The sequence below is a fragment of the Vulpes vulpes genome, chromosome 15, assembly GCF_048418805.1.
Source record: "Vulpes vulpes isolate BD-2025 chromosome 15, VulVul3, whole genome shotgun sequence".
Classification (NCBI taxonomy): Eukaryota; Metazoa; Chordata; class Mammalia; order Carnivora; family Canidae; genus Vulpes; species Vulpes vulpes.
The window spans coordinates 92740901-93236226 of record NC_132794.1 but is presented as its reverse complement, the minus strand read 5'-3'; the positions used below and the strand labels follow the sequence as shown (position 1 = coordinate 93236226).

Genomic DNA, 495326 nt, shown 5'->3' with positions numbered 1-495326 from the left:
CTCCTTCCTGCTCCTCTAGGTCACCTCTAGTTCTCTGACTGGCTTCCGCAACTTTGATCCAGAATCCAGCGAGGGCGTCAGCTGACAACAAGCATCTCATCCATCCTCTTATGGAAGTTTCTTCCCTCAGGTCTCCATATGACGGTTCCTCATTATTCAGGAACAGTTCATGTGTCACCTCCTGACCTTCCCTGTCCACCCCAACTAAAGAACCCCCACTTTCCACCACTTTCCATACCATTATTGTTTTTTTTGAGGGGAGGGGAGTGGGATTAGTTTGAAAGTAGCCTTTCCCCCTTATATTAGCCCACACACACTAAAACATAAGGTCTGTAAGGAGAGAGAGGGCAGGTCAACTCTATTCACTGTGATGTCCCCAACCCCTAGGAGAGTGCCTGGCACGTGACACACTATCAAAAAATACTTGTGGGATGGGTGACTGCCTGCCTGCCAGCAGAACTCCACTAAAGATCCCTGGGAGTGAAGCTCTTTATGTCCCTCCCCTGACCCCCACCCTTTGCAGGCATCATATCCATAAATGTCTGGGACTCCAGGCAAGCTAGAAATATCTATGACAGCTGCTCCATGGGGTCTGGAGGAAAAGACAGCCCCCACCCTTGCCTCCAGCCTCTTAGATGCCCAGTATCACGTGCCTAGCCAACTGCAGAATGGACACGGAGGTCAGGGTGCTGTCTTATTTATGAGCATATCTTCTCGAGGCTCACTCCCAACCAATGACTCATGCATCAGGAATCCATGGACTCTGAATGGCAGCACACTCACACATTTGCACACACACCTCTGCACTCTCTTGCACACTCATTTCTACACAAGCATACACATACTCTCACACACACTCATATACCCCCTAAAGTCTTCTGCAATGAGATCACTGTGAGCTGCTGTTGGCCTCAGAATAAATCTGAAGGCTCTGGATAGACCAGACTAATTCCCCTGGAGTGTGAATGAAGTGCAGGATTTGCAGGATTTGCAGGGTGGATGGGAGGAGGCTCAGGCCTGCCCTAGAGTTCCACTTACCCCCCTCCCCAGGGAGGAGAAGCTAATGCATGGGCCAGGAGATGGGGGTGGAGGGATGGAGGCCCCAAAAGTAGAGGACAGCAGGGATGTCCCAGGCCCCGTGTAGTCTAAAGCTGGGACTGTGGGCAAAGCAGGGGAGAGAGAGAGAAGGTGAAAGGGAAGAGGAAATGAGGGCCAGAGACCAGTGCCCATCAGGGGAGTCCAGAGGCAGCAATAGGCTCTGCAGCCTGATCCCAGGAAGTCTCACGGGAAGGTGAAAGGAATCAAAGACCAAGGCAGGGAACTGAGGGCAGGAAAGAAACCTCCTTTGTCCCAAGACGATTGAGGAGGTAATAGGAATCTCAGCAGAGCCAGGAGTGGACAAGGCGAGGTAGGCATCCCTGGTATAAAATGTGAGGGGCACTGGCTCTTGAGGCAGTACAGGGCCAACCCGGTACTTCTCGAGCCTGAGAGCAAGTGCCTCTGAAATTTTGCACCCTGAGCCACCTCCCAAGCCTGGACCTAGCCCTTCCAGGGAATTCTGTACTGCGGGAAGGGATACCACCATCAAGTGTCAACTGGGTGCAAGTGTCTGGCCAGGGAGGGACCTCGAGAAGACAGGTATAACCACATGGGACCTAGAGAAGCTGAGAGTGACCCCTCTGAGGGGTGGGTCCTGTGTCTCAGAAACCCTTTCCTGGGAGGGGCTATGTTTAGACTCAGCTCAAAGGATCAAGGAACTCTAGCAGTCTCCTTCCCACTGGACACTGGGGCAGAATCCCTGAGGCTTCCAGTCCATTCTTTACCAAGGCAGCTGCCAGGAGGCAGGGAAATGGCCTGTGTGGCCCCAAGGGTCCTTTCTAGCCCCATCCTAGAAGGTAGGAGGGAGAAGGAACCTGCCAGGGAGATAAGGCTCGATGAAATCACCATTTCAGTGACTTCAGTGGAAGCTATTAATACCCATGAGGTGGGGTTCTGGTACCTGTCACCGTGGCAACCCCGCCTCCCCATAGTATAGAATCTGGAGGCGGTGCCCAAGGGGATGGGTGTTAGTGCATACATGTTTGCATGTGTGTGCACGTGTGTGTGGATGATGTTGTGAGTGCTCACACCAGCACGCAGGAGAGGGACGAGCCCAAGCAGGGAGGTAGGGCAGAGCTGGGGCTTCTCCAACAGCAGCTCCAGCCCCTACTTTTCTCTTCCCTCTGTCTTGTTTTCTCTCCTTTAAGGCTGCCTCCTTTCTCTTCTCTCTCTTCCTCTTTTCCTCCCTCCCTTTGTCTTTCTCCCCTTCTCACTGTGCTTCTCTGCTTCTTGTCATTTTCTCTCCTGGCGTCTCTCTTCTCTTTTTTTTCCTTGCCTGTCTCCTCCTGCTGGTCCCCCTCTGCCTTTCCCTTCTTTCTCACTCTCCAACAGCTCTCAGATGAGTTCAAGTCCTGAAGAGTCTCCACAAATATAAATAATAAAATATTTGGCCGAGAATAATAAATTCCTTCCCTGAGCATCTGGATGCTGAGCCCAGAACCAGCCACAGGGAGAGTCCCCACCAGGCAGGCAAGAATGGGGCTCATCTAGGCCAACCCAGACTCCCTGAAACTTGAGACCACCCTCATCCATACCATGATACTTTCCTCCCTGTCAAGTAGCTAACCTTAAAATAAGGAAAACCCACAACCTTCCTTAGGCTGGGAGATAGGGCTCCCCTGCTATCCCCCAAGGCCCAATCCATAGTTGTCAGGTCATCAGAAAGTCTCTGTAGGGTTGTTGTCCTGCCTGAACTGCAGAAGGTGGCTGGACATGTTAGAGGGGGGGATCTCTGAGTTCCTGGTACATAATAGATACTCAATAAATATTTGTTCAATGAACCAATGAACAAATAAATCAGGGAATTCATCTATCAGTACAGCTACCTGGTCAGCCAGAGAGACTTGCTAAAACCAGCCCACCTGGTCTGTTACCTTCTCACAAGGTGTTTCCTGAGGCCAGGCCTTCCCTCTAAGGGATGGGAGTCTGTGCTACCCATTTGAGCATGGAATGGGTACCATAAGGCCCAGGTGCTTTGGAATTTGGCATCTCTCATTGCCCCAGTGACCATTTATTGAGCCCTACCTTATGCCTGGCACTGTGTGAGTTTCCTTGCCAGCACCATGGGGGAGCCTCTCCTGTGCTTTTATGTATTCCACTTTCCTATCTCCCAGGGCTGAGGTTAGGGCTGAACACACAGTGGTTCTCAATATTGTCAAGATACCCATTCTTTCCAAACTGATCTATAGATCCTAATAAAAATCCCAGCGAGTTATTTTGTGGGTATCAACAAACAGATTTTAAAGATTTTATTTATTTATTTATTTATTTATTTATTTATTTATTTATTTATTTTACAGAGCAATAGCACAAGCAGGGGGAGCAGCAGAGGGAGAGGAAGAAGCAGGCTCCTCACAGAGCAGGGAGCCCAACGTGGGGCTCTATCCCAGGACCCCATGATCCCAAGGATCATGACTTGAGCCGTAGGCAGATGCTCAACTGACTTAGCCACCCAGGCACCCCAACAACAAACTGATTCTAAAGTGTATATGAAGAGACAAAAGACCTGGAATAACCAATATTGAAGAAGAACAAAGCTGAAGGACTGACACTACCCAACTTCAAGATTTGCTGTAAAGCTACAGTAATCATGGCAGTGTTTGGTGTTGGTGAAAAAATAAACAAATGGAGCAGTGCAACAGAATAGAGAGCCAAGAAATAAACCTACATAGATACAGTCAACTGACCTTTGACAAGAAGCAAAGGCAATATAATGGAGCAGAGGTAGTCTTTTCAACAAATGGCACATGAACAACTAGACATCTACATGCAGGGGAAAAAAACTCTAGACTTTATACCCTTCACAAAAATTAACTCAAAATGGGTCACATACCAAAGTGGAAAATGCAAAACTATAAAACTGATGCTACCCAACCTCAAGATTTACTATAAAGCTACAGTAATCACAACAGTGTGGTATTGCGAAAGAATAAATAACTGAAGCAGTGCAGCTTTATTCATAATGCCAAAACTTGGAAGCAACCAAGATGTCCTTGGGCAGGTGAATATCAAACAGTGGTACATCTAGGCCCTGGAATATTTCTTGGTGCTAAACAGAAATGAACTAAAAGCCATGAAAAGGCATGGAGGAAACGTAAATATAAATCACTAAATGAAAAAATACATGAAAAGGCTATTTACTGTATGATTCTAACTATATGACATTCTGGAAAAGGCAAAACTATGGCAATAGTAAAAAGATCAGTTGTTGCCAAAGATGGTGGGGAAGGAAGGATGAATCGGCAGAGCACAGAGGATTCCTGGGACCATGAAACTACCCTGTATAATAACATAATGGTGGATAATGTCATTGCACATTTGTTCAAACCCCATAGAAGGTACAACACTAATAGTGAACCTTAATATAAACTATGGACTCTGAGTGAAACCATGTCAATGCAGGTTCCTTGATGATAACAAAGGTACCACTTTGGTAGGGGGATATTGATAATGAGAGACTATGCATATGTGTGGGTATATGGGAAATCTTTGTATTTTCCACTCAATTTTGCTGTGAACCTAAAACTGCTCTAAGAAAATAAAATCTGTTTTTTAGAAGGATCATCTTACCCTCCTCCTGTGGTGCACACACTCTAGACTAATGATTCTCAAACTTAGCATACATCAGAAACATATACACATGGTGGGGGGGCACACATGGTTGATAAAATGCAGATTCCCAGGCTTCTCCCCAAGAGATTATGGTTTCACAAAATCTGATGCAGGTCATTAATTGATGCCACTTTAGGAAACTGTTCCATATGGATATGGATTCAAGTTGAAAGGATGATGTTTAAAGAATGCCCGCAGGCTATCCCAGAGAAAGCTGGATACCCAAGTAAGTGTGGGCTGCCACCCAAGTGGGTAGTCACACTGGAAGATGAGACAGGAGGTGGCTCTGCAGGGAGGGGGAACCCCAACCCCTTCCTCTGCTCCACAGACAGACTTGCCCCTTGGGAGGTAGCCTCTAGGTCCATGACCAATTGTAAGATCTTCATAAACCCTCAAACTCTTATTCTTGTAGCTCAATTGTATCAGGTCAAACACACTAAAATATACTGTATCCCACATTAAACATAATTTTCCTGCCTTAAACATTTTGAAAGGATTTTTATAAATTTGGCTTTTGGAATCATTAGACTAAAAGGAGCTCATTGAATTTAAAATTGGTTTTATTTCTAAGCAATCATGCATGTGTTGGATTTCTTGCCAAGTGAGAAAAACCTACAATTGTCTTTAAACATAATGGAATCTTTATAAGTACTCATGTAATGATTAATGAAGTTGACAAAACATTACATTTTGTAGGCAAGTAAGTAAATATTTATTAATTTTGATTTTGACATTTTTCCATCATAGTTTGGAGACAATATTTTTTTTTTCCAGTCTTAAGCAGACCCTCGGAAAGCCCATAGACCTAGGTACTGAGCCTATCTTGCCAATGGATAAAATTCAGGGCTAAGGCCACACCCTCCCAAGGTTGCATCTGAAAGGACAGTAGAGGGGCACCTGGGTGGCTCAGTAAGTCGACTGTCTGCCTTTGGTTCAGGTCATGATCCCAGGGTCCTGGGATCAAGCTCTGTATCAGGTTCTCTGCTCAACAGGGAGTCTGCTTCTCCCTCTCCCTTTATGCTCTCTCTCTCTCTCAACTAAATAAAACATAAAAATATTTTTAAAAATAAAATAAATACCAAAAAATAAAAATAAAAATAAAAATAAAATAAATAAAAGGAAAGTAGAGGTCCCATCTACACGCAGAAAGGAAAATACTCAACACCAGAAAGAGGAGCACAAGTATCCTTGTCTAGGAAACTTGTCTAGTGAATTCAAATGAGTCCAGCATCCCTCATGACCCATCCCAAGCCTACTGGCTCAATAATAGTGGCCAGTGATGTTTATGGAGCACTCAGCCATAAGGACCAAGCTTCAATCTAAGCAATTCATCTGTATTAATTTAAGTCTGGCAACAACCCCATGAGGTATTATTATTATTATTATTATTATTATTATCATCTCCATTTTACAAGTGAAAATCTCAAGGCTAGGGAATCTGAGACACTTGCCTAGGAACTGATAAAGGAAGCAATGAAGTACAGCCCTCTGATGGTCTGAATCCAAATCTCTGCAATATTGTGCCTGCCCCGCAATGGGGTTCCTCCAAGTGCCTAGACTAAGTAAGACACCTGTTGCAGATGAGGCGTCCTCACTGAGCGCCTGAGCCTTAAAACTTATGAGAGGCCCTGAAGACTCCCAGCGCTTTGGCTCAGCTCTCTGGAAGTTAGCCAGGGAACACACAGCCACTAATGAAAATGAAATAGATTGAAAATAACTAAACTGAAAAGTTTTTTTGTTTTTGTTTTTTGTTTTTTTTAAGATTTTATTTATTTATTCATGAGAGAGAGAGAGAGAGGCAGAGACACAGGCAGAGAGAGAAGCAGGCTCCATGCAGGGAGCCGGATGCGGGACTTGATCCCGGGGTTCCAGGATCAGGCCCTGGCCTGAAGGCGGCGCTAAACCGCTGAGCCACCCGGGCTGCCCTGAAAATTTTTTTTTGATGATCAAAGTGGTGGTAATACCCAAGCATCTTTTTTCTCTCATAGATGTTTGGCTTTTTTTTTTTTTAAGATTTTTTTTTAAAGATTTTTATTTATTTATGATAGTCACACACAGAGAGAGAGAGAGAGAGAGAGAGAGAGAGAGAGGCAGAGGGAGAAGCAGGCTCCATACACCGGGAGCCCGACGTGGGATTCGATTCCGGGTCTCCAGGATCGCGCCCTGGGCCAAAGGCAGACACTCAATTGCTGAGCCACCCAGGCGTCCCAGATGTTTGTTTTTTTCCACACTGGCAGCATGGAGCCCAATGCGAGGCTTGAACTCACCACCCTGAGATCAAGACCTGAGCTGAGATGAAGAATCTGCTCAACCAACTGAGCCACCCAGGTAAAGATAGTTTAAAACATCTATGAGGCCTGGGTTGAGTGGTTGAGCATCTGATTCTTGATCTCAACTCAGGTCTTGATCTCAGGATCATGAGTTCAAGCTCAGCACTGGGCTCCATGCTGCTCACAGGGAGCCCACTTAAAAATATATAAAAGTAAAATAAATGACCTTTCCTTGTCAGGAAAGCCTTTCTAAGAATGTTACAAAGACTAGAGAATCATAAAGGACAAGTATGATAAATATGACTACATAAAAATTTAAAATTCCTTCCTGGCAAAAGTTGAAAGACAAATAGGAGTCAGGAGGCACACATCCAACAAGCCAATAGCCTCAGTCACTTCAAATGCCCTTCACCCCAGACCAGGAATTGGAAACTCATCTCTCCCCACTGGCTGGCATGTAATATCTCCCTCCTACCCATGTTTTCAAGGAGAGGTGCCAGAGGCACTCATTTGTTCTGACCTTCACCCAAAGACACCTCAGGGGAACCCCGCTGCCTACCGACGGTAGCTGGTGGGAAGCCTTCTCTCAGCAGAGGCACCAGTGACCCTGTGTCCCCATCTCTCCGCTCCTCTTCCCTCCCTCTCAACCTCTCTCCACTAGGTAGCGCTAGATCTCCACTGGAATCCTCTTCCTTCCCGGCAAACATTTTGCAGGGACCCTCAAGTCAATCAAAACATCTTTAACATGTTTACAGGTTGCTCTTTTTCTCTCTTTCAAAACAAAGAGCTTTTTTGGGGGAGGTGAGGATGGGGGAAATACATGTCCTTACAGCTTCCATCAGCTACTTCATTGTCAAGAAAATGTATTGGTGAGGAAATTAGCCCCACTCTTCAGCCACTGAAATATTACCCTCTGGGCATTTCTGGCTTCCCTAAGGCCACTTTCTCATCTTTCATCCTGACCTGAGACTGGCCTTCCGGAGGCGCCCTCTCCATCATGGTGGCTAGAAGGTCAAATCTACCAACAAATACTCTCTTCCAGAACTTGGGAGAATCTCCCCAAACTTAAGCCAAGTGGAGGTCCTCTCCAGAACACTCCAGTTCACAGAGATGCCCCACTGGCTGCATCTAGTGCCTGATGCAGGCACCTGTGTGTGCCCAACCCCAGCACAGCACCTGGCCCTGGGCAGATGCCCAGTGAACAGCTGTTGCCATGTGGCTAGAACTTGAGGGTACGTGTAGCCAGTAAAGGGGCACTTCCTTAAGCTTGCCTGTCTGAGCACCCTATCACCCTCAGACCTGGGGTTTGCCACTCCCAGCCCAGCTGTCTTCCCGCAAGCACCTCTACATCTACCCAAACTCAACGGGCAAGTTCAGAACTCTTATGAGTTGTGTGGGCAGCCAACAAGAGAAGGGGGGCCTCAGAGCCACTCTGGTCTTGGTATTTATTGAGTAGAAGTGGAATCCAGACAATCCAACTGTCTGGGTTCCTCTCTCCCCAGATCAAGCCACCTATGTTTGCCCCGTCTCCGCATTTGGCCCAACATCTAGGGCTGGATGGCACCCCTGGCAAGATTTCCATGCCAGAAAACCAGCCCCCCACCCCAAGCAGGGACTAGAAACAACTTCGTGTCAGTTTGCTTAGAAAATCCACGTGCTCATCTTGTTATGTGAAAAAAGAGAGAGAGAGAGAAGTGAAAATAATATTACCAAACCAAGCTTATCTCTTTCTTCTGAGAAAGGGAGTTAGAAATGGACTATGAACCAAGGAAATTGTTCCACATTCTGTAAACTGTGGGATAAAGACCAAAAATTTAAGTGTAGAAGAATATTAATGTTTGAAATGGCATATGTTGTGTTTGTCATGTATTTTGATACAATTTTGTAATAACATTTCTCAATTTGTGTATGGAAACCTGTTTTTTAATTCCGTAAGTCCACTACCCAGACAGCCTCTTTTATTCTTTTTTCTTTTTCTTTTTTTTGGGAGAGGGGGATCAAAAACAGGCTTGGTTTTTTATGCACAGAACAGCTTATTTACAACCCCATATGTGGATATGTACATAGCAATACAGGAGGCATTTACTTCCATGGTAGGCATTATATAAGTTAAGATCATAGGGGCACCTGGGTGGCTCAGTCAGTTAAGCATCTGCCACTGGCTCAGGTCAGGATCCCCGGGTCCTGGGATGGAGTCCCACATCAGGCACCCTGCTCAGCAGAGAGCCTGCTTCTCCCTCTCCCTCTGCTGCTCCCTCTGCTTGTGCACTCTCTCTCTCTCTCTCTCTGTCATATAAATAAATAAAATCTTTTTAAAAATTAAGATCATAAATATGAGGTAAGACCCCCATGGGCACAAAACAGCCTTTTATTGATTTTTTAAAAGATTTTATTTATTTATTCATGAGAGACACAGAGAGAGAGAGAGAGGCAGAGACACAGGCAGAAGGAGAAGCAGGCTCGCTGCAGGAACCCAATGTGGGACTCGATCCCCGGAATCCCGCGATCATCCCCTGAGCCAAAGGCAGACGCTCAACTGCTGAGCCACCCAGGTGTCACTTATTGATCTTTTAAAAATAAAATTCATATGTACCCATTGTTTGAAAAGTCAACAACTGGGGCACCTGGGTTGCTTAGTTGGTTAAGCATCCGACTCTTGATTTTGGCTTGTCATGATCTCAGAGTCCTGAGATAAGGCCCCAGGTCCAGCTCCATGCTTGGAGCCTGCTTAAGATTCTTTTCCTCTTCCTCTGTCCCTCCCCTACCCTTCTCTTTTAAAAAAAGTCAACAACACAGAAAGGAAATGGAAAGAACATAAAAGTCCCTTCTCCCTGACCACCCAATAACTGTCCATATCTCTTGTGTATCCCTCCAGCAAAAAGATGACAGGATACCAAAATTTTTACATATTTATATCGTTTTTACTTAGAAGGGATCATACACTATGCACAATACACTAAACTGCTTTTTAAACCTACCCAAAGATCTATTAACGATCTTTTCATATGAACACACATAAATTTGCTTCGTTCTTTTAATAGTTGCATAAATCCCATTTTACGGCTGTGACGTAATTTATTTAAAGGAGTTTTGGTTGTTTGCAGTTTTATTGCCATTCAGACAAAGCTGTAAGGAGTATTCTGTTCGTTTATCTTGGAGACTTCCAGGCAAATCTATCCATAGGACAAATTCAGAGCTGTGTAGTTGTTAGGCCAAAGAGCATGTCTATTTAAATTTTTGCTTTAACTATATCACCAAATTGTCCCAGAAAAGCCCTACAAACTTGTACTCTTAACCATCAGTTTGTGAAAGCAGCTGTTTCCCGAAGTCCTCATTGACACTGGAAATTATCACCCCTTTAGTTTCCAACAATGTGGTAAGTTTAAAGAGGCACCTGCTTATTTAGATTAGTATTTAATTATGTGTGAGACTTAGAATCCTTGCAGGATCTTCGGCTACTTGTTTTGTTGTGATTAGCCCATTGATGTTCTTTGCCCATTTTCCCAGAGGATGGTTCACTTCTCTTTTTTTCTTTTTTAAAGATTTTATTTACTCATGAGAGAGAGAGAGAGAGAGAGAGGCAGAGGGAGAAGCAGGCCCCATGCAGGGAGCCCGATGTGGGACTCGATCCCCGGTCCCCAGGATCACAACCTAGGCTGAAGGCGACGCTAAACCGCTGAGCCACCCGGGCTGCCCCGGATGGTTCACTTCTTTTATTGATTTATATGACCCCTCTGCAAATTAGGGAACCTAGGCCTTTGAGTGGCAAATGTCTTTTTTCATTTTGATATTTTTACTTTGTTTATGGGTATTTTGCCCACCGGAGTTGAGGCCTACGTTAACCATCTTCTTCAGACCTATTCACTTCTGTGCTGTTCACCAAGGTCTTGCCTTGACTCTGATAATAAATACATCCATCTACATTTTCTGTGGAAGTGTTATGGTTGTAGTTTTTATGTTGAAGTCTCTGAGCCATTTTGAATTGATTTTGGTATAAAGAATGAGACGAGAATTCAGCTGAAGACTTTCTCAGATGGTCAGCCAGTTCTCCCCAGGCCATTACTTACCTCTCTTCATTTTCATCCTCTTTCCAGTCCTTGAAGGGCCACGTGGCTCCATGTAGTCACCAGAGTGGAACCCACAGAAGTACCACATTGATTTTCCCCAGTCTGCCACAGACAGACCAGAAGGTCCCATCACCAGGATCCTGCAGACACCTCTGTCATCAGGATAGAAGAGAAGACCAGCTCTTAGAGATGGAAAGGGCACCATTGGGACACACCTCCAATGTCTTCCTTTGGAAGGAAAAAGAGAAAAAGAAACCTCAGGGGAGATTGTACTCACTACAGAAATAAGAAAGAGAGCCACACCTGGATTTCTAAAGACACATAACTTATGCACACCCTCTATAGATGTTATAACACACACATGAACCCACAAGTACAGATACGCCCTGACACATGCGCATGCGTGTACTCACACACACTCACACACTTCAGATACACTGAGTTTCTCTAATGAGGGTACATAGACCTAAAGAACCCTCTCAGTCCCAGGAACTCCAAGAGTGGTAAAGCCAGTGTTTCTCAAATAATATCCATATTCCTGTTAAAGGAAAAAAAATCTGGAAGACCCCCCCACCAAGATATCTCTGCAAGACCCTCAGAAAATGAAGAGAAACCAAAGACTTGTTCTATGCAGATCTTCCTTTTTTTTTTTTTTAAGATTTTATTTATTCACTTGAGACAGAGAGGCACTGAGAGAGAACATGAGGGGAGAGGGAGAGGGAGAAGCAGACTCTCCGCTGAGCAGGGAGCCCGACATGGGGCTCGATCCCAGAACCCCAGAATTGTGACCTAAGCTGAAGGCACAGGCTCAACCATCTGAGCCACCCAGGTGTCCCTTATGCAGATCTTCCAATCACAAGTTAATACATATTGAAAACTGCTAACAAGATTTATGTCACCATTTTTTTACGTCACCATTTAAAATGAAAACAGGATTTGAAAACATGTCCCCAGCATTAAAAGACCCAGAATAACATAGCCAGAGACCCTTGGGGTGGGGTAGGGGTTTACGTGAAGGCACAATCATGTAGCAAGTCTGCAATTTCAAATCCTCCCACACATGAAAGTAAAGGAAAGCTCTCTCAGATTCTTTGCTCTCTTTCTGCCTCTTCTGATTCAGCAGACGCCGGCTCCTGGCAACAAAATATGATCCTCCTCCCCTTTTACCTTATTCCATAACCCCTTTGAATTTTTCTAATAGAAATCGTTGTGGTTGTACTGGGAAATTTCTAAAATCATTGCTCTAAGCGTAGGTACTTAAAAAATATAGAATTTTTAAAATGTGAAGCTACACCCACACTCTGGAAAATAGTATCTCTTTAAGTTGTGGTGGGCTGACCTGGGAGCTCTGGGTCACCTCCCAGGTTGGAGCTGTGAGACATAACAGCTGGGATAACCTGGGAGAGAGACCCTGTCTCAGTTTCCTGCAATGTTCTCCCAGAAAGATTGTTTGCTTTTTTTCTGGGGGCTCCCTAGGTTATCAGGGGCTAGTGGCTCTTAGGGTCAGCAGCCCAGCAGGTGTGCAGGGCCTGGAAGGCATGGAAGGAGGATCCCAGCTTCTGCCTAGTTCTGTCCCCACCAGGCTGTTGCAACCTTCAAAAGGCGTCTGTCCAGCCTCTCTGGAACCCACAGCCACCTGAAGAATGTGGCAGTGGCCGTTTTCAGCTACATTAGGAGAATGAACCAGGCTAGAGGAGTTTCTCACTCAGTTTCTCACACTTGCATGCCCCTGACGGCCCTCCCACCTTCACCAGGTCCCTCCCCATTTTCCCTCACACAGGTAATCCTGTCTCACAGGACCCAGACGAACACTCTCATTATGCAAAATACAAATAATAAATAAGAACCAGGTTTCTGTCTTTACCTCATCATAAGTATAGACTGCACAAATAGGTATGAAATTTGCAGAACATAGGCTGACTTGAAAATACAGACTAAGTGACTTATACAAAATTTATTTTGCAGGCCCAGGGGTCTCTCAAACAGCTGGGCTGTTATCCTTCAGAAAGGTGAAACCAGGGATCCCTGGGTGGCGCAGCGGTTTAGCGCCTGCTTTTGGCCCAGGGCACCATCCTGGAGAGCCCGGATCGAGTCCCACATCAGGCTTCTGGTGCATGGAGCCTGCTTCTCCCTCTCCCTGTGTCTCTACCTCTCTCTCTCACTGTGTGCCTATCATAAATAAATAAAATAAAATAAATTTTAAAAAAATTTTAAAAAGAAAGGTGAAACCAGGGGAAAAGGATGCATCTCAGAGCTGTGGCCTGAGCTGCTGAAGGCCTGAGCTGCCTCTCCAGGACGACCCCATTGCTGCTGTCGCTGGGTGAGTAGCGACACGCAGTGGCGAATTCATGGTGGGTAGCGGTTCTCCCAAAGAGCACCAGGCAGGCCAGCTGGCTCTGCTCCGTGTGGGCCCTGCAAAGAGTCTGGAAGGACCTACACCAATGCAGGGGCAGGGAGACTCTGGGGATTGCAGTGATGGCAACATGTTCATGTTCTTTATTTTTAAATGTTTCATAATGCTGTGATTAATCAGAAAAACTGGAGATTTTTCTCAGAGGTATTTGAGAATAGAGAAACAAGGCTGCTCCATGTCCCTGCAGTAGTCCAGGCGAGTTCCACAGAGATGGGAGAGCTGGACCAGGTCTCTGAGGATGAGCATACAGAAGGATGTTCACCTCCTGTGCCCCCAGGGTTGGTGGGAAGTGGCCTTCATGACCATCAGGACCCTGGGTCTGAGAAAAGGACACCTGGGCTGACACATGAACTTGACTGAGGCCATCGCCCCAAGCCCAGGGTGGGTGCAGGTCCAGGTTGGACAGAGCAGGGGTCAGTGGGATCAGGATCATCCCAGTCCTTGAGGCTTTCTCTGTCTCAGAGGTCACCCTGGGCCGAGCCAGGGAGCCAGAGAGGGTGAGTAGCTGGGGTTTGGCACTTCACCCATCCCCTGTCCACTCTCCAGGCCCAAGGCCCCCTGACCCATGACCCCAGGAACAGAGTCCTGTCCTTCTGGGGCACCCTCACTCCTCTCCTCAAGTGAGGCTGCCAAAGTCAGAAGTGGGGGCCAGGAAGACAAGGGTGCTAAGGGGTGGACAGCAGGTGAGGGGAAGGGAAAGATAAAAAGAGGAAGCAACCCGGAGAGAGGGATGGCGACAGAAAGACCCCCAGAAAGACACATGGAGGGACACAAAGAGTCACACATACACACTCTCTCTCTCTCTAAGGAGGTAGAGTCCGAGAGACAAAGACAGAATGAGAGAGAGAGAGAGGGAGAGACAGACAGAAATTAGGGCAGGACCTACATTCCACTCACTGGCTTCCTAGAAGTGTGGATAGGGAGGCAGGTGCAAGCCAAGTGGTGGGCAGAGAGGTCAGAGCCAGAGATCAAATAAAGGGGTCTAGGCATCAGTATCCCAGAGAACAAACATCTGCTGTCACTTGCTATGCACTCAGCACCATGCTAGATGCTACAGAGAAAAAAGCTGCAGGCCACATCCTTGCCCACCCCCCATCTCAGAGGAGGATTAATAACAGGCTGAGGCAGCTTTTCAGGGACCAAAGGGGAGGTAGAGGCTCCCGCAGAGCTGAGGTCACCAGAGTGGGGCTTGGTGACAGGGCTGCACTTGAGCTGCATTAAGAGCAGATTCAAGGAAGGGGCAAGTGTGGTTGAGTAGGAAGGATGGTGTCAGCAAAGGTGTGGAGGTGGGGCATGTGTGGGTACAATGGGAGGGCCTTGAATGCCAAGCTAAGAAAGCTGAGGGAGCTCCTGGTCACACCTGAACACACGAGTGATGTGATAGAAGCTGTGCTTTAGAGAGACCTGGGCTAGTCAGTGGCCAGACCTGCAGACAGCAAAATAAAACCGAGAAGGTCACAGGCACCCACTGACCCCTCCAGCACCTTCTCATGACACCTGCTACCTGATACTGCATTCCAGCAGCCCCAGACCCCTGGCCTACACTGAGCTGTTCTCACCTCCATGCCTTTGCCCATGTGGTGTCTGGCAGGAAGGCCTTTCCCTTCCACAGCCCCTAACCCAGCAAATACTGAAACATCATTCAGACTCTTCTCAAGGGTCTTCTCTTTCAGGCAGCCTTGAGGCAGGCGCCAGTGCCCCCTGGGTCCTCCCAGCGTGAAAGTCATTGTGAAGTCTCCCTAGGCTCAGCTGAGTCAAATGGTGTTTTGGACCAAAACCAGAAAATAGAATCAGCCCCATCAGCATCGGTGCCTTACCACACCCCAAATTTGCCTATCCACTCAAAGAAGCCCCACCAGCTGTCAGGCCCCAGCATCCAAACCCCGAAGACAGGAAGGCATGGGCTGGGGAGGGTGGAGTGACAGGGCAGGGAACATTTGCCTAGAGGTGCTCTGGGCTGGTGTGGCACAGAGCAGTGACTGTTTCCTCCAGAGAGGAGGGGAGTGCCACTGGGGGGCACTCGGGGCTGGCCAGGGGGCCTTCGTGGAGAGAGATTGCCTCCGCCTGACATCCTTGGCTGGGCCCCAAGAGGCTGAGCTGGGGGCTGGACATCACCCCTTCCTTGTCCCTTGGAAAAGAAGACCCTCCTCTGCACCCCCCTAGCCCCCAGAGCCATCTGGATTTGCTAGGAAGGTGGCCGAAGCCTCCCTGCTCCCCCGACGGCCGCCCACCCCCAGCGGGCCTGAGCCATGGAAAAGTTCCGCATGCTCTTCCAGCACTTCCAGTCCAGCTCAGAGTCGGTGATGAACGGCATCTGCTTGCTGCTGGCCGCGGTCACCGTCAAGCTCTACTCCTCCTTTGACTTCAACTGCCCCTGCCTGGCGCGCTACAACACCCTGTACGGCCTGGGGCTGCTGCTCACACCCCCCCTCGCCCTCTTCCTCTGCGGCCTCCTCGCCAACCGGCAGTCGGTGGTGATGGTTGAGGAGTGGCGCCGGCCCGTGGGGCAGCGGACCAAGGACCCAGGGATCATCAGGTGCGCTCCCACACCACCCACAGTGGGATTGTCAGGGCCCCCCCCCCCAGTCCCTGCCAGGTGGCTCCCAAAGCCCAGTGATCCTTATGGGTATTGGCAGGGTTCCCCCATGCACCCCCATAGGCACTATCAGGTGTGCCCCCAGTTGGGAAGAGGAGGAGCCCACAGGGGCTCTTCAGCCAGTTTCCACTCTGGAAACAGGTATTTCTGTTCCTGTCGTTTGTCACCCTTCCATGGCCGGTGCTGGAGACCCATGGATGTTATAGGATTCCCAGGTTTTGTGCAGGTCACATCTGTTCACTGGCCATGAGTTATCACTCAGTATGTACATGAAGGGCCATCCCGTGACACGCACAGCCAGGTTGCCCACATCGTAGGAGGCGTGATTGGCTCCAAGGCTGTGTTCCCTCTACCTGTGAGCTCCCCGGGGCCAAGGAATGTCACCTGCTGAACCGCTGTGTCCTCAGAGCCTTGTACCTGCTGGGGCACTATATCAAAATCAGTTGATGGACTTTAGTAATTCATAATGCTCCCTGGCCAATATTGAGCACCACCTTGGTCCCATGCTCTGTGCCAAGTGCCATGTGTACACAGCCTCTGAATTCCTACCTTGGCCCTGAGAGGGCTCCAGGATTAGACCCGTTTTCCAGGATGAGGCGCCTGAAGCAGAGAGGGTGAGTAACTCAGAGCTTCCACAGCAAGGAAGAAGCATGGCTCAGATTCAAACACAGGTGGACTCCCAGTCCAAGCTGACACCACTGCCCTGAGTGTTTTGGACAAAAGGTCTAAGTGCTCTAGATCTGCGGGCAGTGGCAGGAGGGGCTTGGGGATTTCAGCCTACTGATCTCTATTTTTCCCCTAGTCTTGGTATGCACAAATGCAGTGTTCTCAAGGGTATGTAATGTACAGTCATAACAAGTCCCCAGTTCCACCTTCTAACCTCCTTGCCCCTAGAAAACACCAGATCCACCCCTATCCATGATGCATTTATAATTCATTGCTGGGTGGGCCCTGCGCCCTTATACACACCCCCAGCATACACCATTTTATGGTTTGTACACAGTCCAAGTCAGAAACAACACCTGCGTACCCTGCTCAGCAGCCTCTGCTTCATGTTGCACTGGGGGTCCTGTGCTCCCTGTGATTCAGCCATGTGACAAGGGTCACACACACTGGCCATGCCCTTTGCCTTTTCCCCTGTGGCTCAGGGAGTATAGCACCTCCAGACCTGGAGGGAGGTGTCTGAGGCACTGCCTCTAGAAGGATTATTGGGCAGGGCTGTCCTCATTTAGGCTCTCCCCAAAAGCAGCTCTGGGGAGAACGTGATCGTGAGTGGGCGCCTGGGGTCAGTCCTTCTGGGGACCCTCTGAGAACACAGATAGAACACAATTCTCACCCAGAGTTTAGGAAGATGTGGTCTTTATCCACCAGGCCCCGTCCCTGTGAATTGAAGGTTGACTAGGGTTGTTAACTCTCCAGGCTTCTAGTGACCCCCTCTGGGAGCAGAGACTCCTCCAAAGCCCTCAGGCAGAGCCATGCAGGTGGTTGAGGTCAGAGGCCCTCACCAAAGATAGAAGTGCCTCTGGCATGGGCAGGGCCTAGAATAGGGGGCCTACCAATTCCCCAGTGCTCCCATCCTGGGACTGCAGGCAGGACTCTCCTGATCTCCTGGGGCCCCCAGCCCTCCAGCCTCTCCGCCCTCTGCTGCCCAGACCTCTGATGTAAGCTCATCAGGTATCTCCTAGCCCTCCTGGGAAGTCCATCCTTGCCTTTCTCCTACAGCCTTCCTGCTGCAGCTGAATTCCGGCCACCTTCGTGACCCTGCCTTCCTCTACCCCTAGGTATATGTGTTCCTCTGTGCTGCAGAGAGCACTGGCTGCCCCCCTTATCTGGATCCTACTGGCCCTCCTTGATGGCAAGTGCTTCGTGTGTGCCTTTAGCAGTTCTGTGGACCCTGAGAAGTTTCTGGACTTTGCCAACATGACCCCCAGCCAGGTGCAGCTCTTCCTGGCCAAGGTACCCTGCAAGGAGGACGAGCTGGTCAGGGACAGCCCCGCCAGAAAGGCAGTGTCCCGCTACCTACGGTGCCTGTCCCAGGTAATTTGGGTGGTTCTCTCCCAGCCCCAGAAAATCTCCTGCTTTGTTTTCTGAAGGGCCTGGGACGAGGAGGTATGAGTGGTTCCCTAGGGCCCCTCTCTGCTGCTGGAAACACAACCAAGGAGCGGATGACCCCTGGGAGGATCAGGAGCATAATCCCTAAACAGGACTCCATTGGGCCTTAAGAAGCACACACTTTGCTATCAACATTAACTCACCCCAGGGCAGAGACCAGGTGCCCGTACCCTCCAGAAGTCAGCTAGTTCCATCCCCAGGAAGCTAGATGACAAAAGCCCTGGAGATACACTGCTCTGCCCTGCCCCCCACCCCATAGGCACATTCTTGCCACCTCTCAGGAATAATACTAATTACCATTTATTGAGCACCTATGTATCAGGCACTGTGTTAAGCATTTCATACGCATTACTTCATTTATTCTCAGAATAACCTGATGAGATGGGTATAATTATTATCATCCCATTTTGCAGATAAGGAAACTGAGGTCCTGAAAGTTTAGTTCACAGACCCAAGTTGCACTGCTCACAGGAGACAGGGCAGGGATCTGAAGTGTCATCACTCCAAGCCCTCTGAACCACCTCACTGCAATGCAGGTCCTCCCCAGGCCCCTAGCTCCCTACACTGGCATCCATTCCATCACCCTGGGGGCAGACTCCAGCCCCACCCCCCAGCCCAGACTCCAGATTCCTCCCAGAGGCCAGTTGGGGCTGGGTCCCCACAAAAGTATTTACATTAACCCATCACATGCAGAGCACGGCTGGGGCTACAGGGAATAAAAATACAACCCAGCCCTTTGTGGGAGCCAAGACAAGTGCATGATGGAGACAGGACCGGTGCTCAGGACACGTCTGATTCTGGGTCAGACTCTGCCTTAGCCACATTACTCCCCCATCTAGGTCTCAGCCTCTCAAAATCAAGGGAGGTTTGGACTCCTCCACGTGGATGAGCCCCGCAGGCTTAAACTCTCTGGGCTCTCACTAGTTCACCAGAAAGAGCATTGAATTTTCAGGCACACCAAGGTTTGAATCCTGACTCAGATGTAGGTTATCGGGCACATTAAATGCTCCTCACGTGTAAAACACTCACATGACTATTTTACGTTGGTAGGGGGAAGGGGAAATCCTGAGAGAGGCCAAATAAGAGAGCTTTGTAAACCAGATCTACAAATGATAAGGGTTCATATGTCTTTGTGACTTAGAGGAGTGATTTCTCTGCCCCAGGAGCACACAGTTGCTCTGGTCTTAAGCACAGCCTTGGAGAGACTAAAGCTTTGGGTGGGCAGAGAGGAGGTAGGGAGAGGCGTTGGGCAGGTGTGGGCTCCAAACTCAGGGAACTCTTCAAGTCTTTCCTCACCCTTGCCCTGGAACACTGTCCCCTGTTTGTATCCTATATAACTATTACTCAACTTCCAGGTCTCAGCAACCACCCCACTGTTCCCTTGAGTCCTCAAGTTCAGATTGGGTGTCCCTCTTCTGTATTTCCGTGACCCCCTATACATCTCTCAACATAGCATTCAGCCAATCTATCTATCACTGTTTCCTTGTTTCCTCCACTAAAGTGTGAGGTCCCCAGTGCCTCTTCCAAAATATAGGACAGGTGGCTGCATAGATGGGATGCATAAGCACCTGTGAGGATAGGTGAAGGACGGGATAAAAAAAAAAAGGATGATGGATGGATGGATGAATGAGTGGGTGGATGATGGGTGGGTGATGGGTGGGTGGGTAGATGGGTGGGTGGAGTGTAAGGAGGCAAAACTCTGCCTCCATGCATCTTAGGTTTCCCGCTGAGACTCTAACAAAAAAGTTAACAGGAGGAAAACCCAGTTTATTAATGTGCCCAGTGCATATCACATGGGAGAAACCTAAAACAAAAAAGAGTAACTCAAAGTGGTGGCTTAGAACTGCAGCTTATCTGCCATCTTCAAAAAGAGCAGTGCCTTTGTAGAACAATGACAGGACGAAGGAGAGCAGTGTCTGGCTCCAAGGGCAGAAATTGTGGAAGGTCAATAGATGACCAGAAGCTACGTGAGGTTTGTCAGCAGATTCCTCTGGTGTTGTCTCTGGGCAGATAAGAATTGTTTCCTAGTAAAAGGAGAATATATTTCCTGCCTTTAGGCACAAAAGAGGAGGGTAAAGAGAACTGTTCCTAGGGTTGCTGCTTCCTGTCTTCCATTCAAGATAATTTTTATGTCAAAGAGGCATATTTTGGGGTAACATTCTGGTTTCCTTCAGGAAGAAGGTTGGGAGGATGAATGAAGGGTGGGTGGATAAATGGAAGAAAGGATGAGAGTATGGAAACATGAGTGGATGGGTAGGAGGATGTATGATGTACAGACACAAGGTCCGAAGCGAGGATGGCTGGATGGGATGCTGATAGATACATAGGTGACAGGATAGACCGCTGAACCAATGGGTGGAGAAAGAGTTGGACAGACGGATGGATGCAAGGATGAGACTGAATGCAAGTGAGGATGGGTGGAGGTGGTTGGTAGGAGGGATGAGCAAATGGGAACATGGATAGATTTGGGGAGAGATGGGAGGGATAAGGAAAGGGAGAGACTTTGGAACACCCTTGCCGCGCTGTATAGCACCCGGCCTCACCCCTGCCCCCCAGGCCATCGGCTGGAGCATCACCCTGCTCCTGATCATCGTGGCCTTCCTGGCCCGCTGCCTGAGGCCTTGCTTCGACCAGACAGTCTTCCTGCAGCGCAGATACTGGAGCAACTATGTGGACCTGGAGCAGAAGCTCTTTGACGAGACGTGCTGTGAGCACGCGCGGGACTTCGCGCACCGCTGCGTGCTGCACTTCTTCGCCAGCATGCAGAGTGAGATGCGGGCCCGCGGGCTGCGCCGGGACACCGCGGGCAGGCGCCCCGAGCCCCCTCTGATGCCCAACGGCCCCGACGGCCTGGATGGCGACGGTGGCAGCAAGGCCCACCTGCGGGCGGTCTCCAGCCGGGAGCAGGTGGACCGCCTCCTGAGCACGTGGTACTCCAGCAAACCACCGCTCGACCTCGTGGCATCCCCTGGGCTCCGGGCAGGTGGCCTCAGCCACCGCGCCGCCACAGTGGCCCTGGGCACCAGGCTGCCCCAGCACACTGACGTGTAGAGACCCTAGCGGGGAATGCCCCCCTAACAACCATCTGGGGCCTTTCCGGGCTATGGGGACCCCCAGGCAGGGCAACCTAACCCTTGCTGGGCTCCTTCCTCAAAATGGCTTGGCCTCTGGCCGAATTTCAGGCTGTGGCCTCCAGCATGCTCTAAGGCAGGGCTTCACAAACTTTAAGATGCTCACCGTTGCCCGGAGCTCTTGTTAAATGCGGATTCGGATTCAGTGCATCTAGGACTAGGTCCCATATTGCATCTCTGTCAGGCTCCTGGGTGATACACTTGTGAACTAGCAAGAGTCTAAGTAGATCTGCTGTGCATTCTGGATCCTAGATGTACAGATTCTAAATTAAAAATAATAATATAATAACATCTAACATGTTTGCCATATGCCAGGCATTGTTTTAAGGTCTTTACATATGTAACTCGTTTAATCCTCATGATAACCTCATGAAGTAGGATGATTATTAGCCCCATTTTAGAGAAGAAAACTGAGGCCAAAAGAGGTTAAGTTGCTCAAGGTCACCCATGGAGAAGCTGGAATTTGATCCCAGGAGGCCTGGCTGCTACAGAAGTCTCAGCCCTCTAGATAGTTTGTGTATTTGTTTTCAGCGCTCTGGTTGGGTTTCCTGCAGCTTCCCCTGAGTTTCTCTGAGTAATAACTAGCAAGTTCCAGGTGTGTGGTGCAGGGAACAGATCTGAAAATCAGGGCAGGGGTGGGCCCAGACATGCCCACACTGACCAAGCACCCCAGGTGATTTGATAAGTGCCAATGTTTTGTTTTCTTTTTTAAGACTTATTTAGTTATTTATTTCAGAGAGACAGCAAGAGAGCAGGGGAAGGGCAGAGGGAGAGGGAGTGTCATACAGACTCCCCGCTGAGCGCAGAGTCCAATGTGGGGCTGGATCCCACCACTCTGAGATCATGACCTGAGCTGGAACCAAGAGCCCAATGCTTAGCCGACTGCACCATGCAGGCGTTCCAGTGTTTAAGACCTCTGCGCCAAGTGTGAGTGTTGGGCCTGGCTAGGAAGGAAAACCCTTGAAACACCAGGGTTAAGTCTTGCTGGAAGAACTACCACTCAGGCTCTGGCAGCCCAAACAGGAAAGGTGGGGAAGATCTAGCCTCGGAGCAACTCTGGACCTCTGCCCCTCCCTGATGACTCATTCATCTCTCTCTCTCTCTCTCTCTCTCTCTCTCTCTCTCTCTCACACACACACACACACACACACACTCACACACACACACTCACTCACTCATACAAACACATCCTGCTATGGCCTCCATCAGCACAGATGGTAACCACAGATATGCAAAGCTGAGTTCCCCCCATGCTTTTCTGGTCCTCAGGGCCTGGAAGGCAGTGCAGGAGCCCCTGGATGTCCCCCTGGAGCCCAGCCGCCCTCCATATCAGGCAATCTCTGCTCTCCTGGGCTCTTGCCAAGAGACTTGTATGACCAGATAATCTTTGCAGCTCAGCCTCCCTCCACCTACTGTGCTGTGGTCAGACCATGCAAATGTCTGAAACAGAGCGTGATTTAACCAAAGTGTTAGCAGGGATTGAATGGGAAGGAAGAAGAGGGATCTTAGAGATAGCCCAGTCAGCTCAGGGTAAGGGGCTTAGGGACCCCACTTTGGGCTGCAAGGAAGCAGCATTTGGCCCAGTAAAAAGTCACTGACTGCAGTCAATACCCTACCTTCTTGTACTGTGCACTTATAAAGCACCAAATGCACAGAAAGCATTGTGCCAGGAAATAGGAAAGAAAAAATACACGGATGATGTAACCTGCCCTCACGGAGCTCACTGTCATACAGGGACAGAGCTGGATACAGAAACAATTATAACCAAAGAATTATACCAAAGAAAAATGTATAAGTGATATGATAGAGGCAAGCCATGTGCCACAGAGATTTAGCATGGAGAAGAATGGCTCCAAGCTGGGGGATCAGGGAAGGCTCTTTTTGAATGAGTCTGGAAGGAGAGGGAGGGTTTTGACAAATGGAAAGAGAGTTGGGGGTGGGGCCACAGGGCACCTACAGGGAGGAAACAGCAAGAACAAAGGCAAAGAATTGGGAAAGGAGGCAGCATATGTGTCACTTATTCATTTAGCAAATATTGATGGAATGCCCAGAGTGCCAGAGAATAGGGCAGACAACATCTCTCTTTTTTTTTTTAGATTTTATTTATTTATTCATAAGAGACACAGAGAGCGACAGAGACACAGGCAGAGGGAGAGGCAGACTTCTCACAGGGAGCCAGATACAGAACTCGATCCCAGGACCCCGTGATCACGACCTGAGCCAAAGGCAGACACTTAACCTCTGAGCCACCCAGGCATCCCAAGAGCTCTTTTTTCTTTTTTTAAATTTATTCATGAGAGACAGAGAGAGAGAGAGAGAGAGAGAGAGGCAGAGATACATGAAGAGGGAGAAGCAGGCTCCAAGCAGGGAGCCCCATGTGGGACTCCATCCTGGGTCTCCAGGATCACGCCCTGGGCTGAAGGTGGTGCTAAACCACTGAGCCACTCGGGCTGCCCAAGAGCTCTGTCTTAATGGCATTTCCAGTCTGGAAGGGAGAGATGACGTGATCTAGTGAGCACACAACCAAATGCAGAGGTGTACCGTTTAGCCTGGTGAAAGCGGAGGAGCTTGGCTAGGGGGCCAAGGAGCCCACTTCTGATGAGTCCCATCAAGAATTGCTCCCGATGGGCAGCCTGGGTGGCTCAGCGGTTTAGCGCCGCCTTCAGCCCAGGGCCTGATCCTAGAGACCTGGGATCAAGTCCCACATCGGGCTCCCTGCATGGAGCCTGCTTCTCCCTCTGCCTGTGTCTCTGCCTCTCTCTTTTTTATTCTCTCATGAATAAATAAATAAAATCTTAAAAAAAAAAAATTGCTCCTGAGCCCTGCATCCCATGACACATTCTCTGGCTCCTCGGCCCTTGACAGCCCTCAAATGTGTCCTTACCCTTCAGTCCCCAAATGATGTGGTTTCCAATTCAAACCTCTTTGCCATTGTCCATCCACCATTTGCTCACATCCCATGAGAGCGAGATGCCTGGAGCAGTGCATGCCACCCAACCAGGGAGTGAGGGACATGGCTGGAAGGCTCCCACCTGCTCCCAAAGACCCTCATCTCCCTGGAGAGCAGCCATCATGAGTGCCCAAGCTCATCACCCCAGCCCCAGCCAACTCTGGGTGGTACCCCTCCTGACCATGCCCTGCAGAGAGGGCCTGTCTCCTGGGAGACACAGTGGCCAGCTGGGCAAGGCAGAAAGGTACTAGAAGCTGCCTGGACAGCTGCAGTTCTGCAAGGAAAATGAGTCTTGGGAGTTTAGGTCAGGACTGTGGCTTGATCCCGCAGGCAACTAGACATGAGAGGCAACTGCATGCCCACAGGTCAGGAGGAAGGACACGGCATGGATGTTTAAGCTGCAGGAGTGGGCAGGGCCAGCAAGAGAGAGACTTGAATGAGAAGAGGAAGGAACAAGAACTTCAGAGCTTTGAAGGAGAAAGAGGGGGCAGTAAATGAGAGAAAAAGGAAAAATCACAGAGGAAAAGTCCCGAAGAATGCCAGAGACAAGTAAATTTCACAATGGGGGAAGGCTACACAATAAATCCAGAGCTTCAGGGAGATCCAGGAGTGGGAGGACTAAAGGAATATCATTGGTTTTTGGTAACTCTGTAGGGCAGAGGACTGCTCACCCAGGAAGGTGTCCTGGCGAGGCAGATGGGGCAGGGGTTCTGTAGGATTCATATAAATCCGTGGGCAGTGCCTAACCCCTGCCCCCCAACACACCCCCAGGGTTATAAAGGACAGGTGGGAGGTTTGGAGCTTGCCCTGTTTTAGGATACTGATGTGGGAGGGACCCTTAGCACCCCAACATAGGAAGAGGCATCAGGACCTGAAAAGTATGACGAGAATAGAGGAATCATGTCCATGCTAACACGCTTCCACTTCCAGGGTGCCATAGGAGGTAAAGGAGTTCTCTGCTGACAGCCTGACTGCCTGGCCCTTTGAGGCCAAATGAAATGACCTGTCCTTATCTCTGCTTGATCTGCTCTGCAGGGGGGAGGGCAGAGAGGGCTGTAGGATGGGGAGAGTGCCCCTGAAGCTCTAGAGGAGAGCAACAGAAAGTGGTCTGGGTGGTAACTGGTAGCAGGGCGGAGGTGACATTGGTTGTTACCATGGTAATGAGCTTTGAGTGGGCACCAGCCCCTCCTGAGCACCCCTCCTTGCACCCAGCCACCCTTCACATGAAGGAGGACCTGCTCTTCAGAACCTCCCCACCCTGCTCACAGAATCCAATCTGGTGGCAAGCCCAGAGCCAGAGTGACAGGACTATCTCCTCTCTGTGTCTGAATTCCTCCCTCACTGAGCATCTACTAAACCAGCCACACTGGGCTGAGCATTAGGAACACAGCAGTGAACGAAAGAGGCATCGGTATCGGCTTTCGACACACACTTGTGCTCTCCTACGCAAATCAGAGATTTTCCTAGAGGTTCGGCACCCACTCTCCAGAGGCCCCCTTTGCATGCTACTTTTCATGCCACTCTTCACTCCTCCAATCCGGAGGGGACTCGGCAGCACTGGCATGGGTGTCAGGACAACTCCTGGGGGCAGGAGGTGAAGGGACTGGTGCTCATCCCACAGTGGTAGCCGTGGCTGAGTTTGTCACCCAAGACATCCAAAAGTTTGAGCAGGGACATGACATTCCTGTTTTCCATTTATACCCAGTCACACTCTAGGAGCTACAGGGCAGAGGCGAGAAAGACACAGAGCACTGCTAGCTGCACCACTGAAGACCATACTGCAGCAGATGAGAATGGTGGGCCCCAAGTCCGCCTCCTGGTCCCTGGAACCTGGGAGTGTGTTACCTGCAAAAGGGACTTTGCAGATGTGATTGTGTTAAAAGTCTTGATGGGGAGACTATCCTGGATTAGCCAGGACTACCCATGCAATCAGGGTCCTTAGAAGAGGGTGGTGGGAGGATCATGGGAAGAGAAGTGACACAGAAGCAGAGGCCGAAGCGACGTGGGGTTGTGAGCCGGGAGATGTGTGTATCTTCTCCAAGCCGGGGAAGGCTGGGAAATGGATTCCCCCCTGGAGCATAGCCTGCCAGCACCTTAATGATTTTTAGCCCATTGTGACCTCTTTCAGACTCCTGACTGCCTCATCCCTCCCGCAGAACTATGAGAAAATACACTTGTGTTGTTTTAAGCCAATGAACTTGTGGTAATTTTCTATAGTAATAGGAAACGAATATAGATTTTCAAAATGCACCACTGATGTTCAAGTGCAGAATTGATCATTATTACCATTCCCAGGTTATAAGGGTCCTCTACTTGAGAACTCGCTGGGGGCCCAGGGCTGCACTCAACTCCTCCCTGCAGCAGCCCCCCTAAGGCTCACCACAGCCTGAGAGGTAAGCTCTTTAATTCTCCCTGTTCCACAGATGAGCAGCCTGTGTCCCTTCTGTGGTCGCTGACACAGTTCTGGCCTTAGCTATGACTCAACAGGCCACTTCCACCTTCTCCCCAGTAGGAGAGAGGTTCCTAATCTTCCCATCCCAGTGGATCAACACACTGATAACACTGGTACAATACACTGAGGCAAACTTAGGGGCTTTGGAGACATCTATACAGGGCCTGGTGGAAAAAAAACATTACATCTTCCTTATATAATGATGGTAAGAAAAATGTAGTACAAAGTACTAGGAAAGTTATTAAATACTGAATTGGTATAAAACATCCTAATGAAGTCTCCCAGATCTCTCAGAATGAGAAATATGAGCTGGCTTCAGTGAGCACAATTTTTTAACATCAGATTTTTTTTTTTTTTTTGCTTGAAATAATCACAGGCATTTCCTATTCGAGGCTCTTTTCTCTAATTGCGATATAATTGACATATAACATGTTGGTGTCAGGTGTACAACGTAATGATTAGATATTTGTATATATTGCGAAATGATCACCACAATAAGTCTAGTTAACATTCATTACCACACACAGTTACAATTTTTTTTCCTGAGAAGAACGTCTAAGATCCAACTTTCAAATATGTGATATAGAATTATTAACTATTGACACCAAGCCATATATTACATCCTCATGACTTATTTATTTTATAACTGGAAGTTTGTTTTGACCTCCTCCCATTTATCCCACCCCCACGAAGGCTTTTTAATGACGATCTTTTCAAAAATTTACAAGAGTTTGAATGGTATGTAAAGAATCTAACACACATTTACTTGGAATAACTAAACAAAATTCTTGTGATAATAATAGGCTTAGAATCCAGTTAAACTGGGTTTTGGAGGGATATTTGGTTTTGTTTGTTTGTTTATTTATTTATTTATTTATTTATTTATTTATTTATTTATTTATTTATGAGAGAGAGAACATACACTGTGGGGGACAGAGGGAGAGGGAAAAGCAAACTTCCCGTTGAGCAGGGAGCCAGATGTAGGGTAGGGGGTTGTGGGGGTCAGGGGTGTGCGGATCCCAGGACCTTGGGATCATGACCCGAGCAGAAGGCAGACGCTTAACAGTATGAGCCACCCAGGAACCCCACGAACCAAACCGTTTCATATCAAGTTTTTTTTTAAGATTTTATGTATTTGTTTGAGAGAGAGGGAGAGAGAGAGAGAGAGAGAGAGAGAGAGAGAGAATGCACATACACAAGCAGGGGGAGAGGGAGAAACAGGCTCTCCACCAAGCAGAGAGCCCTATGTGGGGCTTGATCCCATGACCCCGGGATCATGACGCAAGCTGAAGGCAGGTGCTTAGCTGACTGAGCCAACCCAGGTACCCCTATATCAAGCATTTTTTTTTTAATGTTGAAGTTAGAATTCGCAGAGAATGTGTGCCACATGGCATATAGTAAAAAAGAGGTTAGAACTGATAGCCAACTTGGATGCCACTAAAAGGGCACATGAGCTACAAACAAGGAGCCATGTCCAGTATAGAAAACAGAGATTCCAGGCAGCACCTGGAGCCATACTCCTGGGCTCCTGCACCACCCCACCTGGAGCTGGATGGGGTGCCAGCCCCTCAGAACCCTTGTCTTCAGCACACCTTGATGTTGCAGTAGATGTCTGGGGGCAGACACCTCTTTGGCTGGATCTCCCTCATCCTGCTCTCCACCTGTGGGTGCACCTCTGGAGAGCCCCCAAAAAGGGCCCCCCAGGGGCCACCAGCCAAGGTGCTCCAGTCTGAGGACTGAGGAGGGCAACATCCTTCCCCATCAAATTCTACTTGTGATTCACTAGCATTTCCATCCAAACTAGTAGAACAGTTGAACCTGATTCAGCCAGAGGAGGAAAGCCTAATAAAACTTCCCTCCCCCTCCTTCCCTAACTCCCATCTAGTCTGAATTCATTCATTTTTTTTAAAGATTTTATTTATTTATTCATGAGAGACATAGAGAGAGCAGAGACATAGGCAGAGGGAGAAGCAGGTGCCCTGCAGGGAGCCCGATGCAGGACTTGATCCCAAGACCCTGGGTTCACGACCTGAGCCAAAGGCAGATGCTCAATCTGCCTCAATCACTAAGCCACCCAGGTGCCTCCTAGTCTGAATTCAAATCCCACTCCTCCACCTACAAGCCATGGGAACTTTAGTTAGTAACTTAACTTCAGTTAAGTTCCCAGGTCTGTAGAATGGGGACAGTAACACCTATCCCATAGGATTGTATGAGTGCTACACAGGGTGATGCCTGTGCAGTGCTGGCATCAGGCCTGACACAAGGGAAGCCCCAGACAGTGGTATTCTTGTGGGTCATACAGAGACACACAAAGACCTCTCCTATGGTCACTTGCACACATGCAGATACACAGAGGCCCAAAGCCACAGGGAGCTCACACATGGGCACACACAGGGACACACAGATCTGAAGGCCCCACCTGGCCTCCCCATCCAGGCTCTTGCTCTGCTTCAGCTCCATTTGGTTGGAGCTGGATCTGACCTGTTTTTCTGGGAGAGCTGGCAACATCAAAGGGAGTCCTTTAAGCTCCACCTCACTTGGATATGGTGGTGAAGGGGCCCTGGCCTGGTTCCCCAGATACTCTGCAGGCCACAGCTCCAGGCATGAACCCCACAGCACCACCCCCTTAATTTCTGATCTGGGGGAGTAGAAGTAGAAGATGCAGTCAGGAAAGGATGTGTCATCCACAGTCCATAAACACACAGACACACCCACAGAGACACAAGCAATCAGGACAGATTTAAATATTAAAAGCAACAGGACAGAAAAGCACCTGCATTATGCTCACAGGCATAGCTCCCTGCCCAGCCAGGAGGGGACCTGGCAATCTTGCAGATTGCAATCCTCCGGCTCCAAATTCAGGGATTTTTGTACTATGCCAGCCTGCATTAGCACTATCTCCTCTACCACCACCGCCACCACCATTGTCCCCACTGTGACCAGCATCACCACCCCCAACAGCATTGCCATCCTCAGCACTACCATCACTACAACCACCATCACCAACACTACCCCATCACCACCGCCACCACCATCACTGTCGTCACTACCTTCTACATCACTGTTTGAACTGATGGAGGAGCCCTCATGAACCCTGATACAGCATGGAGGAAAGACCCAATGGGAAGGGTAGAAGAAGGAAGTAGAAGGTCAAGAAGCTCAGGCCCTGCCACAGCCCTGGATTCTCGCAAACTCCAGCTCTGCGGGAGACAGTGTCTCCCCAGCCTGCGTCTGAGCCTCCTTCCCTTCCCTGCCCCCCCCAGAACCGGTCTCCAGCGGGTGTGGCCCTCGTGGTTCCCCAGTGCCGGAGGCGGCCGTGCAAAGAGAAGCCCGGGAGGGGAAGGGACGGGAGGGGCAGGACCCTGGCCGCACCCACAGGATTGGCTGACTTGCGCCCTCGCCGCCAGCCCCTGCCTAGACGGTTTCCCAAAGAGACAGTGGCCTGAGCCACCGCCCGAGCTCTGGCCGCCTCAGCCATGAGGTGGGCACCCGGCGGGCAGAGCGGGCCCCGGGGGCCACCCTGAAGCAGCGGTGAGGAGGGCCGAGGCCGCCGGGCCCCGTAGGGGGCACCATGGACAAGTTCCGGATGATCTTCCAGTTCCTGCAGTCCAACCAGGAGTCCTTCATGAACGGCGTCTGCGGCATCATGGCCCTGGCCAGCGCCCAGATGTACTCCGCCTTCGATTTCAACTGCCCCTGCCTGCCGGGCTACAACGCGGCCTACAGCGCGGGCATCCTGCTGGCGCCGCCCCTCGTGCTCTTCCTGCTCGGCCTGGTCATGAACAACAATGTGTCCATGCTGGCTGAGGAGTGGAAGCGGCCGCCGGGCCGCAGGGCCAAGGACCCCGCCGTGCTGCGCTACATGTTCTGCTCCATGGCCCAGCGCGCCCTCATCGCACCCGTCGTCTGGGTGGCCGTCACGCTGCTGGATGGCAAGTGCTTCCTCTGTGCCTTCTGCACCGCCGTACCAGTGACCGTGCTAGGCAATGGCAGCCTGGCCCCTGGCCTGCCTCCACCCGAGCTCGCCCGCCTGCTGGCCCGGGTGCCCTGCCCCGACATCTATGACGGCGACTGGCTGCTGGCCCGCGAGGTGGCCGTGCGCTACCTGCGCTGCATCTCCCAGGTGAGGGGGCAGCACAGCCTCGGCCTGGGTCTCCCCTCGCAGCCCAGGGTCCCTCTGGCAAGGTCCAATCCCCCTCCTCTTGAAATGAGGCTTCCTCAGGGCACAGTCATGTTTTCCCGATAGATTGGAGCTTCCCAGGCTGGGCTGGGTCTCCTCTCAGAGAGGAGCTCTTTGGGGCAGGAGCATACCTTCCCAACTGAGGCCAGGGCTTCTGAAGGCAGAGCTGTGTGTCTTCTCTGCATCAGTGCTGTCTGGAAAAAGTACGATGGCTACCTCAGTCCCGAGGCCTCTGTCCCTAGAGTGGACCCAACAGCTCAGCCAACCCCACATTCTCCATCCTGAGCTCCAATGGGGAAGCCTGGCATATATATTTTTTAAAGATCTTATTTATTTATTCATGAAAGACACAGAGAGAGAGAGAGAGAAGCAGACACACGGGCAGAGGGAGAAGCAGGCTCCATGCAGGGAGCCTGACGTGGGACTTGATCCCAGGTTTCCAGGATCAGGCCCTGGGCTGAAGGCGGCACTAAACCTCTGAGCCACCCGGGCTGCCCAAGCCTGGTGTATTTGCATCCTTTTCTTCTTCCAGGCTGAGGCAGTGGTGAGGCAGGTGGGTGGCTGGGCCATTTGGGTACATTTCCCTGCCAAATGTCCCCAGCAGGTGCCTCCCTGCTCAGGGAGTGGGATCCAAGGGTCCTGGTGCCCCTGGAAGGGAGGGCTTGGGTGAGGGGGATGCACTGTTGGGATGTGCCCTAAAGGTAGGGTTGGAGGGCCCACTGACTGGAAATATAGAGCTTGGTCCCCCCAGCCCCACTCCTTTGTCTTCTGGACCCTCTGGACCCTCCCCTGTCTAAGCCCCCAGGCCTCCCCTGCAATCACTGCAGCACAAGAAGGAAGCAGCAGCATGTCCTTACAGCAGATGGACCAGGGGCTGTCAGGGAAGGGGCAGGGAGCCAGGGCTAAAGGAACACTCTGCTCCGGCAAATCCAGACTCCTGGCTCCCTGGCTCCAGCCCTCCTGTGGGGCCCACGTCTCCACCCAATGCCCCATGTGAATGTCACACTCTGAGTGTACAAGCTCTGCTTCCCTCCAAACCACTTCCTCCCTGTGGGCACTTGTGCTATTGTACCAGGCCTCAGGGCCTGGGACAGCTGTCCCTCTGCCTGACCTTTAAACCACTGCATCATGAACTAAGAGGTCCCCTAGAGGACAGACTGCCTGGCCTATAGACATGTTTTGCCTGGCCTGCTGAGTGAATTCAGAATTCAGTCTTGGAATTTTGGAAAACCAGACATTTTCACATAAAGATCAGATTCTTGGCTGTATTTGAAATCTGAGGAGACCCAGCTTCATGGGGTCCACATTTCGTCTATGACCAGCACATGGGTTTTCCCCCAGACCAAGCTCATGCAGAGCAGCTTCCCAGCCCGTATTTGCTCAGCCTCAACCCCTTGACCCCAATTATAGACATTTACCCGCCCCTCACATCCTGATCTGACCAAAGGCTTCTCTGTGTAGCTGGGGGCTGATCCGGGAGCCCAGGTGAGGAGAGCCTCCTGCCCCATGCCTGACGGTGAATTATTGGCAGATTGGATCTAGCGCCCAAATGTCTAGTGCTCTTCAGCAGAGTTCGAGCAAGTGTCTTGTTTGTTTCTTGAGGGTCCAGCTCAGAGCCCACATAGAGGCTCGTTTAGTGCTGGCTACCAAAAGGCAGACAATACCAGGAGCCAGAGAAGACATACAAAGCTCAGAAGAGGAAGGGTCACTATGGCCCTGGGAGGTCAAGGAAAAGGCCTATGGGTAGCAAGGGCCTATTGACATGATAATAGTGGCTAATGGTTACTGAGCACTAACTATGGACCAGGCACTGCACTGTTCATGATCACATTTAGTCCTCACAAAAACTCTGTGAGAATGGACCATTAGCAGCCCCATTTTATAGGTGGGGAGACCAAGGTATCTAACAGAGAAGTTAGATACTTTGCTCCTGGTCAACTAGTAAGGACTGGAGACAGCGTCCAAAACCAGGTTGCCTAGTTCCAAGGTCTGCCCAGTTAACTCCTGTGTATTCAGTGCCAGGCCTACACACGGGCATTTTACTCGCAGGATCCCATTTCCATGAGATGGTGTATCTATGCCCATTTGACAGAAAAGGAAAATGGAGTTCAAGAGGTGAAGTCATTTACCCCTCAGTACTCTTTTCCCTAAAAGCCCTGATCCAGAGTACTTGGGGATTTTAGACAGGCTTGGGGGGGCCGGAGGGCAGTGCCAGTCAACTCCCCCCTGTCTCCCCTGCAGGCACTGGGCTGGTCCTTTGTGCTGCTGACCACACTGCTGGCCTTTGTCGTGCGCTCCGTGCGACCCTGCTTCACACAGGCTGCCTTCCTCAAAAGCAAGTACTGGTCCCACTATATTGACATCGAGCGCAAGCTTTTTGATGAGACGTGCACAGAGCACGCCAAGGCCTTTGCCAAGGTCTGCATCCAGCAGTTCTTTGAGGCGGTGAACCATGACCTGGAGTTGGGTCATGCCCACGGGGCACTGGCCACGGCCCCTGCTGGCTCAGCTGCCCCGGCGACCACTGACGGGGCTGAAGAGGAGAGGGAGAAGCTGCGCGGCATCACGGATCAAGGCACCATGAATAGGCTGCTCACGAGCTGGCACAAATGCAAGCCGCCCTTGCAGCTGGGCCAGGAGGAACCACTGATGGGCAACGGCTGGGCAGGAGGCAGGCCCCGGCCTCCACGCAAGGAGGTGGCCACCTACTTCAGCAGAGTGTGAACCGTGGCCAAGTGAAGAAGTGGGAATGGGGTATGAGCCCACAGCCTCTCAGACCCCCAAACCAGATGGAAAATGAAGCCTGCAGGTGTGGGTGGTAAGCCCCTAGAGCAGACCTATGCGCCCAGGCATTCACCTGCCCGTAGAAGCAGGAAACTTGGAGCTGGAAGGGGACAGCAATCCTCCAGCTGTGACCCAGCAGTATTAGTCAGAAGGGTTCAGAACTGGCTGGGGAGGGACAAGCCCCCACCTGCCCAGCCCCTCTCCAGCCACTTCAGCCCTGCCTCACTGTCTCCTCTCAGGTCCTACAGCCACTCTGGCTGTGAATTTTTACAACCTCTGTTCCCTCATCCTCAATTCTCAGGGAGTGGGAGGGCGTCCAGCTGCCTCACAAAGCAGGAATCCTCTGCTTTTGGTTAGGCTCCTGAATGAGGCTGAGAGTGGGTTGTAAGGACATGGCACACAGCTTCACCTGGTGTAACACACCTGCTGCGACAGGGGATGAGACAAGATGCCAGAAGTTAGGTCTACTCAGGAGAAACCAGAGTGTGTGCTCACCATGGAGGCCACCCTATAATCGTCAAGTGGATTGCACGTTTATTTAATACTGAGCACTAAGTCTTCCTGTCTTACCCATTTGAGAGGCTACAACCAAACACCAGAGACTGAGTAGCTTATATGCAACAGTTTACTTCTCATAGTTCTGGAAGCTGGAAGTCCAACAACATGGCTCTGGCATGGTCACGTTCTGATGGAGGCCTTCTTCCTTGTTCAAAGTCAATGCCCTCTGGCTGTGTCCTCACAAGGTAGAAGGGGCAAGCATCTTTTCAAGGCACTAATTCCGTTCATGAGGCTCTGTTCTCATGAATTAAGCACCTCCTAAAGGGCCCACCCCTTAATACCATCACCTTTGGGGGTTAATATTCAGCCCCTGAATCTGACCATACCAACATCCCTTGGAGGGATCCTTGGAGACCACCTGGAACACCTTCACATCCAAATCTCAGGGGGAAATCAGACCAGCCCAGAACTTGGACATTTAGGAAAGAAGCTGATATCTTCCCCATTTTCTCAAAAACCTTGGGGAGGGGGCTCCAGAGTGCTAAGAGGCTTTGCCCCTGAGGTAGGGATGAGGATGGGAGGATTGGGGGGGGGGATCTGCCTAGAGTAGAAACAGCTCAGACTCGAGAGAGAGAGAGAGAGAACTGGGTCACACGTTGGCTCTACCACTTACAGTGTCCCTCAGACCAATTGCTTCCTTTTTTGTGCCTCAGTTTCCTTATCTGTACCATGGGGATGAGAGTACCTGCCTGATGGGGTTGTTGTAATCATGAAACAGGTGAAGCATGGAAAGCTCGTGCCACAGAGCAGGCATTGGGTATGTGGTGGCTAATGTGTTTGTAGATTCTTTACCCTGAATGCTTATCCTCCTTCCCTGGACATAAGGGGAAGGTGACATAAAGAACTGGAGCCACCGTGTCAAGGAGGGAATTGAGGGCCAAGAAGATATAAATCCTACTCATCTAAGAACTCGTTCTTGGGCATCCCTGGGTGGCTCAGCAGTTTAGCACCTGCCTTTGGCCAGGGGCGCGATCCTGGAGTCGGGCTCCCAGCATGGAGCCTGCTTCTCCCTCCTCCTGTGTCTCTGCCTGTGTCTGTGCCTGTGTCCCTCCTCCTGTGTCTCTGTCTTTAGCACCTGCCTTTGGCCTGGGGCGCGATCCTGGATTATATTTATATCATAAATAAATTATGATAGACATAGAGAGAGAGGGAGAGACACAGGAGGAGGGAGAAGCAGGCTCCATGCGGGGAGCCCGACTCCAGGATCGCGCCCCGGGGCCAAAGGCAGGTGCTAAACCGCTGAGCCACCCAGGGATCCCTAAATAAATCTTTAAAAAGAAAAAAAGAACTCATTCTTTTTTTTTTTTTAAATTTTATTTACTTATTCATGAGAGACACAGAGAGAGGCAGAGACATAGGCAGAGGGAGAAGTAGGCTCCCTGTGGGGAGCCTGATGTGGGACTCGATCCCAGGACTCCAAGATCACAACCTAAGCCGAAGGCAGATGCTCAACCACTGAGCTACCTAGGCGTCCCCTAAGAACTCATTCTGATCTTGATCCCTGCAACACTGCTTTACTGATTTCCCTTCTTTGCATCTATTCTTCCCTCCCTTACCACTTCTGAGATCCAGTTTCGCTTATTTGGAAGGAGGATGAGCCCTATAGGCTTGCAGGGCTGGAGGAGCCCTCTAGGCTCCTCTGGGGGGTGCAACTTCATCTAGGTCCTGAATGTGGAGAGGGCTCAGAGGAGTAGAGACCAGGTCTGTGTTGATAGGTAGGGAGGAGCTTCCAGGGGGAAAAGCCAGCCCAGAATATTCAGAGGTACAAATGTCAAGAAAAGAAAGCTTGGGGTTCATAAACAAGAGCTGTAAGACCTCACTAAACCCCTCCAAACCTCAGTGTGTCTGTCTGTAAAATAGATCTTAAGGAGAATAAAGGAGGGTAACTTTTGAGGAAGAATCTGGAGGTGTTTGGCACATAGTAGAATCTGAATAATGAACACTGGTCCTTTCCCTTCATTCCTACCCATGGACAATCACAGCTCCCAGAGGCCAGCATGGCACTCAGCAGTCCACTGTCTAGAACCACAAGTATTGCAGAGCTGACAGGAGGCTGGGGCAGGTGGGTGTCTCTCCCTTAATCATAGGAGTCATCTAGCCCATCCTCGGGCAGAGCTCTCCCCCTTAGCATTCTTGATCCATGACTTTCCAGCCTCAGCTTGCACACTCCCATGAATGGGGAGCTCATGACCACTTTCCAGGACAGACTGGGCAGCTCTGATGATAACAGAAGGGTTCTTTCAGCAAGCTGCCTTCTTGTAATTTCCACCCACCACCCAGAGCTCTGCCCACAGGGCCTCAGAGAATCACTTGCCAGCCCTCCTGAGATTTGAAGCAGTGCCTGAGGTTAGCTGAAGTATGGAGAGAAGAGCCAGTGGTGGGGAGGACTGGAGGGGGCAGGATGGCTCTCAGGGAGAAGAACCAGAATAAGTGGGGAGGCCCTGGCCTGTGTATCCTGATGGCATGACCCTGCCCTCTAACCCTGCCGGGGTCTCTGTGGCAGCTTCTGTCCAGTGGGAGTCAGGCATGAGGAGTGCTCCTGAAATGGGCAGGGAGGGCAGGCCCAGGCAGGATGTCCGGGAAGGTCCCCCGCCTGGCCCCTGAACTGGTCCCACTGGTGTGCAGCACTGTCAGGGCGCCTACCCGCCCGCCGCCTGCCAGGGCAGCTGGCTCAGGACGGCAGGCAAGGAGGCAAGGCCAGGCGCGCACAGGCTGCGCGGCTGAACTTCCTCTCCTCTTGCACCGCCCTCCTCGCCCGCCCTCCTCTGCCTGGCGCCGGAGGGAGGCTGTTTTTCCACTGGTTGCTGCACAGAGTTCCATCCTGCTGTTTCATCCTCTTTCCTGGATTTTAAAACTTCTTTGAAAACACCACCAGCCCCAGGCCCTGCTCATCTCAAGCTCCCTGCTCTAGTGCAGAAGAAAGCACAAGGGAGCCAGCGGAGGGCACGGCTGGCCCGCAGCACTTCAGGGGGGCCTGCCTTGTAGGCCCACGCCCCGCGGAGGCCGGAGCCACTGGGTGGCGCTGCAGCTGGCATCAGGTAAGGAAGGGCCCCTCCCTGAGGCTTGCCAGGCGAGGGAGTGTGGCAGGACTGCTCAAGGCTGCCCAGAGGGATTGTCCTGGAGAGAAAGTCCCCTCACTGAGTCTCCGCATTCTAGGCAAGGCCAGTGGTGCCCCCCTCTCCCAGCCTGTCCTGTCTTCTTGCCCCGACTGCTGTGCTTAGAGATCCCACCCAGGCCCAGATGTGACCCCCCTCCCTGACCTGAGGGACAGGGCCAGTAGTCTCAGATGATGGCCTGGCCCCGCCTCTGCTCACCACCCGCTGTGTTCAGATATCTTGTACCACGCTTTGGGCAGCTTATGAACCCAGGGCCTCATGAAAGTCATGAGGAGCCTTGAAGCCAAAAGGGGAAGAGGCAGAGGGAAGAGGAGCCAGCTTTAACCCATTCATCTCTGGCAACATTACAAACTCTTTCCCAGGGAGAGGGATGGAGCCCCTGGGCTGTGAGTGGGAGGAAGAGTCAGCTCCCTCCTCCTCCTGGCTCCCCACGTGGTCACGGAGCTCTGTCTGCCCCATCTGGCAGCATTGGCAGAGACCGGGTGGGGTGTTAGTGTAGAGAAGAGGCACAGAAGGAAATATGGCAGGGGTCCCCACCTGTTTGCTGTCCATCTTTTCCCTCCATTCCCTGGCTTCTGGCTGTGGACTTTTGTTTTTCAGCCCCCAGAGCAGGAGGACACGGGCCACACCCTGGCTATACCCATCTCTCTGCTTGTGTGGGTGGGGTCTAGAAAGAGCCCCAGGCGTGGCCACTTCCTGGCAGGCTGTCCACATCCCAGACCATGGCCGAGCAGGCTGGGGATGAGCTGGTGGGGATGGTAGAGCTTTAGTTTCCATCCCTGTCACTGGCAGGCTGGGAAGCCCCCTGAGAGGCTGCTGGGTAGGGAAAGGGTGGGGAAGAGAAAGTTCGCCAGGGCTCTCATGGATGAGCACAGAGCACAGTCAGAAGACCAAGAAAACAGAGGACCCACCCTTATCTGCTTCCCAAGCCTCCTTATAGGGCAGGCTCAAAAGTCCTGCCCAGATACCTCTATACTGTGATGGCCTCGAGAGAGGCACTTTCACTTCTTTAGGCCTTAGTTTCCTGATCTTGGCAGGAAGGAGAGTCGTCTCCACTGCCTCACCTCTGGGAGCCACCTTAAAGCCTTGACAGGATGAGATGGAGGGTCTCACACATAGGACAATCGTCAGGCATCATTTATTCCCTACAGCACCCCTATGGGGAGACCAAGGGCTGGAATGATTTGTCCTCCTTTCACAGAGCAGGACACTGAGAAACAGAAAAGCCATGATGTATGTTGAGAGCCAAGATCTCCTAAACCAGTCTGGACTCTGAGGTCTCCCAAATGAAAAGTTCTCATGAACTCCAGGGACACTGTGCTTTGCTCGGCACCGACCAGGGGCCTTTCTCCACCCCACCCCACCCCACAGAGCTGAATCAAACCCAAGTCCCTTACCTCCCAGGAAACCCATTCCAGCTGTGATGCCCATCACACCTTCCAAATAGTCCTAGGTCCCTCAGCACATTAGTACCACCTGGAGCCCCACATCCTCCAGTCCCACAAGGCCATTCTTCATCCCTAATTCAAGGGAAGCTTGTGGGAGTAACAAGAACCCAAGTGCCCAAGGCAGACACACATGTGACCCTGGCAAGCCCCTCAGCCTCAGAAAGCCTCTGCTTTCTCTATGCACAACAGGGATATGACAGCTCAATGTGGGATCATGACAACAGGCAATGAGGGATGGAAAGCATCTGACACCCAGTGGGAACTCAGTGAGCAGTGGCTACCACATCCCCTAGGCCCCAGGGCTCCCCAGATCTCCCCCTTTCTCACCAGCATGGCCATACCAGATGCTGTCGATTTCTTTCAGTTTTCAGAGACAAACGTTTATCAGTCATCTACCACTCCACAGGAAGCACCAGACAGGCCACCAGAAGGGATAAAATGGCAAGACTGTGCCCTGCCTTCAGATGCCCACCCACCTGCACTCCTTCCTAGTCCCATTGGGAACCACCCATCCCTGTCTCCTCCTCCTGCCCCCACCTTCCCAGCTGGTCCCTGAGCTGACTTGTCACCATGGCAGCCCTGATTGCAGAGAACTTCCGCTTCCTGTCGCTCTTCTTCAAGAGCAAGGATGTGATGATTTTCAATGGGCTGGTGGCACTGGGCACGGTGGGCAGCCAGGAGCTCTTCTCTGTGGTGGCTTTCCATTGCCCTTGCTCACCTGCCCGCAACTACCTGTACGGGCTGACGGCCATCGGCGTGCCTGCCCTGGCCCTCTTCCTCATTGGGGTCATCCTCAACAACCACACATGGAACCTGGTCGCTGAGTGCCAGTACCGGAGGGCCAAGAACTGCTCAGCTGCCCCCAACTTCCTCCTCCTAAGCTCCATCCTGGGCCGTGCAGCGGTGGCCCCTGTCACCTGGTCCGTCATTTCCCTGCTGCGAGGTGAGGCCTATGTCTGCGCTCTCAGCGAGTTTGTGGATCCCTCCTCACTCACAGCTGGGGAGAAGGGCTTCCCGCCAGCCCATGCCACGGAAATCTTGGCCAGGTTCCCCTGCGGGGAGGGCCCCGCCAACCTATCAGGCTTCCGGGAGGAGGTCACCCGCAGGCTCAAGTATGAGTCCCAGGTAAGGCTGTGCAGAGGGAAGCTCCTCTTCTCTCTTCCCTAGGTGATGCCTGCTGGGGAGGTACCGGGATGGTCCAGTGTTGAAGCTAGAGCTGGTCTAAGATATCTGAGCCAGGTAACCTGTGGGTTAGGACTTGGTGAGGCAAGTTTTAAACACTAAAAGAATGTTCTTCTGGCTCAGCCTTATCCCAATCATAGATTAAGCCCCTTTTTCTCCAAGATTGAGCATGAACCCCCATAAGCTTATGAAACATCTGCTGTCTCTAGGAGTTGACACTTTCCCATCCCCAGAAGGACCCCAGCCTAGCACCGAGTCAGCCCCAGGTTTTGCTGACATCAGGGAGCTCCAAGCCAGAAGGGATGTTTAGTTCAGAAGCAGCCGCTGCTGCCCCAATCCTAGCCACAGCTGTGGCTCACTTCTGAAGGAGCAGAGGTCAGTCAGGGGGAGAGAGGGCAAGGGCAGAGGCCTGGGCAGAAAACACAGCTGCAAGTGTTCACTAGAGCAGCAGAGCATGAGGGAGATAGAAGGAGCAAAAGACTTTCTAAAAAACTAAAACAGGACAGCCCAGATGGCTCAGCGGTTTAGTGCAGTCTTCCATCCAGGGTGTGATCCTGGAGGCCTGGGATCAAGTCCCACATCGGGCTCCCTGCGTGGAGCCTGTTTCTTAAACATTTAATCCCCATAAGACCAAGCCCTCTCTCTGTGTCTCTCATGAATGAATAAAATCTTTTAAGAAATAAATAAATAAATAAAAAAAAAAAAAAAAAAGAAAGAAATAAAAAACAAAACAGATAATGCGATTTCAAGGCAATGAGGATAGTGGAATCACAGCCTGAAGGGCCAGCTTCCCTTACAGAAGTAGGATCTGCTCTCGGAGTGGGGTGTGGGCCAGGTTCAGCCCAGCCCAAGCCCTGTGACCAGACTTCTTCCTGGGGTGGGTGAGGGTCCAGGCAGCTCCCTGCCCCCCTCCTCAACCCTGCACCTTCTCTGGCCAGCTCTTCGGATGGCTACTCATCGGCGTGGTGGCCATCCTGGTGTTCCTGACCAAGTGCCTCAAGCATTACTGCTCACCACTCAGCTACCGCCAGGAGGCCTACTGGGCGCAGTACCGCACCAATGAGGACCAGCTCTTCCAGCGCACCGCGGAGGTACACTCACGGGTGCTGGCTGCCAACAACGTACGCCGCTTCTTTGGCTTCGTGGCACTCAACAAGGATGACGAGGAACTTGTTGCCAGGTTCCCAGTGGAAGGCACACAGCCTCGGCCACAGTGGAACGCCATCACTGGCGTCTACTTGTACCGTGAGAACCAGGGCCTCCCACTGTACAGCCGCTTGCACAAGTGGGCCCAAGGTCTGGCAGGCAATGGGACAACACCAGAAACCATGGAGATGGCCCCCCTCACCTCCTGAGGGCCCTTCATCACACTCTTTGCAAGTGACAGTACTTGGGTTTCAAACTGAACTCCACTGCGTGCTCACAGCAGCATCAGATGGGGATGATTTTTTAAACTTTTTGGGGAAACAGGCCAGGAGCAAGGAGCACAAAGTAACCTGGGGTGTGGAGAGAGCTAGTAGACAATGGGGTCCGCTCCCACAGGAAGGTTCTCAGACCTGAAGAAACCCCCCTCTCCCGCTGCCACCAACCACTGGGGTCAACAGCTTTGGAGAAAAGACCCCTTTGCAAAATTCGTCCTTAATTAACTAGGACACGGATGGCCTTTTACTGGTAGGACTCCAAGGCTGGGAAGCCCTGACCAGCAGAGCCAGGTAACCGTGAAACTCACCAGCAGACTCCTCGTACAGGATATCGTGCTATTAATGGATGTGTGACTGATTGCATATGGTTACCTGGCTCAACAGCGCTCAGCCAGGAAGATGCCCTCCAATGTATGCTCTGGCATTATTTTATATACTTAAATTTTTTGATAAAGTTTTTCTTAGTATAAAGGACTAACCTGGTGTCTGCATGATTGGACAAGCCATGCCATAGCAGGCAAGGGGTCATGGAGACAGGCCCAAATCCCATCCTCTGCAGGAGGGAGGGGGGACCGAGAGACCCTGGGCAAGATTAAGATGGATGGGAGGGCAGGAGTGCAGGGAAAGCCAGGTGTCCCACATGTCGGATGACCCTATGGCTGATGATGTCTTGACAATTCAATTCAGTTATCTGATTTGATCTGGGGAACAGGTGAAGCCTGGCTTTTCTCAGAGATCGCTTTAAATTTCACAAGTCAGAAGATCCTGCACTCAGTAGGACAGACTATCTCCCCCAGATAACGTAGTGCTAATGACCAAAACCCACCCTCACCCGCCTGCTCTTGCCTGATCACCTCCGCCACTTCTAAAACCCTCGATGCTCTCCCTGTCCTGCTTCCCAGCATTCCACCCAGTCACTTCCCAAGGAAGAGCTCCCCAGCTCTCACAGCATTTAAAGCCCTGCCAAAGAAAACATTTAATCCCCATAAGACCAAGCCAAAAAAGAACTAGCTTCAACAACTAGCCTGGTCTCTGCTGGTGTCCAAGAATTCTGAAACATTTGGGATTATTACGTATCAAAGGAGGTGGAAACCATCTTTCTGGGAAGTTTACAAGGGTCACAGGGAGGATTAGGTGTGGACCCATCATGTCCCTTTTCCCTCAGGTCTCAAGGAAAACCATCAAACCAGTCAATGCCCTCCACCCAGCAACATCTCCCCAGAGGAGCTACGAGGAGACACAGAGAAACCAGGCAGCTCTCCCCAACTGAGCAGTCCACGTCCTCACTGAGCCTCCTACACGCCAGGCCCTGTGGTAGCACACAGACATACACACTCTCACTTAATCCACAAAATAACTCTCTGAGGTAGTTTTTTGACCCCATTTCACAAATGAGGCGCCCCATTTGGAAAGCTTGGATAATCTGGGCCTGGTAGGCCTGGGAGGAAACCTCACCGGGTGGTCTAAGCCAATACCTGTGGCTTTCCTCTCAGATGCCTTGGTTCCCCAACTGTCCTTTCTCCAGAGGGCTCTGCCCTTGCCCTCTTCCCAGCCTCACATACTCCACAAGAGCACCAGCACAGCTGAGCTCAGGCTGAGGGAACCCAGAGATTCCGAGACTAGGGGAGGAGGCCCACTCCTTGGGCCCTACTGGCCCCCTCTGGCTGGACCGAGAGCTTGCCAGGGCCAAAGTGGGATCCTGACCACAAGAGCATCAGGAGTCAGCCCCTCCATTTCTGCTCCCCAGGAAACTCCTAAGAGAGAGAGAGAGCCTTAGCTTTTCTAGGAGTCCAAGAGCCTGCTGTCTACAACCCCTAAGCGGCCTCAAAAACGGAAAAGGGGGCGCGCCTGGGTGGCTCAGTCAGTTAAGCATTTGACTCTTGATTTCGGCTCAAGTCATGACCTCAGGGTCGGGAGATAGAGCCCTGAGTTGGGCTCTGTGCCTATTGGTGAGTCTGCTTGAGATTCTCTCTCTCTCCTCTGCCCCACCCCCACCCCTAATGCAAGTGCAGTCTCCAAAAAAAAAAAAAAAAACGGAAAAAAGTGAAATACAGTACTAAAAACAAGCAGAAAGAAATTCTAAGAAAGCTGAAATTCTTTTTTATCTTGACAGGATTACCCTAAAGGTGTTGCAGAAAAAGCAACACTTAAATAAGAGTCCTCAGGCAACATTTTCCAGCTGCCCAGGTGCCTGATATTTGGCCAGGCCAGTCCACTGCTAACAGTGATCATCTGAGGCCAGTTGGCCCCTAGTCCTCCAACACAGAGCTCTTAGCTTCCACGTATTCCAGGGCCTTCGCTTTTACTGCCTGCACGTCCTTCTCAGTGCCATGTTGTTTCTCGTAGTCCAGGTAGCGCTTGAAGAAGAATTTCATTCGCTTGGGGGCCAGGCTGAGATGAATAACCCGTTCAAAGATGTCCCTGTGAAGAAGAGCAAGGCAGCATTTGCCTCTTAGCCCCTGGCCACTTGAATGCCACCAGCCTCCATCCACATGCCCTCTGGATCTACAGCCAGACCAGACCCTCTTTTCTCCAGCACTCTCACTTCTATCTTTACACGTATTACCATTTTCAACTCCTAAGGTGTCCATGGGGAGAAAGATTGCTCCCACTTTCCAGATCAGACAGGCACTCACTTACTGGCCTGAAGTTACACAGTTAGTCAGGACAAATCTACTAGGATGGAGACACACAGAAAGTATGGATCTGTGAGAAACATTCTGCTTCAAACTCACTGATGGGCTTGGGTGAGGCACTACTTCTTTCTGGACCTCAGTCCACCCATCTCTAATCCTCCCTGCCCCATGGGGATGTAGGTGACAACAGCAAGCCCGTCACCATTCTCTACCACAAGAGCAAGGCTCAGTGAATTCTGTGGGAAACCCAAGTTTCCTGACCCCCACTAGGGCCAGCCTACCACCCACCCAAGACCGAGACACAGACTATAAGCTCGCCCCCGAGGCAGCAAAAGTCTCAAAAAGAGAGTATCACAGGACCTCATGTGTCATGTCAGAACTATTCCTCTAGAAAGAGTAAAAGAACTAGGGATGCTGGAAGATGCTGTGGGGCTAAACTCATCCACTTGGCCAACATCCCCAAACTCCCACAGGTAATTCAGCTCTATTCTGTCTTCCCCTCTCACCGGACTTCCTTCTGGCTGCCATGCTTAATGGTCATGTCAATGTAAACCGACCAGACATCAGTACGCTTTGGGTAGGTGCTCAGTGTATTCTCAAAAATGGCTTTGGCCCGTTCTGCATCTCCCAGCTGGAACTCCAGCTGGGCAAACTTGGCAATCACATCCACATCTGCAGGGAGAGAACAGTTTAGACACACAAAGCAGACAGACCCCTCACCACAGCATAATGTGCTGCACAGAGATCAGACTCCTGACTGCCTACTCACAGGTTCGAAGGCGTGGGTGATGACAAGGGGAACACTGGGAAGGTTTAGAGCCAAATACACACAGATGGGCACTGATCTACGATTCCCACTGTGGACACCTCACTCTCTGGACCCAAAAAGGAGAGGGGGCAGGGGCAATAAAATTAGTGCTAATTGTTTTTTGTTCCTCCATCTTTGAAGTTTAGCATCTGAAATGCAACATGTTAAGTTCATGAGCATATAATCAACAGAGAAAACATTATATGCCCTCCACTAGGCTCTCCTAACACCATACCACCCACGGATAAGAAAGCCCCCAATCTCTATGCCCAGATATCGGAGAACTTAATGTGATCAGGAATCGGGCCAGAGGGTGGGGAGGAGCACTCACGCTCTTTATTGGGCAGACACTCAAGGGCTCGCTGCATCACACGGTGACTGGCTCCAGCCTGGCCCCTCCGCAGAAGAAAGGCACCATATTTGATCCAGACAGCTTTCTCCTGCCTGAATCGCTTCAGCATCCGGTTGTAGAGTTCACCAGCTTCCTGCGGGAAAGACAAGGTGAACTGTGGAGTGTGATAAGACAGATGAGGGCAACAACAGAGATGGGCAGCTATGCTCATGAGAAGCTAGTCGTGGCTTCAGCCTCACACAGATGAGGAGAGCATCTGAGGGGGCCTAACACGGTGGGGAGTCTCACTATTAATCCTGTGCTATATGGAGGTCCTCAGGATAGAACATGAGGATAGGGGAACAGGAGAAACAGAAAAAGGGCATTTGGCTGAGCTGCTGCCTTCTGGCTATATGCCCAAAGGATACACACCAGGGGTCCACTGTCCCTTTACTTCCCTCATCTTCACCCTGCACTCCTAAAGCAGAAGTAGGAGAAAAGGACTCCTCCTACTAACAAGATGAACAAGTTAGAGCCCAGATGTCACAAAGCAAGACTATAGCAGGATCAGATCCAGAAGAGAGGGCATTCTTTCCTGAGACTTCCTTGTTGCCCTTCTAACTCCCAGGAATTAGTTTCTGAGCCACTGAGGACCCTCTGCCAGTGGGCCGTCTGGCTCAGACACCTACCTGGAATTTCTCTGACTTGTTGTAGATGTCAGCCAGGTGGAGAAAGACCTTGAGAGGCTCATTGTACTGCACAGCGCGCTCGAAGACCTTGGTCAGCGACTCCTGAGAGCCATACATGTTCTCTAGATTCAGCAGTGCCACCCACACGTTCAGTTTCTCTTGCTCCTCTCTGGAGACAGAGTCAACAAGTGAGCTCCGTCACCTCAGCCCAGGGAAGCCCCCACTACCATCCACCAGGAATGCTGACTGGAACTACTACTTCCTTCCCAGGCTCTATCCAAATCCTCAGTTCCCACCCTCAAGTGAGAAATAGAGGTCTGGTCCCCACTGCAGCTCACACAGAAGCAAGAAAGCCAGCTCCTGACTGCTGGGGATCCCCTGGTATCTGCCTCCATTCCTAAAAATGAAGCCCACAAAATCTTAAACTAGCACAAGGTTTGGGGAGAAAGGAGCAGAATCTCTGGTCTGATTCTGTCTCCAAACTAAGGGAATGAAGCAAAGGACTGTCATCCTTCCTCTTAGCTGTCAGGAAACTCATTCCACCCTGTGCCTACAAAGTGGCCACGGAGAGTATTTACACCCAGGTATGTGGAGTTATTTCCCCTGTTCTACTTGTTCCAAGTTGGGTACCTTATTAAGCACAGGGACTCCTGTAAATGTTACCCTGAGCTACTTCAGTGAAGGGGACTATAAAATATAAATGAGCAGATCTGTTTCACAGATGGCACAACTATGAGCCAAAGCCTGAAAACCTATGGGTGCTGGTGGGAGCCACCCACACTGCTGTCAGCCTCCCCAGGAGGAAAGGACCCACAGTTGAGGAGCCCAGCAGCCCAAGGAGACACAGCCCTCCCTGTTGAGAGCCACTCGCCACCAAAGCAAGAGACAAAGCCAAGACCTGAAGGAAATGGTCTTGAGAGCCCTCTCGGCCACAGCCCGGGCCTTCTCGATTTCTGTGGCCTGCAGGTGGAAGGCCATGTACTGCAGCCACAGAATAGAGCTGTTAGGGGAACTCAGCAAGAGTCGGTCAAAGTCATCTGCTGACTCTGGCTGTCGCCCAGGATCCATCAGCGCCTCCTCAATGCGGGACAACTCTTTCTCTGCCTTCTGCTTCTCCAACATCCTTTCCTTCTTGCTTTTCTTTTGCTAAGGAAGGCACAAAAATTAGTGAGTAATCTGTTCCTCAGACCACTATGGAGGTCTGTGGTGGAAGCCAAAGGCTTGCAGGGTAATCCATAAGCTCTAGGAATACTCGCAGGCCTGGGACTGCCCCACCGTGTCAGAAGGGACACTCAGGCCAGGACAGAGCAAAGGAGACTGGCACCAAGGGATTTTTGCACAAGGACAAAGCCCTATAAAATACGACACCGTGGACTGCTGTGGCTTGTCGTCCTCCTCGCTGTCTGAGCTCTCTCCTCGAGGTGGTAAGGCTGGGGTCAGAGAGTCTAGCCCCACGTCCCAAATGAAACCAGAGGACAGCTGTAGCCGGGGCACTTCTGCTGGCCTGCTCGGCTTCTCCTGAAGGATCGAAGAGGTGTGTGAGGAAAGCACTCAGCTCAGGCTGTACCCTATTCCCCAGCCCCATCCCACCTGGAGGAGCTGGGGCCCCCACCAAGCCCAGAAACCTTACTCCCCTCCTAGGGCCAGGCTAGGCCCACTCCACTGAGAAACTACATAGAAATGACATAAAAGCTTTCCTTGTAAATTATTCATAATAGTAATTATATTATTCAAAATTCATGATGATTCATAAATAATTTAGGCAAACTTTTAAAACATACAGACACAAAACAAATCTCACACATATGTGTGTACATATACACGTTCGTGTATGAAGTACCATATGCATATAAAATAATAGCAGAGCTGGGACCAAGACATGACAAGCGTTCTGAAGGTGTAGGGATGTGAGTACCTAAAGTCTGGGCAGTCCTCAGTCCAAACAGTACTATCCTCATCTTTCAGAGGGGGATACAGGTTCAAAAAGGTTAAGCCTTTAATAACTGCCTATCCCATTCATTTAATTCAGCTCCACTCAATAAATATTGATTAGAATTTACTTTATGCAGCCCACTCCTTGGTAAAGCAGATCTCTGTCCTCAGGACACTGATGACCAAGTGAGGACCTAGCAGCCTTAGGCAATGAAAGAGAAGAGGATGGAGTCTAAGAGCACTCCGCTCTTAGGCAGGAGACCAAGGACTTCCTTCCCCAGAACAGCCTCTCTCCTCCTTTACCAAATGCTGTCCCTCACCTTAGGCAGTACACTCATCTCTTCCACCTCCTCTTCTCCTTCCCGATAATACACTTCAACACCACTGTCGTCCTCCTCTGATGGAGCAGCTTTCTTTTGCTTCTTGTTCACTCTTTCCTGAAATGACAACCGGGAAAGGTGCCGAGCCACCCTTCTTGCCCAGGAGGACCCACTGGCAGCCCAGGGCGATGCCCTCCCTTGGCCCTCTCAGCACCACCCAGTACCCAATCCAAACTCACTGCTCTCAGTCCAAAAGAAGGCTACTCAGTTGTCTGGCTGGCTTTGAATCACTCTTCTGTCATGTGCAGGGGGCCATCCTCCCCAAGGGACGTTACCTGTTCACCTGCAGACTCCCGGCGCCGCCGCTTGCCCTGCTTTTTTGCTTGCAGTTTCTGGGGCTCTTTCTTCTCCTCACCAGGCAGCTGCACCCCCTCCTGCCCCTCTTGGTTCCTCTTCCCTTTCCTTTTCTGATTCTTTTCTTCCTTCTCTTCTCCTTTGTGCTTGTTCTCCTCTGCCTCCACTGTCCTCTCCTCTTGTTTTAGTAGTGGCAGTCCCAGGGAGGCAGGAAACACATCTGGCTTCCCAGTGTCATTGGGGAGGAATGACAGCTCTACTAGGTTCTTCTGACACTTCAGGCTACCACAAGGAGGGGGACAATGACAACAATGAGGACAGCAGAGGACATGAGCACAGCAAACAGCCCAGGCCTTCCTCTCCTGATTGGCCCAGTTTTCTGGGCCCGGCACTACCTGCCTTGGAATCCATTCAGTATTCTTTGGAATGACCTGCACATTTTACCATGCTGAAATGTAAAACAGAGGGAGCAGCTGTAATGTCCCCCTACTCTGTCCCCAGCAAGTGCTTATGCACAGAAAAGTCTCCATATGGGCTTTTAAGAGCTGGAGCTGAGATAAAGGGTTCCAAACAAAGGGGCTTTGTTCATCTGAATGCTGCATCAACACCACCCAAACTATTATGTCTAGTTTACCTCTGAATCCCCTCCCAGGGTTCTCAGGGAAAAAAGGGGTCGTGGGGGTGGAGGTGCAGAGGTTGGGGAGATACCTACCTCAGAACCTTGGCGGTGAGCAGCTTCCCTTCTGGGAGGTATCTGTTATAAAGGGTTTTCTTGGAAGGACTGTACTGGGAGACATGTGGGTATTGGACCAAACCCACAACAGAGGGGCCAAGGCTGACAGGAGAGACACAAGGATCCTATGGTCATAAATACAACAACAGAGTCCCAGCCTAGCCTAGTGCCTCTACTTTCCCAGGGACCCAAGTTGTGACAAGAATTTATGATAGACAAAAGTTCTTGGCACTCAAAAGGATAAAGAGAACTTTGTAAACTAGGAACAATTACTAGGGATAAGGAAGATCTGACTGAAGGGTGTCTCCCACCCACACCAGAACACCACAACATGTGACTCACAAATGGCTGAAGGTGAAAATGATGAAGCTGTGGCAGAGAAAGCTGTGCTCCCTGCTGGCTGTGAACATTATGTGATTTCACAGAACATTTATGAATCATGATCAAATACTAAACCAAAGAAAATCCAAACATATTTAAAACTGAAATTGGACATGCCATGTTCTTTGTCCAAAACACCAATAGGAATAATTAAAAATAATTAAAAACTTTTTAAAAAATATAAAACAGGGATCCCTGGGTGGCGCAACGGTTTGGCGCCTGCCTTTGGCCCAGGGCGCAATCCTGGAGACCCGGGATCGAATCCCACATCGGGCTCCCGGTGCATGGGGCCTGCTTCTCCCTCTGCCTGTGTCTCTGCCTCTCTCTCTCTCTCTCTGTGTGACTATCATAAATAAATAAAATTAAAAAATATATATATATAAAACATTTGGGATCCCTGGGTAGCTCAGCGGTTTGGCGCCTGCCTTTGGCCCAGGGCATGATCCTGGAGTCCCATGATCGAGTCCCACGTCAGGCTCCCTACATTGAGCCCGCTTCTCCCTCTGCCTATGTCTCTGTCTCTCTCTCTCTGTGTCTCTCATAAATAAACAAAATCTTTAAAATATATATATATAAATTTCAGAATTTTAAAAAAACTGGTGGGAACCCAGACTCCCTTTTCTTCATATTCTCTTCAGAGGTGACTGAGGAACACGGACCTGGACAGGCCAGGGCGGGGAAAAGGGCCACTCTTGTCTGGCCCACCAAGCGCCACCTCACTCACCCAAAGAGCACACCATGTGGCTGGACAGACTTCACATAGCCCCTCAGGAGTTGCCCTTCCTGAATGTCCTGGATGGAGTTAATCTCAGGATCAGTTATTTTGCTCTTTGTCTCTGGGTTTGTCCTAGGGGAATAAAAGGCTTATTTATGTACATGTACCCCAGCCCTCCCTTCCCCATTCTCACCCCCTACTCACTTGTGATAATCAAACTCTAAGCATAAGAATACAACTCTGGACTTGTCTGTAGGACATAACCTTCAGAGCACAGCCCCACTCTCTCCTCAAGTCCTCTCAGGACTTGGCCTCAAAAACCTCCATTTGTGGGCAGCCCCAGTGGTGCAGCGGTTTAGTGCCACCTGCAGCCCGGGGTTTTATCCTGGGGACACTGGATCCAGTTCCACATCAGGCTCCCTGCATGGAGCTTGCTTCTCCCTCTGCCTGTGCCTCTGCCTCTCTCTCTCTCTCTGTGTCTCTATGAATAAATAAATAAAATCATTAAAAAAACAAAACAAAAAAACCTCCATTTGTAACCATGGAACAGGCTGCCTTCAGGCCAACCCTTCATTGCACATGCCATGAACTACAGAACCCTAGGGGTTGCACTGCCTTCCCTCACTGGGGCCACTGGGTGGTCACCTTGAATACTATATTCAGATATATGAGCCTTGCCCTGGGCAACAAGAGTCGGAACAGACAGGTTTGTCTAGCAATGTGAATGTCTACAGCTTTTCTGGGTAAAGATGGGGCAGGGTAGAAAGTGCACAAAGAAAGGTGGGAAGCCCTAGGTTCTGTATCAGATCCCTGCATCCTCTCCTCAATGCTCTTCCTGTCCCCACCACACTTACCTGGATGATCGTAGTGACAGAGTCAACAAGTGGCCTGTAGCAGACAGGACATAACACCTGGAACAAGAGCAAGAAAAGGAGATGGTGACTCTTCAGTATCCTGGGAGACAGCAAAGGGCCTAAGCTTCCTCTCCACAAGGCTGACCAATAGGCAAGAGTGAGGGGATATGACACCTGGGCTCTGTTCTTCATTCTGCTGAGAACATGCTGAGGGACTGTGGACAAGTCACCTCTCTGGGCCTCAGTTTACTAGTCTGTTACTACCTACTCTTCTTACCCAAGAAAGATGCTGGGAGAAGAAAATGAAAGGAGGCATGGAGCCCTCGGAAAGACACACACAGAGCCACATGGGTACTCATAGTAGGTGACACCAGCCTGATGTCGGGTTCCAGCAGCGTGCAATCTCAGCCACTAACCACCGGAAACTGTGACCAGGGGGTGACCTGGTTCTTGGCACTCAAAAGGATATCTCAGGGCAGGCTCATGGCAGCAGATGAGAGGAAATAGATCAGAGAAGCCTAGGCAGGGAGAGGCTTCTAGGAGGTCTGAAAGCAGGGTTTACTCTTTGGTTAGGTTTCCAAACTTTTTTCATCAAAAACGGCACTTAGCAACCTCAAGTCATAACTTCAAAGTACAGAATCTTAGCAGTAGAAAGGATCTCAGCAATAATTCAAAATTTTCCCAAGACTGGCATCTGCCTCCTAGCCCCTAGAGCAGTAAGGCCTTTGAGGGGTCATCTCCCTTTAGGCAATTAATTTATTATCCACATTACACAGATAAAGAAATCACACTGAATGAGACTCACAGGTTTGGTTACAATAAAATATATTCAAAATTTTTGCTAAAAGCCACACCCACATTTTTAATAGAGACAAAGCAAAGAAAATCCTGGGTTCCTTTTCTTTTTCCAGGCCCTGGATACCTCTGTGCTGTTTAAGCTCTGCTAAGTAATTGTGCATTTATTAGGCAGGTGCTGGTGGCTGGGACACCTGAGATGGGCAAGAGCATTAAAACTTTCCTGCCCATCTCCTCAAGGCTTCCCACTCCACTGTTAGCCAACCTGGATTCTCAGAAGTCTACAGTATTAGGCTGAAGCCTTGCCTCTTTATTCAATGCTAATTTATTCAATGCTAATTTATTCACCAAAGTCATAATTTAATGACTTTAAAATTCTGAGCCTGGGTGGTTCTGAGCTGGGGTGGCTCAGCTGGCTGAGTGTCCAACTCTTGATTTCAGCTCAGGTCCTGATGTCAGGCTCCCACTCAACGGGGAGTCTGCATCTCTTCCTCTCCCTCTGCCTCTTCCCTTACTCATGCTAAGATGCATAACCTTAAAAAAAACAAAAACAAAAAACTCTGAACCGAGCTCGTTGTACTGCACATAAAATAGTTCATAAAGCACCCCCCAAATGCAAAAGGTCTCTTTTTGCAGAAATCATCTCTAGATCATTTCTTTAATTAAAAAGATGAATGGAGGGATCCCTGGGTGGCGCAGCGGTTTGGCGCCTGCCTTTGGCCCAGGGCGCGATCCTGGAGACCCGGGATCGAATCCCACATCAGGCTCCCGGTGCATGGAGCCTGCTTCTCCCTCTGCCTGTGTCTCTGCCTGTTTCTCTCTCTCTGTGACTATCATAAATAAATAAATAAAAATTAAAAAAAAAAAAAAAAAAAGATGAATGGTTCAGTAGAAAAATGAGCAAGCAAAAGCAAAGAACAAGACAAGCAAAGCAGAGAACAAATGTAAACAGCCAATTAAGAGGAAAAGTGACAAGAGAAAAGCAAATTAAAATGAAAGATCAATTTTTGCCTATTCAATGGCTTAGATCAAAATGTAAGAATATCCACTGTTGGCAAGATTGTGAGAAAAAGTCATATTTGTAACAGGAACATAAATTGCCAGTCTTTTTGGAGGGCACTATGGCAAAATGTGTAATATCGTTTGGCCATCAATTTTACTTCTGGGAATTTGTTTCACACATATACTTGCCCTCTGTCCAAACACATGCACACAACGATTCACTGCAATACTATTGTCCATTGACAGAGGTTTTAGATAATGATAAAAATGGAATATCAAAAAAGTATTTAAGGTAAAAGAACAAAAGTAGATTTAGAAATACCAGCACATAATACTAGCGCACTAGCTATGAGAAAAAAAAAGCAAGTTGCAGAATAGTATATAAAATAAAATTCTATTATTACATTAAAAAACATTATACTTCCATGTATAAAAGTCTTAAATGACAGACAAAGGTATATAATGGTGAAAAGTGGTAGAGAAAGATAAGAGCAATAGAATTTTTCTCCACAATTTTTTTCTGGTACAAAATCATGTATCATATCTATACTTTGTAAAAAAAGAAATCTACAATCCCACATAGAGCTGAAGAGAGAAAAAAACAAACTAGGCCTACCTGACAATCTTCTGGGGGACAAAGTCTTCCAGGGGCGTCTCTGAGTAGGAGTCACTCACGTGAAATACACTGACTTTTCCTATCTTCCCAAAGGGGAAGGAGACAGTCAGCCCCTCCTTAGGAGTCACCTTCACCACTCGGCCCATGGCCACTTCCCCTTTTTCAAGCTTGTGCGGACCTGGCAGGAAAATGAACCTCATTCAGGGCAGGCGAAATGAGCCAAGAAAGAAACTGGAATGCTGGGATGCCTGGTTGGCTCAGCGGCTGAGCATCTGCCTTTGGCTCAGGGCGTGATCCTGGAGTCCCGGGATCGAGTCCCACATCAGGCTCCCTGCATGGAGCCTGCTTCTCCCTCTACCTGTGTCTCTGCCTCTCTCTGTCTCTCATGAATAAATAAAATCTTAAAAAAAAAAAAAAGAAAAAGAAAAAGAAATTGGAATGCAGGCCAACCACGGGCTAAGAAAGTCAGAGGCTGCCCAGACCTGGGGTGTCTAGGCTGAGTGGACCAGAATGATCATGAAGACCCATGTTCCCAAACCATGTAGTCAGGAATCTCAGGGCCATGTGGTGGACAAACCCTTCTGAGAGATGAGTAAACCAGCTGTGTCGGTAAAGGTGACAGTAGCAGAGTGACACAGGCCAGAGAACAAAACCTCAAAAGAAAAAGTGTTTCCAGAAGAACCACACGAGGCTTTCAGAGAACTTCAAAACCTGAGGCATCATCCTTAAGCCTGAGCACTACCTGAGAACTCTGTCCCATTCCTTTCTACCCTCTCCCATTCCTGACCAGGCAGCATTTCATCACCACACCTATAAGTGAGAGACATAAGAAGGCTCTGGACGAATCTGGGCCAACCACAGTAGCCTTCAGGGCCTGGCCAATCCGGAACTTCTTATCTGGATGTTTCAGAACCTAGAAGGACAGGAGAATTCTTTTAACATTTGAAGAAAGGTCTGTCATTTATCCAAAATTATCACTGAAGTCTCTATACCAAGTATATCCCAAACCGAACCCTGAGAAAGTACATGGTCTCTTATACCCACTGCAAACACACCACACACTGAGTCCTCTCCAGGAATTCTGAGCACACTGACCTTGAAGCTGAGAGAAGTAAGCAACAAGGGAATCCTGCCCCGGATATCTGGAGCAATCTCCACCTCAAGCCATTTCTTAACCACATTGTACTGGAGAGAGAAACAGGAAGAGAAATTAAATGGGATAGATATAAACATCTCCGTTTCCCTTCATTAAAACAGAGACTCGGGATCCCTGGGTGGCTCAGCAGTTTAGCACCTGCCTTCAGCCCAGGGCGTGTTCCTGGGATCCCAGGATCAAGTCCCGTATCGGGCTCCCTGCATGGAGCCTGCTTCTCCCTCTGCCTGTGTGTCTGCCTCTCTCTCTCTCTCTCTCTGTCTCTCATGAATAAATAAAGTCTTTTTTAAAAAATTAAAAAATAGGGGATCCCTGGGTGGCTCAGTGGTTTAGCGCCTGCCTTTGGCCCAGGGCGTGATCCTGGAGTCCCGGGATCGAGTCCCGCATCGGGCTCCTTGCATGGAGCCTGCTTCTCCCTCTGCTTCTCCCTCTGCCTGTGTCTCTGCCTCTCTGTGTCTCTCATGAATAAATAAATAAAATCTTTAAAAAAAATTAAAAATACAAAATAAAATAAAACAGAGACTCTCCTAAAAATCACAGGGTTGAAGAGGCCCTAATCCTACATGTTCCCAAGAGACAGGAATCCACCCGCCTGTCTCCCACTGCCCCTGCCCAATCTCCACTTCTTACAGACTTCAGAGTTTAGTTTGGAGCCTTTGCTAGGCTAGCCGCCCACGTAACCCTCCTGGTGCCTCAGCTAATCAGGAGGCAAAAATGAACTCAGAGATGTCCTCAAGCAGCAATCCCACTGACCTCTATAGACCCTTCCAAGCTCAGCTGTGCCCAGTGATGGTTAATCATCTCCAGGGCTCAACATCATTTTTTTTTTTAAAAGATTTTGTTTATTTAATTCATGAAAGACATAAATAAAAGCCAAACTCTATCTCCAAGGTTACAGTCTACAAAGTGAAACAAGTATGCAAATAACCAGAGCAGTGGAAATACAATATGCTATGGGAATACATAGAACTAGAAATATGAAGGGAATACCTATGCTGGGCTTTAAAGGGTTGTAGGAATAGAGCAATCTGAGTACAGAAATAAAAACAAGAAGGGAAATAGAGGAGGTTCTCAGGGTGACTGGTACACAAAGTGTATGAGGTCACTTCTGAAGAGCCTTAAATGCCACTCCAAGGCATCAGGGGTTTATGAAACTCACCTAGAGACAACAGATAACCAAAGGAATCAAGCATCAATCAATGACATGCTCAGCCAGATGCTTATGGAAAAAGAATCCGGCAGCAGTGATGAGGAACTATTTCTCAAGGTCAAGCCCAACCCAACTTTCTCTCTGATATATTCCAACCAGTGCAGTTTTCTCTGATCTCTTCCCTTTCTTGAACTCCTGCTCCGCTGGAGGCTAGAACATATAATCTGACATGCAGGTACTATTACTCTGTGTGCACTGCACCTGAACTTGATGTATGACAAGAATCTAGAATCCAGGAACACATTTACTTTAAATCTTCCTCTATATTTTTTCTTTCCCTTTTGTACAATTAATCTATAAATATGTTGAACTGTGAGTTGCCAATTGTTTCGTGAGTTATAATTTTAGCTCCTCAATTAGGCTTCTGGTCTCCCACAAACCAACAGGGTAGCAAACAGACTCAAATGCTTAGTGCTAATGGCCCTTGTCTCCAGCTTCTCCCCCTTTTCTTCTCAAAGAAGACTGGCATCACACTGCAGGTGTGCGCTACTCACCTTCTTCAAGAAGCAAATCAAAGTCTGCCCAGTCTGGTACTGTTTAATCTTCTCCAAGTGGCTAGAAGAGTGAGTGTCGAGAGCAGTGCAGCCATCTTTCTCCAGCTCACTGTTTGCAGAAAAGCAATGGAAAGAGTATGCCAACCTCTGGGTAAGGTTTCTAGCTTGAAATCACCTCCCCTACATGGCCATGGATTGACTGTAGCCCCCTCATTCATGCATACCTCCCACATGCCCACTTCTCTCCTCCAAGGGCAATGTTCAAAATACCTGCATGAGAGCCAATCTCTTCCATTTCATTCGCCTAGGTATGAACAAGCTATAAAGTAGGTAGACTACGATAATCTTTACAAACTAAGGAAACAAAATTGTTTTCACTTCTTTTGTAATACTTTAGCTATTGCTTTTTAGTTTACAGAACTGTAGTCTCTTGCTGAATGTGACAATAATCTCATGTGTAAATTAGGCAGGGCAGGTATTAATTTTATGCTATTAAATCAGGAGTTGAAGTCAGGGCTCTGACTCAAAAATCCAGGGCTCTGTCCCCTATGCTACCTTGCCATTATCACTTTTTCTCCTCAGAAAAGCAACAAGGGGATGTGGTTTTCAGTCACAAATCACTTCAAAGCAATTATAGACTCCCAGCCTGGCTTACCAATTGAAGTTGATTTCTAAAACAAACTCAAGCTCAATAATAAAATGGTACAATGTTGGTAAACTGTAGCATATAATAGCAAGCACTGGTGAATAGAGAAATGGAAACCTTCATACACTAGTAAAGTTAAAAATCCATGTACCAGGGATCCCTGGGTGGCTCAGCGGTTTAGCGCCTGCTTTGGCCCAAGGTGTGATCCTGGAGTCCGGGGATCGAGTCCCACATCAGGCTCCCTGCATGGAGCCTGCTTCTCCCTCTGCCTGTGTCTCCTGCCTCTCTCTCTGTGTCTCTCATGAATAAATAAATAAAATCTTAAAAAAAAAAATGCATGTATCTTATATTCCAGTAAATCTACCCTACATAAATCCTTACATAGATGCATAGTGGAACAAGTTCAAGATGTTCCCTTTGGCATTATTTATAAAAGAGAAAAACTGGAAACAACCTTAAATGTCCTCCATGAGTTGGAGAATATATACAGTTGGGCACATTCATAAAACAGACTACTATTTTAACTATAGGCACAAAAACAGATCTCAAAAACAAAATTATGAGAAAAACAAGTTGCAAAACATTAAGTACAGCATGTCATTTATGTTAAGCTTGAAAACTACACAATCATTTTGTACATATAGAAGTACATATATATATATATATACACAAAGTTATGGAAGAGCTGGATATATATCAAATGAATAATGGGTAATTCATCTTCTGAGGGTAGAGAGAGAAGCCTACGGAAGGGAACATGTGTAAAATGTTATTTCTTAAAACACATACACACGGGCAGCCCTGATGGCTTAGCGGTTTAGCATTGCCTTCAGCCCAGGGCGTGATCCTAGAGACCCAGGATCGAGTCCCACGTCGGGCTCCCTGCATGGAGCCTGTTTCTCTCTCCCTTTGCCTGTGTCTCTGCCTCATTCTGTGTGTGTCTCTCATGAACAAATAAATAAAATCTTAAAAAAAAAAAAAAAAAAAAAAAAAGAATGACCAAAAGCAGAGAGCCTGGGTGGCTGAGCCAGTTAAGTGTCCAACTCTCAATTTCGGCTCAAGTCATGATCTCAGGGTCGTGAAACTGAGCCTGAGTTGGGTTCTAGCACTGGGCGTACAGCCTGCAAGATTCTCTCTCCCTCTGCCCCTCCGACTTCTCCTTCTCTTTAAAAAAAAAAAAAAAACAGTAAGCATAGGACAAAGTACTTCACATCACTAGCCATCAGAGAAATACACATCAATACCATAGTAAGCAGAAATAGATCCACAAATGCAGAGAACTGATGGTCGCCAGAGAGAAAGCGGGTGGTGAGATGGGCAAAATGGGTGAAGGGGAGTGGGAGATACAGCCTTCCAGGTATGGAATGAGTAAGTCACAGGGATGATAGTACAGCATAGGGAATATAGTCAATGGTACTGTAAGAGCATTTATAGTAACAGATGGGAGCTATACTATGGTGAGCAGAGCGTATAGATCTGCCCAATCACTATGTTGTACACCTGAAATTAATATAACACTGTATGTTAACTACCATTAAAAACAAACAAAAACCTTAGCCCCTAAAAGTCACTTAAGAGGCCCTTTCCTTATAACCCTAGGCACTAAAGACTTAACCTGGAGGATCCCACAGCTGACTCTAAAGGGCCACTCTCTCAGTCATAGATATCTAGCTTCATGCATTGATGACATATTAACTTCAAGAGGCTGGGTTTTTAATGGAAGAAGCAGAAATAGGCCCATGAATCAAAATGCTTAAGATCCTCTGAAAAAAATTATCCCAAACTGGATCCAACACTAAACAAACTAGTTTTCCTCTATATATAATCTCTCACTGAACATCCCTCTATGAAATCCACTAAAACATGACCTAAAATTCCAGTCATCCTTAAAAAGGAGGTAGGGGGCAGCCCGGTTGGCTCAGCGGTTTAGCGCCACCTTTGGTCCAGGGCCTGATCCTGGAGACCAGGGATCGAGTCCCATGTCGGGCTTCCTGCATGGAGCCTGCTTCTCCTTCTGCCTGTGTCTCTGCCTCTCTCTCTCTCTGTGTCTCTCATGAATGAATAAATAAAATCTTAAAAAAAAAAAAAAGTGGGGGGGACACCTGAGTGGCTCTGTGGTTTAGCACCTGCCTTTGGCTCAGGGCATAATCCCAGATTCCTGGGTTCGGATCCCACATCGGGCTCCTTGTGTGGAGCCTGCTTCTCTCTCTGCCTCTCTCTCTCTGTGTTGTTTCTCATGAATAAATAAATAAAAAATCTTAAAAAAAAAAAAAAAATCCAGTTACCAAGAAGTAGTCTCTACACTCAAAGAATGGGCATTTTCTTGGCTGTATGTTGTTTATTTTTGGAATTACTGAGTCCTAGAAAATTGGGTTGAGAGCAAAAATGCTTCTTTTGTTACATGCTAACAAACAGAACTGTAATCAGCCTTTTAATCTCTAATTACAGCTTTTACATTAAGTTTCATAGAATCCCTTCAACTAGCTCTATCAGAGCCAGATAAAATTTCCTTACTAGAGAAAAAAAGACAACCTGGACAGACAGAGGCACAAGAAGTCAAAACACTGGCAAAATCTAGACTAGAACTCAGGTTCCTGACTCTAAACTCCACAGTCTTTCCATGAGACCATGCTGCTGGGGTTCCCCTCACCTTGGCCGGACACTCAGCTCCGGAATGGTTCGAATAAATCTGGGATGACTTATTGGAAGAAACCTGGAGAAAGAAATAAGGCCAAATCGTTTCTCTTATTCTCCATACTGCCATTCTCTGGTGATCAGATTTTCTCTCTATACCCACAAAACCAAGCTTAAAAGCCACCTGTTCCACTGCCATTCCGCCCACTGGTAATTTGTCAGGCCTGAGGGCTTCCTCTCATTCTCTGTAGTAAATGTTGAGGATCTGGCTCATCTGATCTTCTAGTATTGTCTCATTAAAAAACCCTGAGCAGAATTTTCCTTCCAGACTATATTCTCCAACTCTTTCACTATGATCTGAAAGTTAGAAAACAGGTCTAGAAAGAGTCGCTACTAAAATTAATATGCAAATTATAGACTTAATTATTTTGCTTTTTTTTACCATAGCAAGGATTTCTGCTACAATAACAATATTGCAAGCATATTTAAAGAAAAGGAGTATGATTAAGGTATGCAGTGGAGGATGGATTACAATAATCTCTGATGTATACTGAGCAATAACTGTGTCAGGCAACCTGCTAGGCACACTGCATACCAGATATTTTCTCAAACTCTGCAAAAAAGGTACTAACCACCCGTACTCTCACTTTACAAATTAGGAAAATAAAACTCAGCGTTAAGTAACTACCCTAAGTCATGGTCACACAATTTTAAGTGGCAAATCTGGAATGCAAACCCAGGTCTCTCTCACTTTAAACTAACAGTTTTACCACTACACCAGATGCTATTTTTTTAAAAACCAGGAAAAAGTAAAAGGATTCCTTTGGTGAACATTTCTCTTAACTAGAAGAAAATCCAATTCATGAACAACTTTTTAGAGCTTGCCTCAGTGCCCATTCCTTCTCCCACAATTACTACAATCTCCCCCCAAAACCAGCCTATCTCCTGAAGCCTCCATACTTGAAAGTCTTCATATCTCTCCCACCAATCACTCGGGCAGTGACTGTCCTCCCAACTTTCAACTTGGCAGTAGGAGATGTGCCCACTGGAACATCATCTAGAATGTGGGAGGCATGAATACAGCCAATGATGCCATCTTCCAGGGTCACAACCACGTGGGTGGGCTTAACAGACTTGACAGTGCCTGTGACCATGTCCCCAATGGATAGGGTGTGCTTCTTTACAGCCCCCACAACCAGAGCTGGATCTGCTTCCTCATCTTCATCAACTGTCTCGGAGTCCTTCCGGGTCTGTCTCACAGTCCTCTTAGCAGCTGGCCCCTCAACGGCCAAAAGAAAACCAGTCATTCCCGGTTCTGTGGTCTTGAGGGTTAGGGAGACACCCTGTCCCACTTGCAACTTCTCTGAGTCAAAGCGGAAGGTGTCATTGAGGTGAGAGGTCAGGGAGAAAGCTGCCAGGTGGCCAGTCTCTACCAAGGAGGCGACAGCAAAGGACTCCTCCAAGTGCTGCACAATTGCCTGGTGCTCACTGCCTTTCTTCAGCTGGAAAACAGAAAAAACCCACCATCCCCACTTCTTATAAGGCACAAGTGTTTGGTCATCACCCACTGGGCAGGCAGGGCTGGGAAAGTGCTCTGAGTCCAGGAGACCCAGGGCTAGTATGAGTTGTAACAAACTAGCTTTCACTCCCTGGAGCTAGCTTCTCCTCCTGTCACTGACATGACCTGACTAAACTCAAGGCACCACACCAGAATCCCTGGGACTTAGCTTTTGCTTTGGATGGGTGTGGATGAGAAGCCTAGAGAACTGCACATAGGCATGTGTTGTTTGGGTCACCGGTCTTAAAAAACAAAATTTCCAACATTTCCCACATTTATTAAAAAAAACTAATAAAAATCAAATCCTGCCTTCTCTTAAAAATCAGGCTCAGCAACACTAGATGCAGATATTCCCACCTGGCAAGGAGTAGATGGACCTGAATCCTCTCTGCCTCCTTGTGGGCTGGCCATGTGCACTTCACTCATTTACATTATCTACCCGGCCCTGAAGACAGGGTGACCACACAATTTATCACTGGTATCAGAGTGAAAGTCAGTGCCATTAATAACCACACCAAGACCAGAAGTGGAACAACAACCCACAAAAATCCAGGTATACGATCACCTTATCCACAGGCATTTGCATTAGAACCCCTGAGCAAAGTGTGTGGGGCTGAAGAGCTGTGTAATGCCTTTGAAATCACAGGAATGGAGTCATCACAAGCTTACCTTTTTAGGTTTTCTATTCACCAAATCATGACAAAGGGAAACATGTACTTCCAACTTCAACATATCAACATTTAGGATGACAACTTTCTTTTTCTGCCCAGGCTCCACCTCTTGCCCTGCAGTGCAGAACCAAACACAACATGAGCATCCTTGTGGAAGAGGGAAGAAAGCATCTCTCCAAGAGCCCCACAAGCCCCTTGGCCACAAAAAAGAGGACATCTGTCCTGGGTCTATCTGGGCTAGGAAAAACCAAAAGTCTACCTCCCATAATTCAAGTTCAGGTGTGCCTTAATTTACGCAACATGATATACAAAAATCTAGATTTACCCAATTATAAAAGGATTTACACTTAAACCTTCTGTAGCATGATGTCAGTTATCTTGATTTACATGAACACAAGACAGGGATGCCAAAATTTTCTGCTGAATCAGCTCCTCTACACTATGTATTTGGAAATTCTGTATTCAAGTGTGGGAACAGTTAGCAAAGAATTTCCCCCACAAACCATGAGGGGCGAGACAGAAGTGCTTACCTGCTCGATGATATTTGCTGGCCCTCAGGACCAGGCCAGACACCGGGCCCTCACTGAACACCACAGAGCCATCCTCCAACACCTCCTGCACCTCTAGGTCAAGGACCATCCCTGGGGTCATCTCAGCCAGCGTCTGGATCAACACAGAGTCTGCCAGAGACCCAAAGGAAATGGGGATTAACAGACAAACAATACTCACCATTCTTTTCCTTTGGAAATGTGCTGTTATAGAGAACAACAGAGCACTAGGAAGGTAAAAAGCACTGGAGGGTAGATACCCATGAACACTCCTATCGCAGGGAGAGAAACCTGTGCCTCTGCTAATCCTACCTGGCCATAATTTATGAAAATACCCAACAAATACCACAAACACACACTTCCCTTTGGTTTCTAATTTTCGTTGCTTCTGCTTGGAATCTACCCTCTCAAGCTTCGTATTCCCAAATCCCATCAAGATTTCAATAATCCTACCTGATGGTTCAAAACTTAGGAAGATCCAACAGAATAACCCCTCATAGACTTCTAGCAGGTCCCTGTTCCATTCTATCATCTACCAGGTATTTGCTGAATAAAAGAACAAGTGAAGAGGCGAATGGATTCACAACAAATACAAACCTGAGGTCATAGAACTAAAAGGAATTTTGATTTTGGTCTGGAAGAGAGTACAAGGGGGACCTCTGGAATGCTAGTAATGATCTTTATCCTGAATCTAGGTAGTAGTTAAACAAAGGCATTCGTTTCATAAACATTTACTAGACTGTACCCTAAATGATTTAGGCACTTTATACAGGTTATACTCCCATTAAAAAGTGTAGGTGCCTGGGTGGCACAGTCTGTTAAGTATCAGATTCTTAGTTTCGGCTCAGATTGTGATTTCAGGGTCGTGAGATCAAATTGAGCACAAAGCTTGTTTGAGACGCTCTCTCCTTCTGCCCCTCCCACTCGTGTGCTCTTTCTTTCTCTCTAAAATAAGTAAATAAATATATTTTTTAAAAAGTTTAATTTTTGTTTTTTAAAATTGCTTTTATCTGGGAAACCCAACAACTCATTGGAAGAGACACGTATGATTTACAACAGACACTCCCCACCCCTGACCCTCACCCTCCACCCCTATGTCCCCACCTCGGTTGCTCATGAGGCTGCGCACACCCTGCCGCTCTTCCAGGCACTGGCTCAGGAGGAGGAGGCTGGTGGTAGCCAGGTCCCCCAGACCGCAGTCTGACAGCCGTAGCGAGAGCAGCATGCGCTGCTTCTCCTCATCCACGTTGGTCACCTTTGCAACCACTGTCTGCCCCTCAACAAAGTGGTCACTTGTAGAAGTCACAAACTTGTCACTCATGATCTAACAAGTGGGCAGAAAATAAAGACAGTAAGTCTCTACCAAGGCAACTTAATTAATGCCCCCAGAAAAGGATGTGAGGGAGGAGTGGAGAGAGATGGAAGCCAGGAAGACCCCTCAGCCCTCTCTGAACACAGCTCTAATCCCCTTCCAGAAAACCATGAGGCCCTGGCTGTCCAACCCAGACTTCTAGAGGGCACCCACCCAAGGAGGCACATCATTGGCAAGCGAGAAGAACAAGCCATCCATGTCTCTAACCCTGGATGGTAACCCTCTGGCCTGTCCTATGCATATTTCCATAGGTTTCCCCTCTTCTCTCATTTTTAAACTTGTCCTGACAGGGGATGTAAATGACATCCACCCAGGAAATATGTCAGGGAAACAAAACTATGGAAGAAAAGAAGTATTTATAAATAAACTACAGGCCATTTGCTCACCCACCGCTTTACAATGACTTCGCTATGACATCCACTCAGGGAATATGTCAGGGAGACAAAATTATGGAAAGGAAGAAGTATTTATAAATAAACTACAGGCCATTTGCTCATCCACTGTCTTAACACTGACTTCGCTAAGAGTCCTCTCGACTCTGGGTCTGTTTAGTCAGCAGCATGAGGTGTTCAACTATGGGGTCATTAAGACTTTTTGCGTCTGAAAAGTTTATGAATTCGATGACATCGTGGTGGAGGGGATCCTTTCAAAGGTATTCCAGTACCGTGACACTTCAAAAACCCTAGGAGGTTGCAAAACTTTTACTCAGCTGCTCACCAAATTAACTTCCATGTCTATACATGCTGAGAGTGTAAGTTCACTAAAGTCTTCACAGTCTCTGCCTACCTACCCAACGCTGTACTGTGAAGTAAAGATGTCACTTCCTCCAGGACACATGGCTGGGCAAGAATCTCAGGCCCATTCTCCTCATGCAGACGCCTTTTTGCCTTGTCCCTGAAAATCTTGCAAGGGATTAAGATATCCTGCTCCTTCTCACCCTCAGGCTCCTAATATCTCTCCCCCAAGGCTCTCGTGCATAGAGCTGAACTTACAGCTTTAGGGGCCAGTCCACTGAGACCTGACGGGAACTGGACGAACACACCATAGTCCTTGATGCTCTTCACAAAACCGATGAGCAGCATCCCAGGATGGATTTCTGCGAAGTTCTTAGGATCTTGGCCACCCTCCACTGTGGAGACCAAAGCTGGCTTCCTACAAAGGAGCTAATGGCACTTCATCAAGGAACATTCCGAAAAGGGCAGATGAAATACTCATCTCTCCAATTCCTTTTTCTACTCTACATGCTCTGCTGCTACAAAGACACTCTAAGCGTGCAGACCAGCAGCATTAACATCACCTGGAACTTGTCAGAAATACAAATTCCTTTTTTTTTTTTTAAAGTTTTTTTTACGATTTTATTTATTTATTCATAGACACAGAGAGAAAGAGGCAGAGACACATAGGCAGAGGGAGAAGCAGGCTCCATGCAGGGAGCCCGATGTGGGACTCGATCCCGGGTCCCCAGGATCACACCCCAGGCTGCAGGCACCAAACCGCTGCACCACCGGGGCTGCCCAGAAATACAAATTCCTAAGCACTGTCCTATACCTACTGAATTACAAACTCTGGGGGTGGGGCCCAGCAAGCTGTGTGAATAAGGCCTCCAGGTGATTCTGACACACATTCAAGTTTAAGAACCAGTGTTTTTCCTTTCCTTATTAATTTATCTCCAGATTACTGAAGAGGACCAAAAAGGGACTGGCTCATCTTTGTGGTTTGGCAGTTGGACTGACCATGACAGGATCCTCCACAATCTTCACACTAATCCACCCTATCTCACCTCCTCTATCTTCACTCTAGTGAGATTTTATTTTACATTCTGTGACAAAAGAGGCAGTGTTCTCCTTCGAAGTATGCACACCAAGACCAAAGGGAATACTCTGAGCCCCCATGGGGGCCGGCAGGTGGTTGGGGGTGGGAGTAGGAAGAAGGACAGAGGCTACCTTATTAATTGTTTCAGCTCAAGGGGCAAGGACTGAGTGTCTGAGAAAGCAATATTCTGCTGGACCTGGCAGGCCACACTGCCTCTACTCCAACATCCTGGACTCCTACTCTGCCCTGACCAGCATCTGCTGATAGGACTTCAACCTCATTCCACCAGAGGAAGAGAGGGAAATAACAGGTCTGGTCTGATTTTATGGTGGTATTTCTAAAGTCAAATGACTGCCTCTTTCCCATGGAGTTTCCAATTAAGAGCAGAGCTGAACCTAGAGTCTTCCCCAAAGGGCCCGTAGCTCCCCAGATACCAGTAAAGGATACAACACGTCCCTCACTCTGGTTCAGACAAAGTACTCTGTGAAGGGTGTCGCCAGCCTGGAGCCAGTGATACAACAGAGGGCCATTGGCAACGTGGTCCGACAGATGAGGTGTGGGGAGGAAAGCAGGGATGTTATGGGGCAGGACAGACACTTCCAGCCCATCTTTGGTCTTCTCTAAAACCTTCACATCCACCAACTACTCAGGAAGAGAAAGACAAAAAAAATAGTATTTGTCTTGAGCAGACAGCAACCACATCTGGCTCAGGTGGAGATTAGAGGCATCAAGTTCCCACCCCAGGGATCATTGAGAGGTCAAGATCAGAGAAGTAGCTTTCTTCCACACCCCACACCACTGCCCTCAAAGACCCTGCAGGCATTCACACACCCTCCAGGACCCAACTGTGCGCTCACACTGCTCTTCTCCCAAGTCACTCCACCCACCAAGTCCCAGGGCAGAGGCAATCTTGCAGGCTGGTCCTAGAGACCAGAGAGGAATGAGGACAGTAGTACACTGCTGAAAAGCCATACAAGGATGGCGCTTTTTCCTAGACAGCTTCCATTTGCTCTGACACACCAAAAGAACCCTCTTTCAAGACCCTCAATTCTCTCTGGCCCCAGAATCTTATCTAGCTACCTTGATCTTTCCCTCCATGGGTCAGTGTCAGTGGCAACCTGCTTTCTACTGCATAAACTAAAATAGCTTGTTTGGAGAAGTCCAGGTACCTGTCCAACACTAATGGCTCTTCTTTTCTTCTGACTGTGTCCCGTATGCTCTTTCTTTGGATCACCCAACAGCTTGAAGGACAAAAGCATCCTCTCTTTGGACGGCTCACAGTTCAGCACTACAACCTTCACCACCTAGTGAGAAACCACATTTGCCTGGCTAACTCTTCCCAGCAGAGCGGTCAGGCCCTGGAGAGAGCTGCCCTGCACAAGTAGTGCAGAGGGAGATGTGCTAAGACCTGGGATTAGATCAGAAGGCAGTGGAAAGAAATGTACTGAAAGATACACAGAATTCCCTCAAGTCAGCCCTCTGGCTGAAAAGAAAACGTGAATAAATTTATGGTACAACACCAAATTTTAAAATATTATTTTTCCTAGATAGATTCAGACTGACTAGTTTTATGGCACTGCCACCTTGTGGTGACAGTAACCTCAGAACAATTCTGATGTGAGGGACACCAGTATGTTTGTTTTAGGGAAAGACTAATTTATTTCTTCCAGGTTATGGGCTCAGGCCTCTTAGTTTGCCAGCTTCTGCTGAACCCTCCTGAGGGTTTCTCTTGGCTCTGTTCCACATCTCCTTCACTTAGCTGGCTCAAGCCCACTGCCCTATGTGCTCCTTCCTTCTCCCTTGAAAAGTAGTCCCCTCACTACTCTTTTCAAGTCTATGTTCATAGGTATCACAAGGCTATGGGCCTGTCCAAGGAAAGGGTTACCTGGCCAGTGTAAAAGACCCTCTCTGGGTCAGGGACATACTCGGCACTGAGCTCATGCTTGGGCACCAGTCCCTGCACATCGTTGTAGAACTTCACAATGCACCCATAGTCCTTGACCCGGAGGATGAAGCCGTGCGTCTGCAGACCAGGCTTGGCATCAGCATAGCAGGTAATGGCAGGCAGTTTAGACTCAATCAGGGTTTTCTTCAGGGTCATCATCAGCTTTTTGGCTTCAGGATCACAAAGCAAAACCTAGGGGGAAAGATAATGGTTGTTATCAAGTCACCCATTGTCAAGAGAGCCACTGGACTGGCTTCTGCAACCTGTGAACCCGAAGGCCATGGCCACTTCCTAAGAATCTGTTATCTCTTGCCCTCTGAGAATACTCTCAGCTGTGGATCCTCCCCGTTCCCTGAGGAATGACCATCTGGGGAGTATCCACCTACTTCAAATGTACTTCCTCCTGCACGTTCCCTCCTGGGCCTGTGTAATCTTCACTGCCTCACTGCACCTCCACAGTCCTGTCAGTTACTTCAATAGTGCCTCTGCTCCCTCCCAGACCACATGCAACTTGCATAACAGAATGAAAAATGAGCCAATTTACCACCTCGGGACTGTTATATGTTAGCTATAAACTAAGACTGAGAGATCCAACCATCTCTCATCCCTCTCATCCATCTCCTTGAGGGTAGACAAGTTCCTTTATATCTAAACTTCCTGATTCCACTGCTATAAAATTATGCACCAATGGGTGGTCGATATCTTTTTTTACTCAATAATGAAATAAAATGAAAAGAAAATCACACACTGAGTGCCCACACACCAGGCCCTGTATTAAGCACTGTGTTTCACATTTATTTTTTTTAAATATTTTTTTAAAATTTATTTATTCATGAAACACAGAGAGAGAGAGGCAGAGACAAAGGCAGAGGGAGAAGCAGGCTCCACGCAGGGAGCCCGATGTGGGACTCGATCCCAGGACTTCAGGATCACGCCCTGGGCCGAAGGCAGGCGCTAAACCATTGAGCCACCCAGGGATCCCCCGTGTTTCACATTTAAATTTCACAACTCTGTGAAGCTTCTCTTGGGATTCAAAGCTTTATTATAAGCCACTCAAGGTTTGGCAGCTTGGTTTGGATATTTCTGTGCCTGATACAACCCTTGCTCCTCCTCAAATCCTTTATAGTTCAAGTGCCACCTCTGCCAGAAATGTAGAAGTCATTATTGTCATAGAGACCTGAATATGAAAACTGGTTCTGCCGTTTATTTATCAGCTGTGTGATTTGGGGCAAGCTATGTGACTTCACTTTCCTAAGCTTTAATTTCCCCACCTGTAAAATGAGGATAACAGTACTTTATGGGGTCATTTTAAGGATGAAATGACATAGTGCATGTCATGGGCCCAGGCACAAAATACATTTTACATGGTGGTTGCTATTAATATCAATTTTTTTTTTTGAACATGAGCAGAGGAAGAGGAAGAGCAAGAAGCAGACTCCTCATTGAGCAAGGAGCCCAATGTGGGACTAGATCCCAGGACTCTGAGATTATGACTTGAGCTGAAGGCAGATACTTAACCAACTCAGCTACCCAACTGCCCAGATATCATCAATGATTCTTGCTGGCCCAGCCCACCCTCACCTCTCCTTTGAGATATGATCATTGCATTTAACCTGAACCAAACCATGCAACAAAAGGTCACACAGTGACTTGCTCACTTCATGTATGAATATTTTAACTCTCAATCATATCATGCAACTCTAAAGGGCAGAGATCTGTTTTCTCTTCTCAATACCAGACATAGCACCAGAGATGTTATACGGTCATTTTGTGAAAAAAGGTAGAAACTTTATCTGAGAAGCACTGCTTTTTTCCCATCTGGCCTAAACCCCAATGAGACCCTTTAGGAGGCTCACCCGGCACTTGACCTCATCCCCAATGTGGTACTTCTTCTCTGGATTCTTTATCAGGATGTCAGCCAGGTGCATGGGAGGTATCAAGCCTCTGATTTGCTCACCCACCTTCACCAGCATCCCATATGGCTCTATGGTCAGCACTGTGCCCTAGGAAGTACAAAGAAAAGTAGTCATCATTCCTCAAGAATGGCTTTTTTCCTCTACCTCTTACAACAAAGTAGGTCATATCTCTCTTTTGAAACTTAGCTTCCCAAGCTAATTGCCTATTAGCCCAAATGTCATGGGGTAAAGCACACACCACACACACTGACTTGAATGCAATCTAGTTTGTTAACGGGTACCGTCACATCTTTTTGTGGGAGTATGTTCTACTTCACAAGCACATTCTCTGAAGGAGGGGACTATGTCTCCTAAGGAACAAACTCTACAAAAGAGATATGCTCAACTGGGGATTAAATGGTTGGACATGGGCAGCCCGGGCAGCTCAACGGTTTAGCACCACCTTTGGCCCAGGGTGTGATCCTGGAGACCTGGGATCGAGTCTCGTGTCGGGCTCCCTGCATGGAGCCTGCTTCTCCCTCTGCCTGTGTCTCTGCCTCTCTCTCTGTGTGTCTCTTAAATAAATAAAATCTTAAAATAATAAATAAAATAAAGTAAAATAAAATAAAATAAATTAAATTTAAAAAATAAAATAAAAAAAATAAAAATAAATAAAAAATAAATAAAAAAATAAAAAATAAAATAAAATAATAAAATAAAAATAAAAATAAAAATAAAAATAAAAATAAAAATAAACGGACAGGAGAGGCAACTGCAAGTGACTTCTTACTAACACCCCAGGAGTTCAATTACCACACAACTTCTTTTTTTTAATTAATTAATTTATGAGAGAGACAGAGAGGGGCACAGACACAGGCAGAGGGAGAAGCAGGCCCCCCGCAGAGAGCCCGATGTGGGACTCAATCCCACATCCTGGGAACATGCCCTGAACCGCAGGCAAACGCTCAACAGCTGAGTCAACCAGGCGTCCCACAACTAACTTTTGATCTCATCTAATAAACACCATCAAATCCCAAGATTTCTGACCTACTGCCTCTGGGTATTTGGGGGATGCTATTAAGACTTTATCTTGAAATGAATTACATTACCCAAGGGAAAAAAAAAGAAAGTCCAGTTAACAGGCAGAGGCAAGGAACCTGACTTTAAGTATGTTCACATGAGAACTAATGAGCTGACAGTTAACCCATGAACTAAAGAATGCCTAAAGATGAAAGAGTATCTAACGAGATGCTTGATTCTTACCTTTACTAATGCCCCAGGTTTGATGTCATGATATCTAAAGTACTGAGCTTCAATAATAGACCTAGAAAAAAAAGACAATACATTATTAAATAAGCTAGGGAAGAGGCTACCTAAAATTCAGGGCTAACAAAATCATGCTGGCAGGCAAGAAAACCCTCACCAAGTCAGGCCAGGAGAAAATGAACATGCATCTAGAGAGGAACACACTTCTACACCCCCACACATGTTGATGACAGACTTACGGCCTCAGAGAGAGCAACGCCATCTCATCCATTTGGCTGTAATCAATGATTCTACACTTGTGAATGTTCCCTGGTTTGTAGGCCTCAGCGTTGAAGACGTTCTTAGAATCGGAGAGATGGCTGAGCTACAAAGTACCAAGTGATTAATAGCAAGCCAGACACAGTAGATCTGAGGCAAGCAGATATGAAAGCACACTGACAAGACTCAACACATTTATCACCTCCCATAAAAACACTATTGATTTCCTGTTAAAATAATTCTCTAAAACACTGCTCTTTACCATCAAAGAATAAAAGGTCAGAGAAAAGTCTAGATCATGGGTCAGTAAACTACAGCTGACGAGTTAGGGCCTATTTTCACAAATAAACGTTTTACTGGAACGTGGCTATGCCTCTTCATGTACATACTCTCTATGGCTGTTTTCTGGTTACAACAACAGAGCCGAGTAGTCAGGACAGAGATCGTATGGCCCACAAACCTGAAATATTTACCATTTGGGCCTTTAAAAAACTTTGCCAAGCTCTGGTGTAGATCTTAACTCATTCTTGTACTACCATCGACCAAGTATCAAAGTCAAAGTACTCCTAAAGAATTCAAATACAAAAGACAGACACTGTTCTAACCCCTATGCAGAGTCTGCCACACTTGGGGATATTCAAAAATAGGAAACTAATACAAGGGATGGAGAAAACAGAAAAGGACCCATGTGTTCCCAAAGTCCTGCTAGTCGTAAGATCTTGATGAAACAAAAGTCTCCTCACCCGAGCATAGGCCAGTGCCCCATCCTTCAGCCTGAAGGTGGCCCCAGCCTTGCTGAAAAAGCTCTGCACGGGAACGTCATCCAGCACAGCTCCCAGGTGCTGGCAGGAGAGCCGGGTGAGTGAGCGCCCAGGCTGCAGGAAGACGGGGCGCAGGCTTAGCCGCACGGCCCTGGTCCGAGGATGGACACAGAGAACACAGGCTCTTACCTAGACAAGGGAAAGAGAATAATGAACAGGAGGAGGCATACAGGAGATAAGGCACCCAGAGCACACTTTCAGAGGTTTAGACTCCACATGTGCTGACCAGGTTATGGATGGAAGTCCTAGTATCAGCTTATGCAATCAAGGAGCATGTGGAAAATTCAAACGAAACGTCCCAGAGGAACTATGTGCAACTAAATCTGCTTACTCAAGGCCCGGAAAACATACTAGGTCCGCTCAACACTATGAGGCTAATAATGCATATGTACCAGAAGCCACGACTGGTGTTGCTGTATCAGAGGCTCATCTGAAAAACACCAGAAATAGCCTGCTCTGATTACAAGGTTACAGTATGTAAAATGTCTGCACTTTGTACACAAATATGATAATAAGGAGAAAAGGTTACTAGAAAAATGTTCACCAGAAAGTTAATATTATCACTAAGTGGTGGGAAAACCTGTTTAGATAAAAAATAGGTCTCTCTAGACTCTCGCAGCATATATTACTGTTAAAAAAAAAAAAAAAAAAAAGAAAAAAATTATTTTAGGATTCTTCTTAAAACTCTGAATAACAAAAAAAAAAAAAAAAAAAAAAAACTCTGAATAACATATATTGGGACTTTCTTCCTAAATACTCAAAATCACTACAGAAAATGTAGAAAAATCAGCCAGAGTTAATCATTATTAACACTTGACTGTATTATTTTCCAATATGTTTTTTAAAGATTTTATTTATTTATTCACAAGACACACAGAAAGAGAGGCAGACACCGACAGAGGGAGAAGCAGGCTTGGTGGGAACCCGATACAGGACTCGATCCCAGGACCCCAGGATCACCACTTGAGCCGAAGGCAGACACTCAGCCACTGAGACACCCAGACAGATGTCCCATAACCTTCCAATATTTTAACCAAATGCACAATTAAAAAACTTTTTAGGGGCACTTTGGTGGCTTAGTTCAGTAAGCATCTGCCTTCGGCTCAGGTCATGATCCCAGGGTCCAGGTATCAAGCCCCACATCAAGCTCCCTGCTCAGGAGGGAGTCTGCTTCTCCCTCTCCCTCTGTTCCTCCTCTGCTTGTGCTCTCACTCTCTCAAATGAATAAATAAAATCTTTAAAAAAAATAAATTTTAAAAATAACAAAATTTTTTCAGGCTGCCTAGGTTGCTCAGTTAGTTGAGTGTCTTGTCTCTTGATTCAGCTTAGGGTCATGATCTCAGGGTCATGAGATGACCCCTCATGGGCCTCCATACTCAGTGCAGAGTCTGCTTGCAATTCTTTCCCCCTCTCCTTCTACCCCTCCCCCAGCTCACACTCACATGTGCACACATTCTCTCCCTCTAAAAGAAATAAAATTTTTAAAAAAATAAATAAAATTTTTCCAACATTGGATTTATTTTATCCATAGCATTTTTAAGCCATGTTTTTTAATTTAAATGTATATTTTGTTCTTTTATGTTAAATATACTTCTTAAAACACTTTAACAGCAAAAGATTCATTACCCACCCACTCCCTGGATCAAACTATATAAAAGAGTAAGAAATACAAACTGCAAGTTGCCATCTTTTTCCGAGACTCCTTCTTTAATCTCAGTCCACAGAAATAACCACAGTAGCTTCCTGTGGTCCTTCCAAAATGCCTTTTATTCCCCTCACCGCCTCTAACATCTGCACACACGCAGCCCTAGGATCTGTTCATAGCTAACTGTAATACTGGACAGCTGTCTGGGATACAACTGGAATCAAGAAAACATTTCGAAAGAAAGAAAGAAAAGAAAAGAAAAGAAAAGAAAAGAAAAGAAAAGAAAAGAAAAGAAAGAAAGAAAGAAAGAAAGAAAGAGAAAAGAGAAAGAAAGAAAGAAAGAAAGAAAGAAAAAGAAAAGAAAAGAAAAGAAAAGAAAAGAAAAGAAAAGAAAAGAAAAGAAAAGAAAAGAAAAGAAAAATTTCTTACTGCTTGATTTGAGAAATATGTTCCAGCTTTCTTGGGATCTAGGTGCATGAAGTCGACCAGGCCAGTGAAGAATGTGAGGAAGTTTAGTGTAAGGCCAACTGGAGTTACCTAGAAATAAGTGGAACAAGAAGGAACCAAGAATGTGAGACACTGTTCATACAAATCCCTTACTGCCATATCTTCCACAACTGTGTGCCTCTCTCCTCTGCTGGCTAACCCTTATTAATTCTTTTTCCTGTAAAATTAAGTGGCAGGACATCTCCTGGCATTGGCTGTTTTATTATTATTATTATTATTATTATTATTATTATTATTATTATTAAAGTTCACCTTTCTGGCCTGAGGGGCATCAATCCTCACCCACCTTAAGATATCCCAAAGGGATGGAGGGTAATTTGCACAAGGATCCTTGGGGAACTACCAGCCTGACAATGTGGACAAATTGTTGCTGACTTGGTGATCTGCGTAGACTAAGAAGGCAAAAACCAAATGCTGGCAAAAGGGAGATACTGATCATGCTGATTTGCCCCACAGAGCCCCCTAAAAGCCAGGGAATTAGAGGTGCAAAGCACCTCAAAAGACGAATGAGGCAGATAACTGAAATCCAGAAAACAGAGTTAAATACCTAGGTCCTCTCCTCAAATTACAAGGTCTACACTTCTTCCACCTCCATGGAAAATGAGAGTTATTCTCTGGGAAATCTGTACCAGACTCAAAAGACAAGGAAGAGTAGAAACCCTGAAAATGCAGATTAAGAAAAATTCTGAATATCATATAGATATAGATATGAAGACATCCAGGCCCTCTCCCATCTAGCTCTCAGGCAGCCACGATTATACCCTCCTGAGGAGAGATTAATAGATCCCTTCTACAGAAATCTAATATGCCAGAGAAGACTTGTAACAATGACATTTGGAGCTGCTCAAAGTCTGCTAGCTCCTAATCTGGACAGTGAAGTCAGTCAGTCAACAAACCCACCCAACCAGGCACACAATGTTTTTTAGCACCTCGCTCATAAAATGGCAGTCAAAACAAAAATTCAGTACAGATTACAAAGTAAAAATCGACTCCCCCAAAAGGTAGTTATATAGACAAATACATGTACATACCAAAACAAAGGAGAGATGAAAAAATAAGAAATTAGGAAACTAAACTTTAGGTCCAACATTATCCAGAGTTTGAGAGAAAGAAGAGGAAACTATATATATATTTTTAAAAGTCTGATAAGGGGCTAGTATCCAAAATATATAAAGAAATCTTACAATGTAATAATAAAATCTAATTTTAAAGTGGACAAAGGACTTCTGAATAGATATTTCTCCAAAGAAGATATACAAATGGTCATAACCCAATCGGCATATGAAAAAATGCTCAACACTGCTAATTATTACAGAAACGTAAATCAAAATCCCAAGGCGACAGTACATCACACCCACAGGCTGGCTATAATAAAAAGCATAGTAACAAGTTTTTGTGAAAATGGGGAGAAATCGGAACCCTTAATTGCTTGTAGGAGTGTAAACCCATGCTGCCACTTTGGCTGTTCCTCTAAAAAGTTAGTTACCGTATAAACAATTCCATTCCTGAGTATATGCCTAAGAGAAATGAAATCTTATGTCCCCAGAAACTTATGCACAAATTTCACAGCAATATTACTCATAATAGCCCAGAATGGAAACCACCCAACTGCCCACTAACTGATAAATGTGTCACATCCACAATATGAAACAGTATTTAGCCATAAAAGGGAATGAAGTACTGATACACGCTACAACATGGATAAACCTTGAAAACATTAAGTGAAAGAAGCCAGACACAAAAGGCCACATATCGGGTGATTCCATTTATATGGAATATCCAGAATAGACAAATCTAGAGTCAAAAAGTAGAGCCAAGGGCTTGAGAGAGGGAGGGAGGGATGGAGAGTGACCACCAATGGGTACAGGGTTTCTTACTGGGGTGATGAAAATGTCCTGGAATCAAATAGTGGTAACAGCTTCACAGTTTTGTGAATACAATAAAAAAATCACTAATTTACACATTTTAAAAGGATGGATCCTCCTATATGTGAATTACATGTCAATTTGAAATAGAAAAAAAAAAACAGTAATACAAGAAATTTTTTCAGAAGTAAAAGATCTGCATTTCCGAATTATAAGACAAATAAATGAAGAGAGATCCACACCAAAACATATCATAAAATAAAAATAAAAGGGATAAAGATAAACTCTTGAACTCTTCCAAGAGTTCTTATTTTATAAGACAAATAAATGAAGAGAGATCCACACCAAAACATATCATAAAATAAAAATAAAAGGGATAAAGATAAACTCTTGAACTCTTCCAAGGGGCACCTGGGTGGCTCAGTCAGTTAAACATCTGACTCTTGATTTCAGCTTAGGTCATGATCTTGGGGTCGTGGGATTGAGCCCCACACCCAGTTCTGTGCCCAGGAGGGAATCTGCTGAAGATTCTCTTCGTCACTCTCTGCACCTCATCCTGCTCTTGCACTCACTCTTGCTATAACAAATATTTTTAAAAAAATTCTTAAAACTCAGGGGCACCTGGGTGGCTCAACGTCTGCCTTTAGACCCGGTGATGATCCAGAGTCTGGATTTCCTTCCTCCACCCTCCTAGCAGAGGTATATCAAATTTATGGTTAAATCATTATTCAGTCCTTAAATTACTATGATTATATAAATATTATGTACTGCTGAGGTAGGTAACATACTACAATGGTTTCTTGAACAGCTTTTTTCCCTGGAGTTGATAATCAGCTTTGTTTATATATATATATATATATATTTGATTTGATTTATTTGACAGAGAAAGAGAACGTAATTAGGCAGAGTGGCAGGCAGAGGGAGAGAGATAAGCCACTCCCCCGCTGAGTAGGGAGCCTGACTCTCGGCTTGATCCCAGCTTGATCCCGGGACTCTACTACTACTGAGCCACCTAGGCACCCCTGTTTTTGCCATTTGCTAAATTCTCTTCCTATCACTATTTCTTAATACATTCTATTTTTTTCCTCATACTATAATTTTCCATTAAGGTGTTCAAATCTTTAGATAACCTCTTACTTTTTTTTTTTTCTTTTAAACCACCTAGAGCCCTTTTTCCTGTTAATCCTCCTCCAGTCTAGACTGGCTACTATGGTAGGATTCCTGCAGAGCTGGTATTTTAGAATTTCCTTTCTCTGTCATCCTGGATCCTTCCCCCAATTTCTCTTATGTTGGAGTCTTCTTTGATTCCACATATTCCTCTTTTTTGGTTTACTCATTTTAGTATGGCACATTCTCCAGAAGCATCCTTGGTAAGGTACATATGGGAGGTTAATTTCCTGGCCTAGCATGTTAAGGATCCCCAAGACCACTCCCAGGTTCGCTGATGCACTAGAAGCTCTCAGTGGACTCAGCATATAGTGACACCTGTGACTGGTTTATTATAGTGAAAGGAAGCAAAGCAAAATCAGCAAAGGGAAAGGCACTTGGAGTACCGTTTCTAAGAATCCTTTCCTAGTGGATGCACAAACAATGCAACTGTCTGTTCAAGAAGCTCATGAGAGACTCTGTGCCCAAGGCTTTTTACTGGGGCTGGTAATGTAGGTACCCTCTGCCTGACATGTACCAAAATCCCACATTCCATATTGTTGACACAATTCAGGTACTGAGAGCCACTCGGTTCTGGGAATTATGGCAATCTTCCTATTTTCAGACACCAGCCAAATGGCCAAACTATTTGTATCAAAAGTGCCAACAGGCTTTCTTTTCTAAGGATCACATTCTGGGTCTTACCGTGTTACCTCTTTTCTGCCCATAAATTTGATATACCTCTGCTAGGAGGGTGGAGGAAGGAAAGGGAAAATTAGGAAAGCCAAATATTCATCTACCATGATAAGAAGTTAAAACTCAATGCCTAAAATTGATAAAACAAGATATCAACAGAAACTTATTACTTAGAAATACGGAGGTAAATTTCCAAAGATGAAAAAGTTAAAGATGGAGTTAGGAGAGAGAAAACAGTTCTTTGTTACGTCTTTTAATACTACTTGACTTTTTCAGGGTGCCTGGGTGGTAAAGTCAGTTAAGCATCTGACTCTTGGTTTCGGCTCAGGTCATGATCTCGGGGTCCTGGGATTGACCCCTACATTGGGCTCTGCACTCAAGCAGAGTATCTGAGATTCTCTTCTCTCTCTGCCCCTCCCCCCTCTCTAAAATAAATAAATAAAATCTTAAAGAAAAACACCAAAAAACTATTTGACCTTTTCAATCAGCACTCTCCAAAGGAAACATAAGCCACCCATAAATATAGGACTAAGTTCTTGAGCAGTCACATTTTAAAAACTACAAAGAAACAGGTGAAATTTATTTTAATAATAGTTCAATCCAATACATCCAAAATATTAATTCAACATATGGCACTGGCTATACCTTAAGTGTGACCAACAGTGACCAACATCTACCATTAGCACAATTTTAGACTGTGCACATGCAATACTTGAACAAAAATTATCTCTATCTTAGAATATAGTAATGACAATGAACGGCTTACCTTCTGTACCTGAGCTTTGACGACCAGTCCTGGTAGCAAGTTATTAAGGGTCCAGTTTTGCTCCTCAGTAGCAATGGCAGCAGAAACTTCAGAAGGAACAATAGACAGACCAACAACTCCTCCATTGCCTTTCACTTCTTCAATGATGCAGTTCAGGTACTGACCCACCTTCAGTTTCGCACCTGCAAGCCCCAGCCCCAGCCCCCAAAGGAAAAATACCTCCATGAGAAGGGCTCTTAACTTGAGCTCAAGCAATATCTGATAAGATCCACGGTCTATGTGCCCAGTTACCAAGTAATACTCATATTCGCAATCTCTCAGTGACCAACTACAAGAGGGGAATAAAGTGACCCTGACTGATCTGGAATCAACACCACTTTAAAATACGAAAATCTCAACAAGGCAGGAAGAGTGCTGGTTCAGAGGCCCTGGGGACCCAAATTTCAATGGAATCTTCTAGGTGAGAAAATGTGAAATTGGCTCTCTTTGCATGGTGGTTGGTTCAGCTGGCATCATGCGGTGGTGCTGTGGCAGCTCGGGGCGGTGCCCATTCTCCTACACCGAGGCCCTGCTGGGTGTTTGAAGATTTCCACGGCTGTTACCCTTGAATCAAGCTTGATTATTCTGGAAGCCTACCTGGGGCAGTGCCCTTTCACAGATAAGGTACTAATCAGATACTGAAGGGCTGAAGTTTGTAATTCACCCTCTTGGATCAATGCTGTTGAGATGTCTGTACCCTCGGAATGGCTCCTGCCACTCGAACCTGCAGGCTGTGAAGAGTCACGTCCTTTTTCCTTGGCTACTATGGGTTTTGTTCATGTAGAGGATACCTCCTATCTGGTTGGTGTTGGGCAGATCCTAGAAACTTCCATCTAATTTCCCTGCATTAACCTATGTAAGCAGCTGTCAACTTACTGGAGGAAAGAAACTGCCCAGAAATTTTGAGATGCTTAAATACTTTCAGACCAATTAGACTTATTTAACATGAATACTTATTTTTATTAAAACGATTCCAATAAAATATTTTATTTAATTTTTTCTTTTTTTTTTCAATAAAATATTTTAAAATAAGTTTGGTCTCCATAAAAATAAGGTGGTACCAAAAGATTTGCGGAAGTAAAAGGTAACCTATATGTGAATGAGCATCACAGTTGACATCTAGCTATATACCTCTTTACAGCTTTATAGAAAAAGCTAAAATGAGGTTGACCTTAAAATTAAGGATTTTAGGTGGTATACCACAGGATTTTAATGAATTAGATGTTAAGTAATGAAAATTTTTAGGGTGTAGAAATACTAACACTGAGGGTGGGGACGCCTGGGTGGCTCAGTGGTTGAGCGTCTGCCTTCGCCTCCAGGTGTGATCCTGGAGTCCCGGGATCAAGTCCCGTATTAGGCTCCTTGCATAGAGCCGGATTCTCCTGTCTCTGCCTCTCTTGTCTCTCATGAATAAATAAAAAAATCTTAAAATTTCCCAGTTCCTGGGATGGGTGCATTTAGGTTTCTAGTCATATACTCTCTATCTATACCAGGGGTGATTCCCTGACATTTGCACCTATCTGAAGTTGTGTTATAGAATTTTAAAAGATTTAAGCATGTAAAGCAATGCATAGCATATTCTATAAGGTTGTGCCGGTTTATGATCAGTGATCTCATGGTATCACGTGTTTCCCTGTATCCTCCTGACTTCAAGTGGTGGTAACAATTTGGGCACCAGTTTGGGGCTATTAACTCCTCTTTTATTTTTGTTTTGAGTCCCATACTGGGCTCCCGTTAGGGAGCCTGCTCCTCCCTCTGCCTGTCTCTGCCTCTCTCTGTTTCTCATGAATAAATAAAAACACTTTTAAAATTAAAAAAAAAATGTGAAATTGGTCCATTGGATCTCAGACCCTGTGACTCATTGGTCTTTCATACATATTCCCTTTCATATTTCCTCTATCAGCCAGAATTGATGCTGATTTTAGCAAAGCTAAACAGCCCCTGAGGTCATCATTCTGTCATTTTACTCAGCAAGTGGTATTTAAACATGCACCACCTCAGTACCATGTACTGGCCCTTTTCTTCCCCCTCACCTTTGTTCTTCTGTCGGATATACTCCTGGGCTTTCTGTAATGGCAGAAAGGCTCTGGCCCCACTAACACCAATGTCCACTAGGTAGCCATGGTCTTCCAAGCTGGACACAGTGCCTGTGAGCAGCTGGAGGAAGACAAAACATTCCCAAGTTCAAAAGCCGAAGGTAATGGGACACACAACAGAAAATCCACTACCAAACATGAATGTTCCCACCATCAATCTTAACATGTCATCCCATAATCCTCCCCCCAGCACTCCTCCCAACAACTTCAGTCCCACTAGAGGATAGAAATGAGAAAGACATCAACCTAATTCTCCCAGGGCTTGAGGGATCTTACGGTTTCCAGACAGTGAAAAGTGTTACACACACACAGTTGAATGGAATGACAAAGAGGGGTTTCTCCCCAGGAGAATTTTCAAAAGATAGGGAAGACTATTGTTACACAAAAAGGAGTAAATCAGATGGCCCTGCAATGTCAATCCCAGAACCGTGACTAATCCAGAACTAGTCTTCTGGCTGTCACCACATCTTTTCTAAGAGCATCCAAGACTTCAAAAAAGAAAAAAAACCTTGCCAACCTCCTTTACATTTCATGGGAAGCGGTATGGAATTCAAATCTGGCTCTTACTTACTAATTTGGTCTTTGACAAGTCATAAACCTTTCTGAGTCTATTTTCTCAAATGTGTAAGAGGAACACCTATATATCCACCTCACAGGGTTGCTGTAAGAATTTCTTCAGATGAAATGTCTAAAACAGCACCTGCCAAACACCAGGCTCTTGACACTTGTCAATTTCCTGCACCTTGGCTTACTTTTATTCCCCTTTCTAGCCAGCTTTCAGGGCCTGTCCCAAACTGATTGCTTCTAACTAAAAGTTAGAAGTTCATATTGATCTTAATTATAAGAGCACTGTTATTTGAATCGTTTATACCTGTTGGAAGTTGAGACTGGGAGCTAGAAACTAATTCCTCCTGAATCTCTCTAGGGACTGGGAGACACATTAGTAAGCTGCCCATCAGTGCAGATGACAGATTATTTGTCCTATCTACCCTGTCTCTGTGATCAGAGAGCAGCCCTCAAGCATTCCCCACAGATGCCAGGCAGCCTCTGAAAAAGACTTAACCTGTGGAGGACAAGTAAGCCACTTTGAAGAATTCTTTATCCCTGCTATGCCTCATTGAAGGCTTGTTTTTTTTTTTTTTTCTTTTTTTGCCACCAGTGAACCATCCCTTTCTCCCCTCCAAGGTAATGTGATTAGGCTCAAGTCTTCAATTTCCTATAGGTACCCAAGCATCCAGGAGACCCCTCCCCGCCCCAAGAAAAGACTCCCCGCCCCAAGAAAAGTGTAGCTATGAAGCTGGGTACTCCCCCAGGAGGCAGGGCAGGGACATTGTTCACTCCTTTTTCTTTGATCCCATACATACCATGCCAGGCTTCAGGGCCTCAGCACTTAGCACTTCGTTGACATTTTTGGGGTTCAGAGATAGCTTGACACTCTTTTTGCCCCTCTCTGTGATGCCCACACTGCTCACCACACATCTCACTAGCATCCCAGGTGAGAAGAGTTCAGACAAGCAGACCAGGTCCTACATAATACAAACGAGAAAGATCCAAAACATACTCCTCCTCTGAACCAGGATACCATTGCTCAACTCTTGCTGAGTGGTTTCTCATCCTCAGACCACAAAGAACCCGCAAGGCAGACAAAGTGAGTAACTGCCCACCAAAGAAAGAGGGATCTGTCACTAAGTCACAGTCTTCAGTTTCAGTAGAAGGGCTTCAAATATCTCCACAGAACAGGCAGATGTAAATGACTTGTCAAGAGTTGTCTGTATTCGTTGTCTTCAGTTCTTCACCTTTTGCTCACCCTTCCACTCACTATACCTGTGCTCCACCCCTCACCTACCACTTTATCTCCCAATAAAATCATCAGTGACCTTCATGTCACTAAATCCAATAATCCCTGTCACTGTCCCTCTTATATGTGACCATTAAAAAGCATTTAACACTGATTGTGGCACCTGGGTGGCTCGGTCGTTTGAGCATCTGATTCTCTTTCAGCTTAGGTCTCAGGGTTGTGGCACTGAGAGTCTGCTTGGGATTGTCTCCCTCTCCCTCTTACCCTCCCTGCTGCGCACATGTGTGTGCACGCTCTAACATAATATAGTATGGTATAGTATGATATGATATGATATGATATAATATAATATAATATAATATAATATAATATAATATAATATAAAATAATCTTAAAAAAACCTTGAGGGTCAGTCTCTCAGTCTCTTCTCACTCTATTCAGTCCTTCTAGGCATATTTTTTCCCCTCTTAGTTTCAACTGCCCCCTATGCGGAGCAGCCTCACACATGTACATTTCTAGCCCAGACTACTCTGAACTCTGGAATCATCTATCTACTGGATGTCTCAACCATTTCTCAAATTCGACACTGCACAAAATAAAATTGTGATTGTCTCTCCCAATCCAGTTCTCTCTGAGTTTCTCCCTCAGGATGGCAAGGCTGACCATCACATCACTTATAACAGAAGCCTAAAACTCATCCCCCCATCAAATCCATCAGCACTGACTTTACCTCCTCAGTCCTCAGTAAACCCTAAATGCAGCCTGCTGTCCATCCCAGAGCTAGACTACTACAATAACTCCCTCACTGGTCTCTAAGCAACAACACATACATCTTCAATCTATTGTCTATGCTGTCTACATGTCACCCACCCTCATGAGGACACTTCAAGGGCTTCCCATTGGTTCTAGAATTAAAAACCAATCTTTAACATGGTCTGGACTCCACCCAGCTCTCTTGCCCCATCCCACACCACTCTCCCTTGCTCTCTCAGCTCCATATTGTGCTCCTTCTGCCTGAACTCCCTTCCTTCTTTACCTGGTACACCCTCATCCTACAGATCTCAGCTTAAGCATCCCTTCCCCAGGGAAGTCTTCCAGGCTCCCTGAGCTAAGTCAAAATCCCCTTATTTAAAAAAGAAAAAAGGGACATCTCGGTGGCTCAGTGGTTGGGCATCTGCCTTTGGCTCAGGTCGTGATCCCAGGTCCTAGGACTGAGTCCATCGGGCTCCGCACAGGGAGCCTGCTTCTTTCTCTGCCTGTGTCTCTGCCTCTCTCTCTTTACCTCTCTCACAAATAAATAAAATCTTAAAAAAAAAAAAAAAAAAAAAAACGCTACAAACTCTTGTAACACCTTGTATCTTGACTTCTTTGCAGTTAGCAAGGTTGTAATTTTACATCCACTTGAATACCATTTAGTTTCAGTTACAGACTATGTTCAGGCTTCCCTTACCTTCAGAGGTTCTTCTTGAGCTACCTGCTCATTCAGCTGCTCGGTATAGGCATCACAGATTTCTGTTGCTTGCACAAAGCCCTGGAGGCCATTGGGCAGACTGATAACCAGTTCTAGTTCATGTACCTCCTTCACACAACCCAAAATCCGTATCCCCTCACGCAGGGACTAAAAGGGAAAAAGTGAAATGTGTATGACAGGGAAAAGAACAATGATTGAAGATGTTAGGGGGTCTGGCTTTTAGTCCCAACTCTGACATATAAAAGGTACAGGAAATACATGTGTGTATTATGTCAGTATACTTATCAGATAGCTGACTGAGCACCATAAAACAGCATGAGGCTACAGAGGGCACTTTTGTCTTTTGCTTTACTCCAAAGACCCCAAACTCAAAATGAAGGAAACAGGCCAGTGGAGTCGATGGCAGTCTGGAGTGTGCATGCCAGGCCTAAACAGGACAACCACTACTCAGCTCTATGTGACTAAACATGAGGGAATGCAAGTTTGTGCTGTCAGCACTCTCAAATTTTTACAAGATGCCAGAAATCACATTTTTCTGGGAAATTTTTTCTAATGTTGGCACAAAGTTAAATAATTATTTTTCTATGTATCATATAAGACAAAATACTTCTGCAGGCTGAATCTGAATCTTTTCCTTAGGAATCATTTGGCTTTTTTTTTTTTCTTTTTTATAACATATATCCAAGTTATAATCTAAAAATGTAAACAACATTAAAAGACCACTTCACTTCTCCAAGAGAATTTCCATAACTATGAAATGGAAGAGTAGAAGTAGAAAGGTTTAAAGTTATTGCTGGTTCTAACCTATGAATCTACTAAAACACAAGTTTCATGAAGACACAAGCACAATGAGGGACTCAGCAGCTAAAAGAAAAACAACACATGATCCCAGGCACTGGTTAATAATCGAAGGCAATAATGCTCAGTTCTGAGCACTAACTGAAAAATCTCCACAGAGGTGTGCACACAAACATACGTGCATACATACAAAAAGAATCAAGGAAAAAAATAGAGAAGAACATATATAAACTTAAGTGACCCAGGTAGTTTGTTTAGAACAAAAATCAAACTGTAACAAACCTCAACACTAAGGACTTCAAACTTATCTCTTACAGACTTGCTGCTTTCTCTCTTCTCGATTTTCAACTTTTTTGTTTTTGCTGGCCCTTTCTGGCTCTTTTTCCTTTTGGTGGATTCCTCTTCAGTAGAAATCTACAAAGGGGGGAATAAAAGATCCAAAAGAATAAAGAGAAACAATTCAGTGCTTTCTCTCCAATTTCAGGGCACCTGTCACCTTGCCTTGTTACTCCTATACTGTACCTCACTCCCAGTATTCCTGTTAATTCCTGTTCCAATCCCATTCTGTCACCAATATTCCCTTTGCCCAAGGTGGGAGCCTTCTTCATATTCTCAAAAGCCTCTTCTCTCCTATGTTCTTCCTCCTTTGCCTGGGATGAACACTGAGATCCCCACTATGAGAAGCAATTTGGAAGAGTTTGTAAAAATGGGATGGTGGAGACACGGAGACCTGAGTTAAACTCCCAACTCTGCCATAACAAGCTATACGGTTTCAGTTAAAAAGGTAACCTCTCTCAGCCTCAGTTTCTCATCATGGAATGATGTTCTCTACTCCACTGTAGTTGGAGAGATCACATAAAATACACATAAGGTCATAAATCAAATGATAGTTCCCTGCCCTCTAGCATTTAGAGCAATACCTACTCTAGGTCAAGATGGTGAATTTCAGTGCAAATTCTAAATTATTGTATTATTATATTATTAATATACCCGGCAAGGATCCCATTTAAAAATCAACCACAAGTGCTTTTTCTCCTTTATTTTTAATTAATTTTTTTTTTTTTAAATTTTTATTTATTTATGATAGTCACAGAGAGAGAGAGAGAGAGGCAGAGACACAGGCGGAGGGAGAAGCAGGCTCCATGCACCGGGAGCCCGATGTAGGATTCGATCCCGGGTCTCCAGGATCGCGCCCTGGGCCAAAGGCAGGCGCCAAACCGCTGCGCCACCCAGGGATCCCCTAATTAATTGAAATATATTTAACACTCAATGTTACATTAGTTTCAGGTACACAGCATAGTGATTTGATGACCCTACATATTATTATATTATCCTATGATCCCACAAGGGGGTAGCCAACAACTATCACCATACAATTCTATTATAATACCACTGAGTGTAGTCCCCATGTTGTACCATTCATGACTTACTCTACAACTTTTCTCTCCATCTTTAACCAACATGGCACAAAGTTCTTGCAGCAGTGCTGCAAGCTCAAGTACTAAATGCCTTGCTTCAAAAAATACAGCTTCATGATGGTACAGACTCTCTAACAAGTTCAACTTACAAAAGTAGACTTCAAAAAGAAACAAATACAGAAAGTACCATTCTCAAGGTTCATTCTTCACAAGGATATAGAAAGTGTAAAATGAGTCTTACAAGCATATCACTTACATCAAATAAGTTGTCTTGTTCAACTGACTGCTGGAAAGCTTTCTCTAATTTGTGGGTCTTTCTCGTACCCCCTCGGGGGAAGCTTTCTTCCATGGCTGCCGTATTTGAGTCACCTAAAAACAATGTAAAGAGTATCAATGTGCTATAGCCTTGGTGTGAAATTTCCTAAAGGTTGTGATCAGCGGGCAAGAGATAAAACCTTCTAGCGCCAATGTGCTAGGTAATATTCAGGACTAAGAAATCAGGCTTGATGCTAGACCTCAAATAACCCAAATTTCATCTTTCCAAAGATCCCTGCTTCAAAACCACAAATCCATACATTTTCCTCCAGGAAAAGAAATTATAGATCCAACATAGTAAATATCACATTATAGCCACAGTTAAGTCAGAGATACACAAGTTAATATATAACTTCCTATCTTCAAAGAATATGCACAATTTTGGGGGGCCTGGGTGTTTCAGTCAAGTAAACATCTGAATCCTGATCTCAGGGTCGTGAGCTCAAGCCCTACATTGGGCTCCTCATCAGACATGGAGCCTCCTTTAAAAAAAAAAAAAAATTAAAAGAACATGCACAATTTTAAGAAAATAAAACAATTATGAAAATAATTTAAAATACCAATCGGCGCACCTGGCTAGCTAGGTCAGAAGAGCATGCAGCCCTTGATCTCAGGGTCATAAGTTCAAGCCCCACATTGGGTGTAGAAATTACTAAAAATAAATAAATAGATAAAACACAAATCAGATTATAGACAAAGAAATATGAAATGATGTGGCTTCAGTAAAGAAGGCAAGCTTCTTAAAGACATCTTTGAGCTGTTAAAAGATGGAAAAGAGGGACGCCTGGGTGGCTCAGTGGTTGAGCATCTGCTTTTGGTTCAGGGCGTGATCCCAGGATCCTGGGATCAAGTCCCTCATCAGGCTCCCTGCAGGGAGCCTGCTTCTCCCTCAGCCTATGTCTCTGCCTCTCTCTCTGTGTGTGTCTCTCATGAATAAATAAGTAAAATCTTAAAAAAAAAAAAAAAGGAAATGATTTTGACAGGCGAAAAAGGAAAAAGAGAAGGAATGTGAGAAATGTGAGACTAGGCATAGAAACAGTTAAAGCCAAATACTTCCATAATCACCAGTAATTTCTCAAAAAACTGCACAAGAAGTTGCTGTTTCCTTTCTTTGATGAATTGTTTAGACCACAGGGGGAATAAAGCATAATAATCAATTTAATAATCTTAAATCGGAGAAGACAGGTGGGCTTTTTTGTGAAAGATTTCAAGCTACATTATGAGTAGTCTGATGTTTACTTTGACAAGTCAGAGCCCTAAGTAGGGGAAGAAACAGAACAGCAACCAAGAAAAATATACTGCAGGCTACAGACAGGAAGAGAAACAGGGCTGAAGGAAAGTGAACAGAGTAGAAGTCAACTGCAGTGCAGCAAAGAGAAACCATACGAAAGAGGACAGGTCTAAACGATAGTTTTGAGAGACACTTGGAATAAGGATCTAGAAAGGCTTTCGACTACAGTGGAGGTGAAGACCCAGTGGAAGCCTTGGATTTGGCATCAGCAAGAGGTGGGTGCACGCTTCGGAGAAACAGGAAAGAGCGGAATTTGACCCTAAATGTCAGTTCAGACAAGGAGAAACTGAAGTTTCAAAAAGGCGATCCAGAGACAGAGAAGAAACATAAGGAACTTCCCAAGGATAGAGCCTGATACTACAGAGGTCAGCATCTGAGCCGGTCCGAGATGGCCGAGCCACTCACGCAGCAGCGGAGGTGCGTGGCAGGGACCCAGAGGACCTAGCCCTGGAACAGACCTGGAAGCCACGAGCTCTCCTTCCTTCTCGCCCCTTTTCTCACTCACCAGCCCCGTGACACCAGCACTTCTACTTCAGAGCCCGTATAGCATTAGAGTCTCACACGAGGAGAGCACATCCGCGGGACAACCCCGCTATTCCGGAAGCGTGGGCGGGCCCATCACCCTACTTCCGCTACCACGCTGAGTCCTACTGGTCGGGGGGAAGGTGGGGGGCGGGAAATTTAGGGACAGGAAGCGGAAGGGCGGGACTTCGAGCCGTAGCCAATCGACGCTGAAGGCTGAATAGGCTCTGGCCCGTTGAACGCGTGCGGGGGAGGCGGCTTCTTCCGGCCGGCCGCAGGTTAGCTGCGTACGTTGAAGGACACAACCAGTGGAATTGCTACCTTTTGCGAGGTGGGTGTGTGGACGGGATCCCCGGCGCAGGCTTCGTGCCTCCGCCTTGAAGGGGTGGCACAAAACTCCGACCGTTCCTGATGCAGGAACGCCGCTAGGTCTTTGCTTTGGGGTGCGAGAACAGCGGAGAATTGGGGAAAGGAATTAGAGGTAACGAGGGAGCCAGGGCGCGAGGGTCGGACTGGGAATCCAAGGGGCGAGGAGGATAGGAGGTCCTAGAGGCTCCCATAGTTCCCAAAGGCCCTTGGATCCTTTTACGATGAGGAAAAATGAGGCCCGTTGCGAAGGGACTCCCCCCAAGGTCACCTAGCGATGTAATAATGAAACTCGGGCTTCTGGCCAGATTAACCTGTCTTCCTTGGTATGCCCATAGTCCGTTTCCACTGTGCTGTGCCTAGGGAGCTGGCCTGCGAGGCCTCCTTTAGCTGCGCTGCAGCCTTTGTCAAAGCGGGAATGTGTGCGGCCCGGCGCCCGCAGTCGGCCAGGCCGGCGGCCCGCGGGTTAGAGTCCAGGCGGTCGGATCGCAGCGGGAAGGCCTTTTCCCTCTAAGGGGCAGCCAGAACAGGGAGCTGAATACCCCCCTTGAAGTGCAAAAGGCTGCTTACGGTACCCGAGTGGTTCTCGACTTCTACCTCGTGATCTCACCGCTCCAGCTAGGTGGGTGTCCAGTCAGGGAAATGCAGTTGGTCCCTTTGGGCCTTCTCCGAAATGCCCGTTTCACAGGTGAAGAAAGACGTGGAAGGCGTCATTCCTGTTTACTCGCGGTAGGCCCGTTAACTGGAAACGAGAGTGAGACCCCCTGCTTCGACTTCTCCACGGGCTACCATTTAGCAGTTAGCGCATTTATTAGTCTTAGGTAATTTGTTCCTTTTTATGTCTTTCTAAACTTTGTATGGTTCAAAAAGGAGTAAGGTCTCAGTTCGAGTCACTCCACAGAGGGTGCTCTAGCCCCAAGGGTTCGAGATCTTTGTCCAAAAGTAACGTGCAGCTCGCGAAAGGGGGCAAGCCCCAGTGCTTGTAGGCTTTTATCCCATTGTTTATTTCACCGGCAACATTTTACTCCCGACCCTGCCTCCATCTCACCTTCACAAGAGTCTTCAAGACCCAGACTAAATATCCGTTCCTATGCCATGCCTTCCCTGCAGTCAGAATTAGTCCTCTGTGGAATATCAAAGCCTTCCTATCATATTGTGTAGAGAGAAATTTAGGGCGCTTTAAAATTTTTTCACTTGGACACCACGCCCTCCTAAAAATTTTTGTTACACACAAGGGAGTGGGGTTATCATTTAAATAATAATGGCAAAGTTAAGCTCCTGTTTTGTGTAGGGTTTCTCCTAGAAACCTACTTAATACCAAAAGAATCCAAAAGTGTATCATGAAGATGAATGGAGGGGAAACTATGCCTTTAGTAAGTCTAGTAAAATGAAACCATTAACATAAAAGCTACATTAAAAAGATTTATTTTAATGGAGATTTCCCTTCTTGGTCTGGAAAGGCCAAGTCCCCTGAGGAGACTTAAGGAAGTTTGGATTTCCTTCATTGTTCCAAGAACCTTATTGAAACTTCAGGATTAAGGTCATTTGTCCAAATTTTCATTGCCAATTCTGTGCACGAGAACGCCTCTGAAGGCCTTTGAATGGTAAACAGGGGAGTGCCAGTTTCCATAGCAACGACTTCCTCACAGATCTTTCCCTCTTCCATTTCATCAAGAGCCAGCTGAGTCACAGCCACTGCCTACCAATCTCGACCGGACCTCGACCGGCTCGTCTATGTTGCCAATCGACTCGGCGTGGCGTCGGTCGTGGTAGATAGGCGGTCATACATACGAATTTTCAAGTGTTCTGGTGACCTTTGAATGTGCTTTTGTTATTTTTTATTTTAACAAATATATGCCTGTGTAATATATAGGTACTTATAACTCCTCTTAAAAGTTTGTTGCATATTTTTCCAGAGTTTTTTTCTGTACATTTAATAACAGATATTTGGTTTTCTATTACTGCTGTATCTTTTAAACTTTAGTTTACATAAGAAATGCCTAGAGGGCATATTAAAGCAGATTACTCCTGGGCCCCAGAGCTTCTGAATAGGCCTGAGGTCAGGCCTGAGAATTTGCATTTCCAACAAGTTTCCAGTGATGTTGTTGCTGCTGGTCTAGGAACCAGACTTTGAGAACCATTTATGTACTATGTAGTATAATGTCCAGAAATAGATTTTTTTTTTTCAGTTAAACATACACAGGGACATCTTCCCATGTCCATGCATAAATATCTATGCACATTGTAGTTCCTCAAATGAAAACTATCAGTGTCTTGTATGTAGATTAACTTTTCATTTTTTCCCGTTTATTTTCATAAACAATATTTCAGTCATCCTTCTTGACCCATAGAACATGTTTCCAATTTGCAGTATTTCTTTAAGGGTAAATTCCTGGAGAACAAATGAACCAGCTACCTAAAAGGGTATATTAATTTTATAATTTGATAGGTATTGCAAAATTGCACCTTAGGAAAAGTACCAGTTTACACTCAAGCAACAGGAAATGCTTTATTTTCTCATTCTTACTATTTATTATCTTTCCTAGTCTGATAGTTAAATATCGGCCTCATTTACATTTCTTAGATCACTTTTGTGTTTTCCCATTGAGTTTTTGGCCTTTATATTTTCCCTTTCCTGAGGTAACTAAAATACTGGTCCATGTTTTCTTCCAGGACTCCTCGGCTTTACTATTTATATTTAGATCTTTTACCTATTTTGGTGTAAGAAGTGGGGATTCCAGCTTTCCTGATACCTCCAATAGCTAGTATGTATCCTAGGGGTGGGAGTTAGATGCTGAGAGCACCGTAGCCTAGGTAGTGAGTATCCTGTTTATAACTAGTTGACAGACTTTGATAATGGCATTTTGGTAGGATCTCCATCTTTAAGAACTTGAACCAGCATTTTCTTATAAATTCTTTAAACCGTGGAAATATATATATATATTTTAAAGATTTTATTTATTCATGGGAGACACAGAGAGAGAGAGAGGCATAGACACAGGCAGAGAAAGAAGCAGGCTCCATGCAGGGAGCCCAATGTAGGAACGATCCTGGGACTCAGGCAGATGCTCAACTGCTGAGCCACTGAGGTGTCCCACTTCCAGTTCTTATACTCTGATGTACATCCCTTTTGTTAAAATAATGTTAATTTTTTAAAAATGGTAGTATCAGTTCCATTTAGTAAATGATCCCTTCTCTTCCCATTCCTAAAATTATAAGAGAAATTGTGAGGGTGCCTGAGTGGCTCAGTGGTTGAGCGTCTGTCTGCTTTTGGCTCGGGTTGTGATCGAGTCCCGCATCGGGCTCCTTGTGGGGAGCCTGCTTCTCTCTCATGAATAAATAAATAAAATCTTTAAGTTGGAGGAAAAGAAAAATTGTGAAAGGGGTTGCAAGTTGAGCTGTTTATTTGGTGGTTCCCCTTCTTAGAAACCTTGAAATGTATCAGAAGCTCCAACTTTCAGCTACTCCTCTTAAAAGGAGTATGCATGATTGAGTCCATGCACAATGTAACATGATGTAGTGAGAACCAAAAACAGTATCAAGCAATATTGGGTTAAATGGTGGGCCTAGAGATTACTGTGTTCTCTTCAGTGCTAAATGATTTGATGTATATTTTGGAATGTTATACAATAGCAACCGAGGTCAAGTCTTCCTTCTGAAAGTTTTTCTTATCAATAAGTTTTTCTTTCTTTTTTTTTTTAATTTTTTTTTACTTATGATAGTCACACAGAGAGAGAGAGAGGCAGAGGGAGAAGCAGGCTCCATGCACTGGGAGCCCGATGTGGGATTTGATCCCGGGTCTCCAGGATCGCGCCCTGGGCCAAAGGCAGGCGCCAAACCGCTGCGCCACCCAGGGATCCCTCAATAAGTTTTTCACCATCTTTGCTACTTGTTTTGGGCAAGACATAAGAACTCGTAATATTTATAATGCAATGACTTTAACTTAAAAAAAGAAAAACAAAAAAACAAGGGGTGCTTGGCTGGCTCAGTTGGTGGAGCATGTGACTCTTGATCTCCGGGTTTTGAGTTCAAGCCCCATGTTGGATACAGAGATTACAGAAAAAAATAAAATCTTTAAAACAACAACAAAATGAAACTTAATTTTCTTTTAAATTGCATCCAAACCAATTTATTATTGCTTTCTTTTTTTTTTTTTTTTTTTTTTTTAAGATTGAAATCATGGCAGGTCCAGAAACTGATGCCCAATTCCATTTCACTGGTATCAAAAAATATTTCAACTCTTATACTCTCACAGGTAGAATGAATGTAAGTATTAACAATACCTTTAAGCAGTTATGATTTAGTATAATATAGGTGGCAATAGCTCTTGTTTACTTTCTCCTTTCTTTTTCAGTGTGTATTGGCCACATACGGAGGCATTGCTTTGATGATTTTATACTTCAAATTAAGGTCTAAAAAAACACCAGCTGTGAAAGCAACATAAATGGTAAGGAATTGACATTTAAAAGTTGGTAACTGGGCAGCCTGGGTGGCTCAGTGATTTAGCACCGCCTTCAGCCCAGGGTCTGATCCTGGAGACCCGGGATCGACTCCCATGTCGGGCTCCCTGCATGGAGCCTGCTTCTCCCTCTGCCTGTGTTTCTGCCTCTGTCTCTCGTGAATAAATGGATAAAATCTTTTTAAAAAAATTTTATTCATAAAAGAATAAATAGAAGTTGGTAACTTAGCCATTATGTTGGTAGGGTTTTTTCCCTTACTATAAAAGTAAATTGTTGTCCTTGTGCAGTTACATACAAGAGGAAAATATTGTTCATATCTCAGTACCTTGACAATTTTTGTTAATATTTTGGTTTGGCTTTTTTTTTTTTTTTTTTTTTTTTTTTTTTTTTTTTTTGGCTTTTTTTTATATATTTTTAATTTGGTTTTCAGTGGCTAGGAGTCCTGTCTGTAATACTGTCTTATAACAAATGTCTTCCTCTAGTAGTTGAATGTATGAGTGTATATGGATATTTGATGTATATCTGTTCCCTATTAGAATTTTTTAAATATGAAATATTGCATTGAACGCTTTTGAGCTTGGGTTAAAGGGTGGGCTTAGAGACTACTATGTTCTTTTCCTTGCTATAGTGTTGCCTATTTGATTGTTTTAAGCTTAAGGACTTTTCCCCAAGGGTTATGGGGTGCCCAGCTTTGTAAGAGGGTGTCTCCTGCCCTAGCCAATGTTGAATCAGTTTCTGATTTTTGCTTATTTGATGAGTGAAAATGTGTCTTTTTGATGAAGTAATACGTTTTTTCATTTGTTTACTGTTTGCGTTTTTCTTAACAGTCCCTTAATATATTTTTCTTATTTAACAATTGAGTCTTTTTCTTTGTAAAGACCTTATTTCTCTTACATAAGTCCTTTATGTAATCATTATTAAAACCAATTTTTTAAATACATTGTAAATATATCTTATTTTTTTGCTAGCTTCAATTTTCTATATAATCAATTTTATATTTTCCTTAAATTTTTATAGATTTCATTTTCTTCTTATGGCACACCACAGCCTCCATTTGCCCATCCTTGAATGAATAATTGTTTTGGTAGTAGATGATATGGAGAAAACCCCAAACCCAGATCTTTATCTTCCTTAGTTCTCCACAGAAAATTTTTCCTTTGCTCTTAAAAGCTTTTCCAATCTCAAAACTATTGACTAAGACTACCTACCCCAGAATGCAGTGGCCCATGACTCATTCCTGAGAAACGGAGTTTTTGCCCAGTTTCCATATTAGGTACCTCCCAACTTTGGGAGGGTGGTTGTATCCCCATTATAAAAATGGAGAAATTTTATCTCTGATATGTTTACTACTTTTTAAAATGTTACTTTGTATACTAGACTTTTCCAATAGCATACATTCAGGATCATACTGAGTTGTTGGCAGCTCTTTTGTTAAAGGTGAAGTGTAAGGTTAAATTGTAGTAAGCTGAAAGATACCTGCATTTTGGAGTGGTTACTGAATGAGAATCTGATGAATTTGCATTCAGTTTCAGGGGGTTCATGGATAGTCCTATACTAGTAATTACTGAATATCTTAGAGTTGAACACAATTGTGTCTGAACTATTTTTGCTTTGTTTATAGGACTTTAACTTGGACCTCATCTGTTAAGTTCCCATGCTTGGAAAAGCTAATGTAAACTCATCATGTGATACTCAATTTGTACAATAAATTATGAACCTGGAAAAGCTGGTTGTCTTTATTTACAAGATATCAAAAATATAAAAACTGTACAAAATGCAACGAAGGCAAAAAACTGGCAGTGACTTGGTCTAAATCTTTTAGTTTCCCAAAGCAAGGCTCAGTACTGGAGGTAAGCAACTGAAATGTCTGTCTGACTTCAAGTGTACTAGGTTGTATGTAGCTGCTTTAGCTGAAGTAGAACATGGAAGCTAAATTTCTTCACCTGGTTTATAGAGTGTTTGGGTGCACTCAGAATCCAACAGGTACAAATTCAGATGTCAGTGGTTGGCTTGTAGTTCATCTAGTTCTTAGAAATTGTAGTTCACCCTACCCAGTAACATACATTCCACTAATCATGGGCCAAGCAAAAATGTTAGTGGATCATTTAACATAGTACTTGAGTGCCATACAGTAACTACATTTTTACAGCAAAAACATACATGCTCATAGAGTTCTTCAGCTAAAATTCAAGATGGTATTATATTACTCAATTTGAATCTTGAAGCGGATGAATTATTGAAATCAATTGATTTTTTTTCCTAAACATAATAAATTAAAATAGCATTTGAACAGAAAATGCATAGTTTCCACACAATCCAAAGCACCATAAATGTCCCCTCCACAAACATAATACCTCTTATTCAACTAACGGAAATTAGTTAAATGTGGTTGCTATAGAAACGTGGAACTGTCCTGTTCAGATTTTCCAAGCAGCATCCTTCCAGATCCATATAGACAAAACATTCTTTGTAGCTTAAATATTAATCACTGAGGTATTTGCTTTTAGTCTCCCTTTTTCAAACAGTAGCTTCCAAAAGGTCTTTAATACCGATGGTTTATTGCGGACTATAAGCTCCTGCAGCTAGAACCAAGTTTCTTCGAGTAAAATGGAGATGTACAACTGGTGTTGATTTGGTCATATATGTTCCCAACAGTAACTCCTGTGAATTCTCAGGTAAATTTATATGCCCAGTGGCTGTAGTAAAGTCATCGGTCTCTAAATCTTCAAATGCTTTGACAGCATCCCACAACCGGACTGTATTATCCATTGAACCTAAGGGGAAGTTAAAAGGAAACTATTTAGTAGAGTCTACCATATTTGAGTTCTGACATTTTGTCAAATACACTTCATATATTTACTATATATTTCTGGTGAAAAAAATCTAAACTTGATTAATAAACTCTACCTTCTAAAGGACCATTTCAAGCAGTTTAACCCGAAAAGTCTGCACATGTCGTGTCTAAGAGAAGCAAAACCTAACACAGTCAATCAACACTGTTTCATTTTAACATACCATTTACCCCTTACCACAAAGCCATTTCTAATCATTTACCTGAGGCCAAAATTTCACCATCTCTACTAAACCTAAGTGAACAGACTGTATCAGTGTGGCCTTTTAATTCTCCAACCATCAAACCATGTCCGATATCCCAAAGGAGTACTCTGCCATCTGTTGCTCCTGTAGCCAGGAATCTCCCATTGGGAGAAAATGTCAAGGAATGAATTGGTCCCTAGAAAAGAAGTCCATGGAAAGAATCAGAAGTGGGTTAAAAATATCTAAGAAAGTAAGAAAATGCTAGAATTTAAAAGCTTAACGGAATGAATAGTTATCTCAAAGACAACTTGTGCGCCAGAACAATGGTGTAAAATACCTTGTGTCCAGTGAATATTCTTACGCAGTTCCCATTCAAGACATCCCAAAGCCGCACAGTTCTGTCTGCAGAGCCCGTAGCAACATAATTAGAATTTGGATGGAACCTGGTACAATTCACATCAGCAAGATGGCCAGCAAATATCCTTAAAGGTTGGTAGTGGTCTGTAGCCCAGAGCCTTTTAAAAAATGCATTGAAAGCAAAAAAAAAAAAAAAAAAGAGTTAACTGCCAAAATTCTAAAATAAATACAGAAACACCCATGTGAAATATTAACTCCAAATAGATCTCCACACACACCCCCTTCACTGGCTACCTAAGGAAAAGTGGAATGAGTGAGACGAAATAACATTTTCAAGGGAAACTAAGTTGACTTAATATAAATTTTTTTCAATTTTCTAGTTCTCTGTTATGTACCCCCTTTCCTACCCCAATTCATAGTCTAACCCATAGAAAAGTATTTTTCCCTAGTTTTGGCCACCATAAAATTAGTTTCTAATTTGAGTTACCTCATCCTGAACTTTAAAGGGGATCACAGGAAAACACCAGCAGTGCTCACAGTGGTGGTGAAAGTCTAGCTGGTGGGAGGGGTGGGGAGCCTGTTAAATGCTTTAGGGAAAAAAAGGATTCTTGATAGGAATTGCAGACATAGTAATACTCCTCGCAAATTCATTTTCAAAATAAGTACTATAAATGCTGACATTCTCAAAAAGTTGTTCCCAAATAATAGAAGTGAAAACAAGTTTGGCTGAAGTGTATAATTCCCACAAAAGAAACAATTTTGCCAGTCATAAGATCACAATGTTCTTACCGAGCTACTCGATCATGGCCCCCTGACACAAAGTAATATCCATATGGAGAAAACTGTGTGTCCCATACTGGGTAGTTGTGTCCTTTATATCCCACCAAGCAAGTAAATGTTTGAAGACTCCACAATCTAACAGTTCCATCCTCTGAAGAAGAAAGCAAGTAGTTCCTGAGGGAAGAGAAGGTAATATATTTGATTCCCAGAATAACTTAGTTACCTGTCCACTTTCTTTGTACATTTGAATATGTTAAATATAGCTGACATGCTACATCTTTTACCTATACATGGAATTCACAGTAGATAACAAAAAGTTAAAATTATTAACTAAACTGTTAGCTCTGACACTACTGAACACCTACTGAATGAGATGAGATTATTTTTAAAAGTATACTGGGAAAACCGCAGTTCTTATTAAAAAATTATACCAAAGGGTACCAACAAATAGTTGGTCATAAAGGTCAATTGAAAAAAAAAATAAATAAATAAAAATAAAGGTCAATTGAGAAAAGCTAAGAAAGATGATAGAAGATGTCACTTAAAATTCCACAATTCTTTAAAATGGCGATGCTCAGGCAGCCCGGGTGACACTCCGGTTTAGCACCACCTTCGGCCCAGGGCATGATCCTGGAGACCCAGGATCGAGTCCCACATTGGGCTCCCTCCATGGAGCCTGCTTCTCCCCCTGCCTGTCTCTGCCTCTCTCTCTCTTTCTCTCTCTCTCTCTCTCTCTGTCTCTCATGAATAAATAAATATATTTTTTTAAAAAATAAATAAAATGGAGATGCTCAGGGCACCTGAGTGGTTTAGTCGGTTGGTTAAGTGTCTGCCTTCAGTTCAGGCAATGCTCCTGGAGTCCTAGGATTGAACTCCCCATCAGGCTCCCTGCTTATGCGGAGTCTGCTTCTCCCTCCCTCTGCCTCTCCTGCCCCTTATTCTCTCTCTCACTCTCTCAAATAAAATCTTTAAAAATAAATAAAATAGAGATACTCTTTTTTTTTTATCATGTATAACTTGTACAAACATTTAGAAGGAAATGTCTTTGACAAAAAAAAACACTATAGACATGGAAGTAATACTTTACCTTTTTTAGGGATAAAAACAAAAGCTAAACCACTCAAACTATTATGGTTTTCACTGAAATCGGAGATTTCCCTCAAGTAAAAATGTATCATCTGGCTATCAAAGTTTCATTCTCAAGATTTCATAAAAATGAAAATACACGTGGGGTTGAAAGCTATTATCCAAATAAGATACAAATGGTATTATGAATATATAATTCCCTCCCATTTCTACAGAATGTTAAAGATCATGAAAAATAAGCAAATACCTGTGGGTTTCAAATTCCCTTTTCAGTATTATCCTCTTAGTACTTTTGATTACACAAAATTTTCAATTGACAGCTAACATGCCTTTATTATAAGGAATCTGTTCTGAATTTAGAGTTGCCACAAACCCAAGGGAGGAACCCAAAGAAGCAATTCAGCCCCTGCTGGAGTTATACAAAAACTAAAGCTAATTTTTAAAACCAACAAACCGGGGATCCCTGGGTGGCTCAGCGGTTTGGCGCCTGCCTTCGGCCCAGGGCATGATCCTGGGGACCCGGGATCAAGTCCCACATCAGACTCCCTGCATGAAGCCTGCTTCTCCCTCTGCCTGTGTCTCTGCTTCTCTCTCTCTCTCTCTCTCTGTCTCTCATGATTAAATAAAATCTTAAAAATAAATAAATAAAAAATAAAACCAACAAACCCTGAAGCTGTCCATCTTGATTCTATAAATTTGGGTCTGAATTAAGTTGCTATCTTGTGCACAGTACCCCAAGATGAATTAGCAAATGGCAGGATTCTAAAAGATCATGCATGAGAGGCAACCATGAGATTTTTCTAACAATATCTCCCAACACATTTCCAGTAGTAACTTTTATATAATCTCAATATAATACAGCAACATTTAATTTTTCATTGTATTTTACCTGTCTGGACTGAAGCTGGCTCCATAGACAGGCCCGCTGTGACCATACAAAATCTTCAACTCACTGGCTGTTTTCTCATCCATTATTCTTTCTAAGACATCATCTGATTCCTTGTCTATGAGGCTAAGATCTAAAATGATCCCAAAATATTGATTTTTTTAAAATAAATTGATTAAAAAAATACATTCATTAGAACATTTTAAAGTAGTCACATCATGGTTCATAAGAACTAACATCTGAGCAGTTCTTCTTACAAACCACCCACAGGGCTAATGTCTCTAATCATCCCAGTGTACAGAAGAGGAAACTGAGGTTTAAGATAGTTAATAATCTGCCAGAATGCACATAGCTACTCAGTGTTGGAATTATGATTAAAACTCAAAATAGGGGCGCCTGGTTGGCTCAGTTAAGCATCTGCCTTTGGCTCAGGTCATGATCCCAAGGGTCCTGGGATCAAGCCCCATGTTGGGCTTCATGCTCAGAGAGGAATCTGCTTCTTCCTCTCCCTCTGTGCTTGCTCTCTAATAAATTAATCTGCAATAAATAAATAAAACTCAAAGTAACCCACTATATCATAATGTTTTATACAAATGCAAACTATGGAAATATTAAAAGTTTTTTTATAATGTATTATCTTGTTTAAAATTTAGCAATAAACTTTAAAATGAAATCCTAAAATTAGTTCTTCTTAAGCCATTTTTAAGCTAAAACAGAAAGTACTCTCCCATTATTTACTTTAAAGGCATTTTTAAAATTCACAGGCAAACAGCCAAAATTAGATTTTTAAACTTACAGAGTTTTCTGGCCCAATCCCCCCATTCTATAGGTGAGAATACTGAGGCCCAGGAAAGTTAAACGAGTCTAGCACCCCAGTCTCCTGATTGCCACTCCAATGCACTTTTCGCTTGGGAATGTTAGCATTTTGAGTTAAAGTAAAATCAAGTGAAATTCTGCTGAGATAACAATCTCTTGTGTATACTCCAAGGATTCCAGATTGGTGTAAACTAAAGCCGAGTTCACATCTTCACAGGTCATCTCAGTTACCTGCTGCTTGTTTAACACTACGAAGCTTTTTGGGTGTCACAGACCATACTCTAACAGTTGAATCTGCAAAACCTCCAGCAATCAAACTAGAATCATCAGTGACATCCACTGCAGTGAGGCCCTGCCAATAAAAAAATAAAAACATTGTATTCAACAATACTGTCTTGGGAAAAAAAAATACATCTTAGAAAATATATAATGATAACTCTTTTTCTCATATAAGAGATCACTTGAGATTGCATTTTCTCCTATGAAACCCACTGAAAGTATTTACTTTGAGAACATGTCATTCACCCCTTTTTGCCCTCTAAATTTAAATCACATGAAGAAAACCTTAATCATTTCTGTACTTTACTAAATATATCCTTAGCAGCTTATTATAAACAATCTATAAAGACATGTTGAGTCCTTAATAAAAAGTTTTAAGTTTATATAAATACTTAAGCCAGGTTCAATAGAGATGAATTAGTTTCCTGCTCCTCAAAGGCTAGCAGAATTCTGATCAGTGAAACAAGCAACATTCTGGCACCTGCAAGTTGCTAAAGGTCTTTTCAACACTGCCTTCTATCTATTCCAAGCAGTGTCCAATTATCCTTTCCTAACTTCTCTCTGTAAGCTATGTTAAGAATTTAAAAAAGAAAAATCTGTCTTAGTTAACACATCTAAGTTTCTTTTCTTGGAAAGTGACCATTTTACAAGACTCTCTAGGCAGAAATTGCACAATTATCTTACCGACCTGGTAAGCATTGAGGAATGTATAGAAACAAATGGAGGGTAAACAGTCTGGCCCAAGGCGTACTCGTTTGGTGGTTTCTTTCATATTCATTATCTTATCCAATTTATCTGAATCTTTCAACTCAGGAAGAGGGATTCTGTGAAAGAAAAACAGACTGAAAATTACCCTATTAAGAAACTGAATTCACTACAATAACAGATCATCTTAAAACTCAGCACATGTTCCTTAAGTTTTCTCCTCACCTGTTTTGAGGTGGAGCATTAGGATCTTGTTTTTTGCTTTTGGATCCAATGCTATCTTTTTTAGGTTTCTTCTTTTTAGGTTTTCCTTCTTCATTTTCTCCTTCTTCATCTTCATCATCCAAAGGCACCTCAATTTCTGGCTCTTTTAGTAAACCAAAGAATACCTACAAATCAAAGGAGCCAATATTTTCAAGATTAATATTTCATTCATTGACATCCTTTTCATATCTTGATAGGATGAATCACAATTACAATACAGTAACATACCCTGAAGCAGATTCTGTACTTATCTACCCAAGAGCCAATCTCCCCTTCTTCCTTACTAACAGAACCCTGATTTTTTTGGAGCAGCAATATGCTTGGTTAAATCATTTCTGTTCCCAGACTCCTTTGCACTTGGAATAGCCATATAACATCATTCTGGCCAACAGATGTACACACAAATATACTGGGTAGTGTTTTAGAAAAAAAAAAAAATACTGTTTTCCTGATACAAAAGAGATTTAGCAGGGATAAGCCTTTTGTCCTCCCCACTCTGCCTTCCTGGAATGTAGGTGCAAGCTGGAGCTACAACAGCCATCTGTGAGCACCAAGAAGAAGGCCACATTCTAAGATAATGGAGGAGAAACTAGGAGCCAGGCTCTTTGATGGCAGTGTGGAGCCCCTACGCCAGAGCAAGAGGGCTTTCCTCTGCAATTCATTGTATGTATATAAAATCCCTTATTTGCTTGTCATTGTAGTCAGGGTTCTGTTAAATGCAACCATTCCCAAATTCTAATTTATACATCATCCTTAAAACATGAAACTTAATATACAGTGTACAGTTATTCCCAAACTAGCTATAAGAAAAATGTGTAAATTATGTAGATGGAAATACTACAGTTTTTCATAATCTGCATTATATAGTTCTTAGGTTTATTCCCATACCTTTGATTTGTTTGCCTCTCGTTTAGCCTCTCCTGCCAAACTTCCCACCATCGCATCTATCTGTTGCTTACTACGCGGCATCCCATCAAAGATGTCAATGTAGAGGTGCTCCTGAACTATGTTCCATATCTGATTGTTCTGTTTCTCCTGAAGATGCCTCTTCAAGAGTTGGTACGAGTCACGGGAAATACGCAGAACAAATTTACTTGTTCGAAAATCCAACATGGTCTCATTCCCTTTCATGTGTTCCTTTTTGGTAAGACTAGATAATACTCGTAGGTCATCCTGGTAATAACATTCCTGATCTCCATGGAACCTGTTTCAGTGATTTTAAAAAGTCATTTTTCAATGTAATCATTAAGGGATCTGCTCTCCCCCATATATTTATAAACATCCCAGAATATTTTCAACGTAGCAATCTGAATAATCCTGGACTAAGCTAACAGGATCAGAAGTAACTCATTTCAAAATGATTACAATTCAGTTTCTGATTTCATCCTGAAATTTAAAAATTTAATTTTCTAATGAAATGTATTATTAACATTTTAAGAGAATTTGAAATAATTACCATAAGTGAATGAAAGATAAGATGTCCACCACTAGTAGACATCTGAATTAGAATTTCTGCTTTACTAAATTTTATGTTCTCTCAAAATCCACTTTTAAAAGCTTTTTATTGTGGAAATTTTCAAACATATACAACAGTAGAAACTAGTATAATTAACGAACCTATCCCCCAGCTTCTTAATAATTAATACACGACATTCTCATAAAACCCACCATTTTCAATGATTTCTTATATTCTTAATACCAGATATATTTATTAAACATCAGTATAATAATAATGACTAAAGGACAAACAAATGTTGATACCAAAGAATAAACACTTCCATTTACTCACCATTACCAAAGGTAATTAAGTAAAGCTTTCAGCCTTGGTGATAATTAATAAATTTAAATGTACTTTTGTTTCTATAAATCTTAATTTTCCTGATGAAGTAAAATTAAAGATCATATATTTGGCACTCACTAACAACGCAAAAACATTTAGAGAACAATGACTAAACATAAGGTATTAGGGCTCTAGCTCTGATACACAGCCAAAAGATTCCTAAACTGTTACCTATGTTACCCTATTATGATTTACCAAGACATGAACTAAGGGTTTCCGTCCAAGATTTCAGTGAAATTAGAAATTTCAGCCTCCTGGTGTTCATAGCAGTCACTACCCATAACCTCATCTGAGCACTGGTGCTTGGGAAGGGCTGAGATTGTCCACAACAAGCAGACAAGAGTCCCCCAGGATATTCTAGCTTTCTATGTGACGAGATGGCTACCCATGATACTAAGAGGGGAAGGGGTTTTTTGATGACAATACTTTAAGAAAAATTAGGTTACAATCCTGTCATCATCAGCCTTTGTTAAATTTTTTCTAAAATGCTAAGCTAAAAAATAAAAAATAAAAAAATAAAATAAAATGCTAAGCTAAAGAATATTTGCTTTATAAACCTTCTATAAGGCATCATACAATAACGAATGGACATAATGGCATTGAAGCTAAGTGTCCCAAGTTCTATTATTCCTCTATAACCACTACTTGTGTTGTCTGACAACTGCTGGCTTTTGGGTCTATTGTTTGTATTAAAATGTTCTCATTCAAACTGTTAAGTACTAAAAAAATAAATAAAATAAAATAAAATAAAATAAAATAAAATAAAATAAAATAAAATAAAAAAACTGTTAAGTACTGCCTCCTTTTTAAACACTCCTTTCTTTGGCTTCTATAAGTCAATACCTTCCTGGTTTTCTTCCTACTTCTCTAACTTCTCCTTGCATACCTCTTCTACTTGGCCATCTGTTCTACTCTTTTTCTATCTCTTCTACTCCAAATGTTGGGAGTTCCTCAAGGCCCAGGTCCAGCATCTCAGTGACTTATTTCATATAGCCCCCACTCCAGGTAATCTCATCCATATCCATCAATATTATACACAACTCCAATTTATGGCTCTAGTCCCTACATCTCCTTGGAACTCCAGAGACTTATATACCATTCACGAGTCAACTTAGTATCTCTTAAATGAGTCAAAGGCATATTCAAATCTGAACTCAAGATTACTCCACAACCGGTCAAACCAGGTCTTCTTCCAGGGTTTCCTATCTTAGTGAAGGCCACCCCTATCCAGATGATGGAGCCAGAAACCTAATGGTTATCAATAATACTCTCATCTCCCTTACTCCATATCCAATCCATCACCAACTGCCTCACCAATATCTACTTACCTTCACAAACACTACTGCACCCTTGTCTAATATTTCTCAACAGAACATTTTGCAGCAGAACAATTCTTTGTTAAGTAGGACTACCTGCACATATTAGAACATTTGGCATCCCGAAGACACCTGCTCTTCCCCACCCTGGTCATTATGACAACCAAAACACCTTTACACATGTTCAAATAGCCCAGGAGAAGCTGGAATAATATTACCCCCTAGTTGAGGACCACTACAATCACCTCCCAAACTAGTCACTCTAAAGTCACTCTGTTCCTCCCCACAACCACCATCTATTCTTTCCAACTGCATAAAGGTCCTTTCAAAAGGCAAATCGGGGCACCTGGCTGGCATAAGTAGTAGAGCATACGACTTGATCTCATCAGGGTTGTGAGTTCAGCCCCACTCTGGGTAAAGAGATTACTTCAAAAAATAATAATAAAATTTTTTAAAAATGCAAATCTAATAATGACATGGACCTTCAATGACTTCTATAGCAGAGACACCTCGCTGTCCCTAACATCCATTTTTTTTCTTTCTTCCTCCACAGCAGAATTCCTGAATATTAGCTGAGCACATAAACACAAGGGAGGTAGGAAGTGTGGACATTGACTAACCACATAAAAAAGGAAGAGGGGGCAGCCTGGGTGGCTCAGTGGTTTAGCGCCATCTTCAGCCCAGGGCGTGATCCTGGAGACCCAGGATGGGAGTCCCACATCGAGTTCCCTGCATGAAGCCTGCTTCTCCCTCTGCCTGTATCTCTGCCTCTCTCTGTCTCTCTCATGAATATATAAAATCTTTAAAAAAAAAAAAAAAGAAGAAGAAGAAGAAGAAGAGGTGTGGGACCCCTGGGCGGCTCAGTGGTTGAGCATCTGCCTTTGGCTCAGGGCATGAACCCAGAATCCTGGGATCAAGTCCCACACTGGGCTCCCTGCGGGGGAGCTTGCTTCTCCCTCTGCCTATGTCTCTGCCACCACCACTGTGTCTCTCATGAATAAGTAAATAAAATCTTAAAAAAAAAAAAAAAGAAGAGGTGTGTGCAACTTCCAGAAAGGATGTGCGCCTTTCCAGCTGACTGCAACACTAATATGACTGCTCAGAGCCAAAGAGCCATCTTGTGCCACAGGTAGAAGCGACAAGGATGGAAGAGCATCAAGATGGAGAAAGCCTGGGTCCCCAGTAATCAAGGCCTCCATACCAGTCCCCAACTGCCTAACCTTTATGAGAGAGAAATGAACTTTTACCATACTTAAGCCATATTATTTGGGTTTTCAGTCACTCTCAATCTAATCTAACCCTAACACAGCTTCCTATTGCTCTTAGTATAAAAGCAAAAAATACACTTATTTATGTCATTATTGTTTGAGTGTTCATTGAATCTCAGCTACACCTAATCCTACCCAATACAACCCACCACTGCTCTCAGAATAAACAAAGACCCTCAACATGGCCCAAGAACCTGTCTGTACCAGCCCAGCTTCAGGTTATACTGTACCTGACTCCATACTCTGCTCCAGCCATACTGGCCTTCCTTCATCTCTGCACCTACCATGATCCCTCCCGCCAGAGCTATTCCACATGCTTTTCCTACTTCTCTTTATCTGGTTAGCCCCAATCCAATCTTCGGATCTTACCTCAAGATCACTTTCTCAGGGAGCTTTCCCTGACTTCTCCAACTAGATCAAACCCCTTTTTTAGGTTCTCCTAGCAGCAGGTATCTCTACTTCATGAAATATATTTTGAGTTACAATCTTACACTTGTGTGGTTACAGATGTGTATACACATTATATATGTGTGCTATTTATGTAATACATATGAAATTCACATACTTCTCAAAAAATGATTTTGCTTCATTCTCATGTTGATTGTAGACTAGTTCCAAGTACATGTGTACAAACAGAGGATAAAAGAGTTGGGATAACTCTGCCCGATGGCAGTCCAAAGAACATTCAATGAAGTGTTTCAGTCCACTATAGTATTCTTCATACATTGTGGGGTCTCCTTGTTGGTTGTAGGCTGACAGCACAGCACTGACATCCGGCTGGTCTTCCACAGCTACGCTTCCAACTGTTTAAAAAACGAAGAACAACTTTCAAAAACTGACCTGATACATACCAAGTGACTAAAGCTGTTTTATTAACGTCCAGAGGGAAACTGTTTCTTAGATGTTTGCCCCTCTCCTCTCAAACTCTCTCCCCCACACAATCACACAATCTTTTAATGGGATTTTCACTTCATTTCAGTCACCCATCCAAAACTCCTTCAGCTTATCCATATCTTAAAATAAAATTTTAAAATCAGTAACAAAAGGTTCAATATTTTTCCTGCAGCTACCTCAAAGACAAATTTCATAAAACATGGTATGTGCAAATCAAACAACTATGTTAACCTTCTCTCAAGGTTCAGTGTAAATGGCACCCATGGCCACCAAGCACTGCCCTGAAGTAACATTCCCAGCTCTCTGAACTGAGTATTATAACTTTCTTGTAACACATCCTATTCTGCAGGATATGTATACATCTATCACTCCTTATAAAATGCAAGCATTTCAAGGGTGGGAAGGATGAGCCTTATTTATGTTTTCAAAAGATAACTCAATTTACATGCTTAAAATAATCTCCATAAATACCATTCCAAGGCAGAAAACGTGAGTATTTGGGGATCCCTGGGTGGCTCAGAGGTTTAGCGCCTGCCTTTGGCCCAGGGTGTGATCCTGGGATCGAGTCCCACATTGGGATCCCTGCATGGAGCCTGCTTCTCCCTTTGCCTCTCTCTCTGTGTCTCTCATGAATAAATAAAGTCTTTTTTAAAAAAGGAAAAAAAAAACATGAGTATTTATTTGTAATAAAGTAATACCAAACAATGATACACCTGCCAATCTAATCAGTCTGATTGTCGCAAAATTTTAAGTTGCAATTATAATACTTCTGTGTTCTTCACTATACAAATGTTATAAGTTCTTTTGGTTACTCAGATGGCCTTTTTTCCTCCTTACTGGTTTCTGAGTTATAATAGGTGAAGTTTCTGAAAAGATGAGAGATTATAGAAAAATAACCAACATAATTCATCCTCTTATAGTTCATTCACAAAGTTTAGCATTCAGAAAAGATTCCTCTCAATCACATTTTTGCACATTTCTATTTAAGGGATACAAGGATACATATTCACACTTCACTTCTGGCAATGCTACAAGATTAGGTCTCACATAAATACAGATCTATTTGGCTAGAGGCTCTGCACTGGATAACTGCATTCAATAAACGTTTATTATCACCTCAGGATCACCTTTGAGTCCTCATACTGTGTATGAATCTTACTGCGTGGACTTTGCAACTACAGTTGCTAGGAAAAGGCTGGGAAGGGAGGTCTCAGGTGTTAAGTGTTAGGTGGTAGGCATAAACTTAATAGTGCCAGGCATTTTATATATATTATAGATGAGCCTCACTATAATTCATTTAATAAAAACAACCACAACAACAACAACCCAACCTCAACCTCAGGAAGAATCAGCATCACATAAGTAAAAGCAACAGAGATAGAGAGTCTGAACCCTGGTTTGTCCAAAACCTATTCCTAAATGAATGGTTCTCAAACTTTGCCATACATCAATACCCCCTTAGAAGCATATATTCAAAAATGGAGATTCCTGGGCAGCCAGGGTGGCCCAGCGGTATAGTGCTGCCTTCAGGCCAGGACCTGACCCTGGAGTCCTGAGATCGAGTCTCACGTCGGGCTCCCTGCATGGAGCCTGCTTCTCCCTGTGCCTCTGTCTCTGCCTCTCTCTCTCTCTCTCTTTCTGTCTGAGTATATAAATTTTTTTTTTTTTAAAAAAGGAGATTCCTACAGATTCCTCTACATGATCTGATTCACCAAGTCTGAAGTGATGTGCAAAAATCTGCATTCCCCCAAAGGTTTAACTAGTGATAGCCTATAGTTTGAGAAATACTGCTTTACTATGTTCCATCACTCCCTGGCTATTCAGTCCAAAGCAAGTCCCTTGGCTTTTCCGAGTCCGTTTTCTTATAGAGGTAATGTCTAGCTCACAGTGGAATTGTGAGAATTAGGATATATAAAGTATTTTTAGTAATTACTTAAAGAAGATAGCACATTTCTGTATAAATAGTGTTAATGCAGACCTGCCAAAGCTTAAGAGCCCCCAAAAGAAGAAAGGGACCGAAAGCCTGAAGGTCCCCGCCTCTAGGCGCCCACCCTCCCCAGACATCCCTCCGCTCAACTGCTCTCCTCAGCCTCTCACTGGAACTGACAGCTTGGAAGAGGGTTTGACTGCGCAGCCGGCGCACCAGCGAAAGGGGCGGGCATGTGGCCCTAGAGGCGGGCCCAGGAAATTCAAAACAAGCCCGCAGAGGTGCAGGCCTGCCAGCCTCTGCCTTCCCGGCTTGCTCCCTTCCGTGCCCTGCCTCCCCGGGACTCCGCGGCTCACCTTTCCCCGGAGCCGGAGGACCTGTCGCTAAGCCCGAGACGGCGGGGGCCCCTGAAGCGCCGGTGCCCGGAGGGTCAGGGGCCGCGGGGCCGGGGGCCGAGGCTGTGACCCGGCTGAGAAGCGCGCTAGCCGCCTCCGTACCGGCGCCGTCCGCCTCTCCCGGGGCTCCGGCGCCCGCCACTGCTTCCTCCAGCAGCCGGGCCTCACGGCGCAGCGCCTCTTCGGCCTCGCGGAGGTTACTCTGCCGCAGGAACTGCAGCACGGCCAGCAGAGTCTGTCGGTCGTGGGGGGCGCCGGCCTCCGGAGCAGCGGCGGGCACCGGGGCCGCCCCCGCCGGAGCAACGGCGGAGACAGCCACCGAGGGTTTGGGGGTCCCACCATCCCCGCCGGCCGACGACGCCGCCGCCGCAACGTTCCCGCCGCCGCCGTTGGGGCCGTTGTTGGTAGTGCCGCCGCCACCCTCGCCAGTGCCGTCCCCCGCCTGCGGAGGTAGCAGCGTCGGCGGTCCCTCTGGCTCTAACTTGACCGCCACCTCCGTCTGCTCCTCCGCCAGCGCCGCCATCTTGCGGCTGAGCCACCTCGCGCCGTCAAGCGTGATTGCGTTTTCGCCACATGGAGGGCGGGGAGGAGCGTTTTACGACACATTGGGAAGGCAATATACGGCAGTAGGAGGGGCGAGAAGGGAGGAGAAAAAGAACGGGAGCGAGAGCAATTTTCGAAAGCGAGTGACAGAAAGGCAGGAAGTGGGAGGTGGCGACCGCCTGTAACATTTGACTGTAATAACTACCATTTATTGCAGACCCGCTATTTTTAGGCACCGTGAGAGACATTTTACATTGTATGACCTCCTTTAATTCAACAATCTTACAAGGCAGTATTATCCTCTCTTTACAGGTGACTCAACCGGGGCCCAAAGAGGTTAAACAACTTACTTGCCACAGTCACGCAGGAAGAAAGTGAAAGTGTCAAGATTCGAATCCAGGTCTCTAACTCAGAAGCATATCCCATAGCCAGAAGTCTTCTGAGATACTGGTAATGTTTTATATTTTGATCTGTGTGGTGGTGACTTTTTTTTTTTTTATTTTTACCTTCATAAAAATGAAACAAGCTAAAGGTATGAGTTTTGTGAACTTTACAGCATGTATGTTATAATTCAGTAAAAAAGTGTTTATCTAAATTTTGTCATTGTGAAATGGGTACATTCTGTATTCGTGCTGTTAAACTTTATTACAAATAAACTGCGTTTTTTTTTTTTAAGATTTTATTTATTTATTCATGAGAGACACAGAGAGAGGCAGAGACACAGGCAGAGGGAGAAGCAGGCTCCATGCAGAGAGTCTGCCGTCGGACTCCATCCCGGGTCTCCAGGATCACGCCCTGGGCTGAAGGCAGCGCTAAACCGCTGAGCCACGGGGGCTGCCCCAAACTGCGTTGTTTTAAGATTTTATTTATTTATTCATGAGAGATACAGAGAGAGAGAGAGACCGAGTCATAGGCAGAGGGAGAAGCAGGCTCCCTGCGGGGAGTCTGATGTGGGACTCTATCCCAGGACCCCGGGATCACGACCTGAACCAAAGACAGATGCTCCACTACTGAGCCACCCAGGTGTCTCTAAACTGTGTTTTAATTGCATACTTTTTAAAATAGTATGTGCCATTTTGGAATATGCTTCAGAAGTTATACAACCCTGCTGCATATTGAATCTTATTTATTATTTTATTTTATTTTATTTTATTAAGATTTTATTTGTTTATTCATGAGAGATAGAGAGAGGCAGAGACACAGGCAGAGAGAGGGGCGCCTGGGTGGCTCAGCCGTTGAGTGTCTGCCTTCAGCTCAGGGCATTATCCTGGGGTCCCAGGATCGAGTCTCACATCAGGCTTCCTGCATGGAGCCTGCTTCTCCCTCTGCCTGTTTTTTTTTTTTTTTTTTTTTTTAGATTTTATTTATTTATTCATGAGAGATACAGAGAGAGAGGCAGAGACACAGGCAGAGGGAGAAGGAGGCTCCATGCAGGAAGCCTGATGTGAGACTCGATCCTGGGACCCCAGGACCAGGCCCTGGACTGAAGGCGGCACTAAACCGCAGAGCCACCTGGGCTGCCCTTGAATCTCATTTTAATCTCAAAATTCTGGGGGATAGGTGCAGACAAGAAATGTGAGCTGCAGAATTGGGAAGATCTAGCATAGTTATTCACGTTGTTTTTCAGTCCTTTTTTTTTTTAATTTATTTATGATAGTCACAGAGAGAGAGAGAGAGAGAGAGAGAGAGAGAGAGAGGCAGAGACACAAGCAGGCTCCATGCACCGGGAGGCCGACGCAGGATTCGATCCCGGGTCTCCAGGATTGCGCCCTGGGCCAAAGGCAGGCACCAAACCACTGCGCCACCCAGGGATCCCTTGTTTTTCAGTCCTACTGGCTTTCCTCAACCCTGTGTGGTAGCTGAATGACAAGGATCGGGTTACTTAACTCAAGTTGCTCAATTTCTAAAAGAGGGATAATAATAGTACCTAGCTCACAGAATTGTGTAAGGATTAAATGAGATTATAATGTATATTTGATACCTAACACATAATAAACAGTTATTGGTTATTTTTCCTTCACCTTAAAAGCTGTTCTGTAAATGTTTGATAAAGTCCAATTATGATGTTCAGGGTGATCTCAAGACTGGAATATGAAACTAATCTAATTGGATATCTCAAGTAAGATCATGAAACATGGTGGGAGTGGGCGGAAGTGGAAGATAACTGAGAATGGTTACTATTTTTTTTTAATTATTTAAAAGATTTTATTTATTTTGAGAGAGAAAGTGTGTGTGCAAGAGAGCATGAACAAGGGGAGGGGCTCCCAGCTAGCAGGGAGCCTAATGCAGGGCTTGATCCTGAGATCCTGGGATCATAACCTGAGTGGATGGCAGATGCTTAAGAGACTGAGCCACCCAGGTGACCCAGCATATTTTTTTTTAAGATTTTGTTTTATTTTTTTAAGTAATCTCTACATCCAATGTGAGACTCGAACTCACAACCCCAAGATCAAGAGCTGCATGCTTCACCAACTAAACCAGCCAGGTGCCCCTTTTTTTTTTTTTTTTTTTTTTTTTAAGATTTGGTTAGCGTTTACCTAATACTGATCAATATAGAGAAAACCTGAATCTCATGTGCACACTTATGATATGGGGAGAATTTGCCTTTTCCTTAGGATCATTCAACTAATTTTTCTGATTCAGTATTCGTTAAATAACCTGATAATTAATTGGCAAATAATTGAGTTCTTAGATGAAAGATGCCATGAATAACACATTCAGGCATGTTTATTTTTCCCTGGAAAGTTGTCTTACTCTCTTACAAATAGTAAATTAACATTCTGATGTATTTGTTAGTCTCAAGAATCTGATCCTGGGAACTGGATCTGCTTCTACAGCTGAAGCCCAGATACTGGGACTCACTAAAATAACTTTCCTTTTGTAGGGTCTACCTTTCAACTACCTTTGTCTCTTAAGTGCAAAAAAGTGTGGATTGGGACTTCAGACAAGGTTACTTCAAATAGATTGGTTTTCCTGTTATGCCACAATAGAGATAAGTATATTGAGTAACTGCAAGGCCCACTTTTAATTTTTGTTGCTCTTTTCCCCTGTCTTTTTAATCCCTACTCCCATTCTTCTATTCTCTTCCTGGGATGTTTTAAGAAGTCTAGTGTCAATCTGTATCGTTTTCCTTTACAGAAGAGCTACTCTTTCTCTCTGAATGTTTCTTTTTCTTCTTCCATGTTATTTCATTTTACTTTAATGTAAAGTAAAGTAAACATAAAGCCACTGGTGGCTCAGTGGTTGAGCATCTGCCTTCGGCTCAGGGTGTGATCCCAGGATCCAAGGATTGAGTTCCACTTCGGGCTCCTTGCAGGGAGCCTGCTTCTCTCTCTCCCCCCACCCCCCCCCCCCCATGAATAAATAAATCTTTTTTTAAAAGTCTATCTCCCTGAAAGCTTGTTTCTACCCACTTTCTCTTCCTTTGATAATAGCTGTATTCCAGCCTTTAACAAATATCATCATTTTTCCTACAAAAATAAGCCACATCATAGAAAGGAGGACAAAGAAAAACTATATTAATCCCAATACTCTAACATAACATGGATATCATTGTGTCACTATTTTTTTCACAATTGTAACCATATGTATTTCTATCATGTTATTATATTCTTCATAACCATCATTTTAATGATTGCACAGAATTCTAACAGAGACAGTCATAATTTTTCATGACTTATTTAATCATTTCCTCACTGAAAAATATTTAAATTATGCCCCAGTCTTACCATAAACAATGATAAACTACTTTTTCATTTATTTCTTAGGTAGAGACTCCCAGAGTAGGATTGCTAAAAGATGAAAAGGTGTAAATATTCTTCAAAGTCTTTATATATGGGGGATCCCTGGGTGGCTCAGCGGTTTAGCACCTGCCTTCGGCCCAGGGCGTGATCCTGGAGTCCTGGGATCAAGTCCCATGTTGGGCTCCCTGCATGGAGCCTGCTTCTCCCTCTGCCTGTGTCTCTGTCTCTCTCTCTCTCTCTCTCTCTCTTTCTGTCTCTCATGAGTAAATAAAATCTTTAAAAAAAAAAAAAAAAGTCTTGATATATGTTAACAAGTTGCTTTGTTTAAAGTTGTACTAATTAAACTGTCCTTACCAATAAGAGGGCCTATTTTCATGGCATCCTTATGTTTCATTGTTTACCATTGCTTAAAATAAAATAATAAGTTGCCTGTTTCAAGTGTGACCAAAATGTAAATGTTTATACCTTCAGACCCACCAATTCCAATGCTAGAATTATGGAAATAATCTGGTAAGCATGTGCAAGGATCTCCACTATAGACTATGACAGTGTGATACCAGGTATCTTTTTCTTTAAGATTCATTAGTTTATTTGAAGGGGGGGGACACACAGGGAGAGGGAAGGGCAGAGGGAGAGAGAAGACCCAAGCAGACTCCCTCCTGAGCACAGAGCCTGATATGGGCTTGATCTCACAGCCCTGAGATCATAACCTGAGTCAAAATCAAGAATCAGACACTTGGGGCTCCTGGGTGGCTCAGTGGTTGAGCATCTGCCTTCAGCTCAGGGTGTGGTCCAGGAGTCCCAGGATCGAGTCCCACACTGGGCTTCCGGCAAGGAGCCTGCTTCTCTCTCTGCCTCTCTCTCTGTGCCATGAATGAATGAATGAATGAATAGTTTTTTTAAAAAAAGAGTCAGACACTCAACTGACTGAGCCACCCAGGTGTCCCTCTACATTTCCTCTTGATGATTCTCCAGCATCTTAAACATAATATATGCAAAACTGGACTCCACACTGGCTCCTTCTCTGTATTAGTAATTAGCAATACCTTCATCCTGATTTCTTAAGCCAGAAACCCAGGGCTCATTAACTTATATTCAGTCTGCTCCAAGTCCTAGTTTGAAACAGCCCTCTATTCTAACAATTTGTCTCCCTCTTCATTGCCATCATCCTAGACCAAACTATTCACATTAATCATCTGGATTATTGCAGCAGGCTCCTAAAGGGTCTCGTAACTTCTTTTCTTCCCCCTTGTATTCGTTTCTGAAGCTGATTTAACAAATTATCACAAAATTGGTGGCTTTAAACAGAAATCTGAAGTCAAGTTGTCAGAAGGGCAGCATTCCCTCCCAAGGCTCTAGGGAATAACTGGGATTCCTGCATCTTCTACCTTCTGATGGTTGCTGGCATCCTTTGGTGTTCCTTGGCTTGTGACAACACCACTCCAATTTCTATCTTCCTACCATCTTCTTTGTGTGTCTCTTTTTTTTTCTCTCTCTCTCCTAAAAAATTTGTTTTAGGAAGAGAGAGACAGCATGAGTGGGAAGGGTAGAAGGAGAGGGAGAGAAAATCTCCAGCAGACTCCATACTGAGCACAGAGCCCAATGCTGGGCTGGGCTCAATCCCAGGACCCTGAGATCTTGACCTGAGCTGAAACCAAGAGTCAGACGCTGAACTGACTGTACCACTCAGGTGCCCTACCGTCTGCCTGTTTCTTTTCTTTTCTTTTTTTTTAAGATTTTGTTTATTTATTCATGAGAATACACAGGGAGGAGAGAGAGAGAGGCAGAGACACAGGCAGAGGGAGAAGCAGGCTTCATGCAGGGAGCCCAATGTGGGACTCAGTCCACGGTCTCCAGGATCACACACTGGGCTGAAGGCGGCGCTAACCCACTGAGCCATCCGGGCTGTCCCCTCTGCCTGTTTCTTTCTTTTTTTTTTTCCCTCTGCCTGTTTCTTATGAGAACACTTGCCATTGGATTTAGGGCCCACCTCAATAATCCAGGATTCTCTTCTCATCTCAAGATCCTTATTTTTTTAAGATTTTATTTATTTATTCATGAGAAACACACAGAGAGAGAGGCAGAGACACAGGCAGAGGGAGAAGCGGGCTCCATGCAGGGAGCCCGATGCAGGACCGATCCTGGGACTCCAGGATCATGTCTCGAGCCAGCCAAAGGCAGACAGACACCCAACCGTCCCTCAAGGTCCTTCCTTTTTTTTTTTTTTTTTTTTTTTCATGAAAGACATAGAGGCAGAGACCTAGGCAGAGGGAGAAGCAGGCCCCATACAGGGAGCCTGATGTGGGACTTGATCCCAGGACTCCAGGATCACACCCTGAGCCAAAGGCAGGCGCCCAACCACTGAGCCACCCAGGCATCCCTGAAATTCAAATTTATTTAAAGTTTTACATGCCTGGAGCACCTGGCTGGCCCAGTCTGTAGAACATGCAACTCATGATCTTGTCCTGAGTTCAAGCCCCACTTTGGGAGTGGAGATTACATTAAAAAAAATTTTTTTAAATCTTTAAAATTTTACATGCCTATAACTGCTCAGTGCCTTGCCACTTCAGTTATCATAAATTATTTCCCTTGGGATCCCTGGGTGGCGCAGCAGTTTAGCGCCTGCCTTTGGCCCAGGGCACGATCCTGGAGACCCGGGATCGAATCCCACATCGGGCTCCCGGTGCATGGAGCCTGCTTCTCCCTCTGCCTATGTCTCTGCCTCTCTCTCTCTCTCTCTGTGTGTGTGTGACTATCGTAAATAAATAAAAAAAATTAAAAAAATAAAAAATAAAAAAAAAAGAGAGAGAGAGAACATATGATTTGTAGGACTTGAGAACCAGTACAGAATTTTAGATTATTATCCATATGATCCTTGAAATCAAGACAAAGCTATGAGTTTCAGGAACCCTCATTATATTAGCAAATTAGCACAAGAAATAGGTATAAATAATATCTTCAAGTCCTGACTTTATTTTTTTTAAGATTTTATTTATTTATTCATGAGAGACACAGAGAAAGAGAGGCAAAGACACAGGCAAAGGGAGAAGCAGGCTCCATGCAAGGAGCCCGATGTGGGACTCGATCCTGGGACTCCAGGATCATGCCCCGGGCCAAAGGCAGGCACTAAACGGCTGAGTCACCCAGGGATCCCCTTTAAGTCTTGACCTTGATTGGAGTCTATCTTTTGGGTCAGAATTGTATCCATAATTATTTATATGACATATATATTTGATGATTTGAAACTGCTTTAATAATACTTTTTGAAATTAATATTGATACCAGAAAGTCCTCTGTTGGTTTTGGTTTTTTTTTTTTTAGTTGTTTTTTTTAGTTTTTTATTTTATTTAAGCAATCTCTACACCCAACATGGGACTCAAACTCATAGTCCTGAGATCAAGACTCACATGCTCTTCTGACTGAGCCAGCCAGGTGTCTCAGCCCTTTGGGTTTTGTTTGGTTCGCTGGTTGTTTTTGTTATTGTTGTTGTTATTGTTTCTAAGATTTTATTTATTCATTTGAGGGAGAGAGAGAAAGCACAAGCTGGGGGAGAGGCAAAGGGAGAGGGAGAAATAGACTCCCTGCTGAGCAGGGAACCAGATTCAGGTCTCCATCCCAGGACCTTGAGATCATGACCTGAGCTGAAGGCAGATGTTTAATGGACTGAGCCCCGCAGGAGCCCAGCCCTTTGTTTTTAATCTGCTTTTAAAAATTAAAGTCTTTGGTGAATTATTTACTTACAAACAAAGAACACCAGGAAATCAATCAAGGAACATTTATGGATTTCTTGATTCCCCAATCAGTTCCACAATATTAGTCATGGATCTGCTTTAAAAATTTCGTAGGGGATGCCTGGGTGGCTCAGCAGTTTGGCCCCTCCCTTTGGCCCAGGACGTGATCTTGGAGTCCCAGGATCGAGTCCCATGTCTGGCTCCCTGCATGGAGCCTGCTTCTCCCTCTTCCTGTGTTTCTCATGAATAAATAAATTAAATCTTTAAAAATAAATAAATAAATAGATAGATAAATAAATAAATAAATAAATAAATAAAATTTCGTGCCCAGAGACCCATTATCCTTCACAACCGATCTCTGTCATCTCCTAGTGAATTAATACGTGAAACTTTCGTAACGGTTTTTAGACATGATTTTTTTTTTCTGAGTAGGCTCTACACCCAACATGGTGCTCAAATTCACAACTGCAAGAACAAGAGTCACAATGCTCCAGTGACTGAGCCAGCCAGGCACCCCTAGATATGATTTTCTGTTTGAAATGTCAAAGCAATGCTTCCCCTCAAAAAACTCAGTTCTAAAGCATCTTGGTCTAATCATCATACAAGGAGTACAATTACTGATTGTGTTAGATCCACTTTTGCTGTTTTACATTTCCACCATTTTAACAAGTTAGCATCCAGGAGAGTGAAGTTCTCAATCTAGGATATGATTCAATTCTGATGCCTTGTCAAAATGTAAAGGTCTCAGATAAGTGCTCAAAATACAACTTTGATGTGGAAACACACTTGGGTCACAATGGAGATACAAGAAATTCTCATTTTATGAAATAGATATGTTCTGGAAGCCCTCGCATATTATAAATATCACAAAATTAAGCCATTTACCGTATGGATTAGCTGATCTACCATGGAAACATAACCATTAGGACATATTTATTTATTAAGAGATTTATTACAAGGAATTTCTTTACACAATTGTGGGGGCTTGGGCAGGTATGAAATCTGTAGGGCAGGGATGCCTGGGTGGCTCAGCGGTTTAGCGCCACCTTCAGGCCGGGGCCTGATCTTGGGGACCCGGAATCTAGTCCCACATCCGGCTCCTTGCATGGAGCCTGCTGCTCCCTCTGCCTGTGTCTCTGCCTCTCTCTCTGTCTCTCATGAATAAATAAATAAATAAAATCTTAAAAAAAAAATCTGTAGGGCAGACCAATGTGCTGGAAATTCCTGTTAATACTGCAGTCCTCAGGAAGAATTTCTCTTCCAGGGGAATTTCAGTTTTACCTCTAAGGCCTTTAAACTTATTGGATAAGGTCTGTTCAGAATATATAAGATAAAATCTTTTATTTAAAGTCAACCGAGGGGATCCCTGGGTGGCTCAGCAGTTTAGCGCCTGCCTTCGGCCCCGGGTCGTGATCCTAGAGGCCCCATGATCCAATTCCACATTGGGCTCCCTGCATGGAGCCTGCTTCACCCTCTGTGGGTGTCTCTGCCTCTCTCTCTCTCTCTCTCTCTCTGCGTGTGTCTCTCATGAGTAAATAAATAAAATCTTAAAAAAAAAAAGTCAACCGATTGCAGCTGTTAATTATATCTACAAATACCTTCACAGCAATACCTAGGTTAAGTGTTTGAATCACTGTGCACTATAGCCTAGCCAAGATGACACATAAAACTACCTTTTGCACCAGAGGATTGACAAAACCTAAAGATATTTCTGTTTACCAATTAAACAGACACAACCCAGTGATAATAATGCAAGTTCATAATTCATTTGCCGGCTTTGAAAATATGCAATTCTTGGGACGCCTGGGTGACTCAGCAGTTGGGCATCTGCCTTGGGCTCAGACCATGATCCTGGACTTCCAGGATGGAGTCCCGCATCAGGCTTCCTCCGGGGAGCCTGCTTCTCCTTCTGCCTATATCCCTGCCTCTCTCTCTGTGTCTCTCATGAATAAATAAATAAAATCTTTAAAAAAAAAAAGAAAATATGCAATCCTTGATTGTATTTTTTAAAATTTAGGGATGCTCAATATTTGACGTTATCACACTATACATAAAATAAAACATTATTATTTTCATATCATACTATTTCAAAATTTAATAATTAAAGCTCATGATACAAGTAATTCTTTTTTATCAAGTAGCTCTTACAATGCTGAGAGCTTAGAAGCTGTGCTTTTATCTAATGTAATCATGTGAAAGGTCTTAACAGTTTTAGGGCCCAGTAAGGAGAGTATCTCAGGTGTCTGTCTCTTTTAATCTCTTCAATGTCCTCTTTGAATATCCTAGGTCTAGTTCCCATTCCCCTCCCTTGAGACTCTCTATTCCTCCATGTGGGAGGAGACATTTCCTTTCTTCACTTTTTGGATCTTGCAAATTTAAGTATCTTAGGTTTGACCAGACTTTGGGGTCTGCGGAGGGAGAGGTAGAGCCTAGTCCAGGAGCAACGGGGGCACATCAAATCTGGTTCAATCTTCCCCAAACAAGCATAGTGACTTGACTTCCTCACCATTCCCTAAGTATATATATATATACTACTCCCAAGTTAGCATTAATTTTTTTATTTTTTAAGATTATTTTATTTATATATTTATGAGAGATAGAGAGAAAGGGGCAAAGACACAGACAGAGGGAGAAGCAGGCTCCCTGTGTGGAGCCAATGTGGGAATCGATCCCAGAACTCCGGGATCACACCGTGAGCCAAAGGCAAATGTTCAACCACTGAGCCACCCAGGAATCCCTAGCATTAATTTTTTTTTTTTTTAAAGATTTTTTATTTGAGGGCAGCCTCGGTGGCGCAGCGGTTTAATACCGCCTGCAGCCTGGGGTGTGATCCTGGAGACCCCGGATCGAGTCCCACGTCGGGCTCCCTGCATGGAGCCTGCTTCTCCCTCTGCCTGTGTCTCTGCCTCTCTCTCTGTGACTATCATAAATAAATAAATAAAAATTAAAAAAAAATAAAAAATAAAAATAAAAAAAGATTTTTTTATTTGAGAGAGCGAGTGAGAGAGAGCGTGAGCTGGGGGAGAGGCAGAAGCAGGCTCCCCACTGAGCTGGGAGACTGATGCAGGCCTCCTATCCCAGGATCCTGGGATTATCACCTGTGTGGTAGGCAGAGGCGCTTAATTCGCTTAATTCGCTGAGCCACCCAGGCATCCTCCAAATTAGCATTAATTTTACTCAGCGAACACACATTGTCTTTCAAATGTGATTTTTCCCTCAGCATTATTTTGTAAAGTAGCGTTTGACTCCTTTCTGAATGTGGCTTGCAAGCATCTTGACATTAGCTGGCTCTATGTTCGTAAGCAAGAATAAAATACACCAACCCCAAATACCTTCCCTAAAAAAAATTGGAGTTGGGGGTGGACGTTCGTGAATAGGCCTGTTTCTGCTACAGCAGACTTCCAGTAAATGCTTGTTGAACTAAATATGATGGACTTCCCTCTATGTGATGAGGACTCGTGTATGGTCTTCGAATGGCAATTAAATTTCCATCCTGTGGCAATACAAGATTGAATTCCTCCAAATAAATAAACGTACGTATTTCAAAACAGACGTCATACCTTCTAAGGGAAATAATCTTGGATGAAAGAAATGCACAATCGCTACTCAAATTTGAATTATTGTTCATAATACATCATTATATTACCTATTTCAGTGTTCTGCGCATCAATTGATGCAGACAGAATACTGCTGTTTGGAACGGTACCAATTTTGTCATTTTTAAAAGAGAGTAAAGGGTGTCGGGTTCGCTAAGCCGGTAGAGCCCGAGACTCTGATCTCAGGTTTGCAAGTTCGAGCCCCAGTTTGGGTACAGAGATTACTTAAAAAAAAAAAAAAACAAAAAAAAAGGAAATAAAGAGATGGTCAGCCTCGGGTGAGATTCTTCTAAACGCGACCCGCAAGCCCCGCCCTCTGTGCAGAGCAGCTCCGCGCACGCCGCCCAGGTCTAGGTGAGGGGCGGTGAACCACATTTCCCAGCGGGCCCTGCAGGTCTCCCGCGCCTGCGCACTGGCAGCCCAGGCAGGTAGGCAGAACTCCCGCGCTACCCAGCCGCCGGGGTTCGTCTCCCCGGGTCTCTGCCCCCCGCATGGAGAGGGTCTCGGTGGCCGCCGGCAGCGCGGGCGTCGGCCAGGCCGAGGGCGCTGGAGCCATGCCGCCCCCGCCTGCCGTCTCCCCGCCTGCTCTCACCCCGGCACCCGCAGCGTGTGAGGAGGGCCCGCCGCCCTTGCCCGAGGCGGGGGCTCCAGGCTGCTCGGGCTCCCGGCCCCCGGAGTTGGAGCCGGAGCGCAGCCTGGGCCGCCTGAGGGGCCGCTTCGAGGACGAGGACGACGAGTTGGAAGAAGATGAGGAGCTGGAGGAAGAGGAGGAGGAGGAGGAGGAAGAGATGAGCCACTTCTCGCTGAGGCTGGAGGGGGGTCGGCCGGACTCCGAGGACGAGGAGGAGGTATTGGTAGCGGGGCCTGAGGGGCCTGAGGGGCCTGAGGAGCCTGAGGGGCCTGAGGGGCCTGAGGGGCCCAGGCAGCCCTCCCGTCTCGGCGCCGGGCCGCGTCGGCAGCTCGCCCTGCAGCCTCGGGCGCTCGGCGTCCACCTCACCCCTCCCTCTCAACCTGCCCAGGCGTGTGGCTCCGCGGCTCCGCGCCCGATTCCCTGCCGACCACTGAGGCTCCCCGAGTCCCGCTCGGTTTCTCTGTAAATAATCATTCAGTTATGCCAGGCGGGTGGGCGCCAGCGGTGTAGGGCGCCTGCCTTGCGACAGCTTACAGTCGGACAGGAAAACCAGTCCATTTCTGACGGAGGCTGAGAGGGTGGTACCTTCCCCGTCTCCTCAGCCTCTTGCTTGGGAAGGGTTTTTTGTTTTTTTGTTTGTTTGTTTGGTTGGTTGGTTGGTTTTTTTAATGTGGTAGCGCATATTCTACCAAGCTGGGCAACACCTAGCCGCTCAGAATCGATACATTAGGCGTAAACATCAGTATCTGGAAAGTTTGCCCATTTTGTAAGTCATTGGTGAAGGGAGACGCCCCTCATCAGGCAATACACGATATATCCGAAAGAATGAAATCTTTTTTTGAAACATTGGTTTGTATTGTTATTGTAACTTTCGGCAGGATTTTGAAAGGTTGGAGGTACTGCAACATGTTTCCGTGTTGCAAAGCAAGACACATTGTTCATAATGAAATATGGGGATTATGCCTTTAAGAACTTGAGAAGGCAGGGACTTGCGTTTTTAAAACTATTTCCATTGCATTTGCAGCGCCTGATTAATCTCTCTGAGCTGACACCATACATCTTGTGTTCCATTTGCAAAGGTTACTTAATAGACGCAACTACCATTACAGAATGCCTTCATACGTGTAAGCATATAGTTCACATTTCGAATAAATACATTCATTCAGTTTTTGAAATGGGTTTAAAGCATCCTAATGTAAACATTTTCTTTTTCAACAGTTTGTAAAAGCTGCATTGTAAGACATTTTTACTATAGCAACAGATGTCCAAAATGCAACATAGTAGTACATCAGACACAACCTCTTTATAACATAAGGTAAGAGAAATATATAACCAGAAATTGTATTTTTAAATACACTTTTTCTGGAAGCTTCTAGTTGTGTAGTTGGGAATAAATTCTTGACCTGTTTCAAAAAGGGAACTACATATTCTCTGAAATACATACAGAACACTTACTGTGTACCAGGCACTGTGATAGCTGCTGGGAACAAAAAAATAAAAAAGCACAGGCCTCTCTTTTTGAGGATTCTAATTCCATCAGTCAAGTTAATGAGGCTAGTTTAGGCTTGTCGTTTTGGGGATATTTAGAACTCCACTTTTTAAAACTAATGCCTGAAACGACTGGCCTCTTTAGAAAAACCTGTTTGTCATAGGTCATTGTGGTTTTTTTTTTTTTCTTCAAATTTTCAGTTCATACTCCGTTTCCCAAGGGAAGAAACATACTAAATAAAAGTGGATTGCTTTCATTTGTTCAGCGTATACTATTACACTTTTATTACCTTTATAGAAGAATGCTTTGCAGATGATGCACAAAAGTTCAAAATACAGTCTCTGCAAGGGAATAAGACCAGTACACGTGGAACAGTTTAGCAAACCATTCAAGAATCTATGATTACTTATGATTACATATAACTAATTACTTGAGGTTATCTCAGGTGAGAACCAGTGCTACCTAAAAGTAATTCACCTCTGAAAAAGGAGTTATCCACTCCCAAGACAAAACAGTTGCAAAGAGCATCATTCATTCTCACTCTGTACCAAAATGCATTTTGCTGAATTCTGAGGTATTCTCCATCCTTTCCTTTTATTAGGTTGGATCGACAATTACAAGACATAGTGTACAAATTAGTGATCAATCTAGAGGAAAGTAAGTTTGTTTTATTACATAGTTTTGAATCCCAGCATCTCTGCTAACTCTCCTAGTTACATTTTAAGTGTAATTTAGTCTGTGTTTTATCATTTTTTAGGAGAAAAAAAGCAAATGCATGATTTCTATAAAGAAAGAGGTCTAGAAGTACCTAAACCTGGTAAGTTTGGGTGTATATCATAATGTATTTATAGATTAAAGAATACTAACTCAATAAAATTTACTCCCTTTGAGGTTCTTTTTGGTGATAGCTGGTTATTTTATGATCAAAGAGAGAGATTATGAAGGTAATGATGTAGTATAATCCAACTTAATTATGTATAGAAAATTAAAGAGTATAGGCTCTGGAGCTAGATTTTCTGAGTTTGATCCTACCTCTGCCACTTTACTTTCTGTGTGACTTTGGCAAATTACTTCCATGTCTCAATTTCCAGGGCAGCCCCGGTGGCGCAGCGGTTTAGTGCCGCCTGCAGCCCGGGGTGTGATCCTGGAGACCCGGGATCGAGTCCCACGTCGGGCTCCCTGCATGGAGCCTGCTTCTCTCTCTGCTTGTGTCTCTGCCTCTCTTTCGCTCTCTCTGAATAAATAAATAAATAAATCTTTTTTAAAAATGTCTCAATTTCCTCATCTATAAAGTAGGGATAGTGATAGCACTTCATGAAATTATTATAAGGATGCGTTCGGTAATGCAAAGCACTTAAAACGGTGCCTGGAACATAGTAACTGTTCAAATAGTTTTTGTGATCATGGTAATGTCACAGTATAGAAGTTAGATAAATGTGTATTTAAATCTTTGTTCTTCCACTTGCTATATATTGCCTAATCTCACTTAAACAGTAATCTCAGTTTCTTTATAGTTTTAACTGTAAAAAAAAAAAAAAAAGTAGCAGTATGCTTTTGTTATGGGATTATAATAAGGCTTAAATGAGAATGTGCATATACAATGCTAAGTATGAGCCCTGAACCCTGGCACATAGTAGTGTGTATATATGTTGTGTTATGATGAGCTCTCTCTGTGGCCCTGGTAAACCAGCTACATATGTCTGTCTGCCTTCCATTGTGGAGTGATCCCCAGGAGCAATTTCACCGGTTTTGACAGATTAGTTAATGTTATTAAAGAAAAGGAGATTGAGCGCTTTATGATCTCTTAAATCGTCAGTGTAGTTATAATATCTGTAATTATTTTTCAGAGATCTCAATTTGTGAAATTTGTATTCTAATTCAACTTTTTTCTTTGGCTATTAAATAGCTGTTCCACAGCCAGTTCCCTCAAGCAAAGGAAGATCTAAGAAAGTCTTAGAATCAGTGTTTCGTATTCCACCTGAACTTGATATGTCTTTATTACTAGAGTTCATTGGGTGAGTATCCTAAACCTATACCTCTTAACCTTAAAATAAAGAATTTGGTAAGTTCCAACATTATGAAATCATCCTGAACTCAGGTAAAATCAAATTTTTCTGATATCCTTTTAAAAATTAATCATGAAAAATCTAAGACTTAGAAAAAGATCTAAAGAACTACAACCATTTGTATCACCATCATCTGGCTTAAGAAATAACCCACGCTAGCATAGTGGAAGTCCTTTGGCTACCTCTTCCAGTTCACTCCCACTTTTCTTAGAGGTTGATAACCACTGTTCTAAAAATAATGATTGCCATTCCCATGGTTTTTAAAATATGTTTATCTCATGTATCAATGCTTAAGCAATATGTAGAATTGCTTTTGTCCATTTAAAAACTTTAAATGGTATCACTGTTTTCCAACTTGCTTTTTTTTTTTTTTCCAACTTTTTTTCACTCAACATTGTGTGATTCATCCACGTGAAAATTTGTAGCTCTAGTTCATTCATGCTAACCATTGCCTGGTATTCCCTTAAAATAAGTATAACATAATTTATCTTTTTCTTGTACTGTTGAATATTTAGCTTATATCTAGGTGTTTTTGTTATTATAAACAATGTTGCTTTAAATACTTGTGTACATATCTTCTTGTATATATGTGAGATAGTTCTCTAAGAGTACAGATTTGCTAAGTGTTAGCATATGTTTGTTTTTAACTTTGCTTGGTTTTGCCAAATTGTGTTCTAAAGTATTGGGTATCTTTCCAATTCATATACATTGCTTCTTTCAAACATTGTATGTAGCATATGGTATACTCCCTTATAGTGCAACATTGTTAAACACTATCATGATAACAGAGTTGGCATGTATCAAACTACAGTTTTCAAAATACTTAGTTTTCAGAATAAACTAAAACGCCTTTTTTAGAAAATCTAGATTTTCCATTTTATGTCACGATGACTATTCTACTTTTCAGCTATTTCCTCCTTATAATTTTAGGTTCCCTATATCACTTATTTAGTATCTAACTTGTGCTATGTTGTATTTATCCCTTTATGTAGTCACCCTATGTTCTCAACTGATATTAAGGACCCTTAAGAGGCCAAAAACGTTTCTCATGCCTACACAAATCCCATGTAGTAGTGGTTGATAATGAAATAAAAATCCCTTTGGAGGAATGAACAGAAACTATGTAATCCCAAACTTTAAACCAGCAATTTCTGATAAGGAATGTGTTCCAATCTAGATGTCCAAAAAGAGATCTGGTTAAATAATGGTGTATAGCACGTATGTGCTAATATAATAGTGTATGTGCTGATATGGAACAATCTCCAAAATAAGAGAATACATAGTGTGTGCCTATTTATTTTAAAGAGAGTGGTGGAAAATATGTGCATATACATGTTATACCTGCACAGACTATTCTTGGAAGGACATATAAGAAAATGCTAATAATACATATTTTGAAAAGTGACAGGGATGCAAAGATAGCAAATATATATTGAGTATGCCACCATTACCTCTTCCTTTGCCCACTGCAGAAATCAATAATTAATCATGGCAGGCTTTCTGATGAGCGAGACTTGACCACAGTACTCAAAGCAGTCATTACCACTTACCACACTTATTACATTATTAGTACATTCCCTGCTGTAGAAAAAAGAGCCCTCGTGTGCTTTCCTGGTTACGAGTTTCAGGGAGGCTGAGGCTCAGGTGGACTTGATTCAGGTCCACCAGAAACCCACTGCCATGCCGAGGAAAGCATTGCTGCTGGATTGCGTAATAGACATTAATACTGCTTTATAAGAGGTGCAGAAGACCACTCTCATCTGTGCTGGCCTAGCACGTGGAATTTGCGAAGCTGCCAAAGCCTAGACAAGCACCAGGCCTATCTGTGTGCCTGCATCCAACTGTGATGAGCCTATGTGTGTCAAGTTGGTGGAGGCCCTTTATGCTGAACATCAGATCAACCTAATTAAGGTTGATGACAGCATGAAACTAGGGAAATGTGTGGGCCTCTATAAAACTGACAGAAAGGGAAAACCCTGTAAGTGGTTGGTTGCAATGTGTGGTTGTTAAGGACTATGGCAAAAGAATCTCAGGCTGATGAGGATGTCATCAAGGAATATTTCCAATGCAAGAAATGAACAAATAAAAAACTTGGTTCTTATTCCAAAAAAAAAAAAAAAAAAGGAAAAAAAGAGCCCTCATTTGGAATAAAGAATCTAGGTTTAAATCCTAGCTTCTCCGTTATCTGGCTTTGTAAACATTAACAAATTGCTTTTTGTTTATTCACAAGATGTTTACTAAAGTCCTGCTATATATACCAGCTCAACATTCTGCTAGTTGTTGAGAATACAGTTTGAATAAGTCAGCCATGGCCTTTGCCCTCATGGAACTTTTAGTTTTTAACTTCTCAGAGGTTCAGCTTCCCTATCTGTAAAAAGAAAGAATTGAACCTTTTATGTTGATGATTATGATGAGTAGTCTACTAATAATATAGCCCTTTATCTATTTTCAACTGGTTGAGGGGAAGAAAGCTTCCAGTGTGGCAAGGAGTTCTTTTGAAAGAAAGCTTCCAGAGGCAAAGAATCCGTTTGAAGTCACCAGTCCCCAGAGTTAACTACATGGAAGAGCTCTGATGTTACCACAAAAGTCAGGCTACTGAGGGTAACCCATAGGCAGCCCTTTCATGACAGGACAAGTGGCAGGTGAGTTTTAACCTGATGCAAGTACAAAAGCAAATTTGGTCCAGCCATTGACCGCACTTAAGCTAGAAGAGCAAAAAAACCGAGGTAGGTTCAGCCTGTGAACAGTGATTTTTCAAACACTAAAATATGAAGTTAGATTCCCCCCCTAATTTGGGTATGCCTTTAGATAATCATGTAGTTCTTTTTTTTCTTCTTCAGTTTCTGTGTATAAAGTAGAAGATTATAAAAATAAATAGCTTCAGACAGGCAGTACAGTATGTATAGAAAGCATAGACTTTGAAGAGTCTCAGTAACTCAAGGTATATAATCCTTGGGATGTAGCTGAACTTCTCTTATCAGTTTCTGTGTTTCTAAATTGGGAATTTATAATAGCAACGAACAGGATTGTTCTAAGTATCAATTTATGGTATTCCTACCATGTCTAAACTATTATCAATATATGAACATTGAAATAATGCAGGCTCATTCAAAAATAAAAGTTAAAGTAGTCTGTGGTGCTGTACTATGTACATGTACCTAGTGAGGAAAATGGACTCACATGAGATAAGTGTGATACAGCAAAAATTTTGTGCAATCTTAAACTCAGTAGTATTTAGTGAACCAAGGAGGTGATATCCAACTGTATGCCTATTAATCCAACTAGAGTTTTATGTTCAGCTCTGGACACTACATTTTAAGAGAGATGTTGGTAAGCTGAGGTATAACAAGAATAGTAAAAGGTTTGAGAACCATGTCATATGTGGTAAGGGAAGGAACAAAACTAGTGTGAAGAAGAGAACACAATCATAAGCCCCTTAAGTTCATTTCAGATCTTTAGAAGGTTATCATATAAAAGAAAGATTGGGTCTTGTAAACAAGAGTACCAAAAGGCAAAACTAGGACTAGTGAGTGTGACTTAAAGGGAGAAACATACTTACTTCAGTGTTAGCAAGCAATTTCTAACAAAGTGGCCCACAAATGGAATGAACTGTCTTGGCACATAAACATCTATCTCTTCAGGTGCCTAAGCAGAAGCCCAATGACCATGAATCATGGATTCTATAGATAATTCTTGTAACAAATAGGATATTTTATTTTATACTTCTGAGCTTATATTATGTATCTTAGGTTTCTCTTATATCCATATATATAACATTTATGTTAATGTAATATTTTTATAATATAGCTTGTATATTACATTTTAATATATTTCTCTATTTGTATTATATGAATATTCTGTAGGTGCAATTGTGATCTGGCCTACTCTACACAACGTGATAGGGAAGAAAGAATGTGGGTTTTGATGCTAGGTACACCTGAATTTGAAGCTTTATCACTTTAATAACTCTGTGACCTTAAGCAAGTTGTTAAACCTCTCTGGGCTTAATTTTCCTCATCTATAGAAAGGAAATACTAATACCTGATATGCAGGGCTGTTATGAGGACTAAATGAAAAACATTCATCCCATATGAAGACTTAATATAATACCTGGTACATAGTAGATACTCAACAAAAATTAGTGCCCCTTGTCTCCTCATGACATAAACAAAATTGATTTAATCAAAAAATCTCTTTGCACTTTGAGGTGAAGAGAAAACTGAGTAAATAATGCCCAGTATGCTGTAAGTAAAATAAGATATCTAGCAGCCTTCTTATAAGAAATCTATCTTATAAGGGTTACTACAAAGAAAAAAACCCCATTAATTATGATAGAAGTTTTACTTTAAATTGGAAAAATGTTAGAATGCAACATGTGGGGGAAATCTAAATATTAAAGATAGACTTTAAAAAAAAAATAAATAAATAAATAAAGATAGACTTTTAACTCCTGGAAGTATGCAAGTAGTGTAAAATAATGGATAACACTGCCTTTGCCTTACCAGTAGGTGGCAGAAATGACAACTACATTTAATTTCATAAGGGTTAGGTGATGGTGTTCTAAAATTAAATTGATGTTCCTCAAATATTTATATTCATGTTATTTTTCTGTGTTCTATGATTTAATGTATAGTTTAAAATGTTGATTAATTTTGCTTTCATTTTTCAGTGCTAATGAAGGCACGGGACATTTTAAGGTATTTTATTTTCATTTACTTCACAGGAGGACCCTGTAGTACACAATTTAAGAATCAGACTAGCAATCATGTGGAGATTGTTTTCAATTATGGTAGAATTTTGTAAATAAAAATTGTAGAAGTGTGAAGTACATTGAGTAATGTTTTCATAATAAGTTTATGAGAAAAGAGTTATTAAGTAGGGATTTGTTATTAATTCAGTACAGTGGTTTAAGGAAACAAGTGAGAAAATTTTAAAACTCTAAAACCAAATACTATGTTAATTTGGTGACTTTAAAAATATTTCAAAGCATTTTTTGCATAGTTGGCATTCAGAGTTAAATATGAGCTTAAATTTGTATTTGCATTTTGGGCTCAAGGTAACCTGCCCTAACTTGTTACTTCAATTATTTACTGAAATTTTGGAGTAGTCTGTGGTGGAGGTAAGAACGAACTCCTTTGTAATATACTTAAGTTCAGAGTTGTCTTAAAGGCTCTATTATCACAGGTCCCATTGTACACAGTGTTGCTCCTATAGTATGAGTCATGCAGGGAAAGGTGACTTTTCCTTTTTTTTTTTTTTTTTCGAAAAGGTAACTTTTTAAAAAAATGTAATTTTTAAAAAAAGGGCTAAAATCAGGCCTTATAGTCCTCAGGATAGCAAATATATAGGAAATCGCTGACTTTGATAAGCTTTTTTTTTTGTTTTTTGTTTGTTTATTCTTGAGAGAGAGGCAGAGACATAGGCAGAGGGAGAAACAGCCTCCCTACAAGGAGTCCGATGTGGGACTTGATCCAAGACCCCAGGATCACGCCCTGAGCTGAAGGCAGACACTCAATTGCTGAGCCACCTAGGCGTCCCTGATCTGTTTAGATTTTTAGTGACTTTCGAAGTCTGTACTAATACTTTGGGTGGATTATACCTGATTGGGTATACTGTTTTATGAATACATTAGCTTAGAGACATGAATTAAAGCATAGGAATAGATGGGTACTTCTGTGGATGAAGTATATTATAGATGTTTCCCAGAGATCAGTGTGATGGAGGAAATGCAGTGTTAAGTTTGGTAACTTTGAGCTTATTTTAAGTTGTAAAATATCATATTTACGGTGATTAACTTTAGGAATTTCTTTCGTAGTAGTATCGTCGGTGGGAAAGTGACAGAAGTTTCTGTATGGGACAAGTACAGTGTCATGCTCCTATAGTTTGCCAAAGATGTTTATCCAATGACCTATTGTAGCCACACAAACCAACAGTATAAAAACTTCATGACGAAAGAACTAGAAATTAAGTTGAAATATTAGCCTATTGCTTCCACAAAAGCATGATATGGACCTGGAACATTTATATAGTTTCAGTCATCACACATTTGAAAAATATGATGACAGTACCACCTGTGAAGTATTCTTGCCAAAACAAACAGATGTGAAGCTGGTCACATTCCTAGATTTAATCACTAATTTACAAGAAATTCAGGAGACAAAGGAACATGTTAAATGACACTATAGGAATATAATAAGCCAGATCTAGGCAGTGGAAAACTATAGCACAAACAATTGTGTTTCTTGAGAATAAAAGGGAGAAATGAAGAGGAAACATATAAATAACACATTAATCAAAAAGTCTCAAGGGACATAGCTACAATGTATGGAGTTTATTTGGATTTGATTTGGAAAATAAACTAAAAAATTTATGAGAAAATAACCCCAAATTGGAAACAACGCAAATATACATCAACTGGTAAATGGATAAACACAATATGATATATCCACACAATGGAGTGCTGTTTGACAATAAAAAGGAGTACTGATAAGTGCTACAACACAGATAAAATATTTTGAAATATTAAATGAAAACAGGCACAAAAGTTCACATAATGCAGGATTCCATTTATGTGAAATGTCTAGAGCAGAGAAATTCATCGAAGCATGAAATATTATAGATTGGTGGTTGCCAGAGTCTTGGGGGAGAAGGGGAAATTGGAAGTGACTGCTAATTGGCATGGGATTCCTTTCTGGGTGATGAAATTGTTCTGAAATTAGATAGTGGTGATGAGTTGCACAACTCTGTAAAGTAAAAACCACTGAATTGTATACTTTAAAATGGTGAATTTAATGTTATATGAATTGTATCTCAATAAAGCTGTTAAATTTTTAAAAAGTAACTAAGCCGGGAAGCCTCGGTGGCTCAGTGGTTGGGCATCTGCCTTTGGCCCAGGGCATGATCCTGGAGTCCCAGGATCAAGTGCCACATCGGGCTCCCTACATGGAACCTGCTTCTCCCTCTGCCTATGTCTCTGCCTCTCTCTCTGTGTCTCTCATGAATAAATAAATAAAGCCTAAAAAAAAGTAAATAAATAAAAAAGTAAGCCAAGATCCCAATGGGAACTTTGGGGGTTTTTTGGCTTATTTTTTACGATTTTATTTATTTATTTTTTTATCTCTCAACACAGAGAGAGCATAAGCAGGGGAGAGAGGGAAAAGCAGGCTCCCTGCTGAGTAGGCACGGGATGCTTAACCGACTGAGCCACCCAGGCAACCCCCAATGGGAACTTTGAATAGAGTATATATTTAGTGTATATATTGTGAAAGTACAAAAATATCTCTGGTACAAATAATACATGCAAAAATTAGAATTTTAGTTTGAGTTCATATTTATATTTTTTTTCATGAAATCTTCATTTTTATTCTCTTTAATGACAGCTCTAAAAACAAAATCATTTCCTGCTGGGTAAGAAAATTAAGACAATTGGTGAAATTTGAACACTTATTGGATATTTTCTGATACCAAGGAATTTTAAAGAATGATAATGGTATTGCGCTTTTTTAAAAAAGTGCTTATCGGGATCCCTGGGTGGCACAGCGGTTTGGCGCCTGCCTTTGGCCCAGGGCGCGATCCTGGAGACCCGGGATCGAATCCCACGTCGGGCTCCCGGTGCATGGAGCCTGCTTCTCCCTCTGCCTGTGTCTCTGCCTCTCTCTCTCTCTCTCTCTCTGTGTGACTATCATAAATAAATAAAAATTTTAAAATAAATAAATAAAATAAAACACTGAAAGCTTTTTTAAAAAAAAAAGTGCTTATCTTTTAGGGATACATACTGAAGTACTTACAAATGAAATGATATGTCTGGGTTTGCTTCAAAACAAATATGGAGAGTCGGGGTCAGGAAGTAGTTGCAGTGGGAAGTGGGTATGGTATATTTAAAACCAGATTGGCCTTGAGTTGATAAAGCTAAGTGATAGCTATATAGGAATTTGATTATACTAATCTCTCATAGTTTTGAGACATTAAGTTTTCAGTTTTAATTGATGATACAGATGTTAATTTGAAGGCTTTATGCCTGTGAAAGTTGATGAATCTGTTTTAGAAACAAATGATCCTATTAATTCTGTTTTTGTTTTTGTTTTTTTTTTAAGATTTTATTTATTCATGAGAGACACAGAGAGAGAGGCAGAGACAAGGCTGAGAAAGAAGCAGGCTCCATGCAGGAAGCCTGATAGGGAACTCAATCCTGGGACTCCGGGATCACATCCTGAGCCAAAAGCAGACGCTCAACCGCTGAGGCACCCAGGCATCCCTAATTCTGCATTTTGTGATGACCAGAACAGAGTTCTGGTTACAGCTTTTGATATTATTGTTCAGTATTCTTTGCTACTTATAAAGCTGTTTTTATATCTTATCTTATCTTTGAGCTTAAATAAATATGTGTATCTAGGTATGCCTGCCTGGTTGTTAAACTTTTTACCATGTAGACCTGTAGCCTGAAAGTCAAAAACCCTATTTGCTACATTCAATTTCAAAATATTTCACTAGGCAGTAATATAGTCCAGATAATTTTTCCCGAGTCATCTTTTTTAAGCTTTTTAATTGCAATTTTTTTTTTTTTTTTTAGGAGGAAGAGTGATCAGGGAGGGGTGGGCATAGGGAGAGAGAGACTCCTAAGCAGGCCCCACCCTGTGATCATGATCTGAGCCAAAATCAAGAGTTAGATGCTTAACCTGCTGAGCCACTCAGGCGCCTCATTAATTAATTTTATAATTAATTTTTATTTTTTTAAAGATTTTATTCATGAGAGACACAGAGAGAGAGAGAGAGGCAGAAGCAGAGGGAGAAGTAGGCTCCATGCAGGGAGCCCGATGTGGTACTTGATCCTGTACCCCAGGATCACGCCCTGAGCCGAAGGCAGGTCCTCAACTGCTGAACCTAATTATGAACATTAGGCGTCCCTAATTATGAACATTTTTAAACATAGTGAACAATAGATCTTTCCTGTGCCCACCACTCAGCTTTACCAGTTAACTAATGGCTAATTTAATTTCTTCTATACCTTTGTCCACTTCCCTTCTAGTAGTATTCTAAAACAAATCCCCAGCATTTTGCCACTTCATTTGTAAATGAGTCTTTTTTTTTAATGACCGTGTGTTAAACCAAAAAAAGTTACGTGTCAGTGTCATAAGAGATAATAAAATGGCAGAGCTATTCTAGATTAGAGATTACAGAAAGATGACAATAAAATGCAATGTGTGAACCTTCATTGGCAAAAGAACAATTTATAAAGGATATTAGGACAATTTACAAAAGAATTTGGGCTACTTAGATAATGGTATTAATATTAAATTTCCCGAATATATATTTCCTGTTCATTGTATTATAGTTATATAGGAGAATCCCTTTATTCTGGGAAGATTACTGCTAATATGCTTAGGGTAAAATATCTGTCTGCAAATAATTCTCATGTCCAACAAAATATTTACATGTACATATACTCACATAAATTAGAAGAGAGAAAGTAAATACAGCAATATATTAACAGTTCATAAACTAGATGAAAGGTATCTGGGTCTTCATAGTACTATCTTACAGTTTTGTAAGTTAAATCAGGATCCAGACAAAGTTCACATGTTGTGATTGGTTGATGTCTTCACATCTGTAGGTTTTCCATTTCTTTTTCAATTCATCGTTGATATAACTGAGTCATTCATCCTATAGTTTTCTACAGATTAGGTTTTGATGTTGCATTGATGTAGTATAACATGTTTTTCTGTTTCTGTCTTTCCCATGAACTGGTAGTTAAGTCTGAGTGTTGATCAGACAGGTTTGATTTGAGGGAACAAGACTACTTCATAGGTGGTGGTGTTTCTTTCCATCTAGAGATACATGATGTCTGGTTGTCTGGGCCTTTTTATAACATTAGCATCTGTTGGTGCTCAGTGGTTAAGCCCATTAACTTAGGGTTTGGAAAATGATGCTACCATTCCTTCTTTTTTTTTTTTTTTTTAAGATGTTATTTTTAAGTAATCTCTACACCCCATGTGGAGCTTGAACTTACAACCCCAAGATCAAGAGTTGCATGCTCCACCAACTGATCCAGCCAGGTGCCACTATCATTCCTTCATTTATTTATTTTTTTCTTTAAAGATTTTATTTATTCATGAGAGACAAAGAAAGAAAGGCAGAGAGAAGCAGGCTCTTCTGGGAGCCGGATGTGGGACTCGGTCTGGGCCTGAGCTGAAGGCAGATGCTCAACCACTGAGCCAGCCACCCAGGCATCCCTCATTCCTTCTTTTATTAGTGAAATAGTTCTATAAGGAGAAACTTCACTTTGTCTATTTGTTTAGCTAGTGGTGTAGTTTATATAGGAAAAGCAGGATAAATGCTTGGTTCTTTCCCTTTACTTACCAAGCTCAGAGTAATGAGTTGGTTCATTAGTATACTCCACTCATGACTAAACAGGTTTTGTTGTTTTTACTTTAATATGAACTCATTAATTTAAACATATTTGTGATTGAATGCCATTTCAGTTTTCTTTATTGAAGTTCAAATTTTCCTTCATGTATCACAGTGTGTGATACTTTCTCGCTATCTGATATGACAGGATGTTCATGTTCAACCTGTACATCTGTTGTCCCCCAGACATGGAATTAGTCCTTTCTCCAAAGTATCCTAGTTTCTTTTTGTGGTTTTTATTTTTATTTTATTTTTTTCCAGATATTTATTTATTTATTCATTCATTCATTCATTCATTCATAGAGAGAGAGAGAGAGAGAGGCAGAGGGAGAAGCAGGCATCATGCAGATAGCCTGATGTGGGACTCGATCCAGGGTCTCCAGGATCACGCCCTGGGTTGCAGGCGGCACTAAACTGCTGCGCCACCGGGGCTGCCCTCTTTTTGTGGTTTTTAAAAATCAAAATCTGGCTGCCAAGGGTTCATTTAGCTGCTGGATTCATAATTGTTTCTAGCCCTGTTGACAGAGATCAGAATTTTTTTCTTTTTTCTTTTTTTAATTTTTTGTTTTAGAATTTTTTTCAAGGTAAAATATAATTATGAGTTGATACCATCTTTTTTTATTATTAATTTTTTTTATTATTATTTATTTATGATAGTCATACAGAGAGAGAGAGAGAGAGGCAGAGACACAGGCAGAGGGAGAAGCAGGCTCCATGCACCGGGAGCCTGACGTGGGATTCGATCCCGGGTCTCCAGGATCGCGCCCTGGGCCACAGGCAGGCACCAAACCGCTGCGCCACCCAGGGATCCCCCATCTTTTTTTTATATCATCTTTTTAAGGGATCTTTTTTTAGTGGTATACATTATCTAAAGCAAGAAAATGACCAAATGTCTTTTAAAATCTCCCTACAGATCTTAAACTAGCTTATTCAGCTTTCTTATTGAATTGACCTTTTATGTTATAGATGGTAGGGAAGACCGCTGTGTTTAATTTCAGTGAAATGTAATTCTGTGGATTTGTTTCTTCCTGTTTATTTGCAAATGGTAGGAGGCTATGAGGTTGTAGCAGAAAAAATAATGAGTTGACTATGTAGGTGAGAACTGACTTTAGAGCTTTAAATGAAAGGAAGAAAACAAACAAACAAACAAAAAAACCAAATTATTTTCTTAAAAACCGCATGTGAATTATATGGAGGAAAAATCCAGTTAAGTTGTGAACCAGGGGCATGAGGACTAAGGTTAGCCACATGAGAAAACTCTAGCTTTGAAAGCCAAAACTAGTTTTTTTTCTTTCAGATATTGGCATATCTTACAATTCTGTTCTGGATGATTTTAAAAGTACAATATTTATAACTTTAGCTAAGTTGGATTAATTTTAACAAACACCTGGGGTAAGGTAGGTACTCACCAAGAATTTAGAAATAAGGGAAACTGGACTGTCCTCTGATGGTATACCTGAGGTAAACCCAGGAAATTAACTTTCAGAAATGCACTGGTGGCCAGACAGGCATAGCTAGATAATTCAGAATAGCAGTACCCATTAAGGTACTTAATGGGATTTGCATGCTAATCAGGCATTGTCACCTACAGTGAGGTATTCTCTTGGGGACTGCACCTGGGGTTAGCAGTTAGTACCTTCTCAGGTACTTCTCAGGTACAGTCTCAGTGAGACTGCCTTAGCTTTGTGAGATGACTCCTGTACCTACATTAAAAGAATATGAAACGTTGCCATTTTTTTGTTTAGATTATATCAGTATCCCATGGTGACAATTAGGCACTCTGTAAGAGTCAAATTCTTTTATATAGAGAGTAAAATGGTCACAATACACCAGTAGTAACTATGTGCCAGGAATTGTTAATAGTTATCTACATATATTAACTCATTTTCCTCTTGATAAATCTATGAGGTTTAGTAGGTGCTATTTTTATCTCTTACAAATGGGGACAGCTTTAAAGGTTCACCAACTTGTCCAAAGACTTACAGCTAGAAAATAGCAGAACCCAAAGACTTTTAGCCAGGAAGTCTGTTTCTGGAATAGCCTGCACTTAATTAACACTTATTGTTACCTGCTACACAATGGTAATAGGAGACAGTTTTCTTATTAAGGAATGATCTTAAACCAAACCACAGGTAAGAAAGCTGAGTGCTAATACATGGAACAAATGTTTGCCTAACCTGTCTGGGTCCTCTGGGATCCCTCTCTTTCAGTGTTGAAAAACACTGCTCATATTTTCCTAAAAGTTACCCATTTAGTTCTGATTACTTCAGCTTTTCATATGTATTAGATAGTGCATCCTTAAAATAGTCTTGGACACAGAGTAGATGGCTAAGCATTAGTTTCTGCTTTAAAACCCTGTGGCCTCTCCACCTATCACCTTAGACCATTGGATCAGAATCTAGCCACATATGTCTAAATGTTAATCTTTTTATTTTCCATTTAAAAAAGAAAACTCTTGGGCAGCCCTGGTGGCTCAGCGGTTTAGCGCTGCCTTCAGCCCGGGGCGTGATCCTGGAGACCCAGGATTGAGTCCCACATCGGGCTCCCTGCATGGAGCCTGCTTCTCCCGCTGCCCCTCTCTCTCTCTCTCTCTCTCTCTCTCTCTCTCTCTCTCTCTCCTCTCTGTGTATTCTCATGAAGAAATAAATAAAATCTTTAAAAATAAATGGATGAATGAATGAAAACTCTTTATTATGGAAAATTTTGGACTCCTACAAAAGTAGACAGTAGTAAAATGAATGCCCATGTATACTACTCTGCTTCAGTAATTATAAACTCATGGCCAATCTCATTTCATCTATATCTTCACCACTTCTCATAATTTTAAAGCAAATCCCAGACTATACAGTATCATTTTTGTCACTAAATAATTGGATTTGTTTCTAAAAGATAAGGACTTTTTACAAACATGATAATGATACTACAGTTTTAAAAATGAACAGTAAGGGCAGCCCAGGTGGCTCAGTGGTTTAGCGCCGCCTTCAGCCCAGGGTGTGATCCTGGAGACCCTGGATCGAGTCCCACGTCAGGCTCCCTGCATGGAGCCTGCTTCTCCCTCTGCCTGTGTCTCTGCCTCCCTCTCTCTCTCTCTCTCTGTCTCTCATGAATAAATAAATAAAATCTTTAAAAAAAAAATGAACAGCAATTCCTTAATCAAATATCCACATGCTATTTAAGTTTCCTAGATTAGCTCACAAAAATTATTCTATAGGTTTGTTTAAATTAGGACCCAAATAAGATCCATACATTGTAATGGGTTGACATATCTCTTATTTATATTCCTTATGTCTTTTTTAGTCTGGAAGTTCCTCTTTCATCTTGTTCTTTTTTTTTCTTCCAGTTTTTTTGTTGAAGAAACTAGATTGTTTTAGAGATAATTTAGTCTTAGGTATTCTCTGTCAATAAATCTTATTCTAAGTTTTATTTTTTAAAATTTTTTCTAAGTTTTATTTTTGATGAAATATTAAAATAAGCCAGTTAGCCTTTCGATTAAAAAAATTGTTGATGTACTTTTCAGAGAGGGGAAGCTAAGCAAAAATTCTTTTTTTCTTTGATAAATAAATTATCTCAAATTTCATAGTAGTTTTTCTCATAAATCTGTTGAACATCTTTTCTATAAAATTTGCTCTATGATTTATACATTTTATGCATATTTATTCTGAAAAGATTTATATATGTTTATTTTTGTAGCCCTTGGAAAAGAAGTTTGTCCGAGTTTCAGGAGAAGCAACTATTGGGCATGTAGAAAAATTCCTCAGAAGAAAAATGGGCCTTGATCCAGCTTGTCAGGTAGTGTACATGTATATAAAAGGACAGATGAAGTTGAGAGATTACCTTTAGTGTATTGAAGAAAGAACTGTCTCTAGGATTTCATGATGTGGTTTTTGTTTTATGATATGTAGATATTGTAAATACAAATTAAATATTGGTACACAGTGATTCCAGCCCCACTTTTTTTTTTTTTTTTTTTTTTAAAGATTTTATTTGAGAGAGAGAGAGCTCAAGCACAAGCAGGGGAAATAGCAGAGGAGAGGGAGAAGCAGGCTCCTCACTGAGCAGGGAGCCCTACATGGGGCTCCATCCCAGGACCCTGAAATCATGACCTGAGCTGAAGGCAGACACTTAACTGACTAAGCCATGGTGCCCCTCCCGTCCCATTTTAATCACATTTGACTTACTCTCTGCTTCTTGCTGCCACTGATTATCACCTGTGTCAGAGAAGAGCTGAGGATATAAGCCTCAGTTCCCCCTCTTTGATAGTAATGTAACAGATTATTTATTACCCATCTACCTCTTTTCAGAGGACATCTTTGCATTTATAACAAGTTACCTCCAAGAAACCTAGGAAAGTAAAATAGCTATCTAATATAAGCCCTATTTATTTTTTGAGCATTAGAAAAGATCTCCCATTCTAGCTATGTAATTTGTTCTTGTTGTAAGGTGGAAACTCAAACCTCATGTACTGTTGAACATAACAGAATGTGCACCAGTGAAAATGCACATCTGTATGGTTTTGCTTTTTCATTACATAAATTTTAAGTGGGGTTTTATTCTCCATCACTTGTAAAATTTCATAAAATAATTTTATGACACCTATTTGCTATTAAGTAAAGTAACTGATATTTTATTTTTTTAAAGATTTTATTTATTCATGAGAGACACAGGCAGAGGGAGAAGCAGGCTCCATGTAGGGAGCCCGATGCAGGACTCAATCCCGAGACCCCAGAATCACGCCCTGGGCCGAGGGCAGGCGCTTAACTGTTGAGCCACCCAGGGATCTCGCTAACTGATATTTTAAAGTTGGCTGAAATTTTGGTAGTGTTTTTAGTACTTGTATTTGTGGATACTAAATATATATCTAATCCAGGGAACAGTGACTACTCTTAACTGAGTTTGGCAATGCTGGCTATATCTCATGGCAACTAAAAGCTGGAATGATTTATCTGTCACCTTGTAGCCATAGTTTACCTGAGGTTACTCCTAGTCTTTTGGTTACAAATCGGTAGCTGCTTAGAGACCTCTGGACAAAGAATTGTGAGTGATCCCATAATCTATTATTTCTAAAAATAGAAGTCAAAGACTTGTACCTGATTATATAGAATAACTAAGAAGTGCCACCCAATAGGATTTTCTTAGGATATAGTTCTGTGGCTAGGTACTGATCAAAACACATTTATAAGTTTTACATTGGTGTTTTAAGAAAGGTAGTAGTTGCGGGGCACCTGGGTGGATCAGTTGGTTAAGCATCAGACTCTTGATTTTAGCTCAAGTCATCATCTCAGGGTTGTGGATCAAGCCCTGCGCTGTGCTTGAGCCCACACAATGGGCATGGAGCCTGCCTGCTTAAGATTCTCTCCGGGATGAGAGGGAGACTCTGCCTATATCTCTGCCTTTCTCTGTGTATCTCTCATGAATAAATAAATAAAATCTTAAAAAAAAAATTCAAGGCTTTTAGCATTTAAGAATAAAATTACATAAAATCTGTTTTAACATTTAATTTTCTCTGTCAGCTCTTGGCTCTCTAGGTAAATATTTCTTTCCTATCCAGGTAATATATAGCTGGTAACACTCATAAATTACTGTTTTACCAACATGTTGAAATAGTGAAACGGAGGATTATCAAATATGCAGATGTTGTGACTAAAATTGTTTAGACCTTCTAAATCCAAAAGAGAATAAACAACAATTAACTTCTAACATGAGCAGAACATCGAGCTAGTTAACCATTAATCAAAATAAAATGCTTGGGCGAAAACCCGGTCACTTGAGCCTGCTATGCCGGCCCTTTTTTTTTTTTTTTTTTTTTTTAAGATTTTATTTATTTATTTCTGAGAATACACAGAGGAAAGAGAGAAGCAGGCGCCATGCAAGGAGCCTGATGCGGAACTCGATCCCGGGTCTCCAGGATCAGGTCCTGGGCTGAAGGCGGTGCTAAACTGCTGAGCCACCTGGGCTGCCCGCCAACCTTCTTTAAACTAGTTATTCTCAAGTAGGAAATGTGTGCTTTGTCTACAGATATGTGACCTTCATTTATGGTTATTTACTAGCAGGAATGAATGATTACTACGGGACTGTTAAATGATAAACTAGCTTTAAAGTTATTTGTGACAGGATGCCTGGGTGGCTCAGCGATTTAGTGCCTGCCTTCAGCCCAGGGCGTGATCCTGGAATCCCGGGATCGAGTCCCACATCAGACTCCCTGCATGGAGCCTGCTTCTCTCTCTGCCTGTCTCTGCCTCTCTCTCTCTCTCTCTCTTTCTTTCTCTCTCTCTCTGTCTCTCATGAAGAAATAAATAAAATCTTCAAAAAAAAAAAAGTTATTTGTGGCACATCAGAATAAAAGAAGGAAGACAATTCTGAAAGATAAGAAAACAGATCATGTATTCTTAAAAGAGATTTAAGTTAATCCAAAATTAGAAACCAGTGATTATCTGAATAGATTCCAACAGAGGCCTCAGTGCCTCTGGATTGCCAGGGTTGATTTAGTGGTGTTTTGAACTCATTTATGTTTTATTTTGTTTTATAGTTATTGTGTTCCTCTGTACATAGTTTGATCTTCAGATTTTATTTTGCTTTTGTGAAATGAGACTTAGAAAATGAATATCACATTGATATCTAAAAATTTTTATATAAAAGAAATACTAGATTTTGTTAATCCTATCATAACTAATTCTATTTTAAAAAGATAGGTTATTTTTATTATTATTTATTTAGTATATGACTTTAACCTTACTATAAAATTGTTTCTAAATCCATTTTTAAACAGACTCTAATGTATCATAAGGCTTGACCCTACCATTTATTTATTACCTATTGATATTAAATTGAGGATCTATATCCTTGGACTTAAGAGTTCAAAGATAAGGGACACCTGGGTGGATCAGCCATTAAATGTCTCTGCCTTTAGCTCAGGGTATGACCCTGGAGTCCCGGGATCGAGTCCCACATCGGGCTCCCTGCTAGGAGCCTGCTTTTCCCTCTACCTATGTCTTTGCCTATTTCTCTGTCTCTCATGAATAAATAAAATCTTTAAAAAGAAAAGAAAAAGAGTACAAAGATGAGACAGAAAATTCATGCCACCCAGGGACTCAGTTGTGTGGAAAAGATACACAAGAAAACAACTGAATGACAATAGGATATGGTGAGTACAAGAAGAGCACAGGGTAAATGATTTAAATCTGGAGGAGCCAATGAACAGACTTGAAGAGTAGATAGGAATTGCCAAAGAAAAAATAACTTTCTATCAAAGAAAAGAATATGTATGAACAAATGTGGTACTAGCTCATTCAATGAAATATCCTATCTTGGAATCTAGTGTCATTTTGCTTGTTAAAAAAAAAAAATACAGATTAAAAAAAAATAAAATGATACAGGTTTTTCTTGCCTTAAGACTATCCTCATATTCTGACTTCTTTCTTTCTTTCTTTCTTTCTTTCTTTCTTTCTTTCTTTCTTTCTTTTCTTTCTTTCTTTCTTCTTTCTTTCTAATATTTATTTATTCATGAGAGACACAGAGGCAGAGACATAGGCAGAGGGAGAAGCAGGCTCCATTCAGGGAGCCTGATGTGGGACTCGATCCCAGGACTCCAGAATCATGCCCTGGGCTAAAGGCAGACACTAAACCACTGAGCCACCCAGGGATCCCCTCACATTCTGATTTCTGCTCTGAGATCAAGAAATATTATAGTTGTCCTTTCTATCTGAAACTTGATACTCCAGAGGGTAGAAAGATTATACAGAAAAAAAGTTAATAAAGCTGACTTGAGGTTGCTGTCTTTAGAAGGGCCTGCTCACAAGGTTAGCCCTTGCCTAGCATCTAGGAACTTGGGTTGCAAAAAGTTTCCTACAATAATAGGAAAATAGGGAATAGTTCCCTAACTGATAAGGGTGTTAATACTATGCCTAGACTATATAAACAGTGGGTCTGTGCTAAATACCAGCTTTCCTTCTGGGAGTTTGGAATTTAGTAGTTGCTAGGCAGAGAATGCCAACATGAACAGCCCTCAGTAAAAATCTACTCTGATCTTCAAATGGGCTTCCCTGGATAGAAACATCGTACAAGTTGGCTGCATTTCCAGTGCTAGGAAAGGGAGTACTGTGGGTGTGTCTTTTCCTGATCTGAGGAGGGTATGTGTGCATAGGAAGCTAGTGTGTGGACTTGTCCAGATTCCATCTACGTCTTTTTCCCTTACTGATCTGGCCATGTGTCCTTGCTGTGTTTTGTGAGTCCATCTAGCAAATTACCAAATATGTGGGTTATGTTTGTGGAAACTTCAGATGTGACTCTGTTTGAATGTGATGATTTATGAAATATTTGTAATCATGTGACTTTTAAAAATGAGTATGTAAAATTGAAAGCAATTTAAATGTTTATTAAGGGGATGGGGACATAAATTATGATATATTCATAAAATGGAACACTATAGCTATTAGAGCTGTGTACTTCAAAGATGTCCATGGTATATTAAGTTTTTTTTTGTTTTTTAAATAACTTGTAGAACAATTTATGTGGTATAATCCCATTTAAAAAAAACAAAACAAAACAAAAAACCCACATGCACACATAGCATTTAGGGCCATATACATCAAAATGTTAGTAACTGGCCACCTTCTGGGGGGTTAAGATTAAGTTGAAAAATGTAGTAACCAAACCATAAATGTATACCATGTGGTGAAGTTCAGGAAGAGTGATGGCCCTTGGATTGCTGAATATTAAATCAAAATGTAGTGATAGTTTCCTAATTCTTTAATTTTTCATGGATCTAAATTCTGTGCACAAGGTACGCTACCATTGCTTTTAAGCCATTTTGCAAACAAGTATTGCTCTGCCAATTTTGAAACTAGCAAGTGTGAAACACAAAAGGTGCTACTAATCAGAGTTTATGCATTATGAGATAGCATGGGTGTTGACAAATTATGACCTATGGGCCAAATCTAGCTTACCATCTGTTTTATAAATAAAATTTCAGTGGAACACAGCCATACTAAAGCTGTTTTCATGCGGTAGTGGCAGATTGAGTAGATATGACAGAGATCCAGAAGCCATCCTTACTGTCTAACATTTTATGGGAAAGGTTTGCCAACCCCTGACATGTACTTAGGCTTTGGAGAAAGATAGTCGTGGAGACAGACCTGGGTTTAGATCTGGACTTTGCTAGTTACTAGCTTTGTGACCTTAGGAAAGTTAAATGTTTTTACCTTTTAGTATTCCTTTCTGTAAAATGGGAATTATAATACCTAGCTCACAAGAATGTGAAGATTAGATGAGATCCCATATGTTGAATACGTAATATAACATATGGTGGACATAGTAGCTTCTCAGTAAAATGCAGCTGCTTTCACTATTCTTCCCCATCCATGCCTATGGTTTTAGGGAGATTAACATGTTGGCAGTGTGTTGGGTTTTTAGAGTAAACAGAATTTGAAAGTAGGAAATGTGGTTAGGAGGTGGTGTGGTTTCTGCTTTAAGCCTAGGGGCAGCAGCTGAAAGGATGATATGAACTCTAAGGGGTATTATGAAAAAAGAAACCATAGGAGTTGGTAACTTTGCATGTAAGAAGAAAGGGAAAGGAGAAATACAAGAGTCAGAAGTGATATTCTATTCTGGGTTAGAGAACAAGAAGAAATGTCATGTTATAAACTAAACAAGGACATAGGAGATGTAGCCAATGAAGGGATCTATATTAATATTAATAAGACATCAAGGACTTGACCCCATTTTAAGGCAATGGGAAAGGAGCACCCATTGCAAGACAAAGATTGAAGATTTGCATTCCTGTCTTAGCAAGTAGGTATACTGGAATCTGACTACCGTATAGTATATAACTTGTTATATACATTTTATACGTCATTATTTCTAGAGCATCCGCTGTAAAAGTAGATATATTTTAGAGCTTTGACGTTACTAAAGATACTTAAGATCTTAAGATGTTGCATCCATAAAACAGTTCCCTTAGTGTGTACTTTATGTCAGGGTTAGGCTCTGCATTGTTGGAAAATGAGATGTTCCTTATAAGAGAATTATCCAAATAACTAAAGAATGGCTTTTTAAGTATTATATACCCTTTTAATCATTTTATCATGGAACTTAAAAAAACTGTACCTTGATGCTGAATATATCAAGTGTGACTTTACTTGTTCTCAGAGATTCAAGGAAGTCATTTTGAGTATCTGCTGTACTATGCTATTGTCCTTCAATGTCTTCTAATGCTCCTTCCATTTTGCTTTATTTTTGTAGCAAGTTTCTAAAATCTGTCTTGAGGGTGTTTTATCATTCTAACATAAAATAGCAAAATCTAGTCTGGGAGTAATTATGTTGGGTTTTTCCTTAATTTTTTCATATGATTTTTTTGAAGCAGGAAAGCAATTTGATACTCTTACTTGCCCGTAGGTAGATATCATCTGTGGTGATCACTTGTTGGAGCAGTATCAAACTCTAAGGGAAATCCGTCGTGCAATCGGTGATGCAGCAATGCAGGTTGGTCTTAGACTTTATCATGCTTATGCCTAACAGGGAAGTTATTTAATGAAAGAAATGTTATTAGCCTTACTTGTACTGTAAATAATAAAGGTAGTATTTATTGGATGCTTACTGTGTGTCAGGCATTTTTAGAATGGTTTATGTGGTAGCTCTTTTATTCCTCATATTTCTATGTTTTCTATGGACATGTTATTACTTCTCTTTGGTGTACATCTAGGAGTGGAATCACTGGGTCATATGGTAATTAGGTGTTTAACATTTTGAGGAACTGTTAAGACTGTTTCTGTTTCCAAAGCAACTTCACCATTTTATAATCCCTCCAGAAGTGTATGTGGGTTCCAGTTTCCCTAGATCCTTGCCAACACTTGCTATTTTTTTTATTACAGCCATCCTATCAGGTGTGCAGTGGTCTCCTTGTGGTTTTGATTATTCCTTTTTTTTTTTTTAAAGATTTTATTTATTTATTCATGAGAGACACAGAGAGAGAGAGGCAGAGGGAGAGGAAGAAGCAGGTTCCATGCAGGGAGCCCAATGTGGGACTTGATCCCAGGACTGCAGGATCGTGCCCTGAGCTGAAGGCAGGTGCTCAACCACTGTGCCACCCAGGTGTCCCGTGTGGTTTTGATTTCATTTACCTGATGACTAGTCATGCTGAGGATCTTTTCCTGTATTATTGGCCATTTGTTTATCTTCTTTGGAAAAATTTCTATTTAGATCCTTGGCCCATTTTTAAAAATTGGGGGTTTTGTCTTTTAGTATTGAGTTGTAAGAATTCTTCATATATCCTAAATTCTAGTCCACCACTATCAGGTATACGATTTGTAAAAAATTTCCCCTATTCAGTGGGTTGTCTTTTCATTTCCTTTGTGTTGACCTTTCAAACACAAAAGTTTTTAATTATAATGAAGTCCATTTTATCTGTTTTGCCTTTTGTTCCTTCCGTGTTTGGTGTCCCATCTAAGAAACCATTGCCTAATCCAAGATCATAAATATTTACACCTATATTTACCATATATTAATTTTACTTATTCTAGGATGTCATGTAAGTGGAATCATAGAACATGTACTCTTTTGTGTCTGGCATCTTTCATTCAGCATACATTTTGAAACTTATCCATGTAGTTGCATGTAGCAACTTTTATTGCTTTTTATTGCTGCGTAATATTTCTTTGTATAACATGCCATATTTTATCATTTTCCTATTCATAGATATATGGGATATTTCCAATTTTTGGCTAATACAAATAAAGCAGCTATAAACAGTCCTATACAAGTAAATTTTTTTCTCCCTCTTCCTAGTCGTCTTTTTAAACCAGTTTTTTGAGAACATATGCTTTCGCTTATTTTGGACAAATTAGGAGTGGAATTGTTGCATCATAGGAAAGATGTATATTTTGTTTGATAGGAAGCAAATAATTGGTACATTTTGATGTGATTTTTGTGACTGTGCTTTACCACCAACCTATAAAGAACTATTGCTGAAATTTCTGTAGCCTTAATGGACTGGTCTATTGTGGATAATTTTATTTATTTTTTTTTGCTTGGTTTTCTTTTTACTAATTTGCTACAAGTTTCCTTGCACCCACCACTCAGATTTAATGAGTGTTAATACTTTGGTTTTTCAGACAGAAAGATAATAAATTTTTATCTTTTTTTTTTTTTTTTTTTTTAAGATTTTACTTCTTTATTTACTTACTTAGAGTGTACAAGAGCAGGGCAAGGGAGAGAGGGCATCCCAAGCAGACTCTGCTGGCACAGAGCCTGATGCAGGGCTCGATCTTAAGACCCTGAAATCATGACCTGAGCTGAAATCAAGAGTCAGACACTTAACCAACTGAGCAACCCAGAGACTCCCAAAATTCTTATTATTTTAAAAAGAGATTTGAAACAAACAAGGTAAAGTGTCAATACTCAACAAACTTGAGTACTGGTTACAAAGGAATTATATTAATCTTTGTACTTTGGAAAATTTTTAAACCTTCAGAAAAATCATAGGATTAGTACAGTGAACATCCATCTATGCTTTACCTGGATTCACCAGTTTTAAAAGTTAGGATTCTGTTTGGGAGACAGAATCAATATGAATGTTGGGGAATAAGGGATTATAGACAGTTGTAGGGGCTGGTGAAGAGCAATGTGGAAAGATACTGCCTATGGACTAGTAGTCATTGTAAATCAACAGGGCAGCAATTGCAAGAAAAGATAGATATAAAGTGTAAAATAGTGAAAATAAACTGGGACCTATAAGGAGAAAGTGGAATGTGTGTCTCATCATTTCCATATTCAGTGACATGGGTGATCTGTAGACAAAGCTGGTGATCTTTGGCCCAAAACTTAGAGAGGCTTAGGGTGGAGCTCTTTTGGGAGCAAGAGGAGTTAGTTGCAGGCCTGGCTGCTGCCCTATACCAACAACGTGAGCCAGCATACCAGCAACAATGTGTATAAACTAGCTGGGCATCTGGCCCCTGTAATAACCTGAGCGTAATGACTTCTGCTTCCTTCCACTTTGCAAATCTTATTGGCTAACTCAAAGGGAAGGGAATTCTGGGAAATATAGTTCCAGTTTGACTAAGCTGACCTACCAAAATATAAAAGAACCGACTAAAATGAAAAAGACTCACAGAATAAGTGTTGGTGTGGATGTGGAATGACTAGAATTTATATACATTGGTAGTGGGAGCTGATCTAATCACTTTGGAGTTCTGCTGGTAGTATCTACTAAAGCCATGTATATATACTCTCTACTCCCTCAGCAATTCCACTCCTGAGTATAAATCTAGGAGAAATGAATATGATGTCCACCACAAGATACGTACGAGATACAGTAGCTTTAGGGACATCTGGGTGGCTCAGTGGTTGAGCATCTGCCTTCTGCCCAGGGCGTGATCCTGGTGTCCCTGGATTGAGTCCCACATTGGGCTCTCTGCATGGAGCCTGCTTCTCCCTCTGGCTATGTCTCTCCCTCTCACTGTCTCTCATGAATAAACAAAATCTTAAAAAAAAAAAAAAAGATATAGTAGCTTTATTCATGATAGTCACAAACTAGAAGCAACCCAAATGTCCAAAAAAGGATGAGTAAAAAATTGTGGCATATACATACAATTAAGTACAACTACCATATACAGCAACATGAACTAATCGCACAGGCATAATACTGAGTGAAAGAAATGGGACCCAAAAGAATATAGTTGATTATCATTATTCATAGATTCCATATTTGTAGATTTGCTTACTGATTAATGTTTTATTGTAACCTCCAAATTAATACTAATAGCCATCTCATGACCATTCAGTTTTTCATGACTTTTTAAAATGATATTTGGATTTTTTAAAGAAATCACAAGTTTTGTAATTTTGCAAATAAAACTTACATGTAATTCAGTATTGGAAAGATGCTACAAGGCTGATTGTTCTTTATTGTGATATTACAGGTTATATTATCCTTCAGTTATATAGGTACACTATAGTTGTGATAACAGTTTGTCAGAGTAGTAAAAGTAATCAGCAATACAATGATTAGGGACCATTATTTTTTTTTTAAATGATTGTCATTATTAACTTGGGTTTTGTGTGTGATTTACAAGGAGGAAAGAGGACTTAGTCACTTACTGTTTCTTTGAAAATGTAACTGGCTTTTCCTTGAGCAACAGTTTTCTTTATTTCCAAAAAGAACACGAAGATACATGAAATGTAATTATTTTTGCAATATAGCCAGCTTAGTGATGAATGAAATGGTGTTAGGACTTGGGGGGGAATGTCTGGGTGGCTCAGCAGTTGGGCGGCTGCCTTAGGCTCAGGTCATGATCCCAAGATCCGGGATCGAGTCCCATAACGGGCTCCTGTGGGGAGCCTGCTTCTCTCTCTTCCTGTGTCTTTTCCTCACTCTGTGTGTCTCAAATGAATAACTAAATGTTTTTTTTTTTTTTTTAAAAAAAAAAAAAAAAGAAGAAGAAGAACTTGGGAAAAAAGCCTTGAAGATATTTGGGTTGGAAAGTGTAAAGAAAAAGGGAAATCCCTTGATCAGCCTGCCAGGTTAATTGAGGAGTAACACATATATCATGTGGAATTGCTTGGAGCTCAGAAAAAGACAATATTACTAATAATTAACATTTCTTGAGCCCTTAATGAATGCTGCTAAACATGCAAAAGGATATGTGTTAACCTCTTTTTTTTTTAAGATCTTAAGTAATTTCTAGGTCCAATGTGGGGCTCAAACTGACCACCCCGAGATCCAGAGTCATATGCTCCACTGACTGAGCCAGCCAGGCACCCCAAAACATGTGTTATCTTGTTTAAGCCTCACAACAACCTTAAGAGATAACAATTGTTACCTCCTTTTTTTTCTTTTTATTTTTTTAAGATTTATTTGTATTTTAGAGAGAGAGTATGAGCATGTGCAAGTGAGGGGCAAGGGGCAGAGGGAGAGAGAGAGAAGCAGACTCCCTGCTGAGCCTGGAGCCTGACATGGCTCGATCCCACGACCCAAGCAGAAACCAAGGACCAGACACTCAAGCAACTGAACCACCCAGACGCCCCTCCTATTTTCTGTTATAAAATATTATTTTGAGATAACTTAAGACTTAGAGAAAAATTACAAAAATAGTACTAAAAGTTCTTATGTAGATACCATTCAGCATCCTTTAATATTAACACCTTGCATGACCATGGTACATTCACCAAAACTTAAGAAATTAACATTGTTGCAATACTATTAATGAAACTGCAGACAATGAGTTTTGCTAGTTTTCCCACTATTCTTTCTCTGTCCTACGTTACACATCCTATTTAATTGTCGTGTCTCCTTGTCTTCTCCCAGTTTTTCAGTCCTTCCTTGTTTTCATGACTTTGATACTTTTGAAGAGTATTGATCAGTTATTTTATAAACCGTCCCTCGTTTGGGTTTGTCAGATGTTTTCTGATGACTAGATTGAGCAATTTTAGCAAGAATGCCATACAAGTGATAATGCCCTTCTCAAAGTATCATTAGAAGATATTTACTACTGATAGGTCTTTTTCTTTATAATTAATATTTTGGGAGATACCTTGAAACTATGCAGATAGCCTGTTTCTCCTTAAATGTTGCCCTCTATTCTAACATCCATTAGTGGATCTTATAGTTTAGAAAACTGACATGCAGAGGTTAAGTAACTTGTCCAGTGTCACTTGGCTATATAGTACTAGATGCAAGATTCAACTGTAGAAAAAAATTGAACTTAAAGTTCAGCCTTTTGGAGTGCTTGGGTGGCCCAGTCGGTTAACCATCTGCTTTTGGCTCGATCATGATCCCCATGTGAGGGTATCTAAAGATGTTATTTACGTTGAGAGAGAGAGAGTGCACACATAAGCAAGGGGAAAGGGCAGAGGGAGAGGGAGAAGCAGACTCCCCAATGAGCAGGGAACCTGATGCCAGGCTTGATCCCAGGACCTCTGGACCATGACGCGAACCAAAGGCAGATGCCTAACTGACTGAGTCACCCAGATGACCCTTTAGTTAAAATTAAGCTTGCTTGATTAGAAATACAAGAAACTAGTAGTAAAATCCCAAAGTCATTGAAGTAGGTAGAAAATATTACTTCAAAAAATATTTACAGAGCACTATTCTAGACATGTAGTGAGATTCAAAGATGAGCAAGTCCCTAAACTTAAATAATCTAATGATACATTTAAAGTTAAAGGCCTCAGTGACAAACAATATAAGTTTCACGAAGTCTTGGGACCTCTTAGCTAAATGAATGGTAATACCTCCTCAGTGGGAAAGCTAGGATATGGGACTTGAGGGAGAGAATGGTAGGAACTGAGATCTGGGCAGTTGGAATAAAACCATGTATGATTTTATAGGCTATAGTATGGACTTCGGATTTTAATTGAGTAAGGTAGGAAATGATTGATTGGAAGATTTAACCCGAGGACAGAAGTGACCTACTCTAACTTATGTTTTATTTATTTTTTAATAATTAAGAAATATTTTATTTACATATTTGAGAAAGATAGCAAGAGAGAGTATGAGCAGAGGAAGAGGGAGAAGTAGACTCTTTGCTGAGCAGGGAGCCTTATGCAGGGCTCAATCCTGGGGCTTCAGGATCATGACCTGAGCCAAAGGCAGACACTTAATTGACTGAACCACCCAGGTGTCCCTTTTTAAAATTATTTTATTTTATTTTTTTATTTTATTTTATTTATTTGAGAGAGACAAGAGCACGAGAAAGAGAGAAAGAGATCACAAAAGGGGGGGGGGGGTGGATAGAGGGAGAAGTAGACTCCCCACTGCGCAGGGAACCCAATGTGGGACTCGATCCCAGGACCCCAGGATCACCACCTGAGCCAAAGGCAGACACTGAACAGACCGAGCCACTCAGGTGCCCTGACTTAGTTAGTAATGATATTATTTATTTACTCATGAGAGACACACACAGAGAAGCAGAGACACAGGCAGAGGGAGAAGCAGGCTCCATGCAGGGAGCCCGATGTGGGACTCAGTCATGAGACTCCAGGATCACCCCCTGAGCCGAAGGCAGACACTCAACTGCTGAACTACCCAGGCGTCCCCTTGATTTAGGTTTGTTTGTTTGTTTATTTATTTATTTATTTATTTATTGACTTAGGTTTTAGAAGACCCATTCTGGTTGGATACTTTAAGAAGACCAGGGATAGAAACATCTAAATATAAAATATAAATAGGGCAGCCCCAGTGGCTCAGCAGTTTGGCACCTGCCTTCGGCCCAGGGTGTGATCCTGGAGACCCGGGATCGAGTCCCACATCAGGCTCCCTGCATGGAGCCTGCTTCTCCCTCTGCCTGTGTCTCTGCCTGTCTCTCTCTCTCTCTATGTCTATCATAAATAAATAAATAAATCTTTAAAATATATATATATATATATATATCAGCATGTATATTGTTTCGCAAAATGTTTTCATTTCTGAAACATAACCATATGCAAAAAATTAACATTTTATAAAATGTAATTTGTGTCCTTGTAAGAATGTTAATAGAATCTATTTGTGTTGTAATACAAATTTATTTACTTTGATTAGGCTAATTAGTCTATAATCTGGTGGTCCATGGGCCAAACGTGGTATGAGATTATGTTTTATTTGGTTTATTCTGTGTTTTAAATATTTTTGAATTGAATTCCTTTAGCTAGACATCTGGTGTCTCATTTCCCAGTGGTCTCAACATTCCCTACGGATTCACATACCTAACTTACATATTCATCTATGTTACTTTCCTGGCCCTTGTGGGCATTTGAATTTGTGAACCCTTTCTAGAATTCTGGTGAGTTTTCGCTGGAATTGCCAGGAATAGAATCCAGATTGCAATGAGTTGTGTAGTGAATGAGAAATGAGGAAGTAGAGCCATGCAAGAGCTTAACAGAGAAGAAAGAGAGAGAGAGTAATAGAATGTCATCGAAAATGCAAGACATGCATGCCACCATTCCCTCTTACGTGTTGCTCAAAGTTAACCCATTGCTCATGGCACACTTCCCCAATGACTCTTAGTTTTTACCTAATTTTCTAGTTCGCAGTAGATTAAAAATAGCACTTAAAAAGGTGGATTGTGGGACAGCTGAGTGGCTCCGTGGTTGAGCATTCAGCTTAGGGCGTGATCCTGGAGTCCTAGGATTGAATCTCATATCACGCTCCCTATGGGGAGCCTGCTTCTCCCTCTCCCTATGTCTCTGCCTTTCTTTGTGTGTCTCTCGTGAATAAATAAAATCTTTTTAAAAATAAAATTAAAAGGTGAATTGTTTCCTGTATACAGACTTGGTGAGAACACAAGGGATTAAGATCTGATACTAAAAGAGGAGACAGAAACCAAAAAAGCAGATGAATAGATTCAGAAACATAGTGTCTGAAGTCATTTCCTATACGGTTAAGTTACCTAGTAACTGAAGACCTTACTGAGTTATAGAACAATTTAGTCACTGTTCATAATGATCACTGAGTATCAAAGAAAAGTTCAAGGGATGCCTGGCTGGCTTAGTAGAGTATGTGACTCTCACTCTCAGGATCTTGAGTTCAATCCCCCATGTTGGGTGTGGAAGCCTACTTAAAACAATAGTAAAAGAAAGGTTAAATTGTGTTGTGAACACTCGTTAAGACAGAGTTAAATTGTATGATACATTAAACAGGTAAGAGTTGCAAGGTTTTCTTAGAATAGTAAGCTGCATTTATATGGAAATCAATGTATCATTTCTTACTGAATTCATGATGCTTTATGATAATTGAGTCTTTCTTTAGGGAAGCCCAATACTTAGGTGGTCTATTAAGTAGTCTGTGCAGAAAGAGAGATGTACCTCTCTTAGTTCTTTTCAGAGAACTGTTTAGCCATAAACAACCCTGGCTAGTTATGGAGTTTCAGAAGTACCTGTTGAAAGTCATTAAAAAGGCACATTGACAGAGAATGTTTGGTGATGGGGTGAATATGAATAAGCAAGGTTATTTATCTTGGACTCTTTATTCTCTTTAAATCAAAGAATTTCCCATTAATGCTGGGCTTTGAAAAACTGTATCTGACTTAATTGTTTACATAACTGGTTTTCAAATAGTTACAAAACACTTTTTTTTTTCTTCTCAGGATGGTCTGCTGGTCCTTCATTATGGTCTTGTAGTTTCTCCCTTGAAAATTACTTGAAGATTCTAGCAGCATTTGGAGGAGGGGAACAACATAAGGAGGCTTCTGCAGGATTGCATTTCACCAAAGATTTCCACAAAACATGTAATTGCTACCACTTTGTGCTGTTTGAGGCATAAGTTACCTATTTTCAGCACCAAGATTCATAGCATTTATAAGTACAATTTGGAATGATGGAATGCTTCTGTTTTACTAGAGACTATATAAAAAGCATCAATAGCTCAGGGGGAAATTTTCAAAGCATTACATTTTTAAATTCCTTGTGATTTCAAATACTTTGACGTTGATCTTGCTTCCTAACCTTTGAGGTAAATCGGTTACTATTTTCTTCTTTGTTGAGCCATATCCCTTTCAGGTTGGTGGTTAGGATTCTGCTCTCTGGAATCATATCAGTTGGACAGTCATCCTTTTGGAAAAGAAGTATGCTTTTGAACTAAAGATTCAAAGCCAGTCTTTGCTGAATTACAGAGTGTACCTCTCAAAGACCAAAACTATTGACCACTTTTGTATGTTGCCATTGTACTTTGAACTTACATCTTTCATTTATCAGCAATACTACAGAGATGATATTTACTTCTAAAAGGGATGAATTCTCATTTTGTGTGAAGAGCTGTCTCCTGCAGGGTTTATGGCCTATACCATAAGCCTTCACTGTACTAAAGACTTCTTTAAAATATCTTACAACAAGGGGTGCCTCTTTGAAACATTATTTTTATTCTTTGAATGTTAATTTGATTAACATTCATTTTATTTGAACACGTAGTTTGTCAATACCTTGTAATGCCACTGCTTCTGAAAGTAATAAAGAAACTTGAGTACATTTGCAAGTTTACAGAATACTTATTCATTGATTCCTCAGTAAGTCAACTTAATGTCTGTTTTCCCATTTTGTCACTGGGATAAAGAATACGGGTGTTTGAGAGTTTACTCACGTGCAAAGATTTCAGTTTTAAATGTTATTTTGCCTAAAATTAGCATTGTGATGCTTTCTAAAAAAAATATTTTATAGACCCTATTTCGGTATAAAATTTCCAACTCTGCATAGAAACAGTTACAAATGAATAAGGTTTGGCAATTGTTTTGTAAAGAATTTGTGAATTGTGTATAAATCTCTTCTAACATTTAATAAAAATTTTTAATAAAAATTTATTTTAACCTATTTTGAAATGTTCATATTTATTGTAGATTGAAACAAAAATAACCAAAATTCTTTAACAGGTATCCAAATTAAAGTTAAAATGCCATCAAATAGATATTTTATGGACATCTTTACTAATTTTACTAGATGCTGTTATTTAACAATGGACAGAATAGCAACTATGGAATTCAATGCCTCTTAAACATTTCTTGCGCAAATTGCTTACTTGTCCCATGTTAACATATCCGTGTCAGGGATCCCCAAGACTACTTTCAGGTTTAGTGTTTCACTAGAAGGGCTCCTTATACTTAAGCTTATAGTTTATTACAGTGAAAGGATACAGATTAAAATCAGAAAAGGGAAAAGCTGTATACCGCAGAGACTAGGAGAAACCAGGTACAAGCTTTCAGTTGTCTTTTCCCCATATCTTTAATTCTTTCAGCAATGATATGTGACACGTGTAAACTGTTGCCAAACAGGGAAGCTCACCTGACCCTGACTATCCAGGGTTTTTTTTTTTTTTTTTTTTTTTTTAATGATAGTCACAGAGAGAGAGAGAGGCAGAGACAAAGGCGGAGGGAGAAGCAGGCTCCATGCACCGGAGCCCGATATGGGATTCGATCCCGGGTCTCCAGGATCGCGCCCTGGGCCAAAGGCAGGCGCCAAACCGCTGCGCCACCCAGGGATCCCTATCCAGGGTTTTTAATGGGAATCAGTTATGCAGTGTCTATATGATTGACTCGGCCATTAAGAGTCTAGCACCCACCCAGTAGTCAAATTGATACAGCATGTCCCAGGGCCCCAGGTATACAAAAATAGGCATTCACCATAAGTCTCATTGTTAGGATAACTATCTGGTGTGGCCCAAGGTCTCAGGCATACAAAGACAGGATATTCCAAGGGCTCTGTAACCGGGGGAGAATACTGGTTTTTTTTTTTTTAATTTTTATTTATTTATGATAGTCACAGAGAGCTAGAGAGAGAGGCAGAGACACAGGCAGAGGGAGAAGCAGGCTCCATGCACCGGGAGCCCGACGTGGGATTCGATCCCGGGTCTCCAGGATCGCGCCCTGGGCCAAAGGCAGGCGCCAAACCGCTGCGCCACCCAGGGATCCCGAGAGAATACTGTTTTAAAGTAGAATATTAAATGTAATTACTTGATAAATGCTTCTGCAGTGAACAAAAATAATATATCCCTTATTAGATATTGTGTGGATAAGATTAAATTGAAGGAGTGGTCTACTTCAAGGAATTCACAGCCTATGAGTTACAGGTCTCAGAATCTTTTTTTTTTTTTTAAGATTTTATTTATTAAAAAAAAAAAAAGATTTTATTTATTTATTTTGACAGCACCACCAGGGAGAGCAGCAGAGGGAGAGGGAGGCAGACTCCCCTGCTGAGCAGGGAGCTTGATGTGGGGCTTGATGCAGGGCTCAGTCCCAGGATCCTGGGACCATGACCTGAGCTGAAGGGAGATGCTCAACTGACTGAGCCATCCAGGAGCCCCAGTTCTCAGAATCTTAATAAAAAGCAAATACTGGTAAATACTGTAAGAGTCATAAAAAACTCTACCCTTTCTTTTTTTTTGCTCCCTCTGGACCTCCAAGAATCCCAAAGAACTAAGTTATATAACATTATATCTATTTGACCTATTGCTACTACCAAGCAATAAACTAAACGAAGAATGCTGATTGATAAGCTTTCAAATTTGTACCCCTAAAATCAGTGTGATCTTGGGCTTCACCAACAGAAATACAGTTTCAGAGCAAGGGAGTTAATACTTATAATATCCAGAGACACCTGGGTGCTCAGCAGTTTAGCACCTGGCTTCAGCCCAGGGTGTGATCCTGGAGCCCTGGGATCACACTGGGCTCCCTGTGTGGAGCCTGCTTCTCCCTCTGCCTAGGTCTTTGCCTCTCTCTCTGTCTCTCATGAATAAATAAAATCTTTAAAAATATATACTTCTAATATCCAATTCATATTGTGTCTGGTTCTGGGTAGCATACCCAACTACTGAGAGATGGAAGGGTAATGGGATAGGGAATAGAGAGAAAGCGACCAGGGCAAAAACAAGAGACAAGGGTTAAGCAATTGCTTATGATTAACTTGGAAAAGCAAAAAAGTATGGGTAAGACAATACAAGACAGCTGTCTTCAAATAACCAGAAAGTCAGACTTAGATGTGGGAAAAGCACAAGCAAGAGCAAACAAATGCCAACTTGTTGCCTCGGATTAGATTGGCTGCCATCACCAAGCAGCAGGCATTTAGTTTAGATGAAATAAGGTCAAAGTTTTTCTTCAAATGGAATTTTTACTAGAAACAAAAATACCCAAATATGCATGAATAAGATATGTGAAGTATATATTCCAGAGCCCAACATCAGTAGCTAAAAATAGATTTATTTGGCATAGCTGCAGGTCCCTTTGTTTTTGCCTAAACCCTCTCTGAGGTGATATTAAGTAAAGATGCTCAGAGGGATAGTTTGTTGGTTAAGTTGTATTTCGGCAGAAGGTATGCTTGGCAGGTTTCTCAATTCCTCCCTTATTGCCATCTCAAACTTTCTAGTATAGGCCAAAGTCGTTTCCTTTGACCTTAGGCTTCACTGAGCTTCCCCTCCACTTCTACTGCATTGCTCTTCCCTCCTGATTCAGATACACTCTCATCTCATCTCTGACAATTCTTTCTTTGGACTCCAAACTAACACAGATCTTGCACACACACACACACACAATGACTCTCCTACAGTGACTTTGAATTCTTGAAAATAATACCTCTGACCCATTTATTTGCCCTATTTATCTTGCTCAAAGTGTATCCTCTGTGATTCAATCCTAGATGAATATTCTTGTAGAATCACCTTGTAATAGACTTATCAAATGTATGTGTGACTAATTTTAATTTTTTAAATTTTTTTCTTTAAAGTTCTAATAGTTGCAACCTTTGTGGTATATTTTGTCATCTTGGAAACTCTTGGTAATAGAGAAGATTCAAGCAGATGCTGATTCTGAATATGTAATCTTTGTTTTCTTTAGTGGACCATGACCAAAAAGAGTAGGTCCTCATTTTTATCCTTTTTTCAGTATCTTCTGCACATGAGTTTGATTATTGGCCTCTCTTCAAAACTGAACTGATGAATTCTAAATTTTATCACCTTTCGAGATTAATAGTCATTTCTCAAATGAAATGTCATAGTGGTCTCCTGAAAGCTTACCATTTACTTACGTGGAATGGATATTATGGTTTAATCTTTACTACATTTTTATTTTGTTCTGATGGTGTCTGTGGTTTTACAAAGGTTCTTATTGTGATACTATTTTCATTTAGAGAACAGGTTTTTTTTTCCCTTCAGATGTTTATAGGAAAATGTTTTCCCAAGAGAAAAGCTGATTAACGTTTTAAATTAGAGTTTTAAGAATAAGAAGACAAAGGTTGCCAGGACAGATTTTTTTTTTCCGCTCTAAAAAAAGACATAGAGGCAGTATTGCATAGTGGTTAAGGACATGATTTTTTTTTTTTTTTTTTTAAACAGGAACAGTGCTGCTTAATTTGAAATGTTTTCTTACTTCATTCTGTGTTCCTGTAAGGGGCCCAGTCTCATCTGGCTGACTTGGCCTCATGTTCCTACTGTCTTCTGATCCACTGCCTGTCTGGTGCAGTTCACAGCTCCAGGTGCTGTCTGCCACTCTGCTTTCACAGTGACCAACCAGTTCAATTCATCTTTCTTGATGCTCCTGCTTCTGAAGCCTGAAGTTTCCTTTTCCTTGGCTTCTTTTAAGTTTTTCCTTTTTTTTTTTTTTTCCTTATTCTTTTAGAAGATCCAGAAAAGAATCTTTCTGATAGGTTCCTCAGATTTTATGGTCCTCCTCCTTGTCTAGAGCCACATACTATTTTCACAGTGTCTAACCCAGTACTTGGCCTCAGCAGGGGCACCTGGGTGGCTCACTTGGTCTGCCTTCAGGGTCATGATCCCAGGGTCCTAACATCCAGCCTCATGTCAGGGTCCCTGCTCAGTGGGGAGTCTGCTTTCCCCTCTCCCTCAGCCCCTTCCTAAGGACATGAATTTTGAAGCCAGACTGCATGGCTTTGATTCCCAGATTTGCTACTTGCAAGCTACATGATCTCAGACATGTTGTATAATTTCTCTGAGCTATAGTTTTTCTTATCTGTAAACAGGGACAAAGGAACCTAACTCAAAGAGTTGTTATGAGAATTAATAAATATATAAAGCATTCAGGGCCATAGCTGGCATACAATCAATTACCAAGTTCAAATGTGATCCCTATGTAATCACTTCTTAGGTTTCTTTGCTCCATTAGTTCCTTTCTAATGAGTAAGGAGGTCTATTAGTATTAAAAGATTGATGTTGAACCATTTATTATTTTTCCTGTCTTCTTTCTTACATGTTTTCTTTCTTCACCTCCTCCTATGGATAACCCCTCCTGGAGACAGGTAGGGACACAGGCTCTGAAGTCAGGCCTGGGTTCTGTGTTCACCCTAACTCTAGTCTTGGCTATGCTGTTTAAACTTTGCAGATTAGGTTAGTTCATAGTTTCAGTTGCCAGGAGTTCATTTTGTTGAGGTCAAGGCTGGCTTGAGGTAAGGATCAAATTGTCTAGCCCTGAAGGACATCAGGAATTGTATATGTCATGTATGAATCCTTATGCCAGGAAATCATGGGAAATGGAAAGTTATACTTCTCATTTATTCATACTTACAGCATAACAGATGAACCTAAATGAGTTTAATTTGTTTTGTTTTAAATTTTTTTAAGATTTTTTAATTTATTTATTCATAGAGACACACACAGAGAGAGAGAGAGGCAGAGACACAGGCAGAGGGAGAAGCAGGCTCCATGCAACAACAAGCCTGATGTGGGACTCTATCCCGGGTCTCCAGGATCACACCCCGGTCTGCAGGCGGCGCTAAACCACTGCGCCACCGGGGCTGCCCTGTTTTAATTTTAATTTTAAGTAGGCTCCATGCCAAATGGGGAGCTTGAACTCATGATCCAGAGATTAGGAGTCATATGCTCTACTGACTGAGCCAGCCAGCCAGGAGCCCCTTAAATTTGTTTTAAATAAGCACCTCTAGGGGCACCTGGGTGGCTCAGTCCATTGAGCACCTGCGTTTGGCTCAGGTCATGATCCCAAGGTCCTGGGATCCAGCCCTGCATCAGGCCCACTGCTCAGTGGGGAGCCTGCTTTTCCCTTTCCCACTGTTACTCCCCCTGCATGTGCTTCCTCCCTCTCTCTTAGTCAAATAAATAAAATCTATAAATAAATAAATAAATAGATAGATAGATAAATAGATAGATAGATAAATAAATAAATAAATAAATAAATAGTACCTCTAAAGACACCTGGCTAACTGTCAGTAGAGTGTGCAACTCCTGATCTTGGGGTCTTGAGTTTGAGCCCCACGTTGGGCATAGGGATTACCTTTTTTTATTTTTTATTTTATTTTATTTTTTTGGATTACCTTTTTTTAATATTTATATTTATTAATTTATTTGAGACAGAGAGAGAAAGAGAGAGAGCACAAGGGGAGGAGCAGAGGGAGAAGGAGAAGCAGGCACCCTGCTGAGCACAGAGCCTCACATGGGGCTCAATCCCAGAATCCTGAGATCATGACCCGATGACATTTAACCTACTTAACCTTAAGACACTTAACCTACTAAGTCACCCAGGCACCCCACCCCGAAATTACTTAAAAAATATATAATGAGCACTTCCACGGAAAACTACTATTTTTTTTTTTTTTTGCCCAGCGCAGTAATCAGCAATTAACTAGACCTGCTATTGATTGTATTCCAAAACTCCAGCCCTTATGCTAATGACTGGCTATGCTCTGCTAACATTCTATACTCCCTATTAATAAGAACATACAATAGAGCTGGAATGAAGTGACTCAGACCTACACAGCAGAGTCCACTTACCTCACCGGGTGGGGAGAGTAGTCATGGGGTGATCCACGGTAATTAATTGATGAGGAAGGGGGAGACCTCTCCAAGATCAATCTTCATTTTTCTTTGTATCCTGAGCTTTCTCTATTTCTTTTTATTCAGAATCACTGAAGAACTGTAGAAACATAAATCTTAAAATATCTGCATGTGACTCACTGAGTCTTATTACAATCCTGGGGTATGCGTCTGTGTGTCTGTGTGTTTCAAGGGAATTTAAGAAAGAATTTATAAATTTCAGCTAGTCACAACCCGCCCCTAGTAAGCTTATGGAATATAAAAACATGAGATCAATCAAAGCATCTAAGAGATCAATAGAGGAAGAAAGAAGCCATTTGATCTACATAGTAACTGTTCTTTCCATCTTTTGAGAATTTGCAGCAGGGGATGGTAATTTAATAAAAACAATCATTTGGCCTTTTGTAAAGGGCATTCCCACATGAGATATTTGAAAATAGCAAAAGCATGATGACAAATCTAAACTATACATTAAATCTGAACATGCAGCAAAGCCATTAGTAGTGTATGTTCTATAAAGAAAAATAAATTTTCACATATGAGCTCTGTTTAAAGATACTACAAAGCTCCCCTCAGTTATTTCCATTTTAAATTATTGTGCTTTCAGGCACACCAGCTTATTTGGTTCCAAGGGGGGAAAAGTCTATTCTTATGATTTAGATGTTTTTCAGGACTTTAGAGATTTCTGATGATGTAATAATAAAAATAATCTCAGTTGGAAATCAGTGATGAGTGCTTATAAGCAAGCACTTCAAGCTATTTTTTCTTTTGTTTACATCAAGAGGTATTTCCGGCTTTTTCTCTAGGTTCTGTTTTGGAATCAATACTCTTATTAGATCTGGCTTATGTTGTCCTAATGGAATTTCTTCTAACTGAGATTGACCCAGGGTGGCTGTACATAATGGTCCCAGCTGGAGCAGAAGGTATAGATTTTGTAATTATATTTTTCTGACAGCTCCATAAATTCTCTATCAGTGGATTTTTTAAATTGAGGTGAAATTTAAATGATATAAAATTAGTCATTTTAAAGTGTACAATTCAGTGGCATTTAGTATGTTCACAATGCTGTGCAGCTACCACCTCTAACTAGTTCCAAAAATTTCTATCAGTCCGAAATAAAACCCCATACCCCATCACCCCCTCTCTTTAGCCCTGGCAATTACCGATCTGTTTTCTGTTCCAACGAATTTTTTTTTAAAAAAAGATTTATTTATTTTAGAGAGAGAGAGAGACAGCAGGTGCGCAAGGGACAAGGGTAGAGAAAGAGGGAGAGAGTCTCAACTAGACTCCACACACTGAACAAGAAGCCCAACACAGGGCTTAATCTCAAGACCCTGAGACCATGACCTGAGCCCAAACCACATCTGACCCCCAACTGCTCTACTTGGGCACTGCCCAATGAATTTTTTTTAAGATTTTATTTATTTATTTATTTATTTATTTATTTATTTATTTATTTATTTGAGAGAAAGAGAGAGAGAGAACTTGAGCGGGATGAGGGGCAGAAGGAGAAGGAGATTCCCCACTGGACAGTGAGCCTGATGCAGGGCTTAATCCCAGGACCCCAGGAACATGACCTAAGTGAAATCAGGCACTCAACTGACTAAGCCACCCAGGTGCTCTTCACCCAGTGGATTTTTAAATACTTTTTTATTTTTTTATGGTTTATTTTTATTTATTTATTTTTGGGTTTGTTTTGTTTTTTTTTTTTTTTTGGTTTTTTAAAATACATTTTTAAAACTATTTCATGTTTGCCTTTAGAATCATGAATGGTGGTTCTGGACTTCCTGCTTGTGTTCACAAGTACATTCTATTTTTTAAAAGATTTTATTTATTTATTTATGAGTGACACAGAGAGAGAGAGAGAGAGGCAGAGACACAGGCAGAGGGAGAAGCAGGCCCCATGCAGGGAGCCCAACTTGGGACTCAATCCTGGGTCTCCAGGATCATGCCCTGGGCTGAAGGCAGTGCTAAACCGCTGAGCCAACTAGGCTGCCCACCAGTACGTTCTAGAAGTTTATCTGCAGGACTATATGAGATTTTCATTGTGTCTGGAGCTAAATTTATTTTTTTAGCTAAAATTTGGACTTTAGTTTCCAGACAATTGGTCACATCTTGCCCTCCTCTTTAGCCAGTACAGTAAAATGAATTCTAATATCCTGGTTTTATTACCTCCTGAGGAACTGCCCCTTCTGTAATTTCCCGTCATTTCCAGGCCCTTTGATACTAAGCTATACAGTTACTTTTCTTTCTTTTTTTTTAAAGATTTTATTTATTTATTCATAGACACACACAGAGAGAGAGAAAGAGAGAGAGAGAGGCAGGGAGAGGGAGAAGCAGGCTCCATGCAGGGAGCCCAATGTGGGACTCGATCCCGAGACTCCAGAACCACACCCCAGGCTGCAGGTGGCGCCAAACCACCTGCAAAGACCCCAATAATTTAAAATTATTTTTTAAAACTCTTTTTTAAAAATTAGGTAATAGTGATGCCTGGTTGGCTCAGCGGTTGAGCATTTGCCTTTCCCTCAGGGTGTGATCCCAGGGTTCCAGGATCGAGTCTCACACTGGGCTCCCTGCAGGGGGCCTGCTTCTCCCTCTGCCTATGTCTTTGCCTCTCTCTCTGTCTCTCATGAATAAATAAATAAGTCTTTAAATAAAATAAAATAAAAATTAGATAATAGCACCCAATCCTATTCAGGTTTTAGTAGGAGATGACTCAGTTCTTTGGGCTCAGAACCCAGTTTTGAGCTATCATGGTAATGCAGGAAGTTAATAGGTTCAGAAAGTGGGCAAAGTGTAGCAGTTTGCCTGTGGGACTTGGTGTTGCCAAAGGTTTCTGGGGCAGAAAAATCTTAAGTAAAACCCAGTAAGGAAGGGAGGATAAAGATGATAAAAATAAAGATTCCTAGTCCCTCAAGTGAGGGGACTTTCTTTTATGTGGAGAGGCATTATAGGAGAGAGAAGCAAGCATTGCTGTCCAAGGACCAAAGTGCAAATCCCAGATCTCTTATTCTGTAACATTAGACAATGGTTTTAACCTTGTCATTCCAAGGCTCTATTTCTTCATTTGTAATATGGGTATACAAATACTACCTAAAGAGTGGTTGTGAAGCCTCAGCAATCAGGCAACAAAAAGAAATAAAAGGCATCCGAATTGGCAAAAAAGAAGTCAAATTCTCTTTGCAGATGACATGATACTCTATGTGGAAAATTCAAAAGATGCCACCCCCAAATTATGAGAACTCATACAGGAATTCAGCAAAGTGACAGGATATAAAATCAATACACAGGGGATCCCTGGGTGGCGCAGCGGTTTGGCGCCTGCCTTTGGCCCAGGGCGCGGTCCTGGAGACCCGGGATCGAATCCCATATCAGGCTCCCGGTGCATGGAGCCTGCTTCTCCCTCCGCCTGTGTCTCTGCCTCTCTCTCTCTCTGTGACTATCATAAATAAATAAAAATTAAAAAAAAATCAATACACAGAAATCAGTTGCATTTCTATACATTAACAATGAGGCAGAAGAAAGAGAAACTAATGAGTCAATCCCATTTACACTTGCACCCAAAACCATAAGGTACCTAGGAATAAACCTAATCAAGGAGGCAAAGGATCTGTACTCAGAAAACTACAGGACGCTCATGAAAGAAATTAAGGAAGACACAAAGAAATGGAAAAGTGTTCCATGCTCATGGGTTGGAAGAACAAATATTGTTAAAATGTCTATGCTACCCAGAGCAATCTATATATTCAATGCAATCCCTGTCAAAATACCATCAACTTTCTTCACAGAGCTGGATCAAACAACTAATCCTAAAATTTGTGTGGAAGCAGAAAAGACCCCAAATAGCCTAAGGAATATCGAAAAAGAAAACCAAAGCTAGGGATATCACAATTCCAGACTTCAAGTTCTATTACAAAACTGTAATCATCAAGACAGTATGGTACTGACACAAAAACAGACACATAGATCAATTGAACAGAATAGAGAACCCAGAAATGGACCCTCAACTCTATGATCAACTAATCTTCAACATAGCAGGAAAGAATATCCAATAGAAAAACATCTTTACAACAAATGGTGTTAGGAAAATTGGACAGCCACATGCAGTAGAATGAAACCAGACCATTTTCTTACACTGTACATAAAAATAAACTAAAAATTGATGAAAGATCTAAATGTGAGACAGGAATCCATCAAAATCTTAGAGGAGAACACAGGCAGCACCTTTTGTGACCTCAGCCATAGCAACTCCTCCCTAGACACATATCCAAAGGCAAGGGAAACAAAGGCAAAAATGAACTATTGGGACTTCATCAAGATAAAAAGCTCTTGCACAGCAAAGGAAACAATTGACAAAACCAAAAGACAACAGAATGGAGAAGATACTTGAAAATGTCTTATCAGATAAAGGGGGCTTATATCCAAAGTCTTAAAGAACTTACCAAACTCAACACCCAAAGAATAATAATCCAATCAAGAAATGTGCAGAAGACCTGAACAGACATTTCTCCAAAGAAGACATACAAATGGCCAACAGACCCAATAAAGGATGCTCAGCATCACTCAGCATCAGGGAACAACAAATCAAAGCCACAATGAGATATAACCTCACAGCAGTCAGAATGGCTAAAATTAACAAGTCGGGAAATAACAGATGTTGGCAAGGATGTGGAGAAAGGGGAACCCTCTTGCCAGAGGATATTATGCTAAGTGAAATAAGTCAATCAGAGAAAGGCAATTATTATATGATCTCACTCATATGTGGAATTTAAGAAACAAAACAGAGGATCATGGTGGGGAGAAGATAGGAAAAAAATAAAACGATGAAATCAGAGAGGGAGATAAACCATAAGAGACTCTCAACCATAGGAAACAAACTGAGGGCTGCTGGAGGAGAGGTGTGTGAAGGGATCAGGTAACTGGGTGATGGACATTAAGGAGGCCACATGATGGGGAAACCTGGGTGGCTCAGCAGTTGAGCGTCTGCTTTTGGTGCAGTGTGTGATTCTGGGGTCCAAGAATTGAGTCCCACATTGGGCTTCCTGCGAGGAGCCTGCCTCTCCCTCTGCCTGTGTCTCTGCCTCTCTCTCTGTGTTGCTCATGAATGAATAAATAAACCTTTTTTTTTTTTTTAAAAGGAGGGTGCATGATGTAATGAGCCCTGAGTATTATGTAAAACTGATGAATCACGGAACTCTACCTCTGAAACTAATAATACATTATATGTTAGTTAATTGAATTTAAATTTAAAAAATTTTAAAGCTTTTACTTATTTATTCATGAGACACAGAGAGAGAGAGGCAAAGACACAGGCAGAGGGAGAAGCAGGCTCCATGCAGGAAGCCCGATGTGGGGTTCGATCTGGAACTCCAGGATCACACCCTGGGCCAAAGGCAGACGCTTAACCGCTGAGCCACCCAGGTGTCCCTAAATTTAAAAAATTTAAAAGAGTGTGAGGTTTAAATGAGATAATTCTCTTTATTGTCTACTACAGTGTCTGACACATAGTAGGTAGGTACTGAATAAATTAAAGCTATTATTAGTCTCAGGATGCAGGGGATCTCATTGTCTAATGAATCTGAAAGTCAAATTGGTTATCACTAATGTGCTTTTTGGACAGGCTTCCCTGCCATCTCCCAGACTCAGTTTCTTGTCCTGTTCTGTCATGACAGTTGGTGTTGCTTGCTTCTTCTTCCCTTCTCCTCCCTGCCTTATGATTCTGAACACTATGTTTCCTTGTTAGTGTAATTGTCTTGCTTTAATAATTTATCAATTCCACAGATGCTTTTAATTCTTTATAAATGCGCTCATGGCAATTAGTGGCAACTCAGTGAAAATAGGAGATACAAAGAAGAGCCAGAAATTATATAAATGTCATAAAAGGAGGGTGGTTTTGCATATAAAAGGGTCCATTAACGAAACCGTATTCTTAGAAGTGGCAACCAAAATCTATATTGCAAATCCATGTATTGATGAGACTATTATTGCTCCTTAATAGGTCCTAAAAGATGTTTGATTACTATAAAATTCTCATTGTTGATGCAGGACTAACATCCCTTCTCCCAAACAGTACAGTCAATGTATTTTTGTGTGGCACGCAAGTGCTCTTAGTCAGATACGCTGGGAATGAAAACGTTGTTCAGGATTCAGCAAGCTTCAGCTTCGTACCAGCATCAGTGTATATTCCCCTCATTTAGTTCCCACCCTGGAACATGACATGGCATTAGGGAATCTCAACTTGGAATCCATGGACTTCTGGACACAGAAGTAGATAGTTCAACAAGGAACCTCAAGCCCCTTGAGACGTACAAAGTTTTGTGTATTTTTCTGGGAAAAGGGTCCACAGCTTTCTCCAAAAGGTCTACAATCCATAGAAGGTTAAGAATTATTCCAGTATAGGAAAATTCTATTATTGATGCCTATGTTCTACCTAAATATATGGGTTCTGCAGAAGTATAACCCAATCTTCAAAGGATTCTTACTTTTTTTTATTCTTACTGTTTTATTTTTTATTTTTATTTTTTAAAAGATTTTATTCATTTATTCATGAGACAGAGAGAGAGAGAAGCAGGCTCCATGCAGGGAGCCTGATGTGGTACTTGATGCCAGGACCCAGGATCATGCCCTGGGCCAAAGGCAGGTGCTAAACTGCTGAGCCACCCAGGGATCCCCTATTCTTACTGTTTTAAACTACCTTTTAGGGGATCCCTGGGTGGCTCAGTGGTTTAGCGCCTGCCTTCGGCCTAGAGCATGATCCTGGAGTCCCGGGATTGAGTTCCACGTTGTGCTCCCTGCATGGAGCCTGCTTCTCCTTCTGCCTGTGTCTCTGCCTCTCACTCTCTCTCTGTCTCTCATGAATAAATAAAATCTTAAAAAAAAAAAAACCAACTACCTTTTATCATATGTGTTCTCCAGTTCATTTTCAGAAATGTTCAAGTTAAGCTAGTTAAACCATTATCCAGGTACAGAATATATTGGTCTTGCATCATTTGATTTCTTCACTCCCTGCCATAAACTGTCCACTTAGTGCATGCTGTGTTTTACAGTATAAACACATGCAGGCTGTGTAATCCCAAGGCCTTGGCAAGGGAAACAACTCTAACTATGGATGCAAGGAGCAGAGAAGATAAATTCCCAAATTATTTGGGGTATAGTTGTCTCACTGAACTTAAATAATGCTTTCTTTTTTAAAAAATATATTTTTTAAAGATTTTGTTTATTTATTCATGAGAGACACACACACAGAGACAGAGGCAAAGATACAGGCAGAGGGAGAAGCAGGCCTCATGCAGGGAGCCTGATGTGGGACTCGATCCCAGGACTCCAGGATCATGCCCTAGACAGAAGGCAGGCACCAAACTGCTTAGTCACCCACAGATCCCCTTAAAAAATATTTTGAGAGAGAGCATGAGCAGGAGGAGCGGCAGGAGAGGGAGAAGCGGACTCCCCCTGAGCAGGGAGCCCAGTGGGGGGGCTCAATCCTAGGACCCTGAGATCATGACCTGAGCTGAAGGCAGCACTTAACCTACTGAGCCACCTAGGTGACCCCTCTTCTTTCTTGAGTAAGCTCTAGGTCCAACATGGGGCTCAAACTCATGACCCTGAGATTGGGTCGCATGCTCTACTAAGGCAACCGGGCACCCCAAAAACAGCACTTTTTTCAACTGCAGCAGCAAGAACCACAAGACACAAGTTATGTTGGTGGGATCGTGTGACTTTTAATTCTTATCTTACTAATGTTTTACAGTAAGTGTGGGTAGTAAAGACAGGGATGGAGTGAGGGAAAGGAAGAAGAAAAAGTATCTTTCCAGTTCCTCGAACAATTGAAGCAGGTGCTAGGATAAATAAGTTCGGTAAAAGCGTCGCACCCTATCATAACAGAACTTTGAATGGAGGTATGTGACAGAGACACGGCAACTCTTTAGGTCTCTTGGAAGTGACTGTGAAAGAATTAATGCTACATCAAACTTGGCACATGTGGAAGACAGGGCAATGCAGCGGCTACACAGTTGGGTAGATGAAAAGTTGGCTCTCCAGAATGGACTTGCTAGCACATGAATAGAAGCATGTGAGCCTCTTCTCTAGTCTTGAGTGTCACTATCTCTCCAGGAGGGGAAGGAGACCCTACCAACCATGTAGCTATGGGGAAAGTCTGGAGCAGGATGCTTAGAGAAAAGAGAAAGATTTCCTTTTGTTTGCTGGTGGTGTTAATTGACCAGAGGTGATTTCTTTTACTTTTGGGTGGTAGCATTGTGTCCTGGTGATAACATAATTATACTTAGCATTCTTAAAAGGCATAGGAGAGTGAAAGCAAGGCCTTGTGAGGACCTAGACAATGGGAAACGGGATTCGTGGGTTCTAAGGGTAAGGGGCATGATAAAGCTAATTCTAGATCACCACAAATGAACTCACACAGATCAATGAGACCTTGGCTTTTTCCATTCACACAAATACGCCTCTTCTAGCTTATACTACTAAATCTAAGGTCAGCTTAATCACAGCTTGGGGGACTATTACTGTGTTTCTAAAGTTAAAGTGAATAGCTACATTCTTAATACTTTTTTTCCTAATTAAATGGATTTGAATAAGCTGAAAGCCTAAAATCTAGGGACTCTTTTCATCATTTGTTGGGGACAACCCTTAAAACATATCACTGCCATTTTTCTTTACTTATAGAATTGGAAGGACGTGAAATGGGCAGGGAGAAGTCGTTACACGAATCACAGAAATGTTCAACATGCATCTAATTTTACCATTGAACAAAGAGAGCTAAAGGGGGTAAGTTCTTTACAGAAGAACCTAAATGTGTTTAAGGGGGGAAGAATACTACACTAGCCTTTTTTTTTTCCTGAATGGAAGAAAAGGATACATGAAATTGTGAGGAGAGGAAGTGTCCATTAAACAAACACCCATCACTTGTGAAGCAGTTTTATCAGAGTGGCGTCTAATGCGGGCCATTGGTTTATCTTTGGCAGTGATCTGATGGTTTGGGAACCTAGAGTGAGACTATATAGCTGGATAAGATCTGGGCATAGTGAGCGAACATTAAGTTTTAATTTCAATTCACAGCAAATGATGATGATCACAGATTTAGCACCGTAGTTTGTACTTCCTCTGTACCTGAATCATCTAACGCTGTGAAGCCTGAGCTTTAGGTGAGAAAGCTGAACTCTTAGATAACTCCTCTGTGATTGCTCTAGGGCTGCAGTTTGCTCCAACCTACCGGGTGGTTTTCTTATTAGAGAAAGTATTCAATGCTAAATAGGAGAGACTGAAGCCTTGAAGACATTTTACAGTGGTGACAGGTGTTTTGGTTCAGGAATAGGCTCTTTAACAAGTCAAGTGCATATTATCCCCTCTTAAGCATTAATTTTTTTAAGCAACATAATTATATTTTTTGGCTTGAAGTGGTGCTTTCTTCTATAATTGATTTCTCCGTTTTCTTAGTAGATATTACTGTCTCCTCCAGTATTTCTTCAAAACTTTCCCCTATCTGGGATGTTTTCTTAGATGCTGCCTTAGAAGCCTCTTCCTCCTCCTCCTCCTCTTTCTTAAGAGACAGCCCAGTGGATAAGACTTTGGAGGTTGTAGAACTGAGGATTCTAGGTGGGAGCAGATAAACTGGATTGGGGGGTGGATTCAGCCCTGAAATGCTTAATCCACTGGTGCTAAAACGTGTCTCTTCACCTTCCAGCAGTTTCCTGTAAATCCAACAGAGAAAAAGTCTTAGGAAGTCAACTAGTAACTTTTTTTTAAAAAAGAACTTAACCCTCCAGCTCCTATTCATTTAAAAAGATTTCATAAGACTGCTGTTTCTCATGAGGTTGAGACCAATAAATATTGAATTCTAATGTTCAAAGACATGGAGTTTATCCAGCACATGCATACACATCTGCATGTGTAGATGCACATCTACTACTGTATGAGTGCATCTTTAGCATCAGCTGTGTTTAAAGCACTGTCAAAGGGAAACCTAATCACAAATATGTTCAAAAAGGAATTTTTGTACAATTCCCCTTAGTCTCATCACACCCATTTTTGGCACTGAAGAGTCTACAAAGCTCTAGGGATAAGTAAGTTTACTAATCAAAACCTTAAGTGCAATAGGGATAAGGAGGTAAAAAGTCCACAGAGGAGGAAGGAACTGCCTAATTCAGCCTGAACTTCAGAATTGTGCTTTTTCAATGTAGAGGAGCACAAAAGGAATGGAACTAGCAACTTCAAAAACTAGTGAATGCAGCTGTTTCCAATAACAGACTTCTTCTCAGCCTAGCCTAACCAGCATGGTAAGAGTGGCCCCAATGCCTTGTTTCTCATATCTCTAATAATTTTTATCATCTCTTTAAAATCAGAAACTCAAGACACTATCAAATACTCTTGGAGTTTTGTTTTGAAGAAGTATACATAATGTAAAAGAAAAAAAATCTCAGATCTGGACTGAAGTTGAGCTCTTCCATTTACCAGCACTGTGACTTAGAACAAATTACATGGTAAATCTGTGGTTCAGGTTTCCTCTTCTGCAAAAAATATGACTGGATACCTAGATAATTTAAATACATATCTACTATAGTGCCTGGCACACAGTAGCCATTCAAAAAACAGTAGTTACTGTTATTACCTTTTTTCTTAAGGTAAATGTTCACTTGAACATTGCATGAGTAGAAATCCAGAGGGATACCTCCTCTGTTAGGATGTTCTATATTGTATCAACCCTATTTTTAAAAGATTGTGATAGGTTCTATTTCAACCTATGGATACTCACATTATCTCCTTAAATCCTAGCAGAGGTAAGTAGACTACTCTAGGACTAGTTGGGTAAAGTATAAACAAGTTGAGGGACAGAGGAGTCAGCTCACCTGGAAGGCACTAAGGATGTCTTTCCTCATCCCCTCTTACCCATCAGAAATCAGAGAGACTAAAACCACCTATCCACTAATTGGGTAGTGTTGCCCCAGGTGACTGGATCTGCTTGGGTGAGCATGCCCTTTGAAATACCTGTAAGCTGCTATCTCAATATCAAGAGCCATTTTGACATTGAGCAAGTCCTGGTATTCCCGAAGGTGGCGTGCCATCTCACTCTTGGTGTTCCTCAGATCATTCTCCAGCTGCCCGATGCTATCCTGAAAAGTGACATATTCAACATATTTGAACCAGCTGAAATTCAGTCAGATTTCCACAAAACAAGGATTCTCAACCCTGACTACACATTAAAAATCCAGGCCTGTCCCCCAGCCCAGATTCTGATTCATTTGTTCTGGGGTGGGGTCTCAGCATCTGCACTCTTTCCTAAGGTCCCTAGGAGATTTGGATGTATGGTAAGGGTTGGGAACTTCGACTGTGTGGCACATGGTTCTTGAACGAACATCACGGAGATATTTTCCTCTCTCCTTTTTAAACTTAGACCTAAAGCTAATACTACACTGTATGTTGACTGAAATTTAAGTAAAAACTTGAAAAAACAAATAAACTTACTTCTCATCCCTCCCTTGCTTACTGTATTGCTTCTGAATAATTCAGTTGTTACGTGTCCTTTCCAAAACCCAAAGCCTCAGGTTAGGAGCTTAGATTCAGAAGATTCCAACTGTGAAAAGCACAGAGAGGACAGCAAGTCTTCTCTGTCTCTGTTCGTTTTGATGGTTTCCTGGAAGCCTGCTGCTCAATTACCCTACCGAGAGCATTTCACGGGACAGATTACGGAGGAAGCAGAAATACTCCATGGAATTTCTTTAACCCAAGTGGCAGATTGAAATTATATTTTTAAAAAAGAAACTAAGGGGGGATCCCTGCATGGCTCAGTGATTTAGCGCTTGCCTTGGGAGCGGGGTGTGATCCTGGAGCCCCGGGATCGAGTCCCACGTCGGGCTCCCTGCATGGAGCCTGCTTCTCCCTCTGCCTGTGTCTCTGCCTCTCACTCTCTTTGTCTCTCATGAATAAATAAATAAAATTTAAAAAAATAAAAAAATAAAAAATAAATAAAAAAGAAACTAGGGACCCCTGAATGGCTCAGTAGTTGAGCCTCTGCCTGCGGCTCAGGGCGTGATCCTGGGATCCAGGATCGAGTCTCATATCAGGCTTCTTGTATGGAGCCTGCTTCTCCCTCTGCCTATGTCTCTGCCTCTCTCTCTGTCTCTCTCTCTCTGTCTCTCATGAATAAATAAATAAAATCTTTAAAAAAATAAATAAATAAGAAACTAGAGGACACCTGGGTGGCCTGGTTATTTGGGCAGCTGGCTCTTGATTTTGGCTCTGGTCATGATCTCTGGGTTGTGAGATCAGGCCCTGCATAGGGCTCCTTGCTCAGTGCATAGTTGGTTTGGGATTCTCTCCCTCTGCCCTCCACTTGAGATCCTGCTCATTCTCTCTCTTAAACAAACAAACAAATAAATAAAATCTTTTAAAAAACTAAAAATAAATAAAAAAGAAACAAGGTCCATATAATAGTTTTGCTCCAAATTCTTTCAGGTGCAAACCCAATCACAGAAAAATAGCTTTACATTTATATATATATATATATATATATATATATATATATATATATTTATTTCAGAGACACAGAGAAAGAGAAACAGAGAGAGAGAGAGAGAGAGCGCATGAGTGGGAGGGGCAGAGGGAAAGGGAGAGAGAAATTTTGGTAGACTCCTTGCAGATCACACAACCCTGAGATTACCACCTGAGGAGGAACCAAGAGGCTTAACCAACTGTGCCACTAGGTGCCCAAAAAATAGCTTTAGATTTCTGATTCTTGAGCAGCCAGAGGGGCTTTTAAACATTTTTTTAAAGATTTATTTAATTAGTTTAGAGAAAGAGAGTGTACACATGTGAGCACACACAGAGGGGGAGGGGCAAAAGGAGAGAATCATCAAGCCAACTCCTCACTGGGTGCAGAACCCAACTCTGGGTTCCATCCCACGATCCATGAGATCAGGACCTGAGCAGAAACCAAAAGTTGGAGGTTTAACTTAATGAGCACCCAGGTGCCCCCAGAGGGTCTTTTAAAAACACAGCAGATCCTTGTTCTCCTGCTTGGAACCCTCTAACAGCTATTATAATAAAGTCCAAATTCCTCAGCATGGCCTATACTACTTCCTTTGCTCCAAGTGCTTCAGCCACCCTGGCCTTCTCCTTTGCTCCTTAAAGTTACCAACTTCATTGCTGTCCCAGACCCTTTAGACTAGTTACTTCTTCTGTCCGGAATGCTCTGTAGTGGGTCTTCTGTGGCCGACTCTGAGTCATCGAAGATTCAGGGCAAATGCCCTCTACCCAGACAGTCTTCTTTTGTGTCTAACTTAAGTACCCTTTCCACACTGATCTAGCATGCTATTTTACCTCAAGCCAGGGCAGTGGGTAGCCCATAAAGGGGCTTTGTGCAAATGAGAAACAAGCACCTCTGGTGGGAGGACAAATTAGAAGAAAGCACATACTTGCAAGTGGCCACTCTGCTCTCAGCTATTATCATTACCTGAAACTTTCTCGTTCATTTTTTACTTGACTAGTTTATTTTCTGTCATCTTCCTCGATCTCATGCTTTTTCAACCTAGGCACTGTTGACATTCTGGGCTGGATAATTCTTTCCTGGGGGGGGGGGGGTTGTCCTGTGAATTGTAGGATGTTTAGCAGCATCCCTGACCTCCACCCACTAGTAGCACACACCCTCCCTCCCAGTTGTGATAACCAACAATGTCCCAGACATTGCTAAAGGTCCCCTGGAAGGCAAGTCACTCCTGTCAGAGAGCTACTGCACTACAATGTAATTTACATAGAAACAGGAGCTGATTCTGTTTGGTTCACCTCTGGAAGCCTAGGTCCTAGCACAATGCGCACTGCAGATGCTCAGTGAGTAACTGTTAAATGAATGAATGGTGTGCTACATGAGCACTTCTTTTCCTCTGACTTAAAAAGATGTGAGCAAATAATGCATATAATTTAGTTGCAACCTTGTTGACATAAAGAGCACAGCAATTTAGAATAATTTTTGTGAAGTGGAGACAGAAAACTATCAGAAACCTCAAGAAGTGAGTGAGTGAGGGGCCCTTGTAATTTCCTGTGTGGGGATGATGACATGATGGTTGAAAACAGGGCTGCTAACATCAGAGGGTACAGACTTCCAAATCAAGAGAACCTGCAGAAAAAATAGAAATTCATGCCTCCTACCTGTTCTATAAATATTGACAGGAATGTCGCAAAGGAGAGACTCAATTAACTGATGGGTGCAGAGCAAGGAGTCACAAGCAGCAGGGAAAATACATATTACATGGACAGTGATGGAAATATTCCAAAACGTGTTCAGAAATCATAAGGGCTTCAAGTGATTTTTTTTAATTTTATTTATTTATTCAGAGAGAAAGGCAGAGACATAGGCAGAGGGAGAAGCAGTTCCCTGCAGTCTCTCCTATGCGAGACTTGATCCCCCATCCCTGGACCCAAGATCATGCCCTGAGCAGAAAGCAGATGCTCAAGTGCTGAGCCACCCAAGAGCCCTGGGCTTCAGATGATTTTTATTTTATTTTATTTTATTTTATTTTATTTTATTTATTTTATTTTTATTTATGATAGTCACAGAGAGAGAGAGAGAGGCAGAGACACAGGCGGAGGAAGAAGCAGGCTCCATGCACCGGGAGCCTGATGTGGGATTTGATCCGGGGTCTCCAGGATCGCGCCCTGGGCCAAAGGCAGGCGCCAAACCGCTGCGCCACCCAGGGATCCCTTCAGATGATTTTTACCAAAAATTTTACTTGATAGTTGTTACTTGAGGTTAAACTAACCTACAAGCAGGTCTGCTAGTAATGCACCTAGGGATAAGGGACACAATATTACTGTGGCAAAGGGAAAAGGTAGAAGAGGAAGACTTCTCCTTATGCAAAGGACAGGAGAAACGAGATCTGAGAAAAAACAGGAGGATTGCATCAGGACCTTTGGGTTGCATTTCTGGCCCTGCCTCAAATATGCAACATATCTCAGTTTTCTGTGTTTTAGTTTCTTCAAAATTTCCATTTCTACATATGAAAAATTATAATGTTTATTCTTTTCTGAGGTATTCTGAGATCCTCAAGTTAGGATTCCAATTTAAGGCACCTCATATGATCATCGAAGTCCATTATCTGTTAAATTAGATGATGGGCGTTAAAACAGCACTTGTCACATAGAAATTACTCAATAAATTGTTAAGATCATACCATGTGACTTATACCTTTTTTAATCATATGGACAAATTAATCATGAGCCCACAACCCCTTGGATTACTCAGGAAAGCAAAGCAGCATATAATAAAGCTTTAATATTAGTTGAAGGCACATTCCTTTAAGCACCAGATTAAATGATGATTTTAAATAAAAACCTTTCTAAAAGGGCTTGTACCATTTTAAAAATATATTATTTATTTAAATAATCTCTACACCCAACATGGGGCTCTAACTCATGACTCTGAGATCAAGAGTGGCATCTTCCTCTGACTGAGCCAGTCAGGTGCCCCAGAGGTGTTGTACCATTCTTAATTAGAACAAACATAACGCAACCTTTCTTAGCAACTACAGATTATGATAACGATCAATTATTTTCCCGTCTTTTATCTTTGAGGTCAATTGAGGTATATCAGATTGTTTATTTCTACCTAATGGCTCCCAAAGAACAGTGTTTGCATTAGTGCTTGCCACTTACTGGTTTTCTTTGTTCTGAAAGTTGAAATAGGGCAGCCCCGGTGGCTCAACGGTTTAGCGCCTTTAGCGCCGCCTTCAGCCCAGGGCGTGATCCTGAAGACCCAGGATCCAGTCCCATGTCCCTGCATGGAGCCTGCTTCTCCTGCCTATGTCTCTATCTCTCCCTCTCTCTCTCTCTCTGTGTCTCTCATGAAAAAATAAATAAAATCTTAAAAAAAAAAAAAGTTGAAATAATGCTACTCATTCTTGATGATGCCTGACTCAGTTGGTCCTCCTTCTCTAACTTGCAGCATGCTTGAAACTCAGAAGACAAAGCGCTTTAGGATCATGTAAAACAAGAATGAATAAGTTAGGAGGATCAGAGGGGTCAACTTCCCAATATGTGACTTGGACATGGAGGTTTTGTCTCATCAGCAGCATAAGGTCCTTTTTAAGACAATATTTTTGTTTCAGAGCTGTGTTTGCTGAATAAGAGGTTGTTGGGAGCTGAGTTCTAGATAGAGGATATTTCCTTGAATGTTTACATTACACATTTCACACATCTAATTTATGGGTCAGAGTAGACAAAAAGCAAGACTTTGCTCCTTTTGGAAGGAATTGGGCTGACTGCTGACCATTGCTCTTCAATGTCTAGTCCCTTTGTTTGTGCTCTCTTCCCCCCACCAGACTGTCTCACATTGCCCTTCAAAAGCCCTGCCAAAGATGGCCTCCAGCTGGAAATCTGAGCAGAACGCTGCAGTCTGCCCCCTCCCCCAACCACGCAGCTGCTGCTGGCTTAGCCTGAGGGAATGGCAGAGGCACTCCCAGTTCCAGCTGGGGTCTCTCCTGGAGTAGCAGCTAAGATGAGTGCTGAACATCTTCCCAAGGGCTGGAAGGATGCAGGCCAGGAGGAAGAGAAAGACCTGGCCACACAAGCATCGGCAGTGGAGAACCACAAACAGTGCTATGGATTTCATCACTTTTAGGAGCCCTCAGGCAGGCCAGTGGTAGTAGTGAGTGCAGTACAGTCTGAATGAAAGGGCCCATCCAGAATGACCGGTTGAGGAGAGAGGACTTTTATATGTGTACCACCTATATGCCTTATTCTCCTTCCTGTCTTCGCTTTCTTTCTTTCTTTTTCCCTGCCATACTTTAAAATCTTGCATTAGGGGGATCCCTGGGTGGCGCAGTGGATTACCGCTGCCTTCGGCCCAGGGGCATGATCCTGGGGTCCCGGGATCGAGTCCTGCATCAGGCTCCCTGCATGGAGCCTGCTTCTCCCTCTGCCTGTGTCTCTGCCTCTCTCTCTCTCTCTCTCATGAATAAATAAATAAATCTTTAAAAGATATATAAAATAAAATAAAATTTTGCATTATATGAGCTGGTTTATATTGTGAAATGTGGTTTAGGCTAGCGCACCCCAAAATCAGTCTGAGGAACAATAGGATGCAGTGCTTTTGCATATTCCTGGGCTGTACCTGTCATCTACTGAATCTCGATCATTGGAAATAAGCCTGAGAATCTTTTTTGTTAAGCCCCCAAGTGATCTTGGTGGATCCATGGGTTTAGGAATGACAAGTTTAAATTTATTTCTGTAAAGGAGCTATCAAGGTGGCATTGGTGACAGTAATACAATGAGACAGGGAGGAGCAAAAACAAAACAAAACCAAAAACATATAGAAGAGTTGAAAAGAAGAAAGGACCAAATGTAGTTTCTTTTTGAATTCTAATTTCATAGATAAATCAGACCATAGATTTATATGCAGCCAGTGTCACCCCCAATCTCCAAGGGGCCAGCTATTTCATTAGGTTGTATTCCAATCTCATACCAGAGAGAAAGCAGACTTGGCTCATCTCCCTGGGGAGCATTAACTAATGGGGAGCTTGATTGTGCAGCAAGGACTTTCAAGGAAAGCTGCAGCTTTCCAAGACTGACCATAGTAGAGGGCCAGGGCCTCTAGTATCCTGCAAAAACATTGTTAGGCATCTTTGGCAGAACAGGGCCTCTAGGGTGGTAAAGCAGTTATACAGGAACCAGATTTGCCCTGGGCCAGAAATGGAAAAGGGTTCAGCTACAGTGGGTGGCTACATTTGGCTTTTGAAGACAAAACTAGCTCTAGCTCTTCAATTTCACCTGTCGCCTGATTGGGGTTCTCTCATATATCATTGTGTACTCACCATGTCACCTTGAATCATTCTTTACCCTTTCAAAAGTGTAATAAGCTTTCTGCCCTTGAATAGGCTGTCAGCATTCTGGGCAGGGAAAATGTGACTTTAATGGGGCCTTCCTCTGCCTCTGAGAGGGTGGAAAGCTTGCAAAGGAAAATAGGCCTATCACTAATCTCTGAAGCAGAAGAAAGAGAACAGCCTCCCATAACTGCAGTGAAAGGGGAGGGAGGAGGGAGAGAGAGGGCAAGAAAACAATAGCGGAATCTCACCATGCAGAGGGAGGCTTTTCATCTTGGCCAGTAGAACTAAAATTGTTAGAGAAAACAGCCAGAGGATACTCTTGTGACTTTAGGCCTTCAGGATAAGCAGGTGAGGATGTGAGCCCTTCCCCAGACTGAAGTCCCAAGGGGTAGGAAATAGCTTTATATTGTCTCATCTGGTCTTCCATTCCACCAGCAGGCCCACTGAGGTTCTGAAGGCTAATGCTGATGGGGGCAGCACTGCAGAGCTGCAGATGCCGCAGTTTCTGTAGGGTTTTTGTTTCCTGCAGACTGTGTCTGGATGACCCTACCATTGTCTAACACTGAAAGCCTTTTAAAGCAAACAAAACAAGTCAGATGATATTGTCACTACCTCTTAGAAGACAGGGCCATACCAAGTAAACAGAGGGCATGGCAAAGCCCAAATCTGATGGCAGCTACAGGTAAGTTATCCTTTTTTTGTAGAAATACTGGGCTAGCCCTTCAGAAGACCACCTAGCTCATCTTTCGAGGGTGCTAGAACACATGAAGTCTCAGTTAACTAGATGTGATTAATTCAATCCATGGAGGAGCTAGGCCAAAAAGTGAAAAATTCAAGTTATAGCTTTTTTTTTTTTTTTTTACCGAGTTACAGCTTTTGAAGCAGACTAGAAGCGGACCGTAATTCCAAATAACCAAAACAAATGGTCCAGGCAAGCTTTCTTCCTTTAGCAAAGGGGGGCAGTTTATAATGGATAACAAATACCTGCACTCCAATAATCATTCTTTAGCTGCAGACTAAAATAGTACTTTTGAGGTTTTACTCCTTTCTTGGTTCTATTTTTTTAATGTTCCCAAACCCTATTAATTCCATCAAGTGTAAACTTCGATCTTGGCTAGAACGAATTATTGCAAATTTTTGCATTATTATCATCCTACCCAAAGGAGCTTTGATTGGACCTTGAAACTGAACCACACTATTCCTTTCTTTTCTCCTGCCTCTGTCCTCTTTGTGGTCATAAGCCCAGAATGCCCTATATAGTAAAACTGAAGATGCAACGGCCTTTGTTTGGAGAGGAAAAGAAGAAAGATCTAATCAATACTTTCATAGGAGCTTAAAGGACACACAAAAAGGAAAAAAAATAAGTAGCCTATAACAAAGATAGAATCACCCATCGCTGTGATTTATCACATGCATTGAAGATGAAAAATTGTTAAGGAGACGTGAATTTTCAGGTGGGACCTCAATGCTGCTGAGCATATTTGCTCAATGCTAAGCCATCCATGACAGTGAAAATTGATGCTGTCCATGAGGTGACCCTTGATTGCAGGTAGCCAAGACTGTTGTGAGGGTATTGCAGAAGAAAAAAAAAAAAAAGACCAAAGCAGTTAATTGCCTAGAGAGTCATAACTAGGGCATGAAACAGGAGACATATATTTTCTGAGATGGAAAGAACTCTAGATCAGCACCGAGGACAGCGCCCTGACCATTCCCATTTGCTAAGCGGTAAAAAGCTTTCTTTAGAAAGAAATATCTCCAGCAGGTAGACAAGGTAACTCTGTGTGTGCGTGCGTGTTGGGAGGGGAAGAGGTAGAGCAGAGCGACTGTAACTAGCCCAATCACTCAGCTCCTTGGCTCCCAATCTCTACTCTTTTGAAGGCGAAAGTCAAGAACCCTTCCCAGTTCAGTCCAGCGTTCTCTCTAGCAGAGAGAGACATACTCCATAAATATCAATTTCCGGGTGCACAGAAAGCCTTTCAAAGTCAACCAAACAATCCAGACAGGAGAGACAGCACTGCAACATGAGAGGCTGTAACCCAGCTGCACTGGGTTCACTCCTACTTTTGGGGGGGGGGGGGGCTGTTTTTTAAGTCGCCAGGATGTTTATGTCCACTAGCGGTACCTAAGGAAGCATTCATTAGATTTCTGGACTCTGAAAAACATAAGATTAAGGGTTTTGTTTTGTTTTGTTTTCTAGAAGGGCCCGGACAGGGATATGACATGACGGGCAGGGAAACAGGGTGACCAGGGCTCTGAAAGGTGTAGACTCCCAGGGCTTTTGGTTTGCCAAGGCCTCCAGTTGGGGCTCCTCCTCCCTTCCCTCCCCTCCCCTCCCCTCGGTTCCTAGGGAGAGAGCAGGCAGGTGGGGGAGAGGGCAGGGCGCCCCTCCCTTTGCAGCGTTCCAGCCCTTACCTGGTAGCTAGCCACCTCTGCGCTGTGCCGCTCCTCCAGCTCCAGGATCTGCCTCTCCAAGGACTCGTTGGCCCCACGCAGCCCCTCAATCTCGATGGTGCGTGCCTGCAGCTGACGCCGGTACTCGTGAATCTCCTCGCGGCTCGCCCGGATGGCCTCGGTGCTGCGCGCCGCCTGCTCGTTCAGGTTGGCAAACTTGGACTTGTACCACTCCTCCGCCGACTGGAGGTTCTTGGCAGCCAGGGACTCATACTGCGCTCGGATCTCCCTCAGCGCCGAACTCAGGTCTGGTTTGGCCACAGCCACGTCCACCTCGGCCGCGGCCTGCGACGACGCCTGCAGCGTGGCCAGCAGCTCGGCCACCTCCTCGTCGTGCACCTGGCGCACGAAGGCCAGCTCGTCCAGCAGCGACTCCACCTTCTTCTCCAGGTCCAGGCGGGCCAGCGTGGCGCCGTCCACGTCGCGCTGCTGCGCCTTCAGGGCGCGCTCGGCGCCTTCGCGCCCGCGGCTCTCCTCCTCGCAGCGCGCCCGAAGCCGCTGCACCTCCTCGGCCAGCCCGTCGCGTTCCAGCAAGGCCTGCGCGCGCGCCGAGCTCGCCTCCTCCAGCTGCGCACGCAGGTCGCGCAGCTCGCGCTGGAAGAGCTCGCCCACGCGCGACGGTTCGGCGTGGCGCTGCCGCAGCGCGGCCAGCTCGGCCTCGAGCGCGCGGTTCTGCGTCTCCAGCTGGTGCACCTTTTCGATGAACACGGCGAAGCGGTCGTTGAGGCCTTGCAGCTGCTCCTTCTCGTTGGTGCGGATGATCTTGTACTCGTTGGTGCGCGCCGCCGCCTGACTCAGGTCCAGCCCGTCGGACGCCGGGGCCCGGCGGTAGGCCAGGCCCAGGCCGAGCGACGCGGCCGAGGAGCAGGCGGCCGAGGAGGCCACGTTGCAGCGGGACAGCGACTGCGAGCGGAAGCCGCCCGCGCCCCCGGCGCTGGAGAGGCGCGAGGACAGGCGAGAGCCATCTCCAAACACCTTGCGGTAGGAGGAGGAGGCGCACAGGTAGTGCTCCGAGCCGAAGCTCATGGTGCCGGGACCAGGGCCGGGAGGACGGCTGCGGCTGGCGGCACGGGCCGGAGGCGAGGTGCGCCGGCGGGGCGCGGCGGGGCGGTGTGCACCGGGTTTTAAGGCGCCGGGGCTGGGGCGGCGCGTTGGGGGCGGAGCTCCTGCTCCGGGGCTGCTGGAGAGAGGGAAGCGGGGCGCCCAGGAGCGGGGGCGGGGAAGCGCAGAGACTGCTGCAGCTGCGCGCGGCGGACCTGGGGCGCCGAGACAAAGCGATTTGCGTGGAAGCCGCTCCCTGCCCGCCGCGCCCCTCCCCAAGAATCGTGTGGCTTGGAAGTGACTTGAGTGGAGTGGTGCCTAAACGACCGGGGCTTCCCATCCGCAGACCACCCGGCCCTGTCGCCTCCCTTAACCCTGTCCTTTTCGCCCCCTTTAACCCACCCGGAGTTACGGTTTTCCGGGAGGTGACCCGTACGCCCGCCCGTCCCTCCCTGGGAGCTCCTGAGGGTGAAGCCCTGTTTTTCCAGTTAGGGTGAGGACTTTGTCTCTTCCCTCAGGCTTTGTCCCTTTCCTCAGCCAGCTCGGGGTTCCCAGGGGGTAGAGTGGGTCTACGTCAGAGAGCATCTCATCAGCTGTCCTCTGCATCTCTCGGAAGCACCCAGGGCCGGTGGCTGGGCCCAATGCCTGTGACGCCCCAGAAAAGAGGGGAGATAGATAAAGAACACGGGCCTGAGTTGCAGATAGAAGAAGGAAGCGCAGGAAAAAAAAAAAAAGCTGGGGTGTCTGCAGTGGACAAAACTGAAGGGCCCCTGACATTTGTATAAGTAAGTGGATTTTCCATCCGCAGACCACACACCCGGCTCTGGCGCTTCCCTCGACCCTGTCCTCTTTGCTTTCCCCCAGAGTTAGGGTTTTTCTGGGAGGTGACCCGTAGGCCCATTCCCATCCCAGAGCTCCCAGTGGGGATGGGATCACCACAGTCCCCACAACTCTCCGTTGAATAATGCCCACCTTCTGAGTTCATTTACGTTATCTATCTGGCCCTGTAGGTATTAGAGATTTCAGGCTGTGTAAATCCTCCTCTAATTTAGGAGCACCTCTTCCTAATTTAGGACGTATCTCTTTGAACAAAAGAGGTCTCTGCAAATATTAAACCCCAGGAGCAGAGAAGAGTTCTGGCCACAGGGCAGACCCACACAGGGTGGGGGTGGGGAGGTCAAAGAATGGGATTTGGAGAGGTGAGGGCTGGGCGGAGTCAGTGTAGGATTTAGTGTGCACTCACCTTCTAGCTTATAGTATCTCTCAGGATGCAGCTGTGGCTTAGGAGAGGGAGTAGGAAGAACTTTTTAGTAGACTCCAGCATTCCAGTCTAAAGGCCTTTTTGATTTGGATCTCAAGGATAAGCTTAACTTCATGTGGGAAAATATTACCTGAGACAGGCCACTAAAGGAAAGAGAAGGGAAGCCCTGCAGGACTTTGGAACATACTTCTTGGCATTATGCTTCATGTCATGGAAGATGGTCAGGCCCTACCACAGCCTGTCCCCCCAGGTTCCTTATTACAGACCAAGACCTGAGCTTAATTCTGTGTTCATTGGGCTCGGAAATACCTGGTGAAGTGAAGGGTGGAAGAATGCTAGCTAACACTACTGAATGATTACTCTCTGCTAGCCATTGTGCCAGGACTTTTGCATAGGGTTCTTTCCTTCTGGCTACTCTTCAGTGTGACCCTTTACCCCCATCTAAGAGATCAGAAACCAGGGCTCAGCTGCAGCACTCTGCACAAGGTCACCAGCAAGCAAACATACATTCTTTCCTCACTACATAATTCTACTTCTTGGAGCAATGGGGCTGTTGAAGTCTCATTAATTTCTATACAGCCAGCAGAAGGCTAAGTGGGCTAAGTTTTAGCCAATAACAAAGTAGCAGGCTTGTTTGTAATTCAAAGAGTCAGAGGTGATGGGTTTGGATTGTGGTTTCTGTACTTACCAAGCTTGTAGAGAAAACAACATCTATCTCCGAAGGTCATGAAAGATTGAGTTGATGCATGTGAAGGTGCTTTGTAAATTTTATAGGTATAAGGGGTTCACATCAATATTATCCTCTTTCAAATAAAGGGGCATTTCTTCCCATCTACCATCAACAGGATATAAATCTGGTTTAGTGATGGGATTGCAGCAAACTGTCCACCATTTCCTTGCATAGGCCTTCAGGATGTCCCTTGGCAAAGAGAATACATCCAACCTTGATTGGAGTCCCTGAGGCCAGCCTGAGTATGATAAGTAGGAACAGTCACAGATAACTAGATCTTGCTTCTGGGCTATAATTCCAGTCTTATTTCAACCATGTTATTCACGACTGAATAATTAAAAATTAGCGAAATGTCCTGGTTGGAATTGTACCTCTCTTTCTCTTTCTGTCCTCCCAATACTAGCAGTACTCCAAAGGTAAAACACAAAGCAGAAGTGAGGATAAAGGCCTCAGTAATCCAACAAAAAGGGATAGTGGCCTAGAAAATCGAGAGTGGGCTTCATTTTGAAATTTCTAAACAGTTTATCTTATATTCCAAACTGAGGTTCCCTCATGGGAATTGGATCTCCCCTTTCTTGGCATAGCACCCCATAGGCCCAGATGTTTGGCTTTAATATTTTTAGCACAAAGCTCTATTACCAAGGAGTGAGCCTGGCTGAGCCTCAAACCACAGTTCCTTCTAGTTGGCCAGGTTTCTTGAGGGAGTGCCTTGGCCTGTGGGAAAGCTGTGTCTTTATCTTCCTGTAATGTCAGACTCAGGCACCGCAGACATATGGGTTCATTATCCCCAGGTTCTCCCTCATGCCACATCCTCTGTGGTCTTTCTGTGGCTTTTGGCAATGCTCACTACTCACCTTGGTTTCGGAGATTCAGTTTTTGGCCTTCTGATCTTCCCTCATAAACTCTTTTCCAGATCTTATGTCTCCCAGGGGCAAGGAGGCTTGTGGTAAAATTCTCTCCATAAGAGATCTAGTTTTGCATCATGGCTCTTTCTAGCCATGGGACTTTGTTTCTTTTGTTCGTTTGTTTTTTTGTTTTTTAAGATTTTATTTATTCATAGAGACAGAGAGAGAGAGAGAGAGGCAGAGACACAGGCAGAGGGAGAAGCAGGCTCCATACAGGATGCCCCACGTAGGACTCCATTCTGGGTCTCCAGGATCACACCCCAGGCTGCAGGAGGCGCTAAACTGCTGTGCCATCCGGGCTGCCCTAGCCATGGGACTTTGAATAAATCACTGTTATTTGCTGAACCTTAGTTTCTTTATCTGTAAAATTTCAATGAAACTATCCTCCTGAGTGATTTCTAAATCTGACTGCTCATTAAAAGTCCTTGGGAACTTAAATTCTGATTCTTGGGCCTTACCCCAGACCTTTGAATTTAGTTCTGAGAAGCCTTTGACCTAACTGTCATGGGATTTCTGTGAGGTTTAAATGAAATTATATACAGAGTATATAATTCAGAGTGTATTCTGAAATGAATACAGAGTGGGTATTCAGTGCCTGCCATGTGCATGCTCAATCAATGGTGGCTGTCAGAACTATTACCTTTATTCATTCAGCAATTATTTCTGAGTGCAAGGTACTGGACTAGGGTGCTAGGAATAAGTCAGATGTGGACTCTGCTCCACGAGACTAGAATTCTAGCAAAACAAAGAGAGATTGAACAACAAATTACACAATTAATATAATTAACTGTGCTCTGAAGGAGAGTACAAGTTGCTGTGGGGCATATGACAAAAGGCCTGACCTATGCCTATGATTCTCAAATCCATATTCCAGTTTCCAACTTTTAATTTATTTTTTCAATATTTTTATTTATTCCTGAGAGACACACACAGAGAGAGAGAGAGAGAGAGGCAGAGACACAGGCAGAGGGAGAAGCAGGCTCCATGCAGGGAGCCCGATGCGGGACTCAATCCCAGGACTTGATCCTGGGACTCCAGGATCACACCCTGGGCCAAAGGCAGGCGCTAAACCGCTGAGCCAGTTTCCAACTTTTAAATTCACATCTCCAGCTGCCTGTTGTACATCTCCTGGATGGTTACTGGTCTTCAAGTACTATATATTTAAAACTGAATGTATTTAGGGCAGCCCGGGTGGCTCAGCGGTTTAGCACCACTTTCAGCCCAGGGCCCGGGATCAAGTCTCGCGTTGGGCTCCCTGTATGGAGCCTGCTTCTCTCTCTGCCTGTGTCTCTGCCTCTTTCTCTCTCTCTGCATCTCTCATGAATAAATAAATAAAATCTTAAAAAAAAAAAACAATGTATCCATCCTTTAGTCTCTTCCCCCTAGCCTACTTCTTGATGTTGACTTTTCTGTCCTACTCCTGTTTGTGCAATTCTCTCTTCCTGGTATTTCTTCTTCTGCCTGAACTTCAACTATTGAAATCCTGAAGGCCCAATTGCCACCTCCTCCATGAAGCCTTCCCTCATATTTCAAGTATAAGGTAATCCTTTCCTCCCATGAACTCAACTCCTCCTACCCATAGCCTTTGCAATACTCACATCATTCATAATTACCTACCATCTTCTGCTGTTGATTATTTGTGTGCTTGTCTAAATTTAACTGAAAATCCCTCAAATACAGCTCTGAATACTGTGAATCTCTCCAGCATCTATCACGGTATTAAACACATAGAAGATGAAAAAAATTGTTGAAAATTCTTCTCTGTACAACCACTTGGGAAGAATCTTTGGCATGACACCAAGGGCACAACCCATAAATCAACAGATTTGACTTTGTCAAAATTAAAAGTTTTTTGTCTGCAAAAGACCTTATTAAGAAGATAATAAGACAAAAAAAAAAAAAAAAAAAGATGATGGAAAGACAAACCGTAGCCTGGGAGAAAATGTTTACAAATTATATATCCAACAAAGGATTTGTATCCATAATATATAAAGAACTCTAAATACAACAGTAAGAAACATTCCAGTTAGAAAATGGGCAAAAGATTTGAACAGACATTTTACCAAAAGGAATATACAGATGAAAACATGTTCAAGGGCGGCCCGGGTGGCTCAGCGGTTTGGTGCTGCCTTCGGTCCAGGCCATGATTCTGGAGACCCCGGATCGAGTCCCATGTCAGGCTCCCTGCATGGAGCCTGCTTCTCCCTCTGCCTCTCTCTCTCTCTCTCTCTCTCATGAATGAATAAAATATTTTTTTAAAAAAGAAAAGATGTTCAACATCACTAGCCATTAGGGAAATGCAAATGAAAACTCCAATGATATATACTATCTACTTACTAGAGTGGCTGAAACAACATATGATACCAACTGCTTACAAGAATTCAGAGCATCTGGATTTCTTATCTGTTGTGGGTAGGACTATAAAATGGTACAGCCACTCTGGAAGACACTTTGGCAATTTCTTATAAACATACACTTACCATATGACCTAGCAATCTCACTCCTGAGTATTTAGCCTAGATAAATTAAAACTGGGGCACCTGGGTGGCTCAGTCGGTTAAGTGGCTGCCTTCAGCTCAGGTTATGATCTCAGAGTCCTGGGGTTGAGCCCCATGTTAGGCTCTCTGTTCAGCAGCGAGTCTGCTTTTCTCTCTGCTCCTACCCCCCATCTGACTCATGATCTCTCTCTTTCTCAAGTAAATAAAACCTTTTTAAAAGAAAAATGAAAACCTATTAAAAAATCTGTACATGAATGTCCATAGAAGCTTTCTTGATAATAGACAAAAACAGAAAACATCTCAAATGTCCTTCAACAGGTGAGTGGATAAACAGCTGTCCAATATGGTACTATTCAGTATTGAAAAGAATCAACTATTTAAAAAATATAAAAAAATAAAAATCAACTATTGATGAATAATTCACAACTTGGATGAATCATAAGAGCACTGTGCTGATCTCAAAATGTTACATAATACATGACTCCATTTGTGTAACATTCTCAAAATGACAAAATTACAGTGATGGAGAACAAATTAGTGGTTGATGGGTTAAGGTTTGAGGGAGTATGTGACTATAAAGTGGTAACATGAAGGGTTTGTGTGTGTGTGTGTGGTGATGGAACTCAAATCTATACATGTGAAAAATTCATAGAATGAAATAAAGAGAGAGAGAGAAACTGAGAAACCTAGTGAAATCCAAATAAGATCTGTAGTTGAATTAATTTGCTGTGTCAGTGTCATTTTCCTGGTTTTGATAATGTATTATGGTTATATAAGATGTTATCATGGAGAGCGAAGCTGGGTGAATGATACCTGGGAACTTTCTGTACTATTTTTGCAACTTCTTGTGAGTCTTAAACTATTTCAAAGTAAGAAATAGTCCTTTGGAAAAATAAATATATAAATAGGCAAATGTTCTTTGGAGATACATGCTGAAGTATTTTGGGTTGCAATGTCATAGTTTATATAACTTACTCTCAGATGGTTTAGCAAACATACACACATGCAGGAGATAAAGCAAATGTGACAAAAAGTTAACAGTTGGTGAATACAGATGTTTATTGTATTAGCCTTGCAACTTTTCTCTAGGTTTGAAATTTTTCAAAATAAAAATTTAGGAAAATTGGTTAATATATAGATGGATAGGTAGAGAAAGTAAGCGCCCCCCCCCCCCAAAAGGTGGGGGGTGGGAACTGGTGGCTCACTTGGTTAAGCATTTAGCTCTTGATTTCGGCTCGGGTCATGATCTCAGGATTCTGGGATCAAGCCCCCTGTCCGGTTCCACACTGGGTATGAGCCTGCTTAAGATTCTTTCTCTCCCTCTCCCTCTGGCCCTTCACCCCTCTCAAATAATAAGTAAATCTTAAAGAAAAGAAAGTGTCACCCAAATCTAGGATTGAACCAATGACCTTCAATCTAATGTTCTTCCAAATTTGTCTAATTTAAAGTCTTCTCCTCCTTTCTGCCCAACAATAGGAAAATCCTGCTTATTCTAGAGTAACAGAACAAGGTCAGAATTCACACTCTGTTGGGAGTGTTTTAAGTGTTACTCTGAGTTCTTGGTGTTATCCTAGTCATTTAACAAACATTTACTGAACCTTGGCTCTATGTCAGGTGCTAGAATTACAGCAATGAATATAGAAGTGATAAAAAAGTGTTATTCTCAGATCAAAATTTTTTTATAAATATAGAATCCTATGCATTTTATATACTCTTCTGCAACTTTTTAAAATGGCATTCATTGGGCAGCCTGGTGGCGCAGTGGTTTGGGGCTGCCTGCAGCCTGGGGTGTGATCCTGGAGGCCCGGGATCGGGCTCCCTGCATGGAGCCTGCTTCTCCCTCTGCCTGTGTCTCTGCCTCTCTGTGTGTGTGTCTATGAATAAATAAATAAAATATTTAAAAAAATAAAATAAAATGACATTCATTATGGCCATTTTCCCATAGCAGGTATTTAGATCTATTTGCTTTTTTTTTAAATTTTTATTTATTTATGTAGGCAGAGGGAGAAACAGACTCCATGCACCGGGAGCCCAATGTGGGATTCAATCCCGGGTCTCCAGGATCGCGCCCTGGGCCAAAGGCAGGCGCTAAACCACTGCACCACCCAGGGACCCCTGTTTACTTCTTTTTACAATTCAGTATAGTGGGGCAGCCCCGGTGGCGCAGCGGTTTGGCGCAGCGGTTTGGCGCCGCCTGCAGCCCAGGGCGTGATCCTGGAGACCCTGAATCGAGTCCCACGCCTGAAGCCCAGGGCGTGATCCTGGAGACCCTGGATCGAGTCCCACGTCGGGCTCCCTGGATGGAGCCTGCTTCTCCCTCTGCCTGTGTCTCTGCCTCTCTCTCTATCTCTCTGTGTCTCTCATGAATGAATAAATAAAATCTTAAAAAAAAAATTCAGTATAGTGCATAGATGTGCCATAATTGTTTAATGAGTCTCTTGTTGGACTTTTATATTATTGTTTTTAGTTTTTTCCCATTAAAAACACTAATTTATTTATTTATTTATTTATTTATTTATTTATTTCTAAAAAAAGATTTTATTTATTTATTCATGAGAGACAGAGAGGGAGAGAGGCAGAGACACAGGCAGAGAGAGAAGCAGGCCCCACGCTGGGAGCCCGATGCAGGACTTGATCCCCGGATCAAGCAGATGCTCAACCACTGAGCCACCCAGGCATCCCAAAACACTGAATTTTTTAAAAAGAAAGAGTAAGAAAATATATCACCTGAATGAAATCCAGCTTCCATCTCTACATTGCCTTAAGCAGTCAACCAACCAACATTTATTTTTTTTTAAGATTTTATTTATTTATTCATGAAAGACACAGAGAGAGGCAGAAACATAGGCAGAAGAAGAAGCAGGATCCATGCAGGGAGCCTGATGTAGGACTTGATCCTGGGATCCCAAGATCACGGCCTGAACCGAAAGCAGATGCTTAACCGCTGAGCCACCCAGGTGTTCCCCAACTAACATTTATTGAACACCTACTGTGTGTCTGGCTGCATGTTTGGTGCTGTTTGTATTGTGTAGGAGAAGACATGAGACATGGTCACTACTCCTAAGGAACTTGTGATTAGTTGGAGAGTTATGGCTAACTTGAAGTCCTAACTAAGGACTACCATAAGACAGTATGTATTTGCAGACCATAAGTGCTAAGAACTTAGAGGGAAACCCATCCCCCTCTGTGTCTGATTTTAGAATAGTTATTTTTCCAGCTAAGTTTCTTTAGCTTCCATGAAAAGATGCTTGCATGAGCATATAACTAAAGCAGGTAATGAGGATCATGCTCCAGACTTTCTGGAGAAGGGGGATATGTTTTTAGCAAAGACACATCAAATAATGCGACATTAGGCTAAGTTATGCTTCCATTTGTCTTCTCATAAATATTAAGCTATTTCTTTCTATATAGAAGATAAAAAATAAAGAACTATGAATCCATTGGTATGGCTCAGTTGGTGGTGACACATCAACCTATGTGTCATCAATCTTGCTTATAAATTTGTGTTTACATGGTTTTGTATTGCATTATTTGACATATGGTTTGTTTTCCTTCTCACTTGTGCCATATTTTTGCTTAAGGCATTTGGGGTATCTTGATAACCATTATTATTTAAAAACATAATCAAAGGGTGCCTGGGTGGCTTAGTTGGTTAAGTGTCTGCCTTCAGTTCAGGTCATGATCCTGGGGTTCTGGGATCCAGCCCTGCATCTGGCTCCCCGCTGAGTGGGGAGCCTGCTTCTTCTTCTCCCTCTGCCACTCCTGTTGCTTGTGCTCTCAAATAAATAAATAAATAAAATCTTAAAAAAAATTTTTTTTAAACAAATAAAACAAAAATTTCTGGAAAAAAAAAAAAAAGGTTTCTATGTTTTAGCCTTAGCAGCCTCTCTGTGCTTAAGCCTATCCAGAAGTTTCTGTGTACTTATGTAATTCACTCTTTCTCTTCCTTTCCCCTCTGCAGAATTATCTGTTCATCCACCTCTTCTAAATCCAAGTGTAGGCTGAACCAGAGTTGCTAGGGCTCCAGGATTAGGAGAAACAGGGAGGCTTCCCTGCTCCGTTACACTTCAGGACCTTGGACAGCTCTCCAGTCTTCCTCGTGCAGCTGCCTACGGAACTAGACTTTGCAGAATGTGAGAATGGAATTGAATTTGAGAAACCTTTTAATGCCCCCGCTGCTGTTTGCTGATGCCCAGAGATGGAATCCCAGTCAGCAAATATTTCAGGATTATTAACAGCCTGGCTGTAGGAAATACAAAGGGCTTGGAGGGCTCCTCCAGCATTTCCTGTACCTATATGTCTGCTGGTATCTAAAAAAATCTTTCAGTTCAACTCAGCAAACTTAAATGGAGCAAGCTTTCCCCTCCATGGAAAGAGATACTGCCTAAACACAGGTATACTTTGGAAAGGGGAACAAAGGGGCTTCAGTTTGAATGAAAAAATAATCTCTCTTAAGGACTAGAGGAAGAAAGAACAGCAGAGCACTGGGGATCCGAAAGAGGCTAGAGAGGAAATGGCACAATGCAGTGGAGAAGAATGGCATTTAGTGAAGTCTGGTCTCTGAAGGCAGATGTGGTGAGCTTCACACTGTTCACACCAGTGTGCCCTGAGCACATAAGGGAGAAGCCTCACACTTTCCTAAAATGAGAATCCAGAGACCTGTTGTCTTTGCTCCAAATATGCATAGCAAGAGTCACTAGAGCATTTTCAAAACATGTTTATGTAATGATTTAATAATCATTTAAATAGTTGTAATAATTTTTCTTCATTATTACTCACAACAAACTTAGAAAGGCTTTTATTATCTCTGTTTTTCAAACGAATATACAGGGTAACTGGCCTAAAGTGATACAGGTAGAAAATGGCAGAGCTGAGTCTTGAACCTAGTTTGTCTGACTCTAAGCTGCTCTCCCTTCCATCATATTGCATCTGTAATGGGGTCTTTTTGTGAGGGTAGTAATGTATACATAACATGAATTTTACTATTTAAACAATTTTTTAAAGATTTTATTTATTTATTCATGAGAGACACAGAGAGATAGAGAGAGGCAGAGACACAGGCAGAGGGAGAAGCAGGCTCCACGCAGGGAGCCTGATGTGGGACTCGATCCCAGAATGCTGGGATCGCACCCTGAGCCAAAGGCAGATGCTCAACCACTGAGCCACTCAGGCGTCCCACTATTTAAACATTTTAAAAATGTACAGTTCAGTGGTATTAAGCACTTTCACAATGTCATGTGATTATCATCACTAAATAGTAGCCACTATTTCTAAAACTTTTTCATCATTCCAAACAGAAACTTAAGTAATAAATCCTCAGTTTCCCCCAGACCCCAGCACTTAGTGACTTGTATTCTACATTCTATCTCTTTGATTTTGATTATTCTAGCTATCTCATGTAAGTGGAACGATACTATGTTTATTCTTTTGTGTCTGAATTATTCTATTTGGCCTAATGTTTTCAAGATTCATCCATGTTGCAGCATGTATTAGAACTTCATTTCTTTTTATGGCCTAATATAACCTTGAGGTTACAAAGGACAGGTTCACTCAGGCCACCAGGAGTAATGAGGGGTGGATTGTAAGCAAACTTAGAGAATTAAGGAAGACAGAAATCTCAGCAGCATGGCTAGAAGTTCAGGAATAGCTATATGGCTGGGCTTAATGGGGACTTTTTAAAAAGATGTATTTTATTTATTTATTCAAGAGAGGCAGAGATGTAGACAGAAGGAGAAGTAGGCTCCTCACAGGGAGCCCGATGTGGGACTCGATCCCAGGATCTGGGATCATGCCCTGGGCTGAAGGCAGATGCTCAACCACTGAGCCACCCAGGTGCCCCTTAATGGGAACTTAAATGCAATTTGGAATCTAGTCAGCACAACTCTAGGAACCGGAATATCTTACTGCCCCCTTAATGGCAGAAATTTGCTAATTTTCTGATACTCTGCCATGTCGCCAACTCAGTAATATTCTGCTTCCACAGCTTCTGTAAGATCTGACACTTCCAGCCACCTACTTCTCACTCTTTCAGAGACAACACTCAGGATTTTGCTGACTACAGACTTCTACTGTTTCAAGGACATGCTCTCTTTTCTGTGTCCTTCATTTCCTGTCCGCTGACAGACTGTCTTCAAAAATCTCTATTTTCTGGGCAGCCCAGGTTGCTCAGTGGTTAGCGCCGCCTCCAGCCCAGGGTGTGATCCTGGAGACCTGGGATCGAGTCCCACATCGGGCTCCCTGCATGGAACCTGCTTCTCCCTCTGCCTGTGTCTCTGCCTCTCTCTCTCTCTGTCTTTCGTGAATAAATAAGTAAATAATCTTTAAAAAAAGATCTCTATTTTCTGATTGGCCTGGTTAGTCTCCAACCATTTCATATCATACTACCTTGTAAGGCCCCTGCCCATCTAGAAATTAGCTGCCCTCACTCAAGCACTTTCTCCTTTAACTGATCAATTGTGACCAGCATGACAAGTCCCATACTATTAAATGTGGCTTGTAATGGTAAAGACCTGCTTCTCTCAGGAGGAGTTTGGGAGCATGGCAGGAAGGTATCCAGAGAGTCACTGACTTCATCCTTCTAGATCAGCTGTCCTATGCTCTGCTATGAGGCTGTCCACTGTACTATAACACTATGGCCTGTCTCTACTTCTGTGATGTTACAAGTCATGGAGCACAGGTGTATATTCTGAGTTAATGTGTACTATGCAGATATTTCTGCACATACATATTTTTAAAATTATACAAATAATTGCCATATGGTGATACATAGTTTGGAGTTGCTTGAAACATCCCCAGCTGCTTTTAAGCTGCCTACTTACAGTTTCTGAATGGGGTTGTTTCTCTCAAGACTGAAAATCTCTTTTCAGTTCTCTTGCCAAGTCTACAGTAGCAAGAAGATAGAACACAGGTGTTAGCAAATGCATGGAGTGGGTTCTACTTCCCATAAACTATAATAAAAAGGACTGGGTTATGAGGACCAGGCCATTCATAGTTCCATGACTGTGACAGAGAATGTCGTGCTCACCAAACAGCACATAAATATTTCATGCCCACTTTCTTCCCACTACATCTTCTAGTTAGGCTGGGGCATGTGTCTAATTCTGGCTGAAGGATTGTGAGAGGAAGTGGTACATGTTCTCCACACTTTCTCCTCCTGAAAGGTATGAGTTGATTTGATAGAACCCACAAGAGCAGACTGGATCCCTAAATCATTGTTGGAATGGTGCTGCTCTGGGGAGCCTCCTGGCTCACAGAGGACTTTTTGTGAGTAGGAAATAAACTTGGGTTAGGCCCTGGAGAGTGGGAATTGACTTACTGCAGCATGGGCTAGAGTCACCTTGACTAGTATAGTCGCTAACCAACAGTGTGAGCTTGGACAAGTAACAGTGTCCTCAGTTTTCATCTTCCTCTTCTGAAACATAAGAGTTGCCCCAAAAATCTCAAAGGTTACCTTCTAAGATTCTCGATTCCTAATTGACCATGTCCTGTTGCAAGGTTTTCTGTCCGCTTCTTTCCATTCTTACTGCCATTGATGTACATTATTTCTCATTTGATCATTCTGAAAGCCTTCTAATTGCCCCCATGTATCCAGGCTCACACATTTCATCCCTCTCACGTCTTCAGTATAGATTACCTCACCTTCTTCCTCAAAGGCTTTTACTAGTTACCCACTGCCTGCTGACAAAGACTATATGAAGTCCTTGCTAATCTGTGGTTAGTTATTTGTGCAGACCTGTACCGTGGTTCCTTGAGGTCCAGTGCCATGCATGTCTAATTCAGTTAATAGCCTCTCACACAGCTCGTGCCTATTGAAGTAGAAAGTCATGTATCTCCAAACTAGGTATGAGGCCCTAATAAAGTGATAGAAGCCAACAAATGCATTTCATTGATGATGTTTGCCAGTAGCATGCCTATGTTCTGCATAGTGGTAACATGCAGTGGTAACACAAGTGGCAACTTGTGTATGTTAAAATGCAGAATATGTGTGTTAAAATCAATATCCAAAGATGTTTGAAGGGGATCCCTGGATGGCTCAGCAGTTTAGTGCCTGCCTTTGGCTCAGGGTGTGATCCTGGAGTCCCAGGATCGAGTCCCGCATCGGGCTCCCTGCATGGAGCCTGCTTCTCCCTCTGCCTGCTGTCTCTGCCTCTGTGTGTGTGTGTGTGTGTGTGTGTGTGTGTGTGTGTCTCATGAATGAATAAATAAAATCTTTTAAAAAAACCCACAAAGATGATTGAAGACTATCTAAAAGGCATTGTTCAGTAAAGGAGGTAAGGGAGTTACAAAGATGTAAGGTAAGGTCTATGCCCTCCAGGGAATGAAAGGGAAATGTGTGCTGGAAGCAGTCTGCTTAGAACAGCAAAAGAGTCTTTAAAGTGGCTTCCTAGGAATAGCAGCAGAAGGAAACCAGTTATTTGGGTTGGCCCTGGAAACAGCACTTCTTCAAAGAAGTGCTGTGACTCAGATGCAACTGGTTTCACCCCTGTAGTGCCATGGGGACTTCTGCTGGGTCTAACAGGCAGAGGAGAAAAAAGGTGGAATCAGAATGGAGGAAAGAAACAGGAAGAGAAGGAAAGTGAAGAAAATAAGAGCAAAGGAAGTTCACTACCAAAGAATCTAACATCTACACTCTACTTCTTAGTTCAAACAGCATTTTCATGAGAATCTTGTGAAGTGGGTATTGATATTTTTGTTCTGCTGATGAGAAAAAAGAGTGAGAGGTCAAGAGACTTGCTCAAGGTCACAAATCGAGGTTTCTAATTCAAAAGCTTGTACTGTGTCCTCATTTGTCTCTCCAACAAGAGAAAGTACTGCAACTCCTGTACCACGAAGTAAATTATGATAGTTATTATATGTAAATGAAACTATAATATGTAGATATGATAGTGATAGATTATGACCCAAAGAAAAAAATAAATGTCTATGGGCCCATATGTATATCATTAAAAGGTTGAATAAATAAATGGGGGAGAAGGAGCAAATCTCCCTTACAGAAGAATTTCAACTAATATATGTAAGAAGATGAGAGAAGAGATGAGAGAAGTTCTTCACTTTAGAACACCAATAATAATTGCTGCAAGCAAGATCTACTGATGAAGCTAATGTTAGTGAGCAAAACTTTAAGGAGAAAAAGGATGTTTGCGTATCCTCAAAGTATAGCCCCCCAAATATTTATTATTTTATTAATGTGTCTGAAAATGCTTTGATATTCCTTTCTCCAAAATGTAGAGCTTAATTCCCCTCCCCTTACATGTGGGCTAGATTTAGTGATATGCTTCTAACAAATATAGTTGGAGTTCACAAAGAGGCAAATAAGAGCTTTATTAGTCTCTGTGAGGGCTATACAGTCTCTTTTCCACTGTATAGGTGAACTGTATAGGTAAACTATACAGTTCACCTCTGCTATTCTAGCATGAAAGCAGCCACAGAACATATGTAAATGAGTCTGGCTGTGTACCAATAAAACTATTTTTAAAAACAAGCAGTGGGCTGGATTTGGCCTTCCAGCCATAGTTTGTTGATCTCTAGAATAGCATATGGAAAGGAAAAAATAGTAACTTTGCAATGGAGAAATCTTGCAGACACTACCTAAACCAAGTGATCAGGTTAACATTACCAGTAATAAGTCATATTGAAGTGGTGTCAGCGAAACAGTAGAGTAAGGAACTCCAAAAGTTCATCTCTTTGTGGTAGCAACAAAAAAAAAACATGGAAAAAACTGTCCGAATCAACTTTTTCAGAACATTGGAGACTAATAGACTTAGACTAATTGGAGACTAATAGACTAAGTAATGAGATTAAATCAATAATCAAAAAACTGAACAAAAACAACAAAATCCCAGGACCAGATGCTTGTCACTGGTAAATTCTATCAGATATTTATCTATCTATCTATCTATCTATCTATTTATTTAAGATTTTATTTATTCATGAGAGACACACAGAGACAGAGACAGAGAGAGAGGGGGGCAGAGACACAGGCAGAGGGAGAAGCAGGCTCCATGCCCGGAGCCCGACATGGGACTCGATCCCGGGTCTCCAGGATCACGCCCTGGGCCAAAGGCAGGAACTAAACCACTGAGCCACCCAGGGATCCCCTCTATCAGATATTTAAAGAAGAATCAGCAGTAATCCTTCTCAAACTCTTGCAAAAAATACAAGAGGAGAAAACATTTTTTAAAATGATTTGTTCATTTGAGAGCACGTAGGAGCAGGGGAGGGGTAGAGGGAGAGGGAGAAGCAGACTCCCTGCTGAACAGGTACCCGCCAGGATCATGACCCTAGCTGAAGGCAGACAGACACTTAACTAACTGAGCCACCCAGGCACCCCAAGAGAACACTTAACTCATTATTATGAGGCCAATATTGTCCTGATACCAAAGCTAGACAAAGATAACACATAAAAAGAAAACTATAGGGACGCCTGGGTGGCTCAGCATGAATAAATAAAATCTTAAAAACAATAACAACACTACATTAAAAAAAAACTATAGACCAATATCTGTTATAATTATATTGATGCAAAAATCCTTAATAAAATACTAGCAAACTGATTTAAGCAAGTACATTAAGAGGATTACATCTCATGACCAAGTGAGATTTACCCTAGCAATGCAATGGTGGCTCAGCGTATGAAAAAAAATACAACGCACCATATTAATAGAACGAAGAATGAGGGATCCCTGGGTGGCGCAGCGGTTTGGCGCCTGCCTTTGGCCCAGGGCGCGATCCTGGAGACCCGGGATCGAATCCCACGTCAGGCTCCGGTGCATGGAGCCTGCTTCTCCCTCTGCCTGTGTCTCTGCCTCTCTCTCTCTCTCTCTGTATGACTATCTTAAATAAATAATAAAAAAAAAATTAAAAAAAAAAAGAACGAAGAATGAAAATACACATGGTTTCATGTCAGTAGATGCAGAAAAATTATTTGACAAAATTTAACACCCTTTCATGATAAAAACACCTAGAAACAGAAGGGAACTTTCTCAAGGTGCCTGTGTTGCTCAGTTGGTTAAGCAAGTGACTTTTTTTTTTTAAGATTTTATTTATTTATTCATGAGAGACACAGAGAGGCAGACATTGGCAGAGGGAGAAGCAGGCTCCCCCTGGGGAGCCTGATGCGGAACTTGATCCCAGGACCCAGAGATCGTGACCTGAGCCTAAGGCAGATTCTCAACCAGTGAGCCACCCAGGTGCCCCTAAGCAAGTGACTCGATCTCAGCTCAGGTCTTGATTTCAGGGTCATGAATTCAAGGCCTGCTTTGGACTCCACACTGGGGGAAAAAAAAATTTTTTTAAATAAAAGAAAGGAACTTTCTCAACCTGATAAAGAGCATGAACAAAAAACCCATAGTTAACGTCCTGTTAGTGAAAGATGGAAAGCTTTATTCCTAGGATCAGGAACAAGGCAAAGATAATCCACTCTTTTCGTGTCTAACATTGTACTGGAAGTTCTAGTCGAAAAATTAGACAAAAAAAAAAGAACATAAAAAAACCTTCAGATTGGAAAGAAGTGAAACTATTCTTCTTCACAGATGACATGATTTTATATAGAGAAAATCCTAAGGAATCCACAAAAACCTATTCATGTTCAACAAATTCAGGAAGGTCGCAGGACACAAGATCAGTGTATGCAAATCAGTTGTACTTCTATGAACTAGTAATGAACAATCTGAAAATTAAAATTTAAAAACTACACTGTGGGGTGCCTGGCTGGCTCAGTCAGTAGAGTGTGCGATTCTTGATCCCAGGGTGGTGAGTACAAGCTCCATATGGGGTATGGAGCCTACTTAAAAATTTTAAAATAAATAAAATAAAAATTCCACTTATAATAGCATTAAAAAGAATAAATACTTAGAAATAAATTTAACAAAATAAATTCAATTTACACACTGAAAAATACAAAACATCATCGAAAGAAATTAAAGATGTAAATAAATGGAAATATATCCCGTATTCATGTATCAGAAGACTTAATATTATTATGATTGCAGGGATGCCTGGGTGTCTCAGTGGTTGAGCGTCTGCCTTCAGCCCAGGGCATGATCCTGGAGTCCTGGGATCGAGTCCCACATCGGGCTCCCTGCGTGGAGCCTTCTTCTCCCTCTGCCTGTGTCTCTGCCTCTTTCTGTGTCTCTCATGAATAAATAAATAAAATCTTAAAAAAATATATTATTATGATTGCAGTACTGCCCAAAATGATTTGTAGATTGAGTGTGATACTTAATTAAAATCTCGATGGCTTTTTTGCAGCTGGACGTGGACAAACTGATTATAAAATTCATATGGAATTGCAAGTCACCTTGAATAGCCAAACCAATCCTGAAAAAGCAGAACAAAGTTGGAGGACTCACAGTTCTTGATTTCAAAACTTAACTACAAAGCTATACTCCCCAAACAGTGTTGTACTGTCATAACGATAAGACCTATAAATCAATGAGATAGAATTAAGAGTACAGAAATAATCCTGTACATTTTAGGTAACTTAATTTTTTATAAGGGTGCCAAGAGCATTCAATGGTGAAAGAAAAGTCTTTTTAACAGATGATTTTGGGACAAGTGGATAGATACATGCAAAACAATGGAAGTTGACCCTGTGTTAATTTGCTAGCATTGCCATAATACTGGAGACTGGATGGCTTACATGGCAGAAATTAATTTTCTCACAGTTCTGGAGGTTCAAAGTCTAAGATCAAGGTGTTTGCAGGGTTGATTTTCCCTGAAGCCTCTCTCTTTTGCTTGTAGGTGGTCATCTTCTCCCTCTGTTTTCACATGGTCTTTACTCTGTGCATGTCTGTGTCCTTACAAGGAGACAGGTCATATCTGATTAGGGCCATAGCAATGACCTCATTTAACCTTAGTTACCTCTTAAAGACCCTATCTCCAAAAACAGTCACATTCTGAGTTACCAAGCATTAGGACTTCAACACATGAATTTTGTGCATGTGATGGTGACCGTGGGAATCCAGCTCAGAGCATCGCAGAGATCCAGGGCAGCAAGCTTCCTGCAGGGAGGGGCAGGATGTTCCAGGCTATGCATTGAGGGTTTTCATCAACTGCACGTGTGGCAGTGAGAGAGGCAGTAGCTCCCTGAAACAGGTTCTCTGTTGAATGGAAATGTGTTTTTAGTTCTCTGTCCTTAAAGTACTCAGAAACAATATTGGGCCCTTTGGTTTGAGTAAAACTGGGGGTGTTGGACAACTTATGAGGGGAAGCAGATATTGAGCTTTCTGCTAATCTGGCATTTTAGGTGATCAAGCTGATTTTATTTTGAAAAGAGAAGAGATGTGACTGTATTTGTACCCTAGACTAGTGGTTCTGGTTGTTTCTGGTCATAATGGTCGGTCACATAAATTAAAACTGGGCTTCTGAGAAACAATTGCTTCATATTTTGTCATTACAGGTATCCCCTACTCTTCCAAAGTTCTCATTCTTACCACTTTGCTTTTATCAAAGACCTACATTAATACTTTTTCCCTAACCAAAAGAAATCCAAAGAGGATTTTAGCTTTTACAAAAAAAGGCAAAAAGTGAAAATGATGTTCAGGGTTTGTTTTGTAGTGAGCCCCTAGAGAGGCAAGTGCATACTCTGAGCAGCAGGAGTGGGACAGCCAAACTCCTTCCCAGGGAACCATACTCTGCATCTCAGCATCAAGATGTCTGTGCTTTATCACAATTTATTTTGTGTATCATTGACAAGATGTGTCCTAAGGTGTCAGAAAAGTCTAAAAGAGGTTAGTTTTTGGGTCTGGGAACGCTAAAAAATTTTTCCATATAAATTAATGGTAATTAATTTTCACCATTTTTAAAAGGTTTCATAAGGATGCTTTACTTTTAGATAGTAGGGAAGAAACCTATATTTCTTTCCTTGTTTCTTTGGAGAGCAGGACTAGGATAGTGGAAAACAGGAATCCTAAAGTGAATAGAAGAGGACTTATCCTTCAGCGAAGGCTGTCTTGGGACCACCACCCCGCCCCCCACTTCTGCCCCTGTATCTTAGTATTCTGTAAAACAGGACCATCATCCCTTCCTGCTCATCAGATACAGGATTTTCTCATCACTTGAGACAATTTGCTTCCCAGCCTTTCAATTCTTGTTGCTGCTTCTCAGTCCTCTCAGGTGGACACATGCTGAGTGTTCTGTAATGGGTATTTACTGATCTATCATTGCTCAATAAATTCATTTTTTTAAAGATTTTATTTATTTATTCATGAGACACACACACACACAGAGAGAGAGAGAGAGAGAGAGAGAGAGAGAGAGGCAGAGACACAGGCAGAGGGAGGCTCCATGCAGGAAGCCCGATGTGGGACTCGATCCCAGGTCTCCAGGATCATGCCCTGGGCTAAAAGCAGGGGCTAAACCGCTGAGCCACCCAGGGATCCCAATAAATTCATTTTTAAGAAACTAATTAGGATAGATTATTCCTGCTCTAGGAAATTGTGATTAATGACTGATGTGGTGCTTTAAAATGTTTCCTGGACATGCAGACAGTGTAGGACCTAATTCAAAGGCTTTTTTTTTTATCCTCCATTTCCTCATTTAGAGGGATATATTCTCTCTCTCTCTCTCATAAAATAGGTTCAAAGTAATAAGTAGCTTATAGCAACTCCTTCAGAGATTCTTTCAGAATTAAGGCTCTTGTGATAATTAGAGAAATAAATCACAGAGCTTCTATTCAGCCATGTGAAAAGAACAAAGGTTTATTTTTTTCTCCCAATTTTTTGTTACAATATATAATTTTATATTCTGCCTCTTAAAAATTTAACTTTTATCATATATTTTTTGTGTTGATAGGTCTTCAAATATTTTTAAAATTATTATTCACAAATTTTACCTTTTTTAAGCTTATTTTATTTTGTTTTTTTTTAGTAATCCTACATTCAGCATGGGGCTTGAACTCATGATCCTGAGATCAAGAGCCTTATGCTTTTCTGACTGAGTCAGCTAGGTGCCCCATCAATATTTTTTACTTTTTATTTATTTATTTATTAAGATTTTATTTATTTATTCATGAGAGACAAAGAGAGAGAGAGAGATAGAGAGGCACAGACACAGACAGAGGGAGAAGCAGGCTCCATGCAGGGAGCCCGATGTGGGACTTGATCCCGGATCTCCAGGATCACGCCCTGGGCTGAAGGCAGTGCTAAACCACTGTGCCACCCGGGCTGCCCAGTTTTTTTACTTTATTTTATTTTATTTTTTAAATTTTTAAAAAAGATTTTATTTATTTATTCATGAAGACACACACACACAGAGGCAGAGACACAAGTAGAGGGAGAAGCAGGCTCCATGCAGGTAGCCTGATGTGGGACTCTATCCCGGGACTCCAAGATCATACCCTGGGCTGAAGGCAGGGGCCAAACTGCTGAGCCACCCCCGGATCTCCTCAGTTTTACTTTAAATCTCATGTTTATTCAACAGACCTTGCCTTCTTAAAGCTGTATTCAGAATAAGACGGAGTATTGTCCCATAGGCTTATCCAGTGTGGGCTAGAGAAGGGACGGCAAATATAAAGCTTGCATGTCACATTTCTCCACGCCTTACTCATGACAGACGTTACTAATCAAATTCACTATGTAACTCTCTAAGCCCAGGTATTCTTCATTCTTTCCCAAGTCACTGTCCTAGGCATGTGCTAATAATTGAGGAGAGTTGGTGTGGGAGATGGAACTTATTCTGTGGATTTATAATTAGGTACACAGGGGCTCAAATCCCATACTCTACCACTTACTAGCTGTGGGTGACTTTGGTCAAGTGACTTAGTCTATCTGAGAGTCAGTTTCATCCTCTACAAATTGAAATATGTAATTTGCCATAGAGTTGCATCACAATCACCATGAAGATTGAAAGCATGTTTGTAAAAGTACCCAGTGCTGTACTGGGCCCACATATCTAAGCATGTAACTAGGCTCTCAGAAATGGCAGGTGAGAATTCTACCACTGAACCACCAATGCAGCTCTCAGAAATGTATAGCTTTAAAGGAACTGGGTTCATTTCTTCAATTCATGCTCTGAAGACCACGGGAAACATTAAGAAAACCAGGAAATTATATCAAGGAACCAAAGTTTGGAGAGAACCACATACAGCATATAATCAATGAGTTCTATAAAGGTTTAAAAATAGGATTGGGGGAGGGGCTCTTGGGTGATTCAGTCCCTTTAGCCCAGACTCTTGGTTTTGGCTCAGGTCATGATATCAAGGTTGTGAGATCCCAGCCCCTTGTGGGGCTCCTCGCTGGGCATGGAGCCTGCTTAGGATTCTTTCTCCAGCCCTCCCTTCTCTCTTTCCCTGCACCCCCTTCAAAAACAAAACAAAAAAAGTACTGGGGGAAAGCCTGGTTGGTGTGCTCCAGGGAGGCGATATTTAAGTAGGTCTGAGGGAGATTTAGGGTTTGGGAAAGCCACTGGTGGGGACACATAACAGTATGAGCAAAAGCGGTAAGAGAAAGGAGTATGGAAAAGAACCAGCCCTTTTGGAATGGAGAGTGGAACTTGGGGAATGTCTGAACATAATGTGTGTGTTTAGGTGAGAAGGAAAAGTCCCTTGGCATGGAACCTTGGGTTTCCCTAGAGATCCCAGCACCCCCAAAACTTACCCAGTTGGCCCCAAGAGTACTGTAGAAGCTAGAGATGCTGCACCTTTTTGGATACCACCAGGGGGCAGTATGACCCAACTACTTGGAACTTCTCTGTTTCCTTAAGAAATTTTTCTTAGTTCCTATTTTGTGCCAGGGGCTAAACTAGGAGCTTAAAAGTACTATCTGCCCACCAATCTAAAGGCCATATGTTTGTGGAGCACTTTGCATGGAGATTGCAACATACTTTTCCCTCAGTGATCTCTTATGATACTAACCACAACACAGTGTGGTCTCCTTGTGTTAGTCTCATCTGCAAGGAGGAACTGGTGTTCAGAGATTTATGTGAATTATTCAAGTTCAAATACATTGTGAGGGAATCTGATTTTGAACCCAGGGCTGTAATCTCCATCTTGTGGTTAAGGAGGTAGGAGCATAAAAATATTTAACATGCGAGTTATGTGAGTAGTTATTAAAAACTGATAGCAGAATTTAAGTTTGAGGAGATGAGAAAGTTCTGGGGATGGTTTGTGGTAATGGTTGCACAACAATATCCTTAATGCAACTGAGTTGTACACTTAAAAGTGATTAAAATGATAAGCTTTATGTATACGTTACACAATTTTAAAATGGCAGCTACTGGAGCACTTACGTGGCTTAGTTGGTTAAGTACCCGACCCTTGGTTTCTGCTCAGGTCATGATCTCGGGTCTGGAGATCCAGCCAGGCTTAGTTTGGAGTCGGCTTGATATTCTCTCTCTTTCTCCCCTTCCTCTGTCTTCTCCTTACTCATCTCTCTCTCTCTCTCAAATACATAAATACATTATTATTTTTTTAAAGATATATTTATTTACTCATGAGAGACACAGAGAGTCAAGAGATACAGGCAGAGGGAGAAGCAGGCTCCATGCAGGGAGCCCGATGTGGGACTCAATCCCAGGATCTGGGACCATGCCCTGAGCCAAAGGCAGACACTCAACCACTGAGCCATCCAGGCATCCCAATAAATTAAAATTTTAAAAATGGCCATTACTAACTAAAAAACAAAACACCCTGGGTTCCTGGGTGGCTCAGTTGGTTCAGCATCTGCGTTTGGCTCAGGTCCTGATCCTGGGTCGAGATTGAGCCCTGCATCAGGCTCCCTGCTCAGTGGGGAGTCTGCTTCTCCCTCTTCCCCTCTCCGTTTGTGCTCCTGCAGTATCTCTCTCTCTACCTCTCTCTGTCAAATAAATAAATAAAGGGGCACCTGGGTAGCTCAGTGGTTGAGACATGCAGGGAGCCTGCAGGGAGTCTGCTTCTTCTGCCTATGTCTCTGCCTCTCTGTGTCTCTCCACAGCAGACAAATAAGATATTTAATAAATAAATAAAATCTCTAAAACAAACAACAAAAGAACCAAGACAATGTTAAATTATGATCTAAACCAAGAGAAACAAGTTTAATAAAGAAATGAAAAAAGGAAAAAAAACCCAAACCCCAAAAAACAAACAAAATGGCAACCACCATATAATATGAATAACAATAGTGTCATAGGGACGCCTGGGTGGCTCAGTGGTTGAGCGTCTGCTTTTGGCTTAGAGCGTGATCCTGGGGTCCTGGGATGAGTCCCACATCAGGCTCCCTGCATGGAGCCTGCTTCTCCCTCTGCCTGTCTCTCTCTCTCTCTCTCTCTCTCATGAATGAATAAATAAAATCTTTAAAAGAAAAAACCAAAAGCAATAGTGTTATATATTAGTAGCTGCTTTTTAAAGCATTTATGGGGACTCCTGGCTGGCTCAGTGGTTGAGCACCTGCCTTCAGCCTCAGGATGTGATCCGGGGATCAGGGATTGAGTCCCACATCGTGCTCCTTGCACGGAGCCTGCTTCTCCCTCTGCTATGTCTCTGCCTCTCTCTGTGTGTCTCTCATGAATAAATAAAATCTTTAAAAGAAAATAAAGCATTTATGAATTTTTAATTTAGTTGAATTCTCAAAACCACCACTTGAGGTAGGTTCCATTATTATTCCCATTTAACAAGTTGTTTTGTTCTTACTCCTCACTCCCCAGCTGCAACAACTCCAGTGTAGGCTGTGATGTGCACGTGACTGACCCCTGGTTAGCCAGTGTAACCGAGTGGTAGACCATGGTCTTTGGAGCTGACTGATCTGGAGCTGATAGGGGCTCTGCAGCTTTACCAGCTGAATGTTCTTGGGCAAGTTACTTAATCTCTCTGGGCCTTAATTTTTTCATTTGTGAGATAAAGATAATTGTACCTACATCATAGAGTTGTTGTGATGAGCAAAGAAGATAAATATCTGATGTTCTTATTATCTGCACATAGTGGAGCTTTCAAAAAGTAATAAATTAGGGCAGCCAGGGTGGCTCAGCGGTTGAGCATCTATCTGCCTTTGGCCCAGGGCCTGATCCCAGAGACCCGGGATTGAGTTCCACATCGGGCTCCCTGCATGGAGCCTGCTTCTCCCTCTGCCTGTGTCTCTGCCTCTCTCTGTGTCTCTCATGAATAAATAAATGAAATCTTAAAAAATAAAATAAAATAAATGGATGGGTTCTTCTTGAAAGTACCTAAAACAGCTCCTGGACCTCCTGGGGGCGTTGGAGGGAGGAGTCCAGAAGCAGAGGGTATTCAGTCTGGTTAGCGCAGCTCAAGGAATGATAGGACTGGTGAAAGTTCTTGGAATCCAACTCCATCATTTTACAGGAGAAGCTGAAGCTCAAAAAAGGGAGTAGTTTTGTGTCAGGTCAGCCCTTCGTGGCAGTCAACCAGGAAGTTACCCTGAGAAGCAGTGTGGTATGGTGAGAGCCTCCCTGGGAGCCAGGCCTGGGTGATGAAGTGAGTTTCAAGTCAGCCAGCCAGGGACCCCTCCCAGGAAAACAGGTCATCTGCCATCAGGTCCCTTCCAACCTCAGATCTGTCCCTGAGAGCTGCTCACCTTTGCCCTTTGGCTGCAGCGTGGCCAAGAGGATTATGAAACTGGGCAATCAGCAGTTTATCCTAGCTTCTAGAGCAAAGAAGAGGAGGGAGGCAAGGGGAGGGGTCCTGGGCACCCAGCCCTAGAAGTACCTTCGGTTAATATTTGTTTTGTTTTTTTTTTTCTCCCTACTTGGCCTGGAAACCACAGGGAAGCCAAGCAGCAGCTTGTGAAGCAAGATCCCAGGGGCTCTGAGAAACTCGTTCCTGTGAAAGATGACTCAGCACAAGCCTCAGAACCACAGGGAGCGTCCCCCAGCCTGCATTCGGTGTAGGCCCATGGGCAGTTAATGGGCCACCCTAGCCGTTACTGCTGACTCCCAGGGGAGATCTTTGTTTCCTTGGGGTCTGAGGACATGCCGGCAGCCCCCTGCTACCGAGTGGGTCGTAGTACCAGAGTCCTTATTGTGGTTTGATCTCTGAGTAATGCACATACCCTGGAAGAGACCTTTCACGGCTTGCCTGGATATGGCGACCCTCCTTTTCTCCAGGTTCTTGCCACATTGCCTCTACACTGAGCTTTCTAAAACCGATGGCACCAGGGCACTCCCAAAGGGTGCCTCACTGCCTATACAACTGAGGCCCAAACTCCTCAGCACAGTGTGGTCCCGACCAAAATTTCTGCCTCCTCCCAAGCCCTTCTCCTTCCTCCTACCCCTACTCCATACTCTAGCTCGGAGTGTTTCAGTGTGGCCTACAGATCACCTTCTTCAGAATCATTGAGGAGGCTTGTTTTAAAATTCACATTCCTGGGACCACCAAATCAGTTGCTCTTGGGGCCTGGGAAGCTACATTTTCATCAGACTGAGGCTAATTCTTGTGCAGACTGCCCTTTAAGAACTACTGCTCTGCCAAACCAGATCAGTGTCCTGACTCTTAACGTCCTCTGTGCCTTTCTCATGCTGTTCCTAGCCCTTCCTAGACTTCCTGGCCTGGGACACTCTGCTTGTTCGTTAAGGTTCATCTCCTACATCTGCTCTTCTGGGGTGCTTGCTCCAAATCTAGGTTCCTTTCTCTGTGCTTACAGAATCCCACTGCACTTTCTACCTACCTCTGCTCTAGAATTTTCATATTGGGTCACGGTTGGTGCCTCTGCTTGTTTGTGAGTTCCATAAAGATCACCGATGACTCATGTTCCCATCCCCAGGGCTTAGTAAAAGTACCTGGCAGAAAAAAGGTATGTTTGTTGAATGCATTGAATGAATGAGTAGAGACCAGGCCTTGGGCTAACTCAGAAAGGTCCATTTCAGTCATTTTGTAGCTGATAGAGCCAGAACTTATCTTGCAGATTCCTGCTTCAGGCTTACTTGGCCTAAATGTTTGGTCTACCCTTGAGGAAGCTATACATTTACATTTTGGCAGAGAGGTGGTTAGATTAGCCATAGTTTAGGCCTTGGAATTATTTTTTTAAGTCCTCACATGTGATTATGTGTTAGGGTGAGGAATTGCTTTCTCTTTATCTCTCTCAGAATAGAACCCACCGGGCTTTTTTTTTTTTTTTTTTTCTATTTCAGATCCGTTCCTGAGGATAATACAGCCCATAATTCTTGACCTTTTAACTCTAGTGACATAAGTGTCACTTCAGTCAGGCACATCCTGGATGTTGTCATGACTGTTCCAGCTCAGAAATGCTAACCTACAGGTCTCTCGCCATAATTCATAGCTGCCAGTTTAGTCACTTCCCTGACTCCCAGCTTACCAGCTCTCTGACCTCATGGTTCCCTGGATCTCTGTTTGAACCCCCAGGCCATGAGGGGCCTCCGTACTTCTTCCCCGTTCACAAAGTGGTGTTCCTCCTCCTATATGAGGGAGGACACCCTCAACACCATCTGCACCATCAGCATCACCTCCCTCTTATCCAGCCTGTCTCTCCTCTGGCTCTTCCCTGCCACACACAGACACAGGCTTCCTTCACCTTCATGGCTGCCTCCCTCCACCTACAAGCCTATTCAGGTTCTAGGGCCAACCCTAGGGGAGGGGTTTTTCTCACAGCACAAAGCAGTTCTTGGACACCAGCTGGGTGCCCCACATTTCAACTCAATTCAGAGACAGCATTGGATTCTGCAGGTTAAGGGCTCAGTGACTTGAGACTGACCCCTGCCCCACCCCAACCCCCCAGCTTCAGTTTCAGATGTGATTCTCAAGTCCTGGTTGCTGCCTGTGCTTCTGATCTGGCTGGCTATAGATCAAAGTTGTCCACAATCCCCTCCTTCCTTGGATTTGATTAATTTGCTAAAGTGGCTCACAAAACTCAGAGAACCCTTTTACTTGCTAGATTATCAGTTTATCAGAAAAGGATATAACTTAGAAACAGCCAGATGGAAGAAAGGCATAGGGCAAGGTATGGAGAAGGTGAGGAGCTTCTGTACCATCCTTGTAGGTAGCTGCACGTTCCTTCCCCTTCGGGAGGGAGTCCCCCAAATCTCCACCTGTTCGCTACCCTGGGAGCTCCCTGAACCCCACCCTCTTGGATTTTTATGAAGGCTTCAGTATATAGGCACAGTTGATTAACTCACTGGCTGTTGGTGATTGATTCAACCTTCTGTCCCCTTCTCCACCCTGGAGGTCAGTTCCACCCCTTGAATCCAAGGTTGGTTCCCCTGGCAACCAGTCTTCAGTTAAGTGCAGTCCAAAAGTCACCTCATTAACATAACAAAAGATACTTAGGAAATTCCAAGGGTTTTAAGACCTCTGTGCCAGAAAGGAGACTAGGACCAAATACGTATTTTTTAGGTATCACAGTATCACATCAGTCTTTCAAGCTGCCTTCACAGCATACCTTGTCAAAAGAGTAGGTCCCATTTGCTGCCCACCTACTCCCAACCCCATTTTTGTCGCCACCACTCCAGTGGTTCTTTCCAAGGCCACAGCACCCTTCTAATTGCAAAATCTAAGGAGGGGTTTCAATTGCTGTTTTGCTTGCACTTTGTGTGGCATTTGACACTATGAACCACTATATTCTTCTCGAATTTCTGTTATTCCTTGGTTTGCAAAGCATTCTACTTACTATTTCCTTTATGGTATCCTCTTCCTATTCTCAACTGTCAACAGTCCATACTTCTTGTTTAGTCCCTAATTTATCTTGTGTTTTTTTTTTTATTAACTGAAGTATAGTTGACACACAGCATTACATAAGTTTCAAGTGTAATTATCTTCCTTTATTTGCTCCCTCTGATATAGCTTATATAATCTAAAGCTTACCACCTGTTATGCAAGACATCTGACATCTCTGAGCCTTAGTAAAATAAAAGTTGGCGGGGCACCTGGGTGGCTCCGTGATTGAGCGTCTGCCTTTGGCTCAGGATGTGATCCCCCGGGTCCTGGGATCAAGTTCCACATCAGGCTCCCCGCAGGGAGCCTGCTTCTCTCTCTGCCTATGTCTCTGTCTCTCTCTGTCTGTCATGAATCAATAAATTAATACAATTTTAAAAAAAAAATTGTAAAAAAAATTGCCATGAAAAATACAACTGATGCACATTAAGGGCCCGGCAAAGTGCCTGCCATGGACTAGAGGCTCTCTAAATGGTAGTACTTTGTATTATTATTGCTAATAACATAATAACATCTTTATCTCTAACCCCTTATAGGTTTATATCTGTATTATTATTTTGTAAACATTTTATTATGGTGATTTTGAATAGTCCTAAAGTAGAATTGCATAATAAATCTCTATGTATCCATGACCCAGCTCCAATAAACATCAACCCATGGCCAGCCCTGTCCCATTTACCTCCATCCTTTATAAAAGACAGAAACTTAAAAAAAAAAAACAAAACCCACAATATTGTTATTACCATACTTTAAAAAATCCAATCTTTTTTTTTTTAATTTTTTAATTTATGATAGTCATACAGAGAGAGAGAGAGAGGCAGAGACACAGGCAGAGGGAGAAGCAGGCTCCATGCACCGGGAGCCTGATGTGGGATTCGATCCCGGGTCTCCAGGATCGCGCCCTGGGCCAAAGGCAGGCGCCAAACCGCTGTGCCACCCAGGGATCCCTTTTTTTTTTTTTTTTTTTTAAGATTTTATTTACTCGAGCAGCCCGGGTGGCTCAGCAGTTTAGTGCCACCTTCAGTCCAGGGCCTGATCGTGGAGACCCAGGATCGAGTGCCATGTCAGGCTCTCTGCATGGAGCCTGCTTCTCCCTCTGTCTGTGTCTCTGCCTCTCTCTCTCTCTCTCTCTCTCTGTGTGTCTCTCATGAATAAATAAATAAAATCTTTAAACATTTTTTAAAAATTCCAGTTATATTAGTTTCAGTAATATAGTACAGTGATTTAACAATTCTATTTATTTATGTATTTATTTATTTATTTATTTATTTATTTATTTAGAGGAGGAAGAGCTTGTAGCAGGGGGAGGAGTAGAGGGGAAGGGAGAGGGAGAGAATTTCAAGTAGACTCTATGTTGAGTACAGAAGCTCACATTGGGTTTGATCCCACAACTCTGAAATCATTATCTGAGTCGAAACCAAGAGTCAGATGCTTAACCCACTGAGCCACTCAGGTGCTCTGATTCAGCAACTCTATATATTACTCAATGCTTATACGATAAGTGTTCTCTTAATACCCATCACCTAGTTCACTCATCCCCCCCACCCAGCTCCTCTCTGGTAACTATCAGTTTGTTCTATTTAGTTAAGGGTCTCTTTCTTGGTTTGTCCCTCTTTCTCTTTTTATTTTTTTTTATTATTTTATTTTATTTTTCCTCTCTCTCTTTTAAAAAATTTTTATTTATTTTAGAGAGAGAAGTGGTGGGAGGGGTAGAAAGAGAATCCTGAAACAGACTTCCTGCTGAGTGGGGAGCCCTGGGACCCTGAGATTATGACCTGAGCCGAAATCAACAGTTTCCTTTGCTCATTTGTTTTGTTTCTTAAATTCCATATATGAGTGAAATCATAGGGTATTTGTCTTTCTCTTTTGACTTCTATCCCTTAGCATACTCTGTAGCTCCATCCAGATTGTTGCAAATGGCAAGATTTCATTCTTTATTATGGCTGAATAATATCCCATTGTATAGGTGTAGACCACATCTTTTTTTATCCAGGCATCAATCAATGGACACTTGGGCTACTTGCCTAATTTGGCTATTGTAAATAACGCTATAAACATCAGGGCGCATGTATTCCTTTGAATTAGTGCTTTTGTATTCTTTGGGTAAATACTCAGTAGTGCAATTCCTGGATTTTTTAACTTTTTGAGGAAGCTCTCTACTGTTTTCCACTCTGGCTGTACTAGTCTACATTGCCACCAACAGCATACAAGGGATCTGTTTTCTCCACGTCTTCACCAACACCTGTTGCTTCTTGTGTTTTTGATTTTAGCCATTCTGATAGGTGTGAGGTGATATGTCATAAATTTGATTTGCATTTCCCTGATGATGAGTGATGTTGAGCATCTTTTCATGTGTCTATTGGCCATCTGTTTGTCTTTGGAGAAATGTCTGCTCATGCCTTTTCCCCATTTTTTAATTGGATTATTTGTTTTGGGGGTGTTGAGTTATATCAGTTCCTTATATTCATTTATCAGTTCTAGTAGTTTTTTGGTGGAGTTCTTCTGGTTTTATATATAGTATCATGTCATTTGCAAATAGTGGAGATTTTATTTCTTCCTTACCAGTCTGGGTGCCTTTTGTTGTCTGACTGCTGTGGGTAAGACTTCTAGTACAATGTGTTGTGTGTGTGTGTGTGTGTGTGTGTGTGTGTGTGTGTGTGTGTATTTAAAGGCTTTATTTATTTATTCATGAGAGACAGAGAAAGAGAGAGAGGCAGAGACACAGGCAGAGGGAGAAGCAGGCTTCATGCAAGGATCCCAATGTGGGACTTGACTCCGGGATCATGCCCTGAGCCAAAGGTGGCTCAACTGCTTCTAGTACAGTGTTAAATAAAAGTGATGAGAGTGGACATCCTTGTCTTGTTCCTGACCTTAGGGTGAAAGCTTTCAGTTCTTTCCCACTCAGGATGATGTTTACTACGGGTTGTTCATAAAAGGCCTTACTTACGTTGAAGTATGCTCCCTCTAAGCCTACTTTGTTGAGGGTTTTTATCATAAATGGATGTTGTACTTTGTCAAATGCTTTTTCTGCATCTTTTGAAATGGTTTTTATCCTTTCTTTCTTTTTTTTTAAATTTTTATTTATTTATTCATGTACAACACAGAGAGAGACAGAGAGGCAGAGGGAGAAGTAGGCTCCATGCAGGGAGCCCGACATGGGACTCGATCCCAGGTCTCCAGGATCACGCCCTGGGCTGCAGGCGGTGCTAAACCGCTGTGCCACCAGGGCTACCCTATCCTTTCTCTTGTTGTTGTGATGCATCATGTTGATTGATTTGTGAATATTGAACCACCCTTGCATACTGAGAATAAATCTCACTTGATCATGGTGAATGATTTTTTTTAAATGTCTTGTTGGATTTGTCTGATAGTATTTTCTTTTTTTTTAAATATTTTATTTATTTATTCATGAGAGATACAGAGAGAGGGAGAGGCAGAGACACAGGCAGAGGGAGAAGCAGGCTCTATGCAGGGAGCCCAATATGGGACTCGATCCCAGGTCTCCAGGATCACACCTTAGGCTACAGGCGGCGCTAAGCCGCTGCGCCACTGGGGCTGCCCTGATAGTATTTTCATGAGGATTTTTGCATCTATGCAGATATATTAGACTGTAGTTCTCTTTGTGTCTTTATCTGGTTTTAGTATTAGAGTTATGGCCTTATAGAATGAATTTGGAAGTTTTCCTTCCTCTTCTATTTTTGGAATAGTTTGAAAAGAATAAGTGTTAACTCTTCTTCACATGTTTGGTAGAATTCACCTGTGAAGCCCACTGGTCTGGTTGGGAGCTTTTTGATTACTGATTTACTTATTTTTTTATTTTTAAAAAATATTTTATTTATTTACTTGAGTGAGAGAGAGCACACGAGCAGCGGGGAGGGGTAGACAGAGCAGGAGAAGCAGACTCCCACTGAGAAGGGAGCCATATATGGGATTTGATTCCAGGTTTCTAGGATAATGAATGACCTGAGTCGAAAGCAGACACTTAAGCAACTGAGTCGCCCAGGCCCCCTTGATTACTGATTTAATTTTATTGTTGGTAATTAGTATGTTCAAATTTTCTATTTCTTCCTTCTTTGGTTTTGATAGGTTATATATTTCTAGGAATTTATCTATTTCTTCTAGGTTGTCCAATTTGCTGGCATCTAATTTTTCATAATATTCTCTTAAAATTGTTTGTATTTCTGTGATATTGGTTATTATATCTCCTCTTTCATTTGTGATTTTGGTTAAGTTCTCTCTCTCTCTTTTTCTTCTGAATCTGGCTAGAGGTTTATTAATTTTGTTGAGATTTTCAAAGAATCAGCTCCTGGTTTCATTGATATGTTATATATTTTTTTAGTTTCTATATCATTAATTTCTGCTCTAATCTTTTTTATTTCCTTCCTTCTCCTGGTTTGGGGTTTTGTTCTTTTTTTTCTAGCTCGTTTAGGTGTAAAGTTAGGTTGTTTATTTGAGATTTTTCTTGCTTCTTGAGTTAGGCGTGTATTGATATAAACTTCCCTCTTAGAACTGTGTTTGCTGCACCCCAAAGGTTTTAGACCATTTTTTTTGTTTGTTTCCATGCAATTTTTTCTTTCTTTCTTTTTTTTTAAAGATTTTATTTATTTATTCATGAGAGACAGAGAGAGAGAGAGAGGCAGAGACATAGGCACAGAGAGAAACAGGCTCCATGCAGGGAGCCCAATGTGGGACTTGATCCTGGGTCTCCAGGATCATGCCCTCAGCCAAAGGCGACGCTAAACCGCTGAGCCACCAGGGCTTCCCAGTCTTTATTTTAAAATCTCTTTTGTCTGATATAAGTATTGCTACCCTGGCTTTCTTTTGACATCTGTTTGCATGATTAATCTTTCTCCATCCCCTCACTTTGAATCTGCAGGTGTCTTTAGGTCTGAAATGAGTCTCTTGTAGGCAGCATATCCTACTCTGTCACCCTGTTTTTTTTGACTGGAGCATTTAGTCCATTTACTTTCAAAATGATTATTGAGAGAGATATGTATTTATTGCCATTTTGTTACTTAATTTGTGGTTTTTTAATAGTTTTTCTCTGATCTTTTCTTCTCTTGCTCCTTTCATGGTTTACTGGCTTTCTTTAGTGATATACTTGGATTCCTTTTTCTTTATTCTTTGCATATCTATTGCAGATCCATGGTTACCATTGGGTTTGTGCATATAGCAGTCTACATGAAGTTGATGGTCACTTAAGTTTGAACCCATTCTTTGCTCCTTCCCACATTTTAGGTATATAGTGTTAAATGTTACATTTTTTAATTTTGTGAATCCCTTGACTGATTTTTACATATATATATGCATATAGATAGATACATACATACATACACAGATATGCTTTTGTGTTTTTACTTTATATATGTGTGTGTGTGTTTCCTGCTTTGCCCATACTTTCACTTGTGGTCTTTTTTTCTTCTCAAAGAGTCCCCTTTAATATTTCATCCAGGGCTGGTTCAGTGGTCATGAACTCTTTTAGTTTTTGTTTGTCTGAGAAACTTTTTATCTTTCCTTCTATTCAAAATGATAGCTTTGCTGGGTATTCTTGGTTGCAGATTTTTCCCTCTCAGCAGTTTGAATATATCATGCCACTCTCTTCTGGACTGCATAGTTTCTGCAGAAAAATCTGCTGATGGCCTTATGGGGTTTCCTGTTGTATATAACTGTCTTATTTTCTCTTGCTGCTTTTAAACTATTTTCAAAAAGTAGTATCTACACCTGGGGCACCTGGATGGCTCAGTCAGTTGAGTGTCTGACTCTTGATTTTGGCTCAGGCCATGATCTCAAGGTCCTGGGATTGAGCCCTCATCAGGGTCTATGCTCAGCAGGGATTCTCTCTCTCTCTCTCTCTCTCTCTCTCTCTCTCTTTTGCTCCTCCCCTGCTCACTTTCTCTTTCTCTAAAGTAAGTAAACTTTTTAAAAAATAATCTTTATACCCAACAGGGAGCTCAAACTCATGACCCTGAGATCAAGAGTCTCATGTTCCACTCAATAAAGCCAGCCAGGAACCCCTCTATTTTTTTTTTTTTTTTAAGTAATCTCTATACCTATCATGGGGCTGGAACTCATGACCCTGAGATCAAGAGTCACATGCAACACCAACTGAGCCAGTTAGGTGCCCTTCTCTTGCTTCTTTTAAAATTTTTTCTTTATGACTACTTTTTGCCATTTTAATTACATTGTGTCTTGATGTGGACCTCCTTGGGTTGATTTTGTTGGGGATCTCTGTGCTTCCTAGATTTGGATATCTGTTGCCTTAACCAGATTAAGGAAGTTTTCAGCTATTATTTCTTCGAATAAATTATCTGTTCCCTTTTGTCTCTTCTTCTGGGATCTCTACATTATTACATTTGATGAAGTCACTGAGTTCTCTAAGTCTATTTCCATTTTGCATAATTTTTCTCTCTCTTTTGTTCAGCTTGATTACTTTCCATAACTGTGTCTTCCAGGTCATTAATTCATCTCGTTGCTTTTTCTAGCTTGCTATTTATTTCATCAAGTGTATTTTTAATTTCAATTATTGTGTTCTTCATCTCTGATTAGTCTTTTTATCTCTGTGTTAAGGATCTCACTGATGTCTGCCTCTCTTTTCTCAAGTCCAATGGATATATTTATCATCATTACTTTAAGTTTTCTATCAGGCATATTACTTATCCCTGTTTTGCTTAGGTATCTTGCTGTAATTTTGTTCTGTGCTTTCATTTGGAACATATTTCTCTGTCTCCTCATTTTGCCTAACTCTGTGTTTGTTTCTGTATTAGGAAAGTCAGCTATTCTCTTGCTCTTCAAAGTATTGGGTGGGGTGCACACTTTTAACGAGATTTTCTCCCACAGAGGAAATTTAGTAGCTGCTGTGGAGACCAGGCCACCTGGGGCTGCTCTGCAAAGCACACACCAGGAGGGTGTGCAGTTTTGACAAGGTGTATGTCTCCTCCACAGGAAGTTGGGAAGTGCAGTGTTGGCAATGTTTGCATCATTCTTCTGGGAAGGCACCCACAGTACCAGGACTGAGGTAGGCCCAGCTGGAGGGGGCAGGGTATGGTGTAAGCAAGTTAGGAAGTCAGTGCCACCTGCTGCACTGGTTCTGGTAGGTGGCTTTGTGATTATGCTGAAGACAAGGAGAGGGAAGGGAGGGAAATGGCACCTGCTACCTCCTCTGTTTCTGGAGAAGTTGCTCAGGGAACTCTGAGATGAGTAACTAACTCTCCCTCCCATATGCCCCAGGCACTTTTCAAACTTGTTTCTAAACTTTATCTCCATAGACTATTGTGCTATCTTTTTAAGGATGGGTTCAGCTCCTAAAGTTCCAGGCTTGAACATCTCCAGTCCTAAGGTTGTGGGCTCCAGAAGATATGTTTTTGCACATAAAAACCTATGTAGTGCAGCCCTGGAGCATAGGATCTGGAGCTCAGATACTGAGGCTGCCTGCACTTGCTCTTCAATCTATGCCAAGATTCCCCACTTTGTACAGTAGTGGGGAAGATGATATCTCCCTTCACAGAGGATAAGGAGATGTAAATCTATTTCAGGAAGTGATTTTTTAAAAAATATTTTATTTATTTATTTATTTATTTATTTATTTATTTATTTATTTGAGAGAGAGAAGGCAAGCTTGAGCTGGGGTAGTGTGGGAGGGGGCAAAGAGTGAAGGTTTTTTTAAAATATTTTATTTATTTGAGAGAGAGAGAAGGAGCACGCGCAGGGGATAACAGCAGAGGGAGAGGGAGAAGCAGGCTCCCTGCTAAGGAGGACCCTGGGACCATGCATGACAAGCCGAAGGCAGATGCTTAACCGAGTAAGCCACCCAGGTACCTCTCAAGAACTGATTTTTAAAAATCACATTCACTTTTTTTTCCCTAGAACTTCCTTTTGTATAATTATAATTTTTTAAATTTTATTTTATTTTTCCCTAAAACTTCGAATGTTAAAAATGAGACATATTCATTATAGAATGTTTGTAAAATACAGAAGCGTGTAATAAGGAAAATAAAAGTTACCTGTAATGTTGCAAAGTGTTAACTTTTTGTATGGCAAAAAATCAAACTATATTGCTCTTGAGAGATCAAGTAACCTTTTATTCCTCCTCCATTTTCATATTTCTGACTGAATATAATAGGGTGTTATTGAACGACTATAAAGAAAAATAATAATTTTACTTTTTTTTTTTTTAAGTAGGCTCCATGCCCAGCATGGACCCCAACACAAGGCTTAAACTCAAGACTGAATTGAGATCAAGACTTGAGCTGAGGGGGATCCCTGGGTGGCGCGGCGGTTTAGCGCCTGCCTTTGGCCCAGGGCTCGATCCTGGAGACCCGGGATCGAATCCCACGTCGGGCTCCCGGTGCATGGAGCCTGCTTCTCCCTCTGCCTGTGTCTCTGCCTCTCTCTCTCTCTCTCTGTGTGACTATCATAAATAAATAAAAATTAAAAAAAAAAAAAAAAAAAGACTTGAGCTGAGGGCAGCCAGGGTGGCTCAAGCAGTTTAGTGCCGCCTTCGGCACAGGGCCTGATCCTGGAGACCCGGGATTGAGTCCCACGTCAGGCTCCTTGCATGGCCTGCTTTCCCTCTGCCTGTGTCTCTGCTTCTCTCTCTCCTCTCTGTGTATTCTCAGAAATAAATAAATAAAATCTTTAAAAAATATATTTAAAAAAAAAGAGCTGAGATCAGGAGTTGAACATTTAAAACTAACTAAGCCACCCAGGCACTCCCAAAATAATAATAATAATAATAATAATAATAATAGTAATAATAGTAATAGTAATAATGTTCTAAGCTTTAAGTCCCACTGGTTGTGAGAACACACAAAATACAGCCCCTCTGATTCTCAAAGCCAAATGCTAGAGGGATGCATCTTCCCCATGCAGGCTTCTGAGTGCTGTAATCTGTTTCTTGATGTTCTCGGTGCCCAGTGGCTCCCTCCCCCTGGCGGTCAGACCTGCTAGGTTTAGCTCCCCACTGTGTCTCTGCCCTTCCTAACATCTTCAGTGTGGCCTTGTCTCTATACTTTTTTTTAAGTTTATTTATTTATTTTAATCTCTACACTCAATGTGAGGCTCAAATTCACAACCCCAAGATCAAGAGTCCCATGCTCTACTGACTGAGCCAGCTTCCCACCCCTTGTCTCTACATTAGTTGTAGAGTTTGTTCTACCAGTCTTTGAGTAGTTTTCTGATTATTTGCCCTTTTGTGAGTTTTATCTAGTTGTATCCATGGGATGAGGTGAATTATTGACATCCTACTTGCCATCTTCCCACAAAAATTTTTAGTTTTAATATAGGCTGCTTTTTTTTTTCTTGCCTGGGCTTTTGATGTCTTATCCTCCAGTAATCTTTTAAACAAATTTATATCCTTTCATTGTCTGGTTTATAATCATTTGATGGTTCCCTTTTTCAGACTTCTTAATGATCTGGTCTCTGCATTCTTTAATCTTTCCACTTACTAATATCGCTACCCAAATGTACTTATCAAGTCGTTCTGAATTACTACAGGGCTCTGAGCATTCTCTGAGCACCATGCTCTCTAACGTGTCATATCTTTACACTTGGCTAGTTCCAGTTCTTTCTTTCTTTTCATTAAACTCCTTTTCATTCACCTTTTAGGACTTCTCTAAGTAACTTCTTGTAGAAGACTTCTTTGACTTTTCCCAGTTAGGTGACTTCCTTGGCCTTCCATTGTTTACTTCTCCTGTAATGTTTATCACACTGTTTCGATTGTTGGCTCACCTGTTAACTAGCCCTCCAGATAGACTATACATTCCTTAAAGGGAGGGGCCCTACACCTGTCTTGTCATCTGCTGCTCAAATTTGGTTGAACAGCTGAACAGGGATCTCTGCCACTTTAGCTGCTTTGACCTGGAGCAAAGTAAACCCTTTGGGCCTTGGTTTTCTCATAAGATTATTGTGATGATAAACTAAGATTATGTTTGTAAAGCAGAGGTTGCTTGCCAGTAAATGTTCAACAAAAATTAGCTGTTATTATCATCAACATATTGAATGGATATTTCAAACACTAATCTGTTGTATGACTTTGGACAAAATTCTTAAACTCCCAGGGCCTATTTTTCTTTTTTTTTTTCTTTCTTTTCTTTCTTTCTTTTTCTTTTTTTTTTTTTTTTTTTTTTTTTTTGGCGTGAGCAGGTAAGCTTTATTTCTACTCTCAAACTCTTACGACTTTGCATGAAGTCCTCATCCCTAATCTGAGAGATGGCAGGAACTATACTAAACGACCCGCCACAACACAGTGATGTCCCACCCCCCTTGGGGGAAGGGCGCTTATACTTCGTACTTTTGGAGATACCCCAAAGGTTGTCTGGCACTTTGGTATAGAAACGATTTGGTCCAATTTCTTACTGGCTCAGGATAGTAAAAGGCACATAGAGTTGGTTGCTCAGCTCCTCGGTAGGGTGGAGCAGAAGGTAGACGGGGTCTGGGACAGAAGGGCAGACCGCCGGGGTGGGCTCGGGATCTGGACGAGAGAGGTAGTTGATCCTGGGCGGCCATAGGGTGGCTGAGGGCAGCCCGAGTGCTCAGGCTGCGTAGATGCTGCTCTCGTGGTTTTCGTCTGCCCAGTCCACCAGCTCACTGCTCTGAAACCATAGCTGGATCTCCCTCGGGGCCTTCTCCACGGAGTCACTGGCATGAATGATGTTCCTGCTGATGTGGACGCTGAAGTCCCCCCTGATGGTGCCGGGGGCGGCCTCAGCTGAGTCGGTGTGTCCTATCATGGTCCTTGAGGAGCAGACCACATTGGGGCCTTCCCAGACCAAGGCCACCATGGGGCCGGAGGTCATGTAGCTGATGAGCGCTGGGTAGAAGGGCTTCCTCTGCAGGTCATGGTAGTGCTCAACAAGGACTCTCTCTGGCACCTGCAGCATCTTCATCCCCACCAGCTTGAAGCCCCTCCTCTCAAAGCAGGGGATCACATTCCCCACAAGCCGCCGCTGCACCCCATTGGGCTTCACTGCAACCAGGGTCCGCTCTCGAGTCCAGGAGGACCCTCCCGAGTTGGGGCGTGTGAGCAGGCTCGGCCGGGGGCCCGCGGGCCACTCAGCAGCCCCGGCAGTGCGGCGCGCCCCAAGACGCCGCGGCGCATGACCCCGCCCTGCGGGCCGCTGGCCCCTATTTTTCTTTCTGTAAAATGAACTCTTTGACCTGGATTATCTACCACAGTGGTTCTCAAACTAGGCTGCACATTTCAGTCATCTGGGGAGTTTTAAAAATACTGATGTCTAGGTCCGTCTCCAAAAGATTCTGATTTAATTGGTGTGAGGTACCGCCTGGCATGGGTATTTTTTAAAAGCTCCCCTGGTGATTCTAAAGTTCAGCCAGAATAGAGAACCACTGATCTAAAGTTTCTTCCAGATATAACACACTAGAAAGTTGAGCTGCCAGGATTCCTTAGAGGCAGGGGAATGGAATGTCTCCCAGCATTCTCTTGCTATCACCCTTTGTTAGTTTAGCAGGAAGCATTCTTGGGCAGACTTACTAAGCTGCAACTCCAAGAGTATTTGTGGACTCCTGTATGTTTAATTCTTAGGAGCTCACTCCCTTCTGGAGAGACCTGGGAGACCAGGGCTCTGAGAGAGAACAGATCATCTCTTCCCTATCACACTGCTCTAACCCAAGGCCTAGCAGTCTACCCGGGAGTGTTGTGCTATGGAGTCCTAGTCAGGCCAAAGGAAAGGGTGGAGGGAAGTATCCTTGGTATAAACTTAGGAAGGGATCTTGGGGCCCTGACCAGAAGGGGGTGAGGTCTCAGAGTTAACAAATACCTACTCCTTTACAGTGCTTCAATACCATATGCATAACCATTATTTATTTGATTTCCAAAACAACCTGGAGGAATGCAGAGCAGGTATTGCTGCCTCCATTTTGTAAAAGAGTAAAGTATGTCTCTGAATGGTTGAGGGCCTGACCAAAAGTACACAGTAGACTAGCAACAGAGTCAGCATGACAGTCCCTGTCCCCTGACTCTTCTTCCTGGACGCTCTCATTATGTTTGGGAGGAAATACTGCACGCTCAGTGTGAGGTAATAGAAAACAGACGTTGTTCTCTTTACCTGGTTCCTGGAACAGAGCTCCTGAACCCCTTGTAACTCCCTGGATGAGGGCTGGTTGCTGGAAAGAGTAAGCCATGATTAGAAGCTGGGAATTTTCAGCCCCTTTCTTCATTCTTTTAAGAAGGGCAAGGGACTGAAAATGGAGTTAATGATCAATCATGCCTGTGTGATGAAGCCTCCAGAAAAACGTGGGGTTCAGAGAGCTTCCAGCTTGGTGAACACATCCACGTACTGGGAGCATGGCACTCTGACTCCACGGGGATAAAAGCTCTTGTACTTAGGAGCCTCCCAGACCTCACCCTATGTATCTCTTCCTCCGGCTCTTCACTTTTATCATATCTTTTAATAAACTGGTAAATGCAAGTAGGTGTTTCTCTGAGTTCTGTGAGTGGCTGAAGCAAATAATCAAATCCAAGTGAGGAGGAGGTCATGGGAATCCCTGATTTGTAGCCAAGTCAGACAGAAGTTGTGGGTAACCTGGGGGCCTGTTACTGGTGGCAGTCCATGGGACTGAGCCCTTACCCTGTGGGATCTGGCACTATCTCTAGGCAGACAGTTTCAGAATTCAGTTAAATTATTGATACTCTGTTGTCACAGAGAATTGTTTGATGTGGGAAAACCCTCACACATCTGGTTTCAGAAGTGTTGTATGATAGTGGTTTGAGAGTCAAGAGGACTGGGAGGTTTCTTCCTAAAACACCCAGGTAGCTCAGAGTCCTTGACTCCTTGGAATTAGAGCCAAGGTTCTGAGTGGCCCCATTAAATGCCACAGGGAACAACTAAAATAATTCCTCCAAATTGTGGGCTGTCTACTTCTGAGCATAGCAGTGCTCTCTGGGATTGTTAGCAATGCCTTCAGTTTTGTAAAGTTTGGGATGTTCAAGACTAGCTTTGAGGAGTGGACATTTGGAGAGGTGGAGAGGTGTTTAGTTACAATGTCCAGTGTGTCCAGGAACACTCAGAAGGGCCTTGTAGAGCAGTGTTAGCCAAATGATGGATCTTAGGCAGGATTCCATTCTTGGCTGCTAGCTCAAGATGAAATGGAAAAAAAAAAAAAAAACAGAAAAGGGTATCAATTTTTTACTAAGCTCAATTTAAGGCTCTGCCTTTTATTCTGTGCTTATGTTTTTCCTACTTTTTTGGTGTTAAAATTGCCTTTCACAAAATAATAATGATAGTAGATGGCAGTTTATTCTATTTATTTATTTTTATTTTTTAAACTTTGTTTTATTTTATTTCTGTCGGACTCCATGCAGGAAGCCTGACATGGGACTCCATCCCGGGTCTCCAGGATCATGCCCTAGGCTGAAGGCGGCGCTAAACCGCTGAGTCACCGGGGCTGCCCTATTTTTTTTTTTTTTTAAGATTGATTGATTGATTGATTGATTGATTTATGACAGACAGAGAGAGAGAGAGAGAGGCAGAGAGACACAGGAGGAGGGAGAAGCAGGCTCCACACCGGGAGCCTGACGTGGGAGCCTGACATGGGACTGGATCCTGGGACTCCAGGACCGCACCCTGGGCCAAAGGCAGGCGCTAAACCGCTGAGCCACCCAGGGATCCCTGGCTGCCCTATTTTTATTTTTTATTTTTTAAAGATTTTATTTATTTGAGAGAGAGAGAGGGAGCGAATGCACAAGTTGGGGGAGGGGCAGAGAGAGAGGGAGAAGCAGACTCCCCACTGAGCATGGAGCCCAACATAGGCCTGATCCCAGGACCCCAGGATCATGATCTAAGCCAAAAGGCAGACATCCAACTGACTGAGCCACCCAGGTGCCCTAATGGCAGTTTATCTTAATGTCCTGGATGGCATAGTCCAAAGATGGCCATCTCATGTGAATCCCCAGAAATGGATTACTGAATGAAGGAATCCTGAATCTGGTAATTACTGTTTCAGAGGGCTACATGATCCCAATTCCTCGGAGTTGTAGGAGGCTACTTTGACTGTCAAAGCCTTCACTTTGACAGCAATGGTAAAACATCAAACAGAAGAAGACTTGAAGTGTCTGGTTTTGGGCTTTGCCACCCATAAATTCATACAGAAAGAAACATACCATTGCCACTTTGGTTTTATTTAACAAATTTATTTATATAGTGGTTATTGGATGCCCAGCCCTGTCTCAAATGCTGTACAAATGTGATCTCATTTAATCCTCAACAAGTCTATGAGGTAGACACTATTATTATCCTCACCTCCATTTTAAAGATGAGGAAACTAAGACATGAGGGCATTGAGAAACCTGTCCAGGGTCATAACTAGTTAGCTATAGAGCCAGAAGTTGAAGCCAGAGAGTCTGGCTCTGGAATCCACTTTCTTAATCCCTACATCATGCTGCCTGGTTAGAAGCAATTTAAGACTTTTGTGGCATGTAATGATCTATTTTCAGCCTCTGATTTCATAGACAGAAACTGCCTGTGGACTAAGCTGCCGATCTGTACTGAGCTGCTGTGAATGATCTCTTTTGAGGTCTTTCCACACCACCACTGGGAGAATCAGAGTGGGCAGATGGCCCTTTGACAGAGCCTGGCAAGACAACAGTAGCAAAATGATGAACTTTGGGTAAGATCAGCAAGCCCTTGTAGCTTGGAACTTGACTCCATGCAAAGGCTGTCTCCAAGGTCTTCCAGAGCCTAGACTGGTAGTTTTCAAACACATTTTTAAAAAATATTTATTTATTTATTTGAGAGAGAAAGAGAGCGTGCGCAAGCAAGTGCGTACACACCAGCTTGGGGAGGGGTAGAGGGAGAGAGAGAGAGAGGCAGACTAAAATAATTGCTGAGCTGATGAAGGGGGCTAATGGCAAGGTGCCAAGACCATGACCTGAGCCAAAATGTAGTCAGCCGCTTAACCAATCGAACCACCCAGGTACCACTCAAATACATTTTTTAAAAACAACCAAACCCTTTTTTCAAACATAGACATATGGGCAGTTACTACACACACACACACACACACACACACACACACGGTACACACACACACACACACACACACACACACACCGTATATGGAATCCCTTTTTATTTTACTTATTTTTTATTTTTGTTAATTTTTATTTTTTTGGAATTGCTTTTAAAAACATAAAAGTGAAGGTGTGTTGAGGCAGAAGTGGTGATTCAGTTTACCTTATTCCCATTCTCTATGCAATATTGAGACTCTGTAATAGTGACTTGTTTCAGGCCTTTGTACCTTCTGGAGCCTCTTTCAGGAATCCTGCATCCCTCCAGGCAAGTCGCACTCTCTTTTTAGCTGAAGTCCTACCCTTCCTTCAGGGCTCTGCTGAGATGTTATTTCTTTAGAGACATGTTCCTTGAGCCTCTCTCTACCTCAAAACCTAGCCCTTATTTTGTTTTCCTCTCCTAGCATCTTTTGCTTTTCCTGTATTTGACTTCCCTAAAATTGTAGTAAAATAATTGTTTTTTTAATTTTTATTATTTATTTATTTTTATTATTTATTATTTTTTTAAAGATTTTATTTATTTATTCATTAGAGACACACACAGAGAGAGGCAGAGACACAGGCAGAGGGAGAACAGGCTCCAGGCAGGGAGCCCAACGTGGGACTCAATCCCGGGTCTCCAGAATCAGGCCCTGGATTGAAGGCAGCACTAAACCACTGAGCCACCTGGGCTGCCCCTGTTTGTTTTTAAAGCTCATCTTCCCCAAGCATTCAGAAAGGTCCAAGAGGGCCAAGACCCATGTCTCTATTGAGGAGGGTCAGGCACAAGGTCAGAGCTCACCTAGTATTTCTGAAGAAATGTCGATGCTCCTTAGTCTTACATGGATGTCCTGTCTCTCAGGTTGGACTAGACATTTCTAGTTAGACTAAACACTTTCTGATTGTCTCCTTGCTTACTGCCTGTGCTGTCACGAATCATGGTAAGTGCTGACCTGATGCTATTAGAAAAAGAAGGATGAAAAACAGAGACATCTGAGATGGCTGATTGGATCTAAAGCTGAACACTTCCTGGGAGGAAGATTTTTGGGCAGCAGGAAGCTGAGTCTAGGCCCCAGGCCAGGGTGTTGAGCAATGTTTGCATTGCTCTGAAAGCTGCTGCCAAGGAGCAAAAAACTGATGAGTGTGACCTGTGTATGCTGCTTACATTCTGGGTGACTCAAGGTTTACTGTATTCTGGGGGAAAATCATGTAAATCAGAGGGGTAGGACAGCCATGTGGGTACTGGGCAGGCAGTTTGGTGAAAGGACACCTAGTGCCACAGTAGGACAGCCTCTCTTGCGAAGCACTCACTGCCCAGGCCTTTCAGCTAATGCCAAGTTAGAGACCCCAAGCAAGCCACTTAAGGCTCCTCATTGCTTCCTCAGGCTTCCCAGTCTTCTGTTAGAAGGTTCTTTCATAGTTGGTATGGTTTGTCTTTCTCCAGAAAGTCATTAAGCCAAATGTCCTGCCCTTTACCTTTCTTTTGCAATTAAAAAAATTAATTTCTAGTTATAAAAACACTACATGAATACATTTATCTTCAGAAACAGTAAAACTAGAAGTGTCTAGGTGGCTCAGTTGGTTAAGCGTCTGACTTGATTTCGGCTCAGGTCATGATCTTAGTTAGGAGGGTCATGAGATCGAGTCCCACCCCTGGCTGGGTACTGGGCATGGAGCCCGCTTAAAATTATCTCCCTCTTCCTCTGCCTCTCAACACATGTGCTCTCTCTCTCTCTCTCAAACAAACAACAACAACAACAAAAAACAAACCAAAAAACAAAAACAAAATGCAGTAAAACTAAGCTAAACTCCCTTTATCCTCAGTCTTGACCGTTTATCCCATCTTCAGAGATAGCTTTTGGAGGAGGGGTATAACTTCTGATTAAAGTTTGGCATGTCACCTTATAGTCTTTTAAATCTTTTAAAAATCTTTTACAAATGTAATGTGTGATTATCTTAGTTTGGGCTGCTATAACAGTATACCAGAGACTTGGTAGCCTATAAACAGTAGAAATTTCTTCCAGTTCTAGAGGCTGGGAAGTCCAAGAGCAAGGCACCAGTAGATTTGGTGAAGGCCTGTTTCCTGATTCAGAGACAGTTGTCTTCTTGTTGTCTGTAAGGACAGAGTGGAATGGGTAGGAAGGCTTCTGGGATCTCTTTTATAAAGGCACTCCTTACATTTATCAGGGCCCTGCCCTCATGACCTAATTACCTTTCAAAGGCCACACCTCAATATACCATCACATTGGGCATTAGGTTTCACATATGAATTTAGAATTTGTCTATAGCAGTGTTAATAAGAAATAATGATATTTATGTCTGTATTTTAACATTTTATTTTGAAAATAATTTTAGATTTACAGAAGAGTTGCAAAGTGTTTTAACATTTTATTTTGAAGTAATTTTAGTTTTTTAAAAAAGATTTTATTTATTTCTTCATGAGAGAAACAGAGAAAGAGAGAGAGGCAGAGACACAGGCAGAGGGAGAAGCAGGCCCCATGTAGGGAGCCCGATGTGGGACTCAGTTCCGGGTCTCCAGGTTATGCCCTGGACTGAAGGCGGCGCTAAACCGCTGAGCCACCCAGGCTGCCCCAGGTCCAGTATTTTGTAGAATACTCCTTAATTTGAGTTTGTCTGATGATTTTTTTAAAAAGATTTTATCGGGATCCCTGGGTGGTGCAGTGGTTTGGCGCCTGCCTTTGGCCCAGGGCGCGATCCTGGAGACTCGGGATCGAATCCCACGTCAGGCTCCCGGTGCATGGAGCCTGCTTCTCCCTCTGCCTATGTCTCTGCCTCTCTCTCTCACTGTGTGGCTATCATAAATAAATAAAATAAAATAAAAAGATTTTATCTATTTATTCATAGACACAGAGAGAGAGAGGCAGAGACACAGGGAGAGGGAGAAGCAGGCTCCATGCAAGGAGCCCGACGTGGGACCCGATCTCGGGTCTCCAGAATCACACCCCAGGCTGCAGGCGGCGCCAAACCGCTGCGCCACCAGGGCTGCCCTGTCTGATGATTTTTTTTTTCTTTTTGTCTGATGATTTTTCAGGGTTAGACAGAAGGTAAGCATTTTGAGAAAGATTTTTAAAAAATATATCAATTATATATAATTTACATATTATATTTATACTACAACTTTTTACATTCAACTATATGATTTTTTTTAAAGAGGGAGCAAGTAGGGGGAGAGGCAGAGGAAGAAGAGAGAATCTTTTAAAAATGTTTTTATTTAAATTCAATTAATATATAGTGTATTATTGGTTTCAGAGGTAGAGATCAGTGACTCATCAGTCTTATATAATATTCAATGTTCATTACATCATGTGCTCTTCTTAATAAGAGAATCTTAAGCAGGCTCCACATCCAGCACCAAGCCTGAGGTAGGACTCAATATTAGGACCCTATAATCATGACCTGAGCCTAAATCAAGAGTTAGATGTCTAATGGACTGAACCACCTAGGTACCCCTCAACTATATGATTTTGAGATAGATCTATATTAATGTATAGATTAAAGTCACTTCTTTTAAATTCTCTACAGAATTGCATTATGAATATTGTGCATTTTATATAGCCATTCCCCTTTTGGTGGGCACTGACTCTAAAGTTTCTTTATTATCAATATCATAGTAATTATCATGTATACACTTCCATATGTACATGGAGTTATGGTATATAACTAGAAGTGACATGCTAAGACATGGATTTTTTTTTTAAGATTTATTTTATTATTTATTTATTTATTTATTTATTTATTTATTTATTTATTTATTCATGAGAGACACAGAGAGAGAGAGAGAGGCAGAGACACAGGCAGAGGGAGAAGCAGGCTCCATGCAAGGAGCCCAATGTGGGACTTGATCCTGGCACTCCAGGATCATGCTCTGAGCCCAAGGCAGACTCTTAACCGCTGAGCCACCCAGGTATCCCAAAACATGGATTTAATAGATGTCCTATTGCTCTCTAAAGTGGCTGTGCCAATTTATATTCTTTTGATATTATGAAGATTGAAAATTATTGTCAATCTCAGTTTTAATTTCTATTTCCCTGGTTACTACTGAGATTGCATTTTTTTGTGTGCTTATTAGCAATTTTTATTTCCTTTTCTGTGAACTGCCAATTTATATTATTTGCCCATTTTTCTAGTAGATTTTTTTCTTATTTGTTAAGAGTCCTTTGTATGTTCCAGATACAAATCTTTGTTTTATATATTATAAATGTTTTCTTTGTTGTTTATTTCCCAGTTTTTTAAAAAAATTTTATTTATTTATCATAGTCACAGAGAGAGAGAGAGAGAGAGAGGCAGAGACATAGGCAGAGGGAGAAGCAGGCTCCATGCACCGGGAGCCCGACGTGGGATTCAATCCCGGGTCTCCAGGATCGCGCCCTGGGCCAAAGGCAGGCGCTAAACCGCTGCGCCACCCAGGGATCCCTATTTTACAGTTTTTATTTAATTTTAATTTTTAAAAATATTTAATTTATTTATTCATGAGAGACACACAGAGAGACAAGAGACATAGGCAGAGGGAGAAGCAGGCTCTCTGGACGGAGCCTGATGCAGAACTCGATCTCAGGACCTGAGCCAAAGGCAGACACTCAACCACAAGCCACCCAGGTGCCTGCATTTCCCAATTTTTTAAAAAAGATTTATTTATTTTTACTTAGGATAGACACAGAGAGAAAGAGGCAGAGACACAGGAGGAGAGAGAAGCAGGCTGCACCCCGGCAGCCGGACGTGGGACTCGATCCCAGGACCCCAGGATTGTGCCTTGGGCCAAAGGCAGGCGCCAAACTGCCGAGCCACCCAGGGAGCCCCCATTTCCCAATTTTTAATGTTATTACATGTCTCTGATTTTTTTTAAAGATTTTATTTCTTCATGAGAGACACAGGGAGGGGAGAGCGGGCAGAGACACAGGCAGAGGGAGAAGCAGGCTCCATTCAGGGAGCCCAATGTGGGACTCGATTCTGGGTCTCCAGGATCAGGTCCTGGGCTGAAGGTGGTGCTAAACCGCTGAGCCACCCGGGATGCCTGATTTTTTTTTTTTTAGAGAGGAAAAAATTTATATTTATTTATTTATTTATTTATTTATTTATTTATTTATTTATTTGTAGGTTCGAGAGTGCTTTAATGGGGAGCGCTCCTTGGCGAGGTTCCATGACTCGGAGAGGTGGCCAGAGTCAGGGAAGTCGCCAAAAAATTTATATTTATATTTATAGCTGGCTGGACTCAGTTTAGATGATCCCAATTTTGTTGGCAACATCCAAAGCATCATAGTCAGGAGCCAGTCGAACATATGCTTTCTTCTCTCCATCAGGCCTGATCAAGGTGTTGATCTTGGCCACATCAATGTCATAGAGCTCCTTCACAGCCTGTTTGATCTGGTGCTTATTGGCCTTGACATCCACAATGAACACAGTGTGTTGTTGTCTTCTATTTTCTTCATGGCTGACTCAGTAGTCAGGGGGAACTTGATGGCATAGTGATCAAACTTGTTTCTCCTGGGGGCGCTCTTTCGAGGACATTTGAGCTGCCTTCAGAGATGAATGGTCTTGGGTCGTCGGAATGTAGGTGACTTACGGAAATTTTTTTTGTGACTTTGCACACCTTTCAGCACCTCTTTCTTAGCTTTCCAAGCCTTTGCTTTGGCTTCAGCTTTGGGAAGGGCAGGGGCTTCCTTCTTCGCCTTCGGTGCCATCTTCCACGTATCTCTGATTTTTGAAAAATTTTTTCTGACTTTTTGGAAACAAAGTTCTTGATTATAAAAGTAGTATAGGGATCCCTGGGTGGCGCAGCGGTTTGGCGCCTGCCTTTGGCCCAGGGCGCGATCCTGGAGACCCGGGATTGAATCCCACGTCAGGCTCCCGGTGCATGGAGCCTGCTTCTCCCTCTGCCTGTGTCTCTGCCTCTGTGTGTGTGTGTGTGTGTGTGTGTGTGTGACTATCATAAATAAAAATTAAAAAAAAAAGAAAATCTGGAAAATTTATAGAGAGGTATAAAGAGGGAAAGAAACCTTGAATCTTATCACTGAGAAAAAAAGCACTACTAACATATTCAATTACATATTTCCTGTTAGTCTTTTGTGTGTGTGTACATGCATTTTTTTTTTTGCTCATTGAGATTATACATATACATACATTGAGATTATACATATTATTTGCTTAGTGGCATGGTCTTTAGACACAAACCCTAAACTTTTTCCAAAAGCACTTGGTTGAAAGGTGGCATTAGACTAACTTTCAACTCCTATTCCTTTTACTCACATACCCTGAAAAAGCTAGTAGGTGAGAGGCCCAAGCCTGTCCTCAGCGGACCTTAATTGAAGTTGGCTCAAAAGCCACAAAAGAAAAAAAAAACGCAAAACACAAAAGAGGGCAGCCCAGGTGGTTCAGCGGTTTAGCGCCGCCTTTGGCCCAGGGCGTGATCCTGGAGTCCTGGGATCGAGTCCCACGTCCCCACATCGGGCTCCCTGCATGGAGCCTGCTCCTCCCTCTGCCTGTGTCTCTGCCTCTCTCTCTCTGTCTCTCATGAATAAATAAATAAAATCTTAAAAAAAAAACACAAAAGAGATAGAAATCGCTCCAGCAGAACACTTATTTAAAAGTCTTGGAGGGGGGATCCCTGGGTGGTGCAGCAGTTTAGCGCCTGCCTTTGGCCCAGGGCACGATCCTGGAGACCCGGGATCGAATCCCACGTCGGGCTCCTGGTGCATGGAGCCTGCTTCTCCCTCTGCCTATGTCTCTGCCTCTCTCTATCTGTGTGACTATCATAAATAAATTAAAAAAAAATTGGGATCCCTGGGTGGCGCACCGGTTTGGCGCCTGCCTTTGGTCCAGGGCGCGATCCTGGAGACCCGGGATCGAATCCCACGTCGGGCTCCCAGTGCATGGAGCCTGCTTCTCCCTCTGCCTGTGTCTCTGCTTCTCTCTCTCTCTCTGTGTGACTATCATAAATAAATTTAAAAAATTAAAAAAAATTAAAAAGTCTTGGAGGGGGATGCCTGGGTGGCTCAGTGGTTGAGCATCTACCTTTGGCTCAGGGCTTGATCCTGAGGGTCCTGGGCCTGGGATCGAGTTGTGCATCGGGCTCCTTGCAGGGGCCCTGCTTCTCCCTCTGCCTATGTCTTGGCCTCTCACTGTGCCTCTCATGAATAAATAAAATTAAAAAAAAAAATAAAAGTCTTGGAGTTTTAGTTGAAGGCAAGTTCTATGAGTCAATAGTGTGGGTGCCATGAACTTTATTGCCTGAATGGAAGTCCTGCAAAGAGGAAGTTAGGGTACTGCTTTGCTCTTGATGGTACTACAAACATTTGGTTCTATTTTGGGTGATATACTCTAAAGGAGCCACATTCTAACCTACTAGGCACATGAAGACAATGAGGACAAAGACTTTCCCTTCTCCAGTAATGGGAGACACCGGTCTAGAATAACAGAGAACCTGGGGCAGAAATCTTCAAATGTCTATAAAGTAGAAGGTCAAAGAGAAATTAGACCTGTTTGTTCTCTGAGGCTCCCAAGGGAGAGGACGTGGGCCAGAGAGTGGATGTTTCAGAAACACTTTCTAACTGGTCTAAGAGCTGCCAAAAGGGAGGAATGCCTTGCTTTGGAAATAGTGGGCTTTTGTCACTGGGGAGTCTAACGACTTGGTTATGGTGGGGGGTCGATATAACTAATATTTATTGAGTGCTGTGTGCCAAGGCTGTGCCGAGGACTTTCCCTCTATTATTTCATCCTGTGACACCCTATGAGGTAGGTACTATTGTTATCTGTTCCTGTATTGTGGATGAGGGAACTTGGTACAGTGAGGTCATGTAACTTGCCCAAGGTCACACAATTTTTAAGTGGTGGACCTGGAATTCCAACCCATTCTGACGAACTGCAAAGCTGAGATTCAAGCCTGTGCTTATGGGGTATGGGGGTCTGGACTAGAGGGGCTCTGGGGTCCGTTTGACTAGAAGATTCAGTGTTTGGGGGAAAAAGGGTGCCCCATCCCCCTAAGGAAAAGCGTCAGAGTGTAGGACTGGGCAAGGTAAGGTGGTCCAGGGCCTTGCAGCAAGGCCAAGGGATGGAGACCGAAAAGACACGTAAGGGCCGCGAGCGTGCGTTATCCCACGGCTCGGCCACAGCTCCTGTGCTGTCGTGGGCCTCTCAAACCCACGCTAGGGCCTGAGGCACAAGCCCGCGTGGGGGCTCCTCTCCGGCAGCGCGGCTAGGGAGCGTCGCGGCGGCCGGGTTCTGCGGCGGAGCCGGGGAAGGAACAGCGCACCGGTCCCTGGCCGGGCGCGAGCTGGGGGCGGTGCCGGGGCGGCGGGGGCGGGGAAGGCGCGCGCCGAGGCGGCTGCGGCAGTTGCGCGCTGGGATTGCTGCCGTGCGGCGGGTCGGTGAGTGCGGCGGGACCCGCGGGAGGGCGGGAGGGAGCGGCCGAGCGAGCGAGCGAGCGAGCGCGCGACTGGGGTCGGGGGGCCGCCGCCTGCCCCGGGCCCTGCCCCGGCCCCTGCCCCTGCCCCGGCCCCGGCCCGCCCGGGCCGCTGCGCTCCTCGGGCCCTTCTCCATCGCGGCGCCCGCGGCCTCGGCCCCGCGGCCCCGCGGCCCCGCACGGCCCCCCCGCCCCGCCTCGGAGCCGCCCGAGCCTCCGCGCCGCGGCGACGCCCCCAGCCCCACGTCACGCCCGCGCCATTGTTTCCCCGCCGCCGGCTCGCCGGGCCCGCCTTCCCCGCGGAGCGCGGCCCTCCGTCGGTCTCTGTGGAGCCGCGAGCGCCGTGTCCTGTTCCCTCGCTGTTCCCACGCGGGAGGCAGCCCCCCCGCCCGAGGCGGGCGCTTCTTTGCCCGGTCGTGCCTAGTTTCCCCGGCCGGCGCGGGCGTCCTTCCGCCTCTCGAGGGCCTCCGCCGCCTGCGCCTTCCGGGTGCGCCTCGAGGAGCGAGCGAGCCGCGGTGCTCGGAGGCGCCGTCCCAGCCGCAGGAAATGCCAGCTTGGTACCCGCGTCCAGTTGGGTCCTTCGCAGCACTTCCTGGAAAGCGCCCGTCGAGTCGCCAGCCGCCGCAGCCGTGCTCGTTATTCCCTAACGGCTCCGAGTCGGGCAGCTGTCGGTGGCGGCCGGTTCCTTTCCCTCCCGGGGACCCTCGAGGCTGCGGAGCGCTGAGGGCGCGATGCAGCTCGGAGGCCCGAGCCCTGACGTGTAAGCATGTGGCGTCCGAGGGCTTGACGCTAGTAGGCCCCAGCCTTTAGAAGCAGCAGGTAGAGCTCGCCGCCCGGTGCCGCCCCGTGCCGCCCCGTGCTGCCCGTGGCGGGGCCGCTAGGTTCGAGGGATGCGTGGTCGCGCGCAGGGCTCCGCAGTGACTAGTCACCTTTATAGGCTCGTGTGCGTGCGCACGCGTATGCGTGTCCCGGTGCAGACGGCCTCTTAATTGAGCTGTACTTGTTTTGTAATGTCTGCACATCGTTAAATTTGCCTCTGAAGACAGCGGATGCAAATTATGCTAACTGTAACCTGAAAGGAAGAATGTTGAGACAGAACCGTTTACCATGGAAACTTGATGTGATTGAGGTCTTTTTTTTTTTTTTTTTTTTTTTTTTTTTTTGATATTTACCAGGACATTTTGCCTTCTTCATTTTACTTAAGTAGGCTTCATGCCCAAGGTTGGACTCCCAGCTCACATCCCTGAGATCAAGAGGTGCATGCTCTACCACTGAGCCAGCTAGGAGCCCCTACTGGGACACTTTTCAACAATGGTTGGAATTTATCCAGATGAAGATATCCAGGCCTGTAGAAGTTCAGTTCAGTAAAACGCAGCTAGTTAGTAATTAAAATCAGAACTCCACATGGTGGGCTGATGCTAGCACACACAGACTTTATTTCTGAAATACATTTCTTTTGCATTATTAGCCAACACAATTTCAGCTCTTATGGGTTTCTGCATTTATTCTCACTAACCTAGAATTTGGATTTTAGAATTTAATAATCAGTCTGTAAAATGAGAGGGCTGAAGGAGATGTACTGCAAGATTTCTTTCAGTTCTAAGATTTGATTCTATTGCATGAAAATGTACAATTAGCTACAAGTTTCCAAAAGTTTATAATTGTAGGAAGATTTATATATAGAGATAGTTACTTAGGGTATCTGCAGGCCTTTCTGTGCATCAGAAGTATCTTCTTAAAGCCAAATTACAGTGGAATGTTAAGAGGAGGGATGTCCATTCACCTGTCTCTAGGCTGTTTTTGCTGTTTCATGGGAGAAAGAAAGCACTTAAAACATATTTTTTAAAAAAAATTATTTATTCATGAGTGACCCACAGAGAGAGAGAGAGATAGAGGCAGAGACCAGGCAGAGGGTGAAGCAGGCTCCATGCAGGGAGCCCAACGTAGGACTCCATCCCAGGTCTCCAGGATCACACCCTGGGCCGAAGGCGGCGCTAAACCACTGAGCCACCGGGGCTGCCCTGTTTTATTTTTTTATTATTTTTAAAGATTTTTAAAATTTATTTATTCATGAGAGACACAGAAAGAGGCAGAGACACAGGCAGAGGGAGAACCAGGCTCCATACAGGAAGCCCAATGTGGGACTCGATCCCAGGTCTCCAGGACCATGCCCTGGGCTGAAGACGGCACTAAACTGCTGAGCCACCTGGCCTGCCCTGTTTTTTTCAAATTTAATTTAATTTCATTATTTTTTAATTAAGATTTTATTTATTTATTCATGAGATGCACAGAGAAAGAGGCAGAGACATAGGCAGAGGGAGAAGCAGGCTCCATGCAGGGAGCCTGACATGGGACTTGATCCCGGGTCTCCAGGATCACACCCTGGGCTGAAGCCGGCGCTAAACAACTGAGCTACCCTGGCAGCCCTGTTTTTTGTTTTTTTTTTAATACAGCTTTTTATCGCTTAGTTTTTTAAACAGAGATAAATATGATAAAAGCTTACCAATGAAATAGCAAAAGAACAAAAAACAAACCCCAACTTTATCATACTATTTATGATGATGTTCTTTTCCAATTTAAGCATAGTTTTTATGTAGCTTTAAAAAAAAAAAAAAGATTTTATTTATTCATGAGAGACACGCACAGAGAGAGAGGCAAAGATACAGCCAGAAGGAGAAACAGGCTCCTCGCAGAAAGCCCAATGTGGGACTTGATCCTGGGATTCCAGGTTCACACCCTGAGCTAAAGGCAGACGTTCAACCGCTGAGCCACTCAGGCATCCTTTTTTATGTAGTTTCAATTGCTATGTACATACTGGTGGGTTTATTTTCTTTTAAGATTTGATTTATTCATTTGAGAAGAGCACACAAGCAGGGTGTTGGGGGAGAGGGAGAAGCAGACTCCCCACAGAGCAGGGAGCCTGATTTGGGGACTCCATCCCAGGACCCTGGGATCCTGACCTGAGCCGAAAGCAGATGCCCAACCGATTCAGCCACCCAGGCACCCCTGCTACATACATACTATTTTTAATTTTCATTTACCCACATTTCTGGGATGTCCATGTGTCTAAAGAATTCATCTACTTTTCATTTGTAGAGACTCTAACATGCTTTTAGACCCAGTAGTCAACAATACTTGGCATACAGGCTCTCAGTAAATTTTTGTTGAAGAAGTGTAGTATTATGAGCTACTTAGACAACATTTGTGAACACAAAACATTAAATGTCACAGGGCATATGTTAGGTGACATTTGAGCAATAAAGACAGTCAATAAGGCATGAGATAGCATCACATTATGTTTAAGGACCTAGTTTTTGGAGTCTGGGTTTGAAACTTGTCTTGCAACTTATCATCCAGGGAACCTTGGAGAACTTAGCCTCGCTTAGTTTCTCTCACTATGAAAAAGGGGAAAATATAAGAAATTTCACAGGGTTGTGTGGATTGAATAGGATAATTTCATTGAGGCAATACTGGCATACATTTAAGTTCTCTATAAATATTAGCTATTACTGCTTGTTTGTTTTTTTGAAGACTTTATTCATGAGAGTTAGAGAGAGAGAGAGAGAGAGGCAGAGGCAGAGGGAGAAGCAGGCTCCATGCAGGAAGCCTGACGTGGGACTTGATCCTGGCACTCCAGGATCACACCCGGGGCTGCAGGCGGCGCTAAACCGCTGCGCCAGGGGGCTGCCAGAGAGAAGAGAATCTTGAGTAGACTCCCTGCTGAGCATGATCCTGATGCGGAGCTTCATCTCTGGAGCCTGAGATGATTACCTGAGCTGAAACCAAGAGTCAGACGCTCAATGGACTGAGCCACTCAGGTGCCCCTAAAAGTTCTTTGCTTTAGGGAAGTTGATTGCAAATTGTTGTGGATTACTAAGCTTCTGTCATTTGACACAGTAAATCTTACATGACCTTTTATTATTTGAAATTTGATTGAATTCTATGATTGGTTACCAGAGTTTGCAGTGGCAGTTCGTTTGTTATTTCTTTCTTTCTTTTTCTTTTTTTAACATTTATTTATTTATTCATGAGAGACAGAGAGAGAGAGAGAGAGAGAGAGAGAGAGGCAGAGACACAGGCAGAGGGAGAAGCAGGCTCCTCGCAGGGAGCCCAATACAGGACTCGATTCTGGAACCCGGGATCACTGTCTGAGCCAAAGGCAGATGCTCAATCACTGAGCCACCCAGGCATCTCTTGTTATTTCTTTCTTAAATGGAAAACAACTTTAGCAACAAGTTAATAAAAGGCAATAAAAATAGCAGAATTACCAGCAGAGAAACAAAACTGTCCCCTTTGAGGTGGAATACAGAATCAGAAGGATTAAATTGAATTGGAGAATGTTGAATTACTTGTTTCTACCGTGTATATGCATGTGTGTGTGTGTGTGTTTGTGTGTGTTTTAAGTAGGCTCCAGCCTAGCTTGGAGCCCAGTGCAGGGCTTGAACTCACAACCCTGATATCAAGACCTGAGCTGAGATTAAGAGTTGGATACTTAGGGATGCCTGGGTGGCTCAGTGGTTGAGTGTCTGTCTTCAGCTCAGGGTGTGATCCCAGGATCTGGGATCTAGTCCCCCTGCAGGGAGCCTCCTTTCAACCTCTTCTATGTCTCTGCCTCTCTCTCTGTGTCTCTCATGAATAAATAAATAAAATCTTAAAAAAAAGAATTGGACACTTAACCGACTGAACCACCCAGGAGCCCTTCTTTTGTGTGTATCTTTATTGGGAAACATTGTCAAGAGTGTGAGATAGAAAAGCCTGCTATGTCAGGGTCTGCTTGGAAAGAGAAGACTGAAATCTGGTGCCTGAAATTTAATGGACAAAACAAAAGAATAGGGATCCCTGGCTGGCTCAGCTGTTTAGCGCCTGCCTTTGACACAGGGTGTGATCCTGGAGACCCGGGTTTGAGTTCCACATCGGGCTCCCTGCATGGAGCCTGCTTCTCCCTCTGCCTGTGTCTCTGCCTCTCTCTCTGTCTCTCTCATGAATAAATAAATAAAATCTTAAAAAAAAAAAGAATATATATGTTTTGTTGGGAATTAGTATATTTCCACTTCAGACATTCAGTAGATTATATGTTTTGAAAGCTTCTTGGTTCAGTGTAATGGGGTTTCTTTAATGTTAAAATTTATTTTAAAATATGAAATATTTTTATATTTCAAATATCTTCAGGGATCCCTGGGTGGCTCAGTGGTTTAGTGCCTCCCTTTGGCCCAGGGCATGATCCTGGAGTCCTGGGATCGAGTCCCACATCGGGCTCCCTGAATGGAGCCTGCTTTTCCCTCTGCCTGTGTCTCTGCCTCTCTCTCTCTCTTTCTGTGTGTCTTTCAGGAATGAATAAATAAATGAAATCTTAAAAAAAATATATCTTCAGATACACAGAAAATCATGTAATGATCACCTTATAGACCATCATATTTATATATTTTTCTATATTTTTAAATTTTTATTTTATTTGTTTTTAAAGATTTTATTTATTCATGAGAGACAGAGAGAGAGAGAGAGGCAGAGACACAGGCAGAGACACAGGCAGAGGGAGAAGTAGGCTCCATGCAGGGAGCCTGATGTGGGACTTGATCCCAGGACCCCAGGATCATGCTCTGAGCCAAAGGCAGATGCTCAGCCACTGAGCCACCCAGGTGCCCCCCCTCCCTTTTTAAAGATTTTATTTATTTATTCATGACAGACACACACAGAGAGAGGCAGAGACTCAGGTAGAAGGAGTAACAGGCTCCATGCAGGGAGCCCAATGTGGGACTCAATCCCAGAATTCCAGGATCACACACTGAGCTGAAGGCAGACACTCAACCGCTGAGCCACCCAGGCATCCCTTTTTTTCTATTTTCTAATTGTGTGGTCTCTTTTTTCAATATATGTTTTTCAGAGGGATAAAAATTACAGATACAGCCGAGGCCTATATGAATCCTTACTGATCCTGTTTCCCTTTCTTGCCCTCTTACAGAGGTAAACATGGTCATGAATTCAATAATTATCATTCCCTTTGCATTTTTTTTACTTTTACTAATATGTATATATCCATAAAAGTATGTAAATTCTTGCTTAATATACATATGATTTTGCAGTGGTTTCTTTTTTGTTAAACATTTTTTTAAACGATTATTAATTGAGAGGAGCAAGAGAGCAGGAGCAGGGGTGGGAGGGTTGGGAGAGGGGGAGGCATACTTCCCACTGAGCAGGGAGCCTTGGGGCTAGATCCCAGGACCCTGAGATCATGACTTAAGTTAAAGGCAGATACTTAACTGAGCCACTCAGGTGCCCAAAAATGAACTTTACAGTTCACTCATAAATTGGGCACTCATAAACTGCGTTTAGTTGCTGTATCTCTTTAATTACTTTTAATTCACAGCAGGTCCATCTTTTTGTTTGTTTTTATAATACTGATGTATTTGAAGAGTGCAGGCCAGTTGTTTTATAGAACAAAACTATAATAAAAGTTATATGAATGTACTTTTTCAAAGTATCTTCTTGTTCCGTCCTCACCCTTCTTGTGATGACATGAGCTGATAAAAATGTCTATGTAATAAGATGAAGTGAAATAAATGGCATAGGTATTGTCACGTAACCTTAAGCCACTATCGACCTTCTGACTATATGGTAGAAGGAGGATCATCTGCTTCTGGGAACTGCAGTTGACCATGGGTAACTGAAACCATGGAAAGGGCAACCGTGGATAAGGGGGACTACTGTTGTACATTGTGCAGAGGCTGCAAGTGTTAAACATTGTGCGCTCTAGCATTATAAATAATAATTTATTAAGCACTACGTGTCAGCCATTGTTCTTTAGCACCTTGCACTTATTAATGTATTGAATCCTTGCCCCACGTTGGACCATTTTGGTGTGGAAGAAACTGGAGTGTGGAATTTGTTCAGTCATAGAGCTAATTAGTGTTGGGCCAGGTTTTGAGTCCAGACAGTGTGGCTCTAGAATCTTCATCACAAGTATAATTCTATGACCTTGGTCAAATTATTTAACTCCAATACACTGTTTTCGTCTTTGTATAACAAAGATAATAGCAGCTAACTCATACGGTTGTGAGAAGTCAGATAAAATATGTACAGTGCTTAAAATATGAAAAAAGTGAACACTTAGTGTTAGCTGTTATGTTAGTGTTATTAAGGCATTGAACTTACATATATCCCTGGATTTTTACCAAAGAAGCAGACTAATCCATAAATGTGAATTTATAAACCAAAAAGTGGAAATACTGTGATTATTTCTGAATTTCTGATTTTTATTATTATTTTTTGGTATTTTGTGAGGTGAAAGATAATAGGTAAAACAAAGTTGAATGGTGAGCCAGAAACTTAGTCAGTAAAATAATTAGTTCATTTTGAAATCAAACAGATTTTTTGTACCTCCTTTATGAAAGAATATTCAAGAATCATTACTGAAAGTATGACGCATTATATATTGGCTGAATGTAAAAACTGTTACACTTAGTTACCTTTATGCTTTTGAAAGACCATAGTTAATTGTAGCAATATTTTGAATAAATACATGACATACTACATATCCTCAAAATGTTTTCTTTAGGGGCGCCTGAGTGGTGGCTTAAAGTGTCTGCCTTCACCTCAGGTCACCATCCTAGGGTGGGCTCCCTGCTCAGCATGGAACCTGCTTTTCCCTCTTCTGTTCCCCCTGCTTGTGCTCACTCCCTGTCAAATAAATATATGAAATCTTAAAAAAAATGTTTTCTTTACATGCTTGTTCTTTGTGTCAATAACCATGCCAGTGTTGAAGGTCTGGTATTACTCAAAACATTCAGAGGCAACCTTCATATGCTGATGTAGAACAAATATATATAGTATTCTGTGTGATATGGCTGAGGTAACAATTTTAGGAGTAGCAGCAGTAGAATATTGAGAACATAACAAAATTCAGGTCTCTGTATGTTTAGGAACCTTAGGAACATATGGATTAAATTTGTATTTTCCAGTTAGTTTCAGACTAGAGTTGGAGCATATTATTGCTTGGAGAAAAACAAATTGTCAAGGCAACAGGTACTGCATTTCTCACTTGACAAGATCTCTTCTCAGTTTTGTTATTTTCCATCAGAGAACAAGGAACCTTTTGTTCCAAGGCCTGATGTCGAAATGTTAGCAAAATATTACGGTAACGAAGCCAAGAATCTCTTGCGTTTCTGAACCAAAAGTAAGATTTCACAAAGACTCATTTAGAGCATTAGAAGGAACTTGTGCAATATTCTTGCATTTTCAGGCTTACACAAGAATTGCTTCTAAAAAGCAAAGACCTCCAAGTCTAGAGGTTTAGGAGTTCCGTTTGTTTCTGCCTATATATATCAAATCTGTTGAACTGGCTTTATAGCAGCAAACAAAACAAATCTCACCGTTATGGAGCTTACATTTTAGAGAAAAGGTCTGACTGTCAAAATACATCATGTCTGAAAGTGTTAATGTGCAAAAAGAGAAAAAGGAGGGTAAGAAGATAGCAAGTAATATGTGTAGACAGGTAAGTGTGAGTTTATTAGTTGGAATTTGTTAGCTGTATCACTTGTGTGAAGTATGAATGCTGGCCTTTTACAGGAATGTATAGTACAACTGAGGGCAAATGATAGAACTGTGAATGAAACTAATGGAATGAAAAATGAACAAAAAACTGTCATGAACTATTCAAAAGGCAGAGGTAAAAAACATTTAACAGTTCACATACAACAGTTTTAAGGAGCCTTTTTGGGGAAAATTGACTACTTCATCTTAAAATTTTTTTTTTATCTTAAAATATTTTATGTGATTATTTTCTTCCATGAATTTTATGATTAGAGGAAATAAAAGTTACAAAAATACTTCCAAAGCTAAAGTTTGTTTCAAAGTGCTGTTCTTGGAATTAGAGGTGACACTATTGTCAGGAAGGAAGAATTTTCTCTGCCCTTCAAAGTCCTACCTGGACTAAGAAACAAATTGCCATGAGGCAGTTTAACAAGAGAAGATCAAATTTAATAGCATACATAGGGGGAATCCACACAGCAATGGAAATTCAGAGACAGGCAACATGATGCTTGTGTGACCTGAGGAGAGAGTTAGGGGCCTGAGGATACAAAGGGTAGAAATAGACCATTAGAGGGAAGGTGAGAGGTAATGGTTGGAAAACAAAGATTGCCTCATGTAGGTCAGTGTCTTAGGTAAGGGATTTCCGTTAATAGCTTTCTTCTTGGTATAAACAGGCACTTGAGGGAGAGGTAAAGAGCTTTTCCTGAATCTGCTGTGTTGTAAATACTTTTTTTTATTTTTATTTTTATTTATTTATGATAGTCACACACACAGAGAGAGAGAGGGGCAGAGACACAGGCAGAGGGAGAAGCAGGCTCCATGCACCGGGAGCCCGACGTGGGATTCGATCCCGGGTCTCCAGGATCGCGCCCTGGGCCAAAGGCAGGCGCCAAACCGCTGCGCCACCCAGGGATCCCCTAAATACTTTTTAACTCAAAATAATGTTAATGCCAAAGTGGCCCCGTCTAGGGGTAGCTTGCCCTTGGCCCCGTTGCTGTTAACTATAAATACAGTGATTTAGATTTTCAGTAGTGTTGTTAGATTAATTAATCTAAACTTGGATTTGACTTCCCTCCCTTGTTTTCTAGAGAGTGTATTTGTAAGTTTGTTTGTGGTCATGTTACAGAGGTGACGCTAAGCCATACACAATGTTTAAAATAACTGACCACTATACTTTCTTACTTTACTTGCTGGTTGGTCAAGGAATAGGGTTGTCAAGGACTGTGTATAAAATGTGCCTACTTACCAAACAGATGCCCACAGTGGAGACTTATCAAGGGTTGCAGTAGAGAAGAAGCCTCTGCCTTTCTGTCAGCACCAGTTGGTAGAGGTGACTATACAGATGTGCATTTTCCTTTTGGTAGAAATGGTCCACACCACTAACTGGTAAGGCTTATTGTCTACTTAGTATTGTCAGTATTCTTCTGGTTCAACATATCTATAGTCATATATAACCTGTATTAGCTATATAGATTGTACATTTAAAGCTGTTAACCAAGTTGTCAGAACAGAAAAGTGAAAACAAGGTCACATGAGAAATATTTTGTCTTTTGTATCATAACAAAGGAAATACTTTTATGTTTTTTAAAAATTGAGAGAGAGCATGCTCTCAAGCAGGGGGAGGGGCAGTGGGAGACGGAGAAGCAGACCAGCCACTGAGCAGGGAGCCCGATGTAGGGCTCCATCCCAGGACCCCAGGATCACGACCTGAGCCAAAGGCAGATGCTCAACAACTGAGCCACCCAGGTGCCCCTATAATAAAGTAATTTTATACTTTACACATGTGTGTGCACACACATTCACAAATATAGTGTGCCTACTTGGTATAGTACCAGGCCATACAGATGGAGGATGTAGCTTTAACTCTTCTTTTTCTGTAAACTAGTTTATTTTTTTTTATTTTTATTTTTTAAAGATTTTATTTATTTATTCATAGAGACACACACAGAGAGACAGAGAGAGAGAGGCAGAGACACAAGCAGAGGGAGAAGCAGGCTCCATGCAGGGAGCCCAACATGGGACTGGGTCCTGGGTCCCCAGGATCACACCCCAGGCTACAGGCGGTGCCAAACTGCTGCGCCACTGGGGCTGCCCCGTAAACCAGTTTAATATGTGTAATGAACAACTAAAGTTGTATTTATGAAGATTAAAATAAATTCAAACTGGTGAGAAAATTTGAAGACACCATTCAAAATTATCCTTTTTCATTCAAGTTTCAGAGCAGTGTTCAGTGTCCTTAGAATGGTTAATTATAAAACTTAGAAATGTCAAGTTTGCTTTTTTAAAAAAATATTTTATTTATTTATTCATGAGAGACACAGAGAGAAGCAGAGACCTGGGCAGAGGGAGAAGCAGGCTCCATGCAGGGAGCTCGATGTGGGACTCAACCCCAGGATTCTAGTATCATGCCCTGAGCCGAAGGCAGACATTCAACCACTGAGCCACTCAGGCATCCCTAGAAATGTCAAGTTTTATATTTAAAACAGAATAAATTCCAGTGAAGTTTAGTCAGACGCTGAGAGTTCATATTTAGTACCGCTATCATTACCCTATTATCTATATTGACATTCCATTGAAAAATGACTATTTGATTCAATATGCAGTATATAACACTTTGCCAGATAGACTTGTGCTACACAGTGTTTATAAGTGCTACTTCTTTCCAAGTGGATTACTGATGTGATCTGAAACATTTAAAAGGGTTTTGCTAATCAGGTTTACCCTACAGTTTCGGTTACTCTTTGCTTCCTGTTTTTAGCAGTTGCCTGGAGCTGTTAAGGCAGCTGGTTTCCCTTTTTTGGGGGGGAGGGTGAATTAGTGTTGAAAGGAACGGAGTATGTTTTACCTGTGAAATATTTTTGAAGTGTAAAAAAACTACAGTATTTCAGATGCTTGAAAGTTCATTTGTTACTCTTAAGGTACAAGTACTTTGCAGACTGTATATTTTAAATTGAAACAATTTTCTAACTGTACCATGTTTGAAAGGAATTAAAATTTGAACTTTTTATTCAGTATTATTTATTGCTATACCTTACTGAAAGAAACTACTCTTAAGCTTGACACTGTAATTAGGTGGCAAATGAAATATTTACCTACTTTTTGGAAATTTGTCTTTTTTTTAAAAAAAGACTTTATTTGGGGACACCTGGGTGGCTCAGTGGTTGGGCGTCTGCCTTCGGCCCAGGGCGTGATCCTGGAGTCCCGGGATCGAGTCCCACATCGGGCTCTCTGCATGGAGCCTGCTTCTCTCTCTGCCTCTGTCTCTGCCTCTCTCTGTGTGTGTCTCTCTTGAATGAATAAATCAAATCTTTAAAAAAAAAAAATCTTAAAGGCTTAAGTTCACCAGGATGCTAATAAAGTCTGTTTAAAAAAAAAAAAGACTTTATTTGACAGAATGAGAGAGCAAAAGCAGGGAGAGGGAGAAGCAGACTCCCCACTGAGCAGGGAGCCCAACACACATGGGATCCTGGGATCATAACCTGAGCCAAAGGCAAAAAACACCTAACCGACTGAGGCACCCAGGTGCCCCCACCCCTTTTGGCCAGATTATAAAGCATCCTTATCTTTAATTTTAATATTACTATGAAAACTAGTTAAGCATTAGGTTGATTCTGTGTATATAGTTCAAAAGTCTGTCTTATAATGTTATGATATGTTAGGTAAGATCATAGTAAAATTGTCATAAGATGAATTGTTTGAAGATGATGATTTAAGAAAATCTTACCCCCTTTATTTAACTGTAAAGACCTCATGGCAGGTTTTATCCCATATTAGTCATAATTTGATTATTTAATAATCATTTATGTTTACATTTGAGTTAAAGTTTTATGTTATCTTTGCTGAGAGTCTATAACTTGAATTTTTAAAATAAGATGTATTTTATTTAGTCCATGAATGACCCAAGAAAGTGCTTTGAATTTTTCCTACAGATAATTTGGAGAAAGTAATAAAAGATTAAAATACGTGGGGGAAATCTTTTCTTAGTGTAATTACTACCTCTGATTTTTAAGGAAAGACTTAAAAAAAAGTTTCTTTGAGATATAAATACATACCATTAACTGCACATATTTAGAGTGTACAGTAAGTTTTGACATATATACACTAGTGAAACAATCACCATAATTAAGATAATGAACATATCCCTCCCCCAAATTTTCCTGGGTCCCTCTTTGCCTTATTACTTCCCTCTAGGCAACCACTGATCTTCTGTCACTATAGATTAGTTTGCATTTCTAGAATTTTATGTCAATAAAATATAGTATGCAGTCGTGTCTGATTTATTCACGTCATCAGTAGTTCATTCCTTTTTATTGCATAGTAGTATTCCATTGTATGGATGTACTACAGTTTATCCATTTACCTGCTAATAGACATTTGGATTATTTTTAGTTTATGGCTATTACAAAGAAAGCTTCTATGAATATTTGTGTGTAAATCTTTGCCTGACTATATGCTTTCATTTCTCTTGGGTAATTATGTAGGTGTGGAAAGATTGGGACATAAAGTAGCTATATGTTTATTTAAAGAAATAGAAAAATTTTCCAGAGTGCTTGTACCATTTTTATAGTCTTACCAAAGGTGTTTTAGAGTTCTAGTAGCTCTATTTCCTCACCAAGTTTGTTATGGCCAGTCTTTTTTTTTTTTTTTTAACTTTTGTGTTTCTTTTTTTTTTTTTTTTTTTTAAGATTTTATTTATTTATTCATGAGAGACACAGAGAGAGAGAGTCAGAGACACAGGCAGAGGGAGAAGCAGACTCCATGCAGGGAGCCCGATGTGGGATTTGATCCGGGTCTCCAGGATCAGGCCCTGCCCTGGGCCGGAGTAGGCGCTAAACCGCTGAGCCACCGGGGCTGCCCTGTTATGGCCAGTCTTTTTCTTTTATTTATTTATTTATTTATTTATTCATTCATTCATTCATTCATTCATTCATTCATTCATTCGAGAGAGAGAGAGAGACATAGGCAGAGGGAGAAGCAGGCTCCATGCAGAGAGCCTGATGTGGGACTCCATCCAGGGTCTCCAGGATCACGCCCTGGGCTGCAGGCGGCGCTAAACCGCTGCGCCACCGGGGGCTGCCCTGTTATGGCCAATCTTTTAAAAATGTTAAACATTCTAGGGCAACCTCAGTGGCTTAGTGGTTTAGCCCTGCCTTCAGCCTAGGTAGGGTGTGATCCTGGAGCCCCGGGATCGAGTCCCACGTAAGGCTCCCAGCATGGAGCCTGCTTCTCCCTCTGCCTCCCTCTGCCTGCCTCTCTCTCTCTCTCTCTCTCTAATAAATAAATAAAAAATCTTAAAAAAAAAAAGTTAAACATTCTAACAGGTATGTAGTGGAATATTATTGTGGTGGTAATTTTCATTTTCCTCGTGAATAAATAATCTTTAAAAGAATTTCTCTCTCCTGCCTCATCACACTCCCACACTTACACACTCTCTCTAAAATATGTATATATTTATATATTTTTATATAAACTGACACTTCATCAATAAAGATATTCAGATGGCAAATAAGTACATGAAATGATGCTCAAATCATTTATCATGAGAGACACAGAAAGAGGGACAGAGACCTAGGCAGGGGGAGAAGCAGGCTCCCCACATGGAGCCTGATGTGGGAATTGATCTCCTAACCTGGGATTATGCCCTGAGCCGAAGGCAAACACTCAACTGCTGGGCCACCCAGGTGTCCGGAAGGAGTGAGAATGTTTTTTTTTGTTTTTTTTTTAAGATTTTCTTTATTTATTCATGAGAGACACACAGAGAGAGAGGCACAGACACAGGCAGAGGGATAAGCAGGCTCCATGCAGGGAGCCTTATGTGGAGTCTCCAGGACCACACCCTGGGCTGAAGGCGGTGCTAAACTGCTGAGCCACCTAAGCTGCCCATGGAGCGAGAATCTTAAGCAGGCTCCATGCTCAGCATGGAACCCAACACAGGGCTCGATCTCATGACCCAGAGATCATGACCTGAGCTGAAGTCAGATTCTTAACTGAGTTAAGGCCACCCAGATGCCTCTAGAGTTTTTCTAATTAAAAAAAAAAAAAAAAAAATCCTAACAATAAATAGATACCAATATTAAGCTACTAAATTACTGATTTTCTTTTCTAGAGTTCAGCATAAAATTGAAATAAAATGACAACCTCCTGGAGTGATCGGTTACAGAATGCAGCTGATATGCCTGCTAACATGGATAAACATTCCCTGAAAAAGTATCGACGAGAAGCCTATCATCGGTAAGTATTTTGTCTATTTAATCCTCAAAACATCTCTATAAAGTGGGCACATATTTATTTTACAGATGATGAAATTAATGTGTAAAGAAGTTAGGCAGTTTACATACAGCATATAGCTAGTTTGTGGTTCAATCCCAGTCTAGAGTTTTAGACTTTTTAAAAAGTATTTATTTAAATAATCTCTATACTGACCATGGCCTTGAACTCACGACCCAAAATCAAGAGTTGCAGGTTCTTCTGACTGAGCCAGCCAGGGGCCCCCAGAATCTAGACTTTTAACCATACTGCTGCCACTATGTTTTATATATATACATACATACATATATGTGTGTGTGTGTGTGTGTGTATACACACATACATATATATGTATGTTATATATATATGTAATTATATATATGTACATATATAGATACATGTTTTTAAAGATTTTTATTTATTTTTTCATAAGAGACACAGAGAAGGAGAGAGAGAGAGAGAGGCAGAGACAGGAGCAGGCTCCATGCAGGGAGCCTGATGTGGGACTTGATCCCAGGTCTCCAGGATCACACCCTGGGCTGAAGGTGGCGCTAAACCACTGAGCCAACCAGGGCTGCCCTGCCACTACGTTTTAAAAGGAAATCTGTTGTTTCTTATATCTACTAATAAAAATCCTTAACTGAAGAAAGTCTTCAGATGCTAGAAAATTGTACCTTAGTTAACAACAAGAATGAAATTCTTAATTCACGTTTGCCACAAACCAATTATAGTTTTAAGTAGATTTTTAAAATTATGTCTACTGGCTACTTTATTAAACTGAATGTGAGTAGTGCTGGATATTAGCAATATTTTCTTTGATTAATACTTTAAGGGGTGCCTGGCTGGCTCAGTTGGTTAAGCATCTGCCTTCAGCTCAGGTCATGATGCCATGATCCTGAGATCAACCCCTGTATTAGCAGGCATCTGGCTCAGCGGGGTATGGACTTCTCCCTCTCCCCCTCCTCTTCATTTCCCACCCCCACCCCCATTGTTTCCTCGGTCTCTTTCTCTCTAGCTTGCTCTGTCTCAAGTAAATAAAAAAATCTTAAATAAAAAGACTTTAACATTTTCTCTAAATCATTTTTCCTTTAAGAGTTTAAAATGTAAGACAGCTGGGTTGCTCAGTCATTTAAGTGGCTGCCTCTGGGTTTTGGCTCAGGTCATGATCTCATGGCTAGTGACATTGAGCCCCAGGTCTCTGGCTCCATGCTCAGCAGGGAGTGTGCTTGAAGATTCTCTCCCCTTCCCCCCCCCAAATAAATCTTTATAAAACTTTTAGAATGTGAATACTTTTTATTAAAGACATTTATTGGAGTTGGTAATTTATCATTGGTTAAATTAGGCAGATTATGATGATCATTTGTCATATACATTGTATGTGATGCTTTGGAATTCCCTTTTTAGAAGAAGCTAAATATTTTTAGTTAAGTAAATAAACTTCTAACTTCTGGCTTTTTTCTTGCTAATATTAGTCTTTTAAAAATAATGGTCATGAGTCATTATTAAGAAACTGGTCTTTAGAATGTGACTGTTGTTCTTCTTCCATTTCCTTATTATGATTGTTGAGTCTTCTAGGGTGAGGATAATCATCAGGCCAAACCCTTCATTGAAATAGTTTTGCTGTATGGTCAGAAGATAGGCTGAGTTGCTCAGATGTTACAGTGGCTTGAAGGAGGCAAGTTAGTTAACTTCTTAAATAGTTTCTTGTTTAACACCTAGAATCTTACAGTGATCAGAATAGATCAGAATTTGTATCTACCAAATCCAACAATGGAACAATTAGATTTTTCATCTGCTCTCCATGTTTGTGATCAGGATGCTGAAGTCAGGTATTTGGTTTTTTTCTTTTTAAATTTTGATGATTTTGGTATAGAAGAATTTCTGTAAGTGAATTGGTTCTTTCTATATGAACACAGCTTATGAATTCAGCAGTAGTTTTTGTTATGTTGAACTGAAATTTGATAAATAATTGGGCTTGTGAATTTTTGGTTAAGCAGTTCTTTGCCTTATTTTTTTTTTTTAAGATTTTATTTTATTTATTCATGAGAGACACAGAGAGAGAAGCAGAGACATACACAGAGGGAGAAGCAGGTTCCCTGCAAGGAGCCTGATGTGGGACTCGATCCTGGATCCCGGGATTATGCCCTGAGCCTAAGGCAGATGCTCAACAGCTGAGCCACCCGGGCATCCCCCTTTGCCTTATTTTATAAGACATTGCAACCACTTTGCTCTGAAGTTCTTTATATATTTATCCAAAAATTTTTTTTTTAATTTTTTTTTAAATTTTTATTTATTTATGATAGTCACAGAGAGAGAGAGAGAGAGGCAGAGACACAGGCAGAGGGAGAAGCAGGCTCCATGCACCGGGAGCCCGACGTGGGATTCGATCCTGGGTCTCCAGGATCGCGCCCTGGGCCAAAGGCAGGCGCCAAACCGCTGCGCCACCCAGGGATCCCTATCCAAAATTTTTTTAATTGAACTTTACTCTTCCAAAGCCGTATCAGTGGTTTATTTAAATTTGATGAATAATAATAGTTTCTTTACTTAAATTTTTAAATTATTATATATGTTTAAGGAATAAAAAGGAATTTGTATACATGTATAAAATTATTTTGTAGTACCTGTAGCTTGACACACTCCTACTATTAGAAGTGGTTATGATTTTTTTTTGAACTTCAAATAAAAAACAGGTATTAAAGTTTTACACAGGCAGAGGGAGAAGCAGGCTCTATGCAGGGAGCCCGATGTGGGACTCCATCCGGACTCCAGGATCATGCCCTGGGGCAAAGGCAGCTGCCAAACAGGTGAGCCACCCAGGGATCCCCATTATGCAGGATATTTTCATTGAGGGAAACTAGGTGAATGGAAAAGGGGAATCTTTCTGTATTATTTCTTCTACTGCATATGAATTTGTAATTATTTCAACATAGAAAGTTGCATTTAAAAAATTCAGTGACATGCCTTTTTTACATCATAGATATTCTTTGTCTCCTCTAAATATAAGTGCTTTTCATAATATGTAGTGGTACTACTTTATGGGATACAGATTCTCTAAACTTTATTGTTCAGAAGAAGATACTGCATCTTAAAACATTCTCAGTTTATTTCTCTTTATCATTGCCTCTATGCTTCTTCTAAAAACCTGCTTAAAGTAAAATAGAAAAGTGGTGGTGCTAGCAAGGAAGAGAGAGAAGAGACAGCAGATGTTTGATTCAATGAAATCCTGTAATAAGAAACTCAGTTTGAGGGATGCCGGGCTGGCTCAATGGTTGAGGGTCTGCCTTTGGCCCAGGTTGTGATCCCAAGGTCCTAGGATCAAGTCCTGCATCAGGTTCCCCGAAGGGAGCCTGGTTCTCCCTCTACCTATGTCTCTGCCTCTTTCTCTGTGTCTTGAATGAATGAATGAATGAACAAATGAATGAATGAAAAGAAAGTCAGTTTGAGGAAATCTTACTCATATTTAAATGGCATATTTCATCTTCAAGGACCCTTTTTTTTTTAAGATTTTTATTTATTCAGGAGAATAAATGTCTACTTTGTAGACATGAGTTATTTGTGATTGTGTCCCAGTTTTTGTCTTGCCTTTTATTTTCAATAATCTTTTGATGAACAGATGTTCTTAACTTTAAAAATGTAATTTAAAAAATTGAGATAAAATTCACATACCATAAACTTTACACTTGTAAAATGTACAACTCCTTGGTTATGGTATATTCATAAGATTGTGCAATCATCACCACTAATTCCAGAACATTTTCATCAACCCCTAAAGGAAACCCTTCCTTCCTTCCTCCCTCAGCCCTTGGCAATCACTGATCTACTTTCTTCTGTATGGAATCAAATGTTCTACACATTTCATATAAATGGAATCATATCAGGTCTTTTTGTTTCTGGCTCTTTCACTTAATGTTTTCTTGATTGATCGATGTGCTAGCATGGCTCAAACTTAATTACTTTAATGGCTGAGTAATAATCCATTGTATGGATATACCACATTTTGTTCATCTGTTGCTTAGTATTTGGATTGTTCCCATTTTTTGGCTATTATGAATAATGCTACTATGACCACTGCATACAAGTTTGTGTGGACATGTTTTCAGTTTTTTTGGGTATGTGTCTAGCAGTGGGATTGGCTGGCTTATGTAGTAACTTTATGTTTAACTTATTTTTGAAGAATTGTCAGACTGTTTTCCGGTATAGATGTGTCATTTTACATTATTGCCATCAGTGGATGAGGGTTTTAATTTCTCCACATCCTCACAATAACACATAACTTGTTATTTGTTATTTTTTTATAGCTGTCCTAGTGTGTGTGTGAGAAGTGGTATCTCATTGTGATTTTTATTTCCATTTTCCTTATGATTAATGATGTTGAGCATTTTTAAATGTTTTTGTCATCTGCATATCTTCTTTTGAGAAATGTTTATTCAAATCTTTTTAGTTGTTTTATTTTTAGATTGTTGTATAAGTTTTTTTATATATTCTAGATACCAAACCTATGTCTGCTACATAATTTTCAAATATTTTCTCCCATTCTGTGGATTGTCTTTTCATTTACCTGGTAGTGTCATTTGAAGCACAAATGTTTTTTAATATCGATGAAGTCCAGTTAATCTATATTTTCTTTTGTTGCTTGTGCTTTTAGGGTCATATTTAGGAAACCATTGCTTAATCTTAGGTCACAAAGATTTACACTTACGTTTTCTTTTGAGAGGCTTTTGTTGTTGTTGTTGTTGTTGTTTAAGATTTTTATTGATTTATTCATGAGAGACAGAGAAGGCAGAGACATAGGGAGAGGAAGAAGCAGGCTCCTCACATGGAGCCCGATGAGGGACTCGATCCCAGGACCCCGGGATCGCACCCTGAGCCAAAGGCATACGCACAACCGCTGAGCCACCCAGGAGTCCCTCTTTTGAGAGTTTTATATAGAGTTTTATATAGTTTTATGTTCTATGTTTAAGTTTTTGATCTATTTTGATCTAATTTTTTTTTTTATATGATGTAAGATGAAGGTCCAAAATCATTCTTTTGCATGTGGATATCCGGTTATCCTGGCACTATTTGTTGAAAAGACTTCTTTCCAAATTAAATGATCTTGATACCCTTGTCAAAATCAGTTGGTCATAGATGTGTATAATTAATTCTGCAATTCCAGTTGTATTCCTTTGATCTGTCTACTCAGGTCAATACTACACAGTCTTTATTGTTGTGGCTTTGTCTTAAATTTTGAAGTGATGATGTGAATCCTTCAGTTTTGTTCTTCCTTTTCAAGATTGTTTTGGCAATTCTGTGGTCCACCTATGTACATAAGAATTTTAGGACTGTTTGTTAATTTCTACCAAAAAGCAAGCTAACTTGGAATTTTGATAGGGATTATATTCAATCTTTATATCAATTTAAGGAGTAGTGTCATCTCAACAATATTAAGTCTCTGATCGATGAATATGGGATATCTTCCCATTTATTTAGATCTTTTTAATCACTTTTTACAGTATTTTGTAGTTTTCAGTGCACAAGTCTTATACTTCTTTTGTTACATTTATTAAGTATTTTATGATTTTAGATACTATAGTAAATGGATTTTTTTAAAAGATTTTATTTATTTATTCATGAGAGACACACAGAGAGAGAGAGAGAGAGAGAGAGAAAAGCAGAGACAAAGGCAGAGGGATAAGCAGGCTCCATCCATGCAGGGAGCCCGATGTGGGACTCAATCCCGGGACTCCAGGATCATGCCCTGGGCCGAAGGCAGGCACTAAACCTGAGCCATCCAGGGATCCCAAATTGTTTTCTTTTTAAAAAAATATTTTATTTATTTATTAGAGAGACTAAGCTTGAGTAGGAGGAGGGACAGACAGAGAGGGAGAGGGAGAAGCAGACTCCTCACTGAGCAGGGAGCCCAACACGGATCTTGATTCCAGGTCTCTGGGATCATGACTGAGCTGAAGGCAAATGTTTAACCGAGTCTCCCAGGCACCCCTGGAATTGTTTTCATAATTTCATTTTTGGATTATTCTTTGCTGGTTTATGGAAATACAATTGCTTTTTTATGTACTGATTTTGTATTCTTCAATTTGGTTTGTTGCCTCTAATAATTTTTTGTTTTTTTGTGAATTCTTTAGTGAGTCTAATATATAAGATCATGTCATCTGCAAATAAGGACACTTTTACTTCTTTACCAATATGAAAACCTTTTTTTCTTGCCTAATTTTGGCTAGAATGTCCAGTACAGAACTGAGTTGAACTAGTGAGAGTAGACATCTTTTTCTTTTGCCTTACCTTAGGAAGAAATCTTACATCTTTCATTATTAACTACAGGTTTTTCATAGATGTCCTTTATCAGGTTATGGAAGTTCCTTTTCATTGTTAATTTGAGATTCCTTTTTTTTTAAATTAATTAATTAATTAATTAATTATGACACAGAGAGAGAGAGAGAGAGGCAGAGACACAGGCAGAGGGACAAGCAGGCTCCATGCTGGGAGCCCAACGCGGGGCTCTCGATCCTGGGACCCCAGGATTGCGCCCCGGGCCAAAGGCAGGCAGCAAACCACTGAGCCACTCAGGGATCCCCTGAGATTCCTTTCTATTCCTAGTTTGTTGAATGTTTTTATCTTGAAAGGGTGTTGGATTTTGTCAGATTCCTTTTTGTGTCTATCAAAATGAATCGTAGTTTTTGTATTTTGTTGGATTTGGTTTGCTAGTATTTTTTTGAGGATTTTTGTACCTATCTTCATAACGGATATTGTTGTTATTTTTCTTTTCTTATAATGTCTTATCTGGCTTTGGTATCAAGATGTAATGCTGGCTTGGGGCACCTGGGTGGCTCAGTCCCTTGAGCATCTGACCTCTTGGTCTCAGCTCAGGTCTTGATCTCAGGGTCGTGATTTTGAGCCCCATTTGGGCTCCACACTGGGCATGGAGCCTACTTAAAAAAAAAAAAAAAGATGTAATACTAGCTTGGTAGAATGATCTGGGAGGTGTTCCTTCTTTTTTTCTTTTTTCTTTTTTTAATTTTATTTATTCATGAGAGAGAGAGAGAGGCAGAGACACAGGCAGAGGGAGAAGCAGGCTCCATGCAGGGAGCCTGACGTGGGACTCTATCCCGGGTCTCTAGGATCACGCCCTGGTTGAAGGTGGCGCTAAAGGGCTGAGCCACCAGGGCTGCCCTCTGCTTTTATTTCTGATTTTAGTAATTTGAGTCTTCTTCTTTTTTTTTTTTTCCTTCATTATAGTAGCTAAGTGTTATATTGTTGGAACTAACCTTTGTTTCATTGATTTTCCTCCATTGTTTTTCTATTTTCTTTTGTTTATCTCTGCTCTGATCTTTACAGTTTCCTTTCTTCTGCTTGTTTTGAGTTTAGTTTGCTCTTCCTTTTCTCATTTCTTAAGGTAAAAGTTAGGTCATTGCTTTGAGATGTTTCTTCTTTTTTTTTAAGATTTATTTATTTTAGAGAAGTGTGTCACTCTTACACATATTCCTCCCCAGGTTGGAGACTCTTAAACTTTGGTTTTATTTATCTTGCTTGGGATTCATTGGAGGTCTTTTTTTTTTTTTTTTTTTTTAAGATTTTATTTATTTATTCATGAGAGCCACAGAGAGAGGCAGAGACATAGGCAGAGGGAGAAGCAGGCCCCTTATGGGGAGACCGATATGGGACTCAGTCTCAGCACCCTGAGATCACAGCCTGAGCCAAAGGCAGATGCTCAGCCACTGAACCACCCAGGTGCTCCTGTCCTTTTGAACTTTAATAAACATATGTTACACTTTAGCACTACTGTGTCCTCTTTTCTTTCATTCTTTCTCTCGAATTTTCCATCCTTTTTTCTCTCCCTGTTATATTCTGGAAGGTTTTTCAGACTTTTAGTTCACTAATTCTCTTTTTAGTTGGCTCTGACCTGAATCTATCACATTTAAAATTTTGTTTTTTATAATTTAAGTTTCAGTTTCATTTTGGAATTCTTTTAATCAAATATACTTTGTTACTTTTTATGGTTTCCAGTTAAATAGTAAACATTTAAATCTTAAAGAACTTCTGTTTAAGAGTCAAAGGAACTGGGACGCCTGGGTGGCTCAGCGGTTAGCACCTGCCTTTCTCTCAGAGCGTGATCTTGCAATTCCGGATTGAGTCCCACATTGCGCTCCCTGTGGGGAGCCTGCTTCTCCCTCTGCCTATGTCACTGCCTCTCTCTTTCTGTCTCCCTCATGAATAAGTACGATAATTTTTTTTTCCTAAAGGAAAAAAAAAAAGTCAAAGGAACTGAAGACTCTATTTCTAACCCCCTCCCTTCAAGGCTTTTTTTTTTTTTTTTTTTTTTTTAAGATTCTGTTTATTCATGAGAGACACAGAGAGAGGCAAAGACATCGGCAGAGGGAGAAGCAGACTCCTCACAAGGAGCCCGATGTGGGACTGGGTCTCCAATCCCAGGATCATGCCCAGAGCTGAAGGCAGATGCTCGATCACTGAGCCACCCACGCGTCCCTCAAGGCTTTTTAAAAGAGAATTTTAGGGCAGCCCCTGTGGCTCAGTGGTTTAGTGCCGCCTTCGGCCCAGGGTGTGATCCTGGAGACCCGGAATCGCGTCCCATGTCGGGCTCCCTGCACGGAGCCTCTTCTCCCTCTGCCTGTGTCTCTGCCTCTCTCTCTCTGTCTCATGAATAAATAAATACAATTATTTTTAAAAAAGAGAATTTTAATTGTTAATAAATACATCCATTCAGAAGTTCATATGATAATCCCAAATGTTAATCTTTTAATTATTTTTTAACAGCGTTTAAAAATATTTAGGTGATATCTGAGTAAATTTTTGCTGTGCAGTAATCAAGTGTATGGAAATATAAGAGTGAATATGAAGTTCTCCTTCACTTACCCTTTCACCCTCACTCCTCTTTCTCATAGGTGAACACCATTAGTATTTTGGAGATCATCTTTGCAGTCCCTTCTCAATACATTTATTTTTAATTTAATTTAATTTTTTTAAAGATTTATTTTTATTTATTTATTTATTTATTTATTTATTTATTTATTTATTTATTTATTTATATTTATGATAGACATAGAGAGAGAGAGAGAGGCAAAGACACAGGCAGAGGGAGAAGCAGGCTCCATGCTGGGAGCCCGATGCGGACTCGATCCCAGGACTCCAGGATTGCGCCCCGGGCCAAAGTCAGGCGCGAAACCGCTGAGCCACCTAGGGATCCCCTTTATTTATTTTTTGAAAAATATTTATTTGAGAGAGAAAGAGTGCGCATGTGTGAAGGGGGATGAGGGCAGAGGGAAGAGAGAAAATCTCTAGCAGACTCCTTGCTGAGCATGAAGCCCAATGTGGGCTGATCCCACAACCCAAGATCATTGCCTGAGCCAAAATCATAGTTATGCGCTTAACCAACTAAGCCACCCAGGCACCCCACCTCCTCAATACATTTAAAATACATGCATGCATATATGTGCATTTAGTCATTTGTAGATTCCAGTCTTTTCATTGCTGATAATACTAGTCCAGGCTCTGGTCCTCATTGTCCTGGATTACTTATAGTAATCCCCAATAGATCTCTTTGCTTTGCCTATTCTCTTCAAATCTATTTTTATTTTTTATAATTAATTAATTAATTTTAAAGTAGGCTCCATGTCAGGCTTGAACTCAGGACCCTGAGATCAAGACCTGTGCTGAATTGAACAGTTGGATGCTCAACTGAGCCACTCAGGTGCCTCCAAATCTGTTATTAAATCATATTATCACCCTGCTTAACACCTTCAGGGACATCACATCCTCTTTGCAATGGGATTAATTCTAAGCCCCTTAACCTAATATTTAAGGCCCTGTGAGATTGATTCTTTTCTTTCCACTTTTCATTTTGAGCAGTTCCCCTCCTCCACTCTGTATTCCATTAACTCTGAACTGAGTCTAGGGTTTTTTCACACATCATGTCTGCTGTACTGCTTTTCATTCATAGTAACACTTCTGTTGAAATGTTTTCCACCCACTCTTTTTCTTTGAGCCTGTTTAACATCTGTTAATCCTTTAGCATGGTGGTTAAGAGCCTGGGTCTTAGGTTAACATTTTGCATTATTCTGTTTAATTTCTTTAGAATCACAGTTATTTAACTCCTATAATCTTTTCTCATCTGTGAAATTGGGAAGATTTATAGTTCATAGAATTATTTGAGATTAAATGAGATAATATAAAGTGCTTAGCACAGTGTCAGTTTATTTTTTTAAAGATTATTTATTTATTTGAGAGAGAGCAAGATCATGAGCAGGGGAAGGATCAGATCAGATGGAGAGGGAGAAGCCCCCACAGGAGGGGCTCCATCCCAGGACCCTGGGATCACAATCTGAGCCAAATGAAGACAGATGCTTAACCAACTGGGCCACCCAGATGCCCAGTACAATGTCAGTTTAAAAAAAACAATTTGGGCATTTTGTCCTTTAGTAAGACTCAGCCAAGGGGATCCCTGGGTGGCTCAGCGGTCTGGCGCCTGCCTTCAGCCCAGGGCATGATCCTGGAGTCCTGGGATCGAGGCTTTGTCAGGCTCCCTGCATGGAGCCTGCTTCTCCCTCTGTCTGTCTCTGCCTCTCTCTCTCTCTCTCTTTCTCTCTCTCTGTGTCTCTCATGAATAAATAAATAAATAAAATCTTAAAAAAAAAAAAAAAGACTCAGCCAAGAGAATATAGATGCATCTCTCTGTTGTGCATATCTCTAATACTGTAATTGCACACTACTTTTTTTATTTTTTATTTTATTATTTTTTAAAGATTTTATTTATTCATGAGAGACACGAAGAGAGAGGCAGAGATAGGCAGAGGGAAAAGCAGACTGAATGCAGGGAGCCTGATGTGGGACCCCGGGAGAGTGGGATCACGCCCTGAGCCAAAGGCAGCCTCTCAACCGCTGAGCCACCCAGGCATCAACACACTACTTTAAAGCTTTATGAGTGGGTCTCCTCCCTTAGACTTTGAACTCCCGAAAATCAAGGACTGCCATATTCATCTTTGTATTATGGGTACCAGACACATAGAGATTCAGTGAATATGTCTTAACTATATGAATGGAGTTTGAAAGAGCTAATCATCTCAGTGCATTATCATTTGCATAGGAAGCTCATGTGTGTATGCTCTTTTGTTCAAGTGAGAATCATTTTGCTTTCTCTTTGCAAGTAGTAAAGCCTTAAACTCGTAATTACATTTGCTTCTACCACACTGAGCCACATATTGAAAATCAAGGGAAGCCATGGGAAATTGGCAGTCTTAAGGATTATATCATTTTTCCATATTGTTTGTATTCTTTTATTGAATTAAGTTTGAGGAGAGTCTGTGAAAAGTCCTTCACATTCATGTACAATTTGAGAATTGGATTTAAAAAAAATTTCCCCAGAGATATTTTGGTGAGATAATGCTTGGCAAGCAACCCGGTTGGTTTCCTGCACCCCCACACCTGAAGTTACAGTAGTTCTTTGCGTGCTCAAAAATGACAGACTGACCCTACTAGATGTGATCTCTCTTCTATAGATAAAAAAAACTTGATGTTTGGGGTAACTTATTCAAGGTGCTAGAGCCAGAAAGTGGAGAAGCTAGAGTTTAGTTGTTCCAGTGCTCATTCTCCTTCCACACTGCTTTTCTAAATAAACTGAAAATAATTTTAGTTTGAAATGTATAGTATTTAATAGCACTGTATTTAAAAAATTTTTATTCAAGTATACTTACACTTATTTTAGTTTCAGATACACAGCTTTTAGTTATTGATGACTAAACATTGTAATAACTAATAGAAACCTTTTTAGTAAGATATTTAGGTGATATTTAAAGGATAAATTTTCTTTAATTAAAGTTTTAATTCATACAGTATTTCTTTAAGATATGTATATTTTTAATTTGAATCACCAGTAGGGGGATTTGCTTGCCATTTCAATGTTCTTAGACTTTAGCACCCTTGTTTATTTCTCCCCTTGTTGCATAATCCCTATGCATTATATTGGTCAGGAGGCAGGAATGTTGCAGATGTTTTTCTTTCAAACTTCAACTTGCTCTGAGATTTGGAATTAACTTTTAGAATCTTCTGGATATATCCCCCATTTGCCAGAGATCTGTAAATTGCTTTCCACATAAGCTGAAAATTTTAGGCAATTGAGTAAAACATTTGTGAACACAGATGTTTTCCTTAAAAGCAGTTAATGATAAAGAAGACCTCAGTGTGTAAATACTTTATGTTCCTCCCGTAAAATGATCAGTATGTAAATGCTTCCTTCTGTAGTTCATTTTCTAGGGGGTGAGAATAACTAAATTGAAAATTAAAACATGGTATTATTTATCCTGTTGATTTTTTTTTTTTTTTCCTCTCCCAGTGTAAACTAAAAATGATTTGGACTGACTAGGGCCGCTCCATTCTGTGAAACTCACATTGTTTGCGTACTATTGGCGGGCCTCATTAGGGGGTAAATTTGCTTTTTCTGTGTGTTTGCCAGTAACGATTCCTGTCTCTTAGGGGAACTTGCCATTTGGATTGTCGCCTTTCTAAACTGGCCAGTCTTAAACATTTCAGGCCATTAGTTATTTTTTCTGCCCTCCAATTTTTTTTTCTATTATTCTTAGGTTTTCAAGTATTTAAAGTGAAGGTTATTGGTCCCTGAGATACTGCCTGGTTAGGGTTCGGCATTGTGCCCGAATTTGTTTGGCCTCTCAGGGCCTGAGTTCTCTGTGCTTTAACAAATGAGCTACAGTTCTCAAGAGATCAGTGAAGCTTGTTTGTTGATCCTGTATTCTCATCCAGAGGAAGTAGATCTTTGAGAATGTCTAAGGAAGGGTAAGTGAGTTTATTATTCTTTTTCCTCCATTTTTCTCAGTGAAGAGATGTTCTAGTCATCTGTGAATTGTAAGATTAATAAGCAGTGTTACCAGTCCGACAGAGAAGGTAGAGAGGGAGAGGTTGAAAGAAATTTAGCCGAAAGCTTACATTATTGTTAATGTTTTACATGCAATCTACTGTAAAGTAACTATTGCTATTTTGAAAGACAGCATTGAGGATGGATACTCTTCATAGGAATTTAGTGAGCCTTAAGCACTCTGTTTACTCTGTGGTAAACTCATTTTGTTTTTCTGTATTAAGTGTTTATGAATATTGGAAACAAACAGTGGTGTCTGTTACATAGAATTTTACATAGAAATGAGTGAAGTTAAAAGCTCAAAGGTATTTGCAATTAATTTGTACCTTTGGAAGATGATGTGAAAGATTTGAGTGAAAAGCGGCTTGTGATTTTGTTTCTTTCTGGGGAGTGTTAAGCAAAAAGTAATTTTGAGTAGAATCTCTTATTTCCTTTTACTTTACAATATAAAATAGTTTTGTGTTAAGGTTTTCATTGTTTCTGTATTATTGTCTCCTATGCCACAGAGTCTGATACTCTTTTTATTACCACTGTAATAGGTGACATATAACTTAATGATTGCATACTATTTCATTTCTAACCTTTAAGTGTAACTGGACCTGATTAATTTCAGACAGACATTCCCTTTGATTAAGTAGGACATAGATCTCAAAAATGTAGTAAAATTTAATTTTGATTTTCTGGAAGCTCTTCATTCTTTTTCTAGTGCTTTGTTCTATTAGAAATTTTGGAGTAGTTTCAGAGCCCCATTATTATAATTTATTTTAATCTAATGTATTGATTATGACCAAAACAAAATTGACCCACTTTACTGCTCTTTTAAAACTCATTATTGAATAAAGAGAACAACCACTGGCATAATAATTCTATATTATTTTTAGACCTCTTATATCACTAGAATTTTGAGGTTTCTTTAAATGTAAAAATTATGAAAGGACTGCCTCTTTAGGGTTTGTATGTTTTCTTTCCCTCTAGCACTAGCTATAAACCTGCAATTAAATAATTTTTATGATAAAGATTATCATAGATGCTGGTAGGATTTGTCAGTCTTGTACACACAGTTGTTTATAAAGCTCTTTTGTAGATTTAAGAACTATATTCCTTTTTTTTTTTTTAAGATTTTATTTATTTATTCATGAGAGACAGAAGCAGACACACAGGCAGAGGGAGAAGCAGGCTCCCTACAGGAACCTGATGTGGGACTCAATCCCTGGACCCAGGATCACGCCCTGAGCCGAAGGCAGATGCTCAACCACTGAGCCACCCAGGCATCCCAAGAACTATATTTCTAGGTGCATTCAAAATTCTTAGAAAGTAATTAGTACTAATTTTTCATCTATGGTAAAGTATGTGTTAGAATTGCTTAGTTAGAAAAAGATCTGTACAAACCAAAGGATACCATAAGGGCTAAGGTACTCTTTTAGCTTTATTTCTAGGAGCTGTTGGGGCAATTCCCATACTGTCTAAATAGATAATGAGCAAATTCATTGTTTTTTTTTTATTTTATTTTTATTTTTTTTCATTGTTTTTTTTTAAAGAGTAGTTACTGCCCATGTATTTATTTATTATTTTTTAAAATAAGCTCCACACTCATTATAGGACTTGAACTTACAACCCTGAGATCAAGAGTCCCACACACTCCATAGACTGAGCCAGCCAGGCAAGCCTGAGCAAGTTTATTTGAGATGCATGGATCATATAAACGAAATTAGATTTTATTTTTCTTTGTTGTCTTTAGAAATAAATGGATAACTTTTGTACTTTGTATGAAAAGAATTCTAGTCACAGTTTTTGTCTGTGTGATATTTGGACATGTAGTACAGTCATTTGATACCTATGAAATATTTTTCTTACAGTAATAGGAAAAGATTATATTAAATCACCGAAAATTATACTTGAGTCTTTTTTTTTTAAGATTTTTAATTTATTTATTCATGAGAGACACACAGAGAGAGGCAGAGACACGGGCAGAGGGGGAAGCAGGCTCCCTGCAAGGAGCACGATGTGGGACTCGATCCCGGATCCCAGGATCCCACCCTGTGGCGAAGGCAGATGCTCAACCCCTGAGCCACCAGGAGTCCCTATACTTGAGTCTTAAAGTAAACATATGGTAATGGAGACAATGTGGTTTAGTATAAGGACAAACATATACAGATCATGAAACCTAATAAGGAATTCATAGACCCACACATTTATTATAGTCAATTGATTTTCAGCATTGAGGCCAAGGTAATTCAATGGCTGGAACAACTGAACATTCATATAGGGGAAAAAATGAACTTTGACCTTTATCAAACCACATATAAAAAATGATAAGTGGATTCTAGACCTAAATATAAATATAAAAAGTAAAATGTAGGCAAAAATCTTTGTGACTTTGAATTACCTAAAAATTTGTTAGGTAAAATATATAACATGAAAGTCAAAATTGATCAATTGTGTATCATACGAACAACAACAACAACAACAACAAAACTCTGCTATTTGAAAGATACCATTAAGAAAAGGAAAAAACAAGGCACAGACTGGGAGAAGATATTCTCAATACATATATATATATATATTTTTTTTAATTTTTATTTATTTATGATAGTCACAGAGAGAGAGAGAGAGAGAGAGAGAGAGGCAGAGACACAGACAGATGGAGAAGGAGGCTCCATGTACCGGGAGCCCGATGTGGGACTCGGTCCCGGGTCCCCAGGATCGCGCCCTGGGCCAAAGGCAGGTGCTAAACCGCTGCGCCACCCAGGGATCCCCATATATATATTTAATAAAGGACTTATATCCAAAATATATGAAGAATTCTCACAGCACAATAATAAGACAAACCCCGTTTAAAAATGAGCAAAAGATTTGAATGTATATTTGTCATGGAAAAGGATATGGCTAATAAGCACTTGAAAAGATGCTCTAAAAAAAAAAAAAAGACACTCTAGTCCTTAGGGAATATTAATTAAAACCACAATGAGGGGCACCTGGGTGGCTCAGTCAGTTAAGTATCTGCCTTTGGCTCAGGTCAGGATCTTGGGATCAAGCTTTACATCTGGCTCCCTGCTCAATGAAGAGCCTGCTTGACCTTTCCCTCTGCCTGCCACTCTGCCTGCTTGTGCTCTCTCTCTCTATGTGTCAAAAAAAAAATAATAAATAAAATGTTAAAAAAATAAAATAGAACCACAATGAGATACCATTATAGATCCTCTAGAATGACTAAAATTAAAAAGACAATGTGGAGCGCCTCATGCTGAAATGTATTGCTGATGAGAATGCAAAAGAGAAAACAGTTGGGGTAGTAGTGCTTTTTTTTTTTTTAAGATTTTGTTTATTAATTTATTTGAGAGAGAGTGCAAGCAGGGGGAGGAGCAGAGGAGAGAGAGAATCTTAAGCAGGTTCCAAACCTAGCATGTAGCCCCAGGCAGAGCTCAATTTTAGGATCCTGAGATCTTGATCTGAGCTAAAATAAAGAGTTGGAGAATGAACTGTACCACCCAGGTGCCCTGTGTTACTGTTTATTCTTATCCAAGGAAATATACGTGGGGAAATAGATGCTTTAGGATATGAGTTTTATCATTTATATTAAATTCTAGGTTTTTTTTTTTTTTTTAAGATTTCTTTATGGAGAGGGCAAGTAGGGGGGTAGAGGGGCAGCAGGAACAGAGGGAGAAGGAGAGAAAGGCAGAGTCAGACTCCCTACTAGGTACACAACCTGCCTTGGGGCTGGATCCTAGGATCCCTGAGATCATGACCTGAGCTGAAACCAAGAGTTGGAGGCTTAACCAACTGAGCCACCCAGGCTCCCCTAAATTCTAGATTTTGGCCCCTCTTTTCCATTATTGGCACAGTCAGTACAATTTTTTTTTTTTAAAGATTTTTAATTTATTCATGAGAGACAGAGAGAGATAGAGGCAGAGACATAGGCAGAGGGAGAAGCAGGCTCCCTTTGGGGAGCCCAATGAGGGACTTGATGCCGGAACCCGAGGGTCATGCAACCCTGAGATCACACCCTGAGCCGAAGGCAGACGCTTAACCACTGATCCATTCAGGTATCTCACAGTCAGTACAATTATTAAATTAACCTTAAGTATCAGATAATCATATTTTCTTTTCATTTTTATTCCACAAAATTCAACTTTTGTATTTTGCTGCATTTTATAAATTATCCTCTATACATTTGTCTTTTTTTTTTTTCATGAGAGACACAGGCAGAGACATAGGCAGAGGGAGAAGCAGGCTTCATGCAGGGAGCCTGATGTGGGACTCAATCCTAGGACTCCGGGATCTACCCTGAGCCGAAGGCAGATACTCAACCGCTGAGCTACCCAGGCATCCCTACATTGGTCTTTAAAAACTTGTAGAGAAGAGGTACCTGGGTGACTCAGTTGGTTAAGCCCTCCGGCTCTTGGTTTTGGCTCAGGTCATGGTCTCAGGGTCCTGAGATCTAGCCCAACATCAGGCTCCGTGCTTAAGCAGGAAATCTGGTTGTGTTCCTCCCTTTCACTCCCATCTCTCCCCCCCCCCCACTCTCTCTCATAAATAAATAAAATCTTTAAAAAAAATTGTGGAGGAAAAGTAAAAAAGAACTTCGAGGAAAATAGGAAAAAAGGAATTGGAAAAATCTATATTTAATTGGACCAAGGTTCTAAAACAGTAAATTTATATTCAGAAGTACTGATACTGTCTTCAGTTTCTCCCTTATTTTGTGTATTCTACATTTGCTAGTCTTTTATTCCCCACCATCCTGCTCTCATTACTGCAGTTCCTTCATTTGGGAAAGAAGGTGAAAAGAATTTTAATGTCTTTTCCTTAAAGTATGCTTTGAAAGCTTGAGTGGAAAGATAGTGTGATCAGTATGCTTAGTATTTTATACACATTTTTTCACATTTAAACATCTCTGAAGTTGGGCTGCATCTAGCAGTATACCACCTAGAATTGAGTTCTTTCAGATACTTTTGTTTCTTTTAGTCACCTAGGGGCAATATTAACCATCCTAGTAGTGCAAATTCAGACCACAAACCTACTACATGACTGTTCAGATCCTCAAGGGGAGGTTTTTCCCCTGCCCTAGGACTGAGATGTACAGATTTTCTTGTGTGTTTCTTCTATGTTGCAGATTTATTTCTTCTTTTTCCTCATGTTATGGGTATAGCCCTGTGATATCCTAGCTTTATGAGATTCTGAATTTTCTTGGGCACCCCCCCCCACATTTATTTGTTTGTTTGTTTGTTTGTTTATGAGAGACACACAGAGAGAGAGAGAGAGAGGCAGAGACACAGGCAGAAGGAGAAGCAGGCTCCATGCAGGGAGCCTGACATGGGACTTGATCCCGGATCTCTAGGATCAGGCCCTGGACCGAAGGTGGCGCTAAACCGCTGAGCCACCTGGGCTGCCACCCCCCACCCCCACCCCCCACTTTTAGTGGCATCTAATATGGGTGAATTTTACAATTGATGGCATGTTAAATTTTAATCATCTTTTATTTTGTTCTATACACGTGGCCATAGTATACTTCTTTTCACTGGAACATTTTTATACTGAGTATTTGAGAAAAGTTAGTATTCTAATTAATTCATGTTTTACTTTAGAAATGATAATATGCTTGTTATTCAAACTTTTATTTGTTTATTAAAAAGATTTGAGAGAGAGAGAAATCACGAGATGGGGAGGGTCAGAGAGAGAGAGGGAGGAGCAGACTCCCCACTGAGCAGGGAGGTTGATGTGAGGCTCAATGCAGGCCTCAATCCCAGGACCCAGAGATCATGACCTGAGCTGAAGGTAGATGCTTAACTGAGTGAGCCACTCAGGCACCCATGTTGTTAGGCTGTTAAAAGCACAGGTTGCTGTTCTCTTGGCACGGTGTGATAAAATGTATCCTTCCTGAGTGTGTTTCTCAGAGAAGATATTCAGACAAATTACTAAATTATTGGCTGAAGTTTATGAAAACAAAAACCAATGCTACTTTAATCATTTTTTCTTTTATAAAATTAGTCCAAAATGTTTTGTTGTGTCTATATATCCATGGTATTTGAATTTCAGTTTTTAGGAATCCATTTCATAAATTAGAAAGTTCTTACCTATATATTTTTATGTTGCCAAGCATACTTTTTTACTGCAGGAGAGGGACATAAAGGCAGAATGAGGTCTTGCAGTTATTTTTTTTAAATAACTTTATAGAAATACAGTTCACATACTATTCAATTCACTCTTTTAAAAAGTAAATAATTCAGTGGTTTTAGTATATTCACAGAGTTGTGTAACTAGCACCATTATTTTTATTTTTTTAGTTTTTATTTTAAAATTTAATTAATTTATTTTTAAAGATTTTATTTGATTATTCATGAGAGACACACAGAGAGAGAGAGAGAGAGAGTGGCAGAGACACAGGCAGAGGGAGAAGCAGGCTCCATGCAGGGAGCCTGATGTGGGACTCCATCTCCGGACTCCAGGATCACACCCTGAGCCAAAGGCAGGCGCTTAACTGCTGAGCCACCCAGGCGTCTCACCACTCTCTTAACTTTAGAAAAATTTTCTACCCCCAAATGAAGCCCAGTACTCCGTTAAATATTGTGTCTGTTCTTTATAAGGCCCTATGTTAGGTTTTGGGAAGGCAATAAACTCTGGTCTCAAAGTTTATAATCCAGTAAAGAATAAGAGAACTTATCCATATCTTTTCTATATGTGCCAAAATATGCCATGTGCCAAAGTAAAGGATTTTGAATATTCAAACCTCTCATCTGGATCACAACTTTATAATCTCATTCATTAAGTAGAAAAATAATCTGAGACCCAGAAGCATCATTGCCAGATAGTTCCATGGCATAGCCAGAATAGATTCTTGAAGAAATCACTTGATATTGCTGTGTGTTAAAAAATTAGAGATAACTGAGGAGGACATTTCAGGTGTAGGGAACAGCATAAATAAAGTTCAGGCACTTTAGGAAATAGCAAGTAGTTCATTTTGATTATTAGAGCAAAAGGTACATGATGTGGAGCAATATGAGATAAAATTGATTTTGAAAAGATGATGAAAAGCTTTGAACTCCTTGAAGATACACAGACTTGTATAGTTGGGTAAGTAGTGAGGAATGTCTAAAGGTTGTTAAATAGGAGAATGACATGTTTGGAGCTGGGCTTTAGGGTAGTGCTTCTCAAACTATCAGTGATGGGGGATCAGTTTTTTTGTTTTCATTCCAGTCTTTTCGAATTGCTGCATTTATAAAATATGTAAAAATGAATTACTAGGAAAGCGAAGACATTTAAGTCTAAATTATTTTTTAGTTTTAAGTCATCTCTGTACCCACCACTCAAGACTCATGACCCTGAGATCAAGAGTTGTATGCTTCTGGAATTCAGCCAGCCAGCACCCCTACGTTTTTATTATTAACATTGAACAAACATAAAATTTTCACAGTTGCTATAAAAGTTTCTAAATACTTGCATTTTCTGTATGTAGCATTGGTCTGTGGACTATATACTACACTTTGAGTAGCAGTATTTCAAAGCAGTCAATTTGTCTATTAGTGTGCAGGCAGAGCAATTGAAAGGTGATTGCTAAAGAGTTAATGAATTAATAAGGACCTGGACAAGTTGTTAGCAGTATGAATTGAATGGAAGATCATTTCCATAGACATTTGTAAATTTAAATGAAGGCATGTGAGATGTGGATTTGAGGGAGAGGAAAGAGTTAAAAGATATTAACCAGATTTTAGGGTTGAGTGGTAAAATGAGAGTGCCAAAAGCAGAAATAGAAACGAGTTTGGGGGCAGCCCGGGTGGCTCAGCGATTTAGTGCCGCCTTCAGCCCAGGGCTTGATCCTGGAGACCCAGGATCGACTCCCACGTCGGGCTCCCTATATGGAGCCTGCTTCTCCCTCTGCCTGTGTCTCTGCCTCTCTCTGTCTCTCTCTGTGTCTCTCATGAATAAATAAATAAAATCTTTAAAAAGAAAGAAATAAATGAGTTTGGGGAGAAAGATATTAAATTAGATTTTCAGTTAGAGGGACGCCTGGATGGCTCAGCAGTTGAGTGTCTGCCTTCGGCCCAGGGCGTGATCCCGGGATCTAGGATTGAGTCCTGCATTGGGCTCCCTGCAAGGAGCCTGCTTCTCCCTCTGTGTCTCTGCCTCTCTCTCTCGCTCTCTCTCTCTCTCTCTCTGTCTCTCATGAGTAAATAAAAAAAAGATTTTCAATTAGAAATCCACATTATAGCATATTTTTATTAAGTAAACATGTACACTCAGATATTTTTTAGTTCGTAATCTAAATTTGCACTCTTGAAAAAGCACTTGTAACTGTTTGATTGCAACGAGCTTTGAGTATATTGTTACACAAACCCATAACCAAAACATCCCCAAGAAGATTTTATACTTGTAGCTTTAGTCTCGTTTGTTGTTGCAGTAACTGTTGTTGGGCCCTTGGCCAGGAAATTGTGACTCTAGGCAGGAGGAGGAGCTAGGGATAAAGTTCACCATCGCCAAAGAAACTCTATTCCAAATGGATTTGTGTGGAGCAACAGTGATATCCAATGACAAGTTAAATTAGACACAGAGGTGTTTTCTCCAACACTGTCTCAGAAGATACATGCCGTTGAGGGGCTTGGTTCAGACTAAAACGTCTTTTTAAAGTTAGGTTAAAGTTATACTGGGTTCTTGGAGAAGAATTTTGTTATGTGACTTCAAGGACTAATTGACTCAGATAGTTTCACACATTGCAGAACGGCAACCAGTAACAGATGAGGTAATGCGGCTTTGAATTACTAAATTATTGAGTTAAATCTCAAAACCACTAAGTGTTTGCTATTTACAAAATTCCAAATTTAGTAAATTGCATGTTCATGTTCCTTAAGTGTAAAGATATTAAATCGCTATTCTTAAAGCACGGAGTCTTTAACTTAAAATAGGTTAAGATGTATGTTTACTTTGACAGAATTTCTTTAAATTTTATGCCTTACTGTGCTGGGATATGATAGTAAAAGCTGTTAAATTATCTCTGTCAAAATCTGTGCCTGGTTTTATACTGCACCTATGTATTTCCTAAAGATTGTTTCTCTTGTTAATGTTCAAATCTGTAACTTGCAAGGCTTAATAGGTAGGAATTTCTGTCTGATAATTGCGTTTTAAGGTTGGATGCTTAGGTCAGTCATACTTTGTGGAGACTTTGTGCTTTATTTAAAGTAAGCTTTAGGAGGTTAATTTCACAAATGTATTCACATTCTTGAAGTGGAGCTCTACAGTGGAGTGTGTTCTACTGGTTAATAATTTAGAAAAGTGACACAAGTAAATTGGCATTGGCAAAGACAGTCAAGGTCCTGGGACCAATATAAATTTTTGAATTCTCCAAGCAGTTATGATCTTTCGTCTTAAATATGGGACTGTGACCCAGTCTTTTAATTGATACGGTGCCTAATACTTTCTTTGTTATAACAGTAAAGAATAGTGACTAGTTTGCGGTCAAGAGATTGTTTCTTTTGAAGACTGTATCCTGGAGACATGATATTTCTGGCTCCAGACTGCTTCTCTTCTGAAGTCAATGCATACTTTCAGCATTTGGATGTTTATTATCTTTGTAAATCTTAGCATATATATTGTAATTCTCTATGATCCAGCTGTTTCCTTTTGTCATTATAGCTTTACTTAATACACTTTAGATATTTGCACACAAAATCAATTTAATTCCCTATTGCCCTTTCCTTCCATGTTTTATAGCATAAATTAGGGGAAGAAAAGGAGAGATGAAAATGTATGTGAGGTTTTTCTTTTTGTTTCATATTAAGAATGAAAAGGGGAGACAGGAGTGGTTTCTTAAATTTGGGAATTGCTTCTGTGGTTGAGGTTACTTACTCTCATTTGAGAAGATAAAGGATAAATCCAGGTCTTCATAGGACAACATCTTTTTCCTAAAGTTAGGCATCTAAAAAAGTCTTTCCTCACTCGGGCTACTCCCTGACGCACAGCTTTGAGACTATATCACAAAGTGGTACTGGCTTTGCAGTAGGCTTTCAAAAAAAGTGCTGATTGAATAAGGTGACAAGTCAAAGGGGAAACAGCAATTTGGTGGATATTTAGCAGTGATAATTTTGGTAAAAACAATAGATTTTCATATTCCCAATGTATGTGATTCCAAGAATTTGTATGGGCAGTATATCTAAAGTGCATTATAATCTTCACATCCTTAAAATAACGTGATAAGGAGTACAGGCTTAATCTTTCTTCTGACCGAGAAAGAAAGCTTTCCTGCTATGTCTATTGATAGTTTTTTTTCTACCATTAGCACTGATTGATTGATATTGGTAAAGTCTGTTTTTTACTCTGATTTGAGCTGTGCCTGAAACCAGCTTATATCATTCTATCAGAAACAAAGCTGTTTCTTTTACTTTGTGGTCCCAACATATATCCCTACTGGGTTGTATCACAGGAAAGAATCTTCCCAGTCTGTTCCTGCCTGAATTCCCATGGAATATTTTAGGCATGTCAGCTGTTTGGGCTCTGATCAAGGATTTGATCCAGTTGGCCTCTAGCTTGAATTGAGAAAGAGTGTTTGAAAAGCCTGATCTTCAGTGGCAACATTTGGTTACCAGAGTTAGAACTGTTACTTTGTGTTTTCCCCTTCTTGTGCCTTCAAAAGGATTTATGTAACTGAGAAACTGAGAACTGAGAAACATGATAATAAAGTAGATGCTTTTATCAATAAAAGCAGGGTGAAATTTGATGAAGTGGTATAAAGATCATGATGATATATTTGGGTTTGTGAGTGTTTAAAAAAGTTTTGGGTGGGTGTCACTTATCTTGTTGTTCCTTGTATCTTTCACCTATCTATTTAGGCTTCTATCTCCTTTCCATCTATTATAAAGGATCCATATTAGGGCAACTTAAAATAGGAAACCACAGCACCTAATTAAGGGAACAGGTCTAATTAAGGGAAAAAGAAGGCCCAAGAAAAGGGAAAAGAAAAACAGGTATTTACAGAGGAAGCCAAAATGGAAAGGACTAGTTCTTGTTATACATTATGTGCAAAGAACATTGCTACAGTAATTTGGGATAAGAGAGAAATTAGAAATAGGCCTGATAGGCACTTTTTATATAAAATATAGTCCACCATTGGTCAGTGGCAAAGCTAATACACAAGACTCAGTATTAACTTGATTCTAAACATTGACTTTCATATATAACTTATCTGTAATTTAGTAGATAAACTGGTTAAAGCGTAATTGATGTACATAATCCCATTAGAAAAATAAAGTGTTAATCTACAGTATTACAGAGATAAGGAGCTAAATACCAAGATTGGCATTAATTCTCAGGATTTAGTTCTCAGGAACCGAGGGTTTTATGGAACTAATCTGGTGTGCATAACATACTAAGATAAGTAATGATTTTCATATTTTTTAGAAGATTAATAGTTCTTAATTTAAGGGCCTATTGATTTTTTAGTCCTTGATTAAAATCATTCTAAGCAAATACTTGATTTTTTTTTTTTGTCTGCATTTAAAATTGGTACATATGTTCTGAGATGAGAAGAAAAGTTTTCTGTTAAAGTTTAAAATAGGGGCAGCCTGGGTGGTGCAGCGGTTTAGCGCCGCCTTCAGCCCAGGGCCCGATCCTGGAGACCAGGGATTGAGTCCCACGTCGGGTTCCCTGCATGGAGCCTGCTTCTCCCTCTGCCTATGTCTCTGCCCCTCTCTCTCTTTCTCTCTCTCTCTGTGTCTCTCACGAATAAATAAATAAAATCATTAAAAAATAATAAAGTTTAAAATAGTAAAATATGAGTTGGTGAAGAGTCAAAAAGAAATCATTACCTAGGGATCCCTGGGTGGCGCAGTGGTTTAGCGCCTGCCTTTGGCCCAGGGCGCAATCCTGGAGACCCGGCATCGAATCCCACGTCGGGCTCCTGGTGCATGGAGCCTGCTTCTCCCTCTGCCTATGTCTCTGCCTCTCTCTCTCTCTCTCTGTGACTATCATAAATAAATAAAAATTAAAAAAAAAAAAGAAATCATTACCTAGATCAGTGGTTCCCCACATTCTTCAGTATTCCATCAGTTAAAATGTAGAATATTGATCCCTTCATGTACTGTTGTACTTATTTATATATAGTTTTATACTATATTAGACTTATTTAAATGATGAAAGTATCAGTAGAAGATCTGAGATTTTCTTTTTATACCCAGTGGAATCTTCTGCATCCCCTGGTACAGTTACTTCCCTTTGGAGATTATTGACCTACATCATGAATAGGGGAGCCCAGCCCCGGCATCTTTATTTTTCTTGTTTTCTAGGTGATTTTTAGCATTCTCATTTCTCACAGTTACTTCTAAAATGAAGGCAAAGAAAAGGTTTGGTAATAAGGGGATAATAGGTAATAAGAGGATTCAGTAATTTGGCTATCAAGCTGGGGATGAGATGGATGTATATATACATATAGATATGTACATACGTATATACACATGCACACATATGTGTGTGTGTGTGTGTGTGTATATATATATATATTTTTTTTTTTAAAGAGGGCGGGGTGGGGCAGAGGGAGAGGAAGGAGGGAGAGAGAGAATCCCAAGCAGGCTATACTCTAGCTTGGACCCCGAAGTGGGACTTGATCTCATGTCCCTGAGGTCATGACCTGAGACGAAATAAAAAATGGAACACTTAACTGACTAAGACACCCAGGTGCCCCAAAAGCATATTTTTATTTTCAGAAATGATTAAAACTTACCCCAAACATCATCATAGTGGTGATTTACCATGCTATTACATGTTTAGTTTTCCCTGTGTCTTCAAAAGTGATCTTTCTGAAATTTGAATCTGTTTCATTTCTTCAGAATCTGATCATTTGTCCTTGCTTCTACAATAAAGTCCAAACTCTAATGTGGCAAATAGTCTTCGTGATTTTGACTCCTGTTAACCTTTTTAGCTTCCTAGCTTGTATTGTTCCTTCTCCCCCTCACCCTGCCCTTATGGAATACAAACAGAAAAACAAAACCAAAGCAAACTCCTCCATTCCAGTAATAGTAAATGTTTTATAGTTCATTACAAACCTTGTCCTTGCTTGATTATTCTGCCTGGATTGCCTTTCTTGCTTTGTCCAATCGGAAAACTACTGATTGCTTAAGATTCAGCTCAGGCATCTCTTCTGGTCTCTTAAGAAGTGGTACTCTTACCTATTTTATTTTATAGCATTTATTGAATTGCTAAAATTATTTGTGTATAAGTGTCTTTCCTGCTAGGCTAAATTCCTCAAGGATAGAGATTGTAAATTAAAATAGAAGTTCCAAAAAAAAAAAAAAAAAAGAATTTCCATAAGGGCCTGTACTCTTGTTCATTCACTACTGTATCATGTACCTTGTTTGGAATATAATAAGTACTCAGTGTTTGAATGAATTTTTTTAAAAAAGATTTTATTTATTTATTAGAGACAGAGAGAGAGAGGAAGAGACACAGGCAGAGGGAGAAGCAGGCTCCATGCAGGGAGCCCAATGTGGGACTCGATCCCGGGTCTCCTGGATCAGGCCATGGTCTGAAGGCGGTGCTAAACCGCTGAGCCACCAGGGCTGCCCAGTGTTTGAATGAATCTATTTATATTTATGTCTTTAGTATCTGTTATTTAAAGTAGGCTTTACATGAACCTCTGTTTATTAAATAAGTTATAAATGAATGAGTGAATATATTATAAAATCTGAAAAATAAGCTTATTTTAGAGGGTCAGACTTAGAAAAGGAGAGCTGATTCTCTGAAATCTTTAGCACATGGCATTGTTAATAACCAAGATAGTAAGAAAATACATGTATTTTCATATAATATCTGATTTCATTTATGGCTTAAAGACTCGGATAATTTTTGTTATGAATTTTTTTGAAAGCTTTTATTTATGGGGTGCCTGGGTGGCTCAGTGGATTAAGCTTCTGTCTTCTGCTCAGGTCATGATCTCAGGGTCCAGGGTCAAGCTGTGAATGGAGCAGGGAGCCTGCTTCTCTCTCTCCCTCTGCCTGCCACTCCTCCTGCTTGTACTCTTTCTCTCTCTGTCAAATAAGTAAGTAAATAAATAAGTAAAATCTTTTTAAAAACTTTGAGAGAGAGAGTGAGGGCAGAGCATGCCCATGAGTGGGGGTGGAGGGGCAGAGGGAGAATGAGAAGCAGACTCCCTTCGGAGCAGGGACCTGGATGTGGGGCTTGATCCCCGGACTGGAGATCATGACCCGAGCTGAAGGCAGATGCTTAACCAACTGAGCTACCCAGGAGTCCCTGATAAGAATATTAAAATTGGTATTTAAATGAAAAAATCTAGAAAGATAGCCAAATAATTACATTAAACTTAGGAATTTTGGGGGGATTTGTTTTAGTATTGAGAGATCATTTTTTGCTTCTTTTTTAGGGTGTTTGTGAACCGAAGTTTAGCCATGGAAAAAATAAAGTGTTTTGGTTTTGATATGGATTATACACTTGCTGGTGAGTAGCACTTTTTGATTGCTTAAAAACTGCTTTAGACATAACACAGTGGGTCTACAGGAGGCTATTCAGTAAATGCTTGTTGGTTTAATCATATTTTTAGCTACTAGAAGCTTTTGTCATCAAAGCTCCTTCCATTGATATTTATGAATATATTGAAATTACCAGATATCCTTGAGATTCGTAGAAATATGTAGACAAGTGCTAAATCATTTTAGAGACTGGTAAGAAATAGTATGGTGAAATTATACATTAATTTGTATATCAAGGCACTTTTGGCTTTTACTCTATTAAACTATTCTTCAATGATGGAATTTTGTGTCTCTTGTTCCACCCAAGAAAAACTTATGTCAGTTAAAATTTTTAATGTTACTCTTAAGACAACTGGAAAATGTGTTGATTTCCATTGAAATGACTATAAATATACTATGTGAAGACTTCTTAAAAATTAGAGCTATTTGTTTTGTTCATTATCAAATAGACTTTAAACACAACACTGTGCTGTTTTCCCCTTCCTGTCTCTCAGATATATTTGAAAAAAATCAGTATATTAGTCAGTAGTTACAAGATCTTTTCAGAACTTATGAAGCTTTTATTAAAAATTTGTGGTCTGGTGAAAATGTCATTTAATTTAAGAAGTAATAGAGATGAAGGACTGAGTTGAGTGCATGCGCATATATGTATGTGCATGCATATGTGTATTGCCATGACATTTGGAAAAGAATCTTTCAGAAATTTTCTCTAAAAAATACTGTCTTTACACAAAAACCTTAAAATGTATAAATTCACTATTCTTCAGAAACCTTTTATAATGGTATTAGAAAACCGAATTCCATCTCAAATTAGATGTCAGTTTTATGTTCATTTTAGACTAATGTAATAATATGTATTATACATAAATGTATTACATATATATATTTTAAAGATTCTATTTATTTATTCATGAGAGACACAGAGAGAGGCAGAGACATAGGCAGAGGGAGAAGCAGGCTCCATGCAGGGAACCCGATGTGGGATTCAATCCCAGGACTCCAGGATCATGCCCTGAGCTGAAGGCAGACGCTCAACTGCTGAGTCACCCAGGCGTCCCATAAATGTATTATAAATGTATGTAAATATGTCTTATAATAATGTAAAAATGAACATATGCAGTTTATAGGTAGCTGCCACATAGCTGTGGCTATGCTATGTACCAAACAAGTTATAAAATATACACTAAAAAAAATAAATAAACACTGATTTGGTTTGCATTTCCTTTTCTTTACTCCCTACTCTTTGTTGTTTATTTCATTTTCTATTGCCCTAAGGTTGTTTTTGGAGCACTTTTATTCTTACATGTTTTTCTAATTGGACACAGACACTTTTAGAAGCACTTCTCAGAAAGCAAGTTGAATTAATTACTGTACTTTCTCACCATAGATCTTTCTGTACAAATAGGGGGTAAAGTCCTACAATTTCTCTCCTTTCTAGAATTTTACCTCTCCAGGGAAACGAATGATGAGATAATTCAGCTAGAAGAGATACTATCTAAAGCAGAAATAGTAGTTAATGGGATGAAAAAGTGATGGAATTGTTTCCCTTGGTTATTAAGACAATCTGATTGTAATGAAATCATTCAATTAGTATTTATTGAAAAACTGTAGTGTTCAGGCACATTTTATTACTGAATATTGAGATAATTATGTGTTCCAACATAATAATTAAAAATTGAATTCTCTTAATGAAAAAAAAATCACTGAAAAAAGCCCATAAACTTTAAAGATACCATATGATTTCTTCCTTTTATTTGCTTTTTTTTGGTAATCTGACTTCATAATACTTTTAGTGAAAACGCTAATATACTTATTATATAAATATAATAGTAATTATTAACACTTTAAGTGCTTATTATGTGACAGCTCTGTTCTAATAATAAAGATTATCTCATTTAATACATGAATTATCTCATTCACATCACTTATTTAATATTTACAGAAACCCTGAGGCAGATACTATTTATTGTCTTTATTTTACAGATGACGCTAGGATATTAAGGACTTTGTCCAAGGGTGTTTAGCTATGATATAGCTGAACCGAGATTCAAACCTGAGTATACATTTACATGTGTGTATGAGTTTACACATAAGTATATATGTATATGATAAGTTTAAATTATCATTTTGAACCAATGACAATTTATAGTGAGATGTAATTTCAAAGTACTAGGCTCCTTTCCTTAACAAACAAACCAAGACTTAGCACTCAAAAGGTTAAAGCCCTTTAAAATAGTCCCCCTTAAGAGACTACATTATTTCAAAAACTCTGTGTTGGATGAAAAACATTGTTAGTCGTCTTATGGTACTTACCTTCACTTCATAAATCACATAGGAAAACAAGTTTATTGGCTCATACTCTCACCTGTTTTCCAGAATGGTATTCATTGAGTTTATCTGAAAATTACTTTTGTTATTTAAAAAACAAACAAACCACACCCTTGAAATTCTGAGGACTTTTCATCAGAAAAACATGCCATGAAGTGTAGAGACAAGATTAAAAGAAGTGTTTTTTGAAAGCTTTGAGTATTTGGAATAAACATCCCTGAAAAAAGTATAATTGCCTCACAAAATAAGTTCTTGGAAAGGGTCTGTATTCTTTCTGAAGCCTCATCTGAGACATTGTCTTCTCTGCAGTCCTGACACCTTGGTACATCATTTCCTAAGAGCAATTTATATATCATTCGCAGCTATTGTTTGCTTGCCTCATCTCCCCATTGGCCTGTGAGTTCTTCAAGGGCAAGGGCTTGCTTTTTCATGTTTATATCCTATGTGTTGCCTAAAACCTGGTGCTCAATAACTATATATTGAATGAATAGTTTTTAATATATCAGTTTAAGAATCAGTCACTGGGGCAACCCCGGTGGCGCAGTGGTTTAGCGCCGCCTGCAGCCTAGGGCGTGATCCTGGAGACCTGGGATCGAGTCCCATGTCGGGCTCCCTGCATGGAGCCTGCTTCTCCCTCTGCCTGTGTCTCTGCCTCTCTCTCTCTCTCTCTCTCCCTCTCTCTCTCTCTCTGTGTCTCTCATGAATAAATAAAGTCTTTAAAAAAAAAAAAAGAATCACTGTACTTTATTAAAATAAAAACCTAAATTAACTAATTAAAAACTGTAAGAAAAGTAAAGCCTTAAGTGTGAGACCTGAAACCATAAAAATCCTAGAAGAGAGCAGAGGCAGTAGTTTCTCTGACATTGGCTATAGTAACTTTTTTCTAGATAGGTCCCTTGAGGCAAGGAAAACAAAAGCAAAAACAAACTGTGGAGACTACATTAAAATAAAAAGCTTATGCCCAGCAAAGAAAACAATCAACAAAAGTAAAAAACAACCTACTGAATGGGAGAAGGTATTTGCAAATGACATCCAATGAAGGGTTATCATTTATATATCCAAAAAACTTACAAAGCTCAGCATCTAAAAAACAATCCAGTTAAAAATGGTGAGAAGAGAAAAAAAAGAATGGTGAGAAGACATGAACAGCCATTTCTTCTCCAAAGAAGACAAACAGATGAACAGCACAGACATGAAAAGATATTCAACATCCCTCATCATCAGGGAAATGCAAATCAAAACTACAATGAGATATCACCTCATACTTTGTCAGAATGGCTAAAGTCAAAAACACAGAAACAACAGGTGTTGGCAAGGATGTGGAGAAAAAGGATCCCTCGTGCACTGTTGGTGGCATTGCAAACTGGTGCAGCCAGTTTGGAAAGCAGAGTAGAGCTTCCTCAAAAAGTTAAAAATAGACCCTCCCTACGATCCAGGAATTGCACTACTGAGTATATACCCAAAGAATACAAAAACACTAACTCAGAGGGATTTACCGGCACCTGTTTTTAGCAGCAATATTTACAGTACCCAAATTAGGGAAGCAGCTCAAGTGTCCATTGATTGATGACTAGATAAAGAAGATGTGGTGTGTGTATTTATAATGGAATATTATTCAGCCATAAAAAGAATGAAATTTTGCCATTTACAGTGAAAGGATAGAGCTGGAGAGTATAATGCTAAGTGAAATAAGTCAGAGAAAGATACCATATGATTTCATTCATATGTGGAATTTAAAAAAAAGAAACAAGAAATAGACTCTTAATTATAGAGAACAAACTGATACCAGAGGGAGGTATAGGTGGGTGTGAAGGAATGGGTAAAATAGCGGTGGGGTTTAAGAATTGTACTTGTGATGAGCATTAGACAATTAAGAACTTAAAAATTAATCAAAAACTATAAAAAAAATCACTGTATATGAGTTTACCCAGTATAAAATACGTACTATTCAAGTGAAATACTTTTAAATATGAACTTATTTTCTGTATTTTAACAAATTTTATTGTGGAATAAGTTAGGTACAATAAAACATGCATTCTAAATACATAGGTTTAGTTTGACAAAATGTATACACATGTGTAACTACCACCACAATTAAGATAAAGAATATTTCCATCACTCCAGAAGTTCCCTCATTGCCTCTTTGAAGTCAGTTCTCCCTCCTCTTACCCTACTCTGCCTCAGGGCTTTTTGTTACTATGGATTAATTTTGCTCTTTTCAGAATTTCATATAAATGGAATCATACAATTTGTACTTTTGTATCTGGCCTCTTTTGCTCAACATATTTTTGTGATTCATTGATCTTGTGTCTGTCAGTAAATAGTTCATTTTTTTAAAAGATTTTATTTATTTATTCATGAGAGACACAGAGAGAGAGAGAGAGAGAGAGAGAGAGGCAGAGACACAGGCAGATGGAGAAGCAGGCTCCATGCAGGGAGCCCGATATGGGACTCGATCCCGGGACCCCAGGATCATGCCCTGGGCCGAAGGCAGGTGCTGAACCGCTGAGCCACCCAGAGATCCCCCTAACATTTTTAAACTATAAAAAGTTTGAAATAATTTTAGATTTGTGGAAGAACTGCAAAAATAATAGTTGGCCTCTATTTTCTTCTAATGGTGACCTCTTACCTCATTGTAGTTGTCATAGTATGATTATAAGAACTAAGAAATTAATGTTAGTATAGTACTACTAACTGAACTATAGACATTACCCAGTTTTTACAAGTTTTCCCACTAATGTTCTTTATTTCAATCTAGGATCCCACGCTGTACTTAGTTGTTACATTTCCTTAGTGTCTTCTGTTACAGTACTGTCTTTCTTTGCTTTGACAATTTTGAAGAGTACTGGTTATTTTTTGTAGAATCATCCAAGGTTTAGGTTTGTCTCATGTATTTTCCACATGATTGAAGTATTATGCATATTTGTGAAGAACACTGCAGAAATGGTGTACTCTTCTCAGAGAATCATACCAGGGGTACATAATGTTGGTAAGTCTTATTACTAGTGATGTTAACCAGTCAACATTATAAACAGTTAACCATGTTTTTCTTTAAAATTAACTTTTTTTGGAGGGGGGAGCCAAGTAGTCGTCCATTTTAAGGGTACAGTTTTTCCCCCCACTACCTGAGAGTAGAGAGTTCCTATGAGGTTATTTGTAAGCTGAAATGTCAAAAAGTGAATAGTACCATTAATTTATATGGAAAATTTTTGAGGACTTCCCCAGACCCCCAAGATAACCTTTCTTAGGCTTTTCTGATACCTTAAAATACATCTTGCTAATGGATACACAGAATAAGTTGAAGTAAAGCGCAATTGGTTACAGACATAATTCAAAGTTATGGTGGCTTGATGCTGAGATGTTGAGTCTAAGTCCCAGGGAAGTGTGGCAGAGCCATTCTTGTTGCTTGTGCCCAGCACCTTTATAAGGCTGGTTGCAAAACAAATGCTGAATGCCATTTTTGCCTTTCACCTTTTTTCATAAAAGCAAAAATCTTCACATTTATTTCAGTTGGCAAAAATGGGTTCTAATTTAAGTCTTTTGTCAAAGTTAAGTGGCATAACTTTCAAAAAGTGAGGGATACCTGTATGTCATAATTTGTTTATCCATTTACCTGTTGATTGATGTTTCAGTTGTTTCCATTTATTATGAATAAAACTGCCATGAACATTAGTGTACTACAAGTCTTTTTGTGGATATATATTTTAATTTTTCTTGGGTAAATACCAAGGAGACAGATTATATAATTACCTTGTAGGAAATAGACAAATGGTTTTTCAAAGTAGTGATATCATTTTATTTATTTTTTTATTTTTATTTTTATTTATTTATTTATTTTTTTTTTTGTGATATCATTTTAAAGTCCCACGAGCAAACATGAAAATTCTGCTTGATCCAATCCTCACCTATTCTTGATATTGTCAGTCCTTTGAATTTTACCCATTTTAGTAAATATGTATTTTATCATAATATCACAATATCATTGTGATTTTACTTTGTATTTCCATCATAACTAGTGATGTTGAAATTCTTCATGTGGTAATTGGCTAATTATATTTCTTTTGTGAAGTGCCTATTCAAATGCCCATGTTTTAATTGGGTTGTCTTTTTATTTTTGAGTTGTAGAAGTTCTTTATGTATTTTGAGTACTAGTCCTTTGTCAGATATATGTCTTCTCAATACATTGACCAATATGTGTTGATTTGTCTGTTGACGTTCTGTTTCATTGATTGAAGTAAATATCACATGGTCTGGATGATTATTGCAGGTTTATTGTTAGTCTTTAAGTCAGGTAGTGTAAGTCCTCTAACTTTTAAGTCTTTCCTGTAATTGTTTTAATATTCTATGTCCTTTAAATTTCTGTGTAAATTTTAAAATCAGCTTATCAAATTTTCAAAAATGCTTGCTGGGATTTTTACTAGAATTGCCTTGATTTCTAGAACAATTTGTAAAGAATTGACATCTTAACTACATTGAGTCCTCCAGTCTGTGAACATGATATGTTGGGCCATTTACTTAATCTTTAGTATTTCTTAGCAGTGTTTTGTCATTTTTGGTGTAAAGATCTTACATTATTTTGTTACATCCATGTGTTAAGTATTTGCTATTTTTTAATGTAGTTGTAAATGCTGTTTGAAATTTCATTTCCTATTATTTTATTGCTAGCATTTAGAAATAACAGCTCATTTTTGTTTACTATTCTTGAGGACTGTGATTTTCTAAATTCTTTCCAATCTGCATATCCTTTTTTCCCAATCTATATATCTTATATCTTGTCAAAAACTTTTTTTTTTTTTTTTGCCTTACTGTACTGTGTTGAATAGAGAGGTGTTGAGAATGGACCTCTTTGCTGTGTTCTTGATCTTAGGGAGAGAATGTTCAGTTTTTCACTATTAAGTATATTGTTAGTTAAAGGTTTTTTAATAAATGCTTTTTATTAGGTTGGAAAGTTCCCTTTTATTCTTAGTTTTCTGGGAGTTTTCTTTTTAACATGAGTGGAGGCTAAATTTCATCAGTTTTTCTGCCTCTATTGAGATGATCCATATGGATCTATTAGTTTCTTAGTTTGTTAAAAGGATGAATTACATTGATTGATTTCTGAATGTTAAACCAACGTTGCATCCCTGGAGTAAATCCCATTTGGTTATATAGAATTCTTTATATATTGGCAAATCAAGTTTGCCAATATTTTGTTGAGGACTTTTGCATTAGGTTCGTTGAGGAGTATTGGTTTGTAATTGTCTTATAAGGTCTGTTGAATTTTGGTTTTAGAGTAATGCTGACCTCATGTAATGAGTTGAGAGCTGTTCCCCTTTCCTATTTTCTGAAAGTTTGGATAGAATTGGTGTTATTTTTTTCCTTAAGCATTTGGTAGAATTAACTAGTGACTCTATACGGGCCAGGAGTTATTTTTGTGGAAAGGGTTTAAATTATGCATTCAGCTTTTAAATTTAGGGCTAGTGAGAGTTTCTATTTCTTTGTATATCATTTTAAATAATTGGTGTCAATTTCACTGGGTTTTAAATTTATTGGCATGCTGTTCATAATATTTTTATTATTCTTTTGATGTCTGTAGGATGTGTAGTACTGTCCTCTTTCATTCCTGAAATTGGTAATTTGTGTCTTTTTTTTTTTCATTTCATCAGTCTAGCGAGAGTTTTATCAGTTTTATTGATTTTCTTCTCCCTACTAAGAGCCAGCTTTTGGTTTCAGTGCATGGGAATATTAGGGAGATGTAAATTTAATAGTGATTTTAAAGTAATTATTTATAAGTGTGAAGTTACAATCTGCTTTTATGATAATTGCTGACTGTATTAAAAGTAATTTCTTATAAAATTAATATAATAAAGTACTATCCAAATATTCCAGGCACCATTATATAGGCAGTGGCAATAGCCACTTTTATTTCTGATTATAATTCAGTTTGTTTTCCTTCTGTGTCCTGACTCTAGCATCCTTTACATTATGTTGTTGACGTGCTTTCTTCAAGTGTTTATGGAAAATGCTAATTTTCTGTGCAGAATGAAATATGGCATTGTGTACTTTCATTCCCCCCCCCTGTATATTTTGACTCCAGAATTTGGAGGATACAGAGAAAAATTGGTTTCTTAATTTTTTTCAGAATCAGCTTGTTATATATTAAGTGCTTAATAAGTAGTAGTTGTTTAAATAGCTGTCTTCTTTGTATACTACTATTTTCAATGTAGAGAATGTAGAGACATTAAATTAGCATTTTTTTTTACTTGGGGGGAAGGAATGACCCAATAAATGTTTAATTTTATTTAAATTGAAATTATTAGAAGTGCTATAAAACTATTCAGCATAATCTGTGAATTGGCTATTCTGGCAAATAATATTTTGAGTGATATGGAGTTACCATTTACAGCATAGATGGATTACTAGTTTTCGTAGAATGTAGTAAAATTGATAATGAGACTAGGATTGATGCTCCAAAGTGTGTGGATAGAACATCACATCTCAAATGGCAGTCATATTTTAGAGTTGTACATTTGTTGAGAGAAGACAGTTATTGGCTCAGGTCCTACCTTATCACAGTATAAATTTTGCCTAAATTTGTTCTGATAAGACAGCTATGTAGGTAAAGTTGTTGTTTTCCTTGTTTTCAAATGTGGGAAATGTCTATAACTTATGTTTCTTGGAAAGTATGGGGGATAGGATTTAATTTTGGAGATTTAAGCTGTTTTCATGAGGATACAGCTCTGGCTTTGGCTTTCTAGAAGTCTACAAGTCTGTAGTGGGAAGGGTGTCATGGTTTTGTTTGGTTTTGATCATTCACCTTTCTTTATAGTTCATATTGATAAGAACATTTGTTTCAAATGATCTGATATTTTAAAAATGCTGTTCTTGGGGCATCTGGGTGGCTCAGTTGGTTAAACATCTGCCTTCAGATCTGGTCATGATCTCAAGCTCCTGGGATCATGCCCCCACATCAGGCTCCTCTACCCCTGTCCCACTCATGCTCTCTCTTTCTCTTTCTCTCAAATAAAATAAATAAAATCTTTAAAAGCATATAAAAAATTAAGATGCTCTTATTCATGCCAAGTGATGAGGTTGATAGACTTGGTGGTGAATAATTTAAAACTTTGACACTAATAAGGAAGAGGAAGGCAAGAATACATATATGAACTCTTAAGAATATTAAGCTGAATTTATAACAATTTTAAACTTGTAATTTTCCTAAAATAAGCTATACAGATCTTTTGTAGAATGAAGTTAAGTGGAGGGATTATTGGGTTTTTTTGTTTGCTTATTAAAAGAGAAATTATTGACATGACTTGTATTACTTTTAAATAATTTTATGATTTTGCTTATAGTTTGGTACATTCATTCCACTGAATGAAGTGTGTCACAGTGTTCAGTAGGATAATCCATTCTGATGGGAACCTCATTATCTTCATCTCTTCTGAATGCCAGCCTTGTACCTCTAACAGTTTTTCAGAGAAGATCCTCTTTTTTTTTTTTTTTTTTGAAGATCCTCTTTATCATCAGTTATTCCTATAATTGAAGCAAGCTATGTATTTTTGTTTTTGTTTATTTGCAGGATTTCTATGTAAGATTGATGTTTTTATATAAAAATTTTTAAAATTCCAAAATAAAGGGGATCCCTGGGTGGCTCAGTGGTTTAGCACTTGCCTTTGGCCCGGGGCGCGATCCTGGAGTCCTGGGATCGAGTCCCATGTCGGGCTCCCGACGTGGAGCCTGCTTCTCCCTCTGCCTATGTCTCTGCCTCTCTCTCTCTCTCTCTCTCTCTCTCTGTCTGTCATGAATGAATAAATAAATAAATCTTAAAAAAAAATCCAAAATAAAGAACTTACCTGTTGACATAACTAATTTTTCTTGATTATCTTGGACCTAAATCAATTTTAATCCTGAAATCTGCCTATAAAGTTAATGTCCGTTTTGGTATTTAGCTCCTTATCTCTTGTAATACTGTAGATTAACATTTTATTTCTCTAAGGGAGAATGTACATTAATTATGCTTTGACCAGTTTGTCAAGTGCAGGTGAGATACATACATTAAAGTCAGTGTTTAGATTCTAGGTAATACTGAGCCACTGACCAGCAGTGGACTGTTTTGTGTAAATGTTTTTTACATTAAAAAACATGCACATGATTGTATATCAGAAAGTGGTCCTTTGCATTTTTGTCTTCCTCTACAGATATGTGTTTCTCTTTTCCCTACTCTTGAGGCTTCTTTTTCCTTAATTAGATGTGTTAAGTGCTCTGGCTTTCTATTTTATTTTATTTTTTTATAAGACTTTATTTATTCATGAGACACACACACACACACACACAGAGGCAGAGACACAGGCAGAGGGAGAAGCAGGCTCCATGCAGGGAGCCCGACGCGGAACTTGATCCCGGGTCTCCAGGATCACGCCCTGGACTGAAGGCAGTGCTAAACCACTGAGCCACCGGGGCTGCCCTGGTTTTCTATTTTATTAAGCTATCCTAATGTAGGTGCTTTTTGGACAATAGGTTTTGAGTTTGTGGGTCATTATATGAGAGCAATCTTTAGCCTTTTTCTTTTACATGGGATGGTCAGATGGATCAGACTGATAAGTGCATTTCCCAGGACAAATCAAGCCAAAAAACCTCTTGAAAATCCACTTAAGATTAGGTCTTTGGACTTATGAAAGAGCAAGAAAGTTGTTTTTAACCCAGCTACTTACTCTGTGTGGAATGCAGGGAGTAATCTGTCCTATTTGTGAATTTTATTTCTTTGGTTTTATTTGTATAGAGTACTGCTAAAAATGTTATATTGTTTATTTTTTTGTTATTAACAGCAGTGGTGTGAAAATGGAAAATGGGGAATTGACATTTTCTAGATTATTTAGTGCTTGTTCATTTTTCAAGTGGCAAATAGGCATAAGCAGACTTACGGTTTCCATTACTCTGAGTATTCTATTATTTAGTTTTATAATATTAATATCCAGAAATTTATTGCTGTGGTTTTGAATGAGAAATTATTTTCTGATTCAGTGAGTGGTATAAAGTATTTATATCACCGCCTCATGATGGTAGTTCTCTATCTGCCAGATTGCTAATCTGCAAAGTGTGGTTTCTTTAATAAGCAAATGTTAGCCAGTAGCTATTAAGTGAGAGTAATCTGGATGTAAAAGGTGATTTAAGAGGAAAAAGAATCTATTTCTGTTTTGAAGGTTAAGTCCTATACAATCTGAATTTATGCCCAGTCTTATTTTTATCTTTAATTTAGAGGCTATGAGGTTGTAGAAAAAGCAGAACCCTCAGTGTGATTGACTTTGGTTTGGATCCAGCTCTACCTTGTACTGGCTCTTGGCTACCAGCATAGCATGTTCCTTAGCCTCTCCGGGTCTCTTCATTTAATCCAAAAAAAGTGTGTGTGTGTGTGTGTGTGTGTGTGTGTGTGTGTGTGTAGGGGTGGGGGTGGGAATAAGTTATTGGTATAAGGTTTAAATGAAATAATGTATATAAAATATGAATGCAATGAAAATAGTTCTCTTGCTCTGACTGGTGATACCAAGTATCAATATACTGGACTCTAGTTATAAGGGAAAACAAGCCTAAGGAATAAGGAGAAAAATATCAACCTTAAACTCATTTGTGTTCCTATATATTGTGAAAAAACCTGGAATGCTGGACAGATGAGTGGAATCTTTTCTCCCTCTTTTGTTTTTGAATTTTTTTAAAGTAATGCAGATGATTATGAGCTTAAAAGGAAGTTGAAGTTATTTTCTGAATAGATTTTAATATCAGGGTATTTGGTATCAGATTATGTTTCCATAGAAATTATGTACTGTTTTTAGCAAAGGGTTCTTAGCAGGATCATGGTGAAGGAATGGATTTTTGAGAAAGTCCATATTTAAATGTATGACAAAGGTTTCACTGATAGGCTTCTAATAAGTGCAAGGGGAACTAATTTTTGAAACGAACTCTGAAGTGAAAAGAAGTAGTTGGTCTTTGTGGTTGTATGAAAGACTTAAAACATGTATTTAACATCAAAATTATATATGTATAATTGTTAAATTTTAGGAAGTCTTTATGCCAAGGGAGAGTAGGGTGGGGAGAGGGTTTGTTAATACTTAAGTAGTGACTCTTGGTTTAGTATTGTGAAAATGTATTATTTCTAAATTGTTTCATTTATTGTTTTGCTTTGCAAGTAAACTCCACACCCAGTGTAGGGCTTGAAATTACAATCCTGAGATCCGTAGTCACATGTTTTGCTCACTGAGCCAGCCAGGTGCCACTCTAAATTGGTTCATTTAAATCACCTTGATTGGGCAGCCCAAGTGGCTCAGCTGTTTAGCGCCACCTTCAGCCCAGGGCATGATCCTGGAGACCCAGGATCGAGTCCTGCATCGGGCTCCCTGCATGGAGCCTGCTTCTCCCTCTGCCTCTTTCTCTCTCTCTCTGTGTCTCTCGTGAATAAATAAATAAAATCTTTTTAAAAAAATCACCTTGATTGTTCTTTTTTCAATCAAAAAGTCTGCCTTTTTCTTTCTTTTTATTGCCCCTCTTGAGCTCAAAGCTCCAAAAAGAGACACATTGCAATTATTTTCGGGCTACAACACCTTAAGGTTCAGAGCCATTTTGGTAAGTCCAAAAATAAGTTCCTTAATTTTCTTAACATTTCAGTACTAGTTGGTGTCATGGTCAATGTTCATTCCTTCCTGTTTTTCTGAGAAATTGTCAGGAGGAAAAGAACATTTGTTAAGCATGTACTACTGTATGTGCTAGAAGATGTATTTTATGTACAGTAAATCCTCACAACAGCCCACTGAAGTGAGATTACTACCTCCATTTTTACAAATAGTTCACCAAGTCAAAAGGTAAAAAAAAATTGCACATAGCTAGCAATTGATTTAAGACTCATAGCTGGAATGCAAACTCAGGTCAGTTTTGTTTCTTATTCTGCTCCTAGCTGTCACAGGAACGGAAATTATTTATTAACCCGTCAGTGAGAAATCAGAGAAAAAAGCTCATAAACAAAATTGGGGCACCTGGGCGCTCAGTTGGTTAAGTGTCTGCCTTTGGCTCAGGTCATGCATGATCCCATGATCAAGCCCCCCATGGGGCTTGCTGCTCCATGGGAATTCTGCTTCTCCCTCTTCCTCTGCCTCCTGCTTCCCCTGCTAGTGTGTGCGCTTGCTTGCGCTGTCTCTCCCTCAAATAAAAAAATCTTAAAACACATAAACAGGGACTCCTGGGTGGCTCACGGTTAAGCATCTGCCTTTGGCTCTGGCGTGATCCTGGAGTCCTGGGACCGAGTCCCACATCGGGCTCCCTGGGTGGAACCTGCTTCTCCCTCTGCCTATGTCTCTGTCTCCCTGTGTGTGTCTCTCATGAATAAGTAAGTAAAAATCTTTAACACACACACACACACACACACACACCAAAATCACCCTATGTGGGGTTTTTGGGGTGTGTGTGTGTTTCCCCACAAAAGTTGAAATCCTCTCTAGGGCAAATGCATCTTGTCTTGCATTTGAATATAATCCTCGTCCTTAGAATACAGATAGTTTTGCAGTTTTTCTTTTGTTTTTTGGATGTAATCGTAAGGGAATGAAGCCTCAAGAGTACCGTGTAAATAAATACTCTGTACTTGATGTTGTTAGAATTCTAAAATTGTATTTTTTAATTTTAATCTTGAGAGGATTTGAAAATATAAGTTAGACTCCCCTTTTGAATATTTCTGTACTTCTCTTCTTTCCAGGCCATATTATTAGCCACCAGGGATGAAATCCAATTATATCAAACCTAAGCATTTTACATGAGTAAGTCTAAGGTGGAGAGAGAAGATAGAATAAAGCTATTAAAAGTATCAGGGAAGAAATTAAACTAGTTCTTGCTAAATCAGAGGATAATCCTGCTACTAGCAGGAGTATCTCAGGACCTTTGATCTGTCATCTCTCCTGTCATGCATAGTAGATGCACTCAGTGATCTTGTTTTATTGTTTTTGGAATTGAGTCAGCTCAACATTTAAATGAACATTTTTTGCATGGGGTGTATTTACTTGGACTACAGTCCAGGGTGCTTAGGTCATTTTTCTGTCAGCTCTTGTATATCCTCACAAAATTTATTGACATTAACAGCATTTAAGGAGAAATCACAATCTAAAGTAATAAGTATTACATGTCATATATTATTGTTATGCGTCACTGAAGATCTCTCAAATGAGGTGGAGCAGCTTTTTCCTTCCCTTTTTAAAAATTTGTGGTAAATATACATAAAATTAACTTTTAAAATCTATTTTAAGGGATCCCTGGGTGGCTCAGCCATTTAGCGCCTGCCTTTGGCCCAGGGCGTGATCCTGGAGTCCCAGGATTGATTCCCGCATCAGGCTCCCTGCCTTGAGCCTGCTTCTCCTTCTGCCTGTGCCTCTGCCTCTCTCTCTGTGTGTCTCATGAATGAATAAATAAAATCTTTAAATTAAAAAAAAAAAAAAACCTCCCCCTTTGGCTCAGGGCATGATCCCGAGTCCCACCCACGTCGGGCTCCCAGCATGGAGCCTGCTTCTCCTTCTTGCTGTGTCTCTGCCTCTCTCTATATCTCTCATGAATAAATAAATAAAATCTTTTAAAAAAAATAAATCTATTTTAAATGTATCACTCTTAGTATTTAACTTTTAAAATCTATTTTAAATGTATCACTCCTGTCATTAAGTACATCTACAGTGTTGTGCAACCCACACCACTCTTCATTTTTATAATTTTTTCATCATCCCAAATAGAAACTGTACTGAATGGGTACTTCCCATCACCTTTCCCTCAGCCCCTGTAACTTCTATTTTTTTTTTCTGTGAATTTACCTATTCTAAATATTTCATATGAGTGGAATCACATAATATTTGTCCTTTTGATCCTGGCTTATATCTCTTAGCATAATGTTTTCGAGTTTCATCCATGCTGTAGCATATATCAGAATTTCATTCCTTATTAAGGCTGAATAATATTTCATTATATGTACATACCACATTTTGTATATCCATTTCTTATTAAGGCTGAATAATATTTCTTTATATGTACATACCGCATTTTGTATATCCATCATCCATCATTGGACACTTGGGTTGCTTCCACTGTTGGCTATTTTGAATAATGCCTCCAGAAACATTGGTATACAAGAATCTGTTTGGGTTTTTGCTTCCAGTTCTTCTGGGTATACACCCTGGTTTGGAACTAGTGAATCATACAGTAATTATATGTTTAGCTTTTCAAGTAAGTCCCAAACTGTTTTCCATAGTGGCTGCATTTTACATTTCCACTAGCAGTGCATCAGAGTTCCAGTTTGTGCAATCCTTGACAACACTTGTTATTTTCAGATTTATATTGTTGTTTTGATAACAGTCATTAAAATGGGTGTGAGATTGTAGTTTTGATTTACATTTCCCTAGTGGCTGGTGATGTTGAGTACCTTTCGTCTGCTTAGTAGCCATTTGTATGGTATATCTTATTTGGAGAAATGTCTATCTTAGTCCTTTGTCCCTTCCTTAATTGGAGTATTTGGTTTGTTGTTGTTGAGTTGTATAGGAGCTCTTAATATTTTAGATATTAATCTCTTAATCAGGTATATAATTTGCAAATACTGTTTCTCATTTTATGGGTTGGTTGCCTTTTCACTGTTGAATGGTGTTTTTTGACACACAAAAGTTTTTAATTTTGATGAAGTCCAATCCATCTGTTTTTTTTCTCTTGTTGGCTGTGATTTTGCTGTCACAAATCATTGTCAAAACCAGTATAACAAAAATTTCCTCCTTTATTTTCTTCTAAAAGTTTTATAGTTTTAGCCTTTATGTTTAGGTCTTTGATCTATTTTGAGTTAATTTTTGTATGTGGGGTAAAGTAAGGATCCAACTTCATTCTCTTGTATGTGGATATCCAGTTTTCACAATACCATTGACAAGACTGTCTCCCCCCCTCCCCTTTTTAAAGATTTTATTTATTTATTCATGAGGGACACACAGAGAGGGAGAGGCAGGCTCCATTCAGGGAGCCCGACATGGGACTCGATCCCAGGTCTCCAGGATCACACCCTGGGCTGCAGGCGGCGCTAAACCGCTGCACCACCAGGGCTGCCCTGTCTTTTCCTTCCTTAACAGTCTTGGCATCCTTGTAAAAAATTGTTTGACCATATATGCACCAGATGGCACTTTTTATTTTTATTTTTTTTCAGATGACACTTTTTGAAGTAAAATATATGACAATGTGTTTGTGTTGTGCTTCTTAAAGAAAGTCAGGTTCCTTGTAATAGTAATGAATTAATATGGAACTTAGCTGAGTGGAACTTACAGTGGCTAGTGTGTAAATTGGATGCATCTGTTGAAGTTCTTAGTGTGACAACAATGTCTGTTAAAGTTTCCTGAGAAGTTTTTGGTATAGACTAAGGAAGATAACCTATCTCAGAAAAGCCAGAGAAATTTTCATAGTCCCAAGTCACGAGAGATTACTCAAGGCATCCTTCTCACAACTTGGAAAATGTAGAACCTGTACATTACCTTACTCCACATTCTCCCAAACAGATTGTCTCTATGCAAGAAATTTTTGTGTTAGCGAATGAGCACCTCCAAATCATTGAAGTTATTAACCTTTTTATATTCTCTTATTCTTGAAGAATTTATCAGTTTGTGAATGGATCAAATATATACAGAGGAAGAGTAAAAGAATATAAAAATAGTTGTCATTTGATAAGTAAAATGTGTTCATTATCCCTCTTACCGATCCTTTTTTTTTTTTTTAAGATTTTATTTATTTATTCATGAGAGACACACAGAGAGAGAGAGGCAGAGACACAGGCAGAGGGAGAAGCAGGCTCCATGTAGGGAGCCCGACGTGGGACTCGATCCCTGGTCTCTGGGATCATGCCCTGGGCTGAAGGCGGCGCTAAACCGCTGAGTCACCCTGGCTGCCCTCCTTTCTTTTTTCTAAAAGGACTTTAAAACTGGGTTTTTGTTTATTTTTCTGAAACAGTAGAGTAAGGGGATGAGTTGAGTGTTTGAACAGAGAAACTAGGGTAATAAAAAGAAAAACCTCTGAAAACAAATGTTCCCTTTCCAGAAAGAAGAAACTAGGATTGCAGTTGATAAAATTATTAATAAGAAAAATTAGAAAACACCAACAAACAATAAAATCTAATCAGTATATATATGTGCAAGCCATAATATATGTTGCCTCGGAGAGTGATTATTTTGAATGGGAGAAGGCTCATTTGGATGAGTAAGTTCCACTATGTCCTCAACTCAGAAGAATTATGAAGATGAAAAGTGATAATTTAGTACTAGAGTCCAATCAATGATTAGTATCAAGGATCCATTCAGAATAAGCTAAACTCTATAGGGCCTATGGTTAATTGGGTTTGCATAATGAGGGTTTTTTATAGTATTGACTGTAAAACAAAAAAAAATAAACTTTCATGTAAATCTCCAAAAAGGATTTGAGGTGATTTGCAAAATTAAACCTATATAACATGGGTCAAAAGACTACTTTTTTTCTTATTAAAGATTTTATTTATTTATTCATGAGAGACACACAGAGAAGCAGAGACATAGGCAGAAGGAGAAGCAGGCTCCCTCTAGGGAGCCCAGTGAGGGACTTGATCCCAGGACCCCGGAATCACAACCTGAGCCAAAGGCATACACTCAGCCACTGAGGCATCCAGGTGTCCCAAAAGACTACTTTTTATAAAAGAAAGCCTGTAATAAAATATGCTTCCAAAAAGATATCCTTCATATAACCTTATTAGGAAAAACTTATTCCAGTATTGCTGTCATTTTTTTTAAGATTTTTTATTTTTTTATTTTTTAAAGATTTATTTATTCATGAGAGACACACACACACACAGAGGCAGAAACATAGGTAGAGGGAGAAGCAGGCTCCCCACAAGGAGCCTGATGTGGGACTTGATCCCGGATCCTGGGTCATACCCTGAGCCAAAGGCAGATGCTCAACTGCTGAGCCACCCAGGTGTCCCATAAGATTTTATTTTTAAGTAGTCTTTATACCTAGTGTGGGACTTGAACTCACAACCCCAAGATCAAGAGTCTGCAAGCTCTACTGACTGAACTAGACAGGCACTTGTTTGATGTCATTTCTTGGGCATTTTAGGAATTCTTTTGGAAGTTTTTTTGGGGAATTTTTAAAAAAAGATTGTTTTTATTCATGAGAGATAATGGAGAGAGAGAGGCAGAGACATAGGCAGAGGGAGAAGCAGGCTCCATGCAGGGAGCCCGATGTGGGACTCGATCCCAGGACTCCAGGATCATGCCCTGGGCCGAAGACAGACACTCAATGGCTGAGCCATCCAGGTGTCCCTTGAATTGTTGTTGTTGTTGTTTTTAAAGATTATTTATTTATTTATTCATGAGAGACAGAGAGAGAGAGAGAGAGGCAGAGACACAGGCAGAGGGAGAAGCAGGCGCCATGCAGGGAGCCTGACATGGGACTCGATCTCGGGACTTGATCCCAGTACTCCAGGATCACGCCCTGGGCCAAAGGCAGGCGCCAAACCGCTGAACCACCCAGGGATTCCTGGATTTGTTTTTATAGCCAGTTTATAAACACAAGAAAACCTGCTTCATTAAGTAGTCACCTATTTTTTAGTTCACTTTGTTTTTTTTTGTGTGTTTTTTTTTTTAATTTAAATTCAGTTAGCCAACATACAGTTTTCAGTAATTCATCAGTTGGATACAATACCCAGTGCTTATCACATCACATACCCTCCTCAATGCCCATCATCCACTTACCCCATCCCCTCACCCACTTCCCCTTCAGCAACCCCTAGTTTGTAACCAACCCACTTTGATTTACCCTTTTATTCACTCAGTGCTCTCGAATACCTTTTACCCCCTTTATTTTGGAGTTTTTTTTTTTAAAGGTAAATTCCATGCCCATTGTGGGACTTGAACTCACAACCTTAAGATCGAGAATTGCATGTTCTACCAACTGAGCCAGCTAGGTGCTCTACTTTCCCCCGTTTAAATTAATTATTGTTGATGAAAAATGTGCTACCAGGGGGATATCTAGAATAATATGCTATAGACTCTGAAAGTGATTTTCAAAGAAGAATTTTAAACTTGTTCTGGGTAATGATTGTGTTATTGGAATAAATATATATTGACTTGTGGAGTGATTATTTTGAATGGGAGAAGGCTCATTTGGATGATTAAGTTTTTCTATCATTTTGCTTTTAAAAGACATTATTTGGGGAGGGGATAAGGAAAATAAAAGGCATTATTTTATGTCACACCTTAATGTACTTTCATTATTTTCATTTCACAATTGTTTTTTTGTTCTGTTTTGGTGTAGTTGTATTAGAGAACTTAAAACTTTTTTGGAATAAATCTGATCCTTAGGTAAAAGTACTTGCCTTCTTTATTAGTTTGTTTTCTTTAACTGAACTAAGTTATTTTTTAAAAGCTATTGTTGATGGCATCCCTAGTTTAAAATTTTTCTCCCATGTTTACACTTCTATTTTCTTTGGCCCAATGTATCACCTTATGTGTTAACTTTGATTTCCTAGAGTATTCATATATGATGATACTAAATTAGTACTTTCATCCCAAAAGAGCTTCATACCATACTGCTCATACCAAAAGAGCACTGTTTTTGGTAGAACTGGTTTTCTCTTCAAGACTGTAAGATTGACAGCCTTAGTATAGGTCCTCCCTCCCCCAGCCATATGAATAGTTAAAAGATTTCTGAGCAACCCTTAATTTGGAAGGCTCTTATTTATAACTTACTGCTGTTAAAAGACTGTGTATGTCACTGGGCTCTAAGTGGGAAGGATATTTAAGCAGTAATTAAAAGATTTACCCAAACTAGTGAATAATTTTGTATGTGCATGTATATGATATCTTGTGTATAATTGTGCTATTTCAATATTCTGTGAAAGATCAGTTTAAAAACTTTTGATCTGATAGAAGTTATTAAATTGGAAGAGAAAAGATTAGGGAAGATAAATGAAACAAGAGTCCAAGAAAACTGATAATTGTTAAAGCTTGGGTGATGGTTTCAAAGCCGCTCATTTAATATTCTCAGTACTTTTGTGTATGATTAAAAAATATTCTTAATAAAGTTAAATTTAAAAACGAGATAGAGGGAGTTCCTGACTGGCTCAGTTGGTAGAGTCTGCAATTCTTGATCCCAGGGTTGTGATTCAAGCCCCATGTTGGGAGTGGAGCCTTCTTTAAAAACAAAACAAAACAAAACTAGATAGAGAAAACTGACAAAATACCAATGAAGTAATTTTTTAAGGCATCTAAATGTAAAGATTTTTTAATTCTTCATTTCCATCTGAGCTATATCTTTATTTTAGGTATTCTTACTGCTCTTTCTTAAACTTATGGATTTCTTATACTACCTCAGAAAACTCCAGTGCATTATATATATATATATTTAATTTATTTTTTTATTTAAATTCAGTTAGCCAACATACAGTACATTAGTTTCACATGTAACGTTCAATAATTCATCAGTTGTGTATAACACCCAGTGTTCATCATATCATGTGCCATCCTCAATACTCGTCACCCAGTTACCGCCACCTCCCTCCAGTGCATTATATGTGTTGGTTGAGATAAATATATTCAAGACTATAATTTTTAGATACATATTTATATTATATATACTACCTATATTAGATATGCATTTTAGCTTTAGGCATCCCTATTATCCACATATGGATCTACACTTAATTTCCAAGCTCTGATTGCCTTTATGTCATTTCAGTCTCCCAGTTAGGGTTTTTCGCTAAATTTTGTTTTAAAGATTTTATTTTTCATTTGTGAGAGTGAGAGAGCGAGCACAAGCAAGGGGAGGGACAGAGGGAGAGGGAGAAGCAGATTCCAGGTTAGCAAGGAGCCGATGTGGGGCTTGATCCCAGGACCCCGAGATCATGGCCTGAGCTAAAGGTAGATGCCCAACCAACTGAACACCCAGGTGCCCTGGCTTTCACTAATTTTCACTAAACCGGGTGCCCTGTTTTTTTTTTCTTTTTTAAAGATTTTTAAAAGTTATTTATGAGAAATACAGAGAGAGGCAGAGACATAGGCAGAAGGAGAAGCAGACTGCCTGTGGGAAGTCTGATGTGGGACTCAATCCCAAGACCCCTAGATTGCGACCTGAGCCGAAGGCAGATGCTCAACCACTGAGCCACCCAGGCATTCCCTGATTTTCACTAATTTCAAATTCATTTCTTTGAATTGCAATAATATGTGGTTGGTTCCTAGATCATTAGGAAATTTCAAAGATTGCTTAATAAAATCCAATTTTATCTCCTCCATAACAAGGTGAGTGATAGAAATAATCACTTATCAGTACTTATGATCTTTTCATTGCCAGTCATAAAAGCCTTCAGACATAAACCAGATTAATTTTTGGAATAAGTGTCATGGAATAGTTACATCAGGAAAATTACTAAAATCTTACTCTTAAAAAATATTGCCTGCTATTTTCAACAAGGATGAAGTTGTTTTAAGAGTCTTAATATCAATTATGTTGGAATTAAAATTTTTTTAAAAAATTTAAGGGCCACCTGGGTGACTCAGTCGGTTAAGACTATGGCTCAGGTCATGATCTCAGAGTTGTGAGATAGAGCCCTGAGATGGGCTCATTGCAGAGTCTGCTGGAGATTCTCCCTCTCCCCCTACCCCTTCCTCTGCTCACTCGCTCTCTCTAAAATAATAAATCTTTAAAATATTTTTTTTAATTTAAAATGAGTCTTAATAGTTACTTTTGATCCATCATCTCTTTTCTGCGTATACATTGAATGTTTGCTTTATCGTGAGGTTAATGGTCACTGAGGAAAGGACAACATGATAATGGATTCAAGCTGTATAATGAAGATTTAAGGTTAAACCTTGTGGATAAAAACCTGCTAGGTCAGGGAACTCTAATAGTGGGGGTTACCTAGGCACATCATGAGGTGATTCTGATTCTTTTAATCTTTGGGAACATTGGTTTGGTTTGATAGTCATATGAAGGAATCAAATTCAGGTAATTATAGTTGTTCTGGCATAATTGTTAATGGTACTGTGGCAGAGGACCAAACTAAGTAACTGCATAAAGATTCCTTTATTTCCTAAGTTTTTTATCCACCCTCTCAATTTTTCTTTGAGATGAGTAGAATAACAGGATTATCTAGGATACTCTGTTATTGAAGAATGAATTTACTTCCATCTGGATTTACAGTTCAGTAAGTACCTAAATTCTGTTTACTTCAAGACTCTGAGGATAGTCAAAACATTTCAATTAGGTGGGAATACTTATGTCGAAGTATATGATCTAAAGTATACACTAGGCTTTGTACACTAGTGGCCCATGCACCCAGTTCACACACAGACCGTAGTTGGCTCAAATAGAGTTTGTTGGTTTTTTAAATTGAGTCAGTAGTTAAAAATTGAGAGCTAGAATTTAGGCTGTTATCACACGGTTGGCAATGTTTGGCTCTAGTTCCCATAGGGTAGCTGAGTGTGAGTAGTAGCTACTTCCCCCTGTAGGCAAGGCATGCACCAATGCTTAGCTCATTTTGCACAATAATTGAACACTGATACAGATGTTTGGAACATATTACCTGAATCTGAGTCTCAGAAAGTCTGTCTGGTGAACTTGATATTGTACCTTGAGCAGATATAAAAATGAACTGCTTAAGGTTGAATGAATCATACATAGTTTTGAAGAAGACCTGGGATGGGTTAATGACCCTTTTCTTGTCCCTCTATACTTCCCAAGTCACATAATGGAATTGATCTTCTGAAATTATTATGAGTTATCTAATCATATATTTCTGTAGTACAGTTTAAGCTCCTTCAAGCCATGGACCATGAATTTTTGTTCTTAGCATCTAGTACCTGGTACACAGTAGGCACTCAAATGTTTGTTACATTACTGTAACTTTAGTACAGGCATTTTTGTTTTGTTTTAGTAAAAGCATTTGAGTGTGATTATTCTTATTTTGGGGGGAAAATTACATAATAGTTTTTTTATATTTTAAAATTGCAAGCAGCTTCTTTGGTTAAGGAGGATTTTTAAAGTTACTGCCTCAAATTTTCAGTTTTTTTGTTTTAAATTGAAAACCATACTTTCCAGGTGGAAACTACATTTACCACGGTGAGCACTGCATAATGTATATGTTGTGCATCTGACACTAATATAACATTGTATGTCAACTATACTTCAATAATGAACACTCTAAATACATGTTCCTACTAGGGGAACAGGCTCTTAGAAGAAATTTGAATAAGGGAATTTTTTCATTTTATTTTGAAATAGTAATTTTTTAAACAAATCTCTTGCTTAGCATTTTTGCTTTTGCAGTGAATTTAAATTGGCAGTATTCTAAACTCCACTTGTTTACCTTATTTAACCATTTGGGAGTTTGTTTTATGTTATATTACTAAAAGTGTTGCATGGTGCCTAGCTTTTGTATTTTAAGTAAATTAAAATGGAAAGCATTTTTAGAAATTTCCATATCTTTTAAAAATCATTTGTAATCTCTTGGATTAGAGATAGAAGTTTTTACTGTGTCTGTGTTTTACTATGTTATTATGTTAGGGTTTTCAAATAGTTTTGAAAAATAGAAAAGGTCCTCTTCTGTTTATATAAGAATTGGAAAAGTTTTATTTAAAATCTCCTTAATAAAAATGTGAATTAATTTGCCTTTTCTAGTTATAGTCTCAGAGAACCAAGATTGCATAGCCTAAATAGAGAATGTTGATGTTAATCACATTCACAGCATAAAAGCAAGTAACTATTTTTGGGTGGTTGGGTTGGAATTTATTTTTCATAGTGATTGGTGGTGGTGGTTTTTCCTAGTTGAGTGTTTATAGGACCTTTAGACATTATATTTGGTCACTTTTGCTCTTTTATTTAGTATCAGCTTCCTTTCACAAAAAAGTCGGAGGAGTCAAACCATATGTTTTTAAAAACCTGAATGTCTCTAGGGAAAATGACTCCCTATGAAGTTAAACATAGTGTATATCTTAAAAGTGTCAATAGCTTCTATGGTCTTTAAGTCAGTTATTTTACTGCACTAGGTAGTTTCTCTAACTTTATGAAAGCAGAATAATAAGACACTGCTTACTGAGGGAAAATTTCCTTTTATTCCACATTTAGACATCTGGCTAGGTTTTCAGCGGTATAAAGTTGGTTCTTGTCTGTCTCAATCAGGATGACAAATTTAGGTGTTGGAAGGATAGAAAAGTAGGTAGTTAGATACAAATGGACTTAACTTTAAATGGGTGCTTAATAGCAAGATGAGACTACTCATTTATTCTTGCATCCTTATTTAGCCTGTTTCACTTACTGTAGTTCAATTTTAAATATTATATACCAGCTGCATTTTAGTTTCTGTCATATAAACCTAAAATGTGCTAGAGAAAAGAAACTAAAATAAATCTATTTTTCTGTTTATCTTTTAACATTTCAAGTTCAGACTTGGCTTGTATTCCAGGTTCAGGATGTCAGAAAAGTTAAATGCACAAAACGGAGGCTTATCTTCAATACCCTTGTTTTGTTATGGCCATTCAGATGAATTTTAGAGAGAGTCAGAGGCTTCTAAATAGGAGGGCAGTAACTCCTGTAAATACCAATATCCAAATGGTGTCTCTCTGTTCCAGCCCATCGCAACAGTTTTAAAACCAGTTTTGTTTTTGTTTTTGTTTTGTTTTGTTGCTTTGTTTTGTTTTTTAACAGGAGAGCCAGTGTAACTCCTTCAAGACTGGAGTGACACTCTACATCTGCATCTGCCTCATGTGAGTTCTCATTTTGGCAGCAGCATTCTGCTAGGCTGGAACCTCTGTAGAGGTTTGCCCTTCCTTTTTCTAAAATCTGTAAACTACTATACACAGTGTGTCTTGGTGGCAAAGGTAAAAAAGTGCATGAGAATTTTAGACTTCCCTGCAGAAAGATTTTGGCTCATTTCAAAGAGATGGTCTCCTCTAATATAGGTTCTATTTTGTATGAACAACATTTACTCAAAATAGAGCCCATAACTTTCATCTCCACAACATACATTTGATATTTTTTGGAGAACTATTTTTTCCTTACAGATTATAAAGAATATCTTTAAATGTTCTCAGTAGCTTCAGCTTTCAAAGCTTTGGTTGTTCTCTTTATAGTCTAGTTATGTAACCTGAGAACACCATGTGCTGCTCTGGTGGCTGAAGCACTCACTCCTCTTTTTTGGACTTTAGCCCTTGAAATAACTTCTTTCTTTGTCTTTGAACATTGGGTAAATTAGGATAGGCCTGAGGACTTGAAGAAGAAATAAGCAGTGAATATGTGAGGTTATGTTTACTTTGAATCTATTGGCTTTGTTTTGGAAAGTCAGCTGTAAGAATTGAGCTTGAAGTTATGCATCATTTACTCGCCAGTTTTGCAAGAGAAATTGAAATTAGAGCCTTTGCAGCTGTGGAGAGGCATATATATATATATATATATATATATATATATATACACACACACATACATACATACACACACACACACACACACATATATATATATATATATATATATATATATATATATATATATATATATATATATAGTCTGAGGTGATGTATATGGTTCCTCACAGCTACAAAGGCTGACTTTGAAGGGCCTGGTAATTTAAAAAAGGAAATTTGCTTTTATTTATTTATTTCTCAAGGATTTGGTGAAACTATGTAGACTAGTCATTTTTGCTACCAGGTCAGAACAAATTGTGACTATTCAGTTTATTCCCAAGGGACACTTAGAACAAAACATCTAAACTTGTGATCTCTGCAACTACAATTCTGTTTCTCCAGCCCTGGTTGTACTGTATAGTGTTCTAGCAGATGATTTAATGACCTGGGAATTCGTGTTACTGAAATGATTATCCGGGAAGCTTATGAGAAAATGTCAATAGCTTGTAGGTCCTACTGATTAATATAGAGCTTAGTGAAATGGATAGTGTTGTCAAAGTGGAACTTGAACTCTCTTTGCTAAATCCATTCCCACCTGTGACTAGAGCAGTTTATTTTGGACTAGGTGAATGAAGTTGGAGGGAGGGTAGTGTGTTTCAACACCTAGGCTTAAATTTTGATGGCCTATGTAATCTAGAAATTCACTTTTAGCAGTGGTAGTATATCCCACCACAAAAAAGCTTTGGATGAGACTCAGGGAGACCTAAATTCTCGCTTAAGTTTACATTTGTACTTGCTTATGTAACTTCAGGTCAGCAAATGGGGAAAATACATTGTATTTTTAGAAAGTACCCTAAACTCATTGAGTGAAAGGAAATTTAATGTATTTCTGTAGGGGGAATTACTAGAAAGTACCTCAGTTGAACACTTGGGAAGTTCTGTCCTGGAATAATGATAAATGTGGCAAGTATATAGTGTTTTATTTTCTGTTCTAGGGTTTATGCTGGCAAAATGAGGATTTGAGATATCTACCCTCCCTCCCAATATTTTTTTTTCTTCACTAAAAATTCTGAAAAAATAGATTTGGGTTTCAACCCAAAGTGTCTCCTGAACACAGGTTTTAATTCATCATTACTCCATCACTCTATAATTACTTGATTTTAAACTGGGGAAAATGGCTCATTTATGGGTGAGTTTGGGTGGGGGTGATTAAAGTTTTTTGGGTTTTTTGCCTCCCATTTTTAAGGTATATCCAGCAAATTATTCTCCTGAAAAAAATTGTTACTTGAAAATATTTTATATGGGCCAAATCCTGTAAGACTGAATGCCAGTAGATTATCCAAATTGCTTAACTATACTGGAATTTTGTTTCATTAAATATTATTTGAAATAAATGGGGCTTTGTTAAGATTGAGAAAGTTTTTGTTTTATGGAAATTTTGTTAAAAGAGATTTACTCCCAGTTGGAGTGAAGTGTGCACAGTGTTGGGTGAGAGAGATAATTTTATATTCTCAAAATAATTCAGATTGACATCAGTCAATACTACTTTCCTGGTTTTATTATAATACACTAGCTCTTACTCTTTTAGTGCGTATGAATATACAAGCACTTCCTTTATCACAGTTTACGTCATCTAGATTTAATAATTCCACACTCATGGATTCCAAAATGGTTGTTTTTTTGTTTTGGTGGGAAAGGGTGATGAGGGGGATGGAATTGAACAGAGAAAATATGTAGCCAATTTTGATAATATTGGTGTCAGCATTAGCATTAAATTATTTTTACCTCTGAGACATCAAAGGGAATGATGGCTTCTTTTGGCATTATTCTTAGGGGACAAGACTCAAGAACCTCCTTCTCCTAAAGAACCTTAAAAATGTTAGGCTTTTTTTTTTTTTTTTTAAGATTTTATTTATTTATTCATGAGGGACACAGAGAGAGAGAGAGGAGAGAGGGACATAGGCAGAGGGAGCAGCAGGTTCCATGCAGGGAGCCTGACATAGGACTCCATCCTGGGTCTCGTGGATTAGGCCCAAGGCTGAAGGCGAAGCTAAACCGCTGAGCCACCTGGGCTGCCCCAATTTTAGGCTTTTTAAATATGGCAGATGGTATTAAATATTTTGAAAGTTCACCCTGCTTTCTTAACATTTCAGCTTAATTTAAAAATAATGGATATATACATTAATATGTTACAAGTTGTAAAAGTACAGATGGTACATGAAAGTGTACTTCCCCATCTCTTAGCTACTCAGTTCCCTTCTTTGGAAGTGACCAGTATTACTGGTTTCTTTTATGTAGTTCCAGAAATACTCTAAAAGATTTCTTTTGGCAAGGAAAAGTTGAATAGTACTCATTAAGATTTAGCACTAATTTGGGCCGGCAAACTAATTGCAGTGAAAAATCAGTTTGAGCCATAGGCTGTATAGATTGTGGATAGAAGAACAGTAGTAATCTAATAAGAATAATATTGTGAGATAAAAATGGATTTTTTTTTGGCATTGAGCAAGATTGCAGGTCTTTTTATTTCTCTCTTTAATATGGCTTATCTACTCCTAGACACTGATGGGAAGATGATTACCTAAATATTGCATTGGAGGAAACCTATTTAAAGGAACATCATTTTCTTTATACTGAACTGCAATGATTATTCTGAAAAGTTTTTTGTTATAGAAGATTTCAGAGATCTATAGTAGTAGAGAGAAATACCCATATTCTAAAATACATTTTTTTCACCTGTAACAAACTTGGTAGGCTTCTTTGGCAGATATAGATATAGATATCTATGTATATACACACACATACACATGCTCATTTTATACATACAGTTCCATATACCCATCCTTCCATAATGACATCTCATAAAATGAGTCCTAATTCTTTTTTTAATGTGTATTTCCAGTCTTATTGAGAAATAATTGACGTATATCACTGTATAAGTTTAAGACATACAAAAAAAATAAGGCATACTCCAAGATGGTTTGATTTGCATATATTGTGAAATGATCATCATAATAGTTTCAGCTAACATCCATCTTCTCACATAAATAAAATGAAAAGAAAAGAATAAATGAAAAAATTTTTCTCCTTGTGATGAGAACTCTAAGGATTTACCCTCTTAACGTTCCTGTATATAATACAGTGAGTGGTGTTAGCTAAATTCCTCATGTTGTCTGTTACATCCCTAGTATTTATTTTTATTTGTAACTGGAAATTTGTACCTTTTGACCGCCTTCCTCCAATTCTCCCTCCTCCTACCCCTAGTCATAATTCTTTAATATCTCGTTCCCAGTCCACATCCAGATTTTCCTGATTGTCTCAGGCATGTCTTTTTATGGCTGATATTGTAGCAATAACTTAAATGCTATTTTGATGGCTCTAGCCAGACTCTAGCACTGATGAGAAAACAAATTAATCCTGACAAATAGAATTATGTGCTGATTGAAGGGGTATAAAGCAACTACCAAGCCAAATAGGAATTGCAAAAATACTGTGGTTTTTTTTTTTTTTTAAAGGTCATTTTGAAGGATTCCTACACTAACTATACACATCAGTGAAGCCTTCAACATATATACACCTCTCTACCTGGTTAATATCATAGCTGTGCATCTTAGTTTCTTTTTCTGCCTTTAGATTGTGGGCATGAAAGAACAGGTAAAGGGAAAAAAGGTTAAGTTTCCTAAGAAATGAATTATTCTGAAATGTCTGATAATTCATCTTATTGCTCTTGCTCCTATGGAAATATGACCTGTTTCTGCAGACTAACAGTTGAGTTCTGTGATTGTTTGGGGCAGTACAAAACGTGGAGTTTGGGGGAAAAGAAGAAAATAGCACATTTAGGAAGAGAGAGGAGTTTAGGAAGGAGTAGAAATTCACTCATTTGCCTTTTATTTTCATTGACTATTATTATAATGAGAACCTCCTCTTTGTGCAGTGTACAAGTCCCCGGAGTATGAGTCTCTTGGCTTTGAGCTTACTGTGGAGAGATTAGTTTCTATTGGCTACCCTCAGGAACTGCTCAGCTTTGCTTATGATTCTACATTCCCTACCAGGTAATTTTTCAAGATTTTTTTTGGATTAAGAGCCTTTCCTAAAAAAAAAAAAAAAAAAAAAAAAGAGCCTTTCCTCTATCCCCCAGATTAATAATTCCAAACCACCTCTCACCATCCTCACCCTCAAAGAAAAGAACCAAAAAAGGTTATTTGGTTTGTTTCTAGGTTGTTGTTGTTGTTGTTGTTGTTGTTTGGTTGCTATTGATTCTAAAATTACCATGGGTCTTTATGTACACTGTATCTTTTGTGTTCTTGGAATTGAGCTTAGTTTATTAGTTATTCAGTTTACTGAAGAAGATCTCTTTATGGGAAAGAGATTATTAAAACTGATGGGCAATAATCACAGACACTCCTACCATTTGCTGTTGGAGAGCAGTTACGTGTAGTACTAATACATTTCACTTTGTCATTGGGAGCTTTCTTGGCAGTTTGCATTTTTGGATTTGATAGGGAGGGTTTAAGATTAAGAAAGATGATGTTTGTGATGCCATCATATATGTCCCATATACAGCATATATTAGAGAGATATATAAGCCAGTTCATTTGTCCAAGGAAATTAAGACTCCTTTAGAATAGAACCACTGTATAAAGAGGAATTATAGTTCATACCTCATTTAAGGCTCTTATTTCTTACAGAAAACAGTTGTGATTATTTTTCTGGACAAAGTAAATATTTTTTAGTTGCTCTAGGTTTAGTTTTTAAGATTTTACTTACTTCAGACTCCAGGATTATATTGTTTAGGAACATGCTTGAGTTGTCATAAAAGCTTGAATAAGGTGGTGTTGGTTTATGATGATTTAGTAATACTACATAAGACTGTTGCCTATATTATTTTTGTATTACTGACAAATGTCTTCATTTTCACATAGGGGACTTGTTTTTGATACACTATATGGAAATCTTTTGAAAGTTGATGCATATGGAAATCTTTTGGTCTGTGCACATGGATTCAACTTCATAAGAGGGTGAGTACATAGAACCCTTAGCCTCTTTCTAGTGTTGATACCTTGTCTCCCCAGATTACCTTGTCTCCCCAGATGTACTGTACTATACTTTCCTGTTCCCTCATTATTAAAGAACGATTCTTTGCATAAGGATACTTAACAATTATTTATTAGGCAGTTAGGACCCAAACTGACTTATAAATGTAGTTAGCAGTTACATTTTGGGTAAATTAAGTGGTTTCTAATTATATAGCATCCAACAAAGCTAATCTTAAAACTCACCCAAAAAGAATTGTAGTGGCTTTGACTTATTTGAAATTCTAAGATTTTTATTTTCTCCTTTTTAATACAGTTCTCAGGTAGCTGCTCAGAAGAGGTATGTATATAAAAGTGCTTTGAAAAATTTAAAACTACAACAGTGTAAATGACTAAGGTTTTTAATAGCTAATATATTATTTAATATTCTAATGAATAGCTTCAGATATTTGATCATGTGGTTAAAGTTTTTAAAAATATGAGTTAAAAATATGAGTTAAAAATGAATAAGTGTGATAATATTTAAACAAATAAGAGCAAGCTATATTTTAATAACCAGAGTATTTCCACTATTCACACTAATTTGGACTTTCCACCCTATTAAACAGCAGATAAAATTTAGTGTCTACTCTTTTTGTGAAACATCCCAATTTTTTTTTTTTTTTAAATCACAATACCACAGTTTGACACTTTCTGGTCATTGTGGCTTTTTACAGTTGTACATTTTCTCCACTATTTTACTACCTAATTTACTACTGACACTGTATTTGGAACAGAGCAACTCTTTAAAAAAAATTATTTTTTAAAATTTATTCATTAGAGACACACACAGAGGCAGAGGGAGAAGCAGGCTCCATGCAGGGAGCCTGATGTTGGACTCGATCCTGGGACTCCAGGATCATGCTCCGAGCCGAAGCCAGATGCTCAACCACTGAGCCACCCAGGTGTCCAGCGACAGAGCAGTTCTTAAAACCAAAATAGATTATGTATCTCTTCTATATGTTATTCTCAGAGGTGAAGTAGTAAAAACAACACAGTCTACAGTGAAATATTTAAAGAGAATCTTTTTGATAAATATTTTTTTGTGATAAGCACAAACTAACTGTACCAGAGTATCCTTTAAATCTGAGGTCACAGTAATACCCTATTTGGAATTGAAGCATCTAATGTGAGACTTTTCAGCTGGAATTATACAGGCTCAAAGATTTCCAAGTATGCATACTGAGAACAGTATGCAGTAAACACCTATCTTGATATCTGGGCAGGCCAGTGATTATATCCACCTTTCTTTCACTGTTCCTCTCATGAGGGGTTTGTTCAAGATTCATGAGTATCTAGAGACAGGACTTAGAATGTGAAGGGATTGCAAATAATGCTAGCAACCTAAGCTATTTTATATGTGGATATTGTACCATAATTTGAAGTCCCAATGAAGATGAACCAGGCTTCTATTTATTAATGTCTGAAAAGGGATTTTTATGTTATGGAGGAGGGGAGTAGTCAGAAGAAAAGGCAGGGAAGTTCTATAAATTAGTACTGCAATTAGATTTACTAACTCAAGATTCATAGACCTTTCTTTCCCCAAAATAAAGTTTCCAAATAGCTCCTTTGGAAGTACATTTAGTAGTATTTAAAAAAAAAGTCATTTATGGGTAATGCAGAACCATTCAGACGACATGCATGTATAGTCTTTAGAGTCAAAAGGAAAAGCCTGTGGAGAAGAAGAGCTTTAGATTAGAGGGAGAGGGAAAGTGAGCTATTGAAGCATACTGGTGGACAAGGCTGGAAAGGGGAGGGTAGGGCTGCATCAGGCATAACATTTACATGCCTTCCCAATGAGTTGGGGTCTCTGTTTTGGACCATGGCAAAGGCCATTATTTTTCAATTTTTGATTTTTTTATAAAATTTACTTTAAATTTTTTTATTATTCTTTAAAGATTTTATATATTTATTCATGAGAGAGACCCACAGAGAAAGAGAAAAAGAGATAGGCAGAGACACAGGCAGAGGGAGAACAGGCTCCATGCAAAGAGCCTGATGTGGGACTCGAATCTGGAAATCCGGGATCACGCCCTAAGCCAAAGGCAGGCACTCAACCACTGAGCCACTCAGGCATCCCTATTTTTCAATTTTTTAAAAATATTTTATTTATTTGAGAGAGAGTGTGCACACGACTCCCCACTGAGCAAGGAACCTGACATGGGGCTCAATCCCAGGACCCCAAGATCATGACCTGTGCCAAAGGCAGACACTTAACTGGCTGAGTCACTCAGGCACCCCTGGCAAAGGTCTTTGAAGTTTTAGAGTAGGTTAGTACTGAGATCAAATCTTCATTCTACAAGTCACAGAAAGCGAGCAAGGTTCTATACTGTTACTGTTTTCTTCCCAACTTCCAAATCTAACTTCCTTCTTCTGGGATACATTATTTCCACTCAATGAATATTTATTTTAAATATATGGTAGCCTGATTTGACACTTAGTTTAAACGAAATGTAATTGCTAACTATATTTATAAGTCAGTTTGGGTTCTAATTGCCTGATAAATAACTGTTTACTATCCTTATGTAAAGGAATTACTCTTTAACAATGGAGAGAATAGGAAAGTATATCTTAAGGAGACAGTGTCGTCTTACTAAACCTGATTGAGGAGAGCGTATCCTTACTATTCCCTTTCACCTTAATTTTCATCATAGAAAATTTTAGAAAGCAAGAAAATGAGAAATTCTACAAAGTTATTCCTTGTTGGGAACTCTTCTTTCCAAAGGGTGACTAAGACAGGAAATGGATGTGATTTTATATCCTAACTAGAGGTTAGGCCATTGGTAGTTAGACCTAAGCAAGAATTTACCCAGATTACTCTGAGTATGGACTTTAAATGTGATGTCCTTCTTTCAGATTAGTTATCTCTGTATATTCATTGTGAATATATTCATTGTGAGGACTGTGCATTTTTTCATAAATAGTTTATTTTGAAGCAATCTCTACACCCAACATGGGGCTCCAACTCATAACCCTGAGATGAGAGTTGCATGCTCCACCAACTGAATCAGCCAAGTGCCCTGAGAATTGTGCGATTTTATATTTTAGTTTTTCTCCTTTGGGGTTTCTCTGTACTATTTTTGCTTATTAATTCTATCCCCTTCCTCTTCTTGGAGTGTTTCATTTCACTCTCCAAGGTTCATGGGCATCTCTAACAACTTTTATCTGTTTTACTGGTTTTCCTCTTAACCCTAAGTGTTCTCCACAGGTCTATTCCGTCTTCGCTTCTTCCTCTGCACGGCAAGTGGCCTTGTCTATTGTAATAGTCTTCATGACTTCATCTGACTTCATCTGTACCTGTGTGTAGATGACCCCAGTTCTCTCTAAAGTCTGAATCTGTTTTAAGTTCTTGACCTTTATTTCTAATTGCCTATAAAAATCTGTTTATTTTTTTCCCTAAAGATTATATTTATTTATTCATGAGAGACACAGAGAGAGAAAGAGGCAGAGACACAGGCAGAGGCTGAAGCAGGCTCCGCGCAGGGAGCCCGTTGCAGGACTCAATCCCGGGACTCCGGGATCACGCCCTGGGCTGAAGGCCGCGCTAAACTGCTGAGCCACCCGGGCTGCCCTCTGTTTATTTTGAGCTTAATGTATCCAAAATAGAACTCTTCTTACATCTATTTCTTATCCAGTTTTCATATTTCTGTTAATGGTACCACTACCTTCTCAGAGACACTTTCATGTGAGCATCATCATATTGACTGTCATGTCCCTTATATGCCACAGCCAGTCTTGTTCATTTTACCTTGGAAGTCTCTCATGATTAATGCTTCTCTTTAATTTCCTGTGCCACCATTCTAGGATAGACTGCTGCTGCTCTCATCTGGACGACTGCAATAACCACTTAACTGATTTCCCAGGCCTTTGTGTCTGTGTCATTTAGCTTTTGCTGCATAATAAATTACTTCAAAACTTAGTGGCTTAAAACATTGACCATTTTATTTAGCTCGAAATTTGGAGAGTCATCTGGGCAGTTCTGGGATTGCTTTGCTGATCTGGCACAGCCTCACTCACATGTCTGGCAGTTGGCAGCCTGTGGCTGGGGTGCCTCATTTCTGTATGTAGCCTTTTATCCTTCAGCAGGTTATGTCACTCATTTATTCACTCAGAGGTGCTAGTGCAGCAAGAGTAGGCAAGCCCCTATACACAAGTGTTTTCCAAGCCTCTGGCTGGATCCCTAGTTGCTGCTGTTCAAGCCTGTATTTGAGGATGGAGAAAGAGACTGAGCCTCTTAATCAGAGGAACTGCAAAGTCACACGTTACAAAAGCATAGGAAGAATTTGTAGTCATTTTTGTGACATGTCACATTTCTTTCTCCTTTTTATCCTAAAACTGTTATTAATTGAATATTTTTGTAATTCTGATGGTTTTATCCCTTTGCTTAAAAACTATCAGTGGCTAAAACACCACCACAAAAAACCCACAAAACACACACACACAAAAAAAAAAACCCCAAAGCTTGTCAGTGGCACTCCATCGCCCCTGAATGAAAAGTAGCAATAACATAATCTGTCTCAACTCATCTTTCTAGCTTTATTTTCCTCTGCTCCCCTCTGTCTTCTCAAATTGGACTAGTTTTTGAATTGGTCTATACCTATTCTTTAAGGACCAGTTCCTGTGCCACCTTTTTCATGAATCCTTCCTGAATTTCTCTCTCATCACTCCCACATTCACTTTCTTCTACCCCTTTAGTTGAAATGCTCCCCTCTTCCTCTATTTTCTCTTCCTTGTGGCAGTTGTGATATTTTTTTACCTGGTGATAACTTTTGGTGTATGTGACTCTCCTCCATTATCAGACTGAGAACTTGTTAAGGGCTGGAACCTAAGCTTTTTTTTATCTTCGTAGCTACTTATGTGTAATATTTAGAACCCTGCCTTGCATGTAGCCACCAACACATTTGAATGAATTTTTGAATGATTAATATTTCTTATAGCTATTACAATGTTCATTTTTTGAATGTCAGTTAATTTAAAGTTTTTTCTTTCAGACCAGAAACTAGAGAGCAGTATCCAAATAAATTTATCCAGCGAGATGACACTGAAAGATTTTACATTTTGAACACACTATTCAACCTACCAGGTAGACTCATTCTGTGCTTATATATTATGGATGCTTCTCCTTCTTTTCAAAATCATTTGCTCAAGGGAGATAATGAAATAAGTTTGAATTATGTCACTTATAGCTTATGAATATCTATTCTTCATTTTTCAGAGACCTACCTGTTGGCCTGCCTTGTAGATTTTTTTACTAATTGTCCTAGATATACCAGGTATGTATATGGTATAATTTTCTTTTTCCAATTGATTTTTAAAATTAATGTACAGGGTTTTAGAGAACTGGCCATTGTAGGTCTTTTCTGCTTTTCTGAAGTGAATTTAGTGCTAGTGAGAGATGCCACATTGCCAGCCTGAGAGATGGGACAGCACCAGCAGCTCCATGCAGGCTCTCACCTCCCACACGGCCCCTCTCCTTGCCAGTGTGCTGCAGCCATGTTTGGAAGGGACCACTTCTGATTGGCTTCTCCTGGGAATGAAGACGGCCAGCAGAGGTGCTAATTGTGACAACTGAGTGGGAGGTTTGTGTGATGATTATCTGTCCAAGCAGAATTACACTAAAACCCCCAACTCATTTCACAGCAGCTGCCCAGGAGCCATTCAGGGGTGGTAATTTAGTTTTACTCCCAGGCCCAGCAAAATTTGATTGAGGAGTAAATATGGTTTATCCTCCCTGAAGTAAAATTGTGTTTAAATCTTGAACAAGTTATCCTCTTCTTTTTTAGGGGGAATTGCATAACCACTGCTGAAAGTTTAGCCATAGGTGTAAGAGTTTGCAAACTTCTTATCCTCTCTAGGCCTTATCCACTTCAAAGCACTAAATCTGGTGAAGCACCAAGTCACTAAGCTAAATAGAAAATAAGCCATACCTTTGACCTAGAGACGATGTTAGAAAAGTCAGGATGAAGGGAACCTAAATTACCAATTTTAAGTTTTAAATGTTTCTTTGATGGGAACCTGTTTCTTCAAAGTGATGAATAAAAGAACGTGATATTTTTGGAATTGACCTTTTAGATTCCATTCTATATATTATTCTATCACTTTATGTTTGTTCACAATTATCATATTCCATTGAACACTATAGTCCTCTCTGGTGGTCAGATGGATTTTCATTAGGGAGTAATTATTTTCCTAATTAGCCACAACCTTTAGCCATGTGATAATGGAACCTTTGGGTCCCCTGGGCAGTGTTTGATAATCATTTTATTTGCCTTCTTTTGGATTCCCTGTCATGTTCTTTTCATCTTTGTATAGCTGTGAAACAGGATTTAAAGATGGGGACCTTTTCATGTCTTACCGAAGTATGTTCCAGGATGTAAGAGATGCTGTCGACTGGGTTCATTACAAGGTACCTAGGAGCTCCTGATTCACCTAATCACTCTATGATGTGTGTTTTATGGTCTGACATTAACTTTCCAAGTGCAAATAGAGCAGAATTTCTCCTCCATTAAAATTAAAAAAAAAAAAAAAATGGATTTGCCCCCTAGTGACAGCTCTCTAGAGTATTTTTGTTCTTGTCTTTGGCTGTCCTCCTTTCAGAAGTAATGTTGATCTTTCCTCAGTGATAATGCTTGGCTTCTAGCTCTTATTTCAGGTTGCATTTCCCAAACTTAGAAGAGATCTTACTGTTAAGATTATACTTACCCTATTCTTTGATGATGATTATGGGCTGTTTGTTTTTTTTCCAAATACCTCCTGCTTGACTATAATAACACTAATTAATATTTCATTTACTGTGAATTATACTGAGTAAAATATGAAATGCCTTTTGATTTCTAGTTTAAAATAAAAATAGTTTTATATTTTAAATACATTTTGAAGGCAGAGTCATTGCAAATCACATCTGCTGCTTTATCATGGCCTTCTCTAGTTTATTTACTTTTCCATTTTGGTAAATATTTAAGAAATGCATTTGAGTTAATAGTAGACATAGTTTTTCTTATAAACTGTAAAAACTGATTTTGTTCTTTGTTTTTCTTCCTGTAGGGTTCCCTTAAGGAAAAGACAGTTGAAAATCTTGAGAAGTATGTAGTCAAAGATGTAAGTAATAAAGGGGAAAATAGATCTGCAAATCATGGAAATGAATAATAAGCCTATTTATAATGAAATGGACAAGGGAAGATTTGTCTTGATACAATATATGTCAAGTATAATCACCAGTAATTTTCAGCCAGAACATAAGTCTTAGTATAGTTTTTCCTGTTTGTTCATAGAAGGTAAGAAGACCCAGTATTTCATTTGCCCTTTAACTCTAATAATAATAATAATAATAGCAGCTAGAGTAGTTACTGTGTGCACATCACTGTACTAAGTGACTATATGCCATTTAATCTTCCATAGAATCCTGAGGATAGGTATTGTTACCTCTGCTTTATAGATAAAGAAACTGAGGAACAGATGTTACATAACTTGCCCAAGTTCATACAGTTAGTAATGGGGAAAGCCACAAGTCACACCTAAACGTGGTCAAATTATAACCACAGAACTAGATGATAATCTCAAAAATGTACATATATATGACCATTATTTAAATTGCTTTTAACTATCAACGGGAAATAATAAGGAAAGCTTTAAAATATCTTGAAAGATTTTTAAATTCTGTAGTTTAGTTCATAGACTTGTACCAATGTTAATTTCTTGGATTTGATCATTTTTCTGTGGTTATGTAAGATGTTAATATCAAGGGAAGCTAGATGAAGAATGTATGGGAGCCCTCTGTACTATTTTCCCAATTTGTCTGTAAGTCTGGAATTATTTTTAAAGAAATAATTAATTTGGGCAGCCCGAGTGGCTCAGCGCTTTAGCGCTGCTTTTGGCCCAGGTGACCCGGGATCAAGTCCCACGTTGGGCTCCCTGCATGGAGCCTGCTTCTCCCTCTGCCTGTGTCTCTGCCTCTTTCTCTCTGTGTGTCTCTCATGAATAAATTTAAAAAAGAATTAATTGAGAGCAAGCATGTCCATGAGCTAGGGGGAGGAATAGAGAGGAGGGAGAAGGAAAGAAAATTGCCAGCCAACACTGTAATGAGTGCGGAGCCCAATGTGGGACTCAGTCTCAGGACTCTGAGATCTCCACCTAAGCAGAAACCAAGAGGCTGTCGTTTAACTGACTGAGCCACTCAGGCACCCATGTCTGGAATTATTTTAAAATAGAAAGGAGGGGGGATCCCTGGGTGGCGCAGCGGTTTGGCGCCTGCCTTTGGCCCAGGGCGCGATCCTGGAGACCCGGGATCGAATCCCACATAGGGCTCCCGGTGCATGGAGCCTGCTTCTCCCTCTGCCTGTGTCTCTGCCTCTCTCTGTCTCTCTCTGTGACTATCATAAATAAATAAAAATTAAAAAAAAAATGCTAGCATTCTTTAAAAAAAATTTTTTTTTGGAAAAAAAAAAATAGAAAGGAGGGGGGATCCCTGGGTGGCGCAGCAGTTTGGCCCGGGGTGCGATCCTGGAGACCGGGGATCGAATCCCGGTCAGGCTCCCAGTGCATGAAGCCTGCTTCTCCCTCTGCCTGTGTCTCTGCCTCTCTCTCTCTCTGTGTGTGTGACTATCATGAATGAATGAATGAATGAATGAGGGATTCTTGAGTGGCTCAGTGGTTTAGTGCCTGCCTTCGGCCCCCAACGTGATCCTGGAGACCCGGGATCGAGTCCCATGTCGGGCTCCTTCATGGAACCTGCTTCTCCCTCTCTCTCTCTTTCTCTCTCTCTCTCTCATGAATAAATAAAATAAAATCTTTTAAAAAAATAAAAAATAAAATAAAATATAAAGGAGACACACATAGCCCCAAGATGAGATACTTCTTCCTTTTCTCACAGAGTAAGAGTAATAGAATGCAGTATTTTTTCAATATACTTTGGTACAAATTTCTTACTTTGGTATAGTTTTTGTACCTCCTGCTTCCCCCCCACTCTCACTTCCACTCTTCTATCACAAGAGAACACTGAGGGGTTTAGGAGAGGTCTAGGATAACTTAAGTGAAGGAACCTGTTTACTAAGAGAGAAGGAAAAGCTTTTCTTTCTGATCACGTCAGGAGTTAGAATTTCCTCATGGGTCTGCAAGTGCTGGGCATTTCTAGGTTACATCTTGCACATGGCATTCCATTCTGCAGGGTGTATTTTATTATTATTATTTAAGATTTTATTTCTTTAGTTGTCAGAGAGAGCACAGCAAAGAGAGCTTCAGGCAGAGGGAGAAGCATACTCCCCACTGAACAGAGAGCCTGATGATCCCACGTGACCTGAGCCTAAGGCAGATGCTTAACCGACTGAGCCACTCAGGCACTCCTGCAAGGTGTTTTATAAAACAAAAGTATACTTGGTAAAGCCATATCTTACACTCCCCATGTAGAGTATTTTGCTCATGATGGTTAAAATCAGCTCCTCTTGGGGCACCTGGATGGCTTAGTTGGTTAAGCGGCCAACTTTTGATTTTGGCTCAGGTCATGGTCTCAGATTCATGGGATCGAGCACACAAAGGAGTCTGCTTAGCACCCTGGGTGGCTTAGCAGTTGAACGTCTGCCTTTGGCTCAGGTCGTGATCCCAGGTTACTGGGATCAAGTCCTGCATCAGGCTTCCCATAGGGAGCCTGCTTAAAAAAAAAAAAGAAAAGAAAAGAGTCTGCTTGTCTCTTTCCCTTTCCTCCGCCTGCTCAAGTACGCGCTTGTTCATGTGTTCTCTTTCTAACAAATATTTAAAGTCAGCTTTTCCTGACCTTTTCCATACCTCATTCATATACTTTAAGAGATTACAAGGTAATTTAAGCTCTTTCCTGAGGCAGACATGAGGAAGGTAGAGATGTTTTTGTTTAAAAAACATTATTTATTTTTAAGTTGTTTTTGTCTGTGTATGCATATGTGTAATCTCTATACCCGGCGTGGGACTCAGACTTAGAACCCTGAGATCAAATGTTGAATCCTCTTCTGACTGACCCAAACAGGTGCCCAGAGGTGTTTTTAATAAGCATATATAATAATAATATCACCTGTGTGTATCATATATAAGCCTATACATTATATACACCATGCATACTACATATATTAATACTTCATTCATGCATAGTGACAATGTGGTCACTTAAATGTAAAATTCTGAAACTGACCAGCCCTTCAAGGGCATCCTCTATTCTTAATCCAGTAGAAAAAAAACTCCAAGTGTAAATGAGTATATGTTTGTGTTTTAGTGTTTGACTCATCATCCTATTACTTTGCAGGGAAAACTGCCTTTGCTTTTGAGCCGAATGAAAGAAGTAGGGAAAGTGTTTCTTGCCACCAACAGTGACTATAAATATACAGATGTAAGTGCTTAATATTCATATTATGTCTATAGAGAAGAATATTTTGGCCTAAAGCACTATGAAGATAATGAGGACAGTAGTTTGTTAAATGAGGGTAGTTTTTTGCCATTTCATTTTGAGAAGAGTGAAAAAATATCTTTAGCATAAGGACTACATCAGAGTGGTTCTCAAATTTTTCTCAGTATTCCTTTTGACTATTTTCCCTGATTATAATTGGCTACTTGAAGGTTTTAATTTGGAGGTTATTTAAAACATTTGTGCTGATTAATGGCTTCTCTGTCTCTTTGGTGCATCGTTTATACAAACTTGAAAGTCACACATTTATTTATTGTACATCTGTAAATGCCCTCCCTGTTGTTGGGAGCTAGATAGCAGTAGATGGTGCAAAGATGTTTTGACTCTTAGCCATCAAAATTTACTGCCTTATAACTTCAAAAAAATGTTTTTGCCATGATTAAAGCATCTAGAAAAGCCAATTTAACTCCTTGGCCTCATCTTACTTTTGATAAGACAGTTGCAAGTTTTTAGTACTAGCAAGCAGCTCAGTGCTCCCCAGTTCTCTTTATGTAAAATCTTAATTTAGAAACGTGGTGATCTGGAGTAAGCAGTCTTACAAAGCCAACAAGTCTAATGGTTCGTTGGCTTGGTAATCTAGGAACAATAGTTAGGAGGCCAAGGTGTATTATTCCCATGTGAGTCATTAGTTTTCTTGATGCCCTTACCTCAGATAAACATTCCAAATGTATGTTCCAGTCCTCCAGGAGAATAAGGGTATATGGATGAAGCACAAAAATATGCTTCTGGGCTAATAATGTGTCCCAGAAGAAGCCTATGTCCTACTGAGAATGTCAGCTTTTGTTTTATGAAGCATTAATTTCTGGCTTCAGCTGTCATGATTTCATAAACTTAGAAGAAACAATGTGATGAATCATATTGAAAAAGACGTGTCTTATGAAAAGCTTGAGTTTGAGTTGTTTTCTTTGTAGGTGCTATGTATCTTTTGCAAAAGTAGTATATGGACCTTATGTTGGATTTTTTTTTTCCAGAAAATTATGACTTACCTGTTTGATTTCCCACATGGCCCCAAGGTACTATATATAAGTTAGTAGACCATTGCTTTAGTAATAATGAATGCATTTAGTCATCCTGAAATATTGAGAGTAAGGGAATTGTCAGAACTCATTGCAGGAGCTAGTATAGTTTAACATTGCTAGGGTTTTGAAAACTTAGTAGACAGAAATAAAAGGGAGAGATATTTGTGTGTTTGGTGGGATGGGATCAGAATAATATTATGCAGAATTGTTAAGTTTGTATGGTAAAGACTGGAATTTTCAGATTGAGGAATATATCTGATTAAAAGAAACAAAATATATATATTCTTGACACCGTCTAGATACTGCTCTTAGTTATTGCTGAGTTCTGGGCCAAGAGAACAGTTAGCTTTGATATTTAGCAGAGAATTTTTCAGTCCTGCAGTGGGACTACACTCAGATTTAAGGACTACTCGTTGCAACTTAGTCCCATACTTGTGGGATTTTTGTACTAGGCTTGAGTAAATATCCGTACATAATCGCCCAGAAGCACAGTATGTATTGCTCTTCAGCTTGACCTTAAAAATTTAATATCATGGTTCCATTTCAGAATAGAGATAATGTCAATGGGCATAACCTCTGTGTTAGTGCTGTGGTGAGCTTGCAATATGAGCCAAGGGCTAATAATGTGTACCCAGAGCCATTATTCTGAGAACATAACTAGTAAAATTTGCTAGTAATAGTTCCATGTTTTTTTGTATAATACTTCAGTTCTCATGCTGATCTGCCTCTTAATCTGTGTCTGGAGTATTGATTTGCATTCTCCTTGGCCCCTTTTTAGCTTTTTTTAGCCCATTTCAGAGTATGAGCACACATTCCTTTATATGATGCATTGCTGTGAAATAATTAGTAGATAAAATGATTTACAACGTGTTAATTTATATTTTTACCTTGTGCTCTTCCAAAAGAATGTGGCTTATAATAAGACACAGTGTTTTTCACAAAATAGTGGGATCCTCTGGGTATACTTAACATGCCTTACATCTGAGTGAGATGAAATATTAGTGCCTTAAGGTTAGGACGATGTTTTTGGCTGTTGCTCTTTCTCATCTTCATCAGCCTGGGAGTTCCCATCGACCATGGCAGTCCTACTTTGACCTGATTTTGGTGGATGCACGGAAGCCACTCTTTTTTGGAGAAGGCACTGTACTGCGTCAGGTGGATACTGTAAGTCAAGAGGATGATCTATCTGCTAGCCCATGTCCTTTGTATTTATCCTTTCCCTACTCTTATTCTTCCTAAGGAAAGAGGTATTTTTAACTTATTAGCCATATCTTTCTTTTGAATTTAATCTAAGTTTTAAACGTTTTCATTGAGATAGCCAAATAAATCCAAAATAATATAATTCAAAAGTGTTGTTCATTCAGCTGCCTATCCAAATCACATTTTGGGTGGCAATTGTGATCAAACAATAATATTACAAAGTCTGTCATCTCTTCTCACAGAAAACTGGCAAGCTGAAAATTGGTACCTACACAGGGCCCTTACAGCATGGCATCGTCTACTCAGGAGGTGAGTCACAGATTTCCCTTTTAGTTTGTCTTTGTTCAGACTTCTCTGGGAAAGTTTTGGTGTCCTCCTGGTATAGTGCCACCCATATTCCTTAAGTATTCTGAAGATATAGTCCACTGGAGGTAAATGCTTCGTCACATACTAATGCAATAGGAGTCGGGGAGAATGGGTTTGGAAAGTTGTTAGTATGACCTAATGAGTCCTTTTTTTGTTTTGTTTTGTTAAGATCTTTATTTGAGAGAGAGTGCACCAGCGAGTGTGAGCAGAAGGGTACAGGGAGAAGCAGACTCCCTGCTGAGCAGGGTGCCTGATGTGGGGCTTGATCCTAGGATCCTGGGATCATGACCTGAGCCAAAGGCAGAAACTTAACTGACTGAACCATCCAGGTGCCCTGGCCTAATGAATCTTTGGTTTTACTAAAAGGGTCAGTTTTTCCTCATCCTTTTAAGTATTTGAGGCAGTTCTCAAAGGGTTCCTCATAGAGCCCTCATGGACACAGATGCAGATTTTGTTGCAGTCTGATGAGAAATGGGGGCGGTACTTTTGGAGGGTTATATTCATTAAAACTGAAACATGTGGTTTTGCTGCTCTTGGATTTGGTAATCAGGAGCACTGGTTAGCTCAGTGGAACTGAAGGCCTTGCCTTAGAGGCACTAAAAGGAATGATGAAGTAAAAACTAGTGGTGGGTCTTTAAGAAAGGTGAGCCCTTTTTCTAGTCTGGTCCTTGCATAAGAATGAAATTAGCACAGTATTTGCTGTTTTTAACATGGAAACATTTTTATTATTCCATTGTTTCAGGTTCATCAGATACAGTCTGTGATCTCTTGGGAGCCAAGGGCAAAGATATTTTGTATATTGGAGATCACATTTTTGGAGACATTTTAAAATCAAAGAAACGGCAGGGGTGGCGAACTTTCTTGGTGATTCCTGAACTTGCACAGGAGCTGCATGTCTGGACTGATAAGAGTGGTAGGGAACCGTTACTCTTAATTTCTATCTAAAGGGTCAGCTATGAATCAGTCCTCTTTAATGAACTCATTATTTTGAATGTGGGGAGAAAGCGGGGAACAGAGGTGGTCCTAAGATATTTAGATAACTTTCTTCTAGCTAGGTAAGGTACAGAACTCCAAACTTTGAGAAAATAGTAGAGGTTATCTTGTTCAGACTTCTTGACTTCCTTCAGGGTTAAGCACAGAATGTTGCTATCCTAAGTTATATTACTGTAGCAACTAAACTGAATTCCACTTTCCTCTGTAGTCCCGTATTTTCCAGCCATACCTACTAGTTTCAGTTTCTCTGCCATGAGCCTATATCTGTGATTTGAGGGCATTGATGGCTCTGAGTAGTCATATGTCCTATTTTTTTTTCCCCTGCTCTTCTGAGAAGTAGAGAATGAGGCCAAATTGTATTCTCTGAACTGTATGCTGAATTGAGCCGTATGTAGGTCTAGTTACATAAAGTTGTTTGACACATAAGTTCTCCAGCCAGTCCTTGCTAGCATTACCCACAGTGTGGGGAAAGGTACTGCTTCAGGTACTTACCCCAGCTCTTCTACTTAATATCTTCAGGCCCTTAGAAGTTACTGGGACACCTGTTTCCTCAAATGTGAAAATGAGGATAATAACATACTTCATTGAGACTTAACTGGGGTGTAATATATGTACAAAAAAGTTACAAGTAAACAACGTTTCTCAGTCATGGCACCTCATCTGACCCATAGAACAGAGAAATTGATTTGTGTTTTCAGTTCTCCCCAAAATAAATAAAACTTGTTACACACAACAGATCCATTAGGGCTAAATTCTTTTTGGGAAAGCCAGGTCGAGAAAGATGGAACACTTTTAAAGCACGCAACATATCCTAGCTGTTGCTTGTCCTTGGTGGTATTTTCTAGCCAGCTCTTCATCCCCATTTTCAACCTTCCACCAAGGAGATTCTATAAATCTAGTTGATTTGTAAGCTCAGAGTCAGCATCCATTTGGAAGGGAGAGTTGTAATGAGTGGCATTCAGGTAGGAAGAAAAGCAGTTAAGGAAGAAACCATGGCTTTCATCTGCTGCTAGATCTCAAGCAGGCCAGGAGTAGGTTTTCCTAACACTGGAGAAGGAAGTCGTTTTGTACACTTACCTGTAGCTTTACTTTTCAACCATGTCTACAACCTTTTAATTAGTTCCAGCAGCAGTTAAAAACTGAATGCTTTTTATTTTTTATTTTATTTTCTATTTTTTAAACTGAATGCTTTTTAAAAAAACATTTTTCTTTCCTTTCTGAACTTTAGCACTTTTCGAAGAGCTTCAGAGCTTGGATATTTTCTTGGCTGAACTCTACAAGTAAGTTTCTGGATTCTCAAAAGAAAAGTTTCTTCCCTAAAAACCATCTACCTCTTTGGGAATCACCTAGGGGTGTAAGAGACATCTTTTCTAGAGATTTTCAGTGGTGTTTTCTTTTGTTTCTAGGCATCTTGACAGCAGCAGCAATGAACGCCCAGACATTAGTTCCATTCAGAGACGTATTAAGGTATCCAAATGGGATTTGGGAGAAAACTTGGAAGATCAAGTTGTGATTTTTTAATTTCTTCTGTTATATAGGAATTGGTGTATAGTCAGCACTCAGTAACTATTTGAATTCAATCTTTTCTGTTTTAGAAAGTAACTCATGACATGGACATGTGCTATGGGATGATGGGAAGCCTGTTTCGCAGTGGCTCCCGACAGACCCTCTTTGCCAGTCAGGTGATGCGGTATGCTGATCTCTATGCAGCATCTTTCATCAACCTGCTGTATTATCCATTCAGCTACCTCTTCAGAGCTGCTCATGTCTTGGTGAGTTAATACAGTCTTACGCTACTATTTTCAATTAAGATATATTCTGTAAGGCTGAGATCTGCAACCAGGTTTATTATAGGGTGGTACAAGAGAGTTTTGGTCTTTCTAATGTGCAAAAGCCCACAAGCAGGTTACATGGTTGCACAGAAAGGGGTCTTTGAGAAAGCAGGATCAAGATCAAATGTTATAGGGTATAGGTTTACCCTGAAATGTATATTAAATGTTGTTTGAGTAACGAAGACTTTCCTTTTTGTAAGCATAAAAACCGTATTTCTCCCATTTAGTGCTATGTTCTGATACTGACCTATAGTTCAGGACTGGCTTTTGCTGCGAAATAAGAATTTTTCTCCCTCATCTTTTCTAGTTCGCAGCTGAATGATTTGGACAGTTTTGAAGAAGAGAGAAAAAAAGATAGCTTTAGGTAGTTCTAGAAAGACATTATTTCAGTATCTAAATTGGCTGGGCCTCTGATCCATTATAGACATGTCTCTGCACAGCCACCTTAAGCAGGATAAGGGATTAGGATTTGGAAAACTGTTTTACTCCACTTGCTTTCTGAATCTCTGACTTTGTTTTAGATGCCTCATGAATCAACGGTGGAACACACACATGTAGATATCAATGAGATGGAGTCCCCTCTTGCCACCCGGAACCGCACATCAGTTGATTTCAAAGATACCGACTATAAGCGGCACCAGTTGACCCGGTCGATTAGTGAGATTAAACCCCCCAACCTCTTCCCACTGGCCCCCCAGGAAATTACACACTGCCATGATGAAGATGATGATGAGGAAGAGGAAGAGGAAGAAGAATAAAGAGGAAAACCAAAACTGAGCATCCATTAAACAAGTCTGGCAGGACTCACAGGAGCAGAGGATGGGTTCTAGTGGTGGGTGGGGAGCTCCATCAAAGGTACATCTGGAAAGTTTCTGAAGACTTTAAAATATTTTAATCATAGAGAGATACTTCTTAGTTTTGTTTGCACTCTTTGCAGATGGTTCAAATTGTAATGGAGTCTGTATTGAAAGAAAGTAAGGGTAAAGCTGGGCTGAACTGCATGCAGATGGCTCCAACGTGGCTTGTGACACTGTTTCCTTGTCTTGTTTCATTCTCAGTATGTATTGGCTACACCAGGGGTGGTGAAGAGTCTCAGAGTGGAGCAAGGGTGATGGGAAGAGGTGATCCAAAAATGATGTTATGTTACAAATTGTGCTCTTACTCCAAAGTCCATCCTGAATTTTTCCGTGCATTACACAGTATTATATATCAGTGGAGAAATATATTGTTCCCATTATCAAATGTAGTCTTCTGTTCAGGTCAGGGTTCCTTTTATGAGCTTTCAAGGGTCCTCTATGCCTGTGGGCAAATTAGGGGCTGCAGTGGCCTTGCACAAGGGTTTGCTTTGCTGAGGGCTGGTCTGGAATGCACTGCAGTGATTCTGTTTTGAGGTAAAAGTCTTCATCTCTTCTTATATTTTTTTTGATAGCAGAGATGCTTATTATCCAAAAACAATCTTTTTCTCATCTGGGATGAATCTGTAGAAAGAATTTAAGCTGAAAGAGGACAAAGGAACAAGCTCTGTGAAAAGGAAAAGGAGGAACCTCCTTCTTTCATTAGAGCATAACTGAGTGAACTTCTTAGTGTGGGCTAGTGTGGCTCATGCTCCCAGAGTCCCAGCCTTCTCTGTCCTTTAGGGTGGATTGCTATAGTTCAAAGTCAAGCTTTTAGAGGATGGGAAAAGGGTGAAGTCAGAACCTTCCTAAAGCAGAGGGCACAATCAGTGTGAATAAATTCACTTCAGAATCCCAAGAGAAATCACTTCTTGTTGTTTTGAACAAGAATGGATCATTACTGTGTACTAAAGGGTATTAGACTGCCTCAGGTGCAGTCAGAGTGGCGACAGCAGTTCCAACATAGTGTAGACTTGTACTTTACCCTTCCTATATTCCTTCCATTCTTACTGGTGAACACAGATGGTAGATTTAGCTGCTCTAGAATTCAATAAAGTATAATATTTCTAATACTGACTTTGACCCCTTCCTGTAATAACTGTTGGTCTTCAGGTGGGTTTAGGTTTGGCTAGTGACATCAACTTGACATTCTCTTAAAGGAGATATAGTTTGGCATGACTAATGGTTAAATTTATAGTACTTAAATAAGTCTCACAACTTTATCATGGGAAGTTCACAGGACTATGAAGTAAGACTTTCAAAAATGATTTTATAGGAAGGGAACATAATTCAGTAACATAGCTAAGACCATATTACCTTATCACTTTCATTATGGGCTTTACATTAAGTTATGTCAAGAAACATTCTAACTGGTATTTCTTAGGAATATATGCTACTTTAAAAGTAATCAGGTTATGGGGGTGCCTGGGTTGCTGACTCGGTTGAGCAGCTTGATGTCTTGATCTCAGGGTCTGGCTCCTGAGGTAGAGCTCCACGCTTAGCAAGGAGTCTGCTTGAGATTTTTTCTCTCTGCCCCTCCCCTGCTTGCACATAGTATCTCAAATCTTTAAAAAAAAAAAAAAAAAAATCAGGTTACAGATAGCATTTAAATACTCTCCCCATTTTAAATTTTAAAGAGTATGTTTGTGGTCACCCCAGCTATTATTCTCATTCAAGATGGAGATGTGCAGTTTGACACCATCTTAAATTTGCTCAAAGCCAAATAATTTCAAAGTGACTTATTAAAACTATAGAGCCTAACTTCTAATAGTACATTTACATACTTTGTTTTAGAGCAAAGACCATTATGAGCACTTTGCTTTTAATTTACCACACTTTTTATATTGTGTTAGCCACATAAGATCTTATCTTTATAAGAGTTTCTTTTTAGCCAGATGTCTGACAGTGGATCCAAAGATCAAGGAGTGCACACAAGTTGAAGAACTCCACTGCTGGTCAGAGCTTTCTTCGGAGCACCAAAACCTATTTTAAAGAGCTAGGATTCCATAAGCATCCAAGATGAGAGTAGTTTCTCTGCATATTATTCGTGTTGGAAAAGTGCTAGGAATTAGGCAGTCGAGGGGCTGGCACTCAGGGCAGATGTAGTTGTGCTTGCTAAAACATCAAAGTGGGTTTCTCTGTTGCCAACTAAAGTTATGGAAGCTAAACTTAATGTTTTTGTTTTAAACCTGAGGCATTGTTAGATTGTGAGAACACAGATTTCTCAACTCTTCAGAATCTCTTGGTATTTGAAAAGCTCCGGACACCCCTTCTGGGGTGCTAGACTGAACTGCCAATCTTAGGGCGTGTATAGGATTGCCAGGGACCCTGGCACACCCAGCAGGTGGTCAGAGGTGCAGCAGACCACAGCCCGGCTGGGTTCCCTCGTAAGGGGACTTGCCTCATACATTCATCTCTACAGAGATGGTCAGTTTATTTTGAAAAATTAAAGCCAAGAAAGTTTAGTGTTCTATTTAGACCTTAAATTTTCTCCTGCCATACAGATAGCTCTGCTGAGACCCAAAATAAGCAAGCAAGCCCTTCCAAGCTACCCTTTCTACAATGCTTTTAGAAGTGGTTCTTAACAGAACTAGAATAACTTGGAGCTACAAATCCTTTAGTCATGTTACTGGTTTTAAACAACTACTTTAAAAAGCCACTTGCAGTGACATGTCAGACTTAAAAGTACTTTGTTCATGTTTAGATATTTCTAAATCAGATTTATTTATTTAAGAAATACTTTGTCAACAACTTTAAAGCCCTGCAATTTTTCCAAGGCTGCCAGAGCATTTAAAAATACTCTTATTCACCACAAATAGCCTGAGACAAACAAGTGCATAACTAAGCCTGCATTAAGGGTGGGAGCCTTGTACACATTCCGTGTTATGGAAACTATTTAACCTTTCTTTGATGGTGGGAAAAATGGTAACTATGGTCCAGCTATTGCCATACAGGCAGTGGCCCAGTTTCTCACTTGGTTTAGAGATATATATCTCAGTACTTCGTTTTCTCATGACATTTTTTGTCTTGGTGACTAGAGCATAGGGCTCTTTCTCAACGTTTTTTCTCAAGTAGGACAATTTCAAATGATATACAACCTTGGGAGGCCCTTGGAATGAAATCTCTCCCATGGAGCTATCTGAGCAGCCTTAAAAATAGAAGAAAAAAATGACACACTACCATCAAACAGAAGGGAGGACATGCACAGCCGCCAGGAACAGAGCCAGGTGACTTCCAGTAAAACCCACATCATTCCAGCCTCCACCTCCACTAACATGAACCAGCATTTCACACTGTTCTCACTGCTGAGTATGTAGAAAGAGAAAGCAAGTCTTCTAAAGAAAATGCATTCGTTTACAGAATAAATAAGGCTTCTTTTTTTCTGTAACCTGGCAATCTCAACCATTTTTCCCTGTCAGACACAGTATCTTCATCCCAAAGCCACAGCAATCTGACTTGTTCCAACAAGGATATGCGATTTCAAAAATAAAATATATGTAGTATTTTAAAGTTCCTCTGAAGAGCTTTGGCACAAAAAGTACTCGCAGTGGAACACATTTTACCTCAAGCTTGCTGACTCTTACTGTAAGTCTAAGTAATTTACATTTTCTAATTTAAACCAGTTTTTGGTCTGGTCTCTATGTTTCTTCCTACAAAGTAAGATCCCTTCGCTTCATCTTATTACTAGGAAAAAGGTGGATTACACATTGCTTCATGAATCATATTAGGTACAAGTAGGCCCCCAAACAGCCTGCTCTCCATTGAGCTCTTCCCAAAGCCATGTCTGCCCAGGGCTACAGACAAAGCCTGTAGAGTCTGGGCCAAGATCAACCTCACCACATGCACTGGAGCCCAAGCGGCTAAGTGCATGTTCTTCCCATGAAAAACAGCAACAGTTGTGAGTCTCACAAGTTCCTGAGATACTCTGAAGTATTTGCCCAGCAAACCTTTCCAACACTAAAAAAAAAAAAAAAAAAAAAAGTTTATTAAATGTCCAGTCTTTTTTTTTGAGAGAGGGTTCTCACCAGAAGTAATGTGTGACTTATGGGTATAGGAGTGAAGCAAGTAACTTTATTCTTGGACCCATTGTCCTTAAGTCAACGATGTAGCAGAAGCCTACTAAGGAAATTAGCTCAATCTAAAAATTCCCATCCTGTATTAGCCTACTGTCGGAGCACTTCACAATCACGAATTCCCCAGCAGGAAGAGCACTTTGACAAAGAACTGCAACTTCTCCCTTGTGTCCTTAGGGCTTAGAGCCCTCCACCAGGGGAGATGGCCTGCCACCAGAATGTCACAGCAAAAGGGCCTCATAAACCATTCCTTTGTTTTGCAATGGGATAGTATGAGCACAGATGTGAGGATCTTGGAGGAAAAATGAAAGTTTTACAAAACAAGAGTTTATTAGCCATCTAATCCAACTTTTGGCGCTCTACTAAAGAAGTGTCACTGTTGAATTTACTTTCAAAAAGTATAAAAATTCAGAAATCCACTCCAGATTATAAAAAGGTCGCTCATTCAGGATGTAGCAGTCATTTTCTCTACAAGGCTCTCTGGTGAGTCATAGTCTGTGTCCTTAGAAGTGCTGAGTTGATAAGAAGTGCTGGGGAGCATAATTTGTTATATGAAATAGGAACCCTAGAGCTTTTTTCATGGTAAAGTTTAGTAATAAACTTGTGTCTAGTGTGTCCCCATGGGCACCCCATGGATACAAAGGGAAAACTCAGGAAAATCTCATCTTAACAGCAGGAAAAATCACCTCTCCTTTCCTTGGGGAATTTCCTGATTTGAACTCAGAACTCCTCTAGACAAAGTGAGTAAAGCAAGAAAAAGTAAAACAGCCAACTGGGACTCCATGTGTTAGAGAAATCCTTCCCTGGCCCTCCGTGCTTGCTTCTCTGCATCTAAGGAAAGTAAGCAGGCTCCCCAAAAGGTAACACTTCACTGGAACATAGAAGTACCCCGTTAATACTTTAAAGAAATTGGGGGTAATGACTGGGGGGCATGGTGATGAAGTCAGGTGTGTCTCAAAGCCAATAGTTCTTCATGAACTGTCCCCATCTACAGGGCAAGTGTAAGTAAAGCAGATTGCAGACATCAGGGTTCAACCACACGGTGCAGAAAATAAAGGACCAGTCAGAGCACGATCCTCTCTGGAGTGTAAAATAGAGACAAAGAGTGGAGGCCAAAAGATTCCAGAAAGACGTCATTGAGGGATAAGTCACAAAAGGGGCTGGGAACCTTGACCAGAAGATAATGCAGGGTCTGGAAGCACCTGAGTGATGCAGGTAAGAAGGAACCTAAAGACTTGAAAAGCAGTAGTGATGGAAGAGGATGGGGCCCCAACACTGGATTACCAGGGAAGGTGGATGCCCACTGCATCCTGAAGAGCATCTGAACACGACTCCCCACGGTCGGGCCCGATGTTTAACTTGAGAGTGAACATCTGTGCCGGCTACCACCGTTCCCCTAGGCTTTGCGGAGCAGAGGACCTACAGAGCCATTCTCCTTAAGAGTCAGCTGAGAGGCTTGAAGGAGGCCTCTGGTCTTGCCTAGGAAAAAACAGCTTGGACGTTTGCCCAGCTGAACTGTGTGCTGTTAGTGACTGAGCCGCCAATGTTGGAACAATTTGAGTGGATTTCCTCAGGGTCCTTAACTAAAATGAACTGATGGGACTATAATCCTTGCAAAGGAGAAGCCCCCTCCCCCCAACCTCCTCAGAACTGGTGGCACCAGACTCTATGGTAAGGTGGAGGCACAGTTCTAGCAACCCTCTCTTGTACGTAAGACTTTGTGGTGTGTGTCCAAAGGAAATGCCCTGCTGTGTTGCCATGCCGACAGACAACCAATCCCAGCTTTCTCACCAGTACAGCCAGGCCACTGGGCAGGGGACTGAGGTTGGTGTTGCATAGATGGAAGGGGAAAGAGGGAACACACATCCGCTGGAAGGGTGAACAGAAAATCATCATTTATCTAAATAGAATAATAGAAATGAACAAAACCTTTTAAAACAATCACAAAATTTACAAATAAATTGGTACAAAATAAATAGGAGAGATTGTAAATCTACAACATCATTTGAATTATAAAATGCATTCATTATGACAATCAGCTCATGAAACCTATACATGTCATTTGTGCTTCTTTAGGCTTATGTACACAGCTCTGAATACTGTGTTCGGAGAGCTTCACTGCTGAAAAGCATGAAATGTACACTATGACACAGTAAAGGCTGAGGAGGATGAAAATCAGACACAAAGCAGGGTCTTACTTGAGGGCCAAGGCAATGCTGGCGTTGGGCCTCAAAACCATGAAAAGGCATATAAGAAGCCCAGATGGGCAGGCAGCTTCCATGGTCCCGAGAGATGGATTCTGCAATCCAAGGTAGGAATTTAGAGGCCATCACTGTTGTGGGGCCAGTTTCCCAACCTGGCTTGGGAAGGTGGGAGTGAGGAAGAAGGCTCTGGTCTCACATCCATGCTGTACCGTTATACAGAATAGACCCAGTCACCAGGAAACCACCTCTCAAGCATGTTGCAGATGTACTTGAGAGCCCTGCCATGACGGAGACAGGCCTCCATCCTCATCCCAAACACTAGTCCATCAGGAATATTGGTGAGCCCAGTAAAAGGGGCCAGGGATGCTAGGGTCAACCTAAAAGCAGCAACCTCTTTATGGCAAAAACAGAAAAAAAAAAAAAAAAACTGCCTTCTCACCCACTTTAAGGGACAAGAGAACCCTAGGCTCCATGGATGAGGGGCTCTAGAAAATATCTCGGCTTAGTCACAATGTACTAACAGTAGAGGCATATGTACATAATAAATAATAATATAAAATAAAGCATATACATTTGTAGATTTAAGACTCCAGAAATAAGAGAAGTCAATGGACTGATACACTCCGCCTTCACAGTAGACTTCAGACATGGGGAAGAATGAATCAGAAGCTAAGCTGGGGCTCTCAGGGGAATGAAAGTCTTGATCCCTTACTCCTTCCTACTCCAGGAGCCTGAGACCAGCTAAGTATACCAAGGGGCCTGGGCCTCCAACAAAAAGGGAAGGCACACCCAAGCCCCACCAGGTCTGTAAGAATTCTTCCCAGGGTGAGCCTAAGAAGAATCTGGCCCCAAAAGAATCACTTTCCAAGTGAATCCGTGTTGGGTCAGATGTGGGCAAATACCAGAAGATACCCTGCCAGGCAAGGCAAGCTGTTCTTCCAGTTTATGTTTAAACTCAACATAAGTGGGTATTCGAACTCAAAGATATGTACTAACTCAAGTCTTTCGTATAGTATGTGTTGGAGCTGTGTACATAAAAACCTTGCTATACAAATTCCTAGAACTTTACGCTCTTGCTACTAGAACCTTTGTTTCTAAATGTTGCTTCAAGTACAGCCTGGTATTTCCCATCGGAAGATATTTACAGTGAGTCTAGTGAAATGTCAGTGGCTCTAGCATACACAGAAAGATTACTTGTGTAGAGCCAACCACAAAGGTCTAAGAAGCCAAGGAAGTCCCCAGCCCAAGGCAGGAGGAAAGCTGCTCCAAGCTCTGCAATTGCTATGAACTGCCATTGCCTCCTTCTGTCCTTCGGGCTGACCAGGGACTCTGGGAATCTTCAGACAGGGCAGAAGGAAAACCAGCAGGTAAGCACTCACTGCAGGAAGAATGCCTGCGAGTGTTAGAGGAAGGAGGCCCACTGCCACAGCCTGGAGGGACGGTGACATCAGCAAGCTCGCCCTCAAATGGAGGCAAATGAAACTCATCTCAGAGTTCCCTGAACTCATCTCTCTTATCAGCCCACTTGAATACAAAAGAAATATGAAAAGATAAAGATCTGTAAATGGCCCTGAGATATAAAAATCCACTGAGTAGGTTGCTCATTGATAAATTTACATCGGAAAATTTCTGAATCACTCCAAACCACTTTCGTACTCAGTTCTCTAACTCCCTCCTAACTTTGCATTCATCTACAACTGACACAGACGTCCTTCCTTGCTGGATGGAAGCACCACGAGCACAGAGCCTACAGTGGAACCAAGCCCAGCCCAGAAACCATGTCCTTGGAAACTGCACCGGCGCCCCAGACGCCCCCACATCCTGAATGGCCAGCTCTGTCAACCCCCTGCAAGAAAAACCCGTCTCTGAGGTCAAAACTGGCAGGGCAATCATTCCTGCTGTTCATGCCACCAGAGAACTTGAGGCGTGACATGTGCCACTGTCAACCCTCCCCTGGCAGCTGTTTCCAAGTTGAGGACCCTTCCTGTACTGGCTCAGAGGAGTCTTTCGTTGAGGATCACCCCTGGCCAGCCCTGGAGGAACCTTGGGATCTTGGCCCAGGATGAGTGAAGAGGGCCATAGATCCCTGGCTGGTTTTCAGAAGATGATAGGGTTGGGTTTGTTCTTATTTTTGACCAGCCAGGACAGAGGCTCAATCAGCCAAGGGCCTCCTGAGGTCTGCTTCTCAACCTGAGAGAAGTGGGGGGCGGAAGCTTGTGGTCCCTGCCCAGCCCAATTCCTATTACCTCCACTCCTAGGGAAAATGCAGTTCTACTTGTACCTACCACTACTTTCCTAGACTTAGAAAGCTGATCCTTTAGTGAGATGGCACTGGGGACAGCACAGGGAAACATATTCACAGTTAATGTTCCATATTGATGTGAAGTTCTGTGTTCAACCTCTGCACAGAAGTTCCTTAAAGTTACATGAGAAAATGGCACGGTATCCTACTTCCTCCCACGTGGGGAAGCCAATCTTGTCAGCGTGGGCAAGGAGGGAAGCGAAGGTGAGGAAGGAGGGAAGAATGGGGTCAAGTGGTATGAAATTACGTGAGAACCATGGCTTAAACTAGTTGATTGGCACCCCATATCCATGTACCTACAGATCTTAATGTTCTGTTTTCCTAAAACTTTAAATACAGGATTTTGAACTTGCCTGATAAATATGAACAGAGACCAACAAGGGAAAGAACCTGTAGGGTAGTATTGGGAACAAAACCCTCTCATTTATAACAACAAAGCAGACTGTCCTGGGAACATCCAGATACTAGGGATCCAGTTGCAGGTGGAACCTTTGGGATGCTACAGTGGCTAGAAACAGGAGGAGGCCCTGTCTGGTCCCACTGAGCCAGGGCTCGAAGCCCCGGCCGCAGAAGCCACGGCAGACGGGTGCTGGGCCCGATAGCCAGGGCTCCAGCAGCATTCAAGACACCAGCACCCGTGTCTGCTGCAAAGCCCACTCCCCTCCACACTTAAAGCCGGCAGCCCTAGGCAAGGCTGATCTACTGGTGCTGCATTCCGAGACCTGGCCACTGCACACGGAGATCTCAAATACTCAGTGCCCTTCTCTGCCGGACTCTCCCCTTTATAGACATGACTGCACAGAACGTCTAAGCCACAATCATCCTGCTGCCCAGTGAAGCAATGAGCTGGCGCTTCTCCTTCAATAGCCTGAAGTTAGTTTCCAGAGGGAAAGCAGGGCCCGGGGCAAGAATCTGATCACTCAAGACAGTGAGTGTGATCTGAAGGGTCTTGAGCTTTTCCCAAAGCAGATATTTAACTATAGCCAGGAACGATTTTCAATTCTCTGTTGTTACAAAATATGAATAATCAAAGGTAGAGAGTGGTGTACAGAAAATAAATACCAACTCGAGAGACTAAAGTTTCATCCTCTGGGCGTAGGAGCCTCTGCTGCAAAGCCATCCCTGCCAGCACTTTACAGCAGACTTTTCAAAAAGCCACCACACTGAGTAGGGATGATAGTGATGACAAGTTCTTGGTTTCTCTCTGAAGTCAAGGAGCCAGCAGCTGGAATCCCCGGCCTCTCACAGAGCTTTAGGATTCACAAAGGAACCGTGGGGGCTCTGAAAAAGACCCAGCACATTAACCCTGCTTCCAGCAGCTCCTTCCAGTAGCAAGGCACCCTGAGACAGGCCGCATGTGGAAAGGCAGATCAGCAGGGACCGGGCCAAGGGGGCAGAGTTCCCGAAAGTCAGAGGAACCCCGGCGTGGCAGGGCCAGGCTCCACCAACCCAGCGGGGAGGCGAGTACTGTCCAGGCTGGGAGTAAGAGCGTGGTGCTTGGAGGGGGGCCGCTCCCCTTGCAAGACCCACGGTTCACTTCCTTACGGGGATAGTCCCAGTTCCCACGCCACACTGGGGTTGTGCTTGGCTAGATGCGTCTTAGAAACAGACCTGCTCTTGGATGGATCTGTTTATAAAAGGGGATACTCGGGGTGCAGGGTCCCACTAACATGAAGCTACAGAGTGGGGGGCTCCATCCCACGGTGGCAGGTTGGGTGCCAGTAGTGGGCCACTCAGCCCCCTTAGGGGGCACCCTGTGACCCTCACCAAGGGGCATGGCACCCTATGAGGAAGACCCTCCGGGCAGACATCCCAGAGGAAATACTGTGGTAAATGTGCCTGTGACACAGGAGCCACCACACTGCTCGTCCAGAGGCAAGCCTGGCGTGCTGCTGGGGGCTCCCCAACCCAGAGCCCTACCTGGGGGGGCACACTCCTACCTTGAAGAGGGAGGGGGAACCCGCTGCCCAGCCCAGGCCTTCCCTTCAGTCAGCGGGACCCAGGGGAGAGCCCTGTCTTCTGGGCTAGGGCCTGGAAGCGCGCGGGCCGCCCTGCGGTCACTGCGTCGGAGGAGCCCAACTCGGGGTGCGGCGTGGCCCACAAAACGCACACGCCCCTTGGGCTGACACTTGGAACAGATAAGACAGTTAGGAACCCAGTCACTCAAGAAACATCTCCTGACACTAACTTCACTACGCGGGAGGAATTTGGTATTAACATAAGGCGGAGACACACATGAAATGGCCACAACACACATTTGGCTTCTGAATCCCTGTTTGGGGCCACACCGGCCCTGGCGCACCGTGGAGGGGGCGCACGGGGGGCGGGGCACGGCGGTCCTGGGGCGCGGAGCCCAGGGGCCCAGGAGCCCAGGCAGGGGCGAGGAGGCGCAGCCCCAGGGAGCCCCCCGGCCCCGCCCCGCGGGCCTCCCCGCGCCGCCCCTCGAGCCCGGGAGGACGGCCTGTGCCCTAGGGCGCCCTGGCTGGGGGCGCAGCGCCGGGCGCGGGGCGCGGGGGGCCGAGGATCCAGGCTGCAGCAAGGTCGGTCGGGATGCAGCCCGCTTGCCTCTCGCCAATGATAAACCGTGGCCTTAAAATTCATGAACATTCATTTTGGTGATAAAAATTCCTTAGAGGAGCAGAAATCACATTCCAAGCAAATGTTAAACCTCTCTGAGGGAAAGGACGCGGTTAAACGTTAACTTAAAACAACACTGAGCTCACGGAGGCGGCGGAGGGGGGCCCGGGGAGGGCGCCGTGCAGGCCCCGCCCCCCGCGGGACAGTTTTCTTCATTCATCCTTCAAGTTCCACAGCGACAGGGCCATGGGGGGTGGGGGGGGAGGAGGGGGAGCAGCCAGTCCGTTGGGCTCAGGTCACCTCACGGAGTCACGGCAGAGTTTCAGACACAACAACGTACAACTCTGCAAAAGACACTGTTTAAAAACATCATCTCTTGGGAAAAAAATAAAATAAACCGCAACAATTTTCAACTTCATGCAAATTGAGGGAGGAGGAGAGTGAATAAAGATAGAAGATACAACTGAAAAAATAAACATGATTCTATTTGGGTGGAAGAAGTTCATCTCCAAAATCTCGAATGCCATGTCCTGGCTGTTGGTGTCACACCTCTAGCTTCTGTGCCCGCCCTGGCCATCCTCCGCGGCGGCTTCCGGGAAGGGGACAAAGTCTTTGGTCTCAGGATGTTGCAGGACGCAGCATGGCACACAAGCTCACGCTAATGGGGTTCATGGTCGGCAGGCCTGGGGCCTCGGGAGTTGGGGGGCGAGGGGCAGCGGTGGGCGCTCTAGATGGCCCCTTCACTGTGCAGGCTGTGGTTGGCCTTGTTGTGTGTCACACAGTTCTGTTCATTGAGCAGGTTGGCGGTCTCGTCTGGCAAACCGTCGTGCAGCTCCGTAAGAGTCAATTCAATTTTAGTGTTTTCACTGTCTGAAGACTGAGGGGTTTTGTCCATCCGGGATGCCATCAAGGCATTTTGGTATTGCTGTCTTGAGATCTGGGGCCAGAAGATGGTACAGAAGACAAACGAAGACAATGCTTATTTTTACGTGTTCCTGTCTCTACTTCGTATTACATGTTAAAATCCCCCACCCCAGCTCCCCCAGAAAGGCCCCTCAAAGTTTTTCTAGGAAAATATCATCCTCATGTATAAACTGAGTCACCTTGCAAGTTCAAGTGAACTCTGGCGGACAAGTCAGTGTTTACTGATCTAAGCCATTTCCAAATTTTCGTCTCAAAATTTCAGAGACTGGAAAATGGAGATAGGCTTCCACCAGTGGAAGTTGGCTCGTTCTTCAGAAGACACCTTTATTTCAGACTGAGAAAAGAACCCTGTATGGGGCAGAAGAGAAACAGAGGGTTCTTCCCACCCCATCTCAGCAAGTCTTCGGAGACTCCGACCTCAGCCCTTCTGTGGCCACCCGGACTCACTGGACTCACGAGCTCACGAGGACTTGCTGAGAGAGGTTCCTCCTTTTTCTGCCTCTGGCTCTCACTCCCTGAAAAAGCCACATCTGACTTGGCAGCTCTTTTAACAGAGCCAGGGAGATAAGTGTTTTCCGGAGCCTAAGTCTTGGTTGGGCACAGGAGCTGGAGGTAGGGCAGCCCAAATGGGCCGGGGAGCCAAGCCACCTGCTGGAGCAGGTCCCCTCCGGCGGCCAGGCCCCGCCAAAGCACGCGCTCCCCTCTCACCTTAACGAACTGAAGGTCAGAGAGGGCCCGCACTGAGTAGTCAGGGATGTAGACTTGAAGGAACGAGGAGGTGAGCTGATTGTTGCTGCTCCCCAGTGTCGGCGTGACTGCGTCGATCCGGTCACTTCGGCTCAGAGAGTCTGAGTGATTCAAGCCACACGGGCGAGGAGGCGACTTGTTTTCACCTAGACACGGAGGAAAACAAACAAACAAACAAACCCCCCATAACCTTTTAAGCGAGGTAGACAGAACCAACACAGTCAGCTCTTTATTTTCCAAATAATAGAAAGTAGTAATTAATAGACCAGTTCAATCAGCTTAACCCAGACGGGCCGTACAGCTCACCACCTCGACGGCGGCCTGCTGTCCGGAGGGTTTGATCAGTTCTGCTGCTCGGCCCATTCCTGCAGGCGCACATCCTCTCTCTCTCCCTCTCTCCCTCTCTCTCTCTCTCTCTCTCCCTCATGCACACACAATCCCTCCCGAGTGAGTCTCTGACAGCGAGGTCCCCAGGCTGCACACCTGCGTCAGGAGCATCCCCTGGGGCTGCGAAACGCACAGGCCTCAGGCCGACTAGGCCTGAATCACAGAAGCTGCTGGATATACCACACAGGGCACAGGAGGGCAGCCCTTCGTTACTTTGCCACAAGCAAAGTACTTGAGAATGTTGGTAAATCAATACGTGTTTTAAAGGGATCAAAATAGTTCTGTGTGCTCATACCACCCCCTCTCCACAGCCGAACCTATGATCTTTGTCTCTGACCCCAGTAAAATCCCCTTTGGGCAGCTCAAGGGTGTCTCGGTGTTTCGGGGACACTAGACGACACCAAACTCTTCAAAGGCCTGAGGGAGCACAGGTGCTGTGAGGGGGTCTGCGAGGAGATGGACCGGACTCGTTTATTAAAGTGAAAAGGAATTCAGCGAGTCTAGTGTTGCTGCTCTCAAAAGGCAAGTTGACCGGAGCTTCTAACATACGTTTTGTTGAACATAACCCACCTCCCACCCTCATCGGGGCTTCCTCCGTTTTTGCTTTTCCAATCAAATCTACTCCACAAATATTAAGTGGGTGTTCACAGAGGACAGGTCCTGACCTGCGTCATGTCGCAGGACTGGAGGGGACCCCTTACTAGTATACCCCCCCCAGAGGAGCTGCCCTCCGCTGGTCCTGCTCTTCCGCATCTGTCATCACGCCCAGCAGCCCAGCAGCCCAGCAAAATCCCCGTCTCGGGCTGGCGTGGCCTCCCTCCGCCCCAGAGCTCCCCCAAGGGGCCACCATTCCTCTGCTACTTCAAACAGCCCTTAAGTGTCTGAAGACGGTTGCCTTTGCCTTAAGCCTCTTCTTCTCCAGGCTAAACACTTCGATGTCCTTCATGCCACATGTTTTCCCACCCCTCACCCCCTTCCTGACCACCATCTGACGAATATTCCTTCCACTCAATAAATGTCCCTCCTCAAAATAGGACCAGGACAAAACACGGTGAGTCTTCACTGAACCTTTAGCGGGCGAGTTTACTTTCTCCTAAAACTGTCACAGCACACTTCCCCTACGATTTTATCAAAACCCATTTTCTATTGTTCAAATTAAACTCAGAGTAGCCGTTCCTCTGGTTGCTTTCCCTTATCTTTGAACACAACAGGGCAAATGAATAATTTATCATGTTTTCTACTTAGCAGAAAGGAACTTTGATCAGATGACCCGATGTCGTGAAGCCTCAGATTAAAAGATGGATAATGGTTCCCACCTCATAAAGTCATGAGGATTCCAAAGGAGATAATGTATAAAGTGCTTAGCACAGCATCTGACACCTAATAAATATCCCATCAATAAGCCTTGTTACCAGTACTCTGTTTCCTGTTGGCCTCATCCCAGGCCTCTCCACTCTGCGCTACCCCCAGGACTGAGCCTTTCTGTACTTGGGAAAGCTTCACCCAGGCTGACAGATCGAACCCTCAAACCTGTTTTTTGAAACAAGGGATCCCACTGTAGCCCTGGGCTTGAGCCCCAGATCGCACTACCATTTCTTTCTTTCTTTTCTTTTCTTTTTTTTTTTATGATAGTCACACAGAGAGAGAGAGGCAGAGACACAGGCAGAGGGAGAAGCAGGCTCCATACACCGGGAGCCTGACGTGGGATTCGATCCCGGGTCTCCAGGATCGTGCCCTAGGCCAAAGGCAGGCACTAAACTGCTGCGCCACCCAGGGATCCCCGCACCACCATTTCTATAGACAGTATTTACTCTTGGGTGTGATGATTTAAAGGTTAAGAAGGGGCACCTGGGTGACTCAGTGGTTGAGCATCTGCCTTTGGTTCAGGTCGTGATCCCAGGGTCTTAAGATTGGGTCCCGCAACAGGCTCCATGTAAGGGAGCCTGCTTCTCGCTCTCCCTCTCGCTCTCCCTATGTCTCTGCTTCCCTCTCTGTATATCACATGAATAAATAAAATCTTAAAAAAAATTAAGGATAAGAAACCGAGACATGCAGAGGGCACTGTGCTTACTGATCCAACTGGGTGCATCAGCAGTTAGAGGTCAGAGGCCTTCCTTCTGAGTCTTCTGTTCTTTCCTCCTGGGGAGGATTCCAGGGCAATCTCTCGGCTTTCCCCAGGGTATCTAGACTCCTAGTCAGCTTTCTCTCAACCCACTGCCCTCGGTTCTTGTGAGATGAGCCCTCGTTTTCATCAGGAACCCACTGCCTGGCGTCCCAGTCCCAGTCTGAAGCAGACCGTGTTTCCCGGGACCCCTTCTGTCACAGTGTGACAGGGACTCAGTGCAACCAGTTGTTCATCAACACACAGTGAGAAAGATGAGTATTCAGACCCAGGGGAATAAAGACTTTAAGTGGCCAGCCCCCAGCTCAGGTCATATTCTGTTGCCAAATTTATGTGCCAAATTTTTATAATTATGATAAAATCTTTCCATTTTTAACTCCTCTTATGCCTTCTCAGCATTGTTTTTTCTGCTTTTTAGTCATTTCGCCTAGGAATTCTTTCTTTTTATGAGTAAGCCAGAAGGATCCTATACAGAAACATTCCCAGCCTCCTCCCTTGGAACCACAAAGCATCTTTTGGAATAGGCTGGAAATCACTGGTTTAGCTCAACCTCCACTTATTTGGTATCATATTATTGTAATGCCAGGATCCTGAAGGCCTGGGCCCACAAAATGAAAAAAAAAATTTTTTTGTTTTAAATTACAGGATCAGATAGAGTAGACACAGCTAAGAAATCTCTAAGTTTTGCAGGGAAAAGTGAAATACAAATAACATTTCATGAGTTTCATCCAAAAGTCACTTTACCTCAGCATCTGTGACATTTTGAACAGGTAGCAGATGCCAGCAAACGAAATGGCGAGAAAAAACACAAACATACATACATATCCACAAATACATATTTCTGTGCATATGTATGTGTGTATGTGTGTGCACATGTATCTCCTGCCAGCTGGTTTGAATCAAACAGTCCTACAAATAATACCTTATCCCCAAACACCTCAAGCTTTTTCAGAGCAAAAACTTGAGGGAACGTTAGTTTCTTTCTAGGACATGTATTGTTTCTTTTACTAAATATCAGCGTTTGAGAGTTTTTGCTGAAACTGGATTATGAAAATGCCAATTTCATCAGATTTTAAGATATAAGCTGTGTGGAACAAAATAAATACAGAAAAATTGTATTACCAAAAGCTCAGTAATTTTAATTAAAGAAAGATTAAACTTTTGCCTTTCTTTTTTGCTGCTGGATGTATTAGCCAGGCATGACCAAACTCTCCTGCAGGGCAGCGACAAGCAGCTGGTGAGGAATGTGCACGGCACTAATTCAAAAACAAAGAGAGGGCCACCTGCCTGTCAGAGGGCGGAGATGCATGGGCCCCATTCACGTGGAGGCTGGAAAAAATGAACAGAACCAAGAATGCCCAGGTCTCTGCAGACAGGGCTTCTGTTCACCGAGAAAACTTCACAGTCCTTGAGGCTTTGGGGTGCACGTGTCCCATAGAAGCATCCTCAGGTTTTAAGGTGCTTGGGGCCCCAAAGAACCAAAAGCAGCCCCCTTGGGCTGCCCTGAAAACCCAAGGTCAGCAATGTGGGCGGGAGTGGGGGGGTGCGGGGGGCAGGCAGGGAGCAGTGATGCTCCAGGTCAGAATCACCCTTACTCTGTGCGGGTCAGCATTGCTCACGCCACGGGTCCCCTGTCAGTGTCCTGAATCCTTCCCACAGCTGCTGTGGGCTTGTATTTCCCAGGACAGCTCACTCCTGAGTCAGCAAACGTGGAGTTTGAGAACTCAAAGAGAAACTGCAAACAGCCTTGACCAAATCAAGGGAACAGATCTGGCCAACCAGGCTTTTGTGGGGGGTCAAGGGAGGCAACCGGAAGAAGTATGAAAAGGAAACATGCAGAGTTACCTGGAGAACCTGCTGCTAACAACTCTGTTCTGCTGACAACAAAGGTACGAGACAGGGACAAAGGAACTGGAAAATGGAGAAAAACAGGGTGAGACCATATCACTAGGCAAGAAAGGAGATCTCTGCACTCAGGGCACAGGAGCAGACACCTTTCGACTAACATGAGTGTTCACTTCCAGAAATACAAAGCCTATACGATATTAGGGAAATTAAAAAGGCATACACGCTGCTTTCCAGGAAGTGGAATACAGGGAGCCTGGAATCAGAAGAAATCCTATTCAAATGCTTCTCTACTAACCTAGAAATCTCTTAAGCCATTAATGCCCTATCGGGGTTTATAGCTCAAAATGTGCTCTTCTTAAGGATTTAAATCACAATGAGCCCCACGAAAGGCGGGGGAGCTCCATTAATCACCTGCCCCAAGAGCATGACCCAAGCCGCCTGCGCCAGCAAAGCCTACAGCATCCCTACCTATGGCAAGCAGTAAGTTATTCGATTCACTGACATCTTTTGTGTCATGATAATTTTGACCTGATATTTTGAATTGTTTTGGAATACTCTGAACGTTCAAAATATCAGAGGAAAGTAAATCAAGGGTGTTATACACAGGTCTGCTGGGAATTGGCAGACCAAAGTCATCCTCATCACTGCTTCCTCAGAGAGCCACAGGTCCATTTGATTGAAAAGTCCAATCAGCACTGCCCTACCTGGCAGGAGTCCTATTTCCTGGGCAGGGTTTTTTGTTTCTGTTTTTAAATTGCAGTATAATTGACATACAACTGGGCGGGCCCTGAAACTGATTACTGTAAGATTTTTCTAGGCAATCAACATCAGTAAATAGAAATATTATCTTGAGATTATAGCACTAATTGTATCTCTCAGTGAATATACAAAATCCCAAATCTTATTTGTGAAGTCATATACTGGGCTTTTGTATTAAGATGCTATTAACGAGATCCCCTTCCTTCCTGGCATTTCCCAACGAGGCCAGTCTGCTGCAGCCCCACAGGCTTGCTGTATGGGAGACCTGCCTCTCAACATTTCTGAATGGCATTTGCCAGTATGTGAATCCACAGTTCAGTATAAATTGGGCCAATGTTTAGGTTTCAAGAAACAGTGATCAATAAGATGGTACCCTTACACTTCTTTCTTTTCAAAGCCACCTTCTAAATCTGACTCTGCAACCCAGGGCTAATTTGAAGTTGGCTGCCAAACAACAGTTACAAGCTCAACACCCAACTCTGACACCGACATTTCCTCTGTGCTTTCAAACTTAAAAAGCAGTCACATTGTATTCTTCTAACAATCACACGAGGTAGCCTTGTGGTATGCTGTTAATAAGGAGGAAGCTAAGGACCTTTCTCAGAGGCAGCCAACCATATACAGTGGTCCTCCCAGACTAGTTAGGAACCTCCCTGCCTCCTCACTAGCAGTGAGAACAGAAGATCACCTTCAAGTTTACAGCAGACATGATTAAGTGGGGTTAGACAGGCCCATGTTCACACTGGTGTTAGTCAGCAGTTGACAGTGGGGAGGCTGGCCAATGTGGCCAAGCACCCTAGGATGGGATAGTGAGAAGATGCATCTGGGGCAGGGGAGGCTGAGGGACATGAGAGAATCCTGAACACTTCCTTGGCTTTTTAACTGTAATGTAATATCCTTGGATGCCTGGGACACTGTGTGGCCTGGTGGATACTGAGGTCACAAAAAGAGATCTGTCTGGAGGTATCCCCTCCCCTTTGGAGACTGGTTTCCAGAAGTGGCCTAGGTTGTTTTAGGATGGGTTATTTCTAAGTTTGGGGTTTGTAAGTTTCCTAGCATAGCATGTCATTTGGCACTGTGGCCACAAGGTGGCACTCCAGCACCTCTGTTTACCTGTCCACACTGGTCCAGCCAGGGTAAGGCAGCAAGCACATGCACACCGCAAAGCAAGCAATGCCCCAAGCCAGAGGTATTTGTGCTCCCTATTCCTACTAGGGCAGATACCAGTTGCTGGCATCTTGTGCTCAAAACACTTAGTTGACACCCTGTGGCATACCCATCATTAGCTGGCTGACTCAACTGACCAGCTGTCTAGACAAGAGCCAGCTCTAGTCAATAAATACACATTTACAGCCTCATTCATCCGCAGGAAAATGCAAACTTTAAAATCTCCAGAACAGTTAACATTTTAAAGGCTCAATAACATTTAGCAGTGGAAGTAGAGCAACTGGAACCCCTGTCAGCAGAGGCAGGCTAGCAGTGTGGACTGCTACGTACTGTGGCAAACTGGAGGGCAGGAGCTACTAAAGCTGCAGGTGTCATGTGGGAGCCCACAATTCCACTCCTACACATATGCCCAAAAGAAACGCACACACACTCACCAGAAGACATGCACGAATGTGCACGGCCACCCAATTCATGGTAGCCCCAAACAGGAAACTACCCCCATGTCCATCAGCAATGAAAAAATATACTTCACGTGATGTGACACTGCACAGCAATGAGAAGAAATAAGGTATAAAGCACACACAGCAATAATGATGAATGTGACAAGGACAACACTGGGTGAAAGAAGCCAGGCTTGATGTAATATGTCCTGTAGAAGTTCATTTACACCAAGTTCAAAAACAGGCAAAACCAGTCTACTAGCTTAGAAGTCAAGGCAGTGGTGTGGGGAACAGTTCCTAATACAGTGTGGTGGTGGGGAGGGTGGTTTGTGGGGTTGGTGATGTTTGTTTCTTGAACTGGGTGCTGCTCTACACGGAGTGTTGGCTATGTGAAAATTCATGGGGGGCAGAGACTTATGATTGGGCGGGGCAGGAGGGCATCTGGTATATGCGATAAGTTTCAAGAAAAAGCTCAAGAAGTTGATAAATAGGGCTAGCTGGCAGGTACAGAAAGGGGACAGGAGAAGAGTATTCTATCTTAAAGCACAACCCCGCCTCAAGGGGCTGAAAAGGAGAGCTCACCTGGAGAGGCTGTGAGGGCCATCACACCATAGTAGGAGAAAGCACTGGCTTCGAATTTCATACCTTCTTTCCCAGCTTCTACTTCCACTTTCCCCTGTGAGAAGAAAAGGGGAGTGTTTTCAGTCCAGTTCCAGGAATCTCTCTGCAAATTCAATGCAAGATTTGTCCTTCCTCAGATTTTTGTCTAGAATTCCTTTTCCAACCAGCTCTGGGAAGTAAAGCCTCAAATGCTCTTTCCCAGTTAGAAAAGAGGGTTAATTCATCTTAAACAGGACAACTGGATTTGTCTGGAAATGCAGAGAGAACAGTGAGGGTGTGAGGTTTCATTTCTGTGAGTCCACTTAGTATTTTCCCAGCATCCCTAGTTCATGCATGGATCCTTTAGGAGCTCTCCAGTAATAAAAACATGGTGCTTTCTCCCCATCAATTGGGACAAACACTGGGAAAGACGGCGTCTTGCAGGAGCTCAGAGCTGGAGCAGCATTGGGTCTGGGTTAACACTGTTTGTGGCCATGGGCTCCAGGGATGGAGCTCACTCTGGTCTCACAAACACAGTGTGGGGTGTCTGCAGGCAGGTCCTTTATGGCCCAGACCCCTGTGGGCACCACCCCACCTCTGAACTTCCTCCTCACAGTCTTGGGAAAGCACCATAGCAAGCCTTCTTCCATCAGGATAAAACCTCTCCCTGAAGTCTTCCCTTGCCTTCTCTTTCTCTAAGTTGTCTAAAGCCTCACTCATTGGTTCCTCCAGGGCAGACTGCAGACGCCTGACTCATCCTGTTAGCCTTCGGGTCCACTATGACCCCCGCATGGTGGGTGCCCAACATGCATTTCCCAAGCCACTGGAACATCCTAGTAAGTGAGCTCCACGTCGGGATTTCCAAGCCAAGGGCCAGAATGGCCTTGTTCACCGTACCTATAGCTGCCCCCCCAGTGACAGGCTACCTTTATGGTACTTCCTTTATGATGGGTAAATAAAAATAATGGTACCATTTATTGAAGAGGAACTAGGCTAACAAGTCAGGGCTTTATTAATTCACTTAGATGCTCATAACTCATGTAACAGACACAATCACCCTCCCTTACAAATCAGGAGAGGGGCTCAGAAGGATTACATGAGAGAACAAGCCCTTGACCAACACGTTTGCCATGGTGCCCACTAACGCAAACTATTATTTTGATCATTCCCTATTATTATATACTAAATTCCCAGTTATGGGAGACTCTCCTCAAAGCACTTCTTCAGAAAACGCTCTAGTGTCTCTCTTTTAGGTTTTCCTTCATTCAAAATACTAGTTTTATCACTCCCGGCCAACTCTCTCACTGTAGGAAGGGAACTGACAACTCCACCCATAATGTAAAACCATCCTGCAAGCAAAGGGGTGCCGGAAACCCTGACCATGCGGGGCCCGGGGCAAAGATGGTCCTGGCCACCCACGAGTTTCCAGTGCACAAGACAGAGGGAAGCAGGGGAAGGATCAGTGGGACATGGTGGTCAACAACAACAAAAAACCCTGTGGGGGGAAAAGATCACAAGAATGTAGGAAATTCAGAGAAAAAGATTACTCCCTGTTCTTATACACATTTTGTACAGGAAGGAAAATGTAAGGAGTAAGAGTTGAGGCAAGAGAAGGGAGGGCAGGGGAGAAGTGGGGAGAGAGCGGGGCCTCCAGGCTCCGTGGGTTTGCACAGGAAGCCGCGGGATGCGCTGGAGCAGCGTGGAGAGCAGGGCAGGCCGAGGAGCTCCCTATGTGGTGGGCCAGCGAGGCAGGAAAAGGGAGTCTGGGCTCATGCTGGGCTGGGAGCCATGCAGCTGCGAGATGGCTAGGAGAGAAGCTACAAGAAGGGATCCACAGTTTGGTGAAAGCAGGAGGAGAACAAAGTGTAAGGAAGAGAGGAGGAGTCACTAATTATGACAGATGTTTGCTCTAAGGGACCCGAAGACAGACACCATGAAGATGGATAGAAACTTCAGGAAGGCACTGCATTGGTGCTGGGGACTGGGAGTGGGACTGGGGGCAAAAGGGGACAGAAGGAGGCCTTGGGGGAAGAGTCCATCAAGAAAGGCTAAAGTGGAAGAATGAAGGTTAAGAGGAAGGTCAGGATGGAGATGGAGACCAGGGAGGGGAGGAAGGGAGAGGGAGGAGGGAAGGAGAGGGAGCCGGAGTGAGGAGCAGAAAGAGAGAAGAGGTGGTCACTAAGTGAGCCAAAGCAGAAGGCTGGGCAGCAAAGAAGAGGCAAAGTGACCGGCCTCAGAGGCAGGGTCCCTTAAGAGGAGGGGAAGAAGAGGACGGGGAGGGACAATCCTCAGAGCCGGGACGCACGGGGTGGTACAGATCTTCCCAATTATCTACTTCTTGCTGCGCTAACCCCTGATCTCGTATCAGAGAGTTCATATATACATATGAGGCTGCCTCTGTAGTCGGAAGCTCAACAGCGACATAACCCAAATTTCTACACAGAAAATCAAGAGGAAGCATCAAATGCAGCAGAGCCTCATCATGACTCCCATCTTTGTGGGGTTCCCCACCGATCTGGACCATTTGTTTTACAAGCTACAAGACCTTCTGTATTCTGTGTGCCTGCACAATTCTTTAGAATTATCATCAGAACCAGCAGGGTAACACCCACTCCCCCAAAAGACTGTAAATAACAACTCGGGGTCTGCCTCTGGGGGAGGAGCTCTTCCGGGGGCAGTACCCACACGAGCCACGCTCCAACCCCTGCCAAGTAAACTCAAAGGCAGAGATTCCCAGCCCTTGCTGTACACTGGAAACTCCTGGGGATTTAAAAAACAAACAAAAGACCTGATGTCTGGCTCCCACTCTGAGGCATTGGGATTTAACTCATATGGGTGTAACCTGGGCATGAGGATTTTAATAAAGCTCTCCAGTTGATTCTAGCAGGCAGCAAGTTTGGGAATCCGTTGCTATGAGGCTCTATGGACAAAGGCCCCAGCTCTGGAGCTGCGTGCCCTGGCCTCTTAGGAAACTCCCCTGTAGTCACGGAGGCTGAGAGCCCGCAAATTGAACAAGGACAGCCGCATAAAGACTCAAAGCGCTGGATGCTAGCCACCTTGGTTGTCTCCCTCTGTCCTTCGGGACACCGCCTGCAGGTGGAGGAGATCAGGCATCTCCTGCAGCCCGCCCAGCTGACCTTGACCAGGCTACGAGGCGGTACACAGGTCGATGCTTGCTGGCGGAGGAGTCCCAGAATTAGTGAAATCTACCTTCAGCCTCAGAGAGGAGGTTGCCAAATTTTTATTTCATATAGATATTTTGAAAAACACACCCATCTATCCACTCTAACCATCATTCTGCATCAGACCAGACATCTTAACCCCCCAAATACAGAAAATATATAATTTCAGAACAGACAGGTCTTTAAACTGAGTACATGTAATTTTATGAAGACCTCGCAGCAGCTCTCTATTTTTCACATTTGGTCTCAAACTAGTGAAAACTTTGTCAAGTATTAGCATGAAGGAACCACGGCGCCAGACTCCTTTTACTCCATTTATAAAACTGCAAAAGATTAAAGGATCCTGTGGTTCTTTCTAGGATTTTATAGGATTCTACAATTTTATAAACTTTATAGGATTCTACAATTCCAAGTTTTGAAAACTGCACATCCCTGTATTCCTCACTACATGAATGAAGCTTTTCTGGCAGGCAAGTTTTAGAAACATCCAGTAAACATTTTTTTATTCCTCTGTATGTGCCAATGGCTCCCAAAAGTGACCCAAGTAAACCTACCAGTATGCAAATTGAAGCCATCCCCATGAGGCAATGGCCTGGCTGGCTCACGACCAATCAGGTGTCTTTAGATAATGATTGTTTCCATATAAGGAAGAAGCTACATATCAATTTTACTTTTGAAACATCCACAAATTTACCAAACTCTAGCATATTGTACACACAAAAAAATCAGCACAGGACATGACGGGCTCCCAAAGGGAATTATGTCTTCATGTCTAAATCGATGAAAGAGGGCAGCCCAGGTGGCTCAGCGGCTTAGCGCCACCTTCGGCCTAGGGTGTGGTCCTGGAGACCCGGGATTGAGTCCCATGTCGGGCTCCCTGCATGGAAGCCTGCTTCTTCCTCTGTCTGTGTCTCTGCCTCTCTCTCTGTGTCTCTCATGAATAAATAAAATCTTTAAAAAAATAAATCAACGAAAAAGAAGGCAGGCCTCATGATCTCAGGCCAAGCTAGCTTCCCAAGTAAACTTACCAACACAAGTGCCCTACCTTTCTTTGGAAGAAGGTTATTAGGTAGCTCTCCTCTCCTCAAAGTTCCTAAGCATCCAGAAAGTACTAAAAGCAGTCTTGTGCTACACCTGGCCACAAGGTGGAAGCCTGTGCTATTCTCGTTGGCAACAAGATCAAGTGGTCAGCAGATGCCATGGACGCAGGGAGACCAAAGACTTCCTTGGGCACCATATGCTGAGCATCCACTAGGTCTCCTGCTCACCTTCAAGTTCTTGTTTTGTTTTTGTTTTTTTATACCACCATCACAAAGTATTCCATGGGGCTTGACACCTGAAGGAAGGTAACTAAATCCCGGGGGTGTGAATGCCAGGTTAAGGTCACCAGCACTACCCCATTAAGAGGGGAAGCATGACCCCAAGAGAGTCTATTCTGCTGCTCAAACATTCCCTAGCAATTGTTTTTTAACCTGGAGTCCAGAGATGTAGTCTTGGGACTGCAAGTTCCCTTGAGGAATGTTTGTTAAATTTTTTTTTACAATGTTGATGGTCAAAAATCAATTTACACATATTTGGGACCATCTGGTTGACGATCTTCTAACCAAATGCCATCACCAGATGTCAACCAGAGCCTTCAGGCTCACAACTGCATTACGAAGGAGTTGTTACTACCTGAATCATCATGGCTGAGCCTTGCTGCTCAATCAACTGGGAGCTTGTTAGAAATAAGCAGCATTTCAAACTCCACCCCAGCCCTACTGGATCTGCAAGTGATTCCTCTGCACATAAAAGTGTGAGGAACACTGAACTGGAGAGAGAGACATGAGAGAACCAAACATAAGTAAGGACCAGTCACACCCAGTGGAAGCCAAATAACAGCACAGCATCCTGCACAAATAACTCAGATTGAATAAAGGGCTGAAGGGTCAATCATTGCTGGGCCCATGGAGACCCAAGCATGCTGAATGCAAAAGAGCCTGCATCAGAGCTTTGCCTCACTGGGACCAGTGGTACTTTCCTACCAGGCAAACAATCAATGACACATTTAAAATATCAATCACGTATCTGTTTTGGCTTATACAAATTCTAACTCAAAGAGTGCAAAAGGAGCTTATATCTAGTTTTTTTTTTAATTTACACATATCTAAGTATAATTTGTTAAAAATAGGGTCAACAATGGGTATCCAAGTAATTTATTTTTTCTTTACAATGGGTGCTATCTGTACTTGACTCAGGATTAAAGATCTATTATTTACAGGGACACACAGACCCTACAACTCCCAAATCCTCAAAAAAAGATTGGTACTGAAGGCTTAAAGTCTCTTCCAGTAACAGGTGAAATGGTTCTACGTAATATCAACGGATGTGTAAACTCCAAGATGCTACCTGCCACCTTCACAAAGGAAAAGATTTCACTCTACAGGGAAAAACCTCTTTTGACTCTATGTTAGAGGCCCTGAAAAAAGAGTGGGTGGGACAGCTGAACAACAAAAATATTCTGAGGCATGAAATCAAGCAGGAAAAGTAACACCAGAAAAAAAAAAAAGTGTTCCTTTTATTGATTCTATAATGGGCAAAGAAAAGAGCTATTTGTTTTCCTACTATTCTTTATAGTTACTAAAATCATAATCTGGTTATGTGCTATGGAGGTGCAATCTTTTTTTTTTTTTTTGGCTTATTTAGACATTTTACTCCCCCCCAAAACCCAACAAATCCTTCACAGTAAAATACCAACTCTATGAATTAGAAAAATGGTTTATAGTGGTTAAAATTATTGTGTACACACTCTTGACATCTCTGTATGTGCTTTCTGCTTCTTTCATGACTATATTATGGTCTCATCATATCAAAACATAAGTGGTGGAGACATAAGAACTACTACTACTTTATAATTAACCAATTTGCTATGAATGTGTTTGCATAGATAGCTTTAGCAAATAATTTCTTTAGATGCATGTGTATAAGGAGGCTGTTAGTTTAAGGATATGATTGGTTTCACAGCACTTTTTCTTTTTTGTTCACTATTCATCATGGATTTTACAAAGATTTTTGTGGTTTTTTGTTTTCTAAAATAAAAAATGGTTGCTTAATTTTGTCAGTTGCCTGTCTGCTATCTATTGATATGAGCATGAGGATTTTTTCCCTTTACTGCTTTTCTAATTAACATGGCATATTTTGTTTTTGTTCTTAAATTAGCCCCGCATTCCTCAATGAAGCTAATTTAGTTGGTCAGTGAATAACTCTTTGGGGATGTTGCTGGTCTCCAACTGTTACCTTTTTAGTTAGGAAAGCTGATGGATTGTACCATCTTGTCCCATTTGTATTATACAGAAAATGAACTCCAAGTTTCAATTTTTTTTTCAAGTGATTTCTTTGAATCTAGCTGTTTTAAAGGAGAAGAGAGAACTCATTTTGTTGTTTCCCTCTTATCATATTAACTATGCCAATAGAATACTGATTTTGTTAATCTTTAAAAAGAACCAAATATTGATTTTATTATGGACTTTAAGGCTTTCTCATTAACATTTTTTTCATTACTATATTATTTAATTTGTTCTTTTTTCAGATTGCTATTTTGTTCTTTTTCTGGATGGATTTTTTTTCTTATTTAAGTACTCAGAATAAAATTTCTTAAAACTCTGACATACTGCACATAAAGTATTATTTAATAATGTCTTTAATGGGGACGCCTGGGTGGCTCAGCAGTTTAGCGCCTGCCTTCGGCCCAGGGCGTGATCCTGGAGTCCCACATCGGGCTCCCTGCATGGAGCCTGCTTCTCCTTCTGCCTGGGTCTCTGCCTCTCTTTCTCAATCTGTGTTTCTCATGAATAAATAAATAAAATCTTTAAAAAAATAATAATGTCTTTAATGAGGTTCTCTGTATTTTATGATATTCTATATATTTTCTAATTCAGTTGATACTTAGGGTTTATCAGTTTGATATTAATTATATTTTCAGCATTTCTTTAAATAGGTAATAGTATACGTGGTAATAAATTCAAATTCAAAGGGAGAAATTAATCTCCCTTTCATACTATTCCCTGACCTCTGAGTCTTCCTCCCTCCTTAGAGGCAACCACCTGTGACCTGAGTAACCTTCCAGAGAGATTCATGTATATAAAGATGTACACAAAACACATGGGAATACATTATACACTCTATTGTGAGCCTTATGTATAAACCTTTCTAAGAGAACTGGTCACCATTTAAAAATGGCTTAGTACTCTTCAATTATGTATTTTTAGGTCCAATTTTATTTCATTATGATCTATATACGTGGTGGTTCTAGAAATTTCTACCTGTCTGAGTTTAGGAGAATATATATATGACATAGCAAATCATCAACTTTATGAAAGTCACATAAAACTTCTTAAAAAATGTATTTCCCTGGCTTTATATTCAATTTTCTCCCAATTCCTGTTAATTTTATTAGTTAAAATATTTTTTCTTGGTAGGCTTACTCTTTTATGATGGTGGAAATTATTTTCCACCAAAATTATATTCTTTTCCATTTCCATGGATACACCACATCCATGAGTACTTGGTAAGTCCTACAATTTACATGAGTCCAGAAAGGTCCCAATTATCTATAGGATAATTAAGGAGGTTCTTTTATTTGAAAACAACTCAATAAAAGGTATGATGTATTTTGTTATTTAAGACACATAGGGCCAATATGCTTTTCTTTCAATGTTTATTGTGTTCTTACTACTGTCCTTATTGATTATTCCCTAATAAATTTCAGTTTTAAAATCTACTTTTTCAGATAAAACTTTAGGTTGTAGGCTTTTTATACTTATGTAGTGGAAGGTAGGTGCCCAGTAACTTATAATAGAATTATTCTTTTAATTAAGCTTACTTAAATTGCTTACTTTGAATAAATTAGACTTTATTTCATTTAGTGTTTAAACTCAGAGTGATGTGTTTCTATTTATAATTATATTCCAAACATCAATTACTTAATAAAAGAGTTTTTTCTAGTGTCTGCAGAAGAGGGCACTGGGGCCAGGAATGGAAGGCAGATACTACAGCTTTCTTCTGATTTAATGCTTTAAAATGCAGCAGAACATGCCCAATAGTCTGCCATGAATTGCCCAAGTTGGGTTAGTGATATTTTAGAGTGGAATATACTTTGTTAAAGGTGACAGCTGTGCTAGATCGACAGGGATCGTAATATTTCATTTTGTTATATTCCAGTACCTCAGGTAATTGGCTGGCACACAAGAACCTAATTTTCACTAAACTCCATAGTTTAAACACCTCCATAAATCCTCTTAATCCAGCAGATACACAATTTATAAAGAAACAAACAAACCCATGACATGATCAGTTCAACAATTCAAAAAAATTGTCACATTTCTATAAATACTTAACATGACATAAGTATTTAAACACAGGTACATATACACAAATGCCTTATCAAAAATATCTTTAGGGATCCCTGGGTGGCGCAGCAGTTTGGCGCCTGCCTTTGGCCCAGGGCATGATCCTGGAGATCCGGGATCGAATCCCACATCGGGCTCCCGGTGCATGGAGCCTGCTTCTCCCTCTGCCTATGTTTCTGCCTCTCTCCCTCTCTCTCTGTGTGACTATCATAAATAAATAAAAATTAAAAAAAAATCTTTAAAGATACTTGTAAATGAACAGGGAGTATGAAATCCCTCTTCCATAAAATCTATTTTTAGATTTTTCAGCCAGGAAATAGCTTTGTTATAGACCAACAGAGGATTCCTGAATCGCAACTTCATACAGGCTAAGTACATAAAAATCAACAACTGAGAGACACCTAATCTCTAGTTTTACTCCTGAAATTCACCATGTCAATTCTCAAAGTCCTAAGTTTAGGAATATTCACATCTAGCTGTTATGAGGAGCACCAATGTTTTACTCCCTCGCTACAGGACATTGACCCCCTAGAGCCCCGAGTTTCAAGTGTGTATATATCTCCAGAGAAAAAGAAAAACACAATTCAGGGTTGAAGGAGATTAAGGTTATTAGAAGAATCAGGGTATTGAATTAGAAAACCTGTAAAAAGAGGTTTCCAAGAAAGAACATATGAAAGTGACACATAACTAGTTAATGCATGGACTTTTCTACAGTTCCTTATTTCTGCCTCCAGATATCACAAGAGCACCCGAACATGGAACATGAACACAGCACTCTGCCAAGTTTCTGACATCCAGACATCTGATAAGAGTTTTCAAATAGAAAGAATCTCCTTAATTATCCTTTAGATAATTGAGACCTTGCTGGACTCAGGTAAATTGTAGGACCTATCAAGTACTCATTATACTCTTCGAATGATACCTCCAACTCATACCTAGGAAATAAAAAAAAGGAGAATGCTTAAGGGGGTAGGATTCTTGTACTGAATAAGTGCAGATTTCCTGTAAAATTAATTCTTCAGAGTAAGGAGGTATAAGAAGTCAATAAAACCAGAACTTTATTCATTGTACAGTTCATGTTGGTCTCCATGTCAAAGACAGTGTTCTATCAAATTAAACTGTGATATAATGAGGGCCACCTATCAACTCAAGCACCAAAGCCCCTCCAGGAGGGTACAGATTGGATGGACCTTCTTACCTTATATAGTGGGTTATGTTATTAGTGAGAAAGAAAAAGGTTTCCATTACCACAAGAGGCTGTGATGATTACATCAGTTCCTCTGTAGTTCAGTCTGGTTAGTAACCAGGAATAAAAATAATAAATGGATTAATTTGATGGTGTTAAGGGAAGAGATAGTAAGTTACCTCTAGGAAGTTGTAGAAGACCAAGTCCTAATGAAGGGTGGAAAAAAGAAAAGACAATAAAAAGAGGACCCCAGGAACTCATGACACTTAAATTTCAAATGCCCAACCAAGACTTGGATGCATACAGGTAACTCTCCAAACTCTTCAAAAAAACACAAACAACTGAATTCACCATTCTTCAAATGAGTGCTTCTATGCCTCAGCAATCAGTAAGTCCCCCTCAGTATTGAAAATTGAGTAACTAATGACATTGCTTTGTACTGATATAATTTTACAGAGATGAAAACAGGGGGATGAAATCCTCCCATGTATAAGGCTACCCCAGAAGTTAAGTGTATGAACCTTGACACCCATTCACCTATAGCAAAGTCTCCTCAGAACCAGAAGGATGGGTACTCAGTGAGATCAAACAACTATTGAATAATTCTTCTGACCTGCAAAATGAGAACGAAGTAGTCTACAGGTTTGTTTCGCTGGTAGAGGTAGTATTCTGGGGCTTTCTTGTTCTTCTCATCATACTTCAGTTCCTGGATGACATTGGGGTGCTTTAGCAGCCTTAGAAGGATCTTCTCTGACATCTGGGATGGGCTAAATGCTTCTACTTCTATAGATATAAACACAACTTGATATTACACTTCAAATGGATGGAAAAAAAATTATACTAGTGATTAAGGTGTTTAGAATATAAGAATACTTGGAACCAAAGCAATACAATATGGATTAACAACACTTCCGTTTGGTGATCCACTGGGGGCAGATTACCTGGGAGAAATCAGAAAATGCTGAAGTCTCGTATTTAAATTTTTCCTTTTCAATCTGTCATCGGTTTCAGTTCTTATAAAATTACCCTAATTTTCTGATACAAATCAAGGTCAACCAGAAGCAGGCTCCTGACTGCCAGGACACCCTTCAACAGGCCACAATAGTCTGACTGTCCAACAACAGCCAAAGGAAGAAGCAAAGGTCAGGAAGCATCTAGGTGTGGGTTAGTACCAGGTGCACAGACGAAGTGCTCCACCTCTCATTCTCCCACTCCACTACCCTGAGAAAGTCTGGGAACAAACGAAGGCAGAGATTCAGAATAAAAGCAAGGCACGTGCACACATCAACATGCACTCCAACTTGCTAACTAAAAAAATAAAAAATGTTTATCTGTATTTACAAGATACCAATTTTATTTCTGATAACAAAACTCAAAATTCCTGGTGTGTGGTTGGGTCCGCTGAAACTGGACTTCATGGTATCTCAGAGGCAGAGTAGGAGAACATTTAATTTTAAATTATGGTTCTTAAATGATGAACAATATTACCAGAATTAGAAAAATGAGTTAAAGATACTGTTTATATGTTTAAAAACTGTTTTAATTAGGTGAAACATAAATTCTGTGTTAGCTTCTGTGACTTCTTTGTAATAACAAAATAAGGTAGTACATTGTAGAACTTTTGGAAAATAAAGAAGAAGATAAACAGGAAAAAATAATTATCTATAAACCTACCACTCAATCATTCTGAGCAGTTGGTGAGTACTTTTTCCCAGGACCTTGCCTGCACACGTGTGTCTGTGTATATGTGTGTGTGCACAGAAACACAATGATAATCTTACAGTTTTATATTATTTTTTTTCCTCGCCTCACATTAAATTATGAGTATATTCCCATATCATAAATATTATATTATGAGCATTTCTATGTATCTGAACACATGTTCTTAAAGAATATGTAACATTCCATCGCACAGCTACTGTTAGTCTTCTTTTCAAAATATTTTAAGTACACTGCATGCAGCTGAAGGGCACTGGATACCCATCTTGGACACAGACGTCTTCTACAGGCCACGGGGTACTTTCAGATTTTCTCACATTCCCCCTGGCCAACAGAGCTCACCCTTTACCTAGAGAGCCATCTGGGGATGTGAGAAGGGTTAGTCACTCTCTTAAATCCATTCAACCTTGACCTTTCTGGAGCAGTCAGTGCCGGCTGGATTGGCGGTTTTAATAATGTGAACACTTGCCTCCTGGAATGAGCCCAAGTTAATCTGACTTGAAGAGGCCATCAAGAAATCCATGTCAAAGCTCTTAAAATTTCTGATTTCATTGAAATCATAAAAGATAAAGATTTAATTCTGAAAATCTATTTTTCTTCTTTCCAAATCAGAGCACCTATGTTACCACTGATGTCCAACTGTTCTTCCAAGGCAAGCTGGAGAGAGAATTACTCAACTGTCCAACACATAATGAGGTGGCATCTGGTTTGCACTGCCAGCCTACTCCACCAGCGGCCTCTCCCCGGGACTTAGCTGGAAGCAGATGACCTGGCCTACTGTTGACATGCAGTGTGGCACTAACATTCATCCTTACCTTTCAGACCAATTTTAAGTTACTGGTCCACCCCTGGTAAATGTCTCAGAGGGTTCATGCCGACACTGAACACAGGAGAGGAGAGAATTTAAAAAGAAAAAAACAAAACAAAACAAACAAAACAAAAAAACAAAAAACAAAACACAAAAGTGGCATTACTTATCACCCCATTTCCCAGTCTCCACCCCCAGCCCACCCCAGTCAGTGGTGGGTGAGAAACACGGTCCAGGGTTCATAGAGATCTCAAACTGCGATAAGCTGCACTTGCCTGTTGCTAGGAAACGGTGCATGGCCAGGAGAAGCTGTGGTGATATTTTAACCTTCATCTCGCTGTCTGTCTGCTTAAAGGCGGAAAAATCTTGCTTTCTTTCACGATGGGCCACTTTCTTTTTCGTTCTGTTATCAGCTGACAGAAAAGCAAGAAAAGACAAAAGGAAATGCATTCTATTAGATCAGGACTCTTTTTGAATGAAATGATAAAATCCCCTGGAAAGGCAGGACTACCTCTAGATCGCAGGCACTCTACGCATGAGTGCCACAGGGGAAGAGGAGGAGAGAGATTCCTCATCAGATCAGTGCAGCACAGTCATGACCCAACTCAAGGTAAGGAGTAAGACGCGAGCGGACTAGCAGCAACAATAAGCATGCTTCATGAGGATCTGTAGGGCTCTTGCAAGTACATTAAGGGCCAGCTGTGGACAAAACCCTCGCACAATCTGTGTAACCACACGGCAACGGTGTGCAGCTTGGAGTGCACATAGTCTCCCACTACTCGAGGTCACACCACAGGGAAGAACCACCACCGAGTGACAGATGACACAGGGAAGTGTGCCCTGCCTTTCAGACGCTCCTAGCCTCTGCTGAAACAGGGAAAACAAACACCTGAACAAAACCTCTTAAAAGAAACAAACAAAAAGGACACTTTCGTAGAAAGTTTTAGCAATACTATCTGTTAGTGTCGTCGTTTCTACCCCAGACCATGAGATCCTCAAGATCAAACAAATGTGAGGAAGGTCATCCAGAAGAGAGGTTGGCATACTTCGTTTGTAAAGGACTAGGTAATATTTCAGGCTCTGAGGACCATACAGTATCTGGCGTAACTGCTCAACCCTGCTGTTGAGCAGAAGCAACCATATGTAAATGAATTAGCATGGCTGAGTGCCAATAAAACTTTATTACAGACATGAAATTTGAATTTCATGTCATTTTCGCATGCCACTAAGTAATTGTTCTTTTGATGTTTTTCAACGATTACCAAATATAAAAAACAGATAAAATTCTCAGCTTGTGGGTTCTACAAAAACTGGTGGCAGGCACTTGTGGGCTTGCAGTTTGCAAACCCCTGGTCTAGAAGGTGTCTGAAGAAAAAGAAGAAAAGAAAGAAAAAGAAGAAAAAAAGAAAAAGAGAAAGAAGCCTTTTTTCCCGTATTTTTCTCAACAAAGAAGTGATCAAGAAAAAACCTGGTGAAAGACAAGACCTTCATCAACTCACTCCTTTCCCAAGATTCATGGTCTGTACATTATTACCATTTCATGCCTAGGGCCAAAGAGACTAATTACCAGGCTTGTCCTGGGGAGAGGGCAATTGTAACTTATCATTTTCTTCTGTCTCAAATTCTTTTCAGAATCAGACGGCATAAATCACCAAATCTCAAAAATAATTTTCTAATGGCAGATGTAGTCATCAGCCCTGATTACCTATCAGGCAATATACCGAAATATACTTTAAATATATTTAAATATACTTTAATATATTTTAGGTATATTTAAGAATATACCTAAAACCACACGTTTAGCATGTCACCCCAGTAAGGCATGTTAGGCAACACGTCTGTGTGAAATCAGTCTAATCAAGGTTTAAAAGAAGTTAACTGAAAAGCAAACATAAGATCTTATAGATGTCTTAATTATCTTTCTTATGATGAGTACTACCCCTGAGGAAACAAAAAAATATAAAGAGACACACTTGGTATTAAATAGTCATTGTAAGGAAGGATGAAAAGAATGTAAACACACAAGTAATATTCTTTACTATGTGACCTCTGACTACTCTCCAAGTGTCAAAAGGATGAAACACATAGGAACTGGTGATTTGAAAGAATGCACTGATATATATGTGAGGGAAAAAAAGATACATTTTCAAAAGCAAGTCATTACCTAAATATAAAGTTTATCCTTTGAAAGGTACATGGAAGGCTCTCATTTCTAAAATGAGGGACACTCCTTTCTAGCAGGAGTGAATAAAAATCACTGTTTTATGCAATGCAGGCCTTGTCCCAGGTGCCCCAGGCCATCTGAACAACCCTTTTCCCTTCTAAGTCATGTTTTAAAGTCAAACAGAACAGAGCCCAGATACTCTTCTCTGCCCCACTTCTGAGAGCCCCAGATATCTTCAGGCATTGGGTCACCTTCGGCATTATCAATCTCTTGAAAGAGTCTTGCTTTCCTAAGTGAGGCTGAAGAAGAAGGCTTAAACTCCATACTCCAACAATCCAGTTGTGGACTTCAGTGAGACAAAATTCGGTTCAATACTCAGCCCAGGATCAAGTTTAATCCTTAGCAAATGCCAGCGAATCCTTCTCTCCTCTGCCCTAAGCCAAGTGACTCCTACCCCCTTCACCCATTTCTCCCTGCCCCACAAAGAAGACAGAGAGTAGCAGAGAAAGGGAAAAACATATTCTTATTGTATACCTGACCCTGTCCCGCTTCCTGTACCTACAGCTCACCACCACTGCCACAGCAAACCTACACTCACAAACCTCACGTCTATCTTCGCCCGTGGGTTCTGGAACAAGGACATTTAAACAGCTGCAATCCATCAATCTAACAAATCCTCCCCACAACAACCTGAAAGATGACCTTAAGCAGAAAAAGAAATTTATCTGAACAGAGATGCCTAGTTGTGGAAAATAAAAAATTAGTAAAGAACAATTCTTTTTCCACATGTAGAATAAATGTAAAAACCAAGAATGGAGTTTTCTGTTTAGGGCAAGTAATGACCTGATTAATGGGTTAGAAGAAGCTGGCTTTTCTTTAAAAAAAAAAAAAAAAAAAAAAAAAAAAAAAAAATTTTTAAAGATTTTATTTATTAACTCATGAGAGACACAGCGAAAAGCAGAGACACAGGCAGAGGGAGAAGCAGGCTCCCAACTGGGAGCCTGATGCAAGACTCCATCCCAGGACCCCGGGATCACAACCTGGGCCAAAGACCCCAGGATCACAACCTGGGCCAAAGGCAGTCACTCAACCACTGAGCCACCCAGGTGCCCCAAAGCTGACTTTTCCCAAAAAACCCACAAAAATAAAACACTGCCATTAGACATCACAGGACCTGCCTCCTTTCTCTCCCTCTGACGAAGGGCCTAGAACACACTGCTAAGTGGCCCACAGCCTACACACACAGCACATGGTTAGAGACAGGCAAATGACCAGTGAAGACGTGTGAGGACCCATGACCAAGAGGATAAGAAACTGCCGAGGTTTCAAAAACATATACTCAGGCTACTCACTGTATAAATCTGTTTCGTCTAGAATCTCGGATTTGATGATTTCTTCAATCACGTCTTCTAAGGTGACGATTCCCAGAACTTCATAAAATGGGTCCCCTTCTCCTTCATTGTTCACTCGCTGCACAATAGCCAGGTGGGATTTACCTTTAAAGAAAAGAAAACACAGTTTAAGAAGGAATTTTCTGACCTTCCTGAACGAAGCCTCATATGTGATGATGTTAAGAATGGTGGTGACGAACACAGATAGCAGGTGATCAGAGTATGCATTTGGGCATTTAAACATGGTGCGGAAAAATAAATAAATAAATAAATAAATAAATAAATAAATAAATAAATAAACATGGTGCGGAGATGCCACAGACAAATGGAAAAGCTTCCTGGGCTGCTGAAAGCACGAGCGCCAAGTGGGAAGAGCCTCAGCTTCTATACACCTTGGCCTGTGCCATATGATCATCTGCTTCCTCTCAGATTTGGTCTTCAGTCACTTCAGCTCTTCTTCTCCTTCTAGCAACTGCTCCTTTACTTACAGGGAACAGTTCTCGAAGTGTGGTCCGTGGACCCTTTGGGGTGCCCAAGACCCTCTTAGGAGGGGGAGGGCAACAAGGTCAAACTACTTCCAGAACACTAAAATGTTCTAGGCCTTTTGCACTGTGTGGAGATTTGAACCAATTGTGCCAAGGCGTCTGAACACAAATTGAGACCGCGGTGGCAGACCATTTCCGCTACCACACATGCCCTGGGAAAGGAGGGCAATAGTTCACTTCTCTTCAGAATGTCCCAAATGAAGATGTAAAAATTGATTTAATTAAATCTTGTCCTTGAGTACTTGTTTTTTAATACTCTATGTGGCAAAATGAGACCCACCATGAAAGGCTTTGGTGGCATTCTGAAGTACAATGAGTGGCTGTCTTGAGGAAAGGCACACACGCAACCGTTTGAACTGCAGGCTACTAGCTGCGTTTTTCACTGGACATCATTTTCACTAGAAGGATAAGTGCCAAACTGAGGGTGCTTAGACTTGGATATTTGGCAAATACTTTCGTGAAAAGGGACAAAATGAGCCTGTAGCATTAGCTTATGATAAAATTTGAACTTTCAAGGGAAAAATCGGAATTTTGGGAAACTTGTATCCACCACGGGCTTGAAAACTCAACAAAGACCCTTCTGATGAGATAACAACTGTGATTTTTAAAATACTGAATAATGAAAGGAGTCAGCATTCCGAAGATCTGCATAACTCAGTGAGCCAGTATTTCCCAAATGATCCTGGTAATGATGTTACCAAACCATGCATAGGTAAACCATCTATTCAGAGTATAAGACTCTGATTTGTAACATCAGATTTTTCCTCTCATACCCTATTTTTAAATTTTTTAAAAGAGGTTTTTATTTAAATTCCAATTAGTGAACATACAGTATTATAGTTTCAGGTGTACAATATAGTGATTCAACAACTCCATACATCACAAGTTGCTCATCACAAGTGCCCTCCTTAATCACCATCACCTAATTCCCCCATCCTCTCATCCACCTCCCTCTGGTCACCATCAGTTTGTTCTCTATTGAGTCTCTTACTTGGTTATAATAACAGATTTTTTAAAATAAACTTTTTATACTTTGGCATAATTTTAGATCGACAGAAAAGCTGTAAAGACAGTACAGAATTCCTGTATAGCCTCCCTCAGCTGCTCCCACTGTTAACATCATGCATTACCACAACCTGTTTGTAAAACTAAGAAACTGACATTGATAGAGCACTATTAAGTACATTCCAGACTTATTTGAGATTCCACCAGTTTTTCTATTAATGCCCTCTCTCTGTTCCAGGATCCATTCCAGAGCACCACATTGCATCTAGCTGTCATGTCTCTTCTAGCATCTGACAGTTTCTTAGTCTTTGCTTGTTTTTTATGATCCTGACAATCGAGGAGTACTGGTCAGGAATCCTGTAGAGCGTCCTTTGGTTTGGGTTTGTCTGATGCCTTCTCATGATTAGAGTGGGGTTCTGGGTTTTCTAGTTACATCATATCAAGGCTTAAATGATGGCCACATGACATTCTCAAGTTTCTCCACTGTAAAGTTATTAATATTTCTTCTTTTCTTCATTCTATCCTTTGGAAGCAGGTCACTAGGATTAGCCCACCCTCAGGGAAAAGTGAGGGATAGAAGTTAAGCTCTACTTCTCCTGGTGGAGAAGTACCCACATATATTATTCAGAATTTTTCGATAAGAAAGATTTCAGACCAAAGGATTTCAATTTAACAGTGCACCCAAAGTCCACTGGTATAATTTCAGATTCTACACTGCAACTAACCTTTAAAAAACTAACACTTGTGGAGTTTCAGCATCGTATCAAAGGAGAATATTCCCAATTGCCCAAAAAAGCTGTTAAAATATCCTTCCCCTTTCCAAATACATATCCATGTGAGGTCAGATTTTCTTCCTATATTTCAACTAAAACATATACTTCCTATATTTCAACTAAAACATCCACAGACTGGATGCAGAAGAAGATAGGAAAATCCAACTAGGTGATAAAGGTGCGGAAAGATAACACAACAATTATTGGTCATATAACAAAGGTTATTTTTGTTTTGGAAAAGTTACTTTTTTTGGAAAAGTTATTTTTAATAAAATGTTACTTATGTTAATGCAGTAGATCTATTATAATTGTCCTTCAAAAATGAATTAGGAAGTCTAGATGTTTTATATTACTCCATTTTAACATCAAATACAGTAAATATCAAGGGATAGAACCTACATAAACAAAAGTTCAAGAGTCTTCAATGATTTTTAAGAGCTTAAAGGGATCCGAATACAGGAAAGTTTAAAAACAGCTACTGTGGGAATGGCCACAAGGGCCAGGGAAGAACAGGTGCCCTGAAGCTGACCAGTCCTAGACTGGAGCCCCAGCATGGCCACTTCCTAGTCATTACTAGCTGTGTGATCATGAGGAAATCACAGAACTTTCCTGAGCCTCAGTCTCCTCATCTTAAAAGATGAGGCTAACAAAAATTGCTGTATCAGAGACAGTGTCCAGATCCAGCAAGGACAATGGCTAGGAGCCACTGAGCCATCAATAAATGGTAACTCTTACTCTCTTTTTAACATTCTTCCTCAGTTCTAAGGCACTGTCGACTTCTACCAGCTTATGTGGAGACAAGAAAACCCACTATATTAAAAGTACACCATGATTAAAAGATGCATTTCTCAAAAACCAATATTGGTTTTCCTAATCCAAGGCACGTGAGACATCTGAAACAGATCTTTGAATTAAGCCAAGAAGAAATGATCTGATAATTTCATGACCAAATAAAATGTATATTCTCTCTTTTTTTTTTAATTGACAGGGTGGGAATTCTTTGGGGGAAGGGTCCTTTAAATAATGTTTACTTAAAACTTCAAACTGGGGGAGTTCACTCAGACACAACCAGCTAGACGAACCAAAAATATTCTCTGGGGGCCACGTCTGATCAAGTTCCCGGCACTTACTCAGAAACTGGCTTTGATTCTGTAGGTTTGTTGGCCTTCCTCGGCTCTGCCTCAGACCCCTTTACAGGCATCAAGGTCTGAAAGCCTAGAAGTTTAGATTGTTAGACAATTAGGCATCCTAACAATTTTCATCCTTAGTGTGCTCATGTTCCAAGAATGAAAATATTTTGAGCAAATGAGACTAGGAGGGAAACTTATCAGCAAGAGATATAAACACGCATCAGGTCACGTCAGTGCTACCCTGGTCCACTCAGGCCGGTCAGTTTCTCACATCTGCTTTCCCAAGGACCCAAACATAAGCAGTTAAAAATTCTTGGTGAATGCTGTCTGTCGAAAGTTAAATTCTTTTGCTATTCCCAGCTTGTGATCATTTAAAAGGAATTTTCCAAAGCAAGGTCTAATATTAGACTCAAAATGAAGTTTCCATTCCACTGAGGCGCTATTCTCACCAAAGTAACTACCGCATAATCAGATTGTCTTGGAGCAATTCGTTTAAATGCAGATGGACATACTTGAAATACCAGCTCGATAGCACCAACAGATCTGACTGGAAAGGGCCATACTGGACTAGAAACTATTCATGTGAGTGAGGTTTCTTAGACTGAGCATTACTAGGTTTTCTTCCAAGCTCACTTAATAGGCTTTCATCCCCCCCACTTCCAGTGTTGAAACTTCTGCATCTGCCCCAGAGCCACATTCTTTTAGCTTTGCAATTTCTGGTGAGAAGTCCTGTTTTTTGAACCTTCTTCCAGGTAAGCAGTACAAAAGAGGGGGGGAAAAACCCACCCCTCCAATGGGATCCCGCTTGGAGGAAACAGCTACACAGGGCACGTAACCCCAACCCTAACCATTTGTCACGGTGAATGCAGTCTTCAGGCTCATCCATGAGTGATCCCAAGGAAAAGGCAAACTGTCAATAAAGAGATTTTAAAAACTGGGCTCAAAAAACATCCTTTTTAACCTGAGTGTAGGAAGAATTAAGTCAGGATTAAAAGTAGAAAAGCAACTTTGGGGAAACTAATGAGAGATGGTGTCAAAAACTAGAAAAGTCTATGAACTAATGGATACCTAGCTTCCAAAGAGACAAAAATACAGCAATCAGCAAAATACGGAAGGACAGGCATTAAATAACACCAGAACTTTTTAATATAGATAGATAAAATAAACTTGATAAACCACATATAGAACAAATAAAGCATACAAAGGCTGTCATGATTAGGACTTGGAAAGAAAGGAAACCTTTCTGGCAAGCTGGGAGAGGTCTTGTGGTATTCCAGTCCCTTCAAACCGCTCTGACATTTAAACCCCTAGCCTCTCTTCCTCCTGTCTGGTCCTAGAAATGGAGGAGAAAGGGATCACTAAGTCAGGCTTAAGAGAACCTAAGCAGGCCTGTTTTCAGATCATAGGGTTCTATGAATACATCTCTTCTCAAATCCAGAATCATAAGCAAGTTATTATACAGTAATGACATAGATTACTCATCTTTCTTTACCTACTGTGTGCTCAAGGCAAGGTACTTGCACAGATGAACTTAGAAGAACATGTCTCCATAATGAGATGGGCTAAGTAGCTAACAATCTATCACAGTAAAATTGGCATTAAATATCTGCCTCTTCCTGCTTCCACCACCAACCAGTTTTTTATTTGAATGCGCTCAATGAATTACTAATCCAAGCCTAGCAGGGTGGCAGGATGCCACAGTGCATCTTTTAACCTTGCCACCATTCTGTGCTCCAATTTTAAAAGACAGGTACCATTCATGTGTTGATGGAAATAATGTGGGGTGGGGGGGGTGGGGGGTGATTAGGCTGACAAAGGGTACCTGATGACAATATGAACTCATTTGCTCTCCTACAAGGTGATGTCAGTGAGGGGGAAATGGAGCAGCAGACACATTAGTTGAAATAGCTAAGGAAGAAAAGCCAAGAGAGTTGAAGTAGAATGGAATCAAGAAAAACCTGACACAGTTGTGCTAATAGAAAGTGACAGCAAGTAGTCACACAGACCCACAAAAGCAAGCACGAGGCAAACAGTCCGTGGAGTCCGAAAATACCACTCCAACACCAAGAAGAGAACAAACAAGACAATTCAATGAGGATAAACTCTGGCCAAACACTGTATGATCATCATACACGACTGCTGTGTTGCACGACTCTAGGGGTGCGATCAGCAGAGAACATGTGACCTGATGGTTCCCCTGAAGCTATGCAATGCTGTAGCCCCTCGTTCACCAAAGCAGAGCCCAAGAAGCATTTTGCTAGGCCTTTGTTTGTAAAGGATTCTCAGCGTTACAACAAAGTTGTAACAATTCATTAGGCAGGAATCAATAAAGGTCTGAAGAGAGTTCTCTGGAACTAGTGACAACAGAAATACTCTAGAAGGTGGAATTCAGGTCCCACAAAACCAAACCAAAATGGGATGGAAGGTGTTGGAATGGCCATACTGAAGTTCCCCCAAGGACATCAGTTTTTTGTATTAGCAGTGAAGACATCAGTCAGTACACTTGAAATATAAGCAGAATGAGCCTTGCTTTCCAGAAAAACAAACTGATCAAGTGAGATAATGTCTATGAGCATAGTCTGTAATCCATAAATCACAATGCTGTATAAGTATCTAGTGGGGGAGAGAGACAATAAGAGGAGGAGACAATAAGACAAGAATGTGTAAAACGAGCCATGGAGAACAAAAAGCAGGGACAGAATGATTTAGTGCAGGATGGGCAGGGAAGAGTCTCACTAATAAGGGGACATCTGAGCAAAGCTGCAGGACACTGAGGAGCCAGATGAAGCAGATAAGGGGCCAGGCAGGGTGTGACAGGCAAGAGGAGTAAGAGGCCCTGGAGAGTGAGAGGCTGGAGGAAAAGGTAGGAAGGCCAGTGTGGCTGGAGCACAGCGAGCAAGCGGGAACAGGTGAAGAGGAGGTACAGGTCGTGTAACTATTATGAAGACATTAGCCTTTGCTCTGAGGCAGGAGGTCACTGGAAGTTTCTGAGCAGTGACATGACCTGTACTGTTTTAGTAGGATCTCCCTGGCTGCTGAGGTGAAAAGAGGCTTGGCAGCTGGTAGGAGGAGGATGGCAGTAGGGAATGGCTGAGGCAGGGTAAAGGGAGAGCCAGAGAAGTTATTTCAGGAATCTAAGTAAGAGGGGATGGTGGCTCGGAGCAGGTGGTAACAGTAGAGGTGACAAGTACTTAGATTCTGAGTATGTCAGATAGAGGCGGCAGGTTTTGCTGATGGACTGGATGTAGGGCAGAGGAGAGAAGAGTCAAGGCCAGCTCTAAGGTGTCTCAGCCCAAGCAATGGGAAGCAGGTCATCATTGCTGAGGAAGGCTGTGGAAGGCCCATGTTTCAAAGGGTGAAATCAGTTCCGATGCAGACAGGTTAGGGGAGAGATACCAGCAGGTACTCAGAGAATAAAGAAAATGGGGTTTGGGAAGCCAAATTTTAAAAAATGATTTCAAGAAGCAGCGAGGACTCAAAAGTATCGAATGCAGCCAAAAACGTCACAAAAACCAATTTCAATGACAAAAGACACTCAAGAAAGAAGAATCTAAGGACTGCCACATAAGTACCATGACCAAGTCCTTGCCTGGTGTGACTTCTACTCTGACCTCTCTTGCTAACAAGTGGCCCTAACCAGAAAGGCCTGTGTCACTACAATAGAACTGGGTTTGTCCTCTCCAAAATAACACCTCCCTCTCCAAGTACTCACTTCTAGAAATGATACCATATGTTCAGTCTCCCAAGCTTAAAACTCTGAAACTACCTTTGCCTCTTCCCTCCCTCACTTCTCTCACCTTTTTTCACTTCCTTTTTCATGAAGAATGAATTCCTAAAGTACCTAAGATGTACAAGTCAGTAAGTCTTTTCACAGATATGCACACCTGCAGAACTCCCACCCAGGAGGACTAGCAGGGTCATGTCAGAACACCAGATTGAAGCAGGTGAATGCGGCAGGAGGCTGGGGCGGGCAGCCCGGAGTAGGGAATTGGGAAGTGCCTACCTACATTGAATGAACAGACATTGGGTTCCAAGGCAGGTACAGACCCACCTGTGGCCTCCCTGGTAGGACCTCCTTTCCCCAACACCTTCTCTTTGAAGTGGATCTCCCCAAAACAGAGATCATAGTGATCCAGGAACACGTGAGCTCATGACGAGCAAGTGGCTATACCACCTCAGCAGAAGAGAAGAAACACTCCTACTTTCTTCAGCCATGGGTCTGCGTTCTGTATTTTACCAGAAGCAAACCTAGGACAGAACTCCCAAGGTCCTGTAAGATGTATAAACCATGCCACGTGAGGACAAATGAAGACCCGAGACAGTTAGCTAGAGGAAATACCTGGGCAGGGAGGGGACTTGACAGAAGTCTTGCAGTCTCCGACATGGAAAACCATCAGTGATGCCTGTCCCCTCACCCAACAGCTTGTTACCTGCACTTGTTCCTCAATTTACCCCAAGGTTAACTGTCCCCTGAGGAGACCTTAACCCTCTTGATGGCAGTGGCCTCAGCTTTATGCATCTTTGTATCTCTCCCCTCCCAGCCCCCACCAAGCCTAGCACATCCCCTAACACCTCCTCTTCCCTGCTCCTGCAAGCCTAAGACTCACTTGGTCACAACACATGTGCCATCCCGTTCCTCGTTCCTCGGTATTCACTTCCCATCACCTGCTGGGTGAAGGAGAAAACTCAGCAGAGGAGGGCGCAGAGGCTACCAGAGCTTGGCCCTATGGCCCCCTCCTTCCACCTCTGTCTCCACACTCACCACCCAGCAGTTGACCCCGTTTCCTCCCGCCGTAACCATGATGGCTTAACTCCAGCTCTCCTCACAGTCCCAATCCTGGAGGTCCTTGTCATCGCTGCCCCAGCTTGGAATGCCTATCCAAATGGCATCTTTCCCGGGAAGCCCTTCCTGGTCCCTAAAGGTAGAAGTAAGCTTTTCCATTTCTCAACTCCCACAGTGTCCTCTGCATTTCTCATAGGGCACTGTCATGTGCTGCCTCATAGTGTAGGCTGTGATCTCTACTACTAGACTAATACTCCTCATTTCACCTCCCTCTCCCTTGGCACCTGGCTGGTGCCCACCCCACCCAACCCACCCAACAGGTAGGAAGGAGCTTCCCAGAAGAAGTGTTGTCCACTACAGTACCCCAACCCCTGCGCTCACTGCCACAGCACACCTCTCTGGGACTACCATGCTCCAGCCCCCACCACCCCCAGCCCGAGCACCCGTGTCTCGGCACTCATGTTATTTTTGACTGTAGGTAGGTCCTTCCCTTCTTTTCCCCCTCAATTCAATAGCTATGAGGAAAAAAAGAACCCCGACTTATAAGCCATGTTAGACAAACATAAAACGTTTCTCATAATTTTTTAAGCACAACATGGGTGAATTCTTACACATGTCCTGTACATCTTCTACTGACTAGTGTGGTGACAGATACCATGTAATGAGAGGGCAGTGGTTAAACCTAAGAGGCAGCAACGTAATTTCATTTAAGGAGCTCTATCACCTAGCTATTTCTGTACCATTTAAAGCTAAACCAAAAATAACACATTTGTGTAAGTACTTCTTTTACCTTACCATCCCCACCAGAGCTAAATGCATTTTTTCCAATTGAATTTTCCCACCATAAAATACATCAGAAAAATGTGACACTGATCTTAAAATAGGCCTATATAAACAATACATGAGTATATATATAGAAGCACTTGCTGTATATAGAAATCACTGGTTTTAAGTGATAACTGCTGCTATTCTGGGAGACAAAAGCCCCCTTTTACCAAAAGTTTTACTACTTCCAAAAATTCCTGTGGCCGACCAGTAAGCAGCTGCCCAAAATCTCTCTGGAGGGACAGCTCCTCCACCCCAGACTTGTGGGGTCATCTCAGTCACCAACAACTTACTCCCAGTTAGGTCATGTCTGACGGGTGTTGGGGGGTGGCTTACTGGGGTCGAATATGGAATCATGGTTCCCTAAAATAATCTCATGTGGGGGCTGAGGGTAGGGTTTTATTTGACATAGATAACATTTCCTAATAGGACCATTTCCTAGATAGAACTCTGAAGCTATCTACTATCTCAATAGATTATAGAGCTTTCAGAGACTGCGCCTACCATTCATTCATTGGCCACTCAAACTCAGAGTAAGGAGGTTACCACTTACTGAGGTCCTCAGCCCCTAAAGGACTTTTTTTTTTTTTTTTTTTTTTTAAAGCAGAAGCAAAGCAAATGGCTTCCCAGAAGGTGACTGCAGAGTCCTGGGCACAGTGCAGAGCCCCCAGTAGTCAGAGCACTCAGGCCAGATTTGCCAGGGCCGAGGTCCAATGCTGCACTTATAGCTAACTTCCCTATGTGCTGTTAGGATCTGCTTAACATTTAAATAGAGCTTGGTTCGACCTTTCCATTCAAACTGTAGTTTCTTATTCTATATCCCTAAAATATCTATACCTAAAAAAGAGGAAAAAAATTAGATTGAAAATATCTTTTAAGACAATTTTAAAAGGAATTGTGTCTGTAGATATCTCTACAGTATTGTTTAATTACTGATGGTTGGATTTCACTTCTCCATACCAATCTCTCATGCAGTAAGATCAGAAATAGCATAGGCTGAGAAAATCCAATCTACATGGTTCTCAGATCTTGACAGCCGTATCAGTGGAGACTTGGAGAAGGTATGGTTGCCTCGAAGAACATCCACATTCATATGTTAGGACAATTTCTGAATTATATTAAAGCCACAGATACCTGCCTGGCCAATTATAGGCATGCAAATATTTACAGACTAAATCCACAGATTTATCTAAAACCTTTGGACATATATATTTATTTACTTTCCATACATACAACTTTCTGGGCTAAAAAAATGGTATTTCATCTGTCCTGCAACTACTGCTTGCACATTTTTAGAAGCATCTTCTGGATTCAGATTTTTGTCTGGCATTAGTTTTTAAGTTATAACTGCATCTTCTCTTAGTCATCATCATTGTAGAGACTCCATCTGTTTACAATATGCCCAATCTTATTTCATCTGAGAATTTAATCTTGATACTTGACAAAACTTTTTAATATTAAACACCACACTCTCAAATGTGACCTACAATTTTCCCATCAAGCATATGCTCTTCCACTCATGAAATCCACATTGAGTAGAGGTTTTATTCCTGGCAGAGGACCAAACATATTGTGGTGTCTACCTTCTTAAGGAAACTATTTTTTTAAACGATAGGAAGATGATTCTTCCCATTATAAAATGATTATCTGCTTTATAAGATGGATTATCATTATATTAGGATTTTGAGATAGCTGTACATTCATACACAGTTGTAAAAAATAATGTAAAGATCCCACGTATTTTTACCCAGTTTCCTCAATGGTAACAATTTGCAAAACTATAGCACAGTATCACAACCTGGATATGGACACTGACGCAGTCATGATACAGAACGTGTCCATCCCACTAGGCTCTCTTGTGTTGCTCTTTTACAGCCTCACGGACATCCCCTCCCATTCCCACAAACAAATCATTTTAATACTCTCTGGTGAATCAAGCACTTAGTTTTCTACTGGCAGTGACACTTAAAATTTAGCTTAAATTTAAGTTTAAGCAAATGTAAAAAAAAATGGTAGCCAATAGGACAACATTTTTCAGCCAATAAAAACTTGTTTTACAAGCAACTTTTGAAAACTTAAGAGTAGGGGATGAGGAGGGTCTAATCCTGATAAGATTAGCTAACTATGCTTCCTTGGTTGAGGCACACAAGTAGGCAGCTATGGAAATGTGAATGCTCAGGTAGGACTGTTTTTTTAAGGTTAGTAGAGAAACAAGCCTGGATTTAATAAATGTCTGCATAGACACCTCTACAGCAGTATCATTTTCTAGCAGCTCCTCTTTGGTTTCTCTCAATGTGATGGAATTTTGATGTCTCAACTTGGATAAGTTAACAGTCTCCAGTAATTCAATTAAAACTAACCTAAGTTTTGCTATGAAAGGATTTCACAGATACAGTTAAAGCCCCTACTGGGTTAACTCTGAGGATGATCATCCTAAGTGGGCCTGACTTGATTAGCTGGAAGCCCTTTAAAGCAGGGTGAAGGACTTTCTGAGGACTAGGAGAAGTTCCACTTGTCAAAAACAGCTGCAAACCATGCCTGTGTGTGATCTTCCCAACTGACTATGGACTTTCTTAGCCTCCATAATTACATATGCCTGTTCCTTCTAACAAACCCCTTAATGAATATTGTGAGTGTGTGTCCACCTGTCTTCTCCCAATTCTGCTTGTTGGACAGACTCGGGGGCCACATCACAAAGGGATTTAGAAAGCAGATACCAAAATAAAATTAGGATTAGACCAAGTTTTCATTTACCAAACCTGAGACAATGGATGATTGTCTATGAAGACAAACTAATATGGATGCTGTACCAGAGAGAGATGCTCAATAAACTTCCTGGTAGAAATAGCAAGTCAAGTAATCTTTTGGAACAACAACAAAAAATTAACCTAGACTAAACTGTAGTTGTATCTAAAAGAAGCCAAATCATTTCTTTCAATCCTTCCAAATGGACCTTCCTATTAAAGACAGCCATCTGGTCCTCCCACCTAAGTTAGGATTCCAGGCTGAAAACAATAGATGGGCTTTCATTCCCATACCACCACCCACTTGGTTCTCTTTTTGCTTGTCTTCAGTTTTGCTGCCAGATGCTTTAGCCAAAAACCCAAAGTAAGGCAATTAATATAAGATTCCAGCCATTCTGTGACTTAATGGCCCATCCAAATGATTTGTGAGAAACTCTCGTGAATCAACAGAATAGAAACTGAAGAGTTTTTTCCATTATTCCTCTCTCCCAGAGTATTTAAAGACTTGGGATTTTCCCATCTTTTGGGGAAATATTTTTCTTATAAATAGTGAGGCATGCCGGGCATCTCCACTTCATCTTTTTTGGTGGTAACACTCACTGTACACTCACTGGAATGTTTTCCTAGTAAATGATCAGCAATGGAAAACATAGCTAAGACAAAAGATGGCTTTCAGGCAGAGATGATGGGAACCTTCTCATCTTTCCCAAGAGACAGGTAGTTTTTCTATAGAACTCTGCTATTTATTTTAGAACTAATGACTCTATTTCTGACTTGTAACCTTTGGATGATGAGGACTGACTATATTAGTAAGGTAATAGTCCGACAGATTCATAGCAGTCCATGAAACTCACGGGAGATTGCAAGAAGAGAAATATACTTCTGCTGCTAAGGCCAAATATCAGTGTTTTAATTTTATAATTTTCTCTTCTCTTCCTTCCTTATGTCTTATCTTTTTGGACCAATCATCATTTAGAACTCTGTTTTGTAGTCCAACCCTCTTGATTTCATCTCAGCTAAATTTCCTAGATGGTTTCTACAACACAAGTAGACAAGACTGGTAATGACATGAAATCCTATATAAAAATAAAATCCTCCTGTGATGTTCCTAGTGAACAAAAATTATCAAAGTCTAGACAAAGCGCGAAAACACACTGCAGATCAAGTCACACCATACATTTGCATTAGGAGCAGGCATTTTAAGGAAAGGGATGAGCAGACACCTGTTCTTTTTAAACCTGCTTAAAAAAAAAAAAACCTGCTTAAAGGGGAAACTAAAGGCTGATTTTGTTAAAGAGAAACCCATCCCCCTTTTTCATTCAAGTGTCTTTTCAGGAAGTCCTTGCTGAAGACAAGTAGGAATGAGGAGGTGGGCCTGCTATCACACTGTACAGTTAATATAAGTTAATAATTACGTATTATCTAGTTAATAACCAGGTGACCTACTCAGTGTGGAGTCTGTTTAGGATTCTCTCTCCCTCTGCCCCTCCCCCCATGCCTGCGAGTGCTCATGCATACATTTTCTCTCTAAATTATCTTAAAAAAAAAGGAACCAATATTTTCTACTATAAATTCCTTCATGATTTCTCCTTTTCACTGTTCCCATTATCTATCTCTGAAAATTGTGTTAGAGATTTTTTTTAAAGGTTTTCTTTCTTTCTTTCTTTTTTTTTTTAAGGTTTTTCTATGAGGAAAAAAATCACCAACTAAATATTTGTCAATAGAAGCTTGGTTAAATGAACTCTAGTACACCCACACAATGGAATTACTATGCAGCTATTTAAAAAATCAAAGTAGATCTAAGTAAATTATTATGAAAAGTTATCCACAATGCATTAAGGGAAAAAAACTGGAATATTATCCAAGGTATGGTCCCACTGGTATAAATAGTGTGTATATAGAAAAATTCCGGTGAGAAATAGGTAACAAGCATGCTGACTGAAATTCATAGTAACATTACAAGTTTGTGTCCCACAAACAGTAATTCTGACAAAGTCTATTTTGTGTAATTCTCATCAAAAAGGAACAAAAAGATTTAGAATTGCATATAGTACATTACTGTATGTTATCTGAACAAGAGAGAATGTTTGACTAGGAATGAAAGAGAATAGAATCTTTTGTCAACATTAGATACCTCTTAAGTAAGCATCACTTCACTATCCTGCAGGCCCCAGTGCTTACTCCATCTGCTGCCTGAGTGGCCAGCTCCACCCAGATCTGGAACTGGCTTTCTGCTCCTGCAATTCATGCAAGCAGACATCGTGTTGTGCTATGACTTCTGGCACAGCCCAATGTGCTGCCCACTTCTGCCATGGGACTTCTCCTGAAGCCTATCTCTAGTTACGTGCATGCAATCCAGAATGGGGAGAAATTAATGCTCATGGGAGGATACGTCCTCCTTTTGTACTGGAGCACAGTTCTAGGAGCATTTCATAAGCTTCTCAAAATGTCCTCAGTAGGAGAGAACACCTGCTGCCTGGAGCCATAGCCAACGCACTATCTCGTCCTTGAATTTCTTTCCATCCTTCCCATTTCACTTCCTTTGTCCTGAACTTGTGGCTCCCTGGGATCCCATTCCAAATAAACTTCCCTGTACACAAGCCTTTGTATTGGGCCAAAGTTCAGGCTAAGACATCATCAGATGTTAGTGGGAAGCTTTCCTACCAATGAGTTTCTGGCTTCATACATTTCATCCTCCTCTATTTCCATGATTCTAGTGCCAGGTGTGTTAGGACACATTCATACCTTGACACAATGAATGCTAGTCCTGCATGTTTGTGTCACAGTGGGCAGAAGTATTTCCCCACATCATTCCTACCCTGGGTTGGCTAGTAGTAACTTAAACATTGGAATGACCGCAAACCCAAACTAAATGTATCTGCAGCCCAACCTCCCCATAGGTGGACTCCAAAAAATGCCTGGAACCACTCCAATTATCATCAGATGGGAGAGTGAGAGAGGGTAATTCAAAGAGGCAAGAGAACAATCCCAACAAACTGTAGTTAAAATATCTGGACTTTCCAAGCTTTACAAAAACAAATGATCACATAAACACATTTGCTACAGCCCTTCCCAGGACCCATGCATGTGAGAAGCACTTAACTCTAAGCTTTATGAGCTTAATGGTAAAGCTGCTTTCTACTATCTAGTCATCAGGTAACAGTAACAAAAGTAGACTTAACCCACAGACTGAACACTTTCTAATCTATAACCTACCACCACCCCCAGTCTAGTCTTCTCTCCTCAACTTCAGATAGAGATATGGAAATAACCTCAATTGCCTACTTGATCCTCTTCACTTGTCCTACAGACATCTCAAGTTCAACACATCTAAAACTGAATCAATCACCTTCTTCAACAACCCATTCCTCCACTTCCATTCCTCTTGTTGACTATTGGCACCAGTTTCTATCAAATGGAAAACTGTGGGAGTTGTCTTAGACTCCTCCTTTTCTGCTAGTTCCACCCTGCTATATAACAGATCGGTTGCCAAACACTGTGCTAACTTCTAAATTTAAGATTGCCTCTAAATATCTACTGAATCTCTCCCACCCCATTACCAGCTCACCTGAGTTACAGTCCTCACTACTGGTCTTTTGAACCACCTTCAAATGGTGGTCTTTTGAACCACCTTCAAATACTGGTCTGCAACCACCTTCAAATGTCTCATACAAAGCAAGTTTGCATACATTATTTTCCTGCTTCAAATCTTTAATGGCTGCCCATTACACTGAGGACAGTTTAAATGCTTCAGAATGGCCTACAGCGCCCTCAATGACATGATTCCCAGCATCTTCTCTAGCCTTATCTCATAACACCTTTTCTCATTCTGTGCCAGAGCACTGTGTTTGCCATTCTCCAAACTAGGTGTGCGGTTTCACTGTTTCCTCTGCCAAAAACACCCTCTTCTCTCCTTGGCTACTTTCCTATTACTCTTCCTCCAAGATATAATGCAAATATCCTCTCCTCCTGGAAGTCTTCCTCACCTCGCCTATGCCAGCTGGGTTCAGTTATCGTTTCCACAGAGCCTTCACTAGTTCTGTCAGTGCATTTATTTTCCTGTATTTGAGTTCTCTCTCCTCTACTACACTGTGAGATTCTTGAAGGCAAGGGTTTTCTTTCATATACAAAGCCTCAGAAGCTAGCTAGCACAGTGCCTGGTATATAACACTTTCAATAAATGCAAGAAAAAAAGGTATAAATTAATCATAAGAAAATGGGAGGGAAATGAATAGGATTAGGAAAAAATGATATTGTCTTTGCAAGCTCTTGTAATAAGATAGTTTTTCTTCCTAGGACACAGTGGAGCAAATGAGGCCACTGACTGCTAGTTGATTGTAATTTTAGCAACTGTTTCCCAGAAGAGTGACCAATTGTTGCTAACTGATCTAAGGCCTTGTACATAAAAGACTCATTTCCTATTTAATTTAACTGAACTGATTTTATTATTTTAACTCCTATTGGCACCAACTTCTAGAAAAGTTACAATAGAATTTGTCCCCAGATAAAAGCCAGCTTTAAAAACAGGTAGAAATCAAGCCCTGTGGAGTTTGAGAATCTCTTCAAAGAATTTTCACTGTCTTCTTAAATATATGATATGAATTCAGCCTGGAAACCAAGACTCATATTCAAATATGATGGTAAAAAAATATATATATGCATTTAGCTTACTGAATGAATGTTTAAAAGAACATGACATTCATTTGCTTAAAGATCTTCAAAAATAGACCATCCTTCTGAGGGATCTGTTCTTCAGTAAAAATGGCAATAAACATGCCTTAAGCTTTCTGGAAGAAGGTACTACAACTGCCTAATATAAGAACATCACCTTGCTTCCTGATATAACATTCAGAGTATCTATGTCACCTTTGGTCACTGATCCTGCCTATTAAAGTCACAGGTTTTACGGTTCAAATATGTATGATGGGACCCCCAGAGAATCCCATCAGTACTTAAGTGTCTTAAACTAAAATTGGACAGATCTGGGCTTGGGTTCTTTAGTTCTGGTGTGATTAACCATCTATAAGATAGATAAATCCTAAGTTCACTATGAAAATTGAATGGTAAAAATGTAGACTCTAACACAGTGCTTGGCACATAGTAAGTAATCAATGAATGATAAGGACTGTGTTACTGATGAGACTTCTGGTTCTGGAAGTTAAAAATGATCTCAGACGTACCTGGTTAATACCTTTTAATATCTATAGAAACAGGATCTTGGGATCATTGGGATTATTCAGCTACAAGTGGCTTTCAAATTATAGATTATAGGCGTCTATCAAAGAGCATAACGTATATCACCTGAGCATTCAATCCTCTGTGGGTTTGTTCTGTCTTAAAGTTCTTCAATGTAGCAACTCTACAGATAGTTCACTCTTTCTCAAAACCAAAATTTTGCAGCTAGGTGGATCAAATGGGTTACGGAGATTGTCCTCCCTCCCCTCTCACCTCTAGAAGTAGTTGCTCCCGTTTACTGGATGAGGCAGTGGGGAGGGCGGCCCATGAAGGAAGCTTGTACAGCCACTGCCTTTGTCATATTTCCTCTGTGAAGAAACAGAAGACTTCAGTTCCTGGGATTGGTTAAACTCTAGATTAGAGAACTAAGGAACTACTTTGTATTTTCCTCAGAATCTCCTCTCGCTTTGTGCATAGCGTCATGGCAGCAAAACCGTCATACGTTTTCTGCATCTTTGTCAGGAAACTGGAATGATAACAAACACAGGTGGCTTGCAACACACAATCAAGTCAAGGAAGCTGGCACAGAGCAAAGAAAGACTCAAAGACTGAGGGAATGAGAAGAAGAAAAACCAATGGAAGAATAAATTATATGCCATGACGACACCAACCCTGACGTTTGCGAAGATACTGCCAAGATTACTATGTGTAAGATCAGAAGTCGCTTAAGGTACCCTCTGCTGCTGGCCACAGATTCATTCATCAAATATTCTTACTGAGGGACACCTGGGTGGCTCAGCGGTTAAACGCATCTGCCTTCGGCTCAGAGAGTGATCCTGGAGTCCTGGGATCAAGTCCCACATCGGGCTTCCTGTATGGAGCCTGGTTCTCCCTCTGCCTGTCTCTGCCTTTCTCTCTCTCTGTGTCTTTCATGAATAAATAAATAAAATCTTAAAAAATATATATTCTTACTGGGCACTCACTATATGTGAGGCATTATACTAAGCACTAGGGATTAAAACAAAAACACAATTTAAGGCTGTCAAGGAACTGGAAGTCTAGCAGGGAAGACAAAGCAAGTAAAGTTACAACATGGTAGATGCTCCTCTTAAGTTGACCTCCATATAACAACTTGCTGATTAATGGACTCAATTGTGAACACACACTGACTGAGGCCCCTAGCACACTGAATGCTTCTGGCTAGTATACTACTACCTAGTACTCTACATACTCTACTCCCATAAATTAAGAAAAATGTTTACTAAGAATTGGTTATTTTTGCACCTAGACTTATTTATGACATCTGTACTTACTTGATGCTGCAACTATGTAATTTAAAAATTATAGAAACTGAGGACAACCAAAGGAGTTGTTGTTTCTATGGCAACTATGATGAACCCTCTGGAAAGAATCTGCAAAGCAGGTTGCTTAAAAAAAATACTAGAACTAAAATAAAATTAAAAAATAAAGGAAAAAACCCCTCAAAAACTGAGAGTGAATTATGAGTGGCCAAGAGAATTATAAAACGTGAGGAATAACCTAGAAAGAGTCTGCATTAGTACAGCTTCAAAAATGCTTTGTATTGATTGTTCACTTAAAAAAAAAAAGTCAAGTTTAGAGATTTCAAGAATTAAGATATATTATAGATGTGGTTCATACACCATTCCAGGAAATACCAATCAGTGAACCCACACCCAAAAGAAGATGCCTTGGATATGTACAAAAAGAGCAGTAGAGGCACCTGGGTGGCTCAGTCAATTAAGTGTCTCCCTTTGGCTCAGGTCATGATCCTAGGGTCTTGGGATGGAGCTCTGCGTCTGGCTCCCTGCTCAGTGAGGAGTCTGCTTCTCTCTCTGCCCCTGCCCCCTGCTTGTGATCTTTATCTCTCAAATAAATTAAATTAAAAAAAAAAAAAGAAGAAGAGCAGTACTGTTTTCCAATGCATGCTGCAATAAATTGATTCAGGCAAAGAACACTAATGACTGCTTAAACCATTAAGGGGAAAGGTTGATGGAGAACAGAACATTCATGTGGTGCCAAAGCACTGTTCCAAGGATTACTGCTAATCCCAAAGGGGAAAACCTATATTTATAATGGAGACAACTGACAGTCGCCACCTTAATCAAGTGATCAAATTTAACATCATTAACGGTGGAAAACCAGACTCTATGTGCTACCTGATGTGGATGCACTCTGAAGTACATTTCATTCTCTAAAAACAATCTGAATCTAATTTCCAGTATAGAGGAAATATAGGATGGAGAAATTAAATGTTATCATGAAGACGCAATCATAGAAAGTCAAAATTCTTTGGACACTACCAAAAAAACTAGACTGGTTTCTTTAAAAAGTCAAAGTCATTATTAATTTTGTCTGGTGTCTTATAACAACCAATTTGGTTACATAGGAAAATGTATTTTTTAGAGTTACCTGTGGTAACTCTAAACAACTGGATGTCCTGAATCTGGTTTTAAAATATCCTAAGCAAAGAAAAAATAAATAAATGAAGCAAATGTGGCAAAATTTTGACAGTTTACTGAATTGGTGTTAGATATTTTGTGGTTCATTCCCTAATTTTCTCTCCTTTTGTACATATTTGAAACTTAGAAAAAATGGAAAATAATCAATGTCAGGAAAAAACTGGTTGGGAGAAAAGGGTTAATCTAGCTCAAAAGAGAAAAGAAAACAACCAAATCCAATACACAAATCTTGATTGAATCCTTGTCAGAAAAAAACTATAAATAGGGGCACGTGGCTGGCTCAGTTGGTGGAGCATAGGACTCTTGATCTTGGGGTCGAAAGTTCAAGCCCCATATTGGGTGTAGAGATTACTTAAAAATAAAATCTAAAAAACAAAACTGTAAACAACATTTTTGGAAACTGACAACTAGAAAAATATGAGTATAGACTGGGTAGAAAAATAATTTTGGAGAACCATAAATTTCTTAGTGATGTCAGGATTATATAGAAAAGATATACTGAACATTTCAGGGTGAAGTGGTTCAGAAAAAACATTTGGATAGGAAAAGTATACTGAATATTTCAGGGTGAAGTGGTTCAGAAAAAACATTTGGAACTATCAAATCTAGGAAATAGGCATATGAATGCTTGTTATAGTAGTCTTTCAACTTTTTTGCATTTTTGAACATTTTCAAAATCAAAAGTTTTAAACAGTTTGTCAAATGACTGCAAACTTAAAAAAAATTCCATCTTTCAGTTACCGTTAGTTGGTTCATTAAACAACAAAGTTAAGAGGGGAGAGGATCCAGTGGTGTGTTGATAAATATTCAACCACCAGCTCTCTGGAAGAAAGAGCCCTGACTTGTGGTATTTGCCAGTTCCCATTGTGTAAATATTCCTACTATGACTGAGTCCAAGTTACTAACAGGATGCCCCTGAACACAGAGTTGGAAAGAGAGTGCCACCAGTCTTTCAAGATGATAGGAGCCAGTTTCAACACACCACTGGACCCAGATCCTAACAGAGGGACATTTCAGTGGTTACAGGGTGGGAGGAGAAGATGGCTTGCAGAAAACAAAGCTGCAAAGTTAAAAAAATTGGCTGACAAGAATGGAGCAGAAAGAGATCTGAAGACAGAAGACAAAGTATGATAGAATCTTCCTCAAAGGATTGTTAGGAAGATTAAATAAATTACATATAGAATATTCAGCACAATGCTTGGCATACAATAATGACTTTTTTTTTTCAAGGTTTTATTTATTTATTTGAGAGAAAGTGAGCACAGAGGGAGAGGGAGAAGCAGACTCCCCGCTGAGCAGGGAGCCCAAGGCAGGGGGCCTGATCCCAGGACCCTGAGATCATGACCTGAGCCGAAGGCAGATGCACAACTGACTGAGCCCCCAAGGGCCCTGATAATGACTAACCTACCTAGCACCTCCCATTATAATTTTCTAACCTGGTTCCGCATCTGGAAGGTCATCTCATGTTTTATGAAGTCATACCATGGTTGCCTGTAGGGAGGGAGAACTGAACAGCTAGCCAGGCAACCAGCAGACACGGGTGGGAGGGGTCAACTTTCCAGTTTTGAACCTTCTAATTTTAAAGAATGTGGAATGTGAATGTATTGCTTGTCCCAAAGATAAATGAAATTAAAAGGTCTGGTTTTAGGACATGAGTCTCTTGAAAATGCTCTATTCTTCTCTTACCAGAAGCCACTACCTCGACATGTATGCCGTCAAGCACTCTTCCTCATCATTCCTAACAGAAGAATTTCCAGTTGACTTCCACAAACCCAGTAAGAAAGGTTCCAACTCAGCAAGCTGGGTGGATGGGGCAGAGGCACAGTCTCCCAAGCCCGTATGTAAGTCACAAGCTTGGGGGCCACAACAAAACTCACATGAAGGCTTCAATCACTCACAATGCCACATTTCACCTGAAATGCACTGAATCAATGAATCTTTACTGAGCACCTTCACTGCATTCAGGTCACTAGCACAGAGATGAATGGAACACTCCAACCTTAAAGAGTTCTAACTGGGCCTCAGAAACTCTCCTTTACTAAGAATTCACTTTAGTCAACTATCTTTAGGCTGAAATTAATACTAAAAATATGTATCTAATATATACATATATAAAAATACACCCACATACACATACATACATGTAAACAGTGGAAGCAATTCTTAAAGGAACCAACATTTTCTAGGCAATTTGCTGGAAAACATATTCTGTTACATGAATTCTGTTTTGAAACCATAAATTAGAGGTGTATTCTTCTGGGGGAAAAAGTCCCTAGGAAAAGGAAAACATTAACATGATTCTTGGAGGGTAAGGCCAAGTCCCCATAGGACTCCATGTGTCCATCAGCAGGAGTCAAGTAAAGCAGCAGGTCAAGGGGGAATTTTAAGTCTTGGGAGTAGGATAATCTCCTTGCAGACCTCCTCCACCATCGAGGTCAAGTGGGTCAACTCTAGAACTCTTAGAGTTTTGGCAAGACGGTCATACTGTCTGCCCCACACAAGATGCACACAGCCTCTCCGCAACTGTGCTTGGAAATCAGCAGGACTAATTCCATCATGTTCTTTTTGCAAGTCACCACAAGCAGCCCAGGACTCCAAGATCATCCCTCATTTTTCATCAGTGTTGAGTGACTTCCTCACACAGGTACATTCAATAGTACTCTACTGAAGACTCAGGAGAACCCCCAGCCAGTCTCTAGAGCGCTCTCGATTTTCCAATATTCTGTGATTCCTGTCTCTGACTTCCTTGAATTCTCAACTCTGTTGAGAGTTGGGGAACTCAGGGAGTTTGCAAGGCCTGTTTAGATTGTTCCTTCTTGTACTATGACCTCCAGGTAGTCAGCTAGGGTAATCACAGGGCTCACCTTCTCTCAGGAATCATTTTTCTGTACTATATGTTGTCTATCACCTGTAAATGGTTATTTCCTCGTACCTCGCATAGTTTTCTACTTGTTTAAGGAAGGAGGGTGGGGGTACCTGGGTGGCTCAGTCAGTTAGGCATCTGCCTTTGGCTTAGGTCATGACCCCAAGGTTCTGGGATCGAGCCTGGGTAGGGCTCCCTGCTCAGTGGGGAGCCTGCTTCTCCTTCTCCTTCTGCCCCTCACTCATGCTCACTGTCACTATCACAAATAAATACATAATAATTTTTTTATTTTAAAAAAGGAAAGAGGGTAAATGTGGTCCCCATTACTCAATTTTTCTCTGTCCTCCAATGTTCTTATTGTCCATCCTAACTTAGTCACTTTCCTCCATGGCCACTCCCTTGTATTTATCTTTTGCAGTTACTGCAACCCTGCCATTATCTTAATTCCAAACATATCTTCTCCAATCACCACCTCCCACCTATTTACACCACTGTTAGCACCCCAATTCCAACAATTCTTTGCCTCATGTCTAATTCAACATACCTACTACCCTCATGCCCATTTCCCCCCTCCAATCTAGCTTCAGTTCATTCCACTATCAATCATTTTAATTAGACCCTAAACTCCCAGGTCCCTCTCACTCCCTCAAATTTGCTTGGCTAAACCACAACCCGTGTTAAATCCAACTCACTAAGAAATCGTATACATTTAAAATTTTTTATTTTGTTTATTGTCTTCTATACAGTCCATGAAGGGAGGGATTCTCATCTGCTTTGTTTACTGCTGTATTCCCAAAGCCGGAAAACAGTCCCCAACACATAGAAGATACACATTAAATATTTTTGAGTGGTTTAAATCAAATCCAAAGCTCAAAATAAATATTCAAATGAGAATGCTAAAAATGAAATATATCATCCTATCTAGAAAAGCAAACTACTCCTTGCTGTGGAAGAGGTTATCATTAAAAAAGAGATGTGAAATATGTATACACTTCCATCCCCTAGCTTTTTAACTTCCTTTTAATGATTTCTTTTTAAGTGTTATACACAGTTTCAACAAGATGGCAAACTAGAATGGGCTTCCAACATAATTTTGTAGTTTCCAGACAGGTTAATGAAACATAAAAGCTGTGAGAAAAACATGAGGCAACAGAAGGCAGCCAGATTTCAGCTGGGAGGAGAGGCCCTTGCCGGCTTAGAGCAGGGGCCATGGAGAAGCCTGGGGAGGGGAGTGGAGGTGTTGCTTTCTCCAGATGGCCGCTGCCGCTCACAACATTCTAGCAACAATAACAGACTGGCATGCTCAAGTGGGCTGCACTAGGGAGCAGTTATAAATATAGGTACAAACAACTGCAAAGCCCTGTGTATACCTTCCACTCCCCACCCACCCTCACAGCCAAAGTACGAGGATGACTATTGTCAGAGAAAGCTCTCAAGAGGCACAAGCTAGGAGAGTCCAGGGAGCCATCAACAGAGCAGAGAGCTAATGCTCCAGAAAAAAGGAACTCACAGACAAATGGATGAACTTATACCAGGGGCATAACCACTATAGAGAAAAACAACAAAAAATCAAACCATCTCTATCAGCCAAAAATCAAGTTAATGGATCAGCACAGAAAAGAACAGATGAACAAAGAGCTTCAAAGAGGGACCATACTTGGAAACATGTAGCAAGAAGAAGTAGCATTAAAATAAAACCCAAGTACAAGTTAACAGAGTTAACAGTATGTGAATTTTAAGAGCTGAGATAAAGAACCCAAGAGCTGGGCTACACAGCAAAAGATCCAGTTAAGAAACTCTCCTAGAGGACAGGAGGAAGGGACAAAATAATGGAGCATGTAATGAAACACTAACAGGCAAAGGACGGCACTGCAAGTGTCATTCCATCTGTGAGGCCTGGAGGTGGTGGTGGGGAGACAAGAGGATAGAATACCTAGTGAAATAATAAAAGAATTTATTAACAACAACAACAACAACAACAACAACAACAACAACAGAATTCCCAAATTTAGAAAGAGATTCAGGACTTCAGATTGTAAGGATTCAAAAAGCAAACAGAAAACCGTGGAATGGGCTTTACAACTAGTACAGTGTAATGAAATGAAAGAATAACTCTGAGTTTTTAGGAAAAGTAAATTGTTTATAAAGGACAACCAAGAATCACACTGACTCCAAAAGGCTCAAAAGCAAATGGTGGTTCTAAGAAACTGATGGGTATTTTTCAAAGGTATGAGGGGGGAAAAAAACTTCAAAACTTACAATTTATACTTAAATTATCATTTAAATACAAGGGTAAAATAAGTACAACTCAAGCATACAGGGCCTCAAAAGTTTTATCACATAGAGACCTTCTCAGAAATGTTCTAGAAAGAAAACATACTTTGGAGTAAGTAAGCCTAAGTAAATAGTATATTAAGTTTACTATTGTCTAAATAAGGTTCAAAATAAAACAAAAAAGTAAATCCCCATCAGTTCCAGAATTGAGATTATTTAGAAATCAAAGTACTTTTATTGGTAGTGGGGGCATGGTGGGGAGGAGGTTGTAGAGAGGAAGGGGAGAACATCTAAGATACTTGTCTTTTTTGAAGAATGTCAGGGGTAATACATACAACTAGAGCTTTAAAACAGGAAAAAAGATTTTCAATAGGAAAAACACAAGTATGTGTGTTATTAAATTAGGAGTAAAGGACAGCTACCAAAAGAATATAAATAGGGGTTTATAACAGGGTGGCTCTGTTAGTTAGGCATCTGACTCAATTTCAGCTATGTTGTGATCTCAGGGTAATGGTATCAAGCATGTCAGGCTCTGCATTTAGTCTGGAGTCTGGTTAGGATTCCTTTTCTCCTTCTCCTTTTGCCCCTCCCCACCATGCTCACTTTCTCTAATCAATCAATCAATCAATCTTAAAAAAAGAAAAACAGAATGTGTAACTTTCAAACTAGGGCAAGACTGGATTTATCCAATAGATGATAGGAAAAGGGAAAAGCAAAAATCAACAGAAAACTTGAAACAAAATGATTAAAGAGTCAAAATATAAAAATATTCTATGACTGATAATAAATGGGTTGAGCTCACTGATGTATTCAGAATGACTTCTAAACAAGATATAAGTCACATACACTCACTGTAGAGAAAACATGAGGAAGTTATTTGGGAAACAATTAGTCTAATGAATCTTACTTTTCAGACAATGTTTTCTACCAAAATATATGTATAACATTTTGCCACAAAAATACTTTTACATATGTCTTAAAAATCTCTCCATTTTACCCAAAATATACAAAAACAATTAAAAGGGATACAATTCAAAGAGATACATGCACCTCTATGTTTATAGCAGCATTTTTTAAAAGATTTTATTTATTTATTCATGAGAGACAGAGACATAGGCAGAGGGAGAAGCAGGCTCTCTGAGGAAAGCCCGATGCGGGACTTGATCTCAGGACCCCAGGACCATGACCTGAGCCAAAGGCAGCCGCCCAACCACTGAGGTGCCCCTGTAGCAGCATTTTCTACAATAGCCAAACAACAGAAATAGCCCAAGTGTCCTGATAGATGAATGAATAAAGAAGATGTCACACACACACACACACACACACACACAGTGTAATATTACTCAGCCATCAAAAAGAATGAAATCTTGCCATTTGCAACAACATGGATGGAGCTACAGAGTACAATGTTAAGCAAAATAAATCAGAGAAAGACAAATACCATATGATTTCACACATGTGTACAATTTAAGAAAACAAATTAAAAAAAAAAAAAGGAAAGAGACAGACAAACCAGAAACAAACTCTTAACTACAGAGAACAAACTGATGGTTACCAAAGGGGAGGTGGATGTAGCGGGATGGATGAAATAGGAGATGGGGATTAAGGAGTGCTCTTGCCAGGCAGCCAGGGTGGCTCAGTGGTTTACGACCACCTTCAGCCTGGTTTACCACAGCCTTCAGCCCAGGGTGTGGTTCTGGAGACCCAGGATCGATTCCCATGCCGGGCTCCTTGCATGGAGCTTGCTTCTCCCTCTGTCTGTGTCTCTGCCCGTCTCTCTCTCTGTGTCTCTCATGAAGAAGTAAATAAAATCTTTAAAAAACAAAACAAAACAAAACAGGAGTGCTCTTGCCATGATGAGCACCAGGTGATGTATGGTGTTGTACACTTGAAACTACACTGTATATTAATTATACAGGAATTAAAATTAAATCTCTCCATATTAATGCATAACCTTGTAATGATTTTTAGTGGCTAAATAGTAGTTCTATGTTGGATAGTCATAATTGTTATATATCCATTAAACCTAATATTTCAGTGCTTCCCAATGTTTCATCTTTCATATGACATTTGATATTTCCTCCTAGTAAAACAACCCTTCCCAGACTGTCCCCTCCACAGGATATAGAGGAGGCCCACAGAGTTGATGCTGTGGTAAGGCTATCCCCTCCATCACTGGGCTCTCCCTATCTTCTCCCTATGTACTGAACAACTCCTTTTATCACATTAAAAGCCTGAAATACTTCCCACCTTTTTTTTTTTTTTTTTTTGTATTACTTGATTTTATTTTACACTAGGTGGTGGGCACAAAGCAATCCTCCTTAATCAAGTTGACAATTAGTTTCACTCAGAACACTTTTAATAATGCACATAAAGGGCAGCCCTGGTGGCATAGCGGTTTAGAGCCGCCTGCAGCCCAGGGAGTGATCCTGGAGACCTGGGATCGAGTCCCATGTTGGGCTCCCTGCATGGAGCCTGCTTCTCCCTCTGCCTGTGTCTCTGACCCCTCTCTCTCTGTGTCTCTCATGAATAAATAAATAAAATATTTTTAAAAAATAATGCACATAAAAAGTATTCATCTTACAAATTATTCTGCAATCCAAATATACAATAGCTTGGAAAACAACGTTTAGAAAACAAAAGCCAATGTAAAACGACATTAAAACAACTAGAACAGGGATCCCTGGGTGGCGCAGCGGTTTGGCGCCTGCCTTTGGCCCACGGCACAGTCCTGGAGACCCGGGATCGAATCCCACGTCAGGCTCCCGGTGCATGGAGCCTGCTTCTCCCTCTGCCTGTGTCTCTGTCTCTGTCTCTCTCTCTCTCTCTCTCTCTCTGTGACTATCATAAATAAATAAAAAATTAAAAAAAAAAAACTAGAACAGTACAGGTTTTATATGGCTCTGATTTTACAGTTTTCTTACTGCATCCTCAATGTCAGAATTCTGTTCCTTCAGTTGGCTCCATTGCTCAGGATTTAAAGAAATACCTTTTCTTCCAGGTTTCATTTCACCTTCTGGATCCATCCAGTATTCTCTGATATCAATTAGGGCTTTCCCTTTAAAGTCCCGAACACTGACGTACCTCATTTTCCCAATCTGAAACACGTTATTATCTCTACTGCTGCTGCTCTGCTTAGAGGATGACAGGGCTCTTGAAGTTTCACCAGTCTTTTGGCTCTTCACAGGTTTTTCTGGCGTAAACTTGCTTTTTCCTCTTTAACTTTTTGTCAACCTCACTGTCAGAATCACTGCCAGAAGAGCTTGAAGAAACAAGTCCCTTTGATTTAGGCATTGCTCCACCCTCACTGCCGAACTGCCTTCTGCTCACTTGCTTGCAACTACTTCCCACCTTTAAAACCAAGAAACTTCTCCAGATTCCCTCTCTGTTTTGCTATCACTCCATTTCTTTGCTTCTTTTCACAGCAAAACTCTTGAAAGAATGGTTTCCATCTACTGTCTCCATTTCTTCTTCAACATGCTCCAAATCAGTCTTGTCCAATGAAACCACTCATGAAGATCTCCAATGACCTCTCATTTGGTTTAATTCAATGATCAATTCTTAGCCCTCGTCTTACTTATGATAAGTAAGTAAGTTCTTGATAAGTAACTTCTTTCTTGAAACAATCTCTCCACGTGGCTTCTACCATAACCACCCCACCCTCACCCCCCTGGCATTTAGCTCAATGGCCACTCACCCTCATTCTCTTTTGCTATTTCCTCTCATTCCAGTGACATCTTGAAGCCAGAGAATTCTTGATCTTCATTCTTAGATCTCTTCTTTTCTCCTTGGACATTGGAATAATAATCCCATTTAGTCTCAAAGCTTTAAAAATCATCCATATGCAGGGATCCCTGGGTGGCTCAGTGGTTTAGCTCCTGCCTTTGGCCCAGGGCATGATCCTGGAGTCCCGGGATCAAGTCCCACGTCGGGCTCCTGGCATGGAGCCTGCTTCTCCCTCCTCCTGTGTCTCTGCCTCTCTCTCTCTCTCTCTCTCTCTCTCTCGCTGTCTATCACAAATAAATGAATAAATCTTTAAAAAAAATTATCCATATGCCAATGATCCCTACTTGTGAATAACCTGATCACTCCTCTGAGTGAACTTCCAGATTTACATATCCAAATGCACACTTAACATCTCCACCAGAATATCTACCAAGTATATCAAGCTTTATATAATTCTCAATATCTGTTCCTCCTTTATTGGGGTAAAGGATGCGTCAATAGTCACCCAATTGTTCAAACCCAAAGCCTAGGCAGCCTTCATCCTTAACTTCTCTCTCACTTCCAATCCTCTGAAAACTATCCAGAGTTAGATCCTTTCTTTTCACCTCTCCACCCTTGGTCCAAGCCACTATTCTCTCTGACCTGAATCGCTATAATAGCTTCCTAACTGGCCTTTCTGCCTTACTCTTCCATGATCAAGTCCTCATAGAATCACCAAAATAATCCTTTGAAAAAAAATTCTGTCACTTCCCTGCTCAAAATCCTCCAAAAACTCCCCTGTCATGCCTAGACTCAAAACAAATACCTTACCACAATCTGCAAGGCCTTACAGATCCCTGCTGATCTTTGGGACTTTATCTCCCACCATTCCTGGCCTGGCTTCCTCCTCTCTAGATAGATGTTGCTGATCCTTAAATATGCCAAACACATTCCTGTCTAAGGATCTCTGCTCTCCCTGCTTCCTCTTGTGGCTCATTCTACCCTGGATTTTCAGGTTACTTACTCTCCTACCTCTTTCAGGTCTTTGGTCAAATGTCACCTCCTCATGAGGCCTTCCCTGCCCCATCCTATCTATTTTTTTTAAATGATGTATTTTTAAAAAGATTTTATTTATTCATGACAGAGAGAGAGAGAGAGAGAGGCAGAGACACAGGCAGAGGGAGAAGCAGGCTCCATGCAGGGAGCCCGATGTGGGACTTGATCCCGGGTCTCCAGGATCACGCCCTGGGCTGAAGATGGTGCTAAACAACCTAGCCGCCCGGGCTGCCCAGCCCCATCCTATTTAAAATAGATCCTCCCTATCCCAGTCCATATGCCCTCTGTCTGTGCTGCATGGGGCACACTTAGCAGTAGGATACTATATTTCATATTTATTTGCTTAGTCTGTTCTCCACTGAGCTATAGAATGCACAAAGGCAGGGACATGATCTTAATGACACTATGGCCTCCATGCCTAGAACATTGTCTGGCACATAGTAGGGGTCTAACCTTCTTTGAGGAACACTGATTGAATATCCACACATAATTACGCATCTGCCTACTAAGGGCTAATGATCTATCCAAAATTCAAAGTACTCAGACAAGAATATAAAAAAAAAAAATTACAAAATATTTCAGACCTAACAATATAAAAATAAAACATCCATCCATTTGCCTACCACTCATTTTAAGGATTAAAACATTATATAGTTGAGTCTCATGAATACCCACGCCACCAAGGCAACTTAATATCAGGTTTACAAAAAACCTAAAGGGCAGAAAAATGTTTTATGATTCACTCATTATTTTTCACCTGAAAATAAAATTATTTCTGAAACAGAAAAATGGAAACAGAAAATAAAATTTTTGAAACAGAAACAGAAAATAAGGGCAGCCCGGGTGGCTCAGCAGTTTAGTGCCACCTTCAGCCCATGGCGTGATCCTGGAGACCTGGGATTGAGTCCCATGTCAGGCTCCCTGCATGGAGCCTGCTTCTCCCTCTGCCTGTGTCTCTGCCTCTCTCTCTCTTCTCTCTCTCTGTGTCTCTCGTAGATAAATAAATAAAATCTTTTAAAAAATTATTTTACAAAGTACTCTACTAGACAGAAAATAAAAGTTATTGGACAAAGTACTTTACTAAACAAAAAACCCATGGTGCAATGAAATTCAAGTTTTGGGCAGGAGAAAACAAAAGAAAGGGAAGAAGCAAACACTAGGGAAGTGGGCAGAAAGGAGAGACCTGTAGGGGTACGTACTCACAATGATCCCAAGAGGAGTGAACAAGGGAACGCTGGTAACTGGGTGCTCATCGTCTATCTTCCCTACTCAACACGATTGCAGAAGGATTACGAACAAAGCCTGGTTGAGGTGGCAGGTCCCAAGAAAGGACATATCCAATGACATCACAGGATGTTTAGACAGCTCTAAGTAACAACTGAGTTTGGCCTGGCAGCGTACATCAAAGTTGGTAAGGAAATGCGATATGTTTAGGACAGAGGAGCAATGAGCTGGTGGCTCTGACAGTAAGATAAATGGGAGAGCTTTTCTATTAAAATAGAATAGGATGGAAAATCTTTTCTATTAAAATAATACTTAAAATATATAATAAAGTTAAACTGGAAATGCCATGACTCAATAAAAATAGATCTTCCAGAGCTTTATTAGCCTAAACCCCTTTATAGTAATGGGACCATAGATTAGTATCAGTAACACAACAGAACAGTTTCATACACCGTCCAATCTCTATCCTGTCCATAGTATCTAATCTACTCTACCACAAAAGCAACTGGCTTCAGAGAAAATATCTGATTCCAGTCTAGGGAGCAAAAAATAAAAAATAAAAGAATCAAGATGGGATTGGAATATCTTGGTTTTGCCAGAATGTTTAGATAGGAGCCAGATTAAATGGCCAAATAGCAATCTGATCATTAATCTGTGAAAATTCATGAATCTTAATGGAACTCCAAAGTTGGGAAATCTTCTGAACTATATGGTACCTGTGGTGAGGAGGGCAAACAGAGGTTAAAAACCAGCCAGGCTTATCTACTTGGCCTGGGGCCTTTTTCTCATTATTTCATCTACCTAGAGAGGCATCCTTCTCTTCATTCACACAAAGATACTGTTTGTGCTAGAGATGGTCTGTGGTAAAAGATTACCATGTGTGTGATTTTCCAACAATATTTACAAAAAACATTCTATCAGCCAACCTAAATTACAAGCTATGACTATTGGACAAAGTTCCAGCAGTACAAATCATACAGAAGATGCAGTTCAGGTGAAGTATGCAGAATCCTGTCACCTCTCAGGTAAAGCAACTATGGTCAAAAATTGGATAAACACTACATACAAAAAGAGGCATAGGCTTGAACTGTCTTATTACTATAAAGGGGTTTAGGCTAATAAAACAAACCTGGAATTATTCATCCAGACCTGTATTTCCAACCTAGAACCCTGCATTAGGTTTGAAATGGTAACTGTCTATTTTGGTTGAGTAAATAAATTTGTAACCCTTGAATGAAGAGAGATCAGTGATATTTTTGTGTAAGTCATATTTATACAAATGTAGTAATAGCTTTTATAACCATTATGCTCATTAGAGTATGCTCCTAAAATGTTCATCTTGGGCAGCCCAGGTGGCTCAGCGGTTTAGCACTGCCTTCAGCCCAGGGCCTGATCCTGGGGACCTGGGATTGAGTCCCACATCAGGCTCCCTGCATGGAGCCTGCTTCTCCTTCTGCCTCTGTCTCTGCCTCTCTCTCTCTCTCTGTCACTCATTAATAAATAAAATTAAAAAAAAATTCAAACTTCTTGAGACTTATTAAAATCATATCCCCAAGGCGCACCTGGGTGGCTCAGTGATTGAGCGTCTGCCTTCAGCTCAGGTCGGGATCCCGGTCCTGGGATCAAGTCCCTCATCAAGCTCCTCGCGGGGAGACTGCTTCATCCTCTGCCTATGTCTCTGCCTCTCCCTGTGTCTCTTACGAATAAATAAAAAAAATCTTTAAAATAAAATAAAATCATACCCTCAAAACTTAGAAGTTTGAAGCACTTGAAGAAATCAGATATATTAAATTTCTAAGCATGGTTTGAAATGTTTAAGGAACTCTCGTCAAGTTCATAAATGGTATTAGTAGGAGAGTTTCACCTGTTAAATATAAAAAAGCATCTGAGCATCAATTTAAAAACTAGCAAATGTTAAAAAATATTTAATTTTTTTTTCTTCTTTTTTTTTTTTTTCAAGTTCACAAAAGAACTCTTTATTATTTCAGGCAAGAAGTCTGGATGAAAGGGTTACCGTTCCCGGTAGCCAAAATCCAGGTGTTGGTGGCACTATTTCAACTTTGTAGATTCAACTTAGTCAGAAAAGGGTGCCAGGGTCCTACATTCCCCAGCTGGACAAGAAGAAGGGCAAAACTGGAAGAGACTCTAACCAACTGATACTGCTCTTGAGACCCAACACCTCATGGGCTGGTCAGCAGGTCATGGACCCACCACCGAGGGGCAGAGGCCACACTACGTTAGATATGGGAGGAGGGATGTGGGGCACCTGGGGGGGCAGGCACCGACAGCTTCAGAACTCCTCAGTGAATGGACAGTCCTTGTGGGAGGCACAGCTCACCAAGGCACAGACCCTCCAGTTCCGGTTGTAGCTGGGTAAGGTGGTCATGTCCACAATGCTCAGCTCAAAGTCAAAGACCTGAAAGTTCTCAGCAATGCGTTCGGGTGTCACGGACTTGGGAATTTAAAAACTAGCAAATGTTTTTAATATTAACAATATAGTAAATCCACTACAAATACTTGTAGGTTATATTTTTTTACTTTTGTTTTGCTTTTAATTTTATTTATTTATTCATGAGAGACACACAGAGAGAGGCAGAAAAATAGGCAGAGGGAGAAGCAGGCTCTCCATGGCAGATACTCAACCACTGAGCCACCCAGGTGCCCCTGTAGGGTATGTTTTAAAGGTATGAAGAATAATAAGCTTTTGATGTCATAATTTTAATAAGCTAAACTCTGACCAAAACATAAGGAACTCACGGAGCTGTCTAGCATAATAGAATCAAAGAGCCTACAAATTCCTACCCTGCTAGCTCACTTTGTGCCTCAAGGTCTTTATTTGTAAAACTAATAATAGTACTTGCAAAACCCTTGGGAGGATTGAGTTGATACATATAAAAGCACTTAAACAGTTATACAGATTTCAAGTTGCTCTATAAATGTTAGCTATGATGCCTACCATCATCATTGACTGGTATCACCTGACAAGACTATGAATGCTTTGATGACAAGAACATGTCCTATTTGTCTCTATATTCCTAGCATTTAGCCCATTGCCAGATACCCAACAGGTACTCAAATATTGCCTGAATTTAACCAACTAATCTAAAATCCTGGCTATTAGGTTGTGGGTTGCAAGCTCTAATACACAAATAGAATCAATGATAAATGGCAGGAACAAAAATAAAAGGGCCAAGGGGCAACTAGGTGGCTCAGTCGGTTAAGCTTTTGCCTTTGGCTCAGGTCATGATCACAGGGGCCTGAGATCAAGCCCCAAATCAGGCTCCCTGCTGAGCAGGGAATCTGCTTCTCCCTCCACCTCTGCCTGCCTGCCTTCCTTCCTTCCTTCCTTCCTTCCTTCCTTCCTTCCTTCCTCTCTCTCTCAAATAAATAAAACCTTAAAAAGATAAAAGGACCAATAAAAGCAAAACCACAAAATTTTATCCAGTCAAAAAAATACTGTTTCTTGACATTTTTAAGGACTTACTCCAGGAGTTTCTCAAGGTCAAAAATTATATTAAGAGAAGTTCAGTTGGGACTGGCTAGCGATAGCTGATACAAATCTAGACCCTAGATCTAGAATTAGAGATTCTATAAAGAATTTGAGATTTCTCCCTAATAAATTTAATCTAACACAATTTACTGCAGAATTAATTACTTCAACTTTTTCCAACCACCAAAATTTGTTTCTGAATTAAAGTACTATACATTCTTAACCCATTCAGGACAGGCACCCTTTGAGCATTTTCCATTGCTCTTACATTTTCCAGTTTAGACTCATCTGGGGTAATTACTAGCAGTCTAGATGGAAAATTTTCCTGGCAGGGTTGTTCCACTCACAGCCATTTAGAAAGCTCTGCTTGCGTCAGACTCTTATTTTCTGCTTGGATAAGGGGCTGTTACTTCAGACCCCAATTTTTCTTGGTGTCCCATAGTCACACTTCATTGAGTACAACATGTGCTTGCTTCTACTAATAGCCTTTCAAAGCAAAAGTTTTTATCTACCCACCAAGTTAGCAGATTCACCTTTCCTTAGAGCACTGAATAAGGCCAAAGAGGCTGTTATGCCATCAACAGACATCACATGACTGCAGTAATAGTAACAGTAATTTAGAATTATTGAGTGCCTATGCATGCCAGGTACTATTTGTGTATCTTATTTCATTATTCAAGAATTCCACCAAAGAAAATTAACTCCCATTTTATAAGTCACAACACGGAGACTTAAAAAGACTAATGAACATTCTCTGGGCATCTGTCTTCCCTTCCAAAGATTCTAGCTTACCCAAAACAGTTTTCTCTTACAGAATAGGGCCTTCTGAACTACTGTCCTCATTTTCTAAATTAAAAAATTAAAGGCCAAAGATTACATAGCTAAGAAGCATAGAAACAAACCTGAATTATAGTTCTGATCTCCAAATCCATATTGTTATTTTGCTAAGCTATCTATAGTTTTGTAAGGTCTTTCATAGAACTCCCTTCCACTCCAAGCTAAGGATGGAAAAGTCTGCCTGAAAAGACTATTTTGTATTGTATTTCTCTTCTCATGTTTGAAGAAAGATAGGGAAGGAAAAAGAAGAAAGGCTATGGTAATTCTTCTTTATAACAGCAGATGATATCAAACTCACAGGAGTCACAGTGAAAGGTTATTAAATACTGAGCCCTTTCTAGAACATTCTCCAATGTTTTCAGAACCTCAGTACACTGCTTGACTTGTAGGTGAATAAATTCAACCATTTTTCTGCAGTTCAACTCGAAATTAAAAAAAAAAAAAAGATGTATTAGGGTACCCGTGTGGCTCAGTTGGCTACGGATCTGCCTTCCATTCAGGTTGTGCTCCCAGAGTCCTGGAATTGAGCTATACATCAGGCTCCCTGCTCAGTGGAGAGTCTGCTTGTTCCTCTCCCACTGCCCCTCTCCCCAAATCCCCCTGCTCATGTTCTCTCTCAAGTAAATCTCAAAAAATAGATGTATCAAGTGATCTTTTTCTCTTAAAACCCAATTACAACGAGTTATTCTATAACCTGTATCAAATGGTGGTCTACTCAGCTCAGTTTGGATTGATGAACTTGCACTTACTTGTTTTTAGAGGTTCTTGTTCTAGCTTTTTTTTTTTTCCCCACCCAGCACAGAACCGAGCATGGGGCTTGAACTCACAACCCTTAGATCAAGACCTGAGCTGGGATCAAGAGTTGGACACTCAATAGACTGAGCCACCCAGGCATCCCTCTCAGTCTATAATTCTTACTGGTAGGAAATACCTTCAAGAATCAACCTAGTATTCAATGTTCAATTTAACTCACTTTGAATACATTTATTTATATCAGATTATTTAATAATGCTATCTTTAGCAAAATTTCATTTTGCTAAATTTAAAATTTTCATTTTTAAAAATGAGCTTAGAATTTTAAATGGGAACTTCAAGGAGCATTCATGTATTTAGAAATTACTAAACTTTCTGAGTTCAATAATTCAACATCAACAACTAGAAAATTTTGTTACTTGTATTTTGTATCTTGTATCTGAAACCTACAACTATACCTTGCAATCTAAATTTATACAAAAAAGTGCAAAAGTATCCTCAAATTTACAGCTTAAAAATGTGTACAAAATAGAGCCCAAATAATGTCCTAATCAAATGAATCAACATCTTCCTAACTCAGGAAAGTATTAGGATGAGATTTACTAAGCAAATAATTCACTTAGTATGTATTAATAGTATAAATAAATCTACAAATCTATTAGGAACATTTAAAATAAAGAGGTTTATTTTATAATTTAATATACCTGGTACCAAACTGCTTTCCAGAAAGAATACAAGACAAGGTCTATTTTTCTATACCCGGAACACTGGATTTTATCATCTTTGCATTTCCTTTAATGAAATGGATAAAACAGGTCTTGTTACATCTACTAGATTAGAGGTAACAGTTTCACGTTTACTAACTACTGATATTTCTTTTGTTTATATCCTTTATTTTTCTACTGGTGTGCTTATCTTAAAAAATTTAAAAGCTTGGGGATCCCTGGGTGGCTCAGTGGTTTAGCATCTGCCTTTGGCCCAGCGCGTGATCCTGGAATCCCGGGATCGAGTCCCACATCAGGCTCCCTGCATGAAGCCTGCTTCTCCCCCTGCCTGTGTCTCTGCCTCTCTCTCTGTGTCTCTCATGAATAAATAAATAAAATCTTTTTTAAAAAAATTTAAAAGCTCTTTATAAATTAAATATTGTGTGTATCATTTGTTTTTGCAAATATTTACTCCAGTCTGGTTGCCTTTTAATACAGTTTAAGGGCTGCAGCCAAGTCTGTCAATCTTTATAAATTCTGGATTTTATGTAACCTTAGGAAGGCCTTCACCAGTAGACAGTACGAAAGAAGTATATTTCTCCTACAGTTGACTCATCTGGAATTTGTTTCAGCACAAGAAGTAGCATTGGTTTCTTTTGAATACCTTATATGCCCCTCAAATTCTAACATTCTGAGACAGGATGATCAAAAAGTTTATATGCCCCATTTGTATTTTATTTTATAATCAAATTTAGTTAGCAGGGCAGCCCCGGTGGCGCAGCGGTTTAGCACTGCCTGCAGCCCGGGGTTTGATCCTGGGGACCCTGGATCGAGTCCCACGTCGGGCTCCCTGCATGGAGCTTGCTTCTCCCTCTGCCTGTGCCTCTGCCTCTCTCTCTCTCTCTGTGTCTCTATGAATAAATAAATAAAATCACTAAAAAAAAAAAAAAAATTTAGTTAGCAGTCATTTGTTTTTCCAAATAGGAATACTTTTATTTTAGCCCAAGTCATCCTTCTAGCTATTTGTTATCATCTGCCAACTCAATCATGTTTTTCCTAGATTACTGCATCCAAAACTAAAACTGGTATTTCAGATTTAACAATGTGAGATTTTGGGCACCTGGGTAGCTCGGTCAGTTGAGCATCCATCTGCCATCAGCCCAGGTCATGGTCCCAGGGTCCTGGTACCAAGCCCCAGGATCTAGCCCCACATCAGGCTCTCTGTTCAGCAAGGAGTCTGCTTCTTCCTCTGCTCCTCCCTCTCCACCCACAATGCTCATGAGCTCTCACTCTCAAGTAATAAAAAAAATAATAATAAGATTTTAATGCATAACAAGGATGGTGCTTCTGCTAGGTTTCATGTTCCCTCCTAACCATGTCTAGTACTTTATTCAAACGATACTGAACCACTGTTTTTAGAATATGGTTTACAATAAACCCAGCTCTTATTCCTGATAAAAAGAATATACTTTACTCTTGTTTACATGACTCTCACGTGTCAGGGTTGATCACTCATGTAGATACACGCACAAAATTTTTTTCAAAGATTTTATTTGAGAGAGAGAGAGAACGAAAGCGCATGCAACAAGCAGGGTAGAGGGGGCAGAGGGAGAAGCAGATTCATCACTGAGCAGGGAACCCAACACAGGGGCTCAATCCCGGAATCCCAGGATCATGACCTGAGCGGAAGGCAGATGCTTAATTAACTGAGCCACCCAGGTGCCCCCACAAAAAAATTCTTAAACATTTTCAATGATACCTAGGAAATTACAACATAAAATCTCTCATTTATTGCTGAAGTGTTAACTACTTTAACGTCATTGGAGAGCAATCTGACCACATCTACCAAAACTGCAAACGTGGATAGGCTTTGATTCAGCAATTCTACTAGGAATTTATCCTACAGATAAACTTAGACAAGTGTAAAAAAGAGTGAACATGGGAATTCTTTGTGTCATTATTAACATTAAAAGCTTGAAAACAACTTAAATATCCTTAACAGAAAGGTAAACCAATTAGGATATATCCATACAGTAAATACTGGACAACCATAAAAAAAATCCTCATTCATTTTTTTTTAAATGTAACAATACAAACCTAACCCTAAAACATATTGTGAGGAAAAAAAGGCATAGCAACATGCATGCAACATGATATTAAATGTAATAAAAAGGGGCAAAACACACATTTGTGTATTTATGGAAGGATATACAACAATTAATAGCATTGATTGCCTCCAGGGAGAAAGTACTGGCAGTAGGAGAAAGGAATTTTATTACATACATTTAAAGTTTTATATATACTGTGAATGTACTTCTTATGCAAAAGAAAAAAGTAAACAGTAACATTTACCAGTTTTTTGAATGCCCTCTTTAAACTTATTTTTACTTGACAATAATGCTTTGTAGGCTTTTCATTTAATACTCACACTTTTTCATAACTTCTCTTTGGCTTAAAGTAGCTTATTTTACTTTGCTTAATAAAAGCATTCCATGACCATTGGCAAAGGGGAGATACTTACTGACCCACACCTTTTCTAAGTATGTGCAAATATTAACTAGATGTCTTCCATGTGCCAAGCATTGTACTGGATGTTAAGACATAAGATATATAGTCTCTGCTCAAAGCTATGTCACTATTATGATTTCTAAAATGAAAATCGATTTCATCTACTTGATTACAAACAATTTAAATTCATTGCTTATAAAAAATAGAAAACAAAATGAAAACCATGTTTAATTCTACTATCAAGAGACGATATTTATTTATTTTTCCAAAGTTTTTATTCAGTTCACATTTAAAAAAAATATTTAAGTAATCTCTGCACCCAACAAGGGGCTTGAAACTCATGACCCTGAGATCAAGAGTTGTATGGTCTTCCAACTGAGCCAGCCAGGTGCCCCCACACATTTTTAAAAAAATAAAAGTGAAGGAGTGCCTGGGTGGTTCAGTTGGTTAAGCATTCGGTTCTTGGTTTCAGCTAAGGTCATGATCTCAGGGTTGTGGGGTCAAGCCAGGTCTCTTAGGCTCATCACAGAGTCAACTTGAGAGCATCTCTCTCCTTCTCCCTCCCCTCTGCCCCTTCCCCCACTCCTGCATGTGTCTTCTCTCAAATAAAATCTTTTTTTTTTTCCAAATAAAATCTTAAAGAAAAAAAAAGTGAGGAGGGGCACCTGGGTGGCTCAGCTGGTTTAACATTGGATTCCCAACCTCTGCTCAGGTCTTGATCTCAGGGTCTGAGTTCAAGCCCCACACTGGGGGCATGGAGCCTACTTTAAAAAAAAAAAAAAGATATTATGTACATTATTTAGCAATACATACTGTCCACTTGAATATGTATGAACATTTTCCTATTTAAATACAGCATTAAAGTTTTAAATTTTGTTTTAAATCAAAGAAAAACGTGTATGATTAAATATCCTCCTACTTTTCTCTTACAAAACATTCCAACACATTTTTTTAGTAGTTTCTTTTGTAATTACTTCTATCTCTAATGGTTCCACCACTAGTTTTGAAATTTTGTAAGATTTAAAAATAACCTTTATCAGTGAAGGTCAAAGAGATCCTTATATTTCATGTGTCTCTTTAAAAAAAAAAAAAAAATCTCAAATCTCTTCTGCAGCTCAAATCTCTTCTGTTTGCCTATGACAACACCAAAGCCTGACCACAGGTGTGCTTAATATAGGACACAACAAATACCTTGAGATGAATGGCCATAGACAAGTGTAAGCTTCCAAAAAGGTGAACAGCTCTGGTGACGATTTCTTGACTTAGACCCTTTGGACACGGTCTGTGGGCTTCCACTCACCACGGCCCATTTTCATTGCCTCCCACTTCCAGTCCTCCCTTCTCCCCATGTACTTTCTACATTCTTTATGGGTTACACCTTCATAATCATGAGCAATGTTAATTATACCCTCATTTTTTTTCTATTAATTATAGGCCATATCCTTTTGCTTGCCACTTAAAAGATAGGATACTGACAGTCCTTTTCTAGTTAGCTCTCTCCCCCTCCTTTCCCCTCTCAACTGCTAAAATCTAAATCCACTCTTTTGTACAGGAGAGTTAATAACATTCTAATGGCTGCACCAATTTCCATTTTATGGACACACCATAATTTATCTGATTAGACCTTTTATGGAATGGATAGAAGTTGTTTCCAATTTTGCACTCTTAAAAGCTACTCTGCAATAAACATTTTTATATTCCCCTTGTAAACTGCTCCCATTTCGTCTTTAAAGATAAATTCTTATAAGTGGAACTTTCTGGGTGAAAGGTACTTTGTTAAGGCCAATCTTACAGAAAGATTTACCTGTATGATATGTGGATTACTTTTAAAAACTAGTTTTGAAAATTGATCAGAAAAATAATCATCCGTAAACTTTCATACTTCTTTTTCCCAAAGTTAAGTTTTATTAAAAGGTCTGGTTCTCATCAAGTGTAACATAGCAAAATTATTCATTACATATATGTACATCTGAGTAATTCCTCTATTCTGGAAACAAACCACAGAATTTTAAGTATTTGGATATATCTACATATTCACAAAATGGTGCTATTTATTGACAGTTTACATAGAAAAACCATTCAACTCTGCTTAACATAAACCAGTTATATTTATGACCTAAGGTATAACATGATTATTAATGCCCCAAATCAGTCACTATAGAAAGCTAAGTGAATCATATACTTCTCTAATTTTCAAAGTTGATTAATTAAAGTACACATATACACACACCCCTAATGAGACCATGGTTTTTTTTTTTTTTAGCTTAATATGTCTATCTTTCCCTCAGGCTATTTTTTCTTTAAATGTTGTCCCTAAAAATCTAGTTACTGAGCAATACACTTTTCTTGTTCAATCCCAATTTTTAAAAGTCCACTCAGAGGTCATAAAGCAACATGAAACTTGTCTTAATATTTTTTTATAAGTTTGTTGGACTTTTAAGAACTTTCAGAATCTTCCTATACTTGAGTATATCAGGTTGTCTAAACTGACTGGCGTTTAGCTAATGTTATAAACTATTAGAAGTGGAAATCTGAAAAACCAGATTTTTCAAATGCTTGGGAATATGCATTTCAGAGCCCACACTTACAGAAGTACACGATACAAAGTACAAATTCCTTTAAGCATTTCTTATTTAGGGTGCCTGAGTGGCTTAGTTGGTTAAGCATCTGCCTAGGGCTCAGGTCATGATCCTGGTGTTCCAGGATCAAGCCCCATGTTGGGCTCCCTGCTTGGGGGGGGGGGGTAGCTTCTCCCTCTGACCCTCCTCCCTCTCATGTTCTCCCTCTCTCTCCCTCTCTCTCAAATAAATAAAAAAAAACTTTAAAAAAAAAAAACTTCTTGGGCAGCCCGGGTGGCTCAGTGGTTTAGCCTTCAGTCCAGGGCATGATCCTGGAGACGGGGGATTGAGTCCCATGTTGGGCTCCCTGCATGGAGCCTGCCTCTCCCTCTGCCTGTGTCTCTACCGCGCTCACGCTCTCTCTCTCTCATTCTCTCTCTCTGTCTCTAAAATAAATAAATAGGGATCCCTGGGTGGCGCAGCGGTTTGGCGCCTGCCTTTGGCCCAGGGCACGATCCTGGAGACCCGGGATCGAATCCCACATCAGACTCCCGGTGCATGGAGCCTGCTTCTCCCTCCGCCTGTGTCTCTGCCTCTCTCTCTCTCTCTGTGACTATCATAAATGAATAAAAATTAAAAAAAAAAAATAAAATAAATAAATAAATAAATAAATCTTAAAAAAAAAAAAAACTTCTAATAGTTCTAATTTACAGCTAATGTGTATACAGTGGTGATGTGACCAGCAGAACTGACTTCATGAGCATAGGACCTATTTTGCTGCACGGGGCCCCCATGCTCTGTTCATTGCTCTTCTGTTACAGTCTTAAAACTGTTCATTTCTCAGCAAGGTATCCCACATTTTTATTTTGCCCTGGGTCTCACGAATTATTCAGCTGGTCCTCATTGATGGTGAGGCCCATTCCATTAATATGAAGCTAAGAGAAATAAGGTTTTTCTCTAGAATGAAACATGGAAAATAGTAAAAACTAGCATCTGCCTAGGGACTGTACTTATGTAACCAAAAATATCTGGAATGCACAAAACTAATAACCAGCATTTAGGAGCAATCTCAGAGAAATAGGGCAATACGTGATTGTTATTTAAGAGAAATTACATTATATTCAGATGTATGGACATATCTAGAAGGGTAATCCCTTAAAAAGGAATGAGAAAGAAAAAAACACAAAACAGATACTATGCATACCATATCAGCCATGGATCACAAGCAAGAAATGCCCCCACCACTCTTATCCCTATCTTTGAGGAATCATTGGTTCATCAGAGCTTAAGGCCTCAAGAATCAAAATGATAAATATCTATTTTTTTCAAGAGAAAATGCAAGAGCAGGGGGAGATTTTTTTGGTTTTTTGGGGGGGGTAGGGAAAGGGAGAGGGGGAGAGAGAGTCTTTTGAAAGATTTATTTTTGAGAAGAGAGAGCAGTGCTGGTGGGTAGAGGGGCAGAGGGAGAGAAGCAGACTCCCTGCTGATGGCAGAGCCCCATGCAGGACTCCATCTCACAACCCTGAGATCATGACCCAAGCCAAAACCAAGAGTCAGATGCTTGGCTGACTGAACCATCTAGGCACCCCATAAAAACACCTATTTAAAAGAAAAAGCTAATATGCCAAATAACAAGTTTCAATAAATTTCAAAGGGCTAAAATCTGAGTAGTATTTTCTCTAATCACAGTGGCATGAGTCGACAAAGCAATAACAAAAAGATTACTAAAAAATTCCAAATACAGTTCTGAATTAACTATAAAGGAAACCACAAAGAAGATTTTAAAAAAGACACACACACACACACAAAAAAAAACCCTGTAAAATGCAGCTAAAGCTGTGTTTTAACGGCAAATATATAGCCCTAAGACAAGTGGCTGAAAGATCAGTTCAAGTATCCATCTCAAGAAATTAGGAAAAGAACAGCAAATTAAACCCAAAGAAACAAGTAGTTGAGAGCAAAAAAAGAAATAGAATACAACATGCAATAGAAGGGTTCAATAGAATCCAAACTGGAAAGACCATGTAATTGGTTAAGCGCTTGGGCAAGATGAAACCAAGGGGGCGGGGGGGAAGGGCTGGAGAGAAACACTACCAATGAATACTAGGAAAGAAAAGGAATCCCAAATATAGGTCTTGCAGATATTAAAAAGATACATAAGAACCTGTTTCGAATAATTTTTAAAAGATTTTGTTTATTTATTCATGAGAGAAATAGAGATAGGCAGAGACCTAGGCAGAGGGAGAAGCAGGCTCCGTGTGGGGAGCCCAATGTAGGATTCAATTCCAGGACCCCAGGATCATGACCTGAGCCAAAGGCAGACGCTCAACCACTAAGCCACCCAGGTGCCCCCTGAACAATTTTCAAGCATACATTTCAACATAGTTTCAAAAGTATAGTCATTTGTAAGTTTAAATATAACAGATAAATTCCTAGTAAAACATCAAAACTAAGAAATAGTGTAGTCCTGGGGAATCTGGCTGGCTTAGTTGGTAGAGCATGCAACTCGATCTCAGGATCTTGAGTTCAAATCCCATACTTGGCAGAGAGCTTATTTAAAAATAAAATGATATTGAGGTACCTGAGTGGCTCAGTTGGTTAAGCATCCAACTCTTGATTTCACCTCAGATCATGATCTCAAGGTTGTGAGTCTCACACTGGGCTCCAAACTGGCCATGGAGCCTGCTTAAGAGTCTCTCTAGCAGCACCTGGGTGGCTCAGTTTCTTAAGCCTCTGTCTCTTGATTTTGGCTCAGGTCATCTCAGGGTCTTGAGATGGAGCCCAGCATGGGGCTCTGCCATCAGCAGGGAGTCTGCTTCTCTCCCTCTCCCTCTGCCCTTCCCCCATACTCACACCACTCTCTAGCTCTCGAAAATAAATAAATCTTTAAAAAGACTCTCTCTCCCCTTCCTACCCCCTCTCTAAAAAAATAATAAAACAATTTTAAAAAATAGTATAGCCCTATAGCTATGAAATACATTAAACCCATTACTAAAAGCCATCTGCAAAGAAACTCTAGGCCCAACTGCTTCACCAGTAAACTTCCAAATATTTACACAATAGGAACTATCTTACATGAACTACTCCAGAGACAGAAAAAAAAAAAAAAAAAAAGGACTATCTCCTTCCCATTTTATGAGGCCAGTATAAAATTGGACAAGTTAAAACAAGGAATAACATACTCATCTCCCTCATTAGCAAAATATCAGCCAACCAATTCAAAGATTTATATAAAAGGGATAATATACCCCCAATTCCAAGGATAAAAGGTTAGTTTAACAACAACAAAAAGATCAGTGTAATTCATCATAGTAACAGAATAAAGGAGAAAAGTCACATATAATCACACAACAGTAGAGATCACATTTTATAGTATTCAACATCTACCCATGATAAAAACAAAACCAGGAGCTCCTGGGTGGCTCAGTCAGTTAAGCATCCAACCCTTGATTTGGGCTCAGGTCATGATCTCAGGATCATGAGCTCCAGTCCACATTGGGCTCCTCATTCAGCAAGGAGTCTACTTGAGATTCTCCCTCCCTCTTCCTCTGCCCTGCCCCTGCCCTCAAAATACATAAAATCTTACAAAAAAAAAATCAAATTTACAATAAGCAGGAATCTCTTAATCTGATAAATATATCTACACAAAATCTAAAACATACATCATACTTCAAGGTGGAATAAAAGTCTTCTCTGTGAAATGGGAAAGATGACAAGGATACCCACTATAACTTTAATCCACGTTATACTGGAGATCCTAAGCAGTACATTTAGGCAAGAAATGACAGAGTATAAGGTTTGGAAAAAAAGGAAAACAGTCATCATTCGCACAGGACATGACTGTGTTCACAACAAGGATTTAGGTACCAAAAATAAGAACTACCAAATGAATTCACCAATTTGCTGAATTAAAGGTCAATATACAAAAAAAAAAATTATACTTCTATATTTTTATTAGCCACTAACAATTGTTGAATAGAAAACTAAAAAACAAAACCATTTACAATAGGTTTAACAAATGAAACTCTTGAGAATAAGTCAGCAAAATAAAATCTCTACAGAGAAAAATAAAACCTCCACATACTTATTGAAATTCAAGCCAACATCAATAATGGAGGGCTACTGATATGCCATGTTCAGAGATTCGGACATTGTAAAGATCATCAGTTCTTCAAGTTGAGCTATAAATTCAATAAAATCACAATAAAAACTCCAGCAGATTTTTTTTGTGTTTGGGGAAACAGATACTAATTATAAAATTTAGATTAAAATGCAAAGATCTAAGGAAGGCCAAGACAATCTTGAAATACAAAGTTTCGGGACTTATATCAGCAGCTATCAAGTCTTATACAGAACTAAAGTAATTAAGAGTGTGGCACTGGTACAAATAGAAATACTGACCAACTTCCTAGAACACAAAGTCCAGAAACAGACTCACACATTCATAAAGGAATCTCATAAGTTGCAGGAGAGAATGTAAACTCATTTTGAGAACTGTGCAGATTTACTGAAACAATGAAAATATCTCCCTAGGACCTTGCTGCTCAAAGTGTGATCCAGAAACAGTACAACTGGCACCCCGTGGAGCTTGTTAGAAATGCAGACGCTCAGCCCATCCCAGATCTACTGAAGTAGAATCTACATTTTAACAAGACCCCAGGTGATTGATGTGCACTCTATAGTCAGAGAACAGAGAAGCATTGCCCTGGAATCCAACAATTTTACTCCCTAGTATACACTTAGCAGAAATGCATACAAAGGTCTACCAGTATTGTCTATACAATATATTCACACTAAGACTATTAATGATGGCCCCAAACAGAAAACTACCCAAATGCTGAACAAGAGAAAATCCTATGACCACAAAATGGAGTAGCATTCATTCAGCAAGGAGAAGGAACATTCTACAACTCAAAAATATAATGCCATATAAAAGCAGTAGCCCAAAAGAATAGATCTTTTATGTTTTAATTTACATCAAGTACAAAAAAGAGAAGAAACTATCAGTATTAAAGTCAGGGTGGTGGTGACTACCTGTAGAGGACATAGTAACAAGGAGGGAATAATGCTCTTATTTCCCAACGGACAGTTTCACGTGGATGGGAAAACCCATCATACTGTATACTTGCATCTTGTATATTTTTCTGTATACACTATACTCCAATAAACAAGCACCAGAAGGCTAAATGGATGGATTATATATTTGTGTTTCAAAAAATCTATACTAGAATGAAATACACCAAAATCCTAAAAATAGTTCTCTCTGAGAGAGAAGATTTATAATGCTTATTTTCTTTTATTCTTCTGAGTTTCTCATTTTCTACCACTAAGGACACTAATCTATTAAATTATTTTACAAATTTTTGTGGAGGAAAATGGACAGATTAAGCTTAGTGGTAACCTCCCAAGGGTTACAGAGAAATTTTAAAGGACACTGGGGAACCACACAAGAACTAAATTCTTAGTATAACTGAATATAAACTTTTTTTTTCCTAAAAGCTAACTTCTAGCACCTACATATGGGGCAAATTAAAACAAAATTTATTCTGTTAACTACCATAATGTTTTCCAGTTTTCAACGAGTGAGCCCACCTAGCTTAGAGAAAATGCAAACTTGCAATGCCTCAAGTTGAGCTTTGTTCAGGTTTGGGAAGAACATATAACAGGAAATAAAAATTCCTTTTAGATCATTAAACTACAGATATGTCTTTCATGTCAGTATTTTTGATGACCTTATTCCTCCCCCTTTTTAAACTGAGTTAACCTAATTCACATACCATACACTTAACCCATTTAAAGTATGTAATTCAATGGTTTTTAGTATATTCAGAGTTATCTATCACCATGATTTAATCCCAGAACTTCATCACCTCAAAAAGAAACCCTATGCCAATCAGCAGTCTCTGCATCTCCCAGCCCCTTACCCCCACCCTTAGGCAAATGCTAATCTGGTTTATGTCTCTATGGATTTGCCTATACTGGACATTCAATAATTTTTTTAAAGATATTTATTTATTTATTTAGATTTATTTATTCATGAGAGACACACACATACATGGAGGCAGAGGCACAGGCAGAGGGAGAAGCAGGCTCCCTTCAGGAAGCCCAATGCCACACTCAATCCCAGATCCCAAGATCGCACCCTGAGCCAAAGGCAGACAGACGCTCAACTACTGAGCCACCCAGGGATCCCCATTCAATAATTTTTTTTTGGAGTTGGCAAAATACAAGTTTTACAATCCTTTTTTTTTTAAGATTTTATTTTCTTATTGGAGAGAGAGACTGGGAGAGAGCACAGAGAACACACCAGCACAAATGGGGGAGAGGGAGAAGCAGGCTCCCTGGAGAGCTGGGAGCCTGACATGGAGCTTGATCCCAGAACCCTGGGATCATGACCTGAGCCAAAGGCAGACACTTAACCGACTGTGCCACCAGGTGCCCCTGGTTTTACAATTCTTTTGTTAAATTTACTCCTGAGTATTTTGTTGTATTGTAAATTATACAGTTTTCTAAATTTCATTATCACATTTTTCTCTGCCAATGTAATGGAAATACAAGTGGCTTTAGTATATTGCTCTGTACGCTCCATGTCATCCCGCTGAACTCATTTATTCTAATAGTTTTACAGTAAACTCTTTAGGATTTTCAATGTACAAGAGCGTATCATCTTGCAAATAAAGTTTTACTTCTTCCTCTCCAATCCCAGTGCCTACCTTTAACCCTTTTTAAGGGTTATATATTATTCATTCTGTTATAATCACACTGAGGTGTTAAAGACTATTCTGCCTAGAGACAAGCGTTTTCAAGTTGCTCAAATTTGTTCACTCATTTTGAGTTAGTATATATACATGAGGGATACAGGTCATTTTCTGTGTAACAGAATGTACATATTTTTTATAACAAAACGAGAGCCAGAGAATAATATAGTATAATACTTACATGGAGTTACATTTGATAGCCAAGGAAAAGGGTGGAAAGTACTTATCTTTTAAAGTATTAAGTAACTTGTCAATTATGCATATTGATGTGGTTAGCCAGGCCATTCTAATTATCTTTGCCACCACAATAAATAAAACCCAGAGGGGCTTCCTTGCTCTAGATGCAAGTACAACTATCCCCCTAATGTAAGTAGTATGCATTCACTGAGCTCCTACCCCATTGCAGGAAGCATATTTACATTAGGAAGAAAGCCACAAGCATGGCTTTGGTATAAATAAGGGACTAACCCAAAAGCTGGGTACAAGTGCCTGTGAAAATGTTTGTGTAAGAGCCACTTAAGAGGTTACAATATAATGTAGCTTCAACTTACAGGTGTAGAGCACAGAGACTACACTGTTAATAATATGGTATTTTAAACTTGAAAGTTGCTGAGTAGATCTTAAGCAACATACAGTAAAAAAAAAAAAAGTTAACTATGTGAGGTAATGGATGTGTTAATTACCCTCTCTTGGTAATAATTTCACAGTAAATAGGTCTACCACATCATCATGTTGTACACTTCTGACATACCAAGTATATTTGTCTATCATTCCTCAACAAATTAAAAAAAAAAAACGTAAAAGATTATATAAACTCTAAGTCAAATATCCATCAATGGGGGTGGGGGAGGGAAGACTTTGAATGCAGACATAGGACTATAAGCATGCTATGTGTCCTGTCTATAGAAGTCATATTAAACAATTTTTATTCTCAAGGAGATATTTATTCTAACCTTCATGATGTCTAGAGGTAATATTTTCATACTAGACATTATTCTTTCCATGTTTTATTCTTTAGGCTGCTACACATTATGATACACTCAGTTTTTTTTTAAGAGTTTATTTATTCATGAGAAACAGAGAGAGAGGCAGAGACATAGGCAGAGGGAGAAGCAGGCTCCCTGTGGGGAGCTTGATGTGGAACTCGATCCCAGGACCCCAGGATCAGGACCTGAGCCAAAGGCAGATGCTCAACCACCACTGAGCCACCCAGGTGCCCCCTACTCAGTTGTTCTTAAAGGGAAAGGAAATAACTATAAAGTCATGTTTAGAAATCTAATGGGGGTACCAAGAAAAAAAAAAAGATGTATCCTTCTTGCTTCATATTGTAGCTTTACCTCTGGATAAAATATATATTATATTGAAATATATTGAATATATATATTGAAAAATACATTACATTGATTTTACTCTTTTTTTAAAAAAGATTTATTTATTTATTTATTTATTTATTTATTTATTTATTTATTCAGAGAGAAAGAGAGAGAGGCAGAGACACAGGCAGAGGGAGAAGCAGGCTCCACGCAGGAAGCCCGATGTGGGACTCCAGGATCACACCCCGGGCTGCAGGCCGCGCTAAACCGCTGTGCCACCGGGGCTGCCCTAACTCTAAGTGTGGAGAAACTTCATATGGGACCACACAATGGGTGCTCACTTAGGCAACATATATACTATAAAACAGGACCACACAGTGGTACCTTTCATCTTTACTATTTGGGTTTCTCCTGAACTGCCTTCTCATAGAAATTCTACTTTACAAATATTTACAAACAGACTTAACCTAAATATAGCTGGTCTATGGCATTTAAAATTTACGTTTTTAGATAGATCCTGAATATTAATTAAATCTAAAACCTGTATTTCACATCTACATTCCTATTATTTTTAAATTAATCATCAGAATTTAAAATAAATGTATACTCAATATCTAGGTTATAAGCAGGCTAGAGTACTAAAAAAAAGGTTTCTAAGTTAGAAATTTCCCCACAGAAGTCATAGATTTCATAAAAATCTATTTATTAGAGTTGTAAAATAGGATATTTAAAATATATAGACTCAGCAGTAATATGGAGTCAATAAACTTTTGCAGACTATCCCAGTAACCCAAGAAATGTTAACAAAGCATTTTTAGTACTTATTATGGGGGAAAAAAGCAAAGGAAGTTGAAATTTTAAGAGCATACCTTCTCCTCTTTATCCCTTTGGCTTATACCTGGAACCTTGGCAAGAAATTAACCAAACTATGCCTTTAAGCACATTATGGTAATGTTCATGCAGGATATTCAGGAGCCCCAGTGTTCCCTCCCACCCCCCAGAGTGCTTTTCATATTTCAGAGTACCCATACTATATTTTTTCAAATGGTATTTCAGGGACATTTGGGTGGCTCAGTCTGCCCAGCATCTGCCTTCAGCTCAGGTCATGATCTCGATCTCGAGGTCTTGGGATTGAGCCTCGAGTGGGGCTCCCTGCTCAGCAGAAAGTCTGCTTCTCCCTCCCACTCATGCTTGCTTTCTCTTTCAAATAAACCAGTAAAATCTTTTTTTTAAATGGTAATTTAAAGTCAAATATAAAAGAATCTCTATTGAGTATATAGAAAATACCAATGAATTAGTTGTAGGTAGTCAAACTAAGTATGTTCACTATCATGAATACATTCATCTTCCTTACTCTGAAGACAATTATTTGCCAGTAATTCTACATTTCCAAATGCTCAGTGAGGTTTTCACTCAGGTGACAAGACTTTCACTCATCTTTGATCTTGAAGAAACATTAGGCATCAAAGAAAGACAACAGAACCCGAAATCTATAGCACAATCATCACTGACATTAAGTAACTTAGAGTTGCCTTGGTAAAAACAGGCTGAGGGAACATGGTGTAATGTTCCTTAAATGAAAGAGCAGTTCTCCAGGCCAGGAGCAAAAGTTTCTTTGTAGGGCTTGTGAGCATGCTCTGCTCCCTCTGACCTATGCAGGGACCTACTGCTCCCTGCAGCCCTCAAACCCACTTCCCCACAACTTCTCACTACACTCTCAAAATTACTTTCTACTCTTCCCCATATCTAGCCTTCAAACCCTTTATTGTTGGTCCTAAATGAACATTTGATCATCTAAGTTTGTTTATATTTTACTACTGGTTGTTTTCATGAATGGGCTCTAGAACTAGAAAATACTCTGCAGATATAAGGACTCACCTAGAGGTATCATCCAAATTTAAATGTTTCAATACTGCAACAAGTATTACTTTTCACATGGTTACAAGAGAAGTTCAGCACTGTCCTGTTTATCTCCTTTGTAATGGAGTGATACGGAGTCTAGTTCCTTTCCTCTTGGGTCTGGGCTGACCCTACTAATTCACTAAGAACCAACAGAAATGATAGAATTTCTAAGACTAGGTCAGAAGAATGCTAGCTGTCTCACTGTGCTCTTTTGCGATGCTTCAACTCTGGCCACTCCATCTCCAAAGTCTCCCTGTTCAGATTCTCCCTCTCAAAATGCAGCCACTACACTGTAAGAGTCAAGTTACACAAAGGCCACGTGCAGGTGTTTTGGTCAACAGTCTCAGCTGAGGCCAACCTTCATCTCATAATGCCCACAGATTCTATGAATTTCCAACAGGGCATTATAGGGATGACTTGCTCTGTACCCTCAAGTTTAGGGCTCCTGCTCAGAGCCCTCAGAAGGCTAGTGATGACTCAAACAGCTAGGGGCTAGAGTCTGGAGACTTCATTTAAGTATCTGATAACTGGGCTAGGATGAATTGAAGGTTGGCCTCAGCTGAAAGAAAACAAAAAAGAGAATACTATCAAAGTAATATTTGAAAAGAACACTGGTCTTCAAACTAAAATGGCCCACCTGTGACCAATACAATGAATTTTAAAAGCTCTATGTCAAGACATATCACTGTAAGCAATCTTCCAAAATACTAAAAACAAAACAAAAAACAGTCACCTACAATGGATCAAGAATTAAGGTAAGACTGGTCTCCTCATCAGTAAGACTAGATGCTAGCAGACAATAAACCAATCCTTTAAAACTCTCATAAAATTCTTTTCATCCTGGAATTCCATGCCTAATCCAAACAGCCATCACATGTGCTGTCTGAATAAAAGGACCCAGAAAGTATTTTTTTCACATCCTTCCATACAATGGTCCTGAAGTATATGTTCCATTCAAAATCTGCAAATATGGCAAGAAAGGAGAGGGCATGGGATTTAGAAAACAATTTAACATGGGAAAGCAATCACAGGAATTCACAGGACAATAGCTATGAAAAAGGTCTATAGTACTCAGTCCAGTTTGAGGCAAAAATGGGCTCCAGCAAGATTTCAGGGAGGGGAGGGAAAATAAAACTCAACAGATTATGTAACAGGGAGTCCGAAAATAATTGAGGATAATAAAAGGCAAAGACCTCAAAGAAAAGCAATTAGGAAAAAAGCTGGGGGGGGGGGGGGCACCTGGGTGGCTCAGTCCATTAAGCTTCTGCCTTTGGCTCAGGGGATGATCCTAGGGTCCTGGGATTGAGCCCCAAATAGGATTGAGCCCCCAAATAGGGCTCCCTGCTCTGTGGGAAGCCTGCTTCTCCCTTCCCCTCTCCCTGCCACTCCCCTTTTTTGTGCTCTCATTCTATCAAATAAATAGAAGAAGAAGAAGAAGAAGAAGAAGAAGAAGAAGAAGAAGAAGAGGAGGAGGAGGAGGAGGAGGAAAAAAGAGGAGGAGGAGGAGGAGGAGAAGGGGGAGGAGGGGGAGGAGGGGGAGGAGGAAGAGGAGGAGGGAGAGGGAAAGAAGAGAAGAAGGAGAAGCAGCAGTGGCAGCAGGTATATAAGAAAGGACATGTAATTAAGGTATAATACTAGGATTAAGTAAACAATATTTATATAGCCATAATGTGAATTTAAGATATTATTTTTAAGTGATCTCTACAACCAAAATGGAGTTTGAACTCAACCCTGAGATCAAGAGTCTCATGCTCCACAGACTGAGCAAGCCAGGCACCTCCTATCCAATGTTTAGATTCAACCTATACACAAATTAAAGTAATAAAAGGTAAAAAGAAAAATGTCACAACTTTGGAGTACAAGAAGGAGAGGAAATAAAAAGGCAGCACTACTGTTCTAACTACTGAAAACAGAAAAACAATAAAGAAAAAAAAATCAATGAAACCAAACTTTGGCTCTTGAAAAGGTCAATGAAATTGATAAATCTGGGATCCCTGGGTGGCTCAGCGGTTTAGTCCCTGTCTTTGGCCCAGGGTGTGATCCTGGAGTCCTGGGATCCAGTCCCACGTCGGGCTCCCTGCATGGAGCCTGCTTCTCCTTCTGCCTGTGTCTCTGCCTCTCTCCCTCTCTGTGTGTCTCTCATGAATAAATAAATAAAATCTTAAAAAAAAAAAAAGATAAATCTTCAGCAATATGAGAAAAAAAGATCTAACACAAATTATAATATCAAGAATGAAAAAGGATTTCATTAAAGAATCTTAAAAGGATACTAAGATATTAAAAGGGTAAGAGAGGGATCCCTGGGTGGCGCAGCAGTTTGGCGCCTGCCTTTGGCCCAGGGCGAGATCCTGGAGACCCGGGATCGAATCCCACGTCGGGCTCCCGGTGCATGGAGCCTGCTTCTCCCTCTGCCTGTGTCTCTGCCTCTCTCTCTCTCTCTTTCTCTCTCTCTCTCTCTCTCTCTCACTGTGTGCCTATCATAAGTAAATAAAAAAAATAAAATAAAAAAAAATAAAAGGGTAAGAGAATACTACAAACAACTCCACAAATTCAACAACTTAGATGGACCAATTCTTTAAAAACTCCGAACTATCAAAACTCATCTAAGATGAAATAGCAACTTGAACAGTCCCAGAACTATAAAATTGAAAAATCTCTAGGCTCAGATAGTAGAATTCACTAGTGAATTCTACCAAATGTTTAAAAAGGAAATAACACCAATTATATATCATCTCTACTGAAAATGAAAGAGTAAGGCACACCTCTCAACTCATGTTATGAGACCACCATTCACCTGATACCATAGCCAGAGAAAAACAGTAAGAAAACTACAGACCAGTATCCCTTATAAAAATATATGCAACATTCTGCAAAATATTAGCAAATCAAGTCCAGTAATAGATAACATACTCTGACCAAGTGGGGTTTATTCCAAGAATTCAAGATTTATTCAATATTTAGGGGAAAAAGTACCATATTGACAACCAAAAGAAAAACCACATGCTCATATCAGATGCAGAAAGAGCATTTGATAAAAAAAAATCCAGTAAACATTCTTGATTGATTAAGAACCCCCAGCAAACTGAATGTAACTGAGAACTCCAGGAAGGGCATCTACAAAAAACTTAAAATTAACATACTTAATGGTGATTGATTGCTTTCCAAGGTGCAAGACAAGGCAAGGATGATGCTTCTCTTCAACAGCATCCTAAAGTCCTACTCCATGCAATAAGGCAAGAAAAACCAAGAAGTACAGATTGAGAAAAAAAATTTTTTCCCTATTCATGACAAGATTATCTGCATAGAAAATTCCCACTTTAAAAAACCAGAACAAAAACAAACTAGAAGAGATCACTGGTCGCCAGGGGTTGGGGCTGATGTAGGATATGACTGCAAAAGGATAGCACAAGAAGATTTTCAGGGTGGTGGAATGGTTCCGTATCTTGATCATAGTGGTTAACCAAATCTATATAGTCAGTACACCAAATAAAGTCAATTTTACATATCTTAGAAAAACAATTCTATTCCTTCTTCAATGTTATTATTCAATCATGCTCTCCTAAAGAGATCAATACAGTTGAGTCGTGTTCCAAAAACTTAAAAATTCAATGTAATGCCTACCATTTCCCCAACCTTCATTCCCAACAGATGTGATACATTTCTAACAAAGTACTGAAGAACATTATGGTAAATTAGTCGTCTCAAGCTAGGCACATCTAATTCTGACAATATATAGTATATATAACCTGCCAATTTGCTTAAAATTTTCTGCCAACAACATTATTTTAAAGGCATAACTGAGTTAGCAAAGAGAGTAAGTGCCAGAAAGAAAAGCAGAGGGATGAAATGCCAGATGTACATGAGCTATGTACCACCACCACCAAACCCCTCCCCCAACTGGGATGGTGGGTATGGAATAGGGTTTCAAAAACCAAGTGGGAACAAGCAAAGTATGCTTGATGTGGTGGACAAGTATTCAATATCCATTCTACTTCCCTTGTAAGAGGTCTACTCTGCACTATAGAGACTGGAGAATTAATGATTTCCCAGACCCCCTAATAGCTAGAGGTTCCTTTTTTTTTTTTTTTAAAGATTTTAATTTATTCATGAGAGACACGGAGAGAGGGAGAGAGAAAGGGAGAGAGGAAGAGACACAGGCAGAGGGAGAAGTAGGCTCCATGCAGGGAGCCCGATGCGGAACCTGATCCCAGGACTCCAGGATCACTCCCCAGGCCAAAGGCAGGGCCACCCAGGGATCCCCCCAGCTAGAGGTTCCTGATGTCATTTAGGTTCCACAGATCATGTGCACTAATATGAATTTGAGAAGTGAAATAGAGATGAAAACAAGATTCTGCTTCTTCGGCAATGGACACAGTCAAACCATTTGATTTTTCTGCAGCACCATTAGCAGACTCTCTTAAGTGTCTAGTAAATAGCTTCACAAGTCTCAAGAGGTAAGGCGTGAACCATGGTGTGAATCAAAGAAGATGAGAGATGTCTGGGTGGCTCAGTGGTTGAGCATCTGCCTTTGGTTCAGATCGTGATCCCAGGGTCCCGGCATAGAGTCTTGCATGAGGCTCCTCACAGGGAGCCTGCTTCTCCCTCTGCCTATGTCTCTGCCCCTCTCATGAATCAATAAATAAAATCTTAAAAAAGAAAATCAAAGATGAGCATGGTTCTGGAATCAACAGCATTAGCTGAAGCTTCCTGTCCTGGTGGCTTCCTAGGTATGGCACTATGGTGCTGTTGTGTGGTCTTTACAACCCCAACTGAGCAGCACTTTTGTTGGCCCAGTTTTGTGGTGTGGCTTTGGGAATTGTTCCTAAGGACTCAACCCTGCTAGCTCCATAAGGGTGGGTAACCTCTGTTTTGTTCATCAATGTGTCCCCCAAGATCCCAGAACAATGCCAGCGCACAGATGTTCAGTAAGCATTTGCGGGTTGAATGAACACAGCTAGAATCTATTTCTTCAAATCTTCCAACAATTTTGCAGTCATTTAATGCTTTATAGTAAATAAAAAGTCTTCTATTTCAGCTTGTAAACCCTCTCCTGCTTAAACAGTTCCAATTTTATGTCTGCAAAGTCACAACTTACATAAAGAGGGGAGTAGCAGCTAATATCTACATAAAGTCTGAACCTTCAAAGAGACATATCTTTAGGAAGAGTCAAATGCAAAAAATCTGCCCATTAAGCAAAGTGAGATGCTAAAGACATTTGTCTGCCTCTAGGCTCTATACAGGACAGATATCTGCCCTAAAAATGTTTAAAAATGGGACCCACACTCCGTACAGGTCTGAAATTTAAGTTTTTATTACCTGAGTGGTCCTGAACCTGGAAATCAAGCAATTAACAACAGAAGACTCTTCCTCAACCAAAGCTACACAGGATTCCCATAAAGCTCTCCTGCAAACAGCAACAAAAACTCACAAAACCATAATAACAATAGACAAAACAATCTATTTACAAGCGAGAGGCAATGTATGAGACAAAGTTAGAATTCCAAAATTCAAATAATAGATTTCTCTTCAGAAAATAAACAAAAGCTGCAGTAGTCCAAGCTTTTGACCAATTAAAGGGTGAAATCAGATAAACTAGCCCCTGCTGGTATATAAAGACCTCACCTCTCCTAGGTAACAACAAAAGTCTTAAACTTCTTCCTAAGAAGGGATCAGCTTTACAAAGTCACATGGCAATCCTGAGGAAGTTAGGCAACAGATGTCCAGCCAAACCAAATCAACCAAACCACTCTGGCCAATGGAAATGTCTAAGACATGCCATCCTACCAAAGCTTAAACTGCATGAATTTCTCAATGTAAGAAGGAAATGTAACCATCAGAAATCTAAATACTATGGTAGGTTCAAAGGGAGTATGCATAATCCATTCATTCAGTGATCATTTTCTGCGTATCAAGTTTGATAAGCTAGTTAACAAAAATGATTAAGACAAGGACTATGTCCTAGAAGAACAAGATACAGGATATGGGATTTACTTTTAGTCAAAAAGACCTTTTTCATAAAGACTGATTATCCTCTATCTTGCACAAACTGATCTACCCATTGGTAGGGCAGGAATCACCTGTTTTCCACTATCAAACATCCTTCCTGGAGCACATATACCTGGGGAGGCTATAATTATGACTCCCATTTTCTAGATCAGGAAACTGAAGCTCAGTGAGGCTAACTTGATTTGCTCAAGATAGATCCCACAGTTGGGTAATGATAGCACACACGGAGGATCAAACCCCAGACTGACACCAAACCCTTTGCTTCTAACTAGTGGCATCCGTGGGGCAGGCCTAAGAATCTGGGACTGGCAAGGAATCACACTCCTGCTCTCAAGTAGGTAGACAGTATACCACTTAACCTCCCAGGCCACCCCTCTGCACATACTCTCCCCCATCTCCAACCTCACTGATTACTATTCTAAAAAGGAAAGGAAATGGGAGTCTGTTCCTTATTTAAGACTGCCCACCATGAAGCCTGGTACTTGAGCAAAATCTTTGATGAATATTTTATTCTGGGAGCAAGAATGCTAAGGTATGTGACTCTTGCCATCAGAAAGCTTAAGTTTAGTTTATGCCCAAAGAGGACTTGCTCAAATTGTCCCCATATATGTAGCATGTTCAGGGATTGCAACACAGATGCACATACATGTCAATGTGTGTGGTAGATCTAACAGCCATGTAAATGCACATATACAGAGAAAAAGCTGTAGAATTTCTCAAAAAGAAAAAAGTCCTAGTAGTTTCAATCTGCTTATTAATAATGTAATAATTCATATACCTGAGCTAAATGTATCTTTACTTGATCTAGGAGGAAAAAAAATAAAAGTTTTACTAAATACAAGTAGCAATATAACCAAGACATCAATGGTTACTGGTTCAACTATTACGAACTCTTTCAAAGTAGCCTCAAGCACTTTCAAGTATCATTTACATGCAAAAGCAAGGCTCAGGTAATTGCAAATTCCTTAAGGATACTAAGTAACACATTATGGTTCAAGTGTTTAATGTATATATATATATGTGTGTGTGTGTGTGTGTACATACATATACAAATGGTAATATACATTGAAAAAATACTCATTTTTAAAGCTAGTTTAGACTGGCCTTCCCTCTATTCTCTCAAACTTTCCAAATTAGTATGGCTTTATTATGCGTAATGTAATTTAAGAAAAAAGTAATCAAAATTCTAAGAGTTCAAGCCAAATATAAAAGAGTGGGAGATCGGGATCCCTGGGTGGTGCAGCGGTTTAGCGCCTGCCTTTGGCCCAGGGCGCAATCCTGGAGACCCGGGATCAAATCCCACGTCAGGCTCCCGGTGCATGGAGCCTGCTTCTCCCTCTGCCTATGTCTCTGCCTCTCTCTCTCTCTCTCACTGTGTGCCTATCATAAATAAATAAAATAAAATAAATTAAAAAAAAAAGAGATCGGGATGCCTGGGTGGCTCAGCAGTTGAACGTCTGCCTTCGGCTCAGGGCCTGACCCCGGGTCTGGGGATCAAGTCCCACATCAGGCTCCCTGCGAGGAGCCTGCTTCTCTCTCTGCTTGCGTCTCTGCCTCTCTCTCTCTCTCTCATGAATAAATAAATAAATCTTTAAAAAAAAAAAGAGTAGGAAAGCAACGGAATGGAGAAAATTCGATGGCACAGTTCCAATCCTGACATCACACAGCACCATTTAAAAAGTGAGGAAGTAATCCAAAAGAAATATTAATAAATATCCATTTTAATCAAGGTCTTATTTTCTTCCATTAATTCTTTCCATCCTGTTTTAGTTAGGAAGAATTTCATGAGGGGGACAAAGGAAGGAAAAGGAACATACTCTTTTATAGTTTCAATTTCCTAGAACCACAACAGAAAATATAAAAATTGGGTCTCAATCCTGGAGATCTCTTTTTACTCCTCAACTGTAATGAAGGTTCTCCAGTTCTCCATGTAGCTTGGGGGACAAGGTAAAAGAAATGAGAAAGTGGATTTGCACAAAAGGTCTTTAAGGCACTTGCACATTAAGACGAAAATACTGGGGGATCCCTGGGTGGCTCAGCCGTTTAGCACCTGCCTTTGGCCCAGGACGTGATCCTGGAGTCCCGGGATCGAATCCCACATCAGGCTCTTTGCATGGAGCCTGCTTCTCCCTCTGCCTGTGTCTCTGCTGCTCTCTGTCTCTGTGTGTGTGTGTATGCGTGTGTGTGTCTCATGAATAAATAAAACTTAACAAAAAAAAGCCAAAAATGCTCCCTTCACACCTCACAAATCAAAAAAGGCAAAGAGAATAGAATATCAAAATTACACTAAAGATCACCCTACTCCATTACAGAAATCCATATAAAAAGATCAGTGAGCAATGTTCTGGATGATAAAGTGGGCTCGTTCTTTCCTCATCTCTTTCACTGGCCTTGTGCCCGGTCTACCTGAAAGCTTAAAGGACAGGAAATATAGGGGCTGTTATGATTGTCATCATTAAGGTATACTGTTCTTACAATCACAAATTACCTTTTGTGAACCAGGAGCCCCAGAGTTTAACAAATCAATTGAAGAGGACATTAAAAAGTCCCAAAGTATTTGTGTTTCATTTTCTTAGTGTAAGTCATGACTCACTTCTATTTTAAGAACCCACATATAGCAGATATTTTTTCTCCCCTAACATCTCAGGTAAGGCTAAATAAAAAGGTTTTATTTGCAGAAGTAGCCTCACAAAAAAAGGGAAGGAGGAAGAAAAGAAGGAAGATCACAGTTAAGATTTTAGAAGACATAAGAGTCCCTCACCAAGTGAATACTCTTCTTCAGGAACTGTTCAGAATGGCTAAAGATAATGGAAGGTTTCCCTGCTCATCCCGACCATTTGCCTGGGCTTGAGCAAAGGGTTTTGTCTTACTTATACTGATACAGGTGAAGGGGGACTGTTAAACTTACTTTTATTAGGTTTACCTAGTAAAACTCAGAATTCAATATTCAGAATTAAATTTCGACCTGTCTAGTGCATGAAAAAAGCCAAGAGAACAAGAAGAGAATCACACTGTACAAAATGAATAGTATCTTTCTATAAGAACCAATGCAATTTGGCAACCAGGGTTACTATAGGGAATTTCTTACTCTAAATCCTATACCCAGGACCCCTAATCTTTTTAAATTTTTAGGAGTCAAAATCATCCCTTTTGAAAGGACTCATTCACAAGGGACTCCTGGAGCAGCTGAAGAGAATGAGCAAGTTCAGTCATAAAAATCATGAAACCCTCCCTTCCTGGAGTATAGTCTCATTGATCAAAACTCCATGATGGTTAGGATGCCGGATTCAAGAGTCTTGTTTCTAATTATGGATGGAACAATTGCTTTCCTGAATGCTATTTTTGGGTATAGTTAACAATTGCTGGAAAAAAAATAGGGAAATTAACGATCAAAGAGAATTTCAATGCAAAATACTTCAGTCAAATTAGTAAATAAAGAGCTGAAGCCTCTGGAAGCTCTAGGTAGGCTGCTGAACCTAGATATGCCCGAAAGTTGTATGCCAAATTATATGCATCATATTAGCATTCTTCTGGGGGGAAAGTCCATACTTTTTAATAGAATTCTCAGAAAGATATACCAACTTTTAAAATAATTGTAGCCCCAGGGGATTCCTTTGAGGTCAAATGAAAGTGCTTTCATTGTATGTGTCTGGTTAACTGTTATTTGGATCAGTAAGTATTCACAGGTTTTAGTCTAAAAGTTGTTAATGCCACTGACTACAGTAAGGGCTCGGAGGCCTTCTGTCCAATGCCTTTTCAATTTTCCAAGTCAATTAAGTAATCTGGTGCACACCGTGGTTCATAGCAATAGAGGCTCCAGACTTCTCTACTGCCATAGTTCAGACCTTCACACCAGTGCCTCACGGAGAAGCCAGGAGAATCTACTAGAGCCTCAATGTTGTTTATAATTTAAGAGGGGAAAAAAAACGATACTACCTGTAACACACATTTCATAATACAGCTGTTAGGAGTGACAATGTTGAACCAAAGAAGCTAATATTCACGATATACTGGTGCCATTTTGATGCCAGTTTCAGTAGTGATGTAATAACACTGCCAACACCTTGTTCTCACAAAATAATAACATTAAAAAACCCCAGCACCTCCCACAGGAGGCTTCTTACGTTATTATAACACAGCTAACCTGTACCTAGAAATGCTCCTTATAGAGCACCATCTCATCTCTCAATCTCTTTCCACAATTCTAGACCACAAGCTAGGTCTGAGATCACTTCTCTAGGTAGAAGGAGACAGGAAAGAAAGACTACTATAGACTAATAATTTTCTATTTTTGTTTTTCACCTGTCACATGTATATGGCAGTGATCTTCGTAAACTTCTAAAATGCTACAGAATTATAGTAAGGTAAAACAATCACCAGTTAACTCACGAATCCTAGTAATGAATGGCCTTCCACTGAGACTCTCCTTCCTTATCATAAATACAAAAATTTAGTATCAAGTAACCAGAGTCTCAAATCCAGTCATCCCATTACTCACGTTTAAGAAGCTAGAGGAGGCGGTCCTTATCATTTATCTGGTAAATAAATCTTGCAGCTTATTTTCAAGACTCTGACACTCTCTCTCTCTCTCTCTCTCTCTCCCCCCTCATCTTTTTCTAGTGGTTCCTTCTGCTCAGCCTTTCCCCCTCAGTTCACACTTGCCTTACTCAGCCCCATCTGTGTGTATGCTCGTGCTGAAGCCCTCCCCTATCATTCCAAGAAAAATCCTCTCTTTTATATTTTCTAGCACTTGTTTACCTGGAGATGTCTATATCCCCTTCCTCAAGAGAAAGTCTCTATCTTTGAAACTCCAGCACCTGGCAGGTACTGGAGACAGATACTCCACTACATAGTGAATAAATGCGTCCACCCACCTCTGAGATACTGATTCATATTCTCACCCTTTTTCAAGACTTTGCTCCAGATTCTGGTTTTCTCTGAAGACTTCTCTGATGCACCTCTTCTATACAATCTGCTACTACTCTTACCATCTCAGCAGTTTTTCCTTCCTTCAACAGATAGTCTCAGAGCTTCTATTACAATCCAGGCACTGCCCTTAGGCCTGGGAATAAAGCACTGAATGAAACAGATAAAAAATCCCTGCCCTCGTGGAACATACATTCTAATTGGGGAATGGTGGGGGTACACCGAACATCTCATTCAATTTGAACTTTATTATAATTCACTTCTTTTGATTCTATATTGATTCACTTGACTGTCTAGAATCCTGTGGTAAATCATCTGCAAAAAAGCCACCAATAAGCCCTCCTATTCCTGTAGGCATAGTACTGCTCCTTCTATCAAAAAGGTAGAGTTTACTTCCTTTCTACCTGAACCTGAGCTGACTTGTTTTGATCAAGAGAATCTGCAGAAGTGACTGCTGTACTAGTTCTGGGCCTAGGCCCTAGGAGCTCTGACAGCTTTTACTCCCTTGGAAGCCAGATACCATGTAAAGAAGTCCAGGCCGTATAGCTAGAGAGAAAGAGTCTGAGGATGAGTAACCACATAGCAAGAGAGAAGAACCATGGCACTCTAGCTGCCAGTCAGCACAAAACCCTCAGACCTTTCAGCCCTGTCCAGCTACGAGGTCAACACAGCCACATAAGTGAGCCCAATTAAAGTCATGTGGAGCATGGAGGAGTCATCTCTGATAAATTCCTAGCCTGCCATATCATGACCGATAAAATGGTTGTTTTAAGCTTCTAAATTTGGATGTGATTAGGTAGCAATCATGAAGAAACTGCATTAACAGGACTATGCTCTTAACCACAGTCAAAAACACGAGTTTCTATATTTTATGACCTTTCATTAGGTCTATTAGGGTTAGGTAAAAAGTAAGCATTAAGCCAATATTTGATGAATATATGTAAAACTAAATAGAGAAGATTCTAGGAAGATGGAAGAGCAACAAGAATCTATCTTCCTGGGATCCCTGGGTGGCGCAGCGGTTTAGCGCCTGGGGCTAACGATCCTGGAGACCCTGGCCCGGGGCACGATCCTGGAGACCCAGGATCGAATCCCACGTCGGGCTCCCTGCATGGAGCCTGCTTCTCCCTCTGCCTGTGTCTCTGCCTCTCTCTCTCTCTCTCTCTCTCTCTCTCTCTCTGTGACTATCATGAATAAATAAATAAAATCTTAAAAAAAAAAAAAAAAAGAATCTATCTTCCTGGTAACACTTGTGGTATACAATATATAAACTTGCTGAACACACTATGGTGTACACCTGAAATTTAACATTGTGCTAACTAGACTCAGAAAAATTAAGTCATTTTTAACGTTAAAAAAAACAATTTTGAGGTACCTAGATGGCTCAGTCAGTTAAGTACCTGACTCTTGATTTTAGCTCAGGCCATGGTCTCAGCATTCTGAGATGGAGCCCAAAGGACTCTGCACACAGCACAGAGTCACCTAAGATTCTTTCTCTCTTCCTCTTCCTCTCCCTCTCTTTCACCCCACCCTACTCACCCATGCAAAGTCTCTTCTCCTTCTAACAAATAAATAAAGCCTTTTTCTAAAAAAATCTGTTTTCCTACCTGGATAACAATTGCATCCACAGAATGAAATCTGTCTGATGTTACTATTACTATTTTGGAACTCTAAGTCTTTTGAAAGCCTGCAACTTTTAGGCAAAGACTCAAATGGTAAATTGCCATTAGTTTCAGTCAGTTTTAGCTCTTAGTACAGTAATACCTACCAATCCTCCACCCCTAGACCCTTGGCAGGCAACTCTGAGGGTTCTTGGAACAGCACACATGCAGCTTATGGTAACAAGGGTGGGCAAGAAGGACAGTCTTCCAAGGATCAGGAATCTCTGCTCTGACTGCTGAATGCTGCCCCAGATCACAGAGTATAGACAAGGAGGTGAACAGGCCTCATAGTTGCAACCTCCCCTCACTGCTGCAAGCCTCTCCCCTTCTGGCTGAAGTGGATTGCCAGGGAATTTAAAGAGCCCAAGCCCCTTTCTCCCCTTTTGGGAGCCAGGCATTAAAGACATTAAAAAACAACTGCATATATGGAAAAAAAAAAAAAAAAAGAAAGTGACTGTGCATGTGTAGGCAAAGGCTCAGAAAAGACCTCAGCATACCTCAAGTTTATACCTCTGGTTGATCTTCAGCACAGAGACAGCTTACAATTTCAAAAAGTAAAAGAATAACCAAGGAAAGAGAGCACCAGGAAAGGAGAAGAATCCACTTTCCAGAGTTACCACATGTGATGATTCAAATGTCCAGTGTTCAACAACCAAAATCACAAGGCATAAATAGACAGGAAAGTTTGAAAGTTTGGCCCAAACCAGGGGGGTGGGGAAGAGTGGGTTTCAACAGGAACTGTCCCTAAAAAAGACTTATTGGCAAATATACTAAAGATTTTAAAACAACATTCTTAAAAGATGTTTAAAGAACTAAAAGATGTGGAGAAAGTATAGAAAATGATATATGAGCAAAATGGAAATAAAGAGACAAAAAACCTAAGACCACCAAAAAACAACAACAAATCTACAGCTGAAAAGTACAGTAACTGAAATTCAGTAGTGGGATTCAAAGGCAGATTTGAGTAGACAAAAGAATCCATGAACTTGAAAACAGGACAATGGAAATTATCAAGTCAAAGAACAAGAAAAATGGAAGAAAAGCAAAGAGAACTCAAAGGAACCATGGGATACCATCAAGTGGACCAACATGTGTATTATGGGAGTACCCCGGAGACTTCCGAAATTGGAGTAACATGAATATGAACATCCAAGAAGCTCAACAAACTCCACATAACATGAACTCAAAGAGATCTGCACCAACACACAGGAAAATCAAACTTTCAAAAAAGACAAGACAGAGACTTCTCAATGTAGCAAGAAAGAAGCAAATCTTCACTTACACAAAGGGTTCCTCAGTAAGATTATTAGATTCCTCACCAAATTTTGGTGATTAGCAAACTGTGGGCAGATAGAATCAAAGTATTAATATAAAAAAAACAAAACAAAACCCTATCAATCAAGAAATCTATATCCAGCAAAACTGTCCTTCAAAAGAGAGATATGGAGACATCCCAAGAGGACTCAGGACCACTTGAACTGCCCTGTAAGAGTCCTGAAAGGTGAAGAGGACACTAGATAATAATTCAAAACCATATGGAGACTATCTCAATAATGGCAAATACATGGGCAATTATAAGACCTAGTATTATTGTTGTTGTTGTTTTTTTTAATTATTTATTTATTTATTCATAGAGACACAGAGAGAGAGAGGCAGAGACACAGGCAGAGGAAGAAGCAGGCTCCATGCAGAGACCTGATGTGGGACTCGATCCAGGGTCTCCAGGATCAGGCCCTGGGCTGCAGGCGGCCTAAACTGCTGAGCTACCGGGGCTGCCCAGACCTAGTATTATTGTAACAATGATTTGTAACTGCACTTTGTTTTCTACCTGAGTTATGAGACTAACACATTTAAATAAAAGACAATTCGCAGTGTATTACTGAATTTTGGTTTGGAACTCCAAATCATGGATATATCATGTCATTTCCCGGTATCTACAAAGAAAATAGCTATTGAATATACAAAGGAAGTGAGAAAACAATTTCAATACTTGAAATACACATACCCACACACAAAAGTATACATGTGCATGTACACGTGTGTGGAAGTGCATACGTGTATATACACACACAAAAATAAACACAGAAGACAGTAATCCAGGAAATGAAGGACAAAAAGCCCTAAGGCATACCGAAAACAAATAGCATAATTATAAACTCTGTCTTTAACAGTAATTATTTTAAATGTAAATGGATTAAACTAGGGCACCTGGGTGGCTCTGTGGTTGAGTGTCTGCCTTTGGCTCAGGTCATGATCCCAGGGTCCCAGGATTGAGTCCTGCATCAGGCTCCCCACAGGGAGTCTGCTTCTCCCTCTGCCTGTGTCTCTGCCTCTCTATCATGAATAAATAAATAAAATCTTTTTTAAAAGAATGGATTAAACTCCAATCAGCAAGACAGATTAGCAGAATGGATAAAAATAGATGCTCCAACTCAATGCCATCTACAAAAGACTTACTTGAGATCCAAAGACACAAACAGGTTGAAGGTAGAAGGATGGGGGTGCACCTGGCTGGTTCAGTCAGTAGAGTGAGTGACTCTTGATATCAGGGTTGTGAGTTTAAGCCCCACACTGAGGATAGAGATTACTTAAAAATAAAATATTAAAAAATAAAAATAATAAAAGGAGCATCTGGGTGACTCAGTTGGTTAAGCATCTGCCTTTGGCTCAGGTCATGATTCCAGGGTCCTGAGCCTTAGCCCTGCATCATCAGGGAGTCTGCTTCTCCCTCTCCCTTCACCCCTCCCCCTGCTTGTGCTCTCTCTCACTCTCTCACAAATAAATACTGAAGGAAGGAAGGAAGGAAGGAAGGAAGGAAGGAAGGAAGGAAGGAAGGAAGAAAGAAAGAAGAAAGAAAGAAAGAAAGAAAGAAAGAAAGAAAGAAAGAAAGAAGAAAGAAAGAAAGAAAGAAAGAAAGAAAGAAAGAAAGAAAGGAAGAAAGAAAGAAAGAAAAAGAGAAAGAAAGAAAGAAAGAAAAAAGGATGGAAGATTATTCCTTGCTAATAGCAACCAAAAAAGTGAAGATGTGGCTATACTACTCTCAGACAAAATAAAATAGACTTTAAATCAAAAAGGTTACAAGAGACAAAGGATTTTATCTATTAACGAAATATTCAATGTAGCAATAAGATATAACTATAAACTCTTATGCACTTAATGACAGACAATCAAAAGCAGAGGCACTTAGGTGGCTCATTCGATTAAGTGTCCAACTCTTGGTTTCAGCTCAGGTCATGCATGATCTAAGGGTTGTGTGATCAAGCCCCATGTTGGGCTCTGTATCTAAAATAAACAAATCTTTAAAACAAAACAAAAACAACAACAAATGAAACTGTAGTTTTTTGGCCTTTGAGAGCCATTCACTTTGGAAGCAAGGGACCACAAGGACTTCCTGTATCTAGCTCTGATGATGAGGAACTTGATGGGTAAAAAAAGCTTTGAGAATTCTCAATGATGTTTTAAGAAGAATTTTGGCTTTATTAGACAAAATAGGCAGATTTAGAGGAAGAGTCGTAATTAAGTTAAACATGAGGGTGAGAAAAGGAATAACATGTTTCAGATAGAAAGGAAAAAAATCAACTATTCAAATTCTTTTGGGGAAAAAAACCAAAAAAAACAGACTAAACAATTTGGAGCAATTCAGAATTCAAGGTCTGCCAACATTTCCTACACAAAGCAGGAATTTGGTTCAACTGTTGAAGAAAGAAAAGATTCTCTTTCATGTTAGAAAATATTAGCAAAATTTGGTCTTTTTGTGTTAACAGAGGCTATAATTCAAAAGAGAATAGTGATAAGATTATCACACAATTATATTTAAGTTATATTCTGGGCTTAGACTATCAGACATCTCATTGTAGAGATTTCCTAAGCCTGTTAACACATAGGTCTTCAAAAATCACTATTAACATCAAAAAATTGTTTCCAGCAAAAACACTGTATGCAGAGACTTGAGGCCACTGCTATAGCTTAAAAGATAATAATTCCCCAACTTAATGGCTACTGGAAACTAATAAAAATCTGGGATTCTGGGGGCAGCCCTGGTGGCGCAGCAGTTTAGTGCCGCCTGCAGCCCGGGGTGTGATCCTGGGGACCCAGGATCAAGTCCCACATCGGGCTCCCTGCATGGGGCCTGCTTCTCCCTCTGCCTGTGTCTCTGCCTCTCTCTCTCTCTCTCTCTCTCTCTCACTCTCTCTCATGAATAAATAAAAATAAATAAAATTTTTAAAAAATCTGGGATTCTGATCCTTAATATATTAAGATGTCTTTAAAAGATTTTATTTACTTGAGAGAATGAGTGAGCATGAGAGAGAACACAAGCAGGGGGAGAAGGAGAGGGAGAAGCAGACTCCTTGCTGAGCAAGAAGCCCAATGTGGGGCTCAATCCCAGAAGCCTGAGATCATGACCTGAGCCCAAGGCAGATGCTTCACTGACTTAATCATCCAGGTGCCCCTATATAACATTCTATATAACAGTCATCTTACTGTTCAGCTTTCTTAACTTGGTCAGGTTAGCCTTGGCTATCCCATTAATTGTATGAACACACAAAATTTAACTGTCTTCACTCTATCTATAAGGTACATTTATTCATTTGTTCAGTCAACAAGTGTCTACTGAGCAACAAATGCTAGTCAACAGCAGTCTGAAAATTTACTAAGTGTTGTATAAAATGACAAGGTTAGATAAAAGTGCTGTCCCTTTAAGGTCTACGTATCCCTAATTACATAATAGAGCATGTACATCTACTACTTACCTGGAACATAAAGGAAAGCAAAAAACAAGTTTGTCACTGATAACATAAGAGGGACCTGGCTAGCTCAGTCAGTAGAGGATGTGCATTTAGATCTCAGGGTCGTAAGTTCAACCCCTACATTGGGCACAGAGCTTACTTAAAAATATCTATTTTATATGTGTTACATATATCATATATTTTATATATATATCACATATATATTATACACACACACACACACACACACACACACACCTGAGCAAGTTTCAATCCCAGCAGCAAATTTCTAGCTCTGTTGCAAGTTCCTGCCCTACTGATTAAAGTCAGTATCTGTGTTAAACAAAGGGACACAAAAATGTGAATCTCTCTGAATTATGAAATGCCTGAAATGGTTAAATAGAACACCACAGATTGGTTATTTAAACTTAAGTAAGCTCATGTTTGAGAAACAACATTTTATGTTAAGCTTATTTGTAGAAGGCTTTCTATAACTTTGGTTTAATTAATGTTAATTTTCCATACACTCAGAAGTTTATACTGTAGTATATGTTTACTGAATGTAATACCAAGTACAAAACTGTACTGTAACTCAGTCACTGATGAGATTAAAAACATGTTCTCCAAACACTTGCCTGAAATAACAATGAAAGTATTGTCATCTAATTCAGAACTCAACAAAATACATTCATATATACCAGTAGGAACACCCTTGTTTCCAGCTGCTTACAAGTTCCAGAGTCATAATTAATACACTGATGAAAACAATTACTTATATCTGAAAGCCCTAAAGCCACAAAGAACTAACTACTAATCAAAGCTTTACAGTCTTGATTACACAGGGGAATGCAGTTAGGCCTAGCAAATAACCCAAAGGGGAGCCAGTTAATCTCTCCTGCAAATTGGTAATGTTTTTCCTCTCTTCTCTGCCAAATCCTTGAAGGAACACACTTCACATACAAAGATTCATTAAAATAGCCCTAAAAATACCTCATATTCCTGAGATTTAATCATTTTCATTTATCTAACATTCAATATGTACTTACCATTGCAGGCCCTGTGCTGACACTATGATAGACTGGTCCCTGTCCTTTAATGAAGGTTACAGTCTAATGGGAGAGATTCATCTAAAATAACTAGTGTAATAAATACAATGAAAGAACCTAACAGTGCTAAGAGAGACTCAGAGAATTTAATCTAAGAATGCAAGGAATATCTTCCTGAAAAGGGGGGCATCTAAATAGACATCTGAAGGATGTCAAACAGCTTAGATTTGTTTTCTGCACATTTGCACAGCTAGATTTTTGGAGGGGTCACCAAATCAGTTCAACCATAGTTCCAGAATAGGCTGTTGTAAAATACTCAGCTGGTGTATTTAAAATATAAGAAAAGCATTTATGCACCTTTGCCCTATACCATCACCATGTGAATAATATACGTTGGCTGGATCGCTAGACCCTAAAAGAGAAATTACATTAAACAGATTTAGGTCACCCCAGTCATCCCAACCAAGACCATCCTAGATCAGCCAAAAGCCAACTCCCAAACAAGGTCAGCAAAGCCCCAGCCAACCATCCAACTACCACATGTGACCAAAAATGCTTACTGTATGCATATAATGTTTCCCAGGTGTCTCTTATGCAACTATATTATGGCAATAGAAAACTGATACAAAAAAAAAAGAAAAAGAAAAAGCTGAATCAAGATTTTTTTTTCTTTTCTTTTTTTCTTTTTTAACTATTCTTTTGTCTTTTCTCTGGAGACTAATGAAGGATCTGTTCTCCCAAGTAAGAGAGTAAACCAAAAAGGACTCTGATCTGGGACCCAGAAGTGAAGGCTTTAACACAGGAAAAAAAAGATGAAGAAAAGTCTTTTGGTTAATTTGTGAAGATTCAAGGCAACAAGCCAATTCCGTTCTGGGCTTCTCAGAAAGGCCTCCAAAAATCTCTGAAGAACTGACAGATAACTTGATGTATTTTCGAATTCTGGTGAAGAATACAGGGAACCTGGGTGGCTCAGTCAAACATTCAAATATTGATTTCAGCCCAGATCATGATCTCAGAGTCGTGAGATCAAGCCCTTGCGTGGGGCTTTGTATGGGACATGCATGGAGTTTGCTTAAGATTCTCATTCTCCTTCTGTCCCTCCCTCTCACCCTCTTTCTCTAACAAAAGAAAAAAAAATTAAAATAAGCTAGTGAAGAATAGTAAGCAAACAAAAAGACCTATGGAAAATTCCAGGAAAAAGAAAGTTGTACTATGATCATGAGTCTTTTCTCCCGTTATTTGGCGCACAGTGAACAATCTTTACATGTTCACATTAATGTAAACACTCAACATATTTAGTTTGATATAAAAAGTTAGGGAACACTTCCAAGAAAGTAACATCTAAAGACATCTGAAATCACGTCCTTAAGTTTTTGATAATTATATTTGGAGTATAAGAGAAGAGAGAAGTGTATGTGCGTGTGGTGGAGAGAGGAAGTATAAGGAAGGAAGAGCCCATCTTCCAGCATAAGAAGCCATTAAGGGCAGCCCAGGTGGCTCAGTGGTTGAGTGCCACCTTTGGCTCAGGGCATGATCCTGAGGACACGGGATCGAGGCCCACATCGGGCTCCCTGCATGGAGCCTGCTTCTCCCTCTGCCTATGTCTCTGCCTTTCTCTCTCTCACTCTGTGTCTCTCGTGGATAGATAAATTTAAAAAAAAAAAAAAGCCATTAAGATCTGAAATGGAAATGAATCACAGTTTAACACCAAATTTTAGAAATATCACTTTAATAGCATAAGAAACACCTCAGAGTTGAAAGTAGTTAACTTTGGGGAATGGAAACTAGAAGGAGACGGGGTTATTTTTAATTGTCAACTCTGCATCTTTTTAAGCTCTATTAATCTTGATATAAGTTAAAATTTTTCTCAATTTTTAACCTCATTAGCCTTTCTGTTCTCCCCAGATTTCTATTTTCACCACTTAGGTCTATTACAACTACTCATTTTATCCATTCATTTGTTCATTCAACTATTTATTGGGCAACTACTAATGTCTACTGTTTTTGATAAGGATACAGCAATGAACAAAAACCTAAGTCCCTGGTTCAGTAGAGGAGACAAATTAATATATCACACAATATATAATATTTTAGATATATTAAACATATAGATATGTCCAAGAATAAGTGAGAAGAGGAAAAATGTAAAATAAAAGGGACAGAGGTAGATAGAGCTATTTTACTTGCAATGGTGACATTTAAGCAGATGTTGGAATTCAATAAGGGAGCAGGCCATTGAGATATGTGGCAGAACAGAGGAGGTGGAGGGAGCATTTAGTACAAAGGCCTAGGCTGTAGGTGTGCTTAATATGTTCAAAGAAAAGAAGGGAGACCAGGTTATATGAAACTTCACATACCACTATAAAAATTTTAGCTACTATTCTGGGTGAGTTGATAAACTACTGATAGGCTTTCAAACAAGGAGTAATAGGAGCTAACTTATTTCTAGAAAGTTCACTTGTTTGGGTACAACCATTTCGGAAAACTGTTTGCTGAAGCTCCATGCAAGTCCCACTTGTAGGTAGGTAACATAAATGCATATGTATACTTGCCAAAGGACAGGTACCCATACATTTATAGCAGGACTCATAATAGCCAAAAGCCAGGAACTAACTGAACACCCATTAATAGAATGGATTAAAAAAATTGTGGTGTATTAACACAAAGGATTAGTATATAGCAATGCAAAGAAACCATTCACCATTTCATGCGGCATCACAGATGATTCTCATGTGCACAAAGTTGCATGAAAAGTCAGTTACGTATTGTAGGATTCCATTTACATACAGTACAACCTCAGACCCAACCAACCTGTGTTCCTGAAGTCAAGACAGTGGTTATCCCTTGAGGACAGCGACTGGAAGGAAATGTAAGTGGCTGGTGACATTCTTTCTTGTTCTGGGTGCTGGTTATACAGGTGTGATCAGTTTCTGAAAATTCAAATTCCTAACATGTACACTTTTCCGTATGTTTGTAATGTCAGTCAAGTTCTTTTTTAAAGCTCAATCTGACTGCTATGTGGAAAACGGGTCCTAAGGAGGCATGAACAGCAGAGGGTAGTTAGGAGGTTAATGTAATCACCCAGTTGAAGATGAAGGGGACTCTCAGGCAGTCAAGGCAGAGGTGGGGTGGAGTGGCCATCTTCTGGAAATACTCTGCACTAGAGTCAGTAGGATTCCCTGACAGATTTTAAGGGTGAGAGAAAGGAGGAAAAAAGAACACCGACATTTTTAACTCAGACAACTGGAAAAACAGAAGTGCCTTCACTGAGATGGGGAAGACTGCAGCAAATACTAATTTGGAGGACACGGAGAAACCCAACAGCTAGCTCTGAACAACTGCCATTTGAGAAGGCTCCAAGCAGAGCTGTTCAACAGAGACTGGATATAGGAATCAGGAGTTCAAGAAAGTTGGGGCTGCAGAATCAACTGGGAGGTGTCGGCAAAACCACACAGATGGTATTAAAACCAAGGACTACTGCAGCCAGGTGACTAAGTCACCTTGACAGTATGTGCTCTTGTCATAGGGGGAGGAGAATGACATCACACTTTGTGGTCTTCTTCCCCAAACCCTTAACTCCTGACAAATCACTCTATAAACCTGACCGGCACTCCTTCAAATTGTCAAGATGATCAAAAACAAGAGTCTGAGAAATTGTCACAGCCAATCAAAGCCCAAGACGACACAGGAATACTATACAGGATGCAATATCCTGACTAGATACATTATGTAAAAGCTAATGAAATCTCAATAAAATAGGGATGTCAGTTAATGACCAAGTGGCAGTATTGCCTTATCAGTGTGGCAAGTGTACTGTTGAAGTGGTTGATAAGCAAATTGTGTGCAAGGATAGGTGGTGCCAGGATGTGGGAACTCTGTATTTCTTGACAATTTTCTTGTAAACCTAAAACTCTAATAGTTTATTGGAGAAGCAAAATAGGCCTGGAGGAGATCATCTACAGGGGGAGGAGTGCAGGCAAAAAGGAGGTCAGTAGGAACCAAAGACCAAGGAGTGTTCTGGAGACTATTTGTATCATTCCTCCCATTCCCCTATTTGTCTCTCTTATTCTTTCTTATCACACTGCCTTTTAACTGAGAGTGACCTTATTTCCACTATTCCCTCTAGAGCAGCACAGTCCAGGTAGACTTCATGGACAATGAAGAGAAATTATCTACATCTGGGCTGCCTGATGGAGTAGCTAGTAGGCACATGTGGCTATGGAGCACTTACAAAACATCTATTGCAACTGGAGAAATTAATTTAAAAAAATTTTTAAGGAACTTTAAGATTTTATTTTGAGAGAGAGAATGAGCTGGAGGGGCAGAAGGAGAGGGAGAATCCAAGCTAACTCCCTGCTGAGCACAGAGCTTGAGGTGTGGCTTGATCCCATGATCCCAAGATCATGACCTGAGCCGAAACCAAGAGTCAGCCTTCCAACCAGCTGAGCTACTCAGGTGCCCCTTTATGGGATTTTTAAATTTATGTAGCCATGTACGGCTACTGGTTATGACTAGGACAACAAACTCTAGGTCCAGTATCTCTTTATTTGATCCTTTTTCCTGCCCTTTTACAAGCAACGGTATTTCTGACTCCGCTCTTGATTATCTTGGCTCCAGAACATCTTTAAACAATGTCTGCAGCCAGACTTCACTCAGTCATGGTCCCTATCTTTCTATACCTACACAGTAGGACTGTAAAAGGATAGAAGTCTCCCAGTTGAAATGACTGCCTGTAATTCACCTCTGCCTGTAATTCAGGCCTCAAAGGTCAGAGTCCTGTGATTTAAGAAAAATTCTTAAGTGTGAATTTTCTAAACAAGAGAAAGGGGAAAAAACTCCTGGTCTTAATTATGAAAAAGAGCTATTAAGGGCAGCCCCGGTGGCCCAGTGGTTTGGTGCCGCCTTCAGCCCAGGGTGTGATCCTGGAGACCCAGGATCAAGTCCCATGTCAGGCTCTCTGCATGGTGCCTGCTTCTCTCCCTCTCCCTCTGCCTGTGTCTCTGCCTCTCTCTCTCTCTCTGTCATGAATAAATAAAATCTTAAAAAAAAAAAAAGAGCTATTAAAAACTCACAAATTGGGGCGCCTGGGTGGATCAGTGATTGAGCATCTGCCTTTGGTTCAGGTCATGATCCTAGAGTCCCAGGATTGAGTCCGGGTCCCAGCGAGGAGCCAGCTTCTCCCTCTGCCTACGTCTCTGTCTCTGTCTCTCTCTCTCTCTGTCTCTCATGAGTAAATAAAATCTTTAAAAAAAACCTCACAAATTAAATACAAAACTATGAAAATATTCAAATTAATGATTGAATTAGTGAGATAAGTCATGTCCTTCTAAAACTAAACCACTATTCACTATGTGAATGTGGTCCTAACTCACAGGTCCTACCACTTTCTTCTATTCAAGCAACCGTAAAATGTCCATTTGTACAGTGTGTCTTTATAGCCATTAGAAATAAAGACAAGATTCAATTAAGTTCTTTTCTCATTTTTATCATGGTAGTGTAATCTATTACTGCCCACTCCCAATTAAGTGATAGGACTTCCGTAATAATAATAATGTAATAATCCAGAAGATCTAGAGTACACTTATATTTAATTCTCAAAGGTGACTGAAATAAATACAATTAAAAAAAAAAAAAAAAAAAAGACCCACACACAGGCAACTCAAGGACCCAGAGATAAAGTCCTCAAAGCATTACAGAACTCCACTCTGAGAAACAAACTACTCCCAGTTGAAATACAAACATCCATGAGAGTGTAAATGATAAGAACTTCTCATAATTTAGCTATCAGAGGCTTTCTACCTTGCAGTCACGAAAGAACAGCTCTTAACAAAATTGCTTTCACAGAGGTTAGGGTCTTTTTAAAAAATCTTATTAGAAAGAGGGACACCTGGGTGGCTCAGTTGGTTAAAGGTTAAACATTCAACTCTTGATTCGGCTCAGGTCAGGATCTGGGCATTGTGAGATGGAGCCTCGCATTGGGCTCCACATTGGGCATGGAGCCTGTTTAATAAGAGTCTGTGTCTCCCTCTGCACTGCCCCCTCACCAACCCCTAACTGCTGCTTCAAAAATCTCATTAGAGGGCAGCCTGGGTGGCTCAGCAGTTTAGCAGTGCCTATGGCCCAAGGCACGGTCCTGGAGACCAGGGATAGAGTCCCGCTTCAGGCTCCCTGCATGAAGCCTGCTTCTCCCTCTGCCTGTGTCTCTGCCTCCCTCTCTTTCTCTCTTTCTCTCTCTCTCTCTCTCTCTCTGTCTCTCATGAATAAATAAATAAAGTCTTAAAAAAATATAAAATCATTAGAAAAAGAATCCTATAATGAGTCTCCTGATACGAATACCTACCCTCAACCTTTGCATACTGATAACTGGTCAAGTTTTAATAGTCAAGACAAGTCACATGATGAGGTTACCAGCAACATCTCAGAGAGTAGTGCCAAGCAAGGAAGTAGTACAATGAAAGAAGTTAAAAGGGGCCCCTATTTATTCAGCCAATAAACATTTATTAAACCCTTACTATATAGCCAAGCCTAAGAGTCCCAAGACACAAACACAAGCTTCTTCTGAAGCTTAGTCTAGTGGGTTTGAAAACTAACCAATTATACAGCAGTGTAACTCACTACATAACAGGCACGGTTAAGCCCCAAGGTAAGCACCTAACCCAGACTTGAAGGCTTAAGGCTGAAACATGAAGGCTGAGTAGCAAGTTGCCGAGGGCATCTTGCATTGCTCTTTGATCAACTCTATTGTCACTAATCCTAAAATTAATCCATTATCCCTCCAAAGACTTTGCAAATTTGAAATAAAATTAGTATAAGCATGACTTTTTAGTTTATTCTGGACACAAAATGCTTTAACATTTCTCTCTTCATTTCTAAACCCTTCAGCCTACTCACTGACCTTATACTTACCAAATATTTTCATTAACCATGTTCTTCCAAATTTCTCTCCAAGAATTTTGAGGTTTCTCAATTTAGAGGACCTAGTGAGTTTCTCTCAAGAGAAGGGAGAATTTCACTTCAAACTAGAAGTGGCCCATAGAGTCACTAGAGGGGTTTAACACAGGGAGATGCTCTTGTCCCCCATGGTGAGAACATATTTCAAACTGCTGACTTCATTGTAATTATAATCCCCAAAGCTGTGGCTAAATTCCAGAGGGGCCAATTATAATCTACCTAAATTTTCTCATAATTTTAATTGGCTATGCCTCTATTACTTTGTAACCCTAAACTACTGCCTAACATTTACTACAAGATCATAGACCAAAGAATTTTACAATTGGAAGGCATCTTGACAGATCATTTAGTGCAGTGGTTTGCCAAGTGTTCCAGAGAAATGCTTCACAGGCCGTGCCAACAGACACTCAAATTTTAACCTGCTAAAGAATTATTAATTTGGTTTTGAGACCTTAGCATAAAGCTCCTCCTGCCTTTTCAGTGCATGTGTATATTCACAGGTTATTAGAATTGTGTCAATAGGGCAGCCCCGGTGGCTCAGCGGTTTGGTGCCACCATCGGCCCGGGGTGTGATCCTGGAGACCCGGGATCGAGTCCCACGTCGGGCTCCCTTCATGGAGTCTGCTTCTCCCTCTGCCTGTGTCTCAGCCTCTCTCTCTCTCTCTCTCTCTCTCTCTCTCTCTCTCTCTCTCTGTATGTGCCTCTCATGAATAAATAAATAAAATCTTTAAAAAAAAAAAAAAAAAGAATTGTGTCAATAATGAGAAAGGCTATAACTGATGGAGGGTTTTAAAAAAAAAAAACCCAGCCCACACAATCCACTCAAGTCAACCTGCTCAAGTAGGCGAGTTCTCCAGTTCAGGATTCCCACTCTGCTTAGTTCAATCCCAAGGAAAGGTGAAGTGCATCTGCTTGGCTCCTGCTCTCTCAAAGCATTAATCTGTCACAAATTATAAATGAACTTAATAACATGTTTGGTCAGGACGGTATATTATAATTGGAGTGCCAAATCAAACTTTGGAGGTGTAGTGCCTTTTCAATGTCTAATGAGGGAAAAGCAAGCAATTGTTACTGATTCGATGTAAATCCTCTAAGACATGACTGTCAAACAACTGGTCAATTAATGCCCACACTCCTTCAGCAACAGGACATTTACTATCATCCACTCAATCATTAGACAGCTTTCACAGTAAATTATTCCTTAAATCAAACTAGGTCTTTCTTACTGGTGCTTCCATCTATTGGACTTAGGTCTAGTCCTAGAATCCTAAAGTACAAATACTTCTCCTTTACAAATATTTGGTTGTAGATTCCGCCATACCCCAAGTTTCATCATCTCCAAACCAAATATTCTTTCAATTATTCTTCCACAAGTGGCTTCTAATAATTTCACCATCCTGCCTACCACCACTAACATATTTCAGAATCTGTATCCCAGAATGGACCTAGATTCTGTTTGTATCCACTCCAGTATAGGAAAAGACCCTCATCTCCCCCAGTTCTAGGTATGGTTTTATTTTTTTTTTTAATTTTTTAATTTTTATTTATTTATGATAGTCACAGAGAGAGAGAGAGAGGCAGAGACACAGGCGGAGGGAGAAGCAGGCTCCATGCACCGGGAGCCCGACGTGGGATTCGATCCCGGGTCTCCAGAATCGCGCCCTGGGCCAAAGGCAGGCGCCAAACCGCTGCACCACCCAGGGATCCCCTAGGTATGGTTTTAAAATATATACCTGAGGGATGCCTGGCTGGCTCAGTGGTTGAACATCTGCCTTGGGCTCAGGTCACGGTTCCATGGTCCCGGGATCAAGTTCCACATCAGGCTCTCTGTGTGGAGCCTGCTTCTCCCTCTGCCTATCTCTCATGAATATACAAATTAATTTAAAAAAAAATAACACACTGAGATTTGACTTTGTTGCCACACCTGACTCAAAGTCAGCTGTCAATCAATGTCTCAAAGCACTCTCTACACCACATATCCCTCAGTATCCTGTGTTTCCTTAGGCAATTTGTTTTACTGATCAAAACAGTTAAATTTCGGGATCCCTGGGTGGCGCAGCGGTTTGGCGCCTGCCTTTGGCCCAGGGCGCGATCCTGGAGACCCGGGATCGAATCCCACGTCAGGCTCCCGGTGCATGGAGCCTGCTTCTCCCTCTGTCTGTGTCTCTGCCTCTCTCTCTCTCTCTCTCTCTGTGACTATCATAAAAAATAAAAAAAAAAATTAAAAAAATTAAAAAAAAAAAAACAGTTAAATTTCATCTTATTATAACCACCGCATGATCTTAGTTTGACAAGATGACTGAAGTCCAATTTGGACATGTACACATCCTCTAAATCTTAGATCTATTTGGGTTGTGCTTTTCTGTCACCCCTTCCACATGAAGTAAAAGCCTGACAAGATTACCTCACTTCAGGCTCACACATCCTAACCCTCACATCCTTCTAACCCCTCTACCTCAAGCCAAAGAGAATCATTGCCAACACACCTTCACCTAGAATTTAGCTCTCCCAAAATCACAGTCAGCAATAGGAAAAAGGAAATGTTATTGCCTGGTCTTAAAAAAAGATTCATTTATTAGCGAGAGAGAGAGAGAGAGAGAGAGAAGAAACCACCAGGGAAAGCAGGGCAGAAGGAGAGGGAGAGAGAGAACCTCCAGCAGACTCCTCACTGAGTATGGAGCAGATAGACACAGGGCTTGATCTGCAAACTCCAGATCAGGACCCTGAGCTGACCCCAGGAGTCAGACACTTAACCAACTAAGTCACTTAGGCACCCCTTACACCCTGGTCTTTCTTAAAACCCCAGAGTTCCTACAAAATTTCCCTGCTCCTTTTTTTTTTTAACTTTATTCATTGATCCATGAGACACACACAGAGAAGGGCAGAGACATAGGCAGAGGGAGAAGCAAGCTCCCCATGGGGAACCCAATGCAGGACTCAATCCCAGGACCCCAGGATCACTCCCTGAGCCAAAGTCAGATGCTCAACCACTGAGCCACCCAGGCATCCCTCCCTGTTCCTTTTTAATAGTTCTTTTAGCTCCAGTACCATCAGCAGGAACTGCACGAAGGACATTGATGGCAGAGAAGCTCAGCTGTAAAGGGTGGTAGGACTGAAGCAGGCAGAGCCACGGGGAGACGTGAGGAGCGATTCCAGGTAAAGATTCAATAAGCAAATTTACAGAAGATGGAAAAACAGCATATATGAAAGGTACTGTTAGGTTAGTGACTACAAATTGGAACATGTGAATAAAAGAATGTTAGAGAGGTACACCAGTATTGCATTCAAAATATCTAAAATGCCATGCTAGAGCATCTGAACCCTGTTACAGTTGTTTGCTATCAAGCTATTGCATCAAGTTGTGATTTAATCAGAATCCTACCTTGAGAAGATGAATCTGACAACAGTGTAAGAGACTAATTAGAGGAGGAGAAACACTAGAGACAGGACCACTCAATAAATGAAAACCAACACAGAAAAAGCTGTACCGCGTGCCAGAGATACCAGTGACAACAGACCGTTACCTAAGTTCCACAGAATCTAGAAGGATTTTAAGATGCACCATTACTTTATGTGGAAGAAACTAAAATGCTGCCAAATACACTCTGGCATATTATCATCCCAATTCCATAGATGTTAAAATGTGAAAAATGTGTATTTTACAGTTAATGAAATACAGCCAATAGTTTTGGGTTTAACACAATTGGCTCAAGAGCAAGAAATCTAGTGACTTTCAGGGTATTATATACAGCAGTTTTCCTTCTTATCAAATGCATGAAATCTCTTCTTACTAATTCTCCAGACCTGTCATAGGAATTCAATGAATGCAGGTGAAAGTAACCAACTAACACTACTCCTTACATTCTCTTTAAAAAAAAAAAAAAAATTAAGGGGCGGGTGGGTGGCTTAGTCAGTATCATCCGACTCTTCATCTCTGCTCAGGTCCTGGATCTCAGGGTTGTGGGTTCAAGCCCCACACTGGGCTCCAGGCTGGTGTGGAGCCTACTTAAAAAAAAAAAAAAAATTAAGAACAAGTCTGTTTTACAAACTATGATTTTTAACCAGGATTTCAACAGAAGCTTCTTCTCCCCTCAAAACACAGAATTGAACCCCCACACCTGGTCTACCAACTAAGAATAGCTTAGTCCAAAATCACAGCATCAGTATTGTAAAAATATTCCCTAAATTATTCTGATGAACCTCTGGGTAGGAATCACTCAAAAAAAGTTACATTCAAAATAATTAAAGCATGGGAACTTTTTCTAAGGATAACTCTAAAACAAAAAGCTGTAAATGCTTGGCAGATTTGACATGATGAAAATATAAAACTACCATAAGAAAAAAATTCCACCATAAATACAAAAAAAGGATCAATTAGTAACATCTATTATAGGGACTTCTGATTAATCAGAAGATAATAAACTCCCCAAAAGAAAAATCTAAGCAAAACAATAAGCAATACATAAAAGCACAAATGGAAGAAAAAAAAAGCACAAATGGCTAAAAAGAAAAATACTCAGTTTCACTAAAGTGCAAATCAGGGCAGCCCGGGTGGCTCAGCGGTTTAGCACCACCTTCAGCCCAGGGCCTGATTCTGGACCCGGGATTGAGTCCCACGTTGGGCTCCCTGAATGGAGCCTGCTTCTCCCTCTGCCTATGTCTCTGCCTCTCTCTCTCTCTCTCTCTCTCTGTGTGTGTCTCTCATAAATAAATAAATAAAATCTTAAAAATAAAAAAGTGCAAATCATAACAATGAGCTATTTTTCACTTATCAAATAGGTAAAAATGCTAACAGATGAATAATCGTCAAAATTAATAAGGCTAACTGAAGGATATGAGCATTATTTATACAAGGAAGAACCCAAAAACTCACCAGAAGTAAGTTATGGTAGAATCAAACAATGAATGGTATGCAGCTGCTAAATAAGGCAAATCTATATGTATCCATGTGTGAAAAAGGTCCACCATATACTGCTCCCAAGTTAAAAAAAATTTTTTTTCACTTTTAAAACACATACACTATAATTTTATTTTTGTAAAAAACAAAACACCACCTTACAAAACCCAACTGGCTATACTTCTATGCATACAGAAAAGGGTCTAAAAGTAAATAGACCAGGTTCTTAGCAGTGATGGCCAGAGTAGAGGGAAAGGTGGGTGATGGAGACACTTAACTCTTCCTTGATACACTGCTCCACTGTTTTAGTTTTTACAGTGAGCAAATTATTTAAGATTTCTCAATAAATTAAGAGTACCAGTTATACACCGTCACTTTCCAAATTCAGTACAAACTGTTAGCAGGACACCTTCACCCCCAGAAGTTCCACTCCCTTCCCCTCGTCTTCTGGGAGCCTTCCCAACTAGGTCCCCGGGACTAAGTGAACCCTTCTCAGGAGAGCTGCCAAGCCAGGAGCGAGCGCTGCTGCATTTCAGTCTCCTCCCTGCCTAGGAAACGGTTTGCAAACAGACTTGGGTTTTTCAGTAACAACAAACTGGAGAACCAATGTGTAACTGAACCAAATGGACAGTTCAGTAGTAAAATCTTTTCTGAGACTAAGGCAACACCTGGAAGAGGTGAGAGAGAAATAAGAGCAGGAGTCAGCAAAAATTTTCTATAAAAGGATCAAATAGTAATCTCGGGCTTTGCTGGCCATATAGTGTGTCTCACTACACAACTCTTGCCAAGATAGCACTGAAGCATACATAGATGATATATAAATGACTAAACATGGCTATCTTCCAATCAAAATTCATTTGGGAGACTGAAATTTAAATTTCATGTCATTTTCACAAGTCACGATGTAGTATTTTGATTTTCAACTATTTAAAATAAATCTTAAGTGCAGGCATATAGAAGCAGGTGGCATGCCACAGGCAACAGTTCACATCAATAATTTTATAAATCTCAGACTGGAAAAGAAACACAGAAGCGTTCATAAAATAATGTCTGGACTCAACATACAGAAATTCTTTCTCCAGCTTTAAAACTATGTATTTAGTGAACCACAGTACCAACTGTCACTATTTTTTTAAAGATTTTATTTATTTATTCATGAGAGACACACAAAGAGAGAGGCAGAGACATAGGCAGAGGGAGGAGCAGGCTCCATGCAGGGAGCCCAATGTGAGACTTGATCCTGGCACCCTGGGATCATGCCCTGAGCCAAAGGCAGACACTCAACCGCTGAGCCACCCAGGCGTCCCAAACTGTCACTATTTTTAAAATCATTCTCTCAAATAGCTGATAAAATCTACGATATTAAAAGGGATTCCTAGTCTTTAGAGAAGTGTAAATTAAAATCACAATAAGATATCACTACACTCCCACCAAAATGGTTATAATGCAAAAACTGGCGATATCAAGTATTGAAGATGTGGAAAAACCAGAACTTTCAAAAACTACTAGTTTATAAGCTGGTAACCCACTTTGGAGAACAGCTTGGTAGGGTCTTAAAAAGTCAAACATAAACAGACTCTTAAATAGAGACCAAACTGGTGATTGTCAGAAGGGAGGTGGACAGGGGGCAGGGGATGAATGGAACAGATTTTTTTTTTTTAAGTTAAACATACACTTATTATATGACCCAGCAATTCCCCTGCCAGGTAGAAATGAAAACATAGGTCCACATAAAGATATTTGTGCAAATGTTGATAAAAGTATTATTTACAATAGCCCCAAACCTGGAAGCAATACTGATATCCATCAACTAGAAAATAGATAAACAATGTGGTTTATCCATATAATAGAACACAAGTAAAAAACAGAACACAGGTGCCTGGCTGGCTCAGTTGGTAGAGCATGCGACTCTTGATCTCAGAGTTATAAGTTCGAGCCCCACATAGGGTATAGAGATTACTTAATAAAATCTTTAAAACAAAATAAAATAAAATAAAATAAAATAAAATAAAACAAAATAAAAAGGAACCAACTACTGATACGTGCAACATAGCTGAGCCTCAAAACATTCTGCTAAGGAAGCCAGGCATAAAAGCCTATATATATAATATTCTGCACTCAATTCTAATATGTGGTCCCAAGCTGCCCTGATTTTGGAACCCCCTACTGGGGTCCTACCAAATCTGCCTTCATCGATCTAGAGAGAGCATTAGATTTCTCAGGTCCCACAAGACTGCACCCAACCCCCTCTGCCATTTCAGATGCCAACCACAAGTCCAGGTTGTTCCCTATTCTTCTAACCAAGAGGCTATAAATCAGAGGTTCCTACCACCCCTTTGGGGGTTTTATGGAGGCTTCATTACATAGGGCTGATTGATTAAATCATTGGCAGCCAATGAGTAAACTCAATCTCCAACTCCTCTCCCCTTCCCAGAGGAAGGTGGAGGGGTGGGAATGAGAATTCCAACCCTCCAATCACAGAGCCAGTTGCCCTATGGTTGCCCTAGCAACCAACCCCCATCTTTAAGTGCTCTCCAGAAGTCACCTCATTAACATAAACCCAGGTGTGGTTGAAAGGCGTTGGTTCAAATCTTAGACACCTTTGTCGCTCTTATCACGTAGGAAATTCCCAGGATTTTAGGAGCTCTGTGCTAGAAACAGGGAAACAACCAAATATATATTTCTTACTATATGTCACAGCATCACATTATGTGATTCCACTTACATGAAAAGGCAAATCAGAGTCAGGAGATCAGTGGTTGCCTGGGGCTGGAGGCAAAAAGCAGGGATTGACTGTAAATCAGCAGGAGGGAACTCTGGGGAAGAAAGCAAATGTTCTATAACTAGACTGGGGTGGTGGCTAAACGACTTTATAAATTTACCTTAAAAATCATTGATTCATATACTTACGATAGGCAGATTTTATGGTCTGTAAACTATACCATAAACTATTTTAAAGCAGGGATAGGAAGACCCCAAGTACCTCCCTGGACCTACCAGCCTGCTAACAACTCCACCTGTCCAGATGCTTCCCTGTTCTGTGCCTTTGCTCTGAGCACTCCTAGAAGGCCTCCTTGACCGGGTACCTCCTCCTGGAAACTTCTCCATCCCATCTCACTCCCAGAGAGACTGCTCCTTCCTTTGAATATCACCAGCACTTTTCATCTTGCACTAGCTTTCAGCACTTCTTCAGTCCTGACCTTCTAATTCTGTGATAAATCCCTTAAGGAAAGAACTATTCTTTACTACTCCCTATAGATAGCAGGCACTGACTCTTCATAACACTGAACTACAAAATCTGTGAGGTTAGGCACTAAATACAACCCTCTTCTCATTGACATGAAGAGTGGCAAAATTCTAAATCTTTAAAACTTATACTACCCCATTTCCCACCTCATGCTCCCACAAGCCATGATCTGAATACCTTCTAATTTTTCAGAAAATATTTCTGATCTATTCATTCCAGATTTTTCCAATTTAATCAAGCAAATCCAGAAATTACAAACTACATTTCAATGCTGAGCACAAGCAAACTTTTGAAATCCAAAAGTCAGAAAGACAATGGACCTTAATGAGACAAAATATGCTCCATCTACCTCAACAAAAGCCAAATCTCAATCAGTATAAAGTTCCCAAACTGGTGGGAATACCATCATTTTACCTCTCTGGTAAAATCCTGGTTGAGATGAAGATCCTCAGCTGTGATAAAGGCTACCTTTTAAGATGTGTTACCACTGGTCACAGACAACATGGAGACCTAGATGCTTACAAAGCTCTAGCAAATCCCAAACTTCTCAAATGCTGGACTTCAGGGGGGTGTTATTTCTCAAACAAGTGACTTCTGAAAATTATTCGTTCTTATTTTCAAAGAAGGTAAAACAATGCAATTTCTTTTTGAAATCACAATCTGCGTCAGCTGGAATTTAACCCTCCCCAAAATGATTCACGGAGATAGAGTACATAAAGGCTAAACACTGATAAGGATAAGAAAAGCTGACTCAAGACTTCAGAAAAACAAGCTCTAAAACATTGAAGCGGACGCTATGGGGGATTAAGAGCCACCTATCTACTGGTAATCTTCAATGAAGAAATCACTGAGATTTTAATAGATTCAATTTTGAGTGAAACACCACGTATTAACTATGAAAAATGCCTGAACTGAGTACACACCCTTGAGACAGAGGCTTCTGCAGCTAGGGAAAAACAGATTTGACACTTGTCTTTTGACTCAGACCTGCAAATAATAAGACATCTATGTTAAACATCTATGATTTTATTAAGTATAAACCCTCTGGTATTCAACATCTATGGTTTTATTAAATAAATATAAACCATCCCAATGACAGAGTAAGAGGTTCACCTTCAAGAGGAAAAAAAAAAAAAAAAAAAAGAACAGGGCATTTGTAACTTCTCACCCTTAAATGGTTGACCCTCCAAACAAGCCCAGATGGGGTTGGGAGCAGGGGCAGTGACAAAAACATCATTTTGTCCAGAGCTGCCTATGTGTCAAGTGCTTTCCATAGAAGATCTCATTTACTCCTTGCCAGAATCCTCTGAAGTGTTATAAAGATGCAAAAACTGAGGAACAGAAAAGTTAAGTCAAATTTAACGGGGCTCAAAGCTAGTAAGCAGCAGGGCCCAAGCTGACATTTTCCTCCTGTATCATACCACAACCTTAGGCTGAGCAGTCCACCTTGTTAACTAGCTCTAACTGCCAGTTAATTAATTACAGGCCATCTGACACCAACACTACTCTATTTCTCCATTAAGAACATCCATACAGCCCAATTAAGTGAATCTCTAACTTTGAACATTACTTTATTTTTTGTATAAACTACATTACACTTGGCAAACTGCAATCTCCTTGAGGACAGGCTCAATAAATATTTGTAGAATACTTTTTAAAAACCATTAGGGTTTTTAAAGGACCTTAAAAACCATTAAGGTTTTATTGAGGACAGGCTCAATAAATATTTGTAGAATACTTTTTAAAAACCATTAAGCCACTCTGAAGTTCATTACTTGGTATCCAAACATTTCCTTCTTTCCTCCATTTCCTTCTTTTCCTCAAGTAGGATAAAGCATATAAACAAGGGTACACTAGTTTAATTTCTAAAAGAGAGCTCAAAAAACATGATTCCACAACCAGAAAAAAGTGCTTCCTTTGAGTTTCTACACACTTTGTCTCTTTAAGTATTTATATGTGTATTAAAATGATTTCCGTACATTCTTTATCTCCTCTATGAGACTTTAAACAACTTTTATGTGCCCATGGCATTTAGCACAGCAGATGCTGAATAAATGTTTAAATGAAGAAAATTACTATTTTTTTCTATATGTCTGTCACATAGATGCTCAGAACCAGTGTGGTTAATAAAAGAAAAGATTCCTACAATAATAATGAAATTCTCAGGGAACAATCAGCCTTGAATCAAAGTTGATTTCTGTCATCAGGTTCTAATTAAGAACGGCAGATAAAGCAGATGGAGAACAGCTTTAATCTTCATGCTAAGTTGATCCTACTCTGGTGAAAACACAGAAAAATTGTTTGGACAAGCCAACTGAACAAACATGATATTGGATGTCTAGAGGAAAGTCATTCTTAAAGAGTCTTCTTTCCACTAGATGGCTATCTGAATTTTCACCAAGAGAGTTAGTCAAAGGGAAAGGATCACTTAACATTGTGCATTCCAGCTAGGCCAGGGAAAGGGGGTGGTGGTAATGGGGGGGGGGGGGGGGAATCAAACACAGGGAAGGGTTTTTCCATTTTTAAAATGTTTCCCCTTTTGGAACTACTTACTTAGTTCTCTTCCCATTTTACTTACTTATATCATTTACTAAACAATGTAGAAGTATTTCCACTGAAATTATGGAGTTGTGCCAAAGTTCTCATCAAAGTAGTTTAGAGTCCACTTAAACTGATTTGCCATTTAATTTCTGGTGTGAACTCTTAGGACTCCATTTTGCCCAAATAAATGTGGAAATTAACCTGCTTGAAATATTTTTTTAATGAATACCTTAAGATAAAGGTAAACATTAGTTATAAAATGCTACCAAATAATTTCTCCTTTAAAGTATAATGTGTTGTGATCCATATAGTAAAACTCTATCTGAAATGACCCACTTAAGGCTATTTGTTCAAAATCATTATTTTCTACTAATGTTTATTCACTTCTTTCTGATTACAGAATAAAAAGCCCATTAAGAAATTCTGGGAAAATCTGAAAACTTTTTTTTTGTTGTTTCTCTCCAGTCTTTTTTTTTTTTTTTTTTTAAGATTTTGTTTATTTATTCATGAGAGACAGAGAGAAGCAGAGACATAGTCAGAGGGAGAAGCAGGCTCCCTGCAGGAACCCGATGGGGGACTCGATCCCTGGACCCACGATCATGCCCTGAGCTGAAGGCAAAAGGCAGATGATGCTCAACCGCTGAGCCACCCAGGCATCCTTGTTTTCTTTCCAGTCTTAAAAAAAGACATTTTTCTGCACAAAGGTATTATTTAAAAATTGGTATAATACTGTAATATATAGGGGCACCTGGGTAGCTCAGCGAGGTATCTGCCTTCAGCTTGGGTTGTGATCTTGGGATCCTGGGATGGAGCCCCCTCTTCCAGGAATCCTAGCTCAGCAGGGAGTCCGCTTTTCCCTCTCTCTATGCCCCTCCCTCACTTATGCTATCAGTCTCTCTCACTCTCAAATAAAATCTTTGAAAAATATATACTGTAATATATAATGTACATCATATTGTGAGAACTTTCTCATGTTGCTGATTATGCTGTGGAAGCATCATTTTAACAACTATATGATATTTTGTCACTTGAATATATCCTGTGGGACATTTGAATTTTCAACACTTTTCTGGCATGAGTAATACTTTGATCAATGTCTCTGGCCATACTTCTATATCTGAGTTAGTCCATGTCCTCAAGAAAAATAACTAGAATGGTCACAAGAATCCCAAATAAAAATGTTTATCAGAAAGGGTATATCAATCCCCACCAGCCAGCGAGAGTGCCCATCTCATACCCAGGTCAACACTGAATTTTATCAATATGAATTTTTTTCCTAATTAGTAGGCAAAAACTGGTATTCTGTTTTGTTTTGCATTTCTTTCATGACCAAGGTGGAACTTTCCTTCACTTTTTTTTTTTTCCTTCACTTTTTAAAACTTAAGTAGCTCAGGGCGTCTGGCTGGCCCAGTTGGTAGAGCACACAACTCCTGAACTCAGGGTTTTAAGTTTAAGCCCGATGTTGGATGTAGTGATTACTTAAAAATATAATCTTTAAAACTTAAGTGGCTTATTTCAAGTCAGAAGTCTGTTTTTCATTACTATAATTAGACAGCCTTCTTTTAAACCTTGTAAAATTTTCAGTTGGCTCTCAAAAGATTTTATTCCTCACCACATTTGGCTATTCTTAGAGAGATCAACACTGCAAAGAAAGAGTAATATCTTTAAAACACATAAGTTTCACATAATCTAAGTTAACTTAATTTTTAAATTTTACCACTCAATTTTATAACTAAAATGTGAGTTATACTGCATCGACAAAAAAATAGTTAATCCTTAAATATAATCCTTGTGTATAAGTAAATGTTCTTTCTTTTCATATTACCAGCTTCTTGATATTATAAGAGAGATTTTCTGGCATATCCATGAGCATATAAATATCAGTTAAAATAGTCGAATCAAATTATTCAATGTTGGGCAGCCTGGGTGGCTCAGTGGTTTAGCGCCACGTTCCGCCCGGGACGTGATCCTGGAGACCCTCCCTGCATGGAGCCTGCTTCTCCCTCTGCCTGTGTCTCTGCCTCTTTCTCTCTCTCTCTCTCTCTCATGAATAAATACATAAAATCTTTATAAAAAAATTATTCAATGTTATATTACCAGAGCATGGTGTTGCCTATTTTGGGTTATATCATTAGATAGAGAAAGGACAATAAAAAGGTAAGATCTGGTCTGATTTATTTGCTGGGATGTTTCTGTATAGCTATATAAAATCATGTTGAGTTTAAGACATAACATTAAATGGGGAAGAAAAGATACAACACTGTAATCTCGATAGTGTTATAAATGAATGAATGAATGAATGAATGAATGAATAAATAAATAAATAAATAAATAAATAAATAAATAAATAAAGTGCTCTGCAGGAAAAAGATGTCAAAATGCTAACAGTAGTTTTATCTCTGGGTGAAAACAAAGATGAAGAAAAATGACATTGCTTTCAATAGTTATATAATGTTTTTTATTGCAATAACATTATGCATTAATGTAACAACAAAAGATTTCAAAATAGTTTAGTTACTACACCCCCCCCCCAATAACTTTTCAGTCATGATCTGCATAGTATACAGCAGGGCACAGTAGTATTCACATCACTCCTGCAAAGTGATGCTAAAACTCTCAATATACAAAGCACCCACCAAGTTTTAAATGAAATGCAAGTAAAATGAAATGCAGGGTTTTTTTTGTTGTTTTTTTTTAAACTACCTTTACTGAGCCATGATATGTCAGGCACTGTGTTGAGCTCTTCACAGGCATTAGTTCATTTTACCCCCCACTACCCTAAAAGATATAACTACTCTCTCTCTTTTTTTTTTAAAGATTTTATTTATTTATTCATGAGAGACACACAGAGAGAGGCAGGGACATAGAGGGAGAAGCCCAATGCAAGACTCGATCCCAGGACCCCGGGATCACTACCTGAGCCAAAGACAGATGCTCAACCACTGAGCCATCCAGGTGCCTGAACTATTCTCACTGTAAAGACGAGGATTCAGAGGCTTCCAGATAAGCTAAAATCACTTGCCCAGTGTCCTACAGCTATGAAGCAGAGGAGCCAGAGTTCAAAGTCAGATGTTGGCATTTCTTCATTAATACTTCCTGAACAGAAGTAACATATTTGGTTTATGTGCAAGTTATATTGGTAAGTGTACTCAAATGAGCTCGAAACTTAGAAAAAACAGGATAACCATCTTTGCCTCCAAAAGCACACATTGAATTCTGACTATCATCTAAAAAGCACCAACCTGAAATAGCTATCACAAGCCAAAACACAAAGTCCAAGTAGTGAAGAACGAACACAATTTGCTGGAATTCAGAACAAGTCAATTTAGATTCAACAGTCTACACAGGAAAAGGAAATTGTTTTAAAGATGAGGCCATGCCAAAAATCATCCAACTTCAAAATATATTCACTTTGATTTCTTTGCTCTCCATTTAATATTGCTTTCTGAAACTAACTGTATAGAAGAATCCCAAATTCAATGTAGGAAGGAAAAAATGAAAAGCAGACTTTCTATCTTCTATCTGCATACCTTCAGTACATACCTGCAACTCTCTGTCCAAGAGAAACTGCTATTTAGTATTGTATTCTGGATATAGCCCTGTAGCCCTAAAAATGATAGTTTTCTGATTTCTGATTGTGATAGACTAAGGATTTATTTCAAAGAAGCAAAAAGTAATGTCAAGGTGAGCAGTCTACCAGTTTACACGGCCAGATTAATTACTATATGGCACCTTAAACCATATCAAAACTGAACAGAAGGGGCTCCTGGGAGCTCAGTCAGTGAAGCCTCTGACTCTTGATTTCAGCTCAGGTCATGGTCTCAAGGTCCTGATATCTAGCCCGGGGTTGGGCTCCACACTGGGTGTGGAGCCTGCTTGAGATTCTCTCTCCCCCTCTTCCTCTGCCCCTCCCTACCCCCCCACCCAGCTCGCACACTCTCTCTAAAAAAAATTTTTTTAAATAAAGAGAAATTAGAGAAACAAGTCAATGCTTTAAAATACAGTTTTCTTCCGTTACTGCTTAATTCCAAGGACAAGTCAAGACTTTAGACCTGTAAGAAATCCTGACCCAAATAAAGGTTATCAAAAGAGCCATCTTAACTGAGAAGAAAAACCTATAACCCTAAAAATGATAGTTTTCTGATTTCCTAAAAACAGTGACCAAGCATAACTGATGATAAATGTTAATGAAAACATAATTTCCTAGTGCATGGAGTTTATTATCACTCATCCTAGCACTCAAAAGCTTTCACTTCTAGACCAGTTTACCTTTCCACCCTCATCCCCCACACTCTCGCTCCCTGGCCTTTCTCACACTCCTCCTCTCAGGAGGAAATGGCCTCTCCCACCTCTATCTCTACCAGCAGATATCCTACTCATCTTTCAAGGTCCTCCTCAAATAGCCAAATACTCCTTGAAGTCTCTTCCTCCCCCAAGTGGTTTTTAATAGCACTCTTTATTCTAAAACACCAGCTTCCCCAATAATAATTGGTAATGTCTTTTTCCTTGGCTAATACACTGCTGCAAATCCCCGAACCAAAGAGGGGGCCAAGAAGCCCTCATCTTTGCACTGTCCCTGGAAGTACAGCAGCTAATATACAGCACACACAGCTCCATAAGTATTTTTCAGTGGATGTGATAGGAGACATCTAAAGACTGACTTCTATCCAGTCCCTCACTGTCTTATAAATATGTATTCACTGATTTGTGAACTTATTAAACCCAAATTGTTAAAAAACAAACAACTTTACATATAAAATAGCACAGGGGATAAGTGTCTTTCAGCAGTTGGAGATTCAATGCCTGCTCTGTCACTTACAGAGTAATCTTGAGCAGTAATTTGGACTTTCTGAGCTTCAGTTTCCTGACTTATAAATTAGGAGTTCTAAAATCTATTTCATTGGACTGCTAAAATTAAATAGCACAATACCTGGCATATGGTAAACACTCAACAAACAGAGTGATGGTTATTATTACAAGAAAACTCTCCCTTTGCTAAACCAGTTTTAATTCACAATCTAAATAAAATCTGAAACAATCACTTCTTAGTTTTAGAACTTTTTTTCTCCATAAATCTTCCATGAAAAATCTCGTCACTGTCCATAAAGTTCCAGAATATAACTGGTAGGATATTGACTCAATAAACTCAATAAACTGACTCAAGAGAATAGTCAGTTAATTCAATACATACTAAAGTCATATTTTCTTTCACACTCATCAATAGGAAATAATTCCATGTTTCCATGTAATATACCAGTTGACCTTACAATGACACCACCAACATATAGAGATACTGGCCCTGTCAGCACACCCTGCCCAGCACAGAACCATCAAGGCTTTATGTTCAAGTATAGAAGCAGAAGCATTTTTAGTTTCAGCGCTGATACATGTGAAAGATACACATCTCCCACAGGGTTTCTACCAGGGGGCATGGAATACTATGATGCCCGAACACTGAGGTTCCTCAGGAAAGAAGTGTAGCGTTCCCTGGCACCACGCTAACAAATCCCAGCAAGCTTACTCAAAACAGTTCTTACTTCATGTTTTCTAAAAAGGGTATTAAAATTAGTATCTCGAAACTGTAGACAAATAATTGTAAAATGCACTGCAAAACAGAGGTAGATTCAGTTTGGCAAGTTATTAAAAGCATGTAGGCCTATTCCAAGCCCACAGAATGATACAAACTTAAAAGAAATAATTTCCTATTGCTCCCAGGAGGAACTAATATTACAGAGGGCAAAAAAAAGGCATAAGTGTATCTTGCTTAAAGGAAGAGATGTATTCTAATAAAATTTCTGCGAAACAAACTGCTAAGACTTTTATAACTCTTGCATTATAATCATTTTATTGAAAAAGAGAAAGTGGCCCCTTAAAATTACTTTTCCCACATCAGTTTCAAAGGAAAATAATTTTCTGATAAAATATTAATACCATATAAAATAATTATATGGAGTTAACTTTTAAATACTTAAAAGTTAAGTATTAACTTTAAAAGTACACAGTAAGGGGCAGCCCTGGTGGCTCCTGGAGACCCTGGATCGAGTCCCACGTCAGGCTCCCTGCATGAAGCCTGCTTCTCCCTCTGCCTGTGTCTCTGCCTCTCTCTCTCTCCTCTCTGTGTATTCTCATGAATAAATAAATAAAATCTTAAAAAAAAAAGTACACAGTAAAAAATATGGTAAGACTCTGGTTTTCATATTATTTCCATAAGGTTAGGCCTAAGGCAATTTATTTAGCTAAGTTCGTTACCTGAAACTTGAGCCTTTATAACTTAAAAGCTTTTCACTGTTACCTTAACTGTATTTTCCCCTACCAAATTAATCAACTAACTACTTTCTGGACACATTTGCCTGACAACAGCTATAGTCTCTTCTTGTTCAGGAAGAATGACCATATAATGAATGAAATAACAGCACTGACCTCAGACTGACTCTTGGCCCAAAGTCCTTCCTCTGGGCTCCCACAGAAACTGCATACTTCTCTACAATAGGATTTCTCACACTGCAATCACATGCTGGAGTCCTTTCTCCCCTTCTACAGTGGGCATATAGTAGGCATCTTTCTCCAACTAAAACTAAGTTAGTATAGACTCAATAACTAAATATTATCAAGCAGATTGCCTGTATTAGTAAGTCTGTTCTCAACCAAATAGTTGGAATGGGTGGGTTCCCTCATCAGAAGGTACAAGTGACTAAAGTGATATACCAATGAGCCAAAGCACCACTCACTGTCAGGTGGGAGTTTGTTGCCTATATTTAGATTTAATTCACAAGAACTGAACATTGTTGCTGGTGTGGTGTTGGTCAACTAAGTTCTCCAAACAGAGCAGTGGGTTTTTGCTCAAACGCCTACCCTTCAGGTCCCAAGTATGCTTCTGCTCATTGATCACATAGCCTTTGACTTTTTGAGCCTCAGTTTTATTTTTTATTTTTAAAGATCTATTTATTTATTTATTTATTTATTTATTTATTTATTTATTTATTCAGAGAGAGCGAGAGAGAGGCAGAGACACAGGCAGAGGGAGAAGCAGGCTCCATGCAGGAAGCCCGACGTGGGACTCGATCCCGGGACTCCAGGATCACACCCTGGGCTCAGGCAGCGCTAAACCGCTGTGTCACCGGGGCTGCCCTGGGCCTCAGTTTTAGAGACAGTCCCCATATTTTGCCTGTCTGTCTGTATCAGCGAAAAGGAGTTTGGTAAAGTCTTGCCTTCTTCAGCATCTCCAGAATCAGTCCACCTCTCTCATCCCAACCACCACCTCCACAGGCCCAGAGCACCAGCTCTCACCAGACTTCTGCAATAGCCACCTAATGCTAGCCCCTCTACATCCTTTCTCACTACTCTCCAATGGATTTTCCACATAGACGACAGTGATTTTTTTCAAAATGCAATTCTAATCATGTCATATTCATATATCCTCAATGCTTCAAAGGCAATTGACTGCTCTTAGAAGAAATGCTAGAACCTTTAGTATGGCACCCATGGCTTGACTGATGCTTGCTCAGTCAAGGATTGCTTGCTCAATCCTCTGGCTGCATTTTTGTGCCACGTCCTACCCACCAACACACACAAATTCTGTGTTCTAGCCACACAAATCTTTCAGTTCCTTGAATATGCAATGTTACCTCCCACATTATAACATCTCTCTGTAATATTCTCTCTTCCACACCCAAATCTCCCCTCCTAACTCCTACATATCTGTCAGATCTCAAGTCACTTCCTTCCCTCACTCCCACCTGATGTGCTCTCAAGGCACTAAGCACTTTCCTCCAGAGTACGTCCCATGATGGCAAATTGATTTGTGTGATAATTTTAAAATTGTCTGTCTCCTCCACTAAACTGTAAGTGCCAGGAGGACTGTGACAATCTTGCTTACCAATAAGAAATAACAGTACATTTCAAAATAGAAGAGATCTTTCAAAACTTATTGATAAGAGAAAATTCTGAAAGACCAGTGTTTTTAATTGTGTATTTTCAGTGTAAAGTATTTTCAGTATTTCAGTATTTTCTTTATAAATATTTCCAAATATTTTAAAACTCCTAGCCTGTATGTAAAATCATCAGGATGTGAAACACCGGAAAACAAATACATTTTTCTAAAACACAGAAACAAAGGCATTCTGCATCAAAAGCTTTTTGCCTGCCTGAACTTAGTCACAGCTTTAGAGTACGGTGAAGCATGGCTATCAAATATAAAACCAAACCTTTTATTGGTTTATTTTAAAACCCAGGAAACTATAAAGGGATTAGTGCCTATAAAGCAGTAAAACAACGATTAAAATGTATGCCAGAGAAGGGATTACAAAACATATGACTGGGGAATTTATGGCAATGAGGTTAGTAACTATAAACTTGTTCAGAGTAAGCCAATATTTATAAGAAAAGAATCAGTTCTTTAATGGTTCACATTTCCGGTTTTAGCAACATTTACTGTAAGCAAAAAATTCTGGCATTTGACTAAGAGTTATTCGAAATACAAGCAGGAATAGATATTAAAGAAAAAACGGACACTAACACATTAAAAATGCATGTATTTAAAAACAGAAACAGACAGACAGAGAACAATCTGGTGGTTGTCAGAGGGGAGGTGGGTAGAAGAAGAGTGAAACAGGGAAGGGAATCAAAAGGTACAAATTTCCAGTTATAAGACAAGGGGATGCTATGTATAGCATAGGGAATATAGTTAATAATAGCTAACAACTTTGTGTAGTGACAGATGGCAGCTACATTTATTATGGTGATCACTTCGTAATGTATATAAATGTTGAATCACTATGCTGTACACCCAAAACTAATATAATATTGTAGGACAACTACATTTCAATTAAAAAAAAAAAAGGAAAGGAAAGGAAAAAAATGTATGTGTTTAGTTCTTTCCCAGAAAAAATATTATTTTCCCCAAGTTGGTACCTTATATTAGTATGTTGTTGGGTGTTCTTATTTGAGAAGTAAATAGCTGGAAAATAAAACTTACGTTGAGGTCCCTGGCCCTTTCTCTGTGGCATTTGAAGTCCTATCCCAGAGGTGAACCAAAGGAGTTAAGTCACACCCTCAAGCTACAGAAGACACTGAAAATTAAGAACTGAAGCAGTAATTCCTCACAGGTTTTCAATTATTAATGTACTTCCTCTGAGGCTTAACCTATCTAACCCCAGACCACTGCACAACAGCAGAGAATAGACCTTTAAAAACAGCACTTTAGTTGGAACATCAGCTACACCACAACTGCTTTAAAAAGTCTTCCAGGGTAGAAACTGACCCAACAAGAGACTTTTCTGGTAATACAAATGTTCAATTAGTATCAATAAATGTCACCTAGGTATCCCTAAAAGCTAAACGGAAAACACTAAGGACAGCAATCAATACATACAAAGGACAATCTGTGCATACTATAGAGAGGGAAAAAAATCCTGAAAGCCAGTCAAGTCAACAGTTCAAACTCTCCCAAAACACAGTATTTCTGATTCCCATACCATCAATATTGGTCCCTCCAACTGAAATGCTCTGACCCCTACCTCAGCCTTTAGCCTTCTCCCACACTGCCCTAAGAACACCTCCATCCTCTCATTGTTAAAGCACTTCAATGATCCCTAAAGCACCAACTAACTCATTCTTCTTTTTGAGAGAGAGAGAGAGCACATGTAAGCAGGGAGAGGGGCAGAGGGAGAAAGAGAATCCCAAGTAGACTCCCCACTGAGAACAGAGCCTGACATGGGACTCGATCTCACAACCCTTGACCTGAGATCATGACCTGAGCCGAAACCAAGGGGTGGATGCTTAATTGGCTCAGCCACCCAGGTGCCCCTTCCCCCTATGTTTCTAAAGGACTTATATAACATATGAAGTAGCTTTCCACTTTCTACACTGCCCTCCCTATTAGATGTCAAATATTTATGGAAACTGTTAGAACTGGAGGGACATGGAGTCTGAGTCTCAATCATATCTTTATGGTAAAGCAATCAATGACCACAGAGCTGAAATGGCTTCACTAAGCAAATGTTGATTGATCACTCAAAATGGCAAGCCTAGAGATGAACTAAATACAATTCCTAAAAAAATAAAAATAAAAATAAAAATAAAATACAATTCCTGACTTCAAGGAGCTCACAGTCCGGTAGAGGAAAATATAACTGTGAACAACAATTATCAAAAGAAAAAAGAGATCAACATGGTGATATATGAGATATGAACAGGGTCCTGTAATAACAAAAGAGGGCACCTAGCTCAGCCTAAAGGTAGGTAGGTAAAGGCCTCCTTTGCAGAACTCAACATAGTTTGCATATTAGTCAAAAAGAGAAGGTAAGCAGGGGAAAGACTCCTTGACTTTGGTCTTGGCAATGATTCTTTGGAATTAACACTAAAAGCACAGGTGACAAAAGCAATAATAAACAAACAGGACTACATCTAACTAAAAGGCTTCTACACAGCAATCAAACAACAAAATAAAAAAGCAGCCTATGGGGATCCCTGGGTGGCGCAGTGGTTTGGTGCACGCCTTTGGCCCAGGGCGCAATCCTGGAGACCCGGGATCGAGTCCCACGTTGGGCTCCCGGTGCATGGAGCCTGCTTCTCCCTCTGCCTGTGTCTCTGCCCCTCTCTCTCTCTCTCTCTGTGTGACTATCATAAATAAATAAAAATTTTAAAAAAATAAAAAAGCAGCCTATGGAATGGAAAAAAAATAAAAAAACATTTGCAAACCATATATCTGATGAGCAATTAATAATCCAAAATACATAAGGAACTCCTATAACTCAAGAGCAAAACCCAAATAACTCAATCTTTTAAATGGGCAAAGGAGGCAAATAGACATGTTTCCAAAGAAGACATAGAAATGACCAAGAGATAATGAAAATGTGCTTGACATCATTACCAGGGACAAGAAAATCAAAACCGCAATGAGCTATCACTTCATGCCTGTTAGGATGGCTAGGATCAAAAAGTCAAAAGATAACAAGTATTGGAGAAGATATGGAGAAAAAGAAAATTCCTGTGCACTGTTGGTAGGAATGAAAATTGGCACAGCCACTATGGAAAACAATATGGAAGCTCTTCAAAAAATTAAAAATAGAAATACCATATAATCCAGCTATCTCACTCCTGGATATATATCCAAAAGAAATAAAATCATGATCTTGAAGAGATACCTGCACTACCACATTCACTGCAGCTTTTTTCACAGTAGCCAAGATATGGAAACAACCTAAGTGTCCACCAACAGAGAAGAGATAAATGTTACACACACACACACACACACACACACACACAAATACTAGTCAGCCTTTAAAAAGAAGGAAATCTTGCTATTTGCAACAACAGGGTTGAACTGAGAGGATGTAACGCTAAGTAAAATGAGCCAAAGAAAGACAAATCTTCCATGATTTTATTTATATGTGGAATCTAAAAAAAACAAAACAGGGATCCCTGGGTGGCACAGCGGTTTGGCGCCTGCCTTTGGCCCAGGGCGCGATCCTGGAGACCCGGGATCGAATCCCACATCAGGCTCCCGGTGCATGGAGCCTGCTTCTCCCTCCGCCTGTGTCTCTGCCTCTCTCTCTCTCTCTGTGACTATCATAAATAAATAAAAAATTAAAAAAAAATTTAAAAAAAATAAAAATAAATAAAAAAAATAAAAAAAACAAAACAAAACACAAAGTAGAATGGTGGTTACCAGAGGGTGGGGAGTGGTAAGAGAAAGGAGAAGATGTTAATCAAAGAGTATAAACTTTCAGTTATAAGATAAATAAGTTCTGGAGACCTAATGTACAACATAATGACTATAGTTAATAATAATCTAGTCTATACTGAAATTTGCTATGAGAGTAAATCCCCAGGGTTCTCACTACACATACACAAAAGTTAACTACAGGAGGTGATAGATATGTTAATTAAGGGCCCCAGTGTGGCTCAATTGCTTGAGTGTTTGCCTTCAGCTCAGGTCATAATCCAACAGTTCTGAAATGAAGCCCCACATGGGGCTCTCTGCTAGGTGGGGAGCCTGCTTTTCCCTCTCCCTCTGCCTGCTGCTTCCCCTGCTTATGCTCTTTCTCTCTCTGTCAAATAAATAAAATCCTTTTTTAAAAAATTCTTAAAAAAAGATATGTTATTTAATCTGATTGTGGTAATCACTTCACAATACATATGTATATCCAAACATACTATATACCTGAAACATATGGAATGCTTATTTGTCAAAAATAAAATTTGTCAATAAATAAAAAATAAAATACATTAAAAAGAGGATTACTGTTACCAGCCAAAGGAATAGCACATAGAAAAACAGAGGAGATAGAGGACAGAGCTCTACCTTAGTATGGCTGGAGCCTGAAAGATATGAGAAGGACAAGCTGGGAGAAGAGGCTTATTTGCCTCTTTGGAATAAATGGAAAAAAAAAAAAAAAGGATGCAGAAGAAAAATCAACCTATGCTTTCTCTCTACTTGCAAAAAACTTCTACTCTATTTGAGGTAGTACATATTGCTTTTATGTGTTGTATTATTGACGAAGTGTCAATAAGAGGCAGGTAGAAAGAGGACTGGATTAAGAACCAGAAAATCCAGGTTCTAGTCCTAACTTTGTCACTACACAATTGCTCTTGGGCAAATCACTTAATGCTCATCTAGAAAATAAGATGTTTAGGGGCACCTGTATGGCTCAGAGGTTGAGCAGCTACCTTTGGCTCAGGTCATGATCCCAGGGAGCCTGCTCAGGTCATGATCCACAGGGAGCCTGCTTCTCCCTCTGCCTATGTCTCTGCCCTTCTTTGTGTCTCACGAATAAATAAATAATATTAAAAAAAAAAAAAAGATGTTTGAACTAGATTCACTACAACCTCTTCCTACCTCAAGCATCTATGTTCATGCTAGAATGGAAGAAAGAACAGACTACCATAGACAAGGATGGACAAAGGTGAAAGTGACTGCAGAATAATACTCTTTAAAAGGAGTAAGACGCCGGGCACCCCCACCCCCTCCCCATGGCCCAGCAGTTTAGCACTGCCTTCAGCCAAGGGCATGATCCTGGAGACCCAGAATCGAGTCCCACGTCGGCTCCCTGCATGAAGCCTGCTTCTCCCTCCCTCTGCCTGTGTCTCTGCCTCTCTCCCTGTGTGTCATGAATAAATAAAATTTTTTTTAATTTTTAAAAAATAAAAAATAAAAGGAGTAAGATGCTAAAAACCCATGGATGAAAGTCTTTGGGGGTCCAGGATATGTATACAATCTCAAAATATCACCCCACAAATTACTCATTAAATATTAAAGGGGGAAGGCACTTTACAATGCTGTGTTCTTGTTAAAAAAAAAAATTCACCTTGATTCCTATAAGGGGAAAACAAAAAAATCAGACAAACCCAGATTATAGAATATTCCACAAATCAGCTAGCCTAGACCTCAAAAATGTCAATGTCATGAAAGAAAAAAAGGAAAGGGAGCTATTCTAGATTAATGACCACCTAAAAGGACAATTAAATGACCATGGACTGAATATTAAACATGTTTATATTGACATTAAGTTTCTTCACTGTGATAGTGGTATTGTGACTTAGGAAACTATCCTTATATACTGAAGAGATACACGCTAAAGTACTTAGGAGTGAAGTAGCATGATATTTGCAACCTACTTTCCAATGACTGATGGTTCAGTAAAAAAGATACATATATTTGTATACACACACAGATACATATATACATTCACATATACACACCTATGTACATACATATACATAAAAAAAGAAACACGTGGCAAGATATTAACATGGTGAATACAGGTGAGGGGTATACAGCAATGCATTGTACTGTTATTTAAACTTTTTCTGTATTGTGCTCACTTTGGCAGCACATATACTAAACTTTTTTTGTGTTGCAATTCTCCAAAATAAAAAGTTGCATAGAGAAAGATGAATTTTCCATTACTTAAGCAGAGAAAAGCAAGGTGAATCTTCCAGACAAGCAGTTTAAGAGATACAGAGGTAGCATTAGAGACTGAAAAGAAGTAAGAAATGAGATATTAATTGTGGCACATAATTATAACTGGCATGAGACTTCAGAGATCAGCAGAGCCTTCAGAAAAAAAATGAAATTTTAACTAGGTGTTACAGGCAGAGAAGAGTTTTAGATAAGCAGAACTGAGTATCTTTTTATAGGAGAGGAACATGAACAGAAGTATTGGCCATGGTACATATACATATAAACATTTATACATATGCTGATACAAACATATATGCACATACATATACATATGTTACATAGGCAGTTATGAGATTAGCTCTTTCTGACAAAAGGTCAGATATGGGCTAGAGCCAGAGTATAAAGACCTCAGCAATTCTGGAAGGGCCTGGATTCTACACAGTAGATATGGGGACTCTTGGAGGGTTTTCTTGTATTTTCCCCCCAAAATCATAAGAGTAATGCCTGTGCAATTTAGAAAACACACCAAAAAAAATCCTATTTTTATTAACATTTTGTGTTATTTTCTAACAATTTTTCTGAAGTTTTCAAAACTATTTGAGAGTCTGTTGCTTTTTTCACTTAAATTAACCATTTCCCCATGTTTTATAAAAACTTTATAAATAAATGTTACTCTAGTGGTACCTGGCTAGCTTAGTAGGAAGAGCATATGACTCTCAGTCTTAGGGTTGTGAATTCAAGCCCCACGCTGGATGTAGAGATTATTAAAAAAAAAAAAAAAAAAAAAAAAACTTAAGAAAACTTTAAAATGCGGGGGCACCTGGTTGGCTCAGCTGGTTAAGTGTCTGACTCTTGATTTTGACTCAGGTCATGATTTCAGGGTTGTGAGATTGAGCCCCATGTCAAGCTCCCCACTCAGCATGGGGTCTGCTTGAGATGCTCTTTCTCTCTCTCCCTCTGCCCCACTACTCCTCTGATGGTTGGTCTCTCTCTCTCTCTCTCTCTCTCTCAAATAAATAATAAATAAAAATGTTACTCTAGATGGCTGCATCATATGTACATACCTAGATTTGCTTAACCATTCCTCAATACTGGATTTTTAGATCATTAATATATATATATTTTAAACATTTCTTCTTTAAGGAAGGGGACAAGGGGCAGAGGAAGGAGGAGAGAGAGAATCTTAAGCAGGCTCCACACCCAGCACAGAGCTGAGGTAGGGTTTGATCTCACAACCCTTAGATCATGATCTAAGGTGAAATCAAGAATCTCAAACTTAACCAACTGAGCCACCAAGGAGCTCCTAATATTTTGCTGTTTTAAAAAATATTCAGTTCCTTAAAAAATTAAAAGCATAATAACCATATGATCCATCAATTGTACTTTTGGATATATAACCTAAAGAACTAACATTAGGAATTTGAATGACTATACACCTATATGCACAGCTGTATTATTCACAACAGTAAAAAGGTGGAAGCAACCCAAGTGTCCATGGATGTATGAATGGATCAAAAAAAGTTAGTACATACTAACTTTTAGTACATACATACGATGAAATATTATTCATCCTTGAAAAGGATGAATAATATATAGAATATAGAATATTCCTTGAAAGGAATATTCTGTATTCCTTTATATATAAGGAATATATAATATTTATATATTTTATATATAAATATATAAAAATATATAATATATAATTATATATTTAATATATAAATATTAAGAAATTTATAATATATCGGAATATATTCCTAGAATATAAGAACATAGAATATTCATTGAAAAGGAATATTCTAACACACACTGCAACGTGGATGAACCTTTGAGGACATTATACTAAGTGAAATAAGCCAGTCACAAATAACAAATACTATATGATTCTACTCATCCAATGTACCTAGTGTAGTCAAATTTAGAGACAAAATTGAATGGTGGTTGCCAGGGCCAGGAGGAAGGAGAACAGGAGTTGTTTAATGGGTACAGAGTTGCATTTTTGCAAGATGAAAAGAGTTCTGAAGATTGGTGTGTACAACAAGGTGAATATAGGGACACCTGGGTGGCTCAGCAGTTGAGCGTCTGCCTTCGGCCCAGGGCGTGATCCTGGAGTCCAAGGATGAGTCCTGCATCAGGCTCCCTGCATGGAGCCTAGTTCTCTCTCTGCCTATGTCTCTGCCTCTCTTTCTCTCTCTCTCTGTCTCTCATGAATGGATAAATAAAATCTTTAAAAAAATAAAGATAAATAAAAAATAACCACAATTTTTAAAGTGTGGAATACAGTACTGTGAACTGTACGTATGATGTTATTCAGCAGACATCTAGAACTTATTCATTTTGCTTTTATCAATTGTTTTATCCTGGCTATTTGGATAAGTAAAAATACCATAGATGGATGGTGTAAACAACAGAAGCTGTGAAGTCCAAGATCAAGATGCTAGCTGATTCTGTGCATGGCCAGAGCTCTCTTCCTGGCTTAAAGATGGGTGCATTCTCACCATGTCCTCACATGGCAGAGAGAAGGTGACTTCTCTTCCTCTTCTGACAAACCCCAGTAAGCGTAAGCTCCACCCTTATCACTTCATCTAACCCTAATGACCTTCCAAAGGTCCCATCTCCAATACCATTACACTGGAGATTAGAGCTTCAATATAGGCCCTGGGGGGGGGGGGGCACACAGTTCAATCTACAGCAAATAATATTATTTAAATCTTATGGCATTTTTTGATAACCTGCTAAGATGAAAGTTACATTTAAGGAAGATCAACTTGGCAGAGGTATATTTGATGAAATAGACTAAAGAAAGTCATTTTGGGAACACCTGGGTGGCTCAGTGATTGAGTGTCTGCCTTTGGGTCAGGTTGGGATCCCAGTATTTGGGGACTGAGTCCCCCATCAGGCTCCCTGTGAGGACCTTGCTTCTCCCTCTATGTCTCTGTCTCTCTCTGTGTCTCTCATAAATAAATAAATAAAATCTTTTTTTTTTAAGTCAACTTGTAAGTTTTACAATAATCAAGATGGAGAGACTGATTTGATTTATTCATTCAAAATACATTTACGGAACATCTAAAACATAGCAGGCACTGAATGAGGTATAAATTAAAGGGACTAAGGGCAGGAGTAATAGCAGAAATGGAGAGGAAAAAAGTGTATGAGGAATTTTCAAAATATGTCAATTAAGTTTGGTAACAAGATACAGGGGGGTAAAGAGCAAAAATATGTATTGCAAGCTACTTGAAAGGAGACATAACTAATTCATCTTTGCATCCCACATAGTCATTTATACTATGACACTCAAAAAATGCTTATGGATTGAAGATGAGTCAAAGAAAGTTTTCCCTTTTGTAGAGGGAGAAGGGGCAGAGGGAGAGAGAATCTCAAGCAGACCCCCACTCTCCCAGTGAGAGAGAAGCCTGACTTGGGGCTTGATTCAGATCATGACCTGAGCTGAAATCAAGAGTCAGATGCTCAACCAACTGAGCCACCCAAGTGGCCCCAAAGCAAGTTTTCTAAAGAGGGAAAAAGACCATGGAAGGCAGAGATAAAGGCAAACTCTTGGGGAACGCTGATTAGAAATGGAAGGAAGAAACCAAGAACCTAAAATTAAAAAGGAAGAAATCAAAGAAAGCCAGGAAGAGAATCAAGGCTGGGCTGTATGTATCATGCCACCAGAGCCAAGCTGGAAAGAAGAGGGGTCCTCGCCTCAGCGCCAAAAACAGCAAGGGAGACGAGGAACATGGGAACAATGACAACCAAGACATGGATCCAGCAATACAGGAAATCACTGGTGTGACAGTTTGAAGCCAGACTGTAGATCAAAGATGAATCCATCAGGGACAAGGAAAAGGAGATAAATACTCTGCTTTAAGAAATCTTGCAGGGCAGCCCGGGTGGCTCAGTGGTTTAGCGCCGCCTTCAGCCCAGGGTGTGATCCTGGAGAACAGGAATTGGCTCCCTGCATGGAGCCTGTTTCTCCCTCTGCCTGTGTCTCTGAGTCTCTCTCTGTGTCTCATGAATAAATAAATAAATAAAATATTTCTTAAAAAAGAAATCTTGCAGTAAAGAGCGCCTGTGTGGCTCTGTCAGTAAGCAGCTGACTTCAGCTCAGGTCATGATCTCGGGGTCCTGGGATCAAGCCCTGCATAGGGCTCCCTGCTCAGCAAGGGGCCTGCTTCTCCCTCTCCCTCTGCCCCTCCCCCCTATTTGTGTGCTCTCTCTCTCTCTCTCTTCCAAATAAATATATAAAACCTTTTTTAAAAAAAGAAAAATGAAATCTTGTAGTAAAAGGAGAAAAGAAAAATTACCAGGTAATGATTTCCTTGGCCAGAAATGCCTGCGTTAGCCCTCTGAATGTGTGTGGAGGCAAGGCAAGCCTTATGGGAGTTTTTTATGAACATTCAACCTCGCTGGGAGCCTCAATCAGGTGGGCTGAATGAGCACAGGAAGATTCCACTGATACCATGCACAAAGAGGCAGCAAATCTTCACATTTGCTACAAATTGCTCGTTTGGTAAGTGGCCTTAAGAGGTCACTGAGAAAGTAATACCCATAGAAATAACTGCTGGTCTGTCGGATTTTAGGCTAATGTGAGCTAAACCAGATTAAGTCAATTAAGGTTCTTTTTTCTGTTTGTTTAGTCTCACTATGAAACTACTGGAGGCTCTCCTCAAACATCCAGATATGTTTGGCTGTCCATTCATATTTAAGAGGCTTGTGCCTAAATGATGGTGGGAAGTTTTGTGTCAAGTGATGAGCTTCACTGAAGAAGAAACCTACCAATATGTGTATATATTTTTAAGCACCAAGGAACTGAGTAAATAATAGATTTGTCTAATGTGCATGGGACTATTTAAGAGCAAAATTGTTTCTAAGTAAAGCAAACATCAATTTCTCTTCCTAAAATGCTTCATTTTCTTGGGCAGTCAGGTAAAAGGAGTAGAAGCAAAATCCATTGTCATTATTTTACGTCATTTAAAAACAGACTTCAGGGGCGCCTGCAAGGCTCAGTCAGTTGAGCGACCAATTTTTTATTTCAGTGATCTCGGGGTCATGAGATAGAGCCCCATGTTAGGCTTTTCATTCAGCGGAGTGAGGGGTCTGCTTGAGATTTTCTCTCTCACTGCCCCTCTCCCTCTCTCTAAAATAAATAAATCTTTAAAGATTAAATTAGGGGCACCTAGGTGGCTCAGTAGGTTAAGCATCTGCCTTGGACTCAGGTCATGATCTTAAGGTCCTGGGATCAAGCCCCATTTCAGGCTCCCTGCTCAGCAAGGAGTCTACTTCTCCTTCTCCCTCTCTCTCTCCTCCTCCTGCCACTCATCCTCTCTCTAATAAATGTAATCTTTTGAAAAACTAAATTAAAATTTAAAAACTGAAAATAGGTTTTAGGGGATGCCCAACTAGCTCAGTCAGAAGAGCATGTAACCTTGATCTTGGGGTTGTGAGTTCAAGCGTCACATTGGGTATAGAGATTACTTAAAAATAAATTATTTAGGGCAGCCCGGGTTTAGCTCAGCGGTTTAGCACCGCCTTCAGCCCAGGGTGTGATCCTGAGGACCCGGGATCAAGTCCCGTGTCGGGCTCCATATATGGAGCCTGCTTCTCCCTCTGCCTGTGTCTCTGCCTCTCTCTCTCTCTCTCTCTCATGAATAAATAAATAAAATCTTTAAAAATAAATTCTTTAATAAATAATAAAATATAAACAGACTTTAGGAAAAACATCCAAATGATAGCTAACTTATTCTATAAAGTTTCTGTATACATTCAGAAAAAGAAAGTAAATCACATCTTTTTATCTGTTTGGAATAATGATGTATAATAGGTGTTCAATTTTACAGGAGTACAATCAAACCCAAAAAACAAAAACAAAAATAAAAAAACCTTGATCCTCACCAAAGTTAAAATGTCTTTTTATTTTAGCAAAATGTGTAAGACTGGAAACGACCGAGTTTCAAGCATGAGTGATTCCAAAACATTCCTTTTATTTTTTTGGCTCCTTTTAATGATCATCACTGGATTCACAGTGATGATTTCTACAAATACAAGGAAGTTTCAGTTTTCAGAATCAATCTCCAAATGAGAAGTATTTTGAGATTACAGCTTTACATTAAAAGCACAAATTTGGATAAAATTGAACCACTTCACCAATCTTTGATTTAATAAGGACTACCAGTAAGTATCAAAAACAGCTTCATTCCAGGCAGTCCAGACACAAATCAAACTACGTTTTGTCACCTAATAATATGTTCTGAAAATAAATGTGATACAAAGTTAATTTTACTAAGCTGTAGTGCATGCACGTGTACACGAGCGTACACACACACACACACACACCTTATGAGCTTTAAAATGCTATTCATCTTTCACCCAAACGCTAAGGATTCTAATAAGGGGGATATATGGCACAAATGACAGCATAATTGCATTAAGACAAAATATTCCATATTTCCTAAGGGAAAAAAGCATGAAGTTCACCCAGATATACTGAGTATCACTTAATACCTACCTCAGTGGTTCAAGTTACAAAAGTTACTTTTAATAACATTTTAATGGATTTTATTTCTCTCAAAACATTACAAAATACACGTTTTAAAAAATGGGAAGCAAGACAGAAAAATAGACTTCCTCCCTTAAAACCCACCATCAAGTGGTAATCATTGTTAACATTTTGGCAAATGTTCTTCTAGTCTTTGCAGGTAAATGTGTGTATACTGAACAAGGAAATAAAAAGTTCAAAGAAAAAAAACTTATGCAGATGGCCCACACACTATGATTATAAAAATACTTTACTGAACTAAGTTGCTTCCAGCTGAATCTCACCCCCCCTACCCAACCAATCCTATGCCACTAAAGTTTAATAATCACTGGAGTAAGAAAAATATCTCTGCTCAGAAATCAACTCTAGAGATCAAATTATTCCTGCCACACCATAAATCAGAGAGTTACACTAGTGACCAAAGGAAACAAATGTTGAAGGAGATGAGAGAGCATGCTGTCTTATTCTAGCTGTTTTTAATGTTACCTCTTAAAACCCGCTCAAATATTTCCATCCCTTGCATGATTCTGAGGACTGCCTAAGCCCCAAATGCCATTCTGCAGAGGCTTCAAGTTGAGTCAGCACATTGTTTTTATGATTGCAGATGGGCAAATGGAAAAACTGAGGCTTTGCACACTCCCATAAAGATCAGATGATGCCCTCAGTCTGTCTTTGCTAGCATGGGAAAACATTCTTCCTCTCAGATTACCAGCTCCTCACCCCACCTCAGCACCTTAGAAAAGAAAAGAAAAGGAGAAAAGAAAGAAAAGAAAAGAAAAGAAAAGAAAGAAAAAGAAAAAGAAAAAGAAAAAGAAAAAGAAAAAAAGAAAGAAAAAAAAGAAAAGAAAAGAAAAGAAAAGAAAAGAAAAGAAAAGAAAGAAAAGAAAAGAAAAGAAAAGGAGAATAGAGTTTTATTTTGTTTCTTCTGGTTACCTGGTACCCAAAAACCTCAAGGATTATACTGATGATGGCAGTATGAAATGCAGAGTGACTATACACCAGGATTTTCCCTAGTCTCTAAAGCTGACCCTAAGGAAACCCTTGGTAAAATGGCCTAGAAAAGAAAGGCATTACAAAGCCCCTTAGATATTAAGCAAACAAACAAAAACACTCTTTTCTGTGCTCATCTCCTAGCTCAAATCCTAAATCTGAACCCAAAGCCACCTAAATATTAGACTGATTAACTTTTAAATTCCCAAGCTCCAGCCAACTGTATCTTTGGTCTCTTTGACACAATTCGTACAACCTTTTTATTCCCCATATATCTAATCTAAAATAGAAAATTTAGTTTTTCTTTGCAAATTTCCCCAAGAATCACATTGTCAATAACCAATAGCAGGTTCTTCACTCTATACATATGTAAGTGGCAAGTAAAAATGACAAATTTTTTTTAACGGAAAATATAAAATTCACAACTGTTGAATGCAACAAACAGAAAATAATCCCAAAACACTCAACATGTTTTTAAAAAGCACTTTTATATTTTTCAAAAGATTTGCTTATTCTAGAGTGAGAGCATGCAGGGGAAAGGGGCAAAGAGAGAGGGAAAGACAGAGAATCTTAAGCAGACTCCTGCTAAGTGTGGAGCCCAACACAGTGCTTGATCTCACGACCCTAAGATCATGACCTGAGCTGAAACCAAGAGTCAGACACGTAACCGAATGAGCCACCCAGAAGCCTCACTTTTATATTTTAAGAACAATCTGTTAGCCAATAAATGAGTTCAGAAAGTTGCAGGACACAATAAAAAAATGAATCTCCTATGTATTAGCAATCAATAATCCTGAAAATGAAATAATTAAAACAATTCCATTTTTAATAGCATTGAAAAGTTAAATTTATTCCTAAGTGTTTTGTTTAACAAAAAGATTGCAAATACACAAAACATTGCTGAAAGAAACTAAAGACCTAAATAAATGGAAAGACATCCCATATTTATGGATGGAATATTTAATATTGACATTGCAATACTCCCAAAATTGATCTACAGATTCAACACAATCTCTATCAAAATTCCAACTGCCTTTTTGTAGAAACGGACAGGATCCATGAAAAATTCATATGAAAATGTAAGGGATCCTGACAACCAAAACTGTAATGGGAAAAAAAAAAAAAAGAACAAAGTTGGAGAATTCATACTTCCCAATTTCTAAACTTACTACAATGCTACAAGAACCAAAAACAGTGTGTCACTGGCATAAGGAAGATATACAGATCAGTGAGACAGGTAGAGTCCAGAAATAAATCTTCACATTTATGGTCAATTGACTTGTGACAAGGATGATATGACAATTCAACGAAGAAAGAACAGTCTTTTCAAGAAATGGTGCTGGAACTACTTGATATCAACACACAAAATAAGTTAGTTGGACCCCTACCTCACACCATATACAAAAATTAACTCAAAAATATATTAAGAGCCTAAATATAAGAGCTAAAACTATGAGAATCTTAGAAGAAGACAGAGGCATAAATCGTTGTGACCATGGATCAAACAATGGTTTCTTAGATATGATAATAAAAATAAAATCACAAAAGAGGGACTCTTTGTGGGTTAGCAGTTGAGTGTCTGCCTCCGGCTCAGGGCGTGATTCCAGGGTCCCAGGATCAAGTCCCACATCAGGCTCCCTGTGAGGAGCCTGCTTCTCCCTCTGCTTATGTCTCTGCCTCTTTCTCCCTGTGTCTCTCATGAATACTAAATAAAACCTTTAAACACACACACACACAAAGAAAAAAAGAGATTAATTGGATCTCATCAAATTAAAGACTTTCCTGCCTTAAGGTTACTATCAAGAAAATGAAAAGACAACTCAGAATGAGAGAAAATATTTCCAAATCATATATCTGATAAATATATGTGAGGTAGTACTCAGAATACATAAAAGAATTCTTACAAGTCAGAGGCACCTGGGTGGCTCAGTCAGCTAAATGTCCAACTCTTGATTTCCACTCAGGTCAAAATCTCGGTGTCCTGAGATCAGACTCCACATCAAGCTCCACACTCAACAGGGTGTCTGCCTAAAATTCTGTCCCTCTGCCCAACCCCCCCACCCCCCCGGCTCACATGTGCACATGCACTTTACCTCCAAAATAAATAAATAAAATCTTTAAAAAAAGAATTCTTACAAGTCAATAATAAAAAGACAATCCAATTTAAAAATGGGCAAAGGGGATCCCTGGGTGGCGCAGCGGTTTGGCGCCTGCCTTTGGCCCAGGGCGCGATCCTGGAGACCCGGGATCGAATCCCACGTCGGGCTCCCGGTGCATGGAGCCTGCTTCTCCCTCTGCCTGTGTCTCTGCCTCTCTCTCTCTCTCTGTGTGACTATCATAAATAAATAAAAATCAAAAAAAAATTATAAAAAAAATGGGCAAAGGATCTGAAGGTATGCAAAGGGTCATTAAGCACATTGACTATTTTCTCTATTTCCATGTTCCCTTTTAGTCCATATACCTGAATATTTCTGCATGCCTATAATCCGTGCAAAATAATCAGTATAAAATTTCCCATATTGCTTTATTGTTTTCAACATTATCATTAAATGGTCATAATTAGTTGACATCTATAGTTTCTTTTTTTTTTTAGATTTTATTTATTTATTCATGAATGACACAGAGAGGGAGGCAGAGACATAGACAGAGGGAGAAGCAGGCTTCCCATGGGGAGCCCAATGAGGGACTCCATCCTGGGACTCTGGGATCATGCCCTGAGCCCAAGGCAGACACTCCCTCACTGGGCCACCCAGGTTACCCCACATCTATCATTTCTTAATTCCTTCCCCTCCATGCTCTGCCTTGAAGTGTCAGACATTTATTTCCTATTGTTCATTATTTATAATGTTGTAATATACATGCAACATAAAAAGCCACTGTAGCTTTTTTTCTCCTCTTGAATTATTCAGCTGAATTAAGATTTCCAGGGGACAAAATTACTAAACCAAAGGGTAGGACATTTTAATGACTCTTGGTTGCCTTCCAAAAGTATTACAGATTTACAGTGCTATCGGCAACAAAAATTTGCTATATTAGAAGCTATGGTTTTTTATGCTTTTGATATAATCAATATTAAAAGATTTTATCAAAGTAATGTGGGATCTTCCCTTTAGGCTTCAAACTATGGTTATTCAAAGCCTCTAAAATCCATGAGTACTTGCTCTATTTCTTTTAAACTTTGTTGTCTTTCTTAGTCACTTAGTCAGGAGATTGGAGAGTTTTATTATTACTGAAATATTGTTGGCATACGTTACCTTAGTTTCAGATGTAAAACATAGTGATTTTACAACCTATACATTGCACTATGCTCACCATACAATGCTATTATAATAACACTGACTATATTCCTTTAGATATTACCCATTATCCCTGTGACTTACTCATTCCATACCTGGAAGCCTGTACCTTCCACTCCCCTTCAGCCATTTTGCCCATCCTCCCAGCCCCCTCCCCTCTGGCAACCACCAGCTTGTTTTTCTGTATTTATGGGTCTATTCCTGATTTTTTTGTTTGTTCATTTGTCTCATTTTTTGGATTCCACATAAAAGTGAAATCATATGGTATCTGTCTTTCTCTGACTTATTTCACTTAGCATTATTCTAAATCCATCCATGCTGTTGCAAATGGCTGAGTAGTATTTCATTACATATATTCCAGATATATAAATACATACCAGATCTTCTTTATCCATTCATCTATCAATGGATACTTGTGCTCGTCCATAATTTAGCTACTGTAAAAAATGCTGCAATAAACATCAAGGGTGCTTATATATTTTCAAATTAGTGTTTTCATTTTCTTTACTTTCTTTACTGGTGGTAAACACCCAGTAATGAAATTAATGGATCTATTTTAAATTTTTTGAAGAAACTCCACACTCTTTTGCACAGTGGCTACCCCAATTTACATTCCCACTGACAGTGCATGTAGGTTCATTTTTCTCCACATCCTCACCAACATTTGTTATTTCTTGTCTTTTTGATACTAGCCAAAACGAAGGTTTTTTAAAATTCAGTATCCTTACTCTAAGGAGGGTAGAATATGTAATTGATTGTTCTGTTTTCCTTCAAAATATGTATGCATGTGGGTATCTTATCAAGTAATAGCAACTATTAAAACAGTAACAGGCTGGAATTCAATCACAAGAAAAGAAAAAAACCTGCAATCATTAGCCACTTTCAAGATTTTGACATCCATAACAACTAAGAACACATATGGCTCAAGGTGTCTCTTGACTATAGTATGTAGTCTAAAGAAAGACCAAGAACAAAAAAAAAAAAAAAAGAAAGAAAGACCAAGAACGATAAAGACCAATAGCATCACCATGACAAAAAATAATGGTTAACTGAGCACTAAGCGCCAGGTACTACCAGAAGCATTTTTAACATTTGTTACCACATTAATTCTATTAGGTACCCTAGGAGTCTGCAAACAACCCATTTTACTATGGAAAAAAAACTGAGGGTTAAAGAGAATAAGCTACTTGTCCTAAGTAGATTTAGGAAGAGCACATTTTCCTTAACCTTTGCATTAGTAAGTGGTATCTTCCACACCCAGGATATAAATTCAAAGACAGAAATATTCCCACCCAGGTCTGACAGCAAGGGGGGTGGTTATGCATGAAGAAATGACGATCTCACCATCATTGCAACAGTACTGATAGTGATAGCATTACTGTAAACGGGGGGGGGGGGGGAGAGTCAGCACCCCCATCATCTCCATCAATCCCTAAGCCAACCTAATAAACATCATCTACAGGAGGTACTTGTTATGAGTCCCCTAGCTCCCCCTCCAAAATGTGCCACCTGAATCCCCTCTGTGTAAACACTCCACAGCTGCCAGTCTGGTGAAAGAAAGAATGCTTCCTAGTGTCTTTTTCTTTTTTTAAGATTTTATATTTTGGGGAGGGGAGCACCTGAGCGGTACAGTCGGTTGAGCCTCTGACTCTTGGTTTCAACTCAGGTCATGGTCTCGGAGTCATGAGATGAAGCCCCATGATGGGCTCCATGCTCAGTGCAGAATCTGCTTGGGATTCTCTCTCTTGCTATCTCAGTTCCTCCCCTTCACTCTCTCTCCCTCTCTTTCTCTCTCTTTCTCAAATAAATAAATAAATCTGAAAAAAAAAAAAAAAAGAAAAGATTAGGCAGCCCTTTCTGCCTGCTCCCCTTCTGGCAGGTCCTATCCCTGTGCTTTTATAAAAACACCTAAACCACCCCCCCCAAAAAAAAAAAAACTTTTTTTCTTTTTTTTTAAGTAATCTCAATACCTAACATGGAGCTCAAACTCACAACCCCGCGATCAAGAGTTGCATACTCTACCGACTGAGCTGTCAGGTGCTCCTGGTGTCTCTCTTTTTCAATGTTGGTAGGATTGGGGGTTTCTGGTTTGTGTCCCGAGAAAAAGTAGGTGAAAAGAGAATACTAAAATAAATTGTATTCAATCCTAGTCATTCATTTTCATGTATTTAGCTTAAAAAACATTCTTTATGTTCCAAGCAAAGCCTACTGGAATTGAAGTTTACTATCAGTAATATATGTGTTCAGGAGATAGGGCCCCTTAGAAAGAAATATACTACTTTATATAGAACTAAAGGAAATATCTAATTGGAGTCCAGAGATTTGTTTTTTAAAGTCTAATAAGCATTTCAAGAACAATAAAACTATAAATATTATGTTGGCTCAGTCTATTTTGTGAGTTTTCCTGGTAACAATATTTTAAATTGTGTTTAGATTTGCTAATAATTAAAATTAACTGGTCCTTCCCAGGAGTTTGGAATGTTTCAAAATTTAAATAATTCTGAGCCCTTTGTGGGGAGGGGCAGGTAGTGTGTAATCCCCACGAAAACCAAGAGAAAAGCAGAATAAGGTCCTGTTTCATCCAAAACCACACTAAGTCAAAGCCAGCATTTATCTATGGTGTCTTCTGACCTAAAAAGCTATGTTCAAGCTTCCATGGTCCTATTATCACAAATAACCTCCCCAAATCAGGTATGATTCTCTGTAAGAATTTAATTTCTATTATTTTAAATTAAAAAAAAGACACATAGCATAGATAGATGCATGAATGGGGCACATACTTTGCTTTGATGAATATTTCAATAGAAAATTTACAGACTTGTGTTGTGAACAAAAAAGAGCCAAAGATGTTTCGCCCTACAGTCCCAAATTCAATTTTCCTACTCTGATAGAAGAAACAATCAAAAAGAAAACACATTTGTGGATACCTAAAACAAGTTAACTCCAAAGAAACGCCTTATATTTACCTACTAAGGCTTCAAGCAATCTCAAGACCCCTTTCCTAAAATACCCTCCTAGGCTGACCTCAACAAAATAAAAAACTCAATCAAAGCAATAAGCTAAAATAAAATGAGCCCACATGTTCAGATTTATTTTCTGTGTAACAAAACCAGGATGTCAAAAATACTGACATCAAAATCACAGGGTAATACCCAATGGCAAACCTAAATATCTGCTTTTTCAATGACAAAACTACCTTTAACTCTGACCAGAGTACCTTTAACTTGGGATCAGAAGGCCTGCTTGAGAGAGTGGAAGAGCTCCAGTCTAGAAACAGAGACATGGGGCAGCCTGGGGGCTCAGGGATTTAGTGCCACCTTCGACCCAGGGCATGATCCTGGAGACCTGGGATGGAGTCCCACGTCGGGCTCCCTGCATGGAGCCTGCTTCTCCCTCTGCCTGTGTCTCTGCCTCTCTGTGTGTGTGTCTCTCATGAATAAATAAATAAAATTAAAAAAACAAAAAACAAAAAAACAGAGACATGGATTCTAGTTCTATTGATGCTATTAACTAGGTAGATAGCCCTTAAGCAAGTCACTTAACTTTCTCCCCTTCTCAGGGTTTACCTTTCTTATTTATAAGGTTGACTAGACCAATGATTTTCTAAACTCACCTAACTGTAGGGTAACTGTTAACAATATGCATTTTAAGGCTCCTTCCCTAGATTCTGTTTTAGAACACCTCTGACTGAGGACTAGGACCTTATTCTTAATAAGTGATCCAAGTAGTTCTTATCATCTGGTAAGTTTTGCAACACTGGAGGAGATGATCTTCAAGGTACCTGCCTTCCACCTCTGATTCTACACTTGCTGTATTATTTCATAGTGATGATCTAAAAACACAGAATCAGGGGATCCCTGGGTGGTTCAGCAGTTTAGCACCTGCCTTCGGCCCAGGGCGTGATCCTGGAGTCCCGGGATCAAGTCCCACATCGAGCTCCCTGCATGGAGCCTGCTTCTCCCTCTGCCTTTGTCTCTGCCTCTTTCTCCCTCTCTGTGTCTCTCATGACTAAATAAATAAAATATTTTTAAAAATAAAAATAAAAACACAGAATCATAATAATTTAATACTGTTACTGTACACAATTACTAAACATACAAGATCATAGAAGCAAATATATTCATCCATCCATCCCTGACATCATTCATACCTTTAAACACCAATAAAAACATTCTCCTAGATTCTAGGCAAGTGGAACACTTTATTTGGTGAGGAAAATAGTTTTTAACATTAAACTCTCAGCATACTGATATGGAAAGACTGGTGTTACAGGAGGAGAGAAAACTGCACACTGTACTCTCCCTTAAAGTTATCTGGTGACCTACTTAACTAAGTGCATTAAGAAAAAGCTAGAAAATAGCCTGGCTACCCCTAGCAGCTATAGAACTGCATGCTCTGCAATACTGGAATGCAATTGTTACAAAGCAAAAAGAAACAAAACAAAACAATGATAACTGGTTACTAATTCTTCAAATTCAACCCCAGTAGAGTCAACTAGGCAGCCAAGAGTCCACAGTATTTTATAAGGAAGGCTTTGTCAGGTCAGTAGAGAATCTCTTATATGTCTTTTCTGCAGACAAAGGTAGCAACCTTCAATTTATCTTTTCTTCCTCTCCACAATTTTGCTTCAAGACAGTTTTTCTAGAAGTCTCATAATCTTCTAGTGGGGTTTACCTTTATTCTCTTATTTAGATTTATAAGTACAAAAGTAGCAAAAGAAAAAGAGAAAGATTGCACAGAGGGGTGGAGCTGTAAAGGATGCTCATTAGCCATTATACAGGTGGCAACAAAAATGCAAATAAAATCAAGATTAAAACACAAAACTGAATTTGAGTCCTCACTGCCAAGCAAGAGTTAAACATTACTACATGCTTTGCTATTAGAAAAACAGCTGTAGGGCAGCCCTGGTGGCTCAGCAGTTTGGTGCTGCCTTCAGCCCACGGCGTGATCCTGGAGACCCGGGATCGAGTCCCGCATCGGGCTCCCTGCATGGAGCCTGCTTCTCCCTCTGCCTGTGTCTCTGTCTCTCTCTCTCTCTCTCTCTCTCTGTGTGTGTGTCTCATGAATAAATAAATAAAATCTTTAAAAAAAAAAAAGAAAAACAGCTGTAGAGTATTTCATTAAAGTAGCACACTACTTAAATTATAATGCAAGTATAAAACCTTTCCCAAATGAAACTTGATGCTTGGCATGGAAATAGAATTCTTTAGATTTAGAATCACACTGACCAAAAAACTGATTTGTTTTAATGGCAAAAGTGGGGAAACCAACTGTTATATACAACATCACAGAAGCACTGGCTTTAAAACCATCTAAGTTTCAGTGCATTTCTGTGACTGTTGCCCAAAAAGCTCTGAAGCAATGTTTTGATAAAAGACCAAACTTCACACTCACTCAAAGCAGAAATGTAAGATCAGAATCAAGGGGACCAACTTAATGATTAACCACAGAGTCGTTAAGAGCTCAAGTTTGGTTGTCACAGACCTGAGTTAAAACCCCAAATCAACAAATTACTGTGTGACCTTGAACAAATCATGTAACCTGAGTCTCAATTTCCTCATTTGTAAAATGGAGAAAATGCTTTGCAGGGCCATTATGAGATTTAAACAAGGTAATTCATGTAAAACATGCAGCTCTGTACCTGGTACAGTAAATAAATAATAAGCTGACTGTAAAATTAGTATAATTACTGTCTTCCAACCTCAAGGAAAGCTGTTTCTAAGGAGTCAAGCAAAGTGTTTTAACCAGTAGAAAGAAGACATTCACACACACTTCTATAAAGGTAGTTTTTCATTTCTTTCCACATTGCGAACCTTTCCCCTTGTTGGTAAAGCATAACTCACACTGATGATGTCCAGCTCTATGTAGAAAAGACTTCAAGGCTGACATTCTTAGTTGGGAAGGGCAATTTTCAATGAGATCTGGATTAATGATCTATCAGTCTGAAGGAGTTACAGTTGGTATTATTAGGAGAAAGAAGGAAAGAGGAAGAAAAAGCCTTCAAACCATCCCACGCAAAAAAAAAAAAACAAAAAACCATCCCACGCACCATTATTCAATAGAGAAAAACAAAAAACAATAAAAGTTGACTGTTCACATTATTTCAAACTGAATTGGAAAATAAAGAAAACAGTATCTGGTGAAATAGCTTAACTCACAGGAAGAAAGAATTAACACAGCTGCTAGTAAGGTTCAAGTGGCCAAACTCATCAAAAAAAGATCAAGAAAGAGAAGGTGAAAAATCAATTGTTCCTACAGTTGAAGTAAGAAACACTCAATACTTTTTTAAGATCATGGCTGAAATTTCCCATTTGCAACCAAATGTCTTTGCCCGCTCTTCCAAACATACCACTAACTTGAGTGTACCTTAACCTTTACTATCTTCTTAACCAAACACATCACTCTGGTTAAGGACAGAAATAAAGTCCTGCCTGTGAATTACTATTTTTCAAAAATTCATGGGAAAATACTAGTAATTCGGTTATCTAAAGGTAATGTGAGAGGTAATATTGAGGAGAAAAGGTTCCTCCTGAAAATAAACCACAGAAAATACACAGAAATATTGTTCAAGAACAACCAGAAACAGTTTCAAAATAATGCAAATTTTGAAGTTTTGAGATAGGGGCAGGATTAATGACTTGTAGGTGAAGAGCTAAATTCTCCAAGAAAAAAGATATAGAAATGAAAGCCTTCTTTCAGCAGGGAGGACACACTAGTGTTTCAATCCATCAGTAGATATGCAAAAATTCTGAATAAAAAATCATGGAATAAATTATCCGTCTCACTATTGGAAAACCTTGCAATAGAAAGAAAACAATGTATTTCAAAGGCATTTTCAAGCATCCCAAGGTATCTTTCTGTACTAGAAATATTATTGCAAAATAAGAGAAGAGATTGGTCAGATGCTCTAATTAACAACTTAGCAGTGAAAGGATAATGACACCCCCAAAAGAAGCTCTGTCACCTAGAGATAATGGATATTTTCTTTTTACTGTTTAAGAATCCAGAAGAATCTCCTTCTGCTTTTAAATGCAAATTACCAATCTCTGAAGCACATTCTGCTCTATTCCTTTATCTGAAAATTACTGCAATGTGATCCCGTTCCAGAGAGGACACCATTCAGCCAGGAGAATGGAATTAGGGCAACCACACGCTCTGTGGGGATGTTCAGATCGCCACGTCCAGTGAGCTGTCACCACTTACACACAGCCTTTTTCCATGGAGAGACCACTATGAGTGCTCAAAATTCTATCTGAAGAAGGAAAACTTAGTTTTGAAGACTATCAGGTCATTAAAGGTTACATACATATTTTAATACCTACACTAGCACCACAGCAATTAAACAGCTCGGCCACCCATGGTTTTCAAATAGCAACACTATTTACTGGAAACTTTTTTTAAAGACAGAATTTCAGTTAATAATAGCATGAGTTGCTATTTGCCTGTTCATTACATGGTAAAACAAACAAAAAATAACCACCATGCATGGAAAGGTGAGCACATCAGACTCTGCACGTAGCTTCCCTATTAAAACTCCCCAGAACATTGAGAACTGACTTGAAGACACACTTCAACTTAACATACCAAGCGATCAAGGTCAAGAAGAACACTTATAAACCAGAAAAACTCTAGAGATAAATAAACCACAATAGAGGGCGTCATCCCATTGTTAAATGTTCAAGATTTCTGCCAAAATCACACTTGGTTTGGGAAATTTATTTGTCAAGTAAATATAAACAAATAGTGAAGAAAGCTAGACAAGATAGCCTAATAAAAGGTTAACTCACCTCCAGTCTTTCCAAGTTAGATATTAATAACTCTACTTTGAAAGAAAAAAAAAAAAAAAAAACCTCTTTTCTAGCTAAGGCAAGTCACACCCAAATAAATAAATCTTTTTGGTGATATTGGCTTAACCCATCCTCTATCCTCAAGAGGCAGAGCCCAATCTGCCCCACAGGTGGCCTGACAACCAGGAACAGAGCTACCGAAAATGCACTTCCAATCTCTGAAATGTCAGTGAATGGTTAAGGAGGAAGAAGAGGATTGTACTGAGTTTAGAGAAACTATCTCAATGTTTTTCCAAACGCCTGAGATTAGAACATATCAACCAGATGGCACAGCATGGCATTAGCTGGCCCCGACTTGCACCTTACCCACTCAGAACTGGGGCAATGGTATGCAGCAGACCCCTCAGGACCAGAGGGCCAGCAGTATCATGCACAGAAAACAGAAAGCCTGCTTTTTGAAATGCGAAAAAGCGAGTGACGTTAGTCTCGTGCTTTTAGAAAACCTAGAAGCGCCTTCTAGTTCAATCCATCCCCCAAATCCATGCCACCCTTTCAACTTTGCAATTAAGAGACAGGAGAAATTCCGGTCAACTCGCCTTGGGGGGTTGATCTGAGGGTAGAGGGCTCAAGTAGGGAGGAGGATGGAGAGAGAGAGAGAGCAAGCCAATGAAAGATACCAAAATTTCCCACCTTTCTTAAATTCTTCCAGCATAGCGTCCAACTTGGTGTCATTGAAAACAAAGTGCAAGGGGTGGTTATAAAATTTAGTGATGGTTTTCAGGGGAGTACAGTCATCTGGATCCACGAAGGCCAAGTCTTTGACAAAGAGAAGGTCCACGATGTTGGAGCGCTCCCCCTCAAATACTGGAATACGGGTGTAGCCGCTCTCCATGATCTCCGACATGGTGTTGAAGTCCAGAATGGCTTCGCCGGTGATCATGAAGCAGTCCCGGAGCGGAGTCATCACGTCCTCCACTGTCTTGGTGCGGAGCTCCAGCGCTCCTTGGATGATGTTCAGCTCCTCCTTAACGAGGTCGTTGTAGGGGTCGGTGACCCGGAGCATCTCCAGCAGTTTTTCCCGGTTATAGACAGTGCCTATCTCCTGGCCCAGGACGCAGTCCAGCAGCTTGCTCACCGGGTAAGAAGCGGGGAAGGTCATCATCATGAAAAACTTGGTGAGGAAGATGGTGTTGGCCCCGACAGCCAGGCCGTGACGGGAGCAGATGGCCTGGGGCACGATTTCCCCGAAGATGACGATGCCGATGGTGGAGACCACCACCGCCACGAGGCCTGAGCCGGCGATGTCGTCGAGCAGGATGGTGAGCGTGGTGTTGACTAGCACGTTGCCCAGCAGCAGCGAACACAGCAGGTAGTTGCCCTGCCTGCGCACCGGCTCGATGCGTTTGGCATAATTCTTCTCCTTCTCCGTGCCGCAGTTCTGCACGATGCGCAGCTCCATCGGGTCCAGGGCCATCAGCCCCAGGTTGAGGCCGCTGAACATGCCCGACAGGCACAGGAGCAGCGAAATGAAGATCACCTGCAGCCAGAAGGGCAGCAGGAACTTCTTCTCCTCGCCCACGATCATCTTGGTGTCCTCGCCGTCGTGGTAGATCCAGGTGGTCTCGGCCCACGGGGGCGGCGGGAGCCCGGCCACTCCCGAGCCGCCCTTGCCCCCGACGGCGCCGCCCGCGGACCCCGGGCCGCCGGCGCCCAGGGCTGGCGTGGAGAGCGATGTGCACAGGTAATAGGACTTGCTTTTCTCCATCTTGCGCAGCGGTTTGATCTCGATCTCAATGATGCCCGATGTGCGGCGGTTGAGAATGATGTGGGGCAAGATGATGATATCGGAGGTGCGGATGCCGCAGCGCTGGGGGCCGCTGTCCGGCTCCGGCGGCGCGGGGCCCCCCAGCCCGCGCTCGCCCGGGCTGTGAGGCCGCCGCTCGTGCTCGGTGAAGGCGATGCGGGACCACGTCTCGTTGTTGATGTTCTGCCCGTACACCCGCAGCTTGACCCGGGTCCGCTCGCTCACCCGCAGCGCCCCCCCTTCCATGAAAGACACGTCGTTCGTGTCCTCCAGCCGCAACCCGATGATCACCGTCTCCTCGTTCTCGCCCGCTGCTGCGCAGCCGCCCGCGCCGCAGCAGCAGCTCAGCAGTAGCAGCGGCAGCAGCCGCCCCGCCGCCGCCTGCAGGACCCCCCGGCCGCGGGCGCTGAGGCTGCGGCGCGCCGCCATCTTCCAAGTGGGCAGTGCGGCGGCTGCCTGCCCGCCCGCCATCTTTACTTCGGGTTCACAAGCGCCACAGCCAATCATAGGGTGGCTGCTCCAGCTGCGGCTTCATCCTTCCCACCCGGCGGCGCGAGCGCAGCCACCGGCCCCTGGGCGAGACTGCGGCGGAGCGTCCGCACACACAGTTCAGCAGTCCGGCTCCCTGACTGACACTGACCCGGCCTCTGCTAGCTGAGGAACCTGGAGACTCGCGGGAGGGGGAAAAGGGAGGGTGAAGCGCCAGCCGCTCCCGCGAGAGGCAGGCGGACCAGCCAATCACGCGCGGGTGCCCGCCCTCCCAGCCAGGGGGCTGGAATGGGGGCGTGGTCATGAGCGGAGCCGCGGGCCAATGGCAAGGCAGGTGGGTGGGGCGATGAAAGCCTCCGTCCCCCTCAGCACGCCAAGTTTCCTACTGAAAGGCGCGTGACTCTTGTGTATGTGCGAGGGGAGGAGGTGTGGCCAGCCGGGGCCCGAGAGCCACTCACAGATGAGAGCTGTACGAAAGGGGGCGGGGCCTCCAGTCGGGCTACCAATGAGAGGGGGCCGTCTGCGGGCCTGGAGCTCCCCGAGGGGCCTCGGTAGTAGATCCCCGCGCCTGGGTAGGCAGTGTTGGGCTGATGTCCTGGGGCCCTGGACGGTCGGTTTTCGCGGCACCGCATTGCCGGCTGCCGCAGTGCTCAATGTTCGTGCGAGGGAGGCTGCCCCAGGAACCCGGGAAGCCGACTGGGGAGGTCTCAAGAAGCGCGTTTGCCTGAAAGGCCGGGACACCTGCTGCGCCACCCTCTTCTACTCGTCGGCGCCGCTCTGCCCGGGATTAGCGGCGACTGGGTGGCCCCACACCTAGCGACCTGCCTCTTCTGGAGCTTCTCACTTCTCCCAACGGGATGCTCTCACGCTGCAGCTTGCGGTCGCGTGGCGCCACCTGCCGGTGACGTTGGCACCCTGCAATGCTTGCCAGGTCTGCAAACCCCAAAAGCTTTGCCGGAGAGGTGAGAAGGTTACAGTGAAGCAGTTTCCCCACCTTCCAAGTCAGGAATCCCCTCACTATACCACAGAGCTATAGTAATCAAAACAATACGGTATTGGCATGAAAAAGGCATACGGATCAATGGGATGGAATAGAGAGCCCAGAAATAGACCCATACATATATGGTTAATTTAGGAAAAGGAGCCAAGAGGAAAGGACAGTCTCTTCAATGAATGGTGTTGGGAAGACTGAACAGTTACATACAAATGAATGAAACTAAATGCCATCTTACACCACATATAAAAATTGACTCAAAATGAATTAAAGACTTGAATCTAAGATCTGAAACCATGAAATTCTGACAAGAAAAGGTAGCAAGCTCTCTGACATTGGTTTTAGTGATTTTTTTAAAAAATTGTGGATCTGACTCCAAAGGCAAGGTAAACAAAAGCGAAAATAAACAAATGAGACTACAACAAACTAAAAACTTGAAGGAAACCAACAAAACAAGAAGACAACTTGTTCAATGGAAGAAAATGCTTGCAAATCACATATCTGATAAGGGTTTAGTACCCAAAACATAAAAAGAACTTGCACAACACAGCAACAACAACAAAAAAAGCAATTTAAAAATGGCCAGAAGGGGCAGCCCCAGTGGCTCAGCGGTTTAGCGCCGCCTTCAGCCCAGGGTGTGATCCCGGGAACCAAGGATCGAGTCCCATGAGTCCCACGTTGGGCTCCCCTGCGTGGAGCCTGCTTCTCTCTCTGTCTCTGCCTCTCTGTGTGTGTGTCTCTCATGAATATATAAATAAAGTCGTTTTTAAAAATAAATAAAAATGGCCAGAGGGTCTGAATAAACATTTTTCCCAGATGTTCAACATCACTCATCATCAGAGGAATGCAAATCAAAACCACAATGAAATATCACTTCATACCTGTTACAATGGCTATTACCAAAAAGACAATAAATAAGTGTTAGGATGTGGAGGAAAGAACCTTTCACACTGTTGGTGGCAATCAACTTAGTGCAAACGCTGTGGAAAATAGTGTGAAGATTCCTCAAAAAAATTAAAAATTAAAAAAAAATTAAAAATCAAATTATCATGTGACCCAACTATTCCACTTCTGGATACTTAGCCAAAGAATATAAAAACACTAATTTGAAAAGATATAAGCATCCTTGCATTCATAAAAGCATTACTTACAATAGCCAAGTATGGAAATACAGTGGAACAGAACTGTCATAAAAGAAGAAAGAAGGAAATCTTGCTGTATGCGACAAGATAGATAGATGTTGAGGGTATTATACTAAGTGAACTAAGGACAGGACAAAGAAAAATACAGTATGACTTCACATATATGGAATCTAAACAAAATGAACAAACAAGACAAAAACTCATACATACAGAAAATAAACTGATGGTTACCAGAGGCAGAAGAGGTTAGGGTTGAGCAAAATGGGTGAAAGTGCTCAATTGTATGGTGCTGATGGTAATTAGATTTACGGTGATGATCATTTTGTACATGATACACATAACATTGTACACCTGAGACTTATAGAGCAATTTTACCCCAATAATTAAAAAAGAAGGAGCATCTGGGTAGCCCAGTCAGTTAAGCGTCCAGCTCTTGGTTTCGGCTCAGATCATAGTCTCAGGGGCGTGAGATGGAGCCCTCACTTGGGCTCTGAGCTGTGCATAGAGCCTACTTGAGATATTCTCTTTCTCTCTTTCTCTCTCTCTCTCTCTCTCTCTCTCTCTCTCTCTCCCTCCCCCTCTGTCCTTCCCCCATCTCACTGGCACCCTCACTCTCTCTAAAACAAAATGATGAATAAATAAAATAATTTAAAAAGAAGACTTCTCAGGACACCTGGGTGGTTCAGTGGTTGAGCATCTCCCTTTGGTTCAGGTCGCGATCCCGAGGTCTTGGGATCAAGTCCCATATTACGCTCCCTATGGGAGCCTACTAATAAGTCCCTTATTCCTCTGCCTGTGTCTGCCTCTCTCTGTGTGTTTCTCATGAATAAATAAGTAAATATTTTTTAAAAAAGACTTCTCTCATATTCTCTCTGAAAGTATATATCACTGGGCCCCATTCCATACTTACTGAAGAGGTAGGACCTAGGAATCTGAATTTCTAATAGACAACCAGGCAAGTTTGGGAAATGGAAGGGGGTAGACATCCTAAGAGACCCATAAAGGCCACTTCTTCTTTTTAAAAGATTTTATTTGTTTGTTAGAGAAAGAGCACAGGGGAGAAGCAGAGGAAGGGGGACAAGCAGACTCTGGGCTGAACGTGGAGACACATACTGGGCTCCATCTATGCCTCCAAGATCACAACCTGAGTTGAAATCAAGCTTTGGATGTTCAACTGACTGAGCCACTCAAGTGCCCAAGGCTTTTTAATCACACTGACCAAACCCTAGTAGGTCCATGGATTGCTCAGGAGAAAAAAAAAAAAATCCTGAGGGCACTTGGCTGGCTCTTGTGAGTTTAAGGCCCATGCTGGGCATAGAAATTACTTAATAAAAAATTAAAAAGAAAACTTAAAATTCAGGAGAAAAAAAAGTTCTGAAGACCTAGCTCCCTAGGACTCCAAGCCACTGTGTCTGGAGGAGGCACTGTAGCAAAGTAACTGCCAAATTGGTCTTTTTCTTGCAACTTAAATATCCAAAATATAATTGCTATTTTCTTTTTTGTATTCTGCAAGCAGATTTTCTTCCCTTTTAGTAAACCAGTCAGACGTTTCTGGTTAATTTCTGGTAGAGGTGATAACAATAGCCTCCTCATGGCTCCTAACTCTTCCACACCTGCCCCTTTCCCTTCTCAGCCAGAGAAGTCTTTTAAAGTCAAATCCTGTTGCTCCTTTGTTTGAAGTCGTCATCTGGCTTCCCATTTCATCACAGTAAAAGCCACAATACCTACAATACCCCACAAAGCTCGAGAGGGTGTGTCTTGCCTCCCCTGATTTTTCTGACTTGTTCACCTGCTGCTCCAGCCAGTTACTCATTCACTCCCTAGGGATGCTCCCCTTAGAGCCCGTGCATTTGCTATTTGTTTCCTGTCCCTGGGAGTCTCTTCCCCCAGATGTCAGGGTAGCCCATCAGTCTCCCTCCAAGACTGCCCAAAGGCCATCTTTTTTTTTTTTTAAGGCCATCTTTTAAAGATTTGTTTATTTATTTGAGAGACAGGGTGAGCACATGAGTGGAAGGGGCAGAGGGAGAGGGAGAGAGAATCTGAGGCAGAGTCCTCACTGAGCACAGAGCCCAACATGGGGCTTGCCTTCGGGCTCGATCCCATGACCCTGAGATCACCACCAGAGCCAAAACCAAGAGTTAGATGCTCAACCGACTGCACCACCCATGCACCCTGAAAGCCACCGTTTTTAAAACTCACAAACACACCCTACACTCCATCTCTGCTTTATTTTCCTTAATTTTGTTTATTTGTCTCCTTCCACTAGAGCTTGAGCTCCATGAGGACAAGGATTTTTTCTGTTTTGTTCTCTCCCGTGTCACCAGGGCCTAGAACCACAGTAGATGTTGAAAATAAGAGGTGCCTGGGTGACTCAGTGGTTGAGCGTCTGCCTTCAGCTCAGGTCATGATCCCAAAGTCCTGGGATCAAGTCCTGCATCAGGGAGTCTGCTTCTCCTTCTGCCTATGTCTCTGCCTTTCTCTGTGTGTCTCTCATGAATAAATAAATAAATAAAATCTGAAAAAGAAAAAAATATGTGTAGAATGTTTCTGGCAATCTTCCCCCTACTCCCAGTTCTTTTACAGCTATATTTGAAAAATAAGTTCAGATGAAAAAATAAAAACAAAAACCTTATTAACAGACTTGGCATGCATTTATAAATAGAGCATTATCAAAATTTAGAAGCGAAAAAAAAAGTTGAGATTTTTAGGGATATCTGACCAAGATTATGGTCCTTCTAAGTCACCTGATTGAAAATGAAACTGTTTTAATTTCTTAAAAAGTGTGAGTTCAAGTGTGTTTAAGGGAGCTAAGAGGGAAGACCATTAAAGGCTTGCAAATGCTGAATGTACACTTTCAAAACAAGTGTGGAGGAGGAGGGCAGGAAAAAGCTGGCCAAAACTACAGATATTTCCTGGGCATTGTAGAGAAAGCTAGAACAGTCAGAAAAGTGTGGCGTTCAGCAGTTTAGAAACAAGTTAGAAATTCGGGATTTGATAGCAAAAATATAAGAAAAGACCCACTGGGACAGCTTACAATATAAAATTAACCAAGCTCAGGGGCGCCTGCGTGGCTCAGTCAGTTAAGCATCCGACTCTTGATTTCTGCTCAGGTCATGATCTCAGGGTTGTGAGATCCAGCCTCAGTCGGGCTCACTCATTGGGAGTAGAGCCTGCTTGGGATTCTCTCTCTCCCTCTCTTTCTCTGCCCCCTCTTCTAAAAAATTAAAAAAATAATAAACCAAGTTCAAATTGGGGATCACTAAGTGATGCTTACCCTGAGTGGTACCAGGGTGTGTGTGTGGGTGGGGGGACGGTCATATTCTCCATGTATACCCAAGACACAGAGCAATCTAGATATCTAAGCCAAATAAATTTTCCTTGGAAAGAAGGATCTTCCTTCAAGTTTGGGGGCTTTTTAGCTCAAGGAGTTACCCTCTCTTCAGTGAGGGACTTCCAGGGCTTCCCAGTCTGTCCATCTGCATGAATGGAGGAAAGGGCAACACTTGCTTCTAGAGATCTCTTTTTAAAACTGTAGGAAAACAAATCAATAGAACTTTGAATCCTGATAATATTTCACTTCTGGAAAGGGCTACAAAAGGCCTGAGATGGCTAAGTGGGTGCCTGACTTTGACCTGAAGCAAGTTATTCTGGTAAAGCCAGAACTTCCTAGCAAACACGTTCCCTACCTAACCCCCTCTTGCCAGAATCCTTCACTGGTTACTAAAGGGGAAGAGCAATTACACCATTCTCTCAGCTGCAAAGGATAAGTGCCCGTGTGTGTGGATTCTGGGATTTGGGACATCACTCCATCCAGACCTAAAAGTCTTTTTGAGTCTGATTTTCTTATAGATTGCAAGTAAAACATTAATAGCTCCCTATGCGTTTTGTTCTTCAACATAAAGACCTAGTTTGGTAGACAAGCTTTTTCTTTGCCCCCAGAATGTTGCCTGGTTTTAGAAAAGTATTCAAAATTAGTGCTTCAGCAGCAATCTTTTAATTGCACCAAAGTAGCAGGTCTTCTGAGGAAAAACAGGAACCGGGAAAATACTGCAGTTACCTAGACTTTCCCTAGAATGAAATCTGTTCCCCCGAAGCAAAATTGTTCACTTGTTTAAATACACAGGGGTCTTTGAGTTCAGATGAGAACCTGTCACTACAGTGGCTGAAAACAAACACAGAGGCCAGAATCAAAAATTGCATCAAATGAGCAATGCCATTTACCTTCTCTAGAGGAGAAGCTTTCTTCAGGATTTATTTCCCTCCTTTTCCAGATATTTTCTGGATGTAGACAGTGTGGGGAGGAAGAGAAATGAAAAAGCAGCTTTTTGATGGAGTTGTGAGAAAAACTTCCTCCTTTGATATGAGCCCAAGTTCCTTGGGTGTAGCCTTCCCAGGAATCCTGAGTCTCCAGTCAGGCACTCAGGTGGGTGCAAGGGAAACTCCAACTGCCCTGCCCCCTCACCCCCAAAAAAGCTCTGGGTCCCTCCACAATGGGGCCTTCAGAGCTGGACAACACCCTTTACCACCATGGCCCTTTACCCAGGGAGCCTGCCCGTCTTGATCCTTCTATGGGGCAACCCTAAGAGATCTCCTATGCTCTGCATGGTCACCCAACTCCTTCTTCCCCTGGACCCCTTGAGCTGGGCTCTACTCAGAGGAAGGTGCTTCTGGGCTAGAAGTCCTCTGTTTGCTCTGCTCCTAGACCCCTATCTTCCTGACTGCCAGGCCTGCAACTACAGGATTTTCTAAAATCCTTTAGAATGTCCTTTCTCACTGGTTCTCCATCTCCATTCCAGCCTTCAGCTTGGTCTTGGACAAAGGTGAAAGAAAGGTTCTGAGCTTGATTATCCTTATCACTGTGTCTAAAACACTCAACCCTGGTTGTGATTTGGGGGATTTCACTTCTATGATTTTTAAATGTTGACCCACGTAAACATCATCTATTCAAATATCTAAATTTTACAACTACAGTTGGGGAGTCAAGAGGAGACGATCGATAAGGAAGAATGACATGAGGAGGCTGGTAAGTAGGAATGGGAGCTCAGGGGAAACAATGGATCCCAAATGTACGATTCTGAGCCATCCCATGAGATTCAGACCAGCATGGGTCTGATGCTAGAGCTAGGACTTTATGATTATGACTCCAGTCATAAAATGTCAGTTTTCCCATACCAGCAGAGCTCATTCCCATGGTCTTTTTTCCATATCCTCTGAAGCTGGAGCAAGAAATCTACTCGGATAAGTCGGACACCCCATGTATAGAAAAATAATATGCCAGACCTCAGTGGGAAAAAAATCCATTCTTATTTTTAGTTCCTCTGAGATACCTATTTTTTTATTTTAAACATCACTAAAGATTTATTTCTTCTTATTTATTAATACCGCATCTCAATTCTGTGTCCTCTTTAAATTTTATTTTTTTAAAAGATTTTTATTTATTTATTCATGGGAGAGAGAGAGAGAGAGAGAGAGAGAGGCAGAGACACAGGCAGAGGGAGAAGCAGGCTCCATGCAGGGAGCCTGATGTGGGACTCGATCCCAGGACTCCAGGATCATGCCCTGGGCCGAAGGTGGCGCTAAACCGCTGCGCCACTGGGAATGCCCCCCTCTTTAAATTTTAGCTAAAGTTTTATATCTTACTTCTTACCTCATCTCTTTATTACTCTTTTACTCATTCATTCATGCATTCAACTAAATATGTTTATCTAGTAAGTTCCGGACACTATACTAGGTGTTATGGAGATATATTACTAAATCAGAGGTTACCTTGAAATTTTACCAGTAAAGAGGCTAGGCCACATTTGCTACATAATGAGCTATGCAGGATAGATCATCAAATGTCTTAAAAAGAAGTAGAAATCGGAAAAAAAAAAAAAAAAAAGAAGAAGTAGAAATTGGGCAGCCTGGGTGGCTCAGCGGTTTAGCGCTGCCTTCAGCCCAGGGTGTGATCCTGGAGACCCGGGATCGAGTCCCACATTGGGCTCCCTGCATGGAACCTGCTTCTCCCTCTGCCTGTGTCTCTGCCTTTCTCTCTGTGTGTCTCTCATGAATAAATAAATAAATAAAATCTTTAAAAAAAAAAAAAAGAAGTAGAAATAAGGTGGAGGAATTCAGACTTCATGGTCTTTGAGTTGGTCCTTGAAGAATAGATAGGTTTTTAGATATGTCCAATGTAAGAGGCAGTCCAAGAAAGATGTGCTCGGGCTGCAATAACAAAATATCATAAACTGGGTAGCTTAAAGAGCGAAATGTATGTTCTCACAGTTCTGGAAACTGAAGTCCCAGATCAATGTCCTGTAGGGTTGGTTTCTGGTAAGAGCTCTCTTCTTGGCTTCCAGATCACCTCTTTGTCCACGTGGCTTTTTCCTCTGAGTTTGAATGTGAAGAGAGAAAATGAGCTCACTGGTGACTCTTCTTTTAAGGACCCTAATCCTATTGGATCAGGGCCCCACCTTTGTTACCTCCTCTAACCCTAATTACTTCTTTAGAGGCCCCATCTCCAAACATAGCCATATTTGACAGGACATCAACATATGAATTGTGGGGGTGGTGGTGGTAGAGATACAACCATTTAGTCCATGACAAAGGGATTGAGAGAAGAAAGAGGGAAAGGCATTGTGATGAAAAGTATGACGTAAGATGGCAGAGGGAACAGCATTTCTGGAAAACCACGCAGTTTAATTTGGTTCTAAAGCCCATCAAGGGACGCCTGGGTGGCTCAGCGGTTAAGCATCTGCCTTCCGGCTCAGGGTGTGATGCTGGAGTCCTGGGGATCGAGTCCCACATCGGGCTCCCCGTGGAGCATGCTTCTCCCTCTGCCTATGTCTCTGTTTCTCTCTCTGTGTGTGTCTCTCATGAATAAATAAATAAAATCTTTAAAAAAAAATAAAAATAAAGCCCATCAAGAGGAACAGCAAGAATGATGTTGGAAGTTGATTGGGCCAGTTTGTGGTAGACCAAATGCCAACTTTAGAAATTTAGATTTCATTCTGTAGGCACTCGGAGCTACAAGTTACAAGCAGGAGAGCTGCACTGCAGAAGAGTAACGGACGGGATCCATGTAATGATGCTGGGGCCCTGCCAATGTAGGGATTTCACAAACTCCTGCCACACCAAGTAGAAAAAAACTGTCATGGCTTACAAAGCACTTTCCCATCTGTTATCTTGACTGACCTTCACAATTAGAACTAAAGGAGACAGCATTTCTCTAACCACATGTAGGACAAAAAAAAAAAAAAAACCCAGATATAACTGTCTCGTGCCACAGGAGTCCCCAGAAAATGGGACACCACACCCTCTGTTCTGAAGTCCACACCTGAATCACAGTGGCTGCTACTGCGGTTTGTCTGGTAATTATGAATCTTAGAGCAAACATAAGTTCTCCCAGGTTGGCCTAGATTCGTGATTGCAGGGGAGACTTCCTGATATATTTTTCAAGCTTCTAAAACATAAAATGTTGACATATAATAATCACACATACGAGTGCATAACACATAAATGTAAAAGAGCTGGCCATATAATTTATCATCCAAAACAGAACCCATTTGAGAGTGAAAAAAAGGTACTATTAATAATTAACCTAGTTTGAGGCTCAAACTGGGACAGTCCCCAGCAAAGATTATGTTCAACTTGTAATAAAAGGAACCACCCCCAATTGAGAAAGACCCTCTAGATCCCTTCTAGATCACAGCCCTCTCCCCCAGCCTACCCGTAACCACTATCCTCACTTTTATTTTTTTTTTATTTTTTTTTTATTTTTTTTTATTTATGATAGTCACACAGAGAGAGAGAGAGGCAGAGACATAGGCAGAGGGAGAAGCAGGCTCCATGCACCGGGAGCCCGACGTGGGATTCGATCCAGGGTCTCCAGGATCGCGCCCTGGGCCAAAGGCAGGCGCCAAACCACTGCGCCACCCAGGGATCCCTATCCTCACTTTTATAGTCATCATTTCCTTTTTCAGTTGCTATATATTTTTAATTTGGGAATTCCCAAAGGAGAGCTTGGACAAGCCCTAGGATACAACAGTATTTTACTCGACCGAGTTCCAGGGTTTCTTCCAACACTCTTCAGGCTCTTACTTCCATCATGCAAGTCATTTTAGTATCCTCAGCTTTGGATTTCTCTTGTATAAAATTAGAAAAATCAGCATTGTGAAGGAGGTAAAAGGGAGTTATTTTCAGTAAAGAAACAACTCGGGGCATTTGACCGGGTTTATATCCACAATGAACCTTCCTCATTATCTCAAGAAATCACTGTTTTTAAAGGATGGCATCAGCTTTATTGGATCCCTTTACATTATTTAGAAGCAAAAATAAAAATACCTCTCTCATAACATTCCCCTCATTAGATCCAAATGAAAGAAATCCTAAGGTTCATAAGAAAAAGAAAGTAAGGACAGTTAATAAAATATTAACTACTAAGCCTAGAAGCCCCACAAATCCTTCTGCACTTGCTGTGCAAACCTTTCCTCCCTAGCAACCTGACATTTTGAGGCTTTGCTTTCCAGGGGATGTTCATTTCATATTCACAAAGAAAGTTGTACGATGGAAGCTTGTTAACTCTGGAACAGAGAATAAACTGTCCGGCCCACCTCACCTGACACAATTAGGCCCTCAGTTATATGTCAAATTACCATAAGCAGCTCCAGCACTCTGGTTCCCTCCTGAGAGCGCCCCTGCCAGGCTCCACGTGCCCTCCTTGGCTTCTGCTTGTAATGAATTAAATATATAAGTCAGATTCCTAGATTAGGCCAGAGATCTGCCATCGTTTGAACGATCATGGGGGGAAAGCCCTCACTTATAACTTTGCTGAAAATGTGCTAATTCTAGTCCTCCAACAGCCCACAACCTCAAAAGCCTCCAGGGGTCAGTAAACTTGACCAGATAGGGAGGGTGGCAAACAGACTAAAGGGACACACTCTGTGTGAAGGGGAAGCCATCACTCACTCTGGCCCTGGCAACCATGCAGAAATGCAGGGCTCATGTGGCCAACATTTCTACTTTTCCAATAGAAGTCAGAAATTTATATTTTATGTAAAATCTTCTGATTTATAAATGTGGGCAACTAATTCGAACAATTTTAAAAGCATCTAGGTCCATAAATCTCTTTCTAAGCCCAGAAGGGAAAGTAGACTATATCAAGTTCAATACCTTTCTTTGTTACAGATGGGGAAGGTAAACCACAAAATGGACACATGATTTTCCTATGGCCATGTAATTAGTTTGGCAGCAGAGCCAGACCCAGAAAGAATACTCCTTGCTCTCTCCTGCATCACTTCTCATTCTACAAACAAGAAGAGGCTGTAGGTCTGTTTAGGTCTGGCTTAAGATGCACCCAGAACAGTATCGATTTACTGTTGTGTTGTACTCTCTCAGGCTTCTGGATCATGTGCATGAGGCAGGGTACTATCATGAGGCAGTGGAGTAGCATTAGGGCAGAACATTTTTGTGCCAAATTGTTTTTTCCCTCACCTGGAGCAATACCACAGCTACATGGCTCTGCTCCATGAAAGGAGGGGCTAGCCTGTTCCCATTGGGGAAGGGGATTGGTACGGTCATCAGTCCAAGACAAGCAAGGCTCACTCAGCAGGAGAAGATTAAGCACAAAACTTACATTCACATAACACTCCCATTAGCCTCAGTGGGAGCTGTGCTTGCAGAAGTTGCAGAGTCAGCAGTCAAATTGAGACTGGAATGAGGCAGTAAAGCTCAAGTCATAGGTTATTATTAGGATTGTACGATCCCAGCCCCATATTTGCAAAAGAGTTCATTTTTATTATCTAGCGAGATGTCCCTCTACTGACTCTTCCAGCAGGGTCTTCAAAAGGACCCTTGTTTAGACCTCAATTGTGCTGTGTGTGCAGTTGAAGAAACTTGGCAAATCTCAGAAGTTAGGACAGGTGCCAACAAAGTTTAGAAAATAGGCTTAGCTGTTTGGGTCCTGCTGGTTCACAGGGTTCAGCATATTTGATCATTAGTGATCTGGGCCTAGGACAGTGCCAGGTGGCACACAGTAGGTACTTAATAATAGTTGGTGAATAAATGAAAGACTGGATGGATAGCTTCACATTCCTTGCCAGGCTCATGTAGCAGGCCTCTCAACTTAGTAAGGCAGAATGAATCACTCCTTTGCTGCTTCCTAGGAGCCATCCAAGGAAAGGCCAAGAATCAGTAAGAGAAACAGGCTCTGCTGCTGTCTTGGCACAGAGCCATACCCTTTCCAGCCCTGTGTAGCTGGAGATGGGATTGGGGGTGGGATCCTGCTTAAGCTGCCGCTGGGCTCCCTCCAGTAGGTAAGCTGAAAAGCCTCTGCAGGCTTACCTGATTTTTTTTAAATAAATATTTACTTATTTATTTTAGAGATAGAAAGAGAGCATAAGAGGGGCCAGAGCAGAGGGAGAGAGAGAATCCAGAAGTAGACTCCTTGGCTGAGCGAGCATTGGGCCTGACCCAGGGCTCCATCCCAGGACCCTGAGATCATGACCTGAGTCAAAATCAAGAGCCAACCACCCAACCGACTGAGCCAGCCAGGCGCCCCACCATAAGTCCATTATCTTTTAAAAAGTGTTTGTAGCTACAGAAGAATTAAGCACCTGTTTCTGTGGCTCTGCTGTCATGAAGTGTAATGTTAAAATGTAGGAAATGATTTGCCAAAGGTTAACAAGTAACCTAGGTGGTAGGTAAATAGGAAGTCCCTACAATGTTTTAAACTTTTCTGCATATTTGAAAATGGTTGTGGGCAGCCCTGGTAGCTCAGTGGTTTAGCGCCACCTTCGGCCCGGGGTGTGATCCTGGAGTCCCGGGATCAAGTACCGTATGGGGTTCCCTGCATGGAGCCTGCTTCTCTGCCTGTGTCTCTGCCTCTCTCTCTCTCTCTCCCCCTCTGTGTGTGTGTCTGTCATGAATTTAAAAAAAAAAAAAATCTTAAAAAAAAAAAAAGAAACTGGTTGTAATACAATGTTGGGGGGAAAGCTGCCTGATGTCAAAGAGCTACAGGCAGCTTCCTAAACCATGCTGACAGCAAAAGAAGCATTGGTCTTCAGCTGTCCTGATATCACATGCTGGTAGCAACCATATAGATCTAAACTAATAACAATTTAAACCATGTGTCACCTGCCCTTTCAAAGCACTCCATGCAGATGAGTAAATTAAGGCACAGAGATGTTAAATAATTTTCTCAAGGCCAAAATCCCAAGTGGAAAAGAACTATCAAGTTTGGCATCAGCCGGGGAATCCCTGGGTGGCTCAGCGGTTTAGCACCTGCCTTTGGCCCAGGGCGTGATTCTGGAGTCCTGGGATTGAGTTCCCCGTCAGGCTCCCAGCATGGAGCCTGCTTCTCCATCCTCCT

At 41.3% G+C, this 495326-nt stretch overlaps 11 protein-coding genes and 2 pseudogenes across 35 annotated transcripts; 7 read left to right on the top strand and 6 right to left on the bottom strand.

Annotated features, from left to right (window-relative positions):
- Nucleotides 1–15450: 15450 nt before the first annotated feature.
- On the top strand, nucleotides 15451–21592 carry CALHM3 (calcium homeostasis modulator 3). The gene is made up of 3 exons (XM_025995784.2): nucleotides 15451–15996; nucleotides 17838–18093; nucleotides 20725–21592. Exons 1-3 carry the CDS (start codon nucleotides 15710–15712, stop codon nucleotides 21217–21219), a joined length of 1038 nt encoding a protein of 345 aa, XP_025851569.1. The 5' UTR covers nucleotides 15451–15709; the 3' UTR covers nucleotides 21220–21592.
- An 8680-nt stretch (nucleotides 21593–30272) lies between these two features.
- On the top strand, nucleotides 30273–33605 carry CALHM1 (calcium homeostasis modulator 1). The gene is made up of 2 exons (XM_025995771.1): nucleotides 30273–30824; nucleotides 33123–33605. Exons 1-2 carry the CDS (start codon nucleotides 30273–30275, stop codon nucleotides 33603–33605), a joined length of 1035 nt encoding a protein of 344 aa, XP_025851556.1.
- A 3375-nt stretch (nucleotides 33606–36980) lies between these two features.
- Nucleotides 36981–41865, top strand: CALHM2 (calcium homeostasis modulator family member 2). Its single transcript, XM_025993128.2, has 3 exons — nucleotides 36981–37261; nucleotides 39152–39912; nucleotides 40908–41865. Exons 2-3 carry the CDS (start codon nucleotides 39358–39360, stop codon nucleotides 41322–41324), a joined length of 972 nt encoding a protein of 323 aa, XP_025848913.1. The 5' UTR covers nucleotides 36981–37261; nucleotides 39152–39357; the 3' UTR covers nucleotides 41325–41865.
- A 1602-nt stretch (nucleotides 41866–43467) lies between these two features.
- PDCD11 (programmed cell death 11) lies at nucleotides 43468–88384 on the bottom strand. Of its 2 annotated transcripts, none has more exons than XM_025993116.2 (36): nucleotides 88196–88384; nucleotides 86341–86453; nucleotides 84949–85080; nucleotides 83848–84015; nucleotides 81964–82125; nucleotides 80537–80660; nucleotides 78465–78646; nucleotides 73914–74021; nucleotides 71762–71968; nucleotides 71000–71124; nucleotides 70758–70818; nucleotides 69456–69602; nucleotides 67540–67791; nucleotides 66824–66958; nucleotides 66102–66296; nucleotides 64835–65005; nucleotides 63575–63794; nucleotides 62453–62602; nucleotides 61921–62036; nucleotides 60654–61195; nucleotides 59710–59772; nucleotides 56414–56522; nucleotides 54652–54741; nucleotides 54367–54469; nucleotides 53557–53734; nucleotides 51144–51200; nucleotides 50299–50421; nucleotides 49173–49295; nucleotides 48442–48742; nucleotides 48107–48223; nucleotides 47223–47372; nucleotides 46753–47000; nucleotides 45855–46023; nucleotides 45166–45319; nucleotides 44533–44698; nucleotides 43468–43811 (listed from the first exon to the last, which is right to left on the bottom strand). In XM_025993116.2, exons 2-36 carry the CDS (start codon nucleotides 86431–86433, stop codon nucleotides 43640–43642), a joined length of 5613 nt encoding a protein of 1870 aa, XP_025848901.1. In that variant the 5' UTR covers nucleotides 86434–86453; nucleotides 88196–88384; the 3' UTR covers nucleotides 43468–43639. The 2 variants fall into 2 exon arrangements, with proteins under 2 accessions (XP_025848901.1, XP_072595997.1); XM_072739896.1 differs by having other exon boundaries at nucleotides 88149–88307.
- A 27-nt stretch (nucleotides 88385–88411) lies between these two features.
- Nucleotides 88412–94763, top strand: ATP5MK (ATP synthase membrane subunit k). 3 transcript variants are annotated; one of them, XM_025993090.2, is made up of 4 exons: nucleotides 88412–88543; nucleotides 92749–92844; nucleotides 92933–93025; nucleotides 94660–94763. In XM_025993090.2, the coding sequence occupies exons 2-3, from the start codon at nucleotides 92758–92760 to the stop codon at nucleotides 93020–93022; spliced, it is 177 nt and encodes a 58-aa protein (XP_025848875.1). In that variant the 5' UTR covers nucleotides 88412–88543; nucleotides 92749–92757; the 3' UTR covers nucleotides 93023–93025; nucleotides 94660–94763. The 3 variants fall into 3 exon arrangements, with proteins under 3 accessions (XP_025848875.1, XP_072595996.1, XP_025848882.1); XM_072739895.1 differs by lacking the exon at nucleotides 88412–88543 and adding an exon at nucleotides 88578–88693; XM_025993097.2 differs by lacking the exon at nucleotides 88412–88543 and adding an exon at nucleotides 89279–89399.
- TAF5 (TATA-box binding protein associated factor 5) lies at nucleotides 94748–109431 on the bottom strand. The gene is made up of 11 exons (XM_025993039.2): nucleotides 108849–109431; nucleotides 106237–106474; nucleotides 102136–102451; nucleotides 101209–101372; nucleotides 100967–101102; nucleotides 100231–100351; nucleotides 99187–99316; nucleotides 97221–97385; nucleotides 96412–96589; nucleotides 96093–96270; nucleotides 94748–95812 (listed from the first exon to the last, which is right to left on the bottom strand). Exons 1-11 carry the CDS (start codon nucleotides 109408–109410, stop codon nucleotides 95595–95597), a joined length of 2406 nt encoding a protein of 801 aa, XP_025848824.1. The 5' UTR covers nucleotides 109411–109431; the 3' UTR covers nucleotides 94748–95594.
- An 11477-nt stretch (nucleotides 109432–120908) lies between these two features.
- Nucleotides 120909–155358, top strand: PCGF6 (polycomb group ring finger 6). 3 transcript variants are annotated; one of them, XM_025993050.2, is made up of 10 exons: nucleotides 120909–121348; nucleotides 122156–122255; nucleotides 122350–122446; nucleotides 123222–123277; nucleotides 123378–123437; nucleotides 124527–124635; nucleotides 129356–129383; nucleotides 138781–138879; nucleotides 145480–145566; nucleotides 154143–155358. In XM_025993050.2, exons 1-10 carry the CDS (start codon nucleotides 120992–120994, stop codon nucleotides 154197–154199), a joined length of 1050 nt encoding a protein of 349 aa, XP_025848835.1. In that variant the 5' UTR covers nucleotides 120909–120991; the 3' UTR covers nucleotides 154200–155358. The 3 variants fall into 3 exon arrangements, with proteins under 3 accessions (XP_025848835.1, XP_072595995.1, XP_025848852.1); XM_072739894.1 differs by lacking the exon at nucleotides 145480–145566 and having other exon boundaries at nucleotides 120913–121348; XM_025993067.2 differs by lacking the exon at nucleotides 138781–138879 and having other exon boundaries at nucleotides 120915–121348.
- Nucleotides 126280–126888, top strand: LOC140595723 (small ribosomal subunit protein eS12 pseudogene; annotated as a pseudogene).
- A 13654-nt stretch (nucleotides 155359–169012) lies between the features above and the next one.
- Nucleotides 169013–182857, bottom strand: INA (internexin neuronal intermediate filament protein alpha). The gene is made up of 3 exons (XM_025993036.2): nucleotides 181549–182857; nucleotides 172310–172434; nucleotides 169013–171015 (listed from the first exon to the last, which is right to left on the bottom strand). Exons 1-3 carry the CDS (start codon nucleotides 182611–182613, stop codon nucleotides 170703–170705), a joined length of 1503 nt encoding a protein of 500 aa, XP_025848821.1. The 5' UTR covers nucleotides 182614–182857; the 3' UTR covers nucleotides 169013–170702.
- Nucleotides 182539–324716, top strand: NT5C2 (5'-nucleotidase, cytosolic II). Of its 17 annotated transcripts, none has more exons than XM_072739882.1 (19): nucleotides 182539–182671; nucleotides 248663–248787; nucleotides 276033–276106; nucleotides 305782–305899; nucleotides 306770–306865; nucleotides 307197–307220; nucleotides 311911–312002; nucleotides 312135–312192; nucleotides 313232–313325; nucleotides 313964–314017; nucleotides 317184–317267; nucleotides 318314–318355; nucleotides 319418–319525; nucleotides 319804–319870; nucleotides 320670–320840; nucleotides 322149–322200; nucleotides 322327–322387; nucleotides 322516–322692; nucleotides 323274–324716. In XM_072739882.1, exons 2-19 carry the CDS (start codon nucleotides 248687–248689, stop codon nucleotides 323508–323510), a joined length of 1710 nt encoding a protein of 569 aa, XP_072595983.1. In that variant the 5' UTR covers nucleotides 182539–182671; nucleotides 248663–248686; the 3' UTR covers nucleotides 323511–324716. The 17 variants fall into 17 exon arrangements, with proteins under 17 accessions (XP_072595983.1, XP_025848807.1, XP_025848808.1 ...); XM_025993022.2 differs by lacking the exon at nucleotides 182539–182671 and adding an exon at nucleotides 233929–233995; XM_072739883.1 differs by lacking the exon at nucleotides 182539–182671 and adding an exon at nucleotides 239973–239991.
- LOC112913541 (nucleoside diphosphate kinase, mitochondrial-like) lies at nucleotides 221126–221523 on the bottom strand. The gene has a single exon (XM_072738152.1). The coding sequence runs from the start codon at nucleotides 221494–221496 to the stop codon at nucleotides 221143–221145; it is 354 nt and encodes a 117-aa protein (XP_072594253.1). The 5' UTR covers nucleotides 221497–221523; the 3' UTR covers nucleotides 221126–221142.
- Nucleotides 324717–334814: 10098 nt separating the features above from the next.
- CNNM2 (cyclin and CBS domain divalent metal cation transport mediator 2) lies at nucleotides 334815–483614 on the bottom strand. Of its 4 annotated transcripts, XM_025993012.2 has the most exons (8): nucleotides 480241–483614; nucleotides 359594–359737; nucleotides 356353–356490; nucleotides 354164–354333; nucleotides 343778–343871; nucleotides 340827–340892; nucleotides 336434–336618; nucleotides 334815–335738 (listed from the first exon to the last, which is right to left on the bottom strand). In XM_025993012.2, the coding sequence occupies exons 1-8, from the start codon at nucleotides 481859–481861 to the stop codon at nucleotides 335529–335531; spliced, it is 2628 nt and encodes an 875-aa protein (XP_025848797.1). In that variant the 5' UTR covers nucleotides 481862–483614; the 3' UTR covers nucleotides 334815–335528. The 4 variants fall into 4 exon arrangements, 3 of the variants coding, with proteins under 3 accessions (XP_025848797.1, XP_025848801.1, XP_072595982.1); XM_025993016.2 differs by lacking the exon at nucleotides 340827–340892 and having other exon boundaries at nucleotides 335156–335738; XM_072739881.1 differs by lacking the exons at nucleotides 334815–335738; nucleotides 336434–336618; nucleotides 340827–340892; nucleotides 343778–343871; nucleotides 354164–354333 and adding an exon at nucleotides 356010–356149.
- LOC140595586 (activated RNA polymerase II transcriptional coactivator p15 pseudogene) lies at nucleotides 386497–387566 on the bottom strand (annotated as a pseudogene).
- Nucleotides 483615–495326: the final 11712 nt, after the last annotated feature.

Excerpts from the sequence above, each read along its gene's own strand:
- CALHM3 (XM_025995784.2), top strand. The coding sequence starts at position 15,710 with ATGGAAAAGTTCCGCATGCTCTTCCAGCACTTCCAGTCCAGCTCAGAG. Across the intron at positions 15,997-17,837 it reads AAGGACCCAGGGATCATCAG|GTATATGTGTTCCTCTGTGC; the intron begins GTGCGCTCCCAC and ends CTCTACCCCTAG. Across the intron at positions 18,094-20,724 it reads ACCTACGGTGCCTGTCCCAG|GCCATCGGCTGGAGCATCAC; the intron begins GTAATTTGGGTG and ends CCTGCCCCCCAG.
- CALHM1 (XM_025995771.1), top strand. The coding sequence starts at position 30,273 with ATGGACAAGTTCCGGATGATCTTCCAGTTCCTGCAGTCCAACCAGGAG. Across the intron at positions 30,825-33,122 it reads ACCTGCGCTGCATCTCCCAG|GCACTGGGCTGGTCCTTTGT; the intron begins GTGAGGGGGCAG and ends TCTCCCCTGCAG.
- CALHM2 (XM_025993128.2), top strand. The coding sequence starts at position 39,358 with ATGGCAGCCCTGATTGCAGAGAACTTCCGCTTCCTGTCGCTCTTCTTC. Across the intron at positions 39,913-40,907 it reads GGCTCAAGTATGAGTCCCAG|CTCTTCGGATGGCTACTCAT; the intron begins GTAAGGCTGTGC and ends TTCTCTGGCCAG.
- PDCD11 (XM_025993116.2), bottom strand. The coding sequence starts at position 86,433 with ATGGAAGAAAGCTTCCCCCGAGGGGGTACGAGAAAGACCCACAAATTA. Across the intron at positions 85,081-86,340 it reads AACAAGACAACTTATTTGAT|ATTTCTACTGAAGAGGAATC; the intron begins GTAAGTGATATG and ends CCCCCTTTGTAG. Across the intron at positions 66,297-66,823 it reads GAGCCATTAGTGTTGGACAG|TTGGTGGATGTGAAGGTTTT; the intron begins GTACCTGGACTT and ends CTTCCTGAGTAG.
- ATP5MK (XM_025993090.2), top strand. The coding sequence starts at position 92,758 with ATGGCAGGTCCAGAAACTGATGCCCAATTCCATTTCACTGGTATCAAA. Across the intron at positions 92,845-92,932 it reads CTCTCACAGGTAGAATGAAT|TGTGTATTGGCCACATACGG; the intron begins GTAAGTATTAAC and ends TTTCTTTTTCAG.
- TAF5 (XM_025993039.2), bottom strand. The coding sequence starts at position 109,410 with ATGGCGGCGCTGGCGGAGGAGCAGACGGAGGTGGCGGTCAAGTTAGAG. Across the intron at positions 101,103-101,208 it reads AATGCTCCACCTCAAAACAG|AATCCCTCTTCCTGAGTTGA; the intron begins GTGAGGAGAAAA and ends TTTCTTTCACAG. Across the intron at positions 99,317-100,230 it reads TAGTGTTAAACAAGCAGCAG|ATCTTAGCCTCATAGACAAG; the intron begins GTAACTGAGATG and ends GGATCATTTTAG.
- PCGF6 (XM_025993050.2), top strand. The coding sequence starts at position 120,992 with ATGGAGAGGGTCTCGGTGGCCGCCGGCAGCGCGGGCGTCGGCCAGGCC. Across the intron at positions 122,256-122,349 it reads TACAGAATGCCTTCATACGT|TTTGTAAAAGCTGCATTGTA; the intron begins GTAAGCATATAG and ends CTTTTTCAACAG. Across the intron at positions 124,636-129,355 it reads TTATTACTAGAGTTCATTGG|TGCTAATGAAGGCACGGGAC; the intron begins GTGAGTATCCTA and ends TTCATTTTTCAG.
- INA (XM_025993036.2), bottom strand. The coding sequence starts at position 182,613 with ATGAGCTTCGGCTCGGAGCACTACCTGTGCGCCTCCTCCTCCTACCGC. Across the intron at positions 172,435-181,548 it reads CAGAGGTGGCTAGCTACCAG|GATAGCATCGGGCAGCTGGA; the intron begins GTAAGGGCTGGA and ends GTCACTTTTCAG. Across the intron at positions 171,016-172,309 it reads ATTGAGATAGCAGCTTACAG|GAAACTGCTGGAAGGTGAAG; the intron begins GTATTTCAAAGG and ends TTGGATTTACAG.
- LOC112913541 (XM_072738152.1), bottom strand. The coding sequence starts at position 221,496 with ATGAAGATGCTGCAGGTGCCAGAGAGAGTCCTTGTTGAGCACTACCAT.
- NT5C2 (XM_072739882.1), top strand. The coding sequence starts at position 248,687 with ATGACAACCTCCTGGAGTGATCGGTTACAGAATGCAGCTGATATGCCT. Across the intron at positions 319,871-320,669 it reads TGGCATCGTCTACTCAGGAG|GTTCATCAGATACAGTCTGT; the intron begins GTGAGTCACAGA and ends CCATTGTTTCAG. Across the intron at positions 322,693-323,273 it reads TCAGAGCTGCTCATGTCTTG|ATGCCTCATGAATCAACGGT; the intron begins GTGAGTTAATAC and ends ACTTTGTTTTAG.
- CNNM2 (XM_025993012.2), bottom strand. The coding sequence starts at position 481,861 with ATGATTGGCTGTGGCGCTTGTGAACCCGAAGTAAAGATGGCGGGCGGG. Across the intron at positions 354,334-356,352 it reads GCACCGTTTCCTAGCAACAG|AAGTAGAAGCATTTAGCCCA; the intron begins GCAAGTGCAGCT and ends TTATATCTATAG. Across the intron at positions 343,872-354,163 it reads ACTTCGTTCTCATTTTGCAG|GGGAAAGTGGAAGTAGAAGC; the intron begins GTCAGAAGAATT and ends TTCTTCTCACAG.